We start from the raw sequence: 404,566 nt of genomic DNA on the forward strand, positions 1-404,566 counted from the left end.
AGAGATTAAAGTTCTGGAGATGGAGTGGCATCAGCACAAATAGAGCAATTGTCTCTGTGTTGTCTAGGCAGAGTTCTATCACAGATCTCTCTGGACAAGAGTATAATCTGCCCTGTCACTCAGAATTCCCACCTGGACTGAAATAGACTATTGTAAGTGTCACCGCCTATGGGGTGGTTAGGGATGACATGCTTTGTAACCATGCCACCTCCTTTATTTAACGAGAGAGGACCTCGTTCACCCCTGTCAATTCTCTCCCCGGGCAGGCTCGACTGGACCCCAGAACACCACCACACAGAAGGCAAGTTTTGCAAAAAGTAACAATATATTTTTACTCTGCTAGGATAGGGCATGAAGACTGTACCAGCAAGAATACAATAAGAAATTGGGATATTAAATATAAAACCTATCATAAAATTGCCTTTAATAAGACCGGGCACTAAAACTACTAAAATCCCTACCCAAAAAGAACACACAATAAATAATAAGAAAAAGAGCTAACTAAGAATAATTAAAACCCAATTTCCTCATCTAAAATACAAATAGCAGCAACCAGAAATTTTACAGTTTCATTCACAGGAAAGTGCAATTACGCATAATTGTTTGCTATCTTTCTCCTTCTATTCCACAGGCACAAATCCGCACCGAGTTGGTCGAGTTGCGCTCCTGACTGACCGTGTCTCTGTGTTTAAATACTGACAAGAGAAGTAGGGGAACAGGTGATGGCAATCAATGAGACAACGTGCAGGTAAGTCCATGTGGGAATGTGATCCGGCGACATGCGCTTAGCAGTAAAAGCAATCAATCAAATAAACCAATAACCTAATAACCCATAAGCCACAAAGAAATAAACAAAAAGGAAGTAAAATAACATACTTCATAATTAAAACAATCGTGAAATCAATCAGTGCACACAACCAATAAGTAAGTGAAAATAAGTCATAATAAATAAATAAATTAAAAGTGATCAATCAACTGCTAATTGCCCGCCACGCCCTGCCTGTGACACTCCCCCCCACTGGACCGATGGTCATCCCCGAATATCTCTCATTATTACAATTAATTACCCCTTTCTGTATACCGCTGAGGTTTTACTCCAAAATTTGCTTACTGGGAGTGGCGCACTCCCTCTACCATGGGAGCCGCAAGTACCTTACCCACAACTGGTACCTCCAGCCTAGGTACTCCCCCCCACCTACCTCTGGATCCGGGCATGCAGGGGAAAGGCCCACCATGCCAACTCTGGGGGCGAACTTTCCCCTAATCCTATTTTGTCCTGGGTGACTAGCAGAATATTTCCCTCATCCATTTCCCTCCAAGCCCAGCAAGACCTCAAATGATGAATATGGATTGTACGAACAGGACCCTCCCTACCCTTCAGGCGTACCTGATACACCGGGCTCCAGTCTCGTAAACACAATACTACCACAAAAGGGTCGGGAGCCCAGTGTGGAGCTAAGTGGCCCTGGGCTCTGCAGTGGAAATTTCAAGATGAAGACCCTCTCTCCTGGCAAAAAGGGAGTACTCACCGGTTATGGCGGCGCCCATCCTGTTCTTGCCGTCTTCCAGCCTTCTTAGCCGCACTCCAATAGGCGGCACTCATTCGCTGATGATGGCCGGCTTCCCAACTGTCCAAAGTCTGGGGTGTCATAGATGATAAAGCCCCAGTTGCTACATCCACTGGGAGGCAAGCCTGCCGACCAAATATCAAGTAAAAAGGCGAATGGCCCGTTGCCTCATGAACAACATTGTTATAGGCATGGACTAACTCTGGGAGTCGATCAGGCCACCTACTCTATTTGGCCTCCCCCAATACCCCCAGAAAGGAGAGAAGGGTCTGATTAATCCGCTCGCAGGCCCCATTGCCCTGCGGATGGTAGGGAGTGGTCCTGCTCTTTTGTACGCCATACATATTGGCCAGGTCAGCCATCAATTTTGACTCAAAACTGCCCCCCCTATCACTATGTAGGTGTTCTGGGCAACCAAATGGTTGTATAATAGCCTTCTACAAGGCTTTTACTGTAGTAGGGGCAGTCTGGTTCTGAACCGAGTCTGTTCCCCCATTAGTAAACCCCCCATAAGTGAACCTACCAAGTTACGGCCCTCATACAACTGCACCTGAGACCACTTATGCAACAACCGCTGAGCCTCCACTGGGGGATACTGACCTTTCTCTAACCACACCCAGACTTCATGGAGCGCTGAGTCTTCCTGCTGCCATCTAGCCCAAGGGAAGTCTTCAGTCAGTGTAGAATCAAATACCAATTCCCCCATACTACCCACTTTCTCCTCTGGGTTTTCCCCAACAGCTCGCACCTGACCAGGGCTTTCAACACCCACTTTTCCTTCCCTGGCCAATGTTTAATATCAAATACATAATTGGCCAGTTGGGCAGCCCATCGCTGCTCAACTGCTGCCAACTTATCCATACTAATGTGCACCAAAGGGTTAATATCAATAAGGACCGTAAAGGTCATCCCACAAAGATAATCTTTTAATTTCTCGGTAATGGCCCACTTTAGGGCCAACAGCTCCAATATAAAGGAACTGTAATTCTGGTCATTCCGCTCTGCAGGATCCAAGCTACGACTAGCATAAGCGATAACTCTTTCCTTCCCTTCCTGCACTTGAGACAAAACTGCTCTCAACCCATTCAAGCTGGCATCAGTATATAAATTAAAGGATTAGAAAAGTCTGCATAGGCAAGAATAGGGACACTCACAAGTCTAGCTCGCACTGCTCAAAACTGCCTGGCACTGCGGCATCCACATAATGGGGATATTTTTCTTTAAGGGTGTTGCTCCCACCAACAACCCATGTAGAGGGGCGGTGATCTTGGCAAAGGCGGGGATGAAGTGCCGATAATATCCCACAAAACCCAGGAAAGACCACACCTGCCGCAGAGTCCCGGGAACAACCCAATTCTCTACGGCAGCGGTCTTCTCAGGGTCAGGGGCCACCCCCGCCTTACTCACCCGATGACCAAGGTATCCTACCTCTTCTGCAGCAGACAACACTTCCGGGGCTGCAACTTCAACCCATATTCGTGAAGAGTCTGAAAGGCCTGTTCTAGGTGAGACAAGTGTATGTCAAAGTCAGGCGAATAAACTATAATATCATCAAGGTAAATCAACAAAGATGTATTCACCTGGTCTCCTAGGCAACATTGCATCAGGCACTGGAAAGTAGCTGGAGTCTTACATAGACCAAACGGCATCCTTTCAAACTCATACAGCCCAATTGGAGTCGCAAAGGCTGTTTTCTCTTTATTCCTAGGGTCTGCCGCCACCTGCCAGTACCCACTAGCCAAGTCAAGGGTCGAGTACCACTCAGCCCCGGTCAAGCTGGTCAGTGACACCTTGATATGCGGGGGGATAGGCATCCTTGTGGGTAACCGAATTTAAATGTTGATAATCCACACAAAAAAGCGAAACAACCCATCTTTTTTCTTAACTAAGAAAACGGGGGTGGTCCAGGGACTACTGCTCTCAGAGATGACACCTTGGGTCCTCATCTGTTTAATCAGTCCACGGAGTTAGGGCACATCTATGGGGTAAGTAACACTATAGTGCCTCAATCATTTGTTGCCAGTGCCCAGGGAGTTGTTTGTTAAGAAAGAAGTATTATCAGCCACTGCACAAAATGTTTGTCCCATATTACACTTTAGTTGATAATTGTGTGGTCGGAATCACTTCAATAATAATGAAAGTCTTGACCCCAAAGCCTTTCATTCAGGACATCCCGGTCAAGAGATCAGCTGAAGGCCGACTGTCATGACTTTCAGCTCTCTGCATTTCTTTTCCATCACTCACTTCTTGATCCTCTGCAATCTGGCTTCCACACAGCTCACTCCACTGAGACTCACTCCACTCTCCTGGCAGTCACTGACTCCCTCAACTGTGCTCTGGCGGCCTCCCTCTCCTCACTCCTCATCCTCCTCGATCTCTCTGCAGCATTTGACACAGTTGATCACTCCATCCTCCTCTCCTGCCTCGCTGACCTTGGAATCTCTGGGACTGCTCTCACCTGGTTCTCCTCCTACCTCAACGACTGGACCTACCAAGTGACATGGCGAGGTTCCTCATCCACCCCCCAACCTCTCATCACAGGCGTTCCCCAAGGCTCCGTCCTGGGCCCCCTCCTGTTCTCCTTCTATACTTGCTCCCTGGGCCCCCTCATCGCATCCCAAATTGGCCTGAGCCATCTTGCTTTGAGTGTTGGAAAAGGCTGTGAGTGATTTTATTTTTTTGCAGCATGAGCAGAACGAGCAGCTCCGTGGCATGTGCTGATGCGCAGCTAAAAAAAAACTTTATTGCATCAGCCCACCATGTCAGCAGCTTCCAGTCATATTCAAAGGACATGGTAGCTTTTTGCACAATCTCTTTCACAATATGGATAAACAATCCAGCATTTCAAATTTAATTATTTATGAAAGGCAAACCAAACCAGGGTTTGAGCACATTGTGGATAAGATAGCTTGTTTTTATTTTGCTTTAAAATATTGAGCTCCATCAAGTAAAACATTACTGTTTTTGTTTGTTTTCTTCTATGTTGTTGATTTTGTTTTTATAGTTATTCAGCTGTGGATTGTGTTATTTACTTTGGACACGGGGATTTTTTCTTACTCTGGTTTGGCTTGAAAATAAAACAAAGTTCTTGAACGTTAACGTACTTTGTATTGAGAATTTCATTTATGGTTTGTTAATCTTTTTTTATTGTTTATGTACATTTCATACTTTGGGACTCTTGTGCTTTACTATGATCTTATAGAACTGTGATAACATTGACTTTGCATCTTATAAAAATTAATATAATTATACAAGATTTAAATATTGTAAAATATTGGATTACTTGTTATTAGTAAGTACAGTGAGGGAAAAAAGTATTTGATCCCCTGCTGATTTTGTATGTTTGCCCACTGACAAAGAAATGATCAGTCTATAATTTTAATGGTAGGTGTATTTTAGCAGTGAGAGGCAGAATAATAACAACAAAATCCAGAAAAACGCATTTCAAAAAAAGTTATAAATGGATTTGCATGTTAATGAGGGAAATACGTATTTGACCCCTTCGACTTAGTACTTGGTGGCAAAACCCTTGTTGGCAATCACAGAGGTCAGACGTTTCTTGTAGTTGGCCACCAGGTTTGCACACATCTCAGGAGGGATTTTGTCCCACTCCTCTTTGCAGATCCTCTCCAAGTCATTAAGGTTTCGAGGCTGACGTTTGGCAACTCGAACCTTCAGTTCCCTCCACAGATTTTCTATGGGATTAAGGTCTGGAGACTGGCTAGGCCACTCCAGGACCTTAATGTGCTTCTTCTTGAGCCACTCCTTTGTTGCCTTGGCTGTGTGTTCTGGGTCATTGTCATGCTGGAATACCCATCCACGACCCATTTTCAATGCCCTGGCTGAGGGAAGGAGGTTCTCACCCAAGATTTGACGGTACATGGCCCCGTCCATCGTCCCTTTGGTGCGGTGCAGTTGTCCTGTCCCCTTAGCAGAAAACACCCCCAAAGCATAATGTTTCCACCTCCATGTTTGACGGTGGGGATGGTGTTCTTGGGGTCATTCCTCCTCCTCCAAACACGGCGAGTTGAGTTGATGCCAAAGAGCTTGATTTTGGTCTCATCTGACCACAACACTTACACTCAGTTCTCCTCTGAATCATTCAGATGTTCATTGGCAAACTTCAGACGGGCCTGTACATGTGCTTTCTTGAGCAGGGGGACCTTGCGGGCGCTGCAGGATTTCAATCCTTTACGGCATAGTGTGTTACCAATTGTTTTCTTGGTGACTATGGTCCCAGCTGCCTTGAGATCATTAACAAGATCCTCCCGTGTAGTTCTGGGCTGATTCCTCACCGTTCTCATGATCATTGAAACTCCACGAGGTGAGATCTTGCATGGAGCCCCAGACCGAGGGAGTCTGACAGTTATTTTGTGTTTCTTCCATTTGCGAATAATCGCACCAACTGTTGTCACCTTCTCACCAAGCTGCTTGGCGATGGTCTTGTAGCCCATTCCAGCCTTGTGTAGGTCTACAATCTTGTCCCTGACATCCTGAGACAGCTCTTTGGTCTTGGCCATGGTGGAGAGTTTGGAATCTGATTGATTGATTGCTTCTGGCTCCCAGGTGTCTTTTATACAGGTAACGAGCTGAGATTAGGAGCACTCCCTTTAAGAGAGTGCTCCTAATCTCAGCTCGTTACCTGTATAAAAGACACCTGGGAGCCAGAAATCTTGCTGATTGATAGGGGATCAAATACTTATTTCCGTCATTAACATGCAAATCAATTTATAACTTTTTTGAAATGTGTTTTTCTGGATTTTTTTTGTTGTTATTCTGTCTCTCACTGTTAAAATACACCTACCATTAAAATTATAGACTGATCATTTCTTTGTCAGTGGGCAAACATACAAAATCAGCAGGGGATCAAATACTTTTTTCCCTCACTGTAGGTCAGTAGTTAGCTACAGATTTTATATGAAAGTGGGGGTATTATATTGTTTTTTCTAATTAATTGTACTACAGATTGCACACAGTCAATAGATGTTTTATGATTACAGTAATGACATTCAATATCCATTACCTACATATATATGAAACAGATCTGGAAATACGGACACACAATTTTAATATATACTTTGACGAAATACATGGCTTTTGGCTTTGAAATGGGTGCAGCTGATTTGTATAGCTCTGACACGTTTTTGGCAGGTGCTATTATATTAGTAGTAGGTCAGTCTGAGTCCCATACAGTTGTGAAGTAAAGCAGCCAAGGACAAGCTACACTGACTAAACCTGGAAAGATAATTAATACAGCTTTTGCTTTTGTGTTATTCATTGTGGTTTTGCACTGCAGTCACAGAAGGTAAATATGAAAAGCTTTCCAATCAATGAATCAGAAATCTGGCTTATAAAACAAAAGCATGCTTTTTGTATTTAATCATAATGCTCTGTGGTTCAAGCAGTCTGGAGAAATGTAAAGTGATAGTCTGAGACTATATTCTCACTTTGTTCAAGAAAAACAGTTAAATTAAAAATATTATTGCTGTATTTAATTGCAATGAACTTGTATGATTCCGATCAAGAGAAGGGAAAACATGCAGATGACATTGTATCACATTGAATTAAATATGTTATTTGTGAACTTATTTATTGCATGGCATTAATGAGCTAAACCACACACTGTCTTGAATCATATGCACAGGATTTTCATGAAAACACAAAGCAGCAGACTAGGTGTTTAAATGCAATATAGAATGTGCAGTTGTAAAATACTGGTAACCAGTTGACATCAATTCAACTTTTCATTAATGGGGTGTAAAACCACACAAGTCATTACATTTCTCCTTCTGCAGGGTAACTAGCTAAAGAATCAATGTTATTTTGATGTCAGTGCCTGAAGTTCACTTTACAATTTATCCACCCAAAGCTACTTTCTAAGATGAATTTCATCGATGCAGGAGTGCACTACAACAGGATCGAAATCCTGTGAGTTTTATCTGCTGTGCATTATAGCTCTAAAATGTATATTATGAATACTTTTATTTTTTTACAGAGAAAATTAAATCACTTAAGTATGTCTTTATTTGTTTCACAGTGGCAAACTCAAATCAGGGAATAAAGTCTGTGTGGATCCTAAAGCCAAATGGGTGAAGATGCTAAATTAGGACCAAAAACAAAAATCTCCTCTTCATATTTTGATAAATGAAAAGATATACCTTCCTAAAACTCTTTTCATGATTTGACCATGTAAAACATGCTTGTATACCTCTATACACTACTAAATGCTTTTATACATTTATAAATCAACATTGCATTCACATTTAAAACAAACATGCTATAACCACACTTACTTATTTAGTGGGATCAGGGAAATTGATACTGAATGTAATTACCATAATTAATTAGTTGAATTGTATCTTACTTGAAACTTGCGTCAAGCTTATCTAGAAATATAACCTTATGATCTAAACACAGGCACTGCCTCCACTCAGTCATGCTTCAGAAACAGAATTCATGTCATAACCCAAGTCAAACCAGTTTTCACTTAAATGCCAAGTCAAATGATATGCATTGTTAAGCAGAAACTAGATTGTACACCAAACAAAAGGAATATGGGAATTAGGGGTTAGTTATGACAGAGTCCTCCTCATATCATATTTTGCATGCTTTTTAGGCTGTAACTGCTTTACGATCAGAGGCTAGGATGACAGTTTGTGAATCCATCCAATACGGGTCATGGTGCCAATTTAGGGAGTGCACACCAAATCAGAAAAAAGTATAACACGTTTTTCACAATGTGTGTCAACTAAGATCCATCACTAAGTCATACAAGCACAGGTTATGCATAGGTGGTCTGGCCATCTGGCTAGAAGGGCTGGTTAATTTTTTACTTCGGTGGGCTGTCCCATGTGCAGTGTGGATTGGTGTACCACACCGCTCTCCTCAGTTGAATTGACTTGAATGAATACAGTGGTTCCCACACTTTTTAGGCCACACACCCCCTTCCACTTTCTGACTTGGTTGACGCACCCCCCCCAGAACACGCAGACCACAGGTATTTAAGACACCCAAAAGCACTTAGAGGTTTTTTGGGAGGAAGACCTACATGAAGCATATTTAACCTCACAGACATAATTGATCCTGTCTTAAGACCTACATCGAAGCGCAGTCATAATTACCAAAACGTTTGAAGCTGCGTTTTAGCGTTGAGATCTTTTGCAACCAGCAGGTTTCAGCAAATAGTAGGTAACATTATTGATGTAGACAAGTCTGGTTAAGCACAGATAAACAATGAAAATTTGACTTACATTATTTACAAAGGTTTGCACTTTCAAATAAACAATATAATGTTTCTACTGTTGTGTCCTTATGGTGAGGTGTAGTTTGTGTGCGATTGTGTTTTTTATGTTTTATTTACATTATTGTAAAACATAATGTAAAAGCACATATTTCTCCAGTACCCCATTGCAAACTGGAGATGAAAGGTGACAGAGCCAACATAGCAGCTCAACAGCTGTGCAATGCTCTGAGAAGCGCCCCTACGGTTTTAAGACATTTCTTAAAACTCATCTTTTTAAAAAGCTTTTAAAGATTTAAGGTTTTTTTTTAATACTCTCGAGTTGCTACTGCTGTGTTGCTTGTTTCATCTTGTCTGTTTTGACTGACTTGTAGTGCTATTGGGTATGAGAAAAGCATGTTATAAATAAAATTGATTATTGGCTTATTATTATTATTATTATATTATTTTTGTAGTTCAGGAGTTAAAGAAACGCACACCAGAGCAAGAAACTGGAAAGGCTGTGTACTTTGTGGGGTTTTAACGGATCCAATGTGCCCTGTCCTTGACGGATAACTTTTCGGATGATGGACTACAAATGATCGTGTCAGATCCAGTGGCAGCAATAAGCAGACTGACATTAACATGCATTGGGAAACGTAGTGAACAACTAAGCTTCATTAATTAATAAACTCTTCAGCAACAGCACACTAACTTCGTTTGGTGCAGGACAGTATGTACTGTGAGTTTTTCAAACCGTGGTAATCAAACACGGTTTTAATGATAATTAAAATTTGAAACGGTAGGCCTAATACGAACCGTCGGGAATTTCACCGTGGTTTCTCATGAAACCGGTAACTGTTTCATCCCTATAGCACAGTATAGTTTTCTGAAAGGTTTATAATTGTCACCATGTCATTAGAGCAGTAGAAGTTCAAACAGCCGCAAAGAGACTGATAGGAAACTCCTTATTTACCGCACACGCTGCTTAATAATCGGATCAACAAATTGGATCAGCGGCCTGATCTTGATCTGCTTCATACAACACTTTTTCATCATCCGGATCCAGTGAGCCCGGATCCAATCCTGTTTTCTGATCCAGTTAGTACAACCGGCCCAAGGTTATTTGTTGATAATTTAAGGTTAGATTTTTATAATGAAAATGATTACATGTAATATTTGTATTTCTGAAAAATCCCACTTAAAAAAAAAAAAAAATATATATATATATATATACACCGATCAGCCATAACATTATGACCACTGACAGGTGAAGTGAATAACACTGATAATCTCGTTATCATGGCACCTGTCAGTGGGTGGGATATATTAGGCAGCAAGTGAACATTTTGTCTCAAAGTTGATGTGTTAGAAGCAGGAAAAATGGGCAAGTGTAAGGATCTGAGCGACTTTGACAAGGGCCAAATTGTGATGGCTAGACGACTGGGTCAGAGCATCTCCAAAACAGCAGCTCTTGTGGGATGTTCCCGGTCTGCAGTGGTCAGTACCTATCAAAAGTGGTCCAAGGAAGGAAAAGCGGTGAACCGGTTACAGGGCCATGGGCGGCCAAGGCTCATTGATGCACGTGGCCCATGTGGTCCGATCCAACAGACGAGCTACTGTAGCTCAAATTGCTGAAAAAGTTAATGCTGGATCTGATAGAAAGGTGTCAGAACACACAGTGCATCGCAGTTTGTTGCGTATGGGGTTGCGCAGCCGCAGACCAGTCAAGGTGCCCATGCTGACCCCTGTCCACTGCCGAAAGTGCCTACAATGGGCACATGAGCATCAGAACTGGACCACGGAGCAATGGAAGAAGGTGGCCTGGTCTGATGAATCACAAGTTCAAGGTGTTGACTTGGCCTCCAAATTCCCCAGATCTCAATCCAATCGAGCATCTGTGGGATGTGCTGGACAAACAAGTCTGATCCATGGAGGCCCCACCTCGCAACTTACAGGACAGGATCTGCTGCTAACATCTTGGTGCCAGATACCACAGCACACCTTCAGAGGTCTAGTGGAGTCCATGCATCGATGGGTTAGGGCTGTTTTGGTGGCAAAAGCGGGACCTGCACAATGTTAGGCAGGTGGTCATAAATGTTGTGGTTGATTGGTATATATACAGTGAGGGAAAAAAGTATTTGATCCCCTGCTGATTTTGTATGTTTTCCCACTGACAAAGAACTGATCAGTCTATAATTTTAATGGTAGGTGTATTTTAACAGTGAGAGACATAATAACAACAACAAAATCCAGAAAAACACATTTCAAAAAAGTTATACATTGATTTGCATGTTAATGAGGGAAATAAGTATTTGACCCCTTCGACTTAGTACTTGGTGGCAAAACCCTTGTTGGCAATCACAGAGGTCAGACGTTTCTTGTAGTTGGCCACCAGGTTTGCACACCTCAGGAGGGATTTTGTCCCACTCCTCTTTGCAGATCCTCTCCAAGTCATTAAGGTTTCGAGGCTGACGTTTGGCAACTCGAACCTTCAGCTCCCTCCACAGATTTTCTATGGGATTAAGGTCTGGAGACTGGCTAGGCCACTCCAGGACCTTAATGTGCTTCTTCTTGAGCCACTCCTTTGTTGCCTTGGCTGTGTGTTTTGAGTCATTGTCATGCTGGAATATCCATCCACGACCCATTTTCAATGCCCTGGCTGAGGGAAGGAGGTTCTCACCCAAGATTTGACGGTACATGGCCCCGTCCATCGTCCCTTTAATGCGGTGCAGTTGTCCTGTCCCCTTAGCAGATAAACACCCCCAAAGCATAATGTTTCCACCTCTATGTTTAATGGTGGGGATGGTGTTCTTGGGGTCATAGGCAGCATTCCTCCTCCTCCAAACACGGCGAGTTGAGTTGATGTCAAAGAGCTCGATTTTGGTCTCATCTGACCACAACACATTCACCCAGTTCTCCTCTGAATCATTCAGATATTGGCAAACTCCAGACGGGCCTGTACATGTGCTTTCTTGAGCAGGGGGACCTTGCGGGCGCTGCAGGATTTCAGTCCTTCACGGCGTAGTGTGTTACCAATTGTTTTCTTGGTGACTATGGTCCCAGCTGCCTTGAGATCATTAACAAGATCCTCCCATGTAGTTCTGGGCTGATTCCTCACCGTTCTCCTGATCATTGAAACTCCACGAGGTGAGATCTTGCATGGAGCCCCAGACCGAGGGAGACTGACAGTTATTTTGTGTTTCTTCCATTTGCGAATAATCGCACCAACTGTTGTCACCTTCTCACCAAGCTGCTTGGCGATGGTCTTGTAGCCCATTCCAGCCTTGTGTAGGTCTACAGTCTTGTCCCTGACATCCTTGGACAGCTCTTTGGTCTTGGCCATGGTGGAGAGTTTGGAATCTGATTGATTGCTTCTGTTGACAGGTGTCTTTTATACAGCTAACGAGCTGAGATTAGGAGAGTCCCTTTAAGAGAGTGCTCCTAATCTCAGCTCGTTACCTGTATAAAAGACACCTGAGAGCCAGAAATCTTGCTGATTGATAGGGGATCAAATACTTATTTCCCTCATTAACATGCAAATCAATTTATAACTTTTTTGAAATGCGTTTTTCTGGATTTTGTTGTTGTTATTCTGTCTCTCACTGTTAAAATACACCTACCATTAAAATTATAGACTGATCATTTCTTTGTCAGTGGGCAAACATACAAAATCAGCAGGGGATCAAATACTTTTTTCCCTCACTGTATATATATATATATATATATTTATTTATTTATTTTTTATGTTTAATTATTAGTATTTTTTTTTAAGATAATCCACCATTACATTTTTTTTCTCAAGCACCCCTAGGGGTCAGCCCACGCACCACCACAGTTTGGGCACCGCTGAATTAATATACATAACCTCAGTGGTGAACCATTCCTAACTAATTTGTTGCTAAATAAATCTAATCTACTTACCCCTATAAAAGCTGTGTTAATTGTTGCTCTTGAGCATAATGCCAATGCAATAGCACTTGGTGCATAGGGTGTCGCTGTGTATGGGCACCCTTGGGTAATTATAACAATTGCACCGTGGAAATATGGTGAATAAGAGAATTGAAAATAAAGACTTTTACATTGTAATTAATTTATTTCTTGTTTGCATTTGGTTGGAGCCTATATCCAGCTTCACGCCTGCTGTTGACGACTTTACTTTAATTGTTGACTGGGGCAGGGTTTCATTTCACATAATATAAAAGAGCTCAATCCTAGAATGTCAGTAGTTTGTTCATACATCACAAATTGCAAACTTAAATCTGCATTTTAACCTGGTCATCCTGCTACAAGCTGAAATCAAGATAAATGGAAAGTTATCTCCAGCAGACTCAAGACAATGCACCTAGCCCTCTTAATAATTTAAATAATTATCAGAATTCATCTTGATAACGGTTGATATAGAAAATTGTTAAAGGATAGACTCAATAACATGTCTTATTGTAACATCATAGCTCATGTTCCTGAAATCCAAACAAAACCACTACACTGTTCAATATAAAAACCACAAACCACAAATTATTTTTTTTGTCTTAGAATTAATAAAAGATGGTTCAAATGCAGACTTATTTTGGTTGGAGTCAGGGTGATTCCTGTAATCATGCATGACAAATTGAAAGGAATGTCAAATACTGGCAGCAATTTTGTTTTGTAAGGAGAAATATATAATGTTATGCATTTTAAAAGCTTTATTGACGCATTTTTTACTGCAAGTTAATACAATGGTGTGCCATAATCCAATAAAGAAATCTCAGAAGCAGTGTTGATTATTGTGTGGATATAATACTCGTAATTCAATGTATTTGCTGCACTGGGTAATGCTACCTTTAGATTAATTGAAAATGAGATCAAAAATGAAAATGGGATCATAAATATAGTAATAATCAGTATCCAAAATGGACGTTTTTGAAACACAGAAGCAAACATGACATTACGTTCACTTAGCCCACCTAAAAATGAATGTCCTAATGACAGTAAATTGGTTGTCAAAAAAAAAAAAAAAAAAAAACTTTGTGGGATATTGCTACAACAAAAATGCTTAGCTATTTTATCTTTATTGTAAGTGGAGTGATTAACTGTGTAAGAGGAAGGAAAGCGCCATATCTATTTTGAATTGTGAAACACTGGAAATTCTACCGTGCAGGCAATGTTCAATTGAATCACTACACCCATGTATTCACTGGGCAGTTGCAAACCACAATGTTTTTAGTTATGCAATTAAATGTTATGATGCTTATCCCTGCTTGAAATCAATCAACATAAGTCTTTCATCCTGTGTGAGCATTAATACAAGTGGTAATTAGACTTTGTATTTATTTTTGCTCTATTCCATATTTTGTGTGGTTATTCAATAAGAAAAAAATCCTGGAAACAGTGTAACAGTTAACTGTGCAGATAATTAAAATAATTAGAATTGTGACATTTCCTGAGAGATTTTAGTAACAATTTAAATATCTTCAGGAGATATGCAACAAGCCTGATTAAATAAGTACATACCCCAGACATAGTATAGATGATGAAATTAATAAGTTTCAGGAACTCTAATAGGGTATGGCTTTGCTTGTTTTTTTTTTTCACCTGCAGTGATATTTTCCTGAAAAATGCTTTCAGTTGTGCCCAAATGAACTATTAAATAACCATGCAACTGCAATGAATGTATCAATTCCGAACATAATAATGTATTCATTGTAACCATATATACTGTTTGCACAAAGCTACTGAAGTTAAAACCTCAAAGTTTTAACTGTTAATCTTAAAAACTAAGCGTCAGTATATTTAAGATTTTTTGGTTGGTCTCCACATCTCTAACAAGGCAGCAATGTGTAAACTCTGGAATAATTATAACACTCTTTGACTCAATGGATCCCATTATGTCACAACATTGGCATTTGTTAATGTGGGTTATTAATGATTCTGTCACTAACAATTAAAACATAATTATCATGATTGTGCATGCCTATTAATGGGAATTTCCGTGGTTAAAGCATATATTTTAACATATGTACCTTTAGAGATAAACTGTATTAATTATAAACCTACTATTTCATAATTCTTTTTTTTAATATATATTAGAAACATGTACAACAGTAACCCATTTTTGTATGTCTTAAGGAAGAAGACTATTTCCAACACTTTATTTGCCTTCTTCTCTTCTCTTCACCATATGTTCAACACTCAAGAGGATTATCATTTCAAAGATGTAATGTAACCATAAATGCGTTACATTTTAACCCTTTTGCTTATTTCTAATTTATTACTCTTTTCCTTTCTTTGTTGTTCATTACCAACCAGGGTTGGCCTCTACTAAAAAACAAACAAGTAAAAAACAGTGTTTGCAATATTGAGGGTGCTTCAGTTACTAAAGATGCTAAAAGAATAGAAAACTGAAACAAATAAATAAACAAAGAAATACATAATGGGTTATAAAATATGATCCTTCAGTGATACTGTTGCAAACATGTATGAAAATAAATGTAGGTGTCACTTGGGAACTTCAGCAAATCAACAGACATAAAGGGTTTTGCTTTTTTCAATTCTATAATGTCCTTTTTGAGATTATTTTCTATTTTAAGCAGACAATACCACTGAAAACATTGTTTTAATGGTCATACAGTCAGGCCAGACAAGAATAAAACCTTGTAACTTTTGAACAAAATTCAAATGAATGCTAGGCAGGTCAACCATACAGAAATGGAAATAGCCGGTCATTTTCATTATGTTATTTTTTCTCTGGAGATTATAATTGAGTTTGATGATACTTATAAAATCAGCAATACTTTATAAGGATTTTGTAAATGGTAAACTTCACTAAGTATTCTGGAAACAATTCAATACATTCCTTTTATAAAGTGTATTTATTACAGCTGTGACTTGGTGAAGTGCAAATGGTTGTTTAAGTACATGTTTCAATAGACACTAGCCAAAACTCTTACTAACATAACTGTTTAATGTGATAACAAATATATTACAAATAAGGATGCAAAAGTGAAAAAAGGATTCACAGAATAAGTATTCTAGCACTATTTGAATTAGGACAGGTCAATGCTCCCATTTTAGGACTCTTACTTTATCTATCTATCTATCTATCTAATCTATTGTTTTGTTTTTTCATTTTAATATTAGCATCACCACTAGGTACAAACCAGCATCACTGATTTTCAAATGTTTTTTTAAATTAATGTTTCATTACACAACTTATATATTTGTCTATTTTAATTGAAGAGGTGAACAAACATGTTTTCCCATAGAGGATGCCCTCAAATAGATATTCACAAGCTGAATGAACCTGCATCATCTTGGTCCATTTCATTTTGACAACCAGAAGTGAAATTACATTACTGAGCTCTCGTGTCACAACAGGTACTGTTTGGAAATCATATAAACAATGTAATTTGAGGCAAGCATGAATTGAACATATCCTTTAATATGACACCAGATAAAGAAAGTGATATTAATGCTTAGCAAATATGTTTTAGTGGGAGTTGGTGGGCCCAGAACTGCTGCCCACACAGCATAGCTCCAAACCATATTTTGTTGGCAACAATTAAATAGTTTTATGCTACAGTGAGTGAAATCCAAGATGTTAAACCAAGATATACATGCAATTATTTGAATGAATCATCCCTTAATTTAATAAGATATACATGCAATTATTTGAATGAATCATCCCTTAATTTAATAAGATAATGAATTTAATCCAATACTTTACGCTCAGTAGATTTGGCTGAAGATGAGAACATGTTATGCAATTACATAAAAAGGAACTCTTTCTCTAGTCAGTGCAATTTAAAGGTATGGTATACATAGATTATACAGTATTATTTGTATGTTAAGCTGTACACGTATGAATTAATCAATAAGTGTAGTAGTGGTAGGAATACATTGTGTTGTAAACTTAAATTATTACATTCTGGGAATGTCGTAAGGGACAGTCAACTGACACTTTTTTTCATTGATTCCAATCGAAAACTCTGTGAACTGAAAAAAGTATTCCTTATACAAGCTGAACTGATCACACAGTGGAATTAGCCCCCAAGACTAGTTAAGCAGCTTTTAAATCATAATTCCTATAACATGTCAATACTAGGCAAATAAGACAAAGACAAAGTCAAAGTGTAGTATGGCATGCATCTGAATATAAATTACATTTAACTCCTAATACAATACAAACTTGCATTGCAGCTTTGAGGAGACCATTTTTAATAACAATTCAAAAATGCATAATTAGTTTTGCATGTTTTGGCGAATAGATGGCTCTGCATTGCTTGTCACATCATGTGGGACATTTCCTGAAAGTAAGGGACAAACATACAATACAAATACAATGCAAGTGTAAGTTTATGAATGTTATTCATAATTGCAGTTGCAACTGAGGTGTTTCTGTTTATAGGTACTTGAAATTAGAAAATAGTATATCAAAACTAAAAAGTAGATGTGCATGAGTTGTACCAGACATACATTTACATTGATGTTTACCTTAATTACTTAAATTTCTAAATATTTCCTTCCAAATCTATTACATGGTCTGTTTTGCATTCACAATACAGCACTCTGATGCCCCCAGGTCATTTTAAGCTAATGTTTCTTGAGAACAATTGCCTATAACATTAAATAATGATCAGTTTTGACATACCAAATAACCTTTTTTAATTAATTGAAATGCAGTGACATGCTATTTCCCTCACAGTTATTACTCACATTATCAAGGATCATTTTAAGATTACCCCTCCTGACAGTTAAAAAAAAGATAATGTCTACAACAATTCATGTCTTTTCCCCCGAGTTCACTGAAGTCCATAAAAGGTCATTTTAAAATAAGCCTGTTTTTCAATGCAATACAAGATGAGAGCTTTATCAGTAAAGTACTGCTGCCACACTGTGGATAATTGCATTATCTCCACTTAGCGCTGCACTGTAATTTGATTTATTTTTAAAAATCCTATATGATACTAAATACTAATACTAGTAGTATTAATTTTCCGCTGGTGAGGGTCGTGGAACAATGTAAAATAATAAAAGTGAAATAACATTAGTATATAGGCCAACATGGCTTTACACACATATTATATGGATGATATTCTGTGGCAAAATAATTAAATACAATTAAAATGCATGTATTAATTTTTATTTTTAATTAATTAATTGATTAGTATTTCATTTTGGTAGGCTTTTCACTCTAGCGTCAATCACATTCTGCAAGGGGCGGGACTGCATGTCAATCTGCCGGCTGCGTATTTTTACATTGTTAGCAGCTCTGTTGTTTCACTGCGACTTCTCCCATCTCTTCCCCTCCCTTTTGGACAGTCTGGGGCATAACTGTATTATGGTCACTTATTAGCTCACTGTACTAGGATGTAAGACTGCACTCTAGTAATGCTTTAGGTGTTTCTTGTGTAAACTGTAAGTCGCTTCGGATAAGGGCGTCTGCTAAGAGATACATAATAACCATTTCTACCTTTTATTATATAACCGCAGTGATAAAACTCTAAGGTGATATTGTGATTTACACCCCAATACGAGGTGGCAGTAACACGTGTAGTGAGCATCGATTCAGTATTGAATGTTTTTCTGTGTTCCTTAATGCTACGTCAAAAGCATGAGATCAAAACATCTCCAAAACAACCAATAAGCGGCATCCACTGCGGACATGTTTTGACGTCATCGCAATCATGCGCAGTAAGAGTTTTGGTTAGGTGTCCACTTTATGCCTGACTGTTTATTTTTTTATATTACAATATATAAGCACAATATAATGAGTTGCACTTTTGTTTTCCTAAAAATACAGTTTGACGCATTTTATATGCTCTGGGGAAGAGGGAAAACAGGACGCCCGCAAGCAAATCCTTTTCAAGATATTTCAGGCGAACTAAGGCAGACAAGAAACAAACGGCCAGTGCCTGGCGCCAAAATTCAAGTACACCAAATCAGAAAAGGAAATATCAGGGATATTGGTGTTGTTTACGGTGCATTATTTTTTGTAACCTGTTGTGTATAACAAAGTGCCTTTCTTGTACCCCAGCAACAACAACAAAATCTAAAAACTGCCGGGAGACGTGTGTTTAACATTACCGAGAGAGTTGGGATCTTGGAGTGAAAGATGTACATCAAATCTATAATCGTGGAAGGGTTCAAGTCTTACGCCCACCGGACGGAGATCTGCGGGTTTGACCCGTTGTTTAACGCCATCACCGGGCTCAACGGCAGCGGCAAGTCCAACATCCTCGACTCCATCTGCTTCCTGCTGGGCATCTCCAACCTGACCCAGGTAACCGGCCACCACACGGGACGCCACACGGACCTCCATTGTTCAGATCGTTTCTGCATTTTTACATCGGCACTAACCCCTGTGTTTGCTTTTTTTGAGCAGATTCGCTTTATTTTATGTAGCCTATTTTATAGCTGCAAACACCGTGGATTCATGACACGTGTGGAAATATGTTTAACAATTGCCAAACACGTTCAATATCTTTCTCCCGGCAAGCCAGTCTACATACACCTACTAACTGTATTAACGTATTTGTAGTACGATAGTGTGTGCATGTTCTATATTGGTGTGGCTGGTCAGTCGAAAAGATACAGAATTAAAAACTCGTTATGTAGACTACTGAAAAGGTGCATGGCTTTATAAATCTCAGTTCAGATTTGTTTTTGGTGTGAGTGATGGGCAGGTCAAGAACATAGCTCTTCCAAATAAGAATTGCTTACATATTAGTTTGCATTCACACTAGACTGACATGTTGTCGCTTATAATTGGCGATTTCCGCCTCTATAGTACGCTATTCTTCCCACTTCAGTCTAAGGAGGTTAGTTTCATGTAATACTGGCCATTTTTCATTTAGGTCCGAGCATCTAATCTTCAGGACTTGGTCTACAAAAATGGCCAAGCTGGGATCACAAAAGCCACGGTTTCCATTACCTTTGACAACTCTGACAAGAAGCAGAGTCCTCTGGGATTTGAGACACACGACGAGATCACCGTCACCAGACAGGTGTGTCTGTCTTGTCATTTTAATAAACCCATAGCAGCTAGTCATGAGTTTTGATATTTGATATTTGCCTTCATTCACAAAAATGCAATTATTCATTATATTCTTAGAAGTGTGTTTATATTGTCTACTTAAAGCAAACATCTTAAAAATATAGAAAATAGTAAGGTAGAACTAGATGTAATTTAATGTATAATTATTTTTATCATCATCTCTCTTTGGATTAAATAAACAATAATGCTTGTATTTATATCTCCAACTTTATGCTTGGGGGAAGCAACTGAGTGAAACTGATTTTCAGTTTTGCATGAAGAATATATAGACTAGCTATGTAAAACCTTTTTTAAGTTGTGCATGTTTTGTTGTTGTTGGCAGTATTAGTGCTGAGCATGTTATGATGTCTTCTGTGGAGTTGTCAGCCTGTTTTTTCAATCAGCATCTTTTTTATTCCCCCACCCAAAGGTGGTTATTGGCGGGAGAAACAAGTACCTTATCAATGGAGTAAATGCCAATAACACCCGTGTGCAGGACTTATTTTGTTCAGTTGGCCTCAATGTCAACAACCCCCACTTTCTCATCATGCAGGTAAGACTTGAAGCTATGAATCAACTGTCATTTCTGCTTCTTAAGAAGGATCCTAAAACTGATTGAAACTCATTAGGATGTTAACAATGAAATAAAAATTACAGGTATATAGCATCATGTGGGGAAGTAGGCATTACTTGTCATAACCCTGTAACTTGTTCTTTTAACATTTTGTTTTGATATTTTTGTAAATTCAAAATAACTCAGGTATTTGTATTTATTTTTAATGTTTCAGGGGAGAATTACTAAGGTTCTAAACATGAAGCCACCTGAGGTAAGACTTTCTCAGTATGTTTTTTCATGTGCTTATATCCATGCACAAATGAAAACCTTGCTATCAGGGATTGATGCTTCTACAGGAACATAGTGTTCAAGCTGTTTGAGGAAGCAGATAGCCTTTTCTGTCTCTTGACCATTTGTGTACATCTTCAGATCCTGGCAATGATTGAAGAGGCAGCTGGAACCAGGATGTATGAGTGCAAGAAGCTCAGTGCACAGAAAACTATTGAAAAGAAGGAGGTCAAGCTCAAGGAAATCCAGACAGTATGTGGTTAGCCTTACAGTGCACATTTTTTTAGAAATGTAGGTGGGTTGTAGCAGTGATCTTTTTAATGATTGCATTTTTGTTTTTCTTCAGATTCTACAAGAAGAGATCACACCAACCTTGGAGAAACTAAAGAAGGTAAATTAATGCAGGCAATTAGGGGATACAGAAAATGTTCTTTAAATGTATGTTCCCTTCTGTTAAGCTTAAAGTCTTATTAAATCTTTGTCCTGTAGGAAAGATCGTCCTACTTGGCTTACCAGAAGGTGATGAGAGAGCTGGAGCATTTCAGTCGTCTGTATGTGGCCTATCAGTTTGTTTGTGCTGAGGAGACCAAGCTTAAATCATCTGAAGACTTGAAGGAGATGCAGGACAACATCACGAAGCTGCAGGAGAACATGACAGAAAATGAGAATAAAGTGAAGGAGCTCTCTCAAGAAATTGCTGATCTGGAGAAAAAAAGAGATAAGGTACCGTGAATGTGTGCTTTGCTTCAGGAAGGCTTATTTAATTATTAAGAGGAACCTGGGTGACTTTGGTAGAAATGACTTTCAATGTTTTTATGGAGTGCAGACATTTGTATTTTAGATGAGGCAACATGCTCAATCTATGTGAGTTTCAGTAGGCATATTGGAATGCAGACCTTATCTTCTGTAAATGTCAAGTACTGTTCTTTCTGTACTGTGATTGTTACTGCAGGATGTTGGAGGCATCTTGAGGTCCCTAGAAGATGCCCTATCTGATGTACAGAAGGTGGATGCCAAAGCCCAGAGCACTCTGGATCTGAAGAAACAGAACCTGAAGGGGGAGGAGAAGAAGCGAAAAGAGCTGGTTAAAATCATGGAGGAGGTAGGAGACTGAACTAAAACATTTTATTAACTGAAACAGCTTAACCGTGATATCTTGAAGGTTAATTTGGTAAATTACCTTCCAAATAGAGAATATTTTCTATTGAGAGCTTTGGCAGTGTCTGTGACTGTTCATTCCTCCCTCAGGATCGTAAGGTCTTGGCAGCAAAGGAGAATGAGGTGAAGAAAATAACCGATAAGCTCAAGGCCATTCAGGAGGAAGGACAGAAGGACAACGAGGCCCTGGCTGCCGCCCAGCAACATTTCAACAGTGTCTCGACAGGACTGTCCAGCAACGAGGATGGAGAGGCAGCCACACTGGCCGGCCAGATGATGACATGCAAAAATGACACGAGCAAGGCAGATACTGAGGCCAAGCAGGTGAGACTGGCACTGCTTCTCTTGGGAGGAGTCAGTGAGCCTTGATAAAGTGCTTCAGTTCAAATAATCCAGCTCTACTGTGCATGTGTTCATCTACGAGTATAACTTTTTCACTGCATGTGTTAGCTATTTATGAACATTCTTAAAATATTTTGACTTGCTCTCCTACATATACAAAGAACAAGCTTTAATTTAGCATCTTATTCTAGTGCTACCTGCCATCATCTGATAAATGCAGGTTTCCCTACTGTTAAGGGGAATAAATAATAAAGTTAACACTGTTCTTGGTTTACGTTTATTTTTTTTTACTTTAGGCCCAAATGAAACTGAAACATGCCCAGCAAGAGCTGAAGACCAAGCAGGCTGAAGTTAAAAAGATGGATGGTGGATACAAAAAGGACCAGGATGCCTTTGAAGCTGTGAAAAAGTGCAAAGAGAAGTTGGAAGCTGAGATGAATAAGCTAAACTATGAAGGTTGGAAAATTAAGTGAACTTTAATGTAGTCTGAGATTCAAGTTTTTAATGTGTAGTTTGGCGAAATATCCATCTTTTATTATTTTTTTTTTTTAAGACGGAAAGGAAGAGAATCTTATTGAGAAAAGGAGGCAGATATCCCGTGAGGTTAATAAACTGAGGGAGACTTATGAGTCCTTGATGGCTAGGTTCCCAAATTTAAGATTTGATTACACGTGAGTATTATTTATTTGTTGTTCTGTTTATTGGAATAGAGAAATCCTGTTCACACTGTTTTTTTAAAAGGACAAAGTCCACAAGAAAATATATTTGTACTGAAACCAATTTAATTTATTTTGCAATCAGGTCTAAAGTGCTCAAGTGAAAATAGCAGCTGTTTCTGTTTATTTAAAATAAGTCTAGAGGGAAAGAAACTAGCAAGGTTTTTTGTTCATGTATTCATCTGAATGTATGTTTGTACTGCAGATGTACTTCTTAAATCAGTGCTGGGAGCATTTTTAAATTTTATATATTTTATATTAGTTGATTACAAAGTTGATATTTTTAGGCTTATTTCTCTCAAAATCCCCACAAATATTGATGCCAATACCACCAACAGCACAGATGTCCGTATGCTACGTGGCATGAGACTATATTTCTGCTTGTTACAGAAACCCAGAAAAGAACTGGGACAGTAGCCGTGTGAAAGGGCTTGTCGCCAACCTGATTTCTGTCAAAGATCCCTCTACTGCCACCGCTCTGGAAGTAGTGGCTGGAGGGCGCCTCTATAATGTGGTGGTGGATACAGAGGTGAGTACTGCTATTGATTGACTGAAGAATACTTCATATATGCTTTGAGTTGTTTGATCGATTATTTAAAATAATACCCTTTACCTTGAGCAAGGTACTTCAATTACTGGAGTTAAAACTCAGCTGTATACATGGGTAATTGTATGCAAAAATAAATGGATTATATTGTAAAAATGATAAATCACTCTGGAATTTGGTGTCTGCTAAGTAAATAACCAGTATAACTGGAAGAGTATACTTGAAAAACTCTTGCAGATCTTTTATTTTGCTTTATTCTTATTTTTTAATAATACTTAAATGTAAATAATGCCTCTCGGTTTGAAGAAGTCATAGCAAATGGAGACTAGATTCTTGTTCTGTTTAACTGAATGTTATAGGTGACGGGAAAGAAGATCCTGGAGAAAGGTGAACTCAAACGAAGGTACACCATCATTCCACTGAACAAAATTTCAGCCAGGTGTCTGAACGATGGTGTTGTAAAGACTGCGAAGAGTTTGGTGAGTATTACCAAACTGGTTCAAGGTTTTCCTTGTTCTAAAGTTAAAGTTCGTAAAGTTAAATACATAGGTAGAGCTGTAGTTTGGGATTTTAAAATTGTGTAAAATAATTGTGACCCTTGACAATCATTGTATCCAGAACCCATCTTGCTACACTGTTATTAATCTGTTAATTCTGAGGCTAAATTATGCTTCATAATTTTAACATGCCACTGTGATTTTGACTTGAATGCAACGGGTGGGTTATAATTGTCCTGGGGTGCCTTTTTCAGGTCGGAGCTGACAATGTTCACACTGCTCTGTCCTTGGTGGGCTATGAGTCAGACCTTCGGAAAGCAATGGAGTATGTCTTTGGATCCACAATGGTTTGCGATTGTTTAGACAACGCCAAGAAAGTGACTTTTGATAAACGCATCATGACAAAAACTGTCACTCTCGGTGGAGATGTCTTTGATCCCCAAGGAACTCTGAGTGGAGGTAACTACTTTAAGTATTTAAGAAATGTCACTGGGGGCTGGGCTTGTCTGTAGCCCTTAGCTTTTGGGAGATTGATTAGTTGCTAATAACCCATTTTGTCTCAACAATCAAGTAAAATACATAGACAAGATGTTTACAGTGATTTGATTGGAGAATTTCTTGTCACCTAATGAGCTGTTTTCATATGAATTTGTATAATGGGTTTTTGAATACCAGAGCTTAGAAGCAACTTGTTTATTATTAAGCATTTGTATTAGCTTTAAGAGGCCTCCCTCTCCCTTACAGGTTTGTTCCTTTTCGTTAGCACTGTATGAATTACAACAATGTCACATCACTTGGACAGGAAACTTACTCCCCCTGGGATCCAATCTTTTTCTAGTGGAAGTGTAATGATTCTGTCCTAAAATATATATACAGTATCTTAAACTACTGTAAAACATATGTATTGCTTATAATTGGTAACCATTATTTTGAATGTAGGAAAGTTTTTGGTGTGTGTTGCGAATAAGCAAATGTAGCACGATTTTCCTCCAGTGTGGTTTATACAGTAATTGCTGATATCAGCAATGCAAAATAAATTTGTGTTTTTAACGCATCAGGATGCCTGGGATACTGAAGCCAAACGCTCTCGCGCTCTCTCTCTCCCAGGAGCCCGGACTCAGACGGCCTCAGTCCTGTCCAAGCTGCAGGAGTTGAAGGATGTTCAGGATGATTTGGCAACCAAAGAAGCAGAGCTGCAGGCAGTAGAGAAGGAACTGAGCAGCTTGAAGGGAATTGCAGAGAAGTAAGTGTGTTGTAAAACTAACTGCTCTCCTAAAACATCAAAGTGACCTTTGAGATAATATGTAAACAGACAGCTAGAATGATCTACACTTCATACAATGGGTTTTACTGTGTTGTGTGCACCATCATAAACCCCATAAAATCCCTGTTTCAGATACCGACAGTTGAAACAGCAGCTGGACATGAAGTGTGAGGAAGCCGAGATTTTGCAGACCAAGCTTCAGCAGAGCACTTACCACAAGCAGCAGGAAGAGCTTGACACTCTGAGAAAGACTATTGGTACTGCATATACTTTGTTCATTGTATACATTTTTTGTATGTATTCTATAATGTTCATCTCATTCATTGGACGATAATATTTTGGATTTATATAGCACCTTTCATTCCGAAGGATCCCAAAGCCCTTTACATTCATATTTATACACATACACAAATGTTTTGGAAACAACCACAATAAAATCAAATTGACAAGAAGAGTGGAAGCGATTATTGTGCTCGCTGTTTTCTTAGCTCTGGTCTTTGTTTATTCCAGAGGAAAGCCAAGAGATACTTGAAAAGACCAAAGAGATCCAGAAGAAGGCTGAGGAGAAGTACAAAGTGCTGGAGAGCAAGATGAAAAACGCCAAGGCAGAGCGGGAGAAGGAGCTGAAAGAGGCCCAACAGAAACTCAATGCAGCAAAAAACAAAGCGGATGCTTTTAACAAGAAAATGAAAGAGAAGCAACAGGTGGAACCTTAATGTTACACATTTAGCAATTTATTAGGACTTTTCCACACTTCCACACTTTCTAGAGTGAAATTAAACACTTTTGTCTCTTCCAGGAAACGGACGCATTGTCCCTGGAACTGGAGCAGATGAAGAGAGAGCAGGTTGGATATCAGCAGCAGATCGACGCTGTGGACGAGGCGATCAAATCCATTCAGGAGCAGATAGACAGCATGGCCTCTGATGTCTCCAGTAACAAGGTAAGCCCACACTTGGCACCTAACCTTAAATCACTGATTGTAACCCACACTGCACGGCTGTCTTCATCTAGGGCGGCGGTGGTGTGAGTTACTCCAGCCGTTACAGCTCAGCTGCCGTGCGAAGACAGACCGCTGTCAGCCAGAACTTCGCTTGCTGCATAAGCTCGTAATTGACAACAGGTTCCCATGTGAATTGCTTTTGGTTATAGGAAGCAGTGAAGAAGGCACAAGATGACCTTGCCAAACAGAATGAGATCATTATGGTTCAAAACAAAGAGATCGAAGGCAAATCTGCTGAGGCGTCCAAGATGAGAGAACAGAACAACGAGTCCCAGCTTAAAATCAAGGAGCTGGAACACAACATCAACAAGCACAAGAAGGAGAGTGCCGACGCCTCTGCCAGAGTAGGTCACATGGGTGCTTTCCTGTCAGTGCTTGTTGGCATTTAACTGACTCAGTTTTCTATTTTTTTTTTTTTTTTTTACCTTAAATGAAATGTAAAAATGGTGTTTAGTTTGTTTCTTGGTAATTTGATGAAGGTCTGTTTTGAATGCATTGACGCTAATTTTCTTTAATGAACTTCAGATTTGGTCAAAATTTGTTTTGGTGAATTTGAGAATTCTTAATTCCCATTTTAGTTTCTTTGTTTATTCATAGGTGGGTATAATAAATATTTGAAATAGGATTGTTCTCTTCTTGAAACTATGAACTGTAGTGCCGGTCCATCACAAAAAGTATAAAATTAACCTTTTGGCTTAATGAGGCCAAAGTGTTTTTTCTTTGCTTTGGAAATGCTAGGATATAAATGTACCAGATTTTCACCAGTGTTTTCAAAGATGTATTAGTTTTTGTTTTTTTCCTGGACAGTTAACGAAGATGCTGTCTGATAATGAGTGGATTTCATCTGAGAAGCATCTCTTTGGGCAGCCCAACACTGCCTATGATTTCAAAGCTAACAATCCCAAGGAGACTGCTCAGCGACTTAAAAAACTCCAGGAGTCAAAGGAGAAGCTGGAAAGAAATGTCAGCATGAGAGCAATGAACATGCTCAGTCAAGTCGAGGAGAAGGTAATGTGCTTTGTGTAGGGTTCTTGGGTTTACAGTGCTTCGGCACTGACACCGCTACCCTAGTGTCATGATTTGACATTCTAGTAGGTTCTGCTGTACGTTTTCTGAACGCCACATGCACCATTGTGAACCTTGCAGCTTCTAGAATTACATCTGAATACTTCTGTAGAGGACAAGGTCAAAAACATGGTTGCTTAAGACATATTTATGTATTTTATTCATTAATGTGACACATTATTTAGTCTAATGCACATATTATTTATTGAAAACATACCCGTAAATGCATTTGATAGTTTTAAGTTATTGTAAGCACCACATTAGCTTCAGAGTGGATGTGACCATTCATCAGCTACATATTCAGTGCATAGGAGTTTTAAGTGTCCTGCTTGTGAACATTAGCTCAAGGGGAATGCATAGCTTGCAGAAATGAGTGACATTATCTTGCCCTTCTTAGAGCAAGAGTTTGACATTCTTTACTTCTCTATACTAGTACAATGATCTGATGAAGAAGAAACGAATTGTTGAAAACGACAAGTCTAAAATTCTGAAAACCATAGAAGAACTGGACCAGAAAAAAAATGAAGCACTTAATGTTGCATGGCAAAAGGTAAGGATTGCTTCTGTAAACTACCACAGCTGACATTTTTAAGCACTTTTGACTCGGTGATAAGAGTTCCAGAACCCTTCAATTGTTGCATTTGCCTTCTGAGACGTATCTTTCAGTACAGCCTGTGCAAGTCTCTAGGTTGGAAAAAAGATTAACACTGTCCTTATGCTACTAACAAACTGCTTAAAACTGAACTGGCAATATTGGACAAAATTATGTTAAGTGTTATGAACCCAAGAACATTGTTTTTCAAATGTATTGTCCTGCATGCATGAAGATAAATACATTTCCCTGTGAGGTCTCTACACTCTTCAATGCATTATATTAATGTAATAATATATTATGTCAGATGGCTAGTTTTGACAACCATTCATGCATTATTGAAAATACCTGTTAAAAAAAAAATATTGAAAATACTTTTTCCACCAGGAAGATAAAATCTTTTGCTTTACAAAATAATAAATTACATTGTTGTGTAGGATGCAATGAATTTAATTTTTGTAACTGAATTATGCCAAATCCAAGACACGCATGATTGTCAGAATCTGCTTTTCTCATTAACATCCTTGGTAATGAAAACCATGTCTAGACTGCAAATGGAGGAAAAGAGGCAGGAAATTAACGTCCTAATGAACAAATATTTGACAAGCCGCACGTTTGATGCATTAAACTGTTTAAAGGGGATGACTCAGAAATGCCTGTGAAGTGACTGCCCTATCAGAGAGTACTACCTTGTGTTGGTGAGGTCAGTGTGCAGACGTTTCCTTGGTGAAGTGAAGTGTTATTGTGTGGATGTTACCAGGTGAACAAAGACTTCGGCTCCATCTTCTCGACCCTACTCCCGGGGTCCGATGCCAAGCTGGAGCCTCCAGAGGGCCGCAGTGTTCTGGACGGCCTGGAGTTCAAGGTGGCGCTGGGAAACACCTGGAAGGAAAATCTCACAGAGCTGAGTGGGGGTCAAAGGTTAATTCCCTTTTGAAATTGAGATGGGTTTCTGTGCCACAGATGGACTGAAGTGCTGAACTAGTCTATGTACAGTAAAACTAGCAATCAAGGATGTCAGGAAAGTCAAAACTGGATTAATGCTCTATTCTTGATGTGTTCCCTTTCCCCTGATAGGGGTCAACTGCTTAGCAGAGAGGAATATTAATTTGACTGAATCTTATCCATGGATAACAAAAATGTACTTATCATAGTCAATTAATAAAATCTATAGTCTTTTTATCATTTTAACTTGTATAGTAATTGAAGCAAGTTTTAAATGTCATATTTTAAGATAAATGCATAGAGAGATGTGTGACTGCCGATGTGTTGCAGGTCTCTCGTGGCCTTGTCCCTGATTCTGGCCATGCTGCTATTCAACCCGGCACCCATCTACATCTTGGATGAGGTGGACGCAGCGCTGGACCTCTCCCATACGCAGAATATTGGGCAGATGCTGCGCACCCACTTCACCCGCTCACAGGTACGTGCTGTCCTCTGCCCGGGGCCTTCCCACACTTGCATACTCAGGAATCTGCGTAGTCTGGTTGGAGAAAATGCAATTAATATTTAACATCTAGTTCCAGAGATTAAAAAGCATGACTATCCTGTTACTGGAATTTAAGATCTATATTAGTGTTTCTACCTGTTAAGGTCTGAAATTCAGCAGTAAGGGTTTAATTTGTAAATGGACTGTTTCTCTTCCAGTTCATCGTCGTCTCCCTGAAGGATGGTATGTTCACCAATGCCAACGTCCTATTCAAGACCAAGTTTGTGGACGGAGTTTCAACAGTGTCCAGGTTCACTCAGAGTCAAAATAACACCACCGGGCAAAACCGGCCTGATAAATCAAAATCAAGACAAAAGGAAAAGATGGTGCATTGAGGACTGAACTCTTCTCTGTGACATATGACCCAATTTAAGTTCCTTCAGTTTTATAAAATAAGCTTATTTCTGAAACGCTTATATGTTTTGCACATCCTGTTGTTTTAATTTGCAGTGTAATTATATTTGAATGTTGGGAAGTATGGAGGCTCTTTGCTTAAGTGTAACATGTCAGCTGGTTTTCTCACTTATAATCACTGAAACCTTTTAAAATGTATCTGTACAACTCATTGTCTGCTATTTTCTGTGCATTGTTTCTAATAAATGTTTTTGAATTTCTTTGACAAAGTTCTACTTAGCATTGTAATACTATTTAATTTGTAATAGTCAGTAATATTTCAAATCATATCACTTTTATATAATATGTAGGTTTTCTAAAATAAAACCTTACATTGATATACTACAGTAAGTCGTATACCTCTCACTGGATTAAGTGGACAAATAAATTAATGAATAGTGAAATACTGTATACTTCTCCCCTAGCAAAAATACATACACATATAGGTTCACAATAAAGCAATTTTATTCATACATCTTGTTTAGGACAAATTCACAAGAAGAAATTCAAAAGATAGTGCATGCCTCTTCTATTTACCAACTTTGGTATGGTTACTTTAGTTTTGAAAATTCAATTATAGACACACCTTTAAAACATGCAAGTGGAGTAGTATCATTTATCAAGAGACATTGCACTAAAATCTTTCCTGAACAAATCACTTTTCCAAAAAGCTGGCCTTTTCCAATTCTCCACTACAGTAAAGCAGTTAAAGTGGCAAACTGCAGCAGCAACATGGGCCCATTGTGGGCACAATACAGTGTTTAAAATGAACATGGTGCAATAACTATTAAATATGGCAATTAGATCCACAATTAAACATTTCATTTTATCATAGGATTAAAAATTATTTTCATAGGTATGGTCAATTTAATTGCAGTGGGATGCAGAGTATAAAATACTGTAACTGAGTTGTTATACTTCATTGAATATACCACATTGAACTCTGTAAATGACACTGCAACTGACGTGGCTGTGGTTGCACTCATTACCCATAGTCCACCTCACCTTCTAAATCTCTAACAAGCTAACCCCTCATCTGCAAAAACACAGCTTTATTTTAAAACGGTTCCAGATGTAGGAAGTTCCAGGGAATATTAACTTCCTATTCTAAGCCATTTATTCATCGTACGGTAACAGCCTTGAGCATTTAATTTTTTTTCTTTTACATACATGGGAACATCAAATATTAATAGCAAAACTTTTTGAGCCTGCAGTTTAGCTGAAAAAAGCCCAAAAACATTGAAATCGGGCACGTAGCAATGGAGACTGGCCAGCCACATGTCTTGGAGAGTAAGCGAATCTGCATGTCAAGACTAGAAGGAAGGATGATGGAATCCCAGTTCACGAGTGCCTCTGGATCAGCTTCCGCAGCTCCGCAGCCCTCTCCCTCAGCTCCGGTCTGCTGTCCGACCCCATGGGCGTGAGGGAGTTCACCAGCTGATCTCTGCTCTTGGAGGTCAAGCTTCCCCACTGTCCATTCTCTGGAATAGTCAGTAAACACACAGCAATCACTCCAGCTGCTTATGACCTCATGTCCAGAGAAAAAAGGATGACTCCCATTACATATCTTTTATTTGTGAGGTTTAGTTCTCACATTATGCAGAGTTATGCAGCCTGGCATTGGCGTTATTAAAAATGCTTTCTAATGGGATTCTTGTTTATCTGTATGACTCAACTTGATAGTGACATAATATATTAGACCACTGAAGGAAAGAGCTACCTGCCTCCGTCTCTGCCTCACCAGATGCAAGCTCATTTTCCCCACTTCGGTTTCATTACTAGTAAAATGACACATGGATGTCCCCTCAACCCTAATGCAGCCATCTACATATTTACTGAGTCAGTGGTTTTGATTTACACATTACATAACAAATATAAAAAATGCTTTAGATGCCCACTGTGCTGTATAGTGAAGATACAGAAAAGGATGGTCAGATTTGGAGAGCTCAGACCTTCCACAAGATAATCTACATAACATTAGTTTCTTGTGACGATAAAATACCCACCATCCACTCTCTTTATTAGTAGTTCCACAATGGATACGGCTTCAGTCCTCACAGAGGAATAGCTCTTGTTTTCTAACAAAAAAAGAACCAGTTAATCAAAGCAACTCCCAACACCAGTTACATGTTTGTTACTGGTGTTTAATAATCAATTTAAATTGACAGATTTCAATCCTACACAAGCATGATTCCACATGCATCAAAACCTAAATAACTGTAAACACTTTCAACAAAATAGCCCGTTATAGATCTTAGTTAAATCAATGCGCCTCATTTCATCACATTTAATGCAAAGAAACCTTGTAACTACTGTGAAGACTGATGACATTTTCTTGGAGGAAAATGTGTGAGTCATCAGTTTAAAACGTAAAATGTAAGTGTGACAAATCGAAGGCAGCAAACCTAATGGAAATGTGATTGCAGTGCAACTTTCTGTCAATATTTCTGTCAATGCAGGGGAATCTTGCTGGTCCTTTTCCAAAAGTATCAACCTTGAGAGAAGAAACAAAACAAAAAAAGGCATCAATTTTGCTGAACTGGCTGCATGAATCATGTTGTTATCAACAGCACACGAGGGTTCAGACTCGTATCTCACATGATTAATACGGTGAAGCGCAGCAGCTGCAAATGACAGTAAATCACAGAAGTCACACCTTCATGCTCTATATGATCTGATGCTTTAAAAAGCTTGTTTTGAATACAAATATTACCTTTGTTTACTTTTCATTAATATCTCTACTGCAATAAGTGCCTCTGTGACACCACAGAACTACAGCCATCTTATAGAAAATATGAATACAAGCAAGAAATAGAACATGTGATTATTCAAATAAATCAATACCAATTCAAAGCAGTAACCCTGTTCTTGACATCATCTCTTACCCTTGGAAATAAGCCTTCATGGACTGGAGAACTCCAAGCTGTACCCTCCATGTGCTGAGCTTCAGTCTCTCACACATCAGCTGACACAGCTCCAACTGGTACCGCTCTGAGCAAAAGACAAGGGATAATGCATCACCATAGCACTGCCAACAAAGCTCACTCACACTGCTGATTACAGTGTTCTTCCTGAAGTTATTTAATGGGATTAATTTAGGAAAAAGTATGCGTTAGTCCTGGTTAGTTATTGCAAGCTAATTACATGTATAAAAAAGTAAAGTTGGTTAGTGTCTGTTACTGCATGAGCTCACATACTCCTGACACACCATACACTGCAATGGTCACTTCGTACCCTGTGTTGCCGAGTTTTTAGGCCAGGCCTTGCCAAGAGTTTCAAAGGCACAAAGCAAAGCCTCAGTCTTCAACTCCTTCCGTTTCTCGTCAATGTCATCCTCCTCGTCTTCCTCCTCCTTTTCCTTCTGGGAAAGCGCACTGGTCGGGGAGTTCTGCAATTACAGCACGAGCATGAGCTCACATTGCACACTTCACTGGCAGACTCTGCAAGAATGTATTTATATTTCACGTATAATAATGTGTGTTCTGTTAAAAATGTTTTTGGTATATAGTATTGAACAAGAGCAACCATAATAAACTAGCTGTAGACACATAATCTGCATTGCACTCACTGGTACTAATCAAAATTGAAAACATTAAAACTGGCTAAGATATACAAACATTTACTTCTTTACTACCTGTCAAATACAGCAAAAATCAAAATGTACAGCCATGCGTCGAGTCTATTTATTATTCAAATGTTTTCAAGGCTATCTTTTAACCCCACACTTTACCTTCTTTAATGACCTTGTGCATTATTAAGTACAGTATCTATATATCGATCATTTCTCTAGGACTAGAAAAAGATACTTAAAAAGGAGGCTGATAAGAGGCGCATTTTAAACCTAAACATCCTGCTTCATCCAGCTGCTGAAAACTCAGAAGTGGACTAGCTCACCCCACAGTTGTTTGCACCTAGACCTTTAATAACAAAATCTCACAGATTAGCCGTTCTTGGGGAATCGCTTCCCTTCACACCAGTCTATTTATTCTACCTTTTTTATTAAAGGAATCAGAATGTCTGCCAACTCCTGGAAGCGGTCCTCCTGGGCAGAGTGTAGGACATCTGCAGAGCATTTCAGAGCCGCCATCTTGTACACGAGGTTGTCTTTGCGGCACTCTTTCAGCACCAGCTCGATGATCTCGGGGATGCTGGGCTGGCCTGGCACGGATTTCTTCAGCTCTCCACTAAGCAGGGAGGAAGGCTACTGTTAAGTATTGTACCAGATTGCTATGGGATTCACTTCAATGTATGCATTTATGATTCAGTGCATTGTCTTTATTTGTAGCTGGATGTTGCATATTTGGTTTAAATTTAAAGACGCTCACCTGCATGCAGATACCACAGTTCCAATAGCCTTCAGTAATTCCTCCTGTTAGACAGAACAAAAAATAATGAAATGTTTACCGTTTTTCTGGATAAAGATTTCATACAACAAATCAACTTATGGTTGCAAGTCTTAAATGTATGCATAAAATAAAGTCAAAAGATCGAGGAAAATGTAACCAGAAGATATACATTTTTTTCCCCCATCAGAATTTTAGATTTTGAAGTTGGTCTGTACAGATTCCTGCTAATATGGTTTCCTCCGGTCTCAAACGTTATCTTTACATTTTTGGACCTCTACCACAGTTTTCAGGGGGATAAGCACAGGCTGTCACTGGAGGTATGCATTGCTGCACCCTCTACGATGTTGTGGGCACATTCCCTCACCTTCCCAGCCCACGTTCTCCCAGACAGGCCTTGCAGCAGGGCACTCAACACCATGCCCAGGTAAGGAGCCACCAGGGAGCCCGTCTGCTGCTTGGCGATAGATGCCATGGCAGCCGCTCCCTGGGCTTTCATCTTCCAGGACTGGGACTGCAGTGCTTTCTGGGTGATGGCAATCAGCTCGGTCATGTACAGTCGGATGCCACCGAAGCTTCCTGGAAAAGAGGCAAGAGGGTGACCAGGGGGCCAATGAAGTAACATCCATCCTGTAGCGATGTTAGCACAGGTGTGAAGAGCACAAATCCACCCCAGTAAGTTCCCATATAACATGAACATATTTTGTGGCTGGTCTATAAAAAGAAAAATAAAAAAATTGTCTTCCAAGGCTTTCCTGAAAGGAAATGTTTCTTAATTGCACCTAGAATGAGTAGAGGTAAACTAAATATCATATGGCTAATGCTGAATGTCAGTGTACGAAATTCTGTCACAATAGTCCAGATTTAGTCCATTTAATTTTCCTTAAAATGTGTAAAAAAAAAAAAAAATCCCATAACCTAATCGATCATATATACAAGTTCATCATGAGTCGGTTTTATAACAACTCCATACCAGGCACATGGTCCTGCCAGACCTCCGACCAGAGGTTGGAGTCCGCGTTCTCCCCCTTCTCTTCATCAGAAACCTCGTGCATTCCCAGGAAGGCCAGGGGCAAGGCTTGGCTGGCGTGGCTCTTCAGCACATCCGGACTGTAGTGCCCAATGGCATGCACCGTCAGTGCACATGAAGACTTATAAATCGGCTCTGAACAGGGGAAAAGAGAAGGTTTCTATGTTGACAAACTGATACAGGACTTTTAAAATCTAACAGTTTGATATCTTAAGGAGTTCATGTATTCAGGTTCATTGCTCAGAATGTTAGCTACCACATGAAGATTGTGTAATCTTGTAAAATACATCTTTCCTTCATGGCATCACCTAAAGTAACATCTCAAATCCCCAAAGACATTCCACAGTGAAAGTTTTTATTAAACTCTGAACTGTATACAGTAATGTGGTACAATTTCAGAGGAAGAAAGTCCATCCAATACATGAACCCTGAATGAAGGAGAGGTCATACCTTCTTTTTCCAGGTACCAGTCATTGAGCTTCTGCAGAAGCTTCTCCACACTGCTGTCCTTTGCAGTCTGTCAGATACAAATGTTTGATTACTTTGATGCTGGCCTGTATTAGAGGAAATTAAACTCTAACAAAGACATTATTTTTACTCACCCGGACTAAATGTCCCAGGGCAAAAGCGAACGATTTCTGTACAACACTGCTGCGGTCATTTAACCCATTCAGCAACGCACTCATCAACTTGCCTGCCACAAAAGACGAAGACCAATTAACAAATTAAATGAAAACTACCAAAGAGCAATATCAATTTGCTTTTTGAATAAAATAACAGAACATTTAATTTTTATAATTATGTTCAAACTTACATGTGTATACAAGAACGCCAATAACTAAAAGTTACATACCTGTATAAGGTGTCAAGTCCTGAGGGCATTGGATGGTCAGTGAAACAATGACACTGGCACAACCTCCCTAAAACCAAAACAAAGTATGGGTTTAATTCACACTTCTACTGACTGGTGCAAAAACCATTTAAGGGTGCAAAACAAAAAATCTCGTCTGCTATAGGCAACGAAACAGATAGGAGTGGGGACTAATGGCAAGTCCAAATCGGTACGGAATTTGATGGAATACAAAAAAAAAAAAAGAAAAAGAAAAGGAAGACAAGTCACCTTTGTGCCCAGACCAACTCCACTCTTCAGAAGGTCACACAGCCTTGGGATGAGCTCTCCTAGGACTGACACATCCAAGTGTTGCAGGCACTGAAAAACATGAAACATGGTCAACCATGGTAACAAATGGGTTGTGAAAACTGTGGCTCTCACTGAGCATCTGATCCAGTCAGGCACAGATACTGAGCATCATCAGGCCTCAGAGTGCCACACTGGGGACAGCGGGTATTCAATAGTGTAGCCCACCGAGAGAAGCGGGGGGGAGGAAGGGAATGCTTGTATTCTACATTTACATATTAGAATAAGACGTACAAAGTAATGTTGCAGAGACGCAACATAATGCAGAAGCATGAGGAGTCCTGAAGAAGGGACTTACCATGTTAATGGTTTCCATCATAGGAGAAGACTTGGCTGCACTGAGTCTTGCGGTTTCCATTGCGGTCTAAGGGAAGAAATTAAAGACAATACTTTTTTATTTTAATATAAAGTGATTCGCTACAAGAACTGGATTTATCCTATCAGCTTCTAAAATGCTTATTATTATTTCCTGTTTTAATTGATTCCTAGTAACAGGTGATCCATGATTCTGTATTCCATTACCATGAGCATAATATACACCTCCCCCTTACCTTTTCTTGCTCAGTGGCTCGTAGACTCAGATAGTTCAAGACCTGCGGCTCCAGCACGCTGAGGGACTCCAGCAGAGCCGGAATCAGTCTGGGGGCGTGGGGCTTCAACCGGCAGCCGGCACTCTTGCTGATCTTCACCAGGGTCTGAATACTGAAAAGACAATGAATTATTACACCCACACTCCATTGGCGTACACAGCAGTGAGGGGGGGAACTTTAAGCACAATTCAAATAAAAGCCAACAATTTGCATTATATTATATAGTTGGGCGCCAGGTAGGATAAAGCCTACCACAATTAATCATATATAAAATGGAATAAACCATATAAGAATAATATAACAAAACGGTTACCAGGATATATACAAAAATATAAGACACCTGACTACACCCTGTGCCGACTAACCCCATAACATGAGACTTCATTACATCAAGGGTAGGTGGTAAAGAAGTACAACTCTAGACGGCATACATAGAGCAATTTCAACTCGTAGTCATCAACAAAATTAATTGCATAGATCATCATTAGCACATAGATTATACAAAAATCTATTTCATAAATATAAATCACAATTCATGTTTTAAGTTCCCTGCCCACCCAAACTTCTGTCAATCCCGAGTGTTTGATCAATTTCCATAAAGAATAAATAATCACAATAAATACATAAGCATATAAAGATTACCAGCCATACATATACTCCTGGGTACTGCAAAACACACTACTCTTTACGATAACAAACCAACATTTTCTGTGCCGAGATTCACCATACTTGAGTAGGTTCACAGAAACCAAAAGAAAGCAATAACGCCATTTAAAATGCATGTAGCCATAAGGAGAGTGCAAACATTAACGTCCTTCTTTTAAAGTGACGTACGCAATAAATAAAATTGATTATATGGAGGAATTTATTGAACATTCTTTAATTCAGGTTGCTTTTCGGCAGCAGATGAGATCGTACCTGAGTGCTCGGACCTCGGACACGTTGCTCAGGATGCCCTTGTCCAGCAGGCAGGGCAAGAGGACCGCGACTGTCCGCTGCGCCGCGGCACTGGAGGGCTCGCACATCCGCACACACACCTACACCAGGGACGACAGCCTGTCACTTACACGGGACACACACGCCATGTTCTGTCTGATGGGGTTCAAGCAATTTGGCCAGAGCTAGAAAATGGCTTCTGGCCAGAGGTTTCACACTGAAAAAAGTATATTACACCTAACAGCGAATCTGCACTGTATCAGAAAAGGATACAAATATGCTAGTTATGTTCTAGAAACTTAAATTCAGGAATTTGTATTGTGATTTTGTGATAACATTACATATCATCAAGATTAAGTAGATTCAAGTTGTCAACAGACTTAACTGTATCCACTCACGGACAGCCATGGCTGAACCTCCGAATGGTGTACAGAGCAGGGAAGGAAGAGAGAAGAGAGAAAGGACTTACCTTACTAAGCGTTTTCAGGGTCAAATCAGCTGCCTTCCGGACAGATTCCTGTAGACACAAGAAAGATTGATTAGAAGGATGTGCCAAGACAGGGAGGGGAGAGCTTTGCATGACTCATCTTCAAAAGGCATGAAGTGGACATCAGATATGGAAAAAAAACAGATGACCTGAAATACTAATTAAAAATTGTTTTATAACTATGATATGCCGACTGGAAAACATCCATAACATATAACATCTTCTCAACAATACTAAGAATATTCTTTGTCGGATTCCAAGCTTTTCCATCAGAGTTTTCAATAGAATTTCCTGGAACTGGGGCAAAATAATCTTTGAGGCGTATAGCTGGGTAATAAGAAAAACACACAAAAAGGAAAAACAGTAGTTTTGATTCCACCTGGGACTTGTTCCCTGCATGCTCAGCCGTCATACACAAGGATATTACCTTGATGTCATCCCGCACCCTGAACAAGGTCTCCCAGATTTCAGGGAGTTGGTCAATGATGTCATCCAGTTGTCTTCCACGTATTAAATCATTAAGAGCCAAGCAGCTGCAAACGACAGCATGCAGGAGTGTAAGCATGTCAGCACGCCAATCCATGAACCATACAGGTGTTAATTCAGGATGAGAATTTCACACCCTAACATGATGCTAAATGTATGAAGCCCACAATGCCCCTGTGGTCTCCACCTTATGGAGCTAATTATTTTGAAACTGTAAAATACACACTATGAGGCATACCAGCCTAAGACAAGTCAATCCATATACACATTATGAAAAAACAAACCAAACGGAACTCAAAGCTGCCTTACCTTGATTCCCGGACTCTCCACATATTACTTGTGAGGTTGGATATAACATCCTGAAGAATATCTTTCAGATATTTATCAACCTGTACAGAAAAGTAAAGACATGTTTCTTCACAGTGAAAATAATTGGTATTATGACCAGCAAAAGCCTTAAAACTGATGCGTGAGACATGGATGTTGAGGTAGGGAGAAAGTGCAGCACATGACAGAAATAGGAAAACTGCATGTCAGTATAGACGGATAAAAGACATACCGCTGTTTTGTCTGTAACAAGAGCATCCCAAATGCTGGTCATGGCTTGTCGGATTCCAAGATTAGGATCAAACTGATAGCGGTAGAGACGGGGAACGAGCTGGGATAAGTAAGGGGCCAGCTGCTCCCCAGCTTTAGCTGCTATCATGTTGAATCCAAAGGCAGCACCCTATCAATAAAAAGTAACCAGACTTGAAGTACTTTGAAAACCTAAACTCAAACCACTTCATAAAATAAAATTATACATGGATATATAAATGCATAAATACAGATATTTCAAATAGGTTTACATTTGAAAGTAACAAACAACCAACAAGCAAAGATAAAATGCCAAATGACAATTTTATCAAGACTTTCAGTGGGACCGAGTATACTTCATACTTTAGGATATAAGGAATATGCACCTCTTTTAAAATTGTATTTATCCAATCTAAAATAATTGTTATACCTTTCTGGAGTTCCACATTGCATGATGATTGGCAAGGTTCATAAACTTGTAGACTAAGTCCGGTTGGTTGAGGTCACTGGCCAGCGCACACAGCTCTTTGTAGGTAGACAAGGTTTGGCTGCAATTTGTTTGAAAAGTAACAAATGAGAAACAATGCTACACAGCATTCTTTGAAAATTATTGAAATCTCTATGCAGATACTGTATATTCTGAAGACATATCTTTCTCCACAAAGGAAAGTAGAAAGGGAAAAAACAAAAATAAAAAAGCATGAATATTTTGACAGTTAATGGGCTCTGGAAATGGAGTGTGTGACAGCTCTGACCATCATGATATGCATCATAGATTATGGCATATAAATATGAAGCAAGTGACACTGCTGACAATACCCCGAGGCATTTACCAATACATGCTTCCCTGCACCACATTCCCCTCATCTCAGAGGGAGTTTTCCCCACGAAAACTAAAATTGCACGTTCTTTTGTTCTTGTTCACTTGCAATCCATCAACACATTCAGTACAACTCAGATTTGTATTTATTTATTTATTTTACATTTCTTGAGTGGTCAGAAACTAGGAAAATTGGAAATTGGAACTTTAAATTGCAATAATAATTAATGGATGAATTAATGAGCAGAACATGAAGTGCAACATTAAAATACATGCATATCATACAAACTTAAAACATCTTTATTTTGCCTTAAAAGATAAACAATATATGGTTTGCAACACTCACCCATCAGGGGTTTTGCCCAGGGAACCACCTTGGAAAACCTCAGTGTCCTCTGAGACAGCATGTTTAACCCTTGAGAACACAAAATAAAAGAATACACACATTTCCGTATTTTAGTAAGATCTCATGAACATCAAGCCTGTTTCCACCTTAAAACACAGGAACAAACAACATGCGTCCCATCACACTGCTATAGAGACAGCCATGCCAGGAGAGACCATCTCACCTCTTCCCCGTCATCAGCGTCTCCACCAGTGTGGAGACCAGCTCCTGTTGGTCCTGTTCAGTGCCTAGTTCATACACCAGCCCAAGGCCTTTGGACGCCACATCCTGGCTCAACTCTGACAACATTGAAACAAATACTGTAAATTAACAATATTCTATAATACACCATTATTAGTAATTATCAAGAAAATTGAATAAAAACAAAATGTAAATCGAAGCAGCTCTAAATTTAAAGTGTGGTACAAATATGACTGCATCTTCCAACTATACAGAGATTGTCACACAATATACTTTTCTTTTGCAACAAATTGTTTGCTTAGCAAAAAAACATGAGCAATTTTTAGCTAATTTTCAAATTTCACCAGCATAGCTGTACAGGAATGACAAGAGGCATCATGAGGTTTGTGCCGTAGCATTTTGTTATACTGGTAATTTCTGACACTCAAAATCAGGTTTCATTCAACCCGAGAAGTGATTACAATACTGCACTTACCATCAGGATCAGACAGGATGGAGATGAATGCAGTCTGGATTTCTTTCAGGTGCGACTGAAAAAAACATTTAAGCACAAAGGATATTTAATATGCAGAAAAAGTATTACACACATTTCACAATGAATCACAATGGTATTTAATTTTGCAGATAGACTGAACATTGCTATTTACCACTGAGAATATAACCTCAACATCAGTAGTCTTTTATCTGTCCCAAGTATAATATATTTGAAATGAATACCTGTGTTTTTAAGTGTGCGTGTATTCTCCTAAGGCTCCAATGAAACTGCCACACTTTTGCCTTGGGTTAGCAGATCTCTTCACTGAAGGTATCGAGGGCTTGGCATAATTGTCTTTTATCTATATACTCGATGAACTACCAGACAGAACACTATTCAAAGAATCTGATTGAGAGTTCCTCTGAGAATGTGCTACATGGTTTCCCATCGGCACAACTCAGAAGAAGATGAATGCTGAAATACCAGGCACAGCTTCTCGTATACCTTGATCTCCTTGTGCTGGTTGAGCTTCTTCACCAGGGAGAGCAGCCAGATGCAGGAGGCCTGGCGGACATGGGGGTTGGGGCTGTTGATATGTTTGCTGAGGATACTGTTCAGAACCCAGGGCACCACATCATTGGACTTCATATCTAAACGACAGGTTGAGTGTGTTCAGAAAACAGAAGGAAAGGGTCTAAAACGTTAACAAAGTATTATTTATATTATGCACATCGCAGATTATTTAAGTGCTGGTGCGACACTAAGAGGCTTTATTATTAAAATCAATTTCCACTTTGATGTAAACTTGTTGCACTGCTGGTTATTAACACTGGTAAAGCAAATCACGGGAGTCTAGAAATATGAAGACAATAAGACTCCCAATAAATTACTATGTATAGCAGCTATTTAAAGAGTAGACACTAGTAAGACAACAGCATGATATGCTAATCTCAGAAACCAAAAGAAAAAAGATTTACTACTTTGACAGGAATCATACCTGCTTCCAGAGATCTGGACTGAACTAGTAAAGGCTTTTGCTGCAAAACTGAGTTGACCAATGCAAAAAATACCTTTTTCAACTCCAAAAAAAAAAAAAGAGTCCAGTAAAAGTTGGGGCACTTACAGGACTGTTTTTCATGCTTTTCTGCTGTTTTGAAATTACTATATCATTACTCCCATGCAATGTACCACTGCTGCGCATGACCTCATACATAGTAGAGAGTTATCCACAGCCAACAGGGAACAACATTGCTGTTGGCGTGTTCAATAGATCTGCAAATATCTTTCACAAGTACTTTACATAAGTACACAGCCTCTTCCCCACATGTCCTGAGGAATAACTCACAATATGCATCTTCTAAACCCTGTGAAGGATGTCTTACCAGTGGGAGCAATGTACTCCTCTTCGTTGCAGGTCCAGGCGTCTCGTGCTGCGACAGAGCTGGTGCCCAGAGCAGCACTGGTTATGGCCTCCCCAACGGTGAACTGCAGCTCCACCTGTTTAGCCTGTTGGAACAAATCAAAGACTTCAGATCAATTAACTGGCCTAACCAATACAACACATGTTGTGTCCAAATGCCTTCACTGCAGACTGCATTCGGTTCACATTTGAAACTTATAATGAGATCACTAAAACAAAATTCCAGACTTGGATAACACTGGATATCTTGCCAAAATGTTTTCTAACACTCTCTACCAAAACCTTTACATAGTTACCCATTACTCATACATGCTGTGTGATATTTGACATACAACATCTACTGTTAATATAATAGATGACTGGTAAATCTCTCAGGAACAGTGTTCCTGACAATGGAGTCATTCCAAATTTAATGTATCATACAATGCACAAGACAATCTATACTTATATAATTAAAACCACAGGCTTCAAATACAGAGTTGTAAGTGAAAACCCTGACTGTTTCATACCTCCACTGAGTCCATCAGGCCTTGCAACAGTTTCTTCTGATGAGGAAACTCTCCATCTCCGACTGGGAAGTAACCCAGTGTCTGTATGGCACGTTCCTTCATCTGGAAATACAAATCAAAGCAATGCGATTGATTAGTAGTAAATAGACACCCAGAATTTAATTCGAACTAGTAACAGTACCCAACTAACAGTGGTTTCCAGACTTTACTATCGAAGTTTTTTTTAAACTAGGACATTCAAACAGTACATAAATGTGATGGTGGATTCTTAAACGTCAGCCTCAATATTACTGGTGTTCATATAATACTTTCTACTAGTACATATACAGCTCTGGAAAAAATTATCAGTTTCTCTGGTTTTACTATTTTAAGTATGTGTTTGGGTAAAATTAACATTTTTGTTTTATTCTATAAACTACTGACATTTCTCCCAAATTTCAAATAAAAATATGAATGGAATAGAATGGCTGCCATACTTGTAGAGATGCTGATTTAAGAAAAAATTGCAGTGGTCTCCATTTTTTCAGAGCTGTAGATTGTGTTCACTTCTTACAATTCCCCACTTAACCAATTCTTCCTTCTCCTCTGTAATTCTGCAAACGCACCTTTGAATTCTCTTTCCCTGAGGTTATGCGAGCCAGCAGGTTCTCGACCACGTGCAGTTTAGTGAAGCCTGAGCCCTCACTGGGGATCAGCAGAGCACCGTTCCTGCCGATCTCCCCCAGGGCTGTACAGGCAGCAATGGTCAAGAGAGAAGAGCTGCTCTCCAGAAACGAACCTACCAAGGAAAATCAGAAGATGATTACATATAGATAGATACATGGTGGGAGAGCTGGTGGACAGTAACAGCAGTGGTCTGTATGCAGTGCAGCTGTATTCCATGCTTTCATTGGTTGGTTAAGTAACCAATCAGATGACTGGGGTGATTGCAGCCTTATGAAAAGTCAGGCCAAGCCATCAGAGTTTTTCCTCTAAATCTCTGCTTGGAAAAGATCAGAATATCAGTGTCAATTATCTCTGAAAATACATTACCAATAGTTTTTGTAGCAGAACAGATCAGCTCTTCATCTTCCTGCAGGTTTGTGCTCATTGGCTGTTCCTTGTTTTGAGAGTCTGTTGAACTTTTCCTTTTGCTCAGGTAACGGCCAACCATGTAACCCAATGCCAAAATTGCTCCATGCTGCGTCTCTGGGTTCTACAGAGAGAAAGGAAAGTCTTAAGCAAAGAAATCTCATCAACAGTTTAGTTCAGTGCACATATCAGTTAAATGTTGTCTGGGGAATTAAATGATTATATATTTATGGCTGGAAGGTACAGGAAAAGAGACATGATGAAACCTGGTAATGATGTCTTAAGTAATACTTGAAATACAACATGTTATGCAAATCTACATAAAATAGCACAGGAAGTTCTTTCAGACTCTCTTGCTTCCTAATAAACAGTCTCAATCGGACTTAGTTCCGACTTACATCATAATAGCTGCTGACAGTTCAGAGCCATTTGGTGTTATTCACAAATCTCAATGAGAGGATTTGTTTTTCTTTTGACATCTGTGGTCTTCCACTGATGCACCATAAACACTTTAAATTGTACCAATTGGTGAGTAGGTTGTTAATAATGTCAGTGTATTCCTTAACACTGTAAACATATGATACGCTGCTGAAGCCCAGTAAAAGTGGGTTTAAAATGTTTTGATAAAATCCTTCTTAGCAATCTGCAGTCATACAGAACTCTCCTCCACTTAAAATGAATATTATTTTAATAAGCAAAATGTATTTTAACAGTATACAAGAATTCCATATTTCCTTGTTGACTGTCTTGTATATATTTCTTTAACTGTCTCCATCTACAAGCCTCTGTATTTATACCTCTAAATGAACCCTATTTCCTAATCTTTGGAGAGTGAGTTAGAATTCCTTCTCAATTTTACTTTACCTTTTCGTGTTAGTTAATGTATACAAGTATAATAAAAATATTCTAGGACCTTGGAGGTTACATTTTAACAGATTTTATCCAGTGAGAACTGCTCGATATAATTAACAGATCCCAGTGAAGGAGCAAGGTAAATTTGTTGGATTGAAATGTAATTTGTAAAAAAAATTTTAAATGATGAACAAAGCCCATTCAATGTAAATAATTCGAAATGCAAAATAAGTGTGGGTATGTGTGGGCCTCACAAAGATCAATCAAATTCTTCATGTGAGCCATGCATTCACATGCTAGCCTCTCACTGGAAAGAATAATTCAAACAAAAGCTTAAAATTCAAAGATTTTAAAATAAATAAATGTGACTGGCTCAAGACCAAATCCCTTCTGGCTATTTGTGCATTAACAAGCAAGTAAGAGGGGGTTTGGAAGGGCTTACATGGGTGTCCTTCGTGATCTTGATGAGGTTCTGCACAGCTGTCTTCAATTCATTCCCGGACATGGTCGACACAACCACCGCATACAGCTGGGCTGCAAGCTCACGCATGTCTTCCTTGTTAGTGTTCATCAGACTCTGTATGAAAAACAAAACCATTATAATACAAGAATAATACAAATGTTACTGGAAAGGAATTATATAACCTGTAATTCATTGAAAGATTGTACAAAGTTTGACATTTCAGGAATTCATGTCTCTGTGGGTACCATCACCCTATAAAATTATATAACGTATCAGCAAATTTAAATTGATAATTTTTTCTCACATTTAAGATTGTGTGTGATTCAGTTGTTGGCCTTCTGTTTACCAAGTCTTCTTACTGCTTTGTTTTGTTTAATCTGTAGTATTTACATTGCCTAATTTCCACACCGATTTAAATAGTCCCTTGCATATTCCAAAGGTTAAGTTTAAACTGCAATATTACCAAACAAGATAAGCATGTGGTCCCAGGGATGAAACAAGAATTTAATCAATAAGAAAAATGTACTTATTTAGATAAATAAATATAGTACACTGAGAACTTGGATGTTCAGCAGTCTATTGCTTACCTTGATCCAGTCAATTCTGTCAATGAATTTAGGTGCAAGCTTTTGGGGACAGACAGACACCACTTCTAAAAGGCAGTACATCACTGGAACGCCTAGAAAAAAAAATAGAAATGCAAATCAAATCACAAATTGCTGCACAGAATAGAAGACTGATTTTGAATTAACATGAGAAACATATGATGTCACTGAGACAGCTGCTTGTTGATGGCAGAATCTAGAGATACCTGAAGTAGAAAGTGGCTATAGGAAGTATTCAACCCCTTGTACTTTTTCAGATTTTGTTGCGTTACAAACAGATTTGTTTTTAATGCATTGAAGTGTGATATTTTACCCTTTGCTTTACACAACCTACTCAACACTTTGAGGCAAGATATTTTGTGAAACAAACGTTACTGAAAAAAAATATATATGAAATGGATTTGTGATAAGTATTCACCTGAGTCAGTTCTTGTTAGAACCACCTTTGGCAGCCATTACAGCTGTGATTCTTTGGGGTAAGTCTGTACCAGGTTTACAAATCAAAGGAAAACAATCCTATTTCAATGCATAGAATTGTCAGGTTGTAACAACAAAATGTGGAAAACTTCCTGTAGCCACTATCTGTAAATATTTATTTTGTTAAATAATTTATGATCCAGATGAGTTTGACCTGATGACAGCTTTCAGTTGGCTTCTGTCATCAATCTTATAAAATACTGCCATCTGGAATTGGATTCAGAAATTACAATGTAGTGTGGGGCGGAACGAGGAGTAAATACGACTTCATGTTTCTAGGAAAGTCCTTAGTTGTATTTTTATTGTCATGTCATCTCTTGGTATACATATATTTTTAAAAGGGCTTCAAACAGTTAACACTTCCATGCTGGGCAAAGGTCGGACCCTATGGTTCAGAGAAAACTGGATTAAATCTCACCTATGAAATTAGCTGTAATTTAGTATGATTACTGGGAGCTGCCCCATCTATAATGCCTTCACTTTGCTGTTATACTGCTGATAGTGTGAAAAGAAGTAGTCAGTTATAAAGAAGACAGTCTCTGGATTTTAAGGGTGGAATTAAGTAAATAAAGATCCAGTAAAGGTTCAAATAACTGCCCACAAGGAGGGTTTGTGTGGTTTCTGTATGAAAATGTTTCTTGCATAACTGTAGTGAGCTCCTGTTTTCTTCAGTGACTATGTTTAAGCCCTGTGATTTGCTGCTGACGAACAAAGGAGCGGATGACTCACCACCAATGGCTGACAGCAGCTGCTGGAGCAGTTCAATATAAACCTGCACAGGGTTGGACTCCCCTCCCTTGGGGGAGGAGGAGAGCTGCTCTTCACACAGCAGACTCTGCACATAGCGCGCGATGGCTGGGGCGTTATCCTGCATGTCAGCCAGGCTCTGGGAGGTAGGCATCGCTCCTGCACTGTGAGCAAGGCACATCCGCAGGTACAAGATAATCTAGAAATGACAAAAATCGGAATGTACAGATCCTGCTCGAGCACTTACAGGCTGAACGGCCTCTTTTGCTTGTCACTTGATCTTATTTTGTTAATCAGAGTACATATTTTGTAAGTCACAATTGGTCCCTATGTACACCTTTTTTATTTATTGTATATTCTGTTGAACAGATTCACTTAAATTTGACTTTTGAGGTGGATATTTTAAGTGAACGCCATTGAACAATCTTTCTTTACAAAATCATTCTGACTAAAGGATGAATGAATGCCCACCTTTGTTTTTTCATTGTATACACTATTCTATTCTGAAAAATGACTGATGTCATAGAACTTCCAACATCATCATGACTATTTGGGCTCCCAATAAACCAGTAAACCCTGAGAATTTTGGACACTGGCTGGCACAAGCAACAGGTGCTTGGGGATACAGGTCTTATCATGGGGCCTGATTGCAGCTCAAACTTAGCATGTGTACCCCCAAGGTTTAAGAAATGCAGAACCATCGGAGCATTGTTCCCTCTCTGCCTCAATACAGCTCCTACAGGGCAGGGCTATAGTTCACTTGAAGCAACATGGTGAGGTTGACATTGGGCAGTAAACATGAACAGAGACAAACAAACACTATAAAATGATATGGTATTCCTTTACCTTTAAGAGGAATAAAACATGTAATATTCATATGCTGAATTTGACATTACCTCTCCAAATGCAGAAGGGTTAAAAGGAAGGGTGGAATTTCCAACAATGTACTTGGCAGGGGTCTTCATTCTCTGTGAAGCCTTCAGAGAAAAACAAGACACAAAACTAAATATCAGGATGTACAATCAAATTACAAGGACACCTGTGTTAAAAGCAAGGCGATCAATGACATTCTTCATTCCTTCCATCTCGATCACAAGATGTGTGTGATCATCTAGTACAAGCACACGTACCACAAATGCTCAGAGAAACAATGATTTTCCATTTCACTGAATTTTGCAGAGGAGTTTAAATTAATTTTGTTTCCTATTCATTCTACTTCCAGCATGGTAGAAGTAAATGTACCCATGCATTTTATAAATACACTTTTGGTGTGAAATAATTTGAAATCATTTCAATATCAATATCAAATATATTTGTATCTGTGTTAAGCAAATTCCCAATTGTACAGGACTACAGCACCATGGTTTAGCAGTGCAGGGATGCGAGTACCTTTTCCTGAATGTAGCTGACCATGTCTGGGAAGGAGGGCATGGGCTTAGAGCCTTCCTTCTCTGTACCCTGGGCAGGAACGGCTCTCAGGACACGCTGGGCTTCACTGTGCACTTCTTCACGGCTGTACCAATACATCAACACATATGTTTACTGAATAAAATAAACAATTTTAAAATAAAAAAATGAAATGAAATAAACGTTTTCATTTTTCCATTCTAAACAACAGTTACCAAATGAGTCACCTGCTGAATAAAAAAAATAGTTTTAAGTGCATCATGGATGTTCAAATCAGTATTATGCTGCCTTGCTTTTCTACCTTGTTTTTAGATCTCTCACATTGTCCATTCTTTCAAATTAACATGTTTAGTCTTTAAATGTCTTCCCAGAACTATTATTTTTAGTGAAATATAAAAAGTCATGTTGTGAAGAAGCATGGCAATGAATGACGACACCTGCTGAAAGTTATATATAACATTCAGGATAATAAAAAACCCTCTGCCACAACACTCACTGCCAGTACTGTTAAGTGCTGCAGAAACATAGTATTAGCACTTCTGTATAGAACCAGTTTCTAGTCTCCCTGCCCTAGTCTGATGAAGTTGCCGTCATCTATGAAAACATTTAATCGAGACAGGACTGTGTTACAGAAACAGGTCTCTGTGTTCCTGTTGGATTTGACAGTGACGTATTCCACTGTTTCAGAAAATGATGAGTGCGATGCCCGAGACAGAAACAGTGTTTCAGTGGCTGTCTTCTGGCAATAATTAAACTAAAAGGTAAGATGTTGTTCTGACTGCTGCTTATTGTGCTCTGGAAAACTGGCAACACCTGGAAGCAAATGTCTGTGGTTCACATCTTTAACCGAGCTTAGGTTCTGTGCAACTTCAAATACTCAGTGATTTTAGATCTGTCATGCACCATTAAAAAAAGCAATGTACTAATCCACATTTACATATTTCTATGAATATAATTTAAAATGCCAAACAAGTATTGATAAACTGATTAACACACACACACAAAACCCATTACAATACCAAAAAAAAAAAAAAAAAAAAAAACTTTGCTGGTAAAATAAGGAAGGATTTAATTTTGTAAATTGAATTAAAGTATTAATAATTAATTAATTTACAACTTGAAAAGACAGACAAGGTAACAGGAAAATAAACATTTAGAAACTCATCAACATTGCAAATAAATACTTACGGATCTCCAGCAGCCAGCAGCAAGAGGTATCTGGAGGGTACGTGGTCAGAAGCAAACACTGTACTCGCAAATTTCATCGCTACTTGACGAACTTGCACTTCAGGCTGGCGAGAGATTAAGAAAAAGAGAGGGAAATTATTAACGCAGTTACAGACTATTTGCAACATTGATTGCATAAAAAAAATTATTCAAACAATGCTAAAGCAAGTGAGGTCGGTGTAATATTCAGAACTGACCTTTCCCATATAAGCAGCAACAAGAGCTTCCATGAGATTGAGCAGGGCCCCCTGCAGGGATGCGTAGGCCCCCACCATCATGGAAAGAGCTTCCTGGATAGCCAGCCTGACCTCAGAATCTTCCTGAAATTAAACCACAAACAAAGGAAATTATCCAGTGAATAAGGAGAGTCATATCAGAGAGATTGAAATAGCAGTTGGAAACAGGGAAAGATCTGTCCCAGGGTGTCTGTTCCCTGTTCTGCGAGGGCTGTGGCAGGCACTTTTGCTGAGGCTCCCTATTGGCCTGAGCTCACAGGCTGCTGATGATCAACACTCAGGTAGTCAGTGTGTCAGTAAAGCAGTGGCCTAATGGTCTAATTTTCAGACACTTCAAGAAAAAACAACATGGCGGATGCTTCTCTAAAACGGCAACAATCCCAGTTCACAGTAACAATACGATCTGTGCTTGTTATGAGAATATAATGCAGAAAAATATCTACCATTGGTGAAATTCTGAAACTTGCAATAAGGCACTCAAACACAAGGGGTGGGATAAAATAACAAAAAAGTTAACGGTGTCAATCTGTTGTGTGTGTTCGGCCTGTAGAAGACGTGTAGAAGCGATAGATGAATATGCTAAAATTACTATTTAAGAGGAAACATCTGTGTACTGGAGGACCACAGGATTGGTTAGTGCAATCTTTTGGGGAGGAGTTTTGGGGGATTGCCGGTGTGTGGGAGAGCGGAGTATGTCTGAGCCAATGGGAGACTCCCCCTGTCAGCATCAGTGACCATGTCTCTATAGTCTTAGGCAAGCAGTTTGAACATACCTTACACATAGCTTCAAAAAACTGCTGTACCAGTGCTATATCCTTTGTAAAGAGCTGAGGCATTCGGCTAAAGAGAGAGAATACAAGAATAGAACATCACAATCAAAAAGATTGAACTACCAGAGAAATGCTTAATACAAGAAAAAACAATGAGTTTTGAATTTGCTTTGTTTAGATGAAGACATCCAAGTAAATTAAAATGTATTTATGTATTTTAGGGTGAACTAATGCTTTACCAATGATAACAGGTTATTCTCAGATTATGTGATCAAAATATTGATCTGATCAAAAATGTAAATGAAACCATGCACAGATGTAGGTCAGTGAGTTATTGGTTAAATACAAAGTTACAAAGGAATAAATACAATTAAAGCTCTAAAGAGTCAAATTTATCAATTTTACAAAAAGTGTGATAAATCATAAATAGCCAAGAGATTCCCAGGAACTCTTTTCACCCGTCTTTTAAATCACATTTGCTCTGTTACATAAAGCACAGTACATTTTCAAGATCATTGTATTACCTTGACAGCTTTCCAACAGCTGAGTAGGCCACACATAGCAATTTGGGATCCTAAAATAAAATTAGCATTTGCAACGTCCATTAGTCATTGAGCTCTTACTTCACAGTTTAATCAGAAGAGATGTAAAACAAAATCATCTGCATATACAGGCACAAATCTCAGTGCTGAAACAAAAAGACAAGACAAAAGATAAATGAAATACGAAATACGATAAAACATGTCCTATTGTGATATTTTGCTTACCTCTTTGTATTCATTGATAAGCTTTGTTAATCCATTGAGAAGCATAAGACCCAGGGGCTTGTTATTATCTGGACACCTGCCAAAACGTACATCCAGAAATTAAAATCAAATGAGATGCAACGATTGTGTAGATCAATACATTAACAAACATATTTTACATTAATTATTTTCCCTGTGTTATTAAATAGTCCCACTCTCACTTCAGGTCACTGTCAATGTCACAGAATACTAAATCAATAAAGCAGAATTTAAATTATCAGTCTATGCTTTCAATGTTCCACAGCCTTGTCTTATTACTTACACAACACAAATGTGATGAACAAACTGCAAGGACAACAATCTCAGTTTGTTGTTTGTGTTTGCTCCAAACAGACCATCATACACAACCTGAAAAAAATAAAAAATAAATACACAATAGATTTTCAAAAGGTTTTAAATAATATGTATATTAGATCACTATTATTTTAATTATAATTGAATTAAAAAAAAATGTACAAAGAAAAACAAATGCAGTTGAAAAACAATATGCATCTGAAAACCATTATATATATTTTGGGAAACGGTCTACCATTATTCAGAATTTTTCTAGAACCTACCAAAAAATAAAAAATAAGGTACATGGTGGATGCACCATTTTTTAATGCTGAAATTGTATGTTGGAAAATTTACAGTAAGGGTCTATTCAAAATATTATATAATCAGCTCAACATACTTGATGGTTAGCCAGATGATTATGTATAATTATATTACAAACAGGGAAGTGTGCCTCAATGATTATATAATCAACGCAACTATTATTCCCATTCATTTCTGAGGTGACATTCTCCACGTTTTGCCCCAGGTATGAGGTTGTCAGAGCTCTTTATTGATACTCCAATTTTACACTGGTAATTCTTCTTATTATATAAGCAACAGGGTTCAAGTCAGAAGACATTACAATTCACTCTGTCAGATCTCATTGCCCAGGTAAGATAGCTAATTAACAAGCAATTTAATAATAATAATAAAAAACAAATAGCATAAAAGTGTAAAACAAAATGGCAGTCTCCCTCCTAAAATGCAATGAATGATCATTTTTTTCTTTGTAAATCACCCTGGATTAGGGCGTCTGCTGTTTACACAAGAAACATTTAAAAGCATTACAATGCTCATCTATATATGGTGTATATATTGTTTACATTTTAGGGTTGACAGGGTTTTTCTTCATAATTAAACCCCTTATCATTTTTCTAAAGGCTAGTAGCCATAATTCTCTGTGCTTTAGACAATTCCAAGGCATGCCTAGAAGATAATACAATTGTGGGGATTTAGATGACCATTATCTATGATCTTACAAGAAGCTAATAGAAAGATTAGATAATCAAAAGTGGTGATTAAAGGCTTAATTAAGACTGATTAGACAACATACATGGTGGACAAAATTGCAACTCATAATTTTAGGCCTCCTAACACATCCTGATCTACTCTGAAATCAATTAATGCCAACTGATTACACAAACTAAGAGTGGAATATGTATATGCTAAAACAACAAATTTAATGTGGAAATGAAACTGTAAATCTTGGCAAATCTCAATGTTTGTGTTTTTGACATTGAAAAGAAGTACTGAAATACATGCATCCTCAATTTCTTAAATTGTCTCCTTGTTGAGACAGGAAGTAAGAGAAATAATATTCATACTATTGTAAAGAAGGGAAGTAAATTAATTGAACTTCATACAAAATTAATATTGACTGAAGTCAACTGATCCAAGTAATTTCCAACATAATTCCACCACAACCATACCTCCATCTCGAACAGATCCTGAGAGATTTTAATCAACATCTGTAATATTATCCCCCTATGGAAAGGTACATATACTGCAGATCTACCTGAATGTTGGCAGGGAACGTCTCTGCAGCGAGCCGGGATCTGAGGAGGTGAGGGAGTATCTTCAGTTTGACCCGTGTGCTAACTGGCTCCCTCTTCAGCTCTGGTTTCAGTGCAGCCCCCTATTGAAGCGGGAAGACCAATGTTTAATTTGTGTAACACTTACTAAAATTCAAAATCCCAACAACAGCAAAATCTAAACGGCTTCAGAATCTAGGGTCTCTGACATATCCAGGCTATGGTTTTGAATCAATGATCCAAAAGCAATTTCAAATACTATTTTGTCCCATAAGATACCATTGAAAGTTAATATGTTCCAAAGAGGGAGTAAGAATGCAACCGGGGATTGTATCAAACTCAATTTAAACCCGGCTGACTCTTGCAGTATAAATACAATCATTATAGGCAAAAATAGCCTGCTGCGGATGACTACATCACTGATTTCTGCTGTGTGAAGAATGAATTTGCATCTCACACATGTGACAAAACTAGCGAGTTCTCCATTTCATTTGTGATCCTTTCAGTTATACATTTATCACGTTTCATCAATCCTAAACGTCTGAGTGCAGTATCTTTGCATTAATCTTTACAGTAAAGAAGGTCCTTTTAATTTAATGAGAAATTCTGCACATCTTTCATTTCATTTATCACATATTATTATTTTTTTGCATGTAATAAGAAATTAATTATAAATATAACAGATTTAAGTTATTAGCATACCACCCCTTACCTCTTTTGTTTTAAGTGGAATATCCCCAAGGTACACCTTATACATCTTGTTAATGATTGAGGGATTATTCCAGTCAATTATGCTGAAAAAAAAGAAAAAAAATACATAAATACATTTTTCATACATTTTCAAAATGCTTTCCAAACAGCTTAGCTTGTAGAGAATTTACATTGCATGAAGTAATCAATGCCACCTGAAACATTTTAAGTCTTTATTAACACAAATTGGAATCTTTAATTATGATTATGGTCTCAAAATATGTTAATGTGTTTATCTCAACAATTTCCCAAAGGCAGCTTCAAATCCAATTAGTCTCCCTTCAATAAAGTGACCTGTAGCGTCTGCTCCTTCCAGCTTACCTTTGTTTGCTTTTCAGTTCCAGGTCTGCCGCCGTTGCCACGCTGTGTCGAGTGTCACTTGAAGCGATCACTAAGTGGACCACTGCCTCCACTTCAGGAACTTGCTCTGCTTCAATGAACTTCACTATTCCTAGTTTACACTGCCAAAGAATGAATCATGTTAATACCTAAGGGGCAATGTATTAAATGCATGCCTTGCCTCCTGAATGATTCTCTATACATATTAGGTAATATACAGTGTAGATATATTTCTGCATTTCCTAACTACTTCCACATTGTACATTTATATACAATTTTCCTTCACTGCAGATCATATTTTCTTGACCTGCAAGTAACATGAAATATGACAGAACATATACTATGGAAGGCAATCCTTTTTTGCAATATCTGAGAGTTAATACATTAAGTTAATACATACAATTGTCCTACATCTCCAGTCATTTATAAGTGTGCATCTTTAAAGATGGACACAAAGTTAGCAGTACCTGTTCCAACTGTTCGGGGCTCCAGGGTGTTTCTCCGATGACACGCTTGGCTGCGTAGAAGCTCATGCCCGGAGGAGGCTGTGGGAGTCCAGGGCCTGCTGTGCCCCCGCTGGCTGCCGTACCCTGAGGCGAGGCTGGGGCAGAGCGGCTCTGGGTTTCATTCAGCACAAACCTGCAACAATTAGTGAGCAAGGATTACAAAAACTATTTGAATACAAAAATACATATTCAGATACAGGAGATCTACAGTACGTAGATTTAGGTGTGCCACAGGATATAATGTGTTTTCTTTGTTATTTTTAACTGTAGTGCACAAGTAAGAATTAGTGTGCTGGTTTCTGTAAACTTACAACAAATAGGCCGGCGACTGACTACAACATGGGTCATATCTGAAAAATGGCTACTGGTACTTTCAAAATGTTATATGCTGGTTTTACACCCAACAATTTGGGAGAGTATATATAAAATAAAATGAATACCATGATTCTATATATTTTTGCTGTAATGTAAAAATAATGTATACAAACCCATAAGGCATCAGCAGTACATCTAACATGAAATCTAACAGCAAGTGAACAGTCTTTGGCTTCTCAACAAGGATGAATGGAGAGGCAACTTTTGAAGGCTCTGAAGGATACTTCATGTGGAACAATGTTGGGATCAGAAGATGCATTAGGCTGAAAGAAAGGTTAAATAAAACATTAGCCTATATGGTTTATGATGTGTAGAAATAAGATTGATTTGTTTAATTCAACTAGAGACTTTTAAGTAGAAATCTAGTATATTTATATAAAAAACAACATAGCAAATAGATTGAATCTGGTGAGAGCTGAAAAATCTGAATTGATGTTCTCCTTCAAACTTAATGTAATAAAATGTCAAGGTTTCGTTCACATTACTTCTGAAAGCTCAAAGTACACTCACCTAAAGGATTATTAGGAACACCATACTAATATTGTGTTTGATCCACTTTCGCCTTCAGAACTGCCTTAATTCTACGTGGCATTGATTCAACAAGGTGCTGAAAGCATTCTTTAGAAATGTTGGCCCATATTGTTAGGATAGCATCTTGCAGTTGATGGAGATTTGTGGGATGCACATCCAGGGCACGAAGCTCCCGTTCCACCACATCCCAAAGATGCTCTATTGGGTTGAGATCTGGTGACTGTGGGGGCTAGTTTAGTACAGTGAACTCATTGTCATGTTCAAGAAACCAATTTGAAATGATTCGACCTTTGTGACATGGTGCATTATCCTGCTGGAAGTAGCCATCAGAGGATGGGTACATGGTGGTCATAAAGGGATGGACATGGTCAGAAACAATGCTCAGGTAGGCCGTGGCATTTAAACGATGCCCAATTGGCACTAAGGGGCCTAAAGTGTGCCAAGAAAACATCCCCCACACCATTACACCACCACCACCAGCCTGCACAGTGGTAACAAGGCATGATGGATCCATGTTCTCATTCTGTTTACGCCAAATTCTGACTCTACCATCTGAATGTCTCAACAGAAATCGAGACTCATCAGACCAGGCAACATTTTTCCAGTCTTCAACTGTCCAATTTTGGTGAGCTTGTGCAAATTGTGGCCTCTTTTTCCTATTTGTAGTGGAGATGAGTGGTACCTGGTGGGGTCTTCTGCTGTTGTAGCCCATCCGCCTCAAGGTTGTACGTGTTGTGGCTTCACAAATGCTTTGCTGCATACCTCGGTTGTAACGGGTGGTTATTTAAGTCAAAGTTGCTCTTCTATCAGCTTGAATCAGTCGGCCCATTCTCCTCTGACCTCTAGCATCAACAAGGCATTTTCGCCCACAGGACTGCCGCATACTGGATGTTTTTCCCTTTTCACACCATTCTTTGTAAACCCTAGAAATGGTTGTGCGTGAAAATCCCAGTAACTGAGCAGATTGTGAAATACTCAGACCGGCCCGTCTGGCACCAACAACCATGCCACGCTCAAAATTGCTTAAATCACCTTTCTTTCCCATTCAGACATTCAGTTTGGAGTTCAGGAGATTGTCTTGACCAGGACCACACCCCTAAATGCATTGAAGCAACTGCCATGTGATTGGTTGGTTAGATAATTGCATTAATGAGAAATTGAACAGGTGTTCCTAATAATCCTTTAGGTGAGTGTAAGTGGATTGTGTTGTAAATTATATTCCCCTAACTATATACAAACACATGCACACACACACACACACACACACACACACACACACAAAAGAACATAAATAGAGCCCATCATTGCCAATTCAAGGGTTAATTTTGCCCATTGCCCACAATATATTTTGGACATCCTAATGCAACAGTAAAAAAAAATTGACATTATTTATTAAGTTTAAAATCACCAATTATTCTGTCCAAAACTGCTTTACACAGAAGGAAATCTGTTTTTACCAAGTGATAAAACTTCAAATATAAATGCAGTAGAAGAGACGGGGAACTGAATGAGTTTCACAGAGCTTCAACACATAATCGTGTCACCAATGGGCTTTAGTGCACTGACCAGCAATAAACTAGTTTCCAATTGTACTTCCATGGTTTCGCCTATGAGATGTGCTTTCAGAAGCTATTTTAAAAGCCTGTCAGCTTGAACAGGGCAGTCAAAACACATTTCAAAATAAAACCAAAGATAACAGGATGGGACAATATTAAGAAATGGTGTGAAAAAGCAAAACGCACAAAGGAGTAATCTTGATAACGTTTATCATGTATATAAACCGCATCTTTCTTATGAAACGTGACAAAAGAACATAGTGGAACAGCAGTACAGTGAAGGACAGTAGAGGGATACCATATCCACTGAACATCACATGTTCTTTGTGTGCGCTGGTACACACAAACCTCAAAAAGGGAAGAAACACGCACTGGCCTATGTTACAGAGTTAACCTCTTAAACTGCTTTAATACATCTGCAATTTAGCATTACCCCTTTTCAGCAGTAACATTCAACTAGAAGATGTATTTCATACCACGTACAATAATATCCAAATAACAGGCACCACGAAACAAAGTAGCACCGTGTTATTTCTCTGTCTTTGAGCCCCAATTCTCAGACAGACCTAATTATTTTCAAATACAGTGGGAAATAAAAATCAATTCACCCATCTTGCTGTGGCTGAGGTTTTCCTTCCATAGCAGTCAGCAAAGTAGGTGCCAGCTCACACTGCTTTTCTACATCCAAACGAGGGTATCCCATTTTAATGTAAATGATGGTGAAATTCTGTAGAAGAACACAACGATCATGTGACTTTGTTGTTATGAAGTGATGATTAGTAGTTAGTGCTGTGTTGATGAAGTTACAATTGACAGTTTAGTCAAGTGCTGAACCTCGCTGGCCTTATATTCTAACAAGGCAAAATTAGAGGCTCGCCTTGCAGGACTCACACTGGAAGCTGGAGCTGAATACTACGACAGCACTACCGGCCATTGCACACTACAGGAAATCTGATAATTGTAAATAGAATGACTGTCAGCCTTTGAGCAGATACAACTCCTTATAAATGTCACTCTATGATGCTCAGTAAATATCAGGAGTGACTGCTGCAACAGTTTCAATGTTTCTATCCAATTTGATAAATAACTTGAAACCAAAGGCATTTTAGGAGGTTAAAACAATTGAAAATTGCCAAATTAAGCAAATTATACCTGCCAATGTTTAGACAAAGAGTGCAACTGGAATAAAAAAAAGAGGTATTCAAGAACTAGAGCTTGAAAAATGTTAAAAATCTAATTGTATCCCTTGGTTGTACATATGGTTTTCAAATGTGTGTATAACTGATTATACCATATGTATATAGCACAGGAAAATGAATGAAATTAGAGTCAGTCACTGGTTCACTTTATAAAGTTTTTAATGTTATTCATATTCATCACAATATAATCTATAATAATATATGTAAGATAATATATTCTATACTATCCCACTATGTAAAACATTCAAATTTGTACTTCATACTGGGTTGTTCTTTTAAATGTTTTGCTTCTTTCTCAGAACTGCCATACTGTATTTCATATAGCATATAATCGCAAACAGACATAGTCACCCTTCAGCTGAACTCATGGTTATGTTATGAACTAATTACTTTAGTTTAATGGGCATTGTATATTACAATATCATTATTAAATCCGTTTATCAGGTTAATCAATGATCAATTCATCCTAGCAGGCACCAGTAAACATTCAAGTTGACTGGACAGAGATAGGAGGTATAGTTCTGTCTGCAACTGTGTGCAGCATGTTTCTTTTTTAAATAATACAAAAATGTATGGCTAGAACTGCACATAAGGACTTTTGGATTTGAGGAGGAGAAAATAGTTAAGATAGAATTTCCTAATCCTGAGCCAGAGACAATCTGTCTTTTATTGGTTTCCTTCCAACAAACCTCTTCTTTATTTAAGTGAACACTTCCATTTAATGATTGGCTTAATTTGACCTGTTTATATTTTAAATTGTGAAATGTTGGATGGGGTGCCAGGTACTAGGTTTCATAAATCCCCCATTCAGGTATATTGTTTCAGTGACCAGGTGTCCTGAATTTTAGCAACTGTGCCACATAGAACAAAGCATGCTGGTGTAATTCCCACCAGCGTATGTACATTGTTAACCTATTCAGTTGTTTAAAAAGTTGAGTTGACTGAGTTTATTGGCAACTGTGCACCTTAAGCAGGGTATTTTCTGAAGCCAGAAATAAAATATCTAAAGAAACTACAATCACTTAAGGGAAAGAACAGTTTCAATACGGGCTGGGCTGAAACAAAAAGCAATATAAAACATGGTGTCTTAAACCCAAGCTTTGGGAAACACTGAGTTAAGCATTGCACTAAAGACCGTCAAAACTGAGGCAAAGGGTAACAGAAGACGTATAGTAGGAGCCTATAGGATTGTAAATAGAATATTATGAAAACAATGTTTATATTAAAACTACTCCAAACACAGAGTCAATATATACCTTGAACAGAGAGTAACAGAATTTACAATCGGCAGTACAAAGGCATATTGAATAAATGGTTACAATCTACCCAAGAATACACTATTTTTTCATCCTTTCATTTCCTGAAGTGAGATTATATACATACAGAATAAATTCATAGTCTTACTGTCACAAAGGAAGCAGCTGCTGGATCCTGGTACTGCACCAGCAAGGTCTCCACTGGCAGTTGGATCTTAGGCCGACTTTTTATGCGTTTGTTCAAGTGAACCAGCAACTCCATCACCTATGTTTCCACAACAATGACAGCAAATCATGTGAAATAGTTTAAAAACCTCCTCCCCCCCACAGACAGAAAATACTTTGCGGGAGGTTTTATGTCCCTATGTTCAGTCACTATATCAGTATGTATAACTGCTATACTGTAAATTATGAGTTATTTTTCATATTTGTAAATTACCAGTGGTTGCCAGAACAGGCTGAAGTTGTGTTGTGTACCCAGTCCATATTATTTACAATACAAATAACACTGGATAAAGTCATCATATTTAACTTTCATTTAGCTTCTGTAAAATGTAAAGACCTTAGGCTTACCTTTTTCCTCACACCTTCTTGAGTGCTAGACAACTTCAGAAGAACTGGGGGTAGGAATTTTGATATGATGTGCTGCAACTGCTCATCTGTCTCTGCATGGCCCAAGCGAAGGAAAACACGCTCCAGTTGATCTGCCAAAGACAAACAAATGTACTGTTACACAAAGTGAAAAAAATACATCTAATGCACACTTTCATTGCAGTCAAAACCCCTCCAAACATATACACACACATATATGCATACATATCTGCATACTACCAGTGCTCACTAATGGCTGTGAAACCTGGTTACTTAATGCAAATATTATATAGAAACTGTGGACGACACAAAAGAATATGGAAGGATGTATGCTTTGAATAACAAGAGATCTAAGAAGATGAATGGATCCGAGAACAAACCAAAATATGTGGCAATTTAAAGAGTGAAAATGTTCAAATGACAATGAACTAGACACAGTGCATTAAGAACAGATCAAAGATGGACACGGGAAGCTAATGAATAGATACCAAGAGAGGAAAAAGGACCTAGAAGACGATCACATTAAAGATGGGAAGATAAAATTATAAACTTTGCAGACGTGACATGGAAAACAGAAGCTGTAAATCAAAGCAAGTGGAAACATCTTGGGGAGGCCTTCATCCAGCAGTGGATCCATATAGGCCGATGGGCATGGTACCCACACGCACGTACACATGTACACACAGTAAGAGACAAACCAAACATTTTGATTGTGAAATTAATAATTAATTAATTAATAATCATAGGTGGAAACGAAAGCGAATATAATGATTCCTTGATGCCGGTTTCCAGATTTAGCAGGAGTCGCTTTAAATTGGAATTAGAACTGTATTTTAGAAAGTATATAGAGACACTGTTGCAGTGAAAAATAAACAGCTAAAAGATAGGCATGACAATAATGTGCATTTAATCAAACAAAGAATGCAGTATTTGCAACTATTTCAGCATATAGCACTAGTCTTATGTTTTAAATGCCCACCAGGCAGACCACTTTAGGGATATCAGCAAAACCTGTTACCTGAATAGTACTGTACAACACATATAAGAGGAAAACATATAGACTTTGTGGATGTTATCAAGCTAATACACAATGCATTACTATATTTGCATATACGTACTATACCTATACTGCCTATACACCCTAACAACATATCAGAAACAGGTCTGCTTTTTTCCTGTATTATGGCCACCACATTTTTTTTTTTTTTTAATGCGGGTCTGTTCATCAGACACTTACAAAAGCAGTTTTGTAGGAAAATTATAGACCAATTTGACAAATCTGCAACAATAAAAATAATCCTTGACAGCAATGAACTTTATCACCAACGTAAACTTAAGGTTACTTACTAGTAAGTTCAGCAATCTGAGAAAATCATTGGCGAACCTATATGGGAATTATTGCACAGCTGTGTTTTAATCAACACCAACGACACATCGGTGTATTATTATTATAATCACTTCTATTTTATTGATACTTATACCAACAGCACACAGCCTCCCTCACCACCGCCCTAAAGAAACTGCGTTTAATACAATCAATAAATAAATAAATAAATAAATACACAAACACCACAACCGAACGGAAAACAGTGAAATATTTAATTGCATATAGACCTTATTGGTGTATAACTTAGATCGACACATAGTTTTCACAGCGATTAATAGAAACACTTTCGTTTTAGATCGTGACTGTGCACTGGGCCTGCTTTTTTTCTTTTCTTTTTAGACGTATACGGTCACTTTAGTGCAGATGCAGCACAGCGTCAATTAGACTCTACGTTGATCGCTGCTGTTAGAAAAAGGCATCTTGACTTGGCTATTAATGAGCACAAACAATGAAATGACATGACTTTTCAGATCGCCGGTTTCTCGTTGCACTGCCAGTAACTTACTGAGCTCATCCTGAGCAGCCATGTTTGCGGCGAGTCAGACAGCCACTCCTGCTGCTACTGGAGCTCCGGCTCTCAACTGACGCCTTTAACTCTCTCTCTTTCTGTATATTTAGAAATAGCTGAGGCTACAGAAACCGCGTCCCTCTCCGACACCACAGCGCCGCCTACAGCTCAGATGAGGGTATGGTTAAGCAGCTAAAATTGTGTGGAGCCTGTACCCAAAGCATTTTTAACACACAAATCACTGTAGTTCTAATTTTCTGCAAAAATCAAGTCATCGGCAGTGTGGGCTGCACCCCCTTTCGCAGTGGAAGGAGTGGATTTCATCATTGAATTTAAATAAAGTAAATAACAAGAATAAATAGGGTATTATAAATGTATTGTAATGTAATGACTGTCAATTATGATTTTGCCTAATGGGGGAAAGGGAGTTCTAAATAGCATAGCCTACATAGGAATAAGAAAATATGTATATTTCGTGTCTATAATTCATTGGGATTCTGTACATTTGCAGGCAGTGGTTACGGTTAGGGTAAAGCTTTTAAGTTAGATTATGTCAGGCTAGAAGAAATATAATTTGGGAGAGGTTTGTGGGTAGGGTTAAGGTTCAGGGTGAGTTACAGTTGACAGAAACTGTTTAAAGACTAAATAGTAGTGTCTGGATATCATGTTGTGTGTAGCTCATATTCAACACAAATACCAAACAAACTGTTAGAACAAATTAGCACAACTTAGAATGTACTTAGAATGTTAGAATGTACACATTATTTAATAGTCAAATGTTTCTTACATCCTTTGTGTTACCCACATCATTACATAAATAATCATTTTGCTAATCACTTTAATGAATCTTAACTGTCTTTCACACGCACACACACACGCACACACACACACACACACACACACACACACACCACGTGTATGTGTTTGAATGAATAGTAGATTATACATTATACTTACACTTTCTCATCCTCCTTTTGCCTTTTATATTTTTAATGACATTCCTAATACAATGTTGCATTCATTCAATACAAATGAATGGCCATAAGGGAAAATAATATGCATAACAAAAGATGTAGCAGAATACAAGTTTACATTTCATTATATACCAAAGAAGTGCTATAATAACCCACTTACAAGCATTCACATGCATTGCAAAATCAAGATTTGTTAATAGAATCTAAATCCAGAACATTAGTCTTCACAATGTGACTTGGTAATTTATTCTATACAATAATATCAAATGTAAAATAAGCATTTTCTGCTAAAAAAGCAGAATTTTTAACAATTTTTCAATTTATATTCAATATTCTGTTTGCTGATATTATTTATAAGAAAGTGGGTAAGTGGGTTTATATTAATATTACATTTTAATAATTAAAAATAACTAGGTTTTGAATAAATGCAATTTTTGGCATTTAACTCTACTTGATTCAATGTTTCATGATACATCATGAGTTGTCATACATTTCTATGTTTTTGTATGCTTTTTAGAATATATTAGAAGGCATAACATCTACAACAGCAAACCTTTTGGACCACCACTTTGCTTTACCTTGCCTAACACATACACAAACTGATAATGAATAGCTGTATAGATTTGTTTTTTTGAGTACCTTTTTTTCTTTTTCTTCAGCTATCTTTTTGTAATTCTAATTTATTTTTCCTAAAGAGACATGCATTGTCTGCAATTCTGTTAGCATCAGCACATTTTATGTATGTATGTATGTATGTATGTATGTATGTATGTATGTATGTATGTATTTATTTATTTATTTATTTTTCTAAATCTGATTATACCAGCAGTTTTAAGAATTCAGATCGCTTCTATTCAAGAATTTGTCAGTATGTCCTGTTTTTGGGTGGGTGCTATTTTTACCCCTTTCTTTGTATGTTCATTTTGGTTTGTTTAATGTTCATTGTGCACAGACTTGTGGGGATGAGGTGGACTGTTTTTGGGACATTTTCCACCAGGTAGACCTAAATACATCCTGATGTGTGGTGATCCAGAAAAAAGAGAGACACAAGTTCCTGTGTTTTCTTATTTTTCCAGGGAGAAAGAACCTCATTTTCAACAGCAGCTAATTTCATTGCTAAACCCACCATACTAGTTTAAATTGGGACAGCTGATGTCCCAGCTGCCCACAATTTGTTCACTGTTACCATTCAGTGTATAAGGAAAAAACATGATCTCAAATGCTCTGAGTAATAATACAAATGTAGTAGCAAGTTATTTTCTAGTATAAGATACTCTTAAGTAATGGATTGATTTATTGGCACTAACTTACATTCTGTGGGACAATGTAGGTTTGACCATAATTATTTTAAAACAAAATGAAGCAGCTATACCTTCTTGTTTATAGTTATAATAAGGAGACTACAATGTACTACATTTACTTATATGCAATGATCATAATTATAAAATATATAAATAAATAAATGATTCCTTGAAAAAACAAGCTAATAATAGAAACAACATATTATGGTAGGTATTATTAAACCAATGAACTAAATCTGTGTTCTGGTTCGCAGTCACAAGGCAGTATATGGGACGCGTTCGTGTAGCGCAGATTTACGCAGTTCTGCGCTGCGTCACCAATGGGATCGGTGAGATTCTGCAGATCTGCGCAGACCTGCGGAAATCTGCACTATAAGACCGCGACCATAGGGTCGGTGCAGTGTCGTACCAGGTGCCTCTAGGGGGAGTGACAACCATACCGAAGATGCACATGCGCACTCTCCCCCCCGCTTCGGCTGCAGCAGTAGTTCGTGGTGGGAGGAGAGCAAAGAACCAGCAAGCTGTCATAAACCGGAGGACTTTAACTACACAGAGAGCGAATAAAAACAAACCCAAACACCGAGCTAACACCCAGGTAAAGAAAATCCACGCTTCACTGAGCCTCACCTAGCATGGCCATCAGATAAGGCTGTGCATTGTGGAGGCTTCATGTGTCCGAGTTGTCCGCTCGCTGATGCACACTGCCTCGCTTTATTGTTATGATATGTGCAATACTGTATACATCATGACGTCAGCAAGGCTTATCGTTGGCTGATCCGCTGGAGAAACTATTCGCTCCCGTCCCTCGCAGAGGCCTACTACATGGTCTTTAGTTTGTTAGCAACTGCGTCCCGAGCTCGCACTGGGTAATATGTGTTTTGTGTTCGTGAGAGAGAGGGGCAATGCAATGGGGATGAGCAGGAGAGGGAAGTTGATTTGCTGTGCCAGTCGTGGGGAGCTTCCCTGTGCTCGCCATCGCAGACCGCACGGACACGATGCCCAGGACGGCGGGCGGTCGTGTTGCATGGAGGCGGTGTGGAGTTGGCGATTGCAGGATCAGTGTGCTGTCCGTGGCGCATTTTAAGGACACGCGTTATGTCTGTGGCTAGTTGTGATATGCATGCGGTTCGACTTGCTTGAACGTCATCACACTTAAGTGCAAGCGAGGTGTCTTGCCTCCACACATTCATATTCATAATACCGTTGTCGTTGTGCATTCGTGTATGACTACGCATAAGTGCCAGCTAGCAGGAGGCTGTCGTCTCCCAGGCTGTGGACAGAGCGGACTGTGTCGGTGTGACTGAAAGTGAAAGTGCTGCTGCTCTGTTTGTTTCTGCTCCTCCGTCTGAAGTTGGAGTTGTGGACGCAGAGTAGGGCTGTTTATATCTGTGTCAAAGCCCACCAAGTCTGGCTGTTGGGGTGGAAGCGGGACTAAATTACTATGAAACATACTTGTTTCTATTTTTGTGTAATTGTTTCATCAATGCATGTAGAAATAACTGTATGTGGCCATGGGATCTGGAGAAAAAGCTGTCTTTGGATGCAATTAAGCAATTTAGTTGTCTAGGGAGGGATTGTGCCTACCACTTTTTTTTTTTTTTCATGCTGTTAATATTTTTTGAATTGGAGTGATTTTATTTACTTTTGCTGGTACTGCCACGTTTGAAAAATCTGATTATTGTTGTTTTTATTATATTAAAAAAATGCTCTGGGCGTTTGATATAAGTTGGTTTGCTTTTGTTTATTTTTTAATTAAAAATAGTTACAATAATTAGGTTTTGAATATGCATTTTCTTTTGCACAGTTCACTATATTCACTTGACTCTATGATTCATGAGTTTTCTGTTACATTTTTGTTTTTGTTTTTTGTGACCACCAATTTGCTTTATCTTGCTTACCACAGACATAGACTAATGGAAAATATCTGTATAGATTATTTATTATTATTATTATTATTATTATTATTAAATTAAATATTAGTAATAATAGTAACTGTTTTGGGGAACAGGCAAATTCTACTGAAATTACTGAAAATTACCTAGAAAAATTATTTTTATTAAATCCCTGAACTGCTTACAGAATAAAAAAAAAAAACAATAATTTATTTAAAAATAAATTATTACTGGAGTACGATTAAGTTGTCTTTTATCCCTTGGAAGAAGAGAGTTTCACTGAAAAATAATGAGCGAGAAAGTTAATCAAAAGCAAGTTGTTCAAGGCTTTCAGGTCTTGTATTCAACAAGATTTTTCATTAAATATATGATTTTCATTGATCTTCCTGGAATGGGCTTAAGTGCCAGAAACCATCATTAAATGCATTATTTGTTCCCTGGTGTATGACAAAGTGTAGCCCTATACCAAATCAAAGAAAAAAGCAAAAAAGGGAATATGGAATTCTTATTAATTAAGACGTAGACAAAAGTGATAGATTAGTCTCTGTGAATAACCAGTCTCCTACCTGAACTAAGTTCTAGGGGTTTCTGTCTCTAATACTTTTCTTCATATAGTTGAAAGGGCTAAGAAGCACCTGAGCACTGCTTATAGTGTGGGTTGCCCTGCTATGGTGGGATGAATTTAGCTCTGTAGATATTCTCACCTCCTCAGATCAGAAGGATAAGACCTTGATAACAGAGTCTTTATGTGGGTCCTCAACCAGGGGCAATAAAGTGTCATGTTGAGAGCTGAAGGCTCATGAATAATGATTCAGTCCACATCAGTTAAAATTACATTTGAATTTATACATGTTGCTTTGTTCTTTAATTTACCACATTCAGGGGTGCAGAAGAGCTCTAATAGTTTTGAAGGCCTTTGTTTTGCTTGCTAAAAATAATTGCATATAGAGGATGCTTTTGAAGGCCATATTCCCATAGTGAGGTTAATGAATGATGAAATGCAAACAAGTGGAATAGGCCAATTTCACATCACAGATGCTCTGATATTAGAGAAAGTGTGGGAATGTGTTTTTTATCCCTTGATACAGGCACTTCCTGGGTTATGTAACGTAAAGAAAATTCCACTTTACGTAAAATGTTCTCATAGGCCCAATTATGTAAATTTCAGAGTTATAAAAATTTAGCATTAGATTCTCAAAGAGCAAGTAGTGTGTTTCCGGCTTACACAAAAGCCAAATTATTTTGCGGATGTATAACCCTTACGTGAGTGGGGGAACATCTGTACTGTACCCTATAATGTACTAAAGTAGGGGAAGTGACCCAATTAAGCCCACGTACCATATAAGCCCAATTGCTCTTTTATGTTGAAATAAAAAAGACAGGAAATATTAGAAGGATGATCCATTTCACAGTAAATGCACAAAGTTGTTACTGTCATGCTACTTTTTATTTGCAGCCAATCACATTTTGTGTTCTCGAGTCAAAGTCTTGAGTGTATGACTTTGTGCTGCCACTGTGCAGCAGCATTTTTAGAAGTCACCCTAAAACTGTGCTTTAAGAGGGGCCTCCCAAGAAGCAATTTTTCTGGAATTTGGTGACTAAACTTGGTGAATATTGATAAGAATTAATATAAAATTAAGAGATTAGAAAAACTGTTGATGACCATAGTAAATCAAAACATTTTAGAAGCTTCTTCAGATAAAACAATATTTAATGTTCTATCAATGATAAGATTATTATAATCTTAAAATGTAGTTGTTTTTGTCATGGGCTTAAAAGGAACAGCCCCCTTGAAAAGCCTATTAGCACATTGTTTGAAAGCAGAATAATTATTTAATTTGTTCTGCCAACAATAATAAACATGGTCTAAGTTGTAAAGTATAATGTATTTTATTTATTATAAAGATAGTTGACATTAACCTCAATAATTCCCGTGGACCACTGTTCTTAATAAGTCCAGAACCCATTGTACCTTATATTAAAAAATCCTTAAATTAATTAATATTACTCAGAATACATCCTTTTCATTCATGAACTTAACTACTTACCTTATTTTCATTATGGGGACAAAATGAGTATGCAGAGAAACAAATTATAGGGACTGCAATAACATGATTAGAAGCTTGCTGTGAATTTTGTGCAAATCATGCATAGACGGAGAAGAACATTTTTCAAGAGTATTTTGAGAAGCTGTTTTTGCCAAAGATCTCTAATATGGGACTGCCAAGAGTTTTAATTTTTGACGGTCATGCCTCAGATATTTCCCTGGCACTTGTGACCAAGCCCAGAGAAAATGGGGTTGTGCTTCTCTGGCTCCCATCTCACCTCACCCACATCCTCCAGCCACTGGACAAGACACTGTTTGGTGAAGTCAAAAGTAGGGATGATCTGGGCCGATACCGATATCCGATATTCATATAACAAGCTTGGCCGATACCGGTATTTTCCTATTATTTATTGGCCTATAGAACGAGAGCAGGTCTGGGGTGGGGGGACTGTATTGCAGTTTGTGTGCATCATTCATATTTAGTTAAAACTACACAAGTAGAATAGAACAAATTGGATGGTTAGTTAGATGCAATAAAAGCCGCACCATCAGAGAGAAATATTGGCCAGAAATATCGGCCATTTTAAAGCAGTCGGCCGATAGCCTATATGGTAATTTATTGCCATATCGCGACGATACCGATCAGTGGCCGATCGATTGGTGCATCCCTAGTCAAAAGGTAATGGAGGAAAGAACTGCTCTGCCATTCTCGAGTTAGCAGGGACAAAATTTGAAAGAGTGGAATTTGCAGTGAAGCCAGAAAATATCATCAGTGGCTTTGAGAGCACTGGAATATTCCCTGTGAGACAGAGCCGGGTGGACAGTCCTTTTTCTGAAGCGCCTGCGCAGACTTCCACAGCCCCAACAGCCCCGGCCCCAACCCCAACAACCAGCACACCAGCAGAGCAAACTGCCCCTACAAGTGCAACAATTCCATGTGATGGAAATTACTCTCGGATAATATAAAAATATGATTTTATTTGGTTAGGTTGGTTATTTGAGGTCTGAATTCAATCTATAAAATATTAAGTGCTTAATCGATACAATTCAAAGTATTTACTGTTAAAACTCTTATGGGCTTATTTGGGACATGTGGGCTTAAAGGGTACATGCATACCTTATAAGCCCACTCTGGACTTTTCACTTTTGCAATTAAGTTAATTTAATTTAGTCAATTTATGACAAAAAAAAAGTGTTTAGATGGGTATTAAATCAAAGATTAATCTCTCATTTTATTGGGAAGAAATTAACATATTTATAAGAAAACATGTTAAACTTTTGGTGGGCTTAATTGGGTCACTTCCTCTATACCATAATTAGTGTACAGTATTCTATAGTTTATATGTATATAGTCTATATATAGTTAATGTCGAATATTTGAACAGATGTAAACAAATTCATGACATTGAGTTAACTTTAATTGAACCTTTTGAAAAGTCTTGTGAAAAGGATTTCTGTGAAGGTTTGCTGATACACATTGAATATTTCATAAAGGCATAGTTATTAATGGTTATGTTCTTCAGTGTTTTGCACTACATTTCTACCTTCAGGATGATTACTTTTGTTGTTTGTATTCCAATATAATTATTACCCTACATACATAGCCAGACATTCAATGATTTAGAAAGAAAGAAAGATCAACTGTAAACGGTGGTGGAACTGATGCGTTGGTCTCTCCTGATCCCCATTTAAGTATAGAATAGTCAGAAATATTTGAATGTAAAATGCCTAAAACATGTTGATGTTCTTGTGAGAAATTCAGCACATTTTAATGCAAATTGGTTTGATTATTCTTAATTTCCAGGTGATCTGATAATTAATTTAATTGCACATCAACCCAGTATATAAATTAATTAGCCCACACAGATTAACAGTGAAGAAATGATGCGTGGTAGAGACTTTATCCAAGATGTGCAGATAAATAACAGAGAAAGCATAATTTCCAGTGGCATTTAGGGGAGTGAATTCATGTTCAGCCTATAGTCAGTGTGTGTTCGCTGTGTACTAGGAGCAGCTGGTGAGGAACTATTTCCCCTTCATTACAGTCACAAACAGCTGCTCTTACTGAATGTGTATTTGTCCATGGTTTCCGTCTATCAATTTATTATATTAAGATAACAATTGTTATTTTTAAAACCATACATAATCATTTTGTATGTCTTGTGATGATGTATTCTTACAAATGTTTTATAGTTAATTCTAAAATAGCTCCTTCAAAAACTCCAAACACTGTAAGTATGATGCATTAAAGCATTCACAATGTTAATTTGATTGGGTTAGTTCTTTAATGGTTCAAGAAGTGGAACAATGTCAGAAAAACAAATGATTCAGAGAATGAATGCTTATACGGTACTTGAAATTCTCCTGAATATTAGTACAACAGTGCCATCTTTGTGTGTGTGTGTGTGTGTGTGTGTGTGTGTGTGTGTGTGTGTGTGTGTGTGTTTTCTTTCATAATAGTGTCTATAGAAAGTCTACACCCTCTTTCAAAATGTTCACCTTTTGTAGCCTTAAAGTCTGGAATTAAAATGCAGTAACATATTTTATCTCCATTTATTTACACATCCTACCCCTAAACGTCCAAGTGAATATTCTAGAAATGTGCAGAACATTTATTATAAACTGAAAAAGCTTGGTTAGATAAGTGTCCACCCCCTTTTAATAGCAATCCTAAAATAGCGCAGGTGTAAACAATCACCTTCAAAATCACACACGAGTTAAGTGGTTTCCTTCTGTGTTCGATTGTTGTGATTCACAGGCTGTCAGGATAAATTCAGCCGTTCCTGTAGACTACCTTCCCTGGGTAGTGCGTTTCAAAGCAAAGGCTCAACCATGAGCACCAAAGAGCTTTTGAAAGGACTCTGGGACAAAGTTGTTGAAAGGCACAAATCAGGGGATGGGTATAAAAAATATATCCAAGGCCTTGAATATCCTTTGGAGCACGGTCAAGGCGATCAGAAGTGTAAGGTCTATGGCTCCACAAAGACCCTGCTTAGATCAGGCCATCCCTCCAAACTGGATGAAAAATACAAAACTGAAATAACTGAAAAAAGCGGATAAGTTTCCACCCCTCCTAATGAAAAATGAACAAAATGTCTTTGTTAGAGAAGTATTTGGTAATTTTTTGATGGAAGCACCTTTTGCTGTAATTACATTTGGGAGTCTGTATTTGAAATCTGCTTTTGATTTGAGAGCTCTGATATTACTACTAATGGAGTTCATTGAGTATACTTAGAGTACCTCTTTGTGCTCTGATGTAGCCATGTGATAATTTTGTTTAAAATGTTTTCATTACTTTTCTAACATATCAGTTGATATTGTTTGACAATTGCTGTATTTATTCAGTGTTGATCTTTGGTATGTTTGTTAGTTTGAGTCAAGTGTTAAAAATACACTCTTAGGTTTTTGGCCATTGATATATGCTTGTATACTTATTTTACATCCTTTAAGCATCCTCTCCTTCCTACCTGCTCTGCTTTACCTAAAACAGTAATTTCAATTTTGATAAAATATTTTTCTCAGTTGTTAATGCCAACCACATGCCTTTTAAAGTGATGTATAATTCTATGGTTTTTTTTAATATATATATATATATATATATATATTAAAAAAACCATAGAATTAATAAAGTTTATATATATATATAAAAAAAAAATATATATATATATATATATATATATATATATATATATATATATATATATATATATATATATATATATATATATATATATATATATATTTCTCTTACAAAAATATGTTATACTACTCTGGGTGAGTATGGTAATGAAATTATTATCCAGAAACAAACTTTATTGAGCTGAGCTGTCTTGTAATTTTCTGCGTATTTTACCAAACTGTAGGGGAAAGAATCGAAATCTGCCTTTTAGTTATTTGCTTTGGTTCAGGTGTACTTTTTGCCCTCTAGTGGTGAATATAGGCAAAACAAAAACCAGGTCTTCAGTTGCTTTTTCTTGATACTTTGAAATGTCATGCATAGGACAAGCACTGTATTGCTGGTGTCTAAACCAGATTTTCTGGTTTATGCTCTTAAATGATCTGTTTGTGGTATTAAATTATCACGTGCCATTACAGTATGAACCATCAACCAACATGTATTGTATTGCACATAAGACACATGCACTTGTACAAAGGAAAAAAAAAAAATGTTATTACCAGTAATAAAAAAATACAAAACTAATACAGATATTACTAATAATTAATCTAAAATACATACATATATAATGTATTTTAGATGAATGTGATTAAATATCTTACGGACTGTACAAAATGCCAAATCCATGCTCCACATTTTCTTATGGCTCTAAAAAGTAGATTGGAACTTCTCAGTGTTGCACTTTTATTTTATTATCGTCTATCTGCTGACAGCTTCCTGAAAAAACAATTGGTTAAAAAACAATAATCAACTGCTTGCTCAGCAGGATACTGTGGATGTGCTTTTAAAGGTGTTCCATTTATGAATGCACTTGTATTTACTGATCATACCCCTTCTTGTCATGCATGTCAAATTTAGGAAGTTAAGGTAGCTTAGCTTTTATAAAACAGTTCATATTAAAATCATCCATTTAACTTTTTTTCTTATTTTTATTTCTTGTCAGGCGCCCTTATCCAGGGCGACTTATGAAATCTTAACTATCTACACACTTTCAGACTCTTGAAGGTGACTGACATTGTCCTACAAACTTGTCAGGCCTTTGTTTTTTTGTATCCAGGTGTCAGTATTGGTTTTGGTTCTTCTCTAATTTCGTATAACTTTTGAACAGTTTTGAAAATATTTTTTAGTATAGGAAATGTATAACAGTTAGCCTGGGTAACTACTTAAGGCTGGATATTGAAGAAGACATTCCGTTTAATTTATGCATTTAAATGGGATAATGATCTAATTGAATAATGAATATAAATTAGGCCCTGTAATACTCATAGGAGAAACATAGGCTATTGTAAGTGTTTATTTACTTTTTATTTCTATAGTAATCCCTGTATTTTTCCTTAGTGATGAATTCCAGCCAGATGGCTTCTGTCTTTGGCGTTTCATAATATATACAGCTCTGGAAAAAATTTAGACCACTTAACATTGATTTCTGATCTTGGAGTGGTCTCTTAATTTTTTCTAGAGCTGTAGATCTTGTGAATATGGTATTTAACCCAATTACACAATCCAGAAGGACTGTGTGCTCCTGTAAAAGTGTGCTAATAAATCCAAAGTCTTATCTCGACAGTTTCTTAATTAGGCCACTTTTAGGTTCCTCTGATAGGCCTCTAATGCATATTTTTAAGATTGTCTCTAATATTACTACTTACCTGTCTTAATATTATCTCTTTAATTTCTGTGTCGATTTTGTTTTTAATTAAACAAACTTCAGGACGTGTGACGTAAAAAATAGACGTGTGAGTGGCTGGTGCTGCAGGTTCAGGCATGGAGCAAATTAGTTTTCCTGTCGCCAATGATTTCCCAAAAGTATTTTTTAGACTCTGTATACCATATGTCTAGCATCCCATAAACTTTGAGTATTTAATATACAAATCAAGTTGGTTAACAGTTTTTTTTATTTCATTGGATTTATACACATGGGCGTTTTGAAAATTGACACCTGAATTGCATTAAACAACAACTCTGGTGTCAATCAATTAGGTCGTCTATCTAAAATCTGTTCACAACTAATTTAGTCACAGATGGACACTTTTCATTGTGTCTGTCTAATGTAATACAATATTTTAAGTGTAAATATTCGATTTTAATTTGCTGCTGTGTTTATCCAGTGCATTGTGATCTGATGTGCAGTATGTAGTGCTGGTGACATGTGATAGGTGCCAAGCAGCAGAACAGATCATCAGGCACAGTCTGAATGTTTTCAAGAGGAAGTGGAAGATGGCCATAGAAGGTGTAGCCCTGGTGCTCAATCCCTGTTGTAAAGACCCTCCCTTTACTTATGGGGGCTGAAATTCATCACTGTAACATTCTGTGGAAACCTCTTGAACTCCAGTGTTGTGAAGTTTGACGTTCTGTGTCTCTTACCTTTTTGCAGGAGAACTGGCAGCCACAATGGCTGGAGCAGAAGTGGACTCGCCTGCAAACCCCACCTGTAAGATAATGACTTTCAGGCCGACCATGGAAGAATTCAGAGACTTTAATAAGTACCTGGTCTTCATGGAGTCTCAAGGAGCTCACAGAGCAGGCCTGGCCAAGGTAGGATATCTTTTCATTGTTATATTTATTATTATCTTAGTCTATTATGCCTGGGACACTTGTTTTTATCTATTTTGTTTAAAGAAACTCGTTTACAGAATGATGATACTCAGTTCATTCAGGCAGAGGTGGTTCCCCACGACCAGGATTGAGAACCACTGTTCTGAGGCATATATTAGGCAAACCCACGGACCTGCCCAGTGGTGGTGAATACTTGTGTTGTCTGAAGTGAACTAGGGAAGCAAAGATAGGGTTATGCAATGGTAAGTGTTGAAAATGTTCTCTTATTCTGTGATTAAGGGTCTACTTCTTTCTAATCCGGGAGTATATGAATGTATTTTATTGTTTGAAAAGCTTGATGAACTCTCATCACATTTGAAATGTAGATGAGATGCTTTCAGTGTTTTCCGTGTTTTCTGTGAGGGAATGAAGACTGCCAGGCTGCTTTATATGATATGATATGACTGAATCAAGGTCACTCACGCTCTCTGGCTCCAGCTTGTCTTCCTTATCTTTAATGGCCTACATTCTCAGGTGATCCCGCCAAAGGGTTGGAAGCCAAGGCGCAGCTATGATGATATCGATGATCTGGTGATACAAGCACCAATCCAGCAGATGGTGGCGGGGCAGTCTGGCCTCTTCACCCAGTACAACATCCAGAAGAAGCCCCTCACTGTCCAAGAGTTCCGGCGACTGGCCAACAGTGACAAGTGAGTTGAAGGCTGGAGAACCTTTGGGCTTTGACAGGGTCTTATCAGAACACTCATAGATATGTGCTATTTGTTTTGACAGAAATAAACCTTTGAATAAACGTCAGAAATAGTGCACTTAAAATAAGTTTGATCACTTCTATACAAAGCCCTTTTTCAGAATTATGCTTATTATATATATGCTGTAGTAATAAACATGGCATTGAAATGCATAAACATGAATTTAGGATGCTTGTTTGTTTGTTTCTTGACCAGATACTGTACACCCCGTTACCTCAATTATGAAGATCTGGAGAGGAAATATTGGAAGAATTTGACCTTTGTGTCACCAATCTATGGAGCAGATGTGAATGGCAGTTTGTATGATGAAGTAAGAGACCCATCTGGAATAAGATGTGATTAATATTCTGGCCACGATTACCTTATCATAAAGGCATTTTTGAACCTTTTTTGTTTAAAACATATTTTTGGGTGTATTGTAACATGGTTTTAAACATTGGCAATCTATTGTACTGGACAGGTTTACATAAAATACAGGTGCTTGTAACATCCTTAAACACTTAGAACATAGATTCAACACATCTTTTAAAAACAATCATGATGTTTGTGCCCTAACCTACTAAAAGAAAGGCTGTGTTTCAGAGCTGATCTGCAATCAATGATATGCAGCTCAGAATGCTAGGCCTGTAAAAGTTTGGTAAAAAAGGTAAAAATTGATAAAACCTGTTTAATTTCATTTTGAGAGCATGCAAGACACTCTCAATAAACAGTCTAAGAGGTCTTGCCAATTTTTTCCATGCAGATGTAATGTCATGAGACTTCACCTAATGGGATTGTACTCTCTACAAAATAGTAAAATGTTGCTTTTTAAGAATGATAAAAAGCCTTTTTGTATTTTTATTATGACAACACAGTTCTGCACCGTTTGTCTAAGCAATTTAGTTAATTGGGATAGCTCTAGGGACACATCGCTGAGTCATCTCCGATTCAGACATCGCTCAGAGGAAGGATCAGTACATGGGAGTCGAGACGGGATTAGTTACATTTAGGCTGCTTGTTCAGGAGATCTGAATGGTGAGAAGTCGGAAGCATTGAGTTATTTCATTATTTATCATTTATAATTTGAAATATCATCCAGCACCCATTAGTACCCCATTGTGCCTGTTTAACAATAGGTTGGCCTACTTTTAGCCTTCTTTAGAAAGTGGGTTTGGCCTGGTCTTCTGATGTCACTTGACTATTCATTTTCTCAAATTCAATAAGAATAATAATCACAACAATACTTCATAAAATATCCGTGATGAAAAGTAACTAATATATATTTGAATATTCCTATAAAAGTTGAACTCAGGTGACTTTATGCTGGTAAAAGATCTTACAATCAGAGATCCCTTATCCATGAGTATAACCCTGAACCATTAAGTAAAACTGATTGACTAATTGTGGCTTTTAAAAATGTAATCAATTGATTATACTATAGCAGCTTTGCTCTTCTTTCATATTAATTTCCTGTTGATGTGTTGTTTATTCAAGGGCATTGAGGAGTGGAACATTGCTCATTTAAACTCCATTCTCGACATCATCGAAGAAGACTGTGGCGTTTGTATTCAAGGTGTCAACACTCCATACCTCTACTTTGGAATGTGGAAAACAAGTTTTTCGTGGCACACTGAAGACATGGATCTCTACAGCATCAATTACCTCCACTTCGGAGAGCCAAAGTCATGGTAAGACTCATGTTTCAGACCATAGTCTTTTATAAATTACAATTTAGAACATATACATAAAACATAAGGTATGCATTGAAGAAAACTGGGTGTAGTGTCTGTTCCTAAAATAAATATGAGTGCAGTGTTTTAAACTCTGTCGGCAATAAGAATCTATTTACATTTTGTTTTTGAAAGGACTTTAAAAACCATTTTATACTGATGTGATAAAATTATAATCTAAAGGCTTCCTCTTTTCATAAATATGAACTATCACTACTTTAAAACCTTTGAAGATCTGAGAAGAAGCTGCTGGCAGCGCCCTACTGATAAGTTTATTACAGTATGTCATCCAACAGTCTAGGGTCTAGACAAAAAGGCTTTTTTCTCTGTATTGTAACTTCTGAGGCATAACTTTTATCAGAGTTTGAGTTAAACTGACAAAAACTGGTTTCACAAAAACCTTGAATTTGAGATTTGAAGGTTATTTGTGAGATCATGGCTATTATCTAACTTGTCCTGGCACTGATTGTGTCATTGCTGAAAATTACTTCAACAGATCTGCATGATTATTCCTGAATGCATATCTCTTTTTGACAGAAGAAATCAATGAGACTGTGTGTTGAACATTTTGGGAGCTTCAGACTTTTTCATAGTGAAGACATGCAGAAGTTGTTTGTATCCACAAATTATACCACTACCTGCATCACAATGTATTTTACATGTCATTTTCTTGTGATTGAAAATACTTCAGACTGGGTAGTTAATCATTGCATTTGTGGGTGATTTAAAATGTCTATTTATTTCCACAATGAATTTAGACAAGTTGGTGGTCAATAGTATTACTTACCATTTCAAAATGACTGCCCAGCCAGATCTCAGCCATGTCCTCAGAGAAATAATACAACTAATAAGTACAACAGTATAAATGCATGCTAATAAAACTTACACTTGGTCATTAGAATCTGCACGATTGTTTGGAGGTTAAGGAAAGACGGAAACTCCACCACCTTCCTTGATTCCTATTATTGGTGGCATTTAGAAATTTCCTACTATAATTTCCTTTACCTTAATAATTTCCTAGAATTATTAAGGTATAGATAAAAATGGGTTCCTCCACCTGCTATAGTGTACATTAATAAGGCATTTTTCTCCCAGGGCTCTGCATTGTGTCTGTAACTACAATAAGCCCCTGATCAGACAACCAAAAGCTCTAAAACTGTTTTTTGATAGGATGACTGAAATAACCCACCTCAATGGATCACCTACCACTGCTGCTTGTAACTGTGATGGATCATAAAAAATAAAAAGATCACTGCATAATGTCAATTCTGATTTCTAGAACATGGCTGAATGACCCACAGTAGCACACTGGGTTCCAGCTATTCAAATATTAAAGTTATGATTCAGACTGTTTAAATATTAATTCTATGAAGTGTTTGAGAGCACAATGATAAAAGCTTAATCATTTTCAGTGCAAATTAAGATATTGTGGAGGATGAATCAGTGGTGCCAGGGATGCTTTGAGCAAGACAGCCCTCTTGCGTTGTATCTAGTGCTCAGTACGTAGTGCACCAGTCAGAGGGAAGCTTGAGCAAGATGGAGATCAGCAGACCACAAAATGAAAATGTAATATTTTCTCTCTCTCTTTCACAATTTTAAATTAGTATCAAATTTTAGATAAGTTATAGATTTGATTTTCAATAATCAAGAGAAAAACATTAAGCACATGACATTTTTTATTAGTTAAATGGTGACACATTTTTTGTTATGTGCAATCTTAACTTGCAAAGTCAGACCCTTTCTGTGTGAAAACAATCAACAAAGATCTATCGATACACTTCGAGTGGACTCCATTTAAAATTGAAACTCCTTATAATTGCTATATTTCTTTACATTAGTGATGGATTATCTAATTGCAAACCTGGAAGGCTTTGCTGAGTAGTGGATAATTTTGATTAGATAAGGTATGTAGGGTGAACAGTTATTGTACCCTTTTATATTTATGTATGTTTTTCTGCTGGTTGTAAAAACAGTGCAAGAATTAGAATGTGATTGAAGATTTTAGTTTTTTATGGATGTGCACATTTTTCTTTTTGAATATGAGTATTTGTTAATATTGTCGACTGCCTGCTTAATTGACTGCAGTCATGTAGTAGCGAGTGGTGTAATGAACAGCAGCATTCATTGCAGAGCTCTTTCCAGGAGCAGATGTGCATGAAATACAGTGAAGATGAATATGTACTTGAAATCTGTATCGGAATGAAAATCAGGATTTGAGTCAATCAGTCTTATACTTGTGACTTCTGACAGTTAAAAAGAGGACTTCAGGAAATAATGTAGCCTAATACATGTAGGGTAGATTATTGTGTGTTAATAAATTAATAATTTTACAGTGGGTCTTCTCCAGACCCAGTTCTATCCTGATTCTGAAATTGCCTGGGGAATTATTAATGTCCATAAATTACACAGTGTCTCGATTTCATGCATCATCAGGTGGACCTTTCTTTGTCAAGTATTTAGTCAGTTAATTGACTGTGGGATTATGCCATCTGTTCACAGACATATATTAGCATTTTTTTAGCTTTATTATTATTGTATTTTATTGTTTCACGGGATATGTGTATAAGTTATTCCCTGAGTGTATTAGGCCCCTGTTCACCATACTTCTGTGATGGCTTAGCAGTTAATAAAAAGGTGGTGGTGATCACTTTCTTTTTGACCTAAGGCTTAAATGAAGATACCCAGAGCTCTGGTGCCGAGCTCTCACTGAATCTGCTATCCGTTCCATCAACCTCACTATAACAAGAAAGAGAGGGCTAAGAAGTTGTGATGTGGAAGGGAGCCAGTCAGATCTTGACACACTGTCAGAGATAAGCACTAGATTCCTCCGGAAAGCCCCCATATTATATATCCAGTACAGAAAGAATACATTTAGAAGGTTTTCAGGCTTCTGGGAGATAAACCAGCATTAAGCTGTTGATGCATTAATGTGATTCTAGGTGAGCCTGCACCATTTTTAATACCTGGGCCAAGGAACAAAAGAAAGATTGAGGGTATTGCTTATTATTAGATATCTCCCGAATTATCTGATCGGGAGGCAAAGTCGCCATGAATCACTGTGACTTTTGCTGTGATAAGAGTAATTGGGTTAACAGGAGAAAGGGTAGCAACTTGTAACAGAAAGCTTGAATTCCTTAACCTTTGTGTAGATGTTGGCTTGAGACACAGAAGAACAGATTTTCATTAGTGCTGTAGTAATTCGGATGCGGCCATTTTCGAAAGTTGCAATCTCATTACGAACTGCTTTCTTCTCAGTAAACCTGTTGCATTGGCTTCTTTTCTCTGTTTTCCACCTGGTATCAATGCCTGAAGCTAGAGAGCTATTCTTGCTTCTTCTTGTCACAACTTATTTCATGGTTGCCATTGCAGGAAACTCCCTGTTTTTTCCTGTGTTTGTTGAAGTCATTCATCCAGTGCTATTGCAGAATTTTCCAACAGATTCAGTATATTATTTGCACAAAATAAAATCTTCATCACATAAGTGCTCCCTACCAATCTGCCTTTGATTTCTCTCCCTATGTATGCATTTATTTTTTGTAATAGCTTGGTGCTTGCAAGAACCTTGGATCATTTAGCTAATCATATATAATTAGAGCACTAGTCTTGTATGATTTATATGCACAGATAGATTATTGATTCCTAAGGTTGGTCTATCCAGGTCCTGGGCTTTGGTTAGAACAAAAGCCATCTATACAAATTGCAGTGCTCAGTTCACTTATCTGTTCTGTTTTTTTGCCAGTGTGATGAAAAAAAACATTAAAGAGACCAAAGACATTTGTTTTTCACCCAGCTGTGTGGTGGATCGCAGTGAACCCCTTGTTTTGGTTATGCTTTCCAGCCTTGCTTTTTCAAAGGTGGCTAATTGTAAACAAGTAGAATTTCTTCTCAGTTTAGTTAGATCCATTTCCTCACAATACTATATTCCATATGCTTGAATGAAATGGCATTATGGACAATAGTGACTTTAGCCATCACCTTTTGTGGCTGATACCCTGGATAAGGTTGATCATTAAACATTTCTAGTATGCTAATAACATTTTGTGTGTGTGTGTGTGTGTGTGTGTGTGTGTGTGTGTGGTATATGGGATGTAAGTGTCAGCCATCTGTATGAACGTCTGCTGCAGGCCCTGTATTAAGCACAAGGCAAGTTCAGTACATTAGTCGATTTTCACCTAAAAGACACTGTCTTCTGGTTGCCCCCTTTTTTACTTGGTTTGGCATGTGCACATCTTTCTGTCACTGCTGCTCACATGAACATGCCAGGTGTCTGTATATGACACATTCTAGATCTTTAAATGTCTGTCAGTTAATTAGTAAGCATAGTCTTTTTTTTTTTTTCCTCCCCCTCCTACCTTTGTATATCTGTATCCATCTAATCTTGTCTTCTGTCTGTTTAGTTGCTTATCCATGTATTCGGTGAACCTTTCCTCTGTCTGTTTCTACTTGTCTCCTTGCGTTTCTCATTCTGCAAGAAGCTAGGTGTATTTTTACCCATCTGGCTGTCTTTTTGACTGTCAGCCTGGCTCCACCTCTCAAGCTGTGCCTATTCATTAGTGTACATCATCCTCTGTGGGTTTACCGTCAGTGGCAGCCTCCTCCTTTGACAGGATGTCCACAGGGAGCAACAGGAAAAGATGTCCAGTTAGCCCTCTGAGACCAGGTTTGCAAAGTGTCAGATCAAAAAAGGCTTTCTTCCTCTCCGATCTTCTTGTCAGTCTCCCATATAATAGCTGGGAGATTATAAAACGAAAGTGCTGAACTATAGCATAATGCGGGAAATATGATTACATCCTAGATTTGTAGAAATGGTCTGTCCTGGTATGTTATCTGTAAGAGTTTCTTGAAGCTGTGTATTCCTGAGGTGTGTGTCCGTTTATCAATATATGGCAAAGGAGGGATTGGGCATTTGTATATGCAGTTAAATGCAAATATGTTCAGGTGGATTGATGTGGCTAAATTCACAGTTCGAATTGATCTATATTAATTTCAGTATAACTGCAGCCTGTTATTGGATATTACATTTTTTTTGTATGACATCTTCCTTTTTAAATGTTTTAATGTTTTCACTTTCTCTCCACTAGAGGTCACTCATGTATTGCATGTTATTTTAATATATTCAATGTATCTCTTAACAGATTTTATCATTATGTGTGGGTGTGTATACTATACAATGATAAAAAAAACTCTGATAACAGTTGAAACATATACAATATACATTCATATTGCACATGATCTTCACAATACAACACAACCTGCCAAACTTTGTTATTTAAGATAAATAAATGTAAAGATCAAAGTTATTTGAGCTGGATGAAACTGACAGGATGGTTATCTGATAAGACAAAGTTTGTTATATACATCTACTCAAATTTAAAATTGAATCAAATGTTCCCTGTTGGTGATGTTAAACCTTTGGTTGAGGGAATGTGGGATAGGTGCCTGGATTTTCATTGGCAGGTTTGTGGCATTTTTTTAAAGCTCCTTTGCTAGGTGGCCTCAATAAAACATGGATTTGAAATAAAAGTCTGGAGTAAATGTAAGCCTCCTGCATAACAGCCGACATTTTGCATTTTGCTCTTTTAGTATGCCCAAGAAATATTTAATTTCCATTTGAAGTATTTAATCCAGTGGAAGCTGCAAACATCCATTTTCATACAGAATCTCTTACATTTTAAAGGTCAAACTGTGTCAACATCTGAATATTCTGACCTTACAGTTTGCAGCAGAGGAAATGTTGTACATGAAGACTCTCTATTTCAAAATCAGCTGTCTGTCTATTATCTTTAACCTTTTAATTGTGTGACCAACTAAGCAGCATAGCAACATTTCAGTAGAAAAATATTTGGAAAGGGGATTGTTCTTCACTATATTTCTAATTGCTGGACTGTTGCCCCAGAGGTTTTTTGTTTCTCCAGTGCTGAATAGTTTGTTTTTATGGAGTTCATATTTTCTTTAACTGCATTACATTTGTGTCTGTCTTTGCAAAAAAGGATTACATTGGATTTCATTAGTTACTGTGTACTTACTTTGTGTCTTGAGAGAATTTGCCTGCAACTTGGAATATGTCATGGTAAAAGCAAACCACATCTGTGTTGCATTGTCTAGCAACTGGATTATATTCCTCCTGTTTTACTGTCTGGGTGGCTAAGTTTGCCACTCATCTTTCTTTGATTTCCTCACTGTATTCCTCCATTCCTTTCTCATGTCTCAGTTTAAGATACTTTTAGTTGTATGTTTTTTTTTTATTAAGACTTTTTTAGTCACTGAATATATGACCTAAGGTTTAAGGTTGGATTGATGCCTTTGATTAGTGCATTCTGGGTTAACAGAGGTGGGGACAGAACTGCTATATGAACATTTTTAAGACAAAAACTATAAAAGTATCCTTCCCTTACTAAGTTTATCCTTGCTCTTAATCTTCTTATGGTTCACCAATTGTGTTAATTGTATGTTTGCTTGTTCAGAATAAAAATGGTCTTTTAGCTGATATTTTGCTCAGAAAAACCTTCTGCAATCACAATTGTTGGTATTTAATCGAGTTCTTTAGTGTCATGTTGTCAATGACAAATTGTGTTAAATTCCAAAGAATCTAATTCTGCTCAGTTGGGTGAACCTGAGATGGAAATTGGTAGCGTAGCACCCGATCATGTATCAAAGAGGAGATTTTATTGTGCCTAGCAGTGTCCCGTTCATGCATAAGCACCCATGTCACATCCCAGTCACTACTTTGGACTTCTGACATTAGCATGTCATTAGCTTAAAGCTACTGTTTTGATGAGACCACCTCAGATTGGGCTTTATTTAAGTGGGTCCGTTGTTTCAAATAAATATTTAATACTTGCGGCTTTTACAAGTGTGCTTGAGGAGTATAATGTCTAGGACTGATAATCTGCATATTAGTACTTCTTCCTTTTAAAGATGATTACTTTTATTGTAGCTAATCAAACGCAAGTGAACAAAGTCTACATGAAAGTGTCTACTGTGAAGGCATTGAAAGCAATTCAGTAAAATGGGTTTCCGCTGTGCCTTGGTGTGAAGGAAATGGGTACAGCTAGTATGGGCACTTAATTGCAGGACAGATGTATGTGGATAAAAAAAATTGAGAGAGGGGAGAAAAACAAACAAACGAACACAATTCTTAATTTTACACGCAAAACCTACCATTAGTTCAGTCCCTTTCTGTGTATCACTTTCCCAGTTACAGACCAGTAGGTAGAAACATGGGCTTCCATGAACCATTCCATAAAGAGACTTCCATCAATTTGAAAATGTTCACATTGATGACATTTCAACACATCGGTATTGAGGGAAATGCCAATAACACCATTAAAACCCACCATCTTTCATTGTTGTTTTCACTGCCATGTTTCAGAGATCTCAACCAGTGATTAGTTTTGTGTTTTCCACCCAAATGGTCTCCCTTCTGGATCACATTTAACAGTGTTTACTGAATTGGTTTGATAATACCAGCATACATCCATACACTGGAGGCTTACTTAAATTCCTCTGCCCTTATATCCCCCTGGTAACTGTTCCATCTGTGAGCAGGGCCACCAGTCCGAGTCAGTTTCAGGTGAAATATTCCTGTTAAATAATGGAAAAAAACAGCATTGCTTTTTTTTTTGTGGGGGGCATAGGCAAGAGTATTTGTGAATAGTTGGAGGGCTCACAGCTGAAAGTGTTGACAGCAGGGGATTACAGCTGCAATGCCTTCCCTCCTCCAGGCTCGTGAGCTAGTGTCTTTAAAAAACAGAAATGTGTGCATGCCTGTGAACACCTTAGCCCAAACTGGATTACACACTCCAGTCCCTCCAGGATCCCACTATGATTGATTGATTGATTGATTGATTTTATTATTTTTCAATCATCAATGGAAAAAACTGATTCTGTAGCAGGTTTTTAAGGATTTTGTGTGACAAATTACATTTTAATACTTGCTATAGTTATACTTGAATAAATATGCAGTGATTCACTCCTGACACATTTGTAATAAGACTGGATGAGACTGCGCAACAGAAATAAAAGGCTTTTCTTTGTGGAGGCTCTTTGGGTTCTGTTTAGCTTTAACCTTTGCAGTGATATGTGTAGGTATGTGTGAACAGTTCATGACTAAAGAAGATGAAAACAGAAAGGTTACAAAAAAGAGCAGGCCATTTGACCCGTGAATATATTAGAAAGAGGCAGCATAACATGTCCAAAAGGAAGCAATGACTGAGTACATTTTTGTGTTTTCTTTGTGTGTGTGTTTTCTGCAGGTTTCAGTGCATTTAGCCTTTTCAGTGGCTGTCCCAGAATTCTGGTGCCAGATGTAAATTCTGCATTGATTTTGAGTCTATGGAGTCACAGAAGAGAAGAGGGTCTAGCCAGAGACATTTGGAAAGAGACAACAAATCATTTTAGTAACAGTAGCTGATTGTAACTGTAGGGTTGTGAGCGCAGTTCTGATTATTTTTGTTTATCTTATCCTCGAGAATAACGACTGAATGGGATTACTGCATGTGTACAAACCCTGTCATTTTTTTCTGATTCTACTGCTCCTTTAACTTGCTCTGCTGTGCTAGTCTTTTTCTGCATCTGATATGAAGAACAGAAAACTTAAGTTACATCCTTGATAGTACTGAATTAAATATTCCTTTGTTTTATTGATTATGTTAACCAATTAATATTGTGATTTTGTAGGTGATACTTTGTGTGCATGAGCCTGTTATGGTGATATCACTGCTTAGACCCCTGTATTTAGGGAGCAGGCTTTTGTTGCAGTGGATTTGGAGGTTTTTTTGGACCTGTACAGATCAGAGCTTGGTGACATGGCCGAGACAGCTGTCTGAATCTGAGGTCAGACTATGCAACACTGGCATATGCAAAGAGAGCACTTGATAGACTTTTTAACCATTGATCATTGTTTTTCTTTCCTTTTTTTCTTTTTAGGTACGCAATTCCACCAGAGCACGGGAAGAGGCTAGAACGTCTTGCTGCAGGTACTGCCTTGATGTTTTGAATTTCGGTTATGTAGTCCTTTCACTCAAGTGCTATTCCCATTGCCGCAACCCAACAGCACTTAAATACCTTTTAGTGATGTAACCGCCCTAATATCATCATTACTTATTTATCTATCTATTAATTTGCTGTGTGCAAAATGTAGTGAAGCTGGACTAAAGAGAATGAATGTAGTTTCATGTTTCCTACTACAGAGATTACTGCTGAAATAAATTTAACCTCCAGGAAACCCACAAAACCACAACAATCAGACTGGTTGAGATTCTCAACTGTGTGTGTGTGCTTAACAAATAAATGAGACCGTGTGCCCCAGCTTTTTTTAATGAAGGTCAAATCTGCATTGTATAGTATACTTTACCCATTCTGACAAATCCCCCTTTAACCTAATTTTCAGGTTTTTAATGAGAATTTCACCTGAAATTAATAACTGTCTTGGGTACTAGCATTAGATAGATCACAGCAAATAATACCCTCATTATAGTGACTAGATACAAATGCAAATACCATCAAATCTACGTACAGTTCCAATGTATTAACACAACCTAATTTTGTAATATAAGGGTGAAAAAAGTATCCCTTCTTTTACAGGAAATTAGAGCATGTTGATGCACAGATGCCATTTCACTTGTTTAAAATAAGTGCAATTGTAGTACTACAAAACGCAATCTGTTGCATTGGATTATGTATTCTGTTATGAAATTGAATGAATAATACAAATATTTGGTCCCTCTCCAAGAAAAAAAAAAGGTGAATTAAATATAAGATTAAAGATCATAACACTTTATTTTATGAAAGAGAATTTCATTGGTCAGTACATTTCATATATTGATTCAATTTAAGTTGGAACTGATTTAAATTTGTTCTCCGTGAATAGCTTCCGGCACTATCTAACTGATTAGGTAATTTCAGAGATATGAAATCCTGAGTATTTTCTATTACTGTATATAATCTGCAGCCTGTCCAACACAGAGGAACCTGTTAAGATGAATGGGAAGTCTGATTCAGTTTGCGAGGAGGGATCAGAGCTGTCTATTTGGGACCTTGTTACAGACCATTTACTGTATCCTCGCCTCTGAAATCAGTTAGTTGTAACAGTGCTGACCCAATAACCAGAAGCTTATTGCGCTTTCTCTACTGAGAAAATCCTTCAAAGGTGAATTTCAGGTCATCGTGCCATAAAATGGTCTTATGGACATATTTCCATTCGACTGATACTAATGTCTTAGAAATCTTATAAGATTTAAGGTGGTACATTCCTTTTTTGTTTTCATTTTTGGATCATTTATAAACAAACTGTGTTTAAAATGCCCTTGTAAATATTACATAAACACACTGAAGCAGTTTATAGTGGTAATAGTTCAGTATGATGTCATAGTGGGGAAAAATAGCCTATATAATTTGCCATGTTACAGAATAGTAAATAATATAAAGTATATTAAATCCATATAAGTATATTAAAGTCGCACTGTTATGTTCGTACTGTTATACATTTTCCAAATGTATGAAACATTGGGTATGGAGCAGTAGAATGCATTCACAAAGGGTACAGGATATGAAAATAAATGGCTAAACTAAGAGGTGTGTCAGCATCAAATGGGCATCTGCAATCTAAAAGCCTACCAAATGGAATAATTCTGTTTAAATCTCATATGTTCAAATGGCATTTAAAGTTATTGTTTTTTTTTCTGTTACCTTTTTTAAATTGAAAGCAAAATGTCTATACTGATATTACTCGGGCATTTTTTTCCCAAGGTTCGGTAATTGCGCTAATTAAGATATAGATGGCCAAGAAAACGTAACCAATACTTCCCATACAATATCACAAGACGTATATCTTTCTCGTACACAGTGCTATATAACCTAAATCGATTACTGTATTTTTCCTTTCCCCCCAGCTAGGTTTTGTAATAAAATTTCACATCCTAGACAACTATATCCCTAGGGATTGTAAACCTGAGGAACTGCACATTTTATTTGTTTCAGTCAACAATATTCTTTTATAGAAAACTCACTTCTTTTCTAGGTACCTTCTGTGTTCTACAGTGTAAAACCCTTTAGCCTTCTAAATTGTGAACTCTAGCTTCCCGAACTGCTGGTTTTAGATTTGGTGCATTTGAATCTACATTCCAAGAGTTGTAATTTATTCCATGACTACGTAAAACTGTACTATGCAACAGCCACAAAATCGTGCAAATTCTAATAACTTAAAGCTAACTAATACAATTTCATAATCATTAAAAGGATTACACTTATTGTATTCAACTATTCAACTTTTGATCTGTACTTTTATGCTGCATTATGTTTTATTGGACAATATTTATGTTTTTAGGAGTTGTATTATACACAATGTGTCAAAATTCTGTTGCTTAGTACCATGTTTTACTTTAATTTCAATTAAATAGAACTGCACAAGTTATAAGAAGAAATCAATACAAATATATAACAGTGAGTACTAACTAACACACCTTTTCAACTTTTGTATTTAATATAACATTACTTTTCCCCTTAACATGTTCTGTTAATAACACTTCATTCATCTATAATATCTTGAAAGATATCCACTCTTTGAGCACTGTGGTTCATTTCATGATTCCTTATTAGACTATGCCAGTTAGAAAACCAAAACAAACAAAAAATGAAATAAACAAATATAGTGACTACTACTGAGAAGCTTTTTTAATGATAAAATAAAATGCATTTTGCTTTACAAGCATTCTTAGCAACAAAGGATGATGATAATAATAAAATAATACTTTTTTATTTCTTTTCAAAAAAGTTGAATTGGGTTGTATAAATATAACCTGAGATTATAGGTTGTCGAGGTCAGTCAGCAGTTGATACATAAAATTATTCAGAAAGCCAGGCTATTTTCCATTATCTTGTCCCTGCATTATAATTATCACACTTGCTCTTTATGCTTGACTGCTTTCATCTTCCATTTCCATTGTAATCTTGATTGACTGTGGCACCTACAAATATTGCATCTGAAAGACATCAGACACGCATCTAATAACTGCTGCAGTTTGATATCCTTCCTCAGCTGTGGGCTCATCTGTGTCCTTTTTTTTATGCTTTTACTTCTGCCTTTCAGTTTTGTGTAGGTGTAGCTGTAATGTAAATCTCAAGCAAAGTGTTCAGTCTGAATCCAGAACTTCTCGTTTTGTGTTAGATGTCTTTAGTGCAAGAGGATCCCTTTTAAAAAGCCTTGAGTGAAACCTCTATTCAGCAAGAGAGTTCATCATCATTGACAGAATCTAGGAGTGCTCCATGAGTGTTGTATACCCTCTTTACAGGGTGGGTTACTAAGCATTATATTAAATGTATCTCTTCAAGGTAAGACTGCATGCCTAGAGGGGCCAGCATTGTCTTTTTTGATAGCATGTAGGTTTGAATGTTATGGTTTGCTTTTAGAAACAAATGGTACTGTGAACAGTATTAATTGATGCTCGTTGAGATAATCAACCACCACATTCGGGGAAAAAAAACAACCACAACAATGGAGAGGGGAACAAAATTGAAATTATTTATGCAAAAATATGCCTTAAATGGTTAAATTAAGAGTAGTATATGCAGCACAGGATACTCTGCAGGTTGAATTGTCCTTTAATTTTAAGAGATCATATACATACACAAACAGCAAGAAAACATCAACCTATGAACACAAAAAACTCAAAACAGAAAAACTGAAGTTTAAATTTCTCTCTCTCCCTCTCCCCTGAGATCTGTTAATATTCGTATATGGGGCCCTTTAGTATATCCAATGTACAAAATAACTTAACATTAGTGATACTTAATTGGCAATAGTTAGCAGTAGAGTGGATCTCTGAGCCATTGTACTAATTGGGAAAGAGACCTTTGCATTTATGAAAGTATGCAGGTGATACCAATATAAAAAAATACACAAATTAAACTGAGATGGAATTGCTTCAAATGATGATTACTTTGCATGCACAGCTCATAAAGAAACCTGGACTTATTTTTTACAAAGGAATAAGAGCAACAATGTTCTAGCAGTGTTTTAAAATGCTGTAGCATTTACTGACAATTACTGAAAATTATGATTTCTGTCATTTGTATACTGGCCAATTAAACCTGTATCATGAGTGCAATTATAAGCTCCTGATTGCCTATTCTATTAAAATCAATAATGAATGGAGAACAGTGTCATAAAAGGGTATTTAAATTACTGTCAGAAAAGCATGACAATTATTATTGTGCCATTTGCAATTGGGGTTTGAAGTTGTTAAAGCCCCCATCCCCTGGAATTTTTCTTGTTTTATCCACTCTAGCCTTGTGCTGGTGTTTTGGAGCATTGTCCTGCTGAAAGGTGAATTTTCACCCCAGTTTTAAGTCTTTAGCAGACTGAAACAGGTTTTCCTATTTGCCTGTACTTTGCTTCATCCATTTTTCCTTCAATCCTAACAAGCTTTCCAGTCCTTGCTGAGGAGAAGCATCCCCATAATATGATGCTGCCACCATTATGCTTCACAGTAGAGATGGGGCTCTTTGTGTTGGGTTTGTGCCAAAAACATAATGCTTAACATTTAGGACAAACCTTTCCATTTTAGTTTTGTTAGACCACAATACCTTTTGCCACGTGGCTACTGAATCTCCTGAGTGTTTTTTTTACATACTTCAAATGGAATTCAAGGTGGGCTTTCCTGAGTACCATACAGGTCAGATTTGTGGAGTGCCTGGGACATTTTCACCACACACTTTGTCCACTCATGGCCATAAAAGCCTGTATCTCTTGCAAAGTTGTCATTGGCCTCTTTGTTGCCTCACTGATCAGTCTCCTTTTTGGTCGCTCATTCAGGATGTGTAGATAACGCTAGCCCACTAGCCAATGGCTAGTGCAGATCGCTGCGGGCCAGTACAGATTCTCTAGAACTAGTCCGTATGGCTAGTGCTTATTATCTTACATTTTAGAGCTGTTACGATTGATCGGTACTCTACTTCCAGTGCGCTAGTTTCTCACGTGCACTACTGACCACGTGCTAGTGGTAGTGTTCGGTTTGTGTTCTCCAGCCATACTCCAGTAGTATTTTATATAGAAATGTACTGGAAACGATCACTACTCGCGCACGTCAAGGTGTAATCGAATGTACCACTTGTAGCAGACAACAGAGGCGGTCTGTGGAGTGACCAGAGCATCATTAAACGTAAGAATAATCCTAAAACAAAGCCAAAAAACAAGAAAACTTGTGTATGAATCCTTAAACACAGTTGCATAGACCATAAATAAGCTACACAGTAAGTTAAGATATAAGCAAACTTATATATTATATAGAGAGTGATATTGTGGAGTTATTTTCACAATATTTTCTACTGTGCAGAGAGTATTTAAACTACAGCCAGGTCACACTGTCACTCAATGTACTTTAGGCAAGCAAGGGTGGACTGGGCAATTTCACTCACCTACAACAGATAATCATACAAAATGTGAGCACAAAGAAGCAGCAGATTAATCATTATCTACATATCATCATTTTTTATTCTTTCAGGGGAACAAAGTTTGTTACAGTTTTAAATAACACAATTTGTCAATATTTTCAACAATTTTATTTATCAGATAATTTAAAATAATGATTGGATCCGAATTGGTGGGCTAGTGCAATTTGAGAGCCACTAGTCCTGCTGGATAGTGTGAAAAAAGTTAAGATCTACCCCTGGAATAACAAAACAAAAAAACAATTTTAATGCATTTTAATTCCAGGTTCTAAGGAAAAAAAGAGGGGTGTACGCTTCCTATAGGCACATGTGACTGTGAGTGTATATATTATTCAGCAGCTTTATATATTGATCCACTGCTGGATGAAGGCCTCCCCAAGATGTTTCCACTTGCATCAATCTATAGCTTCCCTTTTCCATGTCATGCCTGCAAAATTTATGATTTCATCTTCCCATCTTTTATGTGGTCATCTTCTAGGTCCTTTTTCATCTTTTGGGATCCATTCAGTAGCTTTCTCAGTCCATCTTTGATCTGTTTTCTTTGCAGTGTATCTGGCTCATTGCCATTTTAACATTTTCACTCTTTCGATGAGGTCACAAATTTAGATTGTTCTCTCAACCATTCATTTATTTTTCAATCTCTTCTTGTTACGCCAAGCATATATGCTTCTTTGTGTCATTCACAGTTTCTGTATCATTTTTGAATGTAGTGACCAGGCTTCATATCCATAACTGAGCATTGGTAGTATGAATGGATCAAATACTTCTCTCTGGAAATGGATACATTTCCTTTCAGCAACAGGCACTTTCTTCAAAATGCACTCCATCCCATTCTGAGCTGATTTGTTGTCCTAGGTAACATATGTAACATTCGCCTTAATTAATATATATACACAGACGTGCTCAAATTTGATGGTACCCCGCCACAAAAAAAATGAATAATGCACAGTTTCCTCTGAAATAACTTGAAACTGACAAAAGTAATTGGCATCCACCATTGTTTATTCCATATTTAATTGAAATCAGACTTTGCTTTTGTTTTTCAATATAATTACTGTATAATAATAATAATAATAATAATAATAATACAAATGAAAATCGCATGGACAAAAATGATGGGACCCTCAACCTAATATTTTGTTGCACAACCTTTAGAGGCAATCACTGCAATCAGACATTTTCTGTAGCTCTCGGTGAGACTTCTGCACCTGTTAACAGGTAGTTTGGCCCACTCTTCCTGAGCAAACTGCTACAGCTGTCTCAGGTTTGATGGGTGCCTTCTCCAGACTGCAAGTTTCAGCTCTTTCCATAGATGTTCGATAGGATTCAGATCAGGACTCATAGAAGGCCACTTCAGAACAGTCCAATGTTTTGTTCTTATCCATTCTTGGGTGCTTTTAGCTGTGTGTTTTGGCTCATTATCCTGTTGGAGGACCCATGACCTGCGACTGAGACAGAGCTTTCTGACACTGGGCAGTACGTTTCGCTCCAGAATGCCTTGATAGTCTTGAGATTGCACAAATTCAAGGCACCCTGTGCCTGGCGCAGCAGAGCAGCCCCGAAATATGACCGAGTCTCCTCCATGTTTCACTGTAGCTCCAGTTTTGACTCGTCTGTCCAAAGGACATTCTCCCAGAAGGATTGTGGCTCGTCAATATGCATTTTATCAAATTCCAGTCTGGCTTTTTTATGTTTTTCTTTCAAAAGTGCAGTCCTCCTGGGTCTTCTTCCATGGAGGCCACTTTCACTCAAAAAGCGATGGATGGTGTGATAAGAAACTGACGTACCTTCACCTTGGAGTTCAACTTGTATCTCTTTGGTAGATATCCTTGGTTCTTTTTCTGCAGTTCACACTAATCTTCTGTTCAATCTGGGGTCGATTTTCCTCTTGCGGTCGCGCCCAGGGAGGATGGCTACAGTTCCATGGACCTTGAACTTCTTAATATTTGCAACAGTTGTCACAAGAACATCAAGCTGCTTGGAGATGGTCTTGTAGCCTTTACCTTTACCATGCTTGTCTATTATTTTCTTTCTGATCTCCTCAGACAACTCTCTCCTTTGCTTTCTCTGGTCCATGTTCAGTGTGGCGCACACAATGATACCAAATGGCAGAGTGACTACTTTCCTCCATTTAAATAGGCTGAATGACTGATTACAAGATTGGAGACGTGTGATACTAATTAAAGAAACTAATTAGTTTGGAATATCACTATAATCCAATTATTTATTATCTTTTCTAAGGGGTACCAACAAATGTGTCCAGGCCATTTTAGAATATCTTTGTAGCTTCTTTGCTTTATTCTATGACATACCAAAGACATGCAAGTATACATGATGCAATAGCTTTAAATTTAATCAATTTTCAGTAGGAATGAAGCATTATTTCAATAAGCTGTAAGGGTATCAACAAATTTGATCACATCTGTATATACATACATCTTTGTGTAAACTCTGATATACCTAGCCTAATGCATATGGGGTATGCTGACTGGCATATTTATTTATTTATTTGTTGTACAATATAATGGTAGGGGAAACACTGTTTTATAATACTTTGAAATATTTGAGATTTGATTTAGACAATGAGAACATAAAAATATCCCCTGTTTATACAGCAGGTTTTTTGTGTGCTGCCTTCTATGGTATTGTTATTGCTCACCTACCGTTCCTGTTTCCACACTAAGTAATGCATATGGTCAAATAAACGTAAACAATTGGAAATATGATAAACATTATATAATAAATCAGATGATTTAGCTTCAAGACCAGTCCTTAACAGGCAATATATAAACAATAATGTAAAAGCAAAAACAGATAAACTGAAAAGCCTCTAAAAAGAAAACAAATTGGAATGCTTTAATCTTTTAGCCAGGAGCTTTACCTTTAATTGTTATAATCTACAGCATTTAATATGTCTGAAAAAGTACTTAACTGTAATTTATCTTCCATGCTGCCTTGAGGGGGAGTAATAAAAACAACTAAAAAAGAATTATCAGCTGGTTGTGTGGGACTAGGCCTTGGCTGAAGAAATTGAAATAATATCAAAGGAATCCGAGAGCTTCAGTTTGTCTTTGCTGTCTTGAATGATAAATAAGCAGAATGACCATTCAAATGTGAGAAAATAACCACAGTGCTCAAGACGTCACTGTATCACATATAAGAATAAGAAATATAAGAAATCACAAAAGATTTAAAGAAAAGTGTCAATAAGGCGAACTTTTAGTCAAAACTTTTTTTTATTTTGACTATTTTTATGACTAGATCTATGTTGTATCCTATTATCAAGAGAATAATTCCTTTACTTAATAAGAGAAATAAAAAATCATGCACAGGATCCCAAATTCTTTGGGAAGATTAATTTCAACTGTACAGACTTCAATTGAAATATTGCTCTGAATGTGTTGTCTTCTGACCATAAATGTAAGCTTTAAATGCTTACATACAAGACAAATGTCAATTGTTACTTTGGGCTTAGCTGACATAGTCAAGTTTAGAGTTTGGGTACTTAAAATGGAAACATTTAAAATATCAAGTAGAAAGTAAATTAGTATGTTATTGATATTGGGAAATGCTGCCTGCTTATGCAGTAATTACTTATCTAATATTTCAACATCAGTTGAAGACTGAAGGTTCTTTGCAAATCTGTCTCTTTAGGCAAGGAAAAAAATACATGATTACATCAAGGGTAAACGAACCTGATATACTTTAACTTTATTAATAGTGTATCACCTTTTTATAATGATTTTAGTACATGATTTCCTTTTCTCCACAAAATAATTTTTTAATGGCTGCGAACCTCATGGGTTTAATTTAAGCTGCATCTTATATTTTTGATGCTGTTTTTCTAATACAGTACAATTCCTTCTTGATGCTTCAGTATACCTCAACACAGATATCTTTGTGATAGTGTCTTTCTGTTACTAGCTATTTTGTTCTGGACATTGGCTCTTGAAGGAATAGTTTGCAGTTGCTTCTTCCATTGATCCAATTACAGGGGCTAGAATTTCCAGTTGTTTTTCATGACAAAAATTAGATTCAAAGTTACTGTAATCTCCCTCCAGAACATCTATGAAGAGGCAAATCCACTTTTCCTATGGGCAGTAATGGCTGTTTTTCTGGCTGACGTTGTAGAAACCATCAGTCCAATAATAATTAAAACAAAAATCAATAGACAACAGGATTTGAATATTTCAGCAAAACGGCAAACAGTTTTCACTATTGTCCTTTGAAGAAAACACTGGGTTGGAAGAACAAATGGAAGTGAAAATGGCATTTATAATTTACCTTTAGTTTAGTCATCATCATTGTCAGCATTTTGGTTCCTATTGAAGTAGAGCTGCAGGATTCCAGCCACATTTCCGTCTTTTAGATGTTGGCATTGAGCACAGAAAAGAACCCCAAGTTTATTAGTTTATTAAAGTATATTTAGGCACTGATCATGAGGACGATGTTGCGTACAATGCAGAAATTACACTCAGTGGTAAACTAAACCTGCAAAGTACATTCATCGGCATAGTTAATATGTTGGGGGGAAAAAGGAAATTCTCTGCCAGATGTGAATTTCTGTGGTTTTCCACAGCAAATGGATTTCTAGGAACCTTGATGATGAACAACAACCAAAAACCAAAAAGAAATGTGATGCTATTAAACTGTGATTCTGTTGACAAGTAATTTTCACCTTGTGCTATGGATGTTGAAATACGTGTCCTGAGACGTGCTAAGTTTTCCAGCCGCTGCAGTCATCAAGTGGGGAAATACACATTGTGCTATAAAAAGTACCAGTGAATTAATCTAAATTAAAATATGTTACATGACACATTTTCTGTATCCATCCTTACTTCCTGGACCTTTCCTTTTGCCTATTTCACTTTTTGTCTAATATACAGTGCCTTGCAAAAGTATTTAGACACTTCCAATGGTGTGCCGTTTTCTGAAGTTACAAAATGATGCATACACTTTTTTTTTTTTACTTTATATTTTATTCAAAACGTGAATGCTAAAACGGAGGACTTATAAGGGTAAGATACGTTATAGTAAATGTCCACAGAAACTAAAGAGGAAAAAAGTATTCAGCTGCAGGTCTTTTCGGGTAAGTCTCTTCCAACTTTGCACACCGGCTTGATGCAATTTTTGTTCATTCTTCTTGGCAGATTTGCTCAAGCTCTTTCAGGTTGCTTGGGGAAACCTTATGGACAGCAGTTTTCAAGTCTTTCAACAGACTCTCAATAGGATTCAAGTCAGGGCACTCAAGGACATTCACATTCTCACTGTGAAAACCATGTGAGGTTCTGAATACTTTTGCATGTATCTCTATTATTTATTTGTTTTGTCCGTCCCCTCCCAACTGGGTTACATCAAGTTCCATATGAAACATTCAAAATCTTTCTTAGATTTAGGTAAAGTTTTCCTAGTTTCATACTGACCCAAAATAGACTAGTTTTAGATTTTAGTTGTTTTATAAAACATGTCTTTAACAGCTGACAAATATTGAAGTTCCTAGTCATCATATAAAAGAGAGAAGGTGTCTTTGCTAGATTCCTTTATGCTGTTTTAAACCTAAAAATATCTCTGTATCTAATGAAAAAACGTTTCTATCTCTGTCAGTATTTACTCCTCACTTATTTTAAATTTTCAAGAGAACTGGCTGCTTTTATAGCCTCAGAATACAGAGCATTGTCGCCCAGTAAGGTAATTGACAAAGTAATTTGTTTCAAACTTCAGACCGTTTGAAGATTCTAATATAGATAAGACGACACTCTCTGTCAATTACAGAGGCCTTTTACAAAACAAAACCAGAAGCTTCTCATTTCAAATAATACAGTGCAATACCCTGCATTTCAATGACACTATTTTTCAAACCACTGCTTCAATATTTTGAGAATTATTAATGTAATCTGTTTTTAAGAATGAGGTTCCTTACATAAAAATATTCTCGATTTGTACTTTTTTATTGATATGGACTAAAGAGACATTAGAGTCAAAGCTTAAATCGATGGCCATTTATAAAATGTAATGTCAGGGAGCTTTATTGTTTGGAAATTGTAAGCTATAGGTCTGCTATGGATAAACTGAAAGTACTGATATGACACCCAAAAGCATTACTGATTACTGATATTAGTCAAGCTGTAATTACTGACAACTTTAAATGTAACATTGATTTATTATATATTTTTTTCTTTTTAATTTCGCCAATTATTTTAAATTTCCTCCCCCTAAGTTTTTTGGAATCCCCAATTGTGCTAATGCATCTCGGCTCGTCACCACATCTCCAACCACCACACAATTGGGGAACCACATGTAATTTTACACACTGCAGGCTGCCGAGAGGTTCAGGGCAGATTGGAGGAGAGGCGCGTCCCTCTTGGTGTAACTGCAAACCTGCATGCGGATGCGCATTAACGATGTGCCATTAACGATTTAGACCTCCCTAGCCCGAGATTTCTCCAGTTGTAGCCTTATTTACCCTGGCTGCTTCTAATTTTTAAGGTATTTCACTGACTATTTCTTCACAGTAACCATCAAAGGCAAGACGCTGACTGATAGAATAATTGATTAACTGAGTGTTTTTGGTATCAATTTCTGGCATGAATTAGTAGCTAGCAGTGAAAGTTCTTTCTGATTATTATACAGATAACACATCAATGATCCAGATGCCTCTGACTAGAAGTCACTTTAATTAAGGAGAAAATGAAATGAAAGACTGTTTCATGTTTAATTTCTGCTATTTATAGCAGTTCAAACAACAGTTCTAGATTGTATGTTGCTTTTCCTGACCTTAAACTTTGCCGTGACCTTAAATATTTAACGTTATTAAAATTCTGTTATAATATTAAATACTCAACGTTATTCAGCACATAATCTTCCTTCAGTGCTTTTCAATTATTTCTGTGTGGCTATTCACTACTGCAGTGCGCTCTCTGGTTGCAAATCCATATCCAGGAAAGAAAATTGAATGGAATCTTCTTTCTTCATTGATTTCAATTTGAATATTAATTAATGGAATACAAAAAAAGCATGCCCTTACAATCTCCCGATTGTCTGGTGTAGGTTTTCAAGCAGGTTCTGTACAGTAGGGAAGCAAATCACGAAAACGCGGCAAGAAGACTTTTTTTTATCTTTCAACACAATACTGAACACTGACACAATGGAAGCAGTTATGTAATCTTCTAATATACAAGTTCAAACAAAGATAACCTAAATACTTCCATTGTAGCACAAAGGTATGAAGCTGCCTTTTAAGAGCAGTTCAGCAAATGCTTTCAACAATCTACCTCACATAATTTAGGACTGAGCTGAGCAGAAAAACATTAAGTATTCTAATCACATACTGTGCAGTATATGTTCATGCATAATGTGCATGTGTGTAGTAATGCAGTTATAACATTTATTCATGGTTTCTAGAACCTTCTGCTAAGTATTGTAGAAAACCTGAGCTATATACAGGTGAAAAGAAAATAATGCAGGTGCTGTGTGGACATACATAATGACCATCTCTTGGCCCTGATTTGCCAAGCCTGAATTTCTCCATAGAATTGCCAGTTGCCTCCACCTTCCTAAATCAAAGTTGATTAAAAATCTAAAATAATACCCAAGATTGAAATGCTTGAAAATGATACAGTTTAGTTTTATATGGGGGTGTCCCAGTTTATCCTCCTTTGTATACACAATTTGTGAAAATATGATGTCTTGCATAAAGTGCTTCCTTTGATAAAAACTTGGAATTGGGTTCTCTTTTTTTTTTTTTCAACTTTGTACATTGCCTATTTGCTGGCCAATTATGAACAGTTGCTCGTAGCATCAATAATTAACACAGCAGCATTAATCACATTTCTAATTATGCTAGTTAAAAGAGAAAATATGTGGAACAGATAGACATCTTATAGCCCCCAGAACCCATGAAGTGAATGTTAATAACAAGTTAGAATTTTAGCAGATTTGGTAAAGACTTACAAAGACAGTACTGAACTAGTGGGTAATGCACAGACAGTAATGCAATTATATTGGGTACCCCTGTATTTTTAAAGACTATTTAGTGACTGTTACCCCAAAGGTAAACAATATACTAACACTAAAGTTAACCACTGTGACTCCTTTGCTAATGTATGCGAGACGTAGGCAGCTACCATGTGTCCTAAGGAAAATCTACTGCCTGACGTACTTCTTTCCAGTGTGCAAGTCCAGTTTTGGCCCCCCCTACAGGAGTTACTGTGGCATGGCATGCAGAGGAATCCCTGGCATCTCTTCTCCAATTATGTGCTCTGCCAGCCTGAATATAACCCAGGTTTGAGCAATGTCTGAACTATAGGTCTCAGCTTGTGCTCCAAGTAGAGGTTTGGGGTGGGCCACATGCATGCTTCCTTATACAGAATTATTGGATGCCACATTTGTTTCATCTTCCCAAACCAACCAATTAACAACTAAACTAAAGAACATGAACATAACCTTAAAAATATATTTTTTGTCTTTCTCTGTAGGCTTCTTCCCAAACAGTTTCAAAAGCTGCGACGCCTTTTTGCGTCACAAGATGACTCTCATATCTCCTTCCATACTGAAGAAGTACGGGATCCCTTTTGACAAGGTACGGCCTCTTTTTCGGGGGGAGTAAAAATATTGTTTGGGGTTGTACAAACAGGTGAGGTTGTTATATCAGTCATATCAGTTTGCTGTGAATGTTACTGGTATAGAGGAATATTTGAACAAATAATTGGATCACCGATAGAATGTTATACAGCACATAGACTTTTGTTTCACATAGACATGAAGAGGGATTTGATCACAGAGCTCTTTCAGGAGTCCTTTGTATTTGTAGAGGTCTGGCAGAATTTTTAGGTTTATCAGAAAGGCAATAGCTGAATAAACTATATACAGTCTGATCACCAGTCATTCAGTCCTTCTTTCACCTCTTCACTGCTGAGAGAGATCGGTCTCTTCTTTCTATTTCTCTCTCTCTTTCTCGCACACATAGACACAATCACCCTAGAGCCTTTGGAGGGGTGTTCTGCTATAATGAAAATATAATCCGTTGTTTTACAAAAAGCGTTCGGATCAGGTAATTCCCAGCCGCACCTGCCACGTGCAGCTGTCAATTACCTGACTGAATTACTCACTGGGAAGCAATTAGGTTTAGCCCCTCACATAAGGTTGGGATGATAATGGCAATTTCAGTCATTGATCAAAGTCAAAATTATACTGTAGCCCAAAATTACCTCATTAACTTCAGCATATTTTTGGTAAAATGCATCAAGATAGGAATGCATTTAAATTCTAATAGAATGTGTTTACTGAAATAAACAAATCTGTAAACTTCTTCTGGAACATCACTGATTTTAAATAATGAATACAAATAAAAAACATTAACACATTACTTAATTTTAACAATTTAACTGGACTTAAATGATGAATTTGACTTAAAAAGAAAAAAACAAAGAAACAAAGTTGATCGGGAACCTTTTCAGAGATGACAAATGGGTTTAGCAGAAGTAACCTGAGATGTTTGGATTGGTCAACTGTAAAAGGAATTGTCTTATTTTCCTCCTGTGCACAGAGGGTGCCCAGTGATGTATAATTCATTTAGTGTGTGCAGGGGATAATTAGACATCCTTAACATATGATTTTGGGTGTACTGATATGAGGTAAGCAATTTAGAAATCTTATTTAAGATCAGCAAGTCTATAGAAATTCTATAAAATGAAGACCGTTACCTCTATCTTGAAAGGCACAGTAGCAGATATATTGATAGGCATTTGCTGTACAAGCTGCAAGAAGAAATTAAACAGCTAGCCATTTACTGTCACTGGCACTTCTGACATCAGTTACTCACCCAGTTCTGTAATTCACAGTTAATTATCATCTAATTGCAGCTGATCCCTGGGATATCTTCATAATTGTAATTAAACCAAGTAATTTATAGAACCTATCCATAACTTTTCAAACGGACTCAAATTCTTCACGTGTATGTTTTAAGGCTTACATCATTTGATAAACATGTGATCCACTGCATGTCAAGATCATTTTGAAATGTACAAATTACATCAGCCATGTTAGCTTTATAGTCGAAGGAGCTGCAGCAAATCCAATGTAATTACATGCAGCAAACAACAGAGTAGAAACTCGGCCTTGATTTGAATTAACCACACTGCAATTCGAAAATATGTGAAGTGGTAATTACGAGTTCTATACACGAAATACCTCCCCACACTCTTCTGCAGGTCCATCTTGGGTTTTTACATCAGGTTATTATTATACTGTCATATTCTGCTATTCTCAACTATAATGAGGTTCCCCAGGGCCTTAAAACTGCCCTTTGCTTTGGTAACTCCGTTGAAATGGAAAGTTATCTGTAGAATGGCGTCAGGGTCCAGCAAGGTTTCCTACGTCTTCATGATTACAGGAAAGTCAAAGTTTAAAAAGGAAAAAAAAGAAAAAAAAAAAAAAGAAAATCATTCATATAAATATCTCTTGTTTATATTTGTTTGACTAACTGAAAACAATCTCCATGTTCCTGAATTTTTACCTGTGAAATAAATCTGCCTTAAACAGCAGGTAATTTCAGAAGAATGATTTCTTAGAAATCAATTTATGCATATCCTCTTTTCAGTGAGAACTACTATAAGAGAGTAGCTGTTTTACTTTATACTTGTGTTAACTGTTCGTATAAAATATCTGTAGTTGTGTGTGACATCCTGACTGAATTGTATTATTAATGCTTTGAAGTTTACCTTTTTAATATGTCTTTCCCCCCCAGCACTATGTTTTTGATACAAGGGGCACGTGCAACCATTAGCCTTTTCTAGAACAAGGTTTTAAACAAAAATACACCAAATGATTTGCTTTCCCTCTTCTGTGTCACATCATAGCTTACTGCTTACACGTTATCGGTTAAGGGATGTAAATAATAAAAATAACCCAAAACCCCTGTTTTTTTATACTTATAACGCAGGACACAACACGGGGGTTGTCACACACCTCCTATAGTTGAACACGGTGCATGACAGAAGACTCTGTAAGAATCTTGTCAGATTACGGACTACGAAAATAAAATCGGCAGATGTGTTACTTCAAAAGCTGTAGCAACACCGTGGGAAGCATAACACCATATTTATCAAAACCTGCTCTTAAAATACTAGAACAGTTGGCCACACTAGCAGTTGAAAGGCACTGGCATCCAACTTCGCTTGAATCTCCTCGAGTCTCACAGGAATTTGACTGCATGCACTCACGATGCCCATGTAAGAGATGATCCTAGATGTCATCTGTGCATGTAGGTCCCTGAAGTAGGCTTTTCCAGACGAGGTCTTGTCTCAGGGTTTTTCACCTGTCACTTTGAATGTGATTTTTATAAAACTAAAGGGCCAAGAAGTCTGACTGACATTGAACATAGAAAGTACCATAGGAAGAGATGTGAACAGACAGTGCTTGAACCTGAGACTCACTGTGTAGCTCAGACAGAAAAGTCTTTGAGCTGTTAGTTACATAGTGCTAAAAAATAATTTGAAAGTGGTTCATAGACCATGAATAGCATGAATACTTTTTAATCCACTGACTTCACCTAGGTTTGATAGAATAGCCGAGAAAACATAGGGTTGCTACTCTTAACCAGAGTTGAAGGAAAAAAGCAAAACCACTTTTGATATAGTTTTCTTATGCGTTGATCTTTATCTTGTATCTAGATATTGTATTTAAAAATTAATTACTGCACATCCTTTGCTGAAAAGGGAAAATAAGTTACCTCTGCTTCATTGTAATCCTGCTATTTCTCTCTCTCGCCCACCCCAGAGTCTTCACTGGGACTTGGAAGATAATTAAATTGTATTTGTATTAGATGGGAAGCTTATGCAATCTACACAATGTTCTGGACTCTTGATTACTTGAATATCAGTCTAGAATAGTCAATTCACAGATTTAACTGTGATATAATATGTTGGATTGAAGCCGAGTATTTGATCAGAACAAGGTTTATTAAAGGAACTGACATCAAAAAAATAATGAAGGGTAAAGCAAAAAGATGGTAATGGAAATCAATATCTGTATACAAATTGTGCTGGTAAACATAATAAATATAATAAATATATGGGTTGTTTGCATGAAGTTTATATTTTGGGAAAAATGCTGTCTAACCTATTTTTCTAATGTAGAAGGTGCACTCTTGTACAACAGTGCCTTTCATTTTCATCAATTGAAGAGATTGAAAAGTAGTAAGTAGGTGCACTAAAATCCATGTTTGTGACTGATCCAGCCAACATAAAATAAATAAATAATACGACTGGTGTGCAATTGTCTGAGGAAGTAGGCAGTGTATCACTTCTCCCTCCTGCTTCTGCCTCTAGATAGAGCATTGCTCGTCCCTTCATTAATTACTAAAACACCAATCTATATAGTGGGTGGCAAGTTGGCTTTCGGGACCCACAGATTTCTCACACTGTCACGCTATGTTAGGAGCTTTCAGAGAGGAATCTTTTCTGCGCCTTCACCCAGAGTTCTGGGAGGGAGCCGCCGCATTCCGAGGTTGGATGGTAATTAATGGGACTCCGGGAGAGTGAGGAAAGTGAGAATCACTCTGTGATCTCTCTCGGCTTCAAGTGATAGAACGGAAAGCGTGCTGAACGCTGATAAGCTGGCCAGCTGTAAATAGGTGGCAGTTCAGCTCACGCTTAGCTGCAACAGAACACCTGCTAAAGCTGTCAAGAGCAAGGGGAGAGAGGTGGAATAACAGGAGTCCGCAGCTTGCAACAATGCTTTCAGCTTTTCAGATATTCTCGGCACGGTAACCGCAGCTCCACTGCCAGCAGTACTCTCGCTGTTTATTCTGTGTCTTGGCCTGAAATCTCACATTTCTGGAACGTGTAACATAGAAACGCAAAATCTCTGGTACCATCCCAGAGCATAAAACACAAATGGTGTGGCTGAATAAGTCAACTCAATCATTAAGAGCTTGACTACCTCTCTGACTCTTTGTATGTCACACACTTTACATTATTGAAAAACTATATATTTTTTATATATATATATATATATATATATATATTACAGTACCTATAGGAAGTATTTACTATTCTTGGACATTTTCACATTTTGTTGTGTTACAGCCTGAAATGCTGCATGAAAGTGATCTTTTTCCCTTTGATTTACAGAACCTACTCCACACTTTCAATATGGTAAAAAAACAACAAATCAATAAAATAAAAAATAAAAAATGAATTATTCACCCCCTTTGCTATGACACTCATAAATAAGCTCACCTGAAACCAATACTGAAATAAGCAATAAAAGTGGCTCACATGATTTCAAATTAAATACACCTGTCTTTGTAAGGTCCCACAGTTGCGTGGTACATTCAAAGCACCACTTCCGGCTATATTCAATCTAAAATATATCGAGCTGGGAGTGGAGAGGAGACGAGCTTTGTCAGTGTGGCAGGCGGCGAGAAAGCCACTGTGAGCCAATCACATCGTTTGCTATTCAAGATATAATGGAGGGTGGAAGCTGCAAGAGGTCCCTGAGAGACTGCACAGATGTAAATAAAATAATTTACCACCCTGTTGCACAGGATAAAATTTGATTTGTTTTGGTTTACTATAATACTATATATCTATGTCTGTTGGCATTTTCATCACTGTTCCTCTTTTAATGAATGCATTTAATTTATACAACAATATTTTGAATTACTCATTGTTGTTATATTTGGTGTATATGTCCAGTGACTATTAAAGGACAACGATGGATGCAGTAGCTTTTGAAACTGTTCAGATAAATATTTCAGAATGCTGTAAAGTACTCACTGTATATAATGTACAGCTTGGACTGTTAATTTGTAATTAAAGGTCACTTGGCATTTTATTGAATAGACTAAAAATGACTTGACGGAATGTTTTTGTGTTGGACCTGTTTGTTAGAAAACTACATACCAAATGGGGTTGCAGTGTTTTCAGATGCTGCTTTGTTCTTTGTAAATAGTTAAATACCATTTTTCCAGAGGCAGGCAGATCACAGACATCTCTTCTGTGCTTTATCATATTAGATCTTTGTGGTTTAAAGAGAGGAATGTTAGGAATTATAAGGAGTTCTCTGCATTATTATGTGAGCCTGTCACATTTCCCTCAGTTATCATATTTGTATTTATTTGTTTTCAAACAAACTAAAAACATAAACATGCAGATTAATACTGGCGTCTTGGAAGGTGTGAGAAAGTGAATAAATATCAAAGTTATCACAATGTGAAAAGCATAGTACATTGTTTTAAAAATTTAAGGAAAAAAGCAAAAAGAAATGAGAAAGTTAAAAGTAAAATTCTATCAAAATAATTCTAGCAATTCTATGGTTATTACTCAATGTGCTGTGGGTAACTAGGACACAGAGGAAACAAAAAATTGCATGCAAAGAACTTTGTTATGTTCTGTGGTTGAGACAGCTCAGAGCAAACTGGACCACTACATCACAGGCACATATGAGGAATGGACCTGGTGAAGTCTTGTTTGCAAAATTTCTGCAAACAACACACATTTTGGCTTAACCGATCAGGGTGGATTGACTAAGCCCTAAGGTGTTGTGTAAATTCATAACCGTGATAAGTACATCAATTAAATAAGTTACTACAATAAAATTTACACCAGTATTAAAACTAAACAAAACCAAATGGTAAAAAATACATGATTCTGTTCACTTGCTTTAGGCCAGTGATTGTTTTTTGTTTAAAAAAAAAAAAGAAAAAAGTGCTAGTGTTGGAAGAAAATGGGATTTTAGTATGAAGGAAAAACCTACCCATCCTTAAAACAAACAAGCAAAAAATAAGATGAAAATCATTCTACCAGTGAATACACTCTGGTAAGAATTGACAGGGTGATTTTCCAAGTGTTTTGCTCTAAAGCAACTTTGCTTCCAGTTTTCTGCAAGTAATTGTAAAAGCTGCATGCGTACATGGAGACAAAAATGGTTCTGAATGTGCGTGTGTGTGTGCGTGTATATACACCGATCAGCCATAACATTGACTTTGACAAGGGCCAAATTGTGATGGCTAGACAACGGGGTCAGAGCATCTCCAAAACTGCAGCTCTTGTGGGGTGTTCCGGGTCTGCAGTGGTCAGTACCTATCAAAAGTGGTCCAAGGAAGGAAAAGCAGTGAACCAGCGACAGGGTCATGGGCTGCCAAGGCTCATTGATGCATGTGGGGAGCGAAGGCTGGCCCGTGCGGTCCGATACAACAGACAAGCTACTGTAGCTCAAATTGCTGAAAAAGTTAATGCTGGTTCTGATAGAAAGGTGTCGGAACACACAGTGCATCCCAGTTTGTTGCGTTTGGGGCTGCGTAGCCGCAGACCAGTCAGGGTGCCCATGCTGACCCCTGTCCACTGCTGAAAGTGCCTACAATGGGCATCAGAACTGGACCACGGAGCAATGGAAGAAGGTGGCCTGGTCTGATGAATCACGTTTTCTTTTAGATCACGTGGATGGCCGGGTGCGTGTCCATCGCTTACCTGGAGAACACATGGCACAAGGATGCACTATGGGAAGAAGGCAAGCCGTTGTAGGCAGTGTGATGCTTTGGGCGATGTTCTGCTGGGAAACCTTGGGTCCTGCCATTCATGTGGATGTTACTTTGACACATACCACCTACCTAAGCATTGTTGCAGACCATGTACACCCTTTCATGGAAACGGTATTCCCTGATAGCATTGGCCTCTTTCAGCAGGATAATGCGCCCTGCCACAAAGCAAAAATTGTTCAGGAATGGTTTGAGGAACACAACAACGAGTTCAAGGTGTTGACTTGGCGTCCAAATTCACCAGATCTCAATCCAATCGAGCATCTGTGGGATGTGCTGGACAAACAAGTCTGATCCATGGAGGCATCACCTCGCAACTTACAGGACTTAAAGGATCTGCTGCTAATGTTTTGGTGCCAGATACCACAGCACACCTTCAGAGGTCTAGTGGAGTCCATGCCTCGATGGGTCAGGGCTGTTTTGGCGGCAAAAGGGGAACCTACACAATATTAGGCAGGTGGTCATAATATTATGGCTGATCGATGTATACATGCAATGCTGGATGAAGGCCTCCCCAAAATGTTTCCACTCGTTTTGATCTACATCATCCGTTTGCTAAATTACGCCAGCAAAATGTGTGATCTAATCTTCCCATCTTCTGGGCAGTCGTCTTCTTGGTTGTTTTTCATCTCTTTATAGCTTCTTATTCCATCTCTGATCTCTTCTTCTTGCAAAGTGTTCCACCAGTTGCCATTTTAACACATTCACTTTTTTCACATTCACTGTTATTGTTCCAAGGATATGCATATTCCCTCTTTGTGTTGGGTGGAGTTTTTGTGTTTTTTGTTTTTGCATTGAATGACCGGGTTTGGAAGGTTGTCATGTGCATTTGTAAAATATGTATCTTTTGAGACAAATGGGCAGATTTCCTCTCTGTATTGTACTGTTTCTTCTGTTGAAGATTTTGTGTAAAGTGTTTATGCACTGCAAATCTTTCTCAATTTATTAATATATATGGATAGTGAATAATGGAAAACATGTTGATGTTTGTAGAGAATAGTCGGATGGGCCTTTCCAGATACATCAGTGTAATTAAGTAAATAAAACATTAACAACCCCCACCACACTACGCACACACAGAGATGGTTACATATTCCTAATCATCATTTGTTGATTTTCCTACAATTAAGGCATGTTTCAGAAAAGTTTTGTTTTCTTGAAAGGTCATCTAATCAGTTTGTCTTGCTCTTTTATTTAGTGTTTAGTTTGTGATAATACTAAATTCCTTTTTTTATATTTTGCAGATCACTCAAGAAGCAGGAGATTTCATGATCACTTTTCCCTACGGCTACCACGCTGGCTTCAATCACGGCTTCAACTGCGCTGAGTCGACAAACTTTGCTAGCGTGAGGTGGATAGATTACGGGAAAATAGCTAAACAAGTAAGTAACACTATTACTATGGAAAAATTAGGTACATGTTAATGAATTGGTTAATTTCACATTGTGGTTATATAAAAACAACACAGATGATTTTATTTTAAGGCCTTCACAAAACCATGCAATGGGTAAAAAGTGTCTGCGTATGATTATGTGTGTTAAAGTATTTTCCATCTTCGTTTCTTTCCATGTCAGCAGTGTAAACGACCAGTTACAATTCGATGAGGTTTGCTATTTTTTGGGGTTTTAAACAGAGTTCTTGAACCAGGAACAATGATAGTCTGTGGCTGCCTTTGAAGATCTCTGATTAATTCAGCCTTGTGGAAGAATTCTCAGAGGAACGTGGTATTTAAAACACAGTACGCTGGTGTTAGCGATGCCGCAATGGCTGTCAAGCTTTTACTGGTCTTTTACTTGTGGTACTCAAACCCCTCTGGTATCCTTGTCACTGTGTATGTGATCTCCTCAGTCTTCACATTCTCATTGAAACTTAAGTCTGCTCTTGAGTCAAATTGTTTGTTCTCAATCTGTACAGTCTAGGAAAAAAGTAGGGTGCTTAAGATCTTTTTTTAACACTTGTGGTACCCTTGAACTCCCTGAAAATACTCAGATACCGAACAGATGGGCAATTTAGTAATTTCTTTGCTTGCTATGAAATGTGCACTCTAACAGAGTGTCTGATTTTGTACATTTCTCAGGATCTAACCTTATTGTACCATGAAATGTAATGAATTAAGTCCTGGATCAGTGTAATCACACAGTGTAGCTCAGAGTTTTTGGCTTCCATAAAAAACCCCATGAAGTTGATGTTATTGCACTTGGTCCAGCAGGCCTCATCTGTTTACAACCTGGTAGCAGTGCCCAACTGGTACATTTTAATAAATACATGTATTGATTAAGCTCAGGTAGAGCAAAAACTGTGGATTTAGATTCTTTAGCTTGTAGCACAGCATTCAAAGAAATTAGAGAAGTTTTCCTAGATTTATAGGATGGAAAAGTGTTTTTTTAACTTAATGAGAATAAATACTTGTTGTGTTTATATATTGTGAAAGACTTGGCTGTAGTGTTCCTATTGCATTAATTTAGCTTCAGGTTTGGCACTTTCTTTTCACCACACTTTAATCCACAGTAAAACCTCGCTTAAAGCAAAAGAGAGGACTTTTTCCACAGGGTACTGTCTGTGCTGTCTTTAATCTTCTTTTGTTTAATCTGAGAATGAGAAAGTTGATGTTATGCCTTAAAAAATAATATTTAAATTTAAAATATGAATTCAAATAAATTTTTCCCTCCCTTTTGGAGTATCTAAAATAACTAGTTGCCATCAGAATGTGATGATAAGAACTGCGTCATGGTTAGCTAAGACATTCCACAAGGACCCACAGGAGAATGCACCTGAATATACATATGATCTCCTGCATTGTCCTGTGATTGAGGGCAGGCTGCTTTACACATTAAACATTATGCAGCATGTAGCCCCTCTCTGTCCTAGACAGGATAATACTGGTGTTGCTTATTTTATTTGTTCAACACATCTTCCATTTCTACTACCTTTTTTTGCTGTCCCCTTTAAAACAAAGCACAGCTCTGAGGTGAGCTAGCGGATGTGTCTGTGTTGCTTTGGTGTGTTTTTCCAAAAACAGTTTCTGGAATCTTTCATATTCTTGTGCCTGGGTTAATTTTGTAGTCGGATATATAGTAAACCTGCTTTCCTTACAGGGATGTAGTGTCTTTGGCTCTCTACATAAATACATGCAAACTAAACATGTCATGTGGAATATGAGGTTTGCATATATATCCCTTTAATTCAGGCATAGCCTGGAGAATTCAGCTTTCTGCTCAGAGCTATTCCTCTACAAAATATAAAAGAATTGAGTTTTTGTGACAGTCAAATGCTGGTTTACAGTTTGTTTAGTTTATTATTCATGTTGAGGGAGAAGAGTACACCACAATGCTAGATTTAGTTGGTTAATTATTAATTTTCAGATTTCTAACTTTAAGTATTTTACTTCAAAGTGCAGCACACAGTTAAGGGTTCTTGAGTTATATTCTGCACAGCACAATGAGTTGTAGTTAATTAAATGAATTCACTATCAAATGATCTCATAGAGGTCCTACTGTGTTTATAACTGCACTTTGGGCATGTTGTGCATTAACTACTCAAAAAAAAAAAAAAGAAGAAACCCACGAAAACATCATCTTAATGCTAGAGCTCATCTCATAATAATTGTAAAACCAACCACCACTCTGTCATGGTTTTTTGCCTGTGTCATCAAAATGTACCAATCTCAGTCTCTGCTTTACAGTGCACTCCAATAGAATTTATATATATTGAAAACTGATTGCTTTTTTTCTCCCTTCATACACTCATTGGAAACAGCCCAGCAAGTTAATTTTCTTAAAACCATCTTAAGTGCAGTTGGGTTTTAGAGGAATAACTATTCATTTACAGGGACACTTCATCATTTTTCATTTTTCAGTGTTGGTCGTAAAGCCAGTTTACCATACATTTAGACATAATCAAATGATGACGTGTGTTGGTTGTGCCAAACCAGGCCATCCCTCACCATCTGACATGTTTAGCAGATGCTGAGGGAAATTAAAGCATCGATCTCTTCAGGCAAGACCCACGTAGATAAGTTTTGCAAGAAGGGGTTTATGAGATAAGTGGAGACCTTTTATTTGTTTTTCTGGATCAGATCATGCATATTGTAGGTACAGGTCACTCGACAATGACAAACATAGGGCATACTCAGGATTTCTCAATAACAGACAGGTCAGTTTTAAAGCTCTTATTTTATTAACTTTTGGGGATTCTGATTTTTCTTTACCCAAATATGGATATGATTGCATGTTAGCATGGTGATTATTAATATTACTAACTGCATTAAGAGAAGCAGAGCTTTATATTTGCAGGAACCAAGTCATGATGAAGTTGTGCAAAGAAATACACATAGATGGCAGGATGAATAATTATCATGGTTAATGAAAAATAATATTTCATTGTTCCTGCTAAAGAAATTATGTCCATTAATCCCCTGGCATTTGCATGGCACATCAGACTCTAAGGCTGTAGTGTTTGTCAGTGGGTCTGAATGACTGAACAAGACCCGGTGATTTATCACTGGGCTTACACTGTGATTGTGTGCAACTCAACCGTAAATCCTAGTGGTTAAATCAGTCGGGTAAATCCAGTAAAACCACACATTTTGTAGGATACTGTTTTCTATTCATCTTATGTTATTATTTAACATTATGGAGAAAAGTAATAACCACAGTGAAAAGGAAGTTCTTGTGTTAAGAAATGAAAGTGATTCCAAAATTATTCACAGGTTTGAATAACCTTTGCAGCGCACAGGGGCAGCATTTGGTGATAATTTGGGTAATGCCATTGTCGTAAATTGGGCATTTCAAAGACATTTGAAACCCCAGCTCTGTCTCGTTCAGGTCCTGTGAAGATTTAACATTGCTAGCTGAAAGGAGAGGAATAGTATTCTGAATGACAGAAACCTGCTAGATGATATGATAGTGATTTCACACTGATTAGCATGCTTTACAACTGCTGGTATCAAAAGTGTTACCTTGGTGTGACAGTGCTTTAAGCAACAGTCTTCGTCTTTTGATTTGGAAAGATGTCTGATTTTGCAGTGGCCTTAGGGTTTTAGGCTACCTAAGGCAGTGCATCTCAGCCAAACGGACACTGATGTGTCTACAGTGTGATGTGTGTGTCTGTGAGAGACAAAGGGTTTCATATGATGTTTAAAGAGAGAGAACTGCCACCTGTAGAACCATTGACACATATATGTACATTCACACAGCGTTGTAAATCCTTATTCACGTACAAAGACCCTGTACACTTTTCCTTATTGGCTAATGAATACACATTTTGAAAAACTTACTAAAGTGCCTTACTAATCAATTGTTGATATATGTTAGATGGGGGGGGGTGTGTTACAAAAGGGGGCTTTGACAAATTTGTAATGGTATACACAAAAGCCTGTTTTTGTTCAACTTCTTTAGTGAATTCTAGTGCTACATTAATTCAAATAAATGTATTTACAGCCCCGGTATTCCCAACCTTTCAGCAGTCCCACAACACCAGTAGTTAAACAGCATTACTCTCAGAAGGTTACAGCCTGATTTTCTGGACAGTGCTTTTCTGTATATGGTACCATGGTTTTACATTTATTACATAAAATCAAAACATCAGAAAGTTGGTAAAACTTAAAATTGAATTGCACTGATTTACACCAGCTACAATGTGCTGGACTACACTTTGATTTTGTGCACTGTTAGAGCTCCAGCATAAATGCCTAGGGCTCTGTTCATGAAGCTTTAATGGCTGTTGATGGGTGAAAACAGCAGCCAAGCTGTAATATAGAGGCGCTTGCTTGCCAGAAAGGACCTGTGCAAAGCCCCGGCAACATTTATTCATGCAGGTACAGTTGAGTTAAACTTTATCAACTATCTCATTAGCATACCATTTATTAATGTCCTGTGCATCAACCTCTCCTATTCATAAAATGAAATGCCATCACAATCATTTTGATAATTAGGCATTAGAGAACACTTTCTGAGGTCCATTGTAATCTACCACAAACTCAAAATGAGATCATAATTGTTAAAATAAATAAACCATTTAAAATGAAAGAATTGATGATTCAAGATTGCTTTTATTTTCAAAAATATGGGCGTGTAAAGGGAGAATGGGACGCTAAGGATTGTTATAATAATGTTCTTTCAACACATTAGTAAATAGCATGGTGTTGTACACTACCGGAAAAAAATAGTTTTTATTTTGTATTGATTTTCTCTGTCTCTTCCACTAGCCCAGTTTGGAAAGGCTTTATTAGATTGTGTTGCTCCCTATGCTATATTTTCTGACTCTACTAATCATAAGTACTCAGTGCCAACAATAATAAGATCTGGCTTAAGCCCATACATCCCCGAGCACAATTCCATTGTGACAGTCTGGTATTTTAGTACTTTTGTGTTAATTCGTCTACATGGTTCTTTAAGTATTTATTTTATTTATTTATTTTTTACCTTTTTAGTGCACAGCCATGAGGAAATTGAGTCCGTAAGTCCTTGTTTATCCACATGAAAAAGTCAGAGATTTGATTATGCTGAACCATTTGCTATTGAAGGTTGACATTGCATAGCTTAGTATTCAATAGTTTATCTACTCCTTTTTTATAAGCTGAGTTTGAAAAGCTTGTTTTTCATCTGATTACAGCACCAAAAGCTTTTCTATAAAGTACTGTATAGTGGTGCAGAAATGTAGGACTGCATAGATGTTCTGAAATTTTAGTAATAGTAATATTGTGTAAAATATTACAATACAATTTTTTTTCTCAACTGTAATATTTGTTTAATTGCAGATTTATATAAAAATATTTTCCCCTCCAAACTGAACAAATGGATTATACTTTATAGAACTTGCTTAAATAATTCATTGTCAGTATGTTATGAGTTTTGAAATAAAACATAAAGTCAATACATGTTTTTTTCTCCTTCAAAAGCAATGTAAGTTCAGAATGGGTGAGAAAAAGTTCTAAAGACTCTGATTAACTTGTCTTAATATAGGCAGGTAGCTATTGGCTCTTTAATCGAAGTGTAAGTAGCATGAAATTGACATTCTGATGTTGGTGTTTGTGTAGTCTCTGCTGTTTGAGATATGTTGAACTGGGCTATTATGTTTTGGTCTCCCCATTTACGTGGGCCCCCCTACTAGCTCATTGTACCACAATTTAGTTGTGCCTTTAACTCCATAAATTATTCAGAATTCTCTTTATTCTCACCCACTATGGTCCTAAATTTCACAGTTTTGTTTCTAACTTGTTTACTTAGATGTTTGCCCGTAAACCATCGGCTCAGAGAGTAGCAGTCTGGGATTTGTTATACTTGTAAAAATGTTCTTGTATAAATTCTGTGACATAAAGCAGATATTTCCCCTCTGATTTATTTACGCATGCTTTGTGTGGTAAACGATACGCTTATATCTTTGTTTGTAGTCTTTGGAAGTAGTTTTCCTCCACGGCTTTGAGTTACATCCACATGCATTCCAGATTATGGTTACTTTAAATTAAGCATCCTGATCAAACTGTGGTAACACAAAATCCTTGCTTTCTTTTTAAGGCAGTAGCTTTTCATAATGTCAGTCAGATGAAAATTACAGTAGATGCCAAAGCTTGAAAAGAACAAAGATTTGAAAGGCAGGTTTTAAGTAACTCCTAAATTCCAAACCACACCTCTCTGAAATAGGTCAATCTTACAGGATATATTTCCACATATGAATGTCAGTATCATTATATCATCAGTGTACCTATCTGTATCTTGGAGTTATTCACAGTAATTTTATAAACCTTTGTTCTTAGTTATTATTATCATTACTCTTTATTACTTAGCAGATGCCTTTATCCAGGGCAACTCACATTTTTACATGATATAAATTACAAAAGTTTAGTAATGCAGTTAATACAAAATATGATAAGCATACACCCTAGTTCAATGAGGTAACCAGAATTAGTGTATGAAATACTTTTTCTTACTTTTAAAATGTTACCCAGACCTGTACCTTGTCAAATGACTTTACACTGCACATTATGATGTTAGTAAAATCTGTCCCTATGTCTGTTTTATCTTTTCCTGAATATACAAATCCAACTACACCAAAGGACAGGAAGACTGTGGTATGGTTAGAGAAAGGTGAAGGACAGATAATTTTGTTTAAGATGTTACATAATGATACATAATATAATACATAATAATAACAAGTCTGTAAGGTGTATATCTCAGACCATTCATGTCTTCTCACTAGGACCCTATTCCATATGCACACGGTGTATTAATTCCTACTAGTCATGTTTGGTCATCATTCATTATTAATATTGTTTGCAGAGAGGTTTTGTGTTTCTGTCAATACTTCGAGCTATCAACATCTTTATCTGATGAGAGGTCTGTAGTGATTGGGGTTCATGTTTTAATGAATGCTAATTCAATATTTGCAGATCTTTCTCATTCAATTCCTAACTGTTGATACTCTAACAGTCACATTTCCAAAGTGGTACTTCAATTTCAGTTTTCTCTTTTCTCTCAGATTTCTTCTCCCCTTTTTTGAAATCATATACTTAAATTACGTTGTTTCATTCTATCTTCATGAGCACCACGGGGATTTTCAAACATTAATTTGTGTCCTCTGGTCAAATTAAGTCTGTAATTATCGATGTCTGAGTTAAAACACTACACTTTTTTTTTTTTTTTTACAGTGAGTAGGTTGGATCAAAGGGGTAGCCTTTAGGTGTGATCCCCCCATCCCTTCATTCCCACCTCTATCTAACACCCCCCCACACACACTCCAGACACTGGTATAGAGCCTAGTTGTTTTGATGTTGGATTTGATGGATTTGTTTGCTACTGCGTTCATTTGCTCCGTATCAGAAAACTGACAGGCCGGTAAATGAAACTTTGCCTTAGATTTTCAGCTTGACTGTTTGGGGACATTTGCAAAGATATTTCCTGTTTTTTATTGTTATATATATGTGTGTGCGTGTATGTGTGTATGCGTGTGTGTGTGTGTGTATGTATCTGTGCATCCGGTATCTGGTTATTTGAAGATTTGACTGTGGACAGACAGGAGATAATAAAGATAGAGCTGATTTTTTTTTTTTTACTTCCATCTCATCCAGTACCATTAGGAATGTGACTTGTGTAGTGTTTGTTTTTAAATTATAGCAAAACCAGAAACAGGATAGGGAAATAAAATTATGAAAGTATTTAAAATAAAAAATAAAAATTTGTTAATGTTATTCTCAGCATTAGTTTAGTCTGGGGTAGTTATGAAATGTGTAGCTTTAGTTTTCCGCAGGTCAGTTGTGGTCTTTTCGTACAGATTATGTACAAAAAATACCCTATTAACCACTACAAGTGATACAGTCCACTAATCATCTAGGAGTATTGTAGGCTGCTACATTTAATTGGATGCATTTAAGCAGTAACTGAGGAGTTCTAGGTTTGATCTAGGCTATACATGAAATTCTTAAACATTCACCCCGTTTTCTAAGGAGTAGAACTGAAATTTTGAGAAAACTACAATTTAGTAGTGACATTAATGGATAGAGTTCTGTTTGTGTGATAATTAAATTCTATTAACATGCATTACTTCTACCAGTGGTGTTCACAAACAGGGTCCGGATTTACAACTTTGTAATTAAAATAAATGGGCAGAAAACGAAAAGACAGTATTGTCTTTTTGAAGACCACTCGAAGGAGAATTGGAAAACCCTGAATTAAAGGCCTTGAGGTGGCCAAAGTATCTGAACACATTAATCATTGAGTGTACTAAGGGAAAACATGCCTTTTTTTGCTGTGTTTACAAAAAACATATTTCAAAGCAATTATGCATTGTCAGTTTTGTTTTTTCCACTTTTGAATGAACAACAAAGGTGCACTAAGGTTAATTATTTTATTGATTGTCGGCAAGGAAATAATTGAATTTCTCTCATAATAATTTATATTTTAGTGTTTTTTTTTTAATTAGCCTGGTGGACAGAAACAAAATATGACTACATTTTCATTCTACGATTAATTACGTTTCAACAAACCCTTTTTGGTAATTCATTTTTGCCAAACGAATGTATTTTAGATAAATATAGAACCAAACTGTATCACACTGTTTTTATAGCTTTTCGGTTTCATCACAAATAGCGAGAGGAAGAACAAGCATGGTTTAGGTAAAATCATAACAAAGTAATTGTATTCTCTTTGACACGTGGCAGAATCTACAAAAAAGTTGATCTTAGGAAAATAATAGAGCAAATAACAATTGCTTTAATATTAACTTTGACTGAAATGCAGTTAATGGTTTCAGCCAATTGACCAGTTCACTACAAATTAAATGTTAAGACATTGAATCTGCAGTGCACAGATTTCTAATTTGTCTTTAGAAAAAAGAAATACAACAGCATCCACAACAACAACAACAAAACATATTCTCCCTTATGTTATCAGTGAGATGCAGGGACGAAACTGATCTTCATGAATACAGTAATTAAACCAGTTTCACTGCAGTATCCTTTCTTCTCTCTGTCTTTCTCTGACACACAAACCCACATACACACACACTATTGATTTTATTAATTTTTTATCAGTTTTTAACAGAGGTTCCTATTGAAAGTGTGACTTTGAGGAAACCAGTTTGTGCTCAAAGCCTGGAACTTCCTCCTCTCAGTTCCACTACACCCCTCTAGGTGTCATGAAAAGCTCTTGATGATGGAGGATGTTAAGTGTGATTTAAGGAGCACTTAAGTTCCATGTGCATGACACCCTGAGTCTAATTTGCTTTCCCCTGCCTAAGTTGCCTTGTTTTGCAAGATCTGGATATGTTGGCGAAGCACTGCTCTATCTAGTTCATACTGTATCCAAAGGTAAACCTATGACCCCCAGATACACTGTTTGTTTTCTTTAATTTCTTTGAATTATGGAAGATTGGCTTCCAATCTCCAGCAGTCTGTCACTTTCTTATTTGACCGTTTAAAGACACTGGACTGTGCTATGATATAAATGATTCCCATTAATTCTCACAGAACTGTAAAACATGGATTCTTACTTGAAATACCTGTTTGAAAACATATGCATTATTTTGATTTGATTTGAGTTATGAATGTCTTAAACTACAAAACTGGCTTATTTACTTGGTAAATCTTGTTGTATACTATGTACATACAGTTTCACAAGACAAGGCTTTTGAGTAAGTTTCTCTATTTTAATAACAATACAAAAAATACATTAAAGGGAACAAAATTACTTTCCATTTGGTTGGAGCATATAGTGATTTTAATATCTCTTATTAGCATTTTAAATTATGTTTTTGTATTATATTGTAGTATGCAGTGCTAATATACCGAAATTCTGTTATTCCAGTTGGCCGAAATACAGAGAAGTTGTTTATCAGAGCTAACAAGGAGCAATAACATTGGAGTATATTAATTTCTATAATGAGCTCAAACAGAATCCATTTGTAATTTTACTCTGGCATTGTGATGTATCTAAAATGCATTACAGGAGACATTTCTCTTTGCACATTATAACCTAGACTTTGCATACTGGTGGTCAATCACTGTGTAAAGCATTAACAGCTTAATGCTCCCCACTATATTTATGAGTTTGCTTCTTAGTTATATTGGCTTAAAACATTTAATGAACATTACTCTCCCACAAGGCAGAAAGCATTTTACAACAATTTTAAACATTTGCCTTTTATAGGCTTCTGTTTTGCAAAGTTTTATTTCAACAATAATTCACAAGAGCATACCTTTAAATGTTTCTCGGGTTCAATTGATTTTGCCAGTTTAAAATAACAAGCTGATATTCCAGGGCCATATATGTTTTAATGGTTTGTTTTCATTTATTTATTTCTGTGATTTTGTTTTGTTATTGTCTTTCGGTGAATTGGATGAAAGGCTTTGTGCATAAGACGATAACAGTTTAATATGGAATGAAGCCAACCGATACTGCAACTAGACACTGAAATATCAGAATTGTTGATATGCTAGTACAATAATGTTAATAACAAAACTTATACTCAATATGTCCTTCAGTTGCTTTGCTAATTTAGTTGTTACTTGTATCATATATGATTGCTTTATTATTATTATTATTATTATTATTATTATTATTATTATTATTATTATTATATCAACTTCAAGAAGGCAGTTCCAAGGTTTTCAGTTGTTTAACAACAAAACACCTAAGGTCTTTCCATGCCAGAGACAGGAACAGGAGATCTGGGTTTTGTTTCCATAGCTAGTGCCTCCATCCAATGAGCGATAGTTAGATGTGACCTCACTTGCAGAACATGCAGTCATTACGTGAATCAAAACACCTCCACCGGTTTCTCCATCCCATATATTCATAGTGGTCTGAGCCTTGGTTGTCCAGCTCTAGCTAAGATCCTAAGGAGACCAACAACCTCTGCTTATTTATTATTTATTTATTAGCAGATGCCCTTACCCAGCGTGATATTAACCTAACAATTACACAGAGAATTCCTACATTTATTAATACAACATTTGTCGTAATGTATTTCGATCACCTAATGACACAGGAGCTTTTGGTCTATGGGAGTTGTCCATGGTGTGCACATGTAGGCTGTTCGGTGTGATTGATTCTACCATGGCGTAGCTGTTTCTCTGAATTCTCTGATTAATGGCTACACAAGTCCATTAACTGCTTCTCCCCACCAAAGCGCTCTGTAAAGAGGTTTCCCGTGCTGTGTAAAGAACATTCATATTTCTCTGAAGGGTTGGAGAAAAATGGTTAGAAATAGCAAAGCCATACTACTCTTCTGTGTTCATGCATTATGTGTATACACAGAAAATTATATGCATGTTGTGAGTCATCAGTCCTGTTTAAATTGGCCTTGCTTCGACAGACACCACATTATGATACCCTCACCAGTAATTATGGATTAAACATTTAACGCTTGAATCCAAATTCTAATTGTAGATCAAGATTTTATTTTTATTCATTTTTAACATGCATATCTATATACCATTAAATGGGTAACTGGCATCTCTTGGAAAAAGCCTCTGACACCTCAAGGAAAAATTAGATTGTCAGATGTCATCACTTCCCTACTTAGTTAACCAAGAAGATTTTCTTTCTCTGTTATATTAAGCTGGGACTCGATTATATTTTCATATTTGAATTACAGTAAGCCTGTAGTACGTCTGCAGAGAGGATGAATGTGTTCTGACAAGCTACAGATGTGCTGGAGTTATTCAAATCATAGAAGCCATCTCCACTGGATATGTAACACCTGTGTCCACATGAGTAGTGCTGTGGGTGAATTCTGGGCTTTGGTTTGACATTCTCTAGCATTATAAAATATCACATGTAGCCTGGGTTTAATTTTACTGTACACAAATTTGGATCAGTGAAACAAATGCTGCGCACCACAGGAGAATAGTTTTATTTAATTGTGTGCTTGACATTAATACTATCAATATCAAGTTGTGTTGAAGAAAGGAAACAAAACCTGTACATGATGATATTTAAAACTGGAACTTGCCAAACCAGCTGCCCCATAAACAGTTTTTGTTATGAACAGCAGAGAGTCTTTTTGTGTCCTAATGCACTATTTTGTACTAATTTATTTCAACCCCCTAATACCATAGATAGGCTATGTAGCGACCATGGTTGCAAACATGGGGAAACCGGTCCAGAAAATGAGGTGGACCCTGCTATTGTGTGTTCTCGCAAACATCTGTATCTGACACTTTTATATTTAATGGATTAATGCGACAGTGCTATGGACTGCCTGGTCATTTCCGCAATTTCTCCCCCCATATGGTTGGGGTATTTTGAGTCTCCATAAAAATGTTGATTTGTTGTATTGCTTTTAGTTGTTCTGCATCTAATAATAATAATTATAAAAATACAAATATATTTTTAAAATATTTATAATTAGATTTGAAATTCACCAAGGCATCTTTGTATATTTATGTATATTGCTGATTAAATTGAAAACTGTAGAGTAATGCAGGATGCTGTTTCCAGACAATTAAATTATAATGAAGTAATAGAAAAGGCAGATGAGTGCTTTGCTTAGAGAACAAGTAGAAACTGTCAGATGCAGATAATAATGGGAAAAGGAGAGAACTCATAGTCACAAATTCCATATTCCAAATTTCAAATTCCGTCTCTTTATACCAAGAATAAAAACCAAAACCAAAATGTAATCCAACTATTTTGGACCCCTTCTCCCCAACTCTTTGTGCTGCAATATCTGTATTGCATTGTTAATGCCTTCGTTCCATAGATGTCAGATCAAAAGATATTATGATAGAACCCCTATTTTGTTGCTTTATTTTTCTCTTTTGCAGTGTATATATATTTTGTAAATTTAAGCAGTTCAGGTAAAAGAAGGGTGATTCTCAGTCTAAACCATCTCCAGATATACTGGAATCATGCAATTTTGTTTTCAGGTTTAGATTCTATGTATATTTATGCTTTCTAGGCGTTTTTAATATGGAGCAAATGCATTTCAGTTTAGAGTCTAACCTATTTCTTTCCATTCATAGTGCAAAAAACTGTTGTTTCACAAAGAATAAACACATAAATATCCCTTTTAACTCACAAATTGTCACTAGTTCATAGAAATAATTTATTTATTTTAAACCAAGTTTAAAGCAGATTTGTTCACTTATTCCTCTGCATATCTGTTATGGTTTTCTAACTTTAATGATGCCCATATTTTGTGACAGCTGATAAAGAATTCATTTCCATTTCAGATTCACTTTTCTGGCTGAATCTATTAGACCATGTTAAGGAAATGTTATTTGGTGCGTGTTCTCTGAGGCTATAGTCAGATGTCATTTTTTTACTTTGCTGTCTTAATGGAAGTAATCTAGACCCCGCTGGGTTCCTTGACATTTTTTGAATCAAATCATATCTCTTACTGAGTGAGCAGGTACTTGGGAGAAAATGGGCAGCCTTTACTCCATTATGATAATATAAATAGGCCTGGGACAAAAATTCTTGCCGGAAATTCGCAGCAGTTGGAAAGATTATCTCAGTACAAAAATATACAAAATTTGACATACCCTGAGGAGGGGGAACAGTGATGCATGCAATTAACCTTTCAGCTGGGGTTTACTGCTTGTGAGGTTTCTTCTTTTTCTTTGTCTTTTTTTTCTTTCCATAAATGTAGCAAGACCGCATGGTCAGCTTCCAAAATTAGGCCCACACATTTTTGTTGGTCTGCTCAAGACTACCTGTACAGCTCAGCTAAACACCACTCTACCATATAGTCACTGTTCAATCTTGTACTGTATTTTGCTCAATTTACAGTTTATGGTTTGCAAACCCTGTGAGTTGCCAAATAAAGCTTTTAATAAAGCAAATAATAGCAAATTAATTAACACCAGCAATAAGAAGAAGGAGAGGGAGAAAAGCAAGGGAAGTAAGAAGCAGAAGAGGAACAATTACCTTCTGATTTGTAATGTCTGTTTATTTAAAGTCAGTGTTACCATTTTTGTAAGACATTTCATAACAATTTGTTTGTTTCAAAAGCTTTCATGAAGTATAAAAGGTTCACTGTGTATAAATATGAACCACTCATTATTATAATAAACGATGAATCTCTCTGGTAAAATGCTGCATACATTTAAGATGCTGGAACTCTATAAAATCTATGAGATCCACCCATGAATAACCTTGCTAATATGTAAAATGGGTGGTTAATCAATCTTTGTGATTTAGTGTGTTCAAGAGAATAATTCATGCCCGTTGCAACAGACTATGCTTACTCCTTAGGATGCATTCCAGTACAGTAGAATATTCCAGCTGCTTCCCCTTCATTTCAAGAGATGCATATTGAATAAAGAGCCCTTTTGTGGGAACAGTTTATAGTAGACTGCATTCTTCTTCTAATGCTACAGTCTTTGAAAAATGTCCCAGTCACCATTGTGAACGGTTGATATTTATGCCACAAGCAGGGCAGAATTGTTGGAGAACCAGACAATTCCACTGTGTTGGAGGGATATCATTTCAATATGGCAGGGCTCTCTCTGTGCAAGACGGCTTTCTAGCCAACATCACATTTCACAAATTAGTCATATCAGAGTTTCCAGATCTCACTGGCTTGGCTCAGGACTACTAACAGAATTATCTCTAGAATATCCATAATTTCCCCCCCTTTTTTTACATTTGTAAAATATATCTGACTTGTCATTGCACTGCTTGTGGATGCTGAGAAAACATTAAAGACAAATAATTCAGAAAAAGAGTGTGTTATATAAATCAGGAGAGACACATTATGATGACTTCTGTGCATAGCCAACAACTGGAGCAATAGTAAATGAACCCAGACATCTTTTATTTTTCTTAACTTGTTATTAAAATGCTAGTAAGGAATGTTAACTCCACTGTAAAATATTTAAATCATAGCTACATTGTCATATTTTTTTTTTGTAAAACGTTATGCAGGAGGCATTTCTGCCCTCTTTACTTTTTTTTTTTAACAGTTTGTGTAAAATCCTTTTATCCAAGTAAGAATAATGTGTTGTGGAGACCCACCTGCTCTGCTTCTGTTTGTGAAACTTTCTTGTTTGAAGGAATTAATCTCTTATGAGCTGTGTGTTAACCTGACACTTGTATTTTTCTTCTATTTATTTTTTGAAGTCTAGGCAACATTTAACAAACAAAACCACCAGACCCATAATTTTAAATTGTCTAATGCACAGCTGTTTCAATATTTGATAGCTTTAAGTGAATAGTTTTTTGGTCAAATCTGTTTTTTCTCCTTGTTTTTTTATTGCCTTAATAGTCTTTATATGTACAGTAGATGCGTTGCTTTAATGGGTTTTACTCTTATAATCCAAGCTGCATTCTTTCCATCTTCCAAAGTGCACATAGCCCTTAAGGTGTGATGCAACACTACGTGGTTGGCATAGGAATTACTTAACAGGTTTCTGAAAAAGATGTCATACCTTTTTAGCATGGTAACAGAAAGCCATGTGATCATTTGTTTCTGATTTTATGTCCAATATTCCACACATAGTGCTTACAGTTTTATGTAAATGTAACACTTGCTTTCCTATTTGAAAGAATGCGAGTCACCGACTGTCCTGTGTGAAGCTGTTGTCTTCTTTTCTTCTTTGGGGATTCAGTGTGGTTGACTGCTTGTCTAAGCCTGTCTTGTGTTTTGCTACAGGGGGGCTGAATTCTGCTAAACTCCAGATTAAAAATACACGCACCACAGACTGATTGACAGAGCACTCCATCATGACACTGGGGCTCTGTGAGCTATCATTGTCCAAGTGGGTCTTTGGGAACCCTGGGCAATGTATTGTAATCTCGGACGATATCTGCCTTCTATCTGTGATGAGCCAGGGTTAACAATCATTATTATCATAGTTCTGGAAAGCAGGAGTAGCATACAGATAGAAAACAAGACGTTTTATTAGCAAAACCGTATACTTCAGGGAGATGTGGATTTATTAATTTATTTTCCATTCTCAAGAATATAAAGTTATTACATATTGTATATAGTGTGACTTACAGTTTCTGCCTGCTTATACGTTGACCATTTGCTTCCTCTTTTCATACGGGGACTGCAGGTGTTCTCGATTTTGGGGATTGAAGGGCTGGAGATCACACACACTTCTGTGGTGTGTTTATTTACTATCCACCAGCATTTTGGCTCTGTTAGGATGTAACATCAGTGTAGCGTCAAACTGCCGCTTTCCTCAGCAGCTCTCAGATGAGTTAACAAACCCCAACACAACAGAGTACGTCATGCTGATGATCATGGAAGGAGAAGACGGAAGTCAATTTCAGTATGCTATAAACTTTTTAAAAGAGGAAATAGAGCGATTAATTTAGCCAGAAGCACTGCTGGATTAATTTCAGATTTGCTGCTCGGGAATACAGTAGCCTCGTCATTTATTCACATGAAGTATAAATAAATGTTGAATTGGCAAGAAAATGCAGGTGTACACTCAATGTCTCTCGATTCAAAGAAATCCTAAAGCATGGAACTGTGCGACTACCAGTATTTTATGCTTCACTTTTTCTGCATCATATATACCTCTGGTCTGCGTATCTTTTTAAATCTTCCTACCACAAGACATGACACTGATTGGTAATTTCAGATGCTTGTTGGCTTGTTGTTATGGTGCCGACCAGTTATGCGTTTGGCAGGAAAATAATTCCATTCAATCAGTCAGTTTTTATTTAGTATTGTGGGTTTCACCTGAGCCCTTCACACAAAACAAACCAGTATGAATATAGATACAAACTTTATTGATAGTAATAATGATGGTTCAATCATCATTGTAATACAAAAGAACAGAGTGACCTATTTTATTTATATACAACAATATTGAATATACACCATCATTTTCATGCTGAATCAACTTTTAGTTGTACCTCATCAAAGGTCTCAATACATTTGGAAGCGGTTGTATCTATAGATAATGGACATTTCTGATGTCAGTGATTAACATATAATATTAGATTACTGAAGTTCTACTGAGCTAGAATTCTCATAATATGACCAGTGAAAATGTTGAAATGCCTACTCATCTCATCCAGTATTTGCTAGGGAAATAACAAGCAGAGATGTGAACTGTAGATTGAGGATGTTACAGTTCCATGTGGGGTTGTTACTAAAGTTGTCATTTTAGTCTAATTTATTTGTGAACAGTATTCACTGTGGATTTGAGAGAAGGGGAAAGTGATCTTCTGGGGATATCTTTTGTTTTTCCAGTTCCTTATGTTCTGTGCATTTCTAGTCTCCTTATAGATAGCGTTATCCTCCCAAAGGAATGATGTTTTGAATTTGTGTTAAGTTAGGTTGTTTTCAGGTGTTTCAGTGTTTATTTTAAATGCTTTGGAATCCTTTCTCTAAGCTCTCAGTCCTTAAAACTTATACCCAAAGACCAACAAGTAAATTATTACTCATATTTGAAGAACATGCATATTTTAAATGTTCTTGGCAAATTACAGTGCAATAGTAACATATTTGTTTCTGATCTAGACCTTCAGGCACTGATATCACTGTATAAAAGTATCAAACCAATGTGTGAGAAATAAGGAATACTGTATTAATTGAAAACATCCATATCAGTGCTCTATCTTTTATTTTGATTATTGGTCTCTGTAGTCTTTGTGCTCTGGGAATGATCTAAGTATTTTACATACATGTGTGACCCTTCGGTACAACCATATATCATAGATTTATCTTTATCTTTTCCTTTGGATTGACGTTCAAAATATTCTTACCAACCTTGTGATTGACAGCTTGCTGCCATGCATTGCCTTGACTACAGCTGGTAACGTCGTAAAGGCAAATCGCTGTCTCAGCTGTCTTTTACAACACAGGAGAGCTGCACTTGACGAGTTCTTGCCAGATTTAATTCAGTGCCTGCCCTCTCATCCAAAACAAAGGACTGAGTCTCAACGTGCTTGCATGGAGACTCAAAGAGTGCTGTCTGATGGTGGTCTGGGTTCGGCTGCCAGTTCACTAAAACATCCACACCAAGTGCAGTCTGTAAATGTGTGTGTCTTACTAACTTCGGTGGGTGTACCTAGCCTAATTACATCTAATTTGCAGAAACTAATAAGAAGCAGCATTTCTGATACCCAGTCACTCTTAGAAGAAGTTTGTCTGTTTTACAAAATACTTGGAATAAATCAGCAAACTTTATTCAGGTAATAAAAAGCTTTGTAGAAAGCATAAAAGCAGGACACAGCCCTAACCCTAATTCTTATACAGGAGTCTGACAGATTCTCAATTTTATTTCTGACAGAAAAAGTTCACTGTAAATGTATCAAGTTTTACTGTATGTTTGTTTGTTTGTTTTCCATATCATTATATTTAATGGTTTACGGTCCACAACTCTTCAGTCAACCTTCAAATGTGTCTTACACCCTAATGTTAAATATTTTTCGCTATAGGTATGTAACAGACATTTTTGTATTATTATATTTCTTCTCGTCTCATGAAATGTTTTGTATGGACATGTTTCTCTTTTGACTGACAATGTATGATCATATAGATGAAGTAAAGTCTGTAAACTTGGCATTGTGTTAAAAGGTATATGAAGAGTTGATTACATTTTTGGGATTTGTTTTTAGTTGTCTATTGCAGTATATAGTTTCAGTGCTGAAACAGCACTTTACAATAATTGTCACTGCATGCCTCTTGATTATATTATTGCAGCATATTTTATAAATATTTGTTTACCTTTCATTTTAATTCAGCATTTATATAATTATCTACTCATATATATAATTTTAGTCGATCAGTATTGTTTTTTTTTTTATGGATACTTCATTGAATTCAAACTGGGAAACAACCTTTGTGTCCTATTATGTCACGAGAAGAGGATAACTGCATTTTTTAATTAACAGTAGATTATATTATTTCTATGGCTTTCAGTGTATAACAATTCCATGGCAGTTTCCATTTTCAGGTTATATCTTTTAATACTGCTGATGGTTCAAATTAGGTTTTGGATTTACCTGAACTTTTGGTAAAAACATGTTCTGACTTGAGTTAGAAAATTCCTCTAATACTAAGTTCAATCTAATTTTAATTGTTTTATTCTTATTATATTTACATTAATATAAACTTACAGTAGTTTAATTTAGTATTACATAAAACATAAGTTTGACAAATGACATGACTGCTAAATTGACTTGACTCACTGTCTTTAAATTCCTTTGAAATCTTCAATGCGTTCCTTGATGTTTGATGCTGTTTATGTATGATTGATTTCTACTATGTTGATTTCCCGCCCGTTTCCAAGTAATAGGTCACATAGGTTATTTATTCATTCATGATAGACATCTTTATTAAGGAAATTGAATTGTTTAAACCCTTAAGTATGTACATTTATCTGTAAATGTGGCGTATAAGTCGTAGACTGAATAGACCTGACCGTTCATCATCAAAAGACTAAAAGTTCAAACGCTTGCCCTTCCTGTCATGCTGAAGGACGGGTTGAGAGAGTGCCAGAATGTTGATTTTCTCAGCATACAGTGAAGGGTCAATGGTCCTTTCACAAAGGTGAGTGTTTACCAACCACAGATCATTTTATATCAATCACGTAACTGTCTATGACACAGGAACCAATATTGCTCGCGCTCAGTATTGCCCCTGCTACAGCTTCTGCTTTTCTCAAGAAATAACTTGCACATGCTCAGTGAGAAGCGTGTCTGAGATAGTATGGATGTTCACAGGAGCATTTTATAGTTTTAACAGTATAAACCTGCATGCCACAGGTATGTTGCAAGATTATACATTTTAGCCTCTTTTTTTATTTGTTTGATTCTGATATCCACATATCTTGTGCCGCACCCCGTGGGGAAACCTGATGACAGTTGTCTATGGCTTGAACCGATGATGTCTGAACTATAGAATTCCAGAGGCTTATACCGGTCGAGCCGCTCTGCAGTCAATTAATTACATGTCTTGATATGAAAATGTTAAGCCATTAAAAAAAGCAGCCTGTAAAGTACCCTGTAGTAATATTTAGAAAATGTCATGACTGTGTATGGTAATTCTCTGTCCCTAGATTAAGCTACCAGAGTATTATTAAATGTGGTTGTGTAAAGGGATTTAAGAATGTGATTTTTTGTGCAGCACTGTTAATTGTCTCTTTGATAGTAAGGCCTTACAAGGCAGTCACATTCCTGATCATTTGGAATAAGAATTCCCAGACTCTCACATTTTACAATTCAGTTTGGAATTGTAAAGTTGCATTCAGCCCATGTTGCATTTTGTAGTCCCTAAATGACCTGGGGAACCAAGAATATCTCCACCTGTGTCCTCCAAGGTTTGACCTGTACAGCCAAACAGCTCCTTGCCATCCTGAAAATTGGTAGCAGCCCATGATAGTGTACTGGAAAGAAAACACTACCCTCAACTGCTGTACCCAGCACCATTCAGCCATTTTAGCAAGCAGCTCAGTTCTGCTTGACCCAGGCAGTGGTTGTAGGTTATACCTACTTTGTATTTTATTAACGGGGCACTTGGGATCTCTGTAGTAGTCAAAAGACTGCTTGATGCATGTCAAATTAAATATATTTTTTCCAAAACTATTTTTAAAAGCTTCCATGTGAAAAGTACCTTTTAACCCAGCCAATGTCAATGCTTAAATGTGATATACATTCTGCATTTAATGGACAGATAGGTGCTTTACTGGAACACTTCCTTTTAAAATGTATTAACAATAAATTGGGATTGATGAATTAGAAATGTAAATGTAAAAGACGTCTGCACAAAAAAAGTCTGCACAGTGGTTTATTAAGCCTTTGCTGTTTCATGGTTTTTGTTTAGGAAGGAAAAAATTATTGTATAATTTTACTGATTTGTTTCTTTATGTATGGATCTAAATGTTTATGTATCAGAGTCTTTTTTGCACAGAATAGTCTTAAAATTTTCATTATACCTTATAAAGAGTGCATTTAAAATTAATTTCAAACAGGACCAAAAGTACAAGCATGTTCTTATTGTGGCATTCTTAGGTCCTGACCATGCTATGCATATTAGATGTATAAGTTGCATTTTGGCTAAGTTAAAAGTGCTAAATACAATCTCCATCTTCACTGCAAAGTGTTACATAAGGTGCTTGAGAACTGGACATTAGTGATGAAGGCCAACCAAGCTCTCTCAGACATGCAAAGCCTACCGATGCTGCTGGAAAAGAAAAACTGCTTTGAAGACTGACAGTTAAACTAAAACATACAACTCACTTACCATATTGAACTTCACAGAAACACTCAATAGATCAGTCAACAGAATAATTAAAGCTAATGTTTATACAATAAGTAATACTCAATAAATGTCTTTTCCCATAAGCCAGGGGACTTTGAAAAGTCCGTCACTACACCATTTCGCTTTTAGTGATTACCTCCCCCCCAACAACTATCTGTAACTATCTATAACTATAACCCATCTGCTGGAACAATATAACAATAAACAATATAAACAAAATCATATGACTTACTGGACATGAAGTAGGATTTTTGCTTGCAGCATTTAAAACTATGGAAAACCTCTTGCTTTTTAGGAAAGGTCCCATCAGACTAACAGTGTGATTCGTATCAAAGTGCAGGGTTACATCTGAACTGCTTTTGCAAATGACAAAGCTGACTTCCATTCATCAAACTTTGTGAAAAGACAGGCGCACAAATTGATTTGCTGACTGATTGATATGAAAACAAAATGAATGGAAATAGTGCTTTCTGGATAATAGTAAACCAGCCCTAAAACTGGTCTATTCTTATACAACTGACTGACTGTTTTCACTTGTTCTTTGTACTTGGGTTCCATGTAGATTCATATAGATTTCCTCACCCTGGCTTCTGTATGTTTCCCTTATTTTCCTGTGCAATACAGGTAACATTTGTTCACAATAACAGGCTTATATTTCTGCTGACTGATTGATATGAAAACAAAATTTATGCAAATAGTACTTTCTGGATAATAGTAAACCAGCCCTACAACTGGTCTATTCTTATACAACTGACTGACTGTTTTCACTTGTTCTTTGTACTTGGGTTCCATGTAGATTCATATAGATTTCCTCACCCTGGCTTCTGTATGTTTCCCTTATTTTCCTGTGCAATACAGGTAACATTTGTTCACAATAACAGGCTTATATTTCTTCTGTAATTATATGTAAGAGCTTAAATTTGAAAATAGTTTTAACGCAATTATTAGGGAAGAGTTTACTGAAATATATCACTATTCCATTTCCGGTTTGTTGCCTCTGATTTATGAGCTGTATTGATCTACCATTCTGTATTTCCTGTAGCCTTAGAAACATTATGCCCTTCTTCATATTATTAAGTGTTATAATGATTAACCTTGGTTTGTATTATTGAAGATTAATCTTTCCTTTAACCCAGTTATATTTATAGTTATAGATGTTCATACACATTTTCCAGGGTTTCCCTCAGACAATTACATAGGCAAGGTGGTCTGTTTCAGATTTGCTGAGCAAGTTGGGGTGTAGCTATAGCGAACAAGACAGGGTCGGTGGGGGGGACGGGGGATGTAGCCGTAGCGGAGGGCGGAGTTCGAGCAAGGGAGCTTTTGTTTTAAAAATACTGTTTTTCCTTTAGTTTTTTCATCAATCACGCATTTGTTCGGCCAGGTGGCACCGATTTTTGGCCAGCCGCCTGCCCTGAATATCGCTGCGTGAAACCCTATTTTCTGTGCTTCTAAAAAAGTGTCTCTCATATATATGTCAAAGCCAGAAAAATATGCAATTGTAATAAGAGCTACTCCTTAATAACTTACTTTATGATGGAAAATATCACCATTAATATGCTTACAAGGAACATTAAGCACCGAGGGGTTTTGCTTTAAGAAAGTGTATTTCTCTATACAAAATCTTACCCCCAATAAATCACTTGTCCAACTTGTCCACCTTCTTTACCAATTGGCCAGTCATAGTACTAGTATTACATATCTAAGATTCTCAGAGACTGTGTGGAGCACTAGTGCATAATACAATGAAGGTCAGGACAGCTCCCCCCCTTCCCATTGTTTTACTTCTTAATTAGATCGAATGCAAGTTTTCATTTACATTTGATTTCATTAAATGAAATGCTTTGGCTTTGCATGTTTTTTTTTTATATAAGGTACTGCAGTGTGTGTGTGTGTGATGGGGGGGCAGTTCATTTGGGGGTCCGATTTATTGAATAAGGAATTGTGGTGGCTTCCAGGGTTAAAGGTTGGCCACTCGCAGGAAAGGGGTGAGCAGCGATTGTGGTGAGTGGATCACAGGGGAAAGGGGATATATAGGGGTGCCCTGATCCCTGTGGGTAGAAATAGTTCAGTGTTCATGTTCACCCAGTTAAAGCTGTTGTCTACAAATAAGAGCTGGAAGTGTCTCTCAACAAGTAATTGGAATACCCACCATTTGCTTTAACACTATCATCGGCTTCTTCAGGTTCGTGAGAAATATGTAATATGTTCAGGCCATATATATGTAGGAAAATAAAATATAAGTGTTACATCCTGTGTGTGGAGCACATTGGTAATTCGTGCCTGACTGGAAATCTATATTCCAGCACTGGATGCCCTTAAGATGATTGCTTACATGCACTTATCTGATCTATATTTAAAGTCTAATTGCCATTAACCTTCCATTTTGCACTTGCATCAAAGCATAATGGAGGTGTTGCTGAACATAGCTCAGACCCGACGAGCAAGAGAGCACCCCGCTGAAAGCTGGAAGCGATCTCAGTAACACTACGCCATGACAATCTACTGACCAGTGGTGATCCATATGTTTTAGGACTCATTGTTTTTCTGACCTCTGCTGTGTCATTGTGTTCTGGTAAAGGAATGGACGCAGCTTCGCCTATTTGCTGGGGACAGCTAAGTAGGTGTCCAGAAATTCATTTTTCCATTGAATAGATCTCCCTAGAGTGCTCTTGAAAATTATACCAGCTCTATACTTTCAGTCATAGTTTAAAATACACTTTGATTATAAGCCTGCCACATCATCTCAATCAGCCACGCTCCAATGATCTCATTAGTAGAAGCATCTCAAACTGAGGATTTTGCAGTTTACTTATGTGTGCATGTATTTATTTATTAATTTTGTATGAAGAGGTTAGATGTGACTTACTTAAATGAAGCCTTTTTATCATTAGTATATAATCTTAGTATATAAATATCCCTGACACGTTAATATGAGTGAAACATACCGGTACTGCGCCACATGTGAAATAATTTTACTGGACACTTTTAGTGCATCATTTACCAAAATTGTCTCACAGTTGCCTTATTTTGATTTATTTCTTCCTTCATATAATTTACGAAAGCCATCCTCAAAGTCTATCTTATGTCAGTAGTATGTACATAACAATCTCTCAGAATGTCAGTATATAGCAGGTTGAAGGCTTATTTCAGTGCTTGCAATGGGGTTACTTGCTGGAAAACAAAGGCGAACATTTATTGAAATCACAGCTGATCAGGGCTTCACAGCAGCAGACATTTCAGTAATTGAGAACTGAATTAGATAGTTCTTAAAACTGATTTGTGAGGTAATTGGAAAGGGGTATATATACTGTAGCAAATTACTTCTTGCAGGGTTCTTTGGGAGATGGGTATAAGACAGCAATTCTGACAGAGTTCACATAAGATACATTCATAGACCTGCCCTTCCAAGTTGGGCAAATGTGGGAAATGGCCCTTAAACACTGACATAGTGTGTGTGATTTGATACCAAGATGGGATGTGATTGCTTGGTATTAAACAAGTCTCTAAGACGTTCATGGGTACATAAGCTTGAAAATAATTTGCTCAAACATATTGACAAGTTATCCACTTTTGGCCAAATGATCCACATATGTAACTTACTAAGGAGTTGGCCGTTTGCCTACAGTATCTGATAATACCCACAGTGGGTTTTCCATTATGCTTTGTTCCATGACTTCAGCATGAAATTCTTCATCCTGTAGATTGCTGCTCATGGGTTGTTTTACACCACCATGGCACAATTGTAACTATAGTTAGAATTTATTTAATCATTAGAAACTGACTTGGAATAGAGCTTTTCTTTACATAATAATAACTCACGGGTAAGGGCTTTGCGGAGAAGGTCAGCAGTAACATACATATTTAATGTGTACAGTCATTATTGCCTGACATGTCTCCTCTTCTGTGGTTTTATATAGGTAAAATATAATGTATGGAAGATTTACCCCTTCTTGCATATTTGTTAGCATAATATCCTTGATTTTTGAAATAACAGGGATAAAATGGACCCAATGTCCAATCACCCTTGTAGATAACAATCAGTTTTTTCCCTTCAAAATTCCTCCCCCTGCTTACTTTATTAACGGTATTATAAATCTTGAGGTGGAGACAAACTGTATTAAAATACTGTTTAAATTGTTTTCTTTATTGCTCTTGGAGAATATGACTCTGAAGGTTCCAAATGGAAAAAACGAGAAATGCATCAACATAATAGTCCCAAATGACTATTTCCCATCTGACTTATTGGTTCTCCACAGGCTTATTTGCGGTTGGCTTATCATAGAAGATATGCAGTTACTGTTGTCATTATTGTCCAGCCAAGTTTATCTGTTAAAGAGTTGCTATGAATTTTGTACTTGAGAGTTTGATTGGCTACTGTAATTAATATGCATTCCATAGTGTATCTTTTGGACATTTTAATGTAGAGTTTTTCCTGAAATAATATGAAGGAGCAGCAGACCAGGAGAGTGTTAGAAACATGTTGACAGTGCTCAAAATGTATTGCTGTAATGGAAAGGATTTAACCATTGCAGAATATTAAAACTGCTAACAGCATTGCTTCGTTCTCCCCTGTTGCATAGTCCTGAAACAATGTCAGACATACTATTTGAACATAAAGGTGACAGAGGATCACATATAACCACCACAATTTCCAATTATAACATTTGTGCAAATATTATCTTGTGACACACATATATGGTATGTTTTTATTTTTAAATCCCTGTATAATGCCTTTTTAAAAAGACCACATATTGAAGTTCATACAGTGAAGTTCTATTTTCACCTCCACAGTGTTAATGATTGCATTTTTCTTCCATCGGCTATTCCTTAATAAATCCTCATTGTTCACCAGCACTATAAAAACCCTCTGAAGGAAGTGTTGAAACGTTTGACAATGGAGACGTAAAATGTAAAGTGAATGTTTCTCTTCACTGGAATGACATAGCAACGAATCAAATACATAATTTTCTGTTTTCCTTTTCCATTTAAATTAATTACCTTTATGCTAAAAACAAATATGTCTAACTGATATAATAAGAACCACTGTGTTCAAACCATTACATCTGATTCCAGTGTATGGGACAGGGGGTGATTTGGGCAAGGGGCAGGGCGTGGCATAGATGGAGGGGCACTTCTTGGAAGGCCTTTGAGTCTATAGGCCTATATCGTGCATTGTTTAAGTCCCTCCTTTATTGTCTTTATCCCCAATCCATTTCCCATAGAAGCAGTGTTAATGAGCTCAGATTAAGGAAACTGAAAACCCTTTTATTGAAACAATTGTCAGGCAGTTATCCCCCTAGGGCAAGGTTAACAGGGAAGATGACGTGCCCTAAGTGTTTTGTGTTAACTTGTTGAGGAAAAAAGTCTCAAAGCAAAATGTATGTTTTCATATACCTTACGCATTGCACCGCTGAGATAAAGTGTCAGAGAGAAGAGGCTTCTTTTAGACACTGACTGACATTTTTTTGTGTGTGGAAGCTTTACTTGTTTTGTTAATAAAGCATTAATAAAGCAAACCTAAGTTTAAAGTATGTATGAAGAGATATCACACAGTCCAATATCACATATTAAGATGCCACCAATGTGGTATTGATGATCTGAGATCTTCTGTCTTGGTATCATGGCATCAGCAATCTCTTTTGAACTGCCTTTCTCTCAATCCATTGTACTAAAATATATATATTTATATATATTTATATATATATATATATATATATATATATATATATATATATATATATATATATATATATATATATATATCTCTGTCCCATGTTTCCTTATCAGTATTGAAAGTACTCCTCCCTGTTAGTTAATCACGAAGTACCTGGGCCAGCGAGCCGTGCCAGCTAAGGAAGCAAGGCGGGTGGAAAAAAGTGGTTGAAAATACCTCTTGTTCATGACCTGTTGTGTTTGCAGAAACGGGGTACAGGTGATGGATGGGATATGGACCTGAGCATATGTGGTCTATCTTTAATGGCTGTTTAAAGCAGGGGTTGCCAACCTTGGTCTTGGAGAGCCTACAAGGTTTTCTTTCGTCCAGATCACTAACTGGTTAATTGAGCCATTTGTGGGTCTTACTGTCTTACTTACTGTTTGTGGGCAAAATGTCCCTGTGTTCAAGGTATCCAGTGATTGGTGATTTAGAGAGACCTGGAAAACCTGTAGGTTTATGGCTCACCAGGACCAGGGATGGTCACACCTTGAATTGCATGACAGGGAGGTTCAGTAAGTGTCTTGAGTCAGTCTCTCTGAGCTGGTAGCTGGGAAACCCTCCACAGTTAATTTAGTCTGGGCATTTTCAAAGGCAAAGGAGGGGACAATCCATATGGGCTGATTTTCCTCACAGTGCCAAATGCAATTTTGCTCAGTATGAACACACGTTCTTCCTTCTATGTGTTTCAGCCTAGGTTTAAACTCAGCTTCATTGACTTCCTACAATAAGTGGTAACAGGCAAGTGAAGTAACAGCAAAGTCAAAGGACCGAGAGGATTTTATTTCTGCTTGACAAATAATTACTTTTCAGTGTGTTAATTAATGTGATGTGTTGTAGCAGGCAACATGAAATCTGTCTTTATATATGCGAAGCAGTATTCTGCAAGTGTTTATAGAGCATTTTAAAATGTAGCCACATGAATCTCAGTGATGATATAAGGAACTGCTGAACACAGCTGTGAACTGTAAAATCCAGGAAAGCTAAAGCAATTAGTTACACAAGTGTGGAAGGACATAATTTTTTTGTTAAAGCAGCTTGTGGCAATCCAGTTGTTGTATGACGGGGCTCACTGCTGGCCCAGTTGGCACATACTTGCTGCCGGCTTTACTGATAAAGCATATATTCCATCTGGCAGTACATATGTTACCCAATGTAACTGAGCGGGTGTGTGCCTAAATCTCATTTGGACCAGAATCAGATAATATAGTTTATCCCCTAACTGGAACCTTAGCTGGAAACTCTGCTCTTTGCTCTGATTGCCAGCCAGGATCCCAAAGGAATGCACTCAGGACCTACTGTTGTTATTAAACAGTTCTGCCTAACACCCTTTCTGTCTATATATTAAACCTTATTTCAGAGCATACCACTGCCGTTATATTTAAAGATTAGAACCCAGGAGGAATATAGTTACCTCAGTTGAATTCTAGCTATCAGCTTTGATTTGAATGAAATGCAAAACCAACTAGTATTGACACACACGAATGGATGGCCATGTTTTTAAAGAATATCCGTTTGTGCAGCTACCATACATTCAAATGCCCAAATCTGAGCGAGGTTAATACTTGGGCAAAGCACTGCCAGGATAGGAACCTGTGCTAGGGGGTTTACTCTGCACAGAGATGGCTCAAAAAGGCATCAAGCTGCAGCTGAGCTGGGTTCATGTTGAGAATGTCTTGCCTATTGCAGAGTTGTGATGCCTTGACTCCTTCCACAGGAGACGTAAGCTGGATCAAAGTCTTACATTAAAATAATGCTTTCTTTGGAGAGATGGTAATTGGCATAGATAGGAGCAGAAGTCTCTCCTGAGCCCTCTTTATCAGACAGAAAATAAATTTAATTTGCAAAGCACTTACTGTGACAATCCAGTGCCACAAATTGTACATGTACCATGTGATAAGCATTGCCACATATGGCTTGCAGATGGTTTGATGAAAAATAATTTATTTGGCAGTCCTCGACCACGCCGTATGAAAGCACCCACATAAACCCACATTCTCCAAAACAAGTTCAGTATGAGGACTGGCCTATGATTCCACAGACCACTGTTCCTGATCTCCACACAATGTGTAACCTATTTCTGGCTTTATGAAAAGCTATATAAAATGATTGGCTTACTATATAAATAGATTAATTTCTAAACAGTGGTTTAGTATAATTCTTATTATTGGTTTGCTATCTTTGTACTGCAGGTGAACCTTTTTTAGTGAACTGTCCTTAAAATAAATAAGGAAGGAAACAGTAATTGAAGATTAGTTTAATACAAGGTTAAGTTTAAAACCTCTTGAGAGACTAAGCCCCCATATTTGAACACCTGAATCTTTGTTAGCAGGTGTACATTGCCAAGTTAAACCATCTCTTTGGCAGCTCACAATTTTCAAATCAAGATACGTCTTACTCCCATTCATGGGCACAGATTGAGCAAATTCAAGATTTCTTTATCCGCAGGCAATTTAAAGGGCCACACGGTGGTGTGAAATTCGTCAAAGCTTAGATTCGATATTGTACAGGTTCCTGTGGTAAAAGCCTCCACCTACTGACCCTAGCCTGAAGTTCCCAGCATGCAGTGCAGAATTGTCAGAGCCCTGCTATGGCGTGCTGGATAGAATTTTTCTGGGAAGTCCCGGATTCATTGCACACCAACCAATCCCTGTGGCTTTTTGGTTCAGACTGGTAGCAATTCCAGCTTCCTCAAATCCACAGATTGGTTTAATAGCAGGATTTTGGCTTTCTGGGCTTGCAGTGAACATAAATAGTGGATGACTTTGATGATGTTCATTTTGAAGAACACATTCTTCGTTTCCCTCCTGAATAAACATTTTACACTGTACAGTTTGTACTGTGTTTAACTCAAGTTGTGGGGTAGAGTCTTTCATGCAAATGTCATGTTATATGTTTTGTAATTGTATCATTAACATTAGGAAAATACTAACATATACAAAACACGTATTAATGGAAAGTATTTATTTTGTAATAACGTTATCACTAGTTAAGCCTTCATTCACTGCATACGCAAAAGGAAGGAGAAGTAATGAAAAAGGTTCACACTTGGAATGTAAAAAGTGATAGAGAGGAACAAAATGCTACTTTATTTACCAGTATCTGTTGTAGAAATGTTTTTTTGCCTTAAAGAAAGGTAGCTTTTTTTGTATGATCTCTGGGACCCACAGAGGTTCATTAGGATGATTCCCAGCAATTTTGTAAGGAGAATTGCTCAGATGGGAGACATTTACCTTGTGGAAGACAATTCCTTGACAGCAGATGTAGATTGTAACGCAGTATGTGCTGTCAGGGACACCCAGGGAAGATGCTATACAGGGATGCAAACCTAAGCAGAATTTAATCCACCTTTCTTATCCGGAGGGCAAGTTTATTGATTAATGTGCACTACTGCTTCCAACTGTGAATTTATATAAACTTAACAATGGATTACATTTATGCATATATCTGAGTTTTAATGCTGCTTGTGGACTCATAAAGGCAAAAACATGGCAATATGTGATGTATTATGCAAAAGGCTGATTGCATCACACTTTGAGATGCACAAAGACATTTGGAAACTGTGATATCAGGATCTGTGGTAGAAGTACCATCTAACTCACTCTGTTGTAAAGGGAAACAACATGGAAATGGTGGTTACAATTGGGACATATGGAATGTGGATATTTATGAGAGTTTATAGGTTGCAAAGCAGAAATATTGATCCATGCATGTGATATTTTTATCTTAGACCAGTATTTGTTGTATATTTTCTTTACTTCAGATTATTTTTCATGCCTATCCATAGAGGGTCACTCAAGTGATTTATGCATCTAGTGCTAAAGCAAATACTCAATGGATTTATTGTTGAGTGAATATTTTTACTGTCTTGCAGTAGCTGTAATGGGTAAGAAGAAAATATGTTTTGTGTTTGAAGAATCCTTAAATATGACCACTTTAAAAAGTCCTTGGGCCTTTTGTCTAATCATTTATTCTTTCGTTTCTTAATTCTGAGCTGTGGCACATCAGTGAGACCAGAAAGGCAGGGATGCGTGTAGTGCTGTCAGCTGGAACTGATCCTCAAAACCGGGCCTTCCCCCCCCCCCCCCCCCCCTTGGAACTGCAATGCTTGACACATTAATGAAGTATTGGCATTCTTGCCGTGCACTGACAACCTGGCACCGTAATTCTTCTTAGACTTTGCAATTCTCAGCCACACTGACGCAATAGCCGCTACACCTACCTGCGAACGCTGTCCCTGAGAGAATCCATTTCAGGCATTAAGAGCATAGGCACAGTTAATGCTAAGTGAAACATGGCAATTTACCACCTCATGTGTTATTACAGGCACTGGACCGTGCCTGCAAAGACTCGGATCTGTGCGGAGTGCTCATTCCAGTGGCCTTAATTAGTTTGAAAAATTAAGGAAAATGTTGACAATTATTTACATAGATTTTTTTTAACAAAACAGACATCTGGAAAAATCTGTGAACCTCTTGCCTTTAGACATACAGTATTTAAAAAAAAAAATTTGAACAGAATAATTAAATGAACTGCCATTTTTCTAAATGTTGAGGTTAATATGTGCTGATGTCTTACCCTTACCACACAAAAACTTGACACTTGGTTACAGCTATGGAATTAATAGTCGTTTAGGAGAGTCAGCCAGAGAAGATGGAGTTCACGCACTAGGCTGTTATTTAAAGAAGAGCTAAAAGGCAGATAACCTGGCCTATGACATCAAAAAGTGATAATTGGTTGCAGTGAATTATGACTCTGCTCTCGAGCTTTACTCTGCTTCAGAATTATTGTTTAGCCCGGCAACAGTCAGACCTTATTAAAATAAGAGCAACGCAAGAGGTGGCCATGAATATACTTGAGTCAGGGGGGTTTTGACAGGTGTGACAGTAAAGTACTCTTAAATCATGTAGCACCGCTCCTACAAATAATCATCAGGAAGCGTATTTACACTGACATAGCTGGAGAACTGTATAAGATCCCACGCTTGGGCTCCATGGAGGAAAACAAGCTGAGAGTAGAGAGCATTTCACCACACACAGATATAATTGAGGAATGATTAATTACTCAGCCAATTAAACTTGAGCGGGAAATTTAGTTAATTTTTTTTATTTCCAATGCATGAATTTCAATGTTGCCAGCACACTGGAGTTAGCACACTCGCTGTCAGATCATGCCATGGGCTTTTAATTGACCACATGCAATCGGGATATGAATTTAGTGTCTTATCGGAAGGAAAGGTGAAATGGAAGATATCAGTTTATGAGGAACACCAGTGGAGAATTGTGGAGAATGTAAAAATGAGGTGACGAGGCAGTATAGATGCGGCATGAGTCAGTTGTGTTATGGAAAATAATAACAATAGTATGGAATTCTGATATTCTGAAATTGTGTTACTGTAGGAATTGGGAAGATGTTTCTGCTGAATATAACTAGAATAAGTTGTGTATGATGGAATATAAAGGTGGATTCAGGCACTTGCCAACTGTGCCTTTGTTAAATACAAGTCATATACACTGTAAACTGTTTCTTCTGTATAGAGATTTGCATTAATCTTACATTGAATACGTAAATACGAAGAAGCTAGAAAAGGTATAGTTTGTCTAAGGAGGCAGCCTACACCTTGCAGCATGCACTTGGCTAAATATACATTATTTTAAACAAACACGTCTTGTTGTTATGGTAAAGCATTTTATGGTCTATTGATTTGATTCTATTGGAATTTCAGGACTTCTCTAAAGGGTACATTTCTGAAAATGCATAGTTATAGGCTATATCCCTGAATCTGTTAATAGAAAAAAGTGGAATAAAATAATTAAATTGAATCTCGCTTCAAATAACTAACTGATAATGCAAAAACTGAAAAAGTTATTCTTTTAACGAGCTTGTAGGATTGCAGTGATTATTTTCTTAATTTCATACTTCCTCTAATATAGGCATGGTGTACTCAGATATTCCTGTATTGAATCGTAATGAGGGAGAGCTAAATAAAAGCCACATTAATGACAAGGAAAAACAATCAAATTAAGGTAAATGACACCTTTTCAGCACGATGGTGTAGGGACTGTCAGTCAGATGGAACGCTAATTTCCTTGCTTCATTTGCTGGAAAGCTTTTTTTTTCATTCTTCTTTCCCCTTAAGCTTTAATGGCAGCATTGACAGTGACATGCTATTCTAAATAAGATAACCGGGGGAAATTATGCTCTTGGAACTGCCTAACCGGTGCATAACTTTTAACAGTAGCCGAGACTTAAAAGAAGAATCGCATATAGTTGTGTACGTTTCTAAAAGCTCTATGAATTATAAAACTAGAAGAGTTCTTTACATCTATGCTGTCATTTCCCCCTTGATAAACAGATGCAATACAGTACATCTGTATTCGTCTGGCAGTTTACAACAGTATACCGTGGCTACATCAAGGAATTGTTCAGTTTCACACACTCCTTAGGACACTCCTTTGCTAATGCTTTGAAGGAGAACTAGCACAGTCACTAAAAATATTGCTTTACATGAACTTGTGTTGGGTATCTGATTTTTCTGTTATATTTTAGTAATACATTTTAATAACTTTTAATCACAATCTTGGCTACTGTAAATACCTCTCAGGTGAGGCCTTTGGTGTTTTAGGATGTGATGTTTTAAGAAAAGATTACATCTAAAGAGCACGGGCTTTGTCTTCCCTGCAGCAGCTACACTCTGTGTTAGTGTGACCATATGACTCTGTGTCTAACAGGACACTTTGAGACGAGACAGGATTTTAAAACAGCCTTTGAATGGAAAGTCATTATCACCATTGCCAAATTGAGTCCCATTGCACAGCAATAACTACATTGAATAAAGGCTCATAGAGCATTCTTATTCGTCATATTTCTGTACCATTATTATTGATATAAAGAAGCTGTTTCTCTCTCTTTAATTATTAATTCATTATAAATATACATCCTGGAAGTAATATTGATAATAATGGATGTAATTCCACACTGAATTTTGTATTTAGATCTTGCTTCTGGTATTGATGCTCGATCCCTATTGCAAAAGTAGTTTCTGTAGAGAATATATGTAATGTCAGAATTGTTCAGGAAGGTTAGCGAAGAATGTGATGCCCCTTTGTATATACACTGGGCAGCAGTGTGGAGTAGTGGTCAGGGCTCTGGACTCTGGAGCTCTGGAGCAGAGGGTTGTGGGTTGGGGACACTGCTGATGTACCCTTGAGCAAGGTACTTTAACTAGATTGCTTCAGTAAATGCCCAGCTGTATAAATGGGTAAAATGTAAAAATAATGTCATCTTCTGTAACAATCACCCTATATAAGGGTGTCTTCTAAGAAATCAAGTAATAATAATCATAGTTAGCTATTTGCTTTATTCCCTTTGAAAAATCAATAAGATTAGTTTTCCGTCTACAATCTGGTATTGAAGTAGGATTTTATAGAATTATTAGGATTTTAGAATTAGTGTATTTTATTGGATTTAGGCATCATTCTTGAACTGGAGTTTATTTCTGAAATTCATGGTGTCATAAAAGGTAAGAGACATGGCAATATATGACAAATATACCAACCTCTGCACTGTAGATACATGGATCTGCCACTGTAATTGAAAAGGTTAGTGTTGTGGCAGCCAGAGGGCAGTGTTGTCTTTCTCTTCCTCTGTGAGTTTTATTTTATTTCATTATGTTTTGGCTTGTGGTTGCAATTACTTGCAGATTGATTCATATATTAAACATGACATAAGAAAATAGATTCCCAACTTTTGGAAAGAACACCTGTTTATTCTGGAACTGGACACAGCACTGTTAACATATGTATGGAAGTATTCCTTTATGAGGGCCTCGTTCTGCCTTCTGCAAGGCTGCACCACTCATCCATTGCGTGGTTGACATCAGACACCACCATCTGCAGTAGTGAAGCCATTTTCTACACCCATTCTGTATCAGAGAGTCCCGGGAAGTGTTTTTTTATTTTTGAATGGGTTCACATGGACTGGTCCATAAACCCAGTGTGCTTTATTTATAGTGACTGATCAGGCAATGACAGATGGACATTTTTGTGACAATTTTGGTCACTTAACAGTTACAGTTGGTGGTGGCTAGGGAATTGTAGCTTTAGATTACTTAATGGTTAAGAAACACGAGGGCTGAATTGATAGCTGAAGTTTGATGTGATGCCCATAGGCGTAGGTTTAGAGTGGGATTGTCAGAAGCGTCCATAGGCATAGAGGACGCAAAATATTGCCAGTCCCCCCCCCCCAATTCTGAAACAAAACCTGCACCCCTGGTGATGCCAACCTCAACAATACTTCAAAGGGCATCGCAGCTCTTTTTGAGCAGTCAATAGATCAGTTACTAACCTGGTTGAGTAACCAGTCCCTGCAAATCCATGCTAGTAAACCCACTTCCCAGGACCTACTCACTCATGTTCTGTACCAGGAATGGGCTGGACTTCAGTACCCCAGGACTGCTGATCTTGAACTCACAATGTGTAAGAGCTCTGCATAAGGCCAAGGCTGGTACCACCTTGGAGTCCAATGAATTATCAATCATATAATTGCCTTTTTCTGACAGTCATCACTTTATATGTAAATGTACAGTGTGCAAATACAATCCCATGGTATTGAACCACTGCTTTTACTATTACTACTACTAATACTTTGACTAAAAATGCCTTGACTTTACAGTAGTTGAACTAGTTTAAATAACTAAAATGGATAAAAAAAAATAAAAAAAAACTGTGACCTGATTGTCATAAGATAAGCAGCTACAGAGAAAACCTTCTTTCATCACATGGATCACATCCTGAATTTGTCCCCCCAACCAGTAGTATCACCCAGCTGAATCAATACTTCTACAACCACCTATAATACTCCACCTGAGCCATAGGGATACTAAGTTTAAGATGCATGATTAAAGATTAAAGTAACATTTTATGCTATATTTTGAAGTATGAGAGTAAGAAAACCTCAGCGGCCAATTCAGATGGGAACATGCTTTAAACAATGTGAATCTTTGATATTAACAGTACAGTTATTGATATGAAGAATACACTTTGGTATTGCTCACTTTACTTAATCAAAGTAACGTGACCTCCAGATAGGGAAGGCCGTTTATGAGGAAATTAAACAAGCCACAAAGGCTTTATTACTGGTACTTTCTTTTTATTATGCTCAGTTCTTCGCCAAACTGTTGAGGGGGTTTAAAACTGTCATAGAAGAACAAGGTACAAGGATAATATCTGTAGTCTTCGAACGCTTGACTAGGCTTGTACAATAATTTCATAAAAGGTTAAGTGCTGTCATTTAATTGCTTTGTAGGTTTTAAATTATCTGTGTACCTGATAAGAAAAATAATTCTCTGTATCCATAACAATGTTCTTTTAACATTTCAGTGCAGAAGATTTAAATGTCATGTTGAAAGGTTCAGCATACTAAAGTCTTTCTTGTTATTATTTTTTTCTTTCTTTTCTTAAAGTACAGTAGGGGGTTGCACACAGATTGTAATGAATATTTCAGAAGGATTAATTTCTCATTTTTGTGCCATACAAAATGTGCTTGATTTAAAATAAATAATATAACGTTATCTGTAAATAAATCTGATATCAGTGACAATATTCTTGAATGTATTCCAAAATATGTTGTTGCATGGCCATATAAATCTCCACAAATTCATTCTGACCCCTTCTGTAGATGAAACTCAAGTACATACAGCTTTTTATTTGTTTTGTTTTTCAATCTGCAAATAAATAAGCAGAATTGCCATTGATCTAAAGGACGGGAGCAGAGAGAAGACACTGGTGCACATGTCAGCTTCTGCTCTGAGCCGAGTGTGATGTGTAATGAATGAAGGTTTCAGCATTTGCCTCGGTGTTATCACATGCTTCCAGGAAAGAACGTCCGAAGCCCTTCCTTTTCAGCTAATCTGAGAGCAGAACATAAAGCCGAGTCCAGGCAATGGGAAACCCTGTACAGATGCCATCTTTCCCAAGTGTGAGTGATTGGCCGTTGATACTCTCTGTCAGAAATATTAGAGATGCGAATAATCAAAACAAACCCTATCCCAACTTATTCTGTGCATCGTTTGTTAAAAGAAAAAAACATTACCGAAGGGCAGGTCTCCTTAGGTGTTGAAAAGAAAAGCCCCTGATTTTACATCTGAGAGAAATTCAATATCCCCACACCACATCTACTAAGTCAAAGTTGGCTAGTATGAGTAAATGGAAATGGACCAGTTGAGTGAGAGCAACAACAGTATTTGTTAAGTAAATAACATGCACATTGGACTTGACACATCAACTTTGTATGTAATGTATTTTTAAACATAAGCAGCTTTTCATGTTTTCTCTGTCTAATTTTTACATTTTTTTTTTGTGTCTTGTGAAGTTTTCTTTCCTGTAAAGTTTAATTTAAAGTTTGTCAAAAAGAGGTAGTGAATGGCTTTTTCCTCCTTCAATAGACAGCTGCTGCAATTCATATTTGTGCTGCAGTACATGGATAAAATATTTCAGCAAATTTCTTTCTTGACAGTTAATAGATCACAGTGGGCAGCAGTATTTTAGACTGTATATAGACTGTATAACAAAGCAAGATGGTTTTTTGGTCAAGATGCAATGTCGTTCTTTTTCTCTTCCCCTTGATGTTACCTTACATTGTTTCTTTAATGTTTCATTATAGAAAATGTGTCTTGTTCTACAGTATATCACTTTATTTGAATTACATGGTTGATATTTTCTTAAATGGAGTTATCTAAATTAACTTCATTTCTTGTCTAGGAACCCAGGAGCCCAAGTACCTTTGCAGGTTCCTAGAAATGCATGAATTACATGCATGTTCACTTCAGCCACTATGATGCCCTTTCACACAGCAATGACGGCCGTCTGTGATGACATTACCATAGCTTACATGTCATTCCAAAAAATAGGACTGGGTGGAAACTTACAACATTTGAGCCCTTAGCTGTGGTACATTGTGAGCATTACTATAACACAAGAAAAATGACACCCTGGTGAAGACTATTGGCCCTACCTCTGAACACAAGCAATGTAATTTACTGAAATATTACCCCAGTTGTTTGTGAATGTAATTTCAGGAAATTACAATAATACATGGATGAATATTGCAGTGCCAAAAATGTATGAATTTGGAAATTGGGAAACATTTTCACAGTTTTATTGCAGCATTAATTGGACTACATCACCTACATCCTCCCTCTAGCCCTCTTAATATAATTAATAGCACCATATTTTGTTTCTATCTTGGCCACCATAGAGCTTTAAATGCCAAATTGAAGAACTTGGGAATGTTTATTTTTTTTAAGGAAAAAAGAGAGGTAAGGTATTGTTAAACCAAGCTGATCTCCAATCAGTAAGCAGGGGAACAAATTTTCAGGACAAGCTGTGCACACATTATGTATGTGACTGTTTCACTGTGGCACCCTTTGGGCATTCTGTATGGTAATACCCTGTTGGCTGATGGAGCTCTGACACCAGCCAACTTTTCAGGCTATATCAGTGAGACATGAAATACCATAGCTTAAGATAAGAGTCATCATAACTGCAGTGTTTTGGGGTTATGAATCACAAAGTTTAAAAAAGTAAAATATAATGTTAAAAAGAAGCATACAGTGTCACAAAATGCAAGTCAAAAAGCAGTCAGTTCTTCTGTGGATTGATCTCCATATCCAGGCCAGTCTTATGCCTTGAGACGTGTCTCTTCTTAAGCCATCCGTTTCTCACAGCAGCCCCAGTAGTCAATATGAGCAATGTACCAAGGGAAATTACTTGTAGTGCGAGCACTAGGTGTAGGGAGCTTGTCTACGTTACCTCATATGCCTGCAATACATTTTGTTTCTGTAGCTTCAGCACACTTTCTACTTCCTTGTCTTTCCTTGTGCACCTTTCTGCACAGGTGCCCCCTAAGAAAAATGTTGATCTGTGTTTCATTCCCCATTAAACATAACATGCCCATTTGGGAGTGGAAAAAACCCCCAACAACAACCAAGAACGTCTCTCTGACAGTCTCCCACAATGGCTTCTGTGCTTGTTGTCATAGTCAAATATATGACTCCCTTTATCTAACTCACTGGCCGACTACAATGTAATATGTCTTCTAAAAAAATGTGATTTGATATTTTTACTTAGCTGCTGCTAACAAAATCACTTAACTTTACAACCACACACACACACACACACACACACACACACACATACTCCTGCAGTTTTTTGGGAATCGTGTAAACTTGTGTCCCCTTGCTCTGCAGTATAAACAACAAAAAAGGAGACAATGGACTTTTACAAGAGATCTGTGCTTTCTTTCCTTACTATGATACAACTGAATGTGAACAAAGGTACATACAATTAAAATGACAAGCTCGAATGAAAGTCTTCATCTGGAGGATGGGAATTGTTTAAATTTCTCTGACATCCTTAATTGTCTTTGAATTTTAGAATGTTGATGGACTTATCAATTTAACTTTTTCATAAAACAAAATCATATGCTTTATGCAGCAATCTAATGTACTAATTTTAATAACTTAGTGATAAACATTGGCAGCTTTAGGCTTGGGTATCTAAGTAATCATATTATTTAAACATTTTAAAATGCATTTAGAATTGTCCTTCACTTGACAAATGGACAAAGTAGATTTTACCTATTTTTTAAAATATCACAGGAGGATTGCTGGGACTTGTCCCTCCCCAATATTGAGAGAGTGTAAATTTGTCCCCCTCAATCAAGGTGCCCCCCCTCACTTTATGAAAGACACGCTCATTCTTATTTATGAGGTGTATTGGTGGAATCATCCCACAACTTGACAGAATACCCCCCATCATTGGACACACAATGAATGCCCCCCCACACTTCTGAAACTAAAGTTACGCCACTGCATAATATTCAGTATTCCAATTTCATTCCAACCAGTATAGCAAGAGGAAGGCTACAGAAACACCTGCTCTGCCACATTTCTTTCAGCAAACCCAAATCTTGATTTCTTCACTTTATATCCAACACAATTGTTCTCATTCTTCATTCACAATGCCACTTGTGAATCATGTTTCACTCACATACATTCAAATGACCTGTTCATATTTGAGCCTCCTCCTGACATCAGCCACCACCAGCATAACCAGCTAAGCTTTTACTTGGTTCATAATGCAGAATTCATAATTCTGTTAAGAAAAGTTTAGTCAACGTGGTAGTATTTACATGTTAGTCCACATATGGAAATCAGAGAGGATTTAGTTAATCTAACATTCATTAAATAAACCAAAATCTCTTCTCTGATTACTGATTCTTGGAGTGAAAATACTCTTACCAACATGCTTCTAATTGTTCTTAAGTATCATAGAAAAGTTTCAGGATACCAATCAAGCAACAGTCAGAGGCATATAGGCAGAATAGAATGGAAAACTTCAGTTCAATGTGGAATTCCTAATGGATGTGTTTTTTTAAATGTCTGAGAATAGGTCACCAATTATGGTTAAAGCAATGGCAATCAGTTGCAAATATTTGTGTTTGAAATACTGTTTGGCCAATAGAAACAACAATTCAGGATGATATAACCTAACCAGAAAAACACAACCTATGAAAATGTAATCCCAGATTCAATCCCTGTCACAGTTTCAAGAGCCTTGTTTCTTTGTTTTTTAGGGAATCAAAGACAAAGATTTCCGGCGAGAAATCCCCATCTCTGTTGAGTGTCTAACCCTGCTGAATTATATTGTCTCCCACTCATCCATAATCTGCTTCAAATCTAGTAAAGATACAGACTCACCTTCAATTTTTTTTTACTTCTAAACCAACCAAAAGTATAATACAGTCCCTCTTATCTTGATTGATTCTTAAATGCTTTATGATTATTATTACAAAGCCAGACAACTAGGCTCAAAAGGAATTGTTGAGGGCTTCAGATATTTTGGGGGCAGTGACTATACCAGACAGTGCAACACAAGGGCCCTCCTCTTGATATATGCTTGAACCAAAAGGAGCTAGATAACTCTGGAGAGGAATAGATAAACCTAAGTAATTATAATTGCTTTCTGTTACACAATATGTGGCAGAAAAAGGCTTTAAGTTTGTGTTTGGTGTCAGTGTGTCAGGTAACCCATTTGTGAGTTTGTTTTAAAAGCGACTGTAGAAATACTTCAGTATTTAATAACATTGTGAGAAAGATAATCTTTAGAGACATGAAAAAAATCTATGTCAAGAAAAGTAGTAAAGATTGAAGTAAATCTCTTTCATCTGTAAACTCGATGCCTTACGATTATAATTCTATTTTTTATTACTCTGCCTGTAGTACTTCCCTCTAAGGGTCTAGATGTTATTTGCCAAACCAGTATTAATCTTTGACCTTGTTATGTTAAAGAAAAATATAAAGAGGAACAACACAGGGATAAACTTCAAAACTAAGATTGTTTGGTTGCCAAAAGTCCATAAACGGAGCACAGTGTAATTATTGAATGCTTTAATAACTGATCAGAGAGAATTATAAAATGGGTTTTAAAGAAGGAGTGGCCACACAAGCATCTATATATATGCTACAATACACAATAAAAAGAAAAAGAAAATATTAAATATCATTAATATAACGTAATGATGGAGCTGATAGCAATACAATGTCACGCTAAATTCCTTTGCATCAAAGATGTGCTCATCTTAATGACCCCTGGAAAAGAAAATGTAATCAGTAAGGTCTTGCATGAAATTTGTGTGGATCACGTTTAAGCAGTGAGGGCTTGCACGTAATTTATAAATCATCACCTTCCCCTCTCACATTTCTTGGGTAGATGTTTTCTTGATGTACTTCTTCCTTCAATAAATCAACACTGGCTAATATATTGGCTCTATTCCAGGCTGCTTTCAGTCGCTGTGTCCAACAGCAAAGACAGTAATCCTCTTAAAATGCTCTTTAAGGGACCATTTGTCATCGTGGTGTTGCAGCATGTCTCGGATTCGTGGCCAGCTAAGTGTAAAGGAAAGGGAACAGGCAGAGTCACGTCTTTGTTTTAATGACTGCTTTTCTTAATGATAAAAGGATTTCCAGTGGACAATCTTTGTAATTGTCTGCAAGAATCCACTGTGCTTTTCCTAATCAGTGGTACAGTACAGAATGTAATTGCTTGACATTATTGATCTCTGGGGTGTCTAGGTAAGATAACCTGGCAGAATAAAATAATAAAAAGCCACTGCAGTAGAATTTAAGAGCCTTGTGAAATGAATGTATAAAATGACCTTTACAAACTTCATAAGAAATTGTCTTATTTGATAACCAATATATCCTTTATTTCTTATATTTTGGAAGTCGCCCTGGATAATAATAATAATAATAATAATAATAATTTGTGATATTTATGTTGTCTTTTTTCATATTGGGAAAACAAAAACAAATTACACCCTCAACTTTGAATGAATTAGTCATATTTCCAAAAGGTCAACCTGTGAAAAAAAATGTAAATATTAAATTTCAATTTCTCTGTATTGGCCTATCCTGGCTTTGTGAGGAAACTAATTCACTGATGCTCAGTTCCCACCCTGCTTGCTTGCACAGAGGACTACCTGATGGTACAAGATTAATGCTATTAGGATTATTTTAAGTGACTATATTGAATTTTATTAAAGGCTTCCCTAACTCACAAACTGCTGCAATAAGTACAACTGGACTATGAAATATAGTTATTGCCCATTTGCCAATAATGTATCTTTTCATACTAAAAGCAACATGTCAGCCAAATATTCAGTGTATGTTCATCTTACTTATATTGCTGCTTAAGCAATATGATTTATGTTTTATTTATCTTACATTCACCACTTCTGGTGGGAGGATTTGCTCAACTTGTAAATGTCATAATTAGTGAAGCATCTAAGGATTTATAAAATGGAACAGGGTAATAAGTAGCACATACAGAGTGAACTGAAGTGTACACGAGACGTTGTGTAATAGCTTCTATGGGTTTCGGAGCAGATTGCCTGTGATTATTTTTTGAGTATTTGGTCTGCTCTTAAATAGGCTTAGAACTGTCCAAGGTATAGATTCAGTTAACTGCAGTATAAGTCAGAAACATCTTATTCTTAAATAGTTTTCTTATTGGCAAGTCATATTACTTGCCACTGAAAAGAGGGATATGCTCATTTTGTCTTTGACTCCTGCAAAATGTTTTGAGTATGATTAGAAGATATATGTAAGCTCTACATTGAGTGTCATGCTTCTTAAAGGACATGCTAAAGCTTTGTTGTACATTCAGAATCGGACAAACAACGCCTTTAAAATGTCCATCTTTTGTCTTCCCGTGTTTACATTAAGATTTGTCTGTTCAAGCAATAATGCACTGTGCTGTGCTGTGCTGTGCTGAGACAGAAATATTAAAATTGCAAAATTGAATTAAATATATTGATAGGTTGATATCTGCTATCTCACATAGTAAAAAAAAAAAAAAACGTCCTTTGTACTCTTCATTCTTCACAGTGTTTTAACATGATCCATAACCTTACTAATCAAACCTCAGCACAGCATTTACATTGTTTGACATTTAATTTGGTACAACATGTCATATCTGACCTAACCAAAATCCGGTCTTATTTCAGATCCATAATTAGGCAATCATGGCTGTCATTGATTTTAGAGCGTTCTTCAAAGTGCTTCTTGTGCAAGCACTGACTATTTCTTCATATAAAATAACACTAGATATCTTTAGTTTTTATTAGAGGTCCAGATAAATCACATAATTAATGTATGAATTAATACGCTTTATGTGTGTATTTGTTTTGTTTATTTATTTATTACTTGTTTGCTAACTTATTTCCTTTTTGTTGAAGGAAACTGGTATTAGGACTGGAAGAGATGACACTTTTATATTAACTGAAGTTTTGTAGCTTTGTAATATCCATATATGCATCATTTTACAATAAACCAATTACCTGTGACTTGTTTACAAAGGCTGCAAGTCAGCACTATACAGGATGTTAGTCAGACGATGTGTGAGTATGCAGCAAGACAAGTGATTTGTTGCCGAAACTATAGCATAAATTACCTCTGAAAATGACGCAGTTTTTTGAGCCATTTCAAGAGCAGCAGTATAATGGTTAAAGGAAAACACACAAAAAGTTGACAGACCAAACTTATTAGAAGGAATTAATAGTCTGGTCAGAAATATCATGTTGTGAGAGATAATCAATTGACTGTTTTGGTGTTATGATTATGATAACACTTCATCCATTTGTATTCAGAATTGATGTTGCTATATATTGATCTAGTTCAACAACAGGGGAGTTCTGCTTTCAAGGTTCTAAACACACGCTATATGGCGCTATATGCGTTATTTCAAAATGGAAATCGGGTCAAGCACATTATCATTGCATGTTGGTCTTGGAAGTAATTAACTTGAAAAAATGAAAAAACAAATATCAATCCATGCTCAAAATGTTTCATTGTGATAAGCCATGTGAAAATAGTCATTAGGACAGGATTGATAGCTGTAGCTGATCTATTATAACTGGAACTAAATGATAATAAATGCATTGGTTGAATACTGTTGTACATCAATGGATAGATAGGATTCTTTGCTATTTCTATTATAATGGTTAATTAAATGAGCATGTTGCATTATGTGTCATTATTATTTATTTATTTATTGCTCTCTCCCAGTGTTTCAATTAAGATGGCCAGCTCTAGTAATCGGTGGGTAACAGGAAAACCAGTCCTTGTTGGCCCTTTAGTCTAGCCCTGCAACAAAAAAGTTTGGTTTGGTTTGATATTCTTTCTAAGATCCATCCAAATCAAACCATCTGTACAACAGCTACACACATATGAAAAATCATGAGTTAAGTTCTGGGGCGTAAATAAAAACCTCATCAAATTAAGACAATAAAAATTTAAGAATAGACCCACTCAGCATGAATTTTACTGTCAAATCCCACATTGCTGCTCTTCAACAGCAGAAGGCAAGTGCCATTATTGGACATACAGCACAGGCTGATAATAAGCTGTTGTTTCAATTGAGATGGCGCAGTTGATTATAAAACGTCCTGTTGACAGAGTACTTCTCATCAGCATCTGTTTATTTTAAACCGAATCTTTAAAATTGAACTTAATTGTTTGAAGTTCCATACTGAAAAGTAACAGTATTTCCCATAACACTGGCACTTGGATTTATTTATTTATTTATGCTGCAAACCACCATGGCCTCACAATCTGCTGTGTTTTCTTCTTCACTCCAGTGCACCTGCAGTAAGGATATGGTGAAAATATCAATGGATCCCTTTGTGAAGCGGTTCCAACCAGACAGATACCAGGTCTGGAAGCAGGGCAAGGATGTGTCTGCTATTGACCATGCACTTCCCACCCCGAGCTCAACACCTGAGCTCCAGAACTGGATCCATCGCAGGAAGAGATCAGGGGCCTCGTCTAAAAGGTAAATCCACACTTCATTGTTTCTTCACTGATGGAGATAGATGGATACATACATACATACATAGCTATTACTCACATACTATTCTGGTCTGTGTTGTTTTTCATGACTTTGTTTCGATGGGTCTGTGATTTTTTTTTTTTTTTTTTTTTTTAAAGGTCTTTGCGCTCACTTGTAGGGTTTTTTCTCAGCCAGCGCTCCCCTGCATCTCGCACTTTTTTGCAGTGCACAATTCTAATTCATGTTATTTTCCTAAAATAACTGTGTAATTTTACCTTGTTAGTTTGACATTACAAGTCTGACATGTCCTTTCAGTCTCCTCTGTGATATCCTGTGGGTTTTTCTTTTCTTTTCTCCATAACCATATGCAGACAGTTTACATGGAAACGATCTCCTCTGTGTCCTGAAATATGTTATGCAGGTTTTTTATCTAAAAGGGAAAGATTACAAATATACAAATATAATTTTAATCTTAAAATGGAGAGTTCATGATGTTTGCCTTTAAATGTGAGCCTGTGCTCAGGGATTGAATTTGAGTCAGAAATGTTGGAGATTCTGCATCTTTGACGTAAACAGATTGGCTTAGGGTATACCCACACATGCTGCTGCTTATCTCACTGAAGGCCTGGATGTTAGTGCTGGCACCACCTCTGAAAAACTCCATGGGCCAGATTTATTTGGGATTTTGTCCTTTATTTCAATTCTCGCTTTATTTATTTTTTTAAAGGACAATTTAACATAATGATATAGAGTATTGCCATGCAATTTAACTGGAATTCATCTGCATTTCTTTAGGTTTTTTTTCTAGAATAGTTTTGTTATCTAAAAAGCGGGTGCAGATTTCACTTATCTTGGAAATCCTGTTGCCTGTGTTGGATGTTGTTTGAAGCCCTCTGTATGTTTATATTAACACCAAAGACCGGGTCAAGCTCAGTAATGCAGGGTCCTTTTTGTATAGCCTGTAGTCTAATGTCTTTGAGCATTAGTCAGAATATCTTGAATAAAAGGGACAGGTGCGCCTCACTGAGATAAGTATTCAGAGGCCCCCAGACACTTGTAAACATGCCCACTTGTATACAGCCTGTAGTGGTTGTGTAAAGCATCCACAGCTAGCTGCAAAGATGTCAGTTTGTTGTTAATGTGAAAATGTGGGCCATCAGGAGAGGCTGTCAATGGTCAGAAAGGGAACGCTGCAATAAGTAATTAGTAGTCAACAACAGACTGTAAAAATACCCAAACCATCTACAATTGTAAAAAAAAATTGACTGCCTGCCTGTCTCATGACTGAGTATAGGTTTGGCAACAAGTGACAGACATATATCTGTGTGGGAGCCCTGTAGCCACAGTGGAAGTGCAGCAGGTTACACAGATAAATGCCAGCCAGTGTCAGCTGGTGTAGAGGGAACTTTTCCTGGGGCAATGGCACAGATCTTTAGAGTAGAGCCTGATACTCTTCCGTAAAGACTGTACTACCTACCACACTGCGCACGCTGTCCTAGATACATTTAGCTTCCATCGATATCTGTGGAATCCAGACCTTTAGCCTGCAAGCAACTGTGGGATCACCTGGAGATGGATATGCAGAATTTCTGAATAGGACAAAGCTAATTTTGTACAATTGGTATCCCTTATACTACCAGAATGCAGAGAAATCACCAGGACATTGGAAATAACATGAAGAGCATTATTGTGTCGTTTTCCAGTGTAGTTATTTCTCAAGCAGACTTTACGGGAGCTATGTTTTTCCTTTAAGAGATGCCTACACCCTTCCCGCAGTCTCATGGTAACGTAACAACAGAGTAATAATACTGGAAGAGAAATAAAGCCAATCATAGATGTCTGGCATCTCCTGTTTAATCCCTCCGTGTGTATGGGCTGCAAAGTCCTGCAAATCTTCAGGTTGCCATAAAAAGAAAGCAATTAGGCTTATTAAAAAGCTACATGCCTGCCAATATACTTTTAAGTTTTCACTAAATCACTATGTGTTTGCTATAAACACAGGAATGTAGACTACTTGCATAACTCAGCAGAGTGCTTTGCTGAGCTTCTGAGTGTTTTTTTTTTTCTTTTTTCCCTCAATTAAGTTTTTTTAATTTAATGTATTAATTTGTTTAGATTTTGGAGGGACTATAATATGGATTTTTTTGTGGTAATTCATCTAACATTAGTTTATTTGTTTTAACCCTGTGCTAGCTTTACACAAATACTAACATTTTAAGGACAGGACATGTTCCATATGATGGGGGTAAAAGAGTGACCAAAACTCTGTATGTTTTACACGTTCTGGACAAACTTACCCTGGAGGCTCACAATTTGAAAGATCTTCTTTTTCATGGACTCTTGATTTCCCAGGAGGCCCTTCTCTCCATCAAGTGTTCGTGTCATCAAGCCCTAAATGAAGTAACCATCTCCACAAACAGGAACCACTAGAGTCTGTTTCTGGCCCAAGGTTCCTAACAGCTCACTGAACAGATAGAAACCTGCTAAATCTACCAGCCCTGCTTATAACAGCAAGCTTTTCCTCAGGATATAAATAATGTGAAAGGGATACTAAACATGGGAAATTAAGTCTCATGGGTCATTAGATTTTGCTTTTATAAACCTCAATTCATGGGGAAACATAGATAGAAAGTGCAAACATAGGCACATACCATTGATTATAGTACATGACACCTGCTCATGTCACTTATATTGTAAATGAGTGAACGTGGAGAGTGAAAATAATGTCTGCATTGCAGTTTGTTTTGTATACTTGTTAGATGCAGTATCTTTTATTCATCATAATATGACCAGAAGTATAGCGAGGCAAACTCTCTATTAGCTGAAATAATTTCCCAAAGTGCTTTATAGAGTTCTACATTAATTAGCCATACGCACTCAGTTGCAGTCCGACTGCCACAATGTACAAAACCATGTCACAGCCATCACCAGGCAGTGTTTAGGGGTCCCTTATGAAACAAGCAGTGATTTAAATGATTGAATGCCAGCAAGATGTTTGACACCTTGAGAATACCAATGTCCACTATAAGTAATGGTATTGTGTACTTATGGACACCACATTTTGAAAGACCACTTAACAGCCAAACCCATCAGATCAACATGTGGTATAGGCACATCATATTTTACTGCATAGTGCGCAATGCATTAGTTGTGATTCCTGAATATGCTAGATGTGCCTCCCTTTTTAAAGATGGCAGTTTATTTGTGTGCTAATTGTGTTTTTATGATGCAAAGTTGAAATGACGTCCAATGATGTTGTGTATTTAAATGGCAATATATCTTCAATTTCTGAGGTAGGCCATTAGTGCATTAGTGAGCATGACTGGTTAAAAGGGCTGGTTTAACTGAGTTGAATTTGCCTCCATATTCTACCTTCACCGTTTGTCCTTCTTTCAGCCAGTCACTATCTATCACCAGCCACTATATTCTGGATAAGAGCGATGCTCGTACAAAAGCCATCATAACATTTAGAGAAAAAGCAATAGTGTGAGAATGAAGTCAATGCTAATGGTACGGTACATACAATGTTATAGTTAACAATGTCCTTCATTTTCAGGAGTAGAGTTGATCCTGGGCAGCAGTAGACTAAATGAACACTCCATTGTGTGTACCTGTTTATAGAAGGAGGATTTGGGTTGTGTTTTGCAAAAAAGAAAAAAAGACTTAAAACTTTCATAACTTACATTTTCTTTGGAATTCAAGTGACATTTACCATTTATTTTACTTGAATGCTAATGCTACAATGCTTTCACAACAAAAGTTTAAAGTCTTCTCACTATTTATTTATGTATACAGTACTGTGCAAAATTGTAGGCAGGTGTGTGAAAAAAATTCTGTAAAGTAAGAATATAATCTATTAACGTCTATTTTTGAAAGCAGTTATCAATTAACTAAATGCAAAGTGAGTGAACAGAAGAAAAATCTGCATCAAATCAATATTTGGTGTGACACCCTTTGCCTTCAAAACAGCAGCAATTCTTCTAGGTACACTTGCAAACAGTGTTTGAAGGATCTCGGCAGGTAGGTTGGCCCAAACATCTTGGAGAACTAACCACAGTTCTTCTGTGGATTTAGGCAGCCTCAGTTGCTTCTCTCTCTTCATGTAATCCCAGACAGACCTGATGATGTTGAGATCAGGGCTCTGTGGGGGCCATACCAGCACTTCCAGGACTCCTTGTTCTTCTTTACGGTGAAGATAGTTCTTAATGACTGTCTCTGTATGTTCCAGGTCGTTGTCATGCTGCAGAATAAATTTGGGGCCAATCAGATGCCTCCCTGATGGTATTACATGATGGATACGTATCTGCCTGTATTCAGCATTGAGGAGACCATTAATTCTGACCAAATCCCCAACTCCATTTGCAGAAATGCAGCCCCAAACTTGCAAGGAACCTCCACCGTGCTTCACTGTGGCCTGCAGACACTCATTCGTGTATTGCTCTCCAGCCCTTCAGCGAACAAACTGCCTTCTGCTACAGACAAATATTTCAAATTTTGACTCACCAGTCCAGAGCCCCTGCTGCCATATTTGATTTGATTTAGATGTTTCTTCTGTTCACTCACTTTGCATTTAGTTAAGTGATAAATATAATGTATTGACATCTATTTTTGAAAACATTCTTGCTTTACAGAATTTTTTAACACCTGCCTAAAACTTTTGCACAGTACTATATTTATATTACTAATTAGACTTTCTTATGGGGGAGTACAGGTGATTGCTATGAGTTAGGTGTTCAATTTAATTAATAATTGCTTTTGTCCATTTTCTCCTTCAATAAACAGTGCTAATCTGATTAATTAAATTCAGTCAACTCCTCATAGTCTTTAGAAATATTATTTTCTGCTGTGTGATATTCCTTGGAAACCATTCCATTCCTTTTCCTAATCTGCTCAATACATTAGCAAATATACAGCATAAAGGAACTTGAATATATTGGTTTATAAAAACATGTTTTCCCCCCTCTCCAGTTTGGTAGACATGTTACAGCCATACGTGAATGTTATTGAGCTAAAATATAGTCTCGGAGGGATTCATACTTTCTTTAAAATATATATTATACATACAAATATTATTAGGACAACACAGAGTATTCAGTCCTTAATGACTTCTACAGTCTTATAACAGGACATGTTCCATCCTTTAACAGATAGCTGGAAGAACAAGGTGTCGTTGCTCCTGCCGCACAGTTTGTGTTCTAGCGGTAGATGTTGGTCTCTGTAGTCTCTTCTTGATTGGCTGTTCCAGTCGTCGTTGAAGGGATTGAGGTCAGGACTCTGAGCAGGAAACGTTGTCGGGGCTCTTCTGCTGTACCACTGTGTTACACTCCCAGCTGTGACATGCAAGCTTGTAAATACGAGCCATTCAAATTCCATGAACCTACTTTTTTAGTGCTTTATGTCATTTAAAATAAATGTGCATATTGTCAGAAATCCCTTTGTCATTTGGTAAAAGTTTTAAACTAAAGCAGACTTCTTCTTATCCAAAATGTGCAGCGTCGTTGGAACTGACCTGAAGTGTAGTGTTCACAAAACCACTGAAATAGTATGAAAGATGTAACAGTAGCTTGCAAAATGCTCTCTACATGCATCATATATATATATATATATATATATATATATATATATATATATATATATTTGGAATAACTTTCTCAGGTTCCCACTGGACACACACCCACACTTTAGCACAGCAAGTATATGGAGTATATTTGACTACATCTTCAGCCTACATAAGAAACACTTTTCTCAATAGTGCTAGGAACAGGGACTCTAACTGTACAGGGAGAAAGAAGCATTAGCATCATGTTCTCTTTCAAGATTTGCAAATTCCATTTCAGCACCAGTGTCATTTGATTTCACCTATTGCTAAATTTCTATGTGTGGGATCTCAAGTGATTTTAATAGAAAGAATCACATAAGTTTGCATGAACTGGGTATAATTTAAATTTCCTTCAAGTACACATTGAAGCTGAACACTGGCACCTCTAAAACCAGTTCCAACAATATGGCAGCCTGAAACACAAATTTATAGCCTATATTATAGTTTATACAAATAAACATATTCAGAACTTATAATAAATAATGCTGTGTGTGTTCGTGTATAAAGTGAAATGTTTAAATAAAGTGACATGCTGTTTTAAGCATTATGTAGAAGTACAAACTCATAATAAATAAATACTGTTACATTTCAGGGTTTTTGATACTGGATCAACACTGACAACAACAACAACAAATAATAATAGAGATTATTTCTCAGACAGCTTTTAAGGAGCACGGTTCTCTCTGGTGGAAACTGGGGCACCCACGACTTGTAGTAAACCTTGTGTGTAAACCACAAGTATTCTAGCGCAATTTCACTAGCTCTAGTCATTTGTTGACTCAGATTTCAACTTTGTTATATTCAGGTTTTACAGAACATGTATTTTAAAATGCAAACATACATAAGTACATATGAAAGAATAAAATAAAATATTTTTTAAAATATGGCAAGTGGATTGGGCACTAATTGTGTATTTTTGGTCTATTCTTTCACCACTTTTCCTACAGCACTGGTGCCCAACCACATAAGGAAAAAACTCTTCATGTAGTTTTTGTCGTGCTAACCTAGTATTACCTACCTGATGCAATTTCCATATATATTTTCATTAATTTACATAAGAGGAGCCCTTATTTTACAGTATGGTAAAAGGGTTTAAATTATACTACCTACTTAATCAGTTCTAAGCAGAAATAAATGGTATGTGTGTATATATAATTGTAATTATTTTACATATTGTGGTAATCAAAATACTACTCTGACACATTTTTGTTGTGGTTGTTTTTATTATATTTCCCCAAAGTTAACTAAAACCGAGAGCTTTTTAATGCTTAATACAAATGCATACTCAATATCAGTGTTCTCTGGTGTTAAATGTGTTTGAACATTTAAACTTGTGTGATGCTGTAATGCAGTGCCACTGTTGTACTTACTCATAGCAAGCAAATGCAGAATTGATTGATCATGGGTAAAATAGTTGGAAAATGAGGCCTGAGCTCAATCAATGAGTTACCTAAAGTTGATGTGGCACTATAGAGTAAAGAGGTCTTGGCAGGAGGCAGTATATTTACTATCAAATGACTTTAAACTATACTTATTGTATATTTTATGTTTGTGGTCTCGAATCTTCAGTTTATTTTGGTTGTTTCCTTGAAAAAAAAACAAAAAACAATAAGACTAATGAACAAGATCAAACACATTACAAAACCCCAAACAACAATAAATACATAAAACCTCAGTGGTCCAAATTTTGTATTTTGTCTATCTATTTCTCAGTTCCGTCTTATTTTATACCAGAGCCAACTTTCTATGGTAAAAGTGCACAGCATGTAATGTTTATTAGCAAAACAATTAGATTTTTAACACAGTGAATCTTTCAAATAAATTTCACATAAGGCAAAACAAAAGGAGTGCATGCTCTTTATTGTTACTCAGAGTAAAAGAAAACAAAATGGGTTAGTGCACCAGAAGTACAAAGATGAATGGCAGAAGAAAAAAGGAGGGAATTGCAGTCTCTCTGAAGTGTATAGAGGGTGATAGCAGAGAGTTGAATATCTACTTGATCTTCACCAAGCTGGAGAACAAGGATCAACAACTGTCTGTTCTATAAAAAATATGCTTTCTCTTAGTAGTTTATTTCTCAAACACTTCAGCATATCTCACCATGACCTGTCAACATGAACGCAATGTAACAGAAAAATAAAATGACTGAAAGAGCAAACTAATAATGGGATTGGGTTGAGCATGAGCAAACTGGGGTCTCAGAACAATGCCTGACTGTATGTGAAGTGTTCTACACAGAAAACAGACAACTGATGTTTGTGGAAGAAGAACAAAACAGGTAATAAGTGGTTTAAAAATATACTAGCTTGTTATAGCAACAGATTATTTTCAGTGCACAATTACTCAGAATTATAGCCTTCAAAGAATTTCTAATCAGATTTTGCACAATATTCCATTTGAACCCTCAATCAGTTTCAGGTCAGGAACGACCACGTAGCATTAACTCCAAATGTCTTGATTTCTATGGAAATCGTTGCCTTTTTCGCCATTAGTTATATGGGAAAACCAATTTAGAATACAATAATTGTACAATGTGGAACAGAATTACATGGTGCAGTATAATGAAGTCAGCCATAATGGAGCATGCAATCCATCTCTGACAAATACAATATGGAGGTCAGATTGAACTTGAATCAGAAGGAGCAATTCCCCTAGTGAAAATGGTTTCTGTTCTCCTACTAGTGATGCAGGCAATGCTTAAATTTGTATTTGCTTTAAAGATCAAATATCAAGGTTTTGAAAAATAAAGCATACATACAGTTAGGTCCATAAATATTTGGACAGTGACACAATTGTTATTTTTCTGTCTCTGCACGCCTCCACAATGGATTTGAAAGGAAACTTTATGTGTAGACTTGCATCTTTTAATTTGAGGGTAGTTACATCCAAATTGGGTGAATGGTGTAGCAATTACACCCATTTTTATATGACAAACTAACATAATCATTAATTACATTGTGAGTTTCAATACTTGGTTGCAAATCCTTTGCAGTCAATGACTGCCTGAAGTCTGGAACCCATAGACATCACCAGATGCTGGGTTTCTTCCCTGGTGATGCTCTGCCAGGCCTGCACTGCAGCTGTCTTTAGTTCCTGCTTGTTCAGATCATGAGCAGTTCCTTCCCTTCTCCATACTCTTCTCTTACCATCATTCTTGTACAAGTTGATCTTTGTCTCATCTGTTCGTAGGATGTTGTTCCAGAACTGTACAGAGTTCTTTAGATGTTTTTTGGCAAACTCTAATCTGGTCTTCCTGTTTCTTGTTTACATCTTGTGCAAAACCCTGTGTATTTACTCTGGTGAAGACTGCTCTTGATTGTTGACTTTGACACAGACACACCTACCTCCTGGAGGGTGTTCCTGATCTGGCCAACTGATGTGAAGGGGTTTTTCTGTGGTCTTCCAGGCCTCTTGGTGTTCCTGAGCTAACCAGTGCGTTCATTCTTTTTCAGAATGTACCAAATAGTTGATTTGGCCACACCTAATGTTTTTGCTATCTCTCTGATTGGTTTGTTTTGATTTCTAAGGCAAAACTGAAGGCAAAACGCCCCAAGAACAAGCAAGTTCCAGACTTCAGGCAGTCATTGACTGCAAAGGATTTGCAACCAAGTATTGAAACTCACAATTTAATTCATGAATCTGTTTGTTTGTCCATATACTGTTGAGCCCTTAAAATTGGGTGGACTACATATAAAAATGGGTGTAATTCCTACACTGTTTACCAAATTTGGATGTAACTACCCTCAAATTAAAGATGGACGTCTACACTTAAAGCACATCTTGATTGTTTCCTTTCAAATCTGTTATGGTAGTGTAGGGAGCCAAGTTGCTTCAGTGGTTGAAGTAAAACCACTGTAATTTTTACATGTTTACGTAAGTTTACATACCGATATATTTTTCCACTCATAAGTTATACATCTACTGCAATCACTTTCAAAATGTCAGCTTGCGTGGCTGTTTTGTTGTTGTTGTTTTTTTTAGAGTGTACAACACTTTTTAGAGCAACTAGGAGTGCTCCCTTAGTAAAGTGGAGACTTATCCAGGGATACTTACAAGGTATAAGAGCATTACAAAAGCATATGTACAGTATAAAATTATGAGCCGCATAGTTCTGGATGAGCTGGAGTGGGTGGGCAGTTGTTGCAGGCAGGCCAGCCAGGAGGGAGTTGCAGTCATCCAGGTACCAGGGACTGGACGAGCAGCTGAGTCCAGTAGTCGGTGAGGAAAGATCGGATTCGGTGCAAGTTGCTCAGGAAGAATCGACAGGATCTTGTCAGCATGGTGATGTACTGAGTGTAGGAAAAGCAGGATTGATGGTGAGTCGTAGGTTCTTAGTTGAAGAAGAGGGAGACTGTGTCATAGATTTTAAGAGAATTGAGAGAAAGAGACCCAAAGCACTGCTACAAGCTGAACAGCAAAAACAGGGACCTGGGAACATGTAAGACTGAATAAAATAGCCTCTTATTTACACAATTATACAAGACTTGCTTTGCACTTCCTTAAATACTTGTAGTATCTTTTGTATATATTTTTAAATGCATTGAGATCTATATTTCACATGTGGAGATGTATCTCACCCCAATCTGATTAATTTTAAGTTAATTTATCCTGCATTATGAGCTGCTAAAGACAGAGTATTCAGTCAATCTCTTACCCATCTAAGGGTGTCTTTACAGTTTGCTGTTATTCCTTAACCCTTTAATCTCAGAATGCAAAGCTTCATATATAAATCTATAAAGATAAATGTTGTATATATTCTGTGATTTACAAATATTATAATGAAAAAAGTAATAATGTACTTAAAAATCCATCTGGGGATCATCTCCTCAGGTAGCCGTTTCTTGTCTGATGACAGTATGCTCTGCACTGTCAGATTCTTGAAAGAACATCTCTTCTACTTGTTCATCTGAAAATGTTGCTAATGGAGCTGCCGCAGACATCCTTTGTTTCTTTTTATGAAATGATTTTATCTTTCCAAAACAATCCAAGTTATAAAATCTGCACATTTTCCCCTTACTCAATGAATCACACCAAGCCTCATTGATCAAACAAGACAACTCCTGTCGATTAATGGTGTTCCTACACAGAAATATTCTATCCTTTGTGCTTAGACACCAGCATGGAGTAACGGGACCTGGGGTGTAAAGGGTTAATGCTCATGATAGGTGAGGCTAACTACATTAGAGCTGCAGTAATGTGCCACAGATATGGAAACATACATTTGAGCTCTTCTCCGATATCTCTTTTCTTCCGTGGAGCTGGGGTTTTGCTTCCAGAAGAATCACTAAAGTTAAACGTACAGCTACTACATCTATAATGTTTTGTGCAGTTATTCTTTTGTAAGATTACATTACATGCCCAAAACTAATGGCATTTGGACCAGTTCATGGCCTCCTGTGTCTCCTGGCCAGATGGCAGTTTATAGTCGTCCATATTAATCTACAATTAACTGTTCTGTTTGATTGGTCTTAAGTATCTGCAACATTAAATAGCCTGCATCAATGTAACCTGGATCCTACATTTATCTATGGTACTATTTTCTATTATAAACAATAGACCATTAGATTCATATTAGTATTTAAACACAGCAACAGATTCTCCACAAAATTAATACAATTGTACCTGTGTTTTTCTCACCATAAACCTAGCATGACCACATTAAGATGTACATTTTGGAGGCATACGTAATGTATTTTGATATCCTGAGCATGTTTTACACAGGGGAGAAAAACAAGACAAACGTGAAAGTGCATTTTTGTCTTGTTTTGTTTTATTTTTTACTTCAACAGAAATATAGCCTTGTCCTGTCTAAAACGATAGTGCCACTCTCTGCTTGTGAAAGTTGGCTTAGATGAATGCAGCTCTTCGTTTTATCCCTGACAACCATTCCTTACCCTCAGTGTGCTATCTTTTACAGCAGCCTCCATCACCCACAATCTCGATCTAAGAAGCTGAAAACTGTGGAAGACGAGAGAGCAGCTAGCAAGCAAGTGGTTACAGAAACAGCCATAGGAGCAGCTACACAGGGCCTCAAGGTCAAGAAAGAGCCTGAGAGGACAGGCAAGAAAGTGGAGCCGCAAGAGATAGGAGAGCTGTCTGCTGAAGGAGTGCAGAGCATTAGTGAAATCCAGCAGGATCAGAAGCCCCTGGATGCAATCCAGTTCTCAGGTGAGATAACGGCTGATTATGTGTCACCCATCAATTGCATGCCCCAGCTGTCTCTGAAGCTATAAATCCACTCATGACAAGCTCTGCTCATCTTAAATCACCCAACCCTCCTCTGCTCTCTTCCTCCTCTCTCCCACATTCTCTCACTTTCTCATAAAGCATGTTGGCTTGAGAAATTGATTGGGATTTCAGATTCATGGAATGACTAGTGGATTAAGGGGTGTATTGAATAACTGGGAAGAAAGAGGACACATCATTGATTTTAATTTATATATATATAATATATACACACATATTAATTATATATATACACACACACATATTAATTATATATATATATATATATATACATATATACATATATTATATACATAATTGTGTCAGTTAAGAGTAGATCTACTTTTAAATGATTAAATTATGTGTTGGATCTGATATTGCAGCTGCTGGACTGTTGTCAGCCTTAGTGTATGTGTGGTGTGTGTGTGTCTTGAAGTATATTTGAATGCGTGTAATTCATGCAAGTGGAGATTTACAAAAAGGCCATTGTTTTACTTAAAATGTCAGTATTTTAATGCTTTAATTAAGTAATTTTATATTGAAAGGGTGCTTATAAAATTACTTACCCTCACAAGCTTATTGCTATGAAGATAAAACCAAAATTAGAAATACTATGAAAGAAAGCCAGTGATTAAAGTCTGTAGCAGAAGGGAAGAAAAGAAGGATATGAGAAAAACGTAATCTTAACCAAGAAAGTGTAGGTGTAATTATTACATTTTTAAATACATTTTAACATTTATTTATTTGGATTGTTTCATTTAATTTTTTCAGGTATGAAAGCTATTTTTAATAGTTTCCTCAACATGGCGCAAGTAAATTAACTCTTGTTAAATGCTTTTAGCACTTATTAATTATATTAGGAAACTAAATTGGGCAGCAAGAGTTTGATTTATTGCTTAACTAACTTGTTTTGTCACTCAGGGGAAAGCCAGACAGAAGCAACCACAACGATGCGCACGGTGAAAGTAAATGCAGCGAAGAACGACAGGATTAGGCATTCCGGTGAAAGTGACAAAGATTTCATCCCAACACATGCCTTCCCCTCTCCTTGTAATGTTGGAGAGGAGCAGTGTAAAGTTTCAACCACTTCTGAAAAAATGGAGGTAGAAGAAAACTCTAAAATTCTTCCCCCTGTTTCAGACCCACAGCACCATCCTATAGCAGCTCAGTCTCGAAGTAGATCCCCAACAAAAGACTGCCCAGTGGTGCTTTGTGCAGTGCTAGGGACTCTTTCACCAGACAAACACATAGAAAACCCTTCAAATCCTCAGACGATCACATCAGACGAAGCTATCGCGCGTACTTCGAAACCCAACAATAAGGATGGACGTAAATTACTTAGTCACATGGACTGTGAGCCACCTCCGCTGTTACAGGAAGAAAATGTTCAGACACCTGTACTCAGTGATGGAATGGGTTTTCTTTCAACAAAAGAACACATTGAATCCCGAACTCGTGGTAGTGCTGAGGTACAGTTAAACACGATAAAACAATGTACTGGTACTGTTCCAGCAGATATTAAGGATAATTCCTTAACAACAGCTCTAACTATTGGAGAATGTTCTGTTTCACAATCTGGTACAGCATCTCACAGCTCCTTAACTTCTAACAATGCTAAAACATCTCCTGTCAGCATAGCAGAACATTTGTGGCCTCCAATTCTAGATAATGATGGTATGAATTCATACACTACAACTCCAAGTAGTGAAGAGCATACTATCAGACATGGGATGAACAATGAAATGCCATCTCTGACTCCAGAGCTTAGTTATGAAGAAGACTCTCTGACTCCCTTGGTATGTCATGAGATGCCATCTCTGACTCCAGCCGTAAATTTAGACGTTAAACCACTCCATCCTGACATTTCCTCCCAAGACAATCCTCCAGCCCCAGTCCTCTGTAGAGAAACTTCTTCCTCCCCTGCACTCACTGATGGAATCCATCCTGTCGAGCTATGTAGTGATGTACATTTTCTTTTACCAGACAATGTTGTTGAAAGACATGTAGGTCTGTCTGAGTGTCCTGCAGTCAGTAAGGATATAGACATGCAAGGTTCACTAGGAAGTCTTCAGATGAAAGCTGACTCCCAGGAAATAAAAGTGGAGGTACATTCTGTGTCTCAGAGACCTGAAGAAGAACAGCAGACTCTAACTGCAGTCGTCCCTGGAACCCCAGCCTGTGGAGAACTACAGGGACTTATTGCTTCATCTAGCTGTGAAGGTAGAAGCTTTCATTTAGCTCCCAATATAGAGGAAATTTCTATAAAGCCAACACTAACAGAAGACATTCAGTCTTTAGAGAATGAACTCCAAGACAGTGAGAGCTCCCCAATATGTGAAAATGTGCTAAACCCTTCAGGAGAAGTAGTTGGTTTTGAAAAGAACACTCCTCCTCCCGTTGAAAATGTGAACACACTAACTTCAACTATTTGTGAAAAAGAGGATTCGCAGACTTATCACATGACTGGTATGCAGGAGGATGCCATTTTGACAGTTGGCAAAGACTTGAAAGCCCAAGGCCCATCTGAATGTTGTGATCAGGTAAAGCCTAGGGGTGGAGGAATCTGGGGCAGTCTGAGTTCTCAAACCCCGGCAGTATTGATTGAAAATGTGAATCCAGGAATCCCAGCAGATCTGACTGAAGGGAAACTTCAGGAATCCATGGGCCACTACAGTCTACATTCTCAAAGCCATATGTTTTGGAGTGAGGTGGAATCTCAAGGCCAGGCAGAATGCAGTGAAAGAAAATCAGATGTCCCAGAAGGCCCAGAGAATCCGAATGACTGGGGAGAAATGGAATCCAGGAGGCCGGTCACCTGTGCTAGTGAATCACTTTCCCTGTGCAGTGATTATGACCTCCACAGAATAGAGACGGAAGCTGCTGAGGCTTTGACCCTTTGCAGAGAGCTGACTACACATAAGTCAGGGAGCCAGGGTTTGGAGGCCCTCGGTCTTTACAAGGACTTCAGACCCGAGAGAACACCCTCCCGAGAGAAGGACTTTGATGCAGACCTTAATACCAGTCGGGAGGAAGAGACCACTAGCGTGTCTACAGAGGGGAACAACCTGAGTGACCTTGAGAGTGGAGGTGGTGACCTGGAACCAGGGGAGATTTCCACTGTAACTATTTTTAACCTATACTTTTTTCCTTCTTCTAAAAGTAATGTGTTTACATAACATACAGATGCTGATATTCCTATATCTGATAACGTAAATTATTATTTTTATTTAACTAATTTAGTTTAATTTAGTTTAATATTTCATTTCTAGTTTTTGTACAAAGGCAAGATTAGTACATGGTTTTCAATTTGATATGGATTTGTAGTCGCTTTAAAAAAATATTTGGATTCACTTTAGTTATAGGGAAATGTATAAGCCATATTGCTTCTGTTCTGTCCTTCTAGTTTCCTAATCAGGTGATGATCAAAGTGGGACGAAACAGAACTACGAAGAGCTGGCGCCTGCCTCTGCGTAAGCCTACAGCCCGAGCTGCACCGAGTGCTGTCAAACAACAGGCGGGCAGTGATGAGGGTAAGTCTCATAGACACTTCCCCCTCCTTTGCATTCATTCATTTCAAAATCTACTCTCATCGTTTTAGTCTCTCAGTTCAAGTCATGTAACTATTACATGAAAAAACAGCTTTTAAAATGTTTAATGAAAGGGCATGATTGTGTTGACTGAAAGATTTTCTTTTTCTTTTGCGGTGGCTGATGTCTTGTGAAACTGCTCTGCCTTCTTCCTGGTCTCCAAGGAAGTAAAGCATGCTTTGTTTCAGCTGGAGACAGTAAGATTCGTGTTCAAACGAAATCACTCATGAATTGTACATTTACATGTGCACATTCAGAGATGTGCATCCATTTGCAAAGGGAATTAGATTAATCCAAGCTTGGGTATTCTTTGCCCCATCTGGCAGGGGTTTTGAGAAAGTCTGTGTGTTTTTCAGGGCAGGGGTGTGTTCTGGTGTAATGTTTACTCATGACAGCTGCTATTGTCATATCTTTACCAGAAATACTCCCTGTTTTATAAATATATACATGGGAAGATTAAATCATAAAGTGTGCAGGTGTGACATTAAATAGAGAAGCTGTAGATCTAAGCAGCTGGAAACATCTTGGGGAGGCCTTCATCTAGCTGTGGATCAATATAGACTGATAGGGATGATGATGGTTCATGTTGTATAAATATATATACTATACTGTACTGTCCAGAAATATATACATTTGCATAGCCACACATACACTACCGTTCAAAACTATGGGGTCACTTACAAATTTCCTTGTTTTTGAAAGAAAAGCACATTTGTTGTGCATTAAAATAACATCAAATTATCAGAAATACAGTGTAGACTTTGTCAATGTTGTAAATGACTATTGTAACTGGAAACAGCTGATTTGTAATGGAATATCTACATAGGCGTACAGAGGCCCATTATCAGCAACCATCAGTCCTGTGTTCCAATGGCATGTTGTTTGCTAATCCAAGTTTATCATTTTAAAAGACTAATTGATCATTAGAAAACCCTTTTGCAATTATGTTAGCACAGTTGAAAACTGTTGTGCTGATTAAAGAAGCAATAAAACTGGCCTTCTTTAGACTAGTTGAGTATCTGGAGCATCAGCCATTGTGGGTTCGATTACAGGCTCAAAATGGCCGGAAACAAAGAATGTTCTTCTGAAACTTGTCAATCTATTCTTGTTCTGAGAAATGAAGGCTATTCCATGTGAGAAATTGCCAAGAAACTGAAGATCTCGTACAACGCTGTGTACTACTCCCTTCACAGAACAGCGCAAACTGGCTCTAACCAGAATAGAAAGAGGAGTGGGAGGCCCCGGTGCACAAGTGAGCAAGAGGACAAATACATTAGACTGTCTAGTTTGAGAAACAGACGCCTCACAGGTCCTCAACTGGTAGCTTCATTAAATAGTACCTGCAAAACACCAGTCTCAACGTCAACAGTGAAGCGGCGACTCCGGGATGCTGGCCTTCTAGGCAGAGTTGCAAAGAAAAAGCCATATCTCAGACTGGCCAATAAAAAGAAAATATTAAGATGGGCAAAAGAACACAGACACTGGACAGAGGAAGATTGGAAAAAAGTGTTATGGACAGACGAATATAAGTTTGCGATGTTCAGATGAAGAAGAAGAAAATTGGTGAGATGCAGACCAAATGAAAAGATGCCGGAGGAGTGCTTGACGCCATTTGTCAAGCATGGTGGAAGCAATGTGATGGTCTGGGGGTGCTTTGGTGGTGGTAAAGTGGGAGATTTGTACAGGGTAAAAGGGATCTTGAAGAAGGAAGGCTATCACTCCATTTTGCAACACCATGTCATACCCTGTGGACCATGCCTCACACCATGCCTTTCCTGCTACAACAGGACAATGATCTAAAGCACAGCTCCAAACTTTGCAATAACTATTTAGGGAAGAAGCAGTCAGCTGGTATTCTGTGTATAATGGAGTAGACAGCATAGTCACCGGATCTCAAACCTATTGAGCTGTTGTGGGAGCAGCTTGACTGTATGGTACCTAAGAAGTACCCATGAAGCCAATCCAACTTGTGGGAGGTGGTTCAGGAAGCATGGGGTGAAATCTCTTCAGATTACCTCAACAAATTGACAACTAGAATGCCAAAGGTCTGCAAGGCTGTAATTGCTGCAAATGGAGGATTCTTTGACGAAAGCAAAGTTTGAAGGACACAATTATTATTTCAATTAAAAATCATTATTTCTAATCTTGTCAATGACTATTATTTCCTATTCATTTTACTATATTTCCTATTCAAACTAATTTCATATACGTTTTAATGGAAAACAAGGACATTTCTAATGTCTAATGGACATTGAATGGTAGTGTATACTGTACAGTATTACATTAATATATATGTGTGTGTGTGTATATCCATATATACCGTACAATGCAGTATATATACATTTCCGACTTTCCAGAATGATTCCGTAAGAGCATCTGTAATCATCTGGGTTTACATTTCTATAGCTTTCTTTCAGAAACTTTGGAAGAAAGCATTGTTGCTCTGTTAATTATTAATATTTCTTTGTTGTGTCAGGTAGCACTGCATATGAAAGTAGAGCTTTGGAATGCTAAACAGTTTACTAGTTTAGTAAACAAAGCCTTTGTTTACTGCATCACATAGGGGCCAGCAAATAGAACTATAAAGGGCAGTGAAACTCAGACAAGGGGATATAGGGCTTCAATCAGCCTCATGTCTGAATTAGTCTGTTATTGCCCCTGACTGCTTCAGTATACCGGAGGGATAATTGCAAAGAAATTGAATTGTATGTACATGAAGAGAATTAAAAGCACTTCTGCTATCAGAATGAAATGCAAATTCAGGGGCTGGATCTCTGTTTTGTAAACTGTCATTCGGTTCTTAAGGGACTATACAGGCTGTTTACCAATGGGCTTTCAAGGTCTAACGTTAATTTGTTATTTTCATGCTTATTAAAGCAATAAAAAATGAGTTTTGCTATATTTTCAGAAGAATAACTGGGGTCTGTGTATTGATCAGAGGGGGAGCTTATTTCTCTCCTCTTGCTCTGGGATTAAGAGGAAAACGTGGCATCAGAGTGCCAATTGGTGAAGACGTCCAGGTGGGACTATATATTATAGAATATTACTATCGACATTTTCATTTTTACCAGATTTCTCCTCGGCTGGTTCTGGGGTTGTCAATTCATTCCCTAAGGAGACAAAGTGAAATATACTAACTTTGATCATGAGCAGTGAATGCAAGAAAATCAATAGTGCCTGTAAAAGGTTAGGTAGAACAAGCTTTCATAGTTGAATGTGTAAAAATAGCAAGCTTGTGAATAGTGCCCTTAACAACACCATAATAGCCATTAATTTGTATGTAACAAGCACTTGAAAAACACAAAGTGTACAAGAAACACACCCATATTGTATAGGACAAATGGTTTTCTGATTAATGTTTTTTTTCGTTAGCTTTAAATTTAAATTTATGAACTGGTGTCATCTTGTTTTCATAAGAGATCGGTGGACAAGAAGAGATCAATGACTGACTTTATATTTCTTACATGAGTGGATTCACAGGGCATTTACATTGTAATATGCTTAAATCCTATGGAATCACCAGTAAAAATGTGTGTTTATATGAGTCATTTGTAGTGTTTCCCTACTAGGAAACAAGATGCAAATGTATTAAAGTTAAGTAACTTAATTGGCTCTGGGGGTTAGATTATTTTCAAATTTTGTTTTCGTTTTCTTGAAAAAAGATGCCTAGCAGGGTTAGCTCTTTATTTCTGTCTTTAAATAATGTTCTTCCATTCGGCCTCAAGCGGTTTCTGCCCTATCTAATAATTTCTGCCACGTTTAACTAACACTTGTACATGGAAGACAGATTTGAAATCACACACAAGGGGGCTTTAAAATGAAGTACATGTCCTGCTAAATTTGTCTATATTTATTCTGATCAAGGACCATTTTTTAACCTTATAAAGGTCAAAGCATCACAGAAACAGAGGGGAATAACTCCAACCATTAATATATCTATCCTAAAGCATGACAGTTGAAAAATGCCAAAGCCTGCCTCCAATTGTGTTTATTTGACTGACAGCCCAAATGGCAGGCCAGAGTGTTTCTGGCTGCCTGAAATAAAGTGACCCTCGGGGAAAATGATCTAGCAGGGTCAGCACTTGGCAAGGTATAAAGGAGTAATGAGGCTTAGAAGACTCATTTTAATATTTTCTGACTTGTTTATTTATCTGCTCATTCACTTTCGAATGGCTTGCAGCCTGTTCTTCCCTACTACTTCAGGGCATCTTATTTTAAGTGGTACACAGGGAGAGCAGGGATGAGCTGGAAACTGAGGCCAAATGCCAGAAATCAGAACTTTGTTACTAAGATTGTTATGAGTAGCAGGCTAGGATTTATATTGCTTCTAAGCAGGAGATAATCAAAAATGACTGCATAGTTTTGACATTCTGGGCTTACAATAGTTTATAAAATTACATTCCCATGGTTCCCATATCTGAATACAAACTATAATTATCTGTGTTGCAAAGCTGTCTTGGAAAATCTGAGAAGATTGGCATAGATGGATGGCATCATGCATCAAAATGACCCCAAACCCGTACAACTGCCTACCGGTTTCTGTTCCATTATGGTAAATTCTGTTTTGTTGTTTGTGTTGAAAAGTGAAAATAGAAACATAATTTCAGAAACCCTTGACCTGATTTGCGGTGGGCCGGGGCCCTGTTTTAGCATCACATCCCGTGATAGTACAAATTAATCCCAAGGTTACAGTAGAGGCAATTGCTCGTGTTACTCTTTATGATTCATTTAAGACTAATAGCAGCTGTCGCATATTTTGTGCGATGACCCTAGTTATGATGGCTAGTTTCCCCTCTCAGGGAAATTTCAGTTAATGTCATATTGAACATTTTAAAACATGCCTAAACTTAGCAAATCAACAGACTTTTAGCCCATAAAAAATGTTATTCAGATGATTCATTATTACTCTAATTTATTTGAAGTGGTCCTATAAAATATGTAAGGACATAATATATGTAGGACAATGAGCACACAAAAAACTGTATCCACTGTATTTTACATCAGATAAAGACTCAAACTTATTTATTTTTGATACCATAAGTATCTGATTTAACTAATACTGTAACTAAATGACAATGTTTCATTTTAAATGACCTGTTTATTTATACAGTAATTTAGAGCAGACAATATTATACCACCCTGCTGAAGACGGACAGCATCTAGTGAGATGTGCTCTTAGGCAGATGGCCTCTCTGCACAGTGTGAAACAGAACAGAAGAGTTAACTGCTGGGTAATGAGACAAGAGTCCTCCTGCTGGCTGCGCCAAAGCAGGTCTAGGCAATGCAGCACCTGGCCAGTTGAGGAGCTGGGATTGTGTCCAGTGATCTTCCCCTTATAGGGCTTATCCTGCACCATGGGAGGTGGCCTTCCATAGCAGACAAGTAGAACAACAAGTAGTTTTCTTCTTCGTCTGTAGTCGATGATGGGATGGGTTGGGGCTGGTTGTGGAGGTGTTACATTTCAAACACTACTTGTGTTTGTATTGCAGCACAGTACCATTCATCTGTATTGCAGTGGTTATCTTCCTCATAACTTAGTACTCAGAATAATATATATATATATATATATATATATATATATATATATATATATATATATATATATATATATATATATATATATATATATATATAATCCTCAGGCAAACAAACAGGGTTAATCTTTCCATAGTAGTGCCTGTAAAAAACAAATAGGGTTATGGACTAAGGGTCACACTGAAGAAAATGATACTTGATAGAAAAAATAAATACAAAAAGCAACAAGATACTGGCAGTGTTATCGAGAGCATGTATGTTAATACTGTGTTCTGGTTCAAAATATATTCTAACAGCCTAAATTGCTTGTCCTTTCAGCTTTGATGATGAGTTATAGAGCATAATGCCTCCCAATACTGAGATAATGCTCAAGAACCTGAAAAAAATAACAGATGCTCCTGTACTATTCAGAGAGGAGGGAAGTCAGCAAAAGAACATTGGTGTAATAACCTAGAGCATAACAAATATGTTGAGATTGCAAAAGAAAAATGTACTTTCAACGTGTCTATGGCTGTTCAGATCCGATCAATTTGAGAGTAGGATTTGGCATTTTTTCCATTTAGCAGATATTTTTTCATGGAGGGATTTTGAGTTGAAGTGAATAAGCAGAATGTATCTGTGACTAACTGTGTTATCTATTTGTTTTTCTTGTCCTTTTTGATTCTGTTTTGGTATTTACCAGACTTCTTGTTTTGTTGGAACTTTTTGTTCCTTGAAGTGTATTCCCCCCTACGTTCTAGATTTGTTACAAGCCCAAGTATTAAGAATGGGCAAAGAAGGAAAAAAAAAGCTTCTGTTTTTAGATTCATATTCTGAAGTTGTCTTTGGTGATTTGTGGGAATCATTTCCCTAACAGCAGTATGGCTGCAGTATGGTTGTTGGAAGAGCTGGTACATCAGGGATAGTCATTAACAGTTTTTTTTTACCTGACACAGCCTTCATGTAGTGGCTGTGAGAAACACTGCATGTTCTCTAATAGCTCCACACTGTTATATTTTACAACTCTAAGAGCAAAAACAGCAATATTTATGTCTAAAGGGGAAGACCAGAACACAAGGCATTTCCTGGGAATGGTTCATTTTTAGCATCCTTGCTTTTCCTAAGTAATAAAGATCCACTCTTGATGTCTTTGTAGTGAACACAATGGTACTCCAATCCCTTGATTTTTTAAGGATAGACTATTAGAGAATTGCATTTAAATTATTAATTGGACTTGGGATAAACATATTCTAATACCATTAATATTTAATATAATTTATTTAATAGGAAAATACGAAATTCAGAGAGTATAACTAGGCTTGTTTGAATCCCCATAATTAAAAATCTGTTAGTAGGTTTTGGTATAACTTTTTTTTACTCATCAAATACAAAATAACTGTTGATCTTAAAATCATGCAATAAAAGTATATGTTGGATATTAGAATTTCCAACAAATATTTTGAAGAGTTGTAAGGATTTCTTTACACACCAGATTTCTTGACTACAGTTCTGTGCATGCTAATATTATATTATTTTATTTGGTAGTGAGATGTAAGGTATATTGCATTATTGCACTGTGGTATCATATATTCATAAGCAACTGTGTTTTGTTCCTATTATGTATACAACCTTAAGAGATATTATTTTGAAATAGTAACTTAGAACTCAGAAAAACATACAATCATAAATACATTTTTAGGAGGCCAAGATCATTTGGTAGAACCGCCTGGTTACGACATCGCTTTCTCTGGCACGAGAGTCACTCAAAGGCAGGATAACTGTGCTCCTCTGAGTTATGAGATTCCCAGTGCAAGAATTACTTTTTGTTTTTTCCCCAAACACATTGACGCAGCTGCAAAACCTCTCTTGGTTAAGTTCAAGCTAGTGGCCCCTCAAAAAAAACAGGAAAATAAAGTAAATGAAATCTGGAATGCTTCTCAAAATGTATCTTGGGTCATTACTTGCAGTTTTATTATATACAGTACTGTGCCAAAATTTTAGGCAGGTGTGAAAAAATGCTGTAAAGTAAGAATGCTTTCAATTAACTAAATGCAAAGTTAGTGAATAGAAGAAAAATCTACATCAAATCAATATTTGGAGAACTAACCACAGTTCTTCTGTGGATTTAGGCAGCCCCAGTTGCTTCTCTCTCTTCATGTAATCCCAGACAGACTCGATGATGTTGAGATCAGGGCTCTGTGGGGGTCATACCATCACTTCCAGGACTCCTTGTTCTTCTTTATGGTGAAGATAGTTCTTAATGACTGTCGCTGTATGTTCCGGGTCGTTGTCATGCTGCAGAATAAATTTGGGGCCAATCAGATGCCTCCCTGATGGTATTGCATGATGGATAAGTATCTGCCTGTACTTCTCAGCATTGAGGAGACCTTTAAAGGCCACTTCTGACCAGACTTCTCTGGACAGTAGATGGGTGTACCAGGGTCCCACTGTTTTCTGCCAATTCTGAGCTGATAGCACTGCTGGACATCTTCCAATTGCGATAGCACATCTGGAAACCCCTGTCTGCCTTGAAATGTCTGCCTGGGAGAGACCTTGCCGATGCAGTATAACTACCTTGTGTCTTGTTGCTGTGCTCAGTCTTGCCATGGTGTATGACTTTTGACAGTAAACTGTCTTCAGCAACCTCACCTTGTTACCTGAGTTTGCCTGTTCCTCACCCAGTTTTATTCCTCCTACACAGCTGTTTCTGTTTCAGTTCATGATTGTGTTTCAACCTACATATTGAATTGATGATCATTAGCACCTGTTTGGTTTAATCATACACCTGACTATATGCCTACAAAATCCCTGACACTGTGCAAGTGTACCTAGAAGAATTGATGCTGTTTTGAAGGCACAGGGTGGTCACACCAAATATGGATTTGATTTAGATTTTTCTTCTGTTCACTCACTTTGCATTTTGTTAATTTATATATATAATCTATTAACATGTCTAGTTTTCAAAGCATTCTTATTTTACAGCACTTTTTCACACCTGCCTAAAACTTTTGCACAGTACTGTGTGTATATATATGTAATGAATGTTAAATGCGTTCAAGACAAACTGTTAAAACTGATATTCTTTTTTCTTGGAACTGACAGTGAGACATTGTTTTGAGTGCACCAAAGTGCAGTTAGTTTTCAGATTGCCTTAACCTCTGTTGCTCCCCAGATTAGAGCTGATTACTGACCCTGTTTTCTAGAATTACCAGATGTTTCACTGACGGAAGAAGACGTACAGGAAGCTGAACCATGGGCCAAACCTCTTGTTCACCTTTGGCAAAATAAGAAGCCAAATTTCTTGGCAGAGAAAGAATACAATGCAGCTGCTGCCAAAACCGAGCCATACTGTGCAATCTGCACCCTCTTCATGCCTTATTACCAGGTAAAAATAACACTAAACTTCATCAGCAGCACAGAGATGACACTGACCAGGACTCCTGGTACCTTTTACATATATACATATATATAAATATATATATTGTAATTATATTATTGCTCAACGGGATTGTTTTAAACTTCAGTTTTTTTATTAAAAAAATAATGTAAATGCATGTTATAGTACTACACATATAACCTGTGAATAACAACTTACCCAGCTCAAGTATACTTTTTGGGTTACTATTTAGTTTTAGTATTCCACTTAAAGAACTACCTCAGTATTTTGCCCTGATGAAATACTCATTGTTATTATTATTGTTATTATTATCAGTATTATTATTGTTAGTAGTAGTAGTAGTAGTAGTAGTAGTAGTGGTAGTATATGTTTGTGCTTCTTACTGTTATACATGCCAATATATGTAATTATATATCATTATGATGATAATTGATGTTATTTATGCCACAATACTGCGGATATACAACACAGAGAGTGCTATTCATGTAGAGTTATTGTGAAATGGATTGCAGATGGTGCCCTGTGAACAGCATTATGAACATAATACAGAGATCTTGATTATGAAAATATACCCTAGCCAGAGCTCAGATTTATATCTTTTTTTCTTTTTGCTAAATATGGTTTGAGAGAGCTGAAAAACTACAGTTGTTATGATGAATGATAAAAAACATTTTTTAAAGTTTTCCTAGATACTTGTATACCACCAATATGAAATCGGATGCCAGGAACAACCTTTGATGAGGATTAAGTACATTGGCATAGAGATGCATGGCCACAAGACACTGAATTGGTGTATTTTTGAAATGGGAAAATGTCAACAGCTAATTTGGTTTGGTATTTTGGCATGGACACTAACAGATGGATTTTTTATGTATTTATTTTCTTCCAAACAGTAATTTGGATTGAATGTCCTGAATACCATCAGCAAGATTAAAAGATGTGATTTTGATCAAAGGTCTAAAAAGAACTAAATAAAATAAACAAACTTTTCCTTTTGTATTTACAGCCAGAAGACAAGCCTGAAGAAATCAAATTAGTGACAGAGTCAGTTCCTGCAACAGTGGAAGCTGCAAAGGGAGTGAAATCCAGACCCTTAATTCCAGAGATTTGCTTTGCGTACAGAGAGGAGAATAGTGAATCCCGCCCCCCCAGTGCGCTCCTAGAGGAAGATGGATCAAGCCCTTTGCTTTCTTGCTGGAAGTGCTGTGTACAGGTGCATGCCAGTAAGTATAGTCTTTGTCGTATACCCAAAAACAAGCTCCTAAAAGTTGTGTGATTTTCCATTTTCCCACTAATACTGGCTTGACCATGGCCCACATCTCAGTCTTCTACATGACCAATTACATTTTTTTGTCTGTGTTCTTGCAGTTGTATGACAGTGTTGCTCCATTGGATTTGTCAGGGTTTTGAAAGAAAATGAAAAATTTAAGAGAATACCCCTCTCCCTGTTTATTCTGATGTTGGTTACTGTACCTGTGGTTTCACTAACAGCAGATTGTGATAAGCAAAATGTTCTGCATTATACTTACATTTTAGATTGAGTTTCACAAGCAAAGGACAACACTTCAAGAGGTTGCAAACATGAGACAAACCTACAACTACTACTCCGAATTATTATTTTTTCCCCCAAAGCTTTAGTTAGTAAAAAATAAAAGGGAAAATGTCAACATTGTTTTTCAAAAAGCTCAATTCAGTTTGGCAGTGTTTCTGTTTTCTCGTATGAAGATCATTAGAGGTCTAAGCAACTGAAATATTTGTTGTATGTAATATGAAGGGAATGGATGGAGGTCAATGAGTATGTGAAGAGAAAACCACACATGATTCAGCGATTGGCTGAATAAAGTTCATTGTATGTTGGAGCTGAAATAATTAAGTGGTTTTGTGTTTTTCCGTAAACCACTACTCCCTTGGGTGAATCTTCTACATAAACTGCACACTTCCTCTGCAAATATGATTGCCAATACCACACTTCTACCACTTTCCCAGTATTTCTTTGGATTAGTTTATTTGTTGCTTTCCTTACTGGGTGAGTCGGCCTAATGGGATTTAAAGTGACTTCATGGAAACCAAAAATGTGTGACCTTGCTTATACAACATAAATATTGTCTGATTTTCTTTTACCAAAACTGAGTCTGTTATTTGAACTTTACGGATTTGTACAGTGGCCCCATATGGTGGCTTTTATAATTAATATCAGAACTTGCTTACAAAAGGGAAACATTTAAATTTGACAGGCTTCTGGTGAAACTATTGTGCTCTTACATTTTATCCATTTTATGGGTTGTGGGTTTGATCCTGCAGCCAAGGCTGAAATGAAACACATTTGTCTTTGAAATATATGTATAAAACTTATTTTGCAGAGAGGTTTATGGAGATGAATCACCATAATACATTTGTAAATGCCTTAATAAACTCAAAGCAATAAGCATTGTGTACTTTTATCTTTCTTTTCAAGTCGGGTCCCAACATTAAGCACTGTTAATGCATTTGTTTAATTTGCATCGTCTAGTAGTAGCCAACTACAGAATCAAATCCAAGCATTGTTGTGGCCAAGAGTGGTTGTAATGAGAAGGGCGTGTGTACTAATACTGGTAAAAAGACTACAGGAAGCTTGCAGTTTGTTGTGCAAAAGGAACAAAATACCTTTTTTATCGTGCCAGACCATGACAGAAAAGCATACAATTTCAAATGCCTACAGTGGCTTTTGTAAACTATTGGCAACCTTTGGGCAGCATTGTGAGAATCTCTCCCCAACCGGTGTTTGATATTGATTTAAATTCACTTTGAAATATCTAGGCTGACTGATACTAACATATTAAGTTATTATTATTATTATTATTATTATTATTATTATTATTATTATTATTATTTATTTATTGGCAGATGCCCTTATCCAGGGCAAATTACAAAATATAATCGCAATAAAAAGTGCAAAAATACAGTGCATAATACATTACAAATTCCTATTTATATAATACTGTGCAATTCAAATCATAACACATTTTACAAATTCCAATTTACACAAGTGTATACAATATATGAGGTCTTACATCCTGGATTGTAAAAGCTGATGAGTGCAGATAAGATGTTAGGTCAAAGTCAAGGGCCAAGGGAAAGGGAGCATAGGGGGAATCAAAATAATACGAGTACTAGTAACGCAAGGCAAGTAGTATGATAAAACGTTGTAAAGTGCTATCTTACAGGAGATTTAGGGTTGGAGTAACAATAGTGAATATTTAGAGTAACCTTCTTCTTAAGTAGGATATTGTCACTCTTATTTTCATCATTACTGAAAGTATTTTTTATCCCTTTGTTATATAATTTATCTAACTACCTATTTTATTTTTGTAATTTATCATAGCCTGTGTACCTTTGTTTTATTGTTAATTTTATATTTTGAACTTATGTTTGTGTCTGATCTATTCTAATGGATCGAGCTCTACTGGTCAAACATCTTAAAATAGTTATTCAATTGAGGAAAAGCAACTCTTAGTATATAAAAGCCAATAACATTGAATTTTATTGTCAGCTATAAATTATCTGCCCCAACATCAGCATTTTTCCACCTGTTGATTCCATGGTTGGGTATATGTAGTCAAGACTCTTCTCGAAAATGTTCTGCTGAAAAACCTGTATTGTGTCTCGCTTGAAAACAACACATAATAGAAATAGACTGCATTGAGATGTATATGCATGTTTGCTGAAATCTAAAAATGTCTCCATGTTTTTTGTTTAGTTTGTTAGTTTAAGATTGTTTTTTTCTTATAGCCATGTACACTGTAAAAGCTTGTACAGTTTACCATACTATGTCAACTGAGTAGCTGATATCTATAGCATCCTTTTCCTCCAAACTTCACGAGAAAAAAAAAAAAAAGATTCTTTATCTCTAAGCTCAAATGATTAGTGTGTAATACTTTATGAGGTCTGTGAGATACATGCAAGAAAAAGGAAACCATAAAACGTATCTGATGGAATCCCAAGGATTATCCCACTAACTGTCTGTTTGTTTTGTATTTGCAGGCTGTTACGGTATTTGTGCTCAGGAGGTTCATGGTGATTGGTCATGTGATCGCTGTGTGATTGGAGACTTGACAGCTGTAAGTTGAATTTCTCCTAATGTGTGTGTATGTACTGTGAAGGGAAGACCATGCAACATTTCTGGTAAATTATGTTAATGGCACACGATACATATTGGAATTAAAATAATTACAAATAATTGTAGTCTCCTTCTGAGAATGAGGCCTTACCTGCACTATTTCATATCCTGAACAGAAGTTCAGAAAAGCAGTTCAAAATAGTTTTCTGAAGCACAAAAGGGCACCGGGTCCTTCTTTATCCATTAGGATGCTTAATATATTATCCTTTTTTGAAATGGTTAAAAATACAGCTCCTAATGTGTCTACATAAGAAAAGTTTAACAACTGTGCTTTGCTATTGAAAAAAGAAACACACATGAATGTAGTTGTCATTGGCCATCACAGTCTCCAAACTTCAATTCAACAGTATGTTTGTAATATGAACCGAAATGAATGGTACACTAGCTGGAGAGATCCTGCAGTGATGATTGGAAGAATATAACTTTGGAAGAAGTTGATGCACATATTAAAAGGCTACAGGAAATGCCTCTAAAGCTAAAGTAGATTCACAAAACATAAATTTTAACATAGTATATTTGTGCTGTAGATGCATTCAATATTGATTTGTCATACAATTCTTTGCTTTTCAGTTAATTTGTATTAAGTGTACACCTGCATTTTCTTACAAAATCAGCTTTTATTTACACTTCATCAAGTAAAAGATATATTTTTACTTGGTTCACTTAATTCCTAAAACAAGAGATGTGTAAGGAATGAATTCCAAAACCTATATTATATAGTGATTTATATATACTACTCCATAAATAGTTAATTTAATTTTGCATTCCATTTCATAATTGCAAATCAATTGTTTTAGGAAATAAAGCTTTTTCCACACCTGAACTGGTTGGAAAAAAGTATATGTATAATTTTATTCATGTGCACAAATTAGAAATACACCAAAGAAAGTTGCCTTTAGGCAGTAATAACAATTAGGAAATATTAATCTTGAGTAAAATAATAAATTGCATTTTCTTTTGTATTCAAATGAAGTGATCACTAATGTATGAATTTCAAACTGTAGATTACGGTTTAAATATTTCATGGAGGTTAGTGTGTTGGGGGGGAGTGGGGGGGTGCATACATTGATATGCATCATTTTTTGGCTTTATGAGGGATACATTTTGAATTAAATTGCCTTGATATTAATTTTTTTCCATTAATTTTTGCCGAAGGCGAGGTCTTGTCAGGATTGAAGTTAAGTCTCCTTGGAATCTGTCAGATAGTTTTGTTCTTTTTTTTTTCTTCATGAGAGGTTGTTATTATTGTATGGTATTTTAAGATTTTCACAAAAAAATGAAAAGTGTTGTGTCATAGCAGCCCTTTAATTAGGTACCTTAAAATTCAGTCTTCATAAAATAAACTTTCCTTTCCACATTCAGACCCATATGTGGAAAGAAATCTTGAATAGGATGTAGGGAAATATATCAGTGTGGCACGGGTTCCGAACAGGTCTCCTGTAATGAGTAACAGAGGACTGGGCAGTGTCGTATCGTTTCCCTACCTGCCATCCCTGGTGTACCATGGGAATTCTTTCTAGATGTTTTTTGTTTGTTTTGTTTTTCTGAAACACATATTCACCCTAGCAAACCTAGTGATGAAAAAAGGAAAGAAACAAAAACAAACTAAGAATGAACAAAAACAACAGAGGTTGGTCATGAGTCACACATATGCAGAAACGCATAATTTAAACAGAGAAAAAATACTTAATTTGTTTATTTCGAACTTTAGATACGCCTCCTCGAAATGTAATACAATGTTTGTGGAGTCACTACTGGGCAGGTCAACAGGTTCCCAAGGATTCAACCCCTCAAGAGTTTTCTGAAATGATCTCTTTTTATTCAGTGTCTTAGACTAAACATAGAAATCAAGGATCTGAGGCCTTTGTCAATGACACATAAAGACACAAACAGCACAAACAATATTAAATTAACAATATATTCAATGCATCTTTCACAACTAACTCAAAATCTGAGAGTTATTTTAGACATTTGGAAAAGATATATGATGCAGTAATAACCGGCACATCTATATTGGTCTTCAAGAAAATAACTATAAAACTTTAAACTGCAGACAAACATCCAAAGTTTTCAATTCTGTGTAATATAGTGCCTCCAGTGCCAAAAGTAAAATAATGAAATTATAGTCAAATTAGTGGTTATGTTATTGATTCTGTGAAAAATAGTTAAAACATTTAAAATAGATAATAGCAATACAACTGAATTAGTATGTGGCACATCAACTTTTCTCAGTGGGTACTAGAAAGACATGTCAGGTGATAGCACTGTGATGGCCTTCCCATTGAATTTGTCTTTTTCAACATAAAACATATTTTATGAGCGTTCAATATATATTCATCAGCAGCATGTCTGAAAATATAGTGGAAAGGCTATTTTCACTAAAGTTATTAGACAATGAATTAACAAAATACATTTCAAACTACATTGTTCTCCAGATGTTTTCAGGAAGAAACAGCTGTATTATGTGCAGTCTTGCAGGTTTTGGACACTGTACACAGTACGTTATCTACTACATGAACAGTTCCTTTAAAATGTTTCAGTAATTCTTCAAGCATTGCTTCAATACAGCAACAGGGATACTATTTAAATGCACATGTAAAGGTGCAGTGAGAGAGAAGGATTACACACACCTATTGTGTTCTGGTAAAATTGTCAGCAGATGCACTACCGCAAAGCTCAGTGACAGATTGACCAATGTTGACCCCCCCCCCCCCGAGCCGTATACTCGGACACAACTCACACTTACATTTGTTTTATTCAGTTGGTTGAACATGACCATTTAATGTTATACCATCCTCTCATCTATAGAAAAGCAATAGCATGTTGAGTGCTCTGCGTGTCTTGACAGATGAATGTGCTGGTGTTGTTTCTTAAACATAGCTATGCCTTAAATGATGACTTAACAATACCGTGTGTTTATTTGCTTTTCATTTTTTTTTTTTTTTCTCTTTTATATCTCAGTCAACTTAAATGAAAGGCTTCATCCCTAAGAGTGTATCTGGGTTTTGAAAACTCCCCAGAACCGAATAAGGTTTAAATGAATTGTCAGTGTAAATTTTAGAAGGCAGCTTATGTTGCTTTTCATGATCACCCATCTCCTAGGTTTCCACGGTAAACTTATGTCAGGATTTTTTTTTCTTTCTTTCTCTTTTATCAGATATCAAATGGTGTGAAAATATTTAATCAAGCATGTTGAAGAAATCTGATTGAAACAGCAGTCTGTTATATTTCAGACTTAGGCATGCTGGAATTATTCTTGAATTTCAGCAGAACCATCGTGTTGCTGGCTTCACTGAAGCTGAAGGGAAACAAATGCCTGTGTGAAGTCAAAAAGGGGCTTTAAGCTGTGTAGTATTGGCATTCGTTTAATTAATGTTTTGTAAATGGTTCTGTTTTCTTCATTTTGTCAGCATTAACACGATGCAGTCTACTGAAAGTAATACACAAACAGCCCGAGTGACAGCTTTGTGATATGTTGCTTTACAATTACAGTGGAGGTGACACTCCAATAATGGGCAAGTGTTTTACTCAAATAAATGGCAGTATGACTACCTTAATATAACCTGTTTACATCATTTCTATTCAGGAGTGCAGTCTCTGCAATCTGAGGGGTGGAGCACTGAAGCAAACAATTGACAACAAGTAAGTATTTATACTAATAATGATTTAACCAAGAGAAATATAATGCCAGATACATTTACAGATTCATCATTTAAATCACAGTAGTCATACTTAATTAAACTTTCAGAAATATACAATTGCTGATCTCAATAACAGATGATGACAGATCAGAAAAAGTATCTGAATATGTTTCACTTCAAGAGCTTTAGCCTTTGTTGGAACACAGCCTTGTCCCAATGATACCTTGACAAGAGTGAGTGTGTTCTGAAGGGTAGTCCGATCAGTGTGATTAAATATAGTGTTAAAGATATATTTAAGTCAAGCTATTTCCCTGTGTGCTGTAAAGGGGTCATGTTCAAGCTCTGAGGCATTTGTGAAAGATGTTGAATAGCCATACATAGTTTCCAAGCAGCTGTTGTTTTTCGTATACTGGCACACTTCACTTGGTATTGTAACAGAATCCGTAGTTTACAAAGATACATTTCTGTTCCAAAGAACATTCTCTTAGCATTGTTTCATCAAGATACAGTGTGGTTGAATTTGTATCACATAACTTACAAGGAGTAGTTGATACGTCCCATACCTTTAAAGCAATACCTTTTCAAAGCTCCAATATTATACTGAACTAGACCTTCTGGATCTCAGTAAAAATAGAAATATAAACTAATTTGTGGATATTCCGAGAACAATAAAAATGTGCTTATTAAATTGATACAATACCATCCTTAGATAAATGTATTCACTGAATTATAGAAATGGCATAGGTATACATTTTAAAATATTTATGAAGTAAGGCAGGTTAAATTTTTTGTATTGTTTAGGATGTAATGCTTTTCACCATTTTGCAGATGGGCTCATGTGATGTGTGCTGTAGCCCTCCCTGAGGTGAAGTTCACCAATGAAACGGAGCGTAATCCTATCGACACCAGCCGAATACCTTTGCAGAGGTACAAACTGGTGAGTAAAGCGTTGTTTACTTTCCACTTCCAAACTGATACAGTAGCATATGTTTAATTGTGAATTAGATTAGCAGTTTATGGGTGAGATGAGGTATTGGTATAATTCGCTAGCTTCTGACATGGTTTTCCTGTGTTAAGACCAATCCGAAGTGAACAAGATTCATGACCTTCAGTTTTAGCCATTATTCTACATTGCACAGACTGTGTGGCCCCTGAGCTCTGGAGGCATCGTGAAAAAAGGAGGTAAGGGTTTAATTCCTATGGGGATAACAAAACTTGATAATTTTACTCTGAAAGTAAAATTCTGAGAAAGAAGAAGATTTCATAAGCAGGGCTGAACCAACTCCTTTTATAAATGTGTATCATTCATAAAGAACTAAACCAAAAAACATGAATAGCATCATTATGATAATCATCACTAACCTTTGCAAATTCATGTATTTTTGAAGAACCTAAAAAATAAATAATAATAATAATAATAATAATAAATCCATGAAAATCTGTATCCCCATCCAATGTGATCATGCAAATTTCCATTTGTTGTGGTTTTCCATATCTCCTTTTCAGCTTTTCCTTGGTCCAACAATGGAAGAATTGTATTGCTATGTTTGTGGACCATTGCCATTTTACTATTTTTAGTTATGTAGTTATGTCAATACTTTCTCGTTTTCTTACCCATTTATTTGTATATGTACTTTGTTCCCTGTCCTTAAACTCTCCTGACATTTTAACTTTTATAGGCCTGTAAGGTGAGTTACCATTACCCTAAACCAGGAGGTAAATGGAACAATTGTTTTGCTGGTGTATAAACATGAGATATTGTAAATGCATGATATTACACTATTCTTCAAAATTATGCAGTGCCCTTTTTTGGTTTAGGATTGTTTTTTTTACACGAGAAATCATGAAGATTGGCTATATATAAATTAAAAGAATTAAAGAATGATGGACCTTAATCCCATATCAATATTATTTCTGGTAAAATTCCAGTGAAAGAAAGTTAATATATTTCCATCCAAATCAAAAATTTATTCTGATTCTTCTTTTCTTAGCTGTTATTCAATATGATTTCCATGTAAACCTGTAACTTTGACTGAAAATACATTTTGTGCTCTTTAAAGAGAGAAGGCTTTTCCAGGAGGAAACCACAATTAAAAATGTTGAGTGGATTATGGAAACTGCCCAGTTGGTGGATTTTGAGTATTAGAATACATAGAAATGTAGAGATTTAGACTTCAACGTTTTAAGCAGGAATTCAGATTGACAGAAAATTTCATTAGAAACTTCAGAGTTTAGATTAAGTTGAACTTCGTTAGTTTGGTTTTTTGCTTCGCCACGTGTGCCACTTAAATAAAGAGCATGAAGTGAATTTAGACATATTTACATTTACACCAACAAGCACACATCAATGTAACAATAATGAAGAGAAAATGAACAACTTCAATGTTGTTAAGTATTCATTGCTATATTTTTAAAGAATGCAGACATACTTACAATACTGTGCAAAAGTTTTAAGCAGGTGTGAAACAATGCTGTAAAGTAAGAATGCTTTCAAAAATAGACATGCTAATAGATTATATTTATCAATTAACTAAATGCAAAGTGAGTGAACAGAAGAAAAATCTACATCAAATCCATATTTGGTATGACCACCCTGTGCCTTCAAAACAGCATCAATTCTTCTAGGTACACTTGCACAAAGTCAGGGATTTTGTAGGCATATAGTCAGTGTATGATTAAACAATTATACAAGACAGGTGTTAATGATCATCAATTCAATATGTAGGTTGAAACACAATCATTAACTGAAACAGAAACAGCTGTGTAGGAGGAATAAAACTGGGTGAGGAACAGCCAAACTCCGCTAACAAGGTGAGGTTGCTGAAGACAGTTTACTGTCAAAAGTCAAACACCATGGCAAAACTGAGCACAGCAACAAGGTAGTTATACTGCATCAGCAAGGTCTCTCCCAGGCAGACATTTCAAGGCAGACAGGGGTTTCCAGATGTGCTGTCCAAGCTCTTTTGAAGAAGCACAAAGAAACGGGCAACGTTGAGGACCGTAGATGCAGTGGTCGGCCAAGGAAACTTACTGCAGCAGATGAAAGATGCATCATGCTTACCTCCCTTTGCAATCGGAAGATGTCCAGCAGTGCCACCAGCTCAGAAGTGGCAGAAAACAGTGGGACCCTGGTACACCCATCTACTGTCCAGAGAAGTCTGGTCAGAAGTGGCCTTTAATGGTCTCCTTAATGCTGAGAAGTACAGGTAGATACTTATCCATCATGCAATACCATCAGGGAGGCATCTGATTGGCCCCAAATTTTTTCTGCAACATGACAACGACCCCAAAAATACAGCGAAAGCCATTAAGAACTATCGTCAGCGTAAAGAAAAACAAGGAGTCCTGGAAGTGCTGGTATGGCCCCCACAGAGCCCTGATCTCAACATCATCGAGTCTGTCTGGGATTACATGACGAGAGAGAAGCAACTGAGTTTGCCTAAATCCACAGAGGAACTGTGGTTAGTTCTCCAAGATGTTTGGGCCAACCTACCTGCCGCATTCCTTCAAAACTGTGTGCAAGTGTACCTAGAAGAATTGATGTTGTTTTGAAGGCAAAGGGTGGTCACACCAAATATTGATTTGATGTAGATTTTTCTTTTGTTCACTCACATTTTTTTTTATTGATTAATATAATCTTTTTGAAAGTATTCTTACTTTACAGCATTTTTTCATACCTGCCTAAAACGTTTGAACAAAACTGTAAGTCTTGATGGTAATTCAATGGAAAGCCTCATTACTCCCAGTCAACTACAATTATTTGTCTATGGTCATCTTGGCCCATCCACTGTGTGACACTTACAGTTTAAAGAAGTGGATCATATTCTTATTAAGCATGTGATTGTTCTCTATTTTTTAAATGAATGGTAGAAAATGCTGATTTAATGTGAATACTTCTATTAACCTTTTAATATTAACATTGTTTTGTTTATTTTTATGATTCAAAACTTGCATAATGATGATCGTAAACATTAACTATGGCCACACGCATTGGAGGGCTTGCATATTGTGAATAGAGAGTATGTAGAAACATATATACAGTAACTTTCAGTGGGCTTAGTCAAACATTAACTTACTGCAGCCAGATGTACACGATGGATCTAAATTAGTCACTTATCTGTTATTTATATGTGTTCTGATTTTCTTTTATTATTAACCTATCCAACCAAACTACATTGTCATGCACTGAAACTGCATTTTTTCATTTTGCATTGCTGTTGATAGTATTGCAGGATCCTTCAACTGTTAATAACTTAATTGTTGTATGGCATTCAGGGAAAAAAAACCCACATACAAAATCTTTCAGAAACACAGAAATAATAGCCTCTGGTTGTAAAATAACTAACATCAAACAACTAGGGCAAAGCTGCATCTTCTTTAAAAAAAATATCATTTCCAAATGAGTAAAACAAAGCCCCTTGTGATTTCAGTTATTATTGCAGTGCTGTAATGCACTCTGGACACGTACAGAATGGGAATTAACATCAGAAAGTAATTTTAAATGCACTTCCTGTTTTAGCCCCTTCGATTTCTGATACTGCTCACAAATATGATGGCACCGAATACAGATACACATACAAATTGTGGACCTCTGCAAATCCTTGCTTAAATGTAAAGTTATATTTAATATGTAATATTTCATATTTCAATGTTTCAACTAGTCTCCTGTGATGGCCTGTTGCCCCATCCTGGCTGTAGCCTGTCCTGTGTCTACATTGTCTACAATGATAATAGTTTCCTTTATATCTATTAATTATATTTGTAGGAAGAGTATATGAACAAAGGGCATTGTATACTCTTGACCTCTTATTATGTGAGATTGGTGGTCTTGGACTGGTCATTAAACTCCTTTAGTCAGGTTTGTTTATGGTGTTCGATGGTTCAGAATGGATTAGGATTGGATGTCCTAGTATAGAAGTATGTACCTTATTCTTACAGCATTTGATTAATGCTCATATGCGTTTCAACTTGTATGTCCTCTACCTTGGTTTTCTTTTTTCTTTCTTTTTTTGTAATGAAGGAAATTGTCAGAAACATGAGTTCAACAGAATAAAATGGCAAGAGAGCAAAGAGGTGTAAAATAGTATACATTCCATTTTATCTGTGTTATAGCTGTATTTTTTCCCCATCAACTTCATGTTCGGTTTCTTTTGTTCTCGTCTTATCCGCAGTGAAATGGTTGAGCGGTGCTGTCCCTTAAAAGTTGTTCTGAAACCCAGGGAGGCGGCCTCCCGCTGTGCAGATAAACAGATTGGTGCAATAACAGTGTTTTCAAAACACGACTGATGGCACTGATGGCTCTTTATTGTTTGGGAACATGTGAAAGGCAGTTATGGCATTCTGAGAATACTAATGTGTTTCAGACTTCAGACTTTCATATATTGATGCGACTTCAAAATGAGAAGAGAGAGAAACACTTGAGTTTAATTGCTTGCTGTGTGCTCCGTGACCTGGTGATTCATGCACAATCCCTGTCTTTGTGTGCATCTTGTAGATTCAACTGTACATCTGGCTTTTTGACTGTATGTTCTGTGTATTAGGATCTAATTTAGTAAACTGGTATTTATTGCCATGGCATGTAAACAGCAAACATCCTGATGTGTATCTGTTTTTCTGACAATAAGATTGAAGAATGGCAGGGAAAGAAACGCACATGCAGGCTTTATGAGAATTTACTCTTGCTGCTGAAGCTGGTTGTGCATATTTATTACAATCAAGATGCCATGTAATACCTCAATTAACAGCACAGAGAAGATCTGGGGAGCATGTTTATCACAGTGTTATGTCCTTTATTGACAGGAGAGTCTTAAACGAATCTCAGATAAATTCAGGGCAGAATGTGTACTATTAGTCTTGAAGGCTCCAGGCTGCACTTTTGCATGCACAAGCTGAATATGCCAATAAATCCTTAGTGCAATAAGGAATTGCTGCAAAGTAACTGTCATTGTTCAAGTATCTGAAATAGGTTGTTGGCAATACATACGTGTTGGAAAATTGATAGAACATTTTCCAAGCTTTTGTAGTCACTATATTTGTACAGATAGCCTAGTTTTTCCATTAAGGAGAACTGTGGCAGCATAATAACAAGGTATTTATTCTTACTGAGCTGATACTGTGAATCTGATTTGATTATATTTCACCCGTCGTATTTGCCAGCTTTTTAAAAAGAATGATTTAGTAGATTTTATTTTATTTATCTATTTTTTGTGCATCAGATTTACTATCCCAGTTGCAACCATGGTATTTGTCTGAATGCTATCTGTAAGGTTTTTATATATTAAATGCAAACCAATTCTGATAAATACTGAATTAAGTTTTATAATGTATTTAATAGATTGTAGGTATGATTTAGAAGGAGTGTTTAGCAGGAGTTATCACTGGGGTCTATTAGTCTATCAGTCGCAACTCATTCAGAAACTCAAAACATTAATTCCACAGGAAGAATACAGAAACAAAAAATCTGTACACAGATACTTTCAAATGTTAATGTTTCCTAGAAAATAAATCTCTTTATATCCAATTAGAACTCTGTATTTTCAAATTATAATTTAAATAACTGTAGACAGATCTTATGTTATGCAAAGTAACTTTAAAATGAGATACAAATTGCATTATCTGCTTTTATGTCCAGCTACAAACAGTTTCAAAAAATCTGTTTTCCTAAGTCATTTTTACCCTCTTTTTTAATTACTATATTCTGTATATAGTTCTATTGAGTTGTTCTGTGTGAAGCTGTTTTTTTTTTTTTTTAATATACCACTTCTTCTTTTTCTTTGAACATTAATTACACTTTCAAGTTCAGTTCACAAACAAATTGATATTTACTAGCTGGGGAGAGGGTAGTAAAATCAGCCACTAGTCATGACACTATATTTTATGCAGCTCTAATCATAAACAGTGTATCACCAATATCCCCCAAAACATACAAAGACTTTGCATTATTATCACTCTTCTTGCAAGGAATGTGTGTTTTGAGAGCTCATTTTCTCTGCCTTGTAGCCTGAATATTGGTAAACAGTAATGTGTATTATACATGTGTGTGAGTGTGTATGTGTATATATATATGTATATGTGTCTATGTATTTGCATGTGTGGAAGTATATGTTATGTTTAAACATACACATATATATATATATATATATATATATATATATATATATATATATATATATAATGTGTGTGTGTGTGTGTGTGTTTTCTTTTGGTTTTGGGACATTATCTGCCCTTAATTTAAAAGGGCTGTGTTTTCATTCTTGCAAAATAGAATGAAGTTGAGGAAATGAGGTTTAGAACTGCAGTAACGCCCAAAGGCACCTGCTGGTCAGTAATTTTGTATTTGACAACTGAACTGAGTATTCACAAGTGTACTGTGTGTGGGGAACATTATTCTCAAAAGGAATTTACTAACTGGGTTGAGTTGAGAGCAGCCCATTCCAGGGGCTGGCAAAGACCAGAACTTTCCGCTTTGGTGCCTTTTGCAAAGAAGAAGACAAAGAAGAAGAAGAAGAAGAAGAAGAAGAAGGAAAAAAAAACACCTAAAGGGAAATATTAGCAAGCTTGAGAGCATCAATTTGTAAGTCTGAAAGGTACATCAATTTTGAAAACAGAGTGCTTTTCCAGTGGATTATTCTAGCTGAATACTAGAATCAGATGGAGCAGATCTGAGCATTGTACTTGAGGAGAAAATCAGTATGACAGCTGTTCTGATTTCATCTGGGGGTTTTAATGGATAAATCTCTGCAGTGGAATGGGACTAATCGATTAGATCTCACTCAGCTTTGGATTTAGCTGAATATTTCAATCAACAGAAATGAAAAAAGTTCTAGATGGTTAATGGCGAATTTCATGGTTAAATAATTTGAAGACCCCTCCCATCCACGATATTTCTATGCAAAGCAGTTCTGTTCATCAAAAGAAATGCATGATATTGGATAACCTTTTATCTGTATAATTGGATATCTGCGCCCACATGTACATGCTCAGTGGCTATCTGTATTTCATATAGATTATATAATAAATTACATTACAAAAGATAGTGGAGTGAGAAAGCACCAAACGACAGCTATTCAGAATGTCTTTAATATGGTGTAGGCCCACATTTGACCTTAAAGGGAAACATAGCACCATTCCTAAAATTATGTTTTTATGCATGTTTAGGTGTTGCTCTAGTATACATACCTTGTAAACCACTCTTCTAGTTTGATTGTATCATATATGCAACTTTTTACATTTAAAAATTTTAAACTGACTAAATAATGTTACTTCATGCAGATTGTACTGGGATATGAAAGTTACAATTTACCTTGTGTACACATTTGATTCTAAAAATCAGACACTTTAACATACATTACTGTGTATAAGTCTATTCATACAAACCACCATAGGCGAGTAGGATCATTCAAGTGATTGATATTGGAATGCACTGCAATCAAAGTGATCGCTGCAGATTGCTGATTTTTCACTTTTCTGAATGAGGGATTGTTTTCTTGCACAGACAGTCTTTCCTCTGTTGGTGGAAAAGAGAAAATAATAACTCTGTCACAAACTCCTGGAAGTGTCAGAATAACACAGAAAATTAAATGTATGCACCGGAAATGGTTCGATTGACTGGTCTGGTGGTTCTAATGTTCAAGACTGCTACAAACGTTTTGATAGATGGCTGGAGGAATAACATTCATACCCTGAGGCATTTCTGCTTTGCCTCCAACTGTTTATGTAAGCATGTTTATAATTAGGCTCTTGTTTTTATGTTTTTATATTAGCTGATTGATCACACTTGATTGATTAATTGATTGATTGATTTGCACATACTGCTGCACACATGCATACTTGGGGAAGGGGAAACCATGGTTACTCACTGCCCAGTCCTCCAAGGCTCGTAGAGATAACAATTTCAAGGTAGTAAATACAGTACATTGACACTCCAACCTATTTAATGTGAGATTTTCATATTATTATTTTTGCTTTTAATCATTTTGGTTATTAAATTAACAAATATATAAAAGGTAGAAGATCTGTGGATACTAGTTAGATTTTTAATGATACCATTAGGTAGAATTGGTGGTGTTAAATATATAATTTATTTTTTCAGAATAAAACAAACAAAACAAAACAAAACTGCCACACAGTGAAGTTTACAAGTAACAGCACAATGGTAACAATATTGTTATCCTTTAGGGGATTATGTCAGAGATTTTTCATTACTCTTTAGTTAAGCCATGGCTTGCCATGCATGCAGGATTTAAAAATGAACCGAGACAGTCTCCCCTGGGATATAGACAGTGCAGGCAAACCAAAACGGGTCTGTTGGAATGGAAGTGAAAAGTACACGTGCCAGAGCACCACATTGTTGAGTAAAACGTACAATGCATTCATAATTTAGAGAAGAATGTTCTTAACGCATGACTTCTAAGTGGAAACAAACCATAGCAATGCCTGCAACCACTTTGCAAAGCCAGGAGGGGATCTGTCAGGTATGTACTTTACAGCAAATCTAAATAGGTTTTAACCATTTCTTAACCACTATAAAATATATCGGAGTTAAACACATTACATTGTACAGAAAGTATCACTGTGATGATGTAAATTAAACAACAATAATAAAAAAGCTAAATGAAATTGAGATAAGCAGGTTTTTAACACTCCCATCTGACCATACTCTGTTTTCATTTCCTGCAATCTTCTGAGATACTGTTTGTTTGAAACCTTTATTTCATACACTTGGATGGTTTTTAAAGTCTACCAGTATCTCTTAATACTGAGTGATGTCTCACTCTGGCCTCTTTAAATATAACAGAATGGTATCACTCAATATATAAATAAAAATAAAATCAACAACACTACTTACTGCTTTTCCTACAGGTACAACAGTGCTATAAATGCAAGGGTGATATTTATATTTATTTTATTTTCTATATTAATTGAATGCATAAGACATTAAAAATCGAAATCAATGTAGGGTTTGGGCCGTGTTTATGGATGTCAGTTATGAAACTGTGTTAAAAATGTACATAAATATGTGACATGGCATACAATAATTACTCTTTCTACTTACCAGCCTAAAGGTTAGATATTAATTTCACATTTCATAGAACATTGACTGTTCAAAACCGTTCAATCTACTGGTGACATACCCTGAGAGATCCCCTACAGTCTCAGGTGGTCAAAGGGTTGTTTCCTGGAGAAGGCAATTCATTATAAAGAACTGTTCATAAACAGAAACTAGCTATAGCCTTGAAGGAGAATCACTTCACAGGTTTCAAATTTCAACTCCAAATTAGACTGTAGAGGATTCTCCAAGTGTTCTCATCAGCTTCTTGTACGTTTAGCTGTCCCATTGCTTTTCAACATTGAGTTGATGTTGTTGTTGTTGTTGTTGTTGTTTTTTGGACATAATATGGGAAATGTTTCTGTACAGAAAGCCAGGCAGTGAATCTCATTAGTGCAGCTGTCTTAAAAGGCAAATACAGACTGGTGAAATTAAGGAATCTGCGATGAAATCAGATTTTGTTTTCTCTCTTAGAAGTTTGGGTATCTTGTTGAACCTGTCTGAGTGCTATGTCTGACACTTACTGTTGAACTTGACCTGACCAGAATAAGTTATTCATTTAAAGGAAAAGAAAACCCTTGACCTGAATCAGCTCCTTTCGAAATTAACTTGGATTTAAAAGTATAAGCACAGATTTGTTTGAATTTTTGTATACAAAAGTTGCATTTGTGAAGTCAAACCTCATGCTTTTCACATGGGACATACCATCATGTGACCTGAATGGAATCGATAATGTGCGAATGGAAAATAGTATGCGGAAAAATTTCTTTAAGTGAGTTTCCGTGGTTTCAAAATCAATAATGGGAAATTGTACTCATACAAATGTACATCGTTTTAAAGTAAATGTATTTGCAAACCGTAACACTGATACTTTAAGTACTCACTTTTATTTCTTCTTTGGTATGTCATGTGTTAATAGGCTATTTGCTTTTAATAGTGTGTAATACTTTTATTTTGTTAAACAGCACAACAGAGATTGATCGCCACAGAGGGCTCTTACTGGTCAGAGGCACCTTACTTCCTATGCTTGTAGTGGTAAGGGGAATTTTTTCTTAAAATGGCGTGAAAGCGAATCGCTTAGTGTATACATTTCAAGGTAAAAACAGGCATGTGTACAGAACCACTACATTGTAGTTGAATGGGAGAATGCAAAACTATTTTTTACAACGTTTGGACAGCAGTGTTTTTATAGTGTTGCTGGGAAGCTTTTTCAGACGCGTCCAAATCGGCTACCTTTCCCAACTCCCACATATACTTAATGATTGGAAACTCTCGCTTTGAAAAGTTCCTTCTGAGAACCTGATCATGAATTAAGTGCTTCTGAGTGCTGAAAAGATAGACTGATCCACGAATGCAGTCTATTTCTGCACTCCCTCATCGCAAAAAGGACAGGGCACAGTGCCAGGTCTTGGTAAAAACGCTTTAAGACAGTTTTGCAGTCCAATATAGGATTTGTTCAACTTTTAAAAATGTTTTCCCAGCTTGTATCTTTGTTTGATTGATGGTTGGCAGTGTTATTAGATTTATACAATTTTAAGCAAAGTAGAGCCTTGGATTATTTAATTGGCAAATTATTTGCAAGAATCCTTTTTCCTACGATTCTTGTGAGCTCAGAGACCATGGAATGCAAGCTAGCTAATGGAGGTAAATCATTGGTAAATCAAACACCTGGTGTTGGATGAAACAAATACCTTTCCCTGGAAATGTCAGTTCAAAAACCATAGTGTCTAACTTTGTTTATTTGTAAAAAGCCAGATCCAACAAGGCCACAATCAAAAAAGGTGATGTACGAACTATAAATATATATGCATTGTTTAAAGCCTATAGTAAAAACAGATTGTGTAATACATATTTATTATACTCTTGACATTATAAGACAAGGATATCCTCCATCAGTTGTTATACTGAAAGGCTTGCAAGATTTTAAACTCCTGATTTAATAGGCCTACCTGGATTTGAAGATGGTAAGTAGAGGTGCTTTACTTAAATTACCCATATTTTATATATACTTTGGTAATTTAAATATTTGATCCCTCCATACGAACTATAAAAAAACACTTTTAAATCAGCTCTAAAAAGTTGATTATCTTTTCTTTCCATTTGCTGTATAGTGTCCTAATCCAAAAATATCTCTCCCAAAATGAGTTATTTTATTAAAATAATAATTCCAAAACCTGAACAAACAGAAATTTACTCAGTGGATAATTAGAGGAGCAAAGATTCTGTGTGGGCGTTTTATATAATTTAATTCTTTCCTTACAGAATGTTTTTGATCTGTGAGATTGGGTAGGAGCAGATTTAATTCTAATGGTGAGCTTCTAGTGGAAAATACACAGCATTGAGTACTCAGGAGATAACTCTTGAAATATAGATAACTGTGTTTAGGGTCCTGATTACACGGGGTTGATATTGTAGTTTTGGTTTGTTGCACAGCTGTATTGACAGAATACACTGCAGGTGCAATATGTTATTTGGGGCTTCCTGTAGTATGGTAGGAATTGTTGTCCTACTGTATCACATACATACTGTAGTAGTCTATTTGTGTTAGTGTGTGTTACACTCAGTACGTTACATGATAACCAGTTTCTAAGATTTAAATGTGTTCATATTTCACTTAATCAGCATGTCACATTGGGGACATTTACCACAGGTTAATGTTTACCCTTAAGGGTTTTTTGGTATAAAACAACAGGCATGGTTTGTTTTATTTTGTTGGTGTTTATTAATTATTATTTTCCCCTCAAAACATTATATTATATTTAGTACTTTGAAAGACTCAAATGTCATCTTATATTATGTTGTGATGGTAAACTGTCCACAATATTGCTGCAGATAAGATAAACACTTACGGCTGCTTTCACAGACCTCAGTTAGCACAATTCTTGGACTGCCTATCTAAAATAACTTTGTCAATTCAAATCGATTCTAATGCTCAGTCTGTGTGGTCTGGGTCTGGAAAAACAGCTCTTAACATTTTATGTGTTATCCAGTCTTTAAATGTCATGTGATGATGACAATACTATAATAACTATGACATACTAAGATTATCACAAATTATTATTAAATTATAAACTATCATCCTTATTTGAAGCAAGGAACACGCTCACAATAGCTGTGCTTTTTAGTCACAAATATATTCAATTTGAAAGCAATGCTAATTTAATTCGCACAGGATCTTTTTGTTAATTTCCAATATTTTACAAATGTCTGTCTGAGCTTTTTGAAATGCGAATTCATGAGATTAATTGAAACCATTTCTGTTTTACATCTCATGCAACACATTGGCTGCTTATCAGTTTTCAGTCATTATATGTTCTGGCATATCTCTGGGGCTTTTGGATGTGGCAGACAGTATTTATCAGTATAATATATAGCCCAAGCAGCCAGGATCTAGACACAACCTGTAGTAACCTTTAATTTCAACAGCAATAATGTCACCTTAACCTCTATTACAAGACTATATTGCCTTAAAATGTTAAATAATTTAGAGTACTACTATTATTACTACTACTACTAGTACTACTGATAATAATAATAAATCAATTATCCATTGATTTAGCAGATTTACATGAGTGCAATGTAATACATAATCTGTTATATAAGTACAATAAAAGTGCTTATGCAAGGATACCAAGAGTAATAATGCAATACCATTAAAAAGTGCAGTTTCTTCAGCAGGTCACTAATCAGCAGTTCAGTAATCCTGGAGTCAAAGAAGTGAAGAAGCAACAGTATTGCGCTCTCCCCCAGCCAGCCTCTACTGCATTTTGCTTAACCTTTGACCCACAGATGTATGTATATGTACCCTGCTGGTCACAATTATCTGTTTGCTTTAGGAATCTTCCTGAAAAAGAGTTGGATAATAGGCACATTTGATTCAGCACATATTGTTCTACTTATCTTCTCTCTTTTCATGGAGATGTGTGTTAGGTGGGGTCTTTATCAAGTTGATGAGGAAAGCACATAATGTTGCATGACACTGAAAAATAAAATACTCTACTTTACATTCAGGATAGTGTATAGGCACGATACAACATTTTGACAAATTTTCACATAATGCTTTTGTCTTTTACCTTATATATTCAACCATTATTTTATTATTTCATACAATGCGCCAATGCTCTTTTGCCAATTTTAGTGGTTTACTGGTAATTTTTGGTAGTTACATTTTCCTCATGTTAACAAAGATTCCCAAAGATATCACCTTCTTCGAGGGTCCCCTTACCTCTTCCTCTGGCATGATGACATTTGACTTAAAACATCGCCAGCAAGATGAATGACAGTTAGACAGTTAAGCCGTGGAGGGAAAAACAAAAATAAGGAAAGCTAAATTTATTAGCCGTGGAGGGAAAAACAAAAATAAGGGAAACTAAATTTAATCCCAATGGCGATGACATGTTTTCTTTCAGATTGAAAGTAAAGACAACTAAACACCCATTAATTAAGTCAGAGCTATGGAAAATCAACAAGAGAATAATTCAAGCCTCAGTCTTAGTGTGTATTACACCCAGTACATTAAACACTGAATTCAGCTTTCTTTGACAGCATTCCAGTCAACTTTCTTTAGCCATTTCTCACAAAATTTATGGGCTTCCTTTGGAGCAGAAGGAGGTTCTCCTGGCTGAATGGCTGCATTGTCTGTCACATTACTGACAACCCTCGAAATGTGTGCAGACCTGTACACTTGCACAGATTTACAGTTTAATAAAGGCATTCTAGGAGAAAAATTACATTTGAATCATATGTTAGTCTATATTTAGAAGAGCATACCTTATGAAACCCAACAATAATTTGAAGGTGTTGAGACACCTGTTTAAAGAATCTCACACTAATAGCTTAATACACCAATTTATTGCTTGCCATGATGTTTCATCTGGTTCAGCTTAGTTGTTTAACTAACTTAATTTGTTGAAATAAAAATGACCACTCTATGCATGCTTCGATTATTATTATAAGTGTGCCTATAATCTCTCTTGATGAATGGTAAATCCAGTTACACTTTACATACATGTAAGCAAGAACGGACTGTGAGATTAGTTTGCTACAGTATAGTTATTGCAGTCCTAGAATTTGAGCACACAACAAATGGATGTCAAGGATCAGCACTGGTATTATGGGAAATCTGGTGCCAGCTGTGTTTTTGATATTTGTAATGACATACACTGACCATTTGGAAGGCATGTGATATCAGGGCACATTTTGTACTGATGTTATTAGCAATCTGGTATGTATTTATTTGCCACCAAATAGTTTAAGCCCATAAAGACCCATAATGTAAAGTCACTGCTATCTGCACTGTTGTGGGTGGGGTTTTGCTTGGCTATTTCAGGTGACAATATATTTCTTATTAATTTGCTGTCCCCAGTCAGTATCAGTCCACTGAGTATCATTTACAATTCATATCTGATCAGCTGGATGTTTAACTGAAATTGTACAAATAGAGCACTGATATAATGTGCTTTTTTTCTGCTCAAATGTTTTAACATCAGTAAAGATTGTTGTACTGTAAATCCTCTAGGAAACATAAATTTAAAATGAAAAGCAAATTTACTCAATTGGTTCTGAAATATTTAAGATATATGATTTTCAATGCAATATTCAAGGAGTTTTTGAGCATTCAGTTTGCAATCACTTTATGCAAGACCACACATAGGGAGCCTTATATGCAAAGCTTCGCCACCCACTTCCTTCACACGTTAGATGCAAGTTTCAATAGTACAGTAATATTTTATTTATAGGAGTATTGACTGATTTTTAAAGAAACAGGAATCAAATGAAGTCTTTTACAAAGGTGACATTAAAACAGATTTTAAAGAGAGAGGTCCATGATTATAAACTACACTAGTATTTTTTTTTTACAATTTTTTACACGAATATGAATTTGTAGTAGCAGCTTGTAGCCTGATTTCCATAATGACGAACAATGTTCTGTCAAATCTTGGAAGCCAGCCCAGTGACATATTTCTACCGTGAAAGTTTTAACTTTCCATTTCAATAAATGAAAATGCGAGTGATGTCGCAGCATGTTACACAGAAACTGTCACCATTTCCCTGATGGAACATAATGAAGATCACCCCTGGATGCATCCTGTGATCTTAATCTAATGTTACTCTCAATATTGTAAAGCCTAACAAGGCTATAGGTTTGTCACTTTGGTTATGATCTCATTTCTTCTGCTAATGATTAGAGCTTTTATCTGTGCATCTGCATTTATTTAATCTATTTACTGCCTGAAACCAGGATACAACTCTCATAGACACTGGTAAAGAGACTTTAATTTCATGGTAACAGAATACATTATGAGTTCTCCCATTTTAATATAGAAAGGCTGCATGAATCTTTCAGAATACCTGTTAAGATTGGTGATTAAATCATGTGAACAGTTTTCTCCCCAAAAATGTATACAGAAATAAAAGTAACAAAGGACTGCTGTTCACAATGTAAACGATTTAATAGGATGTAGCCTATACCCTTTGTTGGCCTTAATGACTGCTGCAGTTTTATGAGGGACATTTTTCTCATGCTGTGCCATTCCTCCCAAGCCTAGTTTCTAATACAGAGAGAGACGTTGGCGTCTGCGGTCGTTTTTTTTTTTTTTTTTTTCATTCCAGTTAATCCCAGAGGTGTTCAATGGGATAAAAATGTGGACTACGTACAGGCCTTTTTACCCATTGATATTCTCCTTGAAGCACCATATTCCATTCCCACCTTGTGTGTTATCACATTTATAGATGTTTGAGCCCTCACTATGCCATTCAATCAATATGGCAGTACACTATTGTCCAATATATTATATATTACCTACTGCTGGATGTGGTGCCCTTCCCAAAAACATTGACCTATATAATTCTCCATTTGTCAGTTACTCCACAGGTTAAGCAGTATTCCTTCTGAGAACATGGTCTGTTTCTAGCATTAGGATGATTTTGCTTTTATATCCAACAGATGTAGTAGTTATTTGACTAAATACGAAGATGCAGATTGCACTGATATAATTTGTACAGTGTTCTTTTCAGTTTGAAATTGTATTTTAGGTATTTATTAATTATGCATTAACTTTACAAATTACCTTATCTCTCATAAGGCAAGACTTACTCCCGAATGTTGTGGGGAGAACTCCAGTTCATTTTTGTTTTTCCTAAAAAACATTAGAACCTCTCTTCAGTTAGGTTTAGTCTACTATTAATTAAAAAGAAAGTGTATAATTAAAGCTTAACTTAAAAATTGAAGTTGCTTCTTTTACATCTTTTTTCCATCAAAAAATTACACGTGTCTGTCAAAGATAATGAGGCATCAGCTTCCAGCAGTGTGGTGTGATATATGATTGTCAAAATGTCTTTCATGACCTACCCTGTGAAAACACTGGTGTGCTATTGGAGATTAATTTGTGTTGCTCTTCTTTGAAGTGGTTCATATGCAGTTTTCTATTGTAAATGTCCGTGTGGATTCTTTGCATCTGCAGTTTGTTACGATGTGCTGTTATCCCTGTTTATATACAATTTCCTAAAGATATAGGCTCTACCCTTTTTTCCCTCACTGAAATAAATCGTGTAATACAAAATTGGCCTTATTTACATAGAGATTTGTAGTTGCTGAAGTTTGACCTGTTTAAAATTGTATTGAGTTGTTTGAGTGAAATGGTAGTCATTTGACATCATTTATCTTTATTTTTATAAACTCAACTATATCAGATTAAAAATTCCCCTTACCATATTCAAGACAAAATGTTGATAAATCGTATAAAACATCTTTGCTTGATTTCCTGTTTCTAAAAGTATCTGACCCAAATTGAATATCATTTAAACATATTTTTATATAGATATATTTTTTCTGTACCTTTCATATAAGAGATCTGTTCAGCAGCTCCACGGGGAGGTTTCTATTGGAAACCTAATGCATTCGACACTGTAGCCTTAACTGTTGCCATTAATGTTTTATTGCTACAGTAACTCGAAGTGCATAAAATTAAGCCAGAGAAGTCATAAATTTAACACTAATGAAAACAAAGGATACATGAGTCAGCTGTGTACAGAAAAAACATCAAATTCTATTTTCCATGCCACTGCACCCTGGTTTAAGGGATTCGATCTTAAAATTTGGGTCCTGCAATGACGTGAACGTAGACTTATAGTGCTCTTCCAAAAGGCACAGGAAAAAACACTTGGGCTTTAAAAAAACAACAGCCAAAAAAGCTTAGTTAAAAACAAAACAATCCCCAAATTTTTTTATGTTTTGTCATATTTTTGTGAGGATTCCATGATTTGTTTTTAACTTTGACATTTGCGATCTCAACACTGGGTTTTGTCTGTTGAGATGCTGACCTCTAGGTTCACTGAACAATGGCTGTGTTTCCAGTTTCGATGCAAGTTTGTTAAGATGTCAATGTAGATACACTGCTCACAGAATGTATAACATTATATCTGACTAACTTAGGAACTGATAAATATATGACACGATGTACTAAAAGTTTGGTTTCAGAAAATGCACTGGATGTGTTTTATTCAGCATTATGGAACATAGGTTTGTCAGGGTTCATAGAGAGTTGAGGGAAGTGGGCATTGGAACAAAAAGACAATATTTTCATGGTACAGTATGTATTATCCTTGTGTTCAATTACTGTTACAATTAAACCACAGTGAATAGCAATTCATTATCAGTTAAATTACCGGCTTTTTTTTATTCTTGCTAATGTTAATTAAAATCAATTGCTCTCCAGTATGGGTAATTATAATTGATTTCAGACCAGGTATTTACTTCTGTTTAGACTCGTGATCACAGTTTGTATTTCAAACAGTTGATTTTCTTGTTTACTTCTAAAGTTTGTCACCAAAGAGGCAAGCCTACAAGATTAGTGAAGTGAAAACTAACCTGAAGTTTGTTTCTTTAAGATTTTCATATTGAGTAGTATGGTTGAAAATTAATGTATAGAGATTTTCCAGTGAATTGAAATGTACACTCACCTAAAGGATTATTAGGAACACCTGTTCAATTTCTCATTAATGCAATTATCTAACCAACCAATCACATGGCAGTTGCTTCAATGCATTTAGGGGTGTGGTCCTGGTCAAGACAATCTCCTGAACTCCAAACTGAATGTCTGAATGGGAAAGAAAGGTGATTTAAGCAATTTTGAGCGTGGCATGGTTGTTGGTGCCGGACGGGCCGGTCTGAGTATTTCACAATCTGCTCAGTTACTGGGATTTTCACGCACAACCATTTCTAGGGTTTACAAAGAATGGTGTGAAAAGGGAAAAACATCCAGTATGCGGCAGTCCTGTGGGCGAAAATGCCTTGTTGATGCTAGAGGTCAGAGGAGAATGGGCCGACTGATTCAAGCTGATAGAAGAGCAACTTTGACTGAAATAACCACTCGTTACAACCGAGGTATGCAGCAAAGCATTTGTGAAGCCACAACACGTACAACCTTGAGGCGGATGGGCTACAACAGCAGAAGACCCCACCGGGTACCACTCATCTCCACTACAAATAGGAAAAAGAGGCTACAATTTGCACAAGCTCACCAAAATTGGACAGTTGAAGACTGGAAAAATGTTGCCTGGTCTGATGAGTCTCGATTTCTGTTGAGACATTCAGATGGTAGAGTCAGAATTTGGCGTAAACAGAATGAGAGCATGGATCCATCATGCCTTGTTACCACTGTGCAGGCTGGTGGTGGTGGTGTAATGGTGTGGGGGATGTTTTCTTGGCACACTTTAGGCCCCTTAGTGCCAATTGGGCATCGTTTAAATGCCACGGCCTACCTGAGCATTGTTTCTGACCATGTCCATCCCTTTATGACCACCATGTACCCATCCTCTGATGGCTACTTCCAGCAGGATAATGCACCATGTCACAAAGGTCGAATCATTTCAAATTGGTTTCTTGAACATGACAATGAGTTCACTGTACTAAACTGCCCCCCACAGTCACCAGATCTCAACCCAATAGAGCATCTTTGGGATGTGGTGGAACGGGAGCTTCGTGCCCTGGATGTGCATCCCACAAATCTCCATCAACTGCAAGATGCTATCCTATCAATATGGGCCAACATTTCTAAAGAATGCTTTCAGCACCTTGTTGAATCAATGCCACGTAGAATTAAGGCAATTCTGAAGGCGAAAGGGGGTCAAACACAGTATTAGTATGGTGTTCCTAATAATCCTTTAGGTGAGTGTAATTCTCTTAGGACATGCTATTTCTTTAAAAAAATGTTCAACAAGTGAAATACAGCAATTTTGACTAAAGTTGATTTAAAAAAGGGAAATGCAGTAGTCAGTACAAAATAAGTCAGCTTGCTTAAATCTCTTCAGTGTAACTACTGAACTAAATGAAGTCTGAATACATTAACTATTTTCATTATATTGCTCTTTATATTTGCTAATTGTACATTTCCTTCAAATAGACTGCCTTCAATTATATAAATTAAGCAGGGCTTTCTGACTGATTAAATTGTAATTTGCTATAAATTCAGTTTTTATCTGTTACATTATATCAAATATTGTTCTTCCTATTATTATTTTTCAGCTTAGTATATTTTGCCTTGAATAAAAATAGAGTACAAAAGAAAAGTATTCATGGAAGAGTGCAATTAAAATAAAGGACTGTTATATCTTTATTAGATCTTTATTTAGGCGTACAATGGGATCTGGATGTGCTTCTTTATGAAGTGCATAAACTGTGGAGAATGCCCTTGCACAGCACAGGAAAGGGCATTTTCACAGATAAGACATACAGCATCAATCTTTTAATATTGTAAATAACAATAATATTATAAATAAATCAGTCAATCGTAGCAATAGTATTTCTTGAACTGAAATTCAACCATGTTTTATGTCTAAGCTAGAGGAAGAAACATCTACATTAAAGGGTTTCAGTTTTGAGGGAAATGCATTATGTGCAAAAATGATTTTTTAATTTATAAATTTATTGGATAAATTAACTCAGTGTGTGTCTTACTTTTACTGATAATACCTACACTAGTAAACTAGAATTAAAACTGTCTCTGCTCTGTATATGTGCATTCCAGCAGTTTGGCAAATAATATTTATCTAGTGGGTAGATTTTTGTTGCTATGTACACTTAGTTTTAGTATTTACATGCAATAACATTAGCCTTTTTTCCTCAGTATATATAATTTCCACTGAAACAAAACCCATTCTCCCAAAAATGTGGAGGTTTTCTGTGTTCTTGTCACTCATTTCTCTGGCACATAATTAATAGATGGATTACATGGTTTTGGTTTGTACTTCCACATTGTTTTCCTTCTGCAGCCTGCTCTAGCATATGGAGGTTTGCATAAGTTATATAAGTTATTATAAACTTGGCAAATAACATATACCTGTATTTGTTTCAAATAGCAAAAAGGGAATGTTTTCAAACTCACTGTGTTGCTCTGAAAACACTACAATGTTAAAAGGTGCTTAATATGTAATTTAAGGTTGCAGGTGAAATGCTCCTTATTTAAAGAAACCTGTTCAGGTTTCAATACTACCTATAGCCGCCATGTAAGTGTCTACTAGTAAAATCACAGGGCGCATTTTCCAAAGATTGAATTTTCACACAGAAAGTGTCATGAAACACTTGTGTTTGCAAATGAAATACCAAATGTCAATTCTAAACATGTGGATGTTTATTTAAACTGTTGCATTGCTGGTGACCTTTCCTCTTTTATACTCTACTCATTTAGTATGGTCTACTGTTTTCTGTTTTGTTATACCAAGTAAATCCTCTGGCACTAGCCTGGGACAGATTAAGACAATACACACATCCCTCAATTTGCATCAAGGAATCTTTTTGTTTTCACTCTGTGATCCTTGAACACAAACAGAAAGGCTTCAAAGTTAACTGAATAACTGACATAATTCTTGTCCAGCTCTAGTTGTACAGGTGCCCAGCAAGCAAATTGATCACAGCTGTCCCCCACAGGGATTTCCACCCCACTCAAGTCTCATATGTCCTTAAGCACTGCCTCAATTGTGCTAGTAGCGTATCCTGTATTTGATTGATCAGGTCCAAGGCTAAAGGATAAATGTGTATTGGTTGTTTCCCATTTCAAAAAATAAAACCGAATGGCAGAGATTGAACACATCGACTCAGTGGTATATGGAGAACAGTATGGTCGTATCCATGCATTTTTTAAATTAAATCAAAAACTTTACCCTCTCTATATTCACACCCAAACCCTAAATAACCCTCCTGCATTGAAGCCCTGACTGACAGCATCTTTAGTTAATCTCATTCTTCAGTTGAAGTGGCCTGTAATTTTTGCAGTTTTTCAACCTTAATCTAGAATGAAAGGGTGCTCTTAGCACTTTTATGTTTCTTTTCTTCACAATATGTCCCCCCTTTCTAATAAAGCACAAGAACTGTTGGCTTTAAATTGTTCAGAAAAACAAACAAACAAGAGAAAAAAATCTCTGCTCATTCAGGCCACTGGAGACTCATATGGGGGACGGCATTTTTATTCAAAACCTGGACTTCTTTCCTTTCCTTTTCTGTACCTCTGTTAGTACATCATTTTGTTCCAGGGACGTGCAAACACATTGCTATATTTTATTTATTTTTTCAAATATATTGCTAAATTTGCTGTTTCTTTTAATAGTTTTGCCTCTTTCTTTATTGCATGTGAAAGATACTGGATGAATAGTATGGTTCCCCAAAGACCTCTGTCTATCCAGATCAATCTACCTCAGGCAGGACCTTTATAATCTTAGCCAGACAGGAATGGCCTTCGATTAAAGGACAGCTGTTTTTCTGCTGGTTAACCTCTCCATTTACATAGACTAGTATTTAATAAAAGATGGAGTTCAGGCTTTTGGACTTGATTTGAACCCATGTTTGCTCTTTTGAGACAAAAGACATGGCACTGAATGGAATTCATTTAAATAGATTCCCTGTGTCTCTTTAAAGAGCCTGCAATGTTTGGTCAGAAACCAGAATTGACTGGCCATGTTCCAAGAAGCTGTTTGCAGCTGAACCAGAGTATAGCCAAGGAAGAAGGAGCCTAGAGGGAGAACCAAATGAAGCACCTGGGATAGATTACTCCAGGTTGAATTCTCTGATCCAGACTGTGCATTGACAAGGTACCAACTGCAAAGATTAAGAAAAAGGATTGAGTTTCCCCTTTCCTTAGGAGTGCAGCAGTAGATTTATAGTTTCATTTTCTTTAGCCTTTGGTAATGTTTCAATCCTCAGAAATAAGCTTTTCAACAAACTGGTGTCCAAGGCAGTATGGCGGTTTGAGTTATACTCCCTCCAGTTTCAAATAAATAAATAAATAAGAATATACAGCTGAGCAACAGGACTGCATTTTGAAATATGTATGTAACACTGTTATGCTTTCTTTAATACAAATTGTTCATTAGATAGTCATTCTAAATGGTATATTGTTGGTTGAACACTGATTCAGCCTACTGGAAAATTTAAAGATTCTGAGCCTAGTTAAGAAATCAATAGAGAAGTTGTCAAAGTTGGTGTTTACACACTCTGTCTTATCTCACTGGAATCACTGAGGTAACATTCTTTTAAATGAAGCAAGTGAATACTGAGTACAAACGTACGTGTGTAATATATATTGTATTTATTTTCTCATTTGAGGTGATTGTCTTTGAGTTCAGACATCTCACAGATTAATGTGTTGAGCTTTCATTCTGTCTGTACACAGTGCTGAGACTTCTTAAGTGCATGTCTTTGGGGAACATTAAAAGCCCTAAGCTAAGACATGTGTAAGATAAATAAACCCGTAAGACAATTCGATACAACATACTGATTGAAGGAAATCATACTTTCCTTCATAAACACTTGCTATTTTTCTTCAGATGTATTAATTCCAAATGTGGCTTTTAAAACTCAATAATGTCTCTTCTGTAAGACATGAACTACCAGTTTTCAAAGTGTAATGTTATTACAATTCAATAGTAATGTCTTGAAACTAAGACAGTGGTTTAAATTCCACAGTAACTGCATCACTAGGTACAGAATGTGGTGTTTAGAATTCAGAAAATAATGGATTGTTATGCAGATTAAAACAATTTTCAATTTCAAACAAATGGAGTGATTGCCTATGTAAATATGTATTATTTTTAAAACCATAGCATACATGAGAATATGAGCTTTGTAATCTGCTTGCTTATTCTTTGACATACATCTAGCACTGTTAATGTATTATTTATTAAAAAAAATAATTGATTACACATATTTAATCCAAAATACTTTGGTACCACTTATTTTAACATAAGACTGTATATAGATGGCAAAGCATTGCTTTATATTGAGTATAGCCCATAACTGTGCATGGGGGATTATGTCCTGGGAGTATGGAGAATGTAAAAGAGCTCTAATGCCCAGATCCTCTTTTCAATTTTGTGTTGCACAAATATATATGTGTTTGTTTGTTTAATATTTCATAGAGTTCCATATGTTTAACTCACTGGAATGCCATCTCCTTGAATGAAGTAGACTTCAGTCTTTAACCTTTAATCAATACGAATTCACATATTTAATTAGCTTGTGTTGATCTCTTATTTAAATAAAGATCAGCAAGAGCTAATAAAGAATGCTAGTTCTTGTTGACTAAAGCCATTTGCTGTATTGACATGAAACTTGGAAGTGGTATCAGATACCCTTGGGGAATTTGTTTTAGATAATTCAGTTCGCATCTGATTTAATTTGGCTGACTGAAACCTTCTTTTCATTATTGGAACTTATTTACAGGAAAGGACAACCCTTGTCATGAGTCTATTTTAATTAAAAACTACAAATACCTTTATAACAAATGTTAAACAGCTAAAGATTTGTATCACTCAAATGTGATGTATTCATGCTAGATGATATTTGAGTGTCATCAGTACTGTGACCTCATCAAGCCGAACTCTCCGATGTACTCTTCTGTGGGAAGGCTCCAGTTATGTTGTTGCAATGTCATTCCACACACTCTGGCATTGTTACTTAATATTACTAATTTTACTATTAATATAACAGATCAAAATTTAACCCACAAATAGCAACACACAACCTTTTTCTCAACATAGCACTAGGCTTTGTGAGCTACTGTTGGAGAGTAACTTTGAACATTCACCATCTCCTTTGCATTGTCAAAAAACCTTCACTAATCAAAAGAAGGATGCAAATTATTTTAAAATATAAAGGAAATAATAAGAGGTTTCTCTCATGTTTAAGACAAAGACTACATTACACACTGACACACAGCCTTATATACTGTGTAGCCTCATATCAGACCCTGCACTGTGTGCATCTCTGTATTTTTTTCTGGCAAATATTTATGGTTCCAAACCAAAAACACAGTTCACTGACTGGAATGATCCATAGGGCATTAGTAATATATCAGTTATCATCTGTCTCTGGACAAAATTAATACATAATGAAATAGGCTGGCTGTCCTTTGTCACATTCAATATATTGAATTGTCCATCACATTGTGTAGTTTTAGATGATTAGGACCGTGTTGTTTGCCCTGACTGCATCTCGCACAAATTTATTCTCTTTATTCTTGTCTGTTTATTGTATTTTGAGCTTTGAACAGTACTGTTTCCAGTTTATAGGTAAGTCTTCAGGACTCTCATTTGATATAGTAATGATCTAAATATGAATTAAAGTAACTAAGTAAATACTGATATTAATTTGTGTGGATTGTTTTGTCACCCCTTTGACATTTTAGGAGCTGATTAACCTAATAATTATTTTACTTGCATTTACTTTAACAAATTAATGTGTAAACATGATTGGATTTAGATTTGCTTTTTGGGTTTACAGCACTAGGCCGGCATACTGTGACTCTAAGGCGTGGCTAGATAGGGTCTAAATAATGATTATATGTATTATGTATGTAAAGTTGGGTATTCCTTTTTGATGGTTTCACCTCTCCAACTAGTTTCCCTGTATCACCATTTTTCTTTAATTATACAAACTGAAATGTCATAATTGGATAAGTCTCCACCGCCCTTTGGCCACAACTACAGCTAAAAGTGTGTTGGAATAGGTCTTTACCAACTATTTTGCAATTTTTCATTACAAACTCTTCAAATTCCAATTGGATTTACACACTTATCCAGCCAAGCATTTTTAAATTGTGTTTTGCAAATTTCTAGAATATTTATTTCACTTTATTTCACAAGATGTGGTGTAGAATGTGTAGATAAATGAAAAATAATAATATTTGAATGCATGTTAATTCCAGGCTATAAGGCAACAAAATGTGACATTTTTGAAATGGGGTGTAGACTAAAAGCACTATAGGTAGAATTTAGATGCTATCTGATTCAGTTAGTGGGATAGTCATTAAGTGCACTACCATATTGGAAATTAACTAAGATGTGTTTCAATTGCTAGGGATTTAAACACTAACACAAAAAGTGTTTCCTGTACTTCACTCTTTGGACAAAACACTCTCTTGTGAAGTTATGTTATCCTCAGAGTTCACATTAATGTAGGGACTCCATGTTGCCCTTTAAGACCTTTGAATGCTGTCATTAATTACAAGTATAAATGATAAACCAGTTACTATCATTTCTAGGAAGATCTTAATCTTGTAGTCGCAACATATGGCAAATGAGATACAAGCTTGTTATCTCAACATGATTTCTGGTCTCAACAGCATTATCCACACAAGAATTAAGCACATACACACACCCCGAAACACTCACTATATATATACACTACCATTCAAAAGTTTGGAGTCACTTATAAATGTCCTTGTTTTCTAAAGAAAAGCACATTTTTGGTCAATTTAAAATAACATCAAATTCAAATTGATCAGAAATACAGTGTAGACATTGTTAATGTTGTAAATGACTATTGTTGCTGTAAACAGCTGATTTGTAATGGAATATCTGCATAGGCGTACAGAGGCCCATTATCAGCAACCATCAGTCCTGTGTTCTAATGGCACGTTGTGTTTGCTAATCCAAGTTTATCATTTTAAAATGCTAATTGATCATTAGAAAACCCTTTTGCAATTATAGCTGGCAAGGATGCATTCACACAGAAAACAGATACTGCCGGCAACAGCGCTGTGGCCATGGGACCGAGACGCTACAAAAGCCTGTGGATCCAGAGAGCAGACCCAGACCGACACTCTGGATGTGTTTGTACAAGTGCGATCATTTCCCCATTTAAAGATATGGCAGGAGCAGTAAAATACCCCGAGACGGATATTTAGGAGATGTCACATTACTGTATTATTGTATATTTTTATATAGGCAAAACAATCACCATTCGGCAGCGTAACACTGATTTATAATATTCACAAATATAGTAGCCTATTGTTGTTTTCAATAACTGCATACAGTGTGTTTAAATAGACAGCTGGATTCGTCACTATTCAGACTGTTGTCATACGATTATGAAAATGAATCGCTTTGCTGGTCAGATCTGCGCACATTCTGCACAGCGTGAACGCACCCATGTGTTATTTGGTTGTATCAGAAGTAGTCAAATGTGTTAGACTACATGTAGTATTGCCATCATTATTATGTATTTATTGGCAGACACCCTTATCCAGGGCGACTTACAAATAGCAATACAAAGTGCAAAACTACAGTACAGTTCAAAGCATAATCCAATTTACAAAATCAAATTTACACACTTGTATAGGAAATATACACTAAACAATACAATGTAGTCATATGTATTTGTTATTGTATGTGTTATGCCACCATTTCTTTTATGCACTAATCATGTACAATGTAATTATCCAGTGTTTTATTAATACAAAGGAAACCGAGCTCACTTGATTACTGCAATATGATCGGAGTCCTGAGAAAATACGGAAGTGAATCATGGAAACGAACCTGAGTTACAAACTGAGCAGTTTGTGCACAAGACAAGTGAACAGCAGCACACTGACTGATACATTGTTTCAAAGCAAACGAACCAAACCGATTTCATTTTAAACAAACCCAGTGTGAGGGGGTAACACGTTTGCCTGTATAGAGATATTTTGTATGATTTAATGGTACATAACTTCTGACATGTGTGACAATAGTAACACTGATTGCTGCAAGTATATTATTTTCAATCTCTGCCATTTCTAACAACCCGGTCCATTTCTCATTACAGTCACAAAAATGCACCCCTATTCTGATTGGTTGTGTCCGTTAGCTGATGCACTGCATTGATACGCAAGGACTTGATGCTGAATTTGCCAGCTATCATTTTCCTGCTCCATTCACACAGACACGTTGCCGGCAAATTGCAATTTAACTAAGACCCTTACTGGAAAATTGCCGGCGAATTGCCATCATTTGTTTCAGTGTGAATGAGGTTTATTTTAGCACAGTTGAAAATGGTTGTGCTGATTAAAGAAGCAATAAAACTGGACATCTTTAGACTAGTTGAGTATCTGGAGCATCAGCAATTGTGGGTTTGATTACAGGCTCAAAATGGCCAGAAACAAAGAACTTTCTTCTGAAACTCATCAGTGTATTATTGTTCTGAAAAATGAAGGCTATTCCATGTGAGAAATTGCCAAGAAACTGAAGATCTCGTACAACGCTGTGTACTACTCCCTTCACAGAACAGCGCACACTGGCTCTAACCAGAATAGAAAGAGGAGTGGGAGGCCCCGGTGCACAAGTGAGCAAGAGGACAAATACATTAGACTGTCTAGTTTGAGAAACAGATGCCTCACAGGTCCTCAACTGGCAGCTTAATTAAATAGTACCCGCAAAACACCAGTCTCAATGTCAACAGTGAAGAGGCGACTCCGGGATGCTGGCCTTCTAGGCAGAGTTGCAAAGAAAAAGCCATATCTCAGACTGGCCAATAAAAAGAAAATATTAAGATGGGCAACAGAAGAAAGACACTGGACAGTGGAAGATTGGTAAAAAGTGTTATGGACAGACGAATCTAAGTTTGCGATGTTCGGATGAAGAAGAAGAACATTGGTGAGACGCAGACCAAATGAAAAGATGCTAGAGGAGTGCTAGACGCCATCTGTCAAGCATGGTGGAGGCAATGTGATGGTCTGGGGGTGCTTTGGTGGTGGTTAAGTGGGAGATTTGTACAGGGTAAAAGGGAGTTTGAATAAGGAAGGCTATCACGCCATGCCATACCCTGTGGACGGCGTTTGATTGGAGCCAGTTTCGTCCTACAACAGGACAATGATCTAAAGCACAGCTCCAAACTCTGCAATAACTATTTAGGGAAGAAGCAGTCAGCTGGTATTCTGTCTATAATGGAGTAGACAGCACAGTCACCGGATCTCAACCCTATTGAGCTGTTGTGGGAGCAGCTTGACCATATGTTACATAAGAAGTGCCCATCAAGCCAATCCAACTTGTGGGAGGTGGTTCAGGAAGCATGGGGTGAAATCTCTTCAGATTACCTCAACAAATTGACAACTAGAATGCCAAAGGTCTGCAAGGCTGTATTTGCTGCAAATGGAGGATTCTTTGACGAAAGCAAAGTTTGAAGGACACAATTATTATTTCAATTAAAAATCATTATTTCTAACCTCGTCAATGACTATTATTTCCTATTCATTTTACTATATTTCCTATTCAAACTTATTTCATGTATGTTTTAATGGAAAACAAGGACATTTCTAAGTGACCCCAAACTTTTGAACAGTAGTGTGTGTGTGTGTGTGTATATAATAAATGGAGAGAGAGAGAGAGAATTTTTTCAGTCCTTCATGAGTCCTTAAACCCCATTCACACTGAAACAATTGCTGGCAATTTGCCGGCAAGGTCTGTGTGAATGGGTAATTGCAAGGGTCCTAGTCAAATTGCCGTCAAATTGCCGGCAAGGTGTCTGTGTGAATGTAGCCAAAATATGATTGCCGGCAAATTCAGCGTCAAGTCCTTGCGTGTCGATGCAGTGCGTCAGCTAACTGCCATAACCAATCAGAATAGGGGCGCATTTTTGCAACCACAACACAACAAGGTTAAGCCACCTTTGAACAAGAACTTATGACCGTAACGAGAAACACACTGAGTTGTTAGAAGTGGCGGAGGTTGAAAAAGTCGCAGCAATTCTGAGTGTAATGATGAACCAACAGGTTGGCATATGTGATGCTAACTATTGTCACACATGTCAGAAGTTATGTACCAATAAATCATACAAAATATATTATCTCACACTGGGTTAGTTTCAAAGGAAATTGGTTCAGTTTGTTTGCTTTGAAGCAATGTATCAGTCAGTGTGCTGCTGTTCACTTGTCTTGTGTACAAACTGCTCATTTCATAACTCGGGTTCCTTTTCGTGATTCACTTCCGTGTTTTCTCAGGACTCCAATCATATTGCAATAATCAAGTGAGCTCGGTTCCTTTTGCATTAATAAAACACCGGATATTTACATTTTACATGATTAGTTTAAAAGTTTTGCAAAATTCACGCTTTTTGGTGACTGCAGTGAGTAAAATAACAATTTCACGAGTGCTATGTTTTCATATATCAGTGTACAAATCCATAATGCATGATGATAATAGAGTTATGATGATAATAGGCCTAGAGGGGATGTAGAGGGGTAGGTAACTTGGTGCAGTGTGGTCGAGACAGCGGTAGGTGAGGGTCAGTGTCTTGAACTAAATGCGTGCCAGTATTGGGAGCCAGTGGAGGGAGTGGAGCAGTGGAGTAGCGTGTGCGAATCGGGGCAGAGAGAAAACCAGACGAGCCGAAGAGTTCTGGATGAGCTGGAGCGGGTGGGTAGTAGTTGCAGGCAGGCCGGCCAGGAGGGAGTTGTAGTAGTCCAGGCAGGAGAGGACCAGTGACTGGACGAGCAGCTGAGTCAAGTAGCCGGTGAGGAAGGGAAGGACTCGGCGTATGTTGCTCAGGAAGAATCTGCAGGTGCGTGTCAGCGTGGTGATGTGCTGGGTGTAGGAGAGCGCAGGATCGAGGGTGACTCCTAGATTTTTAGCAGAAGAAGGAGAGAGTGTGGTGGATTCCAGGGGGATAGAGATGGAGAGATCAGCAGAAGGTGAGGAAGAGGTGGGAAAAACAGGAGATCCGATTTGGAGAGGTTGAGCTGGTGCGAGTGCATCCAGGCGAAGATAGCAGACAAGCAGGAAGAGATGCAAGAGGGGATGAGATGGTCAGAAGAGGGAAAAGACAGGAAGATCTGGGCATCATCAGCATAGAAGTGGTAGGAGAAACCATGGGATGTGATGAGGGGGCCCAGGGAGCGAGTGTAGAGAGAGAGCAGGAGTGGGCCCAGGACTGAGCCTTGGGGTACGCCTGTGAGGAGAGGTTGGGGGGTGAATGAGGAACTTTGCCATGTCACTTGGTATCTGAGTTGGGTGATCTGTAACACACTCCTACCACTAATCCTCCAGATCTTTTATTAAAAAGTTTAACCCGCAAAGATTCTGTTTCGTTAATAGGATCTAATTTGAGTTCTTCTGCCTCAATGTCATTTTCGACATATAAAGCTACCCCAACACCTCTTCGATTTATTGCCTGTCCCTCCTAAACTGTGTTCATCCTTTCAACTTGTATTCATCCCCATTGTTTTCTGTAAGCCATGTTTCTGTCAATCCTACAACATCATAGGCACCCGCCTGCACTGTGGCTTCTAGGTCTAACATCTTGTTCTTTATACTCCTGACATTGAGGTACAAACATTTCAGGACTTTCCTACTAGCAGTTTTCCTTTGTTTTCTTTCCTTAATGGAACATCTCCCATTGTCAGAGCTCCCTGCCCCCCTGGTCCCTAGTTTAAAAGATTCTCAATTACTCTGCACATACGCTGTCCCAATGCATTAGCCCCCCCTTCTCTTTAGGTCACATCTATCCCAGAAGAAAGACCAATGCTCCATAAATCTAAAACCCCCTTCCCTAAAACCAAGATTTCAACCACATGTTAAACTTTCTAATGTCTGCTTGTCTCCCTGGCCATGCACGTGGTACCAGATGTATTTTGGAGAAAACTACCATGGAGGTTCTGCTCTTTAGTTTTGTTCCTAACTCTTTAAATTTGTCTTGAAGAACCTCTGCCCTACCCTGAACATTCTGGTTGAAATCTCCCATCAAAATACTTGCACCTGGATGGTGATCTATGTCATTAACCAGTGTTTGCAGACTTGTTATGAAAGTTTCAGCATTGTAGGAATATGGTCTGTCTATCACAACAGTAATAGCTTCATAAGGAAGGTTAAAAGTTATTTTTTAATGGCCAAATTAAAAACTGTGCAGTTTCTACTGACTGCTGTAAACTGCTACACTTCCATGAACTTAATCACATTTCAGTAAACCTTATTGCTGACATACATAACAACCAATCCATGCCCTTCAATTTCACAATAATTATATAGAAGCCTCAAGATGTTTCATTTTGTTACTGACAAACAAATGTCCAAAATGAAATTAAACTCTGTTTTGATTAAAGCATAATAGTCTTGTCTAATACTTCTACAATGAGAGTGCATTCTCAGAACCTCTTTCTATTATATATATATATATATATATATATATATATATATATATATATATATATAATGATTATGTATGTTTGTGTGTTTTGTGTTTTTACAAAGCACCAAAGCAAGAGCTTGATCATAAATATTTTTTAAGAAATATATTTTATCTTCATTGGAATCATTTTCATTAATCATTCATTTTATTTCTAGAAATATAAAGAAAAGGAACACCTGGTACAATGAGGTTAACGTGCAATTAAATTATAGAAACTATCAATAAGATTGATGAACAGAAATATTTGAAATTAATGGACTCCTGTAAGAATCTAAACATTTTTTCACATGGTTCTTTGGTACAATATACAAGACACAACCTATTTAATAGAAACTATAGATGTATTTGCAGTTGTTTGGTTACAGTGTTCATTTTCACATTTATGTGGAAAGTTGACCAATTTCAGTACTTATATTAAGGACTTGCCCCGTAGTAATCAATACAAAGTTAGTTCTGTCTTTTGTGGAATACCACAATAAATAATGTTGGATAATACTGTTACAACAGCATTTCTTAGATCATTGTAATGTTTTATTGACACTGTCCTTGACCAATGGAAATAAAAAGCAATACATGTAGTTTGAGACTTGCCCAAGACCAGTTGCCTGCTTTGATTCTTGTATTTAGATGTTTACATTTATTTGCCTTTACTTGTTGTTTTCTATCCACAGAAATGTGTCTACTGTCGTAAGAGAATCAAGAAGGTTTCAGGAGCCTGTATACAATGTTCATGTGGCCGTTGTCCCACGTCTTTCCATGTGACTTGTGCTCATGCAGCTGGCGTGACCATGGAGCCTGACGACTGGCCATATGTAGTTTTCATCACATGCCACAGGCATCAAACCCGGAGTTCCTCTACCGTAAGTAGCAACATCCACTTTATTTCTTCAAGTACTGCAACAAATCAACATATCTCTGAAGTTTCCTGAGATGACATTAAAGATAAATTAGAAATAAACTGTGATAATAAATCTTGATCCTCTGAGATTAATTTAATGATATTCTTTTGGTTGAAGTTCAGGACTGAATGCAGTTTTACCCCGTTAGTGCTGTGTAGATGTACACCATATGCCGTAGGCTTCCAGGGGTCTCGTTAAAATACCAGATACCAAAAATTGATTTAGCATTACATTTATAACAATTATTTAGAAAACAAAATTCATTTCAGCATTTTCAGGTATGAAAAAAGTAAGCTTTATGGCTGACATCAGCTTATTTGGTCAGGAGAAACCTGTATTTATAGGACTTGTTTCTGTTAGTTGGGTTGACAAAGAGATTAATATTAATATATTAATATTACAACAATTAGCACTAGGGATGATCTTTATCTCTAATAGTAAATAGGTTAATCTTGTATTTAATCAGCCTTAAGATGTATTCTGACATCATTAATAAAAAAATGTTTTGTTTTATTTTTGTTGCCATTATGTGAATGCTTTTATTAATGCTGTGAGTTCTCATAAAGACACCCAATGAGTATCTTCAAGCAGCTTTGAAATGACTGAACTCCAAGGAACTGTAAACAAGTTCCAAGAGCTAATGTTATGTTTGTAGAGTAGTACAAATACAAGATGCAACAATATAGGAAAAGAAGTGCAGTAGACTTGAATAGCAAGCCTTTATAACAAAGAGTTGAAGGAATGCTGCCTTGATCTGATCTTTCATATGAAGCACTGTCAAGTAGCTTTGTACTGATGAAAAGTTGATAGGTTGGAGAAAGACTTTTTTTTTAAACAATAATAAAGAATTGTTCAGAAAAAGTCTACGGATATAAAAGCACTATGATCAAACAAACATTTTCAGCATGTCTAGACCTTTTAGATAATTGGGTTTATTGGGACCTTGTTTAATTGTCCTGATGGTAGACTCTTTGTTTGCCCTGTCTGCATCTCACACATTTTTATTGATTCGTTATCTTTTGAGTTTTGTAATTACCTATAGCAATTTAGGCAAAATAGGCAGCTCTGCAAACCTTTGTCAGAGGATTACTATTTAGCCTATGTAGGACATCATAATATTAAAATGCCTAATATTTGTATCTCTTTGTAACATTTTTAAACATATTGGGCGTTTGTAATTACTTTACTATTACTTGAGCTTTTCAGTAGTTTCATGATAATAATGAATGTTCACTTTTGTAGTCAATATGATAAATGTCTAATTTATACTTACTGTGTAAAGTCTCTGTGTAAGAGATACTAATAAGATTATGGGTACTTTCTGTCTTTTGCTTTACTTCAGGCAAAAATGTATCTTCCCATGGAGATTCGTTTTCCCCATTTTCACACATATGTTTCCCTTTGCAGAAAAGTAAATCTTGCAAAAAGGACATATCAGTTGGGCAGACAGTCATCACAAAGCACAAAAATCTAAGATACTACAGTTCCCGTGTCACAGAGGTCACATCCCAGACCTTTTATGAAGTGATGTTTGATGATGGATCTTTCAGCAATGACACATTCCCTGAAGACATTGTAGTAAGTACTCCTTCTAAAAGATATTGTGTTATTCTGAGCACCATACAAAATAATTAAAATAATAATAATAATAATAATAATACATAATCCCATGCTTAAAAGTTATGTGGCTGCTTTATTTTATTGGTTTTCTGTTCATTAGGGAATTATTACACTTTTCAAGTTTCAGCGGCTTTTAATGGCTATTTCATACTTAAACATGGTATTAATTGTATTTATATAGTTTAATAAGCATTCAGTGATACAAAACTACTATTCAATGTACATGAGCAATAGCCATGCATACTGTATATATATGACATACTACTTTAAAAACCTGTCCCTTTGTTTTTTATGGATATTACTCTTAATCAAGTGATTTTGTCTGATATCTTTGGATTCTTTTATGAAGTTGTTTTTCAAATATGTTATCACCAAAAACAGTGCCTTAAGGGGAGTAATTTACTGCAAATCTGAAGCAAGCATACATCCAAAAACATTTTGGGGATATTAGATTTAAAAGCCATTGTCCTGACTGCAGCATTTGATTATATCATGATTCAAGCAGTACAAAATTTAAAACGGAAAGGATTTTAATTGAATTTTAAACTTACCCATCTGAATATAAAGGTTTATTTGTTTCTATTTCTAGGAAGTAATGTTGGTTGTACAAGCTGTCCACAAAAGCCTCTTTGAACATTAACATCATCAATATCATAGATTTATGGCAATACAATACAGAAATACAAGTTTTTGCCCTTCACAAGTTAATTTCTGTATTTTATTTTGAAAAGACAGAAAAGGTGGAGGAGTGCAATGTGACGATGTTGAATGGTCTTTCAATTAACAGTTACAGTTGAACTGATGTAGACATGTATTGGGTGTCTACACCTGTATTTTCATATGTTGCACCTGAGTTCTATTTTCATTCAGTGTTGTAACACAGATGAGCTTTCGAAATTCACTTGTTTTTTTCCATATTGTCTGTGCTTGACACTTTTGCTCAAGCCTTTTCACTGCTGTAACCAAGTATTCATGCATGAGAGGTAACTCGTAAAACACTAATGGAAGATGGCAGAATAGAGTTTTTAAAGTCACCTGGATTAGGTTTTCACAGAACAAAAGTAGGGATTCTTATGAGCAAGCACTCTCAGAAACAGCCTGTCAAAAGGAATCACTGACAGTCTTCTGGTTAGCTTTTGGCAGTGGCAATGTAAATTGGCAGCCTCCGGCTCCAATTGTAAAGTAGGCTTCTTTCTCTACCACAATTCAGCTGAGGAACAGGAAGACATTGTGGATCTTAGTCAGTTGAGGGAGTGGGCTGATAGATAGATTTTTGTTACAAAAATAAAGAAACATTTGCATTTCTTGTTGCGTGATATATATGGGTGCTCACTATATTATGTGTGTTATCTGAGTTTTGGAACCCTAACTATTATGTGACCAGGTGTGGGCCCCTCATTCAAATCAATTTATATAGTGAAACTGGTGAATCAACTTGTCCATCACTATGTAACTCAGTTGGTTGTGTTCATCTTAGTATCGTCCTCATCCCCGTCCCCTCCACTGCTTAGAGGTAGGTTTTTAAAGTACTTGCCCTTTTATTCTAACAACATTTCATATTTGTAGTCTATTATCCCCTCTCTTCTGATCTTCCTTTACTTCTTGCACATGACAGAACTAATGTGTCCAGTCACTGCACAGAAAATATTGTCCTTGCATTTAAATCACATATATATTTGCCATTAAAGTTCCATCTAAACTGATAAGACTTGCATGTAGAGCAATGTAACATGTGGCATTCACAATAATGTCAGTTAGTCTAAATTTGTTCTTCTTCTGATCTCAGTCTTGCAAGACATACCCTTATCCTGACTTTAAAATACCACTGTATGTGCTTGATCTTTTCAGTGCTTGGCTCAGGTTTTCTGTTGTAAGTGAACAACAATAAATAGTTATAGCCAGCAGATTATTGTTTTAATAAAATGTCATCACATGTATTTAATCATACATTCAAACATTTTTGCGTAACATTTTTTTAATCGGTGTGTTAAGAATAAGAATAGCTTTATGTAAATCCCATAGAGAAGATCTTTTTTTTTCTGATTCTACTGAAGCCAGTGACCATTTCATGACCCAGCATGATTATGCAAGTTTGAATATGTGATAGATTTCCATTTTCTAGCCTATAGAATAATATGTTATGACACAGTATTTACATTATTCTTAACGACACATTACACCATGTTATCCTATGAAGTGGCCTTCACTTTCATGAGTTGCAGCCTGATTTTAATCTAGAGATGCACGCACCTGCTCCTCTCTCTACATTATTACTAATTCTTGCTGCCTTTATATCATGAATGCACCCCACCATCCAACACACACAAACACACACACACACACACACACACACACGTACACACACACACGTGCACACACACACACACACACACACACACACACACATTGCTTGGTAGCGTTGAGTCCTCTAGAACCCAAATCAATACAACCAGATCACTTATGCGTGATCACTTTGCACAGACAATGCTGATATTAGAGTCAAGGCACTGAAACCCAATATAGAACCATATATAGATTGACAGACAGACAGACACAGACAGAAAGATAGCTAGATAATAGATAGACAGGTTGATAACTCTAAAGATGTATGTACCCTCACTGTCTGTTCAATTGTAACTGTGGGGGCTTTCCGTGGAATGTTTAATGGTACTTCAAATAAGTGGGAGGATGTTGACAGAGACAGTTTTGTGTACTGCGTACATGCTTTATTAATATAACAAGGATGCCTCGGAAACAGGTCATACTTAATTCATGCAACAAGTAAGCCTTAAACAAACAATGCATACTTTATTCATACAAGTAAAGCTTACATAAAATGGCATACATTATTAATTTAACAAAGCTAAAATGGTTCTTCGTTATTACAAATAAACCAAAAAAAGAACAGGACATATTTTATTAATGGATATGATTCGTCCCCCCAAAAAAGACCGCTAGTTTTATTTAATGATAAAATATATATATATATATATATATATATATATATATATATATATATATATATACATTCACCTAAAGGATTATTAGGAACACCTGTTCAATTTCTCATTAATGCAAATATCTAACCAACCAATAAGATGGCAGTTGCTTCAATGCATTTAGGGGTGTGGTCCTGGTCAAGACAATCTCCTGAACTCCAAACTGAATATCTGAATGGGAAAGAAAGGTGATTTAAGCAATTTTGAGCGTGGCATGGTTGTTGGTGCCAGACGGGCCGGTCTGAGTATTTCACAATCTGCTCAGTTACTGGGATTTTCACGCACAACCATTTCTAGGGTTTACAAAGAATGGTATGAAAAGGGAAAAACATCCAGTATGCGGCCATCCTGTGGGCGAAAATGCCTTGTTGATGCTAGAGGTCAGAGGAGAATGGGCCGACTGATTCAAGCTGATAGAAGAGCAACTTTGACTGAAATAACCACTCGTTACAACCGAGGTATGCAGCAAAGCATTTGTGAAGCCACAACACGTACAACCTTGAGGCAGATGGGCTACAACAGCAGAAGACCCCACCGGGTACCACTCATCTCCACTACAAATTAGAAAAAGAGGCTACAATTGGCACAAGCTCACCAAAATTGGACAGTTGAAGACTGGAAAAATGTTGCCTGGTCTGATGAGTCTCGATTTCTGTTGAGACATTCAGATGGTAGAGTCAGAATTTGGCGTAAACAGAATGAGAACATGGATCCATCATGCCTTGTTACCACTGTGCAGGCTGGTGGTGGTGGTGTAATGGTGTGGGGGATGTTTTCTTGGCACACTTTAGGCCCCTTAGTGCCAATTGGGCATCGTTTAAATGCCATGGCCTACCTGAGCATTGTTTCTGACCATGTCCATCCCTTTATGACCACCATGTACCCATCCTCTGATGGCTACTTCCAGCAGGATAATGCACCATGTCACAAAGGTCGAATCATTTCAAATTGGTTTCTTGAACATGACAATGAGTTCACTGTACTAAACTGGCCCCCACAGTCACCAGATCTCAACCCAATAGAGCATCTTTGGGATGTGGTGGAACGGGAGCTTCGTGCCCTGGATGTGCATCCCACAAATGTCCATCAACTGCAAGATGCTATCCTATCAATATGGGCCAACATTTCTAAAGAATGCTTTCAGCACCTTGTTGAATCAATGCCACGTAGAATTAAAGCAGTTCTGAAGGCGAAAGGGGGTCAAACACAGTATTAGTATGGTGTTCCTAATAATCCTTTAGGTGAGTGTATATATATATATACAGTGAGGGAAAAAAGTATTTGATCCCCTGCTGATTTTGTACGTTTGCCCACTGACAAAGAAATGATCAGTCTATAATTGTAATGGTAGGTGTATTTTAACAGTGAGAGACAGAATAACAACAAAAAAATCCAGAAAAACGCATTTCAAAAAAGTTATAAATTGATTTGCAAGTTAATGAGGGAAATAAGTATATATATATACTTATATATATATACACACACACACACACACACACACCAATCAGCCATAACATTATGACCACCTGCCTAATATTGTGTAGGTCCCCCTTTTGCCACCAAAACAGCCCTGACCCATCGAGGCATGGACTCCACTAGACCTCTGAAGGTGTGCTGTGGTATCTGGCACCAAGACGTTAGCAGCAGATCCTTTAAGTCCTGTAAGTTGTGAGGTGGGGCCTCCATGGACCAGACTTGTTTGTCCAGCACTTCCCACAGATGCTCGATTGGATTGAGATTTGGGGAATTTGGAGGCCAAGTCAACACCTTGAACTCGTGATGCATCAGACCAGGCCACCTTCTTCCATTGCTCCATGGTCCAGTTCTGATGCTCGCGTGACCATAGTAGGCGCTTTCGGCAGTGGACAGGGGTCAGCATGGGCACCCTGACTGGTCTGCGGCTACGCAGCCCCATACGCAACAAACTGCGATGCACTGTGTGTTCTGACACCTTTCTATCAGAAACAGCATTCACTTTTTCAGCAATTTGAGCTACAGTAGCTCATCTGTTGGATCGGACCACACGGGCCAGCCTTCGCTCCCCACGTGCATCAATGAGCCTTGGCCACCCATGACCCTGTCGCCAGTTCACCGCTTTTCCTTCCTTGGACCACTTTTGATAGGTACTGACCACTGCTGACCGGGAACACCCCACAAGAGCTGCAATTTTGGAGATGCTCTGACCCCGTCATCTAGCCATCACAATTTGGCCCTTGTCAAAGTCACTCAGATCCTTACGCTTGCCATTTTTCCTGCTTCTAACACATCAACTTTGAGGACAAAATGTTCACTTGCTGCCTAATATATCCCACCCACTGACAGGTGCCATGATAACGAGATTATCAGTGTCATTCACTTCACCTGTCAGTGGTCATAATGTTATGGCTGATCGGTGTATGTATGTATGTGTGTATATATATGTATATATATGTATATGTATATATATATATATATATATATATATATATATATATATATATGTGTATATATATGTATATATATATATATATGTGTATATATATGTGTATATATATATATATATATATATGTGTATATATATGTATATGTATATATATATGTATATGTATATGTGTGTGTATATATATATAGATATAGATATAGATAGATAGATAGATAGATATATAGATATAGATAGATATAGATATGTATAGATAGATATAGATAGATATATATAGATATAGATATATATATATATATATATATATATATATATATATATGTATATATAGATATATATATATATATATATGTATATATAGATATATATATATGTATATATAGATATGTTTTGAAGACTGTTTACTTTAATAGTACATTGATGATACTTCATTAAGATAAATAATGGTGATACAGTTAGTTAGATTGCTTTGAATCCCAGGCATTAATTGCTGGCTATACTTTAATTGGTTTTGTTCCTATCTTATAGACTGCAGCCCTTTTGTCTGAGGGCTGGTCATACAGGATTGCCAGAATGACCTCTGGACTACCCAAAGGATCTACCTTAAACTAGGCATATACATCCCTTTCCCTTAGTTTCAGTTTCAATAGAACACGTTTTCAGTGACCTTTATCTGTGCTGATTGACAGGAATCTGTGTTTAAGGAACACATTGCAATAATGCAGAGATTACAATTATAGACTATAATTATTTGAGGATCATTGAATTAGGGAGCACTGTACACAGTATAGCTCCTGAGCAGATAATCGACTGACCTCATGGCAAATTATGAACAAACTAATGCAGGTAGGCCTGATAAGATACAAATTTACAAACATAAAGAGATTTATAATCACTTGGGAATTTGGGAGGCAGTTCTGTTAGTAGGCAGCTTGATAGAGAAATGACCTGCTACCCACATTCCACATTTTACAGGCATACTTAAGCTGTGATATCCATTGTACATAGTCAAAAGGACCTTGACATTCATGTGAAAAGAAATCATGTTCTCATGCAGTTTAGCAATAATCTCTAGCCTGAGACCTGGAGCTTGATTAAATAATAATGTTGACCTACCCGCTAATAGCACACTACAGATATGTACATCATACCAGTGACTTTCATGATTAGAAGAAAGTAGCATATCATTATAAAAAGGAGTACAGTTTTGTAGTTTCTATCAGAGGCTGGGTCAAAGTTGTGACTTAATCCCAGTCCCAGTTAATACATTTGTTGCTGAATATTGTATCAGTTACAATTCTGAGACTTAGCCAAGCCAGCAATCAAATACTTGCAGTAAGCAAGACAAGATGCCACAATTTGTGTGAAACTAAGTTAATTCTGCCTAAAACCGGCTCAGCCTGAGATTTTTTATAGGCAGCCATAATAAATTAAAGTTCAGAATCTAGAAAGATCACAACATTTCTAATACCTGGCTTCAGAAAGCAGAGTTAATAACTGAAATTAATCATTAATGAGTCTTTGATAGAATACGATGTGTACTGAATACCATTACCACTGGTGTTTTGGGCAAATAATGTACATCAATGAAATGAAAGGGTCATCTGAATAAATGAACCCATCATATAGATGCCTTCTATATGATTTTTAAATACACATCTTGGATAAAAAGCAGGCTGTATGTGTTTATGTGTCTATAAAGCAAAGGGACATGTTAGTGTTCACCTGATGCAGGGTCCACATTTGTGTTGTCAAATTTTAATTTCATTTGCATTGAAACTGAACTTGCAATGACTCTTAGGAGGTCCTGATTCTTGTCTTCAAGTTATTTTTTCTCATCATCACAAGGAATATATAGTTGTCCTGCACTGCTCTAGTTGAACATGGCAATTTTGCCCTAATAATGTGTTGATCATACTTTGCCACAGGGCTTTGGGAATGGCCAGCCTCTTTTCATTTGCATTGCTCTCTACATGCCAGAAATGGACAGACATCTGCTTTCTGATAGGCAGAATATCACTATAATGAATGGTGTTTTCCTTGCATTGGAGTTTTTTTTTTAAATAAGACCTCATTTCTTTCACAAGTGATATCCACATATGCTTACCTAGCCCTTCACAGTGTGATGAGTTATTAAGAAAATGCATTAGACACAGATAAAGTCCTTGAATTTTGTCATGGTGTTCATTTAGTTATCACTTTCTATTCACATTTCAAATCAGAGTTCATAGTGTTTTCTGGAGCCCACTGAGCTTTTAATTTTTTTTTTGTATGTGTGTGTCGTTCGACTTAACATTCCTTCGCTTCTTATGAATATTTATCCCGGCTTTATTCCTTGCCAATCCCTGCTGAAAATGCAGTGTCGGCAAAATACAGCAGATCTGCATTAGGCTGTCTTTTTCTTTTTTCCACCTTCTCGCCCTTCACCCTTGGTCAGCCAAAAACTCCATCACTTATGACTGCAAATTTCCTGTCAATTTATAACCTCTTCAATGAGATGAGTGACAGCACCCTTCCTTACAGTTTAATTACTTTCATCTCTGTAGAGCGCTTCAGACTCACCCTTTGTGCTGGAGCTCAAGCAAATAACACCTCCTGTTTGAGGTCCTTAGGTGTTATGTTGCTGAAGACTCAAAAGGAACTACTGTAATAACACCTTCTACAATAATGCTCCTTTTATGTTATGTGCAGACAGAAATGCATAATGTTGAAAGACGGTGAAAGAATCAGGTTATGTTTCTGTTTTTATTTTTCAGAAATTGAGAGTAAAATGCTATTGCTTCACGATTAATTTATTGATGGTGGCTTGCGGTGCCAAACGTAGTGATGCCATGCACTCAGAACAAATGGCCCTTGACATCCTTCTCTTTGAACAACTGCCACAACTATACACAACACTCTTAAATACGATGTATGTCTGACTTATAAAAGCAAATCAGATGGGGGTGCTGGTATGTGATATACCATGGTCAGCTGGGAACTATTGGTCTCTACAATTCCCTAAAGTCACACATACTTATACTCCATGAAACAGCTACTTATTTCTCAACAACATACCTTAGCAATTTTTAACAGCAGCCCTAAACTCAAAACTGAGCTGTTACATCTTTAGGGAACCTACATGTATTTTGGATTCTAATTATGTTTTAAACACAGCACAGAAGAGTAAACACTTATTCAATAATTTTTCATGCCAAAAGGTAGAAACTTAAAGGGGAGAAAAAAAAAAAAAAAACTTCAATTCTGACAACTGTATAAATCAATATTTGATGATTTGTGGCTGTTTTAAGATTATGAAAAGGGACTTACTTTGAGGCTGCAAGGTGTAGGTGGGGATTGCTTTATTTACTATACTTATCTCAAACTTACAGTGTGCAAATGTTCAGAAAAAAATGTAAATAAATGTATACATATTTCATGTATGTAATTTAAAATAAAATTGATACATATTTTTTAAACATGAACCAGGGCCTATCTCTCATTTTTATAAAAAAATAAAAACCGAGTCTACTCAAAGCTGAATGTTAACTAATTATTTTTTGTTATCTTTCACCATGGCTTGGAGCCCTATCAGGCTTATGCGCAAGCAGAGCAGATAAGGGCTTATGTGGAGAGGCGGATGATTTTTAATCATAAATATGGGCAGCTCTGTTCATCAAAGTACCACTGAAGGTGGTTTGTTTAATCTGGTCTTCTCCCAAAAATCACTCGCATTATATTAAAAACTGTGAATGATTTCTTTTTATTTGCATGTCATTCCTACAAACTCATTGCAGAGAAAATATTGTTTGTCTACCAGGGCATTCATTATAAAAAATAAAATGAAAAATATATACAATGTATATATTATATTTGCCCTGGATAAGGGTGTCTGTTAAGAAAATAATAAATTAGTAATATATAGCCCTTTCTGTCCTGCTGTTCTGAAAGATATGCATACTGTTTTGAACAGCTTTTGGTTTTCCAATACATTTTCAACACCTTAATTAAGAAATTAGGTAGAACATTCAGAATGTTCCATTGAACATTCACTTTAGATGCACTGACCTTCTGACTTTTTGATTTGTATTTTTGTGTTTGTTTGTTTGCTTTTTGGGGGGATACAAATTGATAAGAACAGCTTAATACAGTCGTTTAAAGATGCCCAAAGTGGGGCGAAACATTGGTGGTTTGTTAGTCCCTGCATGCAGTGTGTTAGACTAACTTTTGGTGTGTTAGACTGGACAATCCAAATGGCAGCTGCTTTCAAAACACAACTTCCTATCCACAAAGTTCAGGATGTTCATAGTAGTAAGGCCTTGCTGATGTCCTGCTAAACGTACTCTTCACAGAAACACTTCAGCACCTTGGATAGCTCTGTATTACATCTGTAATCCACAGGCATGATCACTCAGTTTCTGTTGGAAGGATTCAAGTTCTTGATGTTCTGAACCTCTTTGTACTTTAGGTTCTGACCACATGGGACAAACTGCCAAGCCATAGTGTCCGTCTAGATTCAACAGATTCTTTCAAAAGATGATGGGCCGGATGATGTTCCGCTAATAACAAACTACAAAGCTGTACATCATAGTGTTTACATTGATGATTAGAAGAAAGTGGCATCTAACTAAAAATGATGCTGCCACTGAGTACAGTTCTGTAGTTTTCTATTAGCGGGTGGGTCAAAGTTTTTGATTTAATCCCAGACGATATCTCTTTAAAAACAAAGTATTATATGATTATAATTTTATAGACAAACATTTCATTCTGAAGTCCAGATTCATAAATTGCCAAATTAATTATTAGGAATATATAACAAGTTACAATAAACTTTACCCTTTTTATTGCCTTTCTAGGCAAGCACTTTTACACATGATTTGATTCACGCTGTGTAAAATTATGATAATAAATCTCTCATTAGCCTATAAATCTCCATCTCCAAATATTCATTCAGATAACATTTCCCTGTAAAAAATATATGTTTACACTTAAATATGATCACCCTTACATTACAACAAATCGCATGTAAAGCAGATTAACTCCTACCATTACCACCCCTGCTAAAATCCCAGTACAGGAATATGTCACTTGACTGCTGCAATATGTGTAGGGCTGCCTTCTTTGAACCTATGCTGTCACTACCTGCTTTAAGTCTTTAATTGTCATTGTTAATTCATGTCTGTCTTTCAATTCAATTACCAAACACTTAGACATTTATTAATAAGTGTATTACATTACAATGACACTGTTTAAACTGCAATCAGGTGCTACAGAGCAATTCACCTGTTGGAGTAGTTAGTAGATAGTGTGCTTTTGCCTAATCCTCCGAGTGAAATAAAGAATAGTTGTAAGTACATCTTTTTAGTTGAGCTTCTCTCATCTTTTTTCATCACTTCCAGAATTACATGACTTCCAGTTAATTACTCTGTATCACCTGCTTGCAGTGAAAATGTAATGGAAAACAATTATTAATAAATGTGTGATTTGTCATCATATCTGTGTGATTTAATTGAGAAATGGACATGAATTAACAACACTAATTACAGCTTTAAAGGCAGAATTAAATGTCAAAAGTAGCTAGCCCTAAATATGTGTAATTGCCTAGAGTGACAAACTGATCAAATTGTCTTAATTGCAAACACAGAATTGAAAACAAATTTGAAAGTTGACTAATACTGGCGATAATTGATATTTGATTTGAACCAAGGTGTACAAACTGTTTTTGGAAATCTATCCCTGTGTTAAACGGATCCCAAACTGATGAAAGTGTATTCTTCCTGACTCCAATATTTTCAACATATTATAGGACATGCTCTAACATACAATAATATGTAATAGTCACAACCACTTCTCCAGATTAATGTTGGCAGAACTGTACCTGAATGGTGGTGGTCTTTCCTGTTTATTTAATTCAACTGGGATATTGCAACTCCAGTAACATTTTTATTGACGCAAAATTGTATTGAAGAATGCCATGAAATGCCCCTTCTTTTATTATTTTGGATGAGACAATGCCAGATAATTTTCCTTTACAGCACTTGCTTGCGGTGTCCATCTCAAGTGATAGAGTTATCAGTGTAGTGCCTTTTCCAAAGGAATTGCAGCTCTTTGATAGTTTTTCCTGTAATATTTTGAATCGTGAATTATTTGCTGCTGAGTAATATTTCTATCTACTATCTTGGAAGAGATTAGATTCAAGATCTAAGATGCTGCAGTAAGGATTTTTCACTTAAAATGTACATCTTGTCAATGTTAGCATATTCTCTAGGACTTTTCCAATTCTGTTTTAATAAACAGGATGGAGAGATTCATTGATTTTTTTTTAAACAGCCAACAGACAATAAGACACACTTGTTAAATAGGGTGCAATCTGTAAGAGTTGTCATTGCTGAGATATAATATTCCCCAGTAGAAAGTTTTTCAGACTTGCTATCCTTACAGATAATCCGTTTAGTACAAAGTATGACTGCCTCACATGTGTATAATTGGGTGTGGACTTATTTGAGTTTGTGTGTGTGTTTAATCATGTTGTCCCGGGTGAATTAGTATTACAAGAGTAAGACACTTGGTTATGAAGTTGTTATTTTTGTACATTGATTCATACTTAACTATGCTTACCAGCAAGATATACAAAACACTGTGAAACACTTAATTTGTTGTCTTGTAACACTGCTTATTCAAAGTTACTATACATGACAATACCACTGAAACACAAAAGTCAGGAACCATTGCTTTTAACAATATATGGGATGAAACTGGTGTTATTTTCTTTTTCAAACTTATCAGCTGAAGGATGACACCATATTACAGTAAACAGTAGCAGGTTAACTTACTGTTGTTCTGCTGGAGCTGTCTCTTCTCCTGTCTGTCTTCTATAGTAAATTATGTAACATGCTTTTCACTGTTTTCTCTTCAGAGCAGAGATTGTGTCCGGCTAGGCACTCCAGAGGTTGGGGAAGCTGTCCAGGTCAAATGGCCAGATGGACTATTTTATGAAGCAAAGTACCTGGGATCTAATACTTCATATATGTACCAGGTGAGCACTACATTGACACTTGCCATGGCCATAGGATAACACCCACATGTGTGAAGTTTCTGTTTGTAAAATAGTATAAACATTTAAAAATTGTTTATGTATACTCTTTCTAGCATGAGAATGATTTAAAATTCATGTTATCTAGTAAGCATGACTTAATTCCCTATAATTCCATTTAAAGCAACTCGCTCTCAATATTATTTATGGAAACATAATCCCCAGATGCAGGATGATATACTACTTAATGTAGGATACTATTACAATTGGCCACTCAGCATGTATTTTGTGGGTTATATGTACAATGGTACTCATAAACCTTTATGTGTGACTTTCTAATAGTTAAAATACATTGTTTACTGGTGATAGTGTTTAAATTTAAAACTTACACAAAGCCCATAGAATTAATAACAATAACATTGATGTTTCATTGGAAGTCTTGCTGTGAATATATTCTGTGCATAATGAATATATTAAATATAGTTACTTTCCTTTATGATTGACTTTTTCAATTATTTTTAATTCTACTGCAATTAAGGAATTGAAAAAATGTTGATAAGTCAGAACTTTCTTGGGAAGAAATGTTTTGTTTATATATATATATATATATATATACACTCACCTAAAGGATTATTAGGAACACCTGTTCAATTTCTCATTAATGCAAATATCTAACCAACCAATAAGATGGCAGTTGCTTCAATGCATTTAGGGGTGTGATCCTGGTCAAGACAATCTCCTGAACTCCAAACTGAATGTCTGAATGGGAAAGAAAGGTGATTTAAGCAATTTTGAGCGTGGCATGGTTGTTGGTGCCAGATGGGCCGGTCTGAGTATTTCACAATCTGCTCAGTTACTGGGATTTTCACGCACAACCATTTCTAGGGTTTACAAAGAATGGTGTCAAAAGGGAAAAACATCCAGTATGCGGCAGTCCTGTGGGTGAAAATGCCTTGTTGATGCTAGAGGTCAGAGGAGAATGGGCCGACTGATTCAAGCTGATAGAAGAGCAACTTTGACTGAAATAACCACTCGTTACAACCGAGGTATGCAGCAAAGCATTTGTGAAGCCACAACACGTACAACCTTGAGGCAGATGGGCTACAACAGCAGAAGACCCCACCGGGTACCACTCATCTCCACTACAAATAGGAAAAAGAGGCTACAATTTGCACAAGCTCACCAAAATTGGACAGTTGAAGACTGGAAAAATGTTGCCTGGTCTGATGAGTCTCGATTTCTGTTGAGACATTCAGATGGTAGAGTCAGAATTTGGCGTAAACAGAATGAGAACATGGATCCATCATGCCTTGTTACCACTGTGCAGGCTGGTGGTGGTGGTGTAATGGTGTGGGGGATGTTTTCTTGGCACACTTTAGGCCCCTTAGTGCCAATTGGGCATCGTTTAAATGCCATGGCCTACCTGAGCATTGTTTCTGACCATGTTCATCCCTTTATGACCACCATGTACCCATCCTCTGATGGCTACTTCCAGCAGGATAATGCACCATGTCACAAAGGTCGAATCATTTCAAATTGGTTTCTTGAACATGGCAATGAGTTCACTGTACTAAACTGGCCCCCACAGTCACCAGATCTCAACCCAATAGAGCATCTTTGGGATGTGGTGGAACGGGAGCTTCGTGCCCTGGATGTGCATCCCACAAATCTCCATCAACTGCAAGATGCTATCCTATCAATATGGGCCAGAAAATTTCTAAAGAATGCTTTCAGCACCTTGTTGAATCAATGCCACGTAGAATTAAGGCAGTTCTGAAGGCGAAAGGGGGTCAAACACAGTATTAGTATGGTGTTCCTAATAATCCTTTAGGTGAGTGTTTATATATATATATATATATATATATATATATATATATATATATATATATATATATATATATAGTCCTTTCTGCTATAAAATACCTTTGTTTTAGCATTCTTTGAAATTACACTACAGGGCAAACGTTTGCAAGCAAAAAATGATGTAAATGCTGACTAGGGGAGAGCACAGAAATTATTGTTCTTCTTTTCTCTACTCCCTGAATTATATCCTCATTTAGGATAGCATAGCATATGAGATTTACAGTGCATGCACCCTAACATTAATTTATTAGGCACCATCCCCAACGGTTCAGCTTTGCAAGTAAGAGGTGGACACATTTGACTGACATTATACTTCAAAGACAGCTTGTTCAGCAATGTCTATATAGTTAACTGTTTGGGCACAACAATATATTGGTAATCCAGGAAGCAGAGAAAAGAACCACTAACAATTCTGTGCTCTGCCCCAGGCACTGTGTTCAACATTTTTCACTTCCAGACTTTTGAGCAGTACTGTTTATTGAAGTTATACGAGAGCGGCAATATTTCCACATATAAACTTATTAACACAATAGCCCCTTTCACTGCACCTGGACAGCAAATGGAGACAAAAGGCATTTGCTAAGCTGTACTGAAATACTGGAACAGCCAGCCCAGCTCTCCTCAGTGATGGAATATATTTTAAAATATTAAACCCCCTGTTTAATTATTGATGTATCCATAGTGTGGGAGTAGGGAAAATTCTACATGGATTCTCTCTTTTGCATTGAAGAGATTTTTTTATTATTTTTTGCCTTGTGGGAATTCTGTGGGTGGTTAAATAAATGTGAAAGTGATTATATGAATATAGTGCATTTTGGTAAATAGGATACAGGTATTAGGACATTTGCCAATCAGCATTTTCTGTAATAGCTTTTATTTGGACACTCGGCTCATTGTTCTTGTGTACTTTATTCTAATTAAAATATTTTTGCTGTTTATAATTATCCGCACCATAATAAAATAAAATCCTTGGCATAATTGATATTGTTCAGGACAAACAATCGTATATCCATGTCTATTGTCACCCATGAAAAGAAAATCAAGTCTAAGTATTTGGAGTAGTTTATTTCGAATTTCAAGGTTTTTTTCCCTCCAGAATCCTGGGTTCATCTCCAACTCATGAGCCACATGAATGAGATTGATTTATTTATTTTTTGCCTTGTGGGAATTCTGTGGGAAAAATCCTTGGCATAATTGATTTGTGCTTAAATCTCAGTATAGCAGTTACGCAACATCTAAAGACAAAAGGTGCACGAGGAACAGCATGTAAAAACACTTGATTGTAATGGAGAGGTCTGCCCTGCCCGACATGTCAGATATGTATAGAAGCTGAGAAAAGCTCAAGCAGACAGCCTGAGTATCAGACAAATTCATTACCCTAAATAAGTGACTTGAGGTTGCTGCTGTTCAATATACACTAATGTAGAAGAAAATCCCATTTGTTCTGCAGCTGTTGTTTTTTGAAGCGTGTGTACGTATCACATCACACCACTTTTCCTAAATGTCCTAGAAAAATGTCAGCGCACAACAATTATTGACTGCCTGATATTATTGATGACTTGAATATATTGCACACAATTAATTAAGACATTGTAAGAGAAAAGGAACACACAGTCATAAATGGTAAAATGTATGGGACAGCTAATAATTTGTTTAAGATGATAAATGACTTATGCCAAAATCGAATCAATCTATGCCATAGATTTTGAGAAAGTACACAAGTGTCAAAAATATGCAAAACGGCTTACTGTTGACAAATATGGCCATATTAAATATAAGCCTTAAAGACACTTTCATAGTCCTGTGTTTATAGCAGTGCATTAGTTTAATGTATGATGAGTTTGCAAAAATAACTAACTTTTGAAATAAATCATTATTCTTAAAGCTCAATAAATTAACGATCAGGAGGTTTCTTAGAAAATATGTGCAGTACTGTACACATTTCAGAGGAGGTTTTGAAAGAGGTGCCACTGCCTCAGGGTTAGATTAATTCAGGGTTATGGCACTGTGACGGCCATTATAAAGTATAGCAATCAGGGTGCTATATCTCATGTTGTAGCATCAATGTTGATTTTATAAGTAAACTATTTAAAAACTATTTATTTCATGGAATTAACGACGTTTTTTTTCCTCTTTTGTTTATAACTGTATCAATGTATGACTTTATTCTGGATAATTCATAACATTTAATACAATATTAAGTGTTTTCTTTTTCTTTTACTTTTTCTTTGAGTTCCATTACCAGTAAAATATTTAAATAGCCTTGTACAGCCTATAGATGTGTCCATATTGAGTGCTCAGGATTCTCATGAGAGAAAACAATAGGATGTTCATATAGACAGAATGCCCAGAGGGCCGAACCAGTCACTTTATATCAGTCAGATCAGGAAGTTGGTTTGAGAATCTAGTTTCAAAGTCCAGACATTTTGAACTGCTCATGGAAGGGGATTTGTTAGGTCTAACATTAATTTCCTGTAAGGGAACTTAAGTATTATTTGGGGGTTGAATCCTAAACAGTTCCAGTGCGCCTGTTTCCAAGGGGTTGATCAAAGTTTTTGAGACACAAATAATCCATGCTTCCTTTTCTGATTATGTTGGCTTTGAATTGAACCCCATGTCTCGAAAAAAATGAATACCACACCAAATGATCCCCGACCTCAGACAGTCAGATGCATATTAAAATATTATTCACAGCAATTTTTCTGCTTTTTTATCTTATTTCCTCTGATGATGCATCTTTAAATTATAAGTATATCGTGCAGGACAAACAATCGTATATCCATATCTATTGTCGCCCGTGAAAAGAAAATGAAGTCTTAAATATTTGGAGCCGTTTATTTCGAATTTCAAGGGTTTTATCCCTCCAAAATCCCGGGTTCATCTCCAACTCATGAACCACATGAATGAGATTAATTGATAGAATTTCCTCAGGGGAGAGGTAGTGAATAGTTATTTCCTTCTGACCACAAGGAAAAAATATATAACTTTTAAATTGTGGAAATTATTTTGTTGTAACTGTCATGATTTGTCACCAGTGAGACGTCCCTGAACTGCAAGTGACCTGCTTGAACCAGGAGAGCTAGACATGAAACACTTACTTTTTTAAATTTTAAATACATTCTATTTTAATGACAAACAAATGGATGAAGTGGTTTATGTTATAAAACATAGGTCATCTCGCGGAAAGTAAGGAGACATTTAATTCCATTATGTAACGCATTATAATCGTATAATTGCTCCCACACACACACACACACAAAAAAATGTTTTACACCGATCAAGAAATTATATAAAGTTATTTAATCCATTCACAATCATAATTGGCTGTTAAATGTTTTTGCATTCGTAGTCTGTAGATATACAAGTCCTCATTTTCATTTTTTTTTTACGAACACTAGCTCTCATTTTGAGGCCGCGTGTAGATCGTTCCCATCATAACAAGATGTTTTCTTAATTGCATTTCCTATATTATCCCTACATCTTTTGTCTGTTATTGTAACTATATTATTACCAGCACATTAATGGACCACCCTTCTTGTGTTACACTGATCTTCTACATATTGACATTTGCTCCAGTTCCCTTGTTACAATGGTCAGAACTTTAACTTGCAGAACAACAGATTAGAATTACCTTTGCTTTCAGTTTCAGAGTCTACTAAAGTTTGCCTTGAAATTCAAGTCCAAGAGAAACTCAGTTATTATCATACTCAATACCATCAAAAAATTACATAACGAAGCACAAGTACCAGTGGAAGAGCCCCACTTTACCGCTCTGAAAAAGCCCTCGCGTTGCAACATGTTCTCTATATTCAGCTATATTCGGATGAGCTGGTTGATTATTCAAGTGGCCATTGATTCTGATAATCAGTTAGGTTAATAAACAGTCATTTATGGTCTCTGTTCACCACCCCCAATGTTATTAATTTAGACAGAGATTTCAATAGTCCTTCTTTAGCTAGGACAAGTGTGCATGTAAGCATTTTAAGTACGTCTATTTTACATTCACATTACGCACAAGGGGTTGATGCTGCCTTCAGCCTTTCACGATCTGAGACCTGTTTAAAACCACAACCAGAATTTCTGCTTTTGAATAATAGAAGGTAAAACAATTAAATGCTGCAGCATACATCTACAGAACAGTATTTATACCTTCTTTGTTCAGTGTTATCGAGTGCATTGTTAAAATCATTCATTTTTATTATGCATTCAGAAGGTTATCATATTCTAAGATGAGCGTTTTCCAGGTACTTCTTTACTATGACAAAACAAAACAAAAAGATACACAATTTCATACTCCAAAATATTTTATGTGTAGAAAATAATTAGAAATGACGTTTCAAGCAATAGTATATAACCATTATTGCTAATCGCAATTATATTTTTTTATAATATAGCAGAAAAAAACAAGAAAAAGGTGCCAAATATCAGTTAATTTAGAACCAAGTACTTCTTTAGAAATTGTACCTGTCACAACTTCTGGAGTTTCAAAAAGGTACAGTGATCCCATGGCATTTTAAATTAAAGCAAAATAAATGTATTTCTATAGGAAATAAAACAACCATTTGTTTTACAATTCTATTTAAAGTTTTTGTAACTTGTAAAGATGTAGAACATGTTTTACAGCATTCACATTAATAATATGTTTTACATGGACATTTATAAAGGGTAAAAATTATTCTCATGTCATATAATTCAATTCCCGCATTCTTTCCCCTAGAGACTAAAAGCTCTCTCAACTGCATTATCCACTCCAGCAGTGGGTCACTCTGGAAAGGAGTCGCCATGTGAATTCAGTGAACAAAGTGGAGTGTGATGTGCCAGTAGCAACTCAATGTATGCAGTTGCTATGTTATTTATAGTTTTATAAGGCAGAAGGAGGGCCTTTAATTTGTCTCCTGAGTGAACTGGAAGCCAGTGCAGTGAAAACAGATGAAGCCAATGCAAGAATGCCAGAACTGACAAGTGAAAGACCACTGTGTTGTGTCACTTAATAAGTGGCAAATATTCCAGGAGACAAGTTCTTCTCAGTCAATGTGCAGCCAAAAGGCAAGTGGTGACTGACAGGAGGAGATGACACATGTGGAAGCCTGGGACATCTGAAAAGTGTTAATAAACACAAAGACCCTTAGTCACAGGAAGGCTTTATTGACCCGAATAGTTTATGGGAGATGCACAGATGCAGCCGTTCTCTGAACCTGTCACATTCTGTCACTGGATTCACAGAAAGAACCTCTCAAAACCCAAAATGGACATTCGTTCCAATGATTTTAGCGTTTTATTTTTAACTGAGTAATCGGTATCATTCCTAAGTATATGGTATTAAATAGACACATGCAAATGCAAACATACACACATCTAAATATATACAGAATTATAGTCAAAAGTATTCACACCCTTTTTTGCAATACAATTGATTTGATCCAGTCAAGAACTTCCACATTCCCTGTCTAAAGGTCAATTGTAACATTGAAAAACATGATAATTTCTGCATTTTGGACTACTGTTGGTTTTTTTATTTTATTATTATTAAACTTCCCTTGTTTGGACAAGAAATATAAACTAAACTGAGTTTGTTTCTGCTAGTTAAAAAAGAACCACCAGCATCAGGGTTGGGTTTATAGTGCACTAAAGGGACACTGGGAGTATTGTTTCATGTGCATAGCTGACAATTACCAGTGGGTTTTGTGATAAACTGTGAAACATATTGTCTAAATCAAAGAATGCTGCACCCGCCTTAGACCCGTCTGCAGTGCATCCTCAAAGACCTGGAAAGGTCTTAAGAGTATAGATTAATTGCCGTTTTATCTCTTTGCATTAAAATGCTTTCTTTTGTTTCAGTTCTCTTTTGTTCTGTTAATACCCTCTATATTTTGGCTTTAGTCAGCTTCATGAAACATGTTTATATACAGTAAACCTAATTTCTGTATGAAGATAAAAGTACTAATATCCTTCTGTTTCTCGCTAATGTGTCAGTGAATTTAAGACTCTCTGGAGACACTAATGATAGCAGCGTCACCCTGCTTTCTCCCTGTGAGCCTCCTTCACCACTTCTTCACTTATCTGCCATCTGAATTTTCAATGCTCATAAACATATACAAGATGAAACATCCTTGGTGCTTTATAATACCTGCAGTCAAACAGAAATTGAAAAATATTCAAAGCACTGACGTAGGAAGTAAATGCCAAGAAACTACCAAGTATGTTGTTATTTTTGCTGAGGTCTGCATTCAATAATTTAACCAACATACACGTATTAGTTCATCGTTACTAATAGTCAAAATGATGATGCAGCCCAGAATTATATTAAGTTAAATGTGCCTTTTGTAGTGGCTCTCTAGGCACCGACTAGATCAGAAATATTTTTTTAACACTTTGAGTGACCCACTGTCTGGTTTGTTAAAGGTGGAATTTGAAGATGGCTCTCAAGTCTTAGCGAAGCGAGAAGATGTTTACACTCTCGATGAAGAGCTCCCAAAAAAAGTTAAAGGACGCCTTGTGAGTATTTTTCATATATATTTAAAAATGTGTGTGTGTATGTGTGTGTGTGTTTCTCTTCTTTCACCAACTTTTCTTTGCCGCATAGCCATAATATAACACATTGGTTCTACCCAAAGGTGATCCTGTCCTGATTTTAATAATTCTATGTATTTCTATTTAAGTGATTCATTTGTCTTGTTTGTTTTATATTTTTAGTAGTTTTATATGTAAATGTGTACACTCACTGTATTCATATCGTATGCTTTTGTGATGCTGAGGTGCTGAAGTATCCATTCTAAAACAATTATTCATGTAGATTGCATATTAAACAGAATTTAAATCATTATTTGAAATAAAAATATGTGTATCCATCAGTTAATATCTGCCCATTATGCATAAGATTTTCTAATTTCACTTCATAGATGTCTTGCTCTGTATTAGAGCAATGATTGATATATATTCAGTCTGGCTTGCTGCTCAATGTTAGGGAACAGAATGAATTTTCCATCACATGAACAGCTGACATCTGGATCAGGCATAAGAAGGTATAACAGCATTTGTAAAAAGCACTGTATTGTAAATATGCTGTTTGAGCTCAGTTTTTCTGTTTTAAGCATCCACTCTGTATTTACCAATATTCGTAATGACGTGATCCATCTCACATGTGTACTGCTAATATAATTTGAGGAAGTGAAGGAGGCTGATAATTGAATCTGCCATTTTCCTCATTGATCTCAACTTATTCTCCTTAATCTTTATTGCATCATATTAAAGTAGTAGTGTATATCATTTCCCTTTTTCCTGTCATTACATCTCGTGTTTTATGTATCTTATTATGTGTATCTGAAAGCCTGTGCCACAATACCACAACAGATATATTCTGCATTATTCACTTTTATAAAAGTTTGCGGTTTTTTTGTTTTCAATGGGGGAGGGGTCACAACATCTCCACTAAATAATATTAAATAACAGCTACAACAGATGATATAAACATCACCTATCAGCAATAACAAAATTAATTTATGATATGTAATTTACTATTTTAATTAATTCAGCTCACGTAGACAATTTAATCCTATCTGATAATGCCTTCATTTTAGTGCACGTCTCATTAATATCAACAGAAACAATTAGCACTTAAAACACACAATTCTATATAAACCAAGTCTAAAGTGAAATCAGGGAAATGTAAATGATTAGGGTTCTATCTTGAATGTAGCATACTGCGAAGTCTGATGATGTTGTTGGCTAGTGGTTAAGGTTTACTATGTACTATGAAATAAATGCAGTGAATTAACAGGCACTTGACTTTTACCCTAAGGGTAGAAAGGAGAAGTGTTGTAATCTTTTTATAATCATTTATTATGTTGCAGTTTTAGCTATGTGGACGTCTTTATTTGTGTCTGCATCTTTAAAACAGTTGTTGAAAAAACCCTCAAAAACTAAAGTGGACTGTTGGTTCTAAAAAAGGCTACCAACTTCATATGAGGGTCAATCGGTGACTCATCACTTATACAATACCTCACTCCTGAACAAGTCCTTACATAGTTGAGATGAACATGGAAGTGTACAGGTTTTAGGGGCAGCATGGCCTGGTGTTCTTTTGTGGGAATGTCGAGGGGCAAGGACTTCATAGATTTATTTTTCTCGCCTACTAACCTCGGTTGTCAGATCTATTCTGCTCAGCCAAGCAAGTAGCTTGTACAGGTTTCTTTCTTTATCTGTGTCAATATAGCCCTACCCAATAGTCTTGTCGTCGTTGTAACAGTGGCAAGTCCCAACAATAGATTTCCTTCCCTTATCTAAGGAATTAAGATCAAGAAAGAAAACGGTAGATCCCAAAATTATTTGAATGCATGTTTCCTTATCAATGCTACATGTCTAATGAGAAAAAACATGTGAATTACTATGTATTTTATTATAGTATCTGTGCATTTAACACATTTACTCATGTTGTAAAGCATTACTATAGAAAAGAAGAAAAAATAAATATAAGTATAAGCACTTTCGTGAAGCCAATGTATAAGACCTTAAAACTGCTAAACCTGACATCTTATCTGAATAGTTTCTGTGTCACACCTATAAATATGGGTTTTTATTGGCTCAGAAGGAGTCCATGATTTATAATAGGTGTTCAGAAATATTTTCTAAAATAATCTGTCCATGCCATAACAATTGTGATTGATCATCAATGATTTCTTAATCAAACCCAAATATAAATCTTCCTACATTTACAGTTTATTGCGAGACTAAATGTTTCCCCTAAGCACTTCTACCCAGATAAGCATTTATTGCCTTGTCCATTGACATACTCCATTTTTCAAAAACAGATCATGTGAGCAGTACACCTGAACTTGTGAAGTGCAGTACCTGAGACATGAAAAAGAACAATTATTTTTTAGTCAGTGGGTGGGGAGGGTATTCAATTCTCAGGGATAATGAATGTCAATGGATTTACTTGGGACTAAATGATTTCACTGTATACTTCTCCTACCTACCTGCATTCCCGGATGATGGATAATGTTCCGAGTTACCTTGTTGTGAGTCAACTTAAAATGTGCATATTTGGAACATGGCATTTTTAACAATACGGCATATTTTTCTGAATATTAAATATGCAAATTTTGTTAATGTACCAAAGTCACCAAGTTACAGAGAGCTGACAAAATAATTTGTGAAACACTGGAGTGAATTAAAAAAAACAAAAAACAAAATTAGCATTAAAATACTTCTGGCAGTAGCTTTTGGTACCATGATTGAATTTGCCTGCCTGGGGAAATAACTTGTTTAATATCTTTTTGCATTAGTTGCATTTTTTCCCCCACATTATTTAAATGTCCTTGTTAGTATCAATAGGAATTCAGTTTTTTGTTGAATTTTTAAAGACAATGCAGGTGGAGGTTCCCAAGGAGCAGTTTTATTTTTTGTATTGGTTTTATCTTAGAAAATATAGTTCCCATATACAGTCAGACACAGACACTGTTTAACGATTGGTTTGAATTATTGATAATGTATAACCCAGAGGTCATAGGGACCCTGTACTGTTTTCATTGGGGAGTACTGAAAATGCTTCTTGATCTGAAATATGTGGTTCATAACACAAGTAATTGGTTACTGCTGTTAAAATGCTGCAATAAATAATATTTCAGTGATGTGGTTCTGAAAGATCCTTTTGAGGTTATGAAGAAAAAACAACTCTAATATCACCACAACTCATGGATTTGCACATTTAAGATATTGTGGTAAAAAATTAAATATTTTACACAGTGCTTTGATTCCAAGTACACATGGTTTCTGATTGATAATTGCTTCAGCTTTCAGTCATTGGTTGGTTCAACCAGTGAAACTTTCAAGTGCAGTGGGTTCTTTACTGAATAGTTTGCGTGTTTATATCTGGGATATGTTATTATCTGACTGGGACAAGGATTTCATAAATGATGTGGCGGCCTACAATTATCCAGGCACTGTAGGAGCTGACCAAGGGTTGTGGATGCACCATATGAGTTGTGAATGTCTTTTTGCTCATCCAAAAGGAGTGCTGACTGAACATATATTGTACTTTACCATTCTGTGATGGCCAGCTGTTTTGATCACCAAAAAATCCTGGATACAGTCCACTGACGGTGAAGTCATTTCTTGTTTAGCTGCTCTTAGCTTGCTTTGTAATTTGGTGCCTTTCCTCTCAACACCTGCTCTGGTTTCAGTCCACAGCTTCCAGCATGCGGTTCCAAGACACCTTCTATGGGCAAGACGTGATACAGGGAGAGAGGAAGAGACAGAGAGTGCCAAACTCCAGGTTTAAGAATGACTATGTGGCTGACCTGAGTTCTCGTACCTTCATAAAGATCCCGTGTGAACAAAAGGGTGGAAAAGGGAAATAATGAAGCACCTCCAAACAACCAAGAAACAAAAGAACTGAGCATATGCACTATAGAGAGGAGACCAGAAAGGTTTAAAATAAACATTGTACTGTGTTTTTCAGGAAGAGGATAATGCAGTGCATCGCCTATAAATGGAGACCCAGTGCTTTCATATTTGTCAGGGAAGAAAATCGACATCTATATTTGTGTTTCAAAATCTTTTTTAAACAGCATTGAAAAAATGATTTGTGTTTTTGTTTCCGTTTTAATATTTCAAGTATTTCCAAGAATTTTCTATGCGAATAGCTACTCCAAGCGTTTGTTTTTTTAATGTTAATTTACTACTTGTAAGGTAATAGATTTTTTTAATATATTGAAATTAAAAAAGAAAAAAAAAGGTTTGTAGTCCTTTGCTCAGCACGTTCAGCATTACACACTACTGTTTTTTTTTTTTTTCCTGTTTCTTTTTTGAGAAAGTAATAATTAAAATAGCAAGCAGTTACATTATTGGGCAAAATGCACCTTCAGATTTATATATTAATGATCCTCTTTTGTATTAATTTATTTGGGCTTCCTTTTTAAAGTATTGTGACTAACAGGCATATGATAAATTAAAAATCTCAGTTTTGCCTTTTACTCTTGTGTCTTCTGTTATGGTCTGGTTGGGTTTGACAAACGGAGCTCAAGTAGGCTTACTATCCATGTTTACTTCTTACAAGTGTAGAAATCAGTTAGAAAAGCTTTTGAAGTTCATTGTCTGGTTTAAGCAGACCCTGACACATTTTAATTGCTGTGTCAGTCAGACCTGGGAACAGGGTTCTCATCTCTTAAATATGATACATTTGAGTTAGTAATGTCACCTAAATTAAATGGTGTCAATCCTAAAACTACCATGGCCCCACATCACTTTCAGTTGTCAAATCAAGAGAGACACAGCTTTGGATTTTCTGATATGCTCTGTTACATCAGAACAAATGAAAGACAAGTGAAAACCTGACCCTTGCATTTTCTGAATGTTTAGTTTGCAGGAGTCTCAATTCTGCTATTAAAAACAAAAACTGGTCAGCAATCAGATGTGTTAAGCAAGTTTAAATCTTAAAGGGACAGCTTTTTAGGAATGCATTTTATTCGTGTCATTTCGGCACATATATGGATATACAGGTAGTGGACAAAAAATAATGGAAACAGCAATGTAAAGTCACTTAGGCCACCATGTGCGGCCAGTACGGCCTGTATCCACCATGGCAGAGAGTCTACCAGCCTCTGGAGTTCTGCAGGAGGGATGTGGCACCATTCTTCCACAAGTCGATCAACTCATGCCTGTCTGATGAGGCTGGAAAACTCTGTCTACTTGATTGGGTTCAGCTCTGGTGACTGAGAAGGCCATGACATCTGGATAACATCAGTGTCACGCTCACCAAACCATTGGGTGACTACATGTGCTCTGTAGATGGGGGCATTGTCATCCAGGAAGACACTCCTCCCGGCAGGAAAGAAATGCTGCAACACGGAGAGAAGATGATCACTCGATACCATTAAGTAGTGATCAGCATTGACCTTGCCTTCGAAGGGAATGAGTGCACCCAAACCATCGCAGGAAAATGGGCCCCACAATATTATGGAACCACCAGAGACCTTCACTGCTGGATCCGAGCACCCTAGAGCTATAGAGTTCTTTAGGTCGATGCCACACTAATCAGGATGATTCCTCTGACCGTATCACATTTCTCCACTGCCCGATAGTCCATTGCCTGTGTTCTTTGCACCACTAGACTCACAAACATGCATTGCCAGGTGTGATGAGTGGTTTGTGCACAGCAACCTGACTGTGTGTCCTGCTCTGTGGAGTTCTCAGCATACCATTCTTGATGAAACTGCCTGCTCACGCCCATGGTTGATTTCTGTCAAATTATCTGCAATTGCTCACCTGTTTTGCACTTTGAATGAATGTGTGGATATCAGGACTCTGGAGTCTGTGCTTCTGCCCACTGTTGACACTTAGACATTAAGCTGCTTGTGAAACATCAGCAAGTTGAGCTGTCTTGGTCACTGAAGCTCCTGCCAAATGCGCCCCAACAATTGCTCGTCTTTCAAGGTCATGAAGCTCTTGCAGCCATGCTAGCCATAATTATTGGCAACCAGGCCTGTCCAGCATTTTCATATGTGACTCTAAGCATGCTGGGATGTTATTCACATAACACATGAGCCACACCTTTGTGAATGGCCTTGCTTTCAATATATTTGGTGTCCCAATTTTCTTTTCTGTCCATTACTCAGATAGCGGAAAAGAAGAAAGTATAAATACATACTGTAAGATATTATATAGCAATAACAATTTTGAATACATTAGAATTTCAACAAATGGCTGTACATATTTTTTCCCCATCATCACTCACCAATCTGTCTAGTCCTGCCACACTGAAGAGGAGCATTGTAGGAGAACTGAACAGTCTGCCGTCTTACACTGAGTACACTTGCAAAGAAGTTTATAATAAAAGTAATTGCCTATCGTAGGTTTTCTGTTGTCTAAATCATAGACAATTTGAAATGACAGAATTCCCTGTGAAACATTTATTTTGTAGAATTTGAGTTCTTAATCATTTTATAAACTTTATTTTTTGGCCTGTAAATGACACAAAAGAAGAATGTAGTACAATCTGGGCCAAAATAAATCAGGCAAACAGTATTAAAAATATAAAGAAATTGATGCCCAGGTTTCGGGAGAAAAATACAGTTCTTAGTGGAACCATACATACCAGTGGCAGCATACAGTCTGTTTAAAACTTTGTGGTGCTGAACTTTCTTCAGAGCACTTACATACTGAGGGGACTAGATCAGCAATTCTGGGTTGTGGGATTGTGGCCCAGAAACGGCATGATGGAGGCCCAGCAAGGGTAGTTACTGGGATGCTTTTGCAGGGATCAGGGGAGGACCACGCATGCTCATTCACTCTACATTATCAAGGTGTTATAGGAACTCCTCCCAAAAAGAAAAACAGCACACTTTTTTTAATTCAGTTTCAATTTGTAAATGGTTAAACATTCACATTAACTGTAATGCATTCCATTATCCATTTCTAGAGATCTGTTTGGGTGGGATTTAGTCATCTATTTGTTTTCTGTAATGATAACACATGGAGCATCCTCACATTTTTTTAATTTGTTTCCTTTCACAAAACAGTGTGTTCCCATATTAGTGTTGATGTCCATGTTTTAATTCTGTACATAGTCCCATCTGTTAGATCAGTGAAATCTGTTTTATTTGTTTTATGTGTGTGGGTGTTTACAGTATTGCATTCATTTGTATTAGATACAGACATGGGCAGTGTTGGGTAGTAACAGAATACAATGTAGCCTACAGTTGGATTGACTTCAGATTTTCATAATCATTTTCCCTAAAAACAATAGGTTATCTTCGGGCTTGCTCTATTTCTACCTTTGTTTTAGAAGGATATCGCTACATTACATCATAAAACACTCACCCACAGTAAATGAGTTGTTGATGATGGAAAACTTAGTACTTAATACTTAATATTAGTATCCCTGGGGATGGAAAGTATATTGTCTAAAACCTATGTGCATTACCAGTGGAATCAGGAGCGATGTGTTTTTCCCCCTTGTGCTAGCATTTTTCAATTTATTTTTCATTGGAGAGTTATTTTAGTTATTTTAGTAATAAATATATTGAAGTCTATGTGGCAATAATATGCTTCTGCTCACCATCTGGGGGTAAAATGTTACTGTTAGAACAATACTTAAATTTCTGCTATATAAAAAAGCAACATGGCAAGTATGTTTGAGACAAAATGCAAACAAAGTAAATTAATGTGAAATTAAAAATCAATTAAGAACAAACGCTGTGTGTTTATACTATTTCCAAAATTGTCTGTTTCGTGAAGGGGGAGTCTCATGCATTTTGGCTTCCTGGATCCATAGAGAAAAGCTTGCATGTGCCAGTTATCATATGCTGATCAATGCAAGACTCTGTATGACTTTTATATAAAACGCATCCAAATAAACAACAGCAACAACAACATCATCAAAAACTTGGCTGAATAAATGTAAAATAGATAAACAGGTACAACAAATTTGAATCAGTCTTCCATATTAAAATTGGTTGTACGTTTAATGTAGATGTGTATTGTACACATAGTTTTAACTATTGAACTCCACTTCTGTTTTTATTCCCCCCCACAAAATATCCCCAAAATAATTAAAAGATTCGTTTTTCAAAGTAACCCTGCCAACATTGTGCATGAGTTTTAAAGTTGTCTTCATCATGTGATTTAATGTGTTATTGGCTCAAATTAACTAATTGTGTTGCAGTTAGACTTTAAATTTACACCAAACTTGATGTCCAGAATAAAGTGACAATAATACAGGGTACTCAAGCAGGGTATCAAAATAAAAAGGTATTTAATTTAATTTGTTTAAATTGTTTTTAGTTCAGTAGTGTTTTCCTATTGGTCCAATTTGCCTTAGCTGTGGTTTACTAAATTGAACTATGGATAACTATGGTTATCTATTGTTTCTGCAGTTATATGGATATATGGGAGTTAGTCTGTCTCAAAAACATTCCCTAAAACAGATCCCTGCTTCCCTATTAATTAGAATAGGATTGTTGTCACATTTTAAAGGGACATGTGATCAGAAATGAATGATGAAAACTGAAAGCTAAATTATCAGTGTCAGACATTACCATGCTCATCTGACATGTTAAGCCCTGGCCAATATACTGTGCTTGCTCTGTATGCTCATTGTTTTTCATGCAGATTATTTCCAATAACCCCCATCCCCTGCAATAACACTGGTTAATGTCAGCCATGTCATTCTGGGATACCTGACATTACTCCCGCTGAAAACATTTGACTGTGTTCCTCTGGGCATCTGGAGCCAAACGAGAGCCAGATGTCACTGGAGCACGGCCTTGGGATTAGCATCTTAACGTCCATTAAGCAATCCTTAAATATGCACTGGGTTTTGAAGGTTAAATTATGTAAGTTGACAAGTTACCATAAATTAAATAGGTTTCCCCAAGCATGCAAACCTAACTCGGATTTTATCAAGACTTTTAAACTTGTTTGCAAATAGATACAGCCAACTAAGCAGATGAAACCCTGAAGTAAATACAGAGATTTAATCAGTGCTTGACTTGTATTAGAGTTTAATTCTAAATCGACTTATCTCAAGCTATAGGATGAAATCCATTCTGTGATTTCCCTAGTCTGTTTGTAATGGATATTTACCCTTCATTCATTCATCAGTGTTACGACATGAAGGCTTGCTGAGTGTGTTTAGGGACGCAATGACAACCCACCTGAGCTTTCTTGGTGAGCATCCTTTCAGTTGAAATAATAATCAATCAGAATTTCAGTGCCGTTACCTGCTGGTTACGACAATAACTGTTCTCACTTTGTTGTTAGTTACCATATGTAAGGTTACTGACTGTTATCTTACTTCCTTTATATGATTCAGAGGCCTACACTGTTTGCTACAAGGAAACTGTGAGGTTTAAACACATTAAGGACAGACATATTCTTAAAACAAACAAACAAAACACATATTCAGGCAAACTGTCCATGTTGGTGTGTATATCATCTAACTGTTTATTTAAGAAGTCTCTTAGTATAAAATTATTTAGTTAATATGCATAGTATTTCATGGCAGACCTTTCTTATCACATTGTTGTGCTGCATAATGATGTATTTGACCTCTAGAGGCCACTGTTGAGTATATGATGTAAATACATGTGCTCTGCCTGTTAATTGTGCAGTATTTGGTTCAGTTGGGGTCAGTTAACAGCCCTACAGCTGTCTCTTATACAACTGGTAGAGCTTTACCTGTCTGCCAGTGTGGCTGTGTTTGGATCAGTATGTTGAAAATGAATATTTATTTAAACCATGGTTCTCTGAAAGCTGTTTTTCTTATGTTTATATTTTCTTCCAAAGGATAGTGAAAGACTTAATGTTTTATTATGCAAATGTGAATATTTAAATAATTAAGTTGCCTTTTGTTTAAAAGGGAAAGGGGATTATCCGTCTTAGTTAGATACAAAGAAGACTGACAGTATATTAAATACCCAACAGCCAGGCTGTTGTTTGTGTTTAGGTGTATCATTAGCTCTGCACGACTTGCAAAATACTAGTAAGCCCTTCAGGAGCCGGCGGTCAGACATATAAGGTACATGTTTCTGAAATGCTCTATAGAAAGGTAAATCATATAACACCAAGATTAATTATGTCTGTAATTGTACTAAATTAATTTATCAAAATAGCAAGTAACTGTAGGTGAATAACCTTTTCTTCAAGTAACTTGTAGTGTAATACATTAGTTTTAAAACTATGGGTGTCTGCCAAGAAATAAAAATAATAATAATAAAACAATAATAAAAAGTAACTTCTTGATATGGTTTTAAAAAATTATTAATTATGCCCACAAAACACAATACATAGACGAAAATAATCTTGAATATATCTCCAAGAAGAGAATCGAGGGAAGAAAAGTTTAAACACGATAAAAAAAAAAAGTTCCAACTGTAAAAGACAGTCCACTGTGTAACAAGTACATGTGTCTATTGAGGGTGAGTGATGGTGCTCATCGGAGTGTGCAGGTGTGAAGTGTAAACAGCCATGAAACCTAAACCTCTGTGAGTCATGAATCATGTCTGCGTAGTCAAAGGAATTCAATGGTGCACGTCGATAGTCAGATGATTTGAGATTCCTTCTGTCTGAATGAAAAATTGTTGAAGTTCCCCCCTTGGTCATCTTTTTGATAGAATGTGTGGAAACAATATTGTAGTCATTCTTAGCCTTTATGTGAATGCAGTTCAAGCAGTTTCTCCTGTTATATCTAAGAACAAATCACACAGCAGTGTCATAGCTGCTGATTCATTAGGACTCATCAACACATAGCTTGAGAAAGCCATTGCAATTTAAAGCTAAAGCAACAATACAATGAGTCAGATGTCTTCCAATATGTACAGTGAGGGAAAAAAGTATTTGATCCCCTGCTGATTTTGTACGTTTGCCCACTGACAAAGAAATGATCAGTCTATAATTTTAATGGTAGGTGTATTTTAACAGTGAGAGACAGAATAACAGCAAAAAAATCCAGAAAAACGCATTTCAAAAAAGTTATAAATTGATTTGCATGTTAATGAGGGAAATAAGTATTTGATCCCCTATCAGCAAGATTTCTGGCTCCCAGGTGTCTTTTATACAGGTAATGAGCTGAGATTAGGAGCACTCTCTTAAAGGGAGTGGTCCTAATCTCAGCTCGTTACCTGTATAAAAGACACCTGTCCACAGAAGCAATCAATCAATCAGATTCCAAACTCTCCACCATGGCCAAGACCAAAGAGCTGTCCAAGGATGTCAGGGACAAGATTGTAGACCTACACAAGGCTGGAATGGGCTACAAGACCATCGGCAAGCAGCTTGGTGAGAAGGTGACAACAGTTGGTGCGATTATTCGCAAATGGAAGAAACACAAAATAACTGTCAGTCTCCCTCGGTCTGGGGCTCCATGCAAGATCTCACCTCGTGGAGTTTCAATGATCATGAGAACGGTGAGGAATCAGCCCAGAACTACACGGGAGGATCTTGTTAATGATCTCAAGGCAGCTGGGACCATAGTCACCAAGAAAACAATTGGTAACACACTACACCGTGAAGGACTGAAATCCTGCAGCGCCCGCAAGGTCCCTCTGCTCAAGAAAGCGCATGTACAGGCCCGTCTGAAGTTTGCCAATGAACATCTGAATGATACAGAGGAGAACTGGGTGAAAGTGTTGTGGTCAGATGAGACCAAAATCGAGCTCTTTGGCATCAACTCAACTCGCCGTGTTTGGAGGAGGAGGAATGACCCCAAGAACACCATCCCCACCATCAAACATGGAGGTGGAAACATTATGCTTTGGAGGTGTTTTTCTGCTAAGGGGACAGGACAACTGCACCGCATCAAAGGGACGATGGACAGGGCCATGTACCGTCAAATCTTGTGTGAGAACCTCCTTCCCTCAGCCAGGGCATTGAAAATGGGTCGTGGATGGGTATTCCAGCATGACAATAACCCAAAACACACAACCAAGGCAACAAAGCAGTGGCTCAAGAAGAAGCACATTAAGGTCCTGGAGTGGCCTAGCCAGTCTCCAGACCTTAATCCCATAGAAAATCTGTGGAGGGAGCTGAAGGTTCGAGTTGCCAAACGTCAGCCTCGAGGATCTGCAAAGAGGAGTGGGACAAAATCCCTCCTGAGATGTGTGCAAACCTGGTGGCCAACTACAAGAAACGTCTGACCTCTGTGATTGCCAACAAGGGTTTTGCCACCAAGTACTAAGTCGAAGGGGTCAAATACTTATTTCACTCATAAACATGCAAATCAATTTATAACTTTTTTGAAATGCGTTTTTCTGGATGTTTTTGTTGTTATTCTGTCTCTCACTGCTAAAATACACCTACTATTAAAATTATAGATGGATCATTTCTTTGTCAGTGGGCAAACATACAAAATCAGCAGGGGATCAAATACTTTTTTCCCTCACTGTATAAGACTTATATTAGAAACATAGGAACAGAGTTGTACTTGTATGGCTTTATACTGTTTTTCTTCTTCATTTTCTATATTAATTTCTAATATTGCATACAGTGCAAACACCACAGCTAAGGCATTCAATCTTGAGTGTGTGGCGGTATGCCAAGTGGCTATTACAGGTGCACTCACTTATAAAGTACCCCAAGGGACTTACGTTATAGACAAAGTATGGTGTTACCATTAGTATAATGAAAATGCTGCAGACATAATTACTTAAAATGTAATAAAAACAGGAAACATAACTGCCAAACAACATGTGTTTATATTTATTTACAGCCTACGTGCCGTTATTTTAGCTAAATTTATATTAGGAACAGTATTAATTTAACGTCATCAACAACAGAGTTATACTTTGGGTAGTATCCTTGACTCAAACAATAACTGCAGTTTGCACATTGCACAATAGTCCCCTCCCACCACTGCACTGACCAATTAAACTGCAGTAATGGATCAGCTGATCCCCAGAGTGAACCAAAACCTAGCAGAACGCAGTGCAATATAGTTTAGTATTTAGTTTAGCTGTCCACCTGTACTCGACTGTACACCCCAGATTCAGATCATTAAAAAATTTTGAAAGTTGCCCTTATGCTGAAGGAAATTAAAATTTAAATTAGGCATTACACCTATACCAAGATTAATATTATATATGTATATATAATTTAATTACCATGCACAGTGGTGGTTAGCAATGCTGCCTCACAGCTCCGGGGTCCTGGGTTCGAGTCCCAGCTCGGGGGACTGTCTGTGTAGAGTTTGCATGTTCTCCCTGTGTCCGCGTGGGTTTCCCCTGGGCACTCTGGTTTCCTCACACCATCCAGAGACATGCAGTTTAGGTTCATTGGTCTCTCTACATTGCCCTGTGTGTGTGTGTGTGTTGCCCAGTGATGGACTGGTGTGCCATCCTGGGTGTATTCTTGCCTTGTGCCCTATGTCTGCCGGGATTGGCACCATCATCCCCGTGACCCTCACCGGATGGATGGATGGATGCCATGCACAGCATTCTCTAGGACAGTCATTGTTGATGCAGTAGCCAGGATCCCAATACTTTATTTCACTTTATATGTTTTAATATCCTTGTATATTTTTTACTTGATGGGACTGGCTGTGTGCTCATGATTTAACAGCCTGACTTGCATTGTACTAATTGGTTTATTTTGGTCTCTCTTTATCATAAAAAAAGACTAAGATCAGAAAATAATTCTCCCCCACAATCCATCCCCTTCGGATGACAAGAAATTTTACAACATTGATCTTTTTATCTTTTTTCCAAAGACTTTGTTCACAGAATTGTGAAATAACCTGTAATGGAGTTACATGACAACATTTTCATCCTCCATTCACCTACAATTGTTTTAATCACTATGTTAGCATGTAAGTTGAACAGTGATCTCTTTTTCACTTGTTTGGTCTTCCTGATATGGTCAGTGCTATTAAAAATAGCAATTTAAATCACAAGGGAATGTCAGTTTTATTGAAGAACTATCAACGTCAGACTCAGACAAATATTGATTGAGACCTCATATGAAATCTGAGTAAGAGATAATGGGAATTTAAGTAATATACTGTGTAAAATACAAATGACATACAAAATGCTCCAACTTTCACAAGAAACCAGAGAGCAAATAAGGACTCCACATTCAAAATATGAACAATGCAAAACCAAGATGCCAAGTGCTGTAAGGGTTTTCCATTCCACCCCCAAATGGAATAATGGCCTCTAAATGATATCCTGCAATAGTATATCCTGTAATATAGGAATAATTAAACAACCTCAGATACTTTGTTAGATAGTTCCCTTAAACAGTACTTAGTATCAACTAAATGTGAATGAAAAGATCACAAAAACAAAACCATTGTGATAGAAGTCCTTATTAAAATGTACTATTAAATTGACTAAACATATACATATTGTACAGCACATGTTTTGAAGTGGCTGAAAGGAACACATAGTCCACAATTACTACCTTGCCACCTGCTCTGGACTATTTGACAAAGTAATCACATGTGAAGCAGGATATTGGGTTCGACTCCCAACACTGACTGTAGCAGTACTATATATGTGTGTGTATGTAAAAATATGTAATTGCTTCAAATATAATGAGGGCTATAATCTTACATTCATTAATGGACTTTCTATCTTTTGACTGACCAATCAAGGATCTCAAACATGTTAGTTTTAACTTTCAGAGTTGATTTGTAAGCAATAACAGACAAAAACATGCAGTGATAGCAATGAATGACAAAGGCATTGTGTGACGCCTGACAAATACCTCAGAGAAGCTTGGCAACTGAGAAAGACTTAACATGAACACCACATTTTGTAGGTCAGTTAAGGGCATTTCAGGTCCTCTAGATTTCTAATGCCATGTGGCATCAGTTCTTTCTGGTTCTCAGCAAATAAAGCTGTGTTACAATGTTATTCTCCCAGTCCCGGGTCACAGAATTAGGGCTTCAATCTCATCTCTAAACCTAGCTTTCACTCTCTAGTCCTTTTTCTATTGGAAAAGCTGATCTTCTGATTACACTCCCTTCCCCCTTACAATGGGCTCATTTCTGCCCCGTTGAGAATATTTATGAAAGGATTCATACTGTGGGCTTAACAGACACGCAGCACTGGGATAAGAAAAAGGGTCATCTGAGCCCTCTTATCCACAAAGGATAAAAAAAAACATGTTGTATAATTGGGAATTTCCGGTAGAAATGAGGTAAGGCGTATACCTACATGAAAATTATGCTTTTACAGAACTGTGAATTGAGCACCACTCAGTAAGAATGGGTTTTAGCACATAATAAACTGGCATATTGCTTTCCACTGTGAAGAAAGTTTTATTTTTTGTCAGCTTCACAGAACAAATGAAAGAAAGCGCAATTATCATGAAAAAGCACAGATTCAAAAACAGCTTGAAAGACTGCAGGTGATACTGAGCTGATTTATTAGACCCATGTAATTGACAGGTATTAAGTCTGATTAGGTCTCTAGCGAGACTTTGCATAAAAATACAAGGGTAAGAAGATAGCAGGATGTAATTAAACTCTTGTCCATTCTTATGCCAGAAGAAAACGAGTTGCTTCATAAGCTACACTGCATTTTCAGTATTTCCCATGAGAGCAGAGAACTAGACTAACATCTAGTTTCTATCCTTAAATAATATTAATGCCATGATTAATCAAGTGAAAGTCAAGTAGCAGTATTTTATATTAAAAGTAAAGTTGTCCATAAGTGAAAAAGTGGTGTTAATAATGTAATTCTATGTATCTGAAGCTTTTTTTTTATACCCCCCCCCAAAAAAAAAGTAAATATATTCCTTATGCTAAATGAACATGTCAAATAAACCTTTTGGGCTGCTTATTTAAGAGTTTTCAATGTTGGACTTTTTGGATGATTGTTTTTATTTTATTTTTTAAAGGGGTGACAACATAACACAAAGTTTTCCTCAGTTTGATATCCAGATGTATAAACACAGTCTTTGTTACAAATAAGCTTTTTTTTTTGTTCACAGATTTACCCTCAATCTATTAATTTCAATCCACATGTCCCATGAGGAAAAGGATATTAGAGCATGCTGTTTGAGTTCGTGTTCAATTTGGCATATGCCAAAAATGCATTCTGGCAAATTGGCCCCCTTCTGTTCAGTGTGGTCTCAGACATGTTTGGCAGCAGGTTGGCTCAGCTAGTTTTGTAATTGATCTGGAAGCATTTTTAGGCAACTGGGCAAGGCAACTGTTTCCATTCCAAACAAATGTACCAATGTGATAAATTTTAGACCCTAAACGATTAAAACTATGTTTTGTTATATAGGCATAATAAAAAGAACACACTGAATATTTGTCCTTAAATTACTTAAATCAATTATACATTGGTTTACCTCTTATCCCATTATCCATGCTATTATGATCACCATACTGGTTTGGTAGACCACGGTGGGTTTGTGAGGTAAAAGTGCTGTAGAGTATAAAATATGAAGCAACCATCCATTTTCTGTTACAAATGCACATATGAATTTGTACTGTGGTGAACTTGTTGACTGAGTGGAAGTGAAGAGGCAGGGGGAACTGATAGCAAAGCAATGCATGTGGACAAATTTACATAGATTGAGAAGCATGCAAACACATGTACAAACAGATTTGTTATTGAAACGCATCAAGACAAGGCATGTCGGATGCCTCCCTGTGCGTAACACCAGGTGGGCTGCTGATGTTCAGCACAAGGGGCAAAACAAATCGTCATCTGTTAATTTTGTTGGCTAACATCGCTTGGCGAAATTGCTTCTCCTTCCAAGGCTAGGTGGAATGTTTTCCAGAAATTAGCGATCCCAGGGAGTAAAATTAGGGGATTTTTATTTTCTTTTTCACGTGTTAGTCCATGTTTGAAGAAGATATTACGTAATAGTCCTACATTGTCTGTGCGGGGGAAAATGTAATAAATTAAAGATATCCTAATTTGCTGTATATTTGATTTCATGGACATTCCTCTTGGCGGTGTCTATTTTGAAAAATCTTCAAGAAAAATTTAAAAATATGCATGATACTTTTTCAGAAGAAAGTAAGTTTAATCAGTAATATTAGGTAATCTCTCATTTAGTGTCATTATTTAATGTGCATGATTGCTGAAATATTATGTTTGAATAGCAAGATAACGCGCATAGCAATGTTAAAAATAAAAAGTATATCTACAGTACAACCATGAATTATGAATAGAACAAAGAACAAGTTAAATAGGTGCTGGCTGATTATTGTAAAAGAGGTAAATGAAACGCTTTCTGGTACCCATTGAATATATACACACATCTTTGAATATTCTCTGATTACCCAAAGCAGTTTATATTTTGAGCTATCCTTTTTAAATGCGAAAGAAAAAGCTGGGAAGCCAAAACTAAAATAATTTTGCATACAATTATTGTGGAATGAAATAAACAACCCTAATCAAAATATGATTTTTGCAGGTAATTTAAATTTCCTTGAAGATATGACTTCATTAAGAGAGTCTTGTGCCATGTGGAGACTTCAGTCTCTGCCTGCTATCATCTGGCTAGGTTCCAGATCTGGAAACATTGCAAACATTTGCATTTTTCATCAGCTCCCTCTTCCCAAGGCTGAGTGAAAAAAAGACAAAGTGAGCATAATGAAAATAAATTTGCTTTGACAAGTAAACTTATTTTTAATGATTTCATATGCTGGGACTGAGCAAGGCTGTCCATTCCATGGCCCATTCCCAAAAGATGGATTATAAAACTAGACACACTTTGTCTTGCGTTCTCCTTGCCCACGTTTTATGAGGTCTGCTGCGCCTGCGTGGTTTTAGTTCTTAAACTAAATAGAACTACATAAATTATACTTGTTATTGTACTGAGAAATTGTAATTATATATGTTATAATGTTTTTTTTGTTTCAGAATATGCACAAGACCAAAGGCAGAATAATAAATTATACACATTAGATGGGATTCTTATGCAGAATTTTACCCAAACATTGTCACTCCTATATCTTTAAGGTCTTCTATAATGGAGACGTCAAATTAAAATGATGGGTTGTGAATGCAACCTCAGTTATCTGAAAAAGGAAGCACTGCCCAAGGGGGAGGGGTTTCTATGCACGTTCGTAGGAACCCGATCAGAAACGTCACTCTTTCAAAGCTGCCATTGGTCCCTGTGCTCGTCACTCAAACAGGTCCCTTCCCACTTCCTGTTTGATAAAAGGTGACGTCAGCGCAGCCTCTTTTGCCGGGAGCTAGGACTCCTGTGCGATCTTGCAACCCGTAAACTTCTTGCACAGTGTAAAATATAAAAATACATATATATAGGCGCAGGGCAATCAAGCAATCTGTGCAGCAGGACAGCAGCAGCGGTCTTGTGCGGGCCACAGACCTGCTGACCAAGGAACTATTTACACAGCGAGACAGCGAGAACAGCTCGAGCGCCATCAGCTGGAACAGTCTAATTCCAGCTTAGACAGAGCCACAGTCCTGCTGTTATAAACACAGTAAATACATAAAGCAGGGTACAGGTCAGACATGTGCACCACCGCAACACATTGACAACACCAGGTTCCCGATGGAGGGACTGGGCCTGTCACGTCCAACCTGTAGAACCGAACAAATGTAAGCGGCGTGCTCCAAGCTGCAGCCACACAAATGTCTGCCAGACAGGCACCTTGAAAAAGGACCCATGATGTGGCAAGGCCTCAAGTCAAATGGGCCACCAGGTGTCCAGGCCATGATAATAGTGTCCACAATGCAATGCAAGATGTGCTGCTTTCAAAGCGTCTGGCCCTGTGTCCACGCTGTATAGGACACAAACAGTGCGTTCCAAGTAGCACCTGAGGGCCCACACAGGGCACAGCACTCTCTACTGCTCCGAAGAGAGGGGAGGAGGATGGAAAGCCATCAACTCTATAGACCTGTTGACATGGAATGGAGACAGCACTTTCGGGAGGAACGCATGGTTAGGCCGTAGCGCATTGGTTCCCAAAGTAGGGGTCACGAGACAGCGTGGGGGGGTTGCGAGATGATTTCCAGAAATCAAATACAATTTTAAAACGATTAGAAATAGTATATTTTAGCAATAATTGTAACAAAATATAAAAATAGATGTTAAATTAGAAATAAAACCATGCAAATAAAATTTTCCTTGTCCCCTCATGATCTCGGAGGTGATTAGACAGATTAACGACATATTAGTATCAGCATCAGTTGCAGGAGGTCAATTTACAGCACCCATAAACATTCCAATATGTGCACATAGGTCATTTTTTAGGCTTTAAGTTTACAATATTATTTTTGTCGAAATGAAACGTTGGTTAATATCAAAAGACAAAGCAGGGAGGCCAGCGGAGGAGAGTGTAGGAGCACCACCGTCAAGCGAACTGTCAAGACGGTGTTTCATTCCAAGATGCTGGCTGAGGTTTGGATTTCAGTCGAGAGGGAATACCCACAGTTATCCAAGGCTTCTATGAATGTACTGATGCCGTTTGGCACTACCTACTTGTGCGAAAAGACTTTCTCGGCACTCACATGCCTTAAAAATAAATACAGATCGCGACTGAATTGTAGAGGATGATCTCCGAGTGGCGGTCTCCAAAATTAAACAAAGAATGGACTTGCTGTGCTCCAAGCATTGTGCACACCCATCTCAATAGGTGAGGTTAATACTGAAATGAAAGTAATGACTAAATTGGGCTACTTTTAAATAATATTATGGTTGTTAGGCTGTTGTGTTGTTGTCATTATGCTGTTTGGATAGGCCTATTACGTTTGTATACTTTAACTACCTCTGAGGATAGTGGCGGGGGGTCGCAAGTCACTGGCACCGTTATTTTGGGGGTCGTGGGCTGAAAAGTTTGGGAACCCCTGCCGTAGCATAACCCTGGAGCCATCTCCCGCAAACCAAACACAAGAAGGGTGTACAGACCGGGCGTGTAACTCGCTTACGCGTTTTGCAGTGGTGATTGCCAGCAAAAACGTCATCTTAATTGACACTAGCTTCAGCAAAGCTGAGTTCAGTGGCTCAAATGGGGCTTAGGAAAGTGCGTCCAGCACTACATCAAGGCGCCATGCAGGCAGTGACCGTAGCAGTCAAGCTCCCTTCAAAAACTGTGCAGCCAGAAAATGAGACCCAGGGGGCTCGCAATCGATCCGGGCATGACACACGGAGATGGCCGCCAGATAGTGGATGGTGTAGAACCCGTCTCGGAAATAACTGGAAAAGTCGTTGAGATAAAGCAAATAGAACTTTAATCAAGCCGGCATGGAAGCTCCACGTCAGGAAATTCCCTCAGTGTGAACTTAATGTTTACAAACATGAGGGAAGCTTTATAGGAAAATGACGTAGAATCTTGTGGCCGTTCATCCAATCAGAAGCTTCAAAAGTTGCAAGCTCTGGAAAGTTTGTAGGCTGCCCTTCCCAAGGGAGGAGGTCATCATAGAGGCAGATGTCTGGTCCTGTTACATCATACAAACGGTACGATCTTGTGGTTTTCTTAACAACGAGGTAACATCTTTAACTTTAAGAGGAGAAACAGGAAATCCACACACAGACAAACCCATGGGTGGATACATTCGGAAAAACCCATTTCTCTTATCATACAAAAACAGAAACGGTGAGAGAATTTAAGAAAGGGTGTATCGTTAACTGCTTTATTTGGCCTCCCACTAATAAATCCAATTTGCCAAGTCTGCACAAAATGTCATTATTTCTAATATCAATATTTGGGGTGCCAAAGCGTGTCAAGGCTCACCGTGGAGAAGGGCGATCAGGTCTGTGAACCAGAGTCTGCAGGCCATCTGCTATCAGCAGAACTGTCACTCGTTCTCTCCTGATCTTCTCCAGGACCACCAGGAGAAGGGGGAATGGTGGGAACACGTAGAGGAGACAGCATTGCCACGTGTGAGCTAACGCATCGATCCCCAGGGTTCCGGAGCGGTCTAGGATGGAGAACTATAGGGGGCAGTGGGTGGTTTCTGCTGAAGCAAAGAGATCAACTTTTGCTCTGCCGTACTAACTCCACAATTGCTGTATCACTAGCGGGTGGAGGCGCCATTCGGAAACCAGTGGACCTTCCCGAGAGAGGAGATCCGCCGCCGTGTTAGATACGCCTGGGTGGTGAACTGCTCTGATGGAGCGGAACCGAGTTTGCACCCTGAGAAGCAGATGGCGCGCTAGACAATACAGTCTGCGTGACAGGAGACCTCCTTGTCTGTTGATATAGACAACCACCTCTGTGTTGTCTGTCTGAACCAGCACATCTCTGTCCCGTAGGACTGGCAGGAAATGGTGTAGTCTGAGGAACACTGCTTGTAACTCCAGGACGTTGATATGGAGGGCCCATGCGGGCTCCGTCCTCCTGCCTCAGACACCACGTCTGTCGCAGACTTTTGGACAAGAGATCTGGAGGATTAGTGGTAGGAGTGTATTACAGACCACCCAACTAAGATATTCAGCAAGATGTTGCATTGTACAGTGTAATCAGGACTGCATGTAGCAAGGATGTGGCTGTTATAATGGGGGATTTCAATTTCCCAAACATAGACTGGGAAAGCCCAGTTGGGACTACAGAAGCAGAAATAGAAATGGTTGAGATGGTAAATGACTGCTTTCTAACTCACTTTGTCAGGGAACCAACCAGGGAGAGTGCATGCATTGACTTGATATTTTCAAATGACCATGATAGAGTCAGAGGGACACTAATTAGAGAATCAATGGCAAATTGTGATCACAATATGGATAGCTTTGAGGCATTCTTTCAAATAACAAGGTCCAAGTCTAAAACAATGTTCTACAATTTCAGAAAAGCAAACCTTGAAGGTATGAGGCAGCACTTAGAAGAGGTAGACTGGAGCACAATGGATACAGATTCAGTTGAAAATGGATGATTATATTTTAAGAATTTGCTCAGGAGCAATTTGTACCAAAACTTAGCAAATTGAGGACCAAAAAACATTGGCCAAAATGTCTTAATAGAGGTATGCAAAAAAATAACAAGAGAAAGAAAATGTTGTATAGCGCATACAAAAGGGATGGAGATGAAACAAAATACATAGAATATGTTGAGCTGCAAAGAGATCTTAAGAAAGAGATCTTAATCACCTGTAAAATGTAGGAAAAAATGATTAGACAGAAAATAGATGAGCATCTTAATGAAAACCATATTCTTGGAGATAGTCAACATGGGTTTAGATGAGGCAGATCATGCCTTACTAATTTATTAGAATTTCAACTCCAGCTGTAGATCACGTGAAAGCATTTGATATGATATACTTAGATTTTCAAAAAGCTTTTGATAAGGTTCCACACCAAAGACTGATCCTCAAATTGGAAGCTGTTGGCATTCAGGGAAATGTACGTAGATGGATTATGAACTGGTTGATGTATAGGAAACAGAGGGTGTTGATTAGAGGAGTTGCTTCTAACAGGAGTGAGGTTGTTAGTGGAGTTCCACAGGGATCAGTACTAGGGTCTTTGCTTTTTCTAATCTATATTAATGATCTGGACTCTGGGATAGTTAGCAAACTTGTCAAATCTGCAGATGATACTAAAATAGGTGGCTCGGCAGATACAATCTCGGCAGCACAGGCTATTCAAAGGGACTTAGATAACATTCAGTTGTGGGCTGACACCTGGCAGATGAAATTCAATGTGGACAAGTGCAAGGTAATACATGCAGGTAACAAAAATGTCCACTATAATTACACTATGGGAGGAATACAACTAGATGAACTATCGCATGAGAAAGACCTAGGAGTCCATGTGGACGCATCACTTTCGCCATCCAAACCATGTGTGGAAGCAATAAAAAAGGCAAACAGGATGTTAGGGTATATTGTCAAAAGTGTAGAATTGAAAACAAGGGCAGTGATGTTCAGACTGTACAATGCACTAGTTAGAGCTCATCTGGATACTGTGTACAGTTCTGGGCTCCACACTTCAAGAAAGATATCGCTGCTCTAGAGGCAGTTCAGAGGAGAGCAACCAGACTTATTCCAGGTCTGAAGGGAATGTCCTACTGAGAGACTGAGGGAACTGAACCTTTTCACCCGGGAACAGAGGAAACTACGTGGGGACTTGATCCAAGTCTTCAAAATCATGATGGGCATCGACCACATCAAACCAGAGGAGCTTTTCGAGATCAGCAAGGACACATGCAGCCGGGGACACAAATGGAAATTGGGCTTCAAGGCATTCAAGATGGAAAACAGGAGACACTTCTTCACACAGAGAGTTGTCACAATCTGGAACAAACTCCCCAGCGATGTGGTAGATGCTGAAAATTTGGGAACATTGAAAAATAGACTGGATAGGATCCTTGGATCACTTAGTTATTAATGGACATCAAATGAGCCCGATGGGTCGAATGGCCTCCTCTCGTTTGTAAACTTTCTTATGTTCTTATGAAACAGGAGTCCAAGCACAGGGACAGCATAGGAATAGCACGTCTTTCATATAACTTTAAAAAGGAGCATTGAAGACACAGAGATGTATCTAGTAAAAGGGCGGACAAGTGGGAGGTAACGATATGCTAATATGAGCATACACCTCAACACCAAAAAAACGCAATTATAACGTGGTAAAGCAGAAATTGTTTCAAAAGTCGAAACACAAAGCCGAGCACATTTACAGCATTTTTAAACTTTCACTCCGATCTTCATTGCATAAAAAAGTCTTGTCTGCAAGTCTTTTAAAGTCCGTTGATTACCTTTTTTCATTTTCATTTTTTCATTTCACTTCATTTTAACCTTTTCTATTTGTAAAAACTCCTATCTTCAAAATGTTTTCAAACTATATAATAGTTAACAGTTCATATTATTAACAATCTATGTATAATGTAATTGGCTAAGTGACAAAGTGACCCATACTCCCGTTGACTAAAATACCAACATTTTAAAGTGTTTTCTGGTATTTTTTTTTAATTTAGCATTTTCCTCGGCATTACTCACAGTCCAAACGATTGATGTCTGATGAAACTGAGCTGAATTGTTGCATTTAGCAGTGTTTATGAACAGTGTTAATACACATATACATAAACTTGAAACCTGTAGCCTCACAGTACTCTGTACTCTACTTGTCCTAGGAGTGAGGTTTTTCAAGCTTTCATTAACGAGCAATAGAAAGCAGTTTGATGTGATGATGACACAGTTTACACATACAGGAATATTATTATTATTATTATTATTATTATTATTATTATTATTATTATTATTATTATTGTTATTATTATTTAAATAACAACATGGCAGAATAAGACTCATCCATAGTTACAGAAACAGAGTAGGTGGATTTTGAAGATGATACATATCTTAAGCCAGGTTCGATTCTGTTTATAGATATTTACTCCTCATTACACAGAAGTAATTGTACACAGCCTATTCCCACCTTTGTGTAGGGAAGTGGTATTCTGGTTCATATTCTGGTATTGAGTCAGACTCTGTGTCATAATGTATCAACAGGATCATCAAAGCTGCAGGAACCAGAGCACCCAGCAAGTATAATAAATAATGTTTGCTTGTATCCTATTAACTGTGGTATTTAACATTTAATTGAAATTGTACTCCCAATTTGATTTTAATTTGTTTTTGGGTCATATATTTGTCTGTTTGGGTATTTTTATGATTGTGTGTGCTCGGCGTGGGGTCTGGATGGCATGGATATCCCCTATGTGTTATTGCTCCCAATTGCACCCTGCAAAATTAATATTTTCAATAAGTATTAAACTTTAACAACACATATTCCTACACACCCATGGTGTACAATTGCATTACACCTAGGGAAAACATTATGTACAATAATTGTGGAATTTACATAGACCAGAAGCTGCTTTCAAAAGTTTCCTAGTTATTGATTTCCACAGTAAATGGATAAATATCCTTATTCACTACATACAAATCAACCGCTTGCTTAAAAATGAATAAATGTTACTAGCACAAACAGTGAAACATGAATTCCCTATTTTATATAATTCAATGCAAATTCACTGCACCATATTTTTCCAAGAATTGACACAGCACTGGCAGACCATTTTTGAATTCGGACTACAATGTCAACAATCACTTGTTTTGTAGGGTAACATTATAGCTGTGGAACAGGGAGTTTTGAATTGTGCTTAAAGCAAGACGGCATGAGTTCAAAGTATTGTATTTTGTAAAATCACAGTGTTGGAGAGACTTTGACATAAACTGAATGCCTGATTTGGACTCTTAACATTTAAAGACCATGGTAATTCTATATCTGCTCTCTGTCTTTGTTGTCTTTTAATTGCCCTTGATGCATGAACAAGTGTCTGTGGTCCAAAAAAGGTCAAAAACTAATATAATGATAAACAATAAAGAAATGTGCCCAGTCAGTACCACAGGTTGTCCACCTCCGATTTCATGGGATGATCTGACAGAATCTGTGGAGTGCTGTGTTCTGCAGCCTGATTAATTTGTAAACACGAGCCTTTCATTGCCCATTGTGCACAAGAGACAACTCCAAAAAGTATGAATCGATGATCCTGATATTGAGCATTCTGCCCCCATTTAAAAACAGCTGTGCCTTTGACACATGTTAAACTGCTAATCGTATGAGCCAAAGTTTCTGTAAATAATCCAGTGGTAAGAGATTTATTTGTTATGGCGAATCATCAAGAAACCGAGTAACAAACCTATTGCACCAAGGGCACAGCCACATGCAGGCACACTTTTTCATCTTGTCAATTTAACCATTGTGCATGAAAACATGCAGCTCAAATGGCCTTGAAGGTGTTGTCATAAAGAAAGGAACAGCTGTAACATTTTCGTTTCCTGATTATGATTAAAGCAGCACTTTGCAGTCTGTACAGTCAACATTTTCTCCCAACAGTGATGTGTTCCACAGGAAAAACAACCTTTCCATCTCTCAAACTCTTTCTGAATCTGTAATTGTCTGAATAATGCGTAATTCATTTGAAGCTTTCGTGAGGCCTGAAACCACATGCAGTTTTTTTCTGTGGCAGAGTCCTATGTTTGAGGTATGACATCACAGCCATTACTCATCTTAATATTTCCAGTTCAGAATCCTTTAAACAACAGCCTTGCTTGTTGTCATGCAGCATATGTCCGTTATCAAGCAACAAACATCACTGTTGGAAATATCTTGAAATCCCACCAATTACAAACGGTCCTTTGGCTTTATTTCAAGTCTCACTGCCACACGCAGATGATTCCCAACGCTCTACATTTTCAGAATGATACCTAGTTAACCCAGTTTGAATAAAAACAAGCCACGGTATTAATTATCTTAACACTGTAATTCAGAATCAGAGTTCATTAAGAACAGGAAGATTATTTAATCTAATGCAGTTGGTGGGGAAAAAAAAACTTGGGAGACAAAAACTAGTGGGAATATACGCCTATATAATTATTTCAAAATTGTAGATAATGGAAAATGATCATTATGCAGCCTTAATATGGATGGACTTTTTTATTTTATTTTTAAATAGAAGTTGCAGAATACGACATACTTGGAAGTCCTGAGACTCAAATGGCAAAATGTAACACGGGCCCTAAACTCCTGCAGGCTTTTTTTTTTATTATTTTTTATCAACAATGTGAAATACCATTCATGCCCTATAGTGTACCAGTGAAAGTTATGATTGTATGTGCTTTCCTGGTGTTTCATCTATGGCTGCCCAGGGCATTTCCTTGGCTATCTCCACTTCTTAATTTCTGTATTGCTGCCAGTTATGCTCTCAAGTATGAGTGCCTCTCTCTGAGCGACTCCATGTTCAGATCTGATGCCTTCACGACTCTCCGTGGAACGTTCTGGGCACCGATCTGTAATGTGCCATGAGTGTGACGAGTCTACTTACAGCATGCCTGACACAGCTACTGGATTTGCTAACAGCTGCGCAACGAGCAGTATGCACCAAAGCACTGAGAATATTGCAAAAAAAAATCCTATGTTTGACCTATCTTGAATAAAAGTATAACATTAATGCGCACTAAGTGTTGTAAATGAAGCTGCTACATACAGCTAATGCACTGTTCAATATGTACACTGAGTTTACTAAGGGATGGGAAATTCAGCAAAAAGAAGGATAAGACAATATTTTAGACATGACAAGTGTTATAATGTAGGTCTGTGTGTGGAGGGCACACTGCCCGCTGGAACTATGCTGGGATGTTGAAGCTAATAAAGCTGCTGCTCCCATTACAGTATTGTGCCTGCAACACCCTTGTAAGGTGTATATAATACCCATTGTCTTACATTTGCCTGTTTTCCATTTACAAAAAAAGTCAAAATAGTTAGTTCAGTCTTTGAATAATACCAAAAATAAATACAATCAACATCAACAAAATATTCCTGAAAAATTATCACTTAATGTAATTTGAATACTTGAGTACTCAATTCATTTTATATAAATGGTTGAAAAAATCTATTGAAAAACAAGAGAAGTTTTAACATTTATCAGTGGTTTATAATATAGTTAGCAGATATTGTTGAAACCCCTGTGCCTCAAAATCCTTAGATCCATTGTTTTTATTTCATCATGATTTCAACACATTTATTAGGCGTGCAGGGAAATAAACTCCCTTTACCCAGGGATGTGATTTCAGTGTTGTGCTTCACGCTGATGCTTCTACTGTTGTTTTATCAAACCACTTCTTAAAGGAACATTGCTGCTCATGATTGTATCACAGATTTCACCTCCTACTCTTCACTGATGAAAATAGGTTTCTTGGGAAAGGCTTCTCCCATCAGTGCTGGGGCAATAACGTGGTCCCAGAATGCTTGCTTAGTATATCAAAACCAAGCCCCTAATGTAACACAGTATGCACGATTATCCCAAAATACCATAACCATTAATGTTTCTCTGGATATGATATAAGAACATGGTTGCACAATTTTGAAACCACAGTATTGAGATGCATTTTATATGCACTGCAGACTAGTAAATCACAGAAACCTTTGGTTCCAAACCTTCAATTTGCTATCCTGGCTCCAATGTCCAATGGAGTAAAGTTAGTGGCTAACAAGCAAAGCATGACAAGAACTCATGTTTGTGGTTTGCTTAGTCTGCCAAATATCTTAATTTGAAGGCAAATCATACATTTTACAAGCCTGCAGGTCTTATGTCCTTGAAATCATCATGGATCACAAGAAAGAAAACACAAACAAAGGGTGAACTCTCTGATTTCAAGTGTGCTTTTATTAGCTAACACTAGCTACTTAGTGAATTCAGAAAGATTTACCCTTACCCTCCTAAATCATATGGTTAGATGTATGGATTTTTATGATGTAACAGTTTAAGTGGTGCCATGTACTCAACTCAAAGCTGCTAAAATATATAATCCTGATGTAATTGTTTATGGCAAAATTAATGCAGTCATTAAAGAACCCAGATGTAGCTTGATTCCTGGAAATGTCACAAGCAACCGTGCGTGAAATCACACACATATGTGTTCAAACAGGAACGTTGTTGTTGCGTCAGTTCAGTTGGAGAATAGCTCGTTGGAATCATGTGTACTGTGAACCTGATGTCTGCTCAAAGCACAGCTAAGCAAGGACCTATTATTTGATGATTGATAATGGATAATGAATCACTGATCATAAATAATAATAATAATCTTCATTATCACCATAATCAACATCATTATATTGTCTATATATTTTTGTTCATAATTGCATGTGCGATTACAGTTCTGTTCCCTTACTACATTGGTAATATTTAAATTAAATTACTTTTAATATTTATTTTTACTCAGGTATGTTTGCAGCTTATATATCCTATCATCTGCTTACAAAAAAGGAAACAATGTGTTCATATGGGCGGCCTGCTAAACTCTGCAGACAACAGAGAAAGCACACATATTTCTGTAAACATCACAGTGTCAATTTTGCCCCTCATAATCAGGTTTATGAGTATTGACTGAGCAGTCACAAAATTTGTCCTGGGGTGTGCAAACCTTCGAACTGTTCACATACCCAGAGATCACCATGTCTTAAGATGCTGGAAGACTAGTCTATAGTCTATAGACATTGTCTTAAGACATCTCTAAGACTGTCTTCAATGCATCTTAAGGGATCCTTTCAACTGCCTTTAAAGTGTGTTGAAGATACAGTGATCATTGTAATTTGTCATTTAATATACAGTAATGTATATATTCAGAACTTCACATAAACCTTTAATCATCCCTTACTTCCAAAATAATTCCAAATATCATCATTAAAATTTCCAAATAGCTTTTTTTTCCTAATGATATATTAAATATCAAAGATTGAAGTCCAAGTGATAGTTTTTAATAATCATTTTGAAAAGCAACAGGATAATCAACTGTTACATAGAGTCAATTGTACTTATGTTCTAAAATTAAAAAAACGAATTACTTTACATTAATATACTATACTGGAACTAATCTCTCTTGGTGCCCAGAAATATTTATGATAAAAAAACAAGGGTTGCAGTTATGTTGGAAGGTAAAAATATCATGTTTTTGTCATGTTGGAATTTTCCGCAGCCTGTTGCTCATCTGTTGTATTTAATGTCAGAAGAACGGTTCCTTCAAAGCAAACTTGCTGAACTTCCTTAAATAAAAAATATATATAATTAAAAACAAATAAATTACTTTTTACATTTTTTAAAGTTTAACGTTGCAGTTTACCATTAAATGAAAATAACAAGAAGAAAAGTCTAGTGTAATTAATGGATCATTGATTTTTTATAAATAATTATAGATTACAAATAATCATGCAATGTTTTAAGCAATAACAGGCAAAAGGCATATTTTATTTGGATGTAATGCAACACACCTACCAGGAAATGGTTTGCATTAATTCTTAAAATATTTTAGTCTCTTTTAGTCACCCATCTCTGACATAACTGAAACAGTGGCATGTTGAAAGTTTGCACTGCCCAATGGTTGTCTTTGCTTCACCAGCATCAGCAAGCACACTCTTGTCTACAGTGCAAAACCTGCACCTGGAATATCAAGAAAATACACATTGTACACATATACCTAATGATCAGCGTCTGTTATTATATCCTCCTGTTCATCTGTTTCAGTGTATGAATTCACTTCCTCAACTATATGTGTGTGTGTGTACAGTGAGGGAAAAAAGTATTTGATCCCCTGCTGATTTTGTACGTTTGCCCACTGACAAAGAAATGATCAGTCTATAATTTTAATGGTAGGTGTATTTTAACAGTGAGAGACAAAATAACAACAAAAAAATCCAGAAAAACGCATTTCAAAAAAGTTATAAATTGATTTGTATGTTAATGAGGGAAATAAGTATTTGATCCCCTATCAATCAGCAAGATTTCTGGTTTCCAGGTGTCTTTTATACAGGTAACGAGCTGAGATTAGGAGCACTCTCTTAAAGGGAGTGCTCCTAATCTCAGCTTGTTACCTGTATAAAAGACACCTGTCCACAGAAGCAATCAATCAATCAGATTCCAAACTCTCCACCATGGCCAAGACCAAAGAGCTGTCCAAGGATGTCAGGGACAAGATTGTAGACCTACACAAGGCTGGAATGGGCTACAAGACCATCGCCAAGCAGCTTGGTGAGAAGGTGACAACAGTTGGTGCGATTATTCGCAAATGGAAGAAACACAAAATAACTGTCAGTCTCCCTCGGTCTGGGGCTCCATGCAAGATCTCACCTCGTGGAGTTTCAATGATCATGAGAACGGTGAGGAATCAGCCCATAACTACATGGGAGGATCTTGTTAATGATCTCAAGGCAGCTGGGACCATAGTCACCAAGAAAACAATTGGTAACACACTACACCGTGAAGGACTGAAATCCTGCAGCACCGCAAGGTCCCCCTGCTCAAGAAAGCACATGTACAGGCCCGTCTGAAGTTTGCCAATGAACATCTGAATGATTCAGAGGAGAACTGGGTGAAAGTGTTGTGGTCAGATGAGACCAAAATCGAGCTCTTTGGCATCAACTCAACTCGCCGTGTTTGGAGGAGGAGGAATGACCCCAAGAACACCATCCCCACCGTCAAACATGGAGGTGGAAATATTATGCTTTGGGTGTGTTTTCTGCTAAGGGGACAGGACAACTGCACCACATCAAAGGGACGATGGACGGGGCCATGTACCGTCAAATCTTGGGTGAGAACCTCCTTCCCTCAGCCAGGGCATTGAAAATGGGTCGTGGATGGGTATTCCAGCATGACAATGACCCAAAACACACAGCCAAGGCAACAAAGGAGTGGCTCAAGAAGAAGCACATTAAGGTCCTGGAGTGGCCTAGCCAGTCTCCAGACCTTAATCCCATAGAAAATCTGTGGAGGTTGCTGAAGGTTCGAGTTGCCAAACGTCAGCCTCGAAACCTTAATGACTTGGAGAGGATCTGCAAAGAGGAGTGGGACAAAATCCCTCCTGAGATGTGTGCAAAACTGGTGGCCAACTACAAGAAACGTCTGAGCTCTGTGATTGCCAACAAGGGTTTTGCCACCAAGTACTAAGTCGAAGGGGTCAAATACTTATTTCCCTCATTAACATGCAAATCAATGTATAACTTTTTTGAAATGCATTTTTCTGGATTTTTTTGTTGTTATTCTGTCTCTCACTGTTAAAATACACCTACGATTAAAATTATAGACTGATCATTTCTTTGTCAGTGGGCAAACGTACAAAATCAGCACTGTATGTATATATATATATATATATATATATATATGCGCAACACAGAATATTAAATTGTAGTGCAAGCTTGCTGCAAATTTGGGGATTGAAATGTTTCTTTGTGTATCATAAATAAAAAGGCTATTTTAATAACAGTTTATAGTAATTTGTTGAAAAGACTTTCATAGATAAAGGATATTCATTTCTAAACAGAGTTCCAGTTGCAGTTAGATCCAAATATCTGTCCTGTGGGGAGGTGTTTTAAAAAGCACAGCCCTCAGATCTGCAGGTTTTTGTCTGGCTGAACTTCAGTTTCATATAGAAGCTTTAAGACATTAAAAGAAGTGACAATAACAATAACAAACACAAAAAAAGACTTAGAAAAAGCTAATCAATTGTGAGGATTGTAGGAAGTTCATCTCTTTAGAAAGCAAAGTCAGGTTTTTATTTCTCTCAAGCTTAGTAAACATTCTGTACTAGCATGCCTGACTGTGAGCTTGCCAACATTAAAGCAGAAACCAGACAGTGAGTTTGATCAAAGGTGTAAACAGCACCCTGGGGGTTTTATTGAACTTGGACTTTCTACACAGTTAAGTATAACCCTTTATTAAATCAATACTCTACACATTAACCTTTACATCTGCAACATGACTGAATCAATACACATACAGAGAAAATGGGTTGTTTGTTAAACAACATAAGGGATCGGGATAGCAAATCTAGTGCACAGATTCTGTTTCTGAACCATATCGTGTGAGTACAAGGTAGGAGAAAGCCTTTTATGGAAAGTACTGCAATACTCCATTGAGGCATGTATAGTGTGTCTTCTTCCCAAACTAAATATGAATCTTCTGAGCTAAATAACAGACAAATTCCACTCTTCTAAGTAGGATGAAAACAACCCTGATATTTTGGATAAAAGTAATCCCGATGTCCCCTTGAAATTCTGACAACCCCAATTACAACATCTAATCAAGATTAACAGTATCAGATTAGCAAAGCAAAATCTGCATCCATCTTGAACACTTTCTGTCATTTGAAAAAAAAAACAATTTTTGCATATAATCCATATCAAATCTAGAAACTTTTTAGTAGCAGTCACATTTCTATTACTTTGTAAGTTTTGCTCAAGGAGACGCAAAAGTACACTGTTGGATTCATACGTTTTGGACAGAAGTATAGACTCTGACGGTACTATGACATGTATGTATTTATTTTAGATGTGAATAACTTACATCAGGGTTTTGTTTGTTTTTACTTTTTCCCTGACAGACCCATTGCTCAGAAAAAGCAAGGGCTATGCACCAAATGGCATGGCAGTCTGCCCAGGACAGGGCTTCGCTGGCTGAGGTTGATTGACTGGATCAGATTGGATGGTTTCTGCTCGTTGCATCACTTGTTTCGTCCGCATCAGACTACCGCTTGCTGGAGGCACAACGAGGAAGCTACATCGATTACACCTAAATGACTAAACAGTAACCACAGAAAGAAAGAAAAAACATACTCACAAAACCTCACACATTCAACGTCATTATTGTATGAAAGCAGGGCCGGCCCTAAGCAAATAAAAAAATGCCGCCCCTACCCCCTTCCCGCCCTGACTGGTCCGTGGTGTTAGTGGGGGGGGCTGAAGGATTTTTGTCCGTGGTTCTGTAAATCATACAACCTTATTTTGGCAAATATATACTGAAATGCATATACCTTCCTAACTGAGAAATGTAGGCTTGTGCTAAAGGACTTAAGGAGACAGCTTTGAAGCTCTGTGTTTTAGTTTTAAGTCACCGTTTATTGTTTGTTATCAAACTGAGGAAGAAGCTGGGTAACACTTCTGTTAGTAGCATGTAGTTTGTATTTGGGTTTGTTGCCCTGGTCTATGGAATATATAAAGTACCTTGAATGTCTGTTTCACAAAAGAAATCTTCAATTGGAATGTGATGCTAGTCTCTCTGGAGACGGGGCATGGCAGCCCATTTGTCAGGTGGGGGGGTCTTCCAGCATGGACGTGTTATCTGTCGTACTTTGGTGAGCACAGGCCTGTCGTAAAACACTGAGCTTCAAAGCTATCTCCTTAAGTCCTTTACCACACGCCTACATTTTTCAGTTAGGAAGGTATATGCATTTCAGTATATATTTGCCAAAATAAGGTTGTATGATTTACAGTTCCAACCAGGATGGGGTTGCTAGCCGGGGTGGGGGGTGCACCCTGTTTCTTTCACACTAGCGCAGGGGGTGGGTGCTGACGTTGTTTCTTACACGCTAGCGGGGTGGTTGTTGACAGTGTTTCCTTCATGCGAGCGGGGGGGGCTGACAGCGAAATCAATAAATCTCCACTGAATTGGGCACCCCTATGGATGGACAGCGACCCTAGAATTTGCCTATTCTGCCTATGCCACGGGCCGGCCCTGGTTGAAATTATTTATTTGAGTGACAGGAGGGGGTGCAGTGGTGTGGCCAAGCTTCTCAGCGGGGAGGTTGTGCCCTCCCCTGGTATCTCTCCCAGGTGGCACGCCTTTCCCTGGTCATCTGAATCTTCATTAGCATTTGCTGGGCCAGTCCAATCCTCATGTCCATCTTATGAATTTCTTTCTTGACTTCAGCTAGGCTCTGCTTAATTTTCAGCACAGGAACTGAGAACACATAAATTATATAAAAAAGAATAATGAGATAACTAAAATTAAATTGTGGAATAGAAAGAACCTCTTGATGTTGAACATCTGCAAAACCAACACTTGCATATTATGAAAGACTTCATTCTATCAGATGTCCTGGAAGCTAAAACCCATCACAGTGCTAGAAACATCCAACTATGTACAGATTGTATATTTCAGATAAATGCCCCCGAAATTAAACCTATAGGAGCGTTATCCACAATTAGTGCAACAAAGTTGATTAACAGTATTGTCTCACCCCCATTGGACATGGTGCTGCTCCTGTATTCAATTTCCTTCTTGACTTTTGCCAGCTCTTACGTAATCTAAAATAGCCGTGAAAAAATGCTAAAATGAACACCCATGTAATAAAAGTTTACACCTTTATTAAAAAACAAAAACTGCACTTTTTCCATATTAAACGTTTCTGAACTTTTTTATATAAAATTAAGTCCCTCAATACATTTGTGCATACACACACACACACACATACGATCAATACATGTATCTAAAGGCTGAAATTGTAAAGGTAGATCTTGCTGTGCAGCCGAGTCACCTATAGTCACCTACCCTGCACAGCTGCCACAGTGATTGTTGACACTGTACTTATAACTGGCCCTCCCACTAATGCCATTTGGGAACATGGTAACTACTATGTGAACTTGCTAACATCCAATTGTAATAATTGTTTGTCCCATTTGTGATTCAGAAATGTGGCAAATAAAATGATTAATCTGCACAGGAGCATTGTGAGATCTTGCAGTGTGTCCTGGACCACTCACCTCCGCCAGCACCCTGGTCCGCTCTGTCACTCTCGCACTTCCTTTGCCTAAGAAAAAAAAAACATTATACCCCGACATTTCCTTGCATATGCAGTGGAATTGTGCATTTAAATTACATTAAGCTTCTTGAAATAGAATAATTCAGTATGAAACATCTGTTGCTTTTCATAGTACATCGCAGATAGATCTCATGAAGTTTTCCAGATAAATGTAACCCTTTTTTATATAATGATACTTGACAAAGGAAGTAGTATAATAATAATAATAATAATAATAATAATAATGTGTAAGTTGAAGATATTGAAGGTACATTTTGTTTGAGCAATACACTGCTACACAATCAACATGCTGCTTGACATTTCAAAACAGGAGACAGTGACTGGTACCTCACTGAGCTGTGACTGAGCAGCCTGGTATTCCGTCACTAAATGCTCCAGCTCATTGTTCAGGAATTTCTCCCTGCTGCTCAATTTCCCTAGTGTCTTCACGATTTCTTTTTGCAGGGTTGTGATGTGACCCTTGAAAAGAAAAGGAAGCAATTCACACCAGGGCAAGACTTCATTCACACCATTAAACCGTTCCAAGAATATGGTTAGTAAATGTCCTGTTAAGTAATTTTCCATCAGGCCTGAGATTGTCAAACTAGATTCTATAAATCTAGAACGTAGATTCTCGAGGTCACAGTGCTTGTTGAATGATCAGTGTAGGAGAGCAGCACCAATGGCAGTTCATGAATATTAACCTTTGCATATCATAAGGATTTTGGATTCACTTGCCATTTAGTCAGTTGCCGTGACAACTTTTCTCACAAAGGAGAGACATAAACATAACCCATTCCTCAATATAGGTCAAGACATTCTCTCTTTAAGCTCTCCGGTTAGTGTTTTTAAAAAGCCATAACAGATGTGCAGACACCATGAAATCGGTTTTATGTGTCTGCTAATTCCACAAAGCCAATCCATCAATAAATCAATGCATACGCACCTTGGTCTCTTTCAACGAGGACTCAATGACCTCTTTGTGTCCGTTCATTAGGTCCACATGGATTCGCCAGTCCTGGGAAGGTAAATGCAGAATGCTTACTCCCAGCATAGAGAAACTGAACTCGCTCCACTTCCAAGCTCCATTCTGTTGCGTCTGTAGTTGACTGCAAAATGCTGTCTGGCTTTGAGGATTTACCGGCTCCCTACAGAACCATTGACACAAGAAAAACAGAATTTAAGAGCATTCATTAAGACTCCATGAAAATTCAATGACATTAATTACGTTCTTGTCAAACTGGTCAGACACTCTTCAATTAAGCTTTTCAGATGAATATCTGGCTTCAGTAAGTAGTTGTATATCCACTGCATTTTGTAATAGATATTTATGTTTAACCAAGCTTTTTTTAAGTATTCAAGTCACATACTGGTTGGATCACCTGTAAGTGTGCACAACTCATCTTGAAGAAATAAATATGTTTGTGTCACTTGAGTTGCATGGTTTTCATCTGAAACCAAATGTATAAAAACTTACACTCTGATTGGTCCTGGCCTTCAGGGCTTCCAGGTCTATCAGATTTTCATCTTCATAATCATCCGGTTCCTCCTACATGAGAGAAAAAACAAAGTATTGAAGTAGTGAATTAAAAATACACTGTTGTCATCAAGATAACAACCAATTTATTTGCTCTTCCCACAAGTTCACTGATTTAATCATTTGCAAGTACTTTTCTCTCAGTGGAAAACCCTTGCAAAAAATATAAGAACCTCTACCAACCTTTAGTCATTTAACATTATGGAACGATCTGTAATTGCTTGTATTGGGTGTCCATAGACCTTGCATTAAAAAACAGAAGCACCAAAATATCATCCATCACTATTTATAACAGGGAAACTACAATTAAATGCCCAAACTAAAAGACAGATCAGTACTACTCCATCTCCAAACTACTGAGCTGATTAATCTTTTCTGCGAACATTAAAAAGAAATCGAAAAGTTGCGTACTGACAAATCTTGAATCTCTGGATTTTCAATGTTCTGCCCTGAATTAAACCTCTAGTGATGTAATTCAAACAAGGATATTTGACAACAAAGATGTTAAATGAAAAGCCGATGAGGCACTTACAGTCAACTATTCTTCCACTGTGTCGTCCTCCGTCACAGACTCCTCTTCCAGCTCCTCTGTGGGGTAGCTCGGCCTGAAACACCATGCAGACGACACATCCGAGATCAGAGCTCACAGAAACCTCCATAATGGAAGCACACACCACCGCCCCCATGAATTTTACCTCACTTTGCCCAGAGCACTATTGTCTGACATCACTCAGTATCAATATGACTGTAGTTCATGAGAGATACAGTTGTATATTTATAAAACAATTTAAAAAACATGCCCCAGAATACGTCCTTGCATCCATCTTCAAAATCTTTTCTACGGGGGGGCGATTTTGTTAGAACATTCTGTCTGGTTATCAAAAATGTCCTGTTTTTCTTAGGTACCGCAAAGAATAAGAACAGTTCCACAAAAGGGTGATATTTACATTGAAATAAGATATTAGTGTTCTACATTGTATTATCAGAAATTTTATACTCCTTCCAGCAGAATCTCGTCCTTTTTAAGGCCTCATCTGCTAACTGGGCCAACACATCGCACACGTGCTCCCCAAATCCTGCCTTCAGTTTGGAAGGAGGGAAATCCACTCTTCCACCCTAGGCAGATAAAAAAAAAAAAGTCAGCTTAAAGTGATAAAATCAGCAAACCATGAGTTGGATTTTTGAAAAGCGCTATATAAATTCCATTAATTATTATTATTACATTTGTATACAGTGGCAGCTCCTGGCCACTAATACTGGTGGGACGGATACTGACTGCAGTCCCTGAATCGCTAACCATGCCCACTTTTGATTTGAATAACTTGAATTTAACTCAGAAATATCGACACTTGTCTTCTTTGATTAACTGATTGTACAGAAACTGGGTAATATTTATTACAAATTTTTTTTTGATGTATTGATGTGGATAATGAGATTATGAGGAGAACTATGTTTTTTCAGTGGATTAATTTTTTACTTGGGCTCTGCCCCACCTGTCCATATGAACGAGCCGCACCTGTGTGTATAAAATCTATATTTTGTGTGTATATAATCTATATTCTATTCTCAACACTTTGGATGTTTGCCTACACATCATTTTGGACTTTAAAGTACATACATAGTGAAGCACTGTTACATGCAAATTTATAATATTTCGTTATATATGATGCAACTGCATTACCTGCATTATTCTTATACCTAAGACACAATACACACACACACACACACACACACACACACACAAGCAATTTGATCTGGTTTCTGCATTGCAGGTCCAGTTCACTCACTAAGGCCCGCAGCTCTGCCTGGATGCTGGCCACTGTGTCGTTGGGGTCATCAGATTCATCTGGCTGCTTGAAGGGCCGCTCACACAGGTTGAAAATGCGATCATGTTGAACATGGAGAACTGTTCACCGCAGTTTGTCGGGAGGGCGAAGTAATGCCTGGAAAGGGGTTAAACAAAGTCAAATAATGAAAACTTTTACCTATAATCTGCAGGATGGGATGAAAGGAATGTGGTTAGCATTTTAGAAGTCTGTGGGTTCTGCAGAAATAATATAGTGCCAGCCTACATGGTTCCTGCAGGTCTCGGCTGAGCAAATGTCCTTTTTAAGACATTTTAAGATCAATCTTTAGAAAATGCAAGACCGAGTTTCACGGGAAGTCCAAACAAATTCTAAAAGTGTAACTAGTTCAAATTCAATCTAACAATTATTAATTCAAGTTATGAATTGTAAAAGAATCAAACATTTTGATTTTAGTACAATACACACAAAACCAAAGCAATGATAGTAGTTGATGAGAACGGTTATTGAATATATATATATATATATATATATATACACTCACCTAAAGGATTATTAGGAACACCTGTTCAATTTCTCATTAATGCAATTATCTAATCAACCAATCACATGGCAGTTGCTTCAATGCATTTAGGGGTGTGGTCCTGGTCAAGACAATCTCCTGAACTCCAAACTGAATGTCTGAATGGGAAAGAAAGGTGCTTTAAGCAATTTTGAGCGTGGCATGGTTGTTGGTGCCAGACGGGCCGGTCTGAGTATTTCACAATCTGCTCAGTTACTGGGATTTTCACGCACAACCATTTCTAGGGTTTACAAAGAATGGTGTGAAAAGGGAAAAACATCCAGTATGCGGCAGTCCTGTGGGCGAAAATGCCTTGTTGATGCTAGAGGTCAGAGGAGAATGGGCCGACTGATTCAAGCTGATAGAAGAGCAACTTTGACTGAAATAACCACTCGTTACAACCGAGGTATGCAGCAAAGCATTTGTGAAGCCACAAAACGTACAACCTTGAGGCGGATGGGCTACAACAGCAGAAGACCCCACCAGGTACCACTCATCTCCACTACAAATAGGAAAAATAGGCTACAATTTGCACAAGCTCACCAAAATTGGACAGTTGAAGACTGGAAAAATGTTGCCTGGTCTGATGAGTCTCGATTTCTGTTGAGACATTCAGATGGTAGAGTCAGAATTTGGCGTAAACAGAATGAGAACATGGATCCATCATGCCTTGTTACCACTGTGCAGGCTGGTGGTGGTGGTGTAATGGTGTGGGGGATGTTTTCTTGGCACACTTTAGGCCCCTTAGTGCCAATTGGGCATCGTTTAAATGCCACGGCCTACCTGAGCATTGTTTCTGACCATGTCCATCCCTTTATGACCACCATGTACCCATCCTCTGATGGCTACTTCCAGCAGAATAATGCACCATGTCACAAAGGTCGAATCATTTCAAATTGGTTTCTTGAACATGACAATGAGTTCACTGTACTAAACTGGCCCCCACAGTCACCAGATCTCAACCCAATAGACCATCTTTGGGATGTGGTGGAACGGGAGCTTCGTGCCCTGGATGTGCATCCCACAAATCTCCATCAACTGCAAGATGCTATCCTATCAATATGGGCCAACATTTCTAAAGAATGCTTTCAGCACCTTGTTGAATCAATGCCACGTAGAATTAAGGCAGTTCTGAAGGCGAAAGGGGGTCAAACACAGTATTAGTATGGTGTTCCTAATAATCCTTTATGTGAGTGTATAACAACTCATATTAAGTCAAAGACGAAAGAAAAAAACAGAACTCTCACTTGACCTAATTAGTAATGTTCTGTCAGTTCCCTTACAAAAACCCAAAACTTATATTGTCCACATATTGGTCAAGATATTAGGTAACCTATGGCAACTGCTTCAATTCTTCACAATTTGTTTTTCCGACAAATCTTTTAAGTCCAAGGACTTCTTTAGAAAAGTTAAGGGCGGTTAAGTGGCATCTAGTGTACTTTTTTAATGCGAATATGGGTTTCCTGGGTTGCACAGCTACTGGCAGTTACCCTACAATTAATAAAATATATAATGTTACTGCAAATGTTCCCTTCCTCCCGCAGAATACAAAGACAGCGAGCAAGAAGCAGACACAATGGCACAGTTTACATGCGTGTTTAGCCCTTATTTCAGACAATATACTCGAGTCAAAGATTAAATGACCCTCTGCCTCTCGGGGTTTACATGGTTTTAGTTTTTAGCACTCGGGACGAGTTGCTGATTACCCGATGCCATGCAGATGAAGCGTGGAGCAGTGACTGTATGTAATGATCTCTTGCACAGCTCCCACGCCGGCCTCGCATGAAAATCTTTACACGCGGGAGAACACTACTCGAGACGCTGACGTCAGGGGCCGCATGGCTGTCATGTGACAACGTGTTCACATTAAAACAGCTGTGCCTAGTGCCACGCATCCAGTGCTTTTATACCTTGTTTTACTGATCTTACCCGAGCGGTTTTTCGCGTCACTGATGGAGCTACAAGCCATGAATAGAAGTGTTTTCTAAAGTTAGGATTACAACACGATGTACAGTACTGAACAGTGCACAACACACCCACAACAGTACATAGAGCATAATTATAATAGGGGAGAAAATCTTTCCGCTTTGCCATAACTTGAAATACACCATTGCTAACCATGAAACGTCCATCAGCAACTTACTTTATCTTGAAACTGACCATTTATCTTTTCAATCATCACTTGTGAATGTGTTAATTTATGGATAGCCTATATCCGATTAGCTCAGTAGCATCTGCTCGTCAAATTGGGGTTTACATGTGGAAATGGGTGTGTTTCCCTCCACTGGGTAGAAAAGGAAATATACAATGACCACACAGTTGTAATGTATTCCTAAGATTGCACCGCATTGCATCTTACATTCGAAATGGCTTGGGATCCGAGACCCCGTTTATACAGAGATTGGTGGAATCCTACCTCGATATGGCTGGCAAGTTGTACTTTCTAACCACCTGTTCATCGAAATCCAACAGTTTGAGTTTATCAATCAAGCCCTCCATTATATCAAACATCCGATAGGCAGCCCCGGGCCCTCCCTGATTGGCTGCTAGCCTGTTCTCTTTTGCCATCTTGCACAGTATCTGTAGCTCTTGTTGTAAGACTAAGAGTAAATCACCAACTGATCTGTTTGCTTCTTCGTCGCGCTCGCGTATCTCACAGCTGCCTGCGCCTGATGCTTCTAGCTGCACTTTCTGTGACGTCACAGGCATCTGATTGAAGAACGCATTCCACAAACCCCACTGCACAGTGACGCCCCGGAGACACGTAAGACAATGGAAGTTAAGATTACATTTGCCGTTGCCAAGGAGATCGACCATATTGAACAGCCACCGCAATCTATAGCACATTTTGGTTTTCCCATCTAATGCTACCTTATCCCAATGTTTCTAATTTCCTCTCTGACCTCATTATTGAATGAGTCATAGGGCAACATTGCACACAATCCTTATTGGTCCCCATTTGTCTTAGCCTTCTCTGAAATTTGTGCCTTCTTCTTTTTAAGAGGTGAAATATTTTATAATAGACCTTGCAAGATAAAAATGTATATCCCTTCATGGAATTGCAAACATAAACATTCTAAATATTCCTTGGGTTTTGTTTACTAATATAGGGTTAGTTCAACTAAGGAGATAGAGGAAATGGATTGTCTTCATAATTTACATTTTGTAATCCATTATCCTGAGTACTACTACTGTCATCTAGGGACTTGTTGCCAAACTTATATGGCACAGCTTCACTAGAAAGTTATGCCATTCCACCCTTCTCATAGGTGCAACTCAGGTGTAACTTATTGTTTCCTGCTTTCATATGAAATTGTTGGGCAAGAGAAGCTATAATATATATTCTCTCTATATATTCTCTCTCTATATATATATAATCTATTATTATTATTATTATTATTATTATTATTATTATTATTATTATTATTATTATATGAAAACCCTGTGAACAATTAGCTTTATAAGTAAATTTGACAAGTCACAGTACAACCGCAGATTGTTTCCACACCTTTAATCAAATCATCCAACCTACATAATAATCAAAAGAAATTCCCCTGAACTGAAGGAAGCTCAAATACGAGTAGTGAGTAATTTATTCAATGCATCTGTGCCTCTCTGCTCCCTGAGGCCTTGATGCGTATAGGTCCTGAGAGGTCACCCATATCAGTAATTGTTAAGAAGTAAGCAGTTAGCATATCATAAAAGATATTTCCTTCCTTTTGTATTATAAAAAGTGGATGATAAGTGACAAGATATAACAATGTGAGGTTTTTACCTATTAGCAAACACCATCCCAATCATTGTTGTCATATGGTGGCAGTTATGAGTCATTTATATACAGTTAGGTCCATAAATATTTGGACAGTGACACAATTGTCATCATTTTGGCACAAGAACAAGCAGGAACTAAAGACAGCTGCAGTGCAGGCCTGGCAGAGCATCACCAGGGAAGAAACCCAGCATCTGGTGATGTCTGTGGGTTCCAGACTTCAGGCTGTCATTGACTGCAAAGGATTTGCAACCAAGTATTGAAACTCACAATTTAATTAATGATTAGGTTAGTTTGTCCAAATACTTTTGAGCTTCTAAAATTGGAGGGTCCACATATACAAATGGGTGTAATTCCTACATCGTTCACCCAATTTGGATATAACTACCCTCAAATTAAAGATGACAGTTTACACTTAAAGAACATCTTGATTGTCTTTTTTCAAATCCATTGTGGTGGCGTACAGATCCAAAATGATGACAATTGTGTCACTGTGCGAATGTTTATGGACCTAACTGTATATTTAATCTTTACCTTTTGCATAATAGTAATAAAAAATCCCTGTTCAGAAGATATGATGCTTATATGAGTCCTTGTTTTGTGGAGATTAGACAAGACAGAAGCGTGTAGTATTTATAGTATTTTTTTGTTTTTATTTTATTTATTGATGTATTTATGAAAGGGTACACCAATTTTTTTTTATTTTTTTTTTGTCTTTAAAGGTTTGTCACATTAAGCTCAATCAGCTTAATAAGATTACTGTTATTAGGCAGATGTTTACCTTGATCCATCCAGTGTAAAATGGCTTTAATTGTCCCTCATGTTATGTCCCTCATGGTGTTTTTATAATTAATCAGAAGACCTCTTTAATTACTCATCAAGTGAGCTTTATCACACAGCATGTTTGACATCTTGTGTTGTTTGAATTTATACCAGTTGGTTGCTCAGATTTACCAAAGACTGACACGGGACCTTGGCAGATTATGTTAGTAAAAACTACTCCTTTTACAAAATTGTAATTCCACATTCTACTGTGCATATCATTTATAAATATACTTCAAAGAGAAGGGATAAAATATATACATGAAATTCCTATGAGACCCTTGACTTTACAATGCTACTCTATGTAAGTTTAAAGTGTGACAATAGTGGCAGAAATGTTCAGTATAAGGCATATGCTGAATATGTGGTTAATGACATTCTGATATAATTAAATTAAGTTTAACTAACAAGACATAAACAAGAAAGTTATGGTGTATGTAAACATTAGCTTAAAAATAAACTATTAGATTTGGCGCCCTTCACATGATGATACATTATTTGTCTCAGTTGTCTCCTTTGAGCTGAAACAGATGCTATTCAGTTATTTATTTTTTTAGATACTTTCATAAGCCAAAGATAAAATCAACAAGTAAATAAACACTCTCTATAAAAGTGTCCACTTCTGTAATTGTTATCAGTATTGTTTAAAGAACTGGGGATGTATCTCCCATTACTGGAGACACATGAAGTGTCTGAAGTGTGAAGTGTGTTGCCATTATAGAGACCTCCTTGCTTTGACTCAGGGGAAATAAGAAATTGCTTTTACCTGCTTTCATTTCATTAAGGAGCTTTCATTTGAACTGCAAATGAAGAAAAAAGTGTTGCTTAACTTTGTTTTTACTGTGGCTGACTTTTACAAATCTATTTTTCATTCAAATTTACAGAAATTGAAAATATGTGTTCAGTAAGACACTTTCACCTAATAAGTGTACTTATGGATTGAAACAAACCTGCAGGCCAACCACTGAATACGTCTGCTGTGCACAGAGTATTGCATTGCAGCTTAGATTGCTTTCCTTTTGAGTGATTGTGTGTGTGTCTGTGTGTGTGCGCGCTCTCGTCTACCTATCCAAGTGGGGACTTTAGGCGTCGTAACACACTCACAAAGTCCCCACATGGCAAAGGCTTTAAATCATGTTAGAATGGTGCCTAGACCCCCCCAGTGAAGTTTTTTGAAAATGACCAATTGGGGACCTGGGGGGTCCGCAAGTGTGTGACTTTATTCTCAGTGCTGCCCCTGTAGGCTGGAGCTGGTGTGTGTGTGTGTGTGTGTGTGTGTTGGGGGGAGTATTATGTCTTCTAGTTATACTGACATATCTGGAAGACACACTATCTCTTGTTTGTCCATACAGACTCCTTTATAATGTTACAGTGAGTACATGTCCTGCTCCATCTAACTCCAACTTCAGACACGAAGAGGGAGGTACAAGCAAGGCTGCGACAATGAAGTTACAGTACTATACGTACAATCAAAAAGGAAAAGTTACGAAATATACTAGATTATGGGCTAGAGGAGTTGCTACACAGCGCACAATGTCTGTGAGCAGTGGAGAAATGCTTGCCTCAAAACTCTGTGTAACATGAAAAAGTTATTTATTTATGTCAGTGGCACACGTCAGTCCAATGAAACAAAATAATCCATGGTTTTCAATTGTTTAAGAAAGATCAGAGATTAAATTACTTGAACGTTTTGTTTTCCTTTTTTGATAAAGCAAAGCTCACAACAACGATACAAAATGTCAAACGTATTGTTGAATAATGCTCAATGTGTTTTACATTTCTGCAAGTAAGATGGAAAATGAACTGCTAAAATGCAAAATAGTCCACAGAGAGATCTATTGGATTCTAGATATGTGGCAGGTTCCAAGTGTAAATTTATTAACACAATATGAACTGTCAAATACGTTACATTCAAATATAATACTCTGTGGGCCTGTACCCTATTACAGAAATGAATGGTTTCAATATCTGTGCAATGGTGTGTTAAAAATGAAGGAAATATCATTAACAGCCAAAGAGGCTATTAAAACATTTTATTTCTCCTAAGAATAAAATGTGAATCCTGCCACTAAACATAACTACTTTTTGTTTAGAGGCTTCATGCTATATTCCCTCTGGCACAATTTACCATCATTATTAAGATTATACTAAACAAAGCACATTTAATATCATTAAGAATAGTCATATTAAATAAATATGTATACTACTTATAGTGTAATATCCGAAAAACAATAAAGTATACAATTTCTTGGAATGTGCCCTGAGCTGATAAGACCACTGATACTTTGAAAGTCAATGAAAAGAAAGTTTAATAACCAAACTCCATGTCCTCGAGAGTATTTTGTAATGTACAATATCAAGCCTCTAGACAAATGCTCTGTGGGAATGTTTAAACGGTGTATAAATTTCATTGTATAAGCTTGTATAAGCCTGCTGAAATATTTGTCGACTATGCTTAGTCTCTATTCTTTTTTTTGGTTTGTTTTCTTGTTGAAGTATTAGAATTCATTCATAAATGTGTTTTATTCATTGCATGTAATTTTTACTTGGTGTAATTTATGTATTTGTTGAGACTGGTGATGCACAATGTCTGTCCCTGCAGTTGGATCTTTCAGTTAAAACAAGAGTTTCAAATGTGCTAATACAAATATTTGGTTTGCCAGTGTAGCTAAGCCAAGTGGCGTAATTCTGGCTGTTTTGTACATCAAATAATTATCAGTTCATTACACTGATTTTTTTTTTTGGTGCTGGAGATATTTACTAGAGCCATATGTAGTATATGGGCTTTTGCTCAGTAGTAAGTACATTACATCTAAGTAGAGCACCTTAAGGGTACCTTGTTATGTACTATTGTATCAGTTGCCTCTCCCAGATCATTTCCCCATATCTCTTATAGGTCAAAATGCAAGCATCCTTGATAAAATGTAGTGATTCATTTGGAGCAGGAGGGGGCGTTGGTGAGGAGCACAGGAAAAGGGTTTGAGAAAGTGTTTCAAAAGCAGTGACCAAAGTTCACAGAGATTCAAAAATGAGGTGTACAATGATAAGTCCATTACAGTTCATTTTTATTAGTTCCATCATTATAATACTGAAATCAAGCACAGCCTTTTATTCTTAAAAAATAATAATAGAAGAAAATCGTGACCCAGTTATAGTCTATTGAAGACTGTTCAAATGACTCTTTTGAAACAGTACATAATTACGACTATCTCTGTATCATCTGCTGTCTTCAAATGTGATTCAGTTGAAATTGTATTTCTCTACTAAAGTGCTCAAAAAAGGGATGTTATTTTGACCTTTACTACCTTGATTTCTTCATGTGTTCCTTAGTTTGTGGAGGAGGGAAAGTGTTGTTTTCTTTTACTATATCTGCCTACATGTGCATTAATGTGGTATACATTTTCCTTTTGTGTGGGTTTTCATCTAAAGTGAAGGTTTGTTTGAAAAGCATTGGCTGGTTCATTGATGCAACACTTGGTAGTTCAGTAAGTCTTATTCCCTAAATGGCTTTTAAAAAACAAACAAACCATTCATGTCAAACCCCGAGCAATTTTATTCAAGTACACAAAAAAGTTCACAATTTTATGACTGCTTACCCAATGTGATGATTCCTATGATTCAGGAGTAATTTCCAAAAACAGCAGCTGTACATTTTCGCATAACTAAACCACATAATTCCATTTGTTCCTCAGTGGCTTCCTCTTAACCTTAACATTAGATTGTGCACTTCTAAAATGTTGTTGTCATTCAGTCTATTCTATTAACTTTGGGGTATTTTGTGTTTAAATCCATGATCTTTCAAATATTTTGGAAAGCCAGTAAAGCAGAGAAAACAAACCATCTGGTGAACATACTTCATATCCAGTACTTTTAACCATCATTCATATAATGTTCAATTGTATATAAAAGACTGCCAAAAAACAGCTTATATAAACATTCAGTAGAGAACAAGTTTCAACTGGGATTATTGATTGGACATCAAACCATGCATTGCATTTGTGTATAGACAAATAAATTACACATTTTTGAAACTAAGAGAAGTAACCGTAAGCAAAGTGATGTGAAACGTTAATTCATTATTTTCCTATCATATCATCAATTTAGTCTTAGGATGAAACCAAGGCCTGGTAACTTGTCAATTGAGCATGATGTTATCAATTTCCACTCTATTAGGCATTTCATTATGACAGAAAATCATGTGATTAAATGCAGAGGTGTGTAGAATGTAGTAACAGTTATAAATGTGGTGATACAAAATTTAGGCAGATGCATTCCATGAGACTAAAATAAATGTATTTCATATACTGAATCAAATGATGAGTGCCCATGCTACGTTTGGTCTCATAAAAATAGACTAGTTGAATGTATCAGAATATCTCCTCCACATGTATTGTCTTGTAAGGAAAAACAAAACATTCCACAAACATTCTGAAAAAGTTTCTATACAATTCTCACTCCTTTATTTCATATCTGCTCGTTGTGTGTGATGTTTTGTGAAACAGATTATTTAATCACATGTTTCAAGACTGTTGCTTTCTTACCACAATTGCATTGAGGTCTGCAGTTGACTTTAAAGGTCAACATTCATACAGTTGGAGTTTTAGTGCAGCAATCTGGGGAGGAACCTTCCTCAATGCTCAACAGCAGTTTCTCGGCTTGAATGTTCATTTATAACCCATACGACACAGATGTATTTTTACTATAAGGTAAAAATATGTGATCTTTATACTTTTCATATGCAAAAACTGGCCCTTTTTTCTGCATATTTAATGGAATGTATTTTAAATGTATTTTAGTCTTTAATCCATGTATTTATTTTAATGCCTGGACATATATTGTAGAAATTAACCTCACTATATATATATAATATTCAATATATTGTAAATATACAAAATGTTGGCATTTAAAAAAGATAAGTATCACACATTTCTACCATAAATTGAAAGCATGATTTTGTTCCTCTTTGGGAATCCTCTGGTTACAAATGTGGAACCCTAACCACCACACCAACACTGCTGACTAAAATATCCTCTTAAACTTGGAATCAATGCTCACGAAATTCTAAAAAGGGCACCAGGAGCAGAGGATGATAATCAACCCCATGGCAACGCAAAGCAGATCCACCTCCATGTTTTACACAGGGTATGACATTCTTTTTGAATTGAGCATCACCTTTTCTGCATCACATACCGTGGGTGTGCAGTGCATGTTGAAAATAAAAACATAATTTGTGTTTAATCTGACCACAAACTACGTTCCCAGTCGACGCGGGAGTCATTCAGTCTCTTATTTGCATGTCACCACTTCAGAAGTGGCCTCATATGTGGTCCTCTAGCATGGGATCCAGAGTCACGCAGCTGTTGTGGAGTGGTAGTCTTGGAGACTGTGGCAGGTTATCGGCCCTGCTCTGCACCAGTGAGTAAACAGACTTGAGATGGGAAGGCAGCTCATGTGTCACATGAGTCCTAGCCAGTCCACAAATATGAGTTAGAAACAGGAAAGAAACAGAAATCAGGAGGTGCCTTTCAGTCTTTGCTGGGTGGGGCTGCAAGGCATCCCAGCAAAAATAAGCTAAAACAACAAACTCAAATAATAAGCTAAAAGAAAACCCCATATGAGGGAAACTAAGAGTAACTAATGTTTTTTGACTATGTTTGGTTTAATCTTTTGTCCTCTTCCTGGTAGGATGTAACTGTCCCACTAGCCTTGAACTTGTTTACAATGTACACTACAACAGGAATGTTTATTTCCTTGTGCACAGCCACTGTCAATGAGGATGACTTCCAAAAGTTTCTAATAATTTCCATATATTCAGTGAAACTAGCAGATAACCAGGGCAGTGCAGGATTATACAGCAATTAAAAATGTGCAGGGTAGGAATAATCACTGTGTATCTGGAAATGTAATTTTGACAGATATGCTGTTTATATATGTGATAATGATATTCATAAATAGTTAAATGTTGTATTTATGTTCAAAAAATATAACTGTACACCTCCACTTTCATTGCTAAATCAGCTTTTGGTAACACTTCAAAATACAGTTTAATAAATTGTTTATAAGATGTTAATAGAAAATGAATAACAGTTTATAAAATTGTTATTAGTGTATTTGTAAATTAATGTATTAATGGGTTTATTAGTGCTCAATAAACATTATTATCAACATCCAAATACAGCTTGCAAATGCTGAATAGTAAGCTATAAGATATTATAGCCTATGTTATAAAGTGTGTGATGAATGAGTTTAGTAGCCCTCAACACAAAATTAAAATACAAATATTTTATAAATAATAATAAAATAATAATAATAATAATAATAATAATAATAATAATAATAATAATAATAATAGATTTTATTAGATGTATTCATCTATGGCTATAGGCTATAGAAAGTCTACACCCCCTTGAACTTTTTCACATTTTGTTGTCTCAGTGCCTCAGAGTTTCAAGTGTTTAAATGAGGATTTGTTCCACTCATCTACACACTATACTCTACATTGTTAAGAGGGAAAGGTTTTTATTGTGGAAAACAAAAAATATATTAAAAATACAAAACTGAAATATCATAATTGGTTAAGTCTCCACCCCCCTGAGTTAATACTTGGTAGAAGCACCGTTGGCAGCAATAACAGCTGTGAGTAATTTGTCTCTACCAACTTTGCACACCTACATTTGATAATATTTAACCATATTTCAGTTTTAATTTTTAATCACTGTTATTCAAATTTCAAACCCCTTCAAACCCTTTGCCTTCAGAACAGCATCAATTCTTCTAGGTACACTTGCACACAGTTTTTCACACAGTTTTTCGGCAGGTAGGTTGGCCCAAACATCTTGGAGAACTAACGATAGGTTGCGTATGCAACCCCGGTTATCTGAAAAAGGAAGCACTGCCCAAGGGGGAGGGGTTTCTGCGCACTTCCTCGGGAACCCAATCGAAACGTCACTCTATCAAAGCTGCCTTTGGCCCCTGCACTCGGCACTCAGAACAGGTCCCTTCCCACTTCCTGTTCTATAAAACGTGACGTCAGCGCAGGTTCGTCCTCCGCTGGAGGACAACAGGAGCGGCCCCCTGCTCTATGGCGTAATACAGCCAGAGCGGGCCACAGACCTGCTGACCAATACACAGGCCAAACGCATGCACCACCGCAACACAATTACAATGAACGAACTATATACAGGGCGGCTTCTTAAGGCAACATGCCTGTAGGCCGCACGACAAGCCCCGGGAACACATCGATAGGCCTGTCTGTACATCCAGGAGCAGCTTGCGTGGGTGCTCGACTGGAAGACATAGTCCGGTGGAAGGGAAAGAGACGGTTCACTAGCTCTCTCAGGATGCACTTACAGGGGCAGACTGGGAGAGGAAAGGCAGGAGCCAGAGCCTGCAGGCTACTGGGGCTCGACTGCAGCCAAAATCGGGTTCCCAATGGAAGGGACCGGTCCCGTCACATCCAACTTGTAGAACCGGGCAAATGTAAGCGGTGAGGCCCAAGCTGCAGCCGCACAAATGTCTGCCAAGGGGGCACCTTGAAAAAGGGCCCACAATGTGGCAACACCTCGAGTCGAGTGGGCCACCAGGTGATCAGGCACCGGGCTCCCAGTAGACTCGTAGGCCATGGTAATGGTGTCCACAATCCAATGTGAGAGGCGCTGCTTTGAAAGCACCTGGCCAAGTGTCCACGCTCCATAAGACACAAACAGTTGGTCTGAGCGCCGAATGTCCTTAGTGCGTTCCAAATAGCACCTGAGGGCCCGCACAGGGCAGAGCAGGTGAAGACGACTCTCATGCTCTGAAGCGAAGGGAGGAGGATGAAAAGCCATCAACTCAATAGGCCTGTTGACATGAAATGGAGACAGCACTTTCGGGAGGAACGCAGGATTAGGCCGTAGCGTGACCCTGGAGCCATCTCCCACAAAACGGACACACGATGGGTGTACGGACAGGGCGTGTAACTCACTCACACGTTTTGCAGAGGTGATTGCCAGCAAAAACGCAGTCTTAAGTGACACCAGCTTCAGCTCAGCTGAGTTCAGTGGCTCAAATGGGGCTTGGGAAAGTGTATCCAGCACTACATCAAGGCGCCATATCGGCAGTGAAAGTTTTCGAGGAGGCCGTAGCCGTCGAGCTCCCTTCAGAAACTGCACAGCCAGAAAATGAGACCCAGGAGGCTCGCCATCAATCCGAACATGACATGTCGCGATGGCTGCCAGATACACTTTGAGCGTGGATGGGGACTTGCCCTGGTCCAACAGCTCTTGCAATATGACCCCGATAGGGCAATTAATTGGGTCTTGACCGCCATCTTGGCACCAGGTGCTAAACGTCCGCCACCGGTAGGAATACTGCTCTCGCCGACTGAATAGTGGCAAATACCGCGTCCGACAGACCCCAGGCAATCAATCGCTCCCGCTCAGGGGCCAGGCCCAGAGCTGGAGGATGCCCGGATTGGGGTGCCAAAGCGTGCCCTGAACCTGGGACAACAAGTCCGCTCTCACTGGGAGCTGCCAAGGCTCTCTGTGGAGGAGGGCGATCAGGTCCGCGAACCAGAATCTGCGAGGCCACCGCGGGGCTATCGCTCGTTCTCTCCTGACCTTCTCCAGGACCACCGGGAGAAGGGGGAATGGTGGGAACACGTAAAGGAGACAGCACGGCCACTTGTGAGCTAGCGCGTCGATCCCTAGGGTTCCTGTGCGGTCTTGGACGGAGAACCATAGTGGGCAGTGTGTGGACTCTGCCGAGGCAAAGAGATCCACGTCCGCCGTGCTGAACCAGCTCCACAGTTGTTGTACCACAAGCGGGTGGAGGCGCCATTCCGAGACTGGGGGGCCTCTCGATTGACCCGAAGGCCCAATTCGGAGAGGCGGCCTAAAATCAGGTCCGTGTGAATCCGAACCTGCTCCCTCGAGTGAGAACAAACCAGCCAGTCGTCTAGATAATTGAGGACGCGGACCCCCTGGCAATGCAAGGGGGGTAGCACGGCGTCCATGCACTTGGAAAAAGTGCGTGGCGCTAGCGACAGGCCGAAGGGGAGAACAGCAAACTCGAACGCTCGGTCCTCGAGGCGAAGCGGAGAAAATTCCTGTGCGCCTGCGCAATGGGGATGTGAAACTAAGCATCTTTCAGATCCACCGTGGTGAACTAGTCGCCGGGCTTGATGGCCTGGGACATGGTGCGCAGGTTGAGCATCTTGAAGCGCAGCACCTTGAGGTGGTGGTTCAGGCGCCTCAGATCCAAGATGGGGTGGAAACCGCCATCTTTCTTGGGCACAAGGAAGTATGGGGAATAAAAGTCCTCGTGCTGCCCCGGCGGGGGCACTTTGCGGATTCCTCGCTTCTCCAGGATAGCGGCGATTTCAACGCGAAGCGCCACACACTGCAACGGGTCCCTCACTCGCGTCCACACCACGCCCTGGAAGGGGGGGGTGGATGTGTCTGAAATTGCAGGGAGTAGCCAACTGATATAATTTGGAGCACCCAAGAGTCTTGGGTGCAGTTTTCCAATTGGAGAGTTGCTGGGGGGTGTAAAGGTGGGCCAGACGCTGCTGGAATGCCTCAGGGGTAGGGCTCGGGTGGTGGAGGAGGCGGGGTCGGGCCGGGTCCCCTCCTACCACGAGCTGCCGTGGGCCGCCGGGGGCCAAGGCGGCGAGCCTGGGGGGGCGCCTGCTTGCCAGTGAGACGCTGGCAGAGATTGGCAGGTGGGCGGGGCTGTGACCTGGGCAGTGATCTGGCCTGTGGCCTCTCCTGGAGGGTGCGCGAGAGCATCTCCTCCACAGAGGGGCCAAAAGTAAAGCCCGGCGAGATAGGGGCGTCCATGAGGCGAGTCCTGTCCGCCTCAGGGACCCGCCTTGACTTGGACAGCCAAAGCTGGCGGCGCGCCGCCACATTGGCTGCCAAGGATCACCCTGTCGCCCTTGCCCCCTGGCGCATCACCATGACCAGCTGATCCGCCGCCGCCGCTATCTCAGAGACAGGGGCCGGGGTGGGTGATGTACCATGTAGCTCTGAGGGCTCCGCCAGCTGAGCCAAGTACAAGGCCAGCAGGCTTTCTGTATTTTGGAGACGAGCCCGCTTGGGCTCCAGCCTCATACGCCCTCCGGAGCAGTGTCTCCGTGACGCGACACGCCTGTTGGGGCAGGCCAGGTCGCGTGGCTCCGCAGACAGCGGAGGTAAAATACTGTTTTATTGGGTTAAGTATTTTACAATCAATAATAAAAACATTCAAAACAAATTTTAATACTTTATTAATTTTTTTAAATCAATTCTTAAAATCACTTAAACATTTTAAAATCTAACAGTGATAAACAAAATACATGAACTCAAATAAACGTGCAATAAATCAAATAAACTTGTGATTAGGGCAATACTGCCAAATAAATCCATTAAACAAATAAACAATATGGTCAAATACATTGAAAATTACTGAAAATGCAGGGGGCTGTTGCCGGATGGTCCCAGGTAGCCCTCAGCTCTTCGAGGAGGTCAGGCAGCAGCGGGAGGGCCCGTGTGGGCCTTTGCACGCGCTGACCCCTCTCGAACCTGGAGCACGGCGGGGCAGGATCAGAGGGCCAGGGGAGCTGAAGAGACTCCACAGCCCTTGGATGATTTCCCAGACTCCCCTCAGTCTCCACTGGCGCGCTGTGAGCCGGCAGCAGAGCATCATGGTGTGGGGGGGGCGGCACCTGTTGCGCTGCTTGCGTGGCCAGGAGAGTGCAGATTTGGTCCATCCTGCTGTTGAGAGCAAGGATGGCCTCATTGCGCTCTCTGTCCGCTGAGCCTGACCTCCTTCACCGACGGCGCTGCAGCGAGGAGGCCAGTGAAGACTCAGAAGAGGGGGAGGGAGCCCGGGGGCGTCGCTCCTCCTCGTCGCTTGTATGCACGCGCGGGAGCGCGCACCGCAGGCATGTCAGGCAGGGGCAGCGCGGCTGTCGCGGGGGTGGCAGCTGCTGTGGCAGGTGCAGAGGTGACAGCCGGCGCAGCAGCTGGAGTAGGTGGGGATGCCAGCACAGGAGGCGCGGCTGTCCCCAGCACTACCATCCTGGAGGAGAGGCGGAGATCCAGCGCCCCCGAGGCCCCCCCATCACTCGCTGGTGCTCAGTAAGATGGCGGACCTCCGGGCGTGCCGTAGCGGACCCGGAAGTCGCAGCCAAATCGCGCCCGCTGTCGGTGCCCAGACAGACGGGGCATAAGACTTCCCCACTCCAGGCAGGAAAGGTGCGGTGGCCGCAAGTGGCACAGTGGCGGGGGCGAGAGGAGCTCATCACCGAGCACCGAGCCCACACGTGCGTGCACAGGGAAACGTGCAACAGAGGCGCCGATCAGTGTTTGCACTGGGGGCACACAACAACTGAAACGCCTCTGCAACATGCCCGCTGCTGTAAGTGCGTCTCCACCCAGCAACGTTTATATACACTGGGGCTCTGTGACACCAACCACACGCAACCTTGCTGTTGCCGGACTGAACTCTGTGTATACCAAGCACCAGGTGCTGGATACAAGTGCCACGTAGGCCCGTAGGCTTAGCCACACCGTGTGTGCCAGGGTTTCCGGGGACACCGGGTGATGCGGGGGCCGAGGGTAGTAGACCACAAGCCGTAGCAGGATCTAAAACCGAGGCACGCACGCACGGACTGGGAGGACTATCAGTGCTCATTCTCGGCGAACCGAGAGAGCGAGATCTCCTACAGCCGCAGCTGCGGGCTGTAGTGTGGGCGCAAGACTGGAGGAGCACCTCACGCGGGCGAGATCTCTTACGACAAACCGCGGCTCTGGCTGGGCAGCCGGGCTGCGGATTTTACTGCCGCTGCTAGCACTCCTGCTGTGGAGGAAAAATCCCTGTGGACAAAAAACCAACACAGCAAGCAGTCGGAATATATATAGCACTATATAAACATGACTATTATTTTTAAAAGGCTCTTCTTGTGAACGAAACTGAAACCGAAAGCGCAGCCAGACCTCCAGTGCGCAGACGGGACAGAATTGGGATTAGCTATCAATAATAACTAAACACACACAAGACAGAAACGATGTGTAGCGAAAACAGTGGTGAACAACACTATGAAGTGAGCCAGCCAGCCGAAATACGCAGTTTGAATGTTTATTACAAACACAGACACAGAGAGCTTACGTTCCTGAGTCAAGCGAAGAGGCAAAAGAGGACGAACCTGTGCTGACGTCACGTTTTATAGAACAGGAAGTGGGAAGGGACCTATTCTGAGTGACGAGCGCAGGGGCCAATGGCAGCTTTGATAGAGTGACATTTCGATTGGGTTCCCGCGGAAGTGCGCAGAAACCCCTCCCCATTGGGCAGTGCTTCCTTTTTCAGATAACCACAGTTCTTCTGTGGATTTAGGCAGCCTCAGTTGCTTCTCTCTCTTCATGTAATCCCAGACAGACTCGATGATGTTGAGATCAGGGCTCTATGGGGGCAATACCATCACTTCCAGTACTCCTTGTTCTTCTTTACGGTGAAGATAGTTCTTAATGACTTTCGCTGTATGTTTGGGGTCATTGTCATGCTGCAGAATAAATTTGGGGCCAATCAGATGCCTCCCTGATGGTGTTGCATGATGGATAAGTATATGCCTGTACTTCTCAGCATTGAGAAGACCATTAATTCTGACCAAATCCCCAACTCCATTTGCAGAAATGCAGCCCCAAACTTGCAAGGAACCTCCACCGTGCTTCACTGTTGCCAGCAGACACGCATTTGTGTACTGCTCTCCAGCCCTTCAGTGAACAAACTGCCTTCTGCTACAGCCAAATATTTCAAATTTTGACTCATCAGTCCAGAGCACCTGCTGCCATTTTTCTGCACCCCAGTTCCTGTGTTTTCATGCATAGTTGAGTCGCTTGGCATTGTTGCCATGTCAGAGGTATGGCTTTTTGGCCGCAAGTCTTCCATGAAGACCACTTCTGACCAGACTTCTCCGGACAGTAGATGGGTGTACCAGGGTCCCACTGTTTTCTGACAATTCTGAGCTGATGGCACTGCTGGACATCTTCCGATTGCGAAGGGAAGTAAGCATGATGTGTCTTTCATCTGCTGCAGTAAGTTTCCTTGGCCGACCACTGCATCTATGGTCCTCAACGTTGCCGTTTCTTTGTGCTTCTTTAAAACCCCTGTCTGCCTTGACATTTCTGCCTGGGAGAGACCTTGCTGATGCAGTATAACTACCTTGTGTCTTGTTGCTGTGCTCAGTCTTGCCATGGTGTATGACTTTTGACAGGAAACTGTCTTCCGCAACCTCACCTTGTTAGCTGAGTTTGACTGTTCCTCACCGAGTTTTAATCCTCCTACACAACTGTTTCTGGTTCAGTTCAACCTACATATTGAATTGATGATCATTAGCAGCTGTTTGGTTTAATCAAACACCTGACTATATGCCTACAAAATCCCTGACTTTGTGCAAGTGTACCTAGAACAATTGATGCTGTTTTGAAGGCAAAGGATGGTCACAGCAAATATGGATTTGATTTAGATGTTTCTTCTGTTCACTCACTTTGCATTTAGATAATTGATAAATATAATCTATTAACATGTCTATTTTTGAAAGCATTCTTACTTTACAGCATTTTTTCAAACCTGCCTAAAACTTTTGCACAGTATTGTACACACACATAAATATATACAGTACATTAATAGAATTAAAAATATATATTTTTTGAGAATTAAAATTGTGCTTTTTCCCCCTCAATAAACTTAGTTTATTTAAAATTTAGAATAAACATTGCGGGCACAGCAGACACCTCTTGGCGGCACGATAATGCCCATGGGCACGACTTTGCAGACCACTGGTCTAGACCCTTGAGCTTCGAAGGGCTTCTGCTAGGACCAACACACACACACGCACACACACACACACACACACACACACACATACACACACAGACTCTCTCTTTCTCTTTGTATATAAAGTAAGGAATAACATTTAATTTCAGAGAGGTAATTAAATAAAAATGTTGATTCTATTTAATTAAATTATAAAGTTTATTCATTTATTTTTAAATCCTTTTCTCCATAGTGCACATATACATGTATATGTATTCATGCTTCATTTTCTCATCCTTCAGAAAGATTTTTAAGATAGAAATAGAAATGGTAGTATGACATGGTCTTGGGAGACACTGGGAGCATTAGAAATAGAAAGTGATCATTTTATATGAAGGAGAAAAAGAAGGTCCCCCCCTCCGGCTTTATACAAATAACACCTGTTGTCAAAATCAGCGAAGCTTACAATTTAATTTTATCTGCCTGCAAACAATCTCTCATTAGGGGGTGAAATGATGATAGAATTCACTGAGGCATGCAGTTTCACATTCAGTAGGGCAATACATAACACAGGACTCATCTTTTACACAGGGGAAGATTCTGCTCTTTCAAATGTTCAGTGACAGGGGAAAACTTTCACCAGAGTAAAATAAATAACTCTAACAGTAGTAAAGCCTTGCTTCTCAGCATTGATTGTTAATATCTGCATTTTAACAGAGTATTTTATTATTTACAGCTTAATTCAAATTACAAATCCCATAAACTACAGGAGGATTAGTTTGTTTTGCATTCCTCACATAACTATACATAGTAAACTGATTACAAATAATAAAGGCCAAGCATCTATTTCAGAGTGAAAGGGTATATTATTGTAATTGCCTCAAACATTGTATATTTGCTGCTTGCAGCTGACCTTGGCAAAATTCTTTAGCAGACATGTTGTGGAAAGGGTACAAAGAGATTCACAGAAACAAAAGCTATTGTCTCCATTTTAAAATAGTGTAGAGTTAATATCAGTGGACAGAGAGAACTCCTTACTCACTATGGTCATCACTAAAAGTATTTTGTGTAAAGTCTCTCAGAAATTTTATAAGTCAGTAGGTAAAAGGAAAGAAAGAAAAAGTAACCTAAGTTTGTCAACCACACAAAATGTTGAACTGGTTCTTTGTCTGAATGTAGAATTATAATTATTTCCCCAGAACATAGTGTTGTTCTACATTCGCTGCATGTACAGTTGGGAATCATTCAGAAGATTAATCAATTCATTTGTATCCAAGATTTCCCCCTCTATTTTCAGTTAGTTTCAAAAATAAGCAATTTGAAACCATTTCCTTGACACCAATAAATACAGATTTTTCAGATTTCACCATTTTCTAAATGCAAATTTCTAAATGCAAGATCCAGTTACTTTGAAGCTGTGAAACTTGAAATATGCTTACAATTTGCATCAGTTTCCCCCCAAATCTCCCTGCATTTTCAACTGTCTTTGCTGATAATCTTAAAAAAAGAAAACCTGTACTATAATGGTGCAGCAGTAAATTGAAGTGTAATTTCTGACAATAGCTGGCCCTGCAGTCTAGACATGATTGCTGCAAACAATTGCCTCAGCAAATGTAAAATAAAATGGATGGCTCCATCCCAAACAAATAAGATAGGGAACAACAGTCGGCAAATGGTTTTTGCTTTAGGTTAGAGGAGACAGCACTGGGCAATACATTTGAAAAGGACACTACAGCCTCTTGTTCCTTATTTCCAACAAATAATTCACAGGCATTAGTTTGAAGAGAATTAAGAAAATGTGACATTAAAGCATATGTAATTAAGTGCCTCAAAGAAAACATTAAACAATGACTTTAACTAATTGAGTTTCCTGTGCTAAAATTCTGTTATCAATCTTGTTTATGAAGTTATTAACATTTTACACAATGATCACTGCAAATTCACACACAAAGGGAAAGTATAAGAGTTCAAAATATATTGGAAATAAGTTGAAAATAAATTGAATGCATATCAGATGTAAGGGGTTTATTTTATTTTTTACTGCATGTGGTACACTTTCAGAGTTTCAGATGACAAAGTATGAAGCAGATCATTTTTGGTGCAGACAAGGGTGATTCGAATATAGTAACCTAGAGGTTTCACATTGTTTCATGGTTTTACATTATTTGAAACAGTAACACCTAAAATCTTGAGAGTTACATTTTATGGACTACGCATTTCCTATAATAAAAGCACCTCATGTTTTGCCAGGTGTCCTTGCCAAAAACACTTCTCCTGCAAAATGAAGAATTATATCCTTCTCCTGTGTCAACCAAATGGTGCCCCACATGAGAGCAAAGGTTATTATTTACTAGGTTCAGATTTTACTATCTTAGATCATGTTGTTGACATAATAGCAACGTTTGCAATAGAATGACCTCATATCTGGAGGCCAGATTTGACAAGGATTTTAAACAATCAAATACATATTTTATTTTCCAAAAAGATCATTAAATATTGATGATTGCATTATCACTCTATATTACACCAACTATACAAGGACACTGTTTTGAAACTATTATTAATAATAATACTTATTCTTAATATTAATAATACAATCTATTAGTCATAAATAATTAATTTGTTTGCCTACATTGCTATTTCACTGCATTGCTGTTTGCAGTTGACTGTCAATTACAATTGTCTTTGTAAAAATTATATTAATATTAATAGTTCATTTTCCAAGCAACAGTATATTCAGCTTCAACCACCAGTGTATTAATATGAAACTTCTAGAATACTTCACAACATGCTAATCAGAACACTTGAACACATCCTGTCCCAGAAAACTGCATGCAGCCCTCCTCTCTGTGTGCTGCCTGAAATGTAATATGTACCAATGTTCAGAATTGCAATATTTAGAATAATCATACTTTGAAATTACAACACAGGACCACAACAACAATAATATAAAAGGAGGGGAATGGTATAGTCTGGACAGGAGATCAAACTATGGTCACAGGCACATCAAGCATTATGGTCTCCATCAGGAAAATGGTTCCTGTGGGCATCCATGGAATTTAACCCACACTCCCTTGTTGGCTGGTGTTCCAGATGCCACCAAAGCATTTTGTAGGTGCTTTGCCACCAGTTCAGGATTTCTACAGACCTCTCAAACAATTTACCCTTCAGCTTTTCTAGATATATTGGGCTGTCCCTTTGTATTGCAAAAAGTAAAATGCAAGACAATTCATATTTTTCAAATAAACAATATACTTTTTAAGAAGGCCAAGTGTTCTACTTTCATTTAAAAATAATAATCAGTTTAATTTAAATACATGTATTGTCCCTAAACCCTTGAAATAATACCTTGATTAAGAATCTCTATTTGTGGTTGCTGTGATTCATTAGTTACCCTCTTGAGTTGTTGAACTATTGTAAGGATTGTTTTTCTTTCAAATAATTCAAGAAAGTATTACAGTGTGGGGTATGATTCTGAAATTAACTGTTAAATTTTGGATTTTGTTCAAATCATGAAATAGTACACCCTTCCTAAGGAATATGACTGAGAAATTATTATGTATGTTTTAAAGGATATGCCATCCAGATGGACTACCTGGTATAAACTGTGCAGATAGATCAAAGCTTTCTAGGCAAGCCTTTGTCCTGATCTAGCAAGGTTGTGTATCATTTTCTCAGACATGCATAAACTCAGAAATGGTTTCTTCATCCAGGGATTGCATAACACCACTAATTTTGTCAAGAAAAAGTGGATAATACAATGTGAAATCCTCTTTCATGTTCAGCTTAGTTTGCCCTTCTTCAAGACTGGCAAATAATTTAAATAAGTCCATAACAAAGTCAGTTAAAACTCTATTTTTTTCTGGGCAGTGATAGTTCATATTAATTTGGGGAAATTAAATGGGAATGGCAGAATATTATAGTTTTTCAGATCTTCTACATCAAAAAAATAATGAAAAGGTGGATGAAGATGCTCTCTAAGTGAGTTTTTGAGATTCACTGTAAAATATATACTCTTTATCTCGTTATCTTATACTTACAGCCATTTGCAATGTCCTGCCAAAACATCATGTAAATAATAATAGTATATATACATTTGCCTTTCTATTACATAAGATTTTCAGCAGTGTTCTTTGATTTGATTGCAGACTTCCTATTGTTGTTACACAAATTAAATGTAAAGAAGAGTGAAGGTTATATACCTAAGAAAATTTATATAAGAAAATATTTAGCAGAAAAGTATGTCTTTAATAGGGAAAGGAGTAGAAATGTGTTCTATATATCTAAACAGGTTTTATTTTGCCATTTTTAAGAGATATACATTTTTCAATTAATCAATTAATCTTCTAACAGATTTGTGTTATCTAAACCTTAGACACAAATATTAATTGTCATCAGGGTTAATGGTTTTAGCATTGTAGCGTGAATGAGTGTTTTTCTAATGATGCTCCGCAGAAGGCATCCAATGCAGGGGTTAATACGGTAATTGTGTCTGTTCTAAAAATCTATTTGTTCAGTTGTTACATTTAACTAGCCTTCCTTTTCATTTGTTTTATTGGTTTCTTATTGTCGGTTTAACACAGGGGAACCTGCAGACCGAATGTGCCAAACAGAGTAATATCAATCTTGTTAAGATAAATAAATATCAACTCCTTTACACATTAAAGACCATCTTTAACTAAATAAGCAACAGAGGTGGCTTAATGACTTTTGAATACAGCTTAAAATGCTGGAACACCAGTAGTAAATACAGATAGAAAACTACAGAACATCCAATTATTGAATTCAAATGAAGGATCTAAGTAGCAAATATACTGGAATTCATTTTTATTTAAACCTCTGTACACTACATAAAAAAAAAAAATTAAATGAGTGTTGATTACTGCTTTAAGGGCACAGTAAACTGTCAAGAAATACAAATAATACAAATACAGAATGGCCCTGGGTGATGTACTCCATTGAAACTGGCCTTGGAAAACTAAACACAAAATTGTGACATCATGAGCTTTTTTAACTTCAGGCCAGTGCACACAAACATATAACATCCATTTTGCATTTTATTTATTATTCACAGTTCTCTTTGTGGCAAACATAACTGACCTAATTTTTCAACAGATAAATAAACATTTGAAGCAGATTCTGAGCTTTTGCTCATTGGGTGATTGCAACACATATTAAAAAAAGTAATAATATTGTAAAAATATTTGCTGTCCCTCCTGACATCACCTCTCCTGTCCCTTGATCAATTGTAAATTGTAAAAGACATAAATCCCATGTTCAATTTAGAATTGTTATGTTAGCTTCAGAAACTTTGTTACATGTAATTAGATGGGAATCACAGATAATATTATTTATATTCGTTAATGATGCATAGTAATAGAGGGGCTTGAGGTGTTCCCAGCTGAGTTCACATTTCTCCTTCTTTGCAGCAACCTAGGGAGAGATCGCTTTTGTTACAGTATTTCCCTATAGATTAATTAAACAGTAACAGCCTTTGGGCAGCAATTGTTACAATGAACATAATCTGGCTTCGGCAAAATAATAGAAAATAAATAAAGCCAAGTACTGCATTTTTATGGTTAACAGCACTCCAACCTAAACTTTTCTAATCAACACCTTGGAGAGTCTGCTTAGGCTGACTAAGAAACTGTCTCAGGGAGAGTTCAGTGCAGTTCTCACTGGAGCTGTAAGATCAGTTTTTGAGTTGTTGGTATTGATTTTGGAGCTCAGCTGTGTGTAAGCTGTCTATAGGAAGGAGCCACATATGGAGACACTGTAGTTCAGAAAAGTACAGAACAAAATAAATAAAAATTAGGACATGCTAGGGAGTAGCACACCTCTGTAAAGACTAAGCATTGCAATACCTTTCTGTTTTTAAGGAACATAAACTTGTTTTCATCAAAAAATAAATCTCTATCTATCTATATATTGCATCAGTCTTATCTGGGTATTAATTGAGAATCTCTTTCAATCTTTACAAACTCTGACATGCCAATGCAATGCCACACAAAATAGATTTTAGTTTCAATAGCCAGTTCCATTATGACTGGCCTCTGGTAAAGGGTGGTGAATGACTCATATTTAAGAGACTTTAAAATCAAACTTCTCTTTGTGTTGTATATGACTCAGCATTGAACAAAGCACTTTGAAACAAGAAACTTGGTAATAAAGCTTGATAACAGAAATTATAACAGAATTAACAGTGAAAGTTATTTGTGCTTAGTGTTTGGAAATCTGGGGGTGTTAAAGGAGATGGCTGCATTTATTTAAGGTCATGTCTAAATAGAGAAGAAATGGTGAAAAGGTCATTGTTGTGACTCGTTTTGCAATTGAAGATCCTTGTTTTTGCTTCTGTAACTGAATGTAGATAGTGTCAATGGTATATCAGCTCTATACATGCATATGTAATACTGAATTAATTCAATAATTAAGCACCATAACAAGGATTTTCTTTTAAGTGTATAGATATCCCGATGACCCCATGTCCTTATTACTTAACCAAGACACTACATTAAGCTAACTGTAAAATTGGATTAACCAGTTGCTGTTCAACCTGTTTCCCAACCATTACTGTGTGTGGTTTGGGTTATTCAAAGAAATCAAAGATTTCCTGCAATACAAGGACATTAGTCTTACACAGCAAACCACAAAAGGGAAAGAAGGGAGACAGATATTTTGTTGAACTCTTACTGATGCTAACCTTAAAAAAGTTCATCTTGAACAAAAAATAAAATCTTGGACGGATTCCTATGAAAAATGATTAAAATCATACTATATATTTTTTTCCAAAACAATAAATAAAAATGTAAATAGCTTTATGAAATTTGATCTTTAGGATGATGTTTGCCAAGCCTTAAGCAAAGTAATTCAATGCGTTTGGCCTTTGCAAATTGTTTAAGGATTTGTCAGTATTTCTTTTCCAACATGACCTGGGTTTAGAAGGAGATGTTTTTAGTCTGACGGGACAAGGGTTTGGCAAGGAGTCTTTTATTCCTACATGAAACTGGTTTGGCAAAGAATATCCCTAAGTATTTATTTGTAGGATTATATGTGATACTTTTTCAGTGTTTATTATAACTTTTCCCCTGAACTTTGCTCACAAGAGTTGCATGAGCTCAGTCCAATTACTGGTACGTGTAATGTTTCATTGCTTAACCTCCTATTTAACAATGGGAAAAATTGAAAAGTTAATTTTTTTTTTTACAAATACTAAAGTCACTGTAAATAAAATGTAGTTTTCTTCTAGAAAAGGTACTTAGTAACTTTAGTGGTACATGTTTTTGCCATGTCTACAAACTGAATTCTGGAAAATGTTGTTTATTTTATTTTTTTATAAACAGATCATAAAGTTTTAATGTTTTACTCTACACAGCTGTTTGTATGTGTAAAAAGTCTGAAAGAATGCTATCCTTTTATTTTAAATATGCAAACAGTTTATCTGGGACCGGTTCATTTCCACTGTGGAAAGGCATTTTTACACACACCCACTCAATATTTCCTGAAAAATGCAAGAAACATGTCTTTTATTGCTTGTGACTAGAGGGGTTACATCTGTAACATTAGAGGAGAAACAAATCCTTACTTTAGTAACCTTGTGTACTTTATCTATGTGCATAGAAGAAATATAAACATTAAAATATGTAATAAAATTACCAATGATTCTATATATATATATATATATATATATCAGTGTGTGAGTATAACAATGCATTAGTCTGGGTGGGGTGGGATGCCTGATTGAGCAGCACAAGAATGAGAGGGATACACTCTCCTCACTGACTGTTCCATCAGTTAATTGCCCATCTGGGCAGACACGATATATGATTTAATTCCATATAAAAAATAAATGAATAACTCCTGTTAAAATATTAATCAAAACAACAGTTAAAAATGACCTGCATGTTATTCAATCAGAATTTATTTGTTTTACAAGAAGTAGTATTAAGGTTTAGTTTCCATGGATTTCCATATCTTGTAACTGTGCTTTTTGGATGTTATAATGTACATACTAGTCCATACCACAATAAACTGTGATCAAGTCACAGTACAGAAGCCTGTGAGCTTTTGGGAAATTGGGTTTCTGCAAGACCTTAATATGGTTATGCTTGGCAGGTAGGGCCCGTGCAAGTTATGGAATCTAGGTCTTTATTCTGCCCCAGTATGTTTGGTCTTTGCTTATTGTCTGTTTTTTGTGTTGTGTGATGATGCAAAATGGTCGATTCATTACACCTCAGTTGTGGCGGCACTGTGGGGTACTGATGAAGAGGTTTAACTTTAATTCAAGAGTAATTTGATATGCTTGATTGTAATGTTTCTTTTGGTATAAGTTTACCTCTGGCAGATTACAGAACCACCTTTTAAACTTAATAGTTTGCTTATTAGACTTGTAACAAAATATGTGAAATTAAAGATTTTAAGTAGTTATATTATATTTTTTAATACCCAACTGTGGTGGTGAAAATAGTGCATTATTCATAAATGTATGTAGATATTTAATTGTGATATTTTGGTGCATATAGTGTTTGAATGATTTTCCCTCTATTTTTTTTATTTTTTATTTTGGTAAAAGGATTGCTTCACTATTTTCAACTTTCCTGAAATAGGATATGAGTTATTAAGTTTGATATAGACTCTTTGTGACAGTGCTGTGTTCAGACACAGACTTAGTACATCTGTGGTATATTCATCCATCTATTCCTGAGACTCTACAAGATTAAGTCTTATGCACAGCAGAGCAAATCTTGTTTTGCCCTAGGAATTATTTCCTCCAAACATGATATCATTTTTTGGAATGTGTTGTTGAAAATATTACAGTACATTGTTATTGCCCAGGGAGAACACAACATGTATGAGCCTTAATTTAAAGAAACTTCCATGCAGGTTTTAGGCTTTTGTTTTACCTAATAGTTCTTCACAATATATATACACTCACCTAAAGGATTATTAGGAACACCATACTAATACTGTGTTTGACTCCCTTTCGCCTTCAGAACTGCCTTAATTCTATGTGGCATTGATTCAACAAGGTGCTGAAAGCATTCATTAGAAATGTTGGCCCATATTGATAGGATAGCATCTTGCAGTTGATGGAGATTTGTGGGATGCACATCCAGGGCACGAAGCTCCCGTTCCACCACATCCCAAAGATGCTCTATTGGGTTGAGATCTGGTGACTGTGGGGGCCAGTTTAGTACAGTGAACTCATTGTCATGTTCAAGAAACCAATTTGAAATGATTCGACCTTTGTGACATGGTGCATTATCCTGCTGGAAGTAGCCATCAGAGGATGGGTACATGGTGGTCATAAAGGGATGGACATGGTCAGAAACAATGCTCAGGTAGGCCGTGGCATTTAAACGATGCCCAATTGGCACTAAGGGGCCTAAAGTGTGCCAAGAAAACATCCCCCACACCATTACACCACCACCAGCAGCCTGCACAGTGGTAACAAGGCATGATGGATCCATGTTCTCATTCTGTTTACGCCAAATTCTGACTCTACCATCTGAATGTCTCAACAGAAATCGAGACTCATCAGACCAGGCAACATTTTTCCAGTCTTCAACTGTCCAATTTTGGTGAGCTTGTGCAAATTGTAGCCTCTTTTTCCTATTTGTAGTGGAGATGAGTGGTACCCGGTGGGGTCTTCTGCTGTTGTAGCCCATCCGCCTCAAGGTTGTACGTGTTGTGGCTTCACAAATGCTTTGCTGCATACCTCGGTTGTAACGAGTGGTTATTTCAGTCAAAGTTGCTCTTCTATCAGCTTGAATCAGTCGGCCCATTCTCCTCTGACCTCTAGCATCAACAAGGCATTTTCGCCCCCACAGGACTGCCGCATACTGGATGTTTTTCCCTTTTCACACCATTCTTTGTAAACCCTAGAAATGGTTGTGCGTGAAAATCCCAGTAACTGAGCAGATTGTGAAATACTCAGACCGGCCCGTCTGGCACCAACAACCATGCCACGCTCAAAATTCCTTAAATCACCTTTCTTTCCCATTCAGACATTCAGTTTGGAGTTCAGGAGATTGTCTTGACCAGGACCACACCCCTAAATGCATTGAAGCAACTGCCATGTGATTGGTTGGTTAGATAATTGCATTAATGAGAAATTGAACAGGTGTTCCTAATAATCCTTTAGGTGAGTGTATATATATTAAAGATCAATGGATCATTTAAAGGCCATTGAGAGTGCATTGTTAGATAGTGCAAGATAAAAACATCAAATAATGCACTGGCTGCAAAGTTCTCATGATCTGATTTCTTGAATTGGCAGTCAACTGAAAGCAATTAAGAAATGTCACACAGTTTGAGCAACGTGATGCTTTTCTGAAAAAGCAGGGAGATTTGGGGAATGGGCAAATTGGCTGGAGAGAGGTATATAGTGCTAACTGCATAAAAAACAGTAATGGTACACATCCTTTACCCCATACCACCCTCCCACAACAATTCACCTTTAGAGCTTGCAGAAATAGTAGGTTCGTGTCACCTAAGTAAAGACTACAGTGTACTGCAAACTAAAATAATGGTTGGTACTTTCAAGACAGTACCACAGGAAAACATAACCTTAATGAATAATTCTGAAGTCAAACCTTTATCGTAGTCTTGGGTTTCCCAGGTTTTTGAGACTTGGAAATTGACTTGCCTAACCTAAAGGTTTTCTATTTGGTTCTCCAATGCTGTACTGCCAATCTTCAGGTAAGATACCTTCACCACAGCTCCCCCAGGACTGAATCTATCTTCAACTTCTAGCATATGATTTGATGGCAGCTGGAAAGCTCTTCATATTGTAGTTATCTGAGACCTTATTTATTTAATGGCAATAACATATTGCCCTCATGGAAAATATGATGTCCTTGAATACCTGCCATATTCTTTTACAGCTGTACCACTTAGCACATAGCACATTGGAGTCATTTACATAAAAGGAGTAATGCTAATGCATGGAAATAATTGAAATGAGGCAGTCACATACTGCTAATGTGGTATTTAATAAGCACACAGTATTCACCAAGGGCTACTCATTTTACAGCGTACCCTAGAATGTGTTAAAAATAGCAATTATAAAAAGCAAGTTGTATCCTACAGTGACCCAACATAAATATAACAGACTGTTAGACGACTGGGCTGCAAACTAGGAAATTAGGATGTTGTACTCTGTCAGTTGAGTTGCACATGATTGTAAAGAATAAGCAGGGATGTCATATCAGTCATATATTTGGGGAATTAACCAGAGTTTCATCCAGCAGTGTCTCTGATGGTAAAATTGGGCTATGCTTTGCTCTGATTGATGAAACTACTCTGTTTCACATCATGGTTATACAAAAAATACTTGTTATTAATTGATGCAGGGATTTGTTTAATCTACCACAGGGACACACCTCAAAATAGTGACAATCGTAAATAGTTGGTATTCAGAGTGCAATTAATATCTATAAATTAGACTTCACAACAAGCAGTTTCAAACACACAGAGGGATACTCTGACATTCCTTTAAAAAAAGTTTTCATGATGTAAGCTGCTGGTGGCAAAATCCAAAATGCAATGACTGTCACCAGCAACCAGCATTTATGGTAAACAGTGTAGAATGTGTTAAAGCATTTTTGTTTCTTTCATAGAGCACTTTGTGATTACATAATTTGATCAAAAAATAATAATTTTAATAAAAAAACAAGAATTGTCAAAAGAACTCCCATGAAATCACACTGAATGTAAAATACTGTTTCATGTGAAAATAAAAATACCAGCCTAGGCACAGCAGGAACTGGATCAATCCATGGCTCAGCTACTTTCACTGATTTTTGTCGTTATGAACAGAAGCAGCTCGCTCTCTCACACATTCTCGGGTCCCAGGGCGCTCATTAGCTTCATAGGTTCACAGTCCTCAATCAGTGAATTGTGCCAGCTTTCTCCCACTTCCATGAGTGCCCAGCTTTTCATACTTATAGCCACTTATAATCCCAGTACTGCAATAATCCTGGACAAGGGCTTCTGCTAAGAAATAAATAATAATCCAACGCATCTCATCCAACAACCTACCTGTCAGTTCTCAGAGTTTACCAGGAGGATTGGTAACTGCAATTTATTAATACCACAGCACCTTTTTGTAACAGCATGGGAATAGTCCGCTAAAAGACACCTCACATACTGGCCACATGCAGAAATATTACTCTAAAGGTGTCTGTTGCACTTAATTTGCAGAAGTACATACAAACACCTGTAAGTTGAATGGTGATGGCATTATTTACAACTATTTCCAAGTGTGTAAAATGTAAACCCAGTGCCAGCTGAAAAGTTGAATATTGCTGCATCCAATATTTATACATTCTGTGTTTTCATTTTGGGCTATCACGCCAGTTTTATTTGTTCACTTAATTGTTGAATAACCTCTTGCTTTCACTCTACTGGAAAGTCTTCTGCATATTTCTTCTGTCTGTCAGTCTTACTCCAGTCCAAATAATCTCATTATTAAGTGCTAATAATAATACATACAATTGTCCCACATAGTTTCTACAGTGGGAAACTGGGGATTTGTTTGTATGCCTCTGGATTTCTACCACCATTTGTAATATCTCAAATCCCAGTTCTTATAATAATACACTGAGGCCTAAGTGTTTCTTGCTACTGCTATCCCCATGGAAGGCTTAGTAAACATGCAGGACACAGATGTTAACCTGGAAAATTTGCCACAAGCTGAGCTCACTCATATGTCTATGTGAAGGTTAGTACTTGTGCTGACTAATCAGCTTTAGTCTTGGAGTATATTTGCACCAGCACCTCTGTTTTACTCTTCATGCATTACCTGGCTGTTCATTCATCTGCACTCAAATGCGGGAGACTGACCTACACCCAGCTCTGCCACCTTTGCCCTATTAATAAAGCCCTCACCTTGACTACTTCATGTCAGCTGATTAGGTCCAAACCACCTACCTGCCCACCTATTCAATATATGCCCCAAGCAGCATCACTAAAAAGCAATCAAACATTTTAAAATACACTTCAGCCTAATTTAGGAATGCAAGCCAACCAAATATTACAGCAGTTCTTCAAAGAACTTTCATTAAGCAATGCACATTGATATGTATCAGAGAATTCCCACCACGCTCAGACTTGCCATAACTGTTCTTGCCTAGAACATCACCAGATATAATGTGTGGGATGGGGTCTAACAGTTCAATCTCACACATGTGAGCTTATAACTAAGCAAGCTTATTGTTTTATTGTTTTATGGCAATTAAAAAAAGTTAATATTACTGAGAAAGAGATTATAGTATTTCCAGATACATAATGTCAAGAAACATTTGTCTAGCATCATCGATTTTTTGTTTTGATTTTTATTTCTTCATGGCAATAACATTACTGTTGATTTGCTACTACCTGAGAATAAAATACTTGTTTGGCAAGTACATTTGGATCAGCTTTAAGGTAATGAATGAGAGCGATACAGGTGGTAAATTGAAGAAAATTTGAATAAACACAGTAGGTAGCCAGTCAAATAGCAGTACATATTGAGCAGTTTCTCAATGAAGCCACTATAGAGCGGTACAAAAGTGAAAACATCTCCAAATAATATTGAAATGCTGCAGGCAAGTGGGCAGTTGGTGCCAAACTCCAGTTGAACACACTACTGCTTTACAAAAAGGTCTAGACCTCTCTCCAGGCAGTAATCCTGGGCTACATGTTGCTGGGATCTGCTCCAAAGCTTTGTACATCACAATATACATTGAAGATGCTGAAATCTATTTTCAAATCATTCCAGGATTATGATTCTATCTAAAATAAAAGTATTTTCCAATTACTCAACTCTTGGAATGTGGAAATAAAACAATGCCAAAACAATAAACATACGTACACAAAAACCCATATCTGTACACCCACATGTACCATTAAAGCTGAGTTTCAGCTTTATTTGCAGTTTGAAAGAGCACAAGATATATATAATTATTGCTGTGGTGAAGTGCTGGGAGGGTCACAAAATGGCTGACAGGAATGACACTGCATCCAGGGGATTAATCAGTTTAGGGGAGCACCTGACCCAAACTATTCCCCTGATTGGCCTGGCTCCTCCTTGTTTGTTAGGTGTGTGTGTGTGTGTTGGGGGGGACCTAGTAATTTTGTTTTGGGATCTGGTCTACTCTGCTTTGTTGTTTCTTAGCTATGTGTAAAGAGGGACTTGTTTTACATTTAGATTTGGCTCAAGAGGAGCAAGGCTTTTGTTTGTTTTTTGTATGTCTCTTTGTTGTGCTCACCTCTGCACTGTTTAATAAATCATCAGTGTAAAACAAAACAACAACTATCTACATAACTTTTTGTTGAATAATTTATAATTTATAAATAATCTTTAATATAAATAATATTTTTTTTCCCTAATTCAAGTTAGTGTCCTTTAATTAGGTTAATGAGCCTGTGTATCACAACGCTCCTCTAAACACGTGAATAACATTCAACTTTGTCAACCAATGACATTTAAGAAAAAATGACATGGTTTTAAGAGCACATCTGGCAAAGAAACACAATGAATCTGGGAGATTTGGGGCATGTGAGTTCAGAGAGACCCTCCTCATTCATATTGTCAGACTGGATATTGTCTTATCATTCTGAACTTATAAATTATACAGACTATAGAATATTAATTAATACTTAAAAAAGACAGAAAATCAAGCAACAATTGTTAAAAGACTCACATTATAAATGAAGACAACACAGAAGCATTTGAAATAACTTCCTAACAAGGATACAAATAAATAAACATGAATGTAGCAAATGCAGTCTAAAAATTCTTAGAAAACATGTAGTAAATAGATGGAATTATTCAGCCTTTCAGCAAATCCTATGAGAAGAATACTGTAGCATTTTAAAATGCATTTGCTTTAAAAACACAACATATATAAAGCTTACATTCTCTGAGGTTTTACATTCTCAAGAAGAGGACGTCGGCCAATGAGCAGTCGAGAGGAAGTGAACATCCTACAATGAACCCTAATTTGTGTGTGTTTGGAGGTGCTAAGAAAGCACATACTCTTTTCACAGAACGGGCAATGCCAAAATAGGTTTTAGATTGTATCCTGTTTTCTTACCATTTACGAAACACCATCTGAATGGGGCACATATCTGAAAATGTTTCACTTTTTATTTGTTTCCAGAAAGTTACCAATCATGGAAAATGGGAAAAGCATCTTCTCACAATCTGAAACATAGAGCTTGTCTTTGCATTTTAAGTAGGCTTAATGTGCATTGAGGCTGCTGTCTATTTCCTGCACTGGCTGATATTGATCAAGATATGTATTTATAGCCAGGGCAGATTTAAATCCCCAGAAATATCGCCTCCCGTTTACTTCTGACAAACTGGATTGGTAGCTGTGCACATTATGGATGATTACAATGTAATCATATGCATTTAATCTTCATTATTGTACCACATAAATACATAGTTTACTCCATGTTAGCTTTGTTATTGTTAGAAGGACTAACAAATACAAGCATTTAGCATATAAATGACCTGATAAAATAAGCTGAGGATTCAGACGGTCTGAACCCACTTGATCTGTATCAGTATTCAGAATTATATTGAGGAACAAAATGCAGGCAATATGTAGGAAATCTCATCATAAACAAGTTATTACCATGTTAGCCTTCTGTTTAAGTGACATCTAATAGTTTAAAATGTGTATAACCAAAAAGTAATAGAAATCCTGTTCACTTCCATGTCAAAGGTTCACGACACAATGTAGAGGACTGACAAACCCTAGTATTGCTCTTTTGTTTTGCCAGTCTAGTCTACACCAAATGTTTTTGTTTGTACTTGTCAATTTAACCCCAAAAGCATATTGTCAAGGATATATGATGTTCTTTATCAGTCAAGTTGTTCTTCACGCATCACTTGAGTGACTATGTAAGTAATGACATTGCAACTTGAAAACAAAAGGAAGTTAAGACAACATCTTCACAAGTGTGCCTGTAGGGGTCATAAATGCTTCAGACTTGCTTAAGTTACGGTAAAATGTTTTCCTTTGACACTGTACTTTTCAAAGAGCCCCAGGGCTGCCTGAAGGAACTTTATTGATTATTTAGTTCACACAGCTAAACCCTGACAAGACTGGGAATGACAAACTTTATTGTAAATGAAATGAGAAGTGTGACCATAAGTATCTTTTTGCTACCACTATTTGTGACATATGCATTCAGTTCAATGATGAAAAATTACTTCTTGCAGTCTTCCGGTTCAAGCCAAAAACAGGTTTTGCTCTCTTTGTTTTACCATCATTTATAGTTTTTGATTCATCTGTAGTCTACTCATCTTGAGTTAATACTGAGGAAAGACTAATTGATCCCAGCAGAATGAACAGACAAGACAATAGATCACAAGCAGTGCCATTGAAGCCTCTTAGAACCTGCAATTGCTTCCTGAATTTCTTACCCCATACCTTTAGAGCTATTATAAAGTGCCTGAAAAATAAATCTTAGACCATCCATCATATCAGAAGGTTTGTACTGTCATCTTAAGCGCAGCCTCTAACAGCCTGAGTCTCAGGGTAAGTGAAGTCTGAATGCCAGAGGGTATTTTAGTTTCAAAAGGAACTCCAATTTCAAACACACGTTATGAACAAAGAGCTTGTTTTGTTGATGTTTTATTTTTTTTTATTTTTAAGCTTGAAAAAACTGCACTGTATTGGTAAAGCCTCTCAGAATAGATATAGAAAACTTGAAGGGTAGAACAAGATCACACTCTTCAATTTGAGAAGAAGGCAGTGTCTTGTGTGAATGTATTCCTCTAAACATTTTATATTGTGCAGTCGAGGATTAAAAAAGCCACAATTTCCATATTCATGACTGGTTTGTAGCATTTCTGTCTACTGTTTTATATCAAGATGTGCTACAGCCGAGCTGCATCACAGACTAAAGTTAACATGCCAGTAACAAAGGTGATTCCGATTTTAAAATATTCAGTAAAAACAACAAAACGATACGGTAAAAGGACATTCTTTTCTTCCAGGATGTCAGATCTCTACAACAAGTATGAATGTAACATCTTGTGCATCTGGGTATTCATTTTTCCTCACAGAGTGCTTTCAATTGAAAAATACTTTACTTATCCACCCTGCACGAGGACAAGAAAAAAACATACTTTTAGAACATGCGATAGTTGCCCTTTAATATATATGTAAATTTATATATAAAATATGTAAAATATAAAAGTTATATGTATATATGTACGTATATATGTATGTATGTATAAAGTCATAAAATTAAGTACATTTTCTGAAGTGCATGTATTGAAAGAGTCCTAACTCTACATGTTTCTTGAAGAAGGAGGACAAGGTTCAGTGACTCTTTGTGATTCATATTTATACGTTAGTTGAATCATAATGGGCACTGTATTTCAAAGCAGGTAGACAACTATTATCCAAAGCCTTGCACTTGCACATATTTAAATAATATAAATACTGTACTTTGCAGTGCCTCCTTGTGGTCAGGTGGGAAACAAATACATTTATTTCCAAAATACTCCACAATATGGTTCATAATTCTATTCAATCAGCGTTTTAAATGACACACTCCATACTTTTTATAATTTCAGACTGTCAATTTCCTGCAGTGGGTCAGATACCTTATGTATCTGGTGTCATTGTACATTCACAGAGCACAACACATCGCCTTTTGATAGTAGTGGTGTCACTCATATCGTTCCAATATATGTCACTGATGGTGAAAGCTTTCCGTATGTGCTTTCCTGGAGACCTGTTGCCTCCTTGGTTGGCTGTGTGTTTGGATATGACCATCATGGCATACCCTGCTGTGGTTGTGACTCCTGCCCGCACTGACATACTGTTACTGGGGAGGATGATCAACAAGGTGCCGTAACTTAGTCCACTGCTCCAACAGAAATGTTGGATTTTGATAATGGTGGGCAGCTCACACATAACAAAGCAGATGTTTCCTCTGAAGTATTTGTCTTAGCATATTCTTTTATTGCTTCTGCACGTCTTTTACAGGCCACATACTCAGCGGGTTGACTCTGTTAACTATTATTATTTTTATTATCTCATGCCTTGTGTTTGAGTGTGTTAGTGTAAGTTTCAGAAAATGTTGCTCAAAATATATTGTTTTCTGCATTATATTCCAATAAAAAGCACAGATTTTCAGTTACTGTGAACTGGGATCGTAGCTGTTTTAGAGAAGCATCTGCCATGTTTTTAGTTTTTCTTCAAGTGTCTTAAAATTCCCAGAATACCTAGCGTGATTGACTGAGTTAGACCAGTCTAAGGAAAGATTATTTTATGCAGCCGTTTTAACTGAGTGTCTATTGTTAGTCTGACTTATAATTATACTAAGACAAAGACTTAGTCTATGTTTATGCATCTGGCCCCAGGATGCAACTTTCCACAATCTGACTTTACAGAATATTTTTAAGCAAGGGCGTATGTTCTGGCAATATCCTTTGTCCCCCATGAATCACAATGTAAATATTTAGTTTTGGTACAATAGCATTTATGAGTCTTTATGAAGCATACAAATTTAACTGAAGATCCTTACATGTTTATATAAGGTCGTTCCAAAGCTGATGCATAGCCTTCCTCAGGCAGCTGCACTTTAAGCTGTATTATCATGATACACATGGTGGAGGAATCAGAGAGATATGAAAATGTTTTATTTCTGAAGCAAGAGATATAATTAAAATGATTAAACACTGGAGTAAAACACCCTGATGGATCTTGTCATATTATTATGATTATTTGAGGCCTTAGTTACCAATAATATTTTTATTTTAGTTACATTCTAAATAAAATATTTATGACTAATGCTGTCAGTATATTTACACCATTGCTTTTCTATTTCTTCATTTAATGACATTCTGAGTGTTGATACATATGCTGAACTCAGTTTTATGACAGGTAAAAAGTGTGCCAAATGGCTGTATTTTTTTATAATAGCTGTACAGGGAAATCACCATTTGAGCACCCTCACAATAGCTGACAAGAAAACACATTTAAATGGACAATAAAAGCATACATCTAAAGAGCACTGGCAAGGACAACAAAAACATGCAAGAGGTTAAATTCAAGACACAAACTATTTTTTTGTAAATAAATAGATACATATCTAGATAGAGAAGTAGACATTTTGATTGCTTAAAGGGGAAGTTGAAAACAATATGCACTATCTAGGCACTATCTAAGCCATAGCAAAGTGTTACAAATGTAGCTTTTGAAGGTTTATTGAAAGGACAGTAGGCAACCATGGCTGGTATCTCTGTGTTTCTGTCAGTGCACAGCTTTGTCAAGGCAATGTAAAAGTGAGTCAAGTATGACCACAGCTGAAAGGATTACTAACAAGGGCTTCCTACTATACAGGCCACTAAATCAGTGCCCTGAACCTGAGCTGGTACATTTGGTGGAAAGTCAACCTTTGTGTTTCAGCATGTCAGGATGTTATACTTTATGAGATTCCCACATTTTCTTGAAAAGGGATATTATTATGATGATCTTTATGATATTATTATTATTATTATTATTATTATTATTATTATTATTATTATTATTATTATTATATTTATCTGAACATGTGATCACATTAATACTAAAAATATAAATCCTGATCATCTTTCAGTTTTAGGATTTCCCCATTTCTCAGAACTAAGATTAAAAATGGTCTCTATGCACAAACCAAAACAGATATAATGGAACACATACTCTAGAATACTTCTATGAATACAGCTTTAGAAAAGTGCATTTTTATTTATTTAATTTACAAAAAATAAAATGGATTTCATGTTAAAAAAAGATTTTATGAGTTTCAAAAAGTGGAAGAGGAGCATATACAGCTCTGGAAAAAATTAAGAGACCATTTAATACTCATTTCTGAACTTAATTTTTTCTGGAGCTGTATATATTGGTTGACACTTTGGTGGGCATAAAAGCAGCTCCTAGGTAGTTCAATTAAAATCTGAATGTCTAGGAAAAAGATTAGTTCTCAAATTATGAGGCAGGATCAGAAATCAATGTATTGATCAGAACTTGTGTCCTGATCATATGGTGGCAACCTCTGAACTTATCCACACAGGAAATATCGCACTCCAGTTCCAGTCTGAGACACTTACGAATTAATCCTCAGAACTAGGATAATGTATAACTATAAACCAACCTTTGGTCTGCCAGCCCCTAGGGGGCTACAAATACAAATAAACAATAAAAATACCAAAAGGGACAGAGAGGCCCCCAACTTTATAATACAAATTAATTATTATTATTAATATAGCTACTACTAATAATAATATTTACTGTAGGTACTTATTATGTGTATTTACACAAGGTTCTTATGTTTAAATAAGACACATTTTCATTTGTTTAATATGACAGAATTACCCTTCCTTACTGCTTCTCTCCAACAGTTTACCAAGTTTTGATGGTAGCTTTCACAACTCAATCAATTAGCATACCCAAAAATGTCACGTGGTAACTGATTTCCTCGAACTGCTGATCAATATTGATCTTTTCTCCCCCAATATTTTTTAAACCCTTTTATAAATTAAGTAAAACAGTAAAAAGCCTGTGTTGTGACTTATTAAAATGTGAATGGGGGGTGCTTGTCCTGCTGGGTGCCCTGAATACTTGTCGCCGGCTCTACTCCCTCACTCTTCAAATCACTACACATCATAAGCATACAAGTTTTGTTTGAAGACCACACTGGGAGATGCCTGAGGATAAAGCTAAGAGAAAATATGCTTTACTTCTGTTCTGTTATTATTATTTACATAAAACATTTACACTTACAGTTTAAACATACTGTATCTATCAATAACATTCTTGTTTTAGCATTTTCCTATCTTACATTGCCAAAGTTCCCCTAAATTATTCTTTATTGCATATTATTAGGGGGACATAAGTGGGCATGGTGGATATTTCACATTAGGCCTACCATACAGGCCTATTTGCAAACAGAGGCTGATACATAAGGAAAAGTAGCCTTTAGAGATGGAATTAAACAATCAAACGAATACGAAAATGAACAGAGCTGTTTATTATACAATACCTTTTTTTTTAGGGACAATATACAAAATTAGGCCATCTTTATGAAGACTGAAAAGGTAAGCCCTTTTTCTATCTTTAATCAACAGTTTTGATTGCACGTGTTGCTCTTTTCAGTTGTTGAGCACGGCAATAAGTATTTCATTATCTCTTGACAGCGGTACATATTATCGTCTGTAATATTGTAACACCCTCTGCTTGTGTCACAGCACCATTGGGGACAGACACATGATGAGGGTGTGCCCCCCCTTGACACATGGTAGACATAAGGGACAATGGGGAGGGAGTATGGATGTAGGTAATCTAAGAGTGTTAGGGAATGTTCATGCAGTGGCCCCTATTCCCCTCTGGTGTTAACTTTTGTCTGTCCCATCCTAACTATATATTTAAGGAGTGGTACTGTAAATAAAAAAGCAGTTCCTGTTTGCACCAGAGTGTGTTGTTTCTTGGGTCTTGGATTCCCAGAGTTCAAGACTTACAATGTTACTTATTAAGTTATTGAAAGTATTGTTAAAATATCCCTGTATAGCAGTAATTAGGTGTCAAATAGCTAGTAATTGTACATGGTGGTCTGAGAAGGTCTGAGATGTCCAGGGGGTCAACCAGAAGTAAGGCTTGAATATTGTAATGTTCTTCATCAATGACGATATCCTGTATGTGCATCTGTATTTGTTCTGCGTTCATTATTATGTAGGAAAAGTTAAACTGAATTAATTACATTTTTTATTTTATGGCAGATATAATCTTCCGTACTTTGACAGTCAGCTGTGTCTTAATCTTAGTTTTTTGAGAGAACTTAATTCTTTTCATGCAAAAGATAAGGCTTAGAGTTCCAAAGATTACTTTTATGATGTCGAAGGGGAAAATGCGTATGATAATTTTCTTTGCAGTGATAATTTCCCTGCATTTGAAATCAAACGCATTTACATTATGCAGTGGCTGTTTCCTTAGAGCTGATGAGTGGCATGATTGCAAGTTATCTCCTTGTCAGTTATAAAAGGGTATCAGACACCTACATATTATTATTATTAACTGCTGCATGCTTGTACTACAGCAGTGTAACAGAAGCATCCGGCAATTACGTTCCAGCTCAAGTTAGCTGTTTCAGATGCAAATTCCACCCCCCTCCATTAATTAAAAAAAAATCAATTAAAATTTGGGTTTCATATTTAATAGAAACAATGATTAAAAAGTTACAGGAAATTAATGAGTCTTTAATTTCCGTTAAGCAACATTTATTTTAAATGTTCAACAAGTGAAGCACTCATTCCACAGTAATGAATAGAAGTATAGATAGTCAAGGGATCTTTTTTTTTTTTGGCATTTGTTTACTGTGTTTAAAAAGTAAATTTACCTTATATCATGCACATTTTATGATTTCATGCAAGAATTATTTTGCTAATTTCACTGTTTTTCCATCATGATAACACATTATATCCTAGTAAATGTAGTTTAAATTATTCTGATTAAGCTATCATCCACACAAAAAAATATTGCATTTTCTTGATATTTTAATGAAGTGTATCACAATAACTTGAGGATAAATGTGTTTAGTGTTGAAAGGGAACACTGCTATTATACGTTATTTAATGATTAGAAGTTAGTTATTATAGGAAGAAAATCCTGTACAGCTTTCAATACAAGTTTGATAAGCTCTGTTCAAAGTACGGTGGATCTTGAGTTTCTATACTATCCTAAAATAACTGCATTGGTTTTGCATTCATATGTTATCTTAATTGAATGTATACTTATTTTAGTTTAGTTTTTTGACAAATATGTTTGTGGTAATTGGAATTAATATTAAATGTTAAGGTCAACTTTAATATTCTTTTGTGAGCAGACTGATCCATAATTTCAAAGCACTAATTTAAAACTGACAGTAGGCTTGTTTTGTGAAATATATTAAAAGCTTTTCAATAATTGATGATGGTCTATATTTTTTGAATGAGGTACACTTTATGTAAGATTGAACAATTCTTATGTCAGGTTTTGAACAAATTCAATTATCTTTAAGTCACTTAACTAAGTGGTACATGAAAAATATGTTATATAGTTCACAACACAATTAGATAGACATGAGTCCTTAAAAAACGTATTTTTAAAGCAGACTGAATGTTTCATTAAATTAAAAGGAGTTTACCCTATTACACCTTTGAACACCATTGTATATATTGTATACAATATTTGTAAATTGTCTTATTCTATTAGCCTGCTTTTAAATGGATTTTGAGCAATTATGTTGATTAGGGAACTGCATTTCATAGTTTATTCATGTTTATTTTTTAATTAAGAGGCTTAGGATAGAAATTATGGTTTGTCATGTCAGTCAAAACCAAAAGTTTTCAAAGGAAGAATATGGATCATGTTGTAAAAGTCCTATTGAGAGAATATGTATGTGCCATGTAGTTGTTCTTGCATATAAATACACAAATATATTATGCCAACACCATGAATTAAATGTTGCTAAAATTATTTTATTTAAAATATAAATAAATAAAAATCAGGAATTCCTGGCCAAAAGACACAGCCCCAAAACAATATAATGCAAAAATGCAAACCTGGTCAATCAGCACAGGTTGCTAATGGTCTTGCCTTTTTGCTACACAGCGGTTTCAGTGAGTAAATATTTAGTAGAGGATTTCCGAATGTTTGTCGCTTTTGATCACCATATTTGGTATGGATTTCTGAAGACATCACAGCATCAAGACAGTCTGCAGACAAATGGTGATTTTAAGAAACCCATTTAGCAACATATGTTTTTCAACTACAGTTACAGTAGTCCGCTGAGTACAGCTGAGCACCATGTGTGGAAACGGTATGTATAGTAAACATGAATCACATTTCTAAGGCCTTACGTTATTAATATCCACAGTGTCTACTGGTAAAGTACCAATAAATACTACAGTGAGTTTAAATGTTGACATGAGTTTGTTTCCAAATTCATTATTAGTAATAAAGTAATTGGCATTTCTTAGTTTTTCATTTTTTCATTTTTAGAATTATTCTGCAGTCCTTTGATCTGATAGATATATCTTTTGTCTAGCTATTGTTGATACAAAACTCATTGATGTTAGTAGTTGTTTACAAGAAAATATCTTATTTGAAAATCCCCTGGTATGGCCACACTGTTATGTAATCAGAATATGTAAAAACTGAGATCCACTGGGGAATATTGGAGACGTTCATTGTGGTGCTTGTGCAGATGTTATGAAGTGAATGGTGTCAGTGTACGGAACTAGCATACGGATGTGTCCGTTTTAGCAGGCAACAGCAGAGCATGGTATAGACAGTGTAGCGCAGAACATTGCAGGGAATAGACCCAGGCTGCTGCATGTATGCCTATACCTCTGTGTAAACCAGTAATTGTGATTGTCTGAAGCTAAAGGCACAGAAGCCTGTATTATTTTGAAGTATTTTAATATGGTTACTTACTAGTTTTATTATTATTATTATTATGATTTATTTTTTGGCATACACCCTTATCCAGGGCAACCTACAAAACATAAGAGCAATACAAAGTACAATAATAATCAAACAAATGGAAGCGCTCACACTGGCTGCATTGTGTAAAACCAACAGCATCAAAAATACACTGATTCCTTTTTTCTTTGCATCAGATGTATTTAAAAAAAAAAAATCTAATCCATCACATTCCAGCTCGTTGAGCCACATCACCATGAAAACAAACATCAACAAGCTAACTGCCCCAGTGTGCCTGCGCTGATCCCCGTCCTGCCTTGCCTCCTTTGAGGACAAAAGATAACGATGCCAGGGTTGGGAAGGCACTTTTTCCTATTTCTCAAGTTTTAGTGTGGTAGGCCGTGCAGCAGGTGCTGGGTAAGTGGGAACAAAGCTCACAGAAAGAGCAAAGTGTCCATTAAAAAAAAAAAAGCATTTATTTGGTGTGTCATTGGAAAAACAAGAAACGGAAAAAGCCAGTAACATGTTACCACCACAACACTCAGCCAGCTCCCTCAACATATCTTCAATAAGAGTCCATTCAACCTGTTTTTATACCGTTGTTTCAAGGGCCCCTCCCACGGATCAATCAATTTTCCAAATATAAGGAAACAAAAGAAAATACCCTCAAAACCATGTATACATTATCAGAAACTTATCACATGAAATGCAATTAACAAAACAAAACCTATTTTACCTTGTGTGCCAAATACAAATACAAATGTACTTCTCAAAGAAAAATCTTAGCCCCCCCTCTCTTAAGAATAGTATGATCGGGAAATAGTATAAGACCTTCAAAAAAAAAGATGGCATCTGTAATGGTCGCACCACCCTCAAACAAAATGGCTGCCCACCTCCCCAAACAAACCAACACAAAGATGAGTATTTCTTTTCCCTTTAACATCCTGTGTGCTACCATGCATTTAATAAAGGACATAATCTTTAATGGCATTCACATAGCACTCAGAGTCAATGTGTAAACAAAGGGATGGGCCTGACTCCATCACACTTAGCTAAATACAGTCCACTGCATTGATCGATCAGATGGTGCCCATGGAATTAGGGAATGGTTATGCCTGAAGCTGTAGTGTTTGCTGGTAATTACACATTGTAATCATTTTGCAGTTGGAAACTTTATTGCTGTAGCTGAGTGAGGTTTACATGAGATTGTTCCCCTCTTGTGTCTATACTCGTCAGCAATGCACCTTGTGGTTGAGATATCAAAGCACCATCCCTATTCATATCCAGTCTGTTTTCTATATTAAGAAATATTACAGGAGGGGCTGCTCCTGTTTCTATTCTGAGAATGTAAGTTGAGATCCAGGGTTGTGTGAATTGTATGTGCTAATGCTCTTGGTTTAAATGTAAGTCTAATAAATGTTACAGTTGGATTAGATTCCATCCTGGCCTTTATTGTATTGTCAGAAACAAATGTGCAGGGGTTACCCCAGGGGTCCTGTGGTACACGCCAGGACTCGGTTTCACTGGCCCTTGGTCTCCATGAGCCTACGCAGGCCTAAGATTTCTCCACGGCACTTGCCAGTGCAAAGGACTCTGGGGTGAACCGTTAACACGATTATCCTAACTGTATAGCGTGTTCACGCAGAGCATTTGCAGACTGTGCCCCTCAACATCCTTTATCATAAGCTTCCCTGAGTAGAAGGTGATGGCAATAAGGAAACGGTATGTATAGTACAACTACTCGCCCGTGTGATCAAGCACTTTCCCTTAAATATCTTAACAGAAAGAGTTAAAAAATAAGGCAAATACCATGCAAATGAAAAATAAGAAAAACGACATGTTATTAGCATCATTATTAACTAACATCAGTTGGTTAATAATCATACTCATCCCATCATCCCACTGCTCAAGAAACCAACCCTTGACACCACCTGTCCTCAGAACTACTGCCCTGTCTCCCTACTCCCCTTCCTCTCAAAGACTCTTGAGCGGGCAGTCCACCGTCAGCTCTCTGACTTTGTCCCAACACTCACTCCTTGATCCTCTGCAATCCGGCTTCCGCACAGCTCACTCCACAGAGACGGCTCTCCTGGCTGTCACTGACTCCCTCAGCTGTGCTCGAGTGGCCTCCCTCTCCTCACTCCTCATCCTCCTTGATCTCTCTACAGCATTTGACACTGTCGATCATTCCATCTCTCCTGCCTCGCTGACCTTGGAATCTCTGGGACTGCTCTCACCTGGTTCTCCTCCTACCTCAGTGACCGGTCCTACCAAGTGACATGGCGAGGATCCTCATCCACCCCCCAACCTCTCCTCACAGGCGTTCCCCAAGGCTCCATCCTGGGCCCGCTCCTGTTCTCTCTCTACACTCGCTCCCTGGGCCCCTTCATCGCATCCCATGGTTTCTCCTACCACTTCTACGCTGATGATGCCCAGATCTTCCTGTCTTTTCCCTCTTCCGACCCTTTCATCCCCTCTCGCATCTCTTCCTGCTTGTCTGCTATTTCCGCCTGGATGCACTCGCATCACCTCAAGCTCAACCTCTCCAAATGGGATCTCCTGTTTTTCCCCCACTCTTCCTCACCTTCTGCTGACCTCCCCATCTCGATCCCCTTGGAATCCACCACACTCTCTCCTTCTTCATCCGCTAAAAATCTAGGAGTCAAGCTCGATCCTGCGCTCTCCTACACCCAGCACATCACCACGTTGACACGCACCTGCAGATTCTTCCTGAGTAACATACGCCAGATCCATCCCTTCCTCACCGACTACTCGACTCAGCTGCTCGTCCAGTCCCTAGTCCTCTCCTGCCTGGACTACTGCAACTCCCTCCTGGCCGGCCTGCCTGCATCTACTACCCGCCCGCTCCAGCTCATCCAGGACTCTGCGGCTCGTCTGGTATTCTCTCTGCCCCGATTCGCACACGCTACTCCACTGCTCCGCTCCCTCCACTGGCTCCCGATAGCGGCACGCATTCAGTTCAAGACCTTGACCCTCACCTACCGCTGTCTCGACCACACTGCACCAAGCTACCTTCAGACACTCGTCTCTCTATACATCCCCTCCAGACCACTGCGCTCCTCCAGTGCCAGACGACTAACTCTGCCTCCTCTCCACTCTCCTTCCTCGAGAGCCGCTCCTTCTCGTCCCTGGCCCCTAAATGGTGGAACGACCTGCCCACTGAAGTCAAAACAGCAGAGTCCTTCACCTCATTCCGGCGCTTACTCAAGACGCATCTTTTTTCCTGACAGTACTTGTAATATTAGTCCTTTTATCCCTGCTAGACAGCACTTCACAGTTTTATTATGCTGCTTGCATTCTTGATTGATTTCCTCCTTGCTCCCTTTCCCATAGCCCTTGACTGTGACCCTACATCTTGACAGCACTTAGCTTTCACCATACAGGATGTAGGACCTCACTTACTGTACTTGTGTAAATTGTAAATTGGAATTTGTAAAATGTATTATTTTTGAATTGCTATGTTTTAGTTAAATTGAATTTGTAATGATTGATGCCTTGTACTTAACTGTATTTTTGCACTTTGTTTTGCACTTATGTTGCAAGTCACCCTGGATAAGGGCGTCTGCCAAGAAATAAAAATAATAATAATAATAATAATACTCATTTGGAAATTAAGACGGAGAGAAATGTCAGTCTTTATCTCCAGAGACTGGCTTTCCTCAGTGTCTTTTCATTCTTTATTTGATTATTTTTTCAAAGCACAAGATCTTCAGTCTTTTCTTTAATGACTAACTATTATTTTATAGTTTTATTTAGATGAAAGTAAAATTCAATCTTATCCTACTGGCATTCACACTTAAAGTCAAAATGAAGGTTGCATGATGCCAGAAGCGGAGACAGTAAAACTGTATACTTTGTTTTATTCACTGCTGCATGCACCAATTAAAGGAAACATTTTTCTCACTTGACTTGATGCGTGCTATAAAACTGTTCAGAAGAAATCATTGATGCTTCCACAATATGTATACATTTTTAAAACATTGAAACACACATACTGTACAATTCATTTCAAGAATATTTCTTTAGTAGAAATATAGGCTTTAAAATATTTAATCACTCATTACTGCATGGTTGCACTGTTGAAACATCTTATTCAAAGTACCGGTATGTGTTTAATGGAAAGTTTGGTGGAACATTTAATTTGATATATACTGTAAAGATAAAAACAATGTCAATGTCATTTCATGATATTTTGTTTCTGGTACAACAGCCAAAAATAATGCTCAGTTTGGGACATTTCTTGCATGTAAAAGCAGCACAGCACCTGGGCAAACATGTGAATAATGATAGGTTGCGAATGCAACCCCGGTTATCTGAAAAAGGAAGCACTGCCCAAGGGGGAGGGGTTTCTGCGCACTTCCGTAGGAACCTGATTGAAAATGTCACTCTATCAAACATGCCATTGGCCCCTGCACACGTCACTCAGAACAGGTCCCTTCCACTTCCTGTTCAGTAGTGCTCTCATAATCATGTGAATTCATCCTGCCATTTTCAATTTTTTTTCTTTTGGGATCTAGTATTCTCATATGTAGTCTACATAAGACCCATTCTTCTTGCTGTGTGCCATCCATTGACATTGTAATCTCTTCAGTCTTGCAATGACCAGGAATTGTAGGCATTCAGATGATCTGCAATGCCAACCACAATCCTATCTCTGATCATCTCTTCCAAGAGTATGCCATATTGGCAGTGCTCAGCCAGCCTGTGTACATCGGTAATAAAAGATTCTGCGCTTTCACCTGGCTCGCAGCGCCTGTTAAATCTTGCTCGCTGAAATATAACGTTGTGTTTCCCAAGTGCTCTTCAAAAGCATTCTATACGCTTTCATATTGCTTTTTCTGTTCAGCAGTCAGATTTGATGCATACAAAATGTCCTCAGCCTTGTCTCCCATTGTATAAACAAGGGAGTTCACTTGATATTCCTCACTTTTCTCATAAAGTCCTAATGCAATACGAAACCTCTCAAAACATCTTATCCATTGAGGCCACACTGCCATGTTATCAAAGTTTAAGTTTCCCGGTGGCGTTATAGGGAATATCGGCTCCATTGCCGTCAATCACGTTTTTATTATTATTATTATTTTTTTACTGCAAGAAAATCTCCATTTTTCTTATTTTCTCCATAACTCCCTTATTTGCTTACATTTTTAAACAGTTTCTTACCACAGCGCTCTTTTCTTTACTTCACTCTCGCGATTTTGAATGTGGTGCTGGTGTTCCCTTGGCAATGGCCCTGCTCCTCTGTGTGCTTCTGCAGCTGCGCGCTCAGTAGAAACTTGTTTTTCTTTCTCGTAACTACGTCATTACTCTTTTGATTTATTTTATTTCTGCTTCCTTTTGAAACGACTGGCTTTATTCATGTATATATTTACTTTTATGGTGGTGGGGTTCAGTCTATTCTGACACCATGTTGTGCTTTACATGGTATATGAACGGAACACACGGAGACATAGGCATTCGGGTGAACAACGTGATTTATTCTGACCTCAACCGGAACCGGAACAACTACAGAAAGGTCATCACCGTGTTCTGTACGTAAGTTAACCCTTTCATTACACTGTCAGAACCACATGCTAGGCCTATGATGCTATTTTGCATCCATTGGTGTTTTTTCAGAACCAGAATAGACGTTTTATTGTTTGTTTACTGCATCTCAATATGCTTGAATTGATACCTTAAAGTCCTTCTAAATGCATTGCAGCATTATCGCCAGGGTCAATGTCCTTGCTCATGTTTTCACAGTTACTAATAAACCCTCTGTGCACGAATGATAGCCAATGGCAATGACATGCATTTTGCTACAGGATTCAGTCAGATAATGAAATCCACTGTATAATCAGACATACAAATATTACTTGATACACTTTTTCCAAAATTGCATGTTACAATATATCCAATGTGTGTGCTGTGCTTCTTAAGAAAGAAGTCCCACTGGTATTTAATGCATTTTCCTGATCAGTTTATTGACATGAATAATCTGACAGTAAATGCTGTTTCCCTTGCTAAATCTCACCATAAATATAATAATATCCTCTGTGTTTGGACAAGGTTTATGCTCATACACATACACATACGCATACACTTTGTTTGTTTGTTTATATATTTATTTAGTACTATTCAAAGTTAATTTACTTTCAATAAACCATTGTATAATCCTTTTGAATTCTTGTCAGGGACAACCGGATACACTGATAGAGGTGTTTACATAGATATATATTGTATAATAGTGCCATCTACATATTAATGAATTCTTCCATGCTCTCAAATAGCTGCATATCATTGTTAAATACTGACAAATACAGAAGCCAGTGTTCACATTATTTTGATTAGAGGTTACATTAATTAAAGAGCCCAGTCTTTTATCGGTTAGTTTAGAAACATGCTAAACATATGGTTTGAGTCAACTGCTTATTTCAAACAAAGTGTTATATCAAAAACTTTTTAATTCAGTACAAATGTTGCTTCATATTGTACTGTATGATATACAGTACCATACCATTACTTCCTTTAGATTTTACTTTTTCTGTGTGACACTAAGAACTCTTCAGGGGTAGGTAGGACAAGCATTTTCATTACAAAGATTTATTATTATGAATGTAAATTATATTAAAAATAAAATCCATGTGACACCAAATAATCATTTGCACAGTATAAGCAAGATCATTAATGTCAATTTGAAAACAGATGACAGTAATCTCCTGGCACTGATGGAGATGATTACTATGTCATGATGAAGAACATGAAATGATGTGTGAAAAGTGTTTTTCTGGGTTATGCCTCCCTGTTGAGAAGCCTACGTACTTTCATTTGAAGTTGAAGAGGTAAGAAGACAATTAACTCTCGGAAGAAAGGTAAAACTAGAGTTGGGTTGAAAGTCTTACTATTCATTTTTATGGTTCTTCGTGGTGAAGAGTATTTATTTGCACACCTTCGTGAACAAGAATTCCCCAGACTGTACAAAAGAAAAACAGCTCTTTTTAGCAGCACCCTTTGCAGATTAACCTTCAGTGTTCAAAGTGACTTGAATAAACACAGTCCTTACCCATAGACACATTCAAACATACCAACTAGATGTCCTGTCAGCTTCCTTAATTCTCAATATTAGCAGTCAGTTGACAGGGATTAGCAGGGTAAGTGATTCATGTCCATCTTATTCTCTGAGGTAGTGAAATAACATATGCATTAATCATGGAAACTTATCAGAGTCACACTGGCATAGTGTGGCACAGCAGAACATACTGACTAATCCAAACACACATCATTTTTAGACTCGGGATCTTACACACCCATCCTGGAGAAGATTGAGAACAGTCACATATTTCAGAGGTGACATTATTAGCAGGGGAGGCGGTAAGATCCCAAACTCTTTGGTATGCCATCAATGCCAACACTAACCTCAATGAGGAAGCACACATGACAGCTGGCACTTGGAGTCTATGGCCAGAGTTTGGATGTTGAAAGAGCAATTGACAAATATCAATAGAAGAATTAAGAAGAACTATCTTGGCACAGTCAACACTGTAGGCACCATCATACACCATATGATTGATAGAGTGAATCAACACACAAGCACATGTAATAACTCTGATAAATGGAGAGCCTGACCTCTTACCTGTCAGTTAAATTGTGCACACACTGATTTGATAAATGCTGAGATAGGACACATCTCTGAGGGAGCGGCATAATGCAGTACTGTGCACGTAACACTACTGTACATAAATCTACGTATATGAGCTGTATGTACCTAGTACAGGAAAGTTGCCTGGTGCACATAAAACAACCCAGGACAATAGTATGTGACCAGATCTTGTATAAATAACAATTGTATTAACATAAATATATATGATATGCTGTTTTTAACTGTAAGTCTTTCTATCTTTAAATATCAGTGAAGAAACTATTTTGACAAGAAAAAAGCATTAAGCTAGGTTAGACATAGCACCTGGAACTCTTGCCCACACAGGCCTCATATCCTGTCTGTCTAGTCCAAAATATATTTTTCTCCTTGCCTCATCCAATCTTCTTTCCATTCCTGTGAAACACATCTGCTCTCCTTAGTGCTCTTCTTCTTGCATCGTGACATTAACACCTCCATATGTCCAACAATCTGAATCAGTGTTGTCTGTGTTGGGATGTTAAAAGCACAGTGGTATTTGGTGGCCTCATTTACATACATTCAAGTGTTTTTTTACCATTGCTCGCGACATGTAAATGATTCCAAAGCTGTACTTGTAACACACCCCAAGTATCACACCACTAGCATATACATCACCACCTTTAAGTGACTGAGGCCATGAGTGACTGAGATTTATTGGACAGATGTTGCTTCAGAAAAATGTATTGTCTAGAATTTTGACTATTGAAATGTACTAACAATAAACATTATTGCTCCCACATAGCACTCCGTGGTCTAATTGTGCAGTTTGACTTTGGGCTGGATTAAATCAAAACTTTGACCCACCCGTTATTAGTAAACTACAAACCTGTACATCATAGCGGTTACATTTATGATCAGAAGAAAGTGTCATCTTACTAACAATGCAGCCGCAACTGAGTACAGTTCTGTAGTTTTCTATTAGCTCGTGGGTCAAAGTTTTGATTTAATCCGGCCCGTTCTTTTCCGTCTAAATGTTTATGTTCTAAACACAACAGATTTTTGGCAGCACTGCAAGATTCCACTGAAAGTGTTTGAAGGCTTTTGCAATTAGGCCTGAAAATGAGAATGCTCAAGTGAAATAAATAAGGGCATCACATCTGCAGTGAAACACCACTAATTGATGATTGATTTTAAGTAGAAGCCACTCTCAGCAACAACAGCAATGCAGTGGAAAATTGGTCTTCCCCCATTTTGATTAACCATTGTTCTGCATGTTTATTGAGCAGAAATTGAAAGGAATGTAAGGTTAATAGAGCTTAAAAGCCAGACATGAAATTGCATTGCTTTTAAAGGAATATAAAATTAGATTTAATTAAAACCTTGTCTTGCAATATGTTCGTTTTTGTTCCATTCCACACACACAATCACACATAGAGACACACACACACATATTTAAAAACATTTTAAGTAGGGAATCAGTTCCATTTTGAAACAAACTATTCAAATCCACTTTCAATACAGACTGAAAATAAATGAAGTATAAAGTCTCTGAAATGTATGTATTTATATCACATTCACTGGTTAACACAAATAATACATTTAGTAATAGTGTATCTTTAATACTGTATTTTGAGCAATGTGTACACCTATATTTTGCACTGACCATGCATTCTATTTTCTATTTGATCTAAACATTTTAGTCTAATTTAATGGTTGAAATTATGAGTTGGTTTGCTTTTATTTCTGTTACGTGTAGCTTTTTAATTTAAATGATATGACTTTGGTATTAGCTGGGCTCAAATGCAGCATTAAATCATGTAAGGAAGCTTAACGTAGTAACTGCCTCTGGTTTGAAAATGCCAGAAGTCAAAATTACATTTTTATGCATTTTTTTCATCGTTATGCTCTTTCCACAAAGTTCCAACAAAGGACATAAGAAGCTGCCATATTTATACAGGAAGTTACTTCATGCATGGCTGCAGACATGTTGGAATTTCTTAGTTCCTCTGCAATGGAACAATGAACAACATTTTCTCCCCACCAGCACATAAACAGACAGACAGTAGAGGTCATAATCCAATAAAAAGTATCGCTGCAACAGACAGGTTTGTGTCCTTCCTTTCATTTCTACTTCTTGTTTTTCTTATTTCTAAATGTGCTAGTATGTAAAGCGTCAGATGCCTCTGTGAAGGTTTTTTTCATTACCAGACCAAGAAAACATATCTCATCCAGTTTTTGACGAGAGTGAACCTGAGTCTGTCTGAGGTTTTATTTTTCACTTGTCTCCAGGATTACAAGTGAGAATCTGGATCTGACACGTGTGAAAACATTAATTTTAGTATAAGAAGGTTAAATCTTACTGAAGTATAGGGCACTATCTTTAATTCTATTATAGTACCTTCGAGATAGGCAAGATTTATTTACACTATATAAGTGTGAAGCATTGTGGATAGAGGAAAAATATAAAATTCATTAAATATCCTAACAAATGTTTGGAGTCAGATTATTTGGATGCAGATAAACATAAAGCCATCTATCAAGTAGTATATATCATTGGAATTAATTCATTGAAAAGAAACAAAAAAAACATTACAAGTGGTAATGGAGATTTTTTCCATCATAAAACCAGATTTTATTAAGACAACTCATTTTCCTTCATTACATGGGCTTTTTTGTAAGACAGGCACACTGCTGTGAACATTGTGTATTTCCCAGCGGGAGATTGCACATCTCTATCAATTCTTTAAATTGAAATCATTTCAACTCTATTTTGTCCTTTGTGTGTCTGAAAAAACAACAACAAAATCTCAGCTGAGATTTGCTCTTTTTCCCCAATAGATATTTATTTGTTCATTAATTTGTTGGTTTATCTATTAAGACAAAAAACAAAAATAGAATATTCTGTCATTGTAATTGGAATTACATATTTGAGGATCCAAACTGAAGGAATCACTTAAGGATTTGCTTACTGTTTTTCTTTAGTTTTCATAAGAATACAAAACATTTTTATGATTTGTAGTAATTTGCAGTCCAGTTTTGTAGGGATGTGCTTCTGTCTGGTATGCTAGGAAAACACTCTATTCTATTCTATTGATAGAAATTGTTAAATTGTGAGTGTAACTTTGAATGTAAATAATAAGAACAGAAGGGGAAAAAAACATATTTTTTCATAGTTTTATTCTTGGGCATCGGGCAATGTATTCAAACAAAACACATACTTTTTATATTTGGTCAATTCCAATCAGTGCGAAACTAATGATTTGTTTGGTATTTTGGATTCATATATCTAGTTGAATGTCCTAAAATTAATAGAAAAAAGTACATACCTACAAAGAACACTGGGAGAATCAAGAATCACAACTGTTATTTGTGGAGGATAAAGGCATACTGTCTTGCTTAGTTTCTGTAGTATCATATGTGTTTACAGTACCTGCAGTACACAGACTCCTGGTGTATCTGTAGAAATCACTCCAATTAAAAAAAAATCTTCTCCATTCTACATCTGCCTACTTTGGCATTAGGGTTAGGATTATGTTTTCAGATATACTTAAGGTCAACAGCACATTTTTAATATTGTGAGTGAATGGAAAGCGTATATTTGATGAGACTTGCATGAATAGTACCACTATATTTTCTGCAGATGCAATTAATCCTCTTTTTTATTTAGGTCACTTTGCCATGTCATCTAAGCTTGTTGAAATTAACATTCTAAAATAACATTGTGTTTAGATTTTTTTTTCTGTAACACTTAGACAAGAATGATTTAACACGAATAATGTTATTCAACCAAAATGCTAAAATCGAGTCCAACGTTCTATGCAAAATGTATCCAGTGCATACCTTTTTTATACATTTGATCTGGTGCAGGTTGGTGTATGAACGTTTCTTCTATTGACAACTAACGGTCCATGAATGTGCTGTAGATTAAAATAGAAATCCATTGTAAACTCCCAGGTCTGTAAGGTAAAGCTTCAGTCATAGTTTTATAACACTAATCTACCAAGGAGATCACACTGGTTTCTGAAGAATCAGCAAGTATTCCTCATTTAATGTCTATTATTTCCTGCAATATTTAATTTACTTAATACCAATGTGGGGAATGATTTAAGGCCCCCAGTTAAATATAGTTGACCTAACCTTTCAAACACATTCTGTTATTAGCCATAAAGAAACTGTTATTTATTATTATATTTTGCCATTACAGCAGATACAATAAAATACCACAATTCTTCTATCAAACAGATATATATATATATATATATATATATATATATATATATATATATATATATATATATATATATAGTGAGGGAAAAAAGTATTTGATCCCCTGCTGTTTTTGTATGTTTGCCCACTGACAAAGAAATGATCAGTCTATAATTTTAATGGTAGGTGTATTTTAACAGTGAGAGTCAGAATAACAGCAAAAAAATCCAGAAAAACACATTTCAAAAAAGTTATAAATTGATTTGCATGTTAATGAGGGAAATAAGTATTTGATCCCCTATCAATCAGCAAGATTTCTGGCTCCCAGGTGTCTTTTATACAGGTAACGAGCTGAGATTAGGAGCACTCTCTTAAAGGGAGTGCTCCTAATCTCAGCTCGGTACCTGTATAAAAGACACCTGACCACAGAAGCAATCAATCAATCAGATTCCAAACTCTCCACCATGGCCAAGACCAAAGAGCTGTCCAAGGATGTCAGGGACAAGAGTGTAGACCTACACAAGGCTGGAATGGGCTACAAGACCATCGCCAAACAGCTTGGTGAGAAGGTGACAACAGTTGGTGCGATTATTCGCAAATGGAAGAAATACAAAATAACTGTCAGTCTCCCTCGGTCTGGGGCTCCATGCAAGATCTCACCTCGTGGAGTTTCAATGATCATGAGAACGGTGAGGAATCAGCCCAGAACTACACGGGAGGATCTTGTTAATGATCTCAAGGCAGCTGGGACCATAGTCACCAAGAAAACAATTGGTAACATACTACTCCATGAAGGACTGAAATCCTGCAGCGCACGCAATATCCCCCTGCTCAAGAAAGCACATGTACAGGTCCATCTGAAGTTTGCCAACATCTAAATGATTCAGAGGAGAACTGGGTGAAAGTGTTGTGGTCAGATGAGACCAAAATCGAGCTCTTTGGCATCAACTCAAAATCGCCGTGTTTGGAGGAGGAGGAATGACCCCAAGAACACCATCCCCACCGTCAAACATGGAAGTGGAAACATTATGCTTTGGGGGTGTTTTTCTGCTAAGGGGACAGGACAACTTCACCGCATCAAAGGGACGATGGACAGGGCCATGTACCATCAAATCTTGGGTGAGAACCTCCTTCCCTCAGCCAGGGCATTGAAAATGGGTCGTGGATGAGTATTCCAGCATGACAATGACCCAAAACACACAGCCAAGGCAACAAAGGAGTGGCTCAAGAAGAAGCACATTAAGGTCCTGGAGTGGCCTAGCCAGTCTCCAGACCTTAATCCCATAGAAAATCTGTGGAGGGAGCTGAAGGTTCGAGTTGCCAAACGTCAGCCTCGAAATCTTAATGACTTAGAGAGGATCTGCAAAGAGGAGTGGGACAAAATCCCTCCTGAGATGTGTCAAATACTTATTTCCCTCATTAACATGCAAATCAATTTATACGTTTTTTGAAATGCGTTTTTCTGGATTTTTTTGTTGTTATTCTGTCTCTCACTGTTTTAAAATACACCTACCATTAAAATAGACTGATCATTTGTCAGTGGGCAAACGTACAAAATCAGCAGGGGATCAAATACTTTTTTCCCTCACTGTGTATATATATATATATGGACTGACTATTGCAATAGTCTAGACAGAGTGAAAGGTTAATTGTAGATGTGAAGCAAACCGGGAAAAAATAAACCAAGACAAAATAAACACTTCTGTCATAGTCAGTTTAATAAAATAGTGTTGTTGAATGATAAAATGTTCTTTATTTTTTATGCCCTCTTTTACTTAAATTAATATGAGAAGAAAATATATATCAGAGCTGGATAATGTATTTAATTTCTCATAATATATGTTATATACGTAAGGCACTTAAAAATATAATTGATTTGTGGTTTACTTAAATGGGAGAAAAGACTGCATTTCCCATAGTGCTTGTTGTGTGTTTGCACCAAAAACAATACATTATTTTATACCATCAACCTGATAATTTAGTTTGAATGACACTTCCTAATCCAATAAGAAACTGAAGTTTCAACATTAAGCCTACCTACATTTCCCTATATGAAATGTTACATTTTCTCTCAAGTATTTAGTAGCAGTGCGTCATTCGCAAATACGTTATTTATTTATTTTACTTTTTCCAGTAGTGAAATACAGTATTTCGTGTATGCTTTACATACTTTCTGTGAGATATTAACATATGTGTTTACTTTAAAAGTTTTTTTTTTTATGCAACAACAATTTATTTGAGGACATCCACACAGTAATCTAAGGTGAGGACTGTGTTATCAAACTCCTTTTCATCTTTTTGTTTCCATATTCTGTATGTGAATACATTTTGTTTGTTTGTTACATAAATTGTGGATTATAAAAAGAGTATAATCAACATACATCTACGGACCCCAACAAATATAATTAACATTTAGAATACCAACTTTAAACATAAAAACATGTAATACTTGCTGTAACTGTTTTTGTTGTGGTTGTGTCCAGTGAAAAACAACACAATCAATTATTATTATTATTTTTATTTCTTGGCAGATGTCCTTATCCAGGGTGACTTACAACATAAGCGCAATACAAAGTGCAAGAATACATTTAAGTACAAGGCATTAAACATTACAAATTCAAATTTACATTATACAAAGCAATTCAAAGTATGATACATTTTACAACTTCCAATTTACACAGGTAAGTACAATAAGTGAAGTCATACATCCTGGAAAGTCAAAGCTAAGTGCTGTCAAGATGTTAGGTCACAGTCAAGGGCTACGGGAAAGGGAGCAAAGGGGAAATCACTAATACAAGTATTAGTAATGCAAGAAGCATGGTAAAATGTTGTGAAGTGCTATCATACAGGATAGTAAAAGGACTAATATTACAAGTACTGTCTGAAAAGTAAGTACTGTCTTGAGTAAGCGCTGGAAGGAGGTGAAGGACTCTGCTGTTTTGACTTCGGTGGGAAGGTCGTTCCACCATTTAGGGGCCAGGGATGAGAAAGGAGGGGCTCTGGAGGAAGGGGAGTGGAGAGGAGGCAGAGTTAGTCTTCTGATCACTGCAGTGGTCTGGAGGGGATGTATGGGGAGATGAGTGTCTGAATGTAGCTTGGTGCCGTGTGGTTGAGGCAGCGGTAGGTGAGGGTCAATGTCTTGAACTGAATGCGTGCCGGTATCGGGAGCCAGTGGAGGGAGCGGAGCAGTGGAGTAGTGTGTGCGAATCGGGGCAGAGAGAATACCAGACGAGTCCTGGATGAGCTGGAGCGGGTGGGTAGTAGTCACAGGCAGGCCAGCCAGGAGGAAGTTGCAGTAGTCCAGGCGGGAGAGGACCAGTGACTGCTGAGTCGAGTAGTCGGTGATCAAGGGACGGATTCGGCAAACAGGATTAGATGCGAGAGGGTTAGAAGACGGAAAAGACAGGAAGATCTGGGCATCATCTGCGTAGAAGTGGTAGGAGAAACCATGGGATGCGATGAGGGGGCCCAGGGAGTGAGTGTATAGAGAGAACAGGAGGGGGCCCAGGACGGAGCCTTGGGGTACGCCTGTGAGGAGAGGTTGGGGGTTGGATGAGGAACCTCGCCATGAGAACCAGGTGAGAGCAGTCCCAGAGATTCCAAGGTCAGCGAGGCAGGAGAGCAGGATGGAGTGATCAACAGTGTCAAATGCTATAATATATAGCATTTGCTATAATATATATGTCACAATCCCTGTCTAAATGCATCTCCACATATCCCCACTAGATTTCACCATCACATTTTCTTACCAGTCACTTCTCCCAGCTCCCTTCAATCAATCAACATTCCTGAACACCATGTGCACTTGTTCAATCACCTTTTGCTCCCATTCGCCATGCACCTCCCAACTTTCTTGCTTCCCTCTGCTCCACGTATAAGCCCTTCACTCACATTCTGTCTTTGTAAAGTTTTTTCAGTTCACCTACAATTCCAAGCAGTCTCCCCATGTCTTGATATATCCTTGAATCCTTGACCTCTTGCTTAACCTTCTGACCACAACCTAGGACTTTGCTTGTTATTCTGTTTGCCTGATTGCCTGACCCTTGCCTGTGACCACGACCATTTGATCGGCCTTTGATCGGCCTGTCCTGCCGGTATCCGACCCACACCTGTTATGGCTGATCGGTGTAGTTAGCTCCTTTAAGTGTAATACTTTGTGTAATACATGCAGTACAGGCAATTATACTTTTAGGCTGTAAACCCGGTATCTCCTGATATTTTGAAATTTTAAACCCTACATTTATTTCAGGTGCTAGGTCAGGTGTACAGATGCCTTGTTAATACTCTAAGTGACACTGACCAAAGCGGGGATACATATAAATGTCAAGATGGATCTTAAAGGGGTTGTTGAGCTTAATCAGAGCAGAGGAATAATCAGGATATGATCTGTATTATGACTTTGACATTCTAAGGTGCTGTATACCATAATCAATCCTAAATCCATAGCGGAATTAATGAAAACATTACTTTGTAGTTATTCTGTATTTGAGGCCAATGATGACATTAAGATATTGGAAATGTATGTATTGTATGTTCCACAGAGAAATGTCTGGAAATGGACAGTGGAGTTATATGTTGGTTTATCCGCAGCTTAAATGACAGTCTGGTCTTGTCGACAGTCTCAGACAAGCCAGTTTTGATTAATCCCAGCACTGTCTTAAGTAGAAAGCTACGGGTGCTGATGTACTGTCACACATTGAATCGAGAAAGGTGTGTTCAACTTGCTTAACATCTTGTATATGTCAGTTTCACAGGCAGTACCAAGGAAAAAGGGGAGTTCTTGTTTAAAAGTAAATGGTGGCAGCACAATAGGATTCAAGACTCACAGGACACCAAGACAGTATAGATGTTTTGTATGTGTTTATTCGTAATTGTTCTATATGTTTATACATTTTACCTCTAAGGCTAGCTAATGCCTTTACAGTACCAATACCTAGCCAATTATATTTTTCTGCCTTCAATGCTATTTACTATTACATTATCACAAATACATTACAATGTGATACTAAGATTGTAATAATCTTTGTGCTCTTCGTTACAAAACTATTATTTTTAGTTTAATTCCCTAACTAGATTTTATTTTGGTGTCAGCAATCTGCTTGGAAATTACCTAATTTGTTTGCACTGAGTGAAACAATTATTATTACCTCTCCAGTGTGATATTTGAAAGCATCCCAAATAATTTTTTCTGCTTGGGGCAAAAGTAGAATCACCCATACTAGATTGCCTAAAGATATTAATGTGGTCATTAACAGGCTTAAAAAAGTGTGTCTGTATTAAAAACTAATTGAAAGTCCACTTGCCGATATGATTGTAGTGTTGATTTGCGTTAATTGCTAATTTTAGCAGGTCGTGGTAGTGTCACTGATTTTATTTGATTGCCTTGCAAATATTTAAAAAACAATGCAAAAACAATGGGATAATAGCATGTTTTTCTTTGAGATAAGAGAGGTCACAAACATGCATCTTGAAATTGTAATTTGAATAGATGTTGAAACTTAGATTTTTTTTTTTTATCTATCCGTGGGGGGATCTCCACAGTGCTGGGCTCTTTAATTGGTGGTGTTTAGGAAGCAGACGCGCACAAACACAGAGATGGGTGTAAAGAAGTGAAGGTTTATTATATACAGTACTCCGTGACTCAAATTAAATATACATAAAACACATAAATAAAGGTGGGTTGGGGATTCTGAAATGTAGAAACAGTTCCCTAAGGGAGTATGGGATACTGTATACACATGCAGTCAGAAATATTTTATTGGGTTTTCATAAAATCCATGAACTCTGACATCTGAGTTTATAAGGCTTACATGCCAGAGTCTCTCCAGGTGGTGGAGAGTATAAGTGGTAGCCTTCTTAAGAACACACCTCAAGGTTCTGTCTAGCCTGTTATGCAGGGATTTAGGTGTCAAAGTACACACCCCACACAAGGCCTGGTTGGCATGAGCAAGCCCCTAGCATGTCACACAAAACTGGTGAGGATCCCATGCTGGCAGCTTGGCAGGGCAGCTCTCACAGTGGTGGAATCCCAACGTCTCAGGAGTCGAATGGGAATGGTATGGGAATTCAACATTGACAGCTTCTGCAGCTCTGAGTGCCGCAAATGGCTCCATTGTTGATGTAGAAATTAAAACTCAAGAAAATGCCGGTTGTGAAGAAATCTTCCTAAAAAAATGTATTCCTCATCGGAAATAACAGACATGCACAGGTGAGAAACTATTGAGGGAAATCTGTTGAAGATTCTCTAATATGTTGAGCGCCCCAAGTGTTTAATGTCAGTAAGTCAAACATTTTACAAGCTGGTATGTATGCTCCAGGAACAGAGGAGACTACGTGGGGACTTGATCCAAGTCTTCAAAATCATGAAAGGCATCGACCACATCAAACCAGAGGAGCTTTTCCAGATCAGCAGGGACACACGCACCCGGGGACAAAAATGGAAATTGGGCTTTAAGGCATTCAAGACTCAACAGGAGACACTTCTTCACACAGAGAGTCACAATCTGGAACAAACTCCCCAGCGATGTGGTTGATGACGAAAATTTGGGAAAATTTAAAGTCAGACTGGATAGCACGCTTGGATCACTCAGTTATTAATGGACACCAAACAAGCACGCTGGGTCAAATGGCCTCCTCTCGTTTGTAAACTTTCTTATGTTCTTATACACTCACTGATGCGATGTCCAGTAGGAAGGTACTTACCCACAGGAACCAATAACCAATAAACACCATTCTCCCTGTTTCCAAATCGAAAGATAACTAACTCTACTTTGAGCTTCCCTAATCTTTACAAGGGTCCCTGTCTACACAAATATTTCTGAATGATACACATGAAACCAACCACAAACAATCATATCTAAACAATATTTTCTGGACTTTGTACTCTCAACTCCTGCCATGTTTCCTTTTGCAGTTTTTGTGGATTGTCAACTTTGTTACTGGTACAATTATTCACTGATTATTATCTTCTCAACTGTGTGTCACAGAATGATCTCTATTATTAAAAAACAAACAAAACACGAGGTCATCTATACTGACCTATGAATAATAAATTAAGTACTTGGATTTTTTTTTTTTTAAGTGTAAATAATGGTAATAGCTCTTTGTGCATAATCATGTTTTAAATTCCAACAAAACGGCATGTCAGGAAGCACTTAATGTCTGGTTCGCAATCACTAGCTATTCATTCTTAATTTGGAACAAGGAATGATCAGCACCCCTGCAAAACATGTCAAATCTTAATCGCTTTCTGTCAAACTCCTTTCCTTTTTTCACTTTTTTTGTGCTTGAGTCTCAAGACCGTTTAAGGATGAACTATGAAGGAAACAAAAAATGCTCTTTGGAGCTTTGTCAGAATTCAGTAATACCCTTTTCATCAAACAACCAAGCTGCCTCTGTAATTGTCATAAAAACACTAAAGGCCTGTGTGATTAATTTCATGTCCATTATTTTCTCTAGCACAGGCTACATTTGATTTGTTTTCTGACACAAAATGGCCCCCTTTGACTGAGTATTGGAAGATATCTTTCACTAATGTTGCTATCTTTTTTTTTTTAAATAGCTGCCTGTATATATATATACTTTTTAAATATATATGCTGGCTGCCTTTTTTTATTCTGCTTCTAAATGTTTGTGTACATTTTATTCTTAAAACTGAATAATGTAATCATGAAAAGTATGATTTGTTCCACTTAATACACAAATGCTGTTCTGGTAATGTTTTTGCTGCTGTTCACTGGACTGGTCTTAAGGTTCTCGAAGTATGTTGTATAGTAGTTACCATGCCCAGCCAGTTCGCATAGTACATAGCAATGGAGTGGAATCTGTACTGATCTCCTAGCTGGTTCCAGTCAGCCATTTTTTAAACAAACATGCATTTCTGATTTTACATTTTACACATTATTCGGCAGCATGGAACAATACATGCTTCAAAACTGCAATATTTGGTCAGTTAGTTATGGCTTTTACTGAAATATCTCCCAGAAACATATCCAGAACATATTTTGAAATTTTTAAATAGCCTTAATCATAAATGAAATAAAATTATCTTTGCTCTTAAATATGCTAACAGTGATTCTAAAGACAATGCAGCTAAACACAGGAAATAAATTCCTTTTGAGTGTAAAATAACTGATAGCACAATTTGAAAGTGAGAGAAATGTGGACATACAGAGAGTGTGGAGTTTCAATGTTTGCAACTTCTAAGCCCAACCTTTCAGAACCTATTGAATCTGACTGGCTGGGATTTGTTGCCTGATAAGGATTGAACCATTGAATTGTAGCAGTGGTAACTCCCCCAGGCACACTAAATCTTTTGAGGTGGCCCAGTGCTGGCCTAACTGTAAATATGAACGCACTGGGCCAGGTGAAAAGTGTCAGTGTGACGCAACTCAAACCATGCCCCTAGAGACTCGAGTGTCAAACTGTACTTTTTCAATGGAAATCCTGCTTCTCGGCAATACAAAAGAAAATACAGGCATCATAAAAGCTTAGACTTCACAAGACAAACAGTATTTTCTCACATCTTCAGAGAAAAAGTATAGGCTAATTAATGAGTTGAAAAGTGCTTGGATCGTCTGCAATCTAAGAAAGATAATTTTGATTGTAAAACGTTAATCAATTTGGGTGTTTTATAAAAGCTTTGGGACAGATTAAATCAAAACTTTGACCCACCCGCTAATAGCAAACTACAAACCTGTTCATCATAGCCATTACATTTCTGATTAGAAGAAAGTGGCATCTTATTAAAAAATGAAGCCGCAACTGAGTACAGTTCTGTAGTTTTCTATTAGCGAGTGGGTCAGTTTTGATTTAATCCAGCCCTTTGTGTTGGTTTTATGTACTTGTTTCATATTCCTTGAACATAACCCGGTTATTTACGTGTGACTCTGTGGGGATATGTTTATCATATAACACGATTTCACATCATGTGGTGATTTCCGTAAACGTTACTACTGCATTGTTCTAGGATTACCTGTATTAGTAGAAGCAATTGAAGTAATGATAAAATGAAATGGTCTCTTTTACTTGGCTTTTTAATACCGCTTGCAGAATGTTTTTGTTTTTTGTTACTAGTAGTCTTTGTCTTTTCCCACTTTAGAAATCCCAGCAAACTCCACCCCACAGTCAGTATATCTAGACCGAAGCTTCATTTAAGTTTCAAGATTTTGAAAAGTCACGTCCAAGTAACTTCATGGGTTATCCAAGCAGTCATAATGTATTAACCATTGTTTTCCCACAAAGGGGGTTTGAACATAAACGTTGAATAAGTAATAATACAAATCATTATTTGTATACATGTATTTGTATTCATTTCACTATACTGTATTTAGTTTATTGTAATTTACCCACCCGATCTGCTTAACAGTGCCGGCCTTGCATTACTCTGCACCATCCCCCTTCACAAAATCTGTCATGTAATGCCATCTTCACACTCCATAATTTGGCACTGACAATGTCACTAGCATTCTGGTTTCATGCTCATCAAAATAGTGTCCAGAACAGTTTTGAAAAGATTTAATATTTTGAACAGATGTTGAAAACATGAGATTAAACACATCTGCTAAAGCTCTCTTCTGTTTAAAGTTATTTTGTTGTTAATAAAATCCAACAGTGTGCAAATGTATTAAACATTCTAATGACCTCCCTAGTACAGTTTCATTTAAAAATATTCATTTTTAATACCATATTCTCAGTAATAAAGTCTTTACACTTCAAGAAACCTACTGAAGAGTGTAAACTTCAAAGCAACTCTTCAGTCATGTCCTGGTCCCAAGTTATTTATGCAACTTGATAATGTTTCTTATGAAAATGTCCTGTATATGTTTAAATTGTATACAGCTGAGTAAGCAAAACACTGTGGGGTTTATAAAAGAATATCCCTACAGGAAGTTCAATTTAAAAAAGACCTTTCACTTAGATTGTAGCTTAACATGATTGAGACTGCTTCCAGGTGTACAAAAGCAAAGTTTTCCAGTCAGTGTAGATTTTGCCTGGTGGAAATAATGACTGCTGGAATAAAAAATCTGGTCATATTTAATTTACACTTTGTTGTTCACACTTACCTCAGTGTATAGCTTTAGTATGTCTTTGTGTGTTGTGCATTGGAGTGGTGGGGTGCAATCACTGTAAAAATAACTTAAAAGTAAGATACATATTTTAAACATCATACCCCCAGGGGTGATTTTAGACAGTGTTTCTGTATCCTGTGGGTTTGGAAATTGAACTGTTGTCAAAGGGGAAACTGCCTTGTTGATGGATTGTCCTCAGAGACTAAAATAGATGTACAAAAAGTTGCTTGACGTGTCTGTCTAGGAGACATTTCCACTAAAGGATGGGAGTTTTAAATACGTCATACAAATAAATAAATTGTGCACTAGTGGAAAAGGAGCTTTCCATGGAAATAATGTAATTCAATCCTAATTGGTCTTGATGAACTGTTGAAATGTGAAATAAAGTGCACTATCGTTACACATAACCTTACTGTATAATGAAATGTTAATGCAGTGGCATCACACAATCTAGAATGTCTTTCACTTTACATTGGCTTTGAATATTTGGATATAAAGGTGCTACAAAATCAGAGATAATTAACAAGCCTAAAAGCAATATGGTTAATTGAAGAAATCTACTGACAAATGTTTAACAGTTATATTAAAGATGTTGTGCATATGTTCTTCAGGTGTGTTACTCTCTCTGATTTACTTGCTATAGGTTTTCAAATGTTACGTGTGGGATTGTCCCATTTTTGCATAACACAATAAATTGCCTAAACCTTAAAAAGAACGAAAATGCTGCTGAAGCACTAACCATTTGAATTGGTCTAAAGGGAGGCGTGCTTCTGTTTTGTCTGTAGGAGAGCCAATTACAACTCTCAATGACTAAAACAGACCCTGTCCCAAAGCTGCTTCCCACAGATACTTGCTGATTCCTGCTGTTCATGTTGACTAGAAGAAGTTATCTCTGCTTTTAGGCACTGTTTGTTCAAGCTTATTTTTCCTTTTTCTAAACTTTTACATGTCTGGAGGCCTGCCTCAAATAATATAGCTCAAAGAGAAAAAGTGTATCTGGTTGCAGCTGAGAAAATGACACAAGTGGGAAAGCTTTCCAGTGTCCTCTCATTATACCACACTCCGTCAGCTGGCACATTTAAAAAGTGACGTGACTCACTGCCAAAATAAACTTAATTACTAGCTTGCTCAATACCAACTTTCCCTTAGAGCAAGTGCCATACATTAGTGGAAATCAGTTCTGACCTAAGGTGTCTGACATTTCTTGTATTTCAGTATTCATGCATTTATATTTTTGTGTAACGTGCACAGAGGATCGAAGCAGCAAGTAGTCCATTTTTACTGCCTTGCCAATGTTCTTAACCTTGTGGTGTGATGTGCTGGGCTGGGGTGTGGGTGATCCCAGTGGTGACTGCAGCCCCTTCCACCATTACAGTAGTCTCCAAAGCTCTCCAGGAAGCATCAGGCTACCTTCAGGACCTCATCTCTCCTTACACTCCTCTCCGCTCCTCCTTCGCCAGCAGATTAACTTTGCCACCTCTCTGCTCCCCTCCCTCCAGAGCCCACTCCTGGCCCCAATGTGATGGAACAAACTTCCCACTGAGGTCAGGACCGCAAAGTCCCTGACCACCTTCTGGAGATTACTCGAGACACCTCTGTTCAGACTGTACTTGTAATATCGCAGCTTATTCTCCTGAGCTGTTCAGCCTTGTAATTTTGCACTATATATAACTATGCTTCCTTAAGCTCCCGAATACTTATACATTGTTAGATCTCCTATGGTTTTACTGTGATTTCTCCTATGCCCCCTCCTTTTAGCACATACCTAGGACTTCAGTGCATCACGTTTGCTCTTGTTGTCTCTTTGAACTAGAATGTATGCTTTGTATTTTATCGTAACTACTTCTGAAACAATTTTGTATTGAAATGTATCACTGCATGATTTCTAATGCTTGTGTCAACTGTGAGTCACCCTGGATAATGGCATCTGCCAATAAACAAATAACAATAATACTTTTATTAAGGGATTCATCTGCATGTGTGCTTATGATACTTGAGTCTGGTTGTGGTGGTGTAAACTTGCTTTTTGCCATGCAACCGGGTGCTGGAGCATTTATGATATCTTGCTGCTACCCAGTCTGTAGTTCACTTAGCAGATTCATGTAGCTCCCAAATCCGAACCTTCACCCATCACTAGCTTTGATATGCAATTTCAACTTTACTCTGTTAATGATATTGCTTATTGTATTAACTGTGAAGAAATAGGCCTAATGCCTGAAAGGAAAACTGGCATTATGATTGTTTTTATGCCACACTACCTATTCAGAGCAAATGTTATTACTTCAAGCTAATTAGAAAAAAGCCCTATTCTATACAGTAATCATGGAAGAGACATCAGGTTTATGAATGTATTGTATTAATAATCTGCTGTCTGCATACATTAAATCAAATTAAAATTACATTATTAGTAAATGGCTTGCACTATATTTAAAATTTAAAGTGAAAGTTAATTTCTTGCATATATATAATTATTGCAATTAAAATAGTACGTAATTAATACAGCATTGTTGCAAATTGTATAGGGAGAATACTTTGTTGTGTTCACACCACACACTACAGTTTCTTTAAAATATACTGTAGGCCTAAGCTTTTATATTGTACTACAGTGGACATGTTCCAGTAACAATGAACTGAATTTCACCCTTTAAATGTTTGTTCCAGTTAAATTACTTACTGTGGTATATGAAATGTTCCCATTTGTAAAAATTAAGTGCTTTGGGTTATTGTATGACTACAGTCTGCTTCATCCTGGAGTTTTAAGCATGCCAGAAATAAATGTAGTTTGTCTGTCTACCGTTTAAAACAAAAAAATACAGTATGTTGTCTGAGTCAATGCCAACCCCATAGTTTATACACACCCAGGGCGTTGTCTGGTAAAGCTTGGTCTCAGCATTGTTCCAGTTAAGTCTCTTCTCCATTATTCTAAGAAAAATAATAATTAAGAGCCTAATCCAAACACTGCATAAGCAGACAAACCACAAAATCTTCATAATCTGTAATATCTGCAATAATGAGTTAGAATTTCCAATAATGAAAACTGCTTCAGGACATTATTTCAGTGTGTTAACCTTTGTTTTTGGTTTGTTTGCATTCTTGTATTTTTTGTTTTGTTTTGTAAATTAAATGGTCAGATACGGTGGCCCTGAAGTGCAAAACACAAGAAAAATATTTTGAGAACACAAAAAATAATTTGAGGACACAAAAAATAAATCCACAACACACACACAACAATTCTCACAACGGAAATGACATCACTCATGAGAAGGCAGTCTGGAGCAGGAGGGGCGGAAGAGAAACGGCCGGAAATCGGTCAGGAGTCTGTTTTTAATCTGAAATGCGCTTATTATTGAAACATGTCACTCGACACACGCTGTCCAGCAGCACCGGCAGCCTTTAGACACGGAGGGACAGCGCGTCTCATCACGGTGTTTCTCGGTGTGTATTTTATATGAATGAAAGTCGGCTCCTCTCGCCGGGGCTGCGGCCGTGATCACCCCACGCGTGTACAGGTTGCCGAGCCCCGCTGTGCGGCTGCGCAGTGAGAGAAATGCGTTTATACAGCTCTAGCTTTAGGGGTCGCTTTCCAACAGCTGTGTAACAATACTGGAGTAGTAGGACACGTGTATGAATTAAGTTGCATTACATTATGTGCATAACTGTATCAAAAGATCAAAAACAACATGGTAAATGGTCAACCGAAAATTAACATAAATATACAGTTCAGGTATGCTTTTACTTTAAAACTATGTCCTAAACAAAGTAATCGATGGCATTTCTGTTTGGAAGTCTATATATATATATATATATATATATATATATTATGTTTGCGAGGTGCATGTTTATTAAACCTTTTATTTAAATAAATAATGGCAAGAATGGGGATTCATGCATATCAGTAAGGTGTTTGTTTCTAAACGTCTACATGGATTATTCACATTAAGGAATCAGTGAAGGCAATACATTTGTTCCACTTCCATTACAAATATTGGAAATCTAAATGGAGAAGTTGATGTAGTATTTACCGTGTTGGTTGTTTAATCCAAAACGGTAGACTGTAGGCACTTACTGTAAGGACCATTATGAAATCAGTAAATGTATCTGATTATTCAGATATCTACATAAAGTTTTCAATATAGCTTAGTATATTTCTCTAAACATGCTATACGTTTTTAATTACTTGTTTTTACTGTTTATGGCTGTATTGTAAAACATTTGTAGAGAATGTGAATTGGATTTAAATATGTTTGTTGTCAGTGTTTAATTTTGTAAAACCCATGGTTTTGATGATAAGTTGTTGGTATATATATTTTTTGCCAGTATTTAAGATTTCCTTTGTATGCTTTCAGGTTAATGTTGGGATCATGACCGAGTGTGATGGCATTTTGAAAATGGAGAGATGGAAAAACCCTGCCTCTTTGTATTTCTCCTGAAGCTTCTGGAGGAATAAAAAAGATTCTGAAGGGATCACATACAAGTTTTATTTGTTATACTGCAATGCAAAAAACATGAGTAATTACAGTACAAAGTACACTAAAGGCATCCTTATTATTGAAAGTACACTAAAAGCAAGCATTTACATTTTTCAATGGTCAATGGAATAGACATGTTCACATTAAAGACCAAATGGCAATACCATGTAAAAAGATTTATCTCAGTTTTCCACCTTTGTTATTATACTGGGTTTTGGCAGTGAGGTGGAAAAGGTAAGTATACAAAACAGAAGAACAATACACATACAGGAGGTAGTTGGACAGGTAAATTAAGCAGATGCAAATTATGTGCATGTCATACTTTACATTTAGTTACATTTCATTAATATTGTACTTCAAAGTTGTCACATTTATAGGTGAGTTTGATTGAATCAATGGCAATTGGTAGAAGTTTGATTAAGTCTCACCTTGATTAAGTTACAGACTTGGGCTGGGACCTAATCAAATCTCACATCACCTGTCCATCACACTTTACAAAACGGAATGTTATTGCCTTTTGTTTTTGTAAGCATCTAATTTCTCCTACTCAAATAAACAAAGAGTGATAATATTGTTTTATAAAGTGTGACTGGCATGTCCCATAAGATTTTAACACCGCCCTATCAAATGTTTAGAACAGTAATTAAGTGCATTTGAAACAAAAATATTGTACATTTTACAAGTACATTTTACAATACATTTTACAAGTAGCATTAACAAATGCAAACAGCGATTGCAAATGTCGATTACAGCATGCAAACTGCAAATGCTTGTAATTTGTAACTGAAATACAAGTTTGTTTGTTTTTTCTTTCAACCCTTGGCTGTTAGTACGGCCCTTACACTAATTCCTAGAAACTATAGCTTCTATGTAATCTTTACACATTAGCTATTTCTTTCAATTTCAAATACAAGTCAAGGGCACATTCATGTGTCAGTGGGGTTAGGAAGTGTTTTTTTTTTTTCTTTTACTGAGTTCAAATAGCTCAGAATGTTTTAATCTCCACAGAAGCAAATCTCTTCACAGTGAGCTGAAAGTTGCTGAAGCTGTTTCGTCAGACCCTCCACTGCCACAATCCCTCAATTGAAACCTAAACAAGATATTACAATTACACCAATGATCCACTGTCCCCATCCACAATTTCACTGCTACACGAGATAAGTCTATTTCATGTTCAAATATAAGCTAAAACAAAATAAGTAACAAAACAAAATTTGGATGTACTCATTAATATTTAAAAAACTACAACATAACATTGGTATGGCAGTTTGTTTTCAGTTGGTTTGTTATAAGAAGCCTGTTCATGGCTGCCATTGAAATAACCTGCATCCTTCAAGTCTAGGAGCTCCATCCAAAACTGGGTGCTGAAGATATGATGACATTTAGTTATTCAACATAACTCACTTTTATGACACATTGTTTTAAACATATTGTGTGAAAGGTATTTGAATTTTAATAAATTATATGTAAAGTTTATTTTAAAATACAAAAACAAGGAAAGGGTAATCTACAGTACCAAAGTTCATATATATGCATTTATGCATTTCAATAACAATCGTGTGCAGGACTACTGCACAATGTAATCATATTTATCTATTGAATATACAACAAAAAGGATACATGTATTGGCTATAACTTTACCATTGTATTCTAAAATTTGACAACCAGGATTATATATTTAAACGTGACTTGAAAAGTGGTCAGTGTGCTTTGGATTGTGTGGGACAACAGTTTAATCATAAAATCTTTCTCGGAAATCCGTCCATGCATCCACTTACCCATAAGGTTTTAGTTAGTTGTTTCCATCTACGTGACAAACATAATGTGGCCCAATAGACTGATAGCTGATCTACAGAACCGACTCCTCTGCTGACATGTGCAGGACATACTCATTTCAGCTTCATTTCATCACGTCTCCTCACACGCAACTGGTGTTTGTGCTGTAACACCTGAAACACCATCCTGTATTGTATTTAGACATCCTTTATTATAATATAATAAAGATTATATTTGCTTTACTTCTCAGTGACTTCTCCACTTCATTAAAGAAAGGTTCTTCATCCTCCATGATGTGCTTTTAGAAAACCCAACATTACATCATAGCATCATAGCTGTAGCCTTTTCTGAAATACTCCCTTATCATATCCAATTGAGTCAGGCCATCTCCGGGCATACCTAAAATCGTACAAATGAATAATTAACACATACGGTAATGATCACAATTGGTAGAAATACTATTATCTTAAGTTATATCCAAAAAGTATTGGTCACATCCTAAATATGAGCTAGACAGTAAAGCCTGGCCTGCGCTGCCCGCTCACTGCACTGCGGGACTCAGAGCCCAGAGATCCGCCCCAGCGGCACCATGTCTCAGGTCATGCCAGTGGAGGTCCAGCTGACCTGGACAGAACATGACCTGTGTGTAGAAATGTGTCTTAATTTATTCTATGTCCTTGTTTCCAAATAAAATAATGGCGCATTAATAAAACACTAGTATACACATAGTGTAAATTAATACACGTGTCCTACTACTCCAGTATTGTTACACTGCTGTTGGAAAGCGACCCCTAAAGCTAGAGCTGTATAAACGCATTTCTCACTGGGCTGCTGTACAGCGGGGCTCGGCAACCTGTACATGCGTGGGGTGATCACGGCCCGCAACACCGGCGAGAGGAGCCGACTTTCATTCATATAAACTGCGCGCCGTCACCCCCCCTCACATCGGAGAAACCCCCGATCATTTAGAGATCTTAAATTAATCTAAATCATTTCAAGATATCTGCAAATAAAAACCAAGATACAATTTAGACTTACCTGTGGATTTATGGTGGCTCCTGTCCCTGTATGTTAGACTGTGTGTAGAATTCATGCCCTGCACTTTCAATGTGCTTTGTTTTCTTTATTGATAGTGTGTACATATAACCTGTGAAGGAATATAAGATAAAAATAAATCAATCACCTTGTCCATTGTGGGAACCCAATGTGTTTAGCTGGTAACTTTGTGTGGGGAAGCCTTGTGTAGACATGAGAGTTCCTCTCTCTCGTAAATAAAAGGGGTGGCATAGTCATTCTATTGAGAAGCGATGCACCGGGTACCACTCATCTCCACTACAAATAGGAAAAAGAGGCTACAATTTGCACAAGCTCACCAAAATTGGACAGTTGAAGACTGGAAAAATGTTGCCTGGTCTGATGAGTCTCGATTTCTGTTGAGACATTCAGATGGTAGAGTCAGAATTTGGCGTAAACAGAATGAGAACATGGATCCATCATGCCTTGTTTCCACTGTGCAGGCTGGTGGTGGTGGTGTAATGGTGTGGGGGATGTTTTCTTGGCACACTTTAGGCCCCTTAGTGCCAATTGGGCATCGTTTAAATGCCACGGCCTACCTGAGCATTGTTTCTGACCATGTCCATCCCTTTATGACCACCATGTACCCATCCTCTGATGGCTACTTCCAGCAGGATAATACACCATGTCACAAAGGTCGAATCATTTCAAATTGGGTTCTTGAACATGACAATGAGTTCACTGTACTAAACTGGCCCCCACAGTCACCAGATCTCAACCCAATAGAGCATCTTTGGGATGTGGTGGAACGGGAGCTTCGTGCCCTGGATGTGCATCCCACAAATCTCCATCAACTGCAAGATGCTATCCTATCAATATGGGCCAACATTTCTAAAGAATGCTTTCAGCACCTTGTTGAATCAATGCCACGTAGAATTAAGGCAGTTCTGAAGGCGAAAGGGGGTCAAACACAGTATTAGTATGGTGTTCCTAATAATCCTTTAGGTGAGTGTATATAACTGAAAAAATATTATGTATGTGTATGTGTATATATAAGATCAATAAGCATGTATGAGCTTGTGATAGTAAAGCCTGCATTGTAATTAATTTTCCAGTAACTGTTTACTTTTGTAAGCTTTTAATCTACAGTGCAATTCAATGTACAGTGAGGGGAAAAAGTATTTGATCCCCTGCTGATTTTGTACGTTTGCCCACTGACAAAGAAATGATCAGTCTATAATTTTAATGGTAGGTGTATTTTAACAGTGAGAGACAGAATAACAACAAAAAAATCCAGAAAAACACATTTCAAAAAAGTTATAAATTGATTTGCATGTTAATGAGGGAAATAAGTATTTGACCCCTTCGACTTAGTACTTGGTGGCAAAACCCTTGTTGGCAATCACAGAGGTCAGACGTTTCTTGTAGTTGGCCACCAGGTTTGCACAGATCTCAGGAGGGATTTTGTCCCACTCCTCTTTGCAGATCCTCTCCAAGTCATTAAGGTTTCGAGGCTGACGTTTGGCAACTCGAACCTTCAGCTCCCTCCTTTTTTTATGCTCCTCGCGTTCTTGATTGTTTTCCTCCTTGCTCCCTTTCCCGTAGCCCTCGTGTGTAACCCTACATCTTGACAGCACTTAGCTTTCACTGTCCAGGATGTAGGAAGTCTCTTACTGTACTTGTGTAAATTTTAAATTGGAATTTGTAAAATGTATTATTTTGAATTGCTATGTTTTAGCTAAAGTTGAATTTGTAATGATTGATGCCTTGTACTTCTCTGTATTTTTGCACTTTGTTTGCACTTATGTTGTAAGTCGCCCTGGATAAGGGCGTCTGCCAAGAAATAATAGTAATAATAATAATAATATACAGGTAACGAGCTGAGATTAGGAGCACTCCCTTTAAGAGAGTTCTCCTAATCTCAGCTGGTTACCTGTATAAAAGACACCTGGGAACCAGAAATCTTGCTGATTGATAGGGGATGAAATACTTATTTCATTCATTAACATGCAGATCAATTTATAACTTTTTTGAAATGCGTTTTTCTGGATTTTTTTGTTGTTATTCTGTCTCTCACTGTTAAAATACACCTACCATTAAAATTATAGACTGATCATTTCTTTGTCAGTGGGCAAACGTACAAAATTTGGCAGGGGATCAAATACTTTTTTCCCTCACTGTATATTACACATTTTCTCTTGAGATAGCAAGACACACAATATTATGGTGGTACATCAAATGAGTGCTATAGTTTCACCTCCATTTGTCATGTTATAATTATTATTTATTTGTTGGCTGACACCCTTATCCAGGGCGATTTACAGATTACACATGCAATACAGAGTGCAGTATTACAACAACAAAGTACAAATTAAGCTTAAATACTAAGTACAATTTATGAAATACAAAAGTGTAGAATTACTGCTAATAAAAGATACAAAGCATACATCCTAGATCAGAGAGTTGACAAGTGCAGACATGATGCAGTGAAGTCCTAGAAAGGAGCTAAGGGAGGGGGCATAGGAGAAATCACAGTAAACAACAGGAGATCTAACAATGAATAAGTAAGCAGGAGCATAATGAAGCATAGTTATATGAAGTGCAAAATTACAGGAGTGCTGAAGAGCTCAGGAGAATAGGTTGCTATTTTACAAGTGGTTTTGTGTTGGCAGAAGTCATTGTCACTCAGCAAAGCAGAGAAAAAGACAGACACATTTGAACTTTCAATAAGGAATATGCTCTCCATGCATTTGGATAACAGCAGACTATTCACAATCCATGGGTGCAGTGATTCTGTGAACAGTACTAGGAAAGCTGGTTTATTTTTTCTGCTCTGTGTGACACAGTTGGTTCAATTTCTGTAGCTGTTATTGATGTTGGTGCATCCTCAACTCCAGCTCAATCCAGACGTTTTCAATAAGGTTGATGCTGCTGTTGCACAGAAATCTCTTGACATGAGTGTGCTGTGAAGGTGGAAATTACTATGCCAGAGAATATTATTATAATAATTTGTGTCTCTCTGTGGGAAGGATGCAGTGACAATGAGAAGATTTCACACAAGATTTAACTGAATTGTGTCTTTGGCAAGACATTTTTTCTGACTTGTTCTAGAAATATAGGCCTATTCTAAATATTTCAAGAAATATAGTTATTACTTTAAAATGCCTAAAAAAATCCTTACGTTTCTCTCTCTCAGACACACACACATTAAGGATAAGCTGAAATAAAATGTATCTTCATGTTATTTATTGATTTGTTTATTTTTGTTAAATGTACATCCCAGTTGCAAGAAATACTTATTTCATAATTTTCCAACATAACTGGGTGTAAACAGGGTAAATTCATATAACTTTGTAGGTTCCATGAATAAGAATAAATATCCAAATTAATGCAAAAAAATTAAATGTATTTAAGGAGTCTTTCCCTAATAAGAAAACAAATGAATACCAATGAAAAATAATCAACCACATTTTCTAGTAGAGTTTTTCTTTATATTGAACACCTATCTCTTCACATAGCTTGTATTTATTCTGGCCTTGCATTTATTTCTGCATTTTCCATAAATTACAATACAATTCACATGAATATTCACACTACTTCCACTAAAGATAGCGTATAATTATTGCTGTTCATTTAAAAACGAATGCAAATGGAAGCATGCAGATCTATCCATCTATCCATCTATCTATCTGTCTACATTTCTTTTATGAATGATCCATTTATTAATTTCACTACATAATTGAGTATAATTAAAAAGAACTGTAAGTGCTACAATTAATGTCAGTTACAGAGGACTAAAAGGCCTCGCTAAAGATAAACGTTCCCTGTGGTTTACTGAAGAAGACCTTTGACATTACGAAGAGTTTTAATTATACTTATAGTCTTCACAATAATACAAATAACCACCTCATGGAATTGATATTGCCATTTCTTTTTAATAGTTTCTCATATCAAGTGCCTCTTTCCTAATTGTGTGACCAAATTAATCTGCTTTGTCAAGTTATTCATAGTTTGGTCCCATGGACATATCATCCTTAAATACAAAATAATACAAAAGCTTTCTCCAATTAAACTGTATATTTATTTATTAAACAATAAATCTGATCACAAGAAAGCATTAACTTAATAAAACTGTGTAATATGTTGCTTAATATTTGCTTAAACAGTTTGGCAATCCAAACACTGAAAATACCTAGTATTCAGAACAACTTCATATTTTAATCTGTCCACTGTCTTTAAACTGTTTTTCTGACGAGATTATATATATATATATATATATATATATATATATATATATATATATATATATATATATATATATATATATATATATATATATATGTGTACATACATTATATACAGTGGGTATACATACATATACATGTAAAGTGGGCATCATACTTATTTAATTTAGTATTCAAGACATTATTGATAAGCAAAGATTTCCTGCAACATTCAACAACATTCAACAACTCCAATACAAAATTAAAAATAAATATAAACAACAAGCTGCTTTACTAAATTCACCCTCGTTTTCCTTTTTAAGTAAATGCCAACTGAAGATTTTTCTAAGATTGAAGATGCTCTTGTCAGCATTAAGTAGCAACTCTTATGATATTTAGATCCTGATATGAAACTCGATGAAGAAAAAAAAGTTTAAGGGGTAAGTGCAGTTGAAATTGAATACAGTTTCTTGTTGTCTTGGGCAAGTTTATTTAACTTCTGTTGAACTCGGTCAGCTACATGACTCAGCCAAAACCAGGATCAGAATTTGTGGTTTGTACAAGCATATCATTAAATGTAGGGAATTTCTCAGGGTTTCTGCCATGGAAAAAAAGCAAGATTGTGAAGGTAAAAAAAATAATAATTCAATTTTGATTTGTTATAACGCCCTTTGAAGAGTTGCCACAGAGCACTTCACACATTGAAGTAAACAACACAAGGTTGTATTATTTATTCAAAAATGTAATGGTAAAAATCATTAGGCACAGAGGAGTGAATTATAAAATCTCCTACAGGACTACAGACTGTTATAGTAGAAAATAAACCTCTGGGAGTCCACAGCTTAAGGCCTAGGTCTAATGGTTGCCTCCCTTCCAGGCAAGCAAATAAAAATCAGAAAGTCCTTGTGCAGTGTTGCGATAGGGTTTTTATTAGAGACAATGAATCTGATGATATATGAATGTGGCACAAGGGTCTGCCACCAGGGGGGCCGTAGCTGACATCTATGATCTTCCCTCTAGGATGGTCTGTCTGCCCTCTGGGGTGGGTTCCTTTGTCAGCCCCAAGGGGTCATCCATGCAGAGGAAACAAAAGAGATTAGTTTGTACAGTGTGCCAGAGGGGTGGAGAATACAGTCTAGTTAAATATGTAACATGTCCAGAAACATCAATGGCAGGAATTGTAAGACTATGGGGGGAATGATAGACTAAAGAAATACGTTCTCTGCCTGGACTAAAAGGCCAAGACAAAAGGAGCATCTCTAACATGGGCCATGAGTTCATTCCACAGCTTAGGGGCCCTGTAGCCTCTGTCCTGGGTCAATAAGGTATAAAAGGCTTTAAGTTCACTTAGGTATTCAGGGGCGAACAAATGTAATACTTTATAGATAATAATATTCAGTTGCAGATGCATCCTTGGTTATTTTAAATAGAGAAACGGTTCCCGAAAGGAGTATGGGTCATCACCTTTGACACGGTAACCCTGCTAACAGAGACCCCTTTGGCTCACCCCTTATTACAGCCCAAGCACACTGCATGCAGGCAGCCTCTTTTGCTCTAGCCGTAAAACTCAACCTTGAAAGTTGGTGAACTGGTTATCCATTCCAAATAAAAACTCACACACAGAGCATTCATCAATCCGATGTCCGGCAAGTAGGTGGAAACAAGCCCAGCAGGCCATTCGTGACATCATTGAACAGTAAGTACAAAGAATAAATGACTATATATAACTAATACAATATTTTAATATTATATATATATGAAGCGCTATTACTGAGTGAGAGAATGCTTGAGACAATCTTACACACACAGACAAGGCTTCTCTTGCACTGTTAAAATGTATATATATATTTATATTTTTATATTTATAATTTGTAACTCACCCTGGATAAGAAATAAATAATAATAATAATAATAATAATAATAATAATAATAATTATTATTATTATTATTATTATTATTATTATTATTATTATTATTATTATTAATTAATTAATTTATTTATTTATTTTGAGGATTCAGTATGAGATTTATTTATTTATTTATTAACTCAGAGAGCCACTGAGACAGATTATTTATAGGTAAAGTGTCATAAGGGTTAATGGATTAACACAATTGCCTATTTTCAGTATAACAATGAAAACTGAATTGGTGCCTAAGCATGATGTCGCTAAGCAGAATCATATAGAGTGAGAAGAGCATTGGTCTGAGGGCAGAGCCGTGTGGCACTTGTTTCGGTTCATCTGCATATATTTAAATCTGTTTGTTAGATAGGATTTAAAGCAACCTAGAACAAAACTTGAATGGCCTTCTTAGTTTTCAATGTGGTCTATCAGAATTTGATTCAATAGTTTCAATAGTGTAAAAGAACAATAACAGTTAATGGGACACAAGGAAATCATTAACAACTTTATTTAAGGCTGTTTCAGTACTGTGTCAAGGTGAAAACCTGATGGGAATTTTACTTATATATTATGTACAAAGTGAAACAACTGCAGCTGAGTTGCAACTACTATCTCAATGATTTTAGATCTGAAATTGGTCTATTATTCTTAAGAGTATTTTTTTCTTCTTAAAAGAGGTTTAAGTCTTTAATGAATCGGGCACAATGCTAGGAGACCGATAAGTGTTTATTTAATTAGCAATGGGATAAACAGTGATGTAATTATTTTAATAGGTAAAGTATCTAGTGCACTTGTAGTATGCATTAATGTAGGGATGAAAGAGTTATATCTTGATGATGATAAGTAGTACTTGAGGAGATCAAACAATGCATGATTGTGGGTGTCTCCTGATATCAGTAATGATACAGTGAGGGAAAAAAGTATTTGATCCCCTGCTGATTTTGATCCCCTGCTGCCCTTGTTGGCAATCACAGAGGTCAGACGTTTCTTGTAGTTGGCCACCAGGTTTGCACACATCTCAGGAGGGATTTTGTCCCACTCCTCTTTGCAGATCCTCTCCAAGTCATTAAGGTTTCGAGGCTGACGTTTGGCAACTCGAACCTTCAGCTCCCTCCACAGATTTTCTATGGGATTAAGGTCTGGAGACTGGCTAGGCCACTCCAGGACCTTAATGTGCTTCTTCTTGAGCCACTCCTTTGTTGCCTTGGCTGTGTGTTTTGGGTCATTGTCATGCTGGAATCCCCATCCACGACCCATTTTCAATGCCCTGGCTGAGGGAAGGAGGTTCTCACCCAAGATTTGACGGTACATGGCCCCGTCCATCGTCCCTTTGATGCAGTGCAGTTGTCCTGTCCCCTTAGCAGAAAAACACCCCCAAAGCATAATGTTTCCACCTCCATGTTTGACGATGGGGATGGTGTTCTTGGGGTCATAGGCAGCATTCCTCCTCGTCCAAACACGGCGAGTTGAGTTGATACCAAGGAGCTCGATTTTGGTCTCATCTGACCACAACACTTTCACCCAGTTCTCCTCTGAATCATCATGTTGGCAAACTTCAGATGGACCTGTACATGTGCTTTCTTGAGCAGGGGGACCTTGCGGGCGCTGCAGGATTTCAGTCCTTCACGGCATAGTGTGTTACCAATTTTTTTCTTGGTGACTATGGTCCCAGCTGCCTTTAACAAGATCCTCCCGTGTAGTTCTGGGCTGATTCCACACCATTCTCATGATCATTGAAACTCCACGAGGTGAGATCTTGCATGGAGCCCCAGACCGAGGGAGACTGACAGTTATTTTGTGTTTCTTCCATTTGCGAATAATCGCACCAACTGTTGTCACCTTCTCACCAAGCTGCTTGGCGATGGTCTTGTAGCCCATTCCAGCCTTGTGTAGGTCTACAATCTTGTCCCTGACATCCTTGGACAGCTCTTTGGTCTTGGCCATGGTGGAGAGTTTGGAATCTGATTGATTGATTGCTTCTGTGGACAGGTGTCTTTTATACAGGTACCGAGCTGAGATTAGGAGCAATCCCTTTAAGAGAGTGCTCCTAATCTCAGCTCGTTACCTGTATAAAAGACACCTGGGAGCCAGAAATCTTGCTGATTGATAGGAGATTAAATACTTATTTCCCTCATTAACATGCAAATCAATTTATAACTTTTTTGAAATGCGTTTTTCTGGATTTGTTTGTTGTTATTCTGTCTCTCACTGTTAAAATACACCTACCATTAAAATTATAGACTGATCATTTCTTTGTCAGTGGGCAAATGTACAAAATCAGCAGGGGATAAAATACTTTTTTCCCTCACTGTATGTATGAAAGCATACAATGACATTGATGTTTCACCACATCTTCTGTGTTACAAAGACAATACTTCAAATAGTATTGTATTCAAATATTATTCAAATCCCCGGAAATGAATCCTTTAGTTTCATTTGTCCTAAATACATGGGAGAAATATATTGTTTTAAATAAGTATCTTACTGACATGTTACACTAATGTAACTGCTTCAAGTCACTGGAAACTTTGAAACCTGTAATGTTTGCCTTCCATTAGTCATGAGGTTATTAGAAACCTCCTTCTCCTGGCAGTCCCGATTGATGACAATATGGTTCACTTCAAAAACGTGTCTCCCTGAATAACAGTGAGAGATGACAGACATTTTTTGTTCCTATGATATACTTACTAGTCAGTGAGAGAATTACATCATAGGGCAAAATGCCTGTATTCCATGTTAAAATTATTACTTTTTTACACCACATACCTTAATAACAACTCCATCTGGCCAGCAGATGACAATTCACTTCTAGATTTTTGAATGAAAGCTTGTGTTATGGCCTCATGGGTCACCATGTGTGCTGGCAACAGCCTGAGTAATAGAAACTGCAGAATTATACATGATTGTACTGTAACACTCCATAATTCTACTCCATCTCTGTGTTTGGAGTGACATTTAAAGAAATCAGTTGTTTTGATAGCACAGGGTCATTGTAATATATTCTCTAAGACTGTTATTAAATAGATTTGTGATATGGATCATATTAGACTTTAATTGTTCTATCTTCAAGTTTTATAACCATTCTAATCTCCACCCCCCTCTTTTGGGACTGCATATCTCACTGTCTACTTTCAGTCAATATTAAACTTCTTCCATGGTTAGTGGGATATTAATATTTTACTTGTAATGCCAGTAATAGCTGTTGCTATGTCATAAAAGGTGAACATCTTAAAAGATCAACCAAGTAATTTAACACCCTGTAAATTATCACAGTTCTCCCATACTATATATTAATATTCTGCTGAATTGGAACATTGAAGTGGCAGAAAACTTGCACAGCCCAGATGGCAGACACAATAAAAATAAAATGTCTAACATTTATGCACTTATCAGCATTTAGTATCATTGGATATAGATTTATAATCAGGAGGATTATAATGCTGATTATGTTTGTAGGAGAGCAGGATGCGTCAATAACTCCACATACTCTTCTGTGGAAATGTGTTTTAACTTGGCTGTGGAGTTCTGTGTGGTACTGATGTTTAACATTTGTATTAGGACATCTGTCATAGGGCTGGAAATGTCATATAAACTACTGACCTGTGTGTGATACCTTCTTGCTATTTTGAATTTGCTTTCATTTTTTTCTTTATGGACAAAAAAAGGCCTTGTTAAAGAATCTCCCTGAGGAAGTAAATTCATTCATTTAACAAAACCGGCTGCCTACTGTAGTACTAAAATGAAGGGTACATATTGACCTTCAAAGGTTCAGAACACATTACCAAAGACAGTTTGAAGGCTCAGTAGTGCTAATTAGGCCTGTGCTGGTGACTGATTTTTAGTATCGATATAACGTTGAAGAATTTACCACAGTGGCCGGTATTACCACAGAGGGGGGTTATTTTTCAAGTAGTAGGAAGACTCTTCAAATTCACTTTCCGATGCTGTTTTATTGTTCCATCAAACAGTAGAAGTAAAAAAATACAGAATAAAAGTAATAACAAATATTGAAGCATTTAAAATACACTATTTAGATTCAAAGTTGCGTTTTTATTTTTTATTTTTTGTGTGTGCTACAAACATACTTTCAGTTGTGTGTGGAGGTTCTTTGCTAAAACTACCAACATATTTACAATGTACGGCTTTAGTGATGATCGTATCAGTGTTGCAATGTTTCGCTTTTCATTTAAAAAACTATTTTTAGTTGGTAGCCTATTAACTGATCACATTATCACAGTGTTGGAGCCCCAAAAAGCATCACATCTTATCATAACAATACTAAATATTAAAACAAAGCTAAAATAGCCTATAATTATAAAATTAAGATTAATATAATATGGAAAAAATGCCCAAATGTATCGTCCTGTTTAATAGGCTATGAGGAGTCTAATGAGAATGCAACATACTTGCTCATGGAAATACCATAATTACACATCTCAGTTTTTTTATTTGACACAAAACATTTTACCCATATAAGTTTTATATTTTTTTCAATATGTTGAATAATAAAAAGAAGCCCCACATAGTTTTTTAGTTGTCCACCCCTCAATGTTTTAGAAAATGGCAACATTCGAGAATCATGAGAGAATTTTTAGACGAAGAAGAAGAAAATGCAGCATGGTAACTGTAGAGACTGCTAACATTTAATGGCCCTAAAGAATGACTGACAGGCATCTTATTCCTGCAGATAAAAGAAGACATTGTGAGCCACTTTTGCTCGCCAGCGTATTCAAAGAGGTTTATTCAGAGACAGTTGTTATGGAAATGTGTTGATGCTTACAGCTATGAACAATCTGACAGACACCTATTTCTGTGTCTCACACCAGAAATTGTTTTAGTTTCTATCACAGCTGCATATTATTAAGCACAGTTTTGTCTTAAAAACAAACAAACAAAAAAACACCAGAATTGAATATAAAATATTCTTCATGGGACCATGGTGAGGCGGTATACTGTTTACTGGCACAGCCCTAGTGCTAATTTGCATGATTTATTGGCAACATCACTGTAATTTTATATTTGATTGCTTAAGTAAATGTTTTGGGTTATACATAAAAATGTAATAAAATTCCCTAAACATTAAATAAATGTTATTCATAACACTTGTTATTTTATATTACATTTAAAAAAAAAAAATGCTTTTTAAAGTACACATTAGAAGATGCTTCCTGTAATTCTATATGGTTCAGTACTTTATTGCCACTAATCAAAAGAACTGCCACTCACTTATGTAAAACAAATATTTTCTTTTAAGTCACATTTTCGTTATTTAAAAAAATATTATAAGTAATAAACAGAAATGTCCAAATGGAACAGAATAATGGTAACAGGTAATTAGAAACTAAACCTGAACCATCAACATAGTTGGTGTTATAAGACAATCAGTGTTACCACTTTGGTTATTAAGGTAGCCAATGAAGAAATGTAAGATTTGTCTCCAGAAACACAGTCCTTTCAGTGCAAAAAATAAATAAAATAACATCAATGCAGCAGTGTATACTGTGGTCATTAAAATTTTAAATATTTACATTTCCATGTAACATTTAATGTGTGATTTCATATAAAAAATGTATAAAATTGTTTCTGTTGACAAGAGAAAGAAATTCTGACACTAGTTGACCACCAGGATGAATTATTTGCTTTCACTTGAATACCTAGCCTATGAAGGAAATTGACATACTTTGTGGCACAGTCCCACCCTACTGCAAATCTAACCAATTTTGTTTTCTGTAGAAGCTTCTCCTGCACAAGCTAAAATTACCTTAGCTGTTATGTAGAATTCTATATAGTTAAAATTAAATAAGGACCCCATGTTGATCAAATATGTTCCTCTAGGGAACAGAGCAGCAAGCATAACGCCTTTTGAGACAGCACTTCTCTATAAGAAAGTTAATGATAGATTATGCACTGAAAGGACTTTGCAATCATACTGCATAACCTCTGAGCTGCAAAAGCTACAGATCAGTGACAATTTAAATTTAAAAATCCTCAGGCAGTATGTTTTCACAATAATAATCACTTGAAGCCTCCAGAATCCGTTGTGATAAATGGCACAGCATTTGAGTCTACCTAACTGAACAAGCAAAAAGGCTGGTACCTAGAAAAACGATATAGCAAATGAATGTTAAATATGCTGGGACAGAAAATCACAATGCTGGTCTCATAATTTAAATAACTGAATAAACCATACAGTTCTAATTAAAAATGTATTTCTAAAGTTCATTTAGAGTCCCTGTTTTGAGATCCCAGTGGGCCAGTCAACATGTGGGCCGGGGAAGGGGATTTTACTTTTTTATCTTTTAAGAAAACAAAAAAAATCCCGGCAGTCCATTGGGCCGTGAGATTGAGGTTTTTTTTTTTTAATCAGTGGGCCGGCTCAGTACTGGTATTACCTCCAAGAGGTCATCCGGGGCTTCCATTGGCTTAGTCAGACTTCCCTGAGCAACACAGGACTGGCTGAAGCCCGGAGCCCCGCCCCTTCCCTCAGACACACTGACAGTGATGCAGCCTCTACACGTCCATTCCGATTTGTAAAACATCATGGATAAAAAAACAGAATAAAAAACGTAAAGGGGGTGCTAAAGATCTAAGTAGAAAAAAAAGCAAAGTCGCTTGAGACTGAAGCTGCATCAAGTAGGAAGTTAACCGACTTATTTGGTGGCGCTTCTAGTGCCAATGTGAAGAGGATGCTGCAGTCCTGTGGGCATCAGCCATTGAGATCTGATATTTGTTACCCAATCACAAACCGCAACTCTACAAATATCTAGCCAATCCAAAGACCCTCCATCAGCTCTGGAACTCAGCTCATAAGGCAGCAGGTGTCAGGTTACACCCTGTAATGTATAAGACACATTTATGTATAAGACATTTATTAAATAAATTCATGATGATTCAGCCTGAGATTTATAATCTGTCTCTAAAACAACTGCATTACAACTGACTTCTTGTGTTAAGCTACTTTTCTCCTGCCCCATTCATTCTATACAAGTTTTATTAGTATTATTATTATTCATTTATTCATTTGACCAAATGGAGGGAATGCTGCTGTTCTAGCTATTATACCATTTCTGTTTTAATCTAGGCTTCAGATAAAGATGGGATCTTGACAATTCAGTATGTGTTGTGTATAACTCTTACAGCAGTTTACAGAGTGTGTGTTGTGTAGCACTCTGACAATAGCACTGCATACTGTACAGCAATAGCTCTGATGCAGCTGGTGGTAGTATTAGGGGCTGGTGGGGTCGGACGAGTATCCGTGGGCCATTTGTGGTGGGCCGGTCTGGGTCAAAGTTCGTCGCTGGTTAATATGTATAATATATGCATGTTGTGACCTGCAAATGCAATTGCTATTCAAATTAATCAAGCTCCATTGGTGTATACTGGTTATTTAATTGTGGAAAACCAACTCTTAATATATAAAAGCACTACAATAATTAGAGTGAGATTTTATGATAACCACTTGTTAATGCATACATTCTTTGACATCTGTAAAACATGCTAGTGAGTATAGAGTTAATTTGAATCACACTCTTTCTTAACTCTGCAGTTATGAAATAATCAAACACAAAGCAACAACAAAAAAGGAGTTGGCAATAGCTGGATATGTTTAAATGCATAAATAGTCTCTGCTAATGAATCAGTTGTACTGTTTTTAACACAATTAGACATATATATATATATATCGATTATTATTGATTTGGGCACCAAAGTATCTTGAAATCCTGCCTGCAAACCAGAAAATGACTCTTGTCAAGCCTCCTCCTTACCTGTGTATATACAGGCATTGTATTGCCAGAAGTGACATTTAAATTCGATGTTATGATGCATAATTTATTATGTAGTTATGTAAATAAAAACAAGCATTTTAATGGAAAACATGACTCACAATGCAAAACATGATATTTTCCGTGCATTACATACTTATTAAATTCAGTACTTATAATTACTATACGCATTAGCCTACATTTCGTTTTGGACCAGCTATTTTCAGAAGAAGAAATGAAACATTTATTGTTCTATAAACTCAACTTTGAAAACCTTGTATAATTTAGTCTTTCCTAGTTAAGCATAAGGCAAGGAAATGTTTGATAATAAAAGTCATGATTATAAATAGGAAAAGCCAACATAAATCTCCATATGTATTTAATCTTTTCAGAATATCTGAGCAAATAAACCTTAATAAAAATTGAATATTGAATGTTGGTGAAACTGTAATAATGTGCACTTGGGCAAAAATTATTGTGAAAGTCAAATCTCTGGGGGGCCATTATGTTTAATAATGCCTGAAAGATTTGCTCCAGAGGAAACCCAAGCAAGTTGATTTAGTCCTACAGTTGGTGTACAGGAAATTGTTGAAGTAATAAAATAAAGGTCAAACAAAAGTAAATCCAGTAATGCATCCATTTGGTCTGGGACTTTGCTGAGGAAAATATACTGAACTGACTGTCTATAATTTCATTAATCTGTTCTCAGAGGACTTTCTGTTTGAAACCACACACATTTAATTACTGTATTTTGTACAGATAGAAAACTGAGACACAAGAGATTGTATATACCGGTTACAATCAGCAGCTTTCAAAATACTGTAATGCGTCCTTTCTAATTGCTAATGAATACATGAAAGATATTATTCATATGGTAATATATCATTACTTCAGTTTATTTATACTGCAAATTCATATCACTTCATATCACTCGTGTTAAAGTCACACACTACTTATTTTCATCAAAGGGAACATTTCCAGACCTGTATTTCATGGAAGTCCAAATATTTTATTGCCATACTCTCTTAATACTACTATTAATATCACTCATGTTACAGTTAATGCCAGATTTCACAGGCATGCAATTAATTTCAGTCCCACTTAATATCACTTTGACTTGTTAATCCTTAACTGTATTTTGCCACATTTCCCCAACTTGTTGTCAACATTGGCAGTCACATGATCATTTTGCGTATAGGAACCCCTTATCATCCATTCAACCAGCTGGCTTCCCATCGCTGCCAGTATTAAATTCAAAACCTGTTCCTTACCCATCTGCTCTCTTCATCAACCTACCCATTCCACCCTCCATCCTGTTATCTCTCTGTATATCCCCTGTCACCCTCTCTGTCCCTGTTTGACTGGTCAATTAGGCACATTTGACTGCCCAGCCTTGCTCCTACTCCCACGTTGCGTCACTGTGGTGGAATGAGCTGCCCATGAGCATTAGGGCAAGATGGTGTCTTACCATCTTCCGATACCTGCTTAAGGCAAATCTTCTCATATTTTAATTGTATTAATTTTACCATATACATTATTTTATGTATATAGTAATGTTGTTACCCTTGTAATGTTCTGTGCTGTATTTGTAGATCATTGAAAATTAGTGCTGGTTAAAGTTATTAGTTATATTAGTTATACTTGCTGAACCCTTAAGTGGAGTATTTAAATAAATTGGCTCAGGCCAACAGCTGTTTGTATGCTGCCATCTGATTACTAACAAAATTCCCATGAAGGATATGCAGATTCTGTTTTTTTTTTTTTTCAGGTTAGTTTGCAATAAACGTGGTTGGGATTATTTGTTTGACCTTGAGGCTATGCATAGAAACTATTTTTAGCTGGGCAAAAAGTTAACAGCTTGACTGCTCGCTGTCCTTCCCATATTTTGGTTAAATGTTTTTTTGTCAGATGTTAAACGTTCATATATTGATTATTTCTGTCAGGAGAAGTAATCTATCTTGTTTACCTCCTACGCAACAATATTATATCTTATCACATCCCTGCTAAGGGCAATATAAGGTCTTAAAGCAAAAGTGATGCTCACCATGGTTTTATACTGAAATAAATGCCCTTTGAGTCAAGTTTGGCCTTAGAACTTTAACTATGACTTTATCTATTAACTTTAACAAATGACGAGGATACTACAAGCAAGCAAATACAGTAATCAAGTTCCTAAGATATTAGGAATATTTTAAAGTTTTTGAATGGGTTCATGAAGCCCACCTCCTAGGGATACCAGACAGAAACAAAAGGTCATTTTGATAAAGAAAATATGGTAAAAACACAGTTATTGCTTCACTCCTTATTAAAAAGGTGCTGCAAGTTGGTGGGGGGGGGAAATCAAGCTTGAAAAATATTCTCTGGCAAAAACAAATGAGAAGAAAATTATAAGTTATTAATATTGTAATTTTGTAGAATTTTTTTTTTTTTTTCGGTAAAACTGAACCAACTTAAACAACAAATTACAGCCTTATCTGAACTTTTGAATACAATGCTCACTGTGCTGATTGCATGGAAAAGCATGTTATATTATCACATTAATATTTCACCACTGTGCCAGTTTACATTCTATTTTATGGTCTTTGCGAAAACAATTATTTTCCACAGCAGTCTAAACAATTATAATATTACTCGCCAGACAAAGGATATCATAATCACTTCTGCAAATATTTATAATCAATGCTTTCATTGTGCTAATAAAACAACATTTTTTACCACATTCCACATAATTTGCTTGTTAGGTAATTATCAGCTCATTTTAGTAGACATAAATACCCACAATTATCTGCAGCTAAATGAAAAGCCTTATTGTCTACTTTAACTGAAAGATTTGAAATAACTGCATAGTTGAAAAAAAGTTTAGACAATAACTGGATAAAATGCCCAATAACAAAGTTCTATACTGGCCATTCCTGCTAAAATACCATACTAATATGCATGAATCTAGTACTAATATTGACTGCTCCTGTTCCTGACCTAAAATACCATACGAATGTAAATGAATCTTCTACTTAAAGTAACATGTCACCTTTCACCACAAAATTAGGCATACATTGTATGCTTTTAATTTACAAAGTAATTAAAACACTTGATAGGGCTGCCTTCTTTTGACATTTATTTTAGCCATCCATACCAGCCTTCAAAAACTGCAACTGTGATTAATCCATATCCATTTCTTAATTAAATCATGAAGATCTAATGACAAATAATACATTTTTTTTATAATTGCAGTTAAGAGTGTCCTTTATTAATTGAAAGCAATTATGAATACTTCCAGGATTTGTCATCAGATTTCAGTGATTTAATTGAGAAACAATTCTCATCTCAGCTTTAAAGGCAGGTAGGGACAGACAAAAATAGTTAGCCCTACCACAAATCAGCAGAAAAATTTAATAGTAGCTGAAATTATTGTTTTATTTTTGTAATCTATATTTTTAAAAATGAATGGAAAGAATCAGAATAAGTGTTTTTAAAGACAATGATCATGATATTAAGATCTTATATAAGATTTTATATAGATAACTCTAACTTTAACATGTCTAGTATAAGCACTTGGTGTTTTATATATTTTTTAATACAACTAAAAAGAAAAAAAAAGATATTTCATTTGCAATAAAAAAAAAATCTGTTGGTTAGAAACAACATAAGGCTGCCTTTGCTTAAAAAATGAAAAGATAACTCTTCCAAAATAAGTCTGACAATTAAAAAGTGTGAACTAGCTTGCTGTGCTCTGACATTATATAGTTTACAAATTGAGAGACTTGTTGACACAACTATAGGATTCCCAAGAGGAAGGGAAAATGTGTTATTTCTGGTGGCAAGAGGAAAACTTGCCCATTAAGCCTGTAAATTTGAGGGAAAGGGTCAGCTATCTGGCAGATGTAACACTGTGTGTGACAGTGATTTTCCTATATTAGCAGCCATCCAGTATGTCTGTTTTCAACAGTGTAGACATCTATATTGGGATATTGTTATTGCTTTAATTATTGCTGCATAAAATGCGGCTTCTCATGCATCTGCTGGATTATTCAGTTTGTTTGCTACTTCAGGGAAATAGTTTTCTGAAAATCCATGTTTATTTCAGGCAATTCCAAAGAGTACTTTTACAGTAGGTATTAATAATGTCATTGACAGACTAGTGTAAGAATGTATCTAGAAAGCAACAAGAAACCTCATTTCAGTAGTTTACCTCAAAATTGGTTCTGGAGAGACAGGAACTTGACGATCCTTTACATAATCTCCTCCCATTAAGAAGTGTGTCATAGTACTGGTAGGCTCCTCCAAAACTATAATCAACTGTCTAATACCATGGACAAAACACCTACAGAATTCCTCCTCCACCGCTCCCATTAAGCTTTATAACAGTCAATTGTAAATGTTGTATGTAACATTTTTATGTTTTTAAGTTTGTAAGTGCTGTATTGTGTACTGTATTTATATAAGTATTTAAATGACAGTCTTAAATGTGGTTGTACGTTCTGCATATTTCAGTCTATTACTGCATGAATTAATTTAATAAAATTCAACTCATCATTTGCGTTGACTATTTCTATGAGAGAGAAATGCTTAGATCTACAGTTAGGTCCATAAATATTTGGACAGTGACACAATTGTCATCATGTTGGCTCTGTACGCCACCACAATGGATTTAAAAGGAAACAATCAAGATGAGCTTTAAGTGTAGACTTTCATCTTTAATTTGAGGGTAGTTACATCCTACACCGTTCACCCAATTTGGAATTACACCTATTTTCATAAGTGGCCCCCCCAATTGTAGGGGCTCAAAAGTATTTTGGACAAACTAACATAATCATGAATTAAATTATGAGTTTCAATACTTGGTTGCAAATCCTTTGCAGTCAATGACTGCCTGAAGTCTGGAACCCATAGACATCACCAGATGCTGGGTTTCTTCCCTGGTGATGCTCTGCCAGGCCTGCACTGCAGCTGTCTTTAGTTCCTGCTTGTTCTGGGGAGTTTTGCCTTCAGTTTTGCCTTAGAAATCAAAACAACCCTATCAGAGAGATAGCAAAAACATGAAGTGTGGCCAAATCAACTATTTGGTACATTCTTAAAAAGAAAGAACACACTGCTGAGCTCAGGAACACCAAAAGGCCTGGAAGACCACAGAAAACAACTGTGGTGGATGACAGAAGAATTCTTTCCCTGGTGAAGAAAAACCCCTTCATATCACTTGGCCAGATCAAGAACACCCTCCAGGAGGTAGGCGTATCTGTGTCAAAGTCAACAATCATGAGAAAATTTCACCAGAGTAAATACACAGGGTTTTGCACAAGAAGGAAACAATAAGACCTGTACAGTTCTGGAACAACATCCTATGGACAGAGGAGACAAAGATCAACTTGTACCAGAATAATGGGAAGAGAATAGAAGAGTATGGAGAAGGGAAGGAACTGCTCATGATCTGAAGCATACCACCTCATCTGTGAAGCATGTTATGGCATGGGCATGTATTGCTGCCAAGGGAACTGGTTCCCTTGTATTTATTGATGATGTGACTGCTGACAAAAGCAGCAGGATGAATTCTGAAGTGTTTAAGACTATATTATCTGTTCAGATTCAACCAAATGCTTAAAAACTCATTGGACAGCACTTCTCAGTGCAGATGGACAATGACCCGAAGCAAACTGCGAAAGCAACCCAATACTTTTTTAAGGCGAAGAAGTGAAATGTTCTGCAATGGCCAAGTCAATCACCTGACATGAATCCAATTGAGCATGCATTTCACTTGCTGAAGGCAAAACTGAAGGCAAAACACCCCAAGAACAAGCAGGAACTAAAGACAGCTGCAGTACAGTCCTGGCAGAGCATCACCAGGGAAGAAACCCAACATCTGGTGATGTCTATGGGTTCCAGACTTCAGGCAGTCATTGACTGCAAAGGATTTGCAACCAAGTATTGAAACTCATAATTTAATTCATGATTATGTTAGTTTGTCCAAAATACTTTTGAGCCCCTACAATTGGGGGGACCACATATGAAAATAGGTGTAATTCCAAATTGGGTGAACGGTGTAGGATGTAACTACCCTCAAATTAAAGATGAAAGTCTACACTTAAAGCACATCTTGATTGGTTCCTTTCAAATCTATTGTGGTGGCGTACAGAGCCAAAATGATGACAATTGTGTCACTGTCCAAATAGTTATGGACCTAACTGTAGATGAGTACTTCTTTCAAACCCAGCCTTGCATTATTTCAAACTGCAGGTGATATTATTCTCCCTGACTAGAGGACACAGCAGTTAAACAGCAGACGTGTGGTCCTTTACTCATGCTTTCAACAGTATTGTCCTTTATCTTCCAACCTTGCATGGCAGGCAACTATGTACAGCACCAAAGCTGGAAGAAAGCCAACACAGCATGAAAAACTAATCTAGTTCATTATTGTTCAGCATGTTAATAAAGTTGAATTCTGATCCATGAAATGGTAGTTTCTGATGTATATTAATATTTATGTATAGCTCTCATTCCAATTGAAGGAAGACCTTACTGAAGCTTCGGTCTCATTCCAAATTTGATTTTAAGATTATTAACTTATACGTACTGCAGTATGTTTTTACACTTGATTAGCATTACATATGTTGTGTAAAACGGCGACAATGTGATATTCCCTGTGAGTCCCACAATTCAGACACTTAAAATTTTATGTTAAGTTTTCTGTAACAGTCAGCCATTTTCTGCAATTCACTGACCCAAGAGATGTTCGTCATGTCTGTACAATGGTGCAATGGTCTGTGATAATCCTGCAGGATAAATGGAACCTGGGTCCATAATGTTAAAAGATTTCTCCAAGTTTCCTTTAGGATTCCCTTATGAAAGATTTTTTACCTGTTATTGTTTCTGGGGGTATTTGGTACAAGCCGTCTGTTGCCCTCAGCAGCCAGTCGGGTCTATGACAAAGTGCTTCCTGTTTCCGGCATTTATTATTGATCACGTGGATTGGTCTAAAAATGGAATTGAAATTAATTTGTATTGTTATAGATGAAAATATGGGCTTATGTTATGTCACTTTTGGCAATGCTTATTAGTTTTGAGTATTTTAAACCAAGAACATATACATTTAAACCAAGTAGTCTTTCATAGTTCTAAATTAAACCTCCCAAATCATATTGCCTAGATTTGGTAATGTACAGAATGTATATATATATATATATATATATATATATATATATATATATATATATATATATACACTCACCTAAAGGATTATTAGGAACACCTGTTCAATTTCTCATTAATGCAATTATCTAATCAACCAATCACATGGCAGTTGCTTCAATGCATTTAGGGGTGTGGTCCTGGTCAAGACAATCTCCTGAACTCCAAACTGAATGTCTGAATGGGAAAGAAAGGTGATTTAAGCAATTTTGAGCGTGGCATGGTTGTTGGTGCCAGACGGGCCGGTCTGAGTATTTCACAATCTGCTCAGTTACTGGGATTTTCACGCACAACCATTTCTAGGGTTTACAAAGAATGGTGTGAAAAGGGAAAAACATCCAGTATGCGGCAGTCCTGTGGGCGAAAATGCCTTGTTGATGCTAGAGGTCAGAGGAGAATGGGCCGACTGATTCAAGCTGATAGAAGAGCAACTTTGACTGAAATAACCACTCATTACAACCGAGGTATGCAGCAAAGCATTTGTGAAGCCACAACACGTACAACCTTGAGGCGGATGGGCTACAACAGCAGAAGACCCCACCGGGTACCACTCATCTCCACTACAAATAGGAAAAAGAGGCTACAATTTGCACAAGCTCACCAAAATTGGACAGTTGAAGACTGGAAAAATGTTGCCTGGTCTGATGAGTCTCGATTTCTGTTTAGAAATTCAGATGGTAGAGTCAGAATTTGGCGTAAACAGAATGAGAACATGGATCCATCATGCCTTGTTACCACTGTGCAGGCTGGTGGTGGTGGTGTAATGGTGTGGGGGATGTTTTCTTGGCACACTTTAGGCCCCTTAGTGCCAATTGGGCATCGTTTAAATGCCACGGCCTACCTGAGCATTGTTTCTGACCATGTCCATCCCTTTATGACCACCATGTACCCATCCTCTGATGGCTACTTCCAGCAGGATAATGCACCATGTCACAAAGGTCGAATCATTTCAAATTGGTTTCTTGAACATGACAATGAGTTCACTGTACTAAACTGGCCCCCACAGTCACCAGATCTCAACCCAATAGAGCATCTTTGGGATGTGGTGGAACGGGAGCTTCGTGCCCTGGATGTGCATCCCACAAATCTCCATCAACTGCAAGATGCTATCCTATCAATATGGGCCAACACTTCTAAAGAATGCTTTCAGCACCTTGTTGAATCAATGCCACGTAGAATTAAGGCAGTTCTGAAGGCGAAAGGGGGTCAAACACAGTATTAGTATGGTGTTCCTAATAATCCTTTAGGTGAGTGTATATAAACATTGAAATTATACTAGGAGCTAGACCAAATTAAAATGTTAATGTGCTCGCGATTGCAAAGTACAAATGTATTTATTAATTTATTGTTAGAATACACTTTCTACTATTTATCAATCAAAATGCATTAGAGAACAACTAAGTAATGTATTATTTGTGAGTGGTTCAAAGTTTTGATTCGGTCTAGCCCTAGGCAACATTTTAATTGTGTTATAATAATTGAAAAATTAATCTTTTTTTTTTTTTTCAATATAGAAATGGTGAAATTTCACCCAAACACCAGTGTTGTCTGCATTCTTGTGCACTGGGGTGTCATGGATGATTCTGAATAGTTAATTGTTTGCTCTTACTGACCAATAATCATGATTCAAATGAACACAACTACTATAGTTTTATTGTATACATTCACGGTGTCCCTTACCTGCAGCTGACATTAGTATGTATTGAAAAAGCCCCCTGGAGTTTGTTATAATCTGTAAGTATTTTTCTAAATAGGATAGGAAAGGGTTTCAAAGTTAGGGCTAAGGTGGGGATAAAGAGCTAAGAGAGGAAATACTTCAAGTGATTTGTTGGCAGTCCTGAATTTATGTTTCTGATCTGTAGCTCAAGTATAAATGTGTCATGTAAAAGGGCATTTGAATTGAGGTTCACAAAGCATTAGCTGAAAGTCTGGCCATGAAAGTAGTGTGATACATTTGTCGCTATCAGATAATCGCAACATATGTGATGAACTACCCGGTAGTTGAGATGCATTATATTGGCGAGCGTGTTACATGGCTCGTATTGCCCTGGATCCCTAAGCAATGCTGACAGCACATATGCCAAGGGAAGAAGCCTTGCAATCACACACTTGTGATTTAATTCTCAGCTAGTGCCTTCAAAAATAAGTTAAGTATGTTGAAATACGATTGAAACACTTCATTACACCTATAACAAAGTTGGTGGTGCTGAAAACTGCTTTCATTAAAAGTAGAATTTTTCTTGAGGTGGCGTAATACTCCCAAGTGATACCTATTGACATCACCCAAACAGTACAGGATATTGGCAGATTAAAGCAACGCTCTGTAGCACTAGTTGACACCAATTTGTTTTCCAATGGGAAATGTTTCCTTATATTTAAACAAATAGAGGAGAGGGATTCCCAGATTTCAGGTTTAATCCTATTGAAGTTACACGTGGAGGGGATTTATGCTACATTGGATTCCTTTTGCAGGAAAAATAAAATGTATGCATCTTTACAAAACAAAACCAATGCAAATGTAACCAGAAAGTAGCTTACAGCGCTATTTGATTCTGAACTGCCTGAGCCAGGGTCCATGGTGAAACCGAAGAAGCATCTAATTCAATGGTCAAGAGAAGACCAGCTTGTTACAGTGATTTTTCTAAAATGGCCACAGTTATTAGAATATTATTTATAATAATATAGAATATTATTATGTTATTTTTCTCCTCCCATTAAGTGCATTTATTTATTAAAATGCTGTTTTGTTGGCAGTTTCCTTAGCCTCTGGATACATCGATGTAGCAAACAGAATGTGATGTTTTACTTCTGTGTATACATAAAATATAAATATTATGATGATTTGAAAATAACTGGGAGCATTACCATTGAAGTCTTACACATACAAGGCATTCATCTAGCCTTAGTGTTTAACCTCAAAACAGAGAGCATACACTCTGACATTATTAATTTGGAGAAAACAATTATCAACAACATTTTTATCAATATGGGAAGTGAACTAAAGGCTTATTAAGGCATGCAGTTGTTTTACAACAGATTTTCCGTTATGTGATAATTACCCTTACAATGTCACTTGCTGTCCTCCCAGTTTGGATAAACGGATGTAATTGTGTACTGTAATAAATTGTTGTGCTTAATTGCAGTTAAGCTGCTCAAATTGCCAAGCTTTTAAGCATGATTTTCTGTCCCTTTCCACGATGTAATTGTTTTTCGCTCCTTAGCTGTATTTTGTGGTCTGCTTTATTTTAGTTTTACTAAATCCTATATTTTCATCTCACTCCATGATAAGAGTTGCAAATTCACTGACAGTATCTTTTCTAGCACTAACTCCTTTATCAGGGCAGACTTCTGTGTGATACAGCCATTTGTAACTAAAGTCATGTTGTCTATTAAAGTTTTACGTATTTGGCTTTCCAAATACAAGTTTATAAATAGGAATATAAATCTACAGATAAAGTCCTGATAACTGCAATCTCATAAAACATTGTATTCTACACATGCTTTTTTTCTTAACCCCTACTGTTACATTTCAGTATTTGAGCCACTGTGTTGGTGGAACTAGACATTCTTGTTTGGTTTCTTTTAAATTAGTTTAACTTGAGTTTAATTTCAACATACAAACTCATACGGCTGTTTCTATTGCTTGAAAGTCCATCAATGCAAGCAGCTCTATTTAATATAGAATGAACAGGGCTCTAAGAAATGTAAAATTTGTAATTGCATTATAAATGATTGCATGCATCTTAGCAGCTGTCTCTCAAAAGACAATTTGTAACTGCAGTACTGAATATAATATATGATTGCTTGAGCATATTTTCAATTTGCATATTGTTTAACCTTTTCTTTTATATGTGTGTGCTTACTCTTGTAACACTGGGCCTGCTGTCATGCACAGTGACCCTAACACCAATTTCCAATTTACCATCCTCACACAATGTTACATACATTAAATATATATACAGTAGCAACCAGCTGAATTCATATGCTTGTTGAAGTGTAACTAAAAGTTGAAAAAGGAAGAAAATGCAGGTATACACATTATATTTTATGCAAATAAAGCAAAAGATACTATCAATAGCATACCTGTCAAAAACCCTTTATTAATATGTATTCCTCCTTTGTCTTTGATAACATGGATGAAGCCATTTCAATACCATTTTAATTGCTTCATCAACTTCTCAGAATTTTGTTTGGTCGTAGGTTTGTATGTGTGTTTCAAATTGGCCATGTGGTGGAAAGCCTATTTGCGAAGAGGGTTGAGCTTCATGGTGGAGGACTCACTGGGTTTTTGGCTAAAGTATTGTGGTATATTTTGGACTCCATCTGCCTCTCCGTTCTAACAAAGGCTCATGAAAAACAGACCCAATGAAAAACAGATCTGCCTCTATGCTTCACAGTGATCACTATGATATATACATATTTTCTTTACTTACTTTTGTAAACATACCAGACCTGGACCAAATCCGAGCTTTGATCCAACCATGAGTCGCAACATAAAACCATAGAATTTGATGGTAGGTTTGCATTAAATGGAATTAAGAATCTTATGTCAAGCAAAGATCCACAATTATGTATAAGAATTCAAATGTGTTTTTGCCCAGATAAAAACTTTTGGAGTTGACATAATTGAACACTGGATAAACACAACAACCACCTATGGATATGGGTTATAGGTATTTCCACTATATGATGTATGCTTTGATAACACGTTTTGTACTTTTTTCATGTGTGGTGTGAACGTCCACTTAAGGTGTACTGGTACTGGTACTCTAAACTAAAGTTTTTTGGAGTAGTTTATGCTCTTTACATGTTGTACATGATACATGGATGTAATTAACTTGTCTTTATTGAGCAAGAATGCCTCACACTTACACTTTTAGATTTCCCCCTGTCCCCCCCTTTCTCCACCCCTTGCCATTTGCAATCTCTGCAGCAGATGGGTTATGTGACTGATGATCCAATAATTGCGCTCATTAAAAATGTGCACGCTTTTAATTTTTCTCACATTCAGCTAAGAGCTCAAGAATGAAATGGTTTTGTCACTGTCAGCAGATAGATAATTGAGTTTACTTTGATTTTCTGTAACCTACTGCTGGAAAGATGCGTCCCCCATAAATAAGTGAGAATACCGAATTTTTGCCCTGGCAGGAATGCATGTGACATATACCAATTTGTGGCTGCCCTTTTGGTATCAAATATGGACTAAGTGATTTTGGTCAGTGGCTCAATGGACTGACCCCCTTCAGATGACAAGGCTTGGATTCTATTTCAAAGTTTTGCCCTTGGTAAGCCTTAAAGAAAGAAACCGGGAGTCTGTTAGAATATAGTTGAATTCCTGCCTTTTAAGAGGTTTTGACATATCTTCTTCTCGAAAATGCAGCATAATTGAAGTAAATGAGTAGGCAGTCAACCCTAACAAAAGAGATGAGCTTTGATTCAGCAAACATGAATTCCAGGTAGACTGTTCTGTCATAGTCATCTTAAAAAAGCTTTTCGATTTTGAAGTAGCTTGGATATTGCACCAGATGTCTAATTCTAGTGTGATGTGTATTGTAAAGCTAATATATAAAGGTATTGGTTGCTTATTTATACATTATTCATTCATATATATATATATATATATATATATATATACACACATACATACACAATACTTAAACATCACAGGGTTCTCATGCACTACAGTGAACTACTAAGAGGGAATTGAAAATGATCATGTGCTCTACATTTACTTTCCCTAATGGCCAGACTGACTACAACATTCACATTCATACAAAAAAGGTTACCAATAGTACATTTGATTAGTTACATCACAGAGAAATTTGAGATTTTTCATCCCCCAGTTGCCACTATACAAAAGTAAATATGGCAGCGTATGTTAAATGCAGACTTTCCCCTTACAAACATTTTAAGGCTATCTTAATAAAATATATTATCACAAGAAAACATATCTATTAAATACATTTTCTCTAAATTATATTACTACTGACTACTCTGTGTATCTGTGTACTGTGTAGAAATTAGGAGCTGTTAATATGTCTATAATTTTTTCACCATTTTAAGGAAATCCACATTGTCTTCAAAGTGCTCATCTGAAATGCGTGTACCTTTTTTATGCCTTGTTCTTCACACTGTACTCAAAAGTAATGTTTCAACAGCCAGCAAGATCTCATCATTAAAATATGAAGACGCTTTCTATTTGTATCTTAAAAGTACATTTTAAGGTCTTATCATGTGCATATCCTGGCTTTTAAGCTTTTGAAAAAGTTGTTGTGTAATTTGATATCTGGCAATGGTTATAAAGCGGAGCACAAAGTAACTTTAATCTTCATACCATTAAATGGAGTTTAAATGCTATCTCTTGAAAGCCATCATTACCAGCATTGCAACAATAATTAAAACCCCCCATTAGATCTGATTTTTTCTGTCTATAATCCATCTGAAATGAAGGTTTTTAGCACTCTCTTTGAAATAGATTTTAGATTAGACTTGTCTTGTCTATGTTTTTTCCCCCTCTTTTGCGCTGACCTTTAAAACATGGTAAAACACAAGTTTGTCTTACCACTGCAAGGCATAATAATTGCTTTATGGCATATTAAATCTAGAGGGAATTATACTTAATGAGTGATTTCCTGTCTCAAATTATTTAGGTTATAAAATGAAACAATTATATGTATCAGAACTGGAAAATTAGGAAAATCAAAACAGATGCATTTTTTCTTTTCTTTTTTTCTTTTTTTAAAGATTATCTTACCGCTTCTGGAATCGCCCCATTACAAATACCTGCTTGCAGTCATTACTGTTTCTTCTTAGCTTCTTATTTTTTTAAACTTAGAAGTGCTGCACAATGGCACCATAGTGGCTAGCCTATGTAAATCATTCTTAATCCAAATAATTTATCTAGCAGTAGTCAGAGGAAGGTTTGGGGGTGGGGATTTCCAAAATATATATAAAATCCCATTTAATAAGGCTTACAAATAAGCAAGAAGACACTAATCCATCCCACGTGCGCATGTGCCAAAAACTCAATGTGCAGGCTTTTGAAAACACATATTTATACTTCACAGCTTTACCAGCAGCTCCCACACATCAGTTTAAACACCTTACCATTTGTTTGTTTGTTCCATGTTGTGTATATATATGTTTTGTCTTGACTAATATCTTTACAGTTGTGGTTTGCAACCACTGGTGGAAGAGTTGGCAGGGTGCATTTCTGCACATTTTCTATTGGACTGTTTTTAGTTTAATGTGGTGATACCACTCATGTAAAAGAAGACGTTTCACTGTTCCTACTAGATTTGCATTCAGCACTTAATAAGGAGCTGTTTAACTGCTTACAGTTTCTGGAGAATGTTACCACTTCTCTATCAGCTTTTACACACTTAGTTGGTTTGATCAACATGGGAATCAAACAGTCTCCCCATTAGCACATCTCATAACCGCACTCTGCTGGAGTGCAAAGTGTGTCCTATAGGCTACACAGTTGGCTGAATGCCACTAGGAGAGGGTGGTGGGAAGCTGACTGGGAAAAAACTCAAACACCTGCATCAAATTGGTGTGATAGATTTACAATAGGCATGCTGGCCTTGCCATGAAGAAGGAATGGATCTTGTGTGTTGATGTTGTGCTTGTTGAAGGACTCATGCTTTGTCCAGTTCCTCCTGAAGAAGCTCAGAAAGCAGTGTTCTATTCCTGTGGTTCAATTCAAGTAGAGACAAACAAAAAAGGGGAAGAAAAGGTGATTTCACTCACTGTTCAAAAACAATAACCTTCTCCACTTTTCATTATCAATCTTTATTTGATGTAACGTTTTTGCAAGGAGTACTAGGTGTATAAGAGTACTTTATAGGATCAATGTACATATGAACTTTCAGTCAATGTATAGTGAGGGAAAAAAGTATTTGATCCCCTGCTGATTTTGTACGTTTGCCCACTGACAAAGAAATGATCAACCTATAATTTTAATGGTAGGTGTATTTTAACAGTGAGAGACAGAATAACAGCAAAAAAATCCAGAAAAACGCATTTCAAAAAAGTTATAAATTGATTTGCATGTTAATGAGGGAAATAAGTATTTGATCCCCTATCAATCAGCAAGATTTCTGGCTCCCAGGTGTCTATTATACAGGTAATGAGCTGAGATTAGGAGCACTCTCTTAAAGGGAGTGCTCCTAATCTCAGCTCGTTACCTGTATAAAAGACACCTGTCCACAGAAGCAATCAATCAATCAGATTCCAAACTCTCCACCATGGCCACGACCAAAGAGCTGTCCAAGGATGTCAGGGACAAGATTGTAGACCTACACAAGGCTGGAATGGGCTACAAGACCATCGCCAAGCAGCTTGGTGAGAAGGTGACAACTGTTGGTGCAATTATTTGCAAATGGAAGAAACACAAAATAACTGTCAGTCTCCCTCGCTCTGGAGCTCCATGCAAGATCTCACCTCGTGGAGTTTCAATGATCATGAGAACGGTGAGGAATCAGCCCAGAACTACACGGGAGGATCTTGTTAATGATCTCAAGGCAGCTGGGACCATAGTCACCAAGAAAACAATTGGAAACACACTACGCCATGAAGGACTGAAATCCTGCAGTGCCCGCAAGGTCCCCCTGCTCAAGAAAGCACATGTACAGGCCCGTCTGAAGTTTGCCAATGAACATCTGAATGATTCAAAGGAGAACTGGGTGAAAGTGTTGTGGTCAGATGAGACCAAAATTGAGCTCTTTGGCATCAACTCAACTCTCCGTGTTTGGAGGAGGAGGAATGACCCCAAGAACACCATCCCCACCGTCAAACATGGAGGTGAAAACATTATGCTTTGGGGGTGTTTTTCTGCTAAGAGGACAGGACAACTGCACCGCATCAAAGGGACGATGGACGGGGCCATGTACCGTCAAATCTTGGGTGAGAACCTCCTTCCCTCAGCCAGGGCATTGAAAATGGGTCGTGGATGGGTATTCCAGCATGACAATTACCCAAAACGCACAGCCAAGGCAACAAAGGAGTGGCTCAAGAAGAAGCACATTAAGGTCCTGGAGTGGCCTAGCCAGTCTCCAGACCGTAATCCCATAGAAAATCTGTGGATGGAGCTGAAGGTTCGAGTTGCAAACGTCAGCCTCGAAACCTTAATGACTTGGAGAGGATCTGCAAAGAGGAGTGGGACAAAATCCCTCCTGAGATGTGTGCAAACCTGGTGGCCAACTACAAGAAACGTCTGACCTCTGTGATTGCCAACAAGGGTTTTGCCACCAAGTACTAAGTCGAAGGGGTCAAATACTTATTTCCCTCATTAACATGCAAATCAATTTATAACTTTTTTGAAATGCATTTTTCTGGATTTTTTTGTTGTTATTCTGTCTCTCACTGTTAAAATACACCTACCATTAAAATTATAGACTGATCATTTCTTTGTCAGTGGGCAAACGTACAAAATCAGCAGGGGATCAAATAATTTTTTCCCCCACTGAATACATATACATGAAGTATAGTAGATAACCAAGCCTTTACCCTTTGTAGTTTCATTTTGAAAAATGTCTGTTTAAAAACCCTCTTTATAGGATGTAAAGTGTACCAAAAAAGCATTGTATATATACAAGGCCTATATCAACTACAAAGGCTATGGATAGCTATGTAGTAATGTTACATAGACCACCTTTGAAATACAAGAGAAAATGCACTGTTCTGTGTTTTCTTCTTTTGTAGAATACCACAGCCACATTATCAGATCGTATTGACTAAATTCAGCAACAACAACAACAACAACAACAAGTGAAGTTAATGATGAATTGCTTGATGCTCTAATGGATTCTCTTGCAGAAAGACCCAACTCTGTTCCACACCAAGTAAAATCACAACTGCTCTCAGCTCTTCTTTGTTTACAAGGGAATAATTTCAATGCCCCACAAGTAATAGGGCAGGTAAGATTCACTTATCATTGTCAAAATACACTGCTTAAGCATCAGAGGTATCAGAATCATCAACGGTGAGAATGAGGACCAATTATATTTCTATAAAAATCAACATCTTTGAGTATGAGCAAAAATAGGAAATGTTTCCTTATGCATTGGTAGCATTTAAAGAGAAGAAGAAATTTATATATATATATATATAATACATTTATTTTTAGATGAAAAATGTTAGAATGCTACAAACGAGAGGAGGTTGTGCGGCTCCTCTGACATGAAGCATCACTTGAGACAAATGCAGAAACTACTTGGATAAAAGGTAGATGATTGCGAAGCCCCATTTGAGGCTCCAGAACAACCCACAAATTATTATTATTATTATTATTATTATTATTATTATTATTATTATTATTATTATTATCCCTAATTGTTCCTGTGCATTTAAAAGGGATTTCAAGCTAAGGTTTCTCACTGCTCACCAATTTCAAAGGTCTTGCTGGATTAAGTGAGATTACGACTGAACTGAACTACAGGCATTAGTTGGATCTTCCATGGCAGAAGATGCCTGACCCAGAAATCTGATTGCCTGATTGCCAATGCATGAAGAAAAAAACATCCACATGCCAGTCATTCAGTCATTCAGGTATCTCCAGGGAAAAGGATCTCTAGCCATTTAACTTATTAATGGGAAGGGTAGCTGCATGTATCTACCACAGTTACTCCTTGCATCTGTTACGTACTGTGGGCATGGGAACAGGGGAACCCAGTTGCGGTGCTGGTGGGATGGTCAAGACAGGCGGGGGTCGGATATCGGCAAGACAGGGCCATCAGTGGTAAGGCAAAGACGTGGGCACGGGCAAGGGTCAGGTGATCAGGCAAACAGGCAATAAGGGGAAGAGCAAGGTCGTGGTCAGAATGTCAATCAGGAGGTCAAGGAAACAAGGCTATAACAAGGCACAGGGAGCCTGCTCAGAGATGTAGCTAACACTGACAAAACTTCACTTCAATGACACAGAGTGAGGGTTTTATATGGGGACCAGAGGGAAGCAAGGAACCAGGTTATGAGGTGCATGGCAAATGGGGGCAGACAGTGATTGAACAAGTGCACATGGTGTTCAGGAATGTTGATTGATTGATTGATTGAAGGGAGCTGGGAGAAATGACTGGTAAGGAAGGTTGATGTTGATATCTAGTGGGGAAAAGTGGAAGTGCTTGGACTGGGAGAAGGGTGCTGGTCTTTGGCTGTGACATTACCCCCTCTCCACGATCATCTGTAGCCAAATCGGATCAGACACAGCAGGGGCGGGGTCAAGGAGCAGGTGCAGAGGGATGGGCAGAATGGAAGTCTGTGAGGAGAGATGGGTCAAGCACATCGGAGGCTGGAACCCAGGAGTGCTCCTCTGGACCGTAACCCTCCCAGTCCACCAAGGTGGCCCTGGAGGCGACGGGAGCGGAGCAGGGAGCGCACCGTGTATGCAGGACCGTCATCCAGATCCAGAGGGGGAGGAGGAGGAGAAGCAGCAAGAGACGAGACACGCTGAGGAGAAGGCGAGTAATCCGACACCACAGGCTTTAACAGGGAGACATGGAATGTGGGTGCAATCCGATAGTGAGGGGGAAGCTGCTGGTGGTAGGCGACTGGATTTGTCTGGCGCAGAACCCGGAAAATGACCAATATATTGGGGACTGAGGGAACAGTTACTCCTTGCATCTGTTATTGTTACGTACTGTGGGCATGGGAACAAGGGAACCCAGTTGCGGTGCTGGTGGGATGGTCATGACTGGCAGGGGTCGGATATCAGCAGGACAAGGCTATCAGTGGTAAGGCAAAGACGTGGTCATGGTCACGGGCAAGGGTCAGGCAATCAGGGGAAGAGCAAGGTCGTGGTCAGAATGTCAATCAGGAGGTCAAGGAAACAAGGCTATAACAAGTCACAGGGAGCCTGCTCAGAGATGTAGCTAACACTGACAAAACTTCACGACTTGTGACATACAGTGAGGGGTTTATATGGGGACCAGAGGGAAGCAAGGAACCAGGTGGGGAGGTGCATGGTGAAGGTGGGCAAACGGTGATTGAACAAGTGCACATGGTGTTTAGGAATGTTGATTGATTGATTGATTGATTGAAGGGAGCTGGGAGAAGAGACTGGTAAGGAAGGTTGATGGTGACATCTAGTGGGGAAAAGTGGAATTGCTTGGACTGGGAGAAGAGTGCTGGTCTGTGGCTGTGACAGTTATCAGATAGTATTTGTCATCTCTTATCCACTTTTGTATCCTGTCCATCCTTTTAAAGCATGTAATCTATTCCACCTAATTTTGAATTGGACAGGTTTTCTAATAACTTCAATTTATACCTCTCTTATAGTAAGCAGGAATCCTAATACTGACTGTACAGAGTATCATACTCCATAATAATGTAAACCCCTTCTGCAGATTTTATGTTATGTGTGAATGAATCAATCCATTAATAACATGCAATTTACTGATTTTCACTTTAAAAAGGTTGCATCTGTTGGCAAAATGTCCAACAAAGAGTTTCTGGCCCTAGTCCAATGGGGGTAAACTTCAACGCTTCCTTGTGAAGGTCAATTTTTGCCCAGATGCATCTCCTGCACCCTGCTATGTATAATAACTGTTTTTTCATTAAGGCAAGGGTATGTATATGTAATGCTTATAAAAACAAACACATTTCAGTTTAGCATTTTAATTGCATTAATTACCGTATTTATAGCATACTGTGTGAGAAACTTAAGTGTATTTATAATGAAGAAAAGGAGTAAAACCTGAAGTTCTCATTTATTGAGCTAATTCTGTCAATCAGTCAGTATCACCTTCCTGATTTTTTGTGCATTAAGCGTAACAATATATATTGCATGTTACTAGTAAATTTTAATAAATACAAATACATTGCCTTTTTTAAGTTTAAGAATTATAATTTGCAATGTGTTATGCACAAATACAATGAATGCTGTGTTAATGCCCCCCCACCTCCATGTCTTACCCCTCCACAGACATTACCTTCTTTGGACAGAAGAGCAGGTTACTGCTGCTAATACATTCATAAAGAATTGCAGGAAATAAATTATATATATATATATATATATATATATATATATATAAAGCATATATGGAGGCACAAAGAAACAATGTTGAGGGATGAAAAAACAAACTGTAAGATTGACAACATTCAAGGGAACAAGATTTTGGCAGGAAAAATTTGCTGAAAATCAGAATCTGTGGCTGATTAGTTCAACTTATGAGTTCTGTTCAATGCCATACAAGAGTGCTGTAATGAAAGATGTTGAAGGTCAGCAATGACCATATGGTACAGGCTTGTCTGTGGGATTACAGCTTGTTGACCTTGAATTTGCTCAAACTCTTTTACAACAGTTGCAGAGCAGCTGCATAGGGCAATTTCATTTAATAACAAGTTCATTTAATAATAGTGGAACATTTTTTTTACTTCAGAACTATATCCATAACCATTAATAAATGTGGCAGAGCTTTGTTCCAACATGCCCATTAAAACAGTCACTGTGACGCTTTATTATCGTGCTTTTTGATTTTTCTTGTTTACTTTCCAAAGTGTAGAAGTGCTCTCTCTGTTCAAGCCCAGCTCGTAGACCATTGGGTTATAGTTGTGGATCTCACAAGGTACTTTTTATTTTGGGAAACACACTCCATTTTTATGTTTGTGTATTTATTTATTGAAAAATAAGATCACAAGTTGTTAACAAACTCCCCAAAACATTGATTTGAAGCATGCCAATCTATATTGAATATGCAGAGTTATTTTAAAACAAGGTAAACTGAGTTAAACAGAAGCATAACATTTTGTACTGTTTATGTGCAGTGGTGTTTAAATACTTAATTTGTGATTAATGTTGTTTTAGTAATGCTCATTACACTATTCGTATTTATCAATTACATCTTTTCAGCGTTTTTGAACATAGAGAAAACTAAAGATGCCAGGTGGTTGGACAGTGCTGTGGGATTACAATGTTTACACACGCATATAAATCTGTTTTTGGTTAAAATTGTTAGTAAACTGTTTAAAACAGTAGCAAATGCCAAGCACCAAAACTAAGTGGTAAAATACAAATAATCATTCAAATAATAAACACTTGCTGTATGTTTCTTGTGATCGTAAACCCTTAATGAGATAAAGGTTGGGTTTTGAGGTGACCAAAGGTTACCAAATAACTCCTGTATGTATTTTCACTGCAAATAATGTTCCAAATGTTCTATAATTTAATGGTTTTAAAGCAGGTCACTACTGTGTACTCCAGGCCTTTACAACTATCTGTAAGTGTCTTTCACGTCACTAGTGCTGATCATTTTAGTGTTGTTAAAGAGACAGCTAGGCATCTATCCCAGAGTGGTCTTTCAAAAAATAAATCATGCCTCATACAAAACAGTTCCCGTAAAAAGTGGCACTTTTGGAAAATGATGTAAAGTTGAAAGAAAAGAAAATGAAAGCTTTCAATACTGTCTTCATAACATGAATTATGGAGAGCAGCTATTATTACTCCCATTTGAAAAATACATTATTTTTTCTTTTCAGTAGTCATTCATGCAAACCACGGGGACTCGAAGGAATGAGTAAGCTGTCAAGGTCTGCAAGAGTTACGCATATAAAGAGTATATCCAGGAAACAGCATTAAGTTTATGTTTATGTTTGCATGTACTACTACACCAAGGGTTTTGCCCTTTATACAATTCAATACCTACTCACTTCTAATGCCAGCCAGGTCAATACCCAGGTTCAGTTTGTGTTCTTGAGAGCATTAAGAGGATGAGGTGATTTGGTATTGTCGAATTCCTTGAGGTCACAATTAGCCCTGATATTGACGTTAGGAAATGGAAAAAAGTATGTAAACACTTGATAATGATAGCCACTTTGCCTTTATAGAGCGTATTGGACATGTGAGATAACAGGGTTCAGTGAAAGCAACACTGAAGGATATGTGACATATTTGCCTAAGATAAGTGTAGTCCTGCTTCCCTGGGTAAATGCCAGTATCCCCTACATCAAAAGTGAATGTTGCCGAGAGGGGATGAAGGGCTTTTGAAATTTTGTGAACAATAATCTTTGTTTATGTATCTATTTGTTGAGTTATTGAGTTATTATAAGTGCTTCTTACTTTTATTCATAATTGAGCTGACACTTTTTTTTTCTAACAATATCTCATCTTCACGTCTACATGTATTATCCCTTAATACTTATGTTAGCACAGGGATTAATTTGTGGAGAATAACAGGCCATATCCCTGTCTTTTCATACTTCAGTTACTCTCCGTTTTAATCACTTCTGTCACGTTGCCCGTATTATAATTTTTGCAATTTTATTTTACACAATCATTCTCATCACTTTAGCTTTTCATAAGTTCGCACTGGGATTGGTTATAATTCTTCAAGGTATGCAGTATGTTATGTTGAGTCACCTAATGGAGTTTTTCACAGTACATGGTCGCCCCCCTCAATATATCTCAAAGACACATGCAAATTCCATTAACCTGGGTTGTAGCTTTCTTCAGCTTAATTGAATTGAAATGCTTAGCATACCAAACCCAGAATCACATATCAGGTGGCTTAAATTCAGCACTTTAAATTGTATGTTTTTCATCTTGTTTGGGTCTGACATTAAGTTCAACTTTAATAGATTGATTTCAGTTTTGTCTTTAAATGTATTTGGTTTCTCATTGTTTCCATGAGCAGAGTGTAAGCCTATCTACTACCAGATGTTAGTGCTTATAAGGCTTATGCATACAGATATTTTGTTTTTATAATTACTCAGTCAGTTCGTTACCCAATACAAGACTAGACAGTAATGGTTTGAAATATATTAATAAAAGAAAAAACAAACAAACCTCCAATTGGTACAACACATTCCTAAGCAAATTTCCTTCCCTATATTGGTAAACCCATGTGTCCTATCTGCTTAATACATATTATTTTTATTGTTAAGTGTGTGGGCAAAATTATTCATCTTAAACATATGTATAATTTATACATAAGTAATAACGTTAATACAGTGGATTAATCATCCTTCAAGAATGAAGGGGCCTGTTCCCAGAGGGCAATACACAACTGGCCAAATGGTATCGGGAGAGGGTGGGTGGAAAGCAGGTGGGGGAAATGAGTTACTCCATACAAAAGCGAGCGGTGTTACAAGAGGTGTTGTCGTCTCCTTCTGCATCAAGTCTTGAAAGCCTGGATATTTATTTGGCACTGGGATTCTTCTCTGGTGTGATAGACGGATTGTCACGGATAGTTTTGACAGCATGTGAATCCAAGGACAAGAGCTTTGTCCCATCCCTTCCATCCTGTGCATGATAAGTCTTGTTGATGGCTAATTCCCCTTGTATTGGTGTAGTTATACTCAACAAAATATTCTCCTAGAGAACTAGAATTAGTGTACCGCAATGCCAATTTGATTCAAATTATTAGCTTGAAGCCTTTCGCCCATCGATATTTCGATACGTTTCAAACTTTTTAACATAATGTAGTTTCCAGAGAAAGTAGTCAGATTAAATCTTACATGGCTATTAGATGCTAATATTCTTTTATTGAATGGATTGTCAAAGGTCTACGCCACCCATTTCATTCGGAATGAGCTCAATCTGATTAGTTGTGATTCAGGTGTTTATATGAGGGTATTGTATTCCAATTTAGCTATTTGTCAGATTATTAACATTATTAGGCTCCATATAAACATAGCTATTGTTGCCATGTTGTTTCCTTTACTCTTACAACACCATAACTTTTAGTGCTATACTGAATATTCGCAAACTGTGCTCTTTGGGGAAGGGTCAAGTTTAGAGGCTTACAACAGCACTGTGACCTTAACTTTATTATGACATTGCAATCTAAAATAGTTAGTCATATTTAAACCATCTTATTCATTCTAAAAATAAACTTTTTAATACCTATTATTGAATACCTAATATTGAAAATGGAAAACAGAGAAGCAGTTTTACCTTTTTCATTTCAGTGAATTAATTTTAATCCCATGGTGGTTGAAAAGAAGTTGAAAAAGTTATATTATCTAAGCACATCCTCTATTTATTTGTTCACTCGAAGAGAAAATAAAGAAAGTCAAAGTGCAGCAATTAGCGAATGCTGTATTGAGAAAAACATGGAGCTTAAATTAATCTTTCAAAAATAAAGTTCTTAGGAATATGGTTAATGAGTATTAAATGGCATTTAGTACCCTATTAATATGAAACATAAGAGTTCTCTGAAAGGCCATTTACAACAAAAAGGTATCATTATCTATATGCATAATTTAGCAATTAAATTGTGTATTTTAACTTCCTTGTCACATTAATATTGTTGCTACTTAATTTACTACTCACATGATCTTTTTTGTTCCCTCACTTGAAAGAGCTTACGTCCCAGCAATATATCATGTAGATATATACGTTGAGTTTTACACATTGGATCATTAATGTTTAATCTGAAAGCTTGAGATATATTGCTAGGTACTGTAGGAAAAGTTTTAATGAACTGTTAAAATTGGCCACATTATAATGTATCAAGAGGTTTTGCTGCATGCGTGTATGTCTGTGGAGTGGTGGGCTGGCTTTCGTGCTTGATATTTCCTTAATTATGCAGTTGCACTGATTGGATTGGGCATAAACTTGTTATGGACTAGCACAGACAAACAGAATAAACATATGGAGTATTGTAGAAATTTAGGATTGAGAAATAAACGTCAAATAAAGTCAAGTAGTAAAGTTTTTGCATCTGAGGCAGTATTGGAAAACAGCCTGAAATCAGCCATAGAAACACTGTACCAAATATTATGAATTTCACATGCAGCCTACTGAATAGACAAGGTAGAAAGAACTTGCTGTAATTTCTCAGTATTACCTCTGTACTTCTGGGTACATGCTCCTTTAAGGTATTATGTACGTTTGTTTCTTGTTTTGTTTTCTAAGTTTTGAGTTTGGCACTTGTATATTACTTTTCTGTAACAGAAACCCTTTGATATATCCTGGGTAAAATGAATTTAAACACGGCAACATTTGCAAATTAAACATTTCATCATGGAAGCCTACCATTCTTTGGGAGGGGAGTAATGGTTCTGTACCACCTCTTCCCCTTCACCACCTTTGCAAAGGTGCTCTCTCCGTGGCTCTATGTGAAATTGCCATTACTTTTCAGAGATACACTCCCATATCTGGGGCGGAGAAGAACCCCACTGCCAAATAAATATCCAGGCTTTCAAGAAAAACAGCAACTACATTTTTATGATACTTATATATGACATATTATACAGAAAGTAACAATGAACTGTATATATTTCTGACAAATTGCACTTAGTATTGTTTGATATTCAAAGCTAATAGACAAGGATATGACAAGGAAAAAAGACTGTGGTTTATCACAACAATTAGCACAGGTGCATTTGCCTTTTTGTCTGAAAGCTCTATAAATATATACCTGCTTTTATTCATGCTTTCCTTGTGAAAAAGCTGTCGTGCTGAGAGGACAGCAGGAGAAGATCCCTACCTGAGAAAAATATAAATTTGCTATAGTGCAATGATAGAGAGAGCTCAGTGCTTTTGTTTCAAAGGGTATATTTAGTGCTGAAATAGCCAGGTTTCAAACAGGGGACTTAATCTTAAGGTCACTCTGAGTCTTTCTGTCTTTTCATAAAGCTATTTTCACAATGTTTTTTTTTTTTAGTTTGTTAGAAGTTCTTCAAACTGGGATAAACTTCATACAGAATTTAATATAATATATAATATAATAATATAGAATATAATTACATAATATAATATACATGTAATGACAGTTGTAAAGAAGAGAAATACCAGATGTGATTCCAGATATCCTAAAAGAAGCTGGAGAAGAAATGTAGATGATTCTTGCAAAACCTTTCACAAAGTGTTTTGGAATTAAACATATCTCTTACCATTGTCAGCAAGGAAAGACAGCACAGCAGATCATCACAGAATGACAGCCAAAGCAAAGACGAGAGTCGCTTTGTGAATGGCAGCTACCTATCAAACCTAAGTATTGCTTCAACATTGTTGCAAAGTGAAAGAAAGACATTGTGTTGTGGAAAGTATTTTAATAATAAGATTATTGATATGCTGTATTATGGTGTGTTTCTCTTTCGGGGCTGCGGTCCCCATGACTTCTATATCCTGAGAAAGAAAAGAGACACAAGTAAACCACACTGTGTTATAAAAGGAAGATATATCAGGAATTGACTCCTGTGTTCCAGGCAGTGCAGAGTTCCCATCTGGGGTAGAATCAGAGCTGGATTGTGCCTGGAAAAGACCATGACAGTGTGGGCCAACCACTGAAGATAAAGGGAGGCTGGAGAATGGAGAATGATCACAGAAGGATTCATTTGAGCATAGAGATTGATACGAACTGTACTCAACTTTCCTGTCCATATTTCTGTGTCTAATGTCTTGTATGCTGCTGATTCTCCATGCGGAGAACAAGGGATTTCAGTGAATATTTTAAATAGAATAGTTTTTCCTAAGTTTGGTTATAGTAGGGTTCTTAGCCTTTCTTTTATCAACCAATTTAAAGGTGATTTTAATTATTAGAAATTATACTTCGCTATCAATTCCACAAACTTCTTGCCTTGTGTATAGAAAATAATGTAGTATTCACTTACCTGCTTGTCCTCGTCTTTGGTGGTTGTCCGAGACCTGGACCCAAGAAGTGGGGAGCTACAGCATGTGGGAGGTTCCCCTCCTCATTAATAGAAAGGGGGTGGCATAGTCAAGGGTGTCATTGTCACCAGTGACAAAAGCAAAAGCTATTAAATGCTTTCAGGCTTTGGGTGCTAATAACAAGTCAAGTGGAAGCAACACAGGTCATTTGTAGGCACTAGTGATGGGCAGTATACCCATTTCATGGTTTAGATACATTACGGTAGAAATACAGTACCTTTTGTGCTGCACTGCGATTATCATAATTAAGGTATAGATGGTATATGCCCATTCTGAAACATGAGCCCTACTGGTCCTGCATTGCTTTAGAAATATAACTGGATTGAGATCATATTTATATAATCCTATATAGTGTAATACTCACCGAATAGTCTCCCTTCTTTTGGAAGCTCACTGTTGATGCTGGACATGCATACATTGTACTCATATCTCACTTCTGGAAACAACTCCCTCCAACACACCTTCCTGCTAATTGTTATCATTGCAATTTTGTGTTGGAAAGAGTGCAATGTAGTTTGCCATTAGTAATGTCTGTGATTACTAATCAAAGCAGTGATAATTCAAATATTTGCTCAATCTGCTATGCATGGATTTCTTCATAGCACAAATGCATTACATTAAAAAAATAATAATAATAATAATTGTAATGTCATGTTAGCAAAACTAAAACTCTTGCCTTGCACAGATAGATGGCATTTCAATTAATCTGATGTTTAAAAAAGGCATGCAGCACATCATTCTTTTGAGCAAAGGGTAAATGCTAATTATAATGAGGGCTGCCTACTTTCGACTTGTATCACTCCCTGCCTTTAAAGCTATAAAATAATAATAAGCTCCATCGTATATTAAACAAATTGAGCATATTTTATTTTCTAAAATGTAGTAGACCTATAGAAAATTAAGTTGTTTGATTTATACAGCGATATTAAGGTTTGTGCTTAAGGTTATCCATCTGTGGAAATTGTTCATCGTCCCATCCCTAGCAGGCAGAATATGAGTATGAATTGAATTGAATTTGTTATTTGTTTCTTCATTTAACAAAAATAATTCTTGACAGTTTTCAACATAAACTCATAAACATAGAAACAATCAGGACAACATAGTAACATGGCACCTACACTCACCTAAAGGATTATTAGGAACACCTGTTCAATTTCTCATTAATGCAATTATCTAAACAACCAATCACATGGCAGTTGCTTCAATGCATTTAGGGGTGTGGTCCTGGTCAAGACAATCTCCTGAACTCCAAACTGAATGTCTGAATGGGAAAGAAAGGTGATTTAAGCAATTTTGAGCGTGGCATGGTTGTTGGTGCCAGATGTGCCGGTCTGAGTATTTCACAATCTGCTCAGTTACTGGGATTTTCATGCACAACCATTTCTAGGGTTTACAAAGAATGGTGTGAAAAGGGAAAAACATCCAGTATGCGGCAGTCCTGTGGGCGAAAATGCCTTGTTGATGCTAGAGGTCAGAGGAGAATGGGCCGACTGATTCAAGCTGATAGAAGAGCAACTTTGACTGAAATAACCACTCGTTACAACCGAGGTATGCAGCAAAGCATTTGTGAAGCCACAACACGTACAACCTTGAGGCGGATGGGCTACAACAGCAGAAGACCCCACCGGGTACCACTCATCTCCACTACAAATAGGAAAAAGAGGCTACAATTTGCACAAGCTCACCAAAATTGGACAGTTGAAGACTGGAAAAATGTTGCCTGGTCTGATGAGTCTCGATTTCTGTTGAGACATTCAGATGGTAGAGTCAGAATTTGGCGTAAACAGAATGAGAACATGGATCCATCATGCCTTGTTACCACTGTGCAGGCTGGTGGTGGTGGTGTAATGGTGTGGGGGATGTTTTCTTGGCACACTTTAGGCCCCTTAGTGCCAATTGGGCATCGTTTAAATGCCACGGCCTACCTGAGCATTGTTTCTGACCATGTCCATCCCTTTATGACCACCATGTACCCATCCTCTGATGGCTACTTCCAGCAGGATAATGCACCATGTCACAAAGGTCGAATCATTTCAAATTGGTTTCTTGAACATGACAATGAGTTCACTGTACTAAACTGGCCCCCACAGTCACCAGATCTCAACCCAATAGAGCATCTTTGGGATGTGGTGGAACGGGAGCTTCGTGCCCTGGATGTGCATCCCACAAATGTCCATCAACTGCAAGATGCTATCCTATTAATATGGGCCAACATTTCTAAAGAATGCTTTCAGCACCTTGTTGAATCAATGTCACGTAGAATTAAGGCAGTTCTGAAGGCGAAAGGGGGTCAAACACAGTATTAGTATGGTGTTCCTAATAATCCTTTAGGTGAGTGTATATGTCACTAATGAACATTTAACAGTACAAATAAGCAGGTCTAAAATATTTGTTTCTACTCCAGCAACATCTTTTGCATTTGTCAAGCAAGGAATCTAACCTTACATATCACAAATGGTCAGACCTCTTAAGATAATGATATAACAAATGTGACTGAAACATGCATACAGTATCTTTTTTTTTCTGCACTGAGGTTAAAGAATATGTACATTAATTATAATACATTCACATCATTGCTTTTCCTGAGTTGCAGATTAAACTGCCCTTTATGTGGGTTATTAGAATGGTGCAAAATGGTTATCCCCATGGGAGAACCAGGGCATATTGGCCTTTTCACTGCAGAAAAGCCACTAAGACTGATAACCTTGTAATGAGAATACAGATTTACATTTTTGCTGCCCCCTCATTAGTACAACTTCATCCGCAATTTTCTGAAGCTGACACTTCAATTAGGCTAATCTTGCCTGTATGTAGATTAAAAAAAACACACACACACACACAATCTAGAATTTCTGTGTTCCTCTTTTTGTTTTGCAAGGCAAACTGAGCAGCTGCAGCAAGCACATTTCAACCATAATGTCATATTAGCTGTAATCAAGAAAAAGGGACATGCTGCTCATTCTCCTTATCCTATTGTGGCAAAATCCCATCTACAGATTAAAAAAAAAAACTACAAAAAACACTAAAATACAACATGCTGTTGTAGTAAACAACTCAGTGGTACTTCTGGTGAGGTGGGCAGTTTCTTGGTAGGTGGCCCTAATTGTTCCAATAGCTTTTAGGTGTTCTAATGCACTCAAGTGAATTACCCACTGCCGTGCCTTTTAGTGACACAGCCATTTCTGACTCCATTAATATGGAAGATTTGAGCCAAATGCTCTTAAACGATAGCTTCTCTTTATTCGTAATTTCAGAGTCTATTGATTTCCTTCTGTTCCCTTCATTATGATTTCAATTGATTATCTTGGTAACTGCAATAACAGTGATTGCACTTGACACTGTCTGAAACTATCAAGATGGCATTTGAATAGAAATGAAAGGAATAAGAATGATATAATCTGATGGAGAAAATGCCTGTGAGAGCTTTAACAGTTAGCTGATCCCTATTGTGAACAGGCTCTTGTTACAGAACTTGTCATTAAGAGACCGAGGTAGTGCTTGGAGTAGTCTGTGTTATTTTCCGAAAAATAAAACATAGTGTTGACCTATGTTTATATACAAATGCTTGGACATATTGCTTCCAACACATGAAGATACCTTAAGAAGGAGAAAATGTATATAAGCAATGAAATGATCCCTATATATTTTATTAGACCACAATTTCTATTTGACTAGAATGAATGTAACCAGAACATGAAAGGTGTAATTAGACGTTTCTTTTTGATATACAATCTATCATGTACATGTGAAGATTGATTGATTGGGAACTGTCATCCCTGTGAATTGTTATGAAAGTAGTATAATAACATTAAAATATATGGATAATTTTTTTGTATTGCTGTGGTAGGCCTGCTGTTTGTTTTTGTACAGTTTAAAAACATCCCATTATACTCTTGTTGTCCTAAGTTATATTTTGTAATGAAATGCTACTTGAAAAAATAACAGTAATCGATATGTATGTTTCATGTGTAACTAGGATGGTCTACATTGTTTAGATACAGATACATATATTTGAAGTACCATCACAAATAAGTCAGATTGTTTAGTTTCATTACCACAGGACAATGAATAGTTGCAGACAAGTAATAAAGTAAGGATAAAAAAGAAACAGCATATGGTGGGAGATGCTGGCGAGCGGATTGTCTACTACTTTTACTTACTCTTTCCACCTTTTTTCAAAGGGTTTGGCTTGCACCTTAATGAGCAATTGCTCCCTTTCAGCCCTCATAAGTGTCAAGCTGGTACCCCCCACTCTGTTTCCTTGCTTATTTACATTATTTACATAGCAATGGAAAGGATAGCACTGTCACCCTGGTTACATTCCCAAATGTAAAAAACATGTATCAGTAATGTGGCATACTTACAGTGTTTCTTATCTTAAGGTTTTCTGCCTCACTCCCCAGGTCTCCATTGAAAAATATATCTTATTCTGAGTAGGATGTCATGGTTAAGGAAAAGGTAAATGAAGGAAAAAATATGTCTGTTTAGACCTCAGCTTTGAGGATATAAATAATCTGAAACTAAATTCATGGAGCAACTCATGATTTTCAAAATCACACATATATATATACACTCACCTAAAGGATTATTAGGAACACCATACTAATACTGTGTTTGACCCCCTTTCGCCTTCAGAACTGCCTTAATTCTACGTGGCATTGATTCAACAAGGTGCTGAAAGCATTCTTTAGAAATGTTGGCCCATATTGATAGGATAGCATCTTGCAGTTGATGGACATTTGTGGGATGCACATCCAGGGCACGAAGCTCCCGTTCCACCACATCCCAAAGATGCTCTATTGGGTTGAGATCTGGTGACTGTGGGGGCCAGTTTAGTACAGTGAACTCATTGTCATGTTCAAGAAACCAATTTGAAATGATTCGACCTTTGTGACATGGTGCATTATCCTGCTGGAAGTAGCCATCAGAGGATGGGTACATGGTGGTCATAAAGGGATGGACATGGTCAGAAACAATGCTCAGGTAGGCCGTGGCATTTAAACGATGCCCAATTGGCACTAAGGGGCCTAAAGTGTGCCAAGAAAACATCCCCCACACCATTACACCACCACCACCAGCCTGCACAGTGGTAACAAGGCATGATGGATCCATGTTCTCATTCTGTTTACGCCAAATTCTGACTCTACCATCTGAATGTCTCAACAGAAATCGAGACTCATCAGACCAGGCAACATTTTTCCAGTCTTCAACTGTCCAATTTTGGTGAGCTTGTGCAAATTGTAGCCTCTTTTTCCTATTTGGAGTGGAGATGAGTGGTACCCGGTGGGGTCTTCTGCTGTTGTAGCCCATCCGCCTCAAGGTTGTACGTGTTGTGGCTTCACAAATGCTTTGCTGCATACCTCGGTTGTAATGAGTGGTTATTTCAGTCAAAGTTGCTCTTCTATCAGCTTGAATCAGTCGGCCCATTCTCCTCTGACCTCTAGCATCAACAAGGCATTTTCGCCCACAGGACTGCCGCATACTGGATGTTTTTCCCTTTTCACACCATTCTTTGTAAACCCTAGAAATGGTTGTGCGTGAAAATCCCAGTAACTGAGCAGATTGTGAAATACTCAGACCGGCCCGTCTGGCACCAACAACCATGCCACGCTCAAAATTGCTTAAATCACCTTTCTTTCCCATTCAGACATTCAGTTTGGAGTTCAGGAGATTGTCTTGACCAGGACCACACCCCTAAATGCATTGAAGCAACTGCCATGTGATTGGTTGATTAGATAATTGCATTAATGAGAAATTGAACAGGTGTTCCTAATAATCCTTTAGGTGAGTGTGTGTATATATATATATATATATATATATATATATATATATATATATATTGCTGCTCAATATACTTTAATGAGTCTTCTGTAATACTCATTTTCATAGTTTCTGACTCAATTTTGTTGAATTTCATGTGTGATTAAACCCTTTCATGAATAATGAAAATGAATTCCCTTTAGAGCAGGTTAGGAAACATTCTTCTGTCTCCAATATGCTAAATAAGGTGGTAGCTTATATTTTTAAAACAGTGTTTTACTATAAATGTTTTGTACAGAAATGTCAAAATCTGTTTTTAAATCCTTGTGTGTAAATAATACAATCATAAAATCTCCTCGAGACCAAGGTAATAAAACACTAATTCTTAAATTGAGTGCCAGGGTGTAATGTGGTTATTTACATTTGTCCATTTGCAGCAGAGGTATCTGGGTTACGGTGTATGCTTGGAATCCCAGTCTAGTAAGTAAGTATCATAAGAATGATAAAAGCACTCAAGTCAAAAGAATAACACTAAGGTAGTGTTGGCACTCATATATCATATCAGATCACAATTGGAACATTACCCATTAAGGTGTTATATTAATTATTCCAATATTTTAAAGCTTGCCCTATTCAAAAGGTGTTAAGAGTAATTTAGGTTGGAATAAGTTAAACTTGTACACTAATGTTTATTAATAGTTTTAATTTTGATATAACTGCCTGTGGTAAAGGAGTTTACATCTGTCAGTATGGTGAACTAAGTACATTTACACATGCATGTATAAAGGAAGGAAACATTAGTATTAAAACATATAATCAATAAAAGGCCAATAGGAAGGGAATACACAAGCAATCTGTTTGAGTATGCAGACTAATTATTGCAATGTCAAAGCACTGCTATAAATGTGCAGTATGTAGTGGCTGATTTGCCATAAAATGTAGATTTTCGATTTCAGTTTACAGAGAGAAAAATATAAGTAATTACTTTACAATTGTGCCTTGTTATGGGTTTGGATGCCGGCACCTCTGGGTAACAAAATCTGCAAAACAGGAACCAGCAGCTGCTTGAAGAAGAAAAGGAATGGGTTTGTGTGTACAGCAGTCATTTGACAAGCATAAAGAAGCAGAATCATTAATGATACTATTGCTAGCAAGAGACTGTACAACAATCTCATTAGGAATGCAAAACGGCAGAGGACTGGAAACATTTGCAAGTTAAAATATATGAGAAAGAGGGAGGAAGAATGTCAAAAACAATCCAAGTAAGCGAGATGGTAATTGGGCATTTGGAGCAGGGGAGATGAAGTTATCCGTTTCGTGTGCTGGACTGCTGATCCCACTACAATGGATGGGTATTTTGGTGTTAACCTAACAAGCAATGATGAGGATGCCACTGCGTTTCACTTTTCTGTAGGAGGGTTATTTGTCTTTAATCCCAGGCAATTAGGTCTTTAAACTCTGGTGTGATATTTATAAGAACCAGTTATTTGTGAAGAAATTATTCAGCACTGCCACAGGAGATACTTCAACCCAAGGAGTTCATCAGCAAACAGCTGTCACCACTTCTCTGTTATTTTCTGTCACCTGAAACACCAGCTACTTTATTTCAAGGAAAGCACAGCTGCACCATGCTTTGTAACACCAGCCCGGTACTTTCAGATGTTGAAAGAAGAGGAACATTCTGTTCTCTCTCTTTAAACTCCCTCCTTTATTTCTCCTGGTAATACCAAAAGCCCTCGCTTCCACCAGTGAAGATAGCTAATCCCCTGAAATTAGACTACAATGTATCCTCTGAGCTACTGGAACCACCTCTTCCTCCCCCCAAAAGGCAACTTTCTCCATGAGACACATTTGGTCTGAAATAATTCTGCATCCTCCTTGCAAATTGCTAATTTTCTGATATAGACGCTCTTTTATCAGAGGTAATCAGGAGTAATAATTAACAATTAATTCACATGCTGCAAGTTAAATCATCCTTAACAATATTATATTGGTGCATGTTGAGCAAAATATTGAGATTATTGAGTACCATTTTTGACCAACTGCCTATAAGTTGTCTTTCAGAGATATGAACAACATGGATGTGTAAATATTTGGTTATTTTGTTTTAAATTGTATACATTTTATCTGATATTTATTATATATATGCTGAACTCAAAGATTTCACTGGGTATTTACAAGTTTACTACAGGACAAGTAACTAATAATTCGCTATGTACTGAGGGAAATCAATCTAACATATATAATCAGAAAATCACCCAAACAGTCAGATAGCCCAGTAATTTTAGAGGTTATTGCAAAGTAAAAAATTAATAAAATGAAAATGGCATAAACTCTGTACTTGAATCAAATGTGGAATAAAAAAAAAAAGTCTAACAAATATCTAGCAGATGGAATGTATATCACTCACTATGATGGGAAAATCACTCCAAATAAACTAGGATACCACCAAAGAGTTGCTCATAAAAATATTATAGATAAAAGAAACCAATATTCAGAAGAAAGTATTATGGTCTGAAGTGAGTAAAATACAGAAGCGTATTACATATTTCTAGGCTGATGGTTATTTCCAGTAATGAAAATCGGATAAAAATTCGGATATTTCCATGAATATGAAACACGCTACCACGGTGCAGGAAAGTCAAAGCGTGGAGTTTTTTAGATTACAATGGGTTCCTCAAAATCTGGGTTTAAACTATTTATGACTGTAAAAACAATAACAACAACAACAACAAACACCTGAAGCAAAGATGGATTGATAAGTAGATACATGCTTTCCTTGACTGATCAAACTTCGTAAAAGAGCTCTCTGCACACAGAAAATGAGTAGTACACTAACCTTTCCATGCATTAAATGAGCAAAATAGTTTTCTTAATTATTATTTTGATTTGCATTACAAGATTCACTAACCTGATGATTACTGAAAACTGTGACAAAGACTTGCATTGAATTGGGCAAGTATGCATAATCTGGTTTTATTTCACATCAGAATTGAAAACCCCTCTCAGTTTATCACTTCTATAATGAAATGGCTGTGCAATTTTAAGTGGATGTCCTGATATAATGAATAGGTCAACCAATGGACTGCAAACTTCATGTTATTTCCAATTTTTTTTTTTTTTATATTTAAAGGAAATATACAGTGGGTGCTGGATAGATGGTGTATGCCTGAAAGGAAGATTCACTGAAGCGTACTCACCATACTCATCAATTGTAACATATCCATATCTAATACCTCATACAACATTCCCCTCTCAATATTCAAGGTAAAGTTTTTCACCTGGAATCACAGTGGATTTGACCTTTCAGGCATACCATGTGATCAGGATAATCTCTGGACTGAAATGCATGCCCTACATCCAGGTTAAAATGTCTGTATATGTGTATTAATAATAAGTAAAGGTTTGAGTTGCACAAATCATTACTGACAAAAGATACACTGACTGCAATCTAAATACCAAACCTAATGTCAAAGTATAATTGTAAACAAACTGCATTACATGACTGTCCCTATCCTTACAAAAAGAAAATCGGGTAACAAAAAATACTCATTATGTGTGTCTAATTGAATATGTATTCTCAGTGCCTCCTTACCTATGTATATGTTTGTTTGGAAGCTGTACAGCAAATTTCTCCCAGAACTTAAAATTTCTGTGGTCCAAAAAAACAGTTAACCATCTTCTGGTTGAATGCAGACTTTGTGATATGAAGAGTACAAAGATATTCAAGCCTAGCCTGTCTTGGTTCTTTCAAATATAATTTGGTAATTACACTCACCTAAAGGATTATTAGGAACACCTGTTCAATTTCTCATTAATGCAATTATCTAACCAACCAATCACATGGCAGTTGCTTCAATGCATTTAGGGGTGTGGTCCTGGTCAAGACAATCTCCTGAACTCGAAACTGAATGTCTGAATGGGAAAGAAAGGTGATTTAAGCAATTTTGAGCGTGGCATGGTTGTTGGTGCCAGACGGGCCGGTCTGAGTATTTCACAATCTGCTCAGTTACTGGGATTTTCACGCACAACCATTTCTAGGGTTTACAAAGAATGGTGTGAAAAGGGAAAAACATCCAGTATGTGGCAGTCCTGTGGGCGAAAATGCCTTGTTGATGCTAGAGGTCAGAGGAGAATGGGCCGACTGATTCAAGCTGATAGAAGAGCAACTTTGACTGAAATAACCACTCGTTACAACCGAGGTATGCAGCAAAGCATTTGTGAAGCCACAACACGTACAACCTTGAGGCGGATGGGCTACAACAGCAGAAGACCCCACCGGGTACCTCCACTCCAAATAGGAAAAAGAGGCTACAATTTGCACAAGCTCACCAAAATTGGACAGTTGAAGACTGGAAAAATGTTGCCTGGTCTGATGAGTCTCGATTTCTGTTGAGACATTCAGATGGTAGAGTCAGAATTTGGCGTAAACAGAATGAGAACATGGATCCATCATGCCTTGTTACCACTGTGCAGGCTGGTGGTGGTGGTGTAATGGTGTGGGGGATGTTTTCTTGGCACACTTTAGGCCACTTAGTGCCAATTGGGCATCGTTTAAATGCCACGGCCTACCTGAGCATTGTTTCTGACCATGTCCATCCCTTTATGACCACCATGTACCCATCCTCTGATGGCTACTTCCAGCAGGATAATGCACCATGTCACAACGGTCGAATCATTTCAAATTGGTTTCTTGAACATGACAATGAGTTCACTGTACTAAACTGGCCCCCACAGTCACCAGATCTCAACCCAATAGAGCATCTTTGGGATGTGGTGGAACGGGAGCTTCGTGCCCTGGATGTGCATCCCACAAATCTCCATCAACTGCAAGATGCTATCCTATCAATATGGGCCAACATTTCTAAAGAATGCTTTCAGCACCTTGTTGAATCAATGCCACGTAGAATTAAGGCAGTTCTGAAGGCGAAAGGGGGTCAAACACAGTATTAGTATGGTGTTCCTAATAATCCTTTAGGTGAGTGTATATCTTGCATGCATACAGTGCATTGGAAATGTTTTCACCCCTACCCAAAATGT

General features: G+C 37.2%; 3 protein-coding genes and 1 pseudogene across 4 annotated transcripts; 2 read left to right on the forward strand and 2 right to left on the reverse strand.

Annotated features, from left to right (window-relative positions):
- Positions 1 to 18,600: 18,600 nt before the first annotated feature.
- Positions 18,601 to 29,947, forward strand: smc2 (structural maintenance of chromosomes 2). Its single transcript, XM_066720361.1, has 24 exons — positions 18,601 to 19,051; positions 19,626 to 19,775; positions 20,235 to 20,357; positions 20,593 to 20,631; positions 20,790 to 20,900; positions 20,995 to 21,039; positions 21,138 to 21,371; positions 21,601 to 21,750; positions 21,897 to 22,130; positions 22,445 to 22,604; positions 22,702 to 22,819; positions 23,255 to 23,393; positions 23,771 to 23,890; positions 24,163 to 24,367; positions 25,016 to 25,151; positions 25,305 to 25,429; positions 25,683 to 25,876; positions 25,972 to 26,115; positions 26,325 to 26,519; positions 26,983 to 27,183; positions 27,674 to 27,790; positions 28,593 to 28,753; positions 29,108 to 29,255; positions 29,480 to 29,947. Exons 1-24 carry the CDS (start codon positions 18,884 to 18,886, stop codon positions 29,654 to 29,656), a joined length of 3,594 nt encoding a protein of 1,197 aa, XP_066576458.1. The 5' UTR covers positions 18,601 to 18,883; the 3' UTR covers positions 29,657 to 29,947.
- A 214-nt stretch (positions 29,948 to 30,161) lies between these two features.
- ecpas (Ecm29 proteasome adaptor and scaffold) lies at positions 30,162 to 62,769 on the reverse strand. The gene is made up of 49 exons (XM_066720360.1): positions 62,674 to 62,769; positions 60,764 to 60,894; positions 60,339 to 60,455; positions 58,344 to 58,462; positions 55,762 to 55,911; positions 55,235 to 55,406; positions 54,750 to 54,889; positions 54,391 to 54,472; positions 53,663 to 53,782; positions 52,094 to 52,179; positions 51,793 to 51,868; positions 51,550 to 51,599; positions 51,029 to 51,095; positions 50,217 to 50,339; positions 49,981 to 50,084; positions 48,775 to 48,898; positions 48,282 to 48,362; positions 47,368 to 47,584; positions 46,144 to 46,235; positions 45,536 to 45,670; positions 44,203 to 44,365; positions 43,776 to 43,948; positions 43,171 to 43,272; positions 42,624 to 42,747; positions 41,746 to 41,891; positions 41,242 to 41,296; positions 40,750 to 40,864; positions 40,527 to 40,595; positions 39,791 to 39,908; positions 39,344 to 39,511; positions 39,094 to 39,173; positions 38,726 to 38,831; positions 38,281 to 38,328; positions 37,794 to 37,912; positions 36,837 to 36,987; positions 36,584 to 36,649; positions 36,208 to 36,297; positions 35,941 to 36,007; positions 35,690 to 35,781; positions 35,538 to 35,604; positions 35,031 to 35,222; positions 34,425 to 34,636; positions 34,040 to 34,083; positions 33,706 to 33,898; positions 32,949 to 33,102; positions 32,600 to 32,705; positions 32,120 to 32,208; positions 31,721 to 31,792; positions 30,162 to 31,195 (listed from the first exon to the last, which is right to left on the reverse strand). Exons 1-49 carry the CDS (start codon positions 62,693 to 62,695, stop codon positions 31,056 to 31,058), a joined length of 5,529 nt encoding a protein of 1,842 aa, XP_066576457.1. The 5' UTR covers positions 62,696 to 62,769; the 3' UTR covers positions 30,162 to 31,055.
- Positions 62,770 to 65,431: 2,662 nt separating this feature from the next.
- On the forward strand, positions 65,432 to 275,427 carry kdm4c (lysine (K)-specific demethylase 4C). Of its 2 annotated transcripts, none has more exons than XM_066720364.1 (22): positions 65,432 to 65,546; positions 74,938 to 75,098; positions 75,633 to 75,808; positions 76,064 to 76,178; positions 77,342 to 77,535; positions 86,506 to 86,555; positions 100,500 to 100,603; positions 108,808 to 108,945; positions 154,140 to 154,333; positions 165,847 to 166,097; positions 167,076 to 169,273; positions 169,558 to 169,684; positions 178,459 to 178,640; positions 179,659 to 179,875; positions 182,673 to 182,749; positions 186,395 to 186,450; positions 187,278 to 187,386; positions 219,598 to 219,786; positions 221,233 to 221,403; positions 233,759 to 233,878; positions 242,141 to 242,233; positions 275,029 to 275,427. In XM_066720364.1, exons 2-22 carry the CDS (start codon positions 74,955 to 74,957, stop codon positions 275,113 to 275,115), a joined length of 4,992 nt encoding a protein of 1,663 aa, XP_066576461.1. In that variant the 5' UTR covers positions 65,432 to 65,546; positions 74,938 to 74,954; the 3' UTR covers positions 275,116 to 275,427. The 2 variants fall into 2 exon arrangements, with proteins under 2 accessions (XP_066576461.1, XP_066576460.1); XM_066720363.1 differs by lacking the exon at positions 275,029 to 275,427 and adding an exon at positions 245,920 to 246,711.
- Positions 275,428 to 277,502: 2,075 nt separating this feature from the next.
- Positions 277,503 to 283,696, reverse strand: LOC136766679 (intraflagellar transport protein 57 homolog; annotated as a pseudogene).
- Between the last annotated feature and the right edge of the window lie 120,870 nt (positions 283,697 to 404,566).

Source organism: Amia ocellicauda, chromosome 13, assembly GCF_036373705.1.
Source record: "Amia ocellicauda isolate fAmiCal2 chromosome 13, fAmiCal2.hap1, whole genome shotgun sequence".
Lineage (NCBI taxonomy): Eukaryota > Metazoa > Chordata > Actinopteri > Amiiformes > Amiidae > Amia > Amia ocellicauda.

Excerpts from the sequence above, each read along its gene's own strand:
- kdm4c (XM_066720363.1), top strand. The coding sequence starts at position 74,955 with ATGGCTGGAGCAGAAGTGGACTCGCCTGCAAACCCCACCTGTAAGATA. Across the intron at positions 182,750-186,394 it reads TGATTGGAGACTTGACAGCT|GAGTGCAGTCTCTGCAATCT; the intron begins GTAAGTTGAATT and ends ATTTCTATTCAG. Across the intron at positions 186,451-187,277 it reads AAGCAAACAATTGACAACAA|ATGGGCTCATGTGATGTGTG; the intron begins GTAAGTATTTAT and ends ACCATTTTGCAG.
- smc2 (XM_066720361.1), top strand. The coding sequence starts at position 18,884 with ATGTACATCAAATCTATAATCGTGGAAGGGTTCAAGTCTTACGCCCAC. Across the intron at positions 22,605-22,701 it reads GAATAAGCTAAACTATGAAG|ACGGAAAGGAAGAGAATCTT; the intron begins GTTGGAAAATTA and ends TTTTTTTTTAAG. Across the intron at positions 26,520-26,982 it reads GTGCCGACGCCTCTGCCAGA|TTAACGAAGATGCTGTCTGA; the intron begins GTAGGTCACATG and ends TTTCCTGGACAG.
- ecpas (XM_066720360.1), bottom strand. The coding sequence starts at position 62,695 with ATGGCTGCTCAGGATGAGCTCA. Across the intron at positions 55,912-58,343 it reads CCTCAGCCACAGCAAGATGG|CCTAATGCATCTTCTGATCC; the intron begins GTGAATTGATTT and ends CCTTTCTTTCAG. Across the intron at positions 32,209-32,599 it reads ATGAAGGCTTATTTCCAAGG|GTTGATACTTTTGGAAAAGG; the intron begins GTAAGAGATGAT and ends TCTTCTCTCAAG.